The sequence below is a fragment of the Eutrigla gurnardus genome, assembly GCF_963514095.1.
Source record: "Eutrigla gurnardus genome assembly, chromosome: 4".
NCBI classification, from domain to species: Eukaryota; Metazoa; Chordata; class Actinopteri; order Perciformes; family Triglidae; genus Eutrigla; species Eutrigla gurnardus.
The window spans coordinates 8983809-9560524 of record NC_139918.1 but is presented as its reverse complement, the minus strand read 5'-3'; the positions used below and the strand labels follow the sequence as shown (position 1 = coordinate 9560524).

Below are 576716 nucleotides of genomic sequence, written 5' to 3'. Positions count from 1 at the left end.
CTCAACACAATGACGATGCTTTTCTAGAAAAGTGTTTCAGAGTCGATGACTCTTAAGCATTGAATTTAAATTCTGTTAATTTCCCTAACATCCCCTCTCACTGCGCCCATCCCTTAATTCAGTTATATCAGAGCTTGTTTAATTTAAGATCTCGCCAAGTTTGTGCTGCCTGAGAGAATTAATCTACTTCATTCATCCCCAGTTTCTTGGAAACGAAAGGACAGGACCCTGGTTCTGATCATCCAGAGGGGCGTTGCCCTACTACACAATCCAGTGTCTTTCTCTTGCATTGGCTGAATTCATTCTTATTTAAAATTGTTAAGCAACTGCCCGAGAAACTGTCTCAATCCCATTCTTACTGCGAGTGATGATTCCCCGATAAAACACACTTTGGCACAAATTTCTGCCCAAAGTTACAAACAATCATGGTCTACTTTGAAATGAGTGGGACTCCATGTTCCATCCATGAATCAAACCAAGATTTTTATTATTGTCAATCGAGAGGTTCCAATATAAAACCAAAATTGGCAAAATTATTATTTTTTTAATCTGTATTTTTTTACATTTTAGGGGCCTGAAAATTGAAAAAGATTATCCAGTAATGCACTTTTACCTGCATCGACAAAAAGGAAGTGGTAAAATAGAAAAAGCCCACCACTTGCTCAGAAAAGTTGAGAATATTTAAACTTGTATCCGTGTCTACAAACTGCAGGTAAAATGTGATGCAAGAGTGGAGCGTGCACCAGATGCACCGTCCAGTAGGGAAACAACGGCAAACGGTGTGATCGGCCATTATGCAAAACAACCCTCATGGTTAGGTTCAGGAAAACTGTCACAAATACTTGCACGCGGTGAAAAACGGGTCTTGGGGTTGAAAGTCCTGTGTTGTCGAGATGCACCACCTCCCATCATAAATGATGTTTTATAGACACATGGATGTGTTTAAATGTGTCCACCATGGAAAATGATCCATTTCTATTGGCATTGTCTTCTTGCTAAGTGACACTGCATGAAACCAATAGATTACATTTCCTGACTATTTCACAAATTGCTCAGACACTGGGTTGGTAATACAAACCAACCAAACACGAAGCTTCACACCATGAGAGAATTCTCACATTTGAAACACGAAATGATGACTTACTGTAATTGACCGATTGAGGGACTGAGACATTGTTTCAGTAGTGATTTGAGAACTTGGTACCTCCAGGTTCAGTTAACAGTGGTCACGCCATCCCTGGTTTAATAACCCAGAAAATACAAATCATTCAGAACACAATGCTGCTCCAAACCTCCTCTTACCTGATAGATGACGACGCGGAACTTGTTGCGGGTGAGCAGCTCATCCTGCGTGGATTCAACCTTCTTGACGCGGACGTTTTGCTTCTCGACCCGCGTCCGGACCTCCTTGACATTGGCGCTGACCTTGCGGGTCTTCTGCAGAAGCTTCTCCACTGTGCCGCTCGTGTCGGTGTGGTCCTTGGCCAGTTTCAGGACGTCGCCCTGGATGGTCTTGATGTTGTTCTCCAGGTCCAGCTGACGCTCCTCCATGCGCTGCTGGCAGGACTGGACATTGTCGATGATGCCGGCCACGCGCTCCAGCAGCGACAGGATGGTCAGGGCACTGATGGGGTTCCCGGACTCGTCCTCCACCCCGACGATCTCCAGCTTCTCCTGGACGCCCGCTGTGCGATACTTGTGCTGATCCATTGCAGGGTTTTGATGATGAGGGACGATCTCTCAATTCAAATGTTTTGCTTGCTCAAAAGTTGCAATTAAGTTTGGGGAAGGACACCAGAATCAGTGGATTGACCAGCAGGGAGACCGGAGAGAGGCAACACCCAAACGCTACGACCCAAACTCAGGTCTGGGGACTGGAGAAAGGGGAAACTCCACCTACCTCTTTTAAAATAGGCTTCAGGATCCAAAGGGAACCTGAATTCAGCCCTCATGTGGATATGGGCCAGGCGATAAACCTAGATGGGAGCAGCAATGCTCACACGAACACGGCTAAAAATAATAACTCTTTGTAAGGCGACACTCAGACATTTTGGGAAGACGCAAAGCAAAGGGTGATGGAAATCCCCGTCCAAGTCCGGCTCTGCTTTGTCAGAGTGATTCATAATTTTCCGTTATTTGCTCATATGTTCACGCTAGCAGCTGCAGATACATGTACATCAACAGCAGCTTAGGAGTTGTTCTACGGCTCCGCACGACAAATACAAAGAAGCCACAGTTGCCTGGTCTGATTACACCGTGCTGGCATGTTCTGGGGGGGATTAAACATTGCAGCAGCTGCCCTTTCCCCCAGGCTGCAGAGTCCTAACATTGACTGTGGCTGAGATCTGAAGCTCTTTATTGGGACGACTGACGATTCCAGAGTGCGAGGAGTGTCAAAGTGACACTGTTTTAACACTCACCCGTCTGAAAGCCACTGCACAGGGAGGATTAATCTGATGTTAATATGCGTTGCGTGGAGTAATTCATTGATGGTCTTCAGCTCACAGTTTGACAAAGTCATGAACTTAATTTATCATCTGATAATATGAATGTGTCGAGAAGAGTTTGCTGTCCATGAAGACACATGAATGTGTTAAAAATAACCTCCCTGACCACATCCTAAATTCTGCTGGGATGAGCTTTCATCAAACTTCAGAGGCACTCAGTGAATTTGGTCAAGCTGGATTCACTGTATCTAAGGAGACACACGGCGGCTGGTTTACCACAGCTAGATGAACCCCAAATTACTATTTTGTGATTTAATTGTAATAAAAGGATAAGAAGGATGCTGGCATAACTACATAATGATGGTGATTAGTAAAAACGCCTGAAGTCATTTTTTTTTAGGTTTTTGTTAGGCTGCTCCATCAACACTCTAACATCATGTAGACTTCTAGACTGTCTCTGGTTTGTCCACATGGTCTGGTCTGGTCTCTGGACTAATGTGAGCTACTATCGTAGACCTCTGGGGGACCACAGGCGGTCTCTGGTTCCTTCACATAGTCTGGTCTGGTCTCTGGACTAATATGAGCTACTATCATAGACCTCTAGGGGACCACAGGCGGTCTCTGGTTCCTTCACATAGTCTGGTCTGGTCTCTGGACTAATATGAGCTACTATCTAGACCTCTGGGGGACCACAGACACAGGAGACGACATTCGTTTCCTCCATTAATGATTCAGCGACGTCATGACGGCAGGAGGAGCATCTCAACAGTAATAGGCTTTTGTGTGTCACACTAATTTCTCATTCACACCCATATATGGATATTCATGTGATTTCATGTGCGTCTGTTTTCCTAAATTAAAAAAGAAATTAAAAGTGTTTGTTTGCTTGTTTTCCGTTCAGTTTCTCTCATGCGCTCCCTGAATTTTTTATATTCTTTTTAAATGTCAACGTATGGGCTTGTTAATGAATGAATGTTGGAGCGTGATAGCTGTTTTACAGTGCGGCAGTTTGGAGATGAGCGATTACTGAATGTGTTCGACTGAAGCCAGCAGCTGCACCTGTCCCTGAACACCCCACTCCATAAGTCTATATTTACTCGGGGGTGGTGTCCCTGAGTCCCTGCCCCTTGTAGTCATGTATAACGCACACATTTGTTTATTTTCACGTGCAGTACGGTGACCTCTGCCCTGCAAACGGGCAGTTTTTAATTAGACAGGAGCATAAATTAATGATGTACCCCCCCATCCAACACGTGGGTGGAGACTGATAACGATGACAAAGCTGGAGGCCATATTCAACCTCATCTGTCCTCATTTTCAAACCACAAAGTCACAAAGCTTCGAGACGCACATATTATTTTGAAATAATTGCTGTTGATAAACTGCTATTCATTTACAAAAGATCAAAGATCAAAATAATGAAAAACACTTGTTAAAATATCAAAACCAACACATCAAGGATATATCCAGTTTACCTTGATAGAAACAGAAGAGCAGCTCACATGTGAGGATCATCAAGGAGTGAATATTTGTAATTCTGTCTTAGGAAAGGCGATTCCATTGGAATTCATAGATTTTGTTTTCATGATCTGACTGCCAGGTAACTAGTTATGTTATCAAAATAAATGCAGTGAAGCAAAAACTACAATTTCCGCTTCTTAGCAAATATGATGAAAATACTTAACTTGAGTGTTGTGCACCACTGGTCCTGGCCTCAACAGTGTTGTAGTGGATGCTGATGTAGAATATTGATAGTGAACAGCAGGACGACTACACAGATAAGCACCGAGCTCCCTTGGGTGCTTCAACGCATACAGGTGTATGTACTAAAAAGTGAGATAAGTCCTTGCATTCTCATGATACACATATTATTTATTTATATGAAAATGCTCATGCTATATTTGCATCTGTTGTAGACTTTGATTATGATGGACTTTCTCTTCATTTCGTCGCTTATGTCTGGACCACAGTGTTTTGTGCTTCGGAGCAGCACATTCTTTCCCCATCAGAGGATGTAAAAGACCAGTGTGTGGGTCTTTGTAAAAGCCAAGGTGGAGGAGAAGACCGCTCTCACTCTTGCCTGCCTCAATAGCGACACACACTTATCATTTCAGTAGCAGAAAACAGTAAAAAGTGTGACATTTGAGGCATGCTTTAATGGGAAAAAGTGGCACCATCTGCTGGACAAAAATTAAAATTAAAAATGGAAAGCTAGTTGTCCAAATTTAAATCTTAACATAAAGGAATGCATTAGTTTATGTTAACATTAATGTTGGATCAAAATGGCATTTTCAATGGTTTTCATTGAATTTTTTTGTGTCGGTTTTTGTGTAGCTTAGCCATTTTAAGCTAATTTACCGAACTGTGATGATAATTCTAAAAATGTGAAAAAAAATGTAATATCCTCCAAATTTTTGATTTATTCAACACAGCCAAAATATCCTGAAAATAAAAAAACTGAATGGCACAAAAGGTCCATAGGATCTCTTAAGGGTTAAAGGCAGAGTAGATCATTTGGAAAAAACGTTTGACCTCGAACGCATCACCGAACCCAAAAAGTCCTGCCTGCCCTTCTTGCTCCCCCAGAACACTAAACGAGTGCTCGCGATCAGCAGAGTGCAATCAGGAAGTAAGCATTGACAGACAGCCACGCCGTGCAATTATTTTCTCCAGACAGACTGTTTTGATTGGATGGGGTTTTTACAGTTCTGCCACGGCCACAGACTTTTTAATTTGTTTTATGTCAGAGAATTTAATGTATTGCACTTGTTTTCTATGAGTGGGGGAACAGGGCAGTTATGTTAAGCTGTGTACACACCGGAAGAACTGCCCGACTCGCGTCGGTAAATTCGGCGTCGGCTACTTAATATGGCCGACTCGAACAACGACATGGGCGGTTCACACCTACGGAATTACAGCCGACGCCATACGTTCCGCGCTTGCGCGAGATGTAATGTCTCCAAAACAACAGGCTGCGCTAATCTGTATTGTGGGCCAAAAAACACGAAAACCGGAAGTAGGCGGTCCTCTCTAGACCACCTTCTTCGATTCCACTGGTTATCTGGTATGTTTACCATCGTCACTTCCGGGCTTCACTGATTCGCTAGTCAAGCTGCTAGCCTCCACCAATCAGAATGGTAAAAGAATGACCGACTCGAATGGCGGATTACACATTTGAATCGGCTGAAATGAACGCCGACGTGGGCCGATTCGAGCGACCACACCAAGGAGACTCATGTCACGGACGCCAACTCTCTCAAAGACGCCGATTTTCGGTCCGGTGTGAGCCCGCCTTTACACTCACAGACATGTGAGTCCGGATTGTTTGGTCAGTGTGAGCGCTCTGTTCCCTTCTTAAGAATGGTACACTTCCTCAGCCCGGTTCCGCTTGGAATGCATGCAGGAGCACATGCACGGGTACGGAATGTGGACATGACATGGGCTTTAATCGATAGGCCATCCCTCTCATGCTCTACTCGGATCTCTACCCACTATCGAGCCGATTTATGAATGAAAATACTGTTGATGACAGGACACAGATGGAGTCTGGGTCGGGCTTGGGCTTCAGACTCGTGGTGTGAGCGGAACCGGACTAGGACATAGTGCGACGATCCATCCTTGTATAATAAAAATGCTGCTCTGTGCTCTGTCCAAAATCCACTGCTCGCTAACGAGCTCTGATGCAGGCCGAGTGTTTACTAGAAATATGTGCAGACGTGACTTGTCAGTAGCTGAAGCATGTTGTTGTGTTCTGTGTTGTTTTCTATTGTGATGACTTTGAGACGCCGCTTCTTGGAAACTACATAAAGCCACGCTTGTGTCGTATTACGAGCTGATGACGTATGTACAACAGGCAATCGTGCTTGGGCCCGGTTGGACTTGGAGCAGTGTGAGTACAGGGGAGGGGGGACAATCAGGCCGAAGCACGGTACGTAAAATGGCCCTATGTGAGCGCACCCTAGTAGGTTTGTAAAGTATCTCAAAATTGTACTTAAGTACTACCTGAGTAAAAGTATTTGGTTAATTTTCACCACTCGTTATAGGAGCAGTGATGCGCGGGTCATTTCACAAATGACCCTTACTTGCCCGATGCTGTCATTCAACCCGACTGAGACAGGAACCGCGAAAATTAATAAACAGGAAATAACGGCAGACCCGCTTTCCCACCCCAACTCCATGTCCATCTGGTCAGCATGTTTTAGAAAACAATGCTTAAATATTTATATGAACTTTTAGGTAATATGTGACTAATATGCGTACATTTATTATAACTAACCTGCCTGCAAATGTCCCAAATATTATTACAAATATATTTTTGTTCGACTCGTGACCATGCCATCAGCTTATTCCGGATCAGCTGATCATCACTGATAGGACCGTAAAGTTGTCAACTTGTCATCTGCCAGGCTAACATTTACAGTTCACAGGTGTTTCCGCAGGACTGTACACTGGTACAGAAGGACTGTCAACATCAGAGCTCAGTGTGCACTGTTAGTATTTAGTATGGAATCAGGACACTCCAGAGGAGTTTCTCTGGAGAGCAAGAAGCAAATACAATGATTTTGTTTGAAGACACAGGTCACTGTCAATCATTTGAAACAGAAACACACTGTAAAAACAGTCAAACACAAACCACATGGGATGAAGAGACACAAATAAGTAACATTTCACTCAAATGACAAAGCAGAACCATGGTGTACATACAAAAACATCTCCTTTTTTATTTTGGCAGAGACCAAAAATAGCCTCTCAAAGTCTACATGCAGAATATTAACAAGTCAAACACATTCTAGTCACATTTAGAGAAGTCACGGCCGCGATGGTCGACAACAAGTAGAAACATGTCGCTCAGCGAGTTGAGGGGACTAAGACGTTACAGAAAAACTTGGACGGAGGGTGAAAATGATAAAACCTACACAGAAGAGAAACGTCAGAGTTGAAGTAAAAAGAATCTGGTGTCTCTCCTTACTGAATCACATGAATCACTATAGCCATGCGCATGAAAACATAGATGATTATTAAATCATTACTCTTGGCTTTAACATCTGATCACTGCGAATGCTAATTGTTTCCCGGAGCTTAAAATGTATTTCAACATCTTTCTCATTGATTTTTTGTTTTTGCGAGCTATCTTTTGTTGGATAATAGGAGTGGGAAAAAAAACGATACAGCAAATCACAATATTTTGTGTGGCAATATTGAATCTATACACCTATGCCAAGTATTGATATTTTATTATATCAACTGTTACAGTTTTTCTCAGTTGCTTTGGCACAATTCTTAAAGGTTGTATCAGCGATTCTGGTTGCCCTCACTTTCGTTGCGAGATCCAAAACAAACAGAGCCAGCTAGCCCCTCCCTCCCGTGTTTTGAAAATGATCATGGACGCGCATTTTCATGAACGTGATTGGTTGGAACACTGTTTATTTTGCTTTTGAGGTGTTGGTAGTACCATTTGTTTTTGTGTGCGATCTCGGAGCCTAGGCTGCCTAGAGAGATGCGTTTTTTTGACAGCCTGCTTATGGGGTGGGCAGCTAGCGGATCGTGAGGTAAAAACAGATGAATGTGATCATTTATGTTTCGGCCCAGAATCGCTGATACAACCTTTAAATGATGATGGATATTTTCAAAACATGTGTAAACCTGCAAACTGGGCACTGGTTCACAACACATTTGAATTTTACATTCTTTTAAACAAATTGCAAATGTTTTAGCACATATATGCAAATGAGTAAATACAACTACAGTCGTCCATATCAACTATCTAAATGTGTCAGGCATATATATATTTACCATGAATATCATTATGTACTATGGATTTGTCTGTAACGTCCACACGTTATCTCTAGTTAGCTGACAGGTGCTTTGCATGAGGACGGCTGTTTTCAAACATATTTATAGATCTCGATTAGAACAGATAACCATAATATCTGAACATGGAGGTCAGGTAAACAATGAAGAGGTGACTGCCTGCTCGAGGAAGAGGAGGAGGAGGAGTAAGGAATGTGTGCTGTGTAAGTTTTTTGTTTAATGTGGTGTAAGACAGTTTCTCTACGTAAATAAAATACAGTAACAGTTTCAGGAGTGCAATATGAAATACAAGAGCATTCAGTTCACTGGAAACATATAACATTCTAGTAGAGTAAGCATTCAGGGTCAACTTAAAAATTATACAAATCTGAAATGTGAATATAAGGAATATTTCCAGGCTCCACTGCCATACTCAAACAACATCTAAACATTCTGACCACCATTGTTTACACAATACCAAAGCAACTTTTCATTTTGAGGTGAGTGCCTTTTTATCTGAGACAATAACTTTGTTTGCTTTGAGAATGTTAACACTGTTTCAAGAAATAAGCCAAAGCAATTGAGAAAAACTGTAATACTGCAAATACAAGTTAAACCTTTTGGTAACGATTGCTGTTTCAGTCCACTAGATGGAGTTGTTTTGTTCACTGACAAAATGAAGGTGATTGAAGTGACATGCACCAAGTGAAAATCTTATTATAGGTAAAACGGATGTTGGTAAACTGCATCATTTGCTGTTAAAAATCAGTAATCACCACATATGATCAGGCATATCGAAAAATGTTCAAAATCCCAATCAGATTGTATTGTGACTCAAGTATAGCAATAGTACCGTATAGTAGGGCCTCTGGTGATTCCACATTCTATTTAATCACGTTAGCTTAACAGCTTCGAATATTATTAACGCTTGGTTAGGTTATAAAACTCTGGTAAAATCACTCAACATTGACTTGGTTTCACACGGGACACAAACAGTGGTCTTCTGCATGAAAGTTGTTAGTTTCACCAGTCCATCCTCCCCTCTTACTCAACTACACAGACTTTCTGCCTCTGTATACTAAGTCTAGTGCTCTGACGGCTAGTAATGAAATGGATGGATTTGGAGTTAGTTGAAAACCTGGTAAAGGACATCTGAGATAGAAGTTACTTAGCATCTGAGCTAAACTTATCCTAGGTTCTTAGACCAACATTGCAGCTCAATGCCAACTGGGTTGAGCCAATCAAGGCTTTGTGTTGGTGTACTTCTGGCAACAGAGGACCACAAGTGGGCAAACGTTCCATATATCCTGTTGATGTCACCTAAATCCCGTTTTTGTTGCCTCAGTCCCTTTGTTGTTGCCTAGGTCCCGTCATTTTTGCTTAGGTCCCGTTGTTGTCACCTAGGTCCGTTGTTGTTGCTTAGGTCCGGTCATTGTCGTCTAGGTCTCGTTTTTGTCGCCTAGGTCCGGTCGTTGTCACCTTGGTCCTGTTGTTGCTCCCTAGGTCCTGTCGGTGTTGCTTAGGTCCTGTTTTTGTCACCTAGGTTTAATTTTTGTTGCTTAGGTCCAGTCGTTGTCACCTAGATCCCATCGTTGTTGCCTAGGTCCAGTCGTTGTCACCTAGATCCCATCGTTGTTGCCTAGGTCCCTTCATTGTTGCCTAGGTCTTGTTGTTGTCGCCTAGGTCCCGTTATTGTCACCTAGGTCCCGTCATTGTCACCTATGACTTGTTGTTATCGCCTAGGTCCCATCATTGTCATCTAGGTCCCATCATTGTCTCCTAGGTCCCATCATTGTCGCTTAGGTCCCATCATTGTCACCTAGGTCCCGTCGTTGTTGCCTATGTCTTGTTGTTATCGCCTAGGTCCCATCATTGTCACCTAGGTCCTGTCGTTGTTGCCTATGTCTTGTTGTTATCGCCTAGGTCCCATCATTGTCACCTAGGTCCCTTCATTGTCGCCTCGGTCCCATCATTGTTGCCTATGTCTTGTTGTTATCGCCTAGGTCCCATCATTGTCCCCTAGGTCCCATCATTGTCACCTAGGTTCCGTCATTGTCATCAACTAAGTTTGCTTTGGATCAAATTGACAGGTGTGAAATTCTGGACCAAATAATTTGGGCTTCAAAGGGCCCCTAGTCTCTTATTATCTGTTGCAAAGTGGAATACTGGCAGTAGATTTAACTGGCTTATATCACATCGGGAAACAGAACATTCAGACCTTTTCTTAGGAAAATTTGTGTTTTTAGGTTTAGTTCAGATTTAGTTAAGTTACTGGGAAAATAACTGACAGTTTTGATGCCTGATAAAGATTGCAACGGGAACACCTTGACATGAACGGATAATCTGAAGCTTGTATTTGGAGAATATCCAATATGAAGTGAGACTGAGGTTAAAAACTGCATCCTAACTCCATAGTTTAGTATGAAAAAAATTCTTCAACCTCCTAAACAATGCACATCAACAAACATATTGCTGCGTCACGCATAGGAAACTTAATATTAATTTAAATAAAAGCAGCCGTTGTCGCTGGACAAGATTTAGTTTTTGACATAAAATGAGTTTAATTAAAAAGTAAATTGAAATGCATTATTAAAAAGTGTGAAGGAGCTGACAAAGGTTTCAGCTTTGAGAGGAAGGACGCGAGTGGAGTTTAACCGCTCAAGAATGAGAAGAGATGGTGAAAGGTTTCTGACAAAAGAACGCACAGGAAGGCATAGCTGGACATACAGGTTGTGTTACGGTGAACCCTGGGACACAAAGGAACAACACAGAAAAGGCATAGTCATTCATTGGATGTAAGTACCTGTCCACATACTACTAGGATTGTTGATGATGACTCTCCACAGACAGTATTTGCTGTTTTTAGGTAACATTAATTATACGCTAATGATGCTGAGTTGGCTGCACAACACTGACATCTGTAGGACCTGTGTCTGATTACATGTCAAACCAGAAGGAAACACAGGGAAATTGGGTTTCCTGCAGGATTATTATTAGTGTTTTTTTTTCTCTGTGCTTGGAATGTCTCAAAAACTAAAACAAACAAACAAACAAACAAACAAACAAACAAATGGAAGAAAACAACAGAATTATTCTCTCACATTCAAAGAAAAGCCTTGATTACAGCCAACCGTTATCAGCAGCCAAGACTTTCTTTCATAAAAAAGATCCTTTAGTTGAGTTGGCCTCCATGGCAGTCGGTCCTTCAAACCCAGGAACAGAACTCTTCCTTTACAATAGTCTGAATTCAGGTTTTTCAGACGAAGATGCAAAAACATTCCTTTGAGTGTCAAAATCAACAGGAATCAACAATCTTGTTTTTTTTCTCCGGTCCCCCCCCCCACCCACCCAGATAGTACACATTCCTTTCTTCAATGGCGACCAATGCTTTCCCCCATAAGTGTCCTCCGTTCATCAGTCCGACTCCTTTTCTTTTCAAAAGTTAAGACTACACCACAGTACACAGTTTTCACGAGTCATGCGAATATACAGGTACAAGAATTCAGAAAATCTTTAAAATAACAGTTAACATAAAAAAGCCTAAGTAAAAACTACTTAAAAGAAAAGTATTATCATAATAAAATTAAATTATATTTAACACATTGAAGTCTTTAAGAATAGGTGTAAACATATCTATATCACTGGCTGTCCCTCACTCACCTCCTACAAAAATCAAACTGCATTTGGTGATCAGCTGCACATTATTTGTGAAAGGGAAAACAGAGAGGGGCGTAGAAATAATCTGTTTCAATAAATAGCACATTCCAGAGGACACTTCAGCAGACATATCACTGCTCACCAGTTTACCAAAAGTAACATATGTATTTATAAAGCATTCAACAAAAACTCTAAAGAAATTAAAAGTAAGACAGCGGACATGTTGACGATGTAAAGTGACAGCGGGTTTTGACGATTCACTTCCCTGTTCATGGTCTTACAGCGAAGAAAGAAAAATTATTTCCATCCTAAAAAAAAAGGAGGGAAAATAAGGCCCCTTAAATAAATATCCTCATTCTTTTTTTTACGGTTTCCCAGGAGAAAAGAAAAAGTGCCAAAAAATCTACCGTTAAAAAATGGTATTCCCACGGCGTAAGAAAAAACTTATCAAAAAGAACCCAGACAAACTTGGCTATACCATCCTGGAGTTAGTGTCCGAGGAAAAGTGTCCCAGGTTTTGTTTTTGCCGGCGACCCCTGTTGTTTTTCGGACATTTCCTGAGAAATGAGACACACAAAGTGACATCTAAGAAACATCTTGACAATGAGATATTTTGACATTAAAATGTATTTTATTCTGGTAAAACTGAACAGTTTGTATCAGCACTATCAGCAAAATTATATTGTTAACTTGTCATTTTCATCCAAACAATAACATTACGGATGCCTACCAGCATTTCAGAAAACTTGAAATATAAAATTTGAAATAATTGTCTTAATGTCATTTAAGTTTCATGGTGATATGAATGAGTTAAATTTAGAATATAAAGTATTGGTACTTTTACTGTTACACTCTTTTTTTGGTTTCTGTGTGGTATTTGTGATTTTACTGTAACAGAGTATTTTCACAGTGTGGTATTGAAACTTTTACTGTAAAAGAGTATTTTTGCATTCAAATCCTGTTAACTTTCCCTCAACTTTAAGCCTCTGCTGTCGTCGTCCTGACGACTGACATCACACCTCTAAGGCTGTTTCTGTCCTTTAACCTACTCCTGAGCTCTTGTTGACTCAACTCACTTTTAAATATAGATATGTAGTCATTTTGAATTTGAAAAACTGCACGAACTACAAACAATTACTACTTTAATAATTAATACTTGCATGCTCTTGCCATAAAATATTTACAGAAAAATCCACTCAATAACCTTTTACAATGACGTAATTAAGGTATTTCAATTAGCTTTTCAAAAGACATAATTCATGGATAAATGAATGGTAATGCATTTTTAATTAACTTCACCACTTAAGTGTTTTTTAAAGGTTAAACTCAATAACATTACTTAATAAAATCATCTCATAACTTTTTTGCCTGAAAAGGGCCATAACTTAACATAACTACATACACTACTACTCAAGCATTTGGAACATCTTAAAAACACAAACAACATTATAATCCACAAATCCATTCTTTAGTTAACTCCAAGTGTGGGGTGAAGCCCTACATTTAAGGGTTCATTCAGGTCACATTAAAAACCTTTAAATATATTACAATCCATTAATTTATCTCACATTTGGGTTCCTTATATCAAATACCTAAAATACTGAAAAAAATCCTTTACACCTGAAAATATTTCAGATAAATCTGTTAATAACACCTAAATTGGTCAATAATGTATTTAATGGACATTTTAATTAATGCATAAATCAAATAAAAAATCCTTCAAATGTACTTAAGGGGCTTTTGAAATAGAGGGCTTTAGTTTTAAGTGGGTTGTCTCTCACCTTGTGATGCACATCACCACGGCAACGATGATGGCGATCTGCACGGCGCCGATGATGGCGGCGATGAGGACGTAGTGGAGCTTCTGCCCGCTTGGAACCACGTAGAGGATGTTGAAATCCTGGGGCTCGTCACACTGAGTACCTTTGTAGCCTGCATCACACCTGGGACACACACACACACACACACACACACACACACACACACACACACACACACGCACACACACACACACACACACACACACACACACACACACACACACACACACACACACACACACACACACACACGTCAGCATCAGTCCACAAATGATGCATTCATGCAGATTACTGAGTGTAGGTCATCTGGGTTTTGGCAGTTATTCTGTCAGTCTAAAACTGAAGGAAATAAACTTAAAAAATGACATTTTTAAATTCATATAACACCAGTTGACGACATGTTCTCAGTGTAGACAACTCTACTGACTAAAACTGAAGTATTTTGTCAGACACATCTGACCACGACTGAAAAACAATGCTGGATCACCTGTGGAGCAGAAATGATGTAATAATGTACTAATAGTTGAAACCATAAGTTTGGTGATTTATTGGCGAAAATCGACTGTAAAAGTGTTCACTTTAAACAAGAAAAGAAAATCAACCTCATAAAAGTTGTCCCATAGTTATACTGCTACAAAATATTTGATTTTTATTATTAGGGCTCAGTATGATTAATTCATGGAATTAATGAATCATGTTTTAACTCTTTAACACTGTTGGCTCTCTGGTTGGGACGTTTGAATATAAAAAAAACAAAGGTTTGAAAGATGAAACTACGTCTAAGATACAACTGCACCAAAACCACTGCAGCGGCGTGACGTTGACCTCTCACCATGGAGCCTAATTAGCCGCCCAGTTGAAACAACAACCTGATGGAAAAACATGTTAAATTATCATTTATCAGCAGCTGCAGGATGAAGCTAAACAGACATTTAGTGAGCGTCCGGTGGAGAGAGACAGAGAGAGTGTGTGACGGTGTTGCAGCTGTGAATGCAGCAGTGCATTGTGGGTCGGGTTTATTTGTCTGTACTTCCTAACTTTTTACTCCTGCTGATAGCATGAAAATTGGTGTTCATTCGTGAACAAAACATTCAAGTATCATAAACGTTCACTTATTTTCTGCAATAATGTAAAAATCCCATTGGATTTTGTTGAGGGAAACTGTGCGATGCTAACTTCCTGTTGGCGTACAAGCATACAGCGTCTCTGCATTAGTAGTTGAGGCAGTCACAAACCTGCAGGTGGCCATGTTGTGCTTGATCTCACATTTCCCATGAGCACAGAAGCCGGCGTAGCTGTCGGTGCAGGGGATCGGCAACCCGGCGTAGAAACCGTCTCCGTGGTCCAGACCAGTGGTTTCTGAACAACAAATACTTCACGATGAGAGGACGATCCTTTCAAAAACATTTCTACAGCCTCCATTTGCTTTTTATTAACGTAGTCACCAAAGTAGGGAAATTAAGAACAATTAAAGTGTAAATACCAGCCACTAAAGGAGGTAAGAAATACATTACTATACCTTAGACTACACAAGGGAATTTATATACATAGTAAATGGCAATAAAAATGTACCATTTATATACATAGTATATTTATATGTGCAGAAATGAGGTAGTAACTGAAAAACAGGTATCATTCACAATCACACATATACAGTGAATATATAATATACATCGTATCTATTTGCTATTATAGATAATTTATGTGCAATATAAATACATGAAATATACACATACTGTTCAATAATAATAATGCAATGTGAAAACTATGTAATGGGTTATCCTTACTTTTAATAATAATAATGAGGTGAGACTTTTTTTTCCCTTTTTCTTCCATAACATGACTTCTTCCAGAGTAGTGGAGAGAAAACATTTAATTTACTACTTCGTCTCTTTGAGGCTGCCATTAGATAATGTATCGTTGGCATATTTAAACAACATTTCATAAAAAAAAAAAGAAATACTTAACTTAACTTAAGTCTTAATATGAGTAACCAACAGGGGAAGTTTCATGGTGATACATATTTTTTTTCTTTAAAATTATTTTTTCTTAGAAATCTCCACTGTATCACTAACATTCACCAAACCGTGCAGTTCCATTCCTCTCTATATCCTGAAGGTTTTTTACAGAGGGGTTTGTTTCTATATCATTCATCTATACAACATATTACGAAAAAACATTTTCTTGACAATTTTGATTTCTCCTGGTCACCCCCTTGATTTTTGGCCATCACCTTTTTGGTTTTTGTCCGTCGTCATCTTTTTAAGATTGCCATCTTGATTTTTGGCTGTCACATTCTTGGTATTTGACTGTTGCATGCTTGGGTTTTGGCCCTCACCATCTTGGGATTTGGTTTTGTCAGCTTGGTTTTTGTCTGTCCCTACCTTGGTTTTTCGGCTGAATCAAACCTTTTAGAATATTGGCGATAATAGAACAGCTTTGTTCAAGATAAGATAAGATAAGATAAGAAAGTCCTTTATTCGTCCCGCAGTGGGGAAATTTACAGTGTTACAGCAGCAAGACAGTAAAGATAAGGATAATAAATAATAAACATGCATTAACAAGAAAAGTACAATATAAAAAAGATATTAACACTAAGACTATATAAAGAAAGTTAAATAGAGTAGAATGTATAGTGTACATAATAGACAATTTCCAGAATATATATAGGATGGACTAGATATTTACATTATAGACATTTACATTATTGTTTCATCTGATCTTTTTCCTAATGTGTACAACCTTTTCCCCCCATTTAGACACATATGGACATAATTAATACAAAGGCAATAATAGACGATATTGAATTACAAAACGTTAGTAATAATAATAATTATTAATACATTGTAAAGGGGAAGAAGAAAAGGAGAAGATTAATTAAAATCAAAGAAAAGGCGAGAAGGAGGGAAAAAATAAAAAATAACAGAGGGTGTGATGTGTAGATCCAATTATTTCTATTCATTTGCACATATACACAAAAATTCAAGGATTATTCCAGCTGCTGTTAAATTATCGTCTGTTACTTTGAGCATAAAGCGGATAATCGCTAACAGGATACCTTTACTGCTGCATTAGTGATGTTGTAATTATGGAGTCTACAAATATAATTCCCGGGAATCTATCCAGCACTTCCCTCCAAACCTCCCCGAGAGGAGCTCAGAGAGGGAAAACATTAATGACCATAATTAGCTTAAAAGCTCATATTTAGCAGTTTTCTCCCTGAAAGACAGATGACTAGGATGCGACATGGAAACTATCACTCAGCAACAAATCCAGCAGCATTTCCCCACATTTTGTTCTTGCTTTTGGATTTGAAAAAATAAATTAAATTCCTGACTCACAAGCAGCAAGCTTGATGGATCTTTTATAAACTACCCTTCAGCCAAGAGAGACTTTGGCAGAAATATTCATTGTTTTATTTTTTTCTGAGATAAATTATGTGCAGCATCACATTAGATTTAACTCTTTACTCACTTCATCAGTATCTTTCTCAATTCCTCGTGCTTTAGGTGTGTCTCCATGGATGTAATGTATTACAAGAAGTAGATACCAGACTCAAATTTCAGAATGGGAATGTGATAATTGACCACAGTTTTAGGCATCCTGTCATTAGTCTCTTTTAAAATAGTGATTCATGAGGAATCTGTATTATTCTAAAGAGGACAATAGTATTAACATACATGTGATGTGAATACGACTTCAAGAGACATTACGTAATGTTTTTAGAGAATTTGTGTGGTGGCTTTGAGAAGCATCGACAACTGAAGGCAACAGGATTGACAAGCCTTTATCTAGACACAGACATCGAATGCTAAGCTAATTTTTCGTGCAGGTAAATTGCATTTAAAGTGAACGTGTGACGCAAAACCAACCAGTGTTGCCATTCTCCTTGTGTCGTCAGTTAATCGGAATTTGAGACAAATCATATCGTAGCGGCAGGGGCGGATCTAGGATTATGGGAGATCCGAGGCTTAGCCCAGAGGGATGAAAGATGTATGCGCAAAGTTCTGGCATATATTCTGCATATGCTAACTGTTATTACAACTGACGGTAATGAAAACCATCTAGCAAAAACTATAACTTTAAATCTTTTTTTTCTACGATTTTTTCTGGCATAGACGCCTTTTATTAGCAGTGGACAGATAGGAAACACAGCAGAGAGAGGGGGTGTGACATGCAGCAAAAAACCTCCAGCCTGGATTCAGGGGTCGGCTATGTATACGGGTCCTCGTGGCATGCGCTCTAACCACTCGGCCACCTGCGCACTTGAAAGCTACTACTTTAAGTTCTCACACACCGAGTGTTAATCTTAACATTCACAAACTTCTGTTCCGAAGTTGGCCGTTAATTGTTGGTCGTTGCACCGATGCTGAGAAAAACCTTCCATCATGTAGCTACGTCCATCTGACAGATGTCGATTTGAACCCGCGGGCGGAATCAACACAGGAAAGAGAGAGAGGACACACTTCTTCTCGACAGTGCAGGCTACGAACGCAGGTTACTTTCCCGCTGCTGCTGCCTCTCTGTTGGACTCTGGTACTGCAGGAAGGCTACACTTCAGACTCCGGTGCGGTCAGGGGAGGGAGACTGACATAAACCGCGTTGAGCTTTTTTCACCCTACTGTAAACATTCGGGGCTTTGGCAAAAACATCCCGGGCTTGAGCCCAAGTAGCCATCCCCTAACCCCGCCCCTGCGTAGCGGTCTGTGGTCTCCCAGAGCTCTATGAAAATATCTTACATTTTATAGAGAGACCGAACGAAACTATGAGTACAAACCAGAGACTGTCCGTGGTACAAACAACAAGGTCGCTGCCGTATTTATGCAGAGACAACGTTATTTTAAGTGTTTATGGAGCAGCTACGGTGTTAGCATAGCCTAGCTCTGATCGATCAGAACGGCATTCAGAAAATAAGCATTTCAAAAGTGATATGCTTATCATCTTACGGAAAGACTAAACAAACCATGACTTCTGGCTTTTTATAAATTACCGCCATTATGTCATTACTTTGGCATCATTTTTTTATCCATTTATTGTCATTATATCACAACAAAGCAGTTTTATTTTGGTGCATAGTGCTGTAGTTAACCAGGCGATATGTGGATTGCTATTCACAGTGAATACATCAACCAGCCGGTGTATCTGGGACTTCACATGTACAAAGCAACACTAGTGGATATATTGACCATGACTGATAAAACATTGTCAATATCTACATAGAGATAAACCCCTCTCTGGCGTGCCCAGCGGCACGGTTCAATCCCATCGTTCTATTGTCTGTCTCTATGTACAAGTTAAAACACAGAGTGAAGGAACTGACAGCGCTGGAAAGGAATCATTCCCCTGCTGAGACGTTTTAGTCAGTGGAAACGATTCAGAGAAGGAGCTGTGCATTATAAAACCCTCTGTATTCTGTTTCATCTCCTCTTTGATATCCAAACTCAACATTTGCATCGTGCAGCTGGGTGGGTAATGCTCATCCTGCTCCACTAATCCATGTGTTTACTTGTGAGAAATTACAGCGTCACACAGCTTAAGGAACAGTGTACTCATAATATGTTCAGCATAATGTGGGCAGAGACTCAGAGCTGTGAGGACATTATCGTGTTTTAATTCAGTTCTATCCGGCAGTTATTTCTCCTCAGCAGGTTCAGGCTCAGGTTAACAGGCTGCTGAAAGGCCACGAGTCTCACAATCAGCTGCAGGAAAGTGGATTTACAACATAGGCAGTATATCAGAAATGGACGTAGTCATTGTGACGTCACCCATTGTGGACCATCGTCTTGAAGTTACGTTTTTTGGTGTTGCCGCCTTGGTTTTCTGTGTTGCCGCCTTGGTTTTTGGTGTTGCCATCTTGGTGTTTGGTGTTGCCATCTTGGTTCTTGGTGTCGCCACCTTGGTTCTTGGTGTTGCCACCTTGGCTTTTTGTGTTGCCGCCTTGGTTTTTTGTATTGGTGCCTTGGTTTTTTGTGTTGCCATCTTGGTGTTTGGTGTTGCCATCTTGGTGTTTGGTGTTGCCATCTTGGTTCTTGGTGTCGCCACCTTGGTTCTTGGTGTTGCCACCTTGGCTTTTTGTGTTGCCGCCTTGGTTTTTTGTATTGGTGCCTTGGTTTTTTGTGTTGCCATCTTGGTGTTTGGTGTTACCACCTTGGCTTTTGGTGTCGCCATCTTGGTTTTTGGTGTTGCCATCTTGGTTTTTGGTGTCGCCAACTTGGTTTTTGGGTGTCACCATTTTTTGCCCATGCCATCTTGGGTTTCGGTTGTCATCTTGTATTTTGGCAATGACCTTCATTTTTTGCCACATTGTTTTTTTGGGTCCACACTGGATTTGACTTGTCAATGTAGAACATCCTCCAAAGGATGTGACCGCGTTATTGGGACTCAGGCCACCTCGTCATGAGGTCTGGCCGATCGGATCCCAATACAAACAATATATCTTGACAGTAAATACATCCTGGCATGATCAGATGACAAAAGTCATATTTAAAAGACAAGTGACACCACAGTCATGACTTAATTTCAGTGGTATTTTCGTGCCTGCAGATCTCAGTTATCAATTTCAATGTTAATGAAACTGATAGAAACGAAAGAGGAAACGATGTAAATGTAGTTCAAGTATTACTTGGCAGTTTTGGATTCAAACAGCTTCCTTACCTAAGACGTTGACTTTGAAAGGACTGCTGTCGTCTTTCTTCCCCAGTTTCTCTTTATCAGCTTTGGAGGACAGAGTAGGAACAGATGGACAGAGTCAGTTAGATGCAGACAGGTGGACAGTTAAATCTCTTGTAAATTCATTAAAAAGTTAATAAATGTATTAAATGTAATAATAATACATTTATACGACCAACTCATCAAGCTGAAACAGATTTTAGTCTTTTCATCGAGGCATCGCTGTGAGATTTTTACCTGACCGTTTCACTTTCTGTTGGCTGCTAACAAAGTGCCGTTTTTAATCTGTTTATTGGCTGTGTGTGTGTGTGTGTGTGTGTGTGTGTTTGTGTTTTCGACGGCAGACAAAACATGTTAGATGTGTTCTTGTTAGTTTCCATAATGTCTTCATGCTATCTGCAGGAGGAGGAGTTGCTGGGAATGCTAAACAGACACACACACACACACACACACACACACACTCATTCATTTTTAACGCTCCATCATCCCTGAGGACATTTTGAAACCCTCTCCCCCGTCTTCCTTACCCTCCTTCTCTCCTCTCCCCCGTCATCATCCCTCTCTCTCTCCTCATCTTCCTCAGCCTTGAACATAACATTCATTATATTATTTGTTGAAATTAGTTGGTACTCGCTTACAATAAGCACAAGTCATATTTCATTTTACATGAAGAAATATGGACGGATTTTGATGTAAAAACACAAAAAAATGTATAAACTATTTGGAATGTTCCTAAGTTATGGTTATGAACTCCATCATAAATGTATCATTGTGTGCAATAAATGGGAGAAAACTGACATGAAGAGACCAGAATTCAGGATGATTTCATCCTTGCAGTCTGTTTAATGTGTTTTGCTCTAAAGATAATCTCCAAGTAAGTGACATAAGTACCAATGTGCTATTTTAACATGAAGGAATTTTGTGTATGGACTCACAGGTGTTTTCCTTGTATTTTTAATTACGCATTGATTTGTGGGAGCATGAAGATTTCCAGATTTAGAGAAACCTGCCTTACACCTCTGTGGAAAAATATGAATAGGGTAGTTCATGAGTTACCATTAGCTCAGTATCATTTTTAGATGGATAGAGCTGTTTTTTGATAACCTGTACTGTTGTTACCAGATATGCCAGGAATTCTTCATTCATGGTATATTTTTGTTAGTTCATTTATGTTCTTGATTGCAGTAATTTGCTTATTGTTTAGTCTTTGTAATTATTGTCCATACTGAAGACCAGGGCAAATTCCTTCTATGTGAAAACATACTTGGCAATAAACTGCTTTCTGATTATGATTCTGATTATTTGGAGAATGATTTCTGACTCATTTATTTTTTAGTATAAATTAGCACGATAAAATGTTTGATGGAAGTGTCAGTGAATGGTATGGACCACATACTGTAAATCTGTGCACTTTTCTGTTTAACAGAGTCTGTGAATGGTTGGGAGGACATCCTGTAAATCTAGAGAATTTTTCAGTTTATAGGCTTAAAAGATATGCCAGTAAATTTGATGGAAATTGGAGCAATTTTCTGTCAGGACATGATTTTCTACAGTTTTTTTTTCTGACAGTTCATGGAAGAAACGAAGTGGTGAAAAAAAGCATTTCACAGGAATCACAAAAGCAACTTCAATTTGCTGTGATAACGGTCAATGTGTTTTTTCTGCTGGATGTTGGTGCCCTGTGGAGACAGCAGATCAGGAGAGAGGGGCAGCTGCTCTTCGCCTCAGGTTGCTAGACCAACATACCGGCCACCTCCCTGAGCCAATCAGACGCTTGGTCACCGGCCACCTTAAAACCATAACCACTGACAAGAAATCCATAAATCCTGCCGGGTAACCGCTCCTGCCAAAACCCACTGAGACGGCCTCTGGTAAGACGATATGTTGTGCTTCAAGGCGAGTCTATCAACATAAATCCGATCTAAGAAGATACTCAGAGGATGTACTGAGACCGGGAGAGCTCTAGGTTGTTGGCACAGACTCTGAAAAACACCAGACATCAAACTGTGACTGCAAATGAGGTTTCTACCCCCTGAGAAACCAAAAAACTCAGTGTTGTAAAAAGCTGCTCAAAATGATGAATTAAATACACAAGATTGTCATTACTTCTGAAACACTAAAGGACAACTATCAACAGGTAGGAAGGAAGAAGATGAAGGAAGGACTGAAGAAGACAGAAATAAATTAGGAAGGGAAAACTGGAGGGAGGTAGCAAAGAAAAACATTGAAAAGAAGAAGCCAAAGGAAAGAAATAAGGAAACAGGAGGAAGAGAGAAATTAAAATGATAAAAACTGAAGAAAAGGATGGAAGGAAAGAAAATGAATGAGGACATTAAGGGCGGAAAGAATAGAAGTAAGAAGGAAGGAAAATCTGAAAAGGAAGGAGAAACAACATGAATTCTTTCATCATATGAATCTCCCGATTCTCTGCGTCAAATACAAACAGGAAGTGTAACAAGGTGTGGATTAATGCCATGGAAACCAACTGCATGCTTGGTTTGTGGGTTAATTGAAAACAGTGGTGATTAGACACATTCATTTGTCTGACACGGTTTCAATAATAAGGCGGATTTATGGTGAGATCAAACGGTCACAGTTTTGCAGGCAGCTGTGTTCGCCTAGACCAAAACCACATCCATCCTGCATTTTACTACATCAGCAACCCTAATGTGGAGTAATGATCTCCGTCTGCTGCACTTAAATAATGTTGGAGGTGTAAGAATTAAACAGCAGTAGTGATTCAGGGAGAATTATACACGAAGATTTCAACCGAATGGCAAGTTAAGGTATAAAGACTTCCTGGTTGTCTAGTCGGGATCTATCAGGATGGTTGGTGCAGATCTCCCCTCACTATCTTTGTGTTCTGGCTTTTGGGTTATTTTCTTTGTTACATCATGCAGCACATTTCCATGCATCCACTCCCCACAATGCTGACTTCACATTCCTCCCATCCATCGGCTTGACTCAAATTTGACTTTCGGTCAATACATGTGTTTATTTGTTGACTATATCCATGTTTCTCCCATTTTTGTTGCACTTCCACAGCCGTCCAACATCCATCCATCCATCCATGCATGCATCCATCCATCCATGCATCCATCAATCCAACATAAATAAGAAGGAATGACAAACTGATGGAAACAGAAGTCAGAAGAAGGAAAGAATGAGAGAAATAACTAAAGAAAAAACAAAAATCACATGAAAAGAAATTCCAAAAGAATGGAAAAGAACCAGGAACTAAGAAAGGACACGATGGAGACAGTAGAAGACAACAAACAAGTGAGAAAGGAGACAGAGACAATGTGAAAACAGAATGGCAAATGTCAGATAAACGAAAAGTAAAGTAAAGAAGAAAGTATGCGAAAATTTAAGTAGAAAGTGTGCGTACAAAGCACCAAACCTGTAAAGTGGTTTCATTTAAGTGAATCAGAAAAAGTCTTTCTTCTGAGGATCAGCGAGCGAGCAAGTCTCTCTAGAAAGGCTTTTCATTTACACAGGTTTATTGGTGAGGAATGGGCCTCTTTCATAATTCTCAGAGGTTATGGCGACCCTTTTCTGAAGCGCGACAAGGCTGGGTGATGAGATTTTCCAATTTGGATTCAATCAAACAGTGATAGAGGCAGATTCATCCGTCTGTACACAAACTGATTTCTGCTCTAAGACACACTCCAGTCGAGGTCGAAGGTCGACGCCGCGAGCTGCTAGAGCTGCAAACTAAATCAAGCTGTTCAGCCAATAATATGAAAGTGGCATGAAAATACATTAACTGTCAGTAAGAGCTCCACCGGTCTGCAAACATGTCAACTTTACAATCTTTTACTACCGTACTATCTGAGGTTTATGTGGAAAATAAAAAAAAAGCAGCAAGAAAAGATGTGAGAAGAAAGGACCACAAATAGCCTGAATGAAGCTTTTATGTGACATTGAATGCATCATTTTTCAGCAGCCAACACACATCCAAGGTCCCATCATCACATGACTCGACCCAAAAAAAATGATTTCATGAAAATCCTGAAAGCCAACTCTCCCTCATTGGCTGAACAACATTGTTAGCATCAGAGCCTCCGTGACAGTAAGTTCCCCTCATTCAGGGAGTCAATCAATTTGGCCCAATCGCACATACACCTACCCACTAGAGGACCAAACGTGGATTAATCTACTGCTGAAAATAGTTCCCAACAATATCATTGATATTGAGGATCAGAGCCATAGGCATTTTTGGATCAAATCGTTATGGAGACTGGCTGAAACAAACTGCCCACAGGGAAATTCCTCCAAGATCGCACTTCCAAGAGCAAAATAGCAGACAAATGTACCTGTCGCAATTTCAGTTTGAATCGGCTTCTTTGAGTCAGTGGGTTCGCCTTTAGTTACCTTTAATGTTACCAGGACGCCTTTGTGATACTGAATTAGCTTTACTGTAACTGGGTTAGCTTATGAGGTGTTTAAGGGCGGTTGGTCTTACCGGAGCACCTGCCCAGGTGTTTGACATCGATCTGCTCCTGCTTCATACACGACGCCTCTCGGACCAGACAGGGGTTGTTGTAGGAGTTCCCGTCGGTGGCACACACCGGGTTTTCATTGTGCCCGCTGCAGTCAATGTTACATATGCACCTGAAGAAGAAGAAGAAGAAGAAGAAGAAGAAGAAGAAGAAGAAGAAGAAGAAGAAGAAGAAGAAGAAGAAGAAGAAGAAGAAGAAGGAGTCATGTTTCAGAGCAGTTTCTCTCACGTAGTGTAGATGAATGTTTCTGTCTGCAGTCTGGAGCCTGAGCATGTTTCTGCCACAGCAGCTCTCATCAGCGTTCAATCATTAGCTGAAGACTTCTAAATGAAGACGCGCATCATTGATTCACCACAGGCTGGGTGTCTGCACATAAAGAGTAAAGTTCATAATTCTAGAAGTGCTTATTTCAGACACATAGAAGATACAATTCAGAGCTGGACTGATATGTTCATACATTAAACACATTCAAGAAAAACGCAAATACCTTTTTATGGGGAGTTCAGTGCTTCCAGAAATGGCACATTGCAACAGGATTTGGGGGTGGTTTTGGGAGTTGCACAATTGGGTTAGCTTAAATGTTTCTGGGTGAGCATTGTGCTACTGAGTTACCTAATGTTACTTGGTTAGCCTTTGTGCTACTGAGTTACCTTTAATGTTATTGGTTTAGCCTCTGTGCTACTGAGTTAGGTATAATGTTACTGGTTCACCTTTGTGCTACTGAGTTAGCGTTAATGTTACTGGTTTAGCCTTTGTGCTACTGAGTTAGCATTCATTTTAGCCTACTGGGTTAGCCTTTGTGCTTCTGAGTTAGCGTTAATGTTCCTGGTTTAGCCTTTGTGCTACTGAGTTAGCGTTAATATTACTGGTTTAGCCTTTGTGCTACTGAGTTAGCATTCATTTTAGCCTACTGGGTTAGCCTTTGTGCTTCTGAGTTAGCGTTAATGTTACTGGTTTAGCCTTTGTGCTACTGAGTTAGCGTTAATGTTAATGGTTTAGCCTTTTTGCTACTGAGTTAGCGTTAATGTTAATGGTTAAGCCTTTTTGCTACTGAATTAGCTTCATCAAATATGTATGTGGTCCACGATTAAGGTGCCCAAAATCATGCACAAAGTTGGACAGTGCACTCGGGCCTGAGCGAAGTCAAGTCAAAGAGAACAACTGAGGCCAGTGTGGTTGTTGTGGCTCTACGTTAAGGTCGGACTGGAGAGAGCTGTTAGCAGGAAAACACTCACCAGACGTCCTCTGAGTCTTCGTCACACTCGGCTCCATATTTACACGTGCTGCACTTGGTAAACTTCTTCCCGACGTCGGAGCCTGAACCCTCGTCATCTGTAGCAAAAAAAAAAAAAAAAAAGAGAGAAATATATTGTTTGAAATGAAAGTGACATAAATCCGTACTCAGCTTTCATCGCCAGGGTGGAACTTGGAAGAAGAAAAGTTGTTTTATGATGAAGGAAATTAATTTTAATGTCTCAATGATGCAGAGCCATTAACTCCAACCCCCTTTATTTATCAATTCAGGGGTCTTTAGGACTTCTTAAACACCTTCAATAAAGTGAACCCCATTACTATCTCTTACTGTTTACCGTGGCATTTTTTTTTAAATCATTACATTTCAAAACAGTAAAACCAGCCTGCGACATTCTAAAGGTCTATTATTATTTGTGGGAAATCGTGTTTGGATTCATAATTGGAAACAAATTGGATGTTAACACTCATGTTGATTAAATTGTGTTGCAAATGATGACATTTCTGCAATTATCCAGCTGTGACACTTCGGTTGTGTCACCTCTTTTCTCCTCTAACATGGGGGGAAAACGCTCTTTTTAATTTCACCTTGGCGTCCTGGCTGCCGCGCTTCTGCTTTACCAACTTTGTCTATTCATATTTTTCACACTTGAAGAATTTAATCAGCTTTCATTATGATTCTTTTGTCGCCCCTCTTTCCAGAACAGCCCTTGATTTCATTTCCAAAACAACTGCCAGCTCACATCAGGTCTGTTCCGGTGAGCGCCGCCGTGCCGTTAAAGCTGATGACACCGCTTCCGCCATCAACACACGTCACGGCTCGCACACTTTTCTATCAGACACGGCTGAACTGTGTGAAGAGGCTCCCGGAGCTTAGTGGCCAAATGGAAACACAGCCACACATTATCATCTTATAATATTATTATAATTATTATTATTATTATTATCATCAACATTACGGGGATGCGTTTAATGCCTTCTCGCATGACAGCGCTCATTTTCCAGCAGAGAGCGAGTTCAGAGGAGATGAGGCGCTAACAACCGGAACATCAAATATCAAAGAGCCGCAGGGATTATTCATGGCTGCCTTTCATCAGGGGAGGCATTTTCATGATTCATCAAGTGTAATTTTGTAATGCAACAGAGGAAAACCTCAGCGCTGTCAAGGGGAATGGAATTTGTCCACAGCAAATGACAGGAAATGTAACTGGCTGCGAAACACTTTACCCGAAGTCATTCTAAAAGTCTGAACACAGAGTTTAATATTAAATGAAATAATTTAAATTCAAACCCAAAATAACAACAAAGTACCAGAAACAACCAGGGAAGGAGGAGATACTTTGAGTAATGTAGAAATACCATCATGTGAGACATAAAACATCTAATCACATTCTGACTTACAGTGAGTCAAATTAAAGAAATCAATGTTATTAATCAAATGGCCGTCATCACCATGGTCTGGGCTGATTGGCTGCAGGGCGGCCATTGATACGTGATAATAACTACAAAGAAAATCTGGTTAAACTGTCTAAATGAATGGGGACAAGCCGTCCAATCACACTAGAGCAGCACAATATTGGAACAAAACTGACATTGCAATTTGTTTTTTTCTGTAATATATAAAGCGAAAAAAAAAATACAGGGATTTTCACATTGCATTTTGTAAATTTTTAAATGAAATGCATCAATTTGATGAGAGCTAAATGAAGCAGGTAGATCAGTATGAACAATAGTAAAAATATATTCATAAATCCACTGGGTGTATAGATATGAAACACGTGTTTCATGTCACCTTCAACCCGGGCCTTTCCACCGCAATGGGGAAATGATCTGCTGGAGAGAGGCTCCTCCCACACAGAGTAAAAATCTATAGAGTTCATCATGAAACTGTGTCGGCCGACCTACACTTCTTTAATCACTAATAGTGGATTAGTCATGAAAATGAGAATTATAGGAGTTTTCCTTTGTTTTAAGCAGCCAAATAGTTCGCAGAGGCCGACCTCACTGAGGGAAGTGGCGAGAAATGCCTCACGCACAAAAACATTGTTTTCCTTTGGTACAGCGCATTTTTTATACTTTTTTTTGTTGTTGTATAAAACTTAAAATATTCTCAACTTTTCGGCAGCTCTCGTCAGTGTCACACTCGGCCTGGGAAGCCAGTCACAGCAAGAAAGCTTTCGGAATGAAGCACTCCCTTCCCGTTTTGATGCCGGTAGATGTGGTAGGGATGGTTGATATTAATGGTTTTATGATGACTTATATATTTTTCAGTATGTTTTGAACACAAAACCTTTTTCCGTCTCCTCATCCGACAGCTGTTTTGCCCGTCCTGCCCGGAGAGCAACAAAGTCCACGTAGGGAGGAGAACGGGTCAAACACACACAGAACGTTGATTCATCTGACCATCCTTTTTTTCTACCAAAAATACACATTAACATGATTACAACCTATAATAAGCAAATATAAATCTTGCTATTTGTTAAATGCTGTGTTGTGAATGTTGTGTAGAAATGCCAATGAATCTGTCAAAAAATATTATTAAAAGCTTAGTGTTGTATATACATTATTACAAAGTAGCCTATTTTTATACCTGGCATTATAGGCTGCAGTACACTTATTATTGGCCTGGTTTAATAAGCAAAACACTTGTATACGATATGTAGGGGGTCCCTCCACTGTGTCATTATCAGCCAGTAGGGGTCCTTGGCCTAAAAAAGGTTGAAGACCTCTGGCCTAAACCCACAGTTGATAACAGCTGTGTCCCGATCCAGCGGCGCATCCTTCGCAGGCTGCATTTGAAGACCGAATGCTTCACAGCAGCTGCCATTTCAAAGACTCCTTCAAATGCAGCCCAGAAATGTGACCTCCTTTTTCCTGATTCAGAGGATCCAACTGATGGATCCTTCACGGCCCGATTTATCCCAGGATGCCTTGCAGGCCAGCGATGATTTGATTTTAATGAACATGAATAAACCGAAAAGAAGGAAGGAAACACAAAGTCCAGCACTACGATCACGTGACCACAACTGAGAAAACGTCATACTTCCATCATCATGAATAAGCTTTCATGCTAAAAAAGGTTGGAGATCTTCTTTGGAGCATCCAGGTTTTTGAAGGTCTGTCCCGAGATGACAAGTGGCCAAAATGTCCTCACAATTAAATTGGTCCTTGGACACACACACAACACACACACACACACACACACACACACACACACACACACACACACACACACACACACACACACACACACACACACACACACACACACAGTATGCTGCAGCCCACTCTGCCTGCTGTGCCATAATGTTTGTATGATAATAAACTTTATTTATATCTTTCAATACACACAATGGTGGTGAAAGAGCTTTTCAAATGTGAGTACAGCCATTGAATATATTCATATAATATAATATATATCAGACATGTAGCGCTGTAACAGGTGTCCACATATTGAGCCCACGAAGCTGCAGCAGAAATATGAACACAGAGGTCTCACTCTGGTGGCGATTTCATCTCACTTACACAATGATGTGACTATAAGAGCGACAACATGATTAAAATGAGCAGAGAGGGAGGACGCTGAAGAGTGTGTGTGTGTGTGTGTGTGTGTGTGTGTGTGTGTGTGTGTGTGTGTGTGTGTGTGTGTGTGTGAGGGCCTGCTGGCTGACAGATTGGCCCGCTGTGGGTGGATGTATTGAACATGGACAGCTCAGTCGGAGCTCGCAGGCTGCCGATCGATCGACGAGGAGCTGCAGCAGGGAGCTCTTTGTTTCCGTTCGACTCTGCTGACGGCAGGATGCCACTGCTGCTTCACCACACACACACACACACACACACACACACGCACACACACACACATACAAACAACATCACGCCATTGTGCTCTCCTGCCACATTATCCTCGTTATCAGGTTGGATTTTGGAAAGGGAAGTGCGGATGGGCCGACGGGAGGTTGGGATGCTCTGATAGAACAAGACGTTCTCACTCATGTCAAATAATGCAGTTTAGAGCCCCAAGGCTTCAAACTACAACGCTTTACGTTCCCCTTTAGCATCACGTGTCACATGTCAGGGACGGCGTTCGTTAGATGCAAAGTGTCTTTCGTCTTCACGAGAAGTTAAGTTCATCAGGTTTAGGAGAAGAGTTAACTTGACCAACGATCACATGTCTCCTAACATAAACGATTCACTTTATTAAATGCCGACGTGACAAAACTTTTGACTTCACAGGGGACAGTAACAGTGGTCTCCTGCATGAACGTCTGTGTCTGTTTGACACGCAGGATGAAACCAGGATCGGCTGTTGGTGTAATAATGATGCTTTGTGAAGTAGTGAGGATTTGTAGCATCTGACTTCCTGTCCAACGATTCCCTCTGCTCTGACGCCATGTCGTTGGCCGATTAGTCATATTTTCTCATTGTTTCAGATCCTCTAATATGACTACTGGCACTGAATTTGCCTCTGTTTACTTCAATTCATGAAGAATTATCTCAATATCTTTCTATTTGTATTTATTCTCCACCGTGGAGGCGTGAGAGAATTCAAGGTGACACATTCTGAGTCACAGATATGCAGAGTGTCAATGTCGGGGTTTAAGTGTTCCTTTAAAGGTATACTTCACCCATTTGCCTTAAGCTTTGTATGGTTAGAAACCTGGTAGTATTTTTGAATGGTCATGCATCTATAACAGACCTGTTATAGACCAGTGGTGGGACCCACTGAGACTACAGACCTATTACAGACCAGGGGCGCAAAAGCGATTTCTCTGGTAGGTGGTGTTCTAGATCAGTGGGAGTGGCCTGTGGAGCTGTGCATTGTGGGAGTTGTTATCTTCCATCCACATCCACAAGTAAAAGTCTGCCTTTTCTCCACCAGTATTCTTTAAGGATGCACAACAGTCACGGGGCAGGATGTGCGATTTTGTCAAATGAAGTCAAACATGCTACAACTATTTGCTACAAAGGAAAACTCCCATGATTCCCATGACTAATCCAGTATTTGTGATTAATGATCAGTCTAGGTCGGTTGGCAATACGAGCACCACCCGGCTGCTGGGAACAAAGCGGTTTCCATGAATCCACAGCGGAAAACCAGCAGCACACGATGATGATTTTGGAAGCTCAGGTGATCCGCAGAGAGAAACAACATGCGGACGTTTCTCCGGGAAACTGCTGAAGCAGAAGCACGTTTTCATTCTGCTGCGTGATCTCATCATTAACAAGGGACTGCGGATGTAAATTAGCAGGCTTGCTAACTCCGACACATTTACATTTGTATTCACATACTGATGTTCATTAATGTGTATTGTCCCTTTCAAATAAATAAAAAAAAAAAAACTGTGAGGCTCGACGTGGAGGCGAAACCAAGCAACCGACATTAAGGAGGCTAATTAGATGTCAACCGAAAAGGTTAAAGGATCAGAGCAGATCAGAGCAGATCAGTGCAGCTGCATGCATCGCGCCGCTTCATTCCAGTCATCCTTTTCCTGCAGTTCGACTCAGTAACAGACATAAACATGACTTTCTTTTTTGAAATAAAGATAAAACAAACTGATCTCAGCCACACAAGGACAACTGGAGTTGGTTAAGAAGTAACTCTCAGGCTCCGATCACACGGAGAGAAAAACGCTTCGCAAAGGTCATCGGGCCAAACAGCTGATCAGCCCGTGAAGCACGGCTGCACAAACGGGCGATCAGATGTGATTAACTGGGGGAAAATGGATTCACTGTTTCTCTGCTGTTTCTTGAGGAGGGAAAAAAAGGTTGTGGACTCACAACACACTGAAGAAATATAGTTAATCGTGATCAAAAACCACTAATATCAACCTTTTGTGTGCATCATGCGTTCCTACCACATCGACCGGCATCAACACAAAAAGCTTCAGTATTAAAGCCCGGATCAAACGGTCGACATCATGCCATTTTATTATGTTATTGAAAAACGCCGTTATCGAAAAATCACCCAGCAGATTTGCAAAAGAATTAAATATTTCAGAGCTTTCAACGCTGCTTTGTTTCAGCTGTTCCAGCTGACGTGTGCGTTCATGTTTGGAGGGGGAAAGACAAACAGAAGGGAGCGACAGTCAGGTTTAATAAATGATCGCCTGAGGGGGGATCACTAGCTCATCCCTCCATCTCTCCGGTGCCCCCCACCCCCCATCCAATTAAAGCCCCTCCAGCAGCCATATTAAACAACAAACACTGTGGTCGGCGCTCACAGATGGTCACAAAATGTCTCTGTTGCCAAATTTGGCAACGCCGAGGCTTTCAGCTCCACTCCCACAAGATGGAGAATCTCCAGCCGTTCATCTGGGAGGAGAGTGAAACCCTCCGAACCATCTTTCCTGGAGGAGTTCATATCCACACAGATGAGGAATAAAAGACCCTGAAACGCTGCATTCAGGGCCCAGAAGATTTGTTTCTACACAATTCAAGCAGCTACAGCAGGAAAGTCTAATTGATTTGTGTTTGACTTCCCACCAGGAGCAAATGTGAAGCAGGAAGTGAAATCCTCAAATTGCCCAAAGAAGAAGAGGAAAAACTCACCGTCTCCGTCTCCTGAACCAGAACCAGGATCTGTAAAGACATGAGAGACAACAGTCAGTTTTCTCTACATCATGTAGATACATAATATCATAATAGACCTGATATAAGAAGTGGAAGGAGTTGTCATGACGCCAGTCATTGGTTCGTGGAATACGGTTTTGAAGCCTCGAGTTCAGCATTTTGCTGTCAACGCCTTGGATTTTTGCAACCAGTGAACAGAAGTGACCATCGGAGGAGCGACGGGTGGATCTGACTCACACCAGCAGCAGAGCAGCACCCTGCAGCAACCTTACTGGATCTGGATCCATCTGGATTCTAACAAAGTTAGTGTCACCTTAAGTCTCGGTTATGCTTCCGCGTAGTGATCACGCAATGGCCACGCAATGGCCACGCAGTTGCTGGGAGACCGTGATGGTTCTGCGTTGGGTTTACGTGTCGAAATGCAATTCAATGCCACACCGGTAAAGGGCGCTATGTTTTTTGTAAAGACTGACCGACCGACCGAGACTCTTGACGTATATCTTCGTTAGCCTCGTTATAGCCTATTTGTTGACTTTCCGGCTTTAAACGTCCACAATTTTTCAGAACTTGGTGTTTTATTTCTTTGTGCAAAAGCGACAAGGTGCAAACACTAAAACGAGGTGAAAACAATAAAAGTAGCCTTTTAAAAGTTTAAATGGCGGTGTTTATGAGTGGAAACCGGAAAGCGGTCTCCAGCGGATGTAGTTAGTGGACCAATCACAGCCAATGCCGCTTCGTTGGTGTTGCGTCGCCTCGACCCGCATCTAGGATTTTTGGGAGGTGCACGTCAGGCCCTTGCGTTGGACGTAAGGGGGGTCCGCAAGAACGTAAGGGGTCCGCAAGCCCCCTTGCGTTGTGTCGACGCGGAAGCATAACTTGGGCTTTAGCCTAGTGGGTAACAGCATTAGTAGCATGGTAGCGACCTGTCAATCACAAGGTGCTTTCTGGTCTGTTTGACTGTAAAGTAGGGCGGCAGCTATCGGATCTTTTGTAGTCGAGTAATCTACCGATTCTTCCATCGATTAATCAAGTAATCTTGATCAAAAAAATATAAACCATGTTACTATCATGTCTGACTCCTCACTGCTCGGTTTGTGGCTGCCTGACGCTGAGACGCTGCGGGGAGGAGGCGGGACTGCTCAGCCCACCAGCACCTGTCCCGGTACCGGTTGTGTTTCTGGTGTTTTCAACGATTCTGAACGACGACGCTCCGACAGTAAAGGCAGCGTTCCCAGCCTGGCTTTGGCCGTACTGCATAATGTTGGCCCGCGAACCGGAGACCGGATCAAGTGACCGGTTCTTAAAACTACGACCAGACCGCCCGGTTCGCGAGACAGGACCGGTATCTTACTGGAGCACCGGTGCGACCAAGGAACATATTTAGCCGCAGTTCACTGATATTTGCTTGCATGTGCACCCTAAATGGTCACTCTGGAGCACTTACTTCCTCAAAAACGGTCCGTGTGGAACAATGATCTGCTGAGCAGACGCATAATACCGAGAGAGGAATTTAACGAAGCTTCGAGGCAGAGTTTTTACCTCAAGCATTTTTTGTACGTTTTTGTAATCGTTTCAGCCCTACTCTAAATGGACCATCATTTACTAAATGAACCATGCCTGATTAAAGAAGACTTGAAACTAGAGATTGGAGCCTCGTTGGAGACACTCCGAGGCAGCCAATCACGGCCCGGATTACACAGCACAAAGAGGGAAGTGAAACACACACACGGGAGAGTACCTCACGGGAAATCAAACGGTGGAGTTGGTCGAGAGAATAGGAGTTATTGTTAAAGTGCTGTGTATGAACATTGTCCGTAGGAGAAGTCTGCTTTGTGCCACTGTCCTTGAACGTCTGAGATCCCTCTTCGTGTATGACCCTTGCCTGCCCGACTACCCCCGCCTGCCTCGCCCTGATCTACCCGAGAGTCCGCCCCGGTGTGCTGGACCCTGCTTCTGAACGACGACAATTGGATTACGGATTTGGCACTGCTACTAAGCTTTACCTCTCACGCCCATGTGTAGTTAATAAACTCTTGCATTTCATTTATTTTCGTTGTGGACAGTGAAATTATCTTCATCTTGTGACCACTCTTACCACCCCTGAGTGTGTCACAGGGTGTTACATATCTCTACAACCAGTGGGTTCATCAATACGTTATTTACTCAAAGTCTAAATAGTTTAAGACATAGAATCTTAATTTATCACTCAAAGAGCATCAGATTGATATGTTGCAACAAAAAAAAAATTGCAATGTCAGTTTTGTTCCAATATTATGCAGCAGTAATACAAACGATTAGTGGTGTGGCATGCTGTGAGGTTGCAGTTAGCATAGCTAAGCTAGCATAGGAGGAAGACTGGAAACGGCTCTAACGTCTAACGTGGATCAGCTCAAAGTTTAGATGAGCTGCTCAACGTAACGAGCCATTCAGAGCTGCAGAAAACATGAAATAACATTTATCATTATAAATTATTACTTTAAATAATAGAAGAGATAAATGGGACAGTGTACAGCTCTGAGAGTGAAGCTGCATGTTATCTACAATGTTTTTTTGTTTGTGGCATCTTTCCCTTTCCCACAAAGTTTGCGGTTTCGTAGGGCGTTGCTTCCCGATGAGGATCATATGTATCTGTCCGCTTTACCTTTAGCACAAGCTGCCTTCTTCTCTCCGTGAGCTCAAGTCATCACACCGACAGTTGTTAGATATAGTAACATTCAATTCTCTAAAACCACAAACTGTCTGATATTGATATTGATTTGGATATATGAATTATACGCATGTCACGAAGGTGCAAGGCTACCAGCGCAGCATTGGATCTTCGCCAGGTCGGAATATTTTTCCCGAAGGAAAACGGGCCCATATTGATACATAATGCAAACCAATCACCAAACAAGGTCCATGGGAGGTGTGAGTCCTCAGAATATCACCCAGGGGCCTCGCTCGGATACACCGGCATCGAGCACGCTCAGTTGGGAAGTTATCAAGTCTTTACTCTTCAGACTCTCACACCTAAAGCTCCGAATCCATTAACATTTTCTCTAAATGTTATATTTTTTGTCCACCCTCCCATGGAGCTTGTTGACTCACTGCCGGGTGTTATCTATAAATATGGGCGTTTTCCTTGTCTGAAAATATTCTGACCCGATGAAGATCCGAGCAGGATCCAAAGGTTGTCCTTGAATAAATTGTGCGGTGGAGTTTCTGTGTGATATTGATTTTGAGCCACTAATAAAAAGCTTGCTGGCACTACCTCCATCCCTTCCCGCTCCAACTTCGATAGCTATATTCAACTATTTCAGGGAGTAGATGTTTACCTGTGTATGTGTATATGTAATACAATATTCTATTTCCTTAATTACCACTTGTCCTCTGATGTGATTCATTTTATTATTAATATTATATGTATGGGTGAATATGTCATAATAGAAATGTATTGATTTATTTCACAATATTTTATGCAATTACTTCAGCATAGTGTGAATTTTGATTTGGGTAATGGAGCTGGAGAAGGGGTTGTGATTCTTTGCTGATCAGCACCAGATAATTTAAGACCGAAGGAAAATCAGATGAAGCAACATGTGAAATGCATAGTTCGCTATTTTTTTATGTAATCAATCAATAAAATTGTGTTTACCAGCTCCCTGTGTAAGCTAGCATCTTCATCTTATTGCTTTAGTGTCTGATATTATGTCTCCTACAAAACTCGACTGCTCTCTCAATTTTTTGTTTTTCTAGAGTTTTTTAAACGCATATTCTCAACTTTTTTAGCGCAAGACATAGGGTCTCACCGCTGGTCAACGTCACTCACGGCCCAGGCAGCCAATCAAATTGAGCCGGGCTTTACCAAAACAAATTTGTAATAGGTCCACAAGATCTACCCAGAGAGGGGACTGTACTGTGCCGTTTAGGTCCAGCTCCTTCAGTCTGTACTGTTTTGCAGTCAGAGCCACTCAGTTTTGGAACATCCTACCAACTGAAATAAGATACTACCACACCTTTACAAAAAAACACAAGACCTGGCTATTAACAAATCAAACATGTGACAACTTTTAATGAGTTCATTGTGTATTTTATGATTGATTTTACTATTATTATGTTGGATTGTGTTGTAAATATTGTGTTTTACATTTAATGCTTCTGTTTTAGGTATATGGTTTTATAACATCTTGCCAAAAGGACTACAGTTGCAAATTAGCCAGCAGGCTAAATTTATCACATTTATAGTAATGTTGATTAATGCGTACTGTCCTTTTTAAATAAATAAACTGAAACCACTGAGCCACTTCCTTCCCATTTTGGTGCCGGTAGTGTGGTTACGGTGAATGCAGACGAAAGGTTCATGTCAGTGGTTTTTAATGCAAATTAAAATCAACTATATATTTTTGTCAAAATGTTGTGAACGCAAAATATTTTAATATTATTTTTAGATACAGTGAATCCATTTTCCCCCCGTTGATCACACTCCGCTACACAGCCTCATCAGTGGTAAAAAACAAAAACAAAACACACTTTCTTTTAGTGGTGGCAGAATAAGTTTGCTAAAAGCGAATGTATGTCTTATGAGCTTGTTCAGGTTTACAACAAATAAACCTGGAGTGCCTTTACTGGAGAACTGTTGATTATTTATTCAAAAAAACAAATAATCAACTCAAATCCACTAGTTTGCCACTGACAAAAATACTGTTAAGTAAAAAAAAAAAACATCATGGTTTGGCTTGAAGTAAATATGTCATTAATGCAACAATAATGCACCAAAAGTGCTTGGTTGAGTCTCCCAGTGGAAGCCCTGTAAGTTTTGACCCAGACCTCCTCCCTAGGTGGATGCCGAGTCGCTTGATAATAATTTGTTATGTCAGAGCAAACGTAATCCACGGCTATCCCTCGAAACGGAATTCACAATTGCAGTTTCATCGTTTGGGAACGTAATTTTTAGGAGACCAAGCTGACACAAGAAGTCTCCGGAGCAAATATTATCAGTCAAAAATAAAAAGTAGCAGATTCATCCCGATTGTAGATGCATGATAATGCAACTTGACGATGACAATGCAGCAGGTCTAACTCAACGTCCTGCAGCTGCATCATGAAATGGACTCGGACGGAATGAATCTTGGCGCCGCATCGTTGAATTAAGAAAGTGGACGCAGCGAAGCTCCTGGCACGTAGCTGCTACATTAAGTAATGGACACTGGCTGCTTCGTTCAATTAAATTTCACCTTTACAAAGTTGTGATGAGATCATTTTTTTCACGGGAAAGGAGGCAGAACCGGAGTGTGAGAGGAGAAATGAATGGTTCTGTCAGCTCGTTATTGACTAAACGTTAAGAGTTTGGTTTCAAACTCTGCTTCAACCAGTGAGGAAGCTCTTCCTGGGCATGTTTACCATTCATTTACTAATGAGAAAATCCATGAAGTTTAATATTGAAGTGAAAAGATTGAGACTATCAAACACCTCGGGAAGGAGCAGGTGAAACATGCTGAGGAGGCAAACGGCTGAAGCACACTACTTATTGAACATGACAGATGTCTGTGTTTCTGCCAACTAACCAGAATTCAACAAGAATATGAGGAATAAAGTCACCACAAACATGAAGCATCTACGAGTAGAAGGACTCTTTTATAAGACAAAGTTATTAGTCAGAAACTTTAAATTAATTATACGTCCGTTTCATAAACACAAATAAAATGTAAATGTGTTTAAGCAAATACACATTTAAAGTGTCGGGAGAACTGAAGGCCTCCATGGAGATTAGCATCAGCCCTGCTAATAAAGTTCTGTTCAGGCCTCCAGCTGTGTCTACATTCAGGGCCTCTGAAGGATGGAGCCCACAGATACTAACTAATATTACATAAAAATGTTTTTATTCACACTAAGTTTCTCCAAAATGGCCAAGCACGTCTTGTATGCAAACCTTCAATTATTACCAAGAGGTTTAACAAAGAACTCCAGATCTCTGACTGCAACATTCACATGTGGACAGTTCAGTGATCTGAGATGTTTTAAAAATCACCGTTATTTACGTTTTGTTGCAATCTCCTTTCCAGTCCAATACAAACACCACAGGAGACCAATGCAGGAATATTAGTTCTTAAAAGAAAGCTTTTGTCAGCCCAGGGTTCTTCATTGGCTTGAGGACTCACTCAAAGTAAAACAGGGCTGTGATGGTCAGAGGTTCCTGCAGGAGTTACAGGTTGATGAGGGTTCTTCTAAGAACCTCATCCTAGGGGAAGGCTTCTTGAGGCCCCTTCGATGTTGTTTCAAGTTTTCTGAGTACCTGATTGGTAATACGAGGAACCTTGTCTACTAGAAGGCACAGAAACCTGAAAGGTGATGCTGCGTTCACACCAAACATGAAGTAAACGTTTCACACGGCACTATTGCGTACCGTCAATGCATAAACCCCAATGGACACAAACTGAAGCAATTACATGTCGGCCCGCAAAAACGAGGAAATGTGAAATTTACGTAATTTGCACATTTTCTATTCTTCTAAATGTATCTTACTTTTAGAGTTACTGTACTGGTGTTAGTATTACTTGTACAATTCCTTATGTTCATGCAATTTACTTCTATTTTAGTTCACTATATTTTACAAGCTTTATATGATTGATTTCGCACTGGTGTTAGTTTCTCGTTATACATTTTAGATTTTCTCTACTTTTTTCTTATTCTGTTTTCGATCAGTCTCTGGCACAAATTTCCCTTCAGGATTAATAAAGTCCTGTTCAATCTTATCTTCCCCTCTCTGTTTCTCTTTCAGTCCGAAAGTCAATAGTCATTAAAACCATACATAACATTTCCATCGTGTTTTTATCGAACAAAATATTTTTGCAAGCAAATGAGGCAAATATGTATAATTTGCATAATATAGATATGTATATAGACAAGAGACAGGTAGAATGATAGAGCAGAGGAAGTAAAAGACGTACAGGGAGGAAAGTAGAAGGAATTAGGGAGGTTTTAAGGCCTAAAGGTAAGATGGGAGGTATAGGTATTAGAAGGGTAGGTAGTAGGAAAAGAAAGAAGGAAGGTAATAAGGTAGGACTACAGGGAGATAGGAAGAAGGAAGGAAGGGAAGAAGCAAAGGACGCAGGTCAATAATCAATAATGATCAATAATGATCAATAATCCTCAAAAAGTCGACTCGACATACCTCTGTCTGAATCACTGTTAACTGAGCCGCTTTGGTTTCGGACAGATTTTTACCAATATTCCCGTCAGATGGAAACATATTCAACCAATACTAAAAGCAGACGGTCTTTGTTGCAACAAACTGTTGCCCCTTTGCTGCAGCTCAACAAATCAGCTGATCCTCCGCTGGATGGAACGCTGCAGCAGCCTGGAATCAATAAAACCTGCTGAGGAAATTAAACGTGTGTTTAATTAAGCACTCCCAAGCTTTTACTGCTTCCTCGGCTGCACTCCACATGTGTGAATCTCTCTGATGTGAACTTTTCTTAAAAACGACCTTTTTGTGATCCTTGGTCTTTGTGCCTATTTTTAACCTTATTGATCTTGACTGAGGAAGGCAAGACAATTTCAGTCATATCAACTACATACTCCTTTAGCGGGGAAGAAAGAGAGATCCAACATGAAGTTTGATTTTCTGTTGAGTTCACGGTTAGAAACAAAGAAAATGTAGGAAGAAAGCGGCGAACAAGGACAGCATTCACTGAAGGGAGAAAACGCTGTTTAGTTGCAGCTTCGGTCCAAATTTAATGTTCATTTCACACAAATTCCAAGAAGAAAACATTTTTCCACTTTGGAAAATTAATTCTTGAACTTTGGGATGAATTAAAACGCTCAAGTCAGCGGAGGATCAAAGCCAGTAGTATTCTTCCTCTGTGGGTCATGAATTTCTGAAGCAAACTCTTTTGTAGGGCATCTTGTTTGAAAATATTCTTTACCGATACAGATACCACAAGGATACTTTGTTCAATACTCGTGTGAATGAAAACCTCATAGCCTTATTAGGAGATCAACTATGTTGTGATAAAGCTCATCCCTCCACTATATTTTAATATTATGTAAACATGAAATGACAGCTCATAGTGTAAACAGTCTGTATTTATCCATGACAACAGCTATTAGTTCTTTGTTAACAAACATGTTGGCAACGTCAAAAGAAATGAATTAAACACTTATTCTTCCACCCCATTTCTGTTCTCAAATTTAACACTTTACAGTTCCTTTAATCTATATATAAATATATAAATCCGTCCCTTTTCTGAATCCACATGAACCACTCTTCACATCGGCATGAATTGGACCCACCACACAGCACTTATTTCAAAAGAGAATAAGTACCTTTAAAGCTGGTCACTGTTTTTTGGCTTTTACTTTGTTCACTTTAGACTTGTACTTTTTCACTGAACTCATATACATCACTGGTTGTGCTCATTAGAACATTGTGACATGTTAACCTGATAAGCAGGAACCCGTTGAATCTTCAAGGCCCTCTTTGATCTGACAGTTAGGTCTGCTAGAACAGATATGTTTCATATTACATTTCCGTAAGTTCACGTCAGAGATAACTGCCCAGTGAGACTCGGTTGTGTACAAGTTCAACCTCTGTACGGGGCAGACCCAGCCCAAGAAAATAAAATGTGACCAGCACCCAGAAACGGGACTCGTCTGACTGAGATCCTGCGGGAGCTCTGCCATTCCGAGCCCAGGCCTGCCATACTTTACCGGTGACCTGAATAAATACTATATCTGTGAACTGAAGAGTTCTCCGGTTTATTCTTGGGCTTCCAACAAAAGAACCGGGGGTTAATAGGCACCATTCCAAACGTTTCCTTAAAATTAACTTGACAATTGAATGGAAACATGGTTAGTGGTCACAGGAACACAAGGAAAATGTTAAGAAGACTTTTAGTGTTGTAATCTCTTCTTCTGATCCACCTGTGTGAATTCTGCTCTCTGCTTTCTGCCTTTCTTCTCTTTCAACAGGCTGGTAAAGTCCAAAAGCCAACAACACACGTTTTAAAGAGTAATAACTCTGACCTGAGAATGGTGTGGAGGTTCAGACCTTCAGCTGTGGAGCCGCTGACCCGTGATCAGACCCCAGCAACGAGCCTTCCTACCTCCCACAACCCTGCCAGCCTGCTCCCTAAAAGAAGCCAAATTGCTGCCTCCTCTCCTGCTCTGGGAATAAACTCTGCCGAGTATTTGTGCCATCGCCTCGGCTCGCTGCCGCCAAACGCTCCAATTACAGGAAGCATAAATCTTGTGGCGAGGAACAATCCGAGCGCACAGGAGGGAGGTGGAAGGCATATCGCGGCACCGGTTCCCTGGTGTAACAGGCAATAAGAGTAGTGCCTCCTGGGAAATCAGGCCACTGCCCCTGCAGATAGAGTTGGCCGCCACAACCTCAGCCACCACCACTGTTGCTGTGGTGTGACTGGAAGTTTCCCAAACACATTTCTCAAGAGTGGGATGAGAACATGAACCCTGACTGGCCTGCAGAGACGTGTGACCCAGAGAGTCAATCAGCTGTTTGGTGAGAACATGCTAACCCATTTAACCTTTGCTTCTGATGGGATCCAGCTGTGGAAATAAACTCGGCCTCATGCAAATATCCCTCCTGCACGGTTTGTCTGAGTACTTAGGCAAACACTATGTCCACTATGCTTTGGTTCCTCCTATGTGCAAGTGATCTCTTCACTCTTGGTGGATGTTTTCCTCGGGACCCCATGCAGTGCCTTGTTGAATCTGGACACGTGACACGTTCACTGCCAATGAACTTTCTGCAGTAGTGGGGGCGGAGCCTCAGGGCTGTACGTACTGATTTGCACATGTCGTCTGCAGCGGGTACTTTCATGGACTGCAGCTCACTTTTGCTGCTGGATGCTGGATACTGTAACATTACCAAAGAACCCTTCCTTCCCTTCCCAGGAGTTAGCAACACTATGCGGACCACTTCCAAAGGGCCAAACAATCGTCCCACTCGGAACGGCCGCTACACTTCCAATGATAAGAAATCGATGGTTACATCAAGAGTCTCCTTTCTGATATTTATTCGCTCCTCCCTTGAAGCGGAGGTCATTCGGGACGGCTGTCATTCGGGACGGCTGTTTATTTGGGCTGAGGAGACACGAGGAGAATACAGGAGAGCAGCCTTTTGACGGCCGACATGCTCCCTCATTGGATATCAGTTATTGATTGGACTGATCTGATACATCTCGTCTAAACATCACTGGAGTTTCATGCCGGAGTGAAGACAGATGACAGACTGGACTGAGTTGATTTGTTTTCTGATTTAGCCTAATACATATTTCCCAGTGTTCCAAAGAACATAATCACATGCTTGTTTATTGAATATGATTTCACAATCAGAATATCAATAAATAGAGATGTGAAATAATAAATAAATGATATAAACGTATTCTGCCAGTAGAAATGGACACACAGTGCACAGTATGGATACAGAGGGCAGGTTGTTTTAAGGCTCATTTATGCTCTACGCTAGACACGCATACGGATACGGACGGAGCCTTCTGTCCGTTCTCTGCGTACATTTCGTCCGTATTTCTGTCCGTATCTGGCAAGCTTGCGGATGCGTACCGATACGGACCAAACGTTGCAGTTCCAACAGAAATTGAGGGGGCAGTGTCGGGCATTGTACACAGAAAGTGCCGTGAATAGCACACACAAATTAAAAAACTTTTAAAAATGACTGATCCCTGACGCGAGGAAGCGAATGGTGTCACTCAGCCGGCATCACCGGTGGACTGTGCGAGTTCCCATGCTTAATGTGAGCAGCCACCCGGCGAAGCCAGTTGTCGAAAGCCCCGACCGACATCCTGATATACTGAAAATGACGTTCGTCGTCAATTTCTGTCATCGGTAAAACCAATGACACTCGGGATGTATTCAGTGGTCTCACAGACCACCGCCGTCTACAACGCTGCCTGCGATTTTGCATCCTTCTCAATAGATGCAGGATCATTATCTCCTCCATTGTCCAGTCGCCATGTTTGTTGTTATGATAAACTTATTTTTTTAAACGTTATTGGAATAACGTTTTAATGTGAACGACGCCCTCTAGAGGATGTTTTGCTCAAAGTCCATTCCAACGTAGAGGACGCATGAAAGCATGAGGGCAGCGATGTTTAGAACATTGATAACGCACGTCTCTATTTATGCACGAAATGGAAGCATAAATGAGCCTTAACAGGGAAGAATAACCGTGTCAAATGGAGCCAGAGATCAAAATTTAGTCTTTTTATGGTATATTCTGATGAGGATATGCTTCATGATGTGATTCAGGCTGTACAATCTGCTGCATCTCCCACTGCTGACCCGTTCGTAGACGCCATGTTGATTAAAATCCAATCGTCACCGGCACTTGGTGAAATGAAAACAAAGATATCGACGGACCTGGAGAAGCGATGCATTCATGACAAAGATTCATTCATGCTGCTTACTGCTAGCTAGATCGACCCGTGTTACCATCGGCTTATTCATCTGGAACGAGACCAACAGCAGGATGAGAAAGTGAGATGTGAGAAAGTGAAAGTAGGGCTGGCGGTGAGACGAGGAGGGTGTAGCCATGGCAACGGGGACGCAGCATCCCAGGAGAACGGCAATGTGGTAATTCTACTTTCTGTCCATTAAAGTTGACAATTTGAAGTCATCATATTACTTATCAAGAAAGCTGTCATCTGTTGGTAATTAAACATATTTATTGGTAATGTTTCTGGAACGCCCTCTAGTGGACAGGAAGTAAAACAACCACATTGCCGATAATGGCATTGCAACGTATAAGCCTGTGTAATGAAGTTAATATGAATAATAGGCTGAATTGGAGATTTGAATAGGATTTGAATATTGAAAAAAAGGATTTTAGAGTAATACTATGAATCTTGGGATAAGTTGGGCCGTGAAGGATCAGTTCCTCTGAATCAGGAAAAGAAGGACCCGCTATGAAAACGTCGTAACAGTCTCCTATTCTTCTCTGCTGCTCTCAGGTTCTCTTAAAAAAAAGGGCCTCAAAGTGAAATTATAACAATCCTCATGCCACTGTAGTCCCTTCTGACACCTCTGAAGGACCCCCGCAGGGTCCCTGGACTCCAGTTTGGAGAGCACTCAGTTTTGAGAGAGATTTTAAAGGGCTCTCATCAACGGCTCCTCATTAATATTGATCTGGAGTTGATTAACCAGCTCCTTCTGTGAAATCAATCTGACCGATGACGTTCTCCGGAGTTCACAGACGTTTGATGTTCAGTCAATTAAAAAAATGTACCGAGAGTGAAATTAAACGCCGCAGCATGGCGGAGAGTGTTAACATATGAGCGAGGACAGTCAGTTCTGCAGGAGATGCAGTTTTTTTTTTTTGGGGGGGGGGGGGTAATTCTCTGAAAAACAAAAAACCTTTAGCACAATTTGAAATAGTTTGAGGTTTTATACCTGTATGTCTGTAAGAAGAGGCCATCAGTGTTGTGATCACACCAAAAACAAAGCAAATTTTTTGTGCAGTGGGACAACCCAAATGATACACAAATGATCCCGAGCCTAAACATGGAATGGCTAACATGCTGATGGGACACTCCTAGCATTAGTGATGACAAACAATGTGGACAACGAGACAAAATAATATAATTTCTTATTTCTATTTCAAATGTTTTGCACTACAATTCCCATCATGCTTCAGGTGGTGGCACACAGGATGTACAAAACATGGGCCTAGTGTTTTCATAGTTGAATCTGGACCCTGAAAAGAAATGAGGCTGTGTTCGCTGCAGCACTCCCTGTCTGCTCTGTAGCCATATTAATAGAAACCACCAGGCTCAAAAATGGCTAATGTGAGGATTATGAGCCAAACATGGTGAAATCTTTACACAGTTTTAACTTTGCAGCAGTCAAAACATAAAGTACAGGTCCAGGATTTAGCTAGCATGGCTAACTAGAAAGGATGGAGTCAACAAATAAAGGTGAAAATAATATCTAAGCAGGACAGGAACTGCTCGCTGGCTGCACAGTCCTGCTCTGAGGTGAGTCAGCAGAATTCTAAAAACAAGGAAAATAACAACCCCGCTCTAATTACAACTGAATGTAAAGATACAATTAAACTCACCATCTTTTCTGAATCTGTCCAATCTCCTGAAATTCAGCAACACATAAACCAACGAAGAGCATGTGTTAAAGTCTTATTTTACCGTGTTTCTAACGGAAAGGAAAAGCAAAGTAACTGTAGAAAGTGTGATAATTCTAGTACCGCTAAGGTATCTGGGTATTTCAGAGTTTTGGATGGATTCTGGTCCAAATCTTGGAATTTAAGTGCAACGTATTTCAATTCTACATATTGTGTTATAAATATATAGAGTGACTGCCCTCTACTGGCTGAAATCTGGATAATCCAATATAATTTTTCTATTGGCTGATCTGGAGCCAGGTGACATACTGTATTATGGAGGAGGCTTTTCAGCTCTATGAAACCAACATCTCCCATATCAGCAGACTGTGGAGAGAGGAGTACTAAGAGTAGCCCTGACCCTTCAAGCTAGCCTGCGATTCACATATGTTCACTGCTAACGCTAATAGCTAGACCACACATCCAAATTTCCATGTCAAATCAAATTCACCAATGTTTGAATTGTATTTTGTCACACCTTTACAGCACCACCATAGTCATAACAATAGCCAGCATGCTCGCGATACATGTTAGCAACAGTGATTAGCATAAACTGATTGAAAGTTCCATCATGAATGGTTTCATAGACGTTAAAAACAGTGAAAGCTGGCTAAACGTTAAAGTGACGTATCAATGCATGGTGGGATTAGCAAGCCAGCTAGTAAGCTAACTAGCCAGCAACTAAAATGAATTAAACTGTACAACTCAATGATTCGTCCTCACACCTCGTCACAGTGTAGTTATCATTAGTCAATAACACTGATTCACCAGATGCTGTAATCCTAATAATTTAATTCCAGATCCACAGAAAAGAGAGGAAAGGCACCTTGCTGTGATTGAAATGCTACACTGTTAGTGGATAATGAGCCAATGATCGACGCACCTGGATGTCTTTTTTTTTTCTCTACTTCATATCTTTTAGAGGCACGTATCTGAATTTCCAGGCTAGAGGCAATTCAGCCAAAACTCTTGGGATTGTTACTTCAGATCTCGAAGTTTCAGAGACAGATAAATCAAACTAAAGCTATCGGCATGCATCGCTTGAAATGGGCTTCTAATTACAGGCCACATGAGAACCCTTACTTCTATTCTTCACAGTTAACAGTCACCGTTTCCATCCCCTTGTTTTAAGTCTATTTCTGTGAAAGTACACTGAGAGAAAGAAAAACAGGAGTCACATCTAATGGCCAATAAAGCTGATTATGATTCCATTGGAACTCGCAGTGCAATCTACACCATCAAACTACATTTTATTTTTTCTGGTAATGAGGTTGAACTGGTTCTTTGATAGCAGCTGCAAGTCTCTGATTGGTGCCTGATCGGAAGTGTTATCTCAACAGGTCCACTTGATAATTAGTACTGCAGCATTAGATGGAAGAGAGAGCTGCCATGCTCGGACAAACGGAAGCGTTTTTTTTACAGTTTTTTACGAGGCGGCGGGTGAATTATTTCCTCGGGCGACACTTAAAGAACATTTTAAATGACTGAAACCTTTAGAGACGCTGACTGATGTCCTCGCATACTCCTCCGCTGGTCGATATCAATAAATGTAATTCACTTTTTGGTGAACTCCCCTGACCTCAATCAATCAGGTTTCCACTGAGTTGACCCGGCACATTTCCTGGCAGACTCACCGGTGGAGCAGGGCCCGTCCGACAACCGGGAGATGAGTCTCTGCTGTTTGCAGGATGCCTGTCGCCTGTAGCACTCGTTCTGGTAGGTGTCCCCGTTGGAGCCGCACACGGGGATGTAGTTCTTGTGACACTGGAAATCAAACACAATCGAATGTTAATTAGGTCTCGATGTGACCGCTGGACATGAAACAATGGACAAACTCCACACCAGCTTAGAGCGGAATAGACCAGACTTTCTACCGTTTTATTCAAGAGAAGTTCTCAGATTGTGTTAATGTTAGAATTCAATAGAGGATGATGTTCTACTCTGATGATGGAGACTGAATTAAGTCGGCTAAGATCCTACAGGTACGGATGCACCATATGTTGTTGCATCGACACTGTCATGTGTGCGCCTGTAATGGTCGCATGGCAGGACATGTCATGTTGGCATATAAAGAGAAACTCAGCACACTACAACCATTTAGCTGCTTGATACATAGGAGGACAACTCCCAGGATTCTCATTTTCCAGACCAATCCAGTCTTTAGAATTCATGACCTACAGTCTAGTTCTGCCCGCCAGTTTCATGATGAACACTTTATATTTTTACTCTGTGTGGGAGGAGCCTCACCCCAGCCAGATCATATGCACGGTCTGACTCGGGAACCACCTTCAAACAGGGTTCCCGAGTCAGACCGGGCATGATGGGAAACGTCTGGCTGTCACCTCATCTAAGAGCTGATTGGCTCAGTTTTACCAACAAAAGCCACGTTAGAAACTGCAAATTTCCTGTGTGATTCTAATATGTAGCACTAGATTGTAGTCTGTCAGTCTCAAGTTGTTCAATAAAAGTTGACTCTGTTAATAAACATATATTTTTTGGTTAATGATAATAACATTAATTATTATAATAACAATAATAATAAGGGACCATTCAGTATTTATAGCATGGGAGGGGGGAGGGGGTTATGTTTTAATATTCTTTGTTGAGGGGTGGGTCACCCAACAATATTTAGGCTGGTACTGTGATATTTCCCCCTTAATAGCCAGCAATTCATGAATACTGGATTCATACTTTGTTAGAGCCAAAATGCATTTTTGTTTGTTTTTATTTAATGAATCATCTGGCTTTGCCAGGAAACAACAAGATCAGGTGGTTGCTATGTGACCTGTCAATCACCTGTGGTTGCCATGGGAACCTACTTATTTGAAGCAGTGATTGAAGCAGGTGGGGTGCTTCGAGTTGGAGGACAAACAGTTTTGGACCGTGTTAAGTGTTCCGTATCACGCAGGTCGGGATTCATTGTTTAAGTTAAGAGTTTTTGTTTCGTTGAGATTTTTGCTGTCAATAAATGGATTGACATATCCGATACGAATTATACAACTCTGGACATTGAATCAATACACATCACGCGTCAAACTTTGTTAAAGCCCTCGTTGCCCCTCGCAGTAGGGCACATATAGGTAAATGTCCCTACACTAATGTTTCAGACATACTAAGAAGTATCACATAGTGTTGTTGTAAATATGTTGGTGAGGAGTTTTGGCCAATGCTAGCAAAAATGCTAGGCAAACCAAGAGAGTTATCACAGTAAACAGCCCAGTTATCTCCAACAACAATGGATCCAACTAGCACGTAAACATGTTGATGAAGTTCACAATGCTTCATGTAGACAGTTTTGCTGTCTTTTAGGGGTGAAGTTAGATTGTTCAGACGCTAGCTGCAGGTGTGCTAACGCTAGCTATGGCTGCTGTGAAGGATTTAACCATCATCGCTTGACTGATCAATGGTTGCAATTTGATCACTCACTCACTCACTCACTCAGCCACAGAGCATCCTAAAGGGCTGGCCCTCTACAGTCCAGCCAGAAACTTCCAGAAAACACTGAGAATGGGCCGCCCTCACGAGAACAAACTCATTGGAACCTCAGCTGAACCTACACAGGATGAAGTTATAAGCAGTAGGGTGACGAAAATCTAGTTAAACTAGAAAGTTAAACTAAAAAAAGAAAACAGTTGAGGAAATAAAAATAAAAAACCTGCACAGATATGAATTGTTGAGGAGCATCAAGAGTTTCATTCATTCTGCATGAAGGTTAGCGCAACATAACTTGACTCTGCTGTCAGATACAAACTGCAGCTGCCAGGGACACATATCAGTGTTCAGCAATCTATATTCTATTAACTCACAGCCATCAATCATTTAGCAAGAATCCCCTAGAGCCGACCTCTGCTCCATGACCTCTGCACAGCCAGCACACTCTGCAGCAACACACAGTTCACAACTCCTGTGAGCTTTATGGAAATGCATTAATTACAAAAGTATTGAGCAGCGATCAATCAGTGAATCCAGGTTTCAGAGCACACAGGGACAGATTCATGAGCTCAGTGAGGGTTTAAAAGATCAAGCAACAGGACGCCAGTTTGCTTGTTTTCGTCTTGTTCACGTCCAAAACTCCTGCTGAGGGAAGTTTTGTTTTCTTCAGAATAACGAAGTGAAGCGTTACTTCCAATTCTACACTTAAACATGTCCAAATAACATCTTCAAGGCATAAATATGGCATCGACCTTGTTGTTTGTACTACAGAGCCTCTATTGTTTAAACACTAGTCTCTGTACTTACTGTATGTGAGGTTCTATGGTAGAGCTCTGAGAGACCATTTCAATGTGCGTCTATTTGCATCTTTGCATGCAGTAGCACCGCGTGAAAAAGCAAGCAAAAGCAAAAGTTGTGTCTTGCAGACAGACGTAACAAAGCATGACTTCAGACTATTTACAAATCACCATCTTAGTTATTTCAGAATCCTTTTGATCTGTGTCTTGCAAGACACTGTTTGGTTTCCTGGTGAAGCTGGGATTTCCACATGTACAAAGGAGCAAGAGTAGTTATTTCAGTCATGATGGATGAAACCTAGGGATTACTCGTGCGGAAACACAAGGCAAAAATGATTTTTGTTGTTGTTATGAATACTGCATTAGAGATAGGGTAAGTAGCTTAGATATTCGGAGGGAGCTTTGAGTAGAGCCGCTCCTCCTTTAGGGTGAAAGGGGCCGGAACACGCTGGAGGGACTATGTGGTCTGGTCTGGGAATGCCTCGGGTTCCTCAGGAAGAGCTGGAAATCTTTTCCTGGAAGGGGGACGTCTGGAATACCCTGCTGACCCTGAGATCCCGATCCAGATAAGTGGAAAATGGATGGATGATGGATGGATGTACGGACAGACGGCTGGAAGGACGATTGGATGGATGGATGGATGGATGGATGGAAGGACGAATGGATGCATGGCTGGATGGATGGATAGATGGATGGATGGATGGATGGATGGATGGATGGATGGATGGATGGATGGATGGATGGATGGATGGATGGATGGAAGGACGATTGAATGGATGGATGGATGGATGGATGGATGGAAGGACGATTGAATGGATGGATGGATGGATGGCCGATTGGATGGATGGATGGATAGATAGATGGATGGATGGATAAATGGATGGATGGATGGATGGATGGATCATAAATATAATTATGATAATAAATAAAGATAATGAAACAGTGAAGACGGTGAGGAAAGCAACATTTTGAGCTTCTCACATCCGGACTCTGGGCAATGATAACATATTAAAAAGTGAGGGAATTTCCAGATCATACCCAGTCAAAATGATGTAAAGCAAAGGAAAGGAAGAAGAAGAAGGCATCAAAGTCAAGTTACATTATTATTGACCGCATGTGTCGTGAATCTTCACTGGGAGATTAAAGTGAATTGCTAAAGATTCAATGACGGGACGTCTCCTGCTGAAGGTTTAAGGACTGTGCTGCAGCCTGTCCTCTGCTCGTCTTCTTCCTGCAGTGGGATATGAGATGCAATAAATCTGCTGGCCGCTGCTTCAGTATTCAGCCGCCGTCTGGCCCAGGCAGCTGTGAAACTCCCCTGATCAGGTTGAACAGCTACGGCCTGTTTGTGTGGACACAAGACACGGACGTGGGTTTTGCTTTCAGATCACAGAGTGGCGGTTTAGATTCACACTGTGGGTCTTCAGTGTGAATCATGAGGGACCAGGCGCCGCCCTTTACGCCATCATGTTGTTTGGATAAATATGCAATAAAATAAATAAAATAAAAAAAACAACCTGCTGACTAGAGAGCTATAACATTTCCGTTTTATATCACAACAGCATGCTATGTTTCCTGATGTGACTGAAGGAACTAACACATGAATTCATAGACTAATGAATATGAGCAATAGAAGTCGAGGAACTGCACCTTCTCGGTCATAAACAGTGATAAACAGACAACCACTCTACCCTTATAGTACAAGAGAAGTTATGGTTATTGTGTGGCTGCTGCGTTTTACTCACATTTTAATGAGGAGCAGGGACATTATCGGAAAGTGAAGGAATATACACATAATATATAAATGGAAACTGAAAATTACCTTCAGTAGAATTACAAAACAAAGGTTTACATTGCATCTCTATTTGTGTTATATTATACCATTATTATGGATGATATGGATAATAACATAATGTCTAATGTATTCAGCTACAGGCTTGTTTATCTTCTGCGTTTCTGGTGACTTGGCACCATATTATCGTAGTTGACAGAGTTGGTAGAGCAGGCTGCTACTGGTTCTGTCTCGTTGCTGGTCGACTTTTCTCAGCTTCAATCTTGAATTTTAAAGTTCCCATAGTATACTGTTTTCATCAATTCCACACAGCTGTCAGGAGCCAACAACACTGTATTCGATATGCATTGCCCCAAACCCATCTGTGGTCCTAAAGTTCAGCTGTCTAAAAGTTGCTCAAATGACCTCTGCTGAGAACAGGCTGTTTCTGTGTCTGCACCTTTAAATGCTAATGAGCTCCGGCTGTCATCGCCTACTTGGAGAGAGACGGAGACGATGTCGCTTACACTAGCGGTAGCATGTACCAATGTTTACGTGGATGTATCGCTATGGCTCCTATGTGTCTCAGGTGAAGTTGCTGGGTCCCGTATGGTTCGGACAGATCCTTTAACGAGGGTCAGTGTCGAGGCAAAGCCAGCTTTGTACTGACCCTCGTTACTGAAGAGGTCCGATGTGAAGTGGTTAGCACACACATACAAGCTAACACGGACCGTAGCTGTAAAAATGAAACGCAAGAGACCAGACCCGGACCGTCCGACCGGAGGCAGCAGTGAAGACGCACCAGAGCGCATGAGACAGAGGGAGGATTGTCTCCAGCTTCACCTGCACAGGGATTTATTCACGGAGCACCAGCCGGATCACCCAGCTTCATGACCGGTAAGTTGGGCTGCACTCTCCGTGCACGCTGTGGGTCCATGCTCTCCGTGCGTGCTCTCAGTGCACGCTATGGGTCTGTCGGTCGCGCTCTCCCTCACTGTCTGTCCGTGATGTCGGTCCACACTCTCCGTGCGCGCTGTGGGTCCGTGCGTGCTGTCGGCCCGGGCTGTCAGTCCTGCTGTCGGTCTGTCCGTGCTCTCCGTCAGCACTCTCCGTGGGTCTCTCTGGTTGGCGCTGCCTGTCCGCTTTCTCCGTCTGCGCTGTCGGCTCTCAGCGCTGTGTTGCTAAACGCCCCCCTTTCGGATCTCCTATCATCGTGCAGAGGAGTTCGGGCTTATGCAATGACTCCTTTCGTTACGTAAAGAAAGGAGCTGAGTCTGAACAGCCTGAAGGAGCCCCGTTTTACCAGAGGGTGGGCTGCAGAGACCATGCAGGAATTGCTTGTTTTCCTCATCCTGGGAGTTGGCAGGCTCAGGGAGGACCAGTTTATAGGTGTAGAGACAACCTGTTTTTCATAATATGGCCCCTTTAAGAGATTGGCCACAGGGCCATTTGTGTTTATTTGCATCGTCCGGGTTGGACTCTACGTAGACACCATCAATGTTTCATCAATCACGACTGAAATAACCATTATTGCTTCATATAACATCACCTGGAGGTGCTCGTAGAATTTCATATTACCTGGACATACAACGGTATGCAGCAAAATCAAACAACTTTGTTGTGATTTAACTGCGATAAAAGGAAAAAAATGATGCCGAAGTAATGACATAATGGCGATGTAAAAAAAATATCATGCTTTGTTAGGTCTGTCCGCAAAACGATTAGCAAACAACTTTTAAAAAACTTGTTTTCTGAATGGAGTTCTGATCGATCAGGGGTGTATTTCAGAATGGCGGTTTTGCTAAAACTTCTTAACTAATTCAGAATAGCTGTTCTGGAACTGAAAACTCAGAGTTGCTGGTCTCAGAGTTGGTTGACTCCGAGTTGAGGGTTAGGTTCAGAGTTTGTTGAGCCTGCATTCTGGAATACACCTCAGAGGTAGGCCACGTAAACACTTAAAATAACGCCATCTCAGCATAAATACAGCAGCGACCTTGTTTGTACCACAGACAGTCTCTGGTTTGTACTCGTAGTTCTGTTCAGTCTCTCTATGAAATGTAAGATATGATCGTAGAGCTGCAGTCCACAGATTGTTCACGGTGTGAACACGGCTGCCTGTGACTCTGAAGTACTCTGATTCTGGTATGTTTTCAGTATTTTTAAAGGTAACTCTTTATCATATTTGATGTGTTTGGCCATCCCAAATATGATCAAAAGCATAAGAGCGGGAAACTCATATATATTCAACTTTTTAAAGATGGACTCAATCTCCAGTTTCCAGTCTTCAATCCAACATGATCTTCATTTAGTCAATTATGGCCCATTCAGAGACAAATAAACCATCAATCAGGGTATGCTTTAGGGCGGGGCTACCTTGTTTGGTCTGGGAGTGTCTTTAACCCTTTCACAGTGTGTTTTCACTTCATGAAAGTTAATAGTAACATTTTGGTCCCGTAAAAATGTCTTATTCAGCATTAAGTTGTACTTAGTTCCATGCTCACATGTCACTTCTGGCTATGGCCAAAAACCAAGATGGCAACAAACCGAAAACAAGATGGGTACTGCCAAAAACCAAAATGGCAACTTGAAAACATGATGGCTCTAAAACAAGAAGGCCAAACAGCCCTGATGGCGACTGCGTAAAATCAAAAAGGTGAGGAAAATAGGATAGGAAAAAACCTATCGAGTGATTTAAGTCTTTAGTGGAACCAATGGGCTGGAAGCTGAAAGCCACAGAGTTGTGGATGATAACACAAAATAAACAGAAGAGCAGAAGCCTCGAGAGGAGGATACGTTTTCCTACCCGGAACTGGCAGACACATTTGAGCTGTGCTCCGTCGTCTCTGCAGACGCCTCCGAATCGACAGGTGGAGTCATCACAAACCCTCAGGTCGCTTTTCTTCTCTGACAGATCTACAACACAGAGAGGCAAACAAAGGGTCACGCGGAGGGTTAAATGAAAAGGCAGACGATGAGCAGGTAGATCAATATCAGACCGAGAACGCCTCCACAAGTAGCAGCAGTAAATTCTGACCCCCCCCCCCCCGATCGCACATCCACTCTGAATAAAAGCCAGACAGCTTTATGAGTTTATGAACAATAAAAGCAGACGGAGAGCAGAGCTGCAGGGAGAAATATGGACACATTTCCCAGCAAAGCACAAGCGAGGAGGCAATTGTTTATCAGCCGGAGCAATAAAGCTTCACCTGAACCAACAGGTGTGTTTACACCGGGGAAATAACAGGAACTTTTCTGAATCATTAATGAGCCCGTTTTCATCCCTGAGCCTGTCGCCTGGGGCCGATCATCCATTATGATAATGTATCAATAGAATCGTATCGTGATAAGATGATATATCGAGATATTGTGATACACTAATTCATCGTCTCTCTGAACCGTTGGGTTTACGAGAATGAAATCAAACTATTGCGTTAATCTGATTAGCTGCAACAGTCAAAACAAATAAACCATGAACATGATAGACAGATACATCAATAATGAATACTATCCTACACTAGTTGAGTGCATGCAGGTAAAAATAGTGTAATAGTGTAGAGATGGAAATATGTATTCCTTTTTCCCTCTATGATTTCACGTGAAACTGAGCTTAAGGTAGACAGAGACAGGACCGGTATCTTACAGGAGGGGAGACAGTGAGACAGGACCGGTATCTTACAGGAGGGGAGACAGTGAGACAGGACCGGTATCTTACAGGAGGGGAGACAGTGAGACAGGACCGGTATCTTACAGGAGGGGAGACAGTGAGACAGGACCGGTATCTTACAGGAGGGGAGACAGTGAGACAGGACCGGTATCTTACAGGAGGGGAGACAGTGAGACAGGACCGGTATCTTACAGGAGGGGAGACAGTGAGACAGGACCGGTATCTTACAGGAGGGGAGACAGTGAGACAGGACCGGTATCTTACAGGAGGGGAGACAGTGAGACAGGACCGGTATCTTACAGGAGGGGAGACAGTGAGACAGGACCGGTATCTTACAGGAGGGGAGACAGTGAGACAGGACCGGTATCTTACAGGAGGGGAGACAGTGAGACAGGACCGGTATCTTACAGGAGGGGAGACAGTGAGACAGGACCGGTATCTTACAGGAGGGGAGACAGTGAGACAGGACCGGTATCTTACAGGAGGGGAGACAGTGAGACAGGACCGGTATCTTACAGGAGGGGAGACAGTGAGACAGGACCGGTATCTTACAGGAGGGGAGACAGTGAGACAGGACCGGTATCTTACGGGAGGGGAGACAGTGAGACAGGACCGGTATCTTACAGGAGGGGAGACAGTGAGACAGGACCGGTATCTTACGGTGTGAGGGGAGACAGTGAGACAGGACCGGTATCTTACGGTGTGAGGGGAGACAGTGAGACAGGACCGGTATCTTACAGGAGGGGAGACAGTGAGACAGGACCGGTATCTTACAGGAGGGGAGACAGTGAGACAGGACCGGTATCTTACAGGAGGGGAGACAGTGAGACAGGACCGGTATCTTACAGGAGGGGAGACAGTGAGACAGGACCGGTATCTTACAGGAGGGGAGACAGTGAGACAGGACCGGTATCTTACGGTGCGAGGGGAGACAGTGAGACAGGACCGGTATCTTACAGGAGGGGAGACAGTGAGACAGGACCGGTATCTTACAGGAGGGGAGACAGTGAGACAGGACTGGTATCTTACGGTGTGAGGGGAGACAGTGAGACAGGACCGGTATCTTACGGTGTGAGGGGAGACAGTGAGACAGGACCGGTATCTTACAGGAGGGGAGACAGTGAGACAGGACTGGTATCTTACGGTGTGAGGGGAGACAGTGAGACAGGACCGGTATCTTACAGGAGGGGAGACAGTGAGACAGGACCGGTGTCTTACAGGAGGGGAGACAGTGAGACAGGACCGGTATCTTACAGGAGGGGAGACAGTGAGACAGGACTGGTATCTTACGGTGTGAGGGGAGACAGTGAGACAGGTCCGGTATCTTACAGTGTGAGGGGAGACAGTGAGACAGGACCGGTGTTTTACAGGAGGGGAGACAGTGAGACAGGACCGGTATCTTACGGTGTGAGGGGAGACAGGTGTTACAACAACTTTCTGAGCGGTCGACAATTGTCTACATTTCTGACACTCAAGTCACTCCGCCTGATTACTTTTTCCCAGCCCCAAAGAAGAGACCAGAGTGAGAGCCAATCAGAGATGAAGGCCCACCTAGACCTTGGCCTCTGATTGGCTCAGACCGTGGTGATTCATCTCTGTATGCTGTGGAAAAAAAACATTACGCTACACACATAAACAGACCAGCTGAATGGAGCACCGGTGCGACCAAGGAACATATTTAGCTGCACTTCACTGATTTTTGGTTGCATGTGCGCCTAAAATGGTCGCACTCAAAACCGGTCCGTGTGGAACAATGATCCCTGCTGAGCAGCCGCATTATTGCAGAGATAGGAATTTAATGAAGCTTCGAGGCAGAGTTTTTGCCTCAAGCATTTTTTGTAATGGTTTCAGCCTTCACGGTACAACTATGTAGCTGCTCAAGGACGAAATTTTGATTTCAGAGGTGGGGGGGACACAAGTATTTTTAATAAAACTCTTAACTCTTTCAGTTCACTGTGTTTTCTAGTAGTTCTTCTAGTTTTCTATTGCTACTTTTAAGTTTACTGTTCCCTTTTTTGGATTGACTGGTTGTAAATCATGTAGCAAAACATTATCACCCAATTCTAATCCAATCTAATAATAACAACAATAATAATGATATAATTTTATTGATCAGATTATTGAGAGCTTTGTAGATGATGAGGAGGATCTTGAAGTGGATATGCTGCTTTATTGGGAGCCAGTGAAGGTGTTGCAGGATGGGTGTAACGCATTTCTTTGAGTAACTCAGACTTTGACTTCTAAAGAAGTCTCTTATGTCCACTTTTCTTTTTTTAGACATCCTGGCTACGTCTAATTAGCCTACCAAACACACATACGCACACGGACACCGATTAAAACGTAAATGTAAATGAAACCTCTGATATTACAATCCTTCGAGCTGACGTCAGGCAGAACAAACTCCCAACGCACAGTAGCGGACTCCTGTAGGACTCCTGACCGCAGACTAGCAGACCGTCGGTGTGCAAGATGGAGTGACAGCGGGGACGGCCAATCACACAAGAAACGGCAGAGCCAATCGAGGAGCTTGTGGGCGGTCTAAACTAAGGGAAGGCTTCAGTTTGATCGGCCGTTTTCCGCTTGGTCCTAGCGCTTGACGCGTCTGTTTACTATAGCGTAACATTGTTTTTGGACGGTAAAAAGTGCAGGGGACCAAAAGGGCCTTTTGAAAAAGTGCAGGGGACATGTCCCCTGTGTCCCCCCCCCCCCCTAAATTACGTCCGTGTAGCTGCTTGATACGAAGGAAAACTCCCACAATTCTCATTTTCATGACTTATCCTCTATTAGTGATTAACGACCTCCAGGCACCAGTTTCATGATGAACTCTACATACTTCTATTCTGAGTGGGAGGAGCCTCTCCCCAGCAGATTCTTTCCCCACAAACTGACTTTGTCAGGTGGTCTTGGAAAGAGAGAGGAAGGCAGTATAACTAAATGAGGCTTCTCCATGTAGACTATTTATTTATTGAACTACCAGATATATCAGGTCATATATATCAAATACATTGTGATTTACAATTTTAACCTCGTCGCCCCACTTTCAGATTCGGATCACTGCTACACCATAAATAAACTTGTGAATTTATGTATTGTGTCTCTAAGAGCATTTTCTTATTTGGAAAAAGATCCTGGAACATAAACGATACTGGAGCTGCACACACACACACACACACACACACACACACACACACACACACACACACACACACACACACACACACACACACACAGTTCTGGCAGTGTGTAACTGGAGTCACGTCTTGTCTGATAATAACAGGCCTCCACGACTCAGAAATGCAGCCAACTTCAATTATCCACATTTTCTTTGAGATAAAAGCCACAGCCAGTGTGTATGTATGTGTGTGTGTGTGTGTGTGTGTGTGTGTGTGTGTGTGTGTGTGTGTGTGTGCTGGTGTCACACACCACAGCTGAGTGGGCTTTGAAGAGCCGTGTAATGGCCTGTAATTACCGTTTGCGGACCTCCCCTACTACTAAAAATGGCCGCCGCTGGCCACAGTAACAACCGTCCATGAAAAATGCCTACAGCTCAGACTCAGTGAAACCAGGACATCAGGAAAACTACACCTCAGATACTCAAGGAACAAGGGAATTAAATAATAATACACAAGGGTGGAAGGCGTAGCAACGCCACAAAGGAAAACATGTCTTTTCAGAGGTTTTAATTATTGATGCATTTAAAAGTTTGAAATTAAATCCCCCTTAAAAAATAAAAAGGTTTTTCCAATTTGTATTATATTACTCCAGGCAAATTTTCTCTTTGTTCTAGTAAAAATTTGATATTTATCCTCAGAAACTGTGTTGTTTTTACCAACGTTGGGATTTTCGATAAATATTTAACCAATGGGTTTTGTTTTCAACATTTGCGGGTAGCTAAAGTTATAAATAAGTAAATGTCAGAGATTCAGTGGAGTTGTAAACAGTATGAGTTCTCAGGAGGAAGAATTTGAATGTATTTTATGTTTGTTTGTATCTCTTTTTTTTCTTTTTTTGTTCCTGCATTATTAATTGAATGGACCAAACCGAATCAGGGAAAAAGTAAACAAAGATGAAAAATACAAACAGCAACGTTGGAGATGAAGCTTCAGAGCATTCATACGCAAAATGATGAAAGGAGAAGGAAAAAAACAAAAGGTCAACAGATGTTCTGTTCATTTTTAACACACATTTTAGCAATTTAAAATCATTGAAAAATGACACATGAACCCAGTGTAGGAGGAGAGAAGTATGCATGGGATGTTTGCCCAAAATAATCAGATTACCAGCATCTGGAATAGGATTTTGATGTGAACTCCCTGAAAATGATGAAGTGTTCATTGAAGGACCAGACCAGTACATGACATCAGCCACCGAGCTTACATAAACCGCTACTATGTTTACCAAAGTTGCTTATTTTTTAGTTTGTTTGTTTAGTTTTGTCCATATTCAATAAAAGTTACGGAATGTAAAGTGTCAGCTCAATGTCTAGTTGATAAATCAGTTCTTGTACGGAACTATTTTTCCAGGCGTAATAACATTCATCATGCATTCAACATGTTGCACCTCAAACTGATAGAACTCAACCACTGGGACTTTTGGCCAATGGGATACAGCCAAGGGAACATGTGTTCCTTATACTGAGAGAGTGATTTGGTATCAGTACAGTAGAATGTTTTACAGCGTTTCAACATGAATGTCAGTGACCGGAGGTTAAAACAGGGAGGCTGAGCTCTACTAAAGTAAACGGATGCACACTGCATGTGTTGTGTTGAGGAACCTCTGCTCATGGAGAGAAGTTACAATTAGACTGGAAGGGATATTTAATCTGCCACTTTGTGGAGTTGACATAATAATAAATAATGATCAGCAATGTGGATACGATGACTGAAGTGAAGGCAAATAATAGAACAGCTCAGATCACTTGAAAATACATATTCACAATATGATATCCAGAATCTAAGAGGACATTTAGTCACGATAACTACGTAATATCGAGATACAGGCATTCATTCATATATTTGAAGCCGCTCTTCTTCATATTGATCGAGTGTGACAGCTGGACCCGCAAAGGGCTCCAAATCCTCAAATAATCCTCAACAAACACTTGTTCATGAGTTTGGTCATGCTTCACAACATGAATAACTTTATTTAAATCGCAACTTTAAAAACAGAGTTTTCAACAGTGAGGCCAAACAAAAGCAAGACAAAACTATGTGTTTTTGGCCAACACCATCTTGTTTCTTTACAACCAAGCCAGTGACACCAAAGAGTGCAGCCAAGTACAACCGAACACTGAATAAGACATTTTTAGGTGAAAACAAACTGAAAGAGTTGTAGCGACCTGTCAATCAAGGTAGCCCCGCCCTAAAGCATCCCCTGCTTTCTGGTCTTCTTGACTCTAAATGACCATCATTCACTAAACACAACACACCAGTTGTTATCTATGCATGTGATGGGAGAGTCTAGACTCCGAGCCGGCCCGCTGCTGCAGGACCTTCATGGCTAATTTAGTCCAACTAGCAGCCACATCCATCAGCAGCTCCGAGGCTGGAGGCCCACGAACACCGCTGAGCAACTCAGTGTGTGTGTGTGTTTGTGTGTATGTGCCATTTCCTGTTCGGTCTCAGAAAGTCACATTTTTGGGATTATGCAGCGACAATAATGAAAGCAAACGAAAGCCTCTCTGCTGCGTTTGGACCAGAGGAAACGGGGAAATGTGTTATCTGGCTCGGCTGATTTGTTCAATGCCGGCCATGTTGTGTTCAGGTTCCTCGTCCTCATACATTTTACAACAGAAACAGGGATTTGAAAATGCACATAATTCCCTCTTTTGGATCGGAGCAGAACTAAAGAAGCTGACGGAGCGTGGCAGCAGTCGCCGCCCGGAGGAACATCCACCTCCTAAATCCCCCGAGCCCGGTCCGGTCGCCATGGCCACCCACCCCGGCTCGTTATCTAACCCCACCCCCCCAGGAAAGGCAGACGTCAATACCGCATCTTCTGTCTGCTGCTCTGATCCCCTCAGTTCTCCACATCCTTTAACCATTTCACTGCTGAGTTTCTGTTTCAAAAGGTGTCATCTGCTGCTTCCACTGCAGTGATACAAGACATCAATTCATAATCAAAGTTACTGACCAAACAAGCTCCGTTACAGATCAACAATAACATCTGTTGAAGTTTGAAGACAGCCTTCCAAGACTCCAAACTATGACATGTTGGTTGCCTCGGCTACCAATTATTTTAATCATCAATCTATGGATTATTTCTTCAAAGCCAGACGGATGTGATGCTGATGTTTAAAAGATAATCAGCAAATACTCAGATGGCAGACCATGGAATCACTTTCTAACCTGACTCTTTGATTTGAACATAACTTTATCACCAGTCCTCTGAAAAAGCATCTATTTGCAGCTGATAGACATTACCTGCACAGCTGTGAACTGAACGCACCCGTCCTGTGTGAAAGTCTTTCCTAATGTCTTGTATTTGTAAAGTATAAAAAAACAGCACATGCATATCACACAAATCAAGCTTCAAAGTGATAGTTCGAATTACTATTTTGATGTGTAATGATGGTGTGTTGCTTGATGGAAATATTTGCTTCCACTGAATGTTACTGGGTGCGGTTCACTTCAAGTCGGTGTTGAGTGTTTGAGCCCTCTAGACTTGTGGTTAGGGATGTGTGGACTGATCAGCTGCTGATCATGATCAGCTGATATCCAGTGAAAATATGCGATCGGAGTGTCTAACATTATGATGCATTATGAGGCTCTCATCAGTAACAAATACTATTGGCTGAAAATGATAACATTATCATGATGTGTTCAAGTGTATGTAGATATTAATACATGGATATAAACAGGATAGATAGATGAAATAGTCATTGGCTAGTAAAGTGATGAAGGTAGGACCTTCAGGAGGAAGGGAAAAGGCTGAAGTGGACCAGAAACAAAGCTGAGCCCTGGGGTGCAGTCGAATAGTCAAAAAATAAGGTCCTAACTCCTATTCCTATCTCCTATTCCTTGACCTCTGGGGAAAACGTCACAGGGTTAAGGAAAGGCGATAGGAGAACACAAAAGGATTTAGGAATAGTCGACCGGAGACTCAGAGAATCCGACCGGACTTTCACTAAGCTACGTCATTATAACGTGGCCGCTGATGATTGACAGCTGATGATCGGCACCGGCGATTGACGTGCGTCTGCGCTGGATAAACTACAAAAATGAACTACAAAAAGCGCATCGTCCACTTCTCCACATGTTGGTTTTATAAACAGCTGGTCCACTGACTGGCTTCAGGTCCAGCAGCTCCTCCTTCCTGTTTGACCGTTTGCTGTATTTACATTTCATTTGTGGTTTTAGTTTCGTTTTTGTAAAGTTTGTAACATGATTGAAATAAATAAAAAAATACCAGTCAATTATTATCACTGTCCACACATTTATTATCACTATTCCAATTACTATATGTCTGCATGAAAGTAATTGTTAAATATGCAAATAGGCATATAGTTTGTTTTCATTAACGGCCGAGGTGTGCGGCACTTTAAATGTTGCTCTCGCAAAGAATTGTGGGTCGGCGTAATCTCCTTTCCTTTCGCATAGGAAGGTCCGTTGCATCCTATGCTAAAGGAGCTCAGAAAGGAAGCATTGGAGCTCCTTTCCTTTACATTTAGAGAATTAAACAGCTCTTATCATGGCGGCCACTTGTTTACTTCCGGGTCACTTCTTCAGTTAGGAACCTTCCTAAGCAAAAAAGACTATTCGACTGCACCCTGGTCCACTTAAAGAGGACTGGATGTGAAAATGACCTAAATGATGTGCAGGTCCCTTTGGTGTCCACCTGACGCTGCTTCAGATCAACAGCAGCATACCAGGACACCAGTACTTAACCTTTACATAGCCTTTGATCTCTGCAAAGGTCCAGACATCGTCTTCAACGGTGATCAGTTCTTCCTACTGTTTGAGTTGTTGCATAGAAGAACCTTTGTCCTTGAGACAGGTTGAAAGTAATGAAGATTCCTAGAGCCTGGCTAAGATCTTGTTGTCTTTAGTGAAGCGGTACAATAAGTGTGGATTCTGTCCCTGAAATGGCTGTTGCCGAATGTTTTATTATCCCCCCAATGCTATCACATAGTAGCCTGAACCAGATGGTTTATTATGCAGGACCATCTGAGAAGAAGAAGTCAGTGGAAACTCTCTGAAAAAGTACTATTCAGGTGACTGGATGAACCATCCGTCAGGGAATAGACAAGACATTGCTTCCATGGAGAAAAGCCTTCAGTGTCATTCTAATCTCTTACATCACCGGCTCATAGAACTGCATTCAAGCAAACTTCTTCAGGATTGTTATTTAGAAAAATGAGACTACATGTGAGAAGTGGACAAAGTCAGTTTTGCAAGAAAGGAAGTGGACAGTGGAGGAGCGGCACAAAGGCCGAACCAAGCAGTCTCCGAAATTACAAGGTCTGGTATTTAGACAATTTGGTACTGCCTCCCACGCTTTACCTCCTGTTGCCTAGCAACTTAATGTGGTGTACAAGAAAGAGCATCAAAGATGTAACGAATGTTATTTGATTAAAATGGAGCCAGAGATCGCATTATATTCCTGTGATTATATGGAGGATAATGCTTCATGATATATTTCAGGTTTAGAGAAATTAATCTGCTGGAGCTCCCGCTGCTGAGCCGCTCGAAGATGCCATGTTGATTAAAATCTAATCACCTCTGCAATGAATCTTGTGATAAGTTGGCCCTTGAAGGGTCCATCAGTTGGATCCTCTGAATCAGGTAAAGAGGGTCACATTTCTGGGCCTTCTGGGCCTTTGAGATGGGACGGCCTCGTCTCCGCCGCTCTTCAAATGCAGCCTTCGAAGGACGGATGCTGAATACTGGATATGTATGGTGATGAAGGTGCAGTGGTCTTGAGGGTCAGCCATCTTGTAAATTCCATCACATGAAACATGTTGAGATTCCCCTTCTGAGCTAGTTTCCAACGTTCATTTGAGGATCAGACGCAGACATCAACTCTTTGCTCGGGAAAAATATCCCCGCTGTCAAAGCGGAGAAAAAAACACGAGACAGAAGCTTTCATGTAACACACACGCCGATCTCCAGGGTGAGGTTTTCATTTCACAGAGAAGCGAAACCTTCTCAAGGACTGCTGTGGCGTATCGATCCGGTTTTCTAAAAGTGTTGAATTCATCCTCTGCAGAGACGTGAAATAGGAGAGGGAGGCGGCATGACAATCATGTAAAATACCGCCATCAGTGATGCATGATGGGACTTCAAATCCCCCATCGCGCTCAAAGACACAAATGTTCCACTCCACTGTGTAGTCGGTGGGGGGGGACGAGTGAATAAGACAAATATGAATTTGTGATCGCTTTCTTTGTGGTTTTCAACCCTCATGAATGTTCACTCACACTTCCATCAAGCTTAGAAGCTGCACATCACTATCTTCTTGTTCCGGCTCTCTGTTGAAGTTATGAGAGACGCCATGTTGGACTGCTTCTATAAAAGCTGGGGAAACAGAAGCTCATGGTCTTAAAACAAACTAAATCCTCCACCTGAACATTTTCCTTTTGTTTCACTGTGACTGTGGTTTCCTGCTGCGCTGCCTAATTTCTCCATCCGTGTCTGACTCGACCTGCCAGCACACGGGGCTGTTCACACCTGCTGAACACTCACAGGCCGCAGGCGAGCAAATGAAACGCACCCTAACATGCAGGAAAGCAGCATCCCATCGCTATGTTTGCTCCTGTCCCTTCACCCGACTCAATGAGACCACTGGGATGACGAGGGCTGGGTACCGTTCAATGTCACGTGTACCACCACGGAAAAGGATCTAAAGGATCTATCGCCATGTCTTAGTGCTGAGAGACAACAACAAAACAACCGTGTCCCTGAACATGAAACCAATAGATTGGATTTTGTGACGTTTTATCAAACTGTGGGCACTGGGCTGGATACACACACACACACACACACACACACACATAGAGGACAGACAGGTGGACAGACAGAGACAGGTGGACATACAGGTGGACAGACAGAGGACAGACAGGTGGACAGACATGTGGACAGAGAGAGACAGGTAGATAAACAGGTGGAAAGACAGAGGACAGACAGAGGACAGACAGCTGGAAAGACAGGTGAACAGACAGGTGGATGTGGAGAGACGGAGGACAGACAGGGGAAGGAAGGAGGATAGCCAGGTGGACAGAGAGAGGGCAGCCAGGTGGACAGACAGGTTACAGTAGTGAAGGACACACTATTGTAGCAACAGATTATCATTCTATCATCAAAAAACGGGTTGATCACGGTCTTATTGTTATTATTATTATTATTATTGTCTCTATGATAACAATGATGTATTGTTTAGCTATGGAGGTTTCCTTCATGTTAAATCCTTTCCTGTAACCAGCAGAGAATTGAATTTTGTGATGAAGCCTATTCCCAATGGTCCATCCCATCTAATGAAACGTCATCCGAGGATAGATCCTCTCTTGTTGATAAATCTCTAATTGACATTATAGATGCTAAATGCAACAATAAACATGTAATGCATTCTAGGAAAGAAGAAAAATGGTTCTTGGAGGAAAAGCTTTTTGGGATGGTTCTTTTACGGGCATTGACTGGCAGAGGCCACGGCTATATCAGTTCTGGATTAACAACACACATAAAGAAGTCCACATCAAATTCTACACCATAAAAGGGTCATGTTTTCTTTAAATAAGTGCTGTGTGGTGGATCAAGTTCATGCCGATGTGAAGAGTGACTTATGTGGATATAAAAAGAGACTGATAATAAATATTTGTAAAATCAACAGATAAATATTGGCTGTAAAATGTTAAATTTGAGAACTGAGTTTGGTGGGGGAATGAGTGTTTAATTAATTTATTTTGATGTTGCCAACATGTTTGTTAAAAATGAACTAATCATTTCATGGATCCCATAATAAAAGTAGTTTACATATAATAAGTTTTACATATAATACATATAATAAGAGTAAAATCTTATTTAAACATAGTTGGTCTACTAATTAGGTGATGAGATTTTGATTCACACAAAATATCGTCATGGCAACGGTATCGATACCCTGCGTGAGTAACGACGAAACAAAAGCAGCATCAGGATCCGATGCCATCGTCTTCTTCACGAAATGATGCTTTAGCGCTAAAAAGAAGTCCTGGAATATGAAGTTACTATTAAACGGTGGGATCTGTGCAATTATTTTAGCGTTCCTTTAAAACCTAAATATGCGTGGTAAAGACATCTGAATGTGAGAGTTAGTGGGGGTGAGGGCGTTGCAGACCTCAGAGATAAGCCATTTAAAATGTTTAAACCGTCTCCGACTACATTGCCAAGGACAAAGCGTTTCTCTAACATCTTTCTGTCTGAAGAGATGACAGTGTTCAACTCATCGTGGAATATAACTCTTTAAATGCAGGAAATCACACAGGAGTCTGGATTAAAGTCTCCACTCCACAATGGGGGGCTCTTTTGTTCCCGGTGGGCTCCTGGTGCTGATCTGCAAGGCTTCCAGAGTTTGGTGGGTTTCAGACATGTTGAAATGTGATGATGTATGTTCAGCCTAATGAAGACTAAACGCTGTGAGCTGCTCAGCTCCCGTTTGTTCCTGGATTCTATTTTAAACCTCCAGACCGCAGCAGCTGGATGAGTTCCTGTGTGAAGAGCTTTTCTCTGTTCTGCTCTGCTGTTTGAATAAAACATGCATCCCTGACCGCCTCCTGCTCCTCCCCACAGACCACGCAGGCACCCTGACGTCCATGAATATTTTGCTTTTTTTTAAATTTAGTTTGGGTTTTTACTTTCTTCATCCACAACCTTCAGTAAGTTTACTTGATATTTTATTAAGAGAAAACTACAGTACAGAGGCAAAGTAATTTTCAGTAGAGTGTTGAGATGAATCTTCAGGGATCCAAGAAGGAAAAGCAGCACAAATATCTGCAGGAAACATCATAAAGGCCAGAATTCACCCTCATTTTTCTCACTTATTCCCTTCTGATTCAACATTTTTACACAAAAATTGTGATATTTGGTAGGAGTGGGGGGGGGATTCAATACAGCATAGAATAACGATGTTCTGTGTGTTCTATCAATACAATGACAAGAAGTATGGATTTATGAAATAAACTATGAATACTGCAAATACAAGTTGAACCTTTCAGTAATGATTACTGGATTATTACTGGATTATAGATCATCTGGATGCCTTCTCAGACTCTTTGACTGGTTTTCCAGCAGAAGACAGGTTGTCTGACATTAATAAGATAACAATTATCAATGTGGTGAGTTTCTTGAGCCATACTCCCCCTACAGATCCAACTGTAAAGTTCCAGTGGACAGACATCTGCTTTATCATGTCCAGGGCACTCAAATGATTTTTGTGTTATAGCCCAACGTACTGACGATGTCCTTGTCATTGTAACACCAACGATATTATGACCGCTGACTTCCGTGCAATCAGACTGCTTTTTGCAACCAGTGGAGTCTCCCCCTGATGGCCATCAGAGAGAATGCAAGTTTAAGGCACTTCAGCTTTGGCTTCACTTTTCAGAACCGGTGGTTGCTGTCTGGACCCAAAGCTTAGCTAAGTTTGTGCTCCGTCAAAGTGTAAATGTCATATCACATAAAATATTACCAAAGGTCTTATTCATTTCTTATAACATTTGCTTGCTAAACTGTCAAAGAGCAACGTGGTTTGTGTATGCTGCTTCTGCTAACATGCTAATGTTGCTAAGGTGGATCAGTGGGATTTACATTATTAAATATTCCACTGAGAATGTTGCATCTATTTTTGCAGTCCTATGCCGACATCCTATAGCACAACAAATTTTGATCTCTGATGATTTCATCTGTTCCAAATTGTTTCCACTGTTTTAGAGCCACCACACTGCAGCGTTCACTCAAAATAATCATAATAATCATAAATCAGTGTTGCTATGGGGACGACACTGTTGACCACCACTTTGGTTCAGATGAATAACAACTAGTGGATTGTCATGACATTCTTTCACATTCTTTCTAATTTGACTGCCATTTTGAATATTTACTGTACATAAAACATTATCGGTATCTTCAAAAGAAGAAGTAACAAGATAATTTATGTGCCGGGGCACAAAACAATGTAAACAAAGAAATACCAGCAGGAAGGAAGAATTGTTTCTTTCTTTTTTTTGCCAATTGTCCTTACTTCCCTCCCTTATATAATCCTAATTAAATAAATTGAATAGAGGGAACTAAACTTCTTGCAAACAGCCTGCTTAAGCTGAAATTATTCTGTCAAGATCTTTCGTGTTGTTTGGTATGAAAACAGCAGCAGTAAATATAACCTTCAACCATCAGTGACACTGAGCAGATGCTGCAGATGGACCTGCTGTCTAATTACTGCCCTGCCCTGCCTCCTCCTCTTCTATAACTGGGACTAATTTATCCAGTTTTGTAAATATTCCGTCCTCGACGGCAGAGCGAGCGTCTGACAGCGAGCTGCCCGGAGGCCCCCCAGCAGACACTCGGCTCGTTTGGCTTCATCAGCTGTTGCAGGCTAATCGTCACCTGGGAAGCAGAGAGTGCAGCGTGAAGATAACAGCATTGATGTTTTATTCATGGGGAGTAGATCAGAGGGACAGGAAGACTCCTTCCAGGTTCATTGTGCAGTCTAATGCAGAGACAGAAGAGGAAGTAATTGACCTCCAGGGAAGTCTCTCAAAGACGCGTCGGGTTACTTGGGCCCGTTGGAGCTTTGGTTTGTTACTAACAAGACAATTAGGCCTCATATCTGCTGCAATGGAGCTTTAAGTTATGACAATCATATTATCACAGAGTTCCAACTCATCCTGGAAAATCCTGGACTTCTTAAGCGTTCAGGACAAGTCCTTTAAAATGACCTGGAACACCTGGACCTGGAACAAAAGGTCTGTTTATAATTGATCAACATTGTATTTACCCGCAAAGTTGTTGATTTGATGCTTGAATGAACACCTAAGCAATCTTGTTATCCTGCGCAAGAACATTGTCTTTGACAAGGAAAGTTGAACGTTTAGTTGTTCTCATTCATACAAAGGCTAACCCAGTAACAGGCAAACAAAGATTAACCCAGTTACAGTCGAAGAAATGCTAACCCAGTAGCACAAAGACTAACCCAGTAACATGAAGGTTAACCCAGTAGCACAATGGCTAACCCAGTAACAGTCGAACAAAGGCTAACCCAGTAACACAAAGACTAACCCAGTAACACAAACGCTAACCCTGTAACACAAAGGCTAACCAAGTAACACAAGGGCTAACCCAGTAGCACAAAGACTAACCCAGTAACATGAAGGCTTACCCTGTAGCACAATAGCTAACTCAGTAACAGTCGAACAAAGGCTACCTCGTAGCACAAAGGCTAACCCAGTAGCACAATGGCTAACCCCATAGCACAAAAGCTTACCGAGTAACATTAGTTAGGCTAACATATTTACACAAATGTTAACCCAGTAGCACAATGGCTAACCCAGTAATGTCAGCACAAAGCCTAACCCAGTAACATTAGCAAAGAGGCTAACCCATTAACACAAATGATAACCCAGTAGCACAAAAGCTTAGCCAATAGTACAAAGAATGTACAGTATTTAGTTTGAAAAACTCCTGTACTTTTTCACATACACTGTAATAAGAAAAACATTGCAAGGTCAGTTTTGTTGCAGTATCGTGCAGCCTGACTGTGAAACTTCATCAGTCTTGTCCTCGGAGGGAGTCTGAACGTGGCCTCTGGTCTCTCCTCCGTATCTGCAGCAGAGTGAAGCAGCCACCGAGGTGTGACAGACGTCAGACTGAGGCGTTAAACGAGCCCGCCGGGCCGACTCATTACGCACCTCAGTGCCTTCATGAAATAAAACTAAATGAAATGTACTTTGTTGATTTTACAGCCCACAGCTGACAGAGCTGAGCCTCCTGTCACCTCCACCTGATGATTCTTTAATTGGGTTTCTGCTAAAATCCTTATCTGTGAGAGCTGTTCCATTTGCTGCATTTGTCACCGCACCGTTTTATTCACGAGCCTCATAACTGTATCATCAAAATTATTAGTGGAGCGATACTAAGCAATGTTTTCTTAATCACAGAAATGACAACGCCGCTTCTAGCTCAGTGGATTTAATAATAAATTAGTAGAGTCAAAAGTTCGGCAGATACTTCCTATAAAAACAGCCTGGGCACATAGAGGATTAATCAAATGGCTCTTATATTCAATAGTTGTATTTACGGTATTTTCCAAAAGCCATTTAATACTTTCACAGCTTTATTTCGAAATGGTACACTTATAAAAAATTGCAGGGGAGATCAAGTGCGATCTCAAGGCAACAAAATGCTGTCGATGTTCTTTGACGATTGACCGCTCTCAATATTTCGGTTGTTACTGTTAATGGAAAAGCTATTTGCGGATGTAAAGCACTTCAAACTATAAATCTGGCTCTATTTTATTTGCAGGTAGCATTCTATCTCTCCTGCCTCACACTGCCTCTATTCAGGCTCATATTATGTGCAGTAAACGCAGCAGGATGGGGAGTATTTTTCAGCCAATTTGATTTCACCCATCAGAGCGACGAACAGGACCTGCATGCAGGAAACAGATGAGGATCAGGTTCAGATTTGGCTTAAAAACAAGGATTTTGAAGCTATATTTCTGGCCCTGTGTGAACCCTCTGAGTATATTATGTGTTTTGGTAACCGTCACTTTGACCACAACAACGATGGCTTAGGAGGAACAAAACAGACAAACGTTGCATTCGGATGATTCATTTCAACATGATTCTGTTTTTGTAATGGCGTCGTCAGTTTTACAAAGCAAAAGTGCTTTCTAAAGGCGGGTCCACACCGGACCGAAAATCGGCGTCTTTGAGAGAGTCGGCGTCCGTGACATGAGTCTCCTTGGTGTGGTCTCTCGAATCGGCCTACGTCGGCGTTCATTTCAGCCGATTCAAATGTGTAATCCGCCATTCGAGTCGGCCATATTAAGTAGCCCGACTTCATTTACCGACGCGAGTCGGGCAGTCGGTGTGGTGTGGACCCGCCTTAAGGAAAACACACCATTTTCTTTGGTTGTGTTTTGTCTCTGCATCCAGTGCACACAGGTCCAGGACCTGTTTAGCCTAGCTAAGCATGGAGTCTGGAAGCAGGGGGAAACTGCTAGCTCTATCAAGAGCTGAGTTCATTTCTCAATGCTTTCCCTTTGTCATGACTGTGGGTTTTGTTGTTTTGGTTTCCTGTTTTATTTTGTAGTCCTTCTGTCTTGTGTTGTCATGTGCTTTGCTTCCTGTTTTGGTTTCCCTCCTTTTTTGCCTCACAGCTGTGTCTCATTGTCTCGTTAGTCTTGCCTCTTGTTCTCCCCAATCACCATAGCCTGCCCTTGTGTCTCCACACCTGAAATTACCAATTCATAAATTTTACATTTTTTGTGTTGCGAAAAAATAAATAAATATATATATATATATTTTGTGACTGCATGTTTTTTTCTGTTTTTTTATAGCGATTTGCTATAACAATAACCCCCATGTTTGAGTTTAAAGTAACTAAGTACAATTACCGTTAAGCAACAAAACAAATTAGGTTTCGGCAACAAAACCACTTAGGTTAATGAAAATCACAACATGGCTTCTGAATGCAACATTGAGACTGAGAGTCCAAGATTATGAGCGTAGCGACTCCTGACGTGTTTACGCATGTTTTTCTTTAGCTCCCCTTTTTCGTTGGCTTCAAATCCAAAATGTTGCCATATTGGCACAGTTTTAGGGTCCTAGTTTCGTGGCGCAGCGCAGGGCGGCGCAGGGTGGCGGAGCCGGCGTAATGCAAGTTTCGACCAGCGCAGCCTTGCGCACGGTCAGTTTGGCTGAATCACAGTGCGCACACGTCACCGAGACCTCACAGGCAGGTTTCCACAGTTCCAGGCACATTTAAATGCAATAAATAATCACAACAAACACTATTTAATGCAACTAATTGAATCAACACGTGAATTTATATCTATATAGATTGTCCCGTCACATCTGACGTCAGATCAAAGGCGGATGGCACGCGTAACGGAAACTCAGCCTCTCGGAACAAAACATCTCCCTCTCTCTCTCCTGTTTTTTATAATATCGGCATTGTTATTATTATGATACGTGCGCACAGCGCGTGATGCGCGTGGTGGGAGTGCCGGCGCTGCTTCTGTCATTGGGTTGTCAAATGACGGAACTTACTGAACCTCCCCTAACGCATTAAAGGAGAGGAGAGGAGCTCATTTGATTGGTGAAGATCTGAATCGGCTGTATTAATCCCAGTCCACGCCTCGTCTCCTCCTCGTCTCCCACTCACGCCTTCTTCTCCTCCCTCTTTCCCACTTGCGCCGGTGGGCGAGACGGGAGGTGTGCCTGCGCGAGCCTGCGCGAGCCTGCGCGGTGCACGAAACTTGCAAAGTCCAGGCGGACACACCCCGTCGGCGTGGCGCAGGTGCGCTGAGAGCTGACTGCGCCTAGTCTACGAAACTAGGGCCCTTAGTGTTCTTTGAGTCTAACTGCCATGTTTCATCTCGTCAAAAAGAGACATGAACTTTCTGGTAAACAAACACATGTGGGATAGGCACCAAATTAAGGCAAGTTCATCAAGTCGCATAATTAAAACAATTACAAGTCAATCGCGGCACAAAAAATAAAGACAATTATGAGTCGAACAAGGCACCAAATCAAGACAGTTACAAGTTTAACAAAGCACGTGACCAAGACGTTAAAGTGGTCTGAGACTGTGGTCATCTCATGACATGTCAGACAACATGGCGCCATGTGTCAAACACAATATTGTGTTATTCACAATGTCATACTTCTTATTGCTAATGCACTAATGACGCTGTCGGCACAGGTTCTGAGGTTCTGCGGTTTACCTTCAAAAAGTATCATAATGAAAGTTCAGCCGGTTTACATGAAAATCAAAACGGTTTGGGCTTGTACAGCTGACAAACCGACCCAACTCAGCAGAAATACAGGGTTCCTGTTACAAAACACATTGAGCAGGATGATGCCAAGGAGAGGAGGACGTGAGGTTCTGAAAGATTTTTAAGTGCTGAGGCTGAGTGGCCTTAGACATCTGTCTGGAAGACACATACAGTGTGTGTGTGTGTATGTGTGTGCGTGTGTGTGTGTGTGTTTGTGTTGACCACCAGATATAGACATAGAGAGAATCATGACTTGACTATTGACACCTATTATCAACTATAAACAGAGGCCTCGATGAGAAGGCTTTGACGCAGGCCGAAGACAGTGACAGGTTGTGTGTGGGTGAGTGTTGGTTGCACACACAGGTTTCATCTGTATAAAAATGGTCAATACTTTGCTTATGAAGTTACAAGAAAATCCACCAGACAGGGTCACGTGAGCGCAGCAAACAAAATGGCAGCTGAAAGTTTTCAGCCAAGCCATGTATGAGTACATAAGTCGACAAGCACTGTCCCGAAGCAAAGATACTGAGCGAGATGAAGGAGGCGGGTGCATGAAGGTGATCTGAAAACAGGGAGTTAGTTAGTCATTCAACTGCTGCTTTCAGCAATTGAATCTGCAGCAGAGAATGAGACAGTGCTCATGATGAAGGAGCCGCTAACACCTTCTTCATTTAGCCAGAAATAAAACAGCTGAACCTTCATCAGGCAAGGCAGACAAGAGATTATCTCCATCCCGATGACAGGATGCAGGAACGTAGGTGACGGTGAGGGGACGTAGGTGAGAGGATGTAGGTGAGAGGAGGTAGGTGATGGTGACGGGACGTAGGTGAGAGGAGGTAGGTGAGAGGACGTAGGTGAGAGGATTTAGGCGAGAGGACGTAGGTGAGAGGAGGTAGGTGAGAGGACGTAGGTGAGAGGACGTAGGTGAGAGGAGGTAGGTGAGAGGATGTAGGTGAGAGGATTTAGGTGAGAGGACGTAGGTGAGAGGACGTAGGTGAGAGGAGGTAGGTGAGAGGACGTAGGTGAGAGGAGGTAGGTGAGAGGACGTAGGTGAGAGGACGTAGGTGAGAGGAGGTAGGTGAGAGGATTTAGGTGAGAGGATGTAGGTGAGAGGATATATAGTATTCCAGCTGTCATTGCAGTTTTTAATCAAACAAATTGGAGGAAATGGTGCACTTAATGGGGACTATTTTCACCAGCGGATGAATCACTTTCAGTCAAACTAAACCACAGTGATGAATATGGAGCTAATCGGTGTGTTTCAGTGGAGCTCTATGAAACTTCCGGCTGTGATACAAACAATACCTCCACTGTTGGTCCGAGTATGAAAAGAGACGTTATGTCTGCACATCCAGATGTTTCCAGCCTGTATCTGCAGTGAGCACTCAGAGGCCGTAACATCTTCATCATCGTCCTCTTCCTCACCGCTGGCTGTGAATCAGCCTCTTCAGCTCCCTCCACCCCCGCTGACCACCGCGTTATTTGCATAATTACATCCCCGCAACTTTATACAGTATAATTTATCTAAATCTGGTGATGGGGTGAAGTAACACTGCAGTGCGTGCAGCTTGCAGACTGTTAGTGTCTCTCTCTCAGCTCTCGTGTTTTATTCTTGACACAACTACTCCTGTTGTTATTCATGTCACATCTGATTGTGTGATGATCCTGGCCAAAAAGGTTTAGATTCATGGTATTATCCTGACCACCATCCTATTATGCTTAAAACACTCAAAATGGGAGCAAAACATACTGGAATCACTTTGCCTCACATTTAGTCAACACATTTTTATTGCATTACAGATAGGATACCTCTTTTTTTGTGAAGATCGGAAATACAATCTCAAAAAATAGCACCTTGTGCAAGTCTGTTCTTTCCAAATGTATGACTTTATAATCTCAGAAAATGCATCATCAACTGCTTATCCTGTATTCAGTGGGGGCTGGAGCCGATCCCAGCTGACACTGGGCGAAGGCAGGGTTCACCTGGACAGGTAACCAGTCTATCACAGGGCCAACATGTAGAGACAGACAGGTAACCAGTCTATCACAGGGCCAACATGTAGAGACAGACAGGTAACCAGTCTATCACAGGGCTGACATGTAGAGACAGACAGGTAACCAGTCTATCACAGGGCTGACATGTAGAGACAGACAGGTAACCAGTCTATCACAGGGCTGACATGTAGAGACAGACAGGTAACCAGTCTATCACAGGGAGACATGTAGAGACAGACAGGTAACCAGTCTATCACAGGGCTGACATGTAGAGACAGACAGGTAACCAGTCTATCACAGGGCTGACATGTAGAGACAGACAGGTAACCAGTCTATCACAGGGCTGACATGTAGAGACAGACAGGTAACCAGTCTATCACAGGGAGACATGTAGAGACAGACAGGTAACCAGTCTATCACAGGGCCAACATGTAGAGACAGACAGGTAACCAGTCTATCACAGGGCCGACATGTAGAGACAGACAGGTAACCAGTCTATCACAGGGCTGACATGTAGAGACAGACAGGTAACCAGTCTATCACACGGCCAACATGTAGAGACAGACAGGTAACCAGTCTATCACAGGGCTGACATGTAGAGACAGACAGGTAACCAGTCTATCACAGGGCCAACATGTAGAGACAGACAGGTAACCAGTCTATCACAGGGCTGACATGTAGAGACAGACAGGTAACCAGTCTATCACAGGGAGACATGAAGAGACAGACAGGTAACCAGTCTATCAAAGGGCTGACATGTAGAGACAGACAGGTAACCAGTCTATCACAGGGCCGACATGTAGAGACAGACAGGTAACCAGTCTATCACAGGGAGACATGTAGAGACAGACAGGTAACCAGTCTATCACAGGGCTGACATGTAGAGACAGACAGGTAACCAGTCTATCACAGGGAGACATGCAGAGACAGACAGGTAACCAGTCTATCACATGTCTGACATGTAGAGACAGACAGGTAACCAGTCTATCACAGGGCCGACATGTAGAGACAGACAGGTAACCAGTCTATCACAGGGCCGACATGTAGAGACAGACAGGTAACCAGTCTATCACAGGGCAGACATGTAGAGACAGACAGGTAACCAGTCTATCACAGGGAGACATGTAGAGACAGACAGGTAACCAGTCTATCACAGGGCTGACATGTAGAGACAGACAGGTACCCAGTCTATCACAGGGCTGACATGTAGAGACAGACAGGTAACCAGTCTAGCACAGGGCCGACATGTAGAGACAGACAGGTAACCAGTCTATCACAGGGCCGACATGTAGAGACAGACAGGTAACCAGTCTATCACAGGGCCGACATGTAGAGACAGACAGGTAACCAGTCTATCACAGGGCAGACATGTAGAGACAGACAGGTAACCAGTCTATCACAGGGCTGACATGTAGAGACAGACAGGTAACCAGTCTATCACAGGGCCGACGTGTAGAGACAGACAGGTAACCAGTCTATCACAGGGCCGACGTGTAGAGACAGACAGGTAACCAGTCTATCACAGGGCCGACGTGTAGAGACAGACAGGTAACCAGTCTATCACAGGGCCGACGTGTAGAGACAGACAGGTAACCAGTCTATCACAGGGCCGACGTGTAGAGACAGACAGGTAACCAGTCTATCACAGGGCCGACGTGTAGAGACAGACAGGTAACCAGTCTATCACAGGGCCGACGTGTAGAGACAGACAGGTAACCAGTCTATCACAGGGCTGACGTGTAGAGACAGACAGGTAACCAGTCTATCACAGGGCTGACATGTAGAGACAGACAGGTAACCAGTCTATCACAGGGCTGACATGTAGAGACAGACAGGTAACCAGTCTATCACAGGGCCGACATGTAGAGACAGACAGGTAACCAGTCTATCACAGGGCTGACATGTAGAGACAGACAGGTAACCAGTCTATCACAGGGCTGACATGTAGAGACAGACAGGTAACCAGTCTATCACAGGGCTGACATGTAGAGACAGACAGGTAACCAGTCTATCACAGGGCTGACATGTAGAGACAGACAGGTAACCGGTCTATCACAGGGCTGACATGTAGAGACAGACAGGTAACCGGTCTATCACAGGGCTGACATGTAGAGACAGACAGGTAACCAGTCTATCACAGGGCTGACATGTAGAGACAGACAGGTAACCAGTCTATCACAGGGCTGACATGTAGAGACAGACAGGTAACCGGTCTATCACAGGGCTGACATGTAGAGACAGACAGGTAACCAGTCAACGGCTCTCTTGGCTCTGTTGTGATTGACAGCTCAGAGGGCGGAAACCAAAGTATAAAGGAAGTCAACGATTGTCTGAAAGTTTGACATCGTACTGATCCGGCTCAACAGCCCTAAATAATGATTTCCAGCTTCTCCCATTGTCCTCATATTCATACTGGGAGTGTTGGGAAGTTGTTCTCTGACCAGTATCTTCTTCCCTACATTGAATTGCGGCTCTTAAACCAACGTAGAGCGGCATCTCATACAAGCCTGTTTATCTTGCTGCTTCCTGGTTACAAAGTCCAATCAGAACCAGCCAGAGAACTTTTGGCCAATGGGACGCAGCCGAGGGAACGTGTGTTCCTTGTACTGAGAGAGAGCTTGTTATTGAGGTCGGCATATGCTGAAATGAGACTCTCTTGAACGTTATATCACCGGCTAGCTCCACCCGGGCCACTTACGTAAACTGGAAGCAGCTGGACATGAACGCACCCAGAACCTGCTTCTGACTTCGGACTCATACCTGATGTGATAGCTGCAGATTTTAATGGCTTTTATTAGAACAACACAGTGATTTTAGATCAAATAAACAACGCCGTGATACACACAAGGTTGAATTACATGAGCCTGTTTCCCCGAGTGGTTTACACCCCATTTCAACATGAATGAACGAAAGAAAGTAAACACTGATGCGCACAAGATGTGTTGGAGACGGGAGGAATCTCTGCTAAGGGCTAGAAGTCAGAAATCAACTGGTATGGTCCTTTACGGCTGGTGAATGAGGCCCGTGGACACTTAACACACACATACACCAGCTATTGTCTTCCACGTTACATTCCTAAATGCACATATATTTCCATGCTGATGCACTAGAGATTATAGTTATTTCCTGTGCAGGAAAGCCCGACTCCAGCAGAAACAATGCTAACGACTACACAGAGAGCAAATCACTGGATGTAAATTCATTTAATGGTTATTGCTGTGAAAACGCTGGTCGGTAATGGTATAAAAGTGGGGTTTGATAGAATCCAAATCTTCTCCTATGTTTCCCTTGTTAATTATTACTTTGACTTCTCTAAAGGGTTCGAGTCTCCCCGGCTGCGGGCTGTGTGCTGATCTTGTCCGTCGGAGTGATTTGCCTGCAATAAATCTGTGATGTTTTCGTGGTGAAGTGCTGCTTTTTACTGTGGAAAGCTCTTCCGGGAGTCTGCACACGGAGCCAAACGGAGACTGAGAGGGGCTTTTGTCCTCCTCAAGGCATTTCTCACAGACTGTTTACGGCCTCTCTGCATGTTGGGACTGTTTATGAGCCTTGTGGACGCCGCTGTCAGGATGCCACGGGCACGCAACCCCCCCAAAACGATCACAACCTCCCACTGCTCCGGAAACACAGAGAGTCATTCAGCTGCACGGCAGGAACAATACATTTAGAAGCCTAAATTATGAAACCGATGCATTTCCTTTAACCTGGCCAACCAGAGGATCTCCCATTTTCATTTTCAATCTCTCGCTCCGAGGTTCTTTTGGTTCTCCGGCCTTTCCTTTTTAACGGTCCGTCCCGTCTTTGACCGCATCCTCTCCCAACCCGAGCGATCACATAAATCTCACCACCGCCGGCGGCGCAGCAGAGACGGAAAGCTTCTCACCCTTTTATTGATTGCGAAGCGGCATCTCAAGACCCCAATGCATACAGCATAAAATACATTTTACAGCTTGGGTTTGATGCGAGACAGAGGCGTCTCCTCGGGAAGACAATAGAGAGATTTTTAGCTCTGAGATGCCGGACGATCGAAACTCCTGCTGCTGCTGGACGGACAAAACCTCGGTGAAGAAGCTGACTTACAGTGATAAACAAGCTGCGAGACGCAAACCACAAATGGGGGGGGGAAATCTGGGGATAGAAAGCCGAGACAGCGGAGTGTTTGAGATTAGACAAGAGTCACAAGCTTTTACATGAATCAGTCAAACGGGGAAAGCTTTTAATTCAACATGAAAACACAAGTCTGCCTTCACTCATCTCCCACAAATCATCCGACAGAGAGATGCTCAAATTGGCGGTAACCTCGTGTCGGCGTCTTACAGAGTGGTTAGCTAGCTTAGCATAAACACTGAAAACAGATGGAATCTTTGAATTTAAATATGTCCAACAATACACCTTTACATGAATACAACCTATAATAAGGACATTTAAATTTAAAAATGTTGACCTACACTACATGAGTACCAGCACAGTACTGCAGTGGCAGTTTTTAGGCACCTAAAACAATCAATATGAGTTTAAGTGGATGCTATATTTAGAATGCTTCTGCTTACTGTCAGACAGCCCTTTGTGACGGGAACTGAAACCGTGATCTATGCTCTCTTCCAAGCCACAAGACTCCATTGACAAAAACAGTCATTTCCCTCTCAGGTTGCCCGTTATGTTATTGTATGAACCAGGGTTAAACCAGCAACCATTCCTTTGGTATCAAGCAGCAACTTAGTTGTGGCGTGATGTGTTTGACCTGATTTGGAGACTTCACATGTCGTGTACTGTTACTATTGTGCGTGCACACATGTGAAGCGATAGATCGTCCAGCTAGACCGGCCTACTAGATTAAGAAAGACAAAAGATGGAGAACACTTAAACCCTTTAAGCACATATTTGCATTATAATGTGATTATTTCACATTGCGATATTACTATTGTATCTATTGTAGGTCAACAACTATCATTTGGTTATTGGGCTGCTGGTTTTACAAATCAACCCTTCAAGACTTCAGCCGGGGGCTTCAGGATTCATCGACCAATTGATTAATTGATCCATGAATCTCCATCTTTAAATTATGAAGGGATCTCATTACATGGAAACCAACGGCAACCTGGGGGATCATGTGAAACACTCTTCAAGTCCTTGACATGACATAAACCTCAAACCTGATCATCTTGATCGTCTGCATCTCAAACACTGAGCTGAACACAGCTGAATACAGGAGGAACTTTCTGAGGCCCACAGCACCTCCTCCCCCATTGAATGGATTCACCCCGAAGACTATGATGCGAGACTAATCGGGTCCCATTCCAATTCTGGGCACAGCAGCAGACATCAGACCCCCCCCCCTCCCCCCTCTCAGCAGGTGATTTGCACTTGATGCATTTCAATTGTTGCACAAAGAGATGTGGCTGTGTGTGTTTGCAGCTCCTGCAGTATCGAGGTAACGGGAGCCTTCACAGGCGTAGGAGTCGACCCCGGCCCGGCTCAAGGCTCTTTGTCCGCGCACAATCAATGGGAGGGGAAGCTAACCCTGAGCGCCGCGGCGGCGGCTAATGGCTTCACAACAGCCCGCAGAGAATATGAGCTCCCGAGGCCGACAGTGACAAAGGCTGAGCAGAATAAAGGGAAGCTGCACACAAGCATACAAACAGACCACAGTAAGGATGATGTATGGCGGTGGCAGAATTAAAACGCAGTAGCACTGAATTATGAATCATCTCGCGGCATGAAAATATTGGTTCAATCAATTCCTGCAGAATAAATGAATGTATGCCTCAGCCTCGGCGGGTTGTTTTGTCATGAAGAATGCATCACCATCAGGAAGGAGCTATTCTTGATCCCGGGCTAATAACAAAGAGTGACGGGACATAAAGACAGCATTCAGTCTTCAGGACAGGCTGCAGGCGCTTAGTTACAGTCAGGGTATATGTTCATCAAGGAACAGAGATGTTTACTGTTCTACTGAGGTCCTATCTTACAGAGACCCGGTCATATTTTAATGTATCTCAACATAATTCTGCTTTTACTCAACTGTGTTTGTCTGCAAACTCCTGTTATTTGGGGTTGGGAGAGTTCAAACATTAAGGTTGTGAGCCTTCGTGCTAACCCTGTAGCCATACCAGACAAAATGGCCTAAATGAGCTCCTTCTGTTGTTTACTTCGAAACATATGTATGTTTTATATCCATAAAGCCAAATGAATAAACACAATGAATATTCATCAGTATTCATGTGACTGAAGATCTCCATGCTATACATTCAGATAAATAGAAAATGCAAAGGCCCATGCAGCAGAAACAGATTATTTAAGGAACAATTTTTTCATAATTTCTTAACAGAAAACTTCCTCTTTTCATCATTAATGGCATTTTTCAAAAACATTAAAGCCATGCCTGAATATGAACCTTAATTAAAAAATGAAAGCCTGTTAAAATTTTTTTAAAAAACCACTTAAATACCCGAGTAGAATATTTGACAGTGAACAATAACGAAGCCATCTATCTTTGGAGAGATAACCCTTTTTGTTTTCTTTCATTTTGTGTTATCAGTTATTTGTCAAGATAAGATTCCTCATATGTTCGACATCTCAGTTTTCTAATATTTAGTCAGCTGACATCAACAGGAAGTCCAATAAGCCGCCATAGTACAACGCTGGTTCACTTTGGGTTTTTCTCAGACTTGAGCCTCGAGACGTGTGTGTGGAAACAGTAAGCCCCTTTCACAGCCTTATTTGGGAGGTGAGGCTTTACAACAAAAAGGAAATGTGTTCCACTGTGGTGGAGGCGGCGTGGCTAACAGATGGAGAATGTGGCTATCTGGATGTGTGGTCATTGCTTTGTGACTGGAAGGCTGGAAACAAAGACGAGGACTCTGAAACACAGACTGCGGGGTGGAAACCCTAACCCTATAAATGGTGGTGTTGCATTTGCATTTAAAGCTGCACTGACCTCTACTGTCATATCAACACTCTACAGAGCGTTTTAGCCTGTTTGTCTGAACCCACCCGACCCATCAGGAAACACTGAGCCCGTCTTGTTAACCTGATTTGTGGATGATTCATATCTTTGCAACCAGTGACTTTATCAATACATTTTTACTCGAGCACAATATCTTTTATAGATCTAGACTCTTAATTGATGCATATAACTTCAAGTTGTACTCCATAACATTTTCATCTATTTAATTCTATCAGAGAGTGAGTTAAAACAATGGTGATTGATCATGTGACCCACTAATGAAAGTGCTTGTACTTGCCGCTTTGCCCAGAAATAGGATCTCCGTGTCTGTGGTGACATTCCCGCCAAAAATTCTAAATGAGTGATGCTTTTTACGTCAGTCAGCAGCGGTTGGTCTGCTCAGGCGGAGCTACTCACGGAAGTATGCTGCCTTTACTTGTAATGGGAAATCAGTATCTTCCAACTGCTGAGTCAGGCTCCCTCTAGTCTAGTGTTTGACCGGGTACATTTCATTACTGCTGACTCATAATGGAAGATCAACAGGCAGAGAAAGAAGACCATTCAACTCCAAGAAAAAGAAACAACAAACTAATGGAAGTGAAGAAGGAAAGTCATCAAGAAGCAAAGTGACGCCAACGAGGGAAAACCATCGACCTCCTTTCAGTGTGGAGCATTTGAAGGCATCATGAGAGACAGTCCACACTGTTGGTGAGGGAGATGAGTCCCAGAGGCTTGCCTGCAGTTCCATCTACCACCAGAGAGGCCGCTAGAAGCAACGCATCTCAAATCTTACGGACTGCCACTTTAACATTTTTCAAAATTTCAGGTGAAAAAGCCCGTATTTCTTTTTTTAATCGCAATATATTGCAGAAAAATAATATTGCAGTGAGTTTTGTTCAAATACCATGCAGCACTAGAACATTGTGGACTAAAGAGAGAACAAAAACAAAGCTGAGAGAGTAATATTGGTTGAAGCTCGGCCACTGGATCAACACTAGTTTTAATATTGATTATCTACAGCATCTCTTTCTCGATTGATATCTACTGCTCATATGCTGCTCCTCATATATTTCCAATGAAAACTTGACACAAATATAAAGCTCCTGAGGTGAACCATTTCATTTGCTGTTTGAATTTAAAAACAATGCTTCTCTCCTCCGACACCAGCTGAGCCCAGAAATACTGCAGAAGGTTGATCCAACACCGTTCATCTGGAGAGTTAGATAAAGCAGAAAACTCGTCAAGAGTCAAAAAGTTGGAGAAGCATACCATCGGAATAAATATCCGCCGGCGAATGGCAAACGGAGAGAATTCTCACATATGAAGACCACCTAATGTGAACAGACGCAGCTGCCCTTCTGCAGTAAATACAGTCAGAGCTGAAAAAGTCCTGCAGGCAGTAAACACATCATCTGAAGCCAAACACTCCCCAAGTTTCTCACATGCTTCTAACAGGATCCTGACGTCCTGCTGTGACCTTTGACCACCCTTTATCATGACACACGTATTCAGCTTGGTCAAAAGACCCTGTTGTACTCATGATGGACGGACATTGAAATAAAATGATTCAAATCAGAACCAGGGAAATTGTTTGATTATAACTGATGCTTATCATGCTGTGTACATTTACTTATCTACAGTTTCCAACGTAAAACTCAAGGGAGTCGGATTATCTGGCAAGTTCAAATCTGTGTTTCTGTTACTTGATTCTAGCCGTCGTACGTACTTTACTATGAACTAGTTAGCATTAGCATAAGTTAGCCCAACCAACAGCTTCCCTGGCACTTTTCTTGTCAGAGGAGATGGAAAGAAGAAGACCTCATCGACACACACCTGTCGGCGAAGTCAAAGCTTCATGGGATATGCAGTGTGATGTTTCTATCCGGTACCACAGCAGGTCGTAAAAAGAGTAGAAAACAGAAACACGGATCCCGGGAACACGTTCACCCTCATCTCACATCCCAGACGAGTTGGTCGACGCCGCTTCCTGCAGCTGCTCCGGCGCAGCAAACCTCTGCAAGGCGCGTTCACAGAACCCATGTAAACAACAGCAGGACGGTTTATTTACGTTTCCTCCTCGCTGGACGAGCTCAGCGGGAGAGGAAGAATCACAAACATTAAAGGAGCTGGAAGGGTTTTTTTCGGAGAAGAACGCTGCACACGGCGTCAAACATCTGCCCGTCATGTTCTTCGTCAGTGTTTCCAGAGCAGAGTTCACGAGGCCTTTTTTTACACGGACGATTCTGCCGTAATCACAGAAAGGACCGTCAAAATAATGCAGCGATTGCACCGTTTATAAAGCCGTCTCGCCCCGTCTTGCCTCTGTTGCAGCCCCTTTCCATCTCGGTAGACGGCGGGGTGAAAAAAAAGGAGGGATACTGCCGAAACAAAAAGGCAGCGTAATCCAACGTTATCTCTGTGTCATCAGCATCTCTGGTGAACAGTGTATTGGTAACATGTGTATTACGTAATAGAGAGTGAGATATTAGAGTGATCTTTATTTGATTAACATGGGAAATGGACTGAATGGGTCTTAGTTCTCTATTCGGGGTGGGACTTCGAGACGCAGTGTGCTGACTCACGGATCTCAGGGTCAAACACCAAACTGATCCGAGTGACTTGAATCACTTGAGTCAGTGCCACCCAGATTATAGAAATCCTAACTGTAAAACAGGATGTATAAATATGTATACTATAATAAACTGAACAAGCCGTTAAGTTTATTAAAGTATATATATATTCAGGGAAAATAAGGATAACACTAGGATAACATTTAACTCTAATTATATTCATGTGATTTGTCATATACTGTATGTGTACCAAGTAAAAAAAAAGAGAAGTATTTTCATTAAAATGAAATTGTAGTTTATTGTTTATTATTTTATTTTAAAAGGATGTTGAAGTCTTATCCACTCCTTAAATATCAGTGGTTTAAGTTTAGAGGAAGCAGATTCACTCAATCTGTATGAGAGCATGGACTGTCGTTATGGAGGAGCTTTCACTGAGTGATCCATGCAGCGAGTCGAGTGACGGCGGAGTGATCCACAGTAACGAAACCGAACACACAAAGCCGAGGTCTAACTCCGCGGAAGTCATTGAACCACCTTCTCTTGTCCGTGTTAACTTCTAGCAGCCACTTGTTCGGGTAAACTGATGGACTAGGTCATGTTAAAATGTTATTTTACAGGTTTTAAAGAGAGTAGAGAGTCAAGCTATCAATGGTTTGAATTAGTATATTTTGACTGGCGTTAGCAGCAAGTGACCCGGGTGAATGGAGACAGCACACCCGACTCACCCGGATCAGTTAAAGGATCCGGGTGGAATCACCAGAGGCCCCCGCCACTATATCGTCACAATACTTAAGTCATTGATTGATGAAGATTGAAGATACTTTGTCGACTTCTGCTTTTACCTCATTTTCAGTCGGTTCACCTCAGTTTGTCACTTCATAAGGCCAGCAATGCTTTAATGTAAAGCAATTTGTAACCCATGTTAAAAAGGGGCTACATAAAGTGTTATTATGTATCTGGAGTGTACTCTACACTCCAGATACAAATTGAATCTGCCTCCTCGCAGCTTGGAAACACACACTCAATCTGTCCTGACGTGCAAACTGATGCTAAATCACCACCCTTGTATTTAGCATTTTGATGAGCCCTATTCCCTTGAAATTGAGCCTGAGAAACCGAGCAGCAGCAGAGTGGAGGCCGAGACGCTCTAAATGTGACAAATGACAACTTCCCTGCCTTCGTAAACCCGCCGTTCGCGTCTAATCTACGGCGCCATCTGCGGGTGCCGTATTACTCGCTGAGCTGACAGCCCGCGGATCCAAACAATGTCACAGGAATTCATTTTCTCTGCAAAGTGGCAGAGATTGGTTCCTTTGGTTTGGGCGGCCAAACACTGAGGAAGATGAAGACGAGTGACGAGGACTGATGTGGACCAAGGAGCACCGCAAGGACATGTTTGTGTTTCACCCCCGCAAGTGTGAGGGCTGCTGCCTCGGCACGCCGGCCGCCACGGAAACACCAGCACATTGGATTTCATCAACATCCAGTGTTTCCCACAGAACAACACACGCTTTCTCAAATCAATTATTAAATAATAACACTGTAAGGTGCTTCAACGTATATTTTCATTGGCAAGTACTTTCTGACAAATAACTGAACAATATATCCAGTGAGTGCTCCATTGCTACACTTTAAGTGACGGCTCCACAGCCTACTTGTAGCAAAGTTTGATTATATTGGGGAAGCCAGCCGTCTTCTCTGCGGGGAAAACAATCCTTCCTGCAGGGCTAGATTTACTAAGTGTGGGGCAGTTTGCGCTGTTTGTTATGCGAGATTGCAAACGCGAACGAAGTGCTTCCTCATTTTGCATCTTATTTATCAAACCTGACAGCCACCGGGCAAACAGCGCATACTCCGCCCTCAAGCGTAATTACCGCGCCTCTAAAAGCAATGAATGGGCCTGCATGTATCTAACATGGATCTTGAAACGACAAAAAAGAAAGCGCTAAAAAGCACACAACGAACCAAGGAAACGGTAATTTACAACAGGGCACAGGCGAGGAGAACCGGTTCAGGTCCACCAGAAATTCATGTCTAGTAATGGGCAGCAAAACCAACAAACACTGGTTTGTGCAATTAATGGAACGGCCAGAGCGGTAACCAAGTGATGTCACCAGACATCCAGACCTGAGGCATCCAGACCTGAGAAATCCAGACCAGAGACATCCAGACCAGAGACATCTAGACCTGAGGCATCCAGACCTGAGACATCCAGACCAGAGACATCTAGACCTGAGACATCTAGACCTGAGGCATCCAGACCTGAGACATGCAGACCTGAGACATCCACGCCCGCGACCACTCGTGTTCTCAGGAAAAGAAAAATACCTGAGCAAACAGTCTAAGATAAACCACTCACTAAAGAATAATCAAGAAAACAAAAACGGCTGTATTATTGCATGGCTGCTTAATCTGTAATGAGGATTTCTGGTACACATGATTGATAAAGTATGATTTGTGTGGTGCTTCCTGGTTTAGACCTGCTTTTCGCCGCAAAATAGAGGTGCGCTCTCACTCGCAGTTTTTGTAAATACCGGGGAATATATAATTAGGTGCACTTTATGCGTATCCTCCCATCTTTTTGCACGGAACTCCCACTTCCCCCATGACCCTCCCACAAGCGCAGATTGAAAGCGTTACTTGCCTCTTTCCGCTCATGTGGCACGCAATCTGCGCTTTTACCCAAGTGCACTCTGTTTGTAAATTGATTGCGCTTCATGTGTACCAAGAATTTGCTTCACGTTTGGTGTGAACGTATCTTAGCAATGCTAACGATTCATGACTAATGTTAGACTCACACTGAGGGAGGAGAAAGAACCGGCTGCACCAAGGAAAGGTGTACGACTCTTTTCAAACTTGACAGAGGCAGCACAGACCAGATCCACTCCTTGCGGTCTTACCTTTCACAATAAAAGCCCAACACATATCAATTTTGCAGAATTGATATGTGTTGGGCCTCACTCAGATGCTGCAGGCGTTTTTCATTCGCTGCTCCATCGCCGTGACCAATGCGGTGACAGCTGGCTCAAAACCCGCCATCCATGAGAAAACTTGTGAACCAAATCATCTAGATATTCATTTAATAACTGATGTTACTATGTTATGATCCACTACAGTTAAGACAAATAAATCCCTGTTTTTTTGTCATCTTCGCCACCGTCTCGTATATAAGGGAGCCTGGAGGGACAGCTGGGTTCTTCTTGGTCGGTGAGGGGGAGACACAGCTGGAGGAAACACTTTTATGAGCATTTTATCATAATGTGGAAATGATCACAGTCCAAGCATTTGGCTGTTGAAGTGCCTTTGAGCAAGGAAGTCTGACTCCTGCTCTGGCAGTGGAGGGGAGAAGAGGAAGTGAGGCATTGCATCGCTACAATGCCCTGAAAACAATCTGAACTAATGAAAGTGAGATCAAAGAGTCGGATCAAACAGACGTTCACGGTGTTAAAATTTAGATTTCTGGAGAGAACTTGATCCGAGGCTTCAGGCCGAGTGAGATTAGCTCCGTTTGAAGCTTAGGTCTCAGTGTTTTTTCGTAGGGATATCGGAGAACAAGGGGGGTGCACCTGAGGGCCCTGACACATGTGGAGCTGCAGGATCGCCTTACTGAGAGTCGGTGCAGCAGCCGCTCGCTGCTCATCAAACACGTTATTCATACAGATGATGTCACCTTGCTCTTTTCTCCATGACATGACGGATGTTTTTCTCCTCGACTCCTACGCAAGCTGCCAAAATGGTTCCTGCCAACACCAGAATAATAAGACTAATTCTATCTTTAACGGTTCAGAAGTTTTCTATGAACTCTACATCACAACATACAGTAAAAAAGGAAAGAAAAATAATACTACTCAGGAATATATATACACTTAAGTTAATGTAGACTGTAACTATAACTGTGCAGCTTCAGAAACAGCTGCTGTTTTGGAGCTTTTGATCACACCACATGATCTCCTATCAGTCGTCATGGGAACATAGGTGTTTAACTGTCCATCATGGATTTGAACATTTATGAGTGAGAGTGAAAACGTATCAAATAAAACTTAACTTCGGATTGAATTTTTTTGGAACCGATCTTTTCAGGGAACTTAAATATCCACTGGGGTGAATGTGATGGCAGATAAACTTCAATTAGACGACGACAGACAGCGACGGCTTCACCTTGACTAGACGCCGTGTTTCATCCTCCAGGCTTAATTAAACTCCAAGGACCACAGCAGATTTAGAAAGTCCACATCAAACCAGTTGACAAACACCTTTTATGGCCCTCGTGAAAGACAATTAAACGCGTCTGTCACCCCGTAGAGCAGCAGATAATTGGTTTGCCCCAAAACTGATGGCTGGATAATTCCTTCTCCACTGGAGAGGACATGGACTGACATCAGTGGGGAACTCTCTAATCTAATCTGTCATACATGCTCCGCCCGGGGGGTTGTTTTTAGATACGTTTTTGGCAAAAATACCTCAACATCGACATTGCGACGATATTGAAGTTCGCTATTGATGCTTACAAAAATATTCAGAGAATGTGAATTTTAATGCGGTCATGTAAAATGATGATATCCAAATGTAGTCTAGTCATCTAGTTTCATATCTCATCTCTTAGTCGATTAGTTGAATAATCAATCTTTAGGGTCAACTAATGTTACAGCTTTTTTGCACAGTATTCGCGAATGATGCAACGTGTATATGCGAAATTCGCATCATTCACATATTCACACGAGTCGAAATGTAGCAGCTACAATGTTAGCATAGCCTAGCACCCATCAATCCAGACTCCATTCAGAAAACAAGCATTTTAAAAGTTGTTAGCTTGTCGTCTTGCAGCCAGACCTAACAAAGCGTGACTTCACTTTTTTTTTTTTACTAATCACCATCATCATGGAGTTATTTCAGGATCTTTTTCCTCAGGATCTTCTGTTTTGAAGCTTATTTGATGCATTGCAGTGAGAAGATGATGTCCCCTACAATGAAACTGCATTGTCAATTACATTTCAAGGAATGTATTTTGCTCCAGATTACGATGGTTTTGATGTAGCACAATCACGTTTCTCATCACATCTGCCAAAGTCTGTGTAGGGGATAGGGCTGTCAACGTGTCAGCTAGGTAATCACGTGTTTCAAACATACTGTTGGGGTAAAATATCATATAAATATAATTGAGAATGCAGTGTAGCTGTATAGGAACGTACTTTTTGTACATCTTCAGAAGGAACCAATGGGCTGGGGGCTGAGATGGTACTTGTCTGACTGCATTGTGCCACGTGTAAAGTTTGGTGGAGGGGGATTATGGTGTGGGGTGTTTTTCAGGAGCTGGGCTTGGCCCCTTAGTTCCAGTGAAAGGAACTCTGAATGCTTCAGCAAACCAAGAGATGTTGGACAATTCCATGATCCCAACTTTGTGGAACAGTTTGGGGATGACCCCTTCCTGTTCCAACATGACTGTACACCAGTGCACAAAGCAAGGTCCATAAAGACATGGAGGAGAGAGTTTGGTGTGGATGAACTTGACTGGCCTGACCTCAACCCGATAGAACACCTTTGGGATGAATTAGAGTGGAGACTGAGAGCCAGGCCTTCCCTCCAACATCAGTGTGTGACCTCACAAATACACTTCTGGAAGAATGGTGCAAAGGGTGGACCGACGTCATATTAAACCCTATGGATTTAGAATGATGTGTCACTTAAGTTCATATGTGAGTCAAGGCAGGTGAGCGAATACTTTTGGCAATATAGTGTAGTTTCTGTCAAACCCCGACCTGAACCTGAACCATGGAAGCAGTTAAAAAAAAAAACATATTCAAAAATGTATGAAAGGCTAAAGTCAGATAAAGTCTACTCACATTCAGCCTGACCCGGCTCAAACCTAACAGATCAGGCTCGTTAGGGTGACATGTGATGAGTATGAACTCCAGCCTTCAAATCTTCCTCTCAGGAATTCGTAGCTGACGTCAGAAACACTGTCACCGTCCTCAACGCACGCTATGTTTTACAGTACAGTCACAATACCAGTGAATGATGGTGTGCTGTGAATGCTTGATGCTTCTCCGGGGCTGCATTCTCCCTTCAGACCCCGAACACAGCAGCCGGCTGCTTCCAACAATGTGCCACAAGCTATTTCACTGCAACTCTAAAAGCCTCCCTTTCTTCTGTTTTCTGGGCTGCAACTGTTTTGAAAGCAACACAGTCAACAATCTGGTAGCAGGACGGCGTGCGGTGCAAGGCGGTCAGCGCTGTGGTCATTCGGTTTGCGTGGGGCTCCGCTCCGGTGTGTCGAGCGTCTGCAGCAGAGACTCGAGATCAAACGGGAGGAAGATTCTCTGTTTCGCAATACAAACGAACCATGCAAGCCGCACAAGAAAAGGCAATTCAGAGGCTCATTAATAAAACATGGCTGAGGCGGGTTATTCAGACAGTCCTGAGTGACGGCCAACACTCATTTACATGACTGCTGCTTTTTTTCCCCCCTTTTAATATTTAATAAATCTAAAGAGGGAGAACAGGATAACAGTATGATGAATGTATGAATATTAATAGATATTCATGGTAGATGCAAATAGTGTTGACTATAATCCCTGTCAGAATATGTAAGCGGCATACCTATAAAAGATTGCGGTATACTCACTCATTGTTGACATAGAGGTCACTGATTAGATAAATGTAGATAGATTTTGTCTGTCTTTTCATTCGGTATGACATGAAATAAAAATTTCATGTCACAATTATCCTGCCAAAATCATTATGATTCACGATATGAGCCCGATAATCAACAAAATATGCTTAAAGATCCCATATTATACTGATTTTCATCAATTCCACACAGCTGTCAGAGGTCCAACAACACTGTATTCGATATGCATTGCCCCAAACCTATCCGTGGTCCTGAATTCCAGCTGTCTAAAAGTTGCTCAAATGACCTCTGCTGAGAACAGGCTGTTTCTGTGTCTGCACCTTTAAATGCTAATGAGCTCCGTCTGTCAACGCCTACTTGGAGAGCCATGGAGACGATGTCGCTTACGCTAGCAGTAGCATGCGCCAATGTTAATGTGGTTTTATCGCTATGGCTCCTATTTGGCTCAGGTGAAGTTGCTGGGTCCGTATGGTTCGGACAGATCCTTTTACGAGGGTCAGTGTCGAGGCAAAGCCAGCTTTGTTCTGACCTTCGTTACTGAAGCAGTCCAATGTGAAGTGGTTAGCACACACATACAAGCTAACACGGACCGTAGCCGTAAAAATGAAACGCAAGAGACCAGACCCGGACTGTCGTGCACGGCGCTGTCGGACACGCGCCCATGGGTTTTGTTCGACCGGAGGCAGCAGTGAAGACGGACCGGAGGGCGTGAGACAAGGGGAGGATTGTCTCCAGCTTCACCCGCACCGGGATTTATTCACGGAGCACCAGCCGGATCACCAGCGCCATGACCGGTAAGTTGGGCTGCACTCTCCCCGCTGTGTTGGGAAACGCCCCCTCTCGGATATCTCCTATCATCAGAGGAGTTCGGTCTATCTGGTCTAGCCCAATCTGAACAGCCTGTAGGAGCACCATTGTACCAGTAGGGGGGGCTGCAGAGACCATGCAGGAGTCGCTTGTTTTCCTCATTCTGGGAGTTGACAGGCTCAGGGAGGAGCAGTTTATAGGTGTAGAGACCAGAGAAAACCTGTTTTTCATAATATGGGACCTTTAAATCTCTCTGCTAAAGAAACTGGTATCACTTTTTCAATGTTAAGAAGCAAATTGTGTTGAAATATATTTTTTATCCTGTATTTTTCAACTCAGTTTCTATTCTTCACTTCTCTACCATGGGACCGAGCTAGGCAGCTCACTCACAATGATAGTCACGATTAGTTACAGAAACGATTGCACTAAAATCCTATATTAATTGTCCTTAGTTGTACTGTTGCTTGATGCTGTGGTCAAAATGTAAAACATATTGATTTGAGTTGAATAGTGTTGAAAGTGTCTTTCTTAACAAACAGACGGAACCGTAAAAGATACTGGATTTAAAATATAACATACAACAAGTGTTGGAAGAAGCTGGAAGCAGCATCCGTTACTTGATTAAAAAAAACTGAACAGTGACAAATCAATTAACAACATTTTTGAAAAGGGTCACCGATTATTGAGTAGGTCATCAGTGCTGCTACTGAGACCTTCAGGTTCAATTAAATCCATACAAAGTCCGTTTGGAGGACAATCCAGTCTTCAGGAGTACAGATGGGACGATACAGGATTTTATCGCGGATCTCGATTAAAAAAAGACTCTCACAATCAGTTGAACCCCGGTGACTTGAAAAAGCTGTCTAGCCCATTTAAAAAATGCTAAATATGTGTATCATCTTTCATGCCCGGGAGACCTTATGATTTATGCCCATCTTGACCAAATCTGTAGCGCAATGAAAAATATTTCTTTCTTGACAAAAATGTAACCGATTCCAGTTTGTTTTAGCGCCATTTTAAGAGTTTGAGGATTATCGCGTGAATTGCAATTATTTTTGGCCCATGCCTAGTTAGAAGACTTTACAGCATGGACACAATAATATACAATATATTTTAAATATAATACAAATAACAAATATATGTATATATATATACACAACCATATATATACATCAAAATATAAGAGTATCAGTACTTATATCATAGCCACACTATTGCTTTTATTCTTGTGAACCTTCAGTCAGCTAGATCTTGATGGCGCACAGACAGTCCAATAAGGACATGAGACATTTGATAGCATATTAAAGCCTCTATAATTAGACTCGTGCGGCACCTTATGAGATGCAAAGGTCACTATAAACTCTGAGCACCACACTGGCCACTCAAAGTCACGATAGGAACATTAGAAGAACGTCATGGGAGACGAAATGGCGAAAATGCCCCCACAATCACTGCAGGAATGTATTAAATATGCAATATTATATTTTTAATATGTATAGAAACGGATTAGTCCCGCAGCATTACAGGGACTGCATACAGATTTGCCATCGTTATGTAAAAGTGTTATTTCAACGGGCGCGTGGTGCACACACCCACAGCAGACGCAGCAGGACGGCAGAGCACGCGCAGCCTGCACGCGGCGGCGGTCTTACCTGTGCAGTCCTTCCCTTTGCCTTTGCACTCTCCGCTCTGCGGGTAATAAGACGCCCGAGCCTCCGGCAGGTAGAGCATCAGAGACAGCAGGCAGGCGGACACCAGGTAGCGCGCGACCCCGCCGGGACACCCCGCAGGGCCTGACACCATGATGCCGATGACGATGATCCGAACTCCGGACACCAACACACAGAGACCCCTCGCTCCTCGGTTCAGGTGAAGATGCGTGCGAACAGTAATCCCCCCGGTGAGGCTGGAGAGAAAACACCCCGGCTTCTTCGCGCTGCGTCCCGCTGAGAGGAGAGCACCCGAAGGCGGGGGGAGGAGAAGGAAGCAGAGAGAGCGCGCGAGTCTGCGGTGAAGATGGAGGAATGTGCTCCTCGCTCGCGTTCAGGAAGCCTCGGAGGCGGTCCGGCTCGTCCGGGGAGGAAGCAGAGGAGGCAGCGGCAGCATACCCGCCATCCGTCCTTTCCTCCGCACCGCGTCCCCTTTTTTAAATGTGGACTGATCTAACGCAGCGTATGTGTGTACGTAGCGATCCTCCACGTCCCGGTTCCCGGTCGGTCGGTCCGGCTGCGTAACGAAGCGGCTTCAGGGATCCGGCGGTGGCACGTAGAGAGAGAGCGAGAGAGAGAGAGAGAGAGAGAACAGCAGCTGCAACCACAACAAAGAGATCCGGACTGAGGAGAGGACAGACAGGCTGGTCACGTGAGGGGATGCAACACTCCCCTCCACCTCCACGCCCCTAACGCACGCGCCAACGCACACCTTCGGCTTCAGCACTGAATGCACACCGCACAGAGAGCAGAGGCCTGTACTAGGAAGCAGGATTTGGGCTTAGTGAGGTAACTTCAGGGTTAACGACGCTAGTTCACTTCTAACCAGGGTAGATCACCATGGTAACTTATGCTGCAGAGCTAACCTGCTCCAGAGCAGAGGCCTGTGAGTTCAACATCCCAGGATATAGTTCAGTTATCCAGCTTAAGTAAACCTAACAAAGGCAGTCAGAGATAAGCGGTCACACGACGCTGGTTATCAACTCGGTAGGTCAACCCAGGGTTTCCCTTTCTAGCACATGCGTTTGCAGCATTTTACCAATCACAAACATGGATCAGTCTACGGGCAGCAGAACTTCATGTTTGACGTACGAGGAGCGAACCATAATCTTACAGAAATATGAAGAAGTTAAACATATAATACAGGTAAAAGGCAAGGTTTCATCTGCCAAATGCAGGAAGGACAGCTGGCAAAAACTCACCGACTGTGTGAATGCGTAAGTCGTATTAATAGTCGTATAATATGCCCCATCACTTTATCATGTATTGCAGCTGAAAGAATGAGGCTGATATTGTCATACACCACGCCATAAGAATACATCTCAGCAACATATTCATTTGTTAAAGTTATACTTTTGGCCTTTTATTGCGGGAGGACAGCGTGAGAGTTAAAGGGACGGGAGAGAGGGACGATATGCTTTAAAAGAGGACCGCAGGGCAGATTCAAACCCAGGACCGCTGCAGGGAGCCTCGGTACATGGGGCAGTAACTCTACCACTAAGCTATCAGCACACTTAACACATTTATTTAATCAGTCAGAGCTATTAGTGTCCTTATGATGGGGCAGTCATATTATACTACTACTAATACTATTAATACGACTTCCGCATTCACACAGTCGGTGAGTTTTTCCAGCTGTCCTTCCTGCATTTGGCAGATGAAACTGTTGCTTTTTGCCTGCATTATATGTTTAACTTCTTTGTATTTATGTTAGATTATGGTTCGCTCCTCGTACGTGAAATACGCTGCTCCGCTGCCGTAGACTGATCCATGTATGTGATTGGTCAAATGCAGCAAACCCCGCCTCTTTCATGTGCACGCGCTCATAGCTGGACAGGGAAACCCTGGGTTGAGTTACTGAGTTGATAACCAGCTTCGTGTGACCGCTTATCTCCGATTGTCTTTGTTAGGGTTACTTAAGCTGGATAACTGAAAGATACCCTGGGTATGTTGAACTTGCTTCGTAGTACAGGCCCCTGAATGGCCACAATGAACGAAGTGTTTTTAAATGTGAAGAAAACAACAAACACCACCACAGAATTGTGTCAATCCGCCATCATGCAAGACTTAAACCTGTTTTTAAAAATGCTGAAGCAGGCAGGAGTGAAACTAGTTATTTATAAGAGTAGTTGACATCCCGAAGTGTTTAATCAATCCGATAAAATGTGATGACGCTGAGCCATGATGTTAAACACGTGTTGCTTTGGACAGAAGAGACTGAACATACTGGAAATGTCTTCATAAATGCAGAGAGGTTTCCTTTCAACACGGGGCACATTAAGCTCATGGATGTGACCCAGTAGTTCGTGGATAGACGATTTGAAGCCTCAACTTTGACAACTTGGCCACCATCTTGGTTTTTGGTCATCAGCATCTTGGTTTTTGGTCGTCGCCATCTTGGTTTTTGGTCACCATCTTGGTTTTTGGTCGTCGCCATCTTGGTTTTTGGTTATCACCGTTGTGGTTTTTGGCCATCGCCATCTTGTTTTTTTTTACTTTTTACTGGAACTAAATATTCCATATTATTATATTAACTTTCACAGAATATTGTTCTACTGTTTTAGTACTTTTACTGCAGTAAAGGACCTGACTACTTCCTCCCCATCAACCCTTCTGCTCACCAAGACGAGGACACAAATCACTATATGGCCTGATCACATACGGTGCACATCCGTCTATCGTTGCCATGGTGACATCATGCCCCTCAAGTCAAATATAAGCAGCAATAGAATGAATGTCCCTGCTCAGGTCAGCGACAGACTTTAAAAGATTCAAGTCAAATCTAACTTTGTATAACACTTTTAAAAACAACCACAGTGGACCAAAGTGCTGAACAATCATAAGATGCAGATGAATACAAAGCAAACAACAATAGGAAAGAAAACATTAATATGTTCACATTACAGGAGTAAACGCAGCACAGCAGAAGATGATCTCGGCATAAACACAAACAAATGCTAATGAGAAGAGGTGGCTCTCCAGCTGTGATTTAAATGTTTCTAGTTCTCTGCAGGTTTTATATGACTGGATCAGCTGTTCCAGAGAGACAGCTACAGGAGCATCTGATTGGTGGTTCCAGTCATTTTAAAACCTTAAAACAAGCACATTTATGAAAATCAATCCTTAAACGGACAGGAAGCCAGTGAAAGGAGGACTACAACAGCTCATGTTTTATTTTATTTTCCCAGTCAGAAGACGGCCAGCTGCATGTTGTACTATCAAATATGATTTCAGAGATTAAACGTAACTTTAACAGTTGTAAGGAGCTAAAGGAACAAGAAGACCAACATGGTATCCAACAGGCCAGGTCCACCAAACATGATAATCCATCCGAGCTTTGATTTAAACAGCTGAGCTGAGTGTGATGCAACTTTAATGCGTGCCTGTGTTGAGGTGATATGAATGTTTCATTTTCTTTGCATAATATTGAAGAAAGGTTTGCAATATGAACCATAATATGATTGTCGTATCTTGAGAGTAGGTTTTTTTGGAAAAAAACAGAGATTTTGACTTTGAACGCATCGCCGAAATGAAAAAGTCCCGCCCCCCTTTCGTTCAGACCTCTGTTCAAACCCAGAACACCAAAGGAGTGCTTGAGGTCAGCAGAGTGCAATCAGAAAGTAAGCATTGACAGACGGGCAGGCCGTCCAATTATTTTCTCCGGCCCGACTGTTTTGATTGGACGGGGTTTTTACAGTACAGCCATGGCCACAGATGATATATGTCAGAGAATTTAATGCATTCATTGCTTTCAGTATGTCACAAGGATTTTAAGTACTATAACAGAAAGTGTTTCTGAATAGAATCCTCTACTCAACCTATAAAGGGTAACTTGTGTTGTTTAAGAATGCTACAGAAAACGTAGCTCAGTTTAATCTGAAAGACTTTCAGTGTCATGACATGAATACATTACTGAATACTGACAGACCACATCAAGCGAAAGTGGGTGAAGACGAAACGTGGTGGGAAGCTTTGAGGGGGAGACTTCCGATTGGTTGGCGGTTTATGGAAAGTCTTCTTCTGTGCTTTGACTGTGTCAGAGTTTCAAACGGAGGATTTCAGCGCGAGGAGCGTTTCCTCATCTGGATGTTTCAACAGGACCCATCACGACTCATTAAACTCTCTGTGTTGGCTGGGTTAATATTTGCACAGCTCTGATTGGCTCACAGCTCCATTTCTGAGCAGCACTGGCGGTCCACCAAGATGGACGCGTGGACTCATTTGGCACGCCACCTTTCATCCAGCTGCTGCTAGTTTGTCGTCTTTTCTCTCTCTCATATGGTGGAGGCAGCAGCGGCACCGTGGCAGCAGCGGCACCGCGGCGGCAGCGGCGGTAGATGCGAGTCCTCTGCGGTGCTGTTGGACACGGCTGGTTCCACGTCGGCGGCCCTAACAGCTCTCGTGGGCGCTATCAACGCCTGGCAGACGGCAGAGTGGAGCGAGCATGCTCTAAATCACTCACAACACTGCTGATTAGCTTCCTGGGCGAGGTTAAAGACCTTCCAGAAGGTGTGGAATGGGAGAGACCACAGCAGAAATAAAGAAGCCTGCCCTGATTTATTTTCGCAATTCCCACTGACGCTGAGCCAAAGATCAGACAGGCACTTTAGAATCCCACGCAGACTGAGAAAATGAATGCCTCACCTCTATATTAGTGGCAGATACTCCTGAGCAAGGCACTGACCCTCATCTCCTTGGTGGTTGGGGAGGCTCCCTCAGAGAACATTAACATTACAACAATGAAACACTTCACACATGTATGCAAATATATATATATTTTGTCTTTAATTACGTGTGTCCAAAATCACTCACTGCTCACTATAGTGAGTTCTCCATGTTGTAGTAGAGTATTATAAACCATCATGCATTGCTCTGAAGGAAAAATGAGTAGAGAGAGCAGGGTGATTAAGACAAATCTGTGAAAGTAATATATTCAATGTGAGTAAGTACAGTGGTATAAATGCTAGTGACGTCATTACACTTGTATTTTAACAACATTCTTATGTTGTTACACTTGGTACATAGCAGTACATAAGGTGGTTGTCATTTATTTACATATGTTACACTATGTAACGGCACATAAGAATGTCAAGCGGGGCGGGTATGTATTTACTGCAACACTGTTACGCCTGTTGCGAAATTGTATGTAAGCAAGTCTGCTAGGAGGGGTTATTATTTATTTACAGCAGTTACATTATTATGCTTGTAATAAATCAGCTAACGGCAGGTGTTCATTTAATTTAGTTGAGATTTAGTTATGAAATGGTAAATTAAAAATGACATCAGAATCAGAAAGGTTCTATTGCCAAGTACATTTTCACATGCAAGGAATTTGCCTTTGTGTTTAGTGTGCACTCGACTTACAAAGAGTACAACAATACACAAAGTACTGCAGTCAAGAACTATCTTTTTAAATTAACATAAATGAAGAAAAAAAAGGACACTATATATACATATGTTTTATAATAATATGTGCAGGAGAATATCTGTGCAAAAATGTTGCAGTGTAGTTAATGGTATGTAAAAAAGGGTCATTGCTAGTTACGCTTGTTACGAAACTGCAAGTAAGACAGTCAAGGCATTTTTTATTAATTAATAATTAATTGCTAGTGAAATTGTTATTTAACGTTACGTAACAAAGTCTGCTCTGATTGGTTATTGAGTTACGCTAGTTAGGTTATAGGCTCAGGCTGTTATTTATTCATGCTAGTTATGTTATTTTGTTACAGATGTTATGTCCTTATGGTATTTTGAAACAAACCATGATGACAGAATTAAAACACAGGAACAGAAGTATTTTGTGTCAACTGCAATTTGACATAAAAAAACGACAAAAAATATATTTAAAATATATATTTTTCATTAATGTACAGGAGGTTTAATCATTCAATTATAGATGTCTTATAATCTGCATCAAGGCTCACTACAAAATAACCCATTTTATTTAAAGTGTGCTTTTCCAACAGGTGCATTGCAACATAAAGCCAAAATGTGTGCAATAAATTACAGAATAGAAGACAGCAAAATATGATTTGAAATGTGATGGAAATCTGAGTCTCTGGACTTTAACAGAAAAAGTTAATCGACATGTTTTTTGGATTAATTTACACTTATGGACAAAAGTGCAAAAAGCACTTGTCTATAATGGGGCAGCCACTCCAGAGCTCCTCATATGTGCCTCCTTTGTCTGGTTTTCCTTTTTATTTTCATTCTTTCATTTTCATCTTTATAATCTCAAAACTAATTATCTGACTTTGAATCCTTGATAACGATAGTCTTGTTCCACTGGGGGAAAAGCTGATGAAGTGCAGTTTTGTGGTGCTGCAAAAGATTTTGTCTTAATTTCTCACTAAGCTTCATCTGCTTTGGTCTCCTGTTTGGGATTTTAACTGAAGCTTGCCGGTTGTCCGGCGATGGCTGTCAGATTATTCCTCCCACCATATGTCTGAAGAAGAGAATTTACAGATTACTTGGCCTATCACATATCCCTAACGGTTTAGTTTACGGGCCTGAAGGACTTCCTGGGAGGTTTTCCCCCCGAAAACAATCAAGTTATTTGGCACCAATTAGAGAGAATTGGTACGATTATGGACAAATGTGTACCGCCAAATATGCAAGTGAGCATGTTTGAAGAGTTTCTAATAAATACAAATAATAGGGACATTTTCTTTCAAGAAAATTCCTGTTTGCCTAATAATTACAACAGGAAACTGCATCTCAGAGGCAAATAGTGTTCTTTTTTTATTTATCAACCAGCTTTAGTTACTTCCTCTCTGGAGGAAATCACGTATCTCCAGCTGTCTTGATGTTGAATGATTGTGAAAATGATTTATCGTCATTTGCTGTAGATGCTGGAGGAACTTGCATTTGCTTCATCCTTTCGAGGCTCCGTCGGCTTCTCTGAAATGAGGATTTCCTGGCTCCAGAAGAGTTGTCCTACATGCAGAGGCCCAGCCTGCGCTGGTGGGCTGCCTGTCTGCTGTAATGGAGAGTAAATGGGTGCGATGGAGCGGAGGACTGAGGGGATGTTGCGGGGCCTAAATGGAAAGAGAGGGATGGTGAATCGGCGATACTAATTCAATTATGCTCCATGATAGTTATCTCTAATTGGCTTACTGCTTTTGTTGTGGATTGGCAGACACTGCGAGTCTGTCGTCTCACTGGAAGGAAGTCTGAGATTACATAAGAGCAGGAAACATTCTGGCAAAAGAAAGTGCTGCTTTTAAATGGGCCTCCGAATGACTCAAGTATGAAGCTGTGTTTGTTCCTGTCCAGAGAATGAAAATAAAGAGCAGAACCGTTATGAGAATCCTCCATGTGAGGGGAACATGGCTGGGTTGGGGTTTTAGCTCTGATCCTGATCGTGCAGACTCTAATTTCCTCCACCATCTGTAGCGCGATGGTGGACCTCCTCTGTTGACGGGGGAGGATAATCCATCCTGCAGGGGGGAGGGGGTTAACGCTAATCACCGCCATCACAGCCCATAACCAGCCATTTAATCAGCCCGTCTGAAGCCGTCCTCGTGCCTCTGTGTCACAGTACCATGTCCTTCATGCGGGAGGACACCGGGCGTTCCTCATGTGTCCTCGACAGAATCACAGCAAACACATCCATGATCCGTGAACAGAGACATACAGGGCACAGCGTGTCAGGCCTTCACCTTTAAATTGTCAGTCAAAAAGACACGCAGCAAACAAGAGATATAACATGAACAGAAAGAAACATAGAGTGACTCCAAAGAGACAGAATATGAAGAAGAAACACAAAATGAGGATGAAGAGACTAAAAATGACTATAAAGAAAGACAAAATTACCACAAAAAGACTCAAATTGACTACCAAAGAGACAGAAAACAACACAAAATGAAAACAAAAAAACATGTCCTTGTCCTTGAATGTGTCCTAATGGTGAAACATTCACAGTCAGGGTTGTGAGTTTGAGTTCCTGTGTAGAGTTCATTAATGGGAGAACTCCCGTCTTCCTATCTAACTACAATGGAGGAACTTCAGTCCGCTTCCTTTCATAGAATGAATTACTGCAATAACATTTTAATAGGCTGACCCCATCTTCCCCTGAAAGACACAATATAAAGACCATAAACTGTGAGAAAGGACGTGGAAGTTCATGAATTTTGTCAGTGATTAAAATGCCTGAATGACACATTATTAATCAGTTTTATGAGTTGAGATCAGTTGGAAGTGTCATTTTACCTGAAATATTAGATAAAAACTATCATATTCATTGGAAATGGGAAGAAACTGAGTCCAGTTCAGTGCTGCAGGTTCTTTAATTAAGTACCCTTTCGTAACTTCTTTTTGCAGCTATTGTCAGTATATTAAGGGCTGCAATATTTTTGCAATATTTATTGAATTACTTTCTATCAAATGTCAGCAAATCATTGAAAAAACAAGCTGAGGAATACTTCAAATGTCTTGTTTTTGAAGTTGGAGATAGAAAAATGATTTGATGTTATTTAAATGTGTTTAATGATGTGTTTAAGAGCAGGTTGGTTTCAGTGACTTACAGCTAAGAGTCCAAAAACTGGCAGTTTAAAATGCAGGAATGCTGTACACTGCAATCCAAAGCACCTCAGACAGAAACCACACAAATAATTACCTATAGTGTAGCAGATAACCAGAAGGATTGTGCATTTCATGACAAAAGCGTCACATTTGGTATGCTTGTTGCCAAAGGCATATAGAGCAAAATTAGATGTGGAGACACAACAAATTTTCAATATTGCGGGCATTTTCAAGATGGCCGCCAGTGACGACTGTTTTTAGATTAAATTTCACATTAACAATGGATAATAGGTGATACATTTTGGCACAGTTATAGCCAAAGACATTGGGAACCTGTAGAGAGATCAAGGCTTTTCAATTTGACAAAAATTAGATGTGGAAATGGCCACAGGCAAGTGTTCTTTTAAATAAACTCCTGATGTACTTACAAATTTTCGAATGCCTGGTTTTGTGAGTACAGACCCTATGTGTACTACTGCAGACGTTTGGTAACAGCATTATTAGTGGGGTAATTACGAGATATACAAAATGTACCATAGCGCTAGTACTAAGCCATTCGGCTGATCGCCCTATCTTGACTAATGTTGACCATCGCTAAAAATGCTTCTGAGGAGGTGTGGATGTCATGGTGGAAATTACTTAGGGTGCATTTTACTCCGAACCATCACTTTAAGGAGCTTGTACCCTCTACCAAACAAGAATACTGCACTCCCAGACTGCAGGACTACTGGTGGTTCCCAGAGTACCTAATAGGTGCCCAGTTCATGACACCGTCTCGGATGGAGACAGTGAGACAGGACTGGTATCTTATGGTGCGAGGGGAGACAGTGAGACAGGACCGGCATCTTATGGTGCGAGGGGAGACAGTGAGACAGGACCGGCATCTTATGGTGCGAGGGGAGACAGTGAGACAGCAGGACCGGTATCTTACAGGAGGGGAGACAGTGAGACAGGACCGGTTTCTTACAGTGTGAGGGGAGACAGTGAGACAGGACCGGTATCTTACAGGAGGGGAGACAGTGAGACAGGACCGGCATCTTATGGTGCGAGGGGAGACAGTGAGACAGCAGGACCGGTATCTTACAGGAGGGGAGACAGTGAGACAGGACCGGTATCTTACGGTGTGAGGGGAGACAGTGAGACAGGACCGGTATCTTACAGGAGGGGAGACAGTGAGACAGGACCGGTATCTTACGGTGTGAGGGGAGACAGTGAGACAGGACCGGTATCTTACAGGAGGGGAGACAGTGAGACAGGACCGGTATCTTACGGTGTGAGGGGAGACAGTGAGACAGGACCGGTATCTTACAGGAGGGGAGACAGTGAGACAGGACCGGTATCTTACGGTGTGAGGGGAGACAGGTGTTACAACAACTTTCTGTACGAAAAAAACTTTTCCTCACAAATATTCAGTGAAGAAGAGACTGGGGTCAGAGCCAATCAGAGACGAAGGCCCGCCCCTACTCGGCCTCTGATTGGTTCAGACGGTGATTCATCTCTGTATGCCGCGGGGAAAAAAACATAACGCTATATATTTAGCTGCACTTCACTGATTTTTGGTTGCATGTGCACCTAAATGGTAACTCTGGAGCCCTGGCTTCCTCAAAAACGGTCCGTGTGGAACAATGATCCCTGCTGAGCAGGACACATAATACCGAGAGAGGAATTTAACGAAGCTTCGAGGCAGAGTTTTTGAAAGACATTAAAGGTATTAAGTCAGTTGTTGTTCTTACAAACAAATTTGAACACATCCTCTGTCTGGTTATCAGAAAGTAGACTTCCGAAGCCGTTCTTCATGGAAATCTAACATTTGTCGTAAGGCTTCAGAATGCATGAGAGACGGCCTGTGCCATCGCTACTAATGCTCATATTGAAAAGAATAAAACTAGTCAAGACGGTTACAGGTCACAATGTCATGGAAACGGACATTAAAATAAAAATGACACGGAAATAATGCAAACCTGCCTCGTTCTCTTTGGAATCAGAGCCTGCACAGGAAATGACTTTCCCCTCCCCTGTCACCGCGGTGCAGGGCTCATTGAAAGCCGCAAGCATGAATCTGTTGAAAAGAAGCCATGTTTCTGTCTCCAATCACGACGGTCCGTGAATCTCATCTCATAAGATGAGAGTCGTAGAGGATGTTCTATAGAGTGGGGATCGTTTCTTACACTGCTTTTGATTTCATCCGGAGATTTAATTACAGGACGTGACGATGTACAAATCAAACTCCTCTGTAACATTCACACTGTAATATTTTATGACTTGTGACAGATCACAGAAAACCAAACAGAAGATGTTGAATAAAACAGCAACGTTTATATCCATTCAATTTGACTGAACAGAGTTTGGCTATTGGTTTGGATATTTGTCATCCAAAATTGTTGCACTTTAAAATTAAACATGCTGCATCAATCACGATCACATGCCAACTATGGAAATGTCATCATCATTAAAGTTTATAGGACTGCGTTGATTCCCTGTGGTACGTGTCCGGCATGCCATCCTCTTTTACGCCATGTCTTGTGTTTTTATCACATTTTTCAGATATGCATGAATATATTTTCAACTTTTCAGTCTCACTGCCCGTCAATACGCATGTTGGAGATGAGCCAGACCTGCGCAGAATCCATCGCTGCACAATGCATGTTGGGTAGTTTTGTGTCCGACTTGATCCCGACTTGCTCTGACGTCATGAACACGTGGGCAACAATAATCTCACGAGATCAAGGCGGCCATAGTTTTTGGAGCCGCCGTTGCTCTCAACCGACTGCAAGCCCCGGGGCATGATGGGAAACGCCTGGCTCTCGCCTCATCTAAGAGCTGATTGGCTCTTAGTTTTGACAACAAAAGACACGTTTAGTAGAAAATGCGATTCTAATATTTAACGCTAGATCATTGGCTGTTAGTCTCATGTGCAATAAAAGTTCAATCTGTTAACAAACGTACTATTTCTTGTGTGGTTGATAATAATAATAATAATAATAATAATAATAATGACAATAAAATACATTATTTATACAGCCCTTACCAAATTCAGCAATAAGCCTACAGCGAGGCTTAAAAGAAAGAACGCAACGCCAGATACACATTTAATAGTATAACTGTCAAACCTTTGCAATAATACTTGTGTGCACTTTATTCTATGATACTACTACCTCAATACTACATACTACTTCTACCTCAAGAGCAGATACACTACTATACCGTATGGAGTTTTTTTTATGCATACATTATGTTGAAACATTACACTTCTTAGGTGTTATTCTTTTTATAGTGCCACCGTACATCTAAAAATTGCATCCGATAAACTGTTTCACTTCTTCTCCCGACACACGTACCGTTAAAGAGATGAAATGATCATTTACAGACGGAATGTGAGAGGTGAGAGGTGATTGCAGAGTCAGCGTTGATCAAAAAACAAAGATGCTGATGGTGCTCCAGGCAGCTAAACGTTACTTTCATGCTGATGGGAATCATTGATTAGCCCCGTGTGGGAATAGCTCTATGCATTACACCAACGTAGTCAAGTCAGTTTAGTCTTGGAATGTAAAGTTCTGCCATAAATAGAATAACAAAACACATCACACTCAGTGTGCAAGGGTTCTATGCAGAACGATTTTTAATGAATGACAGATTTCACATCTGAAATCATGAAGCTGGTTACGTAACAACAGAAGGTTTTTTTGGTTAATTAATGAATGTATATTTATTTATTATTCTGACCTGCAGTTATGGATTAAGAGAGGAATCCTGTCAAGAATTAAATAAAACTGTAACAAACACTTAAATTTCCTATAAAAAGAACATTATTTTGATTAAAATTATTATTATTTTACAAAAATACATAACGGATCCAGTGTACAGGAGACATATTACACATATCCAACATTGTTAATGTTAAGTCTTTAAAGATGTGACAGAATGTCTAGAACAACTTGAATATGTGTTTTAATATCATTACTTTTATTTCTTGTCCTCTTTTACTATTATTCGTATTATTATATTATAGAATAGAAATATAAAATATATTATAGAAAATATCTATAATATAGATATTTTACTGCAATAATGTAAAGTCTTTAAAGGTATGACCAATGACTGCATTTCTTGCAGTACACTGAATTAATTTTTTTCTGTCTCTTTTGTTTCTCTTCAAACACACCACAATGATTCCCATCATGCCTTGCTCTCCCGCCCTCACAGTGGGTGTACTGTACCGGCCGCTTCGCTTCATCGATCACCATTCAGGCTCAGACTTCATCAAGCTGGTGATGGTATAATGAAGTGGGCCGATGCAGATTTCATCTTCAGCACAGAAGGTTATTGATGAAGCTAAAGCTTTCCTTACATCACCACCACCACCTCCCTTCTCCTCGAGCAAAGCACCACCACAGCCTCCACCTCCCCTCCCCCCTCCTCCCAGCTCCCCCTGGATCCGCCTCCTGGTTTCAATCGATTTAGCCATGGATCAGAGAGCAAGCTTACCAAAGCAGCTCTTATTGATCTGATCCCCCTCGACATGTTCTGAAGTCAATTCTGTGTTGGCCTATAAGAAACACATCGCCCACATAGTAATCATGGATCAGAGCAGCAGCATTGCCTGGTAATAACGTAGCTGGAGAGGTGCATCAGGAAACACTAAGCGCTGGAGCTCGGTGATTAGGACTCTTCAAAGTGATTTAATTGGTCCTTTGAGATAAATACAGTTTAGTCAATTTCATTTCATTTTAAAAACCAGACACGCCTGGATGAAGTGAACCCTCTCAGATGTTTTATGTATGGAATATTCTTCACATGTACAATCAACCTTCTGCTTCATAGAAAGCCTGAAAACACAACTACGGGTTTGACCCCGGGGTCATTTGTGTTTCACTCTTGCTAGACGCTTTACTCCATGTAGACACCAGCAATGTTTCCTCCATCATGGCTAAAATTACCACAATTGGTGCGTTGTACATGTTGTGAAGTCCCAGATACACCAGGAAACCAAACGTTGTCCTGTCTGGGCTCAGAACACCTCACAGAGGTGTATTCAACATGTCCACTGTTAACCACAGCTGGACGATCACAATAAACAGATACAAGGATGCTGAAATAACTACAGAATGATGGTGATTAGTGAAAAGTTAGAAGTCAAGCTTTGTAAGGTCTGTAATGCTGCTACCAACACCAAATGCAGATGGAACCCAAGATTCTGGTCTCCTCTCCCTCCGAGGTCTCGGGCAGACAGAGGGGGAGGTCCCTCTGGTCCGGCCCCCTTAGTGGACAGGGACCTCCTACCAGGCTGGTTGGGATGCGGTCGGTGGAAGTCGGCGATGAGCTGGGAGTTGAGGATGTGGCGAGCAGGGACCCAGGACTCTTTCGGACCGTAACCCTCCCAGTCCACCAGGTACCTCCTTCCTCGGCAGCAAAGCAGGCAGCGAACAGCTATGGTCCCCTATCAATGAGCTGAGGAGGTCTGGGTGTGGCTACTCTGTGTGGATAGGTCTCACTCAGGCTGGCACATCTGGTCACTGCAATTTTCTTCCATTCTCTTTTGCAAAACTGCTCAAGCTCTGTCAGGTTGCACCGGGATCGGACTTGAACAGCCCTTTTAAAGTCCAGCCACATTATTCTCTATTGGATTGAGGTCTGGGCTTGGACTCATTCACCCTGTTGTCTTTGCCGTATATGCTTCAGGTCGTCCTCTTGCTGGAAAATCCATCTCCTCCCAAGTTTGGTTCTCTTGCAGACTGAATTAGATTGTCCTTCTCTATATTTGGCTGCATTCATTTGACCTCCTACGTTCACACGCCTCTCAGAGCCCGCTGTGTGCTGTGGTGTGTTGGTGGTGATGTGCAGTGTTTGGTGCCAATCATAGCGTCATAGATGAGACAAAAATGGAGCTTTTTGACCATCGGACCAAAGAACCTTCCTCCAGTTGGCCTTGGATTCTCCCACATGCCTTTGTGCAAACTCTAGTCGAGATTTAATGTGAGCTTTCTTCAACAGTAGCTTTCACTGTACCAATCTCCATACAGCTTTGACTTAGAAATGTCTATGTATCCATCCCCCTTTCAAGAACATTTTCTCTGATTGGTTAGACCAGAGGTCTTCAACGTTTTTAAGGCCAAGGACCCCCTTGGAGGGACCCCCTATTACATATCTATAAAATTGTGTTGCTTATTAAACCGGCCAATACTAATGTGTAGTGCAGCTTATAGTGCCATGTATAACAGTACTTTGTAATGATGTATGTATACTAATCCTCATGTTAAGGTGTGTTTTTGGACATACTTGCATTTTTGGCATAATTAGAACTTCAAATCAAATCATCACCCCCCGATCTTTGTCTTTATGGTGTATTTGGAGTCAGGGATACTGATTAACCAGCGACTGGACCTTCACACACACAGGTGTCTACAATCACTGGAGACAAACTGCACTCAGGTGATCTCCATTTCACTGATTATGAGAGGACCACCAATTGTCTGGAGATCTGTTAATTAGGTCAACCACATTAAAGGGGGTAAATATTTGTGCAACCATTTATTTTACAATATATATTTTTAATTGTTTGAGAAATCTGCTTGCAGTTTGACACTGAAGAATTTTTTTTTTGTGTAAATTCTTGTCAGCAAAGGCCAATTATTCAATTATTCCATTTATAAATTAAAGAGGAAAACATTCAGGGGGGTGAAAACTTTTTATAGGCACTGTGTGTGTGTGTGTGTGTGTGTGTGTGTGTGTGTGTGTGTGTGTGTGTGTGTGTGTGTGTGTGTCTTTGTGATCATTTTGAGTCTCTTAGTCGTCGTCTTGTGTCTCTTTGTAGTTTTTTTGAGTCTCTTCTTGACATAGACATTTAGTCTCTTTGAGGACACATTCGGTAATCCATCAATGCAAAAACTTGTACATCGAAACCAGTTGTTAAAACCTTTCTGCTCCTGTTATAATTACGACCACTAGAGGGCGGTGCCACTTAGGCTAAACTTTCTTTTACATATTGAGTGCATTTCTTGAGAACAGGGCAGGAAAATATTTACATTTAGTGCATTTAGCAGATGCTTTTGTCCAAAGCGACTACTAATCAGTACATTTGTCAAAAGAAAGAAACCACAACATATCATTGCTGATAAATTAAGAGCTAAAAAATAGAACAAGTGTTAGGTCCTCGTCTGAGTAACGTAGTAGCTGCTCAGCAAACATACCTTAAGAACAACATGCTATGATCAAAGTGCTACAGGTAAGAATATATTTGAGAGACATGTGGGCAGACAATTTCAAACAAGAGCCATGGCGGTGTCTTTAATGCATAGTGACTGCTGCTCCCCTCACAGTCTGGCCATGAGGCTGGCTGAATATCTGAACGATGATGAGTGATTGGCACGGGAGCTCACCTCAACATCAGTGGGCAGTGAAATGAGGTCGGGTCTCACCGGCTGAGTGTTAAAGTTAGCTTTTTCAATGTTTTTGTAAAAAAGTCTTGAACGCAAATTGTTTCTGTCACAGCTGATTGGTTTGTTCAGCAACAAACAACTATTTTCAGTGCATTTTGGAATATTGCAGAAAAAAGATGTTCAGCGAGATCGTCTCCACAAACGAACACCACTTTTGAAGATTTTGAGTGAAATCAGCCAATCAAAGGCTGAAGGAACTACATCACAGTCACACGACTTCACCACCATTAAATGTTGCAAAAAAAATGCAAATCAGAAAAAGAAACAACTATAAAAGTGTTTACAGTTGTCAAATGAGTAAAGGGGAGTACAAACACATTTTTATAGACTTACTTTTATGTGATGTCGTCTTTTTAATTTTATTTGCATTTATTTTTATCTTATTTTCTTTCTACTGTCTTTTTAGCTCATCGTTTCTCTTGCTCTTTTGATGTGTGTATATGAATATGTTTATGGATTTTGATCTGCTCTCCTTTGCTCTGTCAAAAGCACTTTGTAAACTTCTGTTTTTAAAAGTGCTATATAAATACAATTATTATTATTATTATAACTGGAGTAAATCATAGATTCTTACCACTGTTGAAATATGATTTCAAGTTCCTAAAATGTTCATATTTTGAGGATTTAAAAGGACTACACCTTCCGCACATCCACTATAGTGTGAAGTTAGAGTGAAGCACCGTTTCGTACTGTTCTGAAACTGAAATACAGCTGTTTCCCAGCAGCCACTGCTGCATTCATCAGAAGGATTTACTGAAGTATTTTATGTCGTAGAACAAAATGTTCTCTTCAGCTTGTGTTAAACCTCATTTCAGGCATCAAACAAAAACACATTCATAAAACACATTGATTTTAAGACGGGGGAACAGGAGGTCGTCTTTTTTTTTTACATTATTTAGGTGAACTGACACTGTAAATAGATACAAACCTGTACCGACAAATCAGGATCCGACCTGGAATAATATCTAACAACACACTTCTATTGTTTGAAGTAAATTATTTTAGACAGCTAAACTTCGCTTTTCCTAAAGCTTTGTTAGCTTTAAGAAAACTGTCACCAACGAGTCACTTAAAGGTTGAGTCAGAAAAAACGAAAAAGTCCCGCCCCTTTATCGGTTGGTCGGTTGGTCGTTACTACTAACGCCGTATTTAAAGTAGTGTCGGCTTCAGTGAATATGATCAAAAAAATGTTGCCGACTGGGACTTTAACTCAATTTTGTCTGGTATTGCAAATGTTTGCGACTAACAGAACAGCAATCGCCGCCTCACTGCAGCTTCAGTGAAATCTAAATAAGACATTTTCATTTTGAAATCACAAGAACAACAACAGCGTCTTAATGAGCAGGTGAATTTGGAATAAGGGGTAAAAGCACAGCGAGGAGAAACGGGTGGGAGGTTAAGCTGAAGAAATCAGATGTGATGATTATCCGGAGAGCTGATCCCCGCTGAGACCGAGGTAGCTGAAACAAATAACAGAAGGTGGATTTCTTCGGGATCTACTTATTGTCCTATAAGCTATTTATTTTCTCCCACAAACAGGAGATCACACTCAGACTCGGGAAAATGTCACACTGGATTTCTTGTTTTCTTTTTGTTTCTGCATGAACTGAAAAATGCCGAAGCTTCTTGTTTCCTCAAGCTGGGATTGATAAAGTTAATGATCCGTTCTTTGAGCAGAGAGGGAAAATGACTGCACTGGTTGATTGAAAGGTGATTGCATTTGATTGAGAAACACTTGTTTGGCCGGTACATTCCCTCAGAAAGACTTGAACCTGGATGGGTTTGAATCAAACACAAAGACTATTATTAAATGTTTGATTTGATGTGTTCATACTCCACAAGCTGACAAATAATACTCTAACATGCTAATACATGTCTACTTGTAATGTCAAGAACAGAGTCTACACACAATCATCTTCATTGTTTGTTGTATTTGTATTAAAGATAGATAAATGACTGTCCTGCTAATGGCTTCTCTTTAATACATGTTTGATTTACAGCGTCTCTTCTATGGAAGCAAATCTGTTCCATAATTCAAATTAAAATGGATTAACAGAAATGCTTTTTCATTTTCAGAATATAGCTGCATTTTTTGACTCATAAATAAAATGAGTAATAAATAATCCAAACTGCATTTTCATTTTCTTCTTCACCTGTACGAACCCTGTATTAAGTCTTATGGTTAAATGACATTATCCATGTCAATCTATACTTAATATGGCTCGTCACTTAGCGGTATCATTTATTAACGGGTATATTAATTACCACGTACTACGCTAGCTATGTATGAACATTAATATGGGTTAAAATAACAGCTTTAACGGCTCTCTCCAAGCCGGAGATAAACAAGCCGCCGGTGTCGCCGCAGCCGCCTCTCCTTTTGCTCCGAAGGTGTTGCCTCCGTAGACCGCGAAGGCTGGGTCCTCCAAAGGCTGCAGACGCTGAATTGGGACACAGCTCCTGTGCAGGTGAGCCCAACCAACACGGAAGGAGAAGAACTGCCACTGACGTCACTCTCCTGCGCCGCTTGGGATTGCGAATCCAAATTGAATTATGTTACCTTTTTTGCGGGGGGCGGGCATGAAAACGAAAAAGCAATGTCCTCTTTGTTTTCTTTTTAGTTGTGTCACAGAATGAGCAGTCTTGATAAGAAAATGAAAATGCAGTTTGGATTATTTATTACTCATTTTATTTATGAGTCAAATAACGCAGCTATGACCTTGAAATGCAAAAGCCTTTCTGCTAATGCATTTTAATTTTCAAATTTGACATTTCAAATTGAATTTTGGTACCTATTTGCTGGGGCTTCTTTTGAAAATTAAATCTTAAATGTCCTTTTCTTTTTCATTTTAATTAAGTTACACAATGAGCAATCTTGAAGAAGAAAATGAAAATGCAGTTTGGATTATTTATTACTCATTTTATTGATGAGTCAAAAAATGCAGCTATATTCTGAAAATGAAAAAGCATTTCTGTTAATCCATTTTAATTTGAATTATGGAACAGATTTGCTTCCATAGTAGCGACGTTCTCCTTTGAGTTCGTTGAGCTGGGTGTGGGATAGTGTTGTGGCGAACGTGGCCGAAGCTTTGCTTGGGAGCATGTCCGTGGTTTCGGGAGAGTTACAAGCCTGCTAGTCGCTCTCCTGATCCAGCGGTCTTTAGTGCGTAAGTACCCACCATAAGTGGCCACATGAAGACTAGGGGGGAGTTAGTTAGATGGACTTCTGGTTAGATAGCGGGGAAACTCCAAACCGGGTTTAGGATTATTTTTTTGTTTGATTTGCTCAGTTTTTCAGCTTTGTACACAGTGGAAATGTCTGAAATTAAGGACTTTATTACTGCTCCATCTCAGGAGTTGTTAGATTTGTTTACGAAGGAGCAGTTGCTCATAGTTGCTGAGCATTTTTCAGTGGTGATTGTCGGAGACAAACGCCTTAAAGAAAATATTAAAGCGGCTATAAAAACAAAATTGGTTGAGGAGGGACTGATGCCTGGAGACAAACGGGAGTCTCCAAGTCCTGCTGCTGTACAGTTTTTGACACAGGGATTAACTTTCGAGCAGCAAAAAGAGATTATGGTTTTGCAAATGGAACATGAAAAAATTAAACAGGAATTGGAGATAAAAAGGCAACTTGAAGTAGAGAGAATCCGCCAGGAATTTGAGAGGGCAAAATTAGACCTGGAGAGGCAGCGCTTGGCTTTGGTCAGAGATGGCATGTTGTCTAGTGAGGATCAGGGCAGACAGGTGGCTAGCTCTTCTGCTCATCGCTTTGATGTGAATAACTTGCGCTTGCTACCTCAGTTTAATGATAGGGATCCGGACACTTTTTTTTCGTTATTTGAACGTGTGTCTAAAGCTAGAAACTGGCCTGATGCAGACTGCGCCCTTATGCTGCAGTGTGTCCTCTCAGGGAAAGCGCAAGAGGCTTATTCATCCTTGAGTCTTGAGGATAGCTCTAGCTATTCTAAAATAAAATCTGCGGTGCTTAAGGCATATGAGCTCGTGCCCGAGGCATATCGCCAGCGCTTTAGGTCCTGGGAGAGGAAAAATGGCCAAACATACGTAGAGTTTGTTAGGGATCTGTCAACTCACTTTAAACGGTGGTTATCTGCGCTTGATGACACTACGTTTGAGAATCTGTGTGATGTGATGATTCTGGAGCAGCTTAAAAATTCTCTTCCAGAGCGCATTGCGAAATACATCACAGAGCAGAAAGTCACTACCGCTGCTGCTGCTGCAGTATCAGCAGATGAGTATACGTTGCTTCATAAGAACAATTTCAGAGAGCGCTCTGTGGGGCGTGATGCCTTTGGTGGGCGAGGAAATTATTCCGACACTGTTTCGGCTGAGATGCAACGTTCAAAGAAAGTTGTTTTGAAATCTGATTTTAAAACAGGCGGCAACACTGACAGTGGTAACCTTTGTAATTATTGTCATGAGAAAGGGCACTGGAAGGCAGATTGTCCTGTGCTTAAGGCTAAAACCAGGGGAATGAGAGCGAAGCCTGCTGCATTCGCTGCCCCAGTTAAAAGCTGCTGTGTTTCGGAGGTGCCGGTCTCTCATGCTTGTGAACCTGGTGTCTTGGCGGCTTATGCTCCTTTCATTCCGGACAGGTTTGTGTCAATTGTAGGAGGTGATGTTAAGGTCCCGATAAAGATCCTGAGGGATACGGGGGCTTATGATTCCTACATTATCGACTCTGTTTTGCCTTTGTCCGGAGAGACGGATACTGGTGGCTGTGTTCTCAGTCGTGGGATGGGGCTGAAAATTCTTCCTGTTCCTTTGCATAAGATGAGTTTGAACTGTGAGCTGGTTAATGGTGAGGTGGCTGTTGGTGTGCGGCCAGCTTTGCCTATTGAAGGTGTGCATTTTATCTTGGGCAACGGTTTGGCTGGTGGCAAACACTGGTCTGACACTCCTCCCTCACCTGTGGTTACATCTGGTCCATCTAATTTTGTGTCTGGGGGCTCCGGTTGCACTCCAGAAGTCTTGCCATCGTGCGTAATTACGCGCGCTATGAGCAAGTCGGATCCTGACGCGACATCTGAAGGTGACAGTGATATATTGTTGGAGGTTCCGTCGCTGTCAGAGCTCCCTGTGTCGCTGTCACATAGTGAGGTGATGCAAGAGCAAAGTAATGATCCCTCTTTAAAAGAACTATTTGAGCGTGTTTTGCCGACCTCGGAGATAAGTAGTGCTGCAACTGGATACTTCTTGCATAATGGCTTGCTGGTTAGAAAGTGGGTTCCGGTTAGTGTAAACGGTGTGGATGCTGATGTTTTCCAGATGGTGGTGCCAGTTAAATTCTGCCCTCTTGTCTTGAAAGTGGCACATGATGAGTGTGGACACTTTGGTGTGCGCAAGACGTACCTTAACATCCTTAAACACTACTTTTGGCCGTGTGTCAAGCGGGATGTTTCCACATATATTAAAACCTGTCATGTGTGCCAGCTCACAGGAAAGCCTAATCAGAAGGTCAAGCCTGCACCACTACAGCCTATTCCGGTTGTGAGTGAACCGTTTACACATCTGATTGTGGACTGTGTGGGTCCGTTACCATCTGCCAAGTCTGGCTGTAAATATCTGCTCACCGTGATGTGTCAGAGCACCAGATATCTGGCTGCGTATCCCCTGAGGTCAATTACAACGAAGGCTGTGGTTAAGGCATTGGCTCAGTTCATTTCAGTTTTTGGCATTCCTCAGGTGGTCCAAAGTGACCAAGGTTCAAATTTTACATCTAAAATGTTTCGGCAAGTGTTGAAGCTTCTGCGTATTGCGCAGAACCAATCATCGGCTTACCATGCGCAGAGCCAGGGTGCTTTGGAGCGGTTCCACCAGACTCTTAAGTCTCTTCTGCGTGCATATTGTACAGAGCTAGATAGAGACTGGGAGGAGGGGTTGCCATGGCTTCTGTTGGCTGCTAGGGAGGCAGTACAGGAGAGTACAGGCTTCAGCCCAAATGAGTTGGTCTTTGGACATGCTGTGCGTGGTCCCCTGGCTGTGCTGAAGGGGGACTGTGTGGATATGAATCCACCTACTAACCTGGTGGAATATGTGAATGGGTTCAGACATCGTTTGTTTGTGGCTGGTTGCATGGCGAGAGAAAAGCTGGGCCTGTCCCAGAGGAGAATGAAAGAATTGTATGACCGTCGTACAGAGCGCCATGAGTTCAATCCAGGAGACCAGGTCCTTGCACTTATGCCTATAGTTGGTTCACCCTTCCAGGCCAAGTTTGCAGGTCCGTATACGGTCACCGAGAAAGTCTCTGATTTGAACTATGTTGTTGCAACACCAGGACGGAGGAAGACTAAGCGTCTCTGCCATGTAAATCTCTTGAAACCATATTACAAGCGCAAATTTGATGTAGATTTGGGTTGCCACCTGAAGGATGGCGTGCGTCCAGCTCTTGCTGTAGCTTCAGAGGGTTTGGCACATGAGGGAGATGGGATAACGGAGCCTAATGAAAGCTTGTTGTATGGGAGGCTAAAAAATTCAGGGTCACTTGGTAACTTAGACAAGTTGTTGGCTCACCTGCCAGAGTCTAAGCGTGATGAGCTGTCGGAGTTGGTGCATACATTTTCTTGCTTGTTTGGTGACATTCCTTCGCAGACTGACTGGATCGAACATGATATCGATGTCGCAGATGCTCGACCTATTAAGCAACAGTTTTACCGTATGGCCCCAGGTAAACGTGTTTATTTGGAGGCGGAGGTCGCATACATGCTCCAAAATGATATTGCTGTTCCATCATCGTCCAGTTGGGCTTCTCCGTGTATTCTAGTGCCAAAACAGGATGGAACACCTCGGTTTTGCACTGATTTACGGAAAGTCAATACTGTCACAAAATCTGACTCGTTTCCATTACCACGCATGGATGACTGTATTGATCAGGTGGGGTCCGCGAAGTTTGTGAGCAAGTTTGATTTGCTTAAAGGATACTGGCAAGTGCCACTGTCTAAGCGTGTGCAAGAAATTTCTGCATTTATCACTCCGTCTGGCCTTTATTCCTATAAGGTGATGCCTTTTGGGTTAAAGAACGCCCCTGCGACTTTTCAGCGCTTGATGAACCGTGTTGTTGCAGGTTTACAAGGTTGTGCAATTTATCTGGACGATTTGGTAATCTATAGTGATACCTGGCACTCACATCTTCAGCGCATTCGGGCGCTGTTCGAACGTTTGGCTGAAGCTCGGCTCACGGTGAACTTGGCTAAATGCGATTTTGCGATGGCTACAGTGACGTATCTCGGCCGTGTAGTGGGGCAGGGTCATGTGGCTCCGGTCCAGGCCAAGGTTATGGCCGTAGCCAAATATCCACAACCCACAACAAAGAAAGAACTTCAGAAGTTCTTGGGTTTAGTGGGTTACTATAGAAGTTTCTGTAAGAACTTCTCTACCGTTGTGTTCCCTCTTACAGAGCTGCTTAAAGCGAAGGTGAAATTTGTGTGGTCTTCTGAATGTCAGTTGGCTTTTGAGAGTGTGAAGTCGATCTTGTGCTCTTCTCCTGTTCTGGCTGCTCCTTGTTTTGATCGAGCATTCATGCTCCAAGTAGATGCCAGCCAGGTGGGAGCAGGCGCTGTCTTGCTCCAGAGTGACGACCAAGGGGTGGTGAGGCCGGTCAGCTTCTTCTCAAAAAAGTTTAATAATTACCGACGTAATTATTATGTCATTGAGAAAGAGGCTTTATCACTTATTTGGGCTTTACAGCATTTTAGTGTATACGTTGGAGGAGGAGGACCGACGGTGGTCTACACGGATCACAATCCCCTGACCTTTTTGCATTCTCTTAAGTGTCCAAACCAGAGGCTGATGAGGTGGGCGCTGTTTTTGCAGGCCTATGACCTTGACATCAGACCTATTAAGGGTGCAGACAATGTTATTGCCGATGCTTTGTCACGTGCTCCTCAGTGTTAACTAGCGTGAGGCTAATATACTACCTTGTCCTGTTTTATTCAACTGTTGTTGCTTTACCCGTCTTCTTAATTTGCTTCTCAGGCGCCGAGTTGCCGAGGATGGGTGGGCCAAGCTGCAGTCGGAGTATCCAGGAGGAGGAGGGTGTATTTATTATTTTTGTTTTTTTTTAAGTAATTATGACTTATTGTTATTACACAATGTTATTGTGGGTGAGTCGGCGGTGTGTTGGTGACCTCTTTGGGACGGGGGGGGGGGGGGGGGGGGGGGTTGTGACGGCCCCTGCCTAGCCAAGCCTGGTGGGTCTTGTGTCTGTATTTTCCCCACAGATCTATGGGTACCTGGGAGGCTGTGGGTGCGGCAGTCAGCGTTGATTTGGAGCACCTGTGCCTTGCTGCCACAGATGATAAAAGGCCCTCCCCCAGTGCTGTTTGCTCTCTGCTTTTGATGCCTCCACCGGCCAGCAGCCGCAGGCCTTTTGTTTGTTTGATTCTGGTTCTGTTTTCACTCCACAACACCCTACACTTCATTATTCACACACCCACACTTACATGACTGATATTACTGACTGACACACTCCCTATTTGTACATTATTGTTTAGTTGTCTATTTTGTTACAATAAATATCTTTACTTCCCTGCCATCCTTTGCGTCCCTTCCTGTATATGTCATGGCCTAGGAGCCGGGTTATGACACAGTCAAGAACATAATAAAAAACAAATTAAAAAATGTACCCAAAATGAAAAAAAACTTAAAAAATATAAAAGAAATAATGAAAAAATTATTAAATTATTAGTAAAAGTACTGCAGTCAAGAATATAAATAAAATAATCAATTAAAAAAATTACCCAAGATGAAAAAAAAAACTAAATTAAAAAATATAAAAAATAAAAAATTACCCAGAATGAAAAAATTTAAAAAATACAAAAATGATATACGATATTTACAAAGAATAACAATAAAAATTAAAGCAAAGAACTGCAGTCAAGCACATAAATGAAATAAAAAATATATAATGACCCAAAATGAAAAAAACAAACAAAATGAAAACATTTTAAAGATAAAATGACACTCTATATACATATCAGAGTAATATAATATTTAGAATTTTACAATTAATGCACCACCACCAACTGCAGTGACGTATACTAGTCCATAAAGCAGCGTCTCCTCTGCAGTGTTGCCAGGTTGGGCTGAAACACAGTGTTGGGCTGTAGATGAAGTCTGGACTGTGGGTTTGACACTATTGTGAGAAATATGTGATTGACAGGACATGTATGGTCTTTTAATCTGACTTCTTTTCGACTAACATCGGCGATGAAAAACAACGTTTAAAATGTTAGTTTCATCACACGCAAATTGCATCACATACATCATATTAAAGGCTTTAAAAAGGGAAGTTGATGAAACTCTCAGACACACTGCTAAACATTCCTCTGTGAAGTAACAACCGCCCACGCAATCGTCTGTATTTTAGACAGGAAGTGGGTCAATCGATGGGAGCGCCGTCATCAAACTGAGCAGGACAGCTTCTCATTTATGTTGCAGCTTGAATAAATTCATCAGAATGTAATTTTCCTTCATCCTTAATGACGACATGAAAGGTCACAAGAACTGACTTCAGTATGTTATCAACTCAGTCTCCATCGTTTGGCAGCTTTGAGAAAAGAAATAATAATAATCATAATAATAATGATGATAATATCTAATCGGACAGTCATCAGTTAACACAGTCACTCGTTAAACTGAAACACCTGGTGCTCTGTAATATCGATTCTGAGAACCAAACATGACAAGCAGACATTTAGATGCTGCTAACAGTAATAAGCTTCTCACTCGTCTGGATGCCACTGTCGTTACTAATAATGCCACTACTTCTCATTCACTACTTCTCTTTAATCTTTGAATCTGAAAGGTTTTTGCAACAGAAAAAACAAGCAAAATGTTGAGCAATTGAGGGACTATTTTTGCACATTGTTGCGTATGTATTAATTCATAATAATGTAATAATGTTATCGTGGCAGCATCACGTCCAAATGTCCACCAGGCTTTCTCAGTCAGTTCTACAGAGGATATATTGTTAAGGGCCGCCCCCTGGTGGACACTTGAAGTAATATATATGTATATATTGTACATATATACAGTATGTGTGTGTGTGTGTGTGTGTGTGTGTGTGTGTGTGTGTGTGCGCGCGAGTGTGTGTGTGTATGTGTGTGTACACATTTAAATATATACAAATAAATAATATATATCTAAAAAAGGATGTAAGTCTATAAATGTGCATCATGCTTTACAAGCTGATCATTTTGATTTGAACTATGCAAATCAGAAGAAACAACTATAAAAGTGTTTACAGTTTTCAAATGAATGAAGAGGAGTACAAACACATTTTTATAGACTTGCTTCTATGTGATGTTGTCTTTTGAATTTTATTTCTATTTATTTTGATCGTATTCTCTTTCTACTGTCTCTCTAACTCATCGTTTCTCTTGCTATTTTGATGTGTTTATATGAATATGTTTATGGATTTTGATCTGCTCTGCTTTGCTCTGTCAAAAGCAGTTTGTAAACTTCTGTTTTTAAAAGTGCTATAAAAATACAATTATTATCATTATAACTAGTAATCATCACTAAAAATCATAGATTCTTACCACTGTTGAAATATGATTTCAAGTTTCTAAAATATTCATATTTTGAGGATTTAAAGGACTACATCTTCCTCACATCTACTATGGTGTGAAGTTAAAGTGAAGCACCGTTTCGTACTGTTCTGAAACTGAAATACAGCTGTTTCCCAGCAACCACCGCTGCATCCAAAACCAATATTGTCCTTGTGGGATGGGTGAAAGCAGCTCTTGGAGTCTGTTGAACATTGGAGGGGCAGATGAGGAGCCCCCCCCGGGAAGCCTTTGATCTGCATGTTGACCCCTCTAGTGCTGATCCGGGAGTTTTGAGTTTGGGCTTTGAGTGTTTTACTTCTGTAAAAATCTGAAAGGATGAAATAATATCGCTGTTTGAGTTACATTCACATCATCTATTTAAGCTGGTATTTTTACACTACATGAGGGTTTAAAGGATACGTCCAAGCGTCTCTCCCCATGAAGGCAGGGTTCACCTGGACAGGTAACCGGTCTATCACAGGGCTGTAGAGACAGACAGGTAACCAGTCTATCACAGGGCTGTAGAGACAGACAGGTAACCAGTCTATCACAGGGCTGACATGTAGAGACATACAGGTAACCAGTCTATCACAGGGCTGACATGTAGAGACAGACAGGTAATCAGTCTATCACAGGGCCTACATGTAGAGACAGACAGGTAACCAGTCTATCACAGGGCTGACATGTAGAGACAGACAGGTAACCAGTCTATCACAGGGCTGACATGTAGAGACAGACAGGTAACCGGTCTATCACAGGGCTGTAGAGACAGACAGGTAACCAGTCTATCACAGGGCTGACATGTAGAGACAGACAGGTAACCAGTCTATCACAGGGCTGTAGAGACAGACAGGTAACTGGTCTATCACAGGGCTGTAGAGACAGACAGGTCACCAGTCTATCACAGGGCTGTAGAGACAGACAGGTAACCAGTCTATCACAGGGCTGACATGTAGAGACAGACAGGTAACCAGTCTATCACAGGGCTGACATGTAGAGACAGACAGGTAACCAGTCTATCACAGGGCTGACATGTAGAGACAGACAGGTAACCGGTCTATCACAGGGCTGTAGAGACAGACAGGTAACCAGTCTATCACAGGGCTGACATGTAGAGACAGACAGGTAACCAGTCTATCACAGGGCTGACATGTAAGGACAGACAGGTAACCAGTCTATCACAGGGCTGACATGTAAGGACAGACAGGTAACCAGTCTATCACAGGGCCGACATGTAGAGACAGACAGGTAACCAGTCTATCACAGGGCTGACATGTAGAGACAGACAGGTAACCAGTCTATCACAGGGCTGACATGTAAGGACAGACAGGTAACCAGTCTATCACAGGGCTGACATGTAGAGACAGACAGGTAACCAGTCTATCACAGGGCTGACATGTAGAGACAGACAGGTAACCGGTCTATCACAGGGCTGTAGAGACAGACAGGTAACCAGTCTATCACAGGGCTGACATGTAGAGACAGACAGGTAACCAGTCTATCACAGGGCTGTAGAGACAGACAGGTAACTGGTCTATCACAGGGCTGTAGAGACAGACAGGTCACCAGTCTATCACAGGGCTGTAGAGACAGACAGGTAACCAGTCTATCACAGGGCTGACATGTAGAGACAGACAGGTAACCAGTCTATCACAGGGCTGACATGTAGAGACAGACAGGTAACCAGTCTATCACAGGGCTGACATGTAGAGACAGACAGGTAACCGGTCTATCACAGGGCTGTAGAGACAGACAGGTAACCAGTCTATCACAGGGCTGACATGTAGAGACAGACAGGTAACCAGTCTATCACAGGGCTGACATGTAAGGACAGACAGGTAACCAGTCTATCACAGGGCCGACATGTAGAGACAGACAGGTAACCAGTCTATCACAGGGCTGACATGTAAGGACAGACAGGTAACCAGTCTATCACAGGGCTGACATGTAAGGACAGACAGGTAACCAGTCTATCACAGGGCCGACATGTAGAGACAGACAGGTAACCAGTCTATCACAGGGCTGACATGTAGAGACAGACAGGTAACCAGTCTATCACAGGGCTGACATGTAAGGACAGACAGGTAACCAGTCTATCACAGGGCTGACATGTAAGGACAGACAGGTAACCAGTCTATCACAGGGCTGACATGTAGAGACAGACAGGTAACCAGTCTATCACAGGGCTGACATGTAGAGACAGACAGGTAACCAGTCTATCACAGGGCTGACATGTAGAGACAGACAGGTAACCAGTCTATCACAGGGCTGACATGTAGGGACAGACAGGTAACCAGTCTATCACAGGGCTGACATGTAGAGACAGACAGGTAACCAGTCTATCACAGGGCTGACATGTAGAGACAGACAGGTCCATCCTGCATGTCTTTGGACTGTGGGAGGAAGCTGGAGAACCCTGTAGAGCAGGTGTCTCAAACTGATCCAGTAAAGGGCCGCTGTGGCTGCAGGTTTTCATTCCAACCGAGCAAGAACACACCTGATCCAACCAATCAAGGTGTGAAGGCAAATCAGGTAGGTGAATAAGTCGAGTCAGGTGTGTTCTTGCTTGGTTGGAATGAAAACCTGCAGCCACAGCGGCCCTTTACTGGATCAGTTTGAGACACCTGCTGTAGAGAACCAACGGTTACACGGGGAGAACATGCAAACTCCACACAGAAGGAACCCAAACCCAAACTGGGAATCAAACCCGGGTTCCTCTCGCTGTGAGGCGACAGTGCTACCCACTACACCACCGTGCAAAAGGAATTGGCAATGCAAAGACAAAAACAAAGCAAATTCTACATATTGACCTTGTTCGCAGATTTGCGTCGTTGTCAACTCAGTGTTGAGGTTCTCCTCTATTCGGTGCTGAATCACAAATTGAGGAAAATCAATCAACGATAAAACCTCATTTGAGACAATGTATGTGGAGAGACCAGAGACTGTCGTATTTGTGTCTATTTATGACCTTATTTGGAGTATTTATGAAGGATACGATGTTAGCATAGCCTATCCCATCAACCAGACTTCATTCAGAAAACAAGCATTTTAAAGTTGTTAAAACGTGTTTAACAGACAGACCCAACAAAGCATTCAGCACTTCAGACTTTTTAAAAATCACTATCATCATGTAGTGATTTCTGCATTCGTTTTTATCCGTTTATTGCAATTAGATCACAGCTTAATAGTTTATTTTCAGTTCATCCAGCTGTAGTAAACCAGCCGATGTGAGTCTTATACAGTGAATCCAGCTCAGTGAAATTCACAAAGCACAACAGAAATCGTGGTTATTTCAGCCAGGATTGATGAAACATTGTTGGGGTCTACATGGAGTAAAGCAAGAGTGACGCAAAAAGCAAAAAGGATCAAACTTGTGCGAGTAACGCGAGCCCGAACATTCGCTTCATCATGATATTTCACCAATGACTAAAAAGAAACTTAGTTTGCTCACATTGTTTACTGACAGAACATGTTGCTGGTTTAGGTGTGAACTGTTTGAAACAGCTGACTGATCCTTTAAATCTTCCTGCAGAACTCATCTCCACACCTCGTTAGTGCTGGTGTCACCAAGCCCACGTTGGATATGTATACTGATCTGGTAAATATTAGCTGAGTCTACAACTAATCAAGGATAAACACACAAAACCTGGAACTACTTTTAACCCCAGAAGACACGCTGAGAGGTGGCTGAACTTAAAGACAAAACAAACATTACCTTGTTTGCTTTGGAGGCGGGTTTGAGAACGGAATTGTGAGATTGGCGCCACACGGGCTCAGTTTTCAGCTGGTTTGTGTTTTATCTCTACTGTGTATGAGGCTACAAGCTGATACAGGAGTTATAGTACATGTACTGTCTCAGCCCAGTATGGGCCAGAATGAAATCTAGAACAGAAGTGTTGGGAATAAACTACAATCTTTTTTTACAGTTTACAATTAAAGTACTAATGCCACATAATAAATATACTTGATTTTAGAAAAAGTACTAATACTATACAGTAAAAAGAATGTGTTCCAGTCAGATGTTTCTTCAGTATCACGTCACATGTTAAAGTATTAAACTGTTACTGTGTTACTATTATATATTAGATTATTACGACTCAGCATTAATGTAAGTGCAGGATTTGACTTTTGTACTTGTTGAGCTGGAGCTCATTTAACGAGTGATTGTTTTCATGATTCAGTCATCACCGATCTATTGTTTATTGTTACCTTTAGAATGTCCAAACCTCAAAATTATTCCTAATACATTAACATATTCACATTATTACATCTGCAGGCAGAAAATGGTTTTACAGGGGAAAAATGACTTCAACCAGCCAAAATAAAGTTTCATTTTCTCTCAGCCGACTTATTGATTAATGGACTCATTGTTTCCCTCCTGCATAAACTGTTGGGAAGCTTAATTTATAATAAAATATATTTTTCTTCATATGTTCTGTGCATACCAATCGGAATGTGTCACTAAAGCTATGAGAGGGATATATTGAAGAAAAGAGTACAATATTTGCCTTTCTGATGGAGTTATAAAGACGAGACTCATTGAAGTATCAGCACTTTTGTGTAACAAAACTACAGCAGGGAGTTCCACATAGTTCCTAACTAATCCCCTTCCCCTCTTCTTTCACACGGTATAGTCACTGGCGACGCTATCACATGCTACCAAAGCCCAGTCACATGTTCCGCACCGCTATCCTCCTTCTCAGCATCTGCTGCTTCAAGGACAAGTCCTCCCGTGTTGCCTTCAAGTCATCCTCGGAAAATATGGCGTCAGTTTCTCTGGTTGTTGCATTCAGTTTTTCTGGAGCTTCTTGCGCGCGAGACAACACACGCACACACACACACACACACACACACACACACACACACACACACACACACACACACACGCACACACACACACAGTACTTACATAGTCCCATACAACTGCAGATAACAGCAAAAATAAAGATGAAGAAGTAAAGATGACATGGGTTCTCACAGGACAGGGAAGCTACACACATATGATGATCTTAAAAAAGATAATGCATTGCTGCAGATTAAACTAGTTAAAAACATGCAACATGCAGATTAGTGCAGCAGTATGTATCATTAAACATCAGGTATAATTGTAAAACATTTTACTGCACCATCAATACAACAAATTGAGGTAGCTACATTTAGCTGATCATACTTTTACTTCGTAAGCAGGATTTTTACTCCTGTATATTCACAGTGTGGTATAAGTATTTTAACTGCAGTAAAGGTTCTGAATACTTCTCCCAGCACTGCTAAAACAGGCAGCTCATTCGTGTTTTAGGTGAAAAGTACTTAATGAGGTGGGTTGCTTTTCCATACCATGCAAATTATGGCTCTGCGTTTCCCCCCTTCTCCACTCTTTGGTTTGTAACTCAGATATCCGGCAGCACCTGAAGGAGGCAGCAACCACATCCATCAGCCTTCATTCCCTGGACCGGAAAGCTCCGAGCGGCACCGCGAAGCGATCACACATCAGCCGGAGTGAATAAAACGCAGCACTTTCATTCACTGTAAGTAATTTACAAACATCTAAAGGGTTGTTTTGGGACTTTCTGATCGTGTGGCTGAGTGGATGCTAAGCATGTCCGCCCCGCGCGGCGGCGGATGGCTTCAGTTTCCGGGTTTGCCGTCTTTGTGCACACGGCACCGGGCTAGTGCAGAGCGCATAAACCCAACGTGTTACTGTTTACCTCCTGTGTCTGTGTGTGTTTCACGTCAAACACAGACACGCGTCGCCGATTAGAGGAGGCTTTTATGTTTTTATGGCTTGATAATATTTGTAAACTCGGCGGAGTCTCGGCGGCAGCGCGAGGCCCGAACCCGGGCCGCACCACCGGGCAGATGCCATCTTTCCACATCCTCCGAGACATTAACAAAATAGCCGCGGCTAGCAGGGGGGCTAACCCAGCTAAATCACTGTTACAGACGGGAGAGGTGAGAAAGCGTGGGCTGTGTCGGCATCACTATACTACATACATTTACAGTGTTATTAATCACGACAAGCTGATTGTTCGTTTGTAAGAACAGGAAACACAAAAGTCTAACATCTCTTCTGAGGCCTGAAGCCTGTACTAGGAAGCAGGATTTGTGCTTAGCGATGTAACTTCGGCGTTAACCCTGGGTTTTCCGTCCTACGACGCTGGTTCACTTCTTACCGGGGTAGATCACCATGGTAACTTACGCTGCAGACCTAACCTGCTCCGGAGCAAGTTATGTTCCTGATAAGAGATCAACGTGGAGAAAAGTGTGTCTGTGTGTGTGTGTGTGTGTGTGTATGTATATATATAACCACTGTAAATAAAAATGCACCTTCTCTTTTTATCTTGCACCTTATAAATCCACCAACTTCCATTTTGCTCAGTATTTAATATTGTCCCGGATCTGCTAGCATCTTATTGTATATTGTGTATAGTGTTTTTAAATTGTGTATTGTACAGTTTTTTTAAATACCAATAATTGCCCTCACCTCGTGTTTGTATTTTTGTATTCTGATGGTATTGTACCGCTGCTACGATCACCTTATCTATCTATCTATCTATCTATCTATCTATCTATCTATCTATCTATCTATCTATAGATTTTCATGAATAGGCTGCTGTATCGCTGCATAGTATCGAGTAAATTAGTGTTGAGCCCTTTTTTTGTAAAAAAAAAAAAAAAAAAAAAGTGTTGGAAATAAAATGCCTAACTTATTTCCCCAACAGAGATGATGTTGATACTGCTCATCGCTGTGAGTTTGTCCGGCGGCGGGCAGGCCGCCTCAGACTGCAGCCCGCCAACCACGGAGGCGGCGCGTTTACTGTCGTCTGTGGTGGATCGGCAGAGAGCCGAGCAGAGCCAGAGGCAACACCTGGAGGCTCTGTTCAACAGGTGAGCTCCAGACAACCAACCAGACAAACTGGTTTGGTTTTTTTGTTTTTTTAACAGTAATAGGTTTTTAATTTTCACATAAACTTTTTCCTTCAAGTTAAATGTCCTTTTTGGAAAAATGTTGTGGTGCATGCCCACTTCGGAAATAGGAGTCATGCATAAGTAAACATGTTTGTGTTAGTAGTTAAAAATGAACCCACTTTATCCAGTGAAATCTAAATCATTTACAAAGCAAAACAATATAGTTTTGACCCCTGAGGGTAAACTGTCTTGGACTCGAGGACATCAGACATAAATGCCTTGACGGTTGCAATAAAACATCAACAGTCATGACCATAAACTGCACACAATAAAAACATTGCCCACACCCCATAGTTTAAACTCCATGATACAACTGCACATTCTCCACAGCCTCCAGCAGCATCGTTCAGAAGGTGGATGGAGGTAGGGACAACTGTGTCCTCAGAAAATGTCTAAACAAAGTTCATGGGTGGCTATTCAACATTTGTTTGTATATAGTGTAAAAAGAATTGGGGAGCGGACACAACCCTTCATTGATCCACTTTGTAAAAGGGTGTTATTGACTCTTACATGCCGACTTTGATCGGTTAAAAAGGAAATCTGCTTAATTTTTTAGCTACTCAGATTAAAAACTGAGCTAAATCAACAAATAAAATCAGTGCACAGGCATTGTGGTCATTGTGGGTGATGCTGTTGATGGTGTCATCAGTGCCCATCCCTTGCCTGTAAGCAAATTGGAATGGGTCACCTCTGCATTGAGCACAGAAACAATGTTTTCAAAGCTTTTCATAACAATCAGAGCCACAGGTCTAAAAATGTTTTTCAAACCCGAGAAAAAAGTAATTCTGTTCGTTTGCTTTGACCAGATCCTCATCAGTAATGATGCGCTCATACCGCCTCCAGAGTCCCCACAGCCTGTTAGAGTCCATTGAGATAAACGTCTCTGGACTGTTAGCTGCCAGGAGGAGATCCTGGGGAAGAAATATGACTTGTTTTCTTTGCCGTTATTTTGTACAAAGACTGAGTGATCATTAATTCAAACTTAACAGATATGGAGAAAACGGGACCATCTCTCTGGTCGGTTTAAAGCGTCTCCTACAGAACGTGGGCTTGGATCGCATCAGGACTGTTATGGTGCAACATCACGAGCAACCAGGTCACCACCACAATCATCACCACCACCACCAACAGGAAGACAAAAACCAGCACTACCATCACCACCATCTCCACGAGGACTCGCATCACCTGAAACACGTTGAACCTTCGCAGCCCAGAAAGTTTCCAAAGACCTCTGAAGTGTCCAAAGATCAGGACAGTCACCACAACATGCACTACAAGAAGACTGCAGTGCCGGCGGCGGCTCAGGGGGTCGGCACCACAGCGGAGTACGCCGCCCAGCTGATGGTGAAACCAGATGAAGGTAATGGCAGCCAAGACACTAGCCTGGACCAACCCAGTCCTGCAGGGGAGGAACCCACCAGGACTGCCAGACTGGTGCCCGAAAGTCAGACGCATGCAGCTAGAGTCAGCCGGGAGGACCACGTCCATGATCACGACCACGATCATGACCACGATCACGACCACGATCACAACCATGATCATGATCATGATCACAATTACATTGTGGGTAACCAGGATCTTCCCCGCAACCAAAGCACGGACAGTGTAGAGGTACGTCATTAGCTTGTCATTACAGCTGGCCATTGTTAAAATGTTTGACGTGTCATGCAGACGCCACACAAACCGATGTTTAAAAGAACGGTGAAGAAGAATTTGTCTTTTATCTTGTCCGTCAGATATAAGTCCTGGATGGCCTGAAACCTTCTCCATCTAGAAGAAAATTAAGTCAGAAATTGTTTGTCGTGTTTTACCTCTAGTGTCTGAACGCTTCCAGCATCCTCTCCTCACACGGGATGTCTCAGGAAGTGGGCGTGACCCTAGCTGACTTCAGCTTCCTCTGCCCCGCCCTCCTCAACCAGGCAGATGGCGGAGCGTGTATCCTGCACAGAGGCTCGGCAGAGAGAGGTAGGAGTCCATCAGCACGGCAAACCGCTGACACGTCAATTAAGAAGGAAATAAAGACAGAAAGGAATCTGCACGGTGTTCTGATGATAAACCCTCAAACTTCTGAGTCTGTTACTCAAACTGGACTTCCTGGTCTTACCTGGATCCACGTTGTCCAACCAGCCTCTGTTTTAGAGCCAGGATCCAAAGGGGATCATCATATAGGATAAAAGTAATCTTGTCTATTATCCTTATCATTTAGGAGGTTTTAAAGGATTCATTACTATTCTTTCCCTTTTTAGTTTTCTCTGATCTTTGAGCATCTTTGTCATATTTCTGAGGATTCTCATTGATTCCTGCTCAGCAATGGACTGAGGATTTTACGTTTGTTGCTATAGTGACAGCATGATTTTTTGATCCAGAAATTATTATATTTTTTTTATTTTTGAGATGAGGATGATGCATTTCTCATCATCTTAAATATTAAACCTTTTAGATTGGTAACAACCTCACAGACTGTCCAGTGTGACCCATGCTTGTGTTTTACTACTTTTCTTTTCACAGAAGTTTTGTTGTTTGGATTTATTTAATTTCTCCCTTCATTTCTAGAGCATTTACATGGTCACAGTCACCATGGTTACCACAACAACTCGGACCACAGCAACAGGGAGCACCCTGGTGGAGAAAGTGGCAAAAACATCGCAATCGGTAAGATCCTTGCGATCACGATCACGTCCGTTTGACTTTTATATTTGTAGCTTTCTCTATTGAATTCTCCGTGTGTTGTATTTCCGGAGAAGTCTCCGTGACTCAGCGTTTGAACCGTGTGTTGCAGCGTGGATTGGAGGGTTCGTCTCCATCACGGTCATCAGCATGCTGTCCCTGCTCGGCGTCGTCCTCATCCCGCTAATGAACAGGGTGTTCTTCAAGTTCCTCCTGAGCTTCTTGGTGGCGCTGGCCGTGGGCACGCTGAGCGGCGACGCCTTCCTCCACCTCATCCCCCACGTGAGTCGGCACGCCGTCTGGTTGCTCTGTACCAAAGGACGTCCCATTCATTTCATAATGAGTGACTAAAGACATGCACGAACAAATAAATGAAATACTTGAAACAAAATGGATAAAAAAGAAATGATACATTAAATGTGATAACTCAAAAACAATGATTAGTGCCTGCAAACTGTATTTCAGAGAAAAAGTGTAATTCCAATTGTGGAAATATTGGCTGTAAATTATAAATAAAAATATGGATTCTGGTCAGAGAACAAGTAAACAAGACCACTGAGAAGGTTTGGTTCTTCAAGGCTCTCGATACTCCGTGATACAGACACTCTGTAATGGTCCCTTTGTCCACCTCCAGGTTAAAAAATAGAACTCACACCACCATGTTGAGGCCAACAGGTTGACTCACCAACCTGGAGTAGAGAGGGCGACCCAAAGACCAGACCATACTAGGTTTAGTCTTGAATGACGGTCGTCAAGCATTTACTTACGTGTCATCGCTCTGTTTCGTTGTTCATATCTTTGGGTGCTTCAGTCCCAGGGAGGCCACCACCACCACCACCACCAGGAGGATTCTGGGATAATTATGGAAGGACATCACCTCCACGATGAGCAAGAGGAGAACCTGGACGCCGTGTGGAAGGGCCTGACGGCGCTGAGTGGAGTCTACATCATGTTTCTAATCGAGCACTTCCTGACACTGGGAAAGATGTACAAGGACAAGAAACAAAAGGTCAGAGTTCGACCACATTCTGTCTGCGACATTGAAAGTAGTCACCGTTACATGCAGGGCGGTAGCGGAGGCTAAATGTACGTAAACGCCCTTTACGCACCTTAAATTAGTTTATCCACCTGTACGTTAACATGCCGTTTTCGACTTCCTAAATAGATTTTTTGCGCTGCATTATGGTACGTGTCTGTGAGCAATCACTGCTATCAGGAAACAGCAGGTCGTCTCTATTGATCAGTGGCTGTTTAAATAGATAGGTGATGACAAGGCCTTGATTAGTCCAAAGAGCAACACTTCACTTTTTTTAATGTTTCTTTTGGTTCGTACAATGTGACACATTCAGTCAGTGATGAAGACGTCACCTCTACTGTACACCGCTCTTTACTAGTGAGTTATGTTGAATGCGTCAGATAGGAGGAAAAGAGAAGAGGAACAGAGAATGAGTGATGGATGTAGAGAAACGGAGAGAAGAGGAGGACAGAGAGGAGGAAAGCCTAAAGTTTAGCATGTTTCTGTATGTAATTACATTAGTGGTTCCCAGAGAGGTGCCATTTATTTAGCGTGTTTTGTTTTACTACACAGACCTGATCTCACCTTGTTTTCTGTATGAGGACACGGTTGGTTGATCTTTTTTTGTAGGCCTGCTGAAATGGTTTGTGCTGTTTTATTTTGATCCAGTAAACACTAAACTACAATAGTAATATAAATTCTTCTTCAACATTACTTGTAATAACAGAATTGGATGTAGTGACTGAGTGAAGGCATGAGAGAGCGCTCAGTGATGTCCTTGGTAGTCTAATGGTCACACATTCAACAATAACCACAATATCATCATAACCATAACCAACCATTTTGACACTGATGACACCGGTCTGGTATGGTGCAACATTTAGACCTACGCCTATATCAGGTCTGCCTTACTGCATGGTGGTCCATCTGATCACAGAATTCAGAGTTGACCCACCTCTGATTTTACCACTACAGCCCTGATTACATGTTGTTATACGTGTGCTTGGAGTGTAACAGGACACTGAAGTCACCGCTCATGTCTGCTTTGGATCTTCATAATACAAATAAGGAACAAACACTGAATATTATGCATTTAACAGGCTGTGTTTATTAGGAGACTGTATTCTTAAACCATGCAAGTTAAATGATTTCTGTTCATCACAGTTTCAACATTTGAGAGTCAAACTATATCACATTTGTCACATTTTGGTGCACAGTTGTACCGCTCTTCTGAAAACGCAGATATGTGAAATCACCATGATGAGGTTAAATATCGCGCCTTCACTGTGGTTGTTTCATACTGCAATATGAAATAAAAACAAGGTGTTTCTGCCGCCCTAACAGATCCAGAAGAAGTGGGATCAGAACGACAAACTAGATCCGGAGAAGCAGCCTGCCCTGGAGGAGAACGACCTGAAGCAGTCGGAAGGTGAGACACAGCATGAAACCCTCCTTCTGAAGGAACAAACCCACAAAACCATAAGATCGTTGAAAATATCTGTTAGAATTCAGGGCAAGCTGAGACTAAATGCAGGTAAAGTTGATTAAAGTTGAGACAGGTTTTGTCCAGCAGAAACGACACCTACTTCCACTTGTAAATTCATCTAAAACAACCTAAATTCTCATCCATCTTTCAGCACTGAGAACTTTGTGGTTTTTGGTCTACATATCTTGGTTATTGAACATTGCATCTTGTTCTTTTCCAATATTAAAATTAACTTTGAAGAAGTGAAAACAGACTGTGATGGAGAACTTCCAGAGTGGACAAATTCATCTACATTTCAGCAGTCAAAATAATTCCGCGGTTGACAGTCGGTGATTTCTGTGTCTCCCGTCTTCCTCCAGATGTGGAGACGAATGGTGCCGGTATATTTGGCGACCACTCGAGCACCCTGCACGGCGGCAGCGTGGCCGAGGAGGAGCAGGTGATGCTGGCGCCGCAGGTGTCCGTTGTCTCGCCGCAGGGGTACGGCGGCGGGGCGGCGGGGGCCGCTGCCTACACCGCGGAGGACTGCGAGAACAAATGCCACTCCCACTTCCACGATACGGTGGGCCAGGCCGACAGCATGCACCACCACCACCACGACTACCACCACATCCTTCACCACCACCACTCCCAGAACCACCACCCTCACAGCCACTCCCACTCCTACTCGGAGGAGCACTTCCAGCAGGCCGGCGTCGCCACGCTGGCCTGGATGGTCATCATGGGGGACGGACTGCACAACTTCAGCGACGGCCTGGCTATTGGTGAGTGGGTGTTACCGTCCGGCTGCAAGTCACCATCTCATGTTGGATAAATAAATAAATAAAATAGCAACCTGAAACTGCTGGTGGATTGCTCCGGCGGAAGCATCACAAACTGCATTAATATAAAGTGTAACGTTTCCGTTTTAGTTATAGTTTATAGTACCTAGTGTTAAATATTATATTATAAATGTATATACATTTTGGTGTTGCTCTGCAGGAGCGGCCTTCACTGAAGGTCTGTCCAGCGGTCTCAGCACATCTGTGGCTGTTTTCTGTCACGAGCTGCCTCACGAGTTAGGTAAGCCCTTCATCTATAAGCCTGTTTCCAACAATAAAATGATTATCTTTATTTATACGAGACATGGTCTTAAATTAATTCAGGTGTGTGTGTGTGTGTGAAGTGTATTGTATTGTATGTATCCATGAAAGCATTCTGTTGTCCAGGTGACTTTGCGGTGCTCCTGAAGGCCGGTATGACGGTGCGTCAGGCCATTCTCTATAACGTGTTGTCAGCCATGATGGCCTACCTGGGCGTGGTGATCGGTATCTTGATCGGACACTACGCAGACAACATCTCCATGTGGATATTCGCCCTCACAGCCGGGCTCTTCATGTACGTGGCTCTGGTGGACATGGTGAGTAAATGTTACCTCTCTTAAACTTGAACGCACCGCAAAACCAATCACGAACCACGATCATGTATTTTCTGCCGGTCCGTAGGAGCTAAACCGACAGTACTGATGCAATAGCTGGGTTTACTGGGACTGGCTCATGTGAGTCGCCGCTGCCTTCAGAAGTGCTAGCTAATAACCGCACGGGACCTGCACTACACAGACCGGGGGCATGTCACGGAGAGAGGCGAGGTGACCTGAAAGGCAACACAGGCACTAATGAGACGTTTCTCTTTGCATTATGAAGGCAGTTAAGGAACATAACCTCCAGACTGAATGATTCCCTGGGATTGAACCGTTAAGGCACTGAAATACTGGCATATTATCAAATAAAGAAATATCTGTAATATAAATGTAACCCACTTTTCTCAGACATCGATAAAGTTCCATGTGGGCGGGTAGCAAATAAAAACGGCTGTCGGGCCGCGGGACGAACCGTACAGATGCCTCGTGAAGTATTGCTACACCCCCTAGTGTATACATGTTGAACAGTAGTACACTGCAGGTGCATTCTTAATATAAAAGCTGTGAAAAATCCCAAAAGGTGCTATCTGTTAAACACTAACTTAAAAAAAAACACGCAAAAGCAATTTAAGTTAGTAAGTTCAGTTAAATCTGTTAGTGTAGGTCAACAGAATAAATTAAATATTCTTGAAGTGGTTAAGTACAGAGTCATTATTCACTTTATGGGGAACAGAATGAAAGAAGTGAAACTCCCTGACCTCATCCAGTCAGCAGCATCTGTTCTGGCCACTCAACAGGTCTTGACTGGATGTCTGACTCTCAGCTGGTCAGAGAGCAGCAGCCTTCAGGACCAGATGGCATGGTCCCACACACACACACACACACACACACACAGCAAAACACATGAGTTTGTAAAACCAAAACACAATAAGGGTGACTTGTCACAAACCGCTGCTGCCTGAAAACGAAATAAAAACGCAGTATATCCCAGTATCTTTACAAAAAATGTATTCATCATTTATCTATGCAGGGAGACGTTATGGTTTATTATTACGTTCTACTGTATAATAATGTTAAATATTTTTTTACTAAAAAGGATGTTATTTATTTTTTATTTATTTATTTCGGGCATGTCAATTAAATCATCATCATCACACATCTTTGTTCAAATAATACAATACACATGGCCGAAAGGGAAAGCGGGAGAAGCCAAGGCTTATCTAGTCCCGCCCCCATGTTCACTATAAAAATATGCCATTTTTAAGAATGTTTTGATGATCATCAGGATAATATTGTGAATCACATCCCAGTCCGTCACAATGCGGGACAAAGAGAGAGTCTGATGCTCCCACTGCACCGTAGTGATCTTGTGATCGCATCACCTGTTGATTGCAGGTGTGAACACGTGAGACGGAGAACTCTAAAGCTGTTATTGTGCATCGCTACGACTTCATGCGTGCCGTTTCTCTCTCCCAGGTGCCGGAGATGTTGCACAACGATGCCGGCGACCACGGCTTCAGCCACTGCGGCTTCTTCCTGCTCCAGAACGCCGGCATCCTGCTGGGCTTCTGTATTATGCTGCTAATCGCTGTGTTTGAGCACAAGATCCAGCTGGACCTGGGATACTGAAGGAGGTTCATCCTCCTATATATACATATACTTATATTTGTTGCTCTAGACAGTCACCTTGAGTTAGTTTGTATTTGCACACGGTCGGTAGAAAGGACCATCGGTTCCAACAGACATAGAATGTCATTTAGGAAGTTGCCATGTTGACCCCACACTCACTGTTGAGCTGCTAACGCCTCGACGTCTCGCACTCCGATTAGGCAAAAAAAGAAATGGGAATGTTTTTTTAAATTATTATTTGTATTTTCTTGGGCTGCAGAAATAGTCCACAAAAACAAAAATAAAATTGCTCTTTAGGCTCATTTGATAAAGATAAGATACAAAGGCAACATGAGAAAGCTGCTGTTTTCTGAGCCTCTTTTTCCATCATATTCAGTTTTTTTTTTGTTTTATGGCATTATGTCTGACTTTGACATATTGACTTTATTTATGTGATGTGTTGGAAGTGTTTCTGCTGCTGAGTGGATAAGGATCAGTATTCCAGTAGCGACCCAAAGTGCCATAACAGTCCAACTGTTACTTACATAATATGATATCCATTTTATCTATCAATTGTTTGGAAAATAGTCAAATGGCCTTTGTTTCTTCCAGTCAGTTTCGGAATTTCAGAAAGAATAATATAATATTTTTCATTAGAAGCAAGAACCAGTAAGCATTTTCTGCTTTAAAAAAAAAAAATCAGTTTTATTGATGGATTTATGGTTTCAGAGTCTCCCCCTTGTGTTCATTGTGGCTTTTTGTAACGATTGTCATAAAAAACATCTGTTCTTTATTTGTTTTACTTAAGAGATAAAACACTTTGTAAAGGCAGTTAAGTTAACATCACTAACATTTTATCGTGAGGATTTAATTACGTACTGTAAAGAGTAAGACAAGAAATGTGCTAATTTGGCATCAAATTAAAAGTGTTAAAATCAGGCGGCAACCTCCGGTCCTGAAACGTGAAGTCAAAGTGCCTTAAACTTGCATTCCCTCTACTGGGCATCAGGGGGCGACTCCTCTGATTCTTTAGAAGTCTGAGAAAATGAGTCTCTAATTCTCTCTTGATTTTTGAGTTAACATGAGTTTATGGTCTCAATCTCTAGTTTAAAGTGTTCTTCAATCCAGCATGATGTTCAATTAGTACATAGAGTGGGAAGTACATGGGACCTCAACATGAATTTCTGATGCATGTATTCCTATGGAGAGATCTAAATTATTTTCTGGTTCCGTTAGAATTGTGCCATGAATTTCACATAGTTGTTTGTGTTTTTTAAAGATAATTTTTCATGCAAAAAAAACTGCGATTTATGGCGAAGAAGTTTGATAATGGTAGGTTTTGTGTGAGGCCGCTTTGTGAACTACAGCTACATCTGCTTCTACTGGAAATGTTAAGAAAACACTCAGTGATGTGATGAACTGGATGAGAAGAGATGGAAGCAAGAAGCATCACATATTTCTGTCCTCATGTTTTCTCGTGAGAACTGAGCATGTAAGGTAGAAAAATCTATTTGAAAGCACCTTTAATTTCCCTCATAAAAGTGATCGCTTCGAGTGATGCTACCTCAGACAGCTGCACAGGAGAGGTCTTCGTTTTTAAGAGTCCAGATTGATGAAACACAGGAACGTAACTATGTTTTCCACTGATCCACAAAACAGTATCACCTCGGTGAACCGAGTTGAACTCTATTCAGTGTTTTAGGGAACAGGCAGACGTGAGAAACTGACAGCTAACTACGGCAACAAAAAGGGGAAACTCAGCAGGTAGACTTTTTATCCTTTTTTTTTAGATTTGTTTTTAATTAACATGGTAGGAGTTAATGTAGCACTGATCATATTCAGAGAAACTAATATTTCTTAAAAATAAGTCTTTTAGTCTTCGTTACAATAATACTCCAGGACTTTAATACCAGTAATGAGCTCAAAGTGAGCTCAGTTTTAAAGGTTTCATATATTTCTTTGTCACTGGGTTTTTTATGTTGATATTTGGGTCGGCTCCCCTCAAAGATCATGATTTTTTAAAGTTTTCTGGCCTTTAAAAAAAACAAGGAAAAGTAACTTCAGTCCAGACATGAACTTCACTGTAGATTACATGTCCAATATTATACTATATGTATTTCTGTAGAGGAATGTGATTTGTTTCAGTTGTGTACTTTGTAGTGTAGCTGTTTCCTGTGCAAAGCAAAACAACCTTCATTCAGAGAAAAAGTGTGTTGTCATTTTTATCTGAGCCAAAATAGTTTGAAGTGAATGTGTTCATGAAGGGAACTACAGCAGGCGGACTGAAGCGTAGAGATGACACAGCTCTGCCATAAATATGACTCGGCATGTTTCATCCTACCAAAGTGTTTTTGTTGAGTTGCTGATTTGACCATTTTTGTGGTTGTGTTCAATTGAAATCCTATCGGAGGGACCGTCAACTGGAACTCATCATGGCAACAAGAGGAACGTTCACGGTTTCAGTTAATTCAAGTCGAGTACGTAAATTAAAAAATACCTTTTTTCGCCATCCTGCTACCGTTGTGCTGCGTTCACACCAAACGCAAAGCAAAATTTTTGTGGCGATGCAAAGAAAATGTTTTTGTTTTTTTTGTGAGTTGCAATATTTAAACTCAAATGAGGAATTGGCATGACACTGCGATGCTAAAGCCTGTTAGCGTTGAGATTCTTCTGTCATCACAGTCGTCCTGTCGTTGAACCAGAAATGGAGGAAACAAATATCGTGTCTTGTGTCTGTGGTCCCCCAGAGGTCTACGATAGTACCTCACATTAGTCCAGAGACCAGACCAGACTATGTGGAGACACCAGAGACTGTCTGTGGTCCCCCAGAGGTCCAGATAGTAGCTCACATTAGTCCAGAGACCAGACCAGACTGTGGAGAAACCAGAGACTGTCTGTGGTCAACGAGCTCTCTGCCGAATTTCTAGATGACCTTATTTGGAGTGTTGCTACAATGTTAGCATAGCCTAGCAAACATCGACCCAGACTCCTTTCAGAAAACAAGGCATTTTAAATACCTAAGAAGACTTAATACAAATCGTTGCCTGGTGGATCTGGGACTTCACAACATGTGCAGCAATAGTGGGGATTTCAGCCGTGATTAATGAAACCTGACTGGTGTCTTTAGGAGGAAGTGAGAGTGACGCGTACCAACAAATGATCCTGCAGTCAAACTCATGAGTGTTTGGCTTTGTGTTTGGTGTTAACAAGCATTAGGGTGTTTCCTTCATCCTCTTTTCGTCGGAAAAATGATCACATTATTTTTAATTATGGCTTACAGGGAAGCCGTATTTTCTTATTTTCACGACTTCTTCCTGGGACGTGCTGACAACAGCTGGTCACTTTGGTCTTCTACTGTTTTGTTCCCAAAATGCTGAAATACAAAAATTAAATAAATAAATAAAAAGTGAACAAAGTGATGTTTTGTTTTAAAGGCATAGACACATTGCTTTCATAAGCAATTTCCCCTTGTTAGCAATTCATAGTTACGATAATCCAAGAAGGCATAAATGCATGAAAGCTGCAGTTTTCTTTGGCTCTTTTTCCATCATATTAAATTCAGTTTTTTTTTTTGGGGGGTTATTGCATTATGTCTGACTTTGACATATTAACATTATTCATGTGATGTGTTGGAAGTGTTTCTGCTGCTGAGTGGATCCAGATCAGTATTCCAGTGGAGACCCAAAGTGCCATAACAGTCCCAACTGTTACTTCAACACGGTACCATGATTAGGGCTGTGACTAATGTAACATGTTGCATTCATTTATCAATTGTTTGAAAGGAACATTTGACTATTTTCCAATATTTTACAGTCTTGAGTTCAACTTCAGAAAGACAACAACATACTATTCAGTCACTTGAAACAAGAACCAGTCAAATGTGTGGCATTTTCTGCTTAGAATAACTTAATAAGTCTGTTTTGTTGGTGGAGTAATGGTTTCATCTCTAATTGTAATCAATTCAGAGAATCTATCCAGTGCAGTTTATTGTATTGGAGAGTCTCCCCTTTGTGGTCATCGTGGCTAGTTGTGACAATGATTGTCATAAACAATTGTTGCACTTGAGAAAAATAAGTTGGATTTACTTTAAATGGTTCATATTGGGGATTTAATTACCTACTAGTTCACCATAAAACCACATAATCTTCATATTTTAGTAGCAAGAACCGGTTTTCACTAAGTCGCTCGACAGTCGGGAGCATTTCTTTTGTACATTACTTTTTAAAGTGCAACCTGACAAATCTCAAAACGTCACTTTGTTGATTTAATAATGTTGTTTAGGCACATTGCTTTTATGACTGTAAACATAGTTGACATGGTTTTGAAATGCAAAATGTGTTTTTACCTGATTTTAAAATCGCACCAACCTGTGCAAGAGTTGCTTATCTGCAACTTGTTGTGGCGTAAAAAAAAAAAGACCACCGGGTCTCTGAGAAGTGATGTTTCTGCTTTTCCTCCCTTGAATCCAGGCAGCTGGGATGTTGACTCACTGTGCTTTTTGACATTCATGATCACAAATAAACTTGAACACCTTCCCGCGACACACTCCATCTGTCCATTGTCGGGTCGCGGTGGGGCTGGAGCCGATCCCAGCTATCATTGAGCGAAGGCAGGGTTCACCCTGGACAGGACGCCAGTCTATCACAGGGCCGACATGTAGAGACAGACAACCATTCACACTCACATTCACACCTACGGGCATTTTAGAGTCATCAATGAACCTATCCCCATCCTGCATGTCTTTGGACTGTGGGAGGAAGCCAGAGAACCCGGAGAGAACCCACGCTTACACAGGGAGAACATGCAAACTCCACACAGAAGGAACCCGGGCCGACCCAGGAATCGAACCCAGGACCCTCTCGCTGTGAGGCGACAGACCACGACACTCTGCCTGACTCTATTTATGTTTCATCTGGACAGTTGAAGGTGGATGAATTCATACTAATTTTCTCATCCTGATCAACACAAAAAGGTTCTAGGAGCTTCTACAAGGTGTTCATATGTCCATCTATCATCTACTGCTTTTCCTTATCCTGTCACGGGGGGGGAATATCTGCTTTGTGTTATTCAAATACCAGCAGTAAAGTATTGTCAGCTCCATACAGTAAAAGTACATTTTGCAGTGAAATGGAACCAATATGTGATTCTATGTGACATTATGAGATAGTGAACAGTGAATCATCACGTTCACTATCACAGTTGCTGCTACGGGTGTAGCTACTTTAAACTTTAGTCCAGTGGTTCTTAACCCATGTGCCCGGCCCCTCTAAAGGAACACCAGATCAATCTGAACAATGTTCAATTCAATTTTCAATTCAATTTTATTTATAGTGTCATATCGCAAGTCATCTCAGGACACTTAACACATTGAGCAGGACTAGAATACGCTCAAAATTTCCAGAGTCAATACAATTTCAAAGTCCGAACATCACTATCAGTTTCAGGCAAGGACCATGGCACCAATAGTGTTCCTTAAAAACTCAAATTTGCATCGTTTTCTCACCTAGGAAGTAGATCATTGCCAAGAGAAACTTAAACATAAAGTAACATACGTGTAACCTGATATATGATACCTGATAACATTACTTAGTTGTAATAGACTGAAGCCAATGAAAAATGTATGATTGCATGGAGCTAAACAGAGAAAAATGAGAGAGAAACAAGATATATCCAACAAAATCAATTTATTATCACACCCAAATCACATAAAATGTAAGTAATTAAGGACTCTTTCCAGGACACCAAGCATATATACCACCACAACTGGTAATGGCATTAGATGTCAATGTGATTATTTGTGTCTTTTCTAGTATTTCAGGGATGAGGCAACAGAAAGCATTAAAGAAAACAAATATGTGTGTGGCAACAACTAATGGCACCAATACTCATATTAGTCAACAATGTGTCCGATAAGAAGCAGTTTGCATTTAATATAATACCGGGTAATGTAGACATGACACAATGTAGTGGTTATATTTGGCCATGTCTAGAGAATCCATACCTAGACCTGTCAGTCTGTTCAAGTACATGGCAGCAAGTTAGTACAAAATGAAACTAATATACAAGATAAAATACAAGGCCACCAAGTACAGACACTGTTATCACAAGTCATCCCTGACTCAGACCTGTCCCCAAGGAAGGGAGGGGTAGGGATGAGACAGCTGTTGGTTTTAACATACTCAAGGATGAGCAAGACACGGATATGTCTAAAAATCTGATAACAATAGAGCCATATCACATTAATAACAGAAGGTGGTCCCAGGGGCTTACAGTATATAAACTGGACGTTCAGAATACAGCCTACCCTGTATAGAATAAACACCACTTGATTCGAAAACTGGCTGGCTCTCCTCTGATTTGTGACTCCACCTGTGAGTGTATCTGATAGATAACTAGTATATTCAGTATAGATTAAGAATAAAGTAGGTGAATCGTCCACAACAACAACATTCAATTAATTTATTATTTTCATCCAAAGAAATACATTTTTTATAACCTAGCGCCACCAGCAGGTCAAACAATCTAACAAAGCTGGTTTATGACGAGAAGTTAAGTCGGAATTCTGAACAGCATGCTAACAGTGTTAATGCAACCATGTCATGCTAACTTTAGCATGATAACTTACTAAATGTACATATGCAACTATCAGAACAATACAAAATTAAACGTTAATTAGTCCCAGTTCATCAGCCGCATCCTTTGGACGCTGAGACAATGTCATCCCATTTCATAGACTTCTTCAAATGCAGCCCAGAAATGCGGCCTTCTTTTCTGGATTCCCCAAGATTCATTGCGTACCGGTGACATTGTAATTTTGATCAAAATGGCGTGTACATTCTGGTGGCTGAATTGGGACAACATTACCCTAATATCCAAAGAAACTTGTAACTTTCTTGATCCAACCCTTCTTTTCTTGCCTCTCCTGTTTTTCTTTTGACAATTCCTCCACTGTTTTTGTAAGTTTATCACGTTTAGCTACTTTGGAGATGATTTTTGCTTTGTCCTTCATTGCCTCCAACGACTTAATTCGAGCCAGATAACCCTCTTTGGCCTCTGACCTTTCTCCTTCAATCAGCATGTCGATGTACTCTGGAGTGGTCAGAGGGTTAGGCCTTAGGGAAATCTCTTGCAGACGAGTTATAGATTGAGCTGACTGATCCATGAGGGAGACTATCATGTCTTGGAGGTGAACAATCTCTTCCTCTTGCCTCTCAATCAGTTCCTGAACAGTCATCTTTTCTTGTGTTGCTTTTTTGTACCTGTCTTTTAGCTCTTGCAGTGTCTGCTTCTCTCTTACATTAACATACTCCCATCTGTATTTCTGATTGAAATGCAAGCTCCAGATGCACTTTCCAGGGCAGACAGTGCACATCCCTCTGCCGTTCATTGATGCACAGCCACGTTTTGCATCATCATTTGCTATCGCGCACGGGTAGTGGCATGTTATCGAGCATTTCTGGCAGTTGGTAATGTACTCTCCTTTCTTTGTGAGTTGTACCATGACTGGCTTAATAATATCCACCTCAATCTCAAAGTTTTCATTTGAAGTCATGACTGTTTCATGCTCTTTAATCTTTTCTTTAGTTGACTTGATTTCTTCAAGTTTTGCTAATCCAGCTTTAACCTGCGGCTGCAAACCTTCAACGGCTGTTTCAAGATGCTTCCGTTCTTTTAGAACCTCTTGTGTCATGAGCAAGCTTTTGGTTGTCATTTTATTTAAAGCAGTGAAGAACTTCTCCATGCTTTTGGCACCCATGTTCCAAAACATTTCGTCAAAGTTGTCATCCTCATCAGAATCCTCACCACAGGCCCGGTCACTGCCGCTTCTGTTGTCTGCAAACAATGCAGAGTTGTTGAACTTGAAGTGAACTGGAAGCCCTATTTCATTTTTTGGACATGGAACCCCAGAGACGTTTATTGCCTCAAGAACCGGTGGTTGCTTACCGTCTGCAAAAGTCACCAGCATCTCAATGTTCTCGGCCACATCTTTCCCAAAAATGGAGAATACCGAGTCAAACACATACCGTTGTGTTGCTGTTAGTCGTGCAAGAGAGGCCTGAGTAACAAAACACACTGCATCGATCTCACTGACTCCATTACCAGAGGTGAAAAGCCTCCGGATTTGCTCTGTGATCTCCCTGTCTCTTCCCACCCCTCTGGTATCCCCAAACCCTGGTGTGTCCACAACAGTCAAGGAGAAAGGGATTTTAAAACCCTCCTGGTGGTTGATTTTATACACAGTGACTTCAGAGGTCTGACTTTCAGCTTGTGATCTAGACTGATCCTCATTGATTAATTTAAATCTGAAAGCGTCCTTCCACTCTACACCAGTAATGTAGTTGATCATTCCATTGATCAGAGTAGACTTTCCTGACCCGGTCGCTCCAAGAAGCATTATTGTCCGATTTTGCCTCATGCTTTCTTTGCCAAAGTTATATGTCTTGCATCCATCTATGTCCACATCTTCTTCCGTCAGAGGTGGTTTGTAGAGTGAGGGAGATTCAGAATTTATCCTCCGGCTGATATGTTTGAGGAACTCCGATAGCCGTGCAAATTCACGTTTTGTTGTGCAGACATTGACACTGATGGTTGCTTTGCTTCTGCCGGCTACACCACAATCACATCTGACCCTAAGGACATATTTTTTCTCTGTATGAAGCCCGGAAATGATCACCTTTTCAGCTCCTGCCATTATTTGGCTCCACTGGAGATCTTCCTCTTTCACCTCGTTGTCTCTTTTGGCATACTCCACGATGTAGCTCAAAATGTGGACATCTTTTCCAAGCTCAGCAGGTTTCTCCCAGCTAACTGATATCTCACTTGAGTGTGGTTCAACTTGAGGATTTCCAGGAGGGCTACAAGGTAAGGTTATAATTGAACCACTGATTTGATTGGCTGGCCCAACACCAGCTGAGCTGACTGCTCTGCATCTGAACATATAGTCTGTGTTAGGACTCAGATTGCTCACTGTGACTTCCTCAGCTTTGGATGTGGTCTGCTGTTTCCATCCATCCTCTCCACTGACACAGTACTCAACCGAGTAGGAGGTGACATTCTCTGCTCCAAATCTGGGTGGGCAAATCATTACTGTCACACTGTTGTGGTTTATATCAGTCACTGTTACTGTGTCAGGCTTTGAAGGTGGCTCAAAGTTCTCATTGACAGGAAAAACATCTTTATATAGGTAGATGCTTGAACCTTTCTGAGTCTCATTTGTTAATCCCACTGTCAAGAACTTAATCATCTTGTTCCCCTTGTTGGCTTCTGCAAAATCACTGAAGAGTTTTGCTTTATTCCTCAATGTATCTGCTACCTTGTTTGAAAGGTACCATTGTTCCTTCTCTATATCTTGAGTGTGTTCATGTTGAGGGTCTTCTGGTGTTTGCCTTAAGTAGTTTGATAGAGTTGAGAGGTACGGCTCAGCACTTCCCAGTGACGTGAAGACAAAACATAAAGCATGCTCTGCACTTAGAAGTTCTTCATGAAGGCCACTTTGAGATGGAACGATCTTGGTGTTTTTCATCATGTTGGTGAAAGACTTTAAAATGCAGACTTCTCTCTCTTTACAGTCCATCCACTCATTGAGGTTTTTGCTGTTGAAAGGAGAAGAATGTCTCTTTTTCAGGATCTCAGCAAGCACAGCCTCCTCTTCTCCTCCTCCTCGGATTGATGGAAGTTTCTTAGCCAAGGTTCTCTGGAATTCCAGTCTGAACTCAGAGCACATCTCTTTAAAAGTTTTAATCTTTTTGCCAATCTGTGGGAACTGCTGTGCCATGGTGGTTTTGAATGCATCATTGCACCTCATTTCCAGCTCACTGAAGTCCTCCAGGACACTCTGTGATTCTTGAACTAATCGTATGCTTATCTGACGTACAAGTTTAGCAGCAGAAGAATCCAAACTCGTCAGTGGCAACAGCCAGACCTTCATTGGTACGGCGTTTTCTCCGTTGGCTCCCAGTAATTTTGGAAGACTTTGGTAGACTTCTACAGCATCCTGAAAGGACACAGGGTTTTTTTCAAGGGAAAAGTCTCCATGGAATTTGCAAGAGAGTTTTTCAACATTTTCTCTGTCCTTGTCTTCCATTTTCAGTGAACCTTCACCCTCTATTGCAAGGCAGGGAATCTTCTTAATCATGACCTTCAAGTTACCCTGAATGTCTTGATGACCTTCCTTTTCAGACACTTCACGGTCAAAGACAAAGAAGGCTTGAGCCCCATAAAGGACACCTGTTACTACATGTGTAGCTAATCCTTTATCAAAGACATACGGATACTTCACATTGCCTCTTCCAAGATGATTCATGGACAGTTCCTGGAACTTTGTGGTGGTTTTGTATTTCAGAGTTACTCTGGCCTGATTTTTCGAAGTCTTACGGTCGTTCAGGTATTTTGCCGATCCTTCAACCTCTACCAGTCCACCCAGGAAACTTGCCTTCAGTGATGCTTCAACCTTCAATGCTGAAGATTTATCCTCAATTGATTCAGATGCAACAATCTCAAAGTCACTGCTCGGTTTTTGTCTATTTCTTGTATCTTTTTCCAGGTCGTTGCAGTCCCACAGCGTCATTCCTGCCAAAAAAGAAGTGACAAAGTTAAACTGAATGCCAAGCCTTTTTAGCATTTAACCAGTAGGGGTTACTGGTAGTTATTAAGTTGTCTCTAAAAATGTTTTCTACATGTCCAAATGTCATTTTGCAGATTTAAAATGTTAATTTAAGAAAGGTTTTCATGTTGAAATGGTTTTACAGATAATAGACCATTAAATACAAGATATCCAGTAATTTTCTTTTCACAAGTTAGAATAACGATTACTTATATCTAAAATTATATTATCACATTTTGAAAAAGTATTGTGAAAATGTGATTTACTATTTCATATATCAACAAGTTCATTTTGGATATGTTGCCCAAATTACAGATATGTAAGGATGCCTAGGATGACGAGTGGAGATATGGCATTAACATTTGTTAATTAACACATTAAAACCACTTTTGACTTGCCCTAATTACTTTGTGATAGTACTCTGAATATATTAGTGTTGTTGTCTGTCCCATTATAGAGGAAATACGTAATCTGAGCTATTACCAAGGCTAAGGCTTTGACATGAAGCCCATATTGTCCTATGGTGTTTAACATTTGTCTACTGGTCCACTAGCACCTCTACTGTCTATATCTGGTAGCTCTACATATTGTGAGTCTGACTCAAAACAGTCACACAGGCCCACAGACCATGAGAACTGCACAGTGATACAGCGATGCTCGTAAAATCAACCAATCCCATAAACCACTGTGATTACATAGTTCTATTTTGCCAATTTACGGACCAAGTGCTGCGGCGAATCCAACAGTAAAATCAGCCAATCCTAAACCATTGCGACTACTCAGTTTTTGCCGACCGAGTGGTGCAATCAACTGATCCCATAAGCCATTGCAAGGTTATAGTGCAGTCAATGAATATGACTTTGTAATGCATGAATCAACTTTATTTATATAGCACTTAAAAACAGCAGGAGTTGTACCACAGAGACTTGTCAGCTGCTGTGAAGAACTGGACTGTTGGTGGGCAGATGAGATGAGCAGACAGTTTTATTCCACATTACTCAATACTCTATTGTCGACCATATAGGCGAATAAACCGATCTCATAAGCCATTGCAATGTTTAACTGCACAGTGTAGTTTGTCAATGAAGGTGGTGGATATGAAATTGTAATGCATAGTTAAGCCAAATCAAGTCAACTTTATTAACTTGACTTTATTGACCTAAAAGAGCAAACTTAAAGGAGTCATCACCTGGAAATCGCAATTTCTCTTGTTAAAACATGCATATCTGTGTTTGACCTCAGTTGAAACTTGCCTGAAAGGCTGGAGTTTGAAAGTGGCGCCGTTTTTTCGCTTCTGCTCTTTTTCCGAACAGGAATAGCACACAAGGGTGTGCATTCCTAAAGCACGAGATTTTGATTCTGCGCCTTCGGTGACGTCACCGTGGCGGCTACTTGCATAAGCCCACCCCTCTTTCACCACCCAACCCCGCCCCGTCCGCTACCTGAAATCGCCGAAGCGCCGCCATTATGTTTTGGAGTCTGCATGCAGGCAAGCCCCCCCGGCTCTGTCCTTCCTGCGGCGAATCAACGCGCGCCTCATTACATATTATACAATGCACATCCGGACCAGTCAAAACCTCGCGCGTAATCTCGCGTGATAAAATCGCGGTACGAAAAAGGGTCAGAACAAGCTCAATGTTTGATTAAAATTTTTTTTTTTTTTTCTAATAAGTTTTACGAATTGATCCAAAGCGATCCAAGGGGGGCTGGATACGTATAAAACCAGGTGATGACTCCTTTAATAAACTGTCCGATACTGAGGGGGACACGCTAATCACCACTAGTTTAAGATTATGGCATTTAACACTGCTTCACAAACACTGAGTTCAAGGCTCTAGTAAACAGCAAAGACTCCTCACAATGAGCTGAAACAAAACAAGTGCACATAAATTAGGCAACTAAAATATTTGGCTTCTTTCAGGGAATTACAATATTTATGAATATTGGTTGATTTATCAAAAGCGGAATTTCTTTACTCCGTAATATTGTAATCTGCATCATGCCAAAGAATTTCATATCGGTTGGGCTATAAATGACATTCCACTTGTGGATGAACAGACTAACGCTGAACATTTATGCTGCATAATTCCACACCCCTTTTCATATCGCTATATTTGCCCTTGAGGTTCCCCTAGCTTAGGAAAGAATGCTTGAAAAAGCTGTCAGCCAATGAGAGCAGAGGAACAGCAGGGAGCGAGGACGCGCTTGAGGGGAGGGAGGACACTTTCCGAAGAAAACGGGAGAATGTTACGGTGGTCGCTGCTAACGTGAGTGGAGACATATTGCTGTGTTGAAGCTAGCGAGCTAGCACAGTGAAGAAGTGAAGAGGAGTCAGATGCTTATGTATGCTTTAGATAAGAGGGCAGGTAGGGCAAAAGTGTTTAGTATAGTGTAGCCGTGCCTGCGTCGCTATATGTTTTTGCCCGGTTCATTGTTTTACTGATTGCTAACCTACTGTGGAAGCCTCAGCCTGTTATCCTGAAGAGAAGATTTCCCGCGCCTTCCAGTTTCGGCTAAGTAGGCTAACCTCTGCTCGGCTGCGGCGCAAGCTGTGCTTGTGGCACTTGACTTAGCGCTAGCTATAGCTGGCATTCTTTCACCGGCTGACTAGAAGTAAGCCATTTACCTGCCAATCAGCCTCTCCACTACTCCACTGAGTGTAAACATTGCAGACTGCTGACTACACTAATCACATACACTGACATATCACTGCACACACTGATGAGAGAGTGTACCGGACATTGTGAATATTGCGAACTGCTTATTGCACTCTTAACTTCAAGTTACAAACTCAGTGCCTAGCATTGCACCCTGGCACGCAAACACTGACAACACACATCGCGGTTGCAATGGACAATGTGAACATTTGCACTCGCGACACGCACACACACTCACACACACACACACACTACACCATACACTTCACAGAATGGTGCGCTCGTCAATGTGAACATTCTGAACTGCTTCCAGCGCCTATTCCTACACATACACCACACTAAACATTCACCTGTGGACGGCCATAGTAATAAGGACATTCTGATCATTACAATATGTTCATGCATACAGTATTTCCTGCTCATGCTGTGAAGTTAACCTGTATTAATCTTTAACATGAATGTGTTTACGTTTACTCATTGAAGGGCTGTTTAAAGCTAGTAGTTTAATGAATGTCAGCTAGTGTTAATATCTCACCGGTGGGAATAGGTTTGATGAAGATGGAAAATAGGTCTATATACTAAACCTGAGTACTCACCTGTAATTGTGTTACTGTAAATATTTTCTATGACATTCTGCAATTGAATTATGTTGTTGGTATAATACATTGTAACCAATCTGTTTTACAATTGACAGGTGGGTTAATTTATGAACACTCTCCAGAGTAGGGGCAGTTTCTCCTTAATACTGCTGTGAAATAGGGAAATAGCCTGGTGTAAGCATAGGCCGGAACACACACTAGACCACCCCCTTCAGGTGAACCGTAACAGTTAAAACTCTGGAGCCCTCACTGCCTCTCTCACAGTATAGTTTAAGGCCAAGTTGAATTGTGCAGTGGGGTCAGGACGTGATCCTGTAATTACCCTGCCATCTGGAGATAATAGCTTTCAATAGCATTCCCCTATACGGGTGCTTATCACTTATACACATATCCTAAATGACAATCACAGGTCACTGTTCAGTTTTGACTACTCCAAATAATAGTTTCCAGACACACATAAGGAACTAAGACAAATGATTGTGGTGCCGTAGTAAATTTGTATAGCAACAAGCTGCTATAATTGTCTCTGACATGACTACAGATATTTGCAATGTCATTTACATAGTCAAAACTCAAATTCAAGACATTTGTAATTACATTTTGATGAGGCAGAAAGAAGATTAATGAGATGAGATATCTCTTTTCACAACTAACAACAACTAGTGCACTGCCAAAACCTGCAAGTGCGAGTAGTCAGCTGTGATCCAAACAGCTGTTTGGATCACAGGGTTTATCAAAAGGAGGTTGCATACCATCCAAACGACCTGTAGTGAAAATGTGTGCTTATCATTTACCGTTGGCTAAAAGAAATTAAATATTTTATTGGCCTATTTTGTGTGCACTCATTTTATCTCAACTCATTGTCAGAAACTGGGTTTATTGCCAATGTTTTCACATACAAGGAATTTGCCTTGTTGTAAAGTGCACACAATAATTAAAAAGAACAAACAATTAACACTAAAGCAAAGTACTACAGTCAAGAACATGCATAGAAAAATAACCATAAAAATGAAAAAGACACTATAGCAATACTATTATAATAAATAATGTTCAATTGACAGTAAGGATGTGCAAAATGGTTGTCAGACATTTTTTCTCGCAGCATAGACAAGTCTGATGGTGGTGGGGGAAGCGGGATTGACAATACAGATAGTTGTGTTGTGTTTTGTGTCATGCTAGGTTATGTGACTATTGTAAGTAGTAGTCTACTGCACTCTGCTGACCAAGCTCTGTAATGACACCATTTCTGAATTACTCTCACATCACATTCCATATTATGTAGCCTAGATCACAATAAATCAATGTTTTTAAACTGTGTAAATTGCCCAGCATATGTGCTGATACAATAAAATCAACATGTTTATGATATCTAACTCAGTTGTAACGAGGGAATTAATTCATTAATGAGCTCTGTTATCTCGGTGTTCTGTAAAGAACCATAAAGTAAAATACTAATCATTATTATTTTGTATTTATTTGGCTCGGCCTGTATTAGGGCAGCTACCGGTTTGTATGATTTAATTTGCAGTATATATTTTTGTATAGACCTAACCTGAATGTTTAATATTAAAATAACAAAATCCAACTATTTAAGCAGTTTGATCTTCCTCGTTAAAGCGGATCCTTACCGGGAACCAATGCATCTTGGCGGCAGTCGTACAGCATCCCGAGGCTGAACGGCCGGCCGAGCACCGCCACCTCTATTGTTCTGTTGGCATCGGGGTCCATCTCCTAGTCGACGCAGAGAAAACAGAAATGATGTAAGTTCCTCGTCAGCTTGTACAGTTGCTGGAACAAAGACAAACTCCTCACAAGACCAGCGTCAAATAAAACATGCTGCTTTGGGGTGAAAACCAGAATGCCAGTATCATTGTTTGTATGTTTTCCAGTTTCAACCTGCAGACTTTTATGAAAGGTGACATTTCAAGACTTGTTTTTTTTTTTTACTTGAAGACATACTTATCTTATCAACAGTGTTCACATTTGAATGGTCTGAATACAACAGAGCTGGATACATACTCTGGTGGTGAATTAGTGTGGACATCATGCAATTAGAAAATAAAATGTGGAAAATGTAAAAGTGAATCTATAAACAATAACAAACTGAATATTCTTGACAGTTCTTTTGCCAAAATATCGTCAATATTTTTTTGAATAAACCATTGATATTATAGGAAGTTGTAGCAAGTAAAAAAGAAGGTGAACTTCTATAACTCCTTTTTCTTTTGATTAAATACATGATGCGACTCCTATAACACACAGCATTCATCATTGCATTGCTGTTTCCATCAGTTTAACCACAGCTTCAGCCCTTTGTTGAACAGAAACAGACAGCAGGACAGTTGCATCCCACAGCACACGAACACAAACAGCATTGAGTACTTACACTAGAATGTGAGCGTTCCTCTGAGGCACTGCTGTAGTTTCAGACATTATATGGTGTCTGAAAGAGAAACGCCCTCCACAGATGTTCATTAACAGGAGGCGGCTGATTTCCCAGAAATCACTGGCTGTGATTTTCACTTTCACTTTCACTTTCCGTGTTTCTGGGAAATGGCTTTCACTTATTGTCGAGTCATTGAACCCGTTTCTGGGTGCGTGTGCAAAACGCTGCACAAGGAGCTACAGAGTAAACTGTGATGTTTGAGTGCAATCTCATATACATATACTGGGGATATTCTTTTGAATGGAATGATGCAGTTTGCTTTTTCAGATACTGTATATCAGAATCAGCTTCAATGGGCAAGTAAGTGTGAACACATACAAGGAATTTGACCCCAGGTTTTGTCATTCTTAATACACACACAGAAATACAGAGCTGAAAGAAGGATGAGAGAGAGAGATAGAGAGAGAGAGCGAGAGAGCGAAAGAGTGAGCGCATTATGTCAAATTAAATTTGAAATGCATTTATTCTTAATCTAATTGTAATCGCATGCTAAAAGTCTATAAATCAGGCCATTAAACTGCTGAAAGGGAACAAGGTTACTTTTACTTTCGTGTTTGCAGGGTGGTTTCTCGGAGTGTGTGTGTGTGTGTGTGTGTGTGTGTGTGTGTGTGTGTGTGTGTGTGTGTGTGTGTGTGTGCAAATATAAAAGGAGCTACAGATTCCACTTGAACACAACTCTGTCTCCCTTCCCGATGAATGGTAAGTTGCTGATTATTGTAGTATTTATGTGAACATATTAGTTGTAGTGCAAATATATGCACGACTTAATGTAAGCTTTTAGAATGATTTGCATGTGTTTAATGCTTTTGCAACCAAATATGTAGGCTAGTTAATGGCCGCGTTTCCCAGATTCGCGCGCCGTGAAGCGATCGTTTCGGCGTCTGCTCTATTTTTTGCGCGTGCCGCGAGAGAACGCGTCAATTCTGACAGGAAATCACACAGAGAAACACGAGACAATCCGGTCAATTTTTAAAATAAAAGCAATTTTCAAAATAAAATACCGCGATTGGATGGAAGAAATCGGGCCAGCACGAGGACCTTGCTCGCTACCACCACCTCCTCTCTGACTTCACCTCAACTGTTTCGGCAGCTAAATCTGCCTTCTACCTGGCAAAGATCATCTCTTCTGCCTCCAACCCCAGGAAACTCTTCTCCATGTTCTCCTCGCGGCCAATGTCTCTCTCTCTCTCTCTCTCTCTCTCTCTCTCTCTCTCTCTCTCTCTCTCTCTCTCTCTCTCTCTCTCTCTCTTTGGTTACAGAAATATGCCGTATTTATTTAATGAGGTTATTTACTCCATAATGAAAAAAAATAGCTCTGAATGAACAACAGCTGAGTAAAAGCGCCTGTCGACCGTATCAAGCCAAACAACCTCGTCCCGTGTGGTGGGCATCTTTATGTGGGTCCGGGCATGGCGCAGGAAAATCGGTGTCACAGCTGCCACACTCCGTGACACCAATGCCTTGCTGAGGCCGGTGCCCCCCACCACCTCCAGGAAGCTCCCCACTGCGCTCTCTGGATGTGTGGAGACACCAAAGTGATCAGCAGTTGGATCTCCGCACGGGGCAGCCGGTACTTTGTCTGAACAGCCCGGTCTGACAGCACGTCCAGTGGGGAGAAGTGCTGACGCACGTATGCAATGTGATGCTTATCATTTTCCAGCCGAGTATGGCTGGAAAATGATAAGCATCACATTAATAGCTACAGATAGGCTACTGTAAAACGCTACAACGACATATGAGTGCATAATGTCTTATTTTATCAAGTAAAATATAAGTTATAGGTTTACTCAACAGCTTAATAGTTCACGTCTCTGCATATATTTCTCGACAACACTCGACCTGCATCAGCGAATGTGCGCACGAGCAGATCTGTGCGAGCAGGCAGCGCGAGCGCAGCGAATTTTGGACGGAGACACACAGCGGCATTCTTATTATAAATGTACCGGTCCGGTTCCGGTACCGGTCCGGTTCCGCTCACACCACGAGTCTGAAGAGTGCAACAGCTTATCAAAATACAGTGTCAACTTTCCGTGTTTTCAAAGTAGAAAGCGACATCGTGGTGGTTTAACGAGGCGGAACGGCATAAGGGGCTGCACGGTGGTGTAGTGGGTGGCACTGTCGCCTCCCAGCGAGAGGATCCCGGGTTCGGCTCTTACTGTGTGGAGTTTGCATGTTCTCCCCGTGTAAGCGTGGGTTCTCTCCGGGTTCTCCGACTTCCTCACACAGTCCAAAGACATGGTTTATTGATGACTCAAAATGTCCCGTAGGTGTGAATGTGAGTGTGGCGGTATGAGGGGTGGACCACAAGAATTAATTAAATTAATAAAGTTAATGAAAAGGGAATTTACTCAATCTATAATTTCTATAACTTAAACAGACAACGCCACCTGGGGGGTTTCACCCCAAGACCTTTAAAGTGAAATTGAATTATAAACAGTAAAACAAAAAGGACACAGGTACGTAACCCAAAATGGCAGGAGACGTGTTTCAATAAATTATAACAATGAGTTTATTTTCACAACCAATATTGCAAATTTAAAAGTTAAGGGGCAAAGGGGGTAATAAAGGGTTCCTGCAACAATGAGGAGACACAGCCGGGAGGGGTAGGAGGGGAAGGGAATCCTTCAGTTAAAGAGCACCCCATTCACACATGAACAACTCAAACTAATGTGTAGAGAAAACAAACCAAAAGGTGTCACACAGCACGCAGAGGGAAACCGTCACCCAGGAACACCACCCTCCACCGCTGGCTCTCAGATGCTAGGAACAGGGAACAAAAAGGGAACAATTAATAAGGGAACCACCATAAACAATAAACTCAATCAAATAAACAAATAATATTATAACAATTATCAAGAAAAACCAAGAGAAATAAAGAAAACAAACAGAAATCCTAAATCTGATGGTTCACCTGGGCCCCATCATAACCCCTTGAGTCACACACTCACATACACACTCACACTCAACACGTTTCTCTCATTCACACCCGCACGCACATGCACCCACTCACACGCACACGCTCACACGGACACCAAACAACCACGAGTCCTCCGGAAGCTACAGGGAAAATCAACAGGTTGCCGATCAGCTGACGCCACTACTCAAAACACAAGAGATGCTGCGAGTAGGATAGACTGGCGTCCTGTCCAGGGTGTACCCCCCCCCCCCCCCCCCCCCCAAGTCTGCTGATCTGTGCGGAAGCGCTCCTAATGTAAATGATTATTGATTTATGAATGAATTGATAGGTGGCTTATTTTTGGCATATTGTTTTTTTTGGCGGCCCCGCCAGGCCTGTACAATAGTAGGGGAAACACTGCGGCGAATATCGCTAGTATATAGATTTTTTTTTTAAAGACGTTAGTTTAGGCGGCAGCCCTTTGTTGTTAAGGTGGCCACCTTAACAGGAAACCGCCGCAGGACACCCTGATACATGTTTATGTTCATACATTATACATTACTGGAAATGACAGACAATATAACCAACAGGATATAGGAAACTTTAGGTTATTTCCTGATCTCCACCTTATTTGGGACATTTGCAGAAAAGTTGACATGCTGATCGATGCCAAAGCAAACCTCACTGCCCTAAACATGCGATGGCAATAAAGCATTTTGTCATCTTAACTTATCCAATTAGCTACTCGGTTGCAGCACATTAGACCGGATGCCAAGGTATTTGGATGCTGTAATGGACCTTATCACCTACCTAAATGGGAATAAAGTTTTAAAATTGAATAACTGGAACTATCTATCTTTTTTTTTTTAGGAATTTGGAGAACACGGTGTTAATCCCAAGCAGCATTTTGACAATCAACAGCTGGATCCTGAGCTGGACAACTGGACTGAGAACAGCCAACAGAGGTTTGTTCTTTATTACTTACATCCATTATGTACCCTTCAAACTGATGTAGCAACCAACCTCAATTACATGCCGCAATTAACATGTTGGTAACTGTACATACTGCACCACTTCAACAACCAGGGCTGCCAACTTTCTAAAAACCTTGGAGTTAGATTTGGTGGGGCCAACCAAAATGTATACCGTATGTATTGCAGCATACACAGCAATTTTTGGTTTGGTGCATTCAGCATCATTACCATACAGCAAAAAATATTTTAATACCGTTTATGGTTCTCAATAGCTGAACTCAGAGTGTACAAATATTGACCCAACAGTAAGATACAAGACACAGCATGGCTCACTTTGTGCACGTTTACTTGGGGATTCTGTATAAGAAATAGGGTCATCAAATACTAAACAGATATGCAATATGTTGCAAGAAACATTTCAATAAAAATGAAAAAAAATGAAAAAAGCTAGGTGTTATTTTAAAATTTAAAAGATTTCTTGTTTCTAGCTTCTCTTCCCGGCTCAAAGACCTTAAAATCCACATAAGCATTTTCACAAAGATTTAGATATTCACCAAGTTTTCTTCTTTGTGATTCGTTCTTAGTTGGAACAGAATCTACACACAATCAATAGACACTAACAACATTTGAGTGCTGCATCTATGGAAAAATAATGGGTTATTGTGTGTTATTAGATTTGACAATATACGATTTGAATGAAAAACATTTTTTTAAATTCTTTATAATATTTATATTATTTATATCATTACAAAGGAGACCACTTAATGATCACAGTTATAGTGATCACCTGCTCATGTGGATCAAAAAGCTGGGACAGAATCATTCCAAATGCTGTTCAAATAACTTACTCATAGTAATCAATTAGTCTGATTACAGTTGTTCATTTGGGGGTTTTCATCCATGAAAACATCATTTATTTTTTTTAGGGCTGTCAAACGATTAAACATTTTGATCAGATAACTCATAATTAATTACCATTTGTAAATATACCCAAACCATTCCCATTTTCTCTGTATATTTTTGTGGGAACAGAAAGATAAATGTCAGAAGCCGTGAATGCACCAGAATATGAAGCTTCGACTAATAGAGACGATACCACTTCTTTTTCAGACCGAGTACAAATACATACATTTCAGTACTTGCCGATACAGAGTACTGATACTAAATATCATACCATTAAAGTTTTAACAATAACGTTGAAAACATTCAGCTTTGTGTTTTCCTGATACAAACAGAGCAGAGTTTGCAGTAGGGATATTCATAATGAACTGTTTAACCTGCTGTCAGTTACACAGTTAAATAAATATTAAAGATAAAAAAAAGCTAAGAGACTCAGAGGAGCAGATTGTCACTGAAAGGAGAATAATGCTGGTCCATCTTAAAGGTCAGCCCACCTTAAGTGAGCCAGAGCAGCCAGTGTTGTTGCTAACTTCAGGGATAACTTCAGTTTAATTATCAGCTGGATGACAACAACACAGGAACATAGCTTGTGTCTAGTTTATTCACTGACAAATAGGCCGACTGCACTGCTGCGTTCACACTGTAACGTTATGTTACCCTTTCTCATCACATTAATTAAGAAAAAACATAAAATACAACATATATCCCACACATATGGCCAGTGTAAAGAGTGTATAACTTTGGCACAATCAGAATATTTGAATATTTAAAGTGTGACTATTGAACATGCAGCACATGACAATGTTGATGCTGAAACAATATATGGTACAGCCCTACCCCAAATAGTGATCTGAGCCTGTTAATAGAATAGTGATGCAACCAAGGGTTGAATTTTGTGTATTTATATTTTGTACATGTCATCTTTTGCAGATTTGGACCTGAGAGCACTTCATTCATTCAAGAGCAGAAGACACACTTTCACCACACAGACGACGAGTCTGGAATATTATCGGATTAGAACTAGCTACTACCTTATCAGACGGCTGGTCCTGGTACCATCTCACTGTAAAGGTAGTCATTCAAAAAAAAAAAAATGGAATACATGGCTGGATTATTTTCCAAATCCCCCGAACGGCTTCCTGATGCTATTAAAGGAGAAAGTGAGTTGATAAAATCCGAGAAAGGACCTCTCCCTGTTTATAAAATTAACCTGAAAAAAGGAAAACTCAACATAGATGGGTGCAAATATTTCAGTTTCGGAAAGAAATCCAAACAGGTTACTTCTAATCGAACCATTATGGTTCTCGGAGCGACTGGTGCTGGGAAGTCAACTCTCATCAATGGGATGATTAATTACATTCTAGGTGTTGAATGGCAGGATTCATATCGGTTTAAGTTAGTTGATGAGGGTCAGTTGACATCACAAGCTCACAGCCAGACGTCTGAAGTCACCGTGTACAAAATCAACCATCGGGAAGGCTTTAAAATAGATCACTCACTGACCATTATTGACACTCCAGGCTTTGGAGATACAAGAGGCATAGCAAGAGACAGAGAGATCACAGAACAGCTACGTAATCTCTTCTCTGCCGAGCATGGCGTCAGTGAGATTGACGCTGTGTGTTTTGTAGCTCAGGCGTCTTTGGCACGACTCACGCCGTCACAGAAGTATGTGTTTGATTCCGTGCTCTCAATCTTCGGCAAAGATATGGCAGAAAACATCAGGGTTCTGGTGACATTCGCAGATGGCCAGCAGCCACAAGTTCTAGAGGCGATGAGAGAGGTCCCATGTCCTAAAGCAAAAAGTGGGCTGCCTGTTCACTTCAAATTCAACAACTCAGCATTGTTTGCAGGCAACATATCATCTGCAGCAGACAACAGTGAGGATGAGGATGAAGGAGGCTTTGATGAGAGGTTTTGGGACATGGGGGCAAAAAGCATGACTAGATTCTTTGCTGCTTTGAATGTCATAGAAACCAAAAGCCTGAAAATGACCAAGGAGGTCCTCAGAGAGAGAAAGCAGCTCGAGAATTCGGTTGAAAACCTGCAGAGGCAGTTTAAACTTGGGTTAGCTACACTTGAGGAGATTCACGAAACAGCTGGAATTCTTAAAGAGCACGAGGCAGAGATCCTCAGAAATGAAAACTTTGAGTTTGAAGTCACCATCATAAAGCCTTTTCAAGAAATGATTTCTGGTAGTGGAATTTACATCACCAATTGTCAGCAGTGTAGTTTCACCTGCCACCGTTATTGCCACATTGCAGATGATAAAAAAAAGGCAGGCTGTGTTGCAATGGACTCGAGTGGATACTGTCATGAGTGTCCAAATAAATGTTATTGGAACGTACATTTCAATCAGAAGTACAGATGGGAGTACAAGGAAGTTAAAGAAAAACAAACAATGCAAGAGCTAAAAGAAAAGTACCTGGATGCCTCAAAGGCCAAGACGCCCGTTCAGGCATTGATCCAAAAACTGAATGCTGAATACAAACGTGTGGAGGAACAGGTGGGGAAATTCATGGAGATGTCTGCCACGTGTCTAAACAGACTTAAAGAGATAGCACTGAAGCCGAATCCTCTCTCCACTCCAGAGTACATCGACCTGCTCATTGAGGGAGAGAAATCTGAGGGGAAGAAAGGCTGGAAGCAACGAGTTCACTCCCTGACAGTCATGAGAGAAAATGCAGTGTTGATGATTAAAGTAAGCGAAGGACATAATAAAGAAAAACTCCTCCAGCGTCAAGAATCTCAACAGTAGGGCAAATATCAAGACCAGGGTCAAACATACCACGAAGACGGGGCGGTTGGTGGCGCAGTGGATAAGGCAGCCGCCCCATGTACGGAGGCTCGGCCTCGGCGTGGAGATCAGGGGTTCGACTCCCGGCCCGGCGATCTCTTTCGCGCATGTCTCCCCCCTCTATCTCCCCTTTCCACACTGTCTCTCTCTGCAAAAAACAATAGAAAAGGCTTGCATGGCACTCTAGCCAAAAAAATTATCTAATTAAAAATAATAAAAAGACCATGAAGAGACCTAAATGAGTTTGATCAAGACCAAAATGAGTGGTCAAGGCCCAGACGGAACTAAGACTTCAATAGCTACGCTGTTAGAAAAAACTATCTGTAAAATAACAGCAACAAAAAAAAGGAAGTACTGGCCTCATTACCTGCACCTGTTATTGAAAAAAAGTTATTTTACTTTTATTAAATGGTGTATGTATAAAATCGAATCTACAGTATCTAACACAGGCTGCTTGGCATGGGCGGACAATCTGGCAGTAACAAGAAGCTCTGAACAATAGCTCTAAACAGCAATGATCTCCATCTCTCAACATTAGTTTCCATACTTTAAGGTTCCCAGAATAAAAAAAAGAATAGGATAGATATGTCAATGTTGTGTTTATTCACTGATTACATTCCATCTTCCAAACATCTGCACGAATGAACGTAATTCCTGCTTATTCCTGCTGAGTCCATCCATGCGTGGTGGCGCTGCACTCGCAATCACCTGAACTCATCATTGAAGGGGGTCGGACCTGAGCGGAGTTCGGTTTCGTAGCGTGTTTGCTTTTTCTGCGTGTCTGATAAGACTGTTAAACTGATTCCTGTGTTGTTATTGTGTCAATATGAAATGTTACTGATGTTATTACTTTTTAATAAAGATACACCATAATAAAAAAGTATTCTTGTTTTGTTTTTTTTAAAGTTACGCCATTAAAGCCCAGCAGGCAGTTTCATTCAGAGACACTTTATTCAGACCCACAATATACTGATGAGGTCTTATATGTCAGGCTTGGACAAGGAGACGCTTTTGTCTAAAGCAACTTACAATAAGTACTGTTAGCTTCGGCTAACAGGGGATATAAGTGTAGGTGCGGGCTGAAGGATGACTCTGGAGAGGATTATCTCACTTCACGGACTTTACTGAAGAGTTGCCGAACACACAGGTAGTTACAGATACACCGGAACGCTCTAGCTCCGATGCAGACAGACTTTAGTCCACACCAAAGCAGGCGAGCAATCTCTTCACAACAATGTACTACCGCCGAAACTTTCCGACCACCACACAAGAAATCTGTCACTAACACACAGTTCCGGCACAGGTCAAATGCTGAAGCAACATCACAAACAATGAACAATATCTGTTCAATAGAATAATAACAACATTAACAGCATTACACTGGGGTTCTGGCACTGGGGAAGAACTTTGTGTCTCTGTCGCCTGATCCACACAGGAATCACATCACTTGTATACAGCTTCAGCCAATCATGGTGCATGACTTTCCTTTCATGTTGAGTCAGGATCTCATATAGCACAGGCCCACAGCTGGCTGTGCCTATATAGGGGTCTTTCCAGGGGGGTTGTAGCTTGGGGCTGAAGCCTTTCTTTTTTGTGCTATCTCTTACGTAGACCATGTACAAAGGGTGCGTACGCACAAAAATGTGGCGTACGTTCTTTTTTACGGCAAAGTTCAGATGTATCAAGACTGAAATGACCGTGGAAATGTGCGGTGCCTCACGCCAACTTCACGGCTGGCTTACGCACATTTCTACAGCTGTTGATCCTTTGGCGACACTTAGAGGTGATGCTGGGAAACTGTTATAATACATAAACGTGAAAACAAGTCATCAGACTGAGTGATGTGCACATTAGAGACACATGAACAATTAACACTGATGAACAATTAACACACCCACGTGTCTGCAATTCCATGAGTGGATATAAAAGCATTGTCTCTGTGTGCAAAGTACAATCATGGCTGCTTTAGCAGTATTAGAAGACATTGTAAATGGTGAAATACGAAGAGAGCGTGTGTTCAGAGACAGAGCAGATCTACTGGCACATGATGACAGCTGGCTCATCAGCCGCTTTAGGTTCCCGAGGGCAATCCTCCTGGAATTGTGCACAGAGCTGCGGCCAGCCTTGGAGCGCTACACAGCCATGCGCTGCCAGTATCCATACAGGTGCTGACCACACTGGGGTTCCTAGCAACTGGGGCATTCCAGAGAGAGCTGGCCGACCGATCAGGACTGTGCCAGTCGACCCTGAGCCGAGCCATGCCAGCCGCGTGGGACGGAATTATCCGCATGTCAGCCAGGTATATCAAATTCCCATACAATGCAGCTGAACAGGTCAACATTAAAGCGCAATTTACAGCGAGAGCCGGTTTTCCTAATGTAATCGGAGCTATCGACTGCACACACATTGCTATAAAAGCGCCATCACATGATGAATTGTCAACAGGAAACATTTTCATTCGATCAATGTACAGATCATATGTGATGCGCAAATGCAATTAACCAACATTGTGGCGAGGTGGCCTGGTTCAACGCACGATTCATACATTGACAGCATGGTTGGGAACAGACTACAAGCTGGCACTGTACGCGATGGGTGGCTTCTTGGTGAGTAAATGTATTTGTTTAATTGTCCTAATATTAATCCCCGTGATGCGCATTGAGCATGTGCGCCCCCAAATACTATCCCGTCTTCACAGCATCATTACTAGTCAGAGGTTAATGTTAGTGACTTGCTGTTTTTTGCTGGTTAAACTACAGCTTCAGATCTTTCTAACAAGCCCCTGATTGACTCTGTGTGCAAAGTACTCATGTTAACCCCGTGCGTAAAGTGTGAAATCTGTGCGTAAAGTGTGAAATCTCTTAATCGGCCTCACCTTTTCCCCGGCGCACTTCTGCATTAATTTGCAACAATGTGTGTGATCCATGTAAGTGGTGTAAAAAATTAACAAATGGAAACTATAAATCCAGTTTACTTAATTGTCTGCGCAATTGACCCCAGGCGACCGTGGCTACCCACTTGCTGATGACCCCTCTCACCAACCCTCAGACTGACCAAGAGCGGAGGTACAATGACCTCCATTCCCGCACTCGGTCATTCGTTGAGCGGACAATCGGTCTGCTGAAGGGACGGTGGCGCTGCTTGGACAGGACTGCTGTACAGTCCAGGTGTGCCGCATTGTGATGGCGTGTGGCGTCCTCCAGTTAAAGTTAAAAAAGAAGTTATTTTCAATAAAAAAATCACTTCAATCAAAAAAAAAACTTTTTCAATCATAGAAAAAAACTTTTTGAATGCAAAAAAACATTTGAGACTCAAAAAATTGCATTTGAACGCTGTTTTTTTTATTGAAAATGTTTTCTTTGATTGAAGTAATCTTTTTTGTGTTTGGGCCATATTATGGTAGGACATTTGTGTCTTAATTATTCAATCCCAAAAAAGTTACTTCAATCAAATAAAAGATTTTCAATCAAAGGAAAAACTCAAATATAAAAAATCATTTGAAGTGTATTTTTTTCGATTTGAAGTTTTTTGAATGAAGTGAAGAAAGTTTTGAAGTCGGTTTTTTTTTTTAATGAAGTGAAAAAAGTTCTGAAGTCGTTTTTTCTTTGATTGAATCATTTTGACACAAACGTCCCGCAGTGGGCGGGTGCTTCCCCATTGGTCAGACAGGTTTGAGTGACAAGTGTCTACACCAACGACGTCTTTCTGACAAGTCACATAGTCGCCAGAAAGCCAGGGAGCAGTGGTGGAGTTGTTGGTAAGTAGATAAAACAGTATTAAAATGATTGGTGTCATTAGCCTACTCTGTTTGACATTTCGATTAAACATAAAGCATGCTAACTTAGTTCACGTTGACTAATTTGTGTGATGGAGCTGGATATCCAACGCCGTCATATTGTCAGGCAGGCTAGCGGGGTGCGCTAGCGGCTAACGGCTAGCTGATAACGTTAGCCGATGGCCCTGCACGCTGAATGAATTGTTTATTTCACTTAAGTTCAGAGGCTTGCTATGTGCTAGTGCTATGTTACGTTATAATAAGTAACGTCATTAGTGGTCAAACAACAGTCTACAGGCCAACTGTTGCCCGCAGCGCTGCCTGTTTAGCAGCAACAGGTCATGCAGAGCCTGAGTCTAGCTTCGCACAGAGCCCACAGGATTACAGCTATTTGACTATCCCGCTCTCTCTCTCGCTCACGGTTAGTGGTCTCCCCACCATCACACATACAGGCAGTCAATCGCTCACAGACACAGAGGCAGATGCTTTTATTTTGAGAGCGGGACATACATATGCCGTCCAGTATGTATATTCTGTTGCTCGGTGCGCTAAGTAGCTGTGTCAGGCATTATTTATCAGTAGCCTAACGCACAACTATATGCAAATCTGGCAGTTCAATAAAGTGATGCTTATTGTCTGACATAGTGTCCAAGTAGTTACTAGCTTAAAGTATAAGCAGTATTGATATCGATACGGGTATTGCTGCACTCTCAATTATAACTGCTCAGTAGTGTCATATAGTTATTTTACTAGTTACTATACAAGCCATCAATTTTGATGGCTTGTAAGTGTAACCGTTAAGCATAATGGCATTAATGCTAAATAGAGTGTACACTTAGCCAGATATTTTTTTTTTTTTTTTTTTTTTTTTAAGTAGCTAACTAGCTAAAGCCTTAAGTAGCTGAAATTAAGTTGTCTCGTGTCTCTGTCTGCAGCAAAACATTCTCTAAGTTTTGTCCCTTGTCCTGCTGCTGATCCTCCATTTTGGGGTCGTACTACTACTACCGCAGGTAATGCACTGACTATCTCATACAAGTACACTTTAAAAAGCCTTACTATCACTTCAAAATACAATTTGAGACACAGTAAACACCACTGTCCTATTTTTGAATTGCTTGACCTTGTAGGCTATTGCTGCACTCTCAATTATAACTGCTTAGTAGTGTCATATAGTTTTTTTTACTATGGATGGGTGGATTTTATTTATGGTTGCTGAAGAGGACCTCGGATTCAAACATTATTGCTCTTTGTATGTGTGTCTGGTGTATTGCAGGTCATAACCATTTTCACCACAGCCATCTTTCCTCCCTCCCATTTAGAAAGACCGATACTACACATCACCTCTTTTGCATGTCTTCATGGCAAGGCGATTATCACATACTCAGGTTACACTCCACTTGCTATTGACTGGATTCACACTTTTTAATCTTTTTTTTTAAATAAATAAATTATTAGTCTTTTTAGACTCTACCTGCTTCATCTAAAGTGATTGATGGTGTTATTGTTGGTAACAATGGTTAACTTGGGCTCTAATCTCTCATCCCAGTATGACCAGCAGGCAGCCACTGCCGCTGCGCAGACTTTTCTCTCAGTGCTCAATCGCACAATAGAAGAACCCAGGCAGGGGAGTCAGGACATGTCTCCTCCTTCAACTGTACAAAATGAGATGTCCAGGTAGTGTAGCCAGCCAGCAGTAGTGCATTTATTTTTCATGTCAGCCATGCGGGTTGTAGGGGATTTATGAGATGTTTTGTGGTGATTTGTGGGATGACATAGCCATCCCATGCAGATTATATTTTTTTACTGACCCTTTTTGTAAAATATTACAAACATATTTTACAAACAGGGGTCTCACATGTTTTAACTTTTTTGCAGATCATTCCCTGGATTTTTCAAAAGAAAATCTGCAGACAAACACAGAGGCAAGAAACAAAAACCATGGAAAGGATTTGACATGGCTTTTTTCTTACTGAGTGACAAAGCAGAAACAACCCCGACCACACAAGATGAACTGGAGCTACTACAGGCAGGGCTGGGGAAGAGGACTCTCTCGATCACTAAAGACTTAAGCCATGAAGAGGTGACGAGTAGTATCTTTCTTTATCTCCCCCTACCTCCTCTATCATTGCCTTCTCCATGATCGATTTTTACAGATATCCCTTCCTGAAATATTCTGTCTTTATTAATGTAGTTGTCCACTTTAATGATGAGCACCTACCCGAAAATGGCAAGTCTTGAAGGAGGATGGCTTCTATACAAAGCAGCTGGTATGTTAAACAAGACATTAGATTAACATAAGGCTATTTGAATAGAATCTTTAAATAGTGTGGAGCCCTGCACTACACAAGGCTTTTCCGGGTTCAAAAGGAGTTTCCAGAGTTTCCCAAAAATAAGCTGTTCAAAAATACTGACTTGACTGTTTTTGTTTTAAGCGGGCACATCCATGTGTACAGTGATCATAATGTGATAACCAAACTTGCCACAAGGAGATATGGGAAATTTAGTGAATAATGTTAGAGCTTAACTCAAGAAGAGATGTCATAGAGGCTCATATCTAAAAATCAAATATATTTTTACTGACACATGACATTGTAGATTATTATAATGCAGAACACCTGATTGTGCACGTTTTAACTTTTTGTCCTTGATTTCATTATCATTACAGTCGATAATACTTTCCTCATGTCAACATTTTTCACTTACAAGTATGCCATGAATGGGTCAACTTACACTGGCTGAATGCCATGCTCAGCACACTGATGTTAATATACTTGGTTGGCACTACTTTTAATTCCCATAAAACTTGAATTTGCAGGTGGACATGGAAGGAGGAGAAGGACCGCTGTTGCCTTAGAGTCAGAGGGATACACTGGCTCTGTTCTCAGAAGCGCCTCCGCAGGAGGGAGGTTTATGTTATATATTGCTCCTCTCCAAGAGGAGATTGATCTGACACCACTGCCAGTGGATGCTCCAGAGTTCAGTCTCATGCCAAAGGCTACATGCACACAGTGCAAAATGGTTATGCCATTGCAAATGCTAGCTCTTCATGTGCAAGGTGATTGTGAAGGGATGTCTAGGACAACTCTTTGTTATTCAGAGGTGAGATGCCTTTCTTGTCACATTTTTCCACTTAATGCAAGTTAAAGGTGAATGTTGCCACCCGGCCTCCAGACTAACTTTTTCAAAACCGCGGCTTCCCTGAACATTACTGAAAAACTGTCTCAACCATCTCGAAGTGAATGTAAACTGTCCCAAAATCGAAATGGTGGGGATTCTTTTTGTGTTTTTTTTTCTCCAATTGTTATCATCTATATCTGTTATTGGCATAAGATAAATAGAAACATCATGAGGAAATAAAGTTTAGTCATAATAAATTAAAGCCCCTGGAAACATGAATTTAAATATTAAAAATACATATATTATATCAAAGCCGAGTGTCTGATTAAGCATCCACAAAAGTCTGAGTGAAAATAACCATAACTATAAGAAATCCTGGTTTTAAAAAAAGTTCATTTTGCTGTTTAGATAAAATAACTCTTGGTCTGTTTAAATGTTAAATGACTGACAACTGTCAATCAGAGTGTTATCTGGTTATCTGACACATTGTTTGGCTGCATTTTCAGCAAGAAGATGAGGAGCTTGATTCTTCTGTTCCTGCCACTTCAGATGTAGTGCCACCATCGAACAAGGTGTGGTTCTATGTAGGACAGAATCATATTTATTGTGATAATAATAATATAATATTTTATATTTTTATTACTCTTGATTTTGAGTGAAACCATAAATGATCAAATGAGCATTTATGCTGAGAGGGTTGCTATAAAAATTGGAACTAATCCTGTCCATCTTCCCATTTAGCAAAGTAAGACAGAATGCCCGATATGCAACAAATACTTCCCAATCCAGGACATTGAGTTCCACGCCAGTATCTGTGGAGCAAGGTAAGTCAAGTCAAGTCACATTTTTTTTATATAGCACATTTAATACGACAGGCGCAGACTCAATGTGCTTAAGAGTAAAAATAAATAAATAACTAAAACAGACAAGTGGTGTATGTCCTTTGCATATAATAACATCACATTTTTCAGTTTTCTGTGATTAGATGGAAGTCATTGTAACTTCCATTCTTAGTTGTAGTCCTGTATGGAGCCTAGATGCTGGACCTGAAAGTCCCCATGATCTGCAAGAACCAACACAAAATCCAATAGATGACATCTCATGGTAAAAAAAACAATAGGGATCTTGAAACTTGCATTTTGCTGCCAAAATATCTTTAGAGTTTTAAGATGTAATCATTTATTTTAACAGTGAAGAAGATGTTCTGCGTTGGGTTGACTCAAAAGTTGAGAGGGGGAAGACCTTCGATATTTGTGTCTCGAGGGACAACATGCTGGAGAGAGGTCTAAAGCTTTGGCAGCGCCAGAAGACTGGAGGCCCAGCGAACAAACTGAATATCACCTTCATAGGAGAAGCTGGCATCGACACCGGGGCATTAAGGAAGGAGTTCCTGTCTGGTAAGTAGTAAGCCAGTCACAAGTGTGTAATACTTCCAAATCATCAATAAAACCCCATGACTGAGGCTGTTCTATGGTTTGTTTATGTCCACAGAGATGGTTGCTGGGATAGAGATGCGCCTCTTTGAAGGGGGGGAGAAAGGGAAGATCCCAAAATACTCCATCACTGACCTGGACAAAAACTATTTTAAGTTCGTTACTCTTATTCATATTCTCATATTAACCAATGGTATTACTTATTTACTTGCGTTTACACAATGGTGTATACTATAATGGTTTGTACAACTACTCACTGCTATATTGGCTCCTGGCCATTCCAGCCAGAGCCAGGAGCTTATCTCCTGATTCTGTAATGTGAGGCACCTTGGTGTACAAGTGCACCCCCTGGACATGATGCTGGTATGTCACAGGGACTTGGGTACATAGGAATTAATTAATATTTTCACCTCTTGCATCCTTGTTTTTATGCTTCCATGGCTGGATGGCATCATGTATTTGTCTTATCCGGCTTAGTACAATGTTACGATACAATGTTATAATGTCATTTAGCAGACGCTTTTATCCAAAGCGACTTACATTGAGAGTTCCTACAACACAAGCAAGGACTTGTGTAGTACTTCTTACTCTTGGTAACTTGATATCTCAGCTTGGCAGAATATGATGTGGCCAGAAGGTCCAGTTGGACTCTGAACTAATTAGATTTTGGAGTTCAAAGGTCAAGGTCACTGTGATCTCACAAGGTGGTTTTAGTCTGAAGAATGCGATCTTTGGGATGGATTGATAAATTAGTCACAATTAGCCTAAACATCCACTTTCATATTGAAATTATATTCCTTCAGCCACTACATGGGGTAAACAGAGGATGTTGGCCTAGATGGCAAACTGACTCTTGTTGCTGGAGGAATACACTCACATGGCAGTATTTTCAACAAGCAACTTTCTCTAGCATAGTTTTTAGATAATTGAGGAAACAAATTATATCCATGGTAATGGCCTGAATGAACAGGGAGGTCAATACATTATTTTGTCAGCATCACATTTTTATTTCCCCCTCTTATATCCAGATTTGCTGGTGAAATATTTGCAGTGAGCCTTGGCCAAGGTGGACCGCCTCCACGCTTTCTTCAAGAGTGGTGTTACCAGTATCTGGTGACCGGGACACTGAAGGACATCACAAAAGAAAATGTGCATGATGCAGAGTTGTCCACATTAATCGAAAAGGTGTGTTGAAATCTCAAGCACATATCCTTTCCATTATGAAAGTCTTGTTTGAAAAATATTTTTTTCTGGAAGTTATGTTTGGAAATTATGCTTTCAGATCGAAAATGCAACTGACATGACACAGTACACTGAGGAAATCCTCAACTGTGGATATACAGGCCCCATCACCTTGGAGCACAAAGACAGCATAGTAAGGTATATGCATTTTTTCTATAGCTCACCAAATGTTTCATGGATTTTTACCAAGGTGCAGTGAGCCAGCCATGGTCTACGCACAAATCTGTGCTTAAACCTTGCGTACAATCGTTTGTCGCACAAATCTGGGATTCAGCATTATTTTCAAAAAGTCTGCAGTAAGATAGGCACTAAAGTTTATGTCCAATATCTATCTTCTTTTTGTTAGAGCTGTTTTGCTACATGCCACCACGAAGCGTACACCAATGTGTAGCAAGTGCTAATGTGAATAGAGTAGGTAGTAGGCTAATCAGAAGATAAGGCGGGAGGATTAAATTGCTCTGATGTACAGAATGTGAATGAAAACCAAAGACAAAGGAAGTTGCTTGAAGTAAAGTGTATTGTACACAGATGGTGAATATATATATATACAAAATATACAGTTGGCCAAAAGCTTAATAGTGATAATTGAATTATCAATAGACTAAGTCTCGTTCAGTATACCTCGATTCAACAGGCAATGATCAATCACACACACAAATAGTAAATCACACCAGTATCAAAACCATGCAGCAAGTTGCTGCCAGCCCCAAGAGTCTTTTCTCGTCCACCCCAAAAGAGAGGGAGAGAGAGAGAGAGAGAGTCTGTATGAGGTAGGTGGTTGTGTATTGTCCGGGAAGGGGGGAGAAAAGGGGATTGGGCTGGTGGTTGTGTGGGTGAGGGTGTGTGTGAGGGGATGCCTGGAGTTGAGCACAAAGTGCTATCGTTGGTGTCTTGCTGCTCAAGCAGACACATGGGTCTGGTTCCTTCCAGTCCTAGCTCGCCATCAGTGTCTCAGGGTAACCTGGCCAATTCCGCTGTTCATTCAAGAACACAGTAACTGACTTGACCCAGATCGGCGGCCGTGGATGCATCAAGCGGTCGGCTTTCTGCCACAGACAACGCCGCTGCTCCCACGCTCAGTTCACTCTCTCTCAGTCTGACCTGCTGCTACCGCTACTGCCGTATAACGTGCCAAGCGGAAGCTCTGATTGGCTCAACAAACTCTCACGAGACATACCCCAATCTCGCGAGAACAATGATGACGTCACGTCAACAGGTATCTGGGACCTGGGTTACAAATGCTTCAACAACTGCGAGAAGGCCTTGAACTCTATCAACTACTGTCAGTCATGCAAAGGAAACCCAAGGAATGTCGGAATCTTTTCGTGATTGGGGATGATGACAAGGTAAAATAAACAAGATGGGTGCTCATAAATGAGCCTAAGGCAAGGCACCTTTATTTAAATAGCACATTTTAAGCACAAAGTGATTAAAAGTGCTTTACACAGTTAAATAAAAATCTGCATATAGCATCCACATTTATAAAATAGTAACATGAATGCCTAAGTCCAAAACCAGTCCAAATCCTGTAGGTCTCACACCCCACACTTGCTGGCTTTCTGTGTTACCTTCAGTTGAGAGACAGCCATTTCAGTCCCCCTCTTAGACAATTAATGAGGTGGGATTTTTTTTTTTGATTGGTGGTTCCAACCTATAATAACTCTACTGTTCAGTTTAAAGTGGTTCATTATTTCCTCACCCCTCTATTTTACTTGTGATCTAACAGCAAGTGACTTTTTGTTTGTCTGAAATGCGTGACATTTTAGGATTGTATCCCACTTAAATATCACGTCTCATACTGGTTGGTGTGCTAAATATAATTGGTTTTGGCTATGTTCTTGTCTGTCTTGACTTCTAAGATGCAATCCAATATATCCAGCCCAATGTACTTTATTGTTTCAAGGTTGATTCACATAACATCATCTCCAGCCTGGCTCCAGTGATGAGCGAGACTGGTTCAGTAAAACAAAGGACAGAGACGCAGATACTGGACTTCTTTCAAGATTTCCTTCTCGAGCTGGAGGGTATGTATTGGCATTACATATTTAGATGTTGGTAGCAGAGCTACTCCATGTCTACAGCAACTGGTTTAAGGTCATATGCAAGTCACAGATATTGTGGGGAGTCTGGGTACGCTACATGTCAATCCGTGCAATTTATGATTGTTCTACTAGTGCCGCTTTTGGTAATTTTCCTAAAATCACCTTTTGCTTTCAAATCAACTGAGCTGCACCAATGTCAATGTCATCCATCAAACTGAATATGAAACTTTTTCACCATTTTCTTGCATTTGACTATGCTTAACTAAGATGGGGACACCAGTCAGCCTGATGAAGAAGACAATGGAGCACCTCTCTCGGTTCCTCGAGTGATGCAGTGGCTGACGGGGCAGGCTCACAGACACCTGCTGGTCTCAGAAAGGGAGAATTTCAAAATCAAAGTCCTTTTTGATCACACTTGTCTTGAACGCATGCCAAAGCACAGTGTGCTACCCTGTTGTGAGTGCATGCAGCACCACCATAACATTCCCCACAGCACATCTGAAAGATAGTGATGCATTTAAGTCCAACCTTGAAATTGCAATCCGATATGGTTCCAGGTTTGATAGAGTTTAACTACCGTATTTGTTTTGTTTGACTAAACCTGATGTGTTTAATCAGTTAATCTTAGTTCGATCCTGATCCTCTCAAACTACTAGTAATCACCTACTGCAGAATGTTGGACAGTTGCTATTGCTCTCGTGTCTGATCCACTGTGCTCAAAATAATACGAAGCAAAATCTAAAGAGGGATTTATTTCTTTGCATTTCTGCTTGTTTCCCAGAGAAGGGTGGGTATAAGTCTGACATTTGACATTAGGTGTTGACCACTGAAGAGACTTGAAAGTGCCATAGAGGTGTGAAAAATCTCGTTAAAGTTGTAGTCTTTTGTTACTATAATAATAATTGTTGTTAATAATAGGAATAATAATTATTCTTTGATCCTATAATGATGATGTATTTTATTGTCATATAATGTTCAATTTTTTATATTGAATATACTGTATTTTTCACCGATCGTTTTTACACACAAAAAGCTGGCAGCAAACTTAGGCTATTAGGCTATTCAAATATTCCTATGTGGCGGCAGGACGATTCAGGATCTACTGTAAGGTCATTAATGGTCTGTATTTTGTTCCAACAATAAAATAATTTTAATTAAACTGGTTCTCGTCAGGATGCGTTGTTTATGCATTGTTCATGTTTAGAGATGTGTGTACATACAGATATGATAGTGAAAGCTTTACCCAGCTTGGGGGTCATTTAGGGTCACCCTGTCGTCTATTTAAGGCAATAGAGGGGCTGAAATTAAAGTTTTTCTTAGGTCATTTTTCAGAGAAACAATTAAACGTCGGCAAATCAACAGAAGGAAAATGGAAAGAGTGAGACTCCGACCTACATGTTATGATTCTACTTACCGAAAACCGATAATTAAAAATCTTTATATAAAATAAACGTTAAGTAAAACCTGCTGTTTGTGCTGTCACCTTACGTTTATTCGGCTCCACCCCTGCTATATTATTACATATTTATATGGGAATTTTATATGAAACATATTCTGTTACATCATTGCAAGTTTTCCTCAAAATCACCATTTCATGAAGATTATGTTTTAATGTTCTAATTATCATTTAATCATAATTCATGAATGTTTTTGTCATATGGACAGCTATCAGCAGCTTGGAGAGCTCCACAACACACATTCTACACAGTTCCTCTATTATCTTTATGATTTATGGCAAATAAAATATGGTTTGGGGTAATGTTAAGTATAGTACTGTTGTACGCCCTTACTCATCGTGTCCAATAGGGGGCAGTGTTGTTTTTACCTCTGTGTTACCTGACACCTACACTACCTGTTCCGGTGTCTCAGTTATTTTCCCTGTGTGGTGATGCCGTGGAGAGCGGTAGCACGTTACGTTACTCCCGCCTGTTGATATAATAAATATGCCTACAAGGCTAAAGATAAAAGGTGTCTGATGAGAGTTCTATTACATCTCCACCGCAACGCACCAAGCTCATCAGGTTATGGGCCCAGGAACGCAAGTCTAGAGCAACAACAAGGTAACAGAAGTAAGAAGAACTGTTAGCCAAGAGACGCTACTAGACGAGCCTGGATAAAGATGGCGCCGAGAGAACCCCACGAATATTGAGGACTCTACAAGCCACAGCCTGAGCAACGTTTTGGAGATTGCGAACTATAAACAGAATAAAAGTGAAAATGGCCGGAGCAGGAACGCTACAACAGCAGATTGTCTTTGACGGAACAGAAGATAAGTATGATCTATGGGAAACGCGATTCCTTAGCCGTTTACACATTCTGAAGCTGAAAGACACCATTTTGAGAGAGCCCGCTAGCGAGGCTGCCATAGATGCAGATCCAGCGAAGAATGCAGATTGTTATGCTCAACTAGTGAATGCACTAGATGATAAGAGCCTATCATTGATAAGGCATGACGCCGCTGATGATGGAAGGAAAGCCTTGAAATTATTAAGAGAACATTATTCTGGAAAGAGCAAGCCCAGGATTCTAAACCTGTACACTTCATTGACCACCATACAAATGGAAGGGAATGAGACTGTGACTGATTATATGATAAGGGCTGAGAATATAATTTCAGCTCTTCGTGATGCAGGAGAGAACATGAGTGACGGGCTGCTTGTAGCCACCATTTTGAATGGACTGCCAGACTCATTCAGACCACTGGCTGTCCACGTTACACAAAATGAGGATAACGTGACATTCAAGGACTTCAAGAGAAGACTGAGGGTCTATGAAGAATCTGAGAAGATGAGGACAACCGGACCTGCAGACAGCGTGATGAAGACCATGATGAAGCCTAGCACAAAGCAAAGCAAACAAGGCACCAAGACACACTGGAAGGAAGGGGAAGCCACTCTGACGTGTTACAAATGTGGAGAAAAAGGACATATCAGAACCTGGGGCCTCATGTACTAAGAATTGCGTGGATTTCCTACTGAAAAATGGCGTACGCTAGAATCCAGAAACTGTCGTACGCACAAAAAAAATCAGATGTATCAAAGTGTGCGTACACATGGATCCAAGCACTTTTCCTTTGTACATCCCAATCAACGTGGAATTAAGCGCACATGTGGAAGTGCTAAACTCCTCCCTGTCCACGCCTCCATTTAAATATGCAAATGAATATAAATAGGGCCTGCACCGGGGATTCCCCTCTCTGCACCATCAGATCTACAAAATGAAAAAGGGAAGAAGCGCAACTTCACCGAGTCTGAGCTCGAAACGCTCTTAAACGAAGTCGAGACTCGAAGAACAGTATTATTTGGTAGCCTCTCATCAGGCATTAACACAAAAAAAAAGAAATGTGAGTGGGAGGGTGTGTGTGAGGCAGTGAACACTGTGGGGTCGGAGCAGCGCACACTCCCTGAATTAAAAAAGAAATGGTCCGACGTGAAGGTGGAGGTGAAGAGGAGGATTTCGGCCCACCGCCGAAGCGTGACCGCAACGGGCGGGGGGACAGGAGGATATTAATATATTATATATTATATTATCATATATATTAATGACTGCAGAAGTGCGCCGTGGCTACTGCAGTGTGACATTTCCAACTTTACGCACGCGTTTATCGACACAAATACTGAACACAAGGAGACAATAAAGGGCTTGTTAGATAGCTCTGCCGCTCTATTTTCACCAGGGAAAAACAAATGCACATATTTGAATGCACGTGCCCAAATGGGCATTGTGCTGGTTTACATTCGGGGCGCAATTAAACGGATACATTTACTCACCGAGAAGCCACCCATCGCGCACCGTGCCAGCCTCCAGCCTGTTACCAACCATGCTATTAGTAAGAATGAACGAGCGTTGAACCAGGCCACCTTGCCACGATGTTGAGCCGCATTTGCGCATCACATATTATTTGAACATTTATTGAATGAAAATGTTTCCTGTTGACAAAAACAAATTCATCCTGTGATGGCGCTTACAGCAACATGTGTGCAGTCAATAGCTCCGATTACATTAGGGAAACCGGCTCTTGCTGCAAGTTGCGCTTGAATGTTGGCCTGTTCAACAGCATTGTATGGGAATTTGATGTACCTGGATGACATTCTTATGATCCCGTCCCACACAGCTGGCATGGCTCGGCTCAGAGTGGACTGGCACACTCCTGACCGGTCGGCCAGTTCCCTCTGGAAGGCTCCTGTTGCCAGAAACCCCAGAGTGGTCAGCACCTGTGTGGGCACGGACAACCCCTGGCTCCTGGCTGTGTTTCTTTCTAGGGCCGGCCGCAGCTCTGCGCACAGCTCCAGTAACACTGGCCTCGGCAACCTTAAACGACTCATGAGCCAGTTGTCGTCATTTGCTAACATATCCTCCCGTTCTCTAAACACCCTCTCACGTCTCATGTTACCGTTTGCAATGTCTTCTAACAAGGCCAAGGCTGCCATTGTTAATGCCATTTTTTCATCACTTTGTGCATGCTTTTATATCCATCCATATGATTGCAAACACGTGTGTGTTAATTGTCCATTAATGTGTCTCTGATGTGCACATTACTCTGAGGACTAATTGTTTTCACATAATTAACAGTTTCCCAGCATCACCTCAGAGTGTCGCCAAAGGAACAATAGCTGTAGAAACGTGCGTACGCCAGCCATGAAGCTGGCGTGGGACACCGCACATTTCCACGCTCATTTCACTTTTGATACATCTGAACGTTGGTGTGGAAAATTACGTACGCCATGTTTTTGTGCGTACGCAGGTGTACCAAGAAAGTGTGGTGCAGTCACTGCAAGAGTAACACACACGCAGAGTCTCTTTGCAGGAAAAAGGGAAAAGACGGAGCCAGAAAAGTTGCAGAAGAAGAGGAGGACATCGACGACGGGGATCAATGTTTCATGGCCAAGCATGCAACCAGCGAGAGGCCACCTGTCAACGTGAAGAAGAAAGGGATAATGGTGGACGCCGGAGCGACATCTCATATTGTGAACGACATCGCCAAGTTCAAGAGCTTTGACAACACATTCCAGCCCGACACCCATTCTATCGAGCTGGCTGATGGGACCAAGTGCAGTGGGATGGCGCAACGCAGAGGGACGGCGCTGATCTATCTGCTAGACAACGAGGGACGACAACAAAGAGCGCAGCTACAGGAGGCACTGTACATGCCAACCTACCCACACGACATCTTCTCAGTGGCGAGGGCAACAAATGCTGGAACGACAGTGACATTCAAGAAGGGAGACAGCCACATGACCACCAAGAAAGGGGACAGGTTTGACTTCCATGAGAGTGGTAATCTGTTTTACTTACCAACTGTTCAGAAGAATGTTGATAAATGCAATATGTGCCACGACATGCAAACCTGGCATGAAATATTGGGTCACTGTAATTATGAGGATGTACAAAAATTAATGGGTGTGGTAAGAGGTATGGAAATCAGAGGCAGTACAGCCAGGCCGGCACAGCTGTGTGAAATATGTGCAAAGGGTAAATTCACACAGACAAGAAATAGAGAGCCAGACAGAAAGGCTACAGAGCCCTTACAACTGGTCCATACTGATTTAGCTGGTCCTATGAGAACCCTAAGCTTAGAAGGTCACAAATATGCACAGTCCTTTACGGACGACTATTCAGGTGCCATGACTGTATATTTCCTCAAATGCAAAAGTGATGCAGTACATGCCACAGAAAGGTTCTTAGCAGACTCCGCCCCTTTTGGGGAAGTTAAATGTCTACGCTCGGATAATGGTACTGAATTTACGAGCAAGGAATCCAAAGCACTGTTAACCAAAAATAAGATTAAGCACGAGACATCTGCACCCTATTCGCCTCACCAAAATGGCACGGCAGAGAGAGGTTGGAGAACCCTCTATGAGATGGGCAGGTGTATGCTTTTTGACAAAAAACTACCAGACAAAATGTGGAATTATGCTGTACAGACAGCTGCCTATGTGCGAAACAGATGTTACAGTAAACGCACAAAGAAAACACCTCATGAGATGCTCACAGGCAAGAAGCCAGACATGTCCAAACTTCAGAAATTCGGATCTGTGTGCTTTGCATACACACAAGAGAAAGGGAAGTTAGATCCTAGATGTGAGCAGGGTCGTTTTATCGGGTACGACAAGAACAGCCCAGCTTATCTTGTGTATTACCCAGACACAGAAAAGGTCCAAAAACACAGGCTAGTAAAATTCACAAACAAGACGGTCAACGAAAAAGAAACACAAACACATGGACCACACACTGAGTATCAGGACAGAGAGGTACACCCCAGGGTCCTTGATAATGAGGAAAATGATGATGAAAAAATGGGAAATACATCAGGTCAAAGTGTTCAAGATGATGTTTCTGTTTCTGAGATTGAAGGTGAACAGTCTAGCGCTGGGGGTCAGGGAAGAAAGAACCCACCTAGAGCTTAGAGCTAGGAGAAGGCCTGTGCACCTACAGGAATATGACATGGAAGACACAGCAGACAGGCTGGTAACTTGTATAGACTCATGTTATAGAGCAGTTTGCGACATACCACAAAATTACCAGGATGCCATACGATCAACCAGGTCACGGCAGTGGATAAGTGCAATGAATGACGAAATGCAGTCACTAAAAGAGAATGATACATTCAAAATCACCCAGTTGCCACCAGGCAAAAAGGCAGTGGGGGGTAGGTGGGTGTATACACTCAAGAGTAATACAGATGGGTCAGATAAGTATAAAGCAAGATTCGTTGCAAAAGGTTATAGCCAAAAACAAGGCATCGATTATGAGGAAACATTCTCGCCTACTGCTGACATGACAACTGTCAGAGTAGTCATGCAAAAAGCAGTGCAGGAAGATCTAGTTTTACATCAAATGGATGTGAAAACCGCATACCTACACGCACCAATTGACTGTGAGGTCTATCTCGAACAACCTGAAGGTTATGAGAAAAAGTCAAAAACAGGAGAGAAGCTAGTATGCAAATTAGAGAAGTCCTTATATGGTCTCAAGCAGTCAGGCCGAAACTGGAATTCTCTGTTGCATGCATATCTCACTGAAAACGGTTTTGATCAAAATCCTGCTGATAACTGCCTATACACAAGGGAAAAAGAAAATGAAAAAGTGATTCTGATTGTGTGGGTTGATGATCTGATAATTGCTGCTAACAATGAGGAGGTTGTGAAAAATGTCAAAGTGATGCTCACTGAGAGGTTTAAAATGAAAGACCTGGGGAAATTAAACAGTTTTCTAGGGATAGATTTTAAACAGTCAGAGGATCAAGTCACAATGTCACAACACAGGTATGTGAACAAAATCCTCTCCAGATTTGGGATGCAGGATTGTAAGGCCAGAGAGACCCCATGCGAGTCAAAACTCGAATACACAGAAAATGCTGTAAAAATGGAAGAACCACGGATCTATCGAGAGGCAGTGGGGAGTTTGATCTATTTGGCTACTTGCACTAGACCAGACTTAAGTTATGTGGTCAGTAAACTTTCGAGGCAGAATACATGGCCTTAGCGTCAGCCATACAGGAGTGTATGTATTTGCAACAGTTACTGAAGGGTATTGATAAGTGTCAGTATGCACAAACCAAGGTTTACGATGATAATCAAGGAGCTATTGCATTAGCTAGAAACCCAGTAAACCGACAAAGGTGCAAACATATTGATATCAAATATCATTTCATACGTGAAACTGTGAATAGTGGGAGAATATGTTTGAATTATTGTCCTACTGACAACATGATTGCTGACTTGATGACAAAACCAGCCACTAAACTACAACTGAAGAAGTTTGCTCAGTATTTGTTTGGCACTTAGAATGCAAGAAAAAAGTGTGCCAAAATGTGTTTTTGTTGTTTTATTTTCTATCAAAAATAATGTACCACAATAAGCTAAGAGCGAGTGGGGGTGTTAAGTATAGTACTGTTGTACGCCCTTACTCATCGTGTCCAATAGGGGGCAGTGTTGTTTTTACCTCTGTGTTACCTGACACCTACACTACCTGTCCCGGTCTCTCAGTTATTTTCCCTGTGTGGTGATGCCGTGGAGAGCGGTAGCACGTTACGTTACTCCCGCCTGTTGATATAATAAATATGCCTACAAGGCTAAAGATAAAAGGTGTCTGATGAGAGTTCTATTACATCTCCACCGCAACGCACCAAGCTCATCAGGTAACATCACAATGTGGAAATGAAAGACAAACACTAGTTATCATTTTAGGGTTTAAAGATCCTTGGACTATTCATTGTTGATCAAAAACGACCATTTCCAAATACTATTATAAACAACAAAAATGTTACTACTAGTAATAACAAACAATATAGCACTTTTTTAAAAACATGTTTTCCAACTGCTTCACATTTAAAAAAAATCACTTATAAATCAGTATAACAGACATGCAATAACATTTCATATTTAAAATTTATTTTTAAACTTATTATACAAGGTATGTTCAGGAATGCAAAAGTTTATTTCAATACCTTTATAAGGCTTTTTATCAACCTCAAAATATATTAAGACCTCATTCGGTCGGTGGAGGAAGTGGTGTAGGACTTCTTAACAGGAACAGGAAGCCAGGGAGGCAGAAGAGGACATTGATGAATTTGTAGACAGCCAGCGAGCCCCAGGAGGTGATCTATAAGGTGGCGTAGTTATCCGTCATGCAGCCCCAGACGTGTTAGGGCTGCAGTGGGTTATACTGTTGCTCTTTATGCTGTTGAAAGGGGGGAGGGTCGAGCAGAACAAATAGTTATATAAGTTATAGTAATCAGGTTTTAGGTTTTTTTAATTTCATGGTGTATGTGAGTAACCATGTGTTAGTTACCTTCATTCAAAGCTGAGTGGTGTCTGTCCATTTACGCATAGGCTGTGGGTTTCAACATACAAAGGTTGGGTTGGTTTTTGGAACGCATTTAGAAAAATATGTTTAAAATTTACTTCTAGGAATTTGTAAAAAGTAAAGACATTTTCTTACTGCCCCTTTTTTAATCATTACATTGAAATGATTATCTGTGTATTTATATTTTTTCAAAACATATTTGCTATAATCATTAAGCACTTAATAGTGTGGAGCGTCACTCACTCATTACAAATTGAAGAGCACGCAGGTATATATCCTGACCAAAGGATAAGGAGTCAGAGTTAGGGTTCAATTAATGTTGCAGCAGAGCAAGATTCTCTGCAGACAGGGGGGATGGAATGTCAGGAACTACAACCCCATGGTCAGTGTCTTCAGATACCTCCTCCTGATGGTCTATGTGCTGCAGCTGCATGGCCCAACAAACAAATTAATGATAATAGACAAAGTGCTTAAGGGAAAACTGTCATGCCAATCAAGTATTACATGCCCACCTCTGCATAGTTTGGCTCAGGCAAAGGTGCTTGGAGCATTCCAATGTTCCACATCTGTTGAGGGGTAAGGTTTGCCTCTGTGCTGATCGGGTGGTTGTTCCAACTGTCAGTGAAATGCTGTAGATCTGACCGCAGACGAGGGATGAACACATATTGCTCACAGAAGAGGTGGATCGCATTAGACAAGTCAACGAAGCCCTCTTCCTCCAAGCTGTGTAGTGCGTTGTAGTACTTTGAAGTTACAGAACACCAAACATCTCTCCATAAGCGTTCCACCCTGAAACAAGGCAGACAGACAATGGTTAGAAAAAGAAACACTGGTGTTATCTGTTCATAAGTAAATGGCATTTAAGTGGTGCAGCCACTTAAATGCCGGTGTGTGTCCGTCAGTTCACACCAGGAAATGTCAATCAGGAGTGGAGAGTATAGGAGAGAGCAAGCTGAAATCTGTGCCAAGTTTTGTCACCGCTGTTCAATATAAGAGATGACTGCCAACAGCATGCCATGGAGCTTGTTGAAAGCAGCCATCTTGACAGAAGAGGGTAAACCAACATCCAGTCAGACTGACACATGATTGACCAACAAATGGACACAAATTGATTACGTAATTAATGCTTCCTGTCAGTCACATTAATAAAATACAAGTTTACCTTCAGTTCTGTCAAAGTAACTGCTATAAAAAATGGTCTATTGTTGCAAAGCAGCAGAGCACTGCTTACTCGACCACTCTGAGTAGGATTATCAAAAAAGCAGATGTCAAGTTTAGATGCGACAAGTTCATTTAATTACCTCTGGTTATGGACACTTTTGCCTGCAATAAAGCTTCCACGGCCTGTTCCTCGGACAGTAAACATGCACCTGGCTATGTCGAAATTATTCACGCCTTGATCAGCTCTCACTCTGAAAGAAAAGCAAATGCTTTTCACCCCCATATATGACATAACTTCATATTCTACAGCAGCACGTCATTCTTTTGTTTCTCCTGCAATTTGAATACCGGTATATACTTTGAGGGCCATCCATTTCTCTGAACACCCTCCATGAAGAATCCAAAAGCAGTTGCTGCTTTGTTGTTAGCAGCTGCGTCCAGATACAAAATCTATGAAAGAGGTAGACGCATACCATGTATGTTTTGGAGTTGTTCATGAGGGTAAATATGTTGTGAATTAATAGAAAATTAAATATCTACCTTCCTGGAAAATCCATCTATTCCTCCAAAGATGACGATGTTATACCTTTAAAAAATGCATTTGAAAAAATATATAATTCATTGTGTATTACAGGCTCATGTAGAACTCCCACATCGTACAACACAGTAAATTGGTCAACAAGCAATGTCATACAAACATAAAATAAGTTCTGCCAAACAAGACATTCATTTACCTTATCAGTTTATGATTTGTATCAATGTGGACGAGAGACAGGGGAGCAGGAACAGAGTAGCTTCGTCGAGCAATGCAACGAAGCTGGATCATTCTGGCAATGATACCTGCACCATCTATACGCTGCAACGACAGCCTCACTCTTTTCCATTGAAGACGAAGGCCCATTGCTTGGAGACTTCCTTTGACCATTCTGTAGCCTGCATGCGGCATCCTTGCCTTAATGGCCCTGACTTTCTGGTCTAATTCTTCATCGGAAATTACAGAATAGCATGCCCTCGCTGACATGTTGTGGTCCTTCATTTTTCTGTAAAGGGTTGACCGTGAAATGCCATGCATTTCTGCTAAATGAACTAGAGGTAAAGAGGTATCCAGCAGCATCTGTAGTGTGTCACGACTCATTTGTAGTTCTGGCCGTCCTACATTCCCACTCCAACAAGTGGTGGCTACATCATTAAATAGTGGAGGAACAGGATTCTGTGACAGATGTGAACCGAGCACTAAAGTCAACTGTTGCAGACCATCAGCCAGCTCTGCAGGAATATCCATATATTGTGTGCCAGCTTGAATAAACTGCAACTCTTGAGTGCACACAAACAGGAGGTACTCAAAATCACTGGGTACTCTATTGATGACAGAAACCAACCTATCCCTTAACCTCAGTAACAGCTGTTGTGCCATTGGATGCCTGCAAATTAAAATTTAGCAGAATAAGAGGAGCAATATTTTAACACAGCTTTTTGAAATTCATGTATATGGCTGAGAAGAAGGGCCAAAAAATCCCCATAGCATGAAAATCAGTTAACTTACATGACAGCTTGGGTAGTCTGTGGAAAAGAGGTTTGCTGAAGGTGGAGGTAAAAAAAATCCTCAGGATCAGGTGAACCTTTAAACAGGAAGATACATTTACTCATCTAGTAAGAAAACATTTTCAATCAAAGAAAAACAGTGTTCAAATGCATTTTTTTGAGTCTCAAAAATATTTTTGCATTCAAACACTTTTTTTCTTTGATTGAAAAGGGTTTTTTTGATTGAAAATATATATTTTGATTGAAGCAACCTTTTTTTTGATTGAATAATAAAGACACAAATCTACCTCCATAGAGATCCTGGTGAGGTGGGTGAGCTGACAGTTGTTGTGCGTTGTACGTTAAACTGTTCTAAACTAAACATTGTGTCTGCTAACAGTCGCCAGGTATCCTTTCTCCCGTGTTTGGGCTACGGTGCGGGTACGTGTGGTGAACAGTGATTACGGTATTTTCTTTTCTTAAACATATTTTACGACCTCCTCGCTTTATGTATCCAGATACTTTAGGGTAACGATAATGTGCTCCCTTTTTAGATTCACGCTGTGTCTGAGGGCAACGGGTATGTGTGGTCTACGTGTGTGTGTGTGTGTGTGTGCTATGCTACAGGTATGCTGAATTTACTTCTGGTACAGTTTATTGCTGGGATTTTATATGGTTTAATACCATTACTAATTTTATGTATGTATTTGCAGGAGTCTGCCATTGCTGTTTTGCCTAGGGTTAATTTTATGTATTTGTTTTGCTTGCCTCTGTACGCAGGTAATAGCTGTTGTATGTATTCTTTTGTTTTCTTTGTTTTTTTGTGACATTGAGATGCTGGATTGGGCAATTTTTATGGCTTGTCGCTCATCTTATCCTAGCTGCTTTTCCTACTAAGCTCTGCTTTGGGGCACTGGCCTGTATACTAGCTTAAACTTAAAGTAGCTTATTGACCTTGTTCTTCTTTCTATTAACAGAAGCCAGTGAACGTGGTTCCAGCGTATTGGGGGTGTTGGGTGGTTCCTTTTTCCCTTCACAATATTTGCGGTGGACTAAGTGTAAGGCTAATGAGCACTTTCACCTTATTTTTATTGCGGTTTGCTGTGCAGCCTACGCCTTGTTGTGTGTGTTTGATCCTCGTAGATATAGGAGCACTTGGAGTGGTTGCCGTGTGGAACTCTCTCTCTCTCTCTTTCTCCCCCAGTATGCCAGTTAACTACACTCATTGATCCCAATATTAATCTGCCTATTGCTGCTGTTTTAGTGCCGCCAGTACCCTCGGCTTGCCTTACGGCCTTTCTCTCTATTCGTGGCTTGTGCATGTTTTTTATCATTCTCTGCTTTTTGTAATAAAATATATCTACATTTTTTACATCCAAGGAATTGTTGCTCCCGATTTTTATAGCCATTTGCTTAATATTAATAAATATTGCCCAGTCAACTGGAACACCTGTCTCTGTCTTGTCTATACAATTGAACCAAGTGTGGGGGAAACTCGAATAAGGTGTGAATTGTTAAGTCTTAAGGTGTAAGGCCTTAGGTGGCGTTGTCTGGTATTTGACCATTTCTTAGTGTAACCTAGGGTTACATTTGCACTGAGGGCACCTTTGAATGTACTTGCTTAGATCACCACCCATGCCGTACCAATGGTAACTTTGCCAGAGACGTTGCAGAGTCTTTGCCTCTCCTAGATGTCCAGACTGTGGAGGGTTATGACAAGCCAGCATGACATCAGTTTGCAATGACGTGGGGACCAGTAACAGCAAGGATGGATTACTTTTGTCAGCATTCTCCCAGCGGTAATGTAGGACTCCCTGGTGAAGCAATTTGAGGCCAACAGAGCCAGTACTTCCTCACTGCTGGGCTTTCCATTGTTGCCTGTTCTCTGGTTGGGAGAACTCCCGACTCTCTCCAGCTGTTTAAAATAGAAAGCACTGGATCATCCTTTTGTGCAGACGCCAACTGCTGGCAAGTCAGAGGTTGCAGCCAATTCACTGTGGAGGTATGGTGGTCAGCTCCAGCTTGCTGCTGCAGTTCCGTGCTGTTCCTGGAGTCCTGTATGGTGATTTGCCTGATGACCAGAGGCACGACATCATCCACATCCTCTTCAAATCTTGTCCACTGCTCCTGCAGTCTTTGGCAGTGGGAACATCCTTGACAGGGAAGCTCTGTTGCCTCCTTGCCCGCTTGATATCAGTCAGTCTGTTGGACCCTCTGTGTTACACCTAGACAGTGTATCCACATTAGTGTGTTGTCACCCAGCCCGATGTTCAATATCAAAGTCATACTGGCTGAGCTCCTCGAGCCCGCGAGCTAACTGGCCTTCTGGCTGCTTAAAGCGAAATAGCCAAGTCAGGCTGTTGTGGTCTGTTTGGAGGAGGAACTTCCTGCCAAGGAGAAGGTGGCGGAACTGCCTTGTGAATCTCACAATGGCCAGCAGCTCCCGTCTGGTCACACAGTATCTCTGCTGTGCAGGGGTGAGGCGACTGCTAGCATAGGAGATAACTCTCTCCTCCCTCCACTGGAACTGCGATAGCACTGCACCAATACTGTGGTTAGAGGCATCGGTGTCAAGGATGTAATTACCAGTGGGAGCTGGATAAGTTAGAACTGGGGCAGTAATCAGTCTTTCTCTGAGCTGCAGGAAGGCGTTCTGCTGTGGTTCACCCCACTGGAACTCTGCTGTCTTCTTTAGGAGATTAGTCAGGGGGCTAGCAAGCTCAGCAAAGGCAGGGACGAAGTGGCAGTAGTAGTTGCACAGCCCTAGAAAAGTTTGCAGTTGTTGAGTGTTCTCTGGGGGCTGCCACTCCTCCACACCCTTGACCAGTGTTGGGTTGGGGCTTATTCCCTCTCCACTGACCACGTGCCCTAGGAAAAGGACCTTATCTCTCAACAACTGACATTTCTTGGGTTTGACTTTCAACCTGTAGCTGTGGAGGCGCTCAAAGACATCGGCCAAGCGCTGCAAGTTATTCTCAACACCTCCGCTGAGGATAATTATATTGTCCAAATAGACGAGGACCATCTTCCTCTGAAATCCTCTGAGGCCCAGTTCCATGGCTCTCTGGAATGTTCGAGGCACGTTACAGAGCCCGAATGGCATCCTTGTGTATTCGTAGAGGCCATAGCGGGTGATGAATGCTGTTTTGGCATGGTCTTTGGGGTCCACAGCAATCTGATTCTCAGATCCAGAGTTGAGAACACAGTGGCTCCTCCAAGAACGTCAAGACACTCATCGATTTTTGGCAGTGGGTATGCATCTCTGTGTAAGACTGTTTAGGCGCAAATAGTCCACACACCAACGAACAACCCCATCCTTCTTCCTTACAAGGACGATTGGTGATGCCCACTCTGAGGAAGATGGTACAACTACTCCTGCCTCCAACATTTCTTTAAGGTGTTGCTCCTCTTCATCCTGAAACCCCAGTGGCGTCCGGTGGACTGGTTGGCACACTGGTCTGGCAGTCCCAGTGTCAATTTTATGGGTAACAGCAGAGAGATGGCCAAGGTCTGTATCACTGGCTGCAAAGAGAGTTTTGTACTTTAGGAGGAGCTCAATCAGTGCTGCCTGCTGTTCTTCACTAAGAGCCTGTAGAAGAAAATGTGTTACCTTACATTTCTTATTTGTTTTTTTATAATGTTCCTTTCTCTCTGGAACATCAAATATCCTGCTGAGCTGTTTCTATTGAATTTAACCCTTGCAGTCTTGATGAAAAGACTCTTTGATCATTCCCTCTTCCTGAACTGTCGCCGTAACATTTGTCTTTCGTACATTGATCAAGGCCCGATGAGTGACCCCTGTAGTGACATCGTCTAGCTCTCCCGAGAACGGTCATACCTTGTAGACATCAACAGATGTCTCTTCCTCTGCAGAGAAACATGTGTTGATTCAATGCAAATCCACTCATGACGCCTTCCCTTTTGTTCTCTCAAATGTTCTGTATAAATCCAACTCGGCCAGGCCATTCGACAGACTGGATCTTCATGGATACACTGTGAATTTCTTTTCTCCACTGTCAGTGATTAAACCTCATTTGAACCAGCCACAGAATTGGACCTGAGGAGTTTTTCTTCCACAAGCCTCACTCGATGACGTGTACAAAGCTTGCAGATGTGCTGGTGAGTCTATTGCATTTCCTATCACTCGTCCAACCAAGCCTGGCATTTTCACTGCTCTCTTCCTCTAATGTACTCCCCAGCTGGTCACTTTCTGAGTCACACATGATAACAGGATTAAGTCTCAATCAGGATATCAACACAAACACCGGAGACAGGGATTCTGGGGTCCATGTAGATGGCGTCACTTTCTGGTGAGACAGTCTCAGTTATGTCAAGAGGCTCTAGAACTGCTGGAAGAGCAGGTTTTGGGTTTTCAACTTTTCCTCATACGAGGCACTCACTTTCAGGTGGTAGGGGGATGTTGTCTTCCAGGAGCACACGTGCCACGGAGTAGTCTTCTCCATTACCTTCGATAACCCAGGAGGGCACTGGTTCGTTGCCAACAAACACTTTGCAACCAGCCAGGACAGTCATGTCTGCAGCTTGCATAGCATCAAGGCCCAGGAGGAAAGAGTCATGAATGCGGCCAACAAATACTTTCCAGTTGAACTTTCAGCTGCCAATTCCCAGCTTCACCTCCAATTATCCCATGGCCGACATTTTGCTTCCAACTCCAGCATTTCGAAGGGAGGTCTCTATGAGAGGCTTCTGTGTTTCAATCGAGAGCATGTTATACACCTCCTCAGATATCACTATGGCTTCAGTACCAGTGTCGACAACTGCTTTAATGGGCAGACCATTTACTGTCACTTCGATCTGCAAGCTGGGACCTCTTTTGGTGATGCGTCCTAGTTGCGGGGGAAGGGGTTGGTCCTCAGTGGTTGGAGGGCCCCTGAAATAGTCTCGGTTGCTTTGTAGCGTGAGGCTCTTGTGGCGACTTGGACTTGGTAACCTTGAACACTCTCTCCTAAAGTGTCCTATATCTCCACAGCAGAAACAAATCATTCTGCACGGGCTGGGTGACCGCATCCTCAAACTTTGTGAAGGCAGCTGCTGTGGTGGTCTGCTTCCACGGTCTGGTTGATGTCCTCTCACCATATGTTGCAGAACGCTCCATGGAACCCATACCCCCACAGTCTCTAACTACAGACTGCAGTTACTCAATCTTAAAATGCAGTTGCTCCACTATGTCCATCAGCATTTTAAATTGTTCCTCTGTGACATACTTTGGTCTCTGTAAGCGTCGGGAGACAGGGAAGATTTCATCAGGGGCTAGCATCTTCTCCATCTGCCCAGGAGATACGTCTGGCATCTTCGTTTCACGGCCCAGAGTTGCTCTGAAATTGTGTTTGTGGGCCTCAGCTTGCTTCTGTGCCTCAGCCAGTGGAGTAATAAATCACGGTTCATTACTTGGTAAGCTACCTTTTGGTTTCTCAGGCCTTTTAAAAAGGCATCACTAGCAAGTTGGTCTTGTAGAAGTAGGTCTTTTCCAGGATAAGCCAGACTCACCAGATGTTGCACCTCCACAGCGAACTCTGCTGCGAACTCTTTTCCTTTAAGCAGCTCTCCCAAGTTCCTGCGAACAGTCTCAGGGGGATCTTTTACTCCAAACCGCTGTGTAAGCTGTTCCTTGAGGAGTGTATAGTCTTCACGGATATGTTCTGGCAGGGAGCAAACATAGCGGATAGCAACTCCATGAAGGCACTCATGAAGTCTATTAACTCTCTCTGCACCAGTCCATCCATACTTGCGTGCTTGGCATTCAAAAGGCAACAAAAATGAGTCCCAGTCCTCCTGGCCATTGTACATTGCTAGTGTGACTTTACAAGCTTCATTGGGCAGGTGTCGCACCATGTCCTGTCTATTTCCACTGTTGCTGGCTGTGCCATATGGGTCATGTGAAGTCATGCATGCTGGGGCAGGACGTTGAGGCACCCGCACCTCTCTGCATCTCACGTCTGGGTCATGCAAGCTTGGGTTGTTATATGGGCCTGTATTTTGTGACCTCTGTCGAATTACCTCCAATTCTGTGGCAAAAGGTCCATCTGCTTGAGCGCTGGGTTGTCTTTGGGTCACTTGGGATGATGACTGAGGGGGTACTGCACCAGGATACTGGCCTATGTTGCTTGGCCCAGCTCCAGTTGTTGAATTTTGCTCTGCAGCCACATGCTGGAGGATTGGTGTCACAAGCTGCTGGAGTTGCTGAGCCTTGTGGTCCAATAGTGTTTTCAGCCAAGCTGGTGGCCCTGGGTCCTGGGCTGCTGCGGTAGCTCCAAGCAATTCCTCACTTTCATCCATTATATCCTTTCTGTAGTTTCCTCCCCTCTCCTTATTTAACTTGTGTTTTTCTTCAGTGTAGTGTCTTTAGGTTTTTCAGTTTGCGCTAATGTCCTTTAATGAACTTTTTTTTACAGTGTTGAAATCTTCACTCGACTTTCGTTTTCCAGATGTTTAAATCCAGACTTAACCTTCACTTTTTATAGTGTAGCTTCAGGACGCACTGTAACGTTCCTCAGCAAACTCCGGTGGTTTGTGCTGTAGGCTACTTGCTAGCCACAAGCATGCAGTCCGGCCAGTTATTATTTATCTTCTTTTGTTTCGTTTAATTCTTTACCTTGGTCTTGCTTCATCCGACGTGGAAAGTCAGTCTCTGCCGATCGTTAACTCCCACCTGGCTGGCTCGTTATCCCACTTCTGACACCAGTTGTTAGCTTCGGCTAACAGGGGACATAAGTGTAGGTGCGGGCTGAAGGATGAATGGAGAGGATTATCTCACTTTACGGACTTTACTGAGAGTTTTAAGAGTTTCCGAACACACAGGTAGGTACTGATACACCGGAATGCTCTAGCTCCGATGCAGACAGACTTTAGTCAACATCGAAGCAGGCGAGCGATCTCTTCATAACAATGTACTACCACCGAAACCTTCCGACCACCACACAGGAAATCTGTCACTAACACACAGTTCCGGCAGAGGTCAAATGCTAAAACAACATCACAAACAATGAACAATATCTGTTCAATAGAATAATAACAACATTAAAGGATTACGGTACATTTGTCGAAAGAAAGAAACCACAACTTTCAAGAACAAGATTTCCTTATTTCTATTCTGAAAAAGAGCCTCCAATGATGCAAATATCGTCATTTCATTGGAGGCTGCTTTGGTTAGAGGGGGTGAGACTATAACACTAGTTCCTCATGCATTCAACCCTCCTATAGGGGGCGGGACCCACTGAGACTACAGTCCTATTACAGACCAGTGATGGGACCCACTGAGACTACAGACCTATTACAGACCAGTGGTGGGACCCACTGAGACTACAGACCTATTACAGACCAGTGGTGGGACTTAACTTCAGACTCGGGGTGTGAGCAGAACTAGATCGGTCCTTTTAGAATAAAAATTCCGCTCTGCACTCCAAAATCTGCGGGCCACTGCTGGTTGGTCCCGCGGGGGACAGATCAGTGGGAGTGGCCTGAGGTGGTGTGCGATACTAGATTTGATATCAATCCGATACTATGTTTTTGTGATTTTTCCTTTAAATAAAAAAAAAAGTTAAAATCAAGGACAGAATTGATCAGAAAGTGTATATGTAAATATAAAATACTTTATTATCAAACGTTTTTGTTCAGAACAGAACAGTAATAAACCTGCAATACAAAATGAAGTACAATTTCTCTTAAATTAACAAAGTGGACACTACTCTATTACTCCATCACGAATGTTATAAAGCATTTAAAACCATGTTTTTTCAAGTAGAATGTGTGTTCAGGAGACAAATGCATACAGGTGACAAACTGAAACCAAACTATCGAACAAATCAATACCATGTTCGATATTATCGATATTTGGATCAATCTGCCCACTGCTAGTGGCCTGCAGAGCCGTGCATTGTGGGAGTTGTTGTCTTCCATCCACTTGCGCCAAAAGGTCACTGTTTGCCTTTTCTCAGTAAAGAAGGCATCAAATTCTAAATGTATATTACATTTCGACTACATGACCGACTATCAATACAGATTCACATTTCCACCAGTGAAGTATTCCTTTAAATTTTTACATTTTACCCATTTAGTCTGTCTCTCAATTTGGTATAACATTACTACTCCACTGATAGTCGTAACTGCAAAGCCTCACCTCAGTAACTCTGCAACTCCTCATAAGTCGGTTTTATTTATACAGAAGTGGCACGCAACAGTTAAGGTAAGGGAATGATTGTAGTCAAGGTTAAAAGAAACCAACTTGATCCAAAATGTTTTAAAAAAGGAACATCAATGTCCCGCGCTGAGTTTTTGGAGGTTTGTTGACAGACGTCATCTTTTATTCCAGGCAGACAAGAATCATAATTCCTACAGTGTTGAGAGGATGCTGTCACTTGATCATCAGCATCATAATTTTTTTGCTGAAAATGACAGATGCAGTCCTTTTTTCTTGGGAAGAAAGTCTCCAAGTTGACTTCCAAAGGTCAGCTTATTATCATCATTACACCAACCAGAGGTGCACAGTCCCTCTGGCTACAAACATGATCTGCAGGACGGGTGAAACAGTTTGTTTGCTTCTTCTAGTTTTTTTCTATTTGCAAGATTTGAATGTGCCACAAACTCCCAAAAGTGTCAAGAGAGCTGAGCTCAACAGGATCTTAGAGAAAACATTTCGACAAAATCCAAGAGGACGATGGTCTTCTAGATGTGCTGCGACTCTTCAGGGTTTGAGATCCGATCAGCTCGTCAGTGTTAGGGGTCGACACTCACGTGGATCGGCTCACATAGCTCCGCCTTCTCTGGGCTCATCGGGATATGAATGTCCCAATCAGGTTCCTGCAAGAGTGGGAGGATTTTTCTTTAATGCACGTTGAAAAATGAAAAGTTTCATCATACATTAATCTTTGTGCTATAACAGACATTGCTATGTAGTGGAGTGAAATATATATGTAAATAAATAAAAAATAATATAAATCGTAATCCCTCAAGGAAAGAATATACTCGGGAATGTATTTACTGTTTAGGATATCTGGTTCTGATATATAGTAAAACTTTCATGTCTGTTTGAAAACATTTGAAACACCTTATTTCCACATCAGACTTTTTTTTTTTTTTTTTTTAACATTCTGTTTATTGAATTTTTCCATATTCAAGACAAGTGAACATATTTTTTCAACCCGAACCCCCCTCCCGTTCCCTCCCCCCGTTTCCCATTACTGGTATACTGTATATCAAAAATGTACTTACAGTTAATACAAATTATAATACAGTAGGATCAAGACATAGAATAGGTACAAAAAATAAAAAAATAAAAAAATATATAGAGTAAATAAAAATAAATAAATAAATAAAAATAGTGATAATGACAACAAGTAGTAATAAATAGATTAATAATGAGACAGAACAAATGGAGAAAAGTACATAGTTTAAATACATTGATTAGTAAAAGGAGAAGTTAAACAAAATATAGATAGTTAGATTTCTCTAGTCGGCAACTACGTCTATCTTTGGCGTGACTCTTCAATCAGCTATGTCTGCTGTGTTCAGATGCTCCATTAGACCACCCCATACTCCTTCAAATTTATCTGGCCTTTGTTTTAGATTATACATTATTTTTTCGTTGGGGATACAAGAGGTCAGTTCACTAAGCCAGAGTGAGGGTGGGGGCGGGTGCTCATCCTTCCATTTAAGAGCTATGCATTTATTAGCTGTTGTCAAAGCTATTCTTATGAATCTGATTTTGTTTCCCCTTACAGGCAGCATCGATGTGTCCCCTAATAAAATTAACCTTGGTTCAGATGGAATATTTATTTTAGTTATCTTGGATATGGTTCTAAGTATTGTTTCCCAGTAGTTGAATAATTGTGAACAAGACCAGAACATATGAAGAAGAGAGCCAACTTCGGATTTGCATCTTGGACAGTATTGAGAGATTGTCTGATTTATCTTGTGTAGTCTTTCGGGGGTGAAATAGACTCTATGTATTAGATTATATTGGGTTAATATGTGTTTACTATTATGGGAAAAGCGCTGGGCCTTTTCACATAACTCAGTCCAATCAGCATCTTCAAAGTTATGAGACAGGTCAGCCTCCCATTTTTCCCTAACCTTAAGTCCCTCTTTTTCGAACAGACTGTTAATACCAGCATACATGTGAGATATAAACCCCTTGAGCTCCTTTTTGCTGCTCAATATATTATCTAAGGGTTGTTTTTTAACTGGTAGAAGTCTGCCCCCCTGTTCTGTTCGAATGTAATGCTTGAGTTGCAAAAATTTAAAGAAGTGCTTTTTATCAAGGCTGTACCTGGCTGTAAGATTTTCAAATGACTCTAGGACCCCATTTTTGTACAAGTCCCCAAATGTCCTAATTCCCTTTGTGAACCACGCCTGGGTGATGCCATCTCTTAGGACCTTTGGTAGAAACGGATTCGCATGGAAGGGAGTAAGGTCATATAAGGGTTGGCTACTTTGGGTCTTTTTACGTAAATCAGACCACATTTTGTAGGTGTGTTTTATGAATGGGTTTGTTGTCAGCGTACAAAGTTGTTTGAGTGAAGGAACATATGGGATCGATGCTAGACAGAAAGAATTAATATCATGCTGTTCCATCTGTACCCAAGAGGGGGGTTGTTGTAAATTTGCTTTCCATACCCAGACCGCCCGGCATTGTGCTGCCCAGTAATACGTTTCAAAGTTAGGGAGTTTCATTCCACCTTCCTGAGATGTTCCCTGAAGGATTTTTAACTTTATTCTGGGAATTTTGCCCTTCCATATAAATCTAGATATAGCTGAGTGTAGCTGTTTAAAGAAGTATTTAGGTATTGCAGTGGGTAGCATCTGAAACAGAAAGAGAAATTTCGGTAGGATAGTCATTTTGATACAGCTGATTCGACCCATCAAAGACAGAGGAAGGTTCATCCACCTGTTAAGCTCCGCTTCAGTTTTTTTTAATAAAGGTAAATAGTTTAGAGAGAAAGCCTTTGAGCATACATTGGGGATCTGAAGGCCCAGATATGTTAATTTCTCAGAGCACCATTGAAAGGGTATGTTATGTCTCGATATTTGAGACCCCGCTGTGTTAAGTGGCATAACAACGCTCTTACTGAGATTTATCTTATATCCAGAGATAACACCGAATCCGGTTAATGTTTCTAATAATGTGGGTATTGACGATTCCGGTTCTGTTAAATAAATTAGGATATCGTCCGCATATAACGAAATTTTGTGGGTGGTGCCCCCCATCTGTTTACCTTTAATTAATGGATGGGATCTTATTGCTGTCGCTAATGGTTCTATTGCCAGCGCGAATAGCAAAGGCGAGAGACCGCAGCCTTGTCTTGTGGAGCGTGAGAGGGTAATTTTAGAAGAAATATCATTATTTGTTTGAATTTGAGCCATTGGGCATCTGTATAACATCTTAACCAGTTTAATAAAAGTAGGGCCAAAATTCATTCTAATCATTACATCAAAAAGATAGGGCCATTCTACACGGTCGAAAGCTTTCTCCGCATCTAACGACACAGCAATTGTAGGAGAGTTATCTGTCTCAGAGGCGTGGATGATGTTGAAAAGCCTTCTGACATTATCAAATGGGGAGCGATTCTGGATAAATCCAGTTTGGTCCAAGTGTATTAAATCTGGGATATGTTTTTCTAATCGCAGTGATAGTATTTTAGAGAATATTTTATAATCTGTGGATAGAAGTGAAATCGGTCGGTATGAGCTGCATAGTTTCAGGTCCTTCCCAGGTTTAGGTAGAACCGTAACTAGCGCCAATTCTAAAGATTCTGGCAGTCTTCCATTTTCAATAGCATGATTATACATCAATAGCAAAGGTTTAAGTAGTTTAGGGAGAAAAGTCTTGAAGAATTCAATGGGAAAGCCGTCCAAACCAGGGGATTTCCCTGACTTAATTTTGGAGATGGCTTCTGATATTTCTTTTTCTGTGATAACTCCTTCCATGCTCTCCTTAGCTCCCTCATTAAGCTTTTTGAGGTCATATTTATCTAGAAAGTTTTTTGTTTTTTCAGGAAAATTACCTTGAGTAGAGTAGAGAGCTTCATAAAATTTTTTAAACATATTGTTTATCTCTTTGGGGTTGGTAATTGTATTAGAACCTGATTTCAAAATATGTATTTCTTTTTGGGCTTCCTCCCGACGAATCTGCCAGGCAAGGAGTTTGCCGGCTTTATCCCCTTGCTCATAGAATCTTTGCTTTGTCCTTCTCATTGCATTCTCTATTTTCCGAGTAGTTATAGTGTTGTATTCTAATTGTTTTGACCTGAGTTTTTGTTTGGTTTCTGTGTTACGTAATGTTAGATGTTGCTCTTCGAGTTCTTTTATTTCTTTTTCCAGAGAGTCCACCTTTGAACTATATATTTTACGTTTGCCAGAGGTGTATGATATGATTTGACCTCTTATGTAGGCTTTCATTGATTCCCAAACAAAATTAGGTGAGGCAGAATTCTGATTTATTTCGAAAAAAAGGTCTAGGTGTTTATTAACAAATTCTATAAATTCAGAATCGTTGAGTAAATAAGAGTTGAAACGCCATCTTTTAAGAGAACCAGATGCCTCGGTAGAAGGGATCGTAACCAGAAGCCCAGAGTGGTCGGAGATAGTTCTTGCTAAATATTCACAAGGGGGGATTGTATGAGCTTTAGCTAAAGGGACCAGGAAGAGATCAATTCTTGAGTAGCTGTCATGGACTGGAGAATAAAAGGAGTACTCCTTTGTCCGTTGATTCTGCATACGCCATATATCACAGAGGCCGGAGTTTCGGAGCTCTATTTTTAATGTTTTTGCTGCTTGTGTTAGGGTAGTTTGCTTTGCTGAAGACCTGTCTAGGATAGGATCAAGCACTAGATTGAAATCCCCACCAATGAAAGTTTCGTCAGGAGGATTTGGTAGATTAAAAAAAATATCATGGAAAAACTGAGGATCATCATAATTGGGCGCATATATGTTGACTAAGGTGATAGATTGAGAGAGAATGGAGCCTTGAATAATCACCCATCGCCCTCCTCTGTCTTTGCAGGTGTACTTCAATCTGAACGGAATTTTTTTGCTAATTAATATAGCCACTCCTCTAGCTCGTGAGGTAAAGGAAGAGAAGAACACCTGGTTGAAGCCACCTTGTTTTAACTTTGAGTGCTCGGTATCATTCAAATGAGTTTCTTGCAGTAAGGCTATGTCTATCTGATTTTGCTTTAAGTAATTAATGATACGTTTTCTTTTTATGCAATGATTGATACCTTTAACATTGAGGGTTAAGCATCTGTATTGCATGGGTGTACTTGTCATTATTTAAGTAATATTAATATGGGAACTAAGTTGACTGGCAATATATAGCAGAGTCCACATACCCGACTGTTGCAAATAAAATGTGTAAGGAAGGGGCAAAAAGAAAAGAAAAAAAAAAGGGAAAGAGAAGAAAAAAAAAACACACACATCTGAATAAACCAGTAATAACAAATCCCTATTATAATGACCTCATTTCCTATCGAGGTCTTCTTACCTACACTGAACTTATGCGGTGATGAAAGCGTTGTGAACATAGTTAGGTTGTCATCAGCCCTCCAGCATTGATACATATAAGTCTCTGAGTAGACCCTATATTAGAGGCAGTGGCTGGATTGCATGAAACTTATGCTTTTTGATTGTTTACATTCAATCTGAACCGTAACAAACTATTCTGCCCAATATACTCAGAATAATGTATGTTTATAATTGAGTCCAAAATTAGCACAATATAGAGAATATGACAAAGAGGGTAACACAATATCTCAGCTGCTTACAGACTGTAAAAAAAAAGAAAAAAAAAAAGAGAGGGATCTGTCTATTGTCAGATAGCTTATACACAGTTTGGAAATCAATTAACTCTGAAACCAGTGCTCAGACCAACAACGCGGTTTTTCAAATATGTTACTTTAACTTAACTTGACAGATAGTCCCTTTTAAAATTCAATAGCAGTCTTGAGTATTATTGGGCTCTGTGCGTCTTCTCCATAAATGCCGTTTATGTCCCGTTTAACGTGATGAGATTACCTCCGGGTATTCTCTCTGCAGGAACGAAGAGGCTGCCTCCGCTGAGTCAAACGACTTGGTCCCACCTGATCGCGTGTCCACTCTGAGTATGGCCGGGTACAGCATCCCGTACTTCACTCCTGCTTGTCGGAGCTGTTTTTTCAGGGGGGTGAAAGCCATTCTCTTTTGATGTAGCCTGGGCGAGAGGTCAGGAAATATCATGATCTTGGAGTTGCCATAGTATAGCTCTCCTTTTTTGCGGGAGGCGTCTAGTATCTGGGTCACATCCCTGTAGCGGAGGAGTTTGAGAACGAAGGCTCTGGGCGCTCCTTGCTCGTTCGGACGTCTCAGCTGCGCGCGGTGGGCTCTCTCTATCTCTATCGGGCCAGAGAGTCCCAGGATCTCCGGTAGCCATTTTTCCAAAAAGTCCACAGCGTTAGTCCCTTCCACTCCCAGCGGGAACCCCACAACTCTCAGATTTTTGCGGCGTTGCCTGTTTTCATAGTCGTCGAGTTTGTCTTTGAGCTCCATCACTTCTTTTTGCTGCCGCCGCTCCAGCTCCGTCAGCCCCTGGCGCAGGTCCACAACGGCGGCCTCGTATTCGGAGCTCTTGGCTTCCAGTGCGGTGACTCTCGTGTTTGTTGTGTGAATGGCTTCACTCATCTTTTCCAGTGCGGCGTCCACCTGGTGTAGTCGGGTCATGACGGAGGTTTGAATTGTTTCCGCGAACTTATGCATTTCGGCGGAGAACCACGCGGGCGGGACCGAAGTGTGTAACGTGTTGCTGGCAGCCATTGCTGGCGTTAGCTTGCTGCTATCTGGGGCCGACGCTTTAGAGTCTCTTAGGTTGTAGGTCGGTTTCTTTTCTTGGTATCCTGGTCCAAAGGCTTTCGGTGTCGACATTGTGCTTCCCTAGTGAATGTCTGTTTCCCAAAAGCTATGAAAAGGGCCTTACTCGTAGTTAAATCTCAGAATATACCGGAGGGCTGAATTGACCCGACCGTTCGCTAAGCCGTCATAACCGGAAGTCCACATCAGACTTTTGTCACGATAAAAAAAATACAATACAGTAAAAATACATCACAATATTGATTGATGAGAAGTGATGACAAATACCAAAATGTATTTTCCAAAAAATAGACACTTGACAACCATAACCGCCTGTAGTTATACTCCACTCCTGCATTTGATCCTCCCTGGATTATTCCTTCCACATGTGGTACAGTGCTCTCTGGCTCAGGAACATATTAGTGACTTCTGTCTTTAAAAATTGATTGACACACATGGTTTAAATAGGTTTTTGAACTGACCAAATATAATGGGCCATGACATATGGGTACTATATTTTGCATCTTGAAAAACACTTTTTAAATGTTCCTGCTTTTTTGTTAGAAAACTTTAACAACCAGTGAGTGATTCAACCTATAATTTCTATATTTATTTACGTATTAAAATGTTGGTGACTGACCAGTGAGCGCGGCAGGGGCTCTTTATGGAAATACGTTCGACAGGCATTCGAACGGCAGTGAATGGTGGCCCAGAACACAGCGAACAGGAGACCCGCCATGATGATGACTGTCACGGTCACAGTGGTCGGCCTCTTCCAGGCAGTGTCCGGACCTGCAGGTTAATCATGAAGAACATTTTAATTAAAAAATGAAAAGATAAAAAGTCAGATTTAATATTGTTTGTTATTAAGGATGCATTACTTTTGTGGTCAATATTTTCCCTTCTGTACATTACCATGGTGATATTTTCTTAAAACTCGAACATTTTGGAATAAAAACATTTATTTGACGATATATTTATGAAATTAGTACACTTTTGTAAAATAAAAAAAAGAAACTTTTGTGCTCCCGTTCCAAATTTTTTTCAAAATTAGGGAGTTTCTTAAAACTGGGGACATTTTGGAAGACAGGACATGTTTAGAATGGAAAAGCGTGGCTTGTGACATTTTTGGAAGGTGAGGACATTTCTTGACATTGGGAATATTGAGGAAAGAATTTCAAGCGAGGACATGGACATGTTCTTTGAAAAGTGGTGTTATTTTAGAAAGTAATGACATTTTGAAAAGTGAGAATGTATGAACATTAATGAAAGTGGCAGCATTTTTGTATTGAGGAAAAAATGTTAAAATGAGATTATCTTTTGAAAGTGTTTTGAGTGCCAACATTTTTGGAATTAAGGATACATCTTGGAATTGGGAATGTCCAAGAATATGGAGTGATGGGATGTTTTTTGAAAGTAAACAAATTTTAGGAATGTGAGAATATGGAACATGGCAACATTGTTTTGCAAAGTAAACATGGATTGCAAGAATGTTTTCAGAAAGTGATGGATGCTTTTGTTACATTAAATTTGTTTTGGAAACAATAGTGACAACATTTTTTGGAAGTGAGGATATTTTTGCGAAGTGTGGCGATTTTGGAAAGTGATAACATTTCTTGGATTTGGTTATATGGAGCAGAGGGACATTTAAAAAATGCTTTGATATTTGAGGGAAATAAGAATATGGAACATGAGGACTTTTCTTTTAGAGTTGCAACTTTTTAGGGGAAAAAATGTGGAACATGAGGACATATTTTGAAATTGAGATATTTTAGGCAAATAAGAATGGGGAACATAAAGACAGTTTTTGAAAGGTAGGACATTTAGAAATGTAGGAACATGGTCCATGAGGACATTTTTTTTTAATTAGAACCATGGATTTTAAAATATTTTATGAAGTGAGGGTCATTTTTTAATGTGAAAATTTCAACATATTGAAAAGTGTGAAAAACATTGTGAATGAGGACATTTCTTGAAATTGGGAATATATGGAAACAATGTGGAACAAGATGCCATTTTCTGAAAGTTAAAACATTTTAGGAATGTGAGAACACAGAATTTTGTGATGTACAATAAATTAATTTGTACCTGCTGCAATGGAGACACACTGGCTGTCAGTGCTGCTGCTGTGGAGCTGAGCTTCCAGGATGATCTGAGCTCGGACGCAGTACAACGCTCCCTCCTGCAGGCCAGCGACGGTTAACACCTTCTGCTCAGCTGGCATTGTGTACACCGCAGCCTGAATGAAAGAGAAAGGAAACACAGGTACATAGAACACAGGAGTCAACAAAATTAAAGAATTAATCATAAAACGCGGCAGTGCTATATGACCTCTCAATGTACATACACAGAAATAAACAACTAAAGAAAAAAACAACGCTACACATTTCACTTTCTATGTACGTATGTAATAAATATATTAAAAATAACTATAGAGTGGCTAAGTCCCTTTCAGTGTGCAACATGGGACCTCATTTCTGAAGAAATATGTATGGTAGTCAACGGCAAGACACAAATGATCTTTCTTTTCCACAATTTGGGAAATTACAATAATCTCCTCACTACACTTCATGTTCAAAAATGTCCTCACTTTCAGAAAATGTCCTCTTGCTCCGCATTCATTACAAATATTGCCAATTTCAAGAATATCCTTAATTTCAAAATAATACTTCTTTTTAAAAGTATCGGTGCTTTCTGACAGAACAGAAAAGTGTCCTCACTTCATAAAAATATTCTCACAATCTATGTTTGTATTTCCCCCAAAATCCTCAAATTCCATATTCTTGCTTTACTAAAATGTTCTATCTTGACAAATGTCCTCTTGTTCAATATTCCTGCTCTCCTATCATGTCCTTATTTTCAAAAATTAAATGTCCTCACTTTTCAAAATGTCCCCACTTTGCAAAACTGTCCTCACTTTCAAAAAATATTGTTGCCACTTTACAAAAATACTCTTACACTCGCACACATTTCCAGAAATGTCCTCACTTTCCAAAACTTTTAGTTTTTATTCACAAATATATCCTTATGTTCCATATTTTTATTTTCCTAAAATGTCCTAACTTTGAAAGTATGTCCTCAATTTAAATGGGATCAAAAGATTATTTGTCACTTGTCATTGACTACCGTACATATGTTTTTCAACATACAGTAAGGTCCCATGTAAGTAAAAATAAGTAAGAAATAAAGGGATAAAACAACAGTAAGGGACAAGAAATCAGACAGGAAGGAAGAAAAGCAGCGAAACAGTAGACATGCTGTAACTCTGACCTGCAGCTCGTCGCCTCTCCTCCAGAGCGTCACACTGACACCAGCTGTGAATGGAAGCTTGTCGAATGACACCTGAAGGGCATCGCCCACTGCCGTCACGGCCATCTCCGGCACCATCAGGACCGCTGCCGGCACAAGATTCACATTCAGTCATTCATTCATTTTTGAAAAAAAAAATTATACATGTTGTGTTGACGGGCAGTGTTTTTTAATGGCAAACACAAAGGGAATTTTCACCCGGCATTACATAACAATTATGACCACAGAATCATTTGTGTTTATTTGTGGGATCATTTGTGTTTATTGGCATCACCCACGACTTACAATGTTTCATAAATCATGGCTGAAATAACCACTATTGCTGCTTTGTTATGGAAATCCCAGACACACCAGGTAATCAAACACTGTCCTGTCTGAGTTCATAACATCACCCCAAGGTGCTCCATCAGTTTCATTAAGTTGTATTCACTGTGAATAGCAAGCCACACTTTTGCGCCATAACTACAGCGTTATGAACCCAAACTAAACTATTTTGTTACGAGTTCATTGCAATAAACGGACAAAAAGGATTTACTAAATAACTACATGATGATAATTTGTAAAAAGTCCTTAAATGTTCAATTTGACCAGAGGTAGGCTATGCTAAAATTGTAGCTGCTTAACAACGCTTAAAATAATGTCAGGGTAATTTAACTATACATTGAGGAATCTCTGTCTGTCTGTCTGTCTGTCTGTCTGTCTGTCTGTCTGTCTGTCTGTCTGTCTGTCTGTCTGCCTGTCTGTCGAGGCCTTACTGTCTTTGCGGTTGAAGGGTGGGCTCAGTGTCGTCCAGGGCGATAGCTGGGACCCGCACTGTGCTCTGACATGGATGTTGTAGTCGGAGTCAGAGCCCAGGTCAAAGGTCAGGTCGCAGTGATTGTGAGGAATCTGCTGGCACTCAGGAGCATTCACCCAGCTGCCATTCAGGACCATCAGCTCAAACTCCCTGCAAGACAAAGAGGCAAGAGAGCTTTAATACAGAATATTCCTTTCATATATATTACGAGTAAATTAATTAATCTGTACACATCAGCTTATGAACATAAAATGTGGGTTTGCCACATTCCCCCAGTCTGCAGTGGTGGCTCTGACCTCAATTACCCAAACAAAGCCTGCATACCACCACGCACACTGCTGCTGCTGTGCATGCCACTGATTCACAGAGTTGGGTCCTCATTGTTTTCCCAGTGCTTTTCTTGTTTTGCATCAGGATTGACTGACAACCGCAGTGCAGTGAAAATGAAATGTAGGCTATAGAGTAAGGATTCAGCCTTTCAGCCTGCTGACAGGCAGAGCCTACCTGTTTCAGGAAGTGACATTTACTACTGGATTTATATTATCAAACTGGCAAAAACAAGTATTGAGAAATATGTTTTGAATGAATTTTTGGAGAACGATTTTCATTTTAGACCATCACAAAACAAATGGTGCATTAATATAAATGCTCACATCAGGAAGCTCACATGCTTGGAGTGACAATGCTAAAATGCTGATATTTAGCAGGTAAATTGTTTGCCTTGATCACCACCTTAGTTTAGCGTGTTAGCATGTTAACATTAGCTGATTATGATTCAACGCAAAGTAAAGCTATGGCTGATGTCATTAGTTCTGTAGGTTTATGGGCACCTTAAAATGTTGACCTGATGATGGTGCTAGAAGATAAGTCACTAATAGAGGATCACTAATAGAGTAGGCACTAGCCATTTGAGCTCTGCCATGTGTGTCTGCAATGACCACTCCTGAAGCTTGTACTACGAAGCAGGATTTGGGCTTAGTGAGGTAACTTCAGGTTTAACTCTGGGTTTTCCGTCCTATGACGCTGGTTCACTTCTTACCGGGGTACATCGCCATGGTAACTTACGCAGCAGAGCTAACCTGCTTTGGAACAGGTTATGCTCCTGATAAGAGATCAACGTGTAGAAAAACACCGCCTACTGACCAATCAGCTCTCTTGGTGCACGGTGCAAGTCAGTTTTACACCGGGATTGCAGCTGAAAGAATTAGGCTGATATTGTCATACACAACACCATCATACATCAGCAACACATTTGTTAAAGTTATTTTTTTGGCCTTTTATTGCGGGAGGACAGCGTGAGAGTTAAAGGGGCGAGAGAGAGGGACGACATGATTTAAAAGAGGACCGCAGGGCAGATTTGAACCCGGGACCGCTGCAGTGAGCCTCAGCAGTAACTCTACCACTGAGCTAACAGCGCACTTAACACATTCATGTAATCAGTCAGATCTAGTAGTGTCCTTATGATGGGGCAGTCATATTATACGACTACTAATACGACTTACGCATTCACACAGTCGGCGAGTTTTTGCCAGCTGTCCTTCCTGCATTTGGCAGATGAAACTGTTGCCTTTTGTCTGTATTATATGTTTAACTTCTTCGTATTTCTGTAAGATTATGGTTCGCTCCTCGTACGTGAAATACGCCGCTCTGCTGCCTGTGGACTGATCCATGGTTGTGATTGGTCAAATGCTGCAAACGCCGCCTCTTTCATGTTCATGCGCTCATAGCTGGACAGGGAAACCCTGGTTGACTGAACGAGTTGATAACCAGCTTTGTGTGACCGCTTATCTCCGATTGCCTTTGTTAGGGTTACTTAAGCTGGATAACTGAAAGATACCCTGGGTATGTTGAACTTGCTTCGTAGTACAGGCCTCAGGTGGGTTGTTAGCCAAACACACCATCCAAAATAATAAAATGGAGTTGGCACAGCACTGTGTTAGTTTCATTAGCTGTTTGCGGTTAACGAAACCCACTGACCAAAACAATAAAAGTTAGTTGATAGAGCAGTGTGTGTAGTTAGCTGGTAGTGGTTAGCCAAGCACACTTTCCAAAACAATCATTGTGAGTCGGTGCAGCAGTGTGTGTACTGGTAGTTCAGTTAGCTGTTGGCAGTTAGCCAAACACACCAAAACAATAGGCCCTTTACACAGCAGCCACAGTGACAGTAAACACAGTTGTTATTGCTTGAATTAATTATGGTCCTATTCTTAAAGATTATTTTTTCAGCTAGAGCGCCGTTCAAGCCTTTTATTATTTTATACAGACAGTGTGGAAACAGGGTGAGAGAGGGAGAAGACATTGCGGGGAAACTGATCCCGGGCCGGGAGTCAAACTCGGGATCGCCGCGTTGAGGACGTTGAGGCTCTGTACATGGGGAGGCTGCCCTAACCACTGCGCCACCGGCCTCCCCAATTATGGTCCTATTCTATTTAGTGTGTCACAGCTATTCCAGTGAGCCATAGCAGGCCCTTCACCCACCTCAGGGCTATAATTAATGTAACTAATTACACCTATGTTTACACTGCAATGACTGTGGATGATGTCAAAATGGCAGCTGTGAAAAGGGCCCATAAGCTGTACAGTGGCCAAGTGGTGCAGCGCTGCCAAGCATGCTGCAAACTGTTTTCCACCCACTGTGGGTGCAGAGTAGCAGCTGTGTAACCGTGGGCGTATTAAAAGTAGTGAGTGAGGAGTCAGCAGGCAGTCACTAGGAGGAGTTTTTTGAAGACTTGAAAACAGCTGCAGGAATTGGGTTAATTAGTAGTCTTCTCTGTGATTGACAGCTGATATGTCGAAACCTCCGCCCAAGTGAAAACAGAAGCAGCTCTCAGTGTTGGTGTGTCACTGCTGGTTCATTAGACACAGACACACCTGCTGATTATAATTGTTTGGACAGGTGTGTCATTGATTCCTGTGTTATTATGAAGTCGAATGGTCTAAATTAACTCAATGGACGCAGCAGTGATTACCAGGTAGAAACACCTACTGGTATCTTTTTCTCACGTTAACCTGCACTTATCAGCTGCACATTTCACATAAAATCTATTAATAGTTTGCCAAAAACACTAGATAAAACGTTTTGGACTATAAAATAAAACTGAATATTTGATTTCATCATCTGTTTTCATAAGTTTTATAGAGCAAACAATTAATTAATTAAAAGAGAAGTGATCTGATTAATCTATCAATAAAATACTTAGTTTGTACACCTAAAATACATAACTATTGTGTCTAGCTTACAGTCTTCCACATATAGTCAATAATTAATGAAATCTACACCAAAACGGAAACAAATAATATTAATAATTAGAATTAAAATGATTATTTTTAAGATAAAAATGTGATATATACTCACATAAAGTATTGTATTATATTTTTTGTTAATGGTGCATTTATTGTCACTGACAATTAAAGACGTTTGTGTATGACTTACCCCTGGAACTGAACAGAGTACAGGACTACTGTGTTGCAGGGCGTCTGCAGTGGGTGCCAGTTCAGGATGTGTCTCATGTCCACAGACTCCATGGAAACCCTGCCGGGAGCTGGCAGCATCAAAACATCTGCTGACACAATGAGTTCATGTTTTAAATCTGAACTCAGTAGTTTTAGTATTTTTAGGGAGCAGGAATAGGAATCAATTAAAGTCATCACCAGCCCGCTGCTCAGCTCATTTTCTTTAACCAGTGTAGTGTTTAAAAATGCTAGAATTAGCAAACTAGCTAACTAGCCAGCTGTCCACTAGTTATCTAGCTAGCTTGCTAACTCCACTGCCTTCATGTTGCACTTGTTACAGAAAATTAGGCAAAAGGCAATATTCTTTCCTACGGTGTGATAACTGTGCATACATTTGATTAAAAACAATGATAAACTTTAACTTTATAGGACATTTCATGCAAAGATGCAGCCTAAAGTGCTTCGTAAAACAACAAAAACAATTAAAAAAAATTGTAATATTTATACTATCTCAATACAACAAAACATTAACAATGATTCCATTCAAGTTAAAAGCCAAAATGGAAAGGTAGGTCTTTCATTTATTAGCGCAGCCTCATTAGATTTATTGTCGGACACTGTGGGAACGTTTTAACTCTCTTGTTTGGACTTGAACTGAAAGGCAATCACTGACTCAAATAAAATCACTAAAATCAGTTGTAAAAGATAGAGGTAGTCAGTGTAGTGATGTGAGCTGATTAAGTCTCTAAAGTTACTACTCCACTGATGCAAGTCTGATTTGAATGGGAATGTCCCTTTTACTCCGATATTATTTCTATGGTAAAATAGGGGTGTAACGATACTTTTTGAAAACGATACTGGTTCTGATGTGATTCAAGGCCAATATTTGGCTTTTTAGAATGATACAACGCGATTCAATGAATTGAAATTGATACACCAACTGGATATTGGTCAGTGCAGGTGAGGATTCCCAGAAGTATTTATTTTAAGGGAATCAGCAGGGGTAAGATAATTATGGAAATAAAACAAGGAAACAACGATTAGTCGCAAATAAAATAATATGCTGTATTTTATATTGAAAAGGAGGACAGAACAACCTGTTCCGGTTATGTTTCTGGTGCTTTTTTAATGATTCTGAACGAAGACACTGCAGCAGTAAAAGCAGCGTTCCCAGCCAGGCTCTGGTCGTACTCTTTGCAGTAGATGCATAATGTTGGCCTACCCACGGAGCACCAGAGACCAAATAAAACAACCGGTTCTTAAAACTACAGCTGCCCCAACTCAGCCTCAGACCGTGGTGATTCTACTATGTAGCCTATGCTGTGGAGAAAAAAAAAACATTACACTACACACATAAACAGACCAGATAATGTGCGACCAAGGAAAACATTTCGTCGCACTATTTGGTCGACCACGATTTTTGGTCGCATGTGCGCCCAAAATGGTCGTACTCTGGAGCCCTGGTTAATATTGTGGAGAAACTGGTGAAGTGAACACTCACAACGCAGCTGGCGGCGACCAATAATTAAAAACAATGAGTGCGTGCAAACACCTGAGCCTAATGAACTGATTGTTTGAAAATGGGGGGGGATTGTTTGCGAGCTAGTTCGCTTGAGACTGGAAGCACGCCGTAGGGAGCGACTGGGTTCACTTAGACTTTGGGGACTGAAGGTTGGAATCGTTCGTGGTCGGCTAGCACCACCGGCACTGAAGATACCGGGGAACCACTTACTGGCCCGGAGAAAGACAGCAGGGCTTTGGACTTAAGGTAGCCAGAATCCAGTGTAGGGGAACGCCAGCGAGCTACCCTGAATGTGCGTGTGGCCAAGAGACACCGCAACCTGCTTTTCAGTGAGACGACGGGGTCTCACTGAACCCGGACAGGGAAGTCCGCTTTTAATGACTTGATACGGGATCGTGGGTTTGTGTGTTTGCGTGCCTGTGTGCGTGTGTGTGTTGTTGGACAACCATTCGGCTACGGCCACCACAGCTATTTGTATTTATTTTAGTGTCTGACTTTTATCACGTGTGTAGCCTATATGGAAAGTGTGACTAGTTTTGTAACTTGTAGTGGTGTTTATAACTGGAGAAGTGTGGCATTGACATTTATTATTGCAGTGTTGAATCGATGAATTGATGAATTGATGACTTGATGACTTGATGAATTGTAGCCTGCTGTGACCTATTACCTATTCACGTGTGCTTTTATTTAATTATTCAGACCTATTGTGATTATTTAAAGTTGTGTGTTTCTGATTGGCCAACGTGAATCAATTGTATGACTTGTTAAATGAATAAAGAGCATTGTTATTTCCTTCAGATTGCCTGCATTCTATAGAGCTTTGACCGGACCTGACCGGGTTAATTAAAGGTGGTGGCAGCAATATTGGCGGGTCACCGTGGGTAGAGTAACTGCGTCACTAGGGGCTAAACTTTATTACAATATTGATACAATCGATTTTTAGGTTGCAAATTGATTTAATATCGATATTTGTCCCCAGTTAAGGACAAGTTGCTGAGCACCTATCGATGTAGTTGAGGAATAAAAATCGATACATTGATATAGTAAATTAATCGTTACAACCCTAGTAGAAACAAAAGTGGTGGCAAACTGAACATCTGACTCTTGGCAAGGAAGAGAAGAAGCATATTTTTCCAAAATGTCAACATTTTCATTACAACTTTGTACATCTGCAAAGATACGGGTTAATGTCTCTGCAGATGCATGCAGGCCAGGGTGTAAGCTGATTGTTCCCATACAAACTCTATCAAAGTATTTAATTATTCATATGTCATGACTTCGCCTTATCTGACAGCATTCAAACAGACTCTGCTGTATCTGAAAATGGACTCACAGTTTGTAAAGTCCAGCAGGACCATAATCATCACCAGCAGACTCACACTGCTTCTCAGTCTCATGAGCAGAGAGTTCATCTCCAGGAACCAAAAGGAGGGCGAAAAGATATATGGTCACATCAGGTCCACCAGAGACCTGCACGTACATGCATCCAAAATACAACATGTAATCCAGATTTCTGTCCCTTGCCAAGGAAAACCGGAATTGTTTTTTATGCAGACCACATTCCTGGATCAGTCCTCCAGCTCATCCCAGAGGTGAATAAAAGATCCGCCGTAAAGAGGATGATGATATCCCAGTTAATCTTTCAGTTTAAGATCCACACGATCCAAGGTTTCTGTCAGAGTAAAATCCACCCTCTGAGCTTAAGAAAGAGCAGTTCAATGTCTGAAAAGCAGAAGCTGTTGGGACCTACTGCTCTCTGTCCCAGATCTGTAGAGACATCTGGTGTGTCCGGGTGCCGAGGCTGGAGTCTGGGCTGTACAGCCGGTCCAACTTGTTGTAAGCAGCCTTGGGCGTCAGCTGTCAGCTGCAGGCTAATTTACAGGTTAAACTCATAACACCTGATGAGCTCTATCTGTCCTATAGGGCTATAGTGCTGTTTCTGTCTCACTCCTGATTAACAAGACTGCCCTCTTTTAGAGTACACAAGTCAGAAAACGGTTTATTGTTCCACATAATTTTTGATTACAGTCATGAGCCTGGTCTCTATAGAAGGGAGTTTGTTATCAAAAAGTCCAAATTATGTGACGGTCACGCCACAAAGTGACAACACTGGTGTGGAGGTCCAGAGGCTTAGTGACAATAGTAGTTTTTGCTCCCAAATATATTTTCCATCGTCTGAGAATTTAAGGCTAAATATTGTCATAAACACCGTAAGAACTAAGATACACATCCAGTCAACAGAATATACACATGTAATTATACTTAGATCTATTCATGCTCTACATGTCACTCATATTATAAAACTTTTAATTTACAGATTCACATAGTCAATGTTTTTTTTTTTACCAGCTGTCTGTCCTGCATTTGGTTTAACCTGTGGATTATGACTTTACCTTCTTCCTCTTATAATATTATCCAACAATACGCAACGCAGTTGGACATTCACCAGAAGTAGGTTAAGAACTCTGCCGACAGAAATCTCACCCAACCAGAAAAAGATGTCAGAACTGAAGAAGCCTCTAGGATGAGGAAACACACTGAACATAATGCAACCAAGTAACCTACAGGAGCTTCAATAAAGAGGCTACAACAGTCAGTGTGGGTCATGCCATCTACAGCCATTTATTTTATTCTATTTATAAAAACTGCAGGAATGAAAGGGAAAAAGACAGACAGTCATATACGACTGGGAGGCCAATCACCTGCTGATGGAACGCTGGGAGGGTTATATGAAAAATATAAAAACTTCAAATGAAAACCACACTTATACATACAACACCGCAAACAATATAACCATCTAAGTGAGAACCTAGCATCCCGAGATTCCACTCCCGCCCTACCTCTTGAACATTCTCTTGGAATAGCCGTCTTCCCACCTCATTCATGGTGCAGTGCAATAAGACATGTTCAGCGTCCCCCCCCCCCCCCCCCCCCCCCCCCCCCCCCCATGTGCTAGCACAACAGAACTGTACATCTATGCCACCCCGGTATAATCTTAGCAAACTGTGATACAGTTCTATAGGTCTTCTCTGACAGATTTCATTGACAATATTCTTTTTATGACAGCTAAGGAGAGCATAATACCACCCTATCAGGTCTGACCTCTTCAACCCACTGTCGTGCAATGATGGCTGCCACTATTTCTGCTGTATATACTGATTACTGGTCAGATAACCTTTTAGAGATGTTGACTATGAATTCTGGAATATGTATACCAATTCCCATCCATTCCTGTTTGTTCTTGGAACTGTCTGTGTAGATTTTGAGATAATTATTGTGTTTAATTATTGTGTTTCTTTTAGATAATTATTTTTTTCCAGGATATTTAAATCTCCCTTTATTTCTGGGAAGAGCCATGGTGGTATATTACTAACTGCGGTGGTAAAATTGTATTCTTCCATTTTGTATTCCCTCACTCTCTCTTCCCTTGTCCATCCCATCCATACACTTATCCTCCATCCAAACCCATGCCCCTGAAATTTGGAATACTCCCAACAATCCTGAATTATTTCTTTTGCAGGGTTTTCTTTCCCACTTCCTTTTAATGTGATTCAGTATGTTAGTGCAAGCTTCTCTCTTCTAAGCTCTGGTGGTGTCTCTCCTGCTTCTATAAGTATTGCATTAATGGGGGCCAGTCACATCTGGCCACAGCTCTCAGTAGATGTAGCCTATGCCTTTTTTGCATTTTGTTTCCAAGTGTTTATGTGTGCTTTCCATGTATACTTACTATCTAACCATAGGCCCAGGTACTTAAATTAATTGACTTTCTACATTGGCTGCTGATATGTTATCTTCTCAGCATATTTGCACTTATTTGTAAACATCATGTAGCAGGATTTGCTTGTTGAAATTTTGAACCCCCATTCATACGACCCCTTCTCCACTTTCCCTATCGCGTTCCTTATGTTCTCTAACACACGTCACATTCCTTCCTCTCATCCATATGGCGCCATCGTCCGCATATAGCGCTGATTTGATTCATCAGGTAACACCTGAGGGGTTTTGGGATGTATTCTCTCACACTGTAATTCATGTCTCCCATTTGAGTTAGGGAGGGTCCTCTCAAATGGCACTACCACAGATACCGTTTTCTTTAGTGTTCCATCTTGTTTACTTTTCAGCCTTGTGGCCTCAGTTACTTTTCGTCCCTGAATCTCATTTTTAACATCTTCCATTGACATGTCCAGTGGAACTCCTGAGATAACTCCTCTCACTTTAACCTTTGCTCCCGGGATGTGTGCCGTCATAATTCCCCCTTGCAGTGAGGACATTCTGAGTATCTTTTCTTGTTGTTGTTTGCTGACTGCATGCATCAGTACTCATTTATTGTTCATAAACCTAGCAAACTTTATTTTACCAATCTCATCCTCAATCGCCCTGGGAAGTTTAATCCAGTGGTAGTACCCACCATCCTGGTTAAACTCAATAATAACTTTCCATACATTGTCTTGCTCTTTCTCCATATTATTAGCTTTCTGCTTGTCATACTGATTCGGTCTCAATTTCTTACTATGGTTTACTTTTGGAGCCCTTTTCATTCTCATGGATCTGGATATCATCCAGTCCATTTCGTTCCCATCGGAACTAGTTGACATTATGTTATAGTTATAGTACTGTTCATGCAATCCACCAGATAAATTATCATCCTGCCGGTTTACTTGATTTCCGTCTCCTCCGCCAGCTATTAGCCTCACCTGCTGCCAATCATCCCATTTAATAGTTTCTTGGCTGACTGGCCAGGAGCTTTTGCATGGTCCTAGTGCCCCGTGCTACTCATATATGAACAATCACAGTCTGGTTTAACAAGTGTGAAGGTGAATCTCTGTGGAGATGTGGATCTGTAGATATGTTGGACCATGACCCACTAACACCCCCCCCCCCCCCCCAAAAAAAAATACCCTTACCTATAGCACTCTGATCGTAGCACTGTTGCTCTTGAAGTACTAGTTTACTCAGATGAGGACCTAACACTATCTATTTTTAGCTCTTACTTTATCAACAATGATATGTTGTGGTTTCTTTGTTTCTTTCCACAAATGTACTTATTGTAAGTCGCTTTGGACAAAAGCGTCTGCTAAATGACCTAAATGTAAATGTAAATGTATGTTGTATTTAATGTGTAAATATTGTGTCCAGTTTCTGTCAGCCTTCTGCCCTGCAGAAAGGACACAAAGAGTCAGAGTTTGGACTCTCATGATGATTAAACATTAACCATCATCTACCGTAAAGCTATAAAACACACAGCGACTCGCACTACCTGCTTTCTATCTTTGTTTTAGACTGAAACCACAGATAACACATCTGCCCTGCCAAGTCATGTGAAGCCTAATTTGAAACATGGCTAATGAGGACGATTTAGCTGGCATGCAGCTTTTCTTATGCAATACTTCAAATAAAAAAAAACAAGGCAAGTGACCTCTTTAGTAGCTAAGCTACGTCTCCGTGAGCTCAGTCACCAGAGGCTCGTAGGAGATGAGCAGGCCTGCGAACTGCAAACCCTGGGCATGCTGGGAAATGCCTGGCTGCTGCCTGGTCAAAGATCAGATCTCTCAAGAATGTTGTTATTCCTTTACTCATATTTTTTTTTAAATTTAATTTCACATGAAGTTGCTTTAAAGTTTCCTTGAAGTAAAATCAAGTTGACATCAAATTAAAGTTGTGCTAAATGGTGGCTGATTAACTTTATCTAACACAGTCCATTTGAAGAGTTTCTGACTAATTGTCTCCTAAACTGATGGAGAAGTTATGTCATGAGTTAATTTGAGTTCCTTATTTGGACATACTGTAAGCATGTTTATTGTCCTTCTACTTCCTGCTGCAGTGACTGACTTCTTCTTTCCTGCGTAATCATAAACAGCATCATAAACAGTCCATGGGGGAAGGTATGACGTGAATGTTTTCTCTCTCAACACACATATGAAAGAGGAAGGAATAAAATTACCATTTATATATTCTATGTGTTTGTTTTTTTGCTTTCTCTCTCTGTGTTCTCTGTAATAATTCCTGTGTTGTTGATTTGTTTTTGGAAAGCTCTTTGAGCTGCATTTTCTGTTATGAAAGGTGCTGTATAAATAAGGTTTCTTCTCCTTGTTATTATTAATAATAAGAATATTATATACACTATTATATTATATACTATTAATTTGTATCAATGAGGGGAGAAATAAAGTTTCCTTTGAATTTTTGAGGAATTGTGTTTGATTTCTATTTTTTTTTCAGTTCCTTTTAATGAGATGGGCGGCTCTGTTTGTGTGGCTATAGTGTGTTTGAATGCATGTCGGTGGATCTCACAAACTCATCACAACATAGTCAGTGCTCCTTGATGTGATATGCACCAGGCTTTCAACTAACTCCAACAATCCCACCTGGGTCATCATCAGAGGCTCAGAGCAACTGACAGAACATAAATGCCAGAAAGTCCGACCACTGTTTATCTCTCATTTGAAACTAAAAGTCAACGTTGACGTCACGTGATTGCCTAAAGTCTTGGTTATACTTCACATACCACACAGATCGCTACGCTATCATATAGCGTATTGGCTGCGTGGACAATCGGGGTAGCTCTGTACATTCGCAACGAATCGCCGGTATGTGGACGTCTAACCTCCTTACACCCTCCGATGACACCATTTATGTCACACAGAGCCGAGAGTACAGAGATGGAAGTGTATTTAAAAAAGACCAATGCATAGAATGAACATACTGTATATTGACACGCCGTCCCTGACAACTGATGCCAGAAGGGTACGTAGAATAGCCACCAATGTTCCAATCAATGTGACCTCTGCTAGGGGTGCATCAGGGATAAATCAGTCCAAAACTCAGAAACCACTAATCAAAAGATCCAGAAATGCCTTATTAACCACCACAAATACCACATAAGCCACATAATGACACCTCCAGCCACATAATGACCCCGTTATCAACCACCTTGCACTGCAACTTAACAATTCCCTACTTGGCAACGTCCCCGGTCAGCCTAGCAACAAATCCACAGCCTGCAGAATAGCATTTTTTTTAATGTAATCCATGAGAAAATACATTTCCCCCAAAACAATGCAGTTTTGTTTCATGGGAACATTTTGTTTCTTTATCTACTAGTTTAGCAAGTCCATAGCAACCCCCTAATATATTTTTCCAGTATATGCACCTTGCTGTCATCCTGACTGATGTATTTCTCCTGAATTTTAAGTGTGAAATGCAGCTGCATTACTGGAGGGAACATGCAAGACTCCTGTCACTCCCATACCACCACCTGTAGATGGTTTCAAGGTTATTTGTCTCACTCGTCATCATGTCGTCATCATCCTGATCAATTCTGAGTGGTTGGTGGTGGGGAACTGCAGGGAGCGGCTCCCAGTGGTTTATGGCCTCTAGCAGTTTATGGCCCCCGGCAGGGTAAAGTTCTCCCGTTAGAGCCACAGACGTCAGATTAACAAGTGCAGGAGAGAGACCAGAGCCTGTTTCTGACTTCAGACTTTCTGCCTTGACCTAGACCAGGAACTGTGACCCTGCCTTTCCTGACATTTTAAAGACTTCATTACTTTGAGACTATTTGTGGCAGTTGGATTTCTTCTTAGAATCTCTCTGGAAACGTTGCTATCATGTCGACGGCTGTGGAAGCGACCGGGTTCATCATGTGCATCATCAGCTGGCTGATCACCGGCGCGTCGCTAGCCAACGACTACTGGAAGCTTTCCACAGTGTCCGGCAGCGTCATCATCTCCCAGAGGCAGTTTGAGAACTTGTGGCACTCCTGCGCCGAGAACAGCGCCGGCATCGCCGAGTGTCGGGACTTTGAGTCGATGCTTGGCCTCCCTGGTAAGACGAGAACACTGACCCACTGAACCACTTTGAGACATTAAATTTAGATACGGTTTACAAGGTTGGATATGTTTTATACATATCACTATCCTGTTATAGGACACATATTTATGAAGGAAAAAGTATTTTTCAATTTCCAATAAGTAAAGATATAAAGACTTGAATTAACTCACATGAGGTGGCCATTGTTGAAAGACAAAGAAAATGATATAAGGACTCAATAAAATAAGAAACTCACCTCACCTCAACCTTTTCTAAACCTCAAATTTCAAAAGCGGCTGACATCTTAAAAACATTAGTATGTGTAAGGTTCTGTGAGAAGCATGAAACGAAAGATAATTGACCACTGGAGCCAAATGAAATTACCTCTTTAATAATCAATCACTTGATTATAAATGATTTGTTAATCTTACGGATTCAGAAATGAATCACAAATGAAATGATTTAAGGAATGTTTTCTTCACTTATTTGCAAAACAAATACATTCAGACTAAATAAGTCACTGGTAAATTGAGGCGAACTTCCTCATATATTTGAGGTCATAAAGCTGCTGAAGGAAATTATTGATCCAGGCTACAGGCTATGAAAGCTCTAGATAACTCATTTGAGCCTCACTGAAATGATCACTGGAGCTTCTACCTCATAAAACAAGGTTTTTACAGTACTTCCATTGTGCGGTGTATAGGCCAGCATGCCATGTGGCACCATTTCAAAAATACTTGTCCAAAGGTTGGTTGAGTTTACAGTCAGAGGTTTCCCGCCTGGCGAGTCTGTTGGTCATAAATAAAACATCTTCTTACATAGATGTTTTATTTTATATTAAATAATTGTAAGTCAAGTTAGTTTATCACTGCATTGTTTTTCCTCCCGTGACGTGTCATATGAGATTATCATTCTGGCGCCATTTTGAACCTCGTCCTCCACTGACAATAAAATGGAGGGAAACGCCTGTCACAATCAAACCAACATCTGCCTTTTAATTCACTTTATTTTACATTCAGCTTGATTTTATTTTGCCGATGTACCCAACTTCTTCTTTTTTTTATATAAAGTTATTCAATTATTAGCATTCCTTTAACTTTCTCCTCCTTCTGAAATGTACCTTTATAACTTATATAAATATAAGCATACATGCTTTTTTTAACCAATCTTAAATATTCTTTAAGTCTTGTACAACATTTTAGACACACTTCCCTAAACCTCAGCCCATGTTTCATATCTTTGAGCCCTTTGGGAATGAGAATTTATAAAGAGGTTCTATGAATTTGATTATTATTATTATTATTATTATTATTATTAATAATTGTGAATGTCCGACAGTTTAACTTAGAAAAGTACTCTACAAGAGTAGACACAACTATGATGAGTGATTGTATGATTCATCATTCAGCTCTTCTGCCTGTTTTTTTACCAACTCGAAACTCTGTGAGAATCATAAAGAGGTGCAGCAGGTTTTTATGATCATTAGAGGTCATCTAGTCAATAAATGACGACAGCAGTGAAGCTGTAAACTGTAAAACACAGGAACATAATAATACTTTCAGTTCTTTCTTTGTACTTTCTTCTCAAGTTCTTATTTATGTTGTGGTACTTTCCTGCACGGAGGCTGTACAACAGAAACAAGAGCAATGAGATGGATTTGAAACAAGTTTACAAACTGTACTGAATCCTATTCCTTGATTTTTCTGGTTTTAACGGTTTGTACCATGAAGAATGTATAATGTAGAGCAGTTACATTGTTCTTGTCATAATTTTAATCACCATCAATCATCGTCTGACGCTTAAAATCCTGTTTGTTTTGTTGATAAGAAGTACAGTGTAAAAGTACAGTGACCAGCTGTTTTACTGATGAAACAATACATTTGTGATTTTAAAGCTCAAGTGGAGAAATGTCAATAATTCACAAAATCATAATGTTTGATTGAAGGTGAAACATATTCCTGAGTCACTCTAAATGTGTGCATATATATACTGTTTTATAAAAGTTGTAAAATCCAAACATGGACAACTCACTGACCGGACAACACTGTGGTCAAGACCTGTCAATTACAAGGTAGCCCCGCCCTAAAGCATACCCTGCTTTATGGTCTATTTAAGAAGTAGGGTCATGTTCTCATAGACTTCAATGCTATCTGACTTCTTTTAACAACCAGAGGAGTCGCCCCCAGATGGCCAGTAAAGAGAATTCAGGTTTAAGGCACTTCAGCTTTGTCTTCACTTTTCAGGACCAGAAGGACCAGATGCAGTTTGCAGGTTTTAACTTCTTAGGCTGAGCTCTTTCAAGCAATATATAAGTCTGTTATTGTTATCATTTTAGAAATGGTTCATTGACCGTTCATGATGTAAATGTATACCTTTCCCTCTCTTTAGCTCACATTCAGGCAAGCCGCGCTCTGATGATCATGTCTCTGCTGCTCGGCCTCGGCTCCATGGTCGTGTCTCTGCTCGGACTGAAGTGCATCAAGATTGGCTCGGCCACCGACCAATCTAAGGCCAAGCTCGCCGTCACTGGAGGCATCCTGAGCATGCTCGCTGGTGAGTCAGACAGAGGTTTATGTAATATGTTCATGATATATACATATTACAGACACAGAGTGTTCAACTAAGAAACAGAAATTCACTAGAGAACACTATTATAACCACTCTTCTGCCAGGTACTTTGGATAGTAAATAGTAAACCTAGCTGTAGGACTAGTAGGCTGGGCCTATAGTTACTGTATACATCGGCAAGCAACCAACAAACTGCAAAAAGCTTGTGAACCTTACTGGCGTTATATCCAATGAGACAGAAAACGTAGAGTCAATAGGTCGTCATCATGTGATTTTCATCCGAGTTGCGTGGGTACTTGGGTAGCTTCAGGATGCTCACTGACATCATTGAAGGTAGGCATTTCCATGTTCCCATCCCTGTTTTTTTCTACAGGCACGCGTTCGGGTGATTTTCACCCGACGTTAGTGATTGAGAGTAAAATAAAATGCTAAAAAAAATAAAGGGAACACCTTAACACCACATGGTAGTTCTCAATGAATAACATATGTGACCAGCCAAGGCAAAACCAGGAACAAGTCGGCCTCGGGGCATTTTGAGTTATTAACAGATTCTGAAAGTGTAGTTTCTAAGTTTCCCAATGATGTCTAACACATGGAAATCCAAAAGCCATTTGAATGTATGCTTCTTTGAAAACTGTTCACTGAGAAAACTGGCCTGAAAGATTTGCAAATCTCACCTCACCTCACCTGGCCAGAAAGGACCCTCCCCCCTACAGATGTCACTCAGTGATATCTGCTATCTGTTAAGGCTGAGTTATGCTTCCGCGTCGACACAACGCAAGGGGGCTTGCGGAGCCCTTACGTCCTTGCAGACCCCCCTTACGTCCAATTTCAAGGGCCTGACGTGCACCTCCCAAAAATCCTAGACACGCGTCGAGGCGACGCAACACCAACGCAACGCCAACGCAGCGGCATTGGCTGTGATTGGTCCGCTAACTACATCCGCTGGAGACCGCTATCCGGTTTCCACTCATAAACACCGCCATTTAAACTTTTAATAGGCTACTTTTATTGTTTGCACCTCGTTTTATTGTTTGCACCTTGTCGCTTTTGCACAAAGAAATAAAACACCAAGTTCTGAAAAATTGTGGATGTTTAAAGCCGGAAAGTAAACAAATACGCTATAACGAGGCTAACGACGATATACGCGAAGAGTCTCGGTCGGTCGGTCATTCTTTACAAAAAACATAGCGCCCTCTACCGGTGTGGCATTGAATTGCATTTCGACACATAAACCCAACGCAGAACCATCACGGTCTCCAAGCAACTGCGTGGCCGTTGCGTGATCACTACGCGGAAGCATAATCAGGCCTTTAGCCTGTAGGCACCGTCTAAGTAGCTAGTGCTAATGATTTAACAACTAGCCTATTGTCCTCAGGTAGGCTAGTTGCTAAACTATTAGCATCACAGTCAATTAAAGCAATGCCAACAGGCCCCTTTGCACCACTGTTAAATCAGATGCCCACATTACGAGCCAAAAACCTCCCATTACAGCTTAGTTTCGATGTGCATATACTTTTAAAACGACAGTACTGAGCTAGCTTAGCTAGCCAAGCAAAGTAGTTAACTTGGATGTTAACAGAAACTCACCCCATAAGAAACTGAAAAGTATTCCTGAAAAGTATTCCTGCAGACTTCGTTGGCTTCGATGAAATAAGAGGTCTGGGCGGACTTTCTTTTCGTCTGTGGCTTTTTGATGGATGCAGTCATCTCCGACGTAACTACTGTAGGTCCGTTTGCTCTCTTTCGGCAGCTAAAGAATCCATCTGTATGCTGTACATAAGCTCTTGAGAAAGTTTGTCCCTGCATGAATGTCTTCCAAGGAGAGAGTTCTCCTTTCTTCTTCCGTAGCATTTGCAGTCAAAGTTACGGATTTCCTCCATTTTACGGTCTTTATCCCGTTGAAAGCTTTACTGACAGTCACGTCCATATATATTTCGAGTAAACACTCGACCTCTGCAGCGGAGCATGTGAGCGGAGCTGAGCGTGAGCAAGTGGGTGGGCAGTGCAAGCAGGGCCTTGGAGGAATACACATGGGTAGCGATAGTTTTGAATGGACAATTCACAATCTAGTGTTTTTTTAAATGAGTCCTTGAATGACTTACAAGAGTTATTGTGAAACTGCTTGACGTATGCATGGCGAAGCCGCTGTCTTAGATGTTTGCATGTGTGGCGGCGTGACAGTGTAGGTGGAAGGCCACCAAACTGTGCATCACTGCAAACTGTGTCCCGGTGAACTTTAATACTACAAACAGTGAGGCAACCACTCTAATGTGCCTAGCCTCCACTATGAGCTGACTAATAAGAGACCTAGGCCCTCTCGGCCTCTGATTAATATTGACACAATCGATTATTACGTTGCAAATCGATTTTCTATCGATATTTGTCCCCAGTTAAGGACAACTTGCTGAGAAACCTAAAGATGTAGTTGGAGGAATAAAAATCAATACATCGACATAGTAGATGAATCGTTACACTCCTAATGCATGGGCGAAGCCGCCATGTTAGATGTACGCATGGGCGAAGGTGGCGTTTTCCGATGTACAGTATGCATGTGTGAGTTCTAGATCCAAACAGGTGAAAATGAAGTTCCTGTGTCATGTAACGGCCTGCCACTAAGAGAAGGAAACTGAACATATAGGGCCCTAGTTTCGTAGACTAGGTGTAGTCGGTGCGCAGCACACCTGTGCCACGCCGACGGGGTGTGTCCGCCTGGACTTTGCAAGTTTCCTGCAAGGCGCAGTCGGGCGCAGGCACTCCTCCCGTCACTCCTACCCCCGTAAGTGAAAGAGGGAGGAGAGAAGGTGTGACTGGGAGACGAGGAGGAGACGAGGAGGAGACGAGGCGTGGACTGGGATTAACACAGCCGATTCAGATCTTCACCAATCAAATGAGCTCCTCTCCTCACCTTTAATGCGACAAGGCGAGGTGCAGTGCAAGTTTCATCACTTGACAACTCAATGACAGAAGCAGCGCCGCCGCTCCCACCACGCTCATCACGCGCTGTGCGTAGGGCACCAAGTGCTGAGGGGGCACCAAAAATATTATGAAAAACCATCATAGTCATAATAATTATAATGCCCATATTATATCACTATAGAAATTGTAGGCACATTTTAGGCATGTCTATCACAAAACAGGGTCAGGGCGCACAGCAGTAGACATAATGGTGGCGACGCACACTTAAATACAGAGAAGGATAATGGGGAACAGGTGAAATCAATCAGGGATGACATCAGACCAGGGACACATGAGGAAAGGCAAGTGACCTGAAACGAGAGGGGAGTTACTTTTCAAAATAAAACAGGAAATTTCACCAGACAAACACCAAGACAAGACAAACCTCACCGCGGCGTGACAATTTCCATGGTCAGACGTATAATGTTGGGTTTTACAGTGAAGGGAGAACTGGCATCTGGTGACTTTGAAATTAAATTCAACAGATAACTAACATTGGGAGATTTGTTGATGGAACAAATGATTTAGAAGATTTAAAACTCTTTGTGTTCATCTCTTGATCTTTTGTGTTTCAGGTCTTTGCTGCATGATAGCAGTTTCTTGGTACGCCTACAGTGTCGTAGAGGACTTCCACAACCCGTTCTTCGGTGGTGTGAAGTGAGTTGACCCAAAAACACATCCATCAAAAGTTTGGTTTGATCCTCTCACACATCATAATAGTTATCTCAGACAGAAGAATAAGAAACTCCATCCTTCATAATGTTTGTATAATAAACATAATGGACACATAACAGCAAGTACTGAAATCAATAATAACAATCTAAATTTTAACTTAAGAAAAAATACTTTTTTTAAATCCTAACTAAACATTTCTTATGTTTTATAGAATGGCACATTGAACGTTTATGCATATGTAAATGTATTTACGTTTTCATTTGTTTCCATCCATCTTCTCATTTGCTAATTAGGTGACTTCTGAAGGCAATTGGTTGCACTGGATTTCATTTAGGGGTGTCAGAGTAAAGGAGACTGGGAGGCTGAATACTTATGCACACCAAACTTTTCAAATTTATTTGTCACATAAAATCCAAAATCTCAATAAAATGTGGGAAACGTTCAAATATATATATGTATATGTATGTATGTATGTATGTATGTATGTATGTATGTATGTATGTATGTATGTATACAGTACATATATGTGTGTGTGTGTGTGTGTGTGTGTGTGTGTGTGTGTGTTTGTCATATTATCAGGAACAGTATCAATACATGTAGAGAGGTTGTACAAGAGGGACCTAATTTCCTGCTATTCAGAATAAAAAAACCAACAAAATAAAGTACGGCTCTCATCTATCTTCATAAAGATACCTGAAATCGTATTCATTGTATCAGCTCTTCTTCTGGTTATTGCAGTTCTTTATGATAGGGTCATGTGTCTTTCAGGGTTGTGTGTTTGCAGGTTGTGTACTTTCAGGTTGTTTCACTCCATCTTGTGATTGCAGATTTGAGCTGAGTACTGGTCTCTACCTGGGATGGGGTGGATCCTGTCTATCCATACTGGGTGGAGCTTTTCTCTGCTCCGCCTGTAAGCGAGTGTCTCCTGAATCAAAGAAAGGGTATGAACACATCTCACCTGAGTTCCATCGTCTGCCTTTCTTAGTGATAAAATGGGAAGTTTCATGTGTTCAGAGGAGGGGAGAGACCACAGCAGCAGCGAGCAGTATGACGTAAAGTGTGACGAAGCGTTCAAGAAAAGTGTCTGGAGCACCAGAAACTTCCAGTAGCTGGAAAACAATGCCAATGAGAAGTTAACTGGGATCCTTCTTAACACAATTACGTGCACATGCAACGTCCAGTTAGTGATGTAGTATTACGTATTGAGAAAGACCAACAACACAGGACCAAGAGACTGGTGTTGGACACCGTGTATCCCAAAGTGTTGTCGTGAAGTGACGCATTTGTGACATTTTCCTAAACCTAATGCTTGTTTTGTTGCCTATACGTAGCTTTCATTTTGTTGCATAAATCTGAAGTTAATTTGGTAGTTATTTTAAGCCCAACCATACTCCTTTTTCCCCCAAAAATAACAAACAAATCTGGCAATTGAAATACATTCGTTTGAATATTTTTAAATCTCCATTTTCACAAATCAGTATAATTTGCGACTATTTCACAGTTGCTCAACAACAGAACGGGAGACAAAGGTTTCACACTGCAGCTTAAATTTCACAATGGATTATAAATAATGAACAATAATTACAAATAATCATTTTCATATAAAGAAAAGAAGCCTGTTATTCCTTTCATTTCATTAACTTTATCGTAAAGTTTGAGTCTGACTTTGCCCTTCTTGTTTTGCAGCGGTTTCTATGGAAACCAGGCAAAGAAGGTCTACGTGCCTGCAGCAAAGTCGGAGTCGGAGTCAGCCAGAGCTTATGTCTAAACACACACACACACACACACACACACACACACACACACACACACACACACACACACACACACACACACACATATACACCTGTACACGTTTAAAGGACATTTTATGAGCTTGCAATGTTTGAACCTTAAAACAGGGTAGGAAACCAGCTGTTTGTCCCCAGATGGGAGGACAGTCCCCACAACATGATGACTATTGTAAACACACTAAATTGCCTCATAAAATGTGGACTTGTAGTTCTTTTTCTGTCCTTTTGAAATATTTGCTTATTTTTTTTTAAAGTGTTTGATATGAAATCTTAAATCTGAATCTAATCTTAACATGTTAGTGGATGAGTATTAATGATTCTGTAATTCTGTTTATTTTAATCGGAATAAAGTTTGTATTACATAATAAATTTGGCTCTTAGTTGTTGTTTTTTTTACCTGTACCCGATGAAACGTGAAACACAGTGTTGTAAGTAAAATATTTAGTTTTTGTTTAATACACAACATTGGTTATTTTGAGTCTCAAACACAATTGTACTATATATGTCCACAGAGAACATTATTAAACACTTTAAAATGTCCTAATGCCTGGTTACAACTGCAAGCCGTTGTGTTAGCAGACCACATGTTTGTTCCTGCATGTGCATATACTCTGTATGTGTGTTGTAATCTCCTGTGATTAATGCGCTGCTAATCCACCTCTGTCTGTTTACCTGCTGACAGGCAGAACAGTAGATTAAAATGTGGTCTATCTATAGACCACCTCATACAAACTGCGGACTGGATCAAACCTGCTCAACCTTCAACACAGAAGTCTGAACTCATCTTCATTTTTCTGCCTACCTCCAGACTTTAATCCATGTGGTGCAGCATATTTGGTTCAATTATTGATTTAAATATTTGAATCATGTTCGGTGGGTGTTGGTATGTCTGCAGATTCTTTTTTAGAGAATATTCTCATTTCGTCTCGACATCAATCTGCCACTGTAATGCAGTACAACTTAAGCGTCTTTGAGTTCTTGAAAAAGTGCTTTAAAAACTAAAAAAAAATAAAAATAAAAACCAAGATAGTCCCCCTTTTACAGGTAAAGCAAACGGACAACAGAAACCAAGAATGTTGGCCAATGAATTCCAGAGATTTATGGACACCAACTGTAATTTAACATGCAAACTAAAACAAATAGATGGGCTTTAAAACATCACGAAAACAATTTAAACCGGATACTTTATTTTTTTTTTAATATTAGCTAGTGATTTTTTGATCCAATTATGTTTTTCCCAGTATTTGTTAAGGCATCATTATTATTATCACCTTCTTCTTCTTCTTCTTCTTCTTCTTCTTCTTCTTCTTCTTCTTCTTCTTCTTCTTCTTCGTCATTATTATTATCACCTTTGTCTACATCAATGGAGCTGAGGAGAAAATAAACAGTATTCATTTCTTGGGAATCAGCATCACAAAGCAAACAAGCTGGTGACAGAAACATTAAAACTGGTATGGTATTGTTCAGGGCCCAGGACAGGAGGGCTCTGCAGCGGGCGATTAACACGCCCAGAACAACATTGGCAGCATCGACCGGCGTCACTGATATTGGTGACAAGAGGTGCCTGCACAGAGCCCAAAGGATATTGAAATACTCAGCCTGTACACCCTACTGCTGTCGGGAAACAGATACACAAGACTTCAGAGCAGCTTCTTTCCTCAGGCTGAGGAACTCCTAAACTCATCCTGAACCTTTCACCATTATTATTATAATTATTATTAAATCTCTTTTGTGTGTGTTGGTTATAGTGTTCCTATCTCTAAAGCACCTCTCCGTCTAATCTGACCCTGTTGTGCTGACTGAGGGGAACCAGGTTCAATCCTCTCAGTCTGTCTGTGTGCGGTGGCTTGGGGAGGACGATGGTGAGCACTGAGCACTAAGGGTTGGTCACAGTTCACAACCGGTCACCTGATTGGCTCTCAGCCGCTGAGGGAGGCTGTGACGGATGGCAGATGTTGACATATAGAGCTTCTCTAAGAGCCGATGAGACAACACACCTTCCACTGCTGTAACACAGGTAAGTCTTTCTGATGCCAGCAAATGTCTCCACTGTGTCACATTATTTTGAGTCCTGTTTATCAGTCTTGAATATCTAAGATAAGCACCTGCATCTTCTTTGTGTGTTGTGACGTAATTTCATCCATACTGAAAGCCTCAAAACTAATGTAATTATTTATCCAAATCGAGCGTCTAAGACAGATGATGTTCATAATGGGTAAGAACCAATGGAATGGGAGATTCCTTTTTGCTGCAGAAAAGGAAGAAAAGGAATATATATATATATATATATATATATACTGTATACACAGTATATGTATGTGGGCACAGATACAGAAGTATTGAGTTGTTAATTTCTTTATACAAACGTTGCATTTGTGTTTCTCTTGGGAAGCATCAGCCTTGATTGTTTTTAACATATGAATTGAATCAGTTTTATAGATCTGATCTGGGTTGAGGTTTTTTAAATAATCAAAGTGAGTGTGTTTCTTTTTCATCTGAGACGGTTTTAAAGGGATTAGGAAGCAGAGTTCAGTCCGTTCGGATCTTAACTCAATTAACTGAGCGAGGTGAAATCATGTATTTATTTATATACAGTGACCAAAAGATACAAACTCCTCTACGACAGTTGAGCAATTAGGGGTTAAAGGGATAGTTCGGAATTTTGGACATAAGACCTATTTTCCAAGTCAGCCGGTGTGTTCGAGACGTCTGGAGACGTTTTCAAGACATTTCATTCAGTTCTTCTAGTTGCCGAGTTCGCTTGTGCTATGGCTAGAGCAAGTCAATGGTTCTAGTTAGCATGGCTTTAAAAACAGTCTTGCCCACTCCACAGTGCACCCGAGGCAAATCCATTAAAACTCTAGAGTGTCGATGTACATATCTGTGTTGATAGAATAATATTTGAAACAAAACTAACCTCGCATTGCATGAATCATCCATTTTTGAAGGACTAGTTTCTCAGCAGCAGCGGAATTTTACTTTGCTCTGGTTAGTTGTGAAGTAACCACAACACTGCAACAGAGTAGCGCGTGACAGAAGCCCGGCGGGACACAGTAGCCTTTAGTCGGCCCTTATGCCCCCAAGGCTGTCTGAAAAGCACTTGGACCTCACGCAAACACGGGGCAGCACACGGCCACGCGAACCCACAATTACGCACCGCGAACCCGCAGTTCCGCTCCGTCCGTAGAACTGTAAACCCTCGGACGCGTTGCAGGGGATTCCCTCCTGGCACCACCAGTCTCCGTTTGTTCGGTCCCGGTTCTCAGCTCCAGCGGGGGCTATCTCGGTCTCCACAGACGCTCGTTCACATTCTGCCCTTTGAGCATCCCTCTCGCGCAATTCTTCCTCTGTATATTCAGGCTCGTACAGGTACGGTTGGGTTTGGGTGGAAAATAACTCCTCATCAGAGTCTTCAAAAGTTTCAGTATATTCTCCAAAAGTGGCCATTTCTGTGAGATTGAAGAAACTAGGGGTGCAGTCGAATAGTCTTTTTTGCTTAGGAAGGTTCCTAACTGAAGAAGTGACCCGGAAGTAAACAAGTGGCCACCATGATAAGAGCTGTTCGAATTCTCTAAATGCAAAGGAAAGGAGCTCCAATGCTTCCTTTCAGAGCTCCTTTAGCATCGGATGCAACGGACCTTCCTATGCGAAAGGAAAGGAGATTACGCCGACCCACAATTCTTTGCGAGAGCAACATTTAAAGTGCCGCACACCTCGGCCGTTCATGAAAACAAACAATATGCCTATTTGCATATTTAACAATTACTTTCATGCAGACATATAGTAATTGGAACTGCGTTGATAAATGTGTGTGGAAAGTGATAATAATTTAATGGTATTTTTTTATTTGTTTCAATCATGTTACAAATGTTTGAAAAAAACGAAACTAAAACCACAAATGAAATGTAAATACAGCAAACGGTCAAACAGGAAGGAGGAGCTGCTGGACCTGAAGCCGGTCAGTGGACCAGCTGTTTATAAAACCAACATGTGGAGAAGTGGACGATGCGCTTTTTGTAGTCCATTATTGTAGTTTCTCCAGTGCAGATGCACAGATGCAGAATGACAGCAGGTAAACAAACTATTATAGAACCGGTAACTTATAAGTGCTAGGTGATATCAGTCCGCCGCTGCCATAGCCTACTAGGAAGTATGACACGCTGCTGCTGACATAAATCCTTAAAAATGCAAGGTTGGTTTTATTTCAAACATTCTATCAACACAGATATGTACATCGATAGTCTGCCGTTACAATGGATTTGCCTCAGGTGCACTGTGGAGTCGGTATGAGTGTTTTTAATGCCATGCTAACTAGAACCATTGACTTGCTCTAGCCATAGCACAAGCGAACTCGGCAACTAGAAGAACTGAATGAAATGTCTTGAAAATGTCTCCAGACGTCACACCGGCTGAGTTGGAAAATAGGTCTTATGTCCAAAATTCCGAACTATCCCTTTAAGATTAGTTAATAGAGTGCCTTGGGTTTTTGATTCCTTTAGTGGATTAGTGTTTTTTTTTTCCATACTGACTGACTTATTTTTAAGAGACTCTGGTAAACACAGCAGTTAATGTGTTGCTTTTGTGTGACTCTTTGTGGAGAAAGAGTCACACAGTTTGACATTTAATCAACTAATCGTGAGAGGAATTTTAAGGGCAATCCTGCTTTCCTGAAAGGAAACGGGCAGTTTTTGAAGAGATATCCTGGAGTTATTTTCAAGTTCACTCGGTGCTGCTACATCTGAGGTGTAGTTGTTTCAAAACGTTGTGTATTACTTTTTTAAATGTACAGACACTTCTAAGTAAGGGACAACACTGATGATGTACGCTAGTGTGTCATGCAGTTTGGCTACAGAAGTACGGCGAACAGCTTGTCAAGATATGCAAGAACATCAACCACCAAAGATGGTGAATGCAACCTCAGCAAAAGAGACTTTCCAGATGTGTTCCAGATTAGCAAGTGTCCACATATCTCCATTATTTGTTATGTAACGTCACACCAGTGAGACATTACGAGCATCAAGTCACTGGATGATGCAACTGCGTTATCTGTACTCCTGTACACCAATTTACCTCCGATAACAACACACACAGAGGGAGAGTTGCATAGACAATAGTACATATATTACATATAGTACATACAGTACATATAAAAGTACATATATACTATATATAGACTGGTGACTCAGCTGAATGCATCCATGGTTGTTCGTAGTGACAGCAGCTTTTCAAACATCAACAGAACATGTGGATGTCCTTGTTAAGGCCTTCAAGCAATTTTGATCACAACATGCTTATTAACAATGACAAACAGTTACATAACGAGCAACCATGCAGATGGAAGTCACCAGTTAGCTCGGTCACAGGTTAAACTGAAACACCAGTTGCTCAGAATGATCCTGTCAAAATTCTGTCGAACTTGAGTCCGTTGGAACGTCGATTCTGAGCCCCAAACATCCAGACATTTGATGTTGCTAACAGTTTTAATTTGATGTTTTAAGCTCTAACTGGTCTGGATGGCTGGGGTCAAACACTTCCGCTGCCAACATATTTTTGATGACACTGTAAAAGGGTCTATATACTGTAAGCCATGTATTCTCTGCGGCAAATGAAGTAAACTTTGTGTCGAGTTAACTTGCAGCATATCAGGCGCTGCTAACTGGGAAAAGAATAACTAAGATAAAACTTTAAAGCAAATTTTAAGGGAAATATAATGAGCAGTGGCCATACAATAGCTCAAGAAATAATTACAATTGGATTCAACTGCAAATCAACGTGGACAACGGTGATTCTGCTGTGTGACTTCCCTTTGAATTTGTCTTTGGATCATAACCTTTGTACCCAGGTTCTGATTAGAAACCCGTGCCATGGTCTTGTCAAACATGAGTAGTTTTAATAAACTGTATGATGTACGAAGGTTTTATTACATTGCGGTTTCATTCCTTTGACGTGTGGTGACAAAATTGAGATCATCATGTTGACGCGTCTCTTTCTTTCTTTCAGGCGTCGCTGACTTGCTCCATCATCATGAGTCCTAAAAATGTTGTTTTCAAGAAAATTTGCAAGGACAAGTCGGTGAGTTAAAATGAAATCAGAAGTCAGAATCTGACTTGTTGCTGATTTTCACATGTTGGTGTTTAATAATAAAAGCACTATAAAACATTGGAAAATTGTTGTTGAAAAAGTCAAACACTGACTTAAAATCTGAAAAGCAAATGTCTCAATATTTATACTCAACGTTTAAGGGACAAATTAAGTTATTTAAAGGGACACTGAAGGATTTTGTGGCATCTCGTAGCGACGTTGCAGATTGTGCTCACCCCTCCCCTTCCAAGCGTGTCAGAGATCTACGGTGGCCTCAGAGAGTCAGTGTTTGGTTTGTCCATTCTGCGCTTTGGGTAAATCAAAACTCTCTTATTTGATATTTCCTTACTCCTCGCTGGAACCGGAAGGCATTCAGTAGCGAGGATAGATCTCTGAGGAATACGAGCGAGGATACGTGACTGCAGCCTTCACAGGGGTCGTCTAATGGCTGACCCCTCATTGGATATCAGTTACTGACTGGACGCTGCAGCTCATTGGACTGATCTGATACATCTCAACATCCCTTGAGTTTCATACTGGAATTTAATGTTTTATGATTCACCATCTGGTTAAACATGATAATTGTAGGTCAAAAGATAACTTACAGATAACTTGATTACTCATGAGAATGATTTGTCTTCTCATGATCTGCTAACCTATCTGCCATTAATTATTATTATGGATAAATTATTAAGGTCGGAGAGAATGGGGTCAGTCTGTCAGCTTTCATTTTTCTTCTTTCTTTCTTTCCTTTTTCCCCTGAAACATTTAGTCTAATAAATCATTTCCACTGTTCAAAAGACCATCATCATATTCCATCCATCCATCCATTTTCTTCCGCTTATCCGGTACCGGGTCGCGGGGGCAGCTGCCTGAGCAGGGACGCCCAGACTTCCCTCTCCCCGGACACTTCCCCTAGCTCCTCCGGGAGGACCCCAAGGCGTTCCCAGGCCAGCCGGGTGACATAGTCACTCCAGCGTGTCCTGGGTCTTCCTCGGGGTCTCCTCCCGGTGGGGCATGCCTGGAACACCTCCCGAGGGAGGCGTCCAGGGGGCATCCGATGCAGATGCCCGAGCCACCTCAACTGGCTCCTCTCGATGTGGAGGAGCAGCGGCTCTACTCCGAGCTCCCCCCGTGTGACGGAGCTCCTCACCCTATCTCTAAGGGAGCGCCCCGCCACCCTGCGGAGGAAGCTCATTTCGGCCGCTTGTATCCGGGATCTTATTCTTTCGGTCATGACCCAAAGTTCATGACCATAGGTGAGGGTAGGAACGTAGATTGACCGGTAAACCGAGAGCTTCGCCTTTCGGCTTAGCTCTCTCTTTACCACGACGGACCGATACAGCGACCGCATTACTGCAGCCGCTGCACCGATCCGCCTGTCAATCTCGCGTTCCATCCTTCCCTCACTCGTGAACAAGACCCCAAGATACTTAAACTCCTCCACTTGAGGCAGGAACTCCCCCTCAACCTGGAGGGAGCAAGCCACCTTTTTCCGGTCGAGAACCATGGCCTCAGATTTGGAGGTGCTAATCCTCATCCCGGCTGCTTCACACTCGGCTGCAAACCGCCCCAGGACATGCTGGAGGTCCTGGCTCGAAGGAGCCAACAAGACCACATCGTCCGCAAAAAGCAGGGATGAAATCCAGTGGCTCCCGAACCAGATCCCCTCCGGCCCACGGCTGCGCCTAGAAATCCTGTCCATAAAAATAATGAACAGGACCGGTGACAAAGGGCAGCCCTGCCGGAGTCCAACATGCACCTGGAACAGGTCTGACTTACTGCCGGCAATGCGAACCAAGCTCCTGCTCCGGTCATACAGGGACCGAACAGCCCTTAGCAGAGGGCCCCCGACCCCGTACTCCCGAAGTACCTCCCACAGAATGCCACGAGGGACACGGTCGAATGCCTTCTCCAAGTCCACAAAACACATGTGGACTGGTTGGGCAAACTCCCATGAACCCTCGAGCACCCTGCGGAGGGTATAGAGCTGGTCCAGTGTTCCACGGCCAGGACGAAAACCGCATTGTTCCTCCTGAATCCGAGGTTCGACTATCGGCCTAATTCTCCTCTCCAGCACCCTGGAATAGACTTTCCCGGGGAGGCTGAGAAGTGTGATCCCCCGATAGTTGGAACACACCCTCCGGTCCCCCTTTTTGAATAGAGGGACCACCACCCCGGTCTGCCAGTCCAGAGGCACTGTCCCCGACTGCCACGCGATGTTGCAGAGACGTGTCAACCAAGACAGCCCCACAACATCCAGAGACTTGAGGTACTCAGGGTGGATCTCATCCACCCCCGGTGCCTTGCCACCGGGGAGCTTCTTAACTACCTCGGTGACTTCAGCCCGTGTAATGGGTGGATGAACCTCTGAGTCTCCAGCCTCTGCTTCCCCAATGGGAGACGTGTCAGTGGGGTTGAGGAGATCCTCGAAGTATTCCTTCCACCGCCCGACGATATCCCCAGTCGAAGTCAGCAGCTCCCCACCTCCACCGTAAACAGTGTTGGTGGGGGGCTGCTTCCCCTTCCTAAGGCGCCGGATGGTTTGCCAGAATTTCCTCGAGGCCGACCGATAGTCCTCCTCCATGGCCTCCCCGAACTCTTCCCAGACCCGAACTTTTGCTTCAGCGACCGCCCGTGCTGCAGCACGCTTGGCCTGCCGGTACCCGTCAGCTGCCTCGGGAGTCCCCCGAGCCAACCAGGTTCGGTAAGACTCCTTCTTCAGCTTGACAGCATCCCTTACTTCCGGTGTCCACCACCGGGTTCGGGGATTGCCACCACGACAGGCACCGGAGACCTTACGGCCACAGCTTCGAACAGCCGCGTCAACAATGGAGGCAGAGAACAAGGTCCATTCGGACTCAATGTCCCCAGCCTCCCTCGGGATCTGGTCATAGCTCTCCCGGAGGTGGGAGTTGAAGACCTCCCTGACAGAGGGTTCCACCAGACGTTCCCAGCAGACCCTCACAACGCGTTTAGGTCTGCCAAGTCTGTCCAGCTTCCTCCCCTGCCAGCGGATCCAACTCACCACCAGGTGGTGATCAGTTGACAGCTCAGCCCCTCTCTTCACCCGAGTGTCCAAAACATACGGCCGGAGGTCAGATGACACAACCACGAAGTCGATCATTGACCTCCGGCCTAGGGTGTCCTGGTGCCATGTGCACTGATGGACACCCTTATGTTTGAACATGGTGTTCGTTATGGACAAACCGTGACCAGCACAGAAGTCCAATAACAGAACCCCACTCGGGTTCTGATCGGGGAGGCCGTTCCTCCCAATCACGCCCCTCCAGGTAACACTGTCGTTGCCCACGTGAGCGTTGAAGTCCCCCAGTAAAACAATGGAGTCCCCGGTTGGAGCACTCTCAAGTACCCCTCCCAAGGACTCCAAGAAGGCCGGGTACTCTGCACTGCCGTTTGGCCCATAGGCCGAAACAACAGTGAGAGACCTATCCCCGACCCGAAGGCGCAGGGAAACGACCCTCTCGTTCACCGGGGAAAACTCCAACACATGGCGGCCGAGCTGGGGGGCTATGAGCAAGCCCACACCTGCTCGGCGCCTTTCACCGCGGGCAACTCCAGAGTAGAAGAGAGTCCAGCCTCTCTCAAGGAGTTGGGTTCCAGAGCCCAGACTGTGCGTGGAGGTGAGCCCGACTACCTGTAGCCGGTAGCGCTCTACCTCCCGCACTAGCTCAGGCTCTTTACCCCCCAGTGAGGTGACATTCCATGTCCCCATGGCTAGAGTCACCGTCCGGGGATTGGGTCGCCGGGGCACCCGCCCAGGACAGCCACCCAAATCCCACCGCACCGGCCCCTTCTGAACCCTCCTGCGGGTGGTGGGCCTACAGGAGGGCGGGCCCACGTCGCTCTTTATATCATATTCTTGGTCATTAAATAATGAATTCCCATCATCATCAATATCAATAAATACTTAATAAATGATGTGTAAATATACACAGTAGGCAGTATTTACACAGTATTTTAAATGTACAATGCAAGTTTATTCATGTTTTTCTGCGTCCTTCGGTTCCTTGAAAGGCGCGATATACATTTAAGTTACCAGATGTTAAACAGGTAACAGGCTACAGAGAGCAACTAATAAATACTATTAGTACAGGCTCTCCAGCTGTTGAATCCAATCTAATGAATCTGATCTAGCTGTGATTAGAAACAGATGTGGGAAGCATCAGAGTGAAGGACATCTTATTTCCATAGTCTGGATAGAAAGGTGCGTTCGCACCAAACGCAAAGCAAATTTAGTGCACGGTGCTATGGCATACAAACTCAATGCAAAGAAGGAAATACATTATTTTAAGTGTTGATGGAGCAGCTACACAGCCAATCTTCCATCAATCCAGACTCCATTCAGAAAACAAGCATTTGAAAAGTTGTTTACATGTCGTCTTGCAGACAGACCTAACAGATCATGACTTTGGATTTTTTTCTTCTTCTTTTTTTTTTTTTACAAACTCTCGTCATGCCTCGTTATTTCAGCATCCTTTTCAGTGAATCCAGCTTGGTGAAATTCAATGAGCACCTCTGGATGATGTCATGGACTCTTTCTTGGCATCTCTGGGACCTAACAAGTGAAGTGGCTTCATTTTTCAGAGCCAGAGGATGCTGCCTGGTCTCTCCTCACATGGTTTCCTTGCATCTCTCTATTTGTCCCGAGTGTGAAAAGACTAGTGAGAGAAACGTGGATGCAATGAAAGAGACGATATACATATGAAGGGATCACTAGGAAAACGCAACAATTCTTTGTTTCACTCCTGCTGTTATGACTGGACCACAGTGTCTCATTCATTGTGTTTATCTCAGGATGAGAGAAATGACCTGATGTATCGAAGGGCAGCCATGATGAAAGTGGGGTGAATCCCCTAAAGAGCTCCCTAGATTTAAAGATATTCACTTTATATAAAAAGCCACACAACATTACTAATTCATGCAGCTTTTGAATAACAAACCTGGGTGCATGATGTGTTTATTTGTGAATCGTATCCTCTGATGACCCACCAGCCCTTCCCCTCAATCATTTGTTAATGGATTTATGTTTGATAGTAAAGAGGATAACCGCCTCAGATACAGCGGATCAGGAAGTGCTATGTTTTTACTGACATTTTCCGTCTCACTGAATTTAATAATGTAAAGAGCTGATCCTCAGAAGGTCGGCGCGACAATGTCACTGAAATGTGAGCTGTGGTTGAGAACTTTATGTCAAATGTTTCTGTTTTATAACAGAATGATGTTTAAGGTCTTCTGGTTGTCGTGTTTTACATCTCTGATATATTCTGGACAAAAAGCTGTTTAATTTGAATGTGTTTTACATTTTTCTCAAAGGCAAGAAAAATAATAATAATTGTGAACAATGCTTTATCATGCTCTGGTCAGTTTCGGTCTACTTATCATCCATCACATGTCTTCCTTCAGATGAAAGAAAACGTGTCTATTTGCGTCAACAAAATGTATTAGATAATGCCTCATTTGCATGTTTAAACATAGCAAAACATAATTGATGTCAGTAATCAACTGGGGAACTTTCATAGTGATATCTATAACAAAATGTTTACCCTATTAATTTTACAATCCATATCTTTCATGATATATTCTAAAGGTTTTTACAGTTTGTTAATATCATTCATAGCCTTTCTCATACAACATTTTATTACTAAAAACATGGAGAAAATATGTTTTTATTTAACAGGAGAGATCCAAAATTGGCTGTGTAAAAACCTTTGACTACAACATGTTTAAACAAATTGAAACAAGAATGAACATATCTAATGTTCAGATATTATGTTAAGATATCTGTTCTATAAATGCATGTAAATTACCATGTATTTCATAAGAAAATGCCTCACTTGCATTGAAATACAAAAAAGAATCGTCTTAATGTAAGTAATAAATCTATTCACTTTTTGTTTTGTTTTTCCCCGTATTATATTTCTATTGTGGGTTTTTCTGTTCTCACACATAAAACAACAATAAACAATAAATAAAAGACAATAAAAAAATACAATTAAGTGAAAGAGAGAAGCAAATCCTTCAACTACAACAATTGATTTAAGGTTTTCAGATTACAGCAACATCTTGAGCAACATTACTCATTATTACAGCTGCATGCTAGTATAAAATATTTTAAATTACATCCCATGCAAAGTTTTCCACAATAGATTTTAATGTGGTTTGGATGTTTCCATGTATCAGACAGTTACTGTTGATCAGAAGATAAATCAATTCAAAATAATTCGACTACAGGTGAAACTCCTGTTTGTATTCCATAATCCTATTTAACTTGTTTAATATTGATTTTCCTAGGTCGGGGTCTACATGGGGAGGAGAGACTTTGTGGACCGCGTCGACTCGGTCGATCCAGTGGGTGAGTTTTCTCACTAAGCAAACACAAAGCAGTGAAGTCACACCGGAGCCGCCGTTGCCCATCATTTTTTATCTTTATGCTCATCATTAAAACAGGTTGAGGTGAACTTTTACAAAAACAAAATAGTTGTTAGTTGTTATGATGAAAAATAGTCTTGGGCTGGTAGATTGGATTTTGGCTGCTTTTGTCAATGTTTGATGGGGTTTTGTATATTTCATATTGTATTATTTTGTTTGTCGTCCCACTCATATTATTGACTCATTTCATTTGAGAAGTATTTGATTGACATTTCAATCATCGTTAGAGACACTGGAGAACCTACTTACCTCGATGCCATCATCATTAACACTGATATATCAATGTGTGTATTTGATTGTCCAACTGCACACTTTGTAGCGTCCGGTTCTGAAAAGTGAAGCCAAATTGAAGTGCCTTACACTTCCATTCCTTCTATGGGCCATTAGGTGGCGACAACATCAGAGAAAAAAATTCATCTGATTGCGTGGAAGTGTATGAGAAAATTACCCTACTTCAATCTTAGCTTATTTTACAATAAACATTGTAATGTATGGGTTTAGTTTGCTAGTCTTCTTCAATCCAGCATGATGTTCATTTCGTAAATTGTGGTCCATTTGGAATAAAATACATCATAAAGCAGGGTGTGGCTACCTTGAGATTGACAGGTCGCCATCCTTGGTCTCGCTTCCTCGCTAGAAAAGAAGTTAGCTATGATGACTTTCACACTTTCCTGTAAAGTTGACCTTGAATTATGAAGCTATCTTTGTCAGCAGCTTCATACTAGAGGCCAGATTGATCCAAATCCAGCAAGGTTGCTGCTCTGGGTGCCGCTTGTTATGTTGGAAGTAGGATTGGACCCAAGCACAAACACAGACAAGCTTATTGAAGGTTCTGATCCCAGCTTACATTGGGCGAACACATAGGACAGGACGCCAGTCTATCACAGAGCTGACATGTAGAGACACACAATCATTCACACTCACATTCACGGGCAATTTAGAGTCACCAATGAACCTATCCCCATCAATGAACCTATCCCCATCCTGCATGTCTTTGGGCTGTGGTAGGAAGCCGGAGAACCCGGAGAGAACCCACGCTTACACGGGGAGAACATGCAAACATATATATGTATATGTCCAGTGAACTGAATGCTCTTGTATATCAAACTGATCCAGATGATTTTTTTTTTTACAGTATTACATGTTCTGCCCCTGCTTCGCAGTCTAGCCTGCTACATCAGCTCGGCAGATAGCTAACAGTGAAGAATGAAGCAGCTTGTTTCCTTTCCAAAACTTTATTCAGGAAGCACAGTAAAACTGGACAGATACAAAATACATATTTCAGTATCTCATACAGACATTGTTCAATATCAATATGTATATATTGTCTGTTTAAAATGCTCTACAACAAATGCGCTAGTTTAGGGCTAACGTCTATAGGAAATTCCATTAAGATGCTAGCGATTAGCATGTGATAAAAAATACACATTCTGAACGAACTTGCATTCATTAACAAAGGTTTTCATTACAAGTATTGCTTAATACTCAATGTCACAATAACTGTATGACATGTACTTACAGGCACACGTGTTTTCTGGCCAACCAAAATTAAAAGAGAAAACTACCAGCTTTACGATACTTCACCATGCATCATTGAACTACGGCAAGACTGCTACAAAAACATTGCTTAGGAGTGGCCACTAGAGGTCTCCCTTTTACCAGATAAATATCAGAACATCACATTACACATTGCACTCACATTTCCATGGAAACTGTTACTGTATTCTTATTTACATAGAGCAACTGTCTTACACCACATTAAACAGACATACTCAGCACCCAGTCCTTACTCCTCCTCCTCTTCCTTAAACAGGCAGTTACCTCTTCATTGTTTACCTGACCAGGTTCCTCCATGTTCAGATATTGTGGTTCTCTGTTCGAGTCGAGAGCTATAAATATGTTTGAAAACAGCCGTCCTCATGCAAAGCACCTGTCAGCTAACTGGAGATAACGTGTGGACGTTACAGACAAATCCATAGTACATAATGATATTCATGGTAAATATATATATGCCTGACACATTTAGACAGTTGACCTGGACAATAATCACATTATCACAGTAATCACATTATTGTGCATGTGATGACTTACACAATTAAATAATTCATACATGTTTTGAAGAGAACAACTATTCAACTGAGAAACAACATGATCAGTTTTGATCAGACAGATATATTCAATTGGTAATTGTGTAAATTGTAAATAGTTGTATGAATTACATATATTGCAGTTTTTTACGATTGTTTACACACTAAAATAAAAATGTTCACACAATTTGTGAAAATTCTACTCCAAGGAGCAAAACACCTCCACAGATTTGCACAACATTACACACAATGTCTGCTTCACCCTTTTTGCAAAACATTACACACAGGGATTTGTAAAACTCTACACACATTTTCACACCTTAGACACAGATAAGGATTGTGAGGTTACTTCCTTGTCATTACAAAGCCCCGGATTGCCAATGACCACACTAATGAACAAATTGGATAATCACATCCACCAAGTGTGGAAGCACACATGTGCTTATTTGAAAACACAGCACTCAGGTGTGCTATAAAAGGCAGCAGGTGAGTTCACCTGTCTTCAACAACAATGGAAGGAGCTAGAAGAAGAAGAAGAAGAGTGAGAATGAGAGGGGGAGCTTAAAGAGGAGATGAAGGAGGTAGAGGAAGAGGAGAAGAAGGTAGAGGAGGAGGCCCAAGTAGAGGAAGAGGAGAAGAAGGAGATAGAGGAAGAGGTAGATAAAATAAATATTTGAAATATTCAGTCTGCAGCATCAGTGTTGTGCAGTGCTTGGTAAGTTTATAATAGGCCCATTTGTGTACATTCTCCCTATATCTCAAACTAATCATGAAGAATGTTGTGGGTTTGTCACTATTTTTTTGACATCTAAATTATCCCTTACATAACAATGTCTGGCCAAAAATCTAGCACATGCTATATCCTAAAATCAGTTTTTTTTACAAATGTGTTTTTTATTTATCACAGCAGTGTGAAACTGCTGCAATAGTGTCTGATCATTGAGGACTGTGTTGGTTTAAATGAAAACTAATAGCATTTTCACAAATATGTGTATATGTTTTGACTGAAGTGTGTCATTTAGCAAACAATCTAGGAATTATGCAAATTGAGTTTGGTGTTTGGATAATTGTGATTATATTTTGAAAAAAAGAACCCGGTTTTCAAAATTGCATGTAAACAATTGAAAAAAACTGTAAAAAAAAAAAAATCTGTTGTCAACTAGTGCTTAGTGGTTTGGAGGTCTATCTCTGGGGACTCTGAATTGCCCGTAGGTGTGAATGTGAGTGTGAATGGTTTGGAGGTGATATTCATTATCTGAGAATTGTGCCAAAGCAATTGAGAAAAAACCTTTTTCTTTTACCACTAGATGGAGTCCTCCTCATTGATCCCGAGGCTCTACAGGGCAGGAAAGGTCGGTAGTCAAACACGCTCTTCATTCACAACACTCCAGGATGTTGATCCAGGATCACTTTAAAGTTAAAATGATTTCATTCGAAGCAGCTGTTCTGATCCAGAACACTCCTTTTAAATGTTTTCCACAGATGAAATCCTCTGTTGATGTTTTCAGTTTCAAATTGATTTATTCTGAAGTAGCTTTTAGTCTGTATACATAATTTCAATCCACATGTCTTCTGCATCTTCTCATCAAGATTCTTAGTTCTTATTTATGTTTTGTTCATTTCAGATACATCTCCCCAAAACTCAGCGAGACAGATATGATGTCATTGCAAACCTAGTGATCTCTAATAAAGTAAACCAAAGTTCTGAGGGGTTGAACAGGATTTGGACAAATAGCAGTTAAATGTTGAATTAATGTTAAAGAGTTAAGGTTTAAAGAAATGCAGTGGGAATTATTCAGACATTATTTATTCTTAACATTTTAACATGTCATCATTATACTGAATGTTTTCACATTATTATAAACAATTTGGCATAGTTCTCAACATGTTGATGTTCTTCTCAACGTTTCAAAGTCATACTGAACATTTTGACCTTACTCCCAAAATTGACATAGGCCTAGTTATCTCATCATTCCAATGTTATTCTCAACATTTCAGCTCTTTCCAAATTCGACAAATAAATGAAAGAGTTCAAATTAAAGAAATTGAGAGGCAGTTATTCAGAAGCCCATCCTGCTTCTCATTATTTTGAAATGATGCTGCTGTTACATCTCATCATAGGACACATACAGTATATCATTGTGTACTTTCATTGTTGTATTTATTTTTTGTGCAGTATGTAAGTACATGAAGGTAACAAACAAAGGGAATACACTTTTCCAGTTAATGTCCATGTTGAGTTCCTCGTATTGATCTCAGCCCACAGTGACAGTGTCTCCCTGTCCTCCAGTGTTCGTCACCTTGTCCTGCATCTTCCGGTACGGCAGAGACGACATGGACGTGATGGGAATCGCCTTCCGCAGGGAGCTGTACCTGTCGACCCGGCAGGTGTACCCGCCTCTGCAGGACCGCGAGAAAGGAATCCATACCAGGACGCAGGCCAAACTGCTGCGCAAGCTGGGAGACAACGCCTATCCGTTCTTCTTCGAGGTGAGCTCACGCTGCTTTTCTGAGGAAGAAGAAAGCCGTCACTTATGTGGAAACTTGAGCGCAACACTTCAGATTATATTCCTGCATTTAAAACATTAATTTCATCAAACTAGACAACCATCAGATAATGGAAATGTGTCAACAGAGATTGTTTTTGGTTTCACTGTTATTGTTAACTTTAACTCCAGTTTGGGGGATTCTGTAGCTCTCAGCTCAGTTGAGTTCTTCTCAACAATATTTTCATAAAAAAATCATACATTATGATGATTAGTACATAGTAAAAACTGTTTACAGTTAGCATGTAGGATTAAATTGGGTCAGTCTTTTTACTGGATAGGTTTAATAAAACAAAATAGATATTGTATTAATCACATTCCCCTCATTGCCTGATTGCTTGAACGGTAGAATATAAAGTTATTTAAATACATATACATTTATTTGACTTCATCTGTATTATATACATTTTTCAAGCAGTAGGAAATTAAAGGCTGACAGACTGACTTCGTGTTTTGTGTCTTTTCAGTTTCCTGACAACCTGCCTTGCTCAGTGGCTCTCCAGCCAGCGGCCAATGATGTCGGCAAGGTAAGATCCCAACAGTGGAATCAAACCAGGACTGATGAACTGAATGAATCACATGGTGGTGACAGCTCCTCCCTCTTCTTCTGCAGCAATGTGCCGTGGAGTTTGAGATCAAGGCGTTCAGCGCTGTGAGTCAGGACGCTAAAGTACGCAAACGGTGAGTCCATCCTCTACGGGAGATTATTAGGCCAGGAATACGTGAAAAAAATGTGGGTACGATTTCTAATTAAATTTGCCTTTTGGGAATAAAGTCTAAAAGTCGTGAATTAAGTCTAAATTTCAGTATATGTGCTCATGCTAGTAAATTTAAAAAGTTCAAAGTTTATTCTTCACATCTCAGCTTTAAATTAAACATCTCAGCTTTATACTAAACATCTCAGCTTTATATTAAACATCTCAGCTTTATACTAAACATCTCAGCTTTATACTAAACATCTCAGCTTTATACTAAACATCTCAGCTTTATACTAAACATCTCAGCTTTATACTAAACATCTCAGCTTTATACTAAACATCTCAGCTTTATACTAAACATCTCAGCTTTATATTAAACATCTCAGCTTTATACTAAACATCTCAGCTTTATACTAAACATCTCAGCTTTATATTAAACATCTCAGCTTTATACTAAACATCTCAGCTTTATACTAAACATCTCAGCTTTATACTAAACATCTCAGCTTTATACTAAACATCTCAGCTTAAAATTAAACATCTCAGCTTTATATTAAACATCTCAGCTTAAAATTAAACATCTCAGCTTTATACTAAACATCTCAGCTTTATACTAAACATCTCAGCTTTATACTAAACATCTCAGCTTTATACTAAACATCTCAGCTTTATACTAAACATCTCAGCTTAAAATTAAACATGTCAGCTTTATACTAAACATCTCAGCTTAAAATTAAACATCTCAGCTTTATACTAAACATCTCAGCTTTATACTAAACATCTCAGCTTTATATTAAACATCTCAGCTTTATACTAAACATCTCAGCTTTATACTAAACATCTCAGCTTTATACTAAACATCTCAGCTTTATACTAAACATCTCAGCTTTATATTAAACATCTCAGCTTTATACTAAACATCTCAGCTTTATATTAAACATCTCAGCTTTATACTAAACATCTCAGCTTTATATTAAACATCTCAGCTTTATATTAAACATCTCAGCTTTATATTAAACATCTCAGCTTTATACTAAACATCTCAGCTTTATACTAAACATCTCAGCTTTATATTAAACATCTCAGCTTTATATTAAACATCTCAGCTTTATACTAAACATCTCAGCTTTATACTAAACATCTCAGCTTTATATTAAACATCTCAGCTTTATACTAAACATCTCAGCTTTATACTAAACATCTCAGCTTAATACTAAACATCTCAGCTTTATACTAAACATCTCAGCTTTATACTAAACATCTCAGCTTTATACTAAACATCTCAGCTGTGGTAACAATTAACAATTGTTTAGCCAGGTGGCACATATAGTGGCCAATTAGCTCCTGTAGTGTCATTTTGAATGGCACTGTTTTGAAATAGCATGTGACTTTATATCAGATTGTTGTGTCTAATGCAAAGAACTGTGTTCAGTGCATTTAAAAAGTGTCATTTTCAATTGCAAAATGTCTGTAAAGCAGAAAATGTGTTTAAAGTTTTGGAGGCTTGAGGAGAAATTTTGCTCTGTGTCAGTTTAAATATCTGTGCTATCCATGTCATTTTACTGTCTTAGCAATTGGAAAAAACTGTAACAATTTTACTTGATTCTTTATTTCATCATTTCAATGTTATAATTAACCTTTTGACATTATTCTCAACAGCGTTATTACCAACAATTGAATGTTATTCTCACAGCAGTTTTATGTTTACCAAATGATTTCAACTTTCGGATAAACCTTTTAGGATAAAATAGATTTTGTTTTGTTCAACAGGAGCACAGTGAAGCTGATGCTCAGGAAAGTCCAATACGCTCCGGACAACGAAGGAGTGGTGCCTTCTGTTGAAACCACCAGAGACTTTGTCATGTCAGATAAACCACTGCATGTCAAGGCTAGTCTGGACAAAGAGGTGTGTTGCTCCACGGTTATCCTGTTTAGTTCATGACATGATATCTTCAATCTGGCCAATCAAATATCAATCTGTTCTGCATTATCACCATGCATGTGTTGCTTTTTACATCCTTTAGACACTGTTTTATAACTCTGATCGTGAGGGTTTTTGGGAGTACAAGTCAGAACCAGAAGCTACCTAACATTTCAATGTTAATCTCAACATTCAAACATTTTACTCAACATCATTTCAACCTTATACTCCATTTTTTGACACTATCATTGTTCTCAACATTTCAGTATTATCCTCAATATTAAAATGTTATTCTTAACCCTTTCACATTATTCTCAACATTTTCACTTTTTCAAATTTGCACAAACAACATCAGTTGAAACCGGCAGAATCTATATTTATTATTTGGAAACTCTAAATGGGCAAGATGAAAAAGGGGGAGGTAGCTGGCAATGATCCAAAAAATATGAAAACATATATCTTTCATAGCTAAGTTATAAAGAGCTTAATTATTTAAACTATTATGCTGGGAAGAATTGCAGATCTTCTGGCCATCTGCCATATTGTAATTTATTTCTCTTGATCACCTTGTGAAAAGATTAACTGCTGAATGTTGTTGACTTTCTTGTTTCCAGATATACTATCATGGTGAGACCATCAAAGTGCATGTCAGCATCACGAACAACTCCAGCAAAAATATCAAGAACGTCATCGTCTCTGGTAAACATGACCGCTCATATTATATTATTTATACTAAGAAGATGAATTATCATTCAAAACATGCACATACTGGAATGTGGAGATCAATAATGAGCTGGCTGAGCCGAAATAAGTTACGAGTCAACCGGAAATAGTTTTAAGGATATTCAGGTTATTTGTGGGTAGGTAAGTTGAAATTAAATGTAAGCAATTATTAGTCAAATATTACCTAAAGGCTCATATAAATATTTAAAGTGATGGTTCGGAGTAAAATGCACCCTAGGTAATTTCCACCATGATATCCAGCCAAATACCCACTCAGAAGCATTTTTAGCGATGGTCAACATTGGTCAAGATAGGGCTATCAGCCGAATGGCCTAGGACTGGCGCTATGGTACATTATGTATATCTCGTAAATTACCCCACAAATAATACATGGAATGTTACCAAACCTCTGCAGTAGTACACATAGGGTCTGTACTCACAAAACGAGGCATTTAAAAGTTTGTAAGTACACCAGGAGTTTATTTAAAAGAACACTTGCCTGATAGCTTCTATCCTCTGCTGCTAACGCTACCGCTGCGTCGACGCCACTTCCGTGTTTACCCAGCTGTTTACGTGACGCGAGTTTCATGCGAGATTATGTAAAAGTTTTGCAGAATTTTTATAAATGCTTGTATTATGAGGTCAACAAGTGTTGACAAGTGTTGACCTCATAATACAAGCATTTATAAAAATTCTATGTGTACTACTGCAGAAGTTTGGTAACATTCCATGCATTATTAGTGGGGTAATTTACGAGATATTCATAATGTACCATTCGCGCCAGTACTAAGCCATTCGGCTGATAGCCCTATCTTGACCAATGTTGACCATCGCTAAAAATGCTTCTGAGGGGGTGTTTGGCTGGATGTCATGTTGGAAATGACCTAGGGTGCATTTTACTCTGAACCATCACTTTAAGTAATAATTATTCTCTAAAACATCATTGGTTGAATGACTCTAATGGCGAGAAGGTGCAGCCCGTACTGACCACAGATAACTGCGTGAGTGGAGAATAGACATGGAGTCCGTGTGGGAAAGCAGGTGAGGTAGAGTTCCAGGCGCAGTCGAGTTGAATGACAACATCGAGGCGAGTTCCTGTCCACCCGCACATCACTGGTGGATGTAGATATAATTAAAAGAGAATCTAAATGTTTGACCTTTTGTTGCAGGAACAAGTTTACATGTTAGACATGCTTCTTCTTCTCCTCAGTGGATCAGGTCTCCACGGTGGTGTTGTACTCCAATGACAGCTACATCAAATCTGTGGCCATCGAGGAACCTGGGTAATGCACACACGACACTTTTCAAAATGACAAAGAGGGTTTTCAACAGCATGTCTGTTAATATAAACATAACAAAACTAAAAAACTGCACACTTCATGTGTACAGTTCAGTCATGACAGCAATTAAAGCTCCAAAAATGTGTAACTATTCTCTGTACATCAAATTCTAAGGTGGTAGATGAAAGTTTACAGGTGGATCTGATATCTGGTGAGAACAGCCAGCTGACTGCCTAAAATGGATGGAAAAAATAAACTCTCCCTTTTCCTCACTATAATACCATTAAAGAAGATCTATCTCAGCTGTATGCTACATCTATCTAAAGAAACACTGTGTAGTGAATAACATCCATTTAAGTAGATCAAACTATTGCACATTCTAACCGGGCAGCAAACATGTGGCGTTATTATAGACAAAGCTTTTCAAGTTATAATATTTCAATCGAGTGAATCATTTGACCACCATTGTTCAGTGGAGTCTCTGTCTTCGTGTCTCAGGGACTCAGTGTCTTCTGGAGCGACGTTGCAGAAAGTCTACACGCTGCTGCCTTTGCTGGCCAACAACAGGGAGCGGAGGGGCATCGCTCTGGACGGCAAACTGAAGCATGAAGACACCAACTTGGCCTCATCGAGCATGTGAGCAAACACAGCCACCACTCTCATTAAAACATGTTAAGTTGATCCCGCACAAAGCGACAGCTCCATCATGATTTATGTCAAATGTTTTTATTTCTTTCAGTGTCAAGGAAGGTGTGCTGAAGGAAGTTATGGGGATCATGGTTTCATACAAAATCATGGTGAAGCTCATTGTTGGAGGGTCAGTCACCTGTGTGTGTGTGTGTGCGTGTGTGTGTGTGTGTGTGTATTTGTGTGTATTTGGCAAATCGCCCTTCATGCCACTTTCCACTTTAGTCTGCATTTCTGCAGAGAATTACTCACACATCTCAGTGTTGTGAAACTCAATATAGGAATACCCAGCCCCATTCCCACACAACAAAACTGCATTGTGAATTATGTATTTGCTGTGGATAACGTTTGCTCTTGACATCTGCTGAAGTCGACGTAGATTAGTAGGAGGGGATGGGTTAAAACTATGTTTTTTAAAAAATATTTTTGTACTTGTAACCAAGTACTTTTCTTACTTAAAATGTTGTTGCATTTACAATCAAGCAATTTTGGTAAACATGGCAGAGGTTTATGGAGGCTAGGTCACCAATTGTCGATGGACGATAACGTAGTAACACTGCTATGGTCCTTTGAGGACTCGCTGTAAAATTGAAAGGCTATTTGAGTTGAGCTATTATAATACTGGCAGAACCTCTTTCAGGGCCTCCAGGATCCATTTCTAACACGTCTGTTCTCTGAAGAACTTGGATGGCTAATCAGGTTCTTAGAGGAACCCCTTTTTCCAGATCGGTCTGGAACTACTTTGCTACTATGGGGCGACTGTTGGCCAATGTTCTGAGGATCGGTGGATTGAACCCCGCCCTTGTCACTGTGTCATGGTCGTTGTGTCCTTGGGCAAGACACTTCACCCAGCTTGCCTCGTGTGAATGTGTATGACTGCTGTATGTTTGAGGTGGGGGTCGGAGGGGCCGTAGGCGCTGAATGGCTGCCACGCTTCCGTCAGTCTGCCCCGGGGCAGCTGAGGCTACTACCGTAGTTTACCACCACCGGTGAAAGAATGGAACTTGTAAAGCGTCTTTGGGTTTAGAAAAGCGCTATATAAATTGAATGAATTTAATTAATTTAATTAATTATTTTGGTTGCTTCAGATACATGTGCAAAACTCAAACCACCGTCTGCATTATCAACAGTCACTTGAGCTAAACAGTTCACATCACCTGCAAAACCGAGCCGGGTGCAGCGAACAATCCTCATGGCAACGACACACACTTCCATCACACACCAACACACAAGTTAGACACTTTTCATCTTTACAGTTTGAATCATTTAAATGATTTGACACAAATCTATATTTTCTTAAAAGAAAAAAGTGAAAAAAATTTCACATGAAAATTCATATTTGATAACATCAAACACCAGTTTTTTTTAGGAATGGCAATCAGCACTATATATATATATATATATATACTCCTGGTGAATGACGCTGGATGTGCAAATAAAGTAAATATAGTGATGATATGTTAACGTTGTGTTCATTATTTGTTTCTGCACACAAATGCATAAATAAATCAGGTATTGCAGGTTTGATTGAGATTATCCATAATATTGTGATATAATACTGATATAAACATATTTTAAATTATTGTTGAATGTCTGTGTTATGTGAAAAATCAAAACATTTTTTAATTTTTCATCTTTCTCTCTGCTGTGTTCCTAGGATGATGGGATCAAGGTGAGTTCAAGCCGACCTGGTTTCATTAACAGTAATAAATAGAAAGTGACAAATGACAGCTCAGATTGGAGTTTTCTACTTACTATTATATAAAGCATTATTCGTTTATTATTGAACTTGAAATACGGTTATTTTAAAACTATTAATAATCATTTTTTAAATGATTTATTGTTTTACACCTCATTGAACACATTTTGGGTTAGGCTTAGTAAAAAACACTTTGTTTGGGTTTGTGTTACAGTGAGGTTGGCCTGGAAGTTCCCTTCAAACTGATGCATCCTAAACCTGATGCAGGTAAGGAAACAACATTCACTCACTCAGTGTGTTTTTTGGCAGCTATAAACTTCTGTTGATTCTTTCTTGATTACATGTAGCTTCCCCAAAAACATCTACCCACCCATCCAACCACCCACCCATCCATCCGTCCATCCATCCATCCAACCAACCACCCATCCATCCATCCAACCAACCACCCATCCATCCGTCCATCCATCCATCCAACCATCCATCCATCCATCTATCCATCCATCCATCCATCTATCCATCCATCCATCCATCCATCCATCCATCCATCCATCCATCCATCCACCCATCCATCCATCCATCCATCCGTCCGTCCATCCATCCACCCATCCGTCCACCCATCCATCCATCCATCCATCCATCCATCCATCCATCCATCCAACCACCCACCCACCCACCCAACCATCCATCCATCATCTATCCATCCATCTAACCACCAATCCATCCATCCATCCATCCAACCACCAATCCATCATTCCATCTATCCATCCAACCATCCATCCATCCAACCACCCATCCATCATTCCATCCACCCACCCAACCATCCATCCATCTATCCATCCAACCATCCATCCATCCAACCACCAATCCATCATTCCATCCATCCATGCATCCAACCACCCACCCACCCAACCATCCATCCAACCACCCACCCACCCAACCATCCATCCATCCACCCATCCATCCATCCATCCATCCAACCACCCATCCATCATTCCATCCATCCATCCATCCATCCATCCACCAAACCACCATCCATCCAACCATCCATCCATCCATCCATCCATCCATCCATCCATCCATCCAACCATCCATCCATCCAACCATCCATCCATCTTCCGCTTAAATGGGATCAGTTCATGAGGACAGCAAGCTTTGCAGATGTCCCACTCTGAAAACATTGATATTGATTTGGAGACGATGACATAACTAGCTAGTCTTTTTGTTCAACGCACACATTTGTCAGCCATGCACAATGATTCACCTGGAATCTTGTGAGCAAACATTAGCTTTCTGGCTCATACCTGAAGCGATGGGTTCTATGCTAGGATTGGACTAGAAATATATCCCATTGCCAGGTTGTATCCAAGGATCATCCTATTTACTGGAACAGTAAACAATGTTTCAATTGGATAATGGGAGCAGGATAATGTCTTTCCACTGTGTCAGGCAGTTCTGGCTTCCACGTCCTCCATTAATTCCTGATAATGGAAACCTTGTCAAGCATTATCCCTTATGGATATGAATGTGTTCATACATGATTTTCCTAATTGGGTGAAATGAAGTTGACTAACTAAACCTTCTGTATTTTCTATTTTATTGCTGCCAACAGTGAAGGAGAAGTAAGTTGGTTTTCCAAGTAAACATTAAATACATTCATTTCAATATTGTTTAACTTTCGTAGAAGCAGTCTGTAGAGGTGGAATTAATTAATAAATGAATACATTAACAGGCCTAATTGTGCGACTCATACAGCTGGCCTGTATTCCAGAATGCAGGTTTACCAATCTCTGAACATAAGCCTGAACTCTGAGTTGACCGACCCTGAGATGGGAATCTCTGACTTTTCGGTTCCAGAATAGCTGTTCTGGATCAACTCAGAGAATGCTAACTCTGAGTTATGCCATAAAAAGCCATCATCAAAGGAGCTCTAATACTACGAGTCACCATGGCAACCGAGAGAGAGTTAGAGATATTACTTCTTGCTCATCCTTAGAACGCGGTGCAACACAGCTGATGCAAGGAAGAGACAGTTGGCGTGGGAGACAATTATGTAATGCTTTGGTTAGCAAGGCTGACTACTGTGCAGGTAACAGCGGTACAAATCCTACAAATCCATTCAGTCTTATGCATAACTGGCATAACTCAGAGTTGATTCCTTCTCTGTGGCTTTTGTTTACTTCATCAAGGGACAAGATCAGGATTTATTACTACTATATGTTATTACTTCATCATCAATGGTTGCGTTTGACTTTCTCATTCTCGTCATTTTGATGGGCAAGGTATTGTTGCAAAAAGTGTGATTGTATAGAAGTCTATTAGTTTACTTCTCACTTGATTTATTATCTCAGTTTATTGTATATATAACTGTCTTCTGCAGTGAGCTGGAGGAGGAGATGGAGTTCCAGGAGTTCAAGCGCTCCTACCTGAAGGGGATGATTGATGACGAGGATGAAGATGGAAATGTGTCAGGCGGTGATGACATGGTGCCCAAAGAGAAATAAAGAAGAGAGTTGGCCATGACAGCTGAAACAGAAACAGCTGGGGGTTTGAGTCGCGCCAGAGTTTGTTCTAGAAAAGAAGTTGAGACTTTCAAGGACCATGGCTGTGTTTTTGCATGTTTTAGTACAACGTGGGTGTACTTAACTGCGAATGCTAGAGGCAGAAAGGCTCCAAAACAAAATGACAAGCATCACACATCTTTTATCTTTTTGTTAATTCTAACGAGTTAGCAATCAGCTATTTATGTCCACATCCAATAAAGTCATTGTGTTTCCTGACATGTCAGTCAAATATAGCACTGTTTTTGGTCTCCACCAACTCCTGAGAGAAATATCTGTCTCTTTAGCTGCTAAATGATGCAATGTGTCCACAAGCTAGTCTCTAACTGTGTCCGCTGGAAACATCTTTAGCTTTGTACAGTGGGGTTGGTGAGAGCTGGACAGACTCAACCTTGCAGTCTGGATGTAGCTGCCCAAAACGTTAATTATTTACTTTATTTAATAAATATAAAAAAGTTGGCATTGTACATTTCTGCTAACCATACATTGAAAGTCTTTGCATTCTGTCAGAGTAGGTGACGCAAGTGACAGTGACATTTATTAGATATATATCATCTATCCATCAACTGCACCGGTGAGCCTGGAGAGAACATGCAAATTCCATACAGAAGGAACCCAAACCGAGAATTTAACCAGGGACTAACCACTACACCACTGTGCAGCCTATGTAATAAAGTGAGGATTATTGAGTTTAATCAATGAGTATGTGCTTTATTGATGGGTTGGAGGTGTATTGGACAAACATTGACTTCACACTTGTACTTGTACTTTATTTGGGGTACTTTAATCATTATGGTATCGTTATGTCTCCACGTTACTACTCCAATGCTAGTCGTTACTGGAAAACGCTTCCAAGAGCTAGAAGCTAATACTCAAAGTTGATTTTTGTGAGCTGAACATGCAAAACCAACGCTGTGGTCCTTGAATAGTGACAAATCTTTGTAAAGTTGTTTTGTAAGAGGAATTCTGTGCTTTTTCAGTAAAACGGCTAATTTCTGATTGCATGTTTAGTTCTAAATATCTGTTAATGTTCGACAATCAAAGAACAACTGTGTGAGGTTGAAGAAGGCAAAGAAGTTGGTTCAGTTAAAGTTGAAGTTGAATTATTTTTGTAAATAAAATAGTCTCTGCATTTCCCTGAAAGAAAGAAATAGTTTGCAAATTAGTTTGCTCTAATTGCTAAATCACAATTTCAGACGGCAGAGTTTTCTGCGGGCTCAGCTCTGAAGGAAATGATTGGACTGACTCCTTGGTCACTGTAAAACTGCTGCTGGCTTTAAACATTTAACACTTAAAAGAAGAATATTTTCTGACAGTCAAAGGACATGTGATGCTCTGTGTGACTGTGCAGTTTGTGACAATAAAAGCTGATTTGTTCTTGCATTAGCAGCTTTCGCTTGGTGTGATGCAGTTTTTTAGGTAATTTTTGGAACTGCTGTTTTGATTTTTCTTTGCTATAAAGGGGAAACAGAGGCTAAAACAGTTTCATGCACTGGTCAGTGTAGAAGTTTTGGTCTATTTATCTTCCATAACAAGTCTTTGTTTGGACTCGTAAAAGAAAACATCCAAGGTGGTTATTTTTCTACTTTGTTTATTTGCATCTGTAGATTTTTCCTTCATTCGCCAAAAGTTAACAGTAGATAATGCATAATTGGCATATATAAACACAACATTTCAGGAAAATTGTAATACAAAACATATTTGTCTTAATTTCAGTAATCAACCAAGGAAGTTTCATGGTGATATCTATCACCCTGTAGTGTCTTCAAAACATACATCAGGTTTCATTCATGTCTATATTCTCAACCAAACCAGAGCACAACAAGCTCAACCCCCTCATCAGTGAGTCATCTGGGTCAGCCGGCCCGGTTCTTCACACTGTCTTCCACACAGTTATCTTGGAAATATATGGAATAAAATATTTTGGAAGCTATTTCTAGCTAAAGCAAAACTGAAGCCCTGATCACACCAAGACACTTGACACGCAACAAGCGGAGCCACTTGAAAAATGCCCCTTGCCAAAGCGTGTTGGGCAAATTGTTGATGAGCCTGTGTAGGGGGTGAGGCGGTGGTTGTTGTGTGATAAACCAGACGATCAAATGTGGATTCAAGCAGACGTAGAGTTCTTGCTGTTGCTTGCTGGATGAGGGATAAAAGACCATGTATAGATACTGAATATTTATGTAGTTTATTGCAATTAAAGACACTAATATCATCCTTTGGTCTGCATTTATTGTTTTCCGTTCCTACCAAATCTACTGGCATCAAAACAGGAAGGAACTTGTTAACTTTTATGCACACCTAAAAAACTTTGGGAAAAACGTGAGGCACGGCACATGAAAGGAGACAGGAGTGCCGACAACAACACAGTTAAACATCTTTGTCAGGGTGACACGTCTCTGTGTGATAAGGATTTATTAGCCAACACTACACCAATTGAATATTCTTCCATTCTCCGATCTTCTTTCCATTCAAACAAGAAACAAATTTGATACTCTGAGTATATTGTCAAACTCGATTCTGTCGCTTTTGTCTGCAATAAAGTGACTAACAGTTAGCAACGGCGGGATTATAAAGGCTCTAAAACTAATATGCAGCGAGCAGAACGCAAGGATTTAAAACACATTTACTCTGAGGATGCAAAATGCTTTTAAAACATTTAGCATTAGATCTGAACCCCTACAGGGGACTGAAAAGTTACTTTTATTTATTAAAGTAAGTGCATGATCAAATGCCAAGTTGCCATGTGTAAGCCTACACTAAGCCTGGATTCGTAAGCCTGCAATCATATTTCAGTTAGCGCTGAATCATAAAAGAGAATTTATCTCCACGTTTAAAGGAAGGGTATTTTCTTGCATCACATACCAATACAACAGGCTGATGATAGCGCTAGAAATCAGAGGATGACCAAAAATATTAAAATTCATTCTAAATGGCTGAACCACTTTACAGGGAATTCTGTCCAACAGGTATTGAGATATTTCATGCAAAACCAAAAATGTTAACCTCATGGTGGTGCTAGAGGAAATGTCAGAGGATCACCCAGGTTATCTTGTTTTTGCAGTGGATTGTTTTTTCTGCTGATGACAAATGGAAGATATTGAATATTAAATATCACCTAAATGTTCCTAAAAGGCCATTTCCATTCGTCATCCTCACTGATGGCTGATGGATATGTACTGTAAAACCATTCAATGCCCACAGTGCAGCTGTTGAATGTTTCCAAATATGTAAATATGCTATTAAAATAGAGAGGCAAAGTCAAGTCCAATACAGTAGTCAACAGCAAGAGACTGATTATTTTTAGATCCTGTTGTGCCATGAATTACTTATATGTGGGAATACTTATATGGGAATTTAAAAGATGAATTTGCATGTGAAGAAGGTTGCATTTTGTCCTTTAACTGTTGAATATGTTATTAGAAAGACTAAAAGCCCACAAGTTGCTGGATAAAACATATCAGGTAAGATAATGTTACATTTAGCTAAATTATGTATTTCAAACTAGAAGGGAGGGAAATGGGTAGGGGCAGCTTAAGGAGAATACCCCTCCTTTAAAACATTTAATGAGTGTTTGATTGGGTGTGTGAAGCTGCTTCGTCAACAACGTGATTGACTGACTGGAGCCTACTATGGTGGAGGGGTGGGGGTTGTGGGGGGGAGGATGGCAGAACCCCAGTTGAAGGTGGATGGACCAAATGTCGGTGAAGATGGAGGAATGTGTGATCTTCCCAGGGGCCTTTCACAGGAGTCAGGGTACAACAGAGACCCTGAGAACGTGCTGCTGCTATCTGCCCCGGTGTTCATGCCGTTACTGGAATCGTCCTTCACCTGCAGCCACACCATGTTTCCCATGGTGAGATGGAGGATGACAGTCTGGCTGGTGGTTGACAGGTCAGTGGCTTCTGTTACTTTGACTATAGGGCGGAAGTTCTGAAACAGGCCGACTATAAGAGGCTTTCCGGCGACGGCCAGGTTGAAGGTGAAAAGGTAGGTGCCGTTGACAGGGGCCGTGTACATGCCCATGTGTGGGTTGAAGTTCTCACGCAGGTTTAAAATTACGAGTGGGAAAGGAACAGGCCAGTTTGGAGCAGGAAATGACTGGTTGATAGATGCAGAGAATGCTGATTGAATGGCTGGGGAGCAGGGCCCGGGAATCCCCATGAGACCCATGATGCCCTCTTGGCCTTTTAGCCCAATGGGGCCCTGTACCCCCTGGGCACCAGTGTCACCTTTGTCCCCTTTATGTCCCTTTTCTCCTGGTACCCCATCAGAGCCGTCTGCCCCATCTGTGCACTCGCACACCCCCTGATCCCCTTGATCACCTTTCTTGCCATTCATTCCAGGCTCACCAGTTACACCCATGTCACCCTTAGCACCCATAATACCCTTGGGTCCCATCACTCCTTGGACCCCAGGCAGGCCCCGGGTTCCAGCTGGTCCAGCAACACCTTGTTCACCTGGGGGACCCTGGAGACTCTCACAGGAGGCAGGGCATGTACCGGTTTCTCCCTGGGGACCCTGTGATCCTGGGGGGCCATCCTTTCCTTGGTCTCCTTTTTGTCCTGGAGACGTACATCAGGAATATTTATATTACAGTTAGGCATACACAATATGTTTACATTCAAGTGACAAAGCTCTCTTGTGGTTGCAGGAATTATGCTGGCAGCCAAGACTTTTAAGACTTTAAACAAGTAGTTATTGATATAGCCATGACGATGAATGTCCCCTGACGTTAATGAAGCATAGTCCTTTCGAAATGTAATATAAGTGCCTAAACCCAACCAAAATCTTAACCATTGCAATGTCATGACATAAAACTGTTTTATTTTTGAATTGGTGACGAATTACGTTGTCCTGGTGATAGTGGTGTCTATGTGACATTAATAACACTTCAGACCTTTCAAGCCCATCCTGCCCTTCATCCCGGTGAAACCGACAGTGCCGGGATCCCCTTTCTCACCCATGTCTCCCTTCTGACCTGTAACCACAGACAAAGACAATTACAAACATTATATCAAAATAAATTAAATGTAGTAACACAATAAATCAATATTTGTTTAGAGTGATAAGAAACAATCCCTTGTGTTTATGCTAAGCTAGGCAAAGAAACAAAAAACAAAACAACCTGGACCCATGAAAGTAATATCCACCCGTAACCTCCATTCTTATAAACTTGTTACGAGGTGTGGTAAGGTATCAGCGGGATTGCACACAATACCCCACTGAACTGCACTGTCTACAGTGATGGCCAAGTTAGCTTGTAGGTGTACAGGCCCAAACTGCCACAACATCACAGAGGTTGTGTTGGATTTGTTTTCGTTACAAGTGATGGAGACATTTTGATGCATAACTCACCCTTAATTCCCTGAGGGCCCGTGAATCCTGGACGGCCAATGAACCCCATCATTCCTCGTCTCCCAGGACTTCCAGGTGCACCTGATCAGAAATTACAGTTGTGGTTACTAGCTTTGTCCCAATTCAGCAGCTGCATCATTTGGAGGCTGCATTGGGAGACTGAATGCATCACAGTAGTTGCGACAAGTCTGTTTCAATGCAAAGACTCCTTAAAATGCAGCCTAGAAATGTAGCCTTCTTTACATGGACGTGTTTGTGTGTGTCTGTGTGTGCGTGTGTGTGCGTGTGTGTGTGTGTGTGTGTGTGTGTGTGCGTGTGTGTGTGTCGCATCGTTCCAACCATAAACCCAGTCAATGACTCTATGGACACAATAGTCCAGAACTTTTCAGATGATTTCAAGGATTTTGGTGTTTTGCCCTTCACATATAACAACAGTTGAAAGAAGGGGCCCAACCAGTTGTGCATGCAGCATGCAGAGTTCCTGCTCCACTGAAAGACTAAAGAACTTGAAAGAAAGATCATGCTAGGGGTGATTAAAAAGGTTGAGGAGACTACAGACTGGGTCAACTCAATGGTCATCACAAAGAAAAAGAATGGAGAGTTGAGAATATGTATGGACCCTAAAGACCTAAATGAGAGCATTAAGCGTGAACATTATCAAACACGTGAAGAGATCATCAGTGAAATGTCAGCTGCCAGCTACTTCACGAAGCTTGACGTCTCACAAGGCTTCTGGCAGCTGGAACTGGATGAAAGCAGCACAAGTACCTTTAATACTCCCTTCGGCAGACACTGCCGAAGGGAGTGAGTTTGAGTCTACATTGATGACATCATCATATGGGGGTTCACAGCCCAAGAGCACAATGAAAGGCATAACAGGATTATAGAGCTCATACAAAAGTATGGAATAAAACTCAACAAATGTAAATGTGAGTTTGGCGTTCAAGAGATCCGCTTCCTTGGAGACAAGCTGTCTGCATGCGTTGTCCAACCAGATCAAGACAAAATACATGCAATACAGAACAGGCCAAGGCCCACAGACAAAACAGGTGTGCTACACATCATGGTGATGGTCAATTTCATAGGTATATTCATTCCCAATCTGACAGCAAAGACATCATGCATACGGGAGCTTCAGCACAGGGACTGTGAGTGTAAATGGACAGTGAAACATGAGCAGGAGTGGCAAGAACTCAAGAACACACTTACCACAGCACCAGCATTGTCATTTTATGACCACGCGAAGAGGATAAAACTGTCTACAGATGCCTCCAAAGATGGTATTGTTGCTGTTCTGCTCCAGGCTGAGGGTGAGCACTGGAAACCGGTAGCCTATGCATCTCAGGCTATGACAACATCTAAATGCCGATATGCTCGGATCGAAAAAGAGTGTTTGGGACTGGCGTATGGTTTGGAGTGGTTTCATCGCTATGTGTACGGCCTGCCGTCTTTCACAGTGAAGAATGATCATCGACCACTGGTCGCCATCATCAAAAAGAATCTGAATGAAATGTCTCCACGGATTCAGTGGTTAATGATGAAGATGCAAAGGTAGGATTTTGAACTGATATATACTCCAGGTAAACACCTAGTCCTTGCTGATGCCCTATCCAGAGCAACTACAGGCAGTAGTGTGAGTGCAACCGACGAGGACATACAGTGTCATGTGAACATGGTGTCGGCAACACTGCCTGTGTCTGAAAGTCGAGACAAATTGCTAAGGCTACAGCAAAGGATGCAGAGCTACAGCATGTCATGAGGAACATGGATGATGGATGGCCAGCTGGTTCATGTCCACAATTTTACCATGTCAGAGGTGAGCTTAGTACTGTGGATGGTCTGCTGTTAAAAAAGGGCAGGAATGTCGGTTTTCTGGCCTGGACTTAAAGTCGCAGTCGGTAACATTTGTTTGATCATATTCACTGAAACGGACACTATGCTCCGATAGAACAACATAAATCATCCGGTTTTAGAAAAAAAACGCGCCTCTACGTGCACGTAGAGCTTGTTGTTTGTTTTGCAAAATTCCACTACGCCCATATCATCCTGTCCACTCCGCGCACTTCACAGTTCGTGCACACGCCACAGATCCCACCTCCCCCCTCACACATGTTACAATATCACAGGCACACACCTCAAGCTAGTGAATGCTACATGACGTTAGCAGTTGCTATCTATGAGTTAGTTAGTTAGCCAGCCTACCTCTGTGTAGCGTGTACTCCATGCCGTTTATCGATGAGAGAAGACACGGACGCGTTCACAGGAATCTGGTGCACGCGCACTGACAAGCACTCGATGGGAGGGAGCGGAGGAGCTCGGTGGTAGAGGGGGAGGGGCGTGAGTGTTTGACTGAGTCGAAATTTGACTGAGTCAACTCCATCTGCCAGACTTGACGACTGCAGCTTTAACAAAGACATTGAAACACTTATAAGTAAATGTGAAACATGCCAGAAACACAGAAACAAGCAGAGCAAAGAGCCTATGGTGGTAGCTCAGGTGCCAACAGCACCATGGCATAAAGTAGGAATGGACTTGTTTCATCTCAGGGGTAAAGACTATTTAGTGGTAATGGATTACTACTCAAACTTCCCTGAGATGGCGCTGCTGGCAAACTTGTCATCAACCTGTGTCATAACACATGCAAAATGTATCTTCGCCAGGCATGGCATCCCACGCACTGTGGTGAGCGATAATGGCCCCTGCTTCAACAGCAAATAATGGCAGAAGTTTGCAGTGCAATATGATTTCAAGCATGTGACGTCAAGCCCACACTATTCACAGTCAAATGGGCAAGCTGAAAAGGAAGTTCACATTCTCAAGCAACTCCTAAAGAAAGCTGCAGACAGAGACTTGGATCCATATCTGGCTCTATTGAGCTACAGAGCATCACCTCTTCATCACCAGCTGAACTGCTGATGAAGAGGAAGCTCCAAACAACCTTGCCGAGTCATCCAAACGACAACCTAAATCAAAAGATTCCCTCAAATATTGAACATAAGCTACGACAGCAGAAAATTATGCAAAAGTTATTCTATGACAAAACAACCAAGCATATTCCTCCACTGACTACCAACAACACAGTCAGGATTGAGGATGCTGATGGATGGAGTACAAAAGCGACTGTCCTGCAAGAAGTTGCTCCACGAACATACACTGTGAGAACTGATGATGGACAAATCCTCAGATGCAATCGTCGCAGTCTGTTAAAAACTCCTCAAGGGACTGTTGGTGAGCTCAGTTTAACCTGTGGTGAACCTGAGTTAGATGGTCCACAAGAGAAAGCAGAAAGCCTAATAGACTGAACGGCAAATTTTGTTTGGAGAAAGGAAGGAAGCTGCTTTGTAACTTGTTGGTAAGACAGAAACTAATTGTAGATTTGGGTTTAGGCATTCTATGAGTAAAGCTAGTTGTAACATTCAGTCTTGTCTAGATAGCTTGTTGTTTTAATACTTGTGAAGCTGATCTTACTGAGTGGGCAATTACCTAGTTTCAGCCAGCTCAGCTGTTGTCAATAGACTTGATTGGAGGGAGGGGCTCAGCTTGCATATAAAGGGCAGCCAGTGAAACTTCTGTTCAACTACATTTTGTTTGGAGAAAGGAAGGAAGCTGCTTTTTTTTTAAACATATGCTCTGCAGCATATGTTACCATGGTACCCTGGTAAGAAGTGAACCAGCGTTGTAGGACGGAAAACCCAGGGTTAACTCTAAAGTTACCTCGCTAAGCCCAAATCCTGCTTCGTAGTAAAGGCCTCTGGGGGGATAAAGGTTGTAAACAAAACAAAGTCCAAACAATTTAAGACTACTTATCAAACCTAAGCACTCCCGTTCATGTGAATGTTTAGCTCCCAAGCAGACGTAGATGACACCCAGCTGTTCCTCTCTTTTCCCCCAACCTCCGACATCCACGTTGCAACTCGCATTTCGGAATGTCTGTCAGACATCTCTATCTGGACAACTGCGCTCAGCTCAAGCATAACCTGCATAAAACCAAACTCCTCTTCATCCCAGGGAAAGACTGCCCTCGCATGGACCTGTCGGTCACTGTCGAGGGCATCACAGTAACCATGTAATCATTGTAATGCTCGGACTTTCCTCACAAAGGATGCAATGCAACTCCTGGTCCAAGCACTGGTCATCTCCTGCATTGACTACTGCAACTCTCTCCTGGCTGGACTCCTGGCCTCTTTCTTTCCGAAAAAGACTCAAGACTCACCTGTTCAGACTTCACCTCGACTCTGCATAAAAAGTCACTTCTATGTTCTTACCTATAGCACTTTGATCATAGCACTGTTGTTCTTAAGGTATACTTGCTGAACAGTTACTACTTCAAGGACCTAACACTTGTTTCTACACTGCTTAAAAAAAATAAAGATAAAACAACATAATGTAACTGTAAGTCAATCAGATTTCTGAGATATCAGCCTGTTCAATTAGGAAGCAGCACTGATTGGGAATCAATTTCACCTGCTGTGCAAATGGAAGAGACCACAGGTGGAAATTAGTGGCAATTAGCAAGACATCCCTAAAAAGGAATGATTCTGCAGGTGGTGTTATCGGCCTTTCTGGCATATTATTTTATTTTTTGAATTTTGGCAGTGTTTGCACCACTAGAGGTAGCATGAGGCGGTTTCTCCAACCCACAGAAGTTGCCCAGTTAGTTCAACTCATCCAGGATGGCACATCAATGTGCACTGTGGCAAGAAGGTTAGCTGTGTCCCCCAGCACAGTGTCAAGAGCATGGAGGAGATTCCAGGAGACAGGCCAGTACACCAGGAGACGTGGAGGGGGCCGAAGAAGGACAACAACCCAACAGCAGGACCGATATCTGCTCCTTTGTGCAAGGAGGAACAGGAGGAGCACAGCCAGAGCCCTACAAAATTTTCAGTATGATTCTCCGTGACCTCCATAAGATGAGATCTATGATTTGATTTCATTAATCGTCCTTATGTTGTTTTGTCAATGCATTGCACTTTGTAATGAATAAAGATTTCCAACTGGGATATGTTATTTATTGAGAACTAGCATGTAATGTTTAGATGTTCCCTTTATTTTTTTGAGCAGTTTATTTTTTTAGCTCCTACTTTATCGGCAATGATATGTTGTGGTTTCTTTCTTTTGACAAATGTACTTATTGTAAGTCGCTTTTTAATGTAATGTTATCAAACCTAAGCAGTCCTGTTCATGTGAATGTTTAGCTCCCAAGAAATTTGCTATGAGTGTGTAAAAGAGAGCAGCTGCCAACACACCACGTCCGCCCGCCATGACCCGGATTACAGGATTTTATTAACATTATCATGGATAAGATTATCCATAGGGAACAATGGATTCCTCAACTGACGTCATCTCCCAGTAACCATGTATATACACTCACCGGCCACTTTATTAAGTACACCTTGCTAGTACCAGGTTGGACCCCCTTTTGCCTTCAGAACTGCCTTAATCCTTCGTGGCATAGATTCAACAAGGTACTGGAAACATTCCTCAGAGAGTTTGGTCCATATTGACATGATAGCATCACCTCCGTTCCACCACATCCCAAAGGTGCTCTATTGGATTGAGATCTGGTGACTGTGGAGGCCATTTGAGTACAGTGAACTCATTGTCATGTTCAAGAAACCAGTCTGAGATGATTCGCGCTTTATGACATGGCGCGTTATCCTGCTGGAAGTAGCCATCAGGAGATGGGTACACTGTGGTCATAAAGGGATGGACATAGTCAGCAACAATACTCAGGTAGGCTGTGGCGTTGACACGATGCTCAATTGGTACTAATGGGCCAAAAGTGTGCCAAGAAAATATCCCCCACACCATTACACCACCACCAGCCTGAACCATTGATACAAGGCAGGATGGATCCATGCTTTCATGTTGTTGACGCCAAATTCTGACCCTACCATCCGAATATCGCAGCAGAAATCGAGACTCATCAGACCAGGGAACGTTTTCCAATCTTCTATTGTCCAATTTTGGGGAGCATGTCCGTATTGTAGCCTCAGTTTCCTGTTCTTAGCTGACAGGAGTGGCACCCGGTGTGGTCTTCTGCTGCTGTAGCCCATCCGCCCCAAAGTTCGACGTGTTGTGCATTCAGAGATGCTCTTCTGCATACCTCGGTTGTAATGAGTGGTTATTTGAGTTACTGTTGCCTTTCTATCAGCTCGAACCAGTCTGGCCATTCTCCTCTGACCTCTGGCATCAACCAGGCATGTGCGCCCACAGAACTGCCGCTCACTGGATATTTTCTCTTTTTCGGACCATTCTCTGTAAACCCTAGAGATGGTTGTGCGTGAAAATCCCAGTAGATCAGCAGTTTCTGAAATACTCAGACCAGCCTGTCTGGCACCAACAACCATGCCACGTTCAAAGTCACTTAAATCACCTTCTTCCCCATTCTGATGCTTGTTTGAACTGCAGCAGATCGTCTTGACCATGTCATGCCTAAATGCATTGAGTTGCTGCCATTGCTGCTGATTTTTTCCGAGTTGTGAAATCGCTCCGCAGCTGAGATGGAACAGCTGTAGTTGTGTCAAACAAGAGATCCTGGCATTGATTACGAGCTAACTGTTCATCAAAGGCACTGGTTAGCCTTAAGTAGCACTGGAAGCGGCAGTTTCTGTGGGCAACTCCAGATGATGTTATGACCAGAGACATGATGCTGTTTGGTGTTACATTTGTAGGCCTTCGGGTGATAAGTAGGGATGGGGTTATGTCTTCCACGGTTGATGATCGAAAGAAATGTCTGAAAGAAATGTCATCTATGGAGGTAAGGTCCTCCTCTTCCTCTCTGGACCATCTAGCGAGTGATGCAAACAAAAATAAAAGATCCTGCGGTCAAACTCACATGAATAACATGCTTTGCATTTGGCCGCACTATAAAACAATGGAAAGCCATGGCTGCTAAACAAAATTAGTTATTTACAAACAAGATTGAATCTTTCTACAACATGATATTTCTTCCTTAAAGCCCAGTTTTTGTTGATGTATTATTGTGTATTCAATTGCAGAAGAGGGTTACTTATTTACACCATAGCGATCACAAAAGACAGTAAGATATCTGGATGTAACAGGACTCTAATGGTGAGTTCACAACAAACGCAAAGCGGACTCTTTGTGCAACTTGATAGCATACAAAGTCAATGCAAAGACAATGAGACACCTATGGAAATATCGAAGAAGGTAAGCCCCTCCTCCTGTCTGCAGGAGAGTGACGGGGATAAACACAAATTAACCTGTGGTCAAATTTGCATGAAAGATTCACTTTGCAGTTGTGCGAACACACTAGCAGCTCCATGTCACCCTTCAAATGCAGCCTGTTTTCCACCAAACAGGTGATCCACTACAGTATATGGACTGCATCGCTAAATCCAAAACCCTTTTTTACTCCAGCTTAATTACTGCAAACCAAGGAAACTTCAAATCACTGTTCACCCTACTCATAATATCACCAAACAACATGACTTTTCCCCCCTCATTTATACACAACCTCCTTCTGCAACTCCATTATATCACTACAAAAATCTACAATATTCACCAGCACCTTGACTCCAACCCTCATTCTAGCATAACATCTCACTTTCATCCGCCCCCTCACACATTCTCCTCCTTCTGGCTCCCCACTTCCTCAGAAGTCATGGAACTCATCATGAAGTTCAAGCTATCCACCTGTCAACTAGACCCCTTCCCCACACAACTTGTTAAAGCCTCCCTCCCCTCCTTGGTCCCCCTCATCTCTTCCATCATCCACTCCTCTCTCACCATGAGAACTGTCCCTATATCCTAAATCCATTTTATCCAAAACCAACAGCTTTTCTCTCACTATCGATAATTCCTCTGTTTCACCATCCCCCCAGGTTAAAGGGATAGTTTGGAATTTTGGACATAAGACCTATTTTCCAACTCAGCCGGTGTGTTTGAGACGTCTGGAGACGTTTTCAAGAAATTTCATTCAGTTCTTCTAGTTTGCTTGTGCTATGGCTAGCGCAAGTCAATGGTTCTAGTTAGCATGGCATTAAAAACAGTCTTGCCCACTCCACAGTGCACCCAAGGCAAATCAATTAAAACACTAGACTGTCGATGTACATATCTGTGTTAATAGAATAATATTTGAAACAAAACTAACCTTGCATCGTATGAATCATTCATTTTTTGAGGGACTAGTTTCTCAGCAGCAGCGGAATTTTACTTTGCTCCGGCGGACTCAAAACTCAAAAAAGACGCGCTGCTCGGAATCCAGCCGGTAAATACACACCTGAACACCGCTGATGTGTCTGAAAAGGCTGTCTGAAAAGCCCTCGGAGCTCACTCAAACACCGGGCAGCACACGGCCCTGCGAACCCACAATTATGCACCGCGAACCCGAACCTCTGCTCCATCTGGAGAACCGAAAACCCTCAGACGCGTTGCGGGGGATTCCCTCCTGGCACCACCAGTCTCCGTTTGTTCGGTCCCAGTTCTCAGCTCCAGCGGGGGCTATCTCGGTCTCCACAGACGCTCGTTCACGTTCTGCCCCGTTTGAGCATCCCTCTCGCGCAATTCTTCCTCTGTATATTCAGGCTCGTACAGGTACGGTTGGGTTTGGGTGGAAAAATAACTCATCAGAGTTTCAGTATATTCTCCAAAAGTGTCCATTTCTGTGAGATTGAAGAAACTAGCACTGCAGGCTACTCTGCATCTGTAGCAATGACAGCAGGTAAACAAACTATTATAGAACCGGTAACTTATAAGTGCTAGGTGATATCACTCCGCCGCTGCCATAGCCTACTAGGAAGTATGACACGCTGCTGCTGCTGCTGAGACATAAATCCTTAAAAATGCAAGGTTGGTTTTATTTCAAACATTCTATCAACACAGATATGTACATCGATAGTCTGCCGTTACAATTTATTTGCCTCGGGTGCACTGTGGAGTCGGTATGAGTGTTTTTAATGCCATGCTAACTAGAACCATTGACTTGCGCTAGCCATAGCACAAGCGAGCTCGGCAACTAGAAGAACTGAATGAAAACGTCTCCAGACGTCTCGAACACACCGGCTCACTTGGAAAATAGGTATTATGTCCAAAATTCCGAACTATCCCTTTAAGAGTCTGGGTATCATCCTTGACAGCACACTATCTTTCCAGCCCCATATCACTAACATTACCCGGACTGCATACTACCACTTATGAAACATTAATCGTCTCTGCCCTTCTCTCCCTTCCATATGGCCGCCATCCTTGTCCACAGTCTTGTCACTTCCCGCCTGGATTACTGTACATCTCTCCTTTTCAGCCTCCCTCACAAATCCCTCAATAAACTTCAACTTGTCCAGAATTCAGCCGCCCGAATAATCACCAAACCCCTCCATGAACAACATCACTCCTGCCCTTCAATAGCTCCACTGGCTCCCAGTTCATTTGCGCATCCAATATAAAATCCTTCTGTTAACATTCAAGGCCATCCACAACCTCACTCAGTCCTATCTGTCCAACCTCCAAATTTCCTCTCCTCGCTCTCTCAGATCCTCTTCCTCTATACACCTGTCTATCCCCTCTGCCTGTCTCACCACAATGGGGAGCAGGGCATTCAGCCGCTCTGCTCCTCGTCTCTGAAACTCCTTACCACCCCAACTCAGGAACATTGATTCACTCACACATTTCAAACCACAACTCAAAACATATCTGTTTTAAAAGGACTATTCCATCTGACGTCAATTGCTTTATTATTAATTATTATTATTATTTTCATTACTAGACTGGCGTCCTGTCCAGGGTGTACCCTGCCTTCGCCCAATGATAGCTGGGATCGGCTCCAGCCCCCCGTGACCCTAAATACAGAATAAGCGGTAGACAATGGATTGATGGATGGATTATTTTCATTACTTTATTGTTTCAACACTTTGTCACTTTATACTGTTTGTTCTTCGATTGTTTCTTTTAAAAGTGTATTTTATGTATGTATGGTGTCCTTGTTGTGTAAAATGTATTATTAATAGTATTATTAATATTATTATTATTATTATTATTATTATTTTCAACATACCTGGAAGTCCCCGGTCTCCAATGTCACCTTTGGGCCCCATGATGCCCTTACAGTGCGAGCAGATGCAGGATAAAGGAATCTGCTCGATAGGCGGCGGTATCGGCGCATTCATCAGCATCTCACAATAGTCGGTAGGAATGGGTTGCATATTCGGGTCGATGGATCTGTACATCACGGGCGTATTATTGCGTGCGTGGGGAGGTTTATTTAACTCAGCCATATTAAACTTCTCCGGCATTGGGAAGTGGCCATCCCCACTGAACTCCTCGCTATTTTGCAGTTGTGTGACCCCACTAGCAGCTCCTCTCCTTGGGAAGTGGCTTTCCCCACTGACCTCCTCGCTACTTTGCCGTTGTTTGACCCCACCAGCAGCTCCTCTCCTTGGGAAGTGGCCTTCCCCACTGACCTCCTCGCTACTTTGCAGTTGTGTGACCCCACCAGCAGCTCCTTTCATTGGGAAGTGGCCTTCCCCACTGACCTCCTCGCTACTGATTCCTGGTTCAAACATTGCAGAGCAGAGGGAGGAGAGGATGAGGAGTCCCAGCAGCCTCAAAGACACCTGGCGGAATAGGAGGATGATGGGAGTCGAGAGAAAAAAATGTAAGATAATAACACTGCATCTTTACACGTCGGTTGTGTTCATTCTGTATGACTTAAATGATTAAAAACTAATTTAAGAGTTTGATCTGAAACATGTAAAATTATCTTATCTGACTATGTGCACAAGCACACACACACACACACACACACACACGCACAAACTACTTTGCTTAGTTATTTGTTATAAGCATGTTCTTTCTATTATCTTGTTTTTAACAAATGAACCTGCGGTACCTTAACTTGAGGACTACTGTTGAAGTAAAGTGGATTTACCATGTCAAGTGTCTCATATGCACATGAAAGCAAGACACAATTTAACACACTTTCATTTACATTTATCATCATTTCTGCCAGGCCACAAATCTTGTTACAATCCAAGTATTGACCTTATCTTGCCCAGACAAGCCAGTCTCATGCTGACTGATTGGTTTATTGATTAATTGATTGATTGAAATAGTCACAAAATGCATTAGAATGCATAATTAGAATAATGTACAGGGACACATTATTTTTCGTGGTGGTCACCCAAATGCATGTACGTGACGTCCAGAGCTACTGATTCAGTATATAAATATTGAGAAAGTGAACCTAACGTTTTGTTGCATAAAGCTCCCATTTGTTTTGTTGCCAAACCTAATGTTAGTTTTCCATCTTAACTTAATGTTTATTTGGTTTCCTAAACCTAACGATTGTTTTGTTGCCTAATACTACCATTTGCTTTTTGGCCTAACTAGTGTTTGATTTGTTGCCTACACCTAACTTTGGTTTTTCTGCCTAAACCAAAGATTTGTTTTGTTGCCTAAATCTAATATTTGTTTTTTGCCTACACCTAACTTTCATTAACTGCCTCAACCTAATGATTTTATTTTTGTCTAAACCTAGCGTTAGTTTTCTGCCTAAACCTAACGCTTGATTAGTTGCCTAAACCTAACGCTTGATCAGTTGCCTAAACCTAATATTTGATTTGTTGCCTAAACCTAACTTTCGTTTTGTTGTCTGAGCCTAACGTTTGTTTTGTTGCTAACCTAACTTTCGTTTTGTTGCCTAAACCTTGCATTTGTTTTGTTGCCTAAACCTCACTTTCATATTTCAATTTTTTTTGCTTTGTTGCCTAAAAATAATGTCTTTTGTGTTGCTTAAACCAACATTTATTTTGTTGCCTAAACCATGTGTTGTTTGTTTTGCCTAAACCTAATATTTGTTTTGTTGCATAAACCTAACTTTGGTATTGTTGCCTTATGTCTTCACATGCTATTTGAAAGATCCTACTTCCCACATGTGGATCATGAGAATGTGATGTTGAAAAGATGGTGGACATAAGGTTTGCTTTTCCCTGCGTATCGGGGAATTGGGACTCGTTTTAATGCTTATGTAACAACTTTGCACAATGCTAGCAGACTTAAGTCCATTTGTTATGGATAGAAAGATAAATAGCATTGGTAAATATGAAGAGGAGTGTTTTATGAAGATATGAAGATAAATTATGAACACAAGCAACAGCTAATACTTATGGCACTGTTAAAAATAAAGAATTAGATACCATCCATTACTGAATTTGTCCTTTTTCTCCGCCATGTTGAAAGGTTCTGGTCACCCCAACTCGGGAACTAAGGTATCAAAATTGTTTTTGAGTTTCCCACTCAAATTTATGACGAGGGATGTTTATGTGCAAATTCCGAGCAACTCGTATTCACCATTATTCCGATACGATGTGAAGGCAGCATAAATTAGTTAGTTATGTTGACTAAACATGTTTTTTCCTCAACCGAACGTTCCTTTTTTTGCCTACACCTAACTTTAATTTTGAAGTGTAATGTTGACTGACAGAAAAAAAAACACGGTCCACGCACAAATGATGCTTCCAACTATGTTAGTTTGAACGTTGTGCTGAAAGGCAAGAAAAAAAAGTGGAAAATTTGTGTCCATGTACAAGAATCAGTAGATTTCGAATTTGTGACTATTTCACAAACTGCCATGTTGGTCAGGAAGGAGATGGTGATTCACCTGAAGCTGTCTCTGCCAAAAACACCAGAAGACGAAAGTTCACACTTTAGCAGTTTAGTTACAACAATAATAATCTAGACAGAAAACTAATGAATGTCCAACACAAATGTGTGGAAGATTCACATTTATGAACTACGATCAAAACAAACATTTATTGCAGCTCTCACCCACACAGATTAGTTAGGCGTTGACTAGATTACCGATGCATTTTAGAGATACATTACACCTTTTCAACTACTGCTAGTATGCTGTTAAATGTCCATCCTTGTTTGATTTAGTCAAACCTGGATTTAAACTAAACCATACTTGATTATTTCCAAGCCAGACTTGAAAAATTTTAAATAAATGTGTTTTGTGAAAAAACTCACCGCTCCGTCCGAGTGGCACAGCATCATCAGAAGGATTTGTGAGAAGATGATCAGGATTGAAGAGATCCATTTATAAACCTTGCCCAAGACAAAACTTCTTTCAAGACGTGTCTCACCTGCCGGGCCTGCAGACAAAGACTTAGGATGAGGAGAGGAGGTGGGAGGGAGGGGAGGTGCGTCCTTATTGTCATGCAATGTGACCTTGTTCACCATGAAACGGCACAAAATATCACAGAGCAGAAAGAAGAGACACCTCTCTGTTTATCTCTCCATCGCCCTCCTTTTTCTCTTTCAGATTCCCCTTTTAATCTTTCCTTTCACAGCTCTTCTTAGTTTGTCCTCCCACTGTAATCTGTTACATTCTGTCAGGGGCATGTTTTTGTTTCCCTGCGTTTTGTTCTTGTCGAGGAGGAAAAATGATTAAACCATCAAAGAGTGACAAAGAGACAAAAAAAAAGAAAGAAAAAAACATGAACCAAAACTACTCTGTAAAGGATTAAACCCACTGGTTTCTATTGAAGATGTAAACTTTAAAGAAAACAAATATGGAGTTTAATCATTTTCTCCTAAAACTCGTTGTCATCGAATAAGCAGGAGGAAATACATAATTTCTTTGGCACTATTTTCAGCGGTGGATTAAGCCACATTTGGTGCTGTTGCGAATTTTGTATGTGCGATTGAGTGAAAGTTTTTTCATGGTGATGAAGCAATAATAGTGACTACAGTTACATACACTCTCATATTCCACAAATATTCAGAATATGACAATAGTCCTAGTTTGAAATTTCTCATGTAAACATCATATTCCATTTGGATATTTTGTAATCATGCCTTATTCTGAATGGAGAATTTTCAGATTAAGACATGTGTGATATTTTAGGATAATTCTAACTTGGAATTGAAGTTGAAACCGTCAGATATAACAGCCCACTTATTAAAAAATGGTCAGGTTTATATCGGGACAGAGCTTGCATGGGCTCGAGTAGGGTCGGGCTGGATTTTTTGGGCCTGATCCAAGCTCTAACTCATCTCTTATGCCCAGCAGTTCCAGCTCCTAGTTTTGGTCTTCCTCCAAAGCATATATCCGCTTCCTCGTCTCTCGTCACCTGCGGCTGCGTTAAACAGCTGATGCTGTTCCTGTGAGCCGCCTCCACACACCTCTCTCTCCTGCAGCCAGATGCTGCACCACGCTCACCTCCACAGTCATGAAATGCAATCTATTGGTTTGGTTTCTATGTTCATTTTGTTGCCTAAACCTAACATTAATGTTGGTTCATGTTGTTGCCTGTTACGCCCGGCCTAGGTATTACCAGGACTCTGATCCCCGCTCCCCAGAATAATCACATGCAAAGCAACGGATGCAGTAAAATAAATGGTTATTTATTTACCAAACAAAAAGAGACTTCAGGGTAAGCAATACCTAAAATAATAAACAAAATAAAAATAACACAGCCTCTTTCAGCCTCTCTCACTCACGTTATCTCTCTCACACACACATTCTCTCTCTCTCTCTCGCTCTCTCTCTCTCTCTCTCTCTCTCTCTCTCTCTCCCATACTCACAGTCTCTCTAAATGCAATGTTTTACAATATGTATATATTTTTCAATGTTTTTAAATAAAAAAAGATGTTTTAATACATAATTAATGTTTCTTGGTGAATTAGAATGTTAAGGTATTAATCTGAAAGGTAAAACAAGCATAATTTAACCAAACGGCCTTTGTGCCCTTAAAAATGTGAACAGGAAGGCCAAATGGCCTTGCCCCTAAAATGACAAAATTCCAAGCCTGCACACTGCTGCCTGCCGTATTGATTCCTGTTACCTTCCAGGTCGTGTTCCCTCTGGATGTTTTGTCTCATTCCCTGAAGCAAGTTCAGTCTACAGTGTCATCTGTGAACTGCCGCACCCAAGTCGACCCCTTCTCCAGTACCGCATCCGACGTGCTGGGGGTCCCTGTGGAATACCTGGACTTCAGGGCGGTCTTCAGCAAGGCCAAAGCTACATCTCTTCCTCCGCATAGACTGCAGCATCGATCTCCAACCCGGCTCTGCTCTGCCTAGAGGCCACCTGTATTCCCTGGCAGCCCATGAAGGAGAGGCAATGGACAATTATATCAACGACTCTCTGGCGGCGGGCATCATCTGCCCCTCATCGCCCGGTCCAGAGAGGAACAAGTCCACCAGGTCCAGGTGGTCCTGCAGCGCCTCCTGGCGAACTCCCTTTTTGTAAAGGCGGAGAAGTGCGAGTTCCACGCCCCATCTGTCTGCTTCCTGGGGTACATCGTTGGGAGGAGGACCGTGCAGATGGACTCCACCAAGGTCTCCTCCGTCACTGCCTGGCCATCTTGGACTCCCAAAAGCAGCTTCAATGGTTCCTGGGGTTCGTCAACTTCTACCGGAGGTTCATCTGGGGATACAGCACAGTGGCAGTTCCCCTCACAGCCCTGACCTCCTCGGGGTGCCATTCTGGTGGACGTCAGCTGCTCAGGATGCCTTCCAGGCCCTTAAGTCACAGTTCACCTCAGCCCCCATTCTAATCATGCCGGACCCGGAATGGCAGTTCGTGGTCAAGGTTTATGCCTCCGATGTGGGATTCGGGGGTGTTCTAATCCAGAGTGCTGCTACCGACAAGAAGATACACTCCTGCACCTGTTTCTCCAGGCGGTTGACCCCGGCTGAGAGCTATTATGACATTGGCAACAGAGAGCTTCTTGCAGTCAAGTTGGCCTTGGAGGAGTGGCGACACTAGCTCGAGGGGACAAAGCTGCCATTTCTGGTATGGACGGACCACAAGAACCTCGAGCGTGTACCCAGTCCGCTAGATGCCTAAACTCCCGGCAGGCTCGCTGGTCACTATTCCTCATGGTTTAACTTCACTCTCTCGTATCAGCCGGGGTCCCGCAACGTCAATCCGGACGCCCTGTCCCGACAGTTCCAGGAGGAGGGGGACTGCTGGCCCTGATACCATCCTGCTTGGTCACACTCACCTGGGAGGTCAAGGAAAAAGTCAGAGGCGCCATCCAGGACCAACCCAGTCCCAGCTCATGCCCTCCTGATCGTCTGTTTGTGCCACCCGCTAAGAGACATGCTGAACAAGTTCACCTTCGTCTACCTCGACAACATGCGGGTTCATCCCACCTTTTAATGTCTCCAAGGTCAAGCCGGTTCGGGAGAGTGCCTTGGTTCCTGTGATGCCTCCTCCTCCTCCCCTTGCCTCATAGACAGGGGCCAAGCCTACACATTCTGCCGCCTCCTATGATCCCGTCGGTGCGGCAGAGGAATTCAGTACCTGGTGGACTGGGAGGGTTACCGTCCCGGGACAAGATCCTGGGACCCAGCGAAGGACGTACTGGATCGGGCCCTCATCAGAAGGTTCCATCAGGAGCATCCAGATCAGCCCACCAGGACCGGCGGCGCTCCCAAGCCTCGGGGCCGGCCTCCATGGCCACCTCTTTCGGACTCATCTAGTGACGATTCAGAGGAGCATGGCGTCAGCTCCGAGACCCCCTCCTCTGACGAGGAGGATGAGTAGGGGTGTTTTCTGCTTTGGGTGCCCCGTCAGAATCCATCCCTTGAGGGGGGGTTCTGTCATGATCTCCTCTCTCAGCACGCCTCTCCCTCCTGCCAATCACCGGCCACCTGCCACGCCCCCTAATCAGCTCAACTCAACTCACCAGTTCACCACAGCTGCAGCTGATCACCAATCAGCGGGGTATATATTCTCCTCTCCAGCCTGCACTCATTGCCAGATTGTTCTTTTTTTTAGGTTTCTAGGATGGATTACCCAGTATCGACTCTACCCAGCCTCTGTCCCGGTGTTAGACCCAGCCTTCCAGCCCCGACTACGGATTCTACCTGCTCCCTGCCTGTCTTTCGCCTGCTTGGTTCTGTGATGGAACCTTGCTACATCAGACCCAGCCCGGCGATCTCCTCTGTGACGCCACATGGATCACCGACCGCATCCGCAGTACTGCATACAGGCAAGAGACTGTTTCCGCGTGTTGGCGGGTACCTTCGCCACACACTGCTGCCTGCTGTATTTTTTCCTGTTGCCTTCCATGGCGTGTTCCCCCTGGACATTACATCTCATTCCCCGAAGCACGTTCGGTCTACGGTGTCATCTGTGAACTGTCCAGTATTAAAGCGTGCAAACAAGGTCATTACCGACTGTCTGCCTGCCTACATGTGCTGCATTTGGGTCCTCTCCCGCACCCATTACAAATACCTAATGTTCATTCTGTTGGCTACACCTAATACCATTATGTTGTCTAAACCTAACAGTCATTCTAAAGATCGACTAAAGACCAGTCAAGATGTCACCTTGAAAACCTGGATGGAAAGTGGAATGGAAGTCATCTTCATGCTGTTAACTATTACTAATTCAATTTTGCATAAATTATTCTCAGAACTGAAATTGTTGGTTTATTGTTTGGTAACAAAAGCAAAAGATTTGTTGTTTGAAGGTCTGATAGTATTATGAAGTTGATGTTTTTGTCATTTTCTCTTTTTTTTTATGAAAGTTAATCAGAAATGTTTGCTTATTTGTAAAAGTTGTTTGCAGTTTTGTTAATAGACATACACAAATTACCGACATCTTCAACAACAAAGATTGACTTTACATCAAAACCTGCATTAATCAAATGACTAAACCACAAACCCCTTCGTTAAAAGAAGTTCCTGAGAAGTAAAGAGAACAAACAGGAAGCTTTAACACAAAGTAGCAGGCGGACGGCCATTTCTCAGACCAGGCAGACAAGGCAAAACGCTCTTAGTCACCCCATCGCCAAGACGCCCGCGGAACCAGAGATGGCTTCTTTATGTTCAGCTTTTATTAAGATATCAAATCAGAAGGGGACACAAAGGTAAACTGAGCTGAGGGAACAAAACTGAGGCACAAAAGACAACAAGGAGATGCATACGTAACCTTAATCTGTGTCCTGGTTTCCACAGCCAGTGGCGCTCCGTGACACCCCTGAGGCCAGCCCCGGTTTCATACCTACCTGTTCACAGTAAACAAGACCTGGATTCCTGTGTGAAGGGTTTCACTGCATACTGAGATGTCCGCTTAGGCTCTGCTGGACTGCAGGAATACAACAAAACTGTTTCACCTGAGGTAGAGAGGTCATGTTTTTAGAGGGTCATGTGACAACTGTGACACATGATATATAAACAGACGTCTGAATGGTCTTGTAGAAAGCCCTTCATACAACTAGAAGTTGGGGGAGTACACATTTTGCTGTGCGTTAGGTTGGTGTTCCAGCTCTAAAGCTTTTCCCCGAAGAAACCCGGCCTTCACCTCAAACTCCTTGATGCAGAGTGTGAGGCGGAGCCAGGAACCCTGACATATTGGGATCTGTGGGAGAAGGCGTGATGGGAGCTACAGGAACTCGGAGCTCTCCATCAGCTTTCCCCATCCAGTAAGCAAACAAACCCCTTCCCCCCATCTTATCGATCAAGAGCTGTCTCAGCTTCTCTTTTAATGCATTTCCTGGCACTTGCACACCAAATTGACCAGATGTGAGCGTCATTTCAATTTTCTTACATTTATTTTGTTGTTGTAGGATTTCTTATAACATTGTCCAAATCAAACTCCGTAGTACCAATCCTGAAAAATAATTGCCAACCCAAACTATAAGAACGGAAACTATGTCAAAATACTCACCAATAATTTCTAATTAGCTCAATGACCAGAACTGCTGGTCCTGTGACCAAATGTTTCATGGTTTTATTCCCACCTGTTACTGTCTGCGTGTGACTGTCAATTAATATTCACCCATGCTTGACTATGTCTTTGGGGCGCCGGAAAGCTCAGTGGTAGAGTTGTCGCCCCCATGTACTGAAGCTTAGTCCTCACTGGGTTCAAATCCAACCGATGGTCTTTTCTGCATGTCATCTCCATCGCTTTCCCCCCTTTTACGCTCATGCTGTCGTATCTCAATAAAGGCCAAAAAATTACAAAATACATTTTTGCATTACACTGGGGAATTGGGAAGTCTGAGCCCAACACAAACTGATTCCCTGACTTTCCCTCTCTCAATGATGACCAGTGCCACAGTAGTAAAAATGCATTGATTTATTCAATGCATATTGTAGAAGAGCTGCAGGGTGAACATTTCCAAAACAAGGATCGCTACATTCTGTGTCACAGAGTTCAATACATGGACTTAAATCTGAAATCTAAAAGGGGAAAGCACACAGCACGGTCTGCTCAGCAGACAGAAAGAGGAGGAGTGACGTTGGTATCCACAGTTGCCCTTTTAAAGTAGGCGCCATCAGTCTCCCGTCCAATCACCAGATGCCACTGCAACTCACATTGGGAACACAACGAACAGAGTGAGCAGCCCCACCATCAGGCAGGGAGGAAGCACAGCACATAAACATCACACATGCACTTGAATACAAGTACACATATGACTCAGAGTCATAACACTCTTTACTGATGAATGATAGCAAAAACATTACATCACATTATCCCAACACATAAGTGGATCTATGTTCCAGATATGGCAGTTGGGTGAGAATTCAAATTCACGCATTTTGGGATCAATCGAAAACCAACTTCTTTTTGAATGGATGATGCTTAAACCTTTTTTGTCCCGACAATTTGGTGAAACCGCTGCAGTGGAGGTTGTGGTGGCTGTGAACGGATGTGTTTGAACTTTTCAAGACTTTTGGGAAATGGGGCTGTAATCTGTTGCAGAGGTGAGTGGGTGGAGGTTTGTATGTGTGTTGACAGTGTTCGTCTGCAGACTGTGGACTCTCAGTAAACACTGGTAGTTAGTCATTAACACACCAGAATCCAGTGAACCATCGTCTCTGTCCACGGCTTCTATTCTTCACACGTAAGTACAAAAACGCTCCTCACCCTCTGAAATCCACTCGTTGTTTTCTGTGTCAGTTGTCATGGCGGTTTGAGGATGTTGTCTCGGCTCAGCAGCCGTTCTTCAGGTCCAGGGGGCTCAAAGGTCATGGAGGTTCAAGCAGTCTCCCGCTGTGTGTGTTTGGAGGCTTCTGTGTTTTCAGCTGAAAATGATCAATATTGTAGAAATAATGTGATTGTCTCCACAGGGCATATTTTTGAACTGCTTTAATCTGGTGAGTCACATTAATTATCGTTTGGATGTGAATTATGATTATTGTTTGTCACCATCTCTGAGAGAGAGTGGGTGGATATAAACACTGAGGGCATGAGGTGATTGGCTCACGTCTGTCTGTCTCGTCTCATTGGTTGCAGGTTTGACGGAGGTCATGTCCCGCCTCGTCCTCTTCGTGTCCGTGATCGTCGCTCTGTGGTCGGTGTCGGTGCTCAGTCTGTCAGGTGGGTGTGCATGGATGGATCCCTGGAACATTTTTTATGTTCTGATTCTGATACCGTAAAATATATAAATGCATTGAAATATCTGTCATATAGGCAATTATGCCAATCCTTGTGCTGATTCAAGTCATTGAGTCCATTAATTTGAAAGAGAACGATGAGTTACGGGCACTTAAAATACTTATTCATATAAAGGCTGCACCATGTATTGTTTCAGCGTCAACATTGCGATGTGTGCATGTTCCATGGTCACATTGCAGGATGTATGATGTTGGCAGATTAAGTCAAACATGATACACTACAACTATTTTGCTGTGTACAAAGGAAACTCCAACCATTCTCATCCTCATAATGCAGTATTTGGAGGATCCTCTCCACAGCCAGATTATTTCCCCGTAGTGTTGCGCTAAGAGAATTTTTATATAGCAATATATATAGGAGGGGGGGAAATCACGCACTGGCACTTTTGTTCCAATATCCTGCAGCCCGAGATAATTTTATCGAATCAATATTATTAACTGGCCTCCTGTCATTTAAAAGAGGCCCAATGCCTGCCTTTAGTCCAATATCCCTGTTCTGATGCGTCTCCATGTCTTTCCCCTTCAGTGTTCTCGGCCCCTCCGGAGGCTCACATGCTGCTTCGCTCCCGCCGGGCAAACTCCTTCCTGGAGGAGCTGAAACCTGCTTCGATGGAGCGCGAATGTGTGGAGGAAAAATGTGACTTTGAAGAGGCCCGGGAGATTTTCGAAACCAGGGAAGCGACAGTAAGACGCGTTTCTCTTTAACGCTACAGGTTGCATTTGATAAAATTTTTGCTGCAGTCTTGGATGACAGTTGTATTTTTCTTCCTGATCAAGCTTCCGTGGCAACTTTGCATTTGTTGATAATTTAGTTTCCTGAAAGTTGTATCATTTCCACAGTACTGACAAGGTTGTAGCCAGACATTGTAGAGATTCAGGGGTCAATCCAGACCAGAGTATCCTGGGAGATTTATATTTACCACACCCTTTGCAACCCATTTGATAATAGAATACCTAAAGATCTGTACAAAATCTGAAAAAGAGGAAATGCCGTAGAGCCTCCATCCATCCTTGTTTTATTGAAGAATACCTGCTAACTAGGCTCTTGTCAGGCTTGGGCAAAGGAGAGGACTCAGATGCAGATTAGGAACGGGTTGAACTGGCTTTTATTCAAAAAATGTCAAAAAACAACTTGGCTACAAACTTAAACTACGCTATTTAAAAAGGTACAAACAAAAGATTGCTCCACAGGGAGGAAAAACAACAAGGCTATGAAATAAGGCTACAAACCTAAACGACACTGTTCTGAATTAAAAAAGGTACACACAAAAGATCGCTCCACAGGGAGGAAAAACAACATGGCTATGAAATTAAATGCTCTTGAACAAAAGAACGCAAAAACACAAACATGGAGAATCCATGGCAAGGCTATGGACCATGGCTGGAGGATCGTGACATGACATAGAGACGAGATGCACTGACAAAAGACAAGGGGAGACGCGGACTTAAATACACAGAGGGATAATGGGCAACAGGTGGAAACAATCAGGGATGACATCAGACCAGGGACACATGAGGAAGGGCAAGTGACCTGAAACGAGAGGGGAGTTACTTTTTTCAAAATAAAACAGGACATTTCACAAGACATAAAACCAAGACAAGACAAACGGTGTGACAGCTCTGATAATTATAGATTCTTCCCAATAAAAATATTTTATAATTTTAAAGCTTTGATTTTGGAGCTTTATTTATGCCTGAATTCAGGAAATCATCAGCAGACAACAGGTCCCAGGACCCGGTTTTCCTCCTCTCTTTGCTCTATTCGGGTCAAACCATGTCTCTGGCAAAATTCTGGGGTGATGGAGATCTTCTTTTTGATAATTTGTCCACACGTCTGGCTGATAAGCCCCAGTGCAAGCAAGATCTGATCTAAGGGCGTACACATTTGACAGTTAGTCCTGGCAGGATATTGATGATAAAAGTTGCATTAAGAAGACGTAACCATGGCATTGAACTTTTGCTTAATGCATTTGCCAGCCAAATCAGAGAGTTGGAGGTAATTAAAAAAATAAAAAAAAAAGATTCTGGGCCGTTGAGAAAACACTGACATTAGGTTGCAGGTTTGTTGTAAACTGTTACATTTAAGTGAAATCCCCTCTTCTCCTCCTGCTGCAGTAAGTAGCTCTTCACTGTCATATGATTAGTTTGTTCAGTCCTGATGATATGAAGTCTGCCTTGCTCTTCAGACTGATTTCATGACTGACTTTTTGTTTCGTGTGTTAACAGCTGGAGTTCTGGACGGTGTATACAGGTAAGAAACTTCATCATCAACCTGTACGTCATCTGACTATGAAGCAAGGAATCTCTGTCTGAATGTTCTTCACATAACTGGAGAATCGCTCATCCGATCTACCTCGGACCTGTTTTGTGTTTTATTGGGGACTCCATGGAATGCGTTGTCGAGTTTGGAGAAATTATGACACGCTTAATAAACTTTGAATAAACAAGCAAACATCGCTCCATGCAAAAGCTTCAGGGCTCTGCAAACTTTAGCACGGAAGGGCTTTACAGGCTGTTGCTCATTGACTGCAGTTCACTTTTGCTGCTGGATGTTGGATGGACTTTGGTTACAACCAAACTCTTCTTCGCTTCCCCTCAACTTGTCTGGGAACCAACCAAGCAGCAGCACAGTTCCAAAGGGGTACATGCTCTAAAGGAGTACATGCTCTAAAGGGGTACATGCTCTAAAGGGGTACATGCCCCCAAGCGGTACACTCTCCGAAGGGGCACAGGTTCCGAACAGGCACACTTAATTACAGAAAAAGTCCAAATAATGTGTTTTAGTTGGTGTGTCTGTGAATCATCTCTTTTTGTTGTCTGTCTCCAACTGTTGACTGATCAAACTGGTTCTTGCTCACATGGACAGTTTGGTCTGTCGGTATGAATGTGTTCATATCTGTGTTTCAGATGGGAACCAGTGCCTCTCCAACATGTGTGTTCATGGAGCCTGTGTGGATTTGTACCAAGACTACGCCTGCCGTTGTAATGAAGGATATGAGGGCAAATACTGCAACCTGCGTGAGTCTGGACAACAAAAAAACAAAGAAAACTGACTAGTGATGATGTATGCTCCAGTTACAAACCAGTCGTCAAAGCATTAAAGGGTCAATTCATCCAAAACTGAACCTAACATTTCCTCACTTGTAGTGTAAATGCAGTGCAATTAGCCCTTGCTAAGACAAATATACAGTGCATTATTTAAGTAATACTTTAAATGAATCCCTTAAAGGTTTGCTGCTTACTTTGATACTGACACAAAGGTTCAGAGAGACAGAAACGTAAAGCCATAAAAAACAATATATCCAGAGATTCCTGATGCTTTCCATGTTATTCAATAACTTTAAAATAGTACATTTCCAGATAAACAACATCTACTGTATTTCACAAAAACAAGATTCTAAGAAGTTATAACAAAAAAAGTTATAGCACAACACAGATAGTTTCATATCTTACTTATGTTAAACAACTTTCTATGTAAAAACAAAAAGTTTAAAATATATAATAACACATAAAAAAATGAATCACTTTTCCAAAATAAGTTGACAGGATCGTGCAGCAACCTCTAAAGCGAGTCAATCCCCATAGACCTCCTTCCTCTTCAGAGACCTACGTGTGCGACGGAGACTATACGTCCATATTTTATACAATCTATAACCTAAATCTACAGTGCAATCAAGATCTGGTAATGGATAGAAAGCTTTAAAAAGGGAATAGAAATAAGAATAAAATGATTTAAAAGCCAATAAAAATGTGTCTTTAAAAGAGGATGCTGAAGGTGTGCGATTTGTAATTATTTTTGCTACACGGAGAACTGCAGCCAATTATTATTTTTTATTTCCTTTCCTTTCTAAGAAATTCATGTTTTTGACTATAAAATGCCAGAGAAGTCAAAATTAAAATGCTAGGAGACATCTTTAATTTCTTGTTTAATGTCTTGTGTCTTATCAACAGTACAAGAGCTAAAGATATTTAATTTGTCATCAGTGAAACAAGAGAATGTGCTACGAAAATGTGCAATATTTGAATGGATAAATTGCCGTCTGTTGTTCAGCTCAAACAGCCACAAACTGTTCGGTGGATAACGGCATTTGTGACCACGCGTGTTCGGAGAGCGAGGACGGTCTGACGAGGAGCTGCAGCTGTGTGGACGGATACAAACTGCACGACGACGGCAAAAAATGTGTCCCAAACGGTGAGGGGGGAAAAAAATCATGCTCTTAAATCACTTCATTCATGTGCATTAATCCTCAGAGTACTTTTGTGCTCTAATTGTCTGTGAAGACCTGAAGCCATGACAGAAGGAAGGCTGAAGTAAAATATTGAGTAATTTATTTGAACAGTGATTATCATGAAAATTAGTGGCAAGGGTGCATGTTTGTTTATTGTGTAGAAAAGAGAGGAGAAAAAAAGCATATTCAATAAGTTAACAAGTATGGGGACTTTCTCCCGTCCCCCTGGCAGGTGTCTCGTCCTGTGGTCAGCTGCTGATCAGCAGGTCGTCGTATACCAAACCGATGGACGGCCTGCTGCCCTGGATGGTGGGAGGGGAGGTGGGAAAGAAAGGGGAGAGCCCCTGGCAGGTAACTGACTTTCTGTGTGAAATATGATTTTGATTGGCTGCAGGGTGTCAATTAATTCCTGATAATGGACATCTACTAAGTCAGTGTGTCTCAACTAAGCATCAACCTCCAGTTCTGAAAAGTGAAGCCAAGGATGGCTAAACTGGCATCATCTTTTTGGCCATCAGGGGGCCACTCCTCTGCAAAAAGAAGTCAGATTGCATGGAAGTCTATGAGAAAAATAGCCTACTTCTCTCTTGATGTATCATCTCAGTAAAGATTGTTAACATGAGTTTATGGTCTCAATCTCTAGTTTCAAGTCTTCTCCAATCCAGCATGATGTTCATGTGGTATATTAGAGTCAATATAGGGCGGGGCTACCTTGTGATTGACAGGCCACTACCACCAGTGACCAGAGACTGTATATAACAACAACAAAGTGGAAAACCATTCACAACCATCTCCTCCAACATTCTATGCAACTCTCTCACACTGCCCATCATCTTGGTGCCGACACCCTGCAGTGCTGTCTATCCTCTTTTGCCACACTGGACGCTGACCAGGTGCACGACTTAGTGTCCAAAGCTAAGTCCTCTTCCAGCAAGCTGGACCCCATGCCTACCTCCCTGGTGAAAACCTGCCGACCTGTTATCTGCCCCTTCATTGCTGCCATCATCAACTGCTCGCTGGATTCTCTAGTGGTGCCCACAGGCTTCAAAACCGCAGCAGTCATTCCCACCTTGAAAAAGCCTGGTCTAGACCCCGACGACCCCAACAACTATCGTCCGAACTCCAACCTTCCTTTCCGAAGTAAAATTCTGGAAAGAGCAGTGGCTTCCCAGCTCCAACACCACATGGCCCACCATGAGCTCTTTGAACCCCTTCAGTCTGGCTTCAGATTTCACCATAGTACCGAGACTGCCCTCATTAAAATCACTAACGACCTCCTCACTGCTGCCGACAATGGCCTCATCTCCATTCTTATCCTCCTCGATCTCTCAGCAGCCTTTGACACAGTATCCCATGCCATCCTCCTCACCCGTCTTGCTGAGCTCATTGGACTCAGTGGCTCAGCCCTCTCCTGGTTTCAGTCCTACCTCACCAACCTCCAACAATATGTCACACTGAATGATGCCACCTCCACCCTGGTACCAGTCAACCACGGTGTTCCCCAGGGATCTGTGCTTGGCCCTCTACTCTTCACCATTTACATGCTCCCCCTCGGTCAAATTATTCGTCACCATGGTCTCAGTTTCCACTGCTTCGCTGATGATACCCAACTATACATCAGCACCAAACCCTCAACTCAGCTTCCACCTGCTCCACTCATCAACTGTCTGCAAGAACTGAAAACCTGGATGACCTCTAACCTACTCATATTGAACAGCAATAAAACTGAGCTCATGGTCGTGGCCCCCAAGCCACTGCTCAGGAAGGTTGGGGATCTTCTTCTGGAAGTGGATGGCTGCTCCATCACTCCATCCCCCGTAGTCCGCAACCTGGGTGTCATCCTCGACCCCACCCTGTTGTTTCAGTCCCATATTAATAACATCACCCTCACTCTCAGACTCAGTCACTGAAACCCTCATCCACTGCTTCATCTCCACCCGTCTGGACTATTGCAATGCCATCCTCACAGGTCTCCCCTCTAAAACCTTGGACCGACTGCAATATGTTCAGAAGTCAGCTGCCAGGGTTTTAACTGGCCCTAAGCCCTGGCAGCCACCCTGATGCAGCTCCACTGTCAAGTCCCGGATCAAGTTCAAAATCCTCCTACTCACCTACAAGTCCCTACATGTTCTGGCCCCCTGTTACCTCTCTGAACTCCTCCATCCTCGCACCCCCCTGCGGTCCCTCACGTCCTCTGCTAATGACCAGCTGGCAACCCCCCCAACTTAAGACCTTTGGGGACAGGGTCTTCTGTGCGTCCGCCCCCACTCTGTGGAATCAGCTCCCCCTCCACATCCGCCACTTCAGTGAAGTCCTTCAAGAAGCTCTTGAAGGCGCACCTTTTCTCAGAGGACTATGGCCTCTGACCCCCCCCCACACACACACACACACACACTCTACCCTACCCTAGTGCCCTGTGCATTTACACTGACTCACTTTCACATACAGTACATACTCTTACTTTCCCCTTTTGTTTTTTGGAAGCGACCTTGAGTACCGTAGATGACCATTTAGTAGCCCGGGCGTTTAATATGCTAAATCGACTTGGAGCCCAGGCGTTTATAAGAACCAGGCGCGTATTTGCAACAGGCTACAATTTATTTTTGCAATGAGCAGCACCAGACCATCATGCAAAGAACAAGGAGCTCACCATAGCACCACTGGAACAAAACTACTTTTTCCCCCCGACGCATCTTTATTGACATCAGACAATAAATACAAAGACAGTTTGTCTGTGTTACCGCGACACAGGGAGCTGATCAGAGCAGTGTTATGAATGATAACGGTAGGGGGGGGGGTCGATCGCGGTAATTTCAACACTGTACATTAGCGCATTTATCTATATCCCTATATCCCTCAGTCTAGCGCGCCTGTGTTTGTGTGTCTGTGTGTGTGTGTGTGCGCGCGCCTGCATGCGAGAGAGAGAGAGAGAGAGCGCGAGAGGAGGGGCTGACTGACAGAAGAGGTGAGAGCCGGTGAAGTGCTGTTAAAAAAAAACTTTTGTTTTCTGTGCAAGACTATGGTAAACACTTAATCGCCCGGGCGTTTAATTGAACCGGCGTTTATTATGCCAAATGAGGTCGGACCCCCGGCGGCTATTAGAGCACAGGCGCGTATTTGCACGCGGGCGATTATTTGGTCATCTACGGTACCTTGAAAGGCAGTATATAAATTCTATTTATTATTATTATTATTATTATTATTATTATTATTATTATTATTATTATTATTATTTTTATTATTATTATTAACTGCCAGAGGAGACACAGGTCAGAGGAGACACAGAGACACAGGTCAGAGGAGACACAGGTCAGAGGAGACACAGAGACAAAGGCCAGAGGAGACACAGAGAAACAGGTTGGAGGAGACACAAAGACATAGGCTGAAGGAGAAACAGGTCTTTGTCTTCGTTTGCAGGTGCTGTTACTGAATGCCAGAGGGCGATTTCACTGTGGAGGCGTCCTCATTAGCGAGAGCTGGGTCTTGACTGCTGCTCACTGCCTCGACAACAGTCTCAGATTCAGAGTGCGACTGGGTGAGAAACAAACACTTGATTCATGACATCATAAACTCAGGGAAACTAAAAGATAGTCACTTACCGCCTCCTCTACCAGACACCCTGTATCTGTCTCTTCAGGTGACTATGAGCGTCACAGAGATGAAGGCACGGAGGTGACCCTGAAGGTCGTCAAGACCTTCAGACACCCAAACTATGACAGCAGGACGGTGGACAACGACATTGCCCTGCTGCGCCTGGAGACCCCTGCCCCCTTCTCCCTGTTCATTCTCCCTGTTTGTCTGCCTGGGCGCAAGATGGCCGAGCGGGTGCTCCACCTGAACGGCACCCTCACTGTGGTGACCGGCTGGGGCAAAGAAGACCTAGACAGCGCCACATTCAGCTCAGCACTCAACGTCATCAAAGTCCCACTGGTCGACCGCGGCATCTGCTCCCGCCAGATGTCCCACAACATCTCTGGCAACGTCCTCTGTGCCGGAGTTCTCGGGCAGAGGATGGACGCCTGCGAGGGCGACAGCGGTGGACCAATGGTTACTCTGTACCGAGACACCTGGTTTCTGGTCGGTCTGGTGTCCTGGGGCGAGGGCTGCGGCAGGGAGGACAAGTTGGGCATCTACACTAAGGTGTCTAACTATAACGAGTGGATCAACAGAGTGCAAGAAGACTGGGACAAAAGTCATCATCCAGAAGCCCCGAGTGTCTGAACCACCTCAGCGCACCACAGTTGATCCAGTCTGGTCTGTTAAACCCATGTTAAGGCCCAAGTAGAGATGTAACACACTTTATAAATAAACTGATTCTGTCTCAATATGCTGTTTCTGTTTTTACCACAGAGAATTCCTTTACTTTTAACCACCTAAAAAAAAAAACTGCTATTAGTGTTGCATGGTATACCAATACCAGAGTACCACAATACCCTGCTGTTAAAAACGGTACTTTAAAGGTCCCATATTATGAAAAACAGGTTTTCTCTGGTCTCTACATCTATAAACTGGTCCTCCCTGAGCCTGTCAACTCCCAGAATGAGGAAAACATGCGACCCCTGCATGGTCTCTGCAGCGCCCCCACTGGTACAACAGGGCTCCTACAGGCTGTTCAGATTAAGCTCCCATCGTTACGTAACGAAGGGAGTCATTTGCATAGACTGAACTCCTCTGATGATAGGAGATATCAGAGAGGGGGCGTTCATCACGGAGGTGAAGTTCAGTGTGTCCTGCGGTGAGACAGCAGTGAGATAGCGGTGTTTCACAATGTCGTCGCTCAGAGCTAGACATGCAGATTCCTCTGTTGCTGGTTGTACAAATCAACATAAGTGCTTATATTCGGTCCCAGCTACAGAAGAACAGAAGAGACAGTGGTTGTGTTTCATTTTTAATGACAATGTGCCGGCTACGGTTCGTTTTAGCTTGTATGTGTGTGCTAACCACTTCACATTGGACCTCTTCAGTAACGAGGGTCAGTACAAAGCTGGCTTTGCCTCAACACTGATCCTCGTAAAAGGATCTGTCCCAACCGGGGATGCTACCGCTAGAGTAAGCGGCATCGTCTCCGTCTCTCTCCAAATAAGCGATGACAGACGAAGCTCATTAGCATTTAAAGGTGCAGGCACAGAAACAGCCTGTTCTCAGCAGAGCTCATTTGAGCAACTTTTAGACAGGACCTTTGTTGGACCTCTGACAGCTGTGTGGAATTGATGAGAAGCAGTATAATATGGCACCTTTAAGTATGACAATGTTTTAAAGTGGCAGTCCGTAACATTTGTATTTAATTATCTTTTAAGTTCCTATCTATCAGAGAGTGAGTTAAAACAATGGTGGTTGATCATGTGACCCACTAATGAAAGTGCTTGTACTTGCTGCTTTGCCCAGAAATAGGACCTCCATGTCTGTGGCGACATTCCAGAAAACTTCAAAATGAGTTTCAGCTTTTTCCGTCAGTCAGCAGCGGTTGGTCTGCAGTGGAGCTACTCATGGAAGTATGCTGCGTTTACTTGTAATCGGAAATCGATAACTTCCAACTGCTGAGTCATCCTCCCTCTAGTCTAAAGTGTTTGACCAGGTACATTTCATTACTGCTGACTCACAATGGAGGATCAACAGGCAGAGAAAGAAGACCATTCAACTTCCAGTCCCAAAAAAAAGAAACAACAAACTAATGGTCTGAAGAAGGAAAGTCATCAAGAAGCAAAGTGACCTCCAACGAGGGAAAACCACGGACCTCCTTTCAGTGTGGAGCATTTGAAGGCATCCCACCTATGAGAGACAGTTGACAGTTAAAACTGTAGTCTACGATTTTTCACTTGAGCCAAACTTTAGCCAATAGTAGCCATCCGGTCCGCATCCGGGATTGTGGCAAGCGATCGCCGAGCAGTTTGGGATCGGGGACGTACTGCAGTCGGGGTGAGAGAGAAATCCGACCGGCACCCGCTGCCTTTAGACAGATAATGTTTCATCATTCGTGGCCGTAATAAACACTATTACTGCTTTATACATGTTGTGGAAGTCCCGGACACACCGGGAAACTAAACGCCGTCCTGCCTGAGTTCATAGCGGAGGGAATGTTCCCATTCATTGTCTATGTAAGAAGCCGTGTAATGCCGTTGTGTCGCGGCGAGTTTCGAGAGACGGCGCCGCCCGCAAGCTCTCGATAATCTTTCAAACTGACCGTTGTCGATCTAAAATAAAGACAGATTCAGCAACTGCATAGCTTATTTCTCACTTAAAATGTTTTCAGAAACACATTTCGGTGAACTATTTTCGTAAAATAAGAGGGAGGTGGGAGGCTGCGAGGGGAGAACGATACGAGCTCGGAGGAGCACAGAGGGGAGGGGTATGTAGGGGGGGATGCTTTTATCAAACCTTTCAAATCGTACGTAGACTACAGCTTTAAGTTGGTAACTTAATAAAAAAAACTTACATAATAATATACTGTATATTTGCTCAAACTGTCACAATATCATGACAGTATGAGACTGATAATCTGTGAAAGAATCAGGTTCCAATGCCTCCTTTTAGTCTCTTTATAAGATTCTACCGTGCATGCAATAAAACAACCAATCAGAGAGGAGTCTCTAACGCAGCTGTCAATCAGCTTGTGAATTCAGATCAAACTAGGCAGATAATACGACTCAATGTTTTCAAAACATTTTTAGTTAACTGTTTAGTGTAAAATGAGAGCTTGTTTGCTGCAGCTGGTGGGCATGATAGTGACAGAGCAAATATTATCCATCCATCCATCCATTGTCTACCGCTTATCCTGTATTCAGGGTCACGGGGGGGCTGGAGCCAATCCCAGCTATCATTGGGCGAAAGCAGGGTACACCCTGGACAGGACGCCAGTCTATCACAGGGCCGACATGTAGAGACAAACAACCATTCACACTCACATTAGCAAATATTATAAAAAGCTATTTTCATTAAAGTTACCAACTGCAGAATTAATGTAAAAGGTGAAAACTAAGATGCATTGGCAACTTTTGCGGATTACATGGAATCACATGACTGGTCAGACCGTCCCATTTAAAAGTCTCCTTCAAAGGCAGCCCAACTTCCTTTTCCTGATTCAGAGGATCCGACTAATGCATCCTTCACTGCCCATCTTATCCCACGATTCATTGCACATCGGTGAAGATTGGATTTGAATCAACATGGCATAGCAGCATTACTAATTGACAAGCCAACATTTCTATTAGCCGCTGCACTATTTACTAGGGATGCACGATATTGATTTTTTGAAGCCGATACCGATATCGATAACTTTCTGCTCCTCGGGACCGATACCGATACCGATAACCGATAATATTGTTATTCGTTTTTGAATGTATATTCAGATCAAATTCAGGTCAAAAACACTAATGACTAAGCTTAGGTAGATTTAGCATAGCTTTGCCTTTTACCAAACACCTAACCAGATGTATCACAGTGACATGATAATTATTACTATGAACAAAAGAAAGCCAAGAACAGTTTTGACTCTTCAATAAAATGACAATATTTATTTTTTTCAAATAAATATGTAAGTGAGTCAGTCAGTCAATGACAACTTTCCCTGAGCAGCATGGGATATGCACACACAAGTGCTGCTACATTAAACTGTTGGTCCTGATCCACACAGAAATGTAAACTACGGTAATAGGCAGAAATATCAGCAAAGCAACAGCCACTACTGCGGATGTGATCCCCTCCATTCAAGCGCTGAGGCGACTGCTAAAACAAACGTTACCAACAGACCACGGAGTGAAAACATCAAAGGAAACCCCGTTAAAAGCAGTGGAAACGCGTTTTGGTGACATCGAGGAAAAGCCACTGTATTATCTCTCAACTATATTGGACCCGAGGTACAAGGACCGCTACTTCACCCGTGCATCAAAACGCTAAGCTACGGGCTCGCTGCTTCTTTAGCGGCGCCGGCGTCTTCATATGCTTTTAACACACCGTCGTAGCGATGGTGATGTGCGAGGTGACTTTTAAGGTTGGATGTATTAAAGCTCGATGCCTTTTTCCCTCCTCTTGGAACTTCTGCATTGCATTTGTTACAAATGGCAAACGATTCAGTTTCCTCAGAAACTTTGAAGTAGTCCCACAGTACAGACGCCATGCGTGTTTGTTTACTAGTCTTCCTCCTCCACTCGCTCGCAGCCTCTACGTCACAGCCAGGCATGAGAAGGGAGCGCTCGATTTGTGGATTAACTCCCTCCTCCGAAACCTGTGATACCACAGTAACCACATCACATGCTAAACGGGAGGCGCCTAGAAAAAAACTAACGTCCCTCATCCCAATCCACCCGCTGTTTTAACACAAACATCCTATCTTCGGATTATCGGAGGTATTAATAATTGTATCGGATTTATCGGGTTGACGTCATAATTCCTATTATCGGGCCGATAATTATCGGTCCGATAATTATCGGTCCGATAATTATCGTGCATCCCTACTATTTACAGCAACTTCCTCTGTCCTCAGTGACAAATCAAATTTGAATTGAATTTACGTGAAAATGGTCTGAGTTGCATATTTTTACATAGGTGTAAAAAGGTTTCTATTATTAATAATATTAGGTTGATACAAAGACATGAGTGCTGCAAACTCACACAAAAGGCAGCACAACATTACACAGAGAAGACGAAGCTGATCAGTGAAACTTTATTTCATTTTTCAGGAAATTAATACAGAAGCAAAGTCTTGAAGAAATAGTGTTCATCTGTGCTACAGGGCTTTGTTTTAACCCAATGCGCTTTATAATGACATCATGTCTAATTTGAATTATTGCTTTTGATATAGCACCACAGAATGATGAAGAAGACACCTGAGATTCACACAAATACATACACTGGGATCTTGCATCAACATCAAGTGACTGGAAAGCTGCATATTATCTGTTCCAAACGTGATCTCATGATCACTGGATTATTAACCACCATAACTTTAAAATTACATCAATGAATCCATCCATCCATCCATTTTCTACCGCTTATCCTGTATTTAGGGTCACGGGGGGGCTGGAGCCGATTCCAGCCGTCATTGGGCGAAGGCAGGGTACACCCTGGACAGGTCGCCAGTCTATCACAGGGCTGATACATCAATGAATCACTTTGTACAATCAGGATCCTGATAACCAAACATACCTTTTATTCTGCAGAGATAATATGCTGCTGCTGAAAGATAAATGCTTAAATTTGTTTGCTACATATACACTTTAAAATGATGTGTTTCTTACCATTTTAAACCTGAGCTTAATTTACTCCAGTACAGTTTAAGACATTTGACGGCTTGATTGGAGTAAGTCATATAATGCATTAGATGTTAACTTCTAAAACAAGCATCAAAAAACTGAACTAACTGAGACTCGTAATACTTTTTAAAGCTGAACATTTAAAAATAGGACCCACACTTGAATTACATTGACAACTCTGCCGTCAGTCATTTTGGAGGTAAATAACAAGACACAAACAGATATTATCAGTTGAGTACATCTGTTCATGTTTGGTTTCAGAAGTGAAAATAATAAATAATTTTTAAAAACTAGAATAATGTTAGTTCCTGCATTTGTATACATTAACAAGACTGTTGCTGCCACAAACACTTCATAGTGTCAGACTCCATATGTAAAAATGGTAAATGGCCTCATTTATATAGCGCTTTACAGCAATGACTGACATTCACCCATTCATACACACATTCACACACCGACGGCAGAGTCAACCACGCAGGGCGACAGCCAGCTCGTCAGGAGCAATTGGGGTGAGGTGTCTTGCTCAGGGACACCAGGCACTCAGCTAGGAGGAGCCGGGGATCGAACCGGCAACTTTGCGGTTGTCTGCCAACCCGCTCTACCTCCTGAGCTAAACCTCCCCATGTCTGAATGGTCTTGTTGAAAGTCCTCTTTACTAGTAGATGTTATTTAGTTCAATGTATGGAGAGCGAAACACAGTCCGATGGTTCAACCAGACTCACAGGTGAACGAAACGAAGGTCCCTCTAAGCAACAGTTTAATGAGAAGAATTTAATTTAGTTATCTTTTAAATTGACTTTTAAAGGTAATAATGGGATAGGAGATAGGTAACAAGGGTATAGGACGTAGGTAACAACAGGGTAGGAAGAAGGTCACAACAATATAGGATGTAGGTAACCACGGCATAGGACGTAGGTACGAAAGGGTAACAACAGCACTACGAGAACAACGGAATAGGAAGAAGTTAACAATGGGATAGCAGGTAGTTAACAATGGGATAGGAGGTAGGTAACGATGGGATAGCAGGTAGGTAACAACAGGATAGCAGGTAGGTATCAAGGGTATAGGACGTAGGTAGGAAAGGGTAACAACAGCATAGGACTTCGAGAACAACGGAATAGGAAGTAGTTAACAATGAGATAGCAGGTAGTTAACAATGGGATAGGAGGTAGGTAACAATGTTACCTGCCTCCTAACAATGGGATAGGAGGTAGGTAACAATGGGATAGGAGGTAGGTAACAACAGGATAGGAGGTAGGTAACAATGGGATAGCAGGTAGGTAACAACAGGATAGAAGATAGGTAACAATGGGATAGGAGGTAGGTAACAAGGGTATAAGGACGTAGGTAGGAAAGGGTAACAACAGCATAGGACTTCTAGAACAACGGAATAGGAAGTAGATAACGGTAGGATAGGAGGTGGGTGACAATGTTACCTACCTCCTAACAATGGGATAGGAGGTAGGTGGGATAGGAGGTAGGTAACAATGGGATAGGAGGTAGGTAACAATGGGATAGCAGGTAGGTAACAACAGGATAGGAGGCAGGTAACAAGGGTATAGGACATAGGTAGGAAAGGGTTACAACAGCATAGGACTTCTAGAACAACGGAATAGGAAGTAGGTAACAGTGGGATAGGAGGTGGGTGACGACAGCAGAACACAGCTGGCGATGACGGGACATATGTGATGACGACGGGACATATGTGATGACGACGGGACATATGTGATGACGACGGGACATATGTGATGACGACGGGAATGTATTAGGTGACGGCAGGGCAAAGGTAACAATGGGATGGGAAATATGGGACGTATGGGATGGCGACGGGACGTAGCTGACTACAATTTTTAATATTATTATTATGTTATAATATATTACATGAACAAAAAATAATTAGGAAATAGATAAAATAATTAATAGTTAATAATATTAATAGTTCAATAACATAACACAACGGCAGTATTCAGATCCTTTACTGCAGTAAAATTACTAATACCACACTGTGAAAATACTCCACTGCAAGTAAAAGCATTTCACAGCTAAATGGAGTGAAAATAAAAGTATTGTTGGTTCAGTAAAATGTTTAACTATTATATCTGATGTTTCTGGATTCATATTTCTGCATTTAAGTAGTTTAATCTGCAGCGATGCATCATATTCTATAAGATCATCATCTGTCCTGTGAGAACCACGTATCTCCTGTTAGCTTTGTGACAACTTTTGAATCATATTATTATAGGAGGAGATGTAGGAAGTGAAGTACTCCCATTAAAAACAAACTTAAAATATAGAGCTGGAGAGGATCACTGATCCCTTCAGATAAATGTAATATACTGCATTATTATTTTCTATGGAAATGTTTCCATCTAGAGGTAGAAGGTGGACCCACAACGTTTGAAAGGACAGACAGCAGAGTGACATGTTACAGACACATAGATTTAAGGTTTTTAATAGGAATATTAACAATTCTGCCTTTTTTTCCTGAACTGTTTTCACATCTTTTCTCAACACCTGGAGATTTAATTCAAACAATAGTCATGCAGATAGAAACGTGGTTCTGATATCTGGTTCTGTTTTGGATCAAAACCCCCAGAGACTTAAAACTATAGTTATCTCTCCTTTGTTTTAAGTTTTAATTAGCAAAGAACTACAGAACACATTCTCTGGCAGCAGATTAGATCATCAAATAAATTCATATTAATCGGAAAATTAAGTTTCTTCACTGCTTCATGTGTGTTTTGTCTTTTGAGTGTTTCAGATTCATTTAAGCTGCTCAGCTCACTTTCAGGTTGGAATTGTAATGATAATTTCATAATAAAAATCTGCATCTGAGACAAAAGCTGATTCTATAAGTTTGAGTTACTTAATTGATAATTAATTAGAGAACTAGAGAACCTCATCTCTACTTAATAAATATTATTAATTTGAATAAAATAAATAAATATTACATCTGTGGATAGTATAATGAGTTCATATCTGACCCATAGGCTCCTGAAAGCTGCGTGTTTTATTAAAGCTACTAAGCTTTAGTCATTGCACCGAAACTGTGTGTGAGAATAAACGACTTAACATCATTTTAAACTCACTCATTACATTCTTTGAATGATTTGATTTACTGTATGTGGTTTTTATCCATGTACAACTGTTGAAACGTTTTACCGTCACATAAAGTCATTATTTGTATTTTTGTCTCGTAATAATGTGTATATTCAGTACATATTAGAGTCCGAACTAAGGCTGGGACCACATAAGATTTTATCACGGATCGTGAAGAAAAACATAATTAGTGCATCGTGGTGAATTTCCATTACAGGGATAATTGTGAATATCGTCACAAGTGACAGGAAAAAAACGCGGAAAAATAAGTAAAAAATAAAGCCTAATTAAAAAAATAAAGGAAGTACCAAGTTATACGAACAACAAAAGAGCAGACTATCACACTGTTGCCATTTTAAAAAATGGATTATATGTATATTTATGCAGGGCGACCTTATGATTTATGATTACCTTATTGATTGATTATTTGTTTTTCACTTAAAAGGATGTTCACAATACAATTGTATATATAATAATAATACATAAAAGAAAATGTAGTTGCTTCTTATTAAGGTAAAATGATTTGGTGCCATTTATATATATATATATATAGCTCATATATATATAGCTCATGGGTAACCATGACATGGCATTTTCATATCGTCCCATGTCTAGTCATAATGGTCTCTATTCTTGACTTCTTTTTTAATTTTTTCCATATTAAACTGAGTTTGTTTTAGTTATCTATTAGTTAATGTTTGATTTTGGACACACCTCTTCAAAAGAAATGTAATCAACAGCTTGGTCCTTCACCTTTCTTGTTTTCAGTCAGAAACGAGGATTTAAGATAATAAAACGGGGTCAGATTCAGTCAGAATAAGAGGTGTGAAGGAAGATGGACAGGAAGTTGTTCACCTGCTGGCTGTTTTCACATAAAGACTTTCAGTCAGTGTGAAGTCAGACAGATGCCCACCAGTCTGTCAGTCTGTCTGTCCTCGTCTCTTCTTCAGCTCCTGCTCGTATCTCTGCAGCTGAGACAGGAAGCCGGGGTTGGGATCAATCTCGTGACGAGCCGTCTTCACTTTCTGGGGGAAAAAGGTCGAGCTGTTAAATGTGTGAACACTGTCAGTGAGTCAGCATGCTGCTCCAGGTCACCTTGGCAACAGATACCCTGACGTCAATACGAGCTTGGGTTTCTGCATGCTGAGTGTTCAGCTGCAGCTTAAACAAAAGTCACTGGCTACGTTTACATGCGCCACATATCATGTTTTTTCAAATGTTGAAACAGTTAACTGTGGCGATAAATGGAGGCATCATGTATATACACACACACTACTCGCATATGAATTTAAGTGACGTCCCATTCTTAATCCATAGGGTTTAATATGACGTCGGTCCACCCTTTGCAGCTATAACAGCTTCAACTCTTCTGGAAGGCTTTCCACAAGGTTTAGGAGTGTGTTTATGGGACTTTTTGACCATTCTTCCAGAAGTGTATTTGTGAGGTCACACACTGATGTTGGAGGGAAGGCCTGGCTCTCAGTCTCCACTCTAATTCATCCCAAAGGTGCTCTATCAGGTTGAGGTCAGAACTCTGTGCAGGCCAGTCAAGTTCATCCACACCAAACTCTCTCCTCCATGTCTTTATGGACCTTGCTTTGTGCACTGGTGCTCAGTCATGCTGGAACAGGAAGGGGCCATCCCCAAACTGGTCCACAAAGTTGGGAGCATGGAATTGTCCAACATCTCTTGGTCTGCTGAAGCATTCAGAGTTCCTTTCACTGGAACTAAGGGGCCAAGCAAAGTTGGTGACCTCTGTGACCTCTGTGCCTCAGCATCCGCTGACCCCGCTCCATCATTTTACGTGGTCGACCACTTCTTGGTTGAGTTGCTGTCGTTCCCAATCACTTCCACTTTGTTCTAATCCCACTGACAGTTGACTGTGGAATATTTAGGAGTATATATATATATATATATATATATATATATATATATATATATATATACACACACATACACACACACAGTCTAATAAATGCATTCTGTTGAATGATACTATTCATTATTTAAAGGTAAACTGAGCAAAGGCATTATTCAGAAAAATAATATTACAATAATAATCTCTGATGATATTTCTGACCAGTTCTATAATTAATGTACGCTGTGAAGGAACACCGTACACACTTATTTACACGTATTTAAATATTTACCTATTTACATTGTACAAAAACGCATAGCAACAGGAACGGAGGAAACACCACCTCCAGTTACGTTCAGACCTGAAACTACGTCCGTGTCACCCACCTGCAGCGCGTTGGTCAGAGTCAGTTTCCGGTGTTTCATCAGGTAGGCGATGCAGACGGTGGCCGAGCGGCTGCGTCCGTTCTTGCAGTACACGACGCTGCGACCTCCGCGCTTCGCCTCCTTCTGGATGGTGTCGGCGCAGTGGTCGAAGTGGGCGTACAGGTCCTCGTTGGGGTCATCGTAGACGGGGACCCGCAGCTTGGTGACAGCGGCGGAGGGAGGAAACGGCTGCTGCTTGGACACGTTGATGCAGAGCGTCACCGCCTCCTGCTGGAGGAGCTCATCGCTGCAGGCTGAACGGCCGTTACTGATGAACAGAGCGCTGGTGACTTTGCATAGCTGCAGCATCCTTGAGAAGTGAGCCTCACAGGCTTCCTTACTTAAGCACTGATGTTAACAGGTAACTGCAACCTGGTCAGAGAGACAAGAAGGTGAGTAAGTCAGGTATTTTAACATTTTGACTTGATTCATGTCTGGTTAAGTTTAAGAGAGGACTAACACTAGTTGGTGAACGTTACATACGGTGGTCATGGTTGAACACATCCAATGTTGACAGGACTGTTAAGAAGCACTGGATGTGGCAATTATAACCGTCAATGCATGTAAATACAATATGTTTATTTCTTTTATTTTTTACAAAAATGCATGTTTTGTCTCTAGGCTTTTTTTAAAATAGGAATGTGTTCCACCATAGCAAGGCATATACTGTAAATATCATCACATTTTGAGAACATAAACATATAAAAACATACAAAAACATATCCAGTGAGTGCTCCATTGCTACACTTTAATTGACGGCTCCACAGCCTACTTGTAGCAAAGTTTGATTTTATTGGGGAATTCAGCCAGCTGTCGTCTCTGCGGGGAAAACAATCCTTCCTGTGCATGAGCATTGACTGTGCACGGAGAGGAGGGGCTATTCACAGACGGGTCCGAGAGAGAGCGAGACAGAGTGAGACAGAGCGAAAGCAGGGGGGAGGGGCTGATGCGCTGGACGCAGCTCTACAATTAAATATGATTTTACTCATTTTAAATAGTTTGAAAAAATAAAATCAATATGTGGCGGTCATTGTTGATATTGTGACGGGTCACCACAAATAAATCATTGTATGGGAAACACTGGTGTGTGTGTGTGTGTGTGTGTGTGTGTGTGTGTGTGTGTGTGTGTGTGTGTGTGTGTGTGTGTGTGTCTGTGAACAAGAATGATGGTGAACGAGTGTCAGTGGAGATGAATGAACGTAACAATATTCCATCCATCCATTTTCTACCGCTTATCCTGTATTCAGGGTCGCGGGGGGGCTGGAGCCGATCCCAGCTGTCATTGGGCGAAGGCAGGGTTCACCCTGGACAGGTCGTCAGTCTATCACAGGGCCGACATGTAGAGACAGACAACCATTCACACTCACATTCACACCTACGGCAATTTCAGACTTCCTTGGGCATTGATGCTAATGGGCAAGAGAGGTTCTCTCACTATGTGCCCATCAAGGATAGAGAGATGGCACAAATCTCCCCTCCTGACAACAGCCCCTTTTAGACAGACGATTCCACCATAATGGCAGAGAGGCGAGTCAAAATATGCCACGAACTGGAGCGTTTAGATAGCATTTTGTTGGCGGCGTAATGAGTGAGCCGTCCCACAGCGTCAGCTCTCAGCCGTGTGACGTATTCAATTAGCTTGATGCATCAAAACAACTATGAAAGGTGAACTTTTGCTCGTCTCGCATATTTACACAACTCTTCAACAAGTGAAGTTGCTGCATCATAAACATGATTAGATGGAACGCCGTATCGCCTCGTCTGTCTGTGACGACCTCCGTTAGCATAATATTCTGTTACGCCTGTCCACCACAATGGCTACTGAATCCCCTATTTAGCCGTCTTCATCGGCGGCGGCCCTAATCAGCTGCGAACGACGCCCTCCCTCCTAGAGAGAGCGCAGCCACACACAGGACTAACAACACGCTCCCCAGTCACTCGCAGTCAGACTTTGCCTGACTCCTTCTTTTCAGTCCAAGAGTCCAAAGCTGCACAATCAATCACAGCTGCAACTGATCAGCTCATCACCAGCTCACTGCACAGTGCAAGCCCGCTACCCCAAACCCATCACAGTATCGATATTTTTGCAAATTAGTATCTAATCTGATTATTATCCGAGTATCAATACAAAAAAGATACTACTGTGGATAGTTTTTTTTGTCCACCCTAGTCAGGAGAAGGTGAAACAGCTCACCACCGAACTGGAGAGACAGAAGATCCAGGCGGAGTCTCCTGAAACAAGTCGACATGGAGGTCCTTCAGAAGAAGAACAGCTCCCCACAGGACGACGTGAAGGAGCTTGAAGTGGCCATCCAGACCACGAAGGATAATGTTATAGCACTCATGTTACATTTGTGTTTGATATTGACTTGGTTTCATTACAAAACAAATCAAGACAATCCTGGGGGAACATCTGCATGTGTTCTTTCTTGGCAGATTTGGTTCCCATTAAATGGTTACATTTAAAAACAGGCAAGGGAATAAAGTAACTGAGTACACCTCCTATTTGTTTTTTCCTTACCTTTGGTCTCATTGTTTGTAAGCGTTCAAGCAATTACCACACAAAATGCCTTATCTCTAACAAACACTGCAATAAACTGGAGTGGCCGCTTCCCTTGTTTACACGAGCAAGAAAAGAAACGGCACGTGCAATCACAATTTGAATGTCATAACGATATAACTCGACATCACATGAACAAGTAAGTAGCTTCATATCCAAATCTAACAGTAAGCTAACAGGAGCACCTGATGCTGCATCACTGAGCTGTGCTGAGGGGAGAAGGGGACCAGGATGTGCAGGGATGGCGTTTAAATATTTGAAAGTGCATCTGAAGAGAGAAAAGAAGTAAATGTGACCACTGGGTGTTACATTTTAGTAATAAAAATAGAAATAAAGTCCAAGAAAAAAGATGAAAAACTAACAGATGCATGGTGTTTGCTATACATACGACTAATATTGGATAGATGAGATTCAACTTCATCATTATTACAATGAAATACTGTCTCTAACCAGAGTGCAAAGGAGCAGTAAAGTGCATACAAATATATGGTGAAGCTAAGGAGTATTTATAGTAAGGATGTCCCCTTTAAACTTTAAAAAACACGCACAACGTCAACTCAGCAAACCATCTCATCCAAAAGCAAGCTAGCAAGTTACTACCATCGCTATAAAGTATAATTTCATCACATTAACGTTACTGTACCCCGTTGGTCTTCCTCTTCCTTCCTTCTTTTCCTTCCCTGGGCCAGAGAGCTTTATTCGTTTTTACATGATAATGCTAAAGTACCAGCATCGTAGTTTTCTGGTTATAGATCAGATACCTCGCCTCAAGTGGTACCCAGAAAAAAAGGCCTCCATTCTTTCATATGTTTTGCAATGCTTTTATGTCGTTGTGGGCTTATTTTGAAATAAAGGTAGTAATAGTACTGGTGAAAACAGACTGTCCTCCTCGAGAAAACGACCACATAGGTCGTGTGTCAAGCACCGAATTACGACCATATGTTACGTTTCAAAATAGCGCGCCCTCTAGCCCCCCCCACACGTCGACCTAAACCTACCCCGATTCCACGACATCTTCCCCCCACACCCTCCCCACCCCCCCCCATAACCACCCCCCTCCCCAACCCCCCCCCCCCCCCCCCCGCGCGCCCCCGCGCGCCCCCCCGCGCTACCCCCCCCCCCCCCCCCGCGCGCCCGCGCGCCCCGCGCGCCCCCCCGTCAATCATCGGCAGAGACCCCCCCCCACACGTCGACCTAAACCTAACCCCCCCCCCCGCGCGTGCATCATCGGCAGAGACCGCCTCCACACGTCGACCTAACCCTAACCTTAACCACTACTATCGTTGCGGAAGAATCTCCGCAATACGCTCCCAGAGGTCGTATTCGAGTGCATGGACCAACGACAACTGTGGTCGTATGAGTTGGAGGGCTTGTTGGGTGAAAATAGTAAAAGTTAAACATTAAAAAATGGTTTATTTACCCCCATTTGCGGTGCCCCCTGTGGATGACAGCGCCCCTAGCATTCTCCTTTACACCCCATGCCAAAGGCTGGCGCTGAGGCTAATAGCTTCTCGCAATTATCAAGACACTTGTTTTTTTAAACACTACAACACAGATATTATTGCTCTTGTACACTTCCCAATGTTCACTGGACAGTGATGAATCTCTTCCAAACCTTGCACCCTCTACCTGAATACAACTGTTAGCTATTAGTCCCAGGAGGGGCGCTGCTAGGGAGCCCCTAGCAGTACTGGGCCCTTGGAATCATCTCGACGAACAACACCCTTACTCCGCCCCTGCCCAAAGTACCTTTCTCAATGTTTATACCGGTCTCTTAATCAGAGTGTAGCATATTCACACGTATGACGTAACATTGCAATCAATACCAGCGGCACGGCGTAAAATAAAATGACACGCAAAAAGCAACAACGGAGTTTACTTTTTTTTTTTAAAGATGATTATTGTTATAAATCAACAAGACATCAGGACGACGTATGACAGTTTATGGAATCAGATATTAAGATATAAAAAATAAAAGTGAATACATTATGAATGATAATAACAAATCAGTTAACGAGTGAATGTATGGTTTTCGGGTCCCACAGAAGGCTCAGTGACGCTCACATCGACCGTTTAAAACATCAACTCTCCAGTGAACCGACAGAGGCAGCGGTCAGTGAACGCATCAAGCAAGGGCAGCTCAACTCACGTGCAGCCGTCAACAGATCTCCGGGTTCCCGCGCTCTTCAGATCAACTCTCACTGCTTTTTAGAGGAAAGGGTTTCCTGTTCTTCAGTCGTGCAGACGGAGGACGGCTCGGGTCGATCCGGACTGTTCAGGTCTCCTCATGACCCCCAACTGCTCCTGACCACAACACGCTGCTATATTTATTGCGTGCTCTGTGACAGCTGCTCTGCTCTGGGTCCTAATGCGATCACATTCCTGACTGACACATGAAGCTCGTAGACAGGAAATCTATGCAGCTGGAAACAGAAACATACTGATATCAAGTTAAGACTTTTCTTACAAATATGACTTATAAAATACAAATATGGACTTTTACTACACAATCACTCTTCTACTGTTGTTATTCACTGCTGTAGAAGGATCAAATTGGCTCTATAATCTTGCTGTTCTGACCTTAATCACTTCATGTCTGTGATGTATCCTCGGCGTTACAGCGCCCTCCAGTGGAAGACAACAGCAACCTAACAGTAAATGCATCTCCAAACAAGTATTTGTAAGCGTTTGTATCAAAACCTAAGGTGTCATAGAGCTCCACCATAACACAGTCAATGAGCCTTGTGTTCCTCCATCAACATGAACACACACACTGTAGTTTATTTAATCAATCCTGCATACAAACACTCACTAGAGCAACAGATGTGGATTAATCCACCGCTGGAAATAGTCCCCAAAATGTACATTTACATTTAGGTCATTTAGCAGACGCTTTGTCCAAAGTGACTTACAATAAGTACATTTGTCAAAAGAAGGAAACCACAACATATTACAGTGTTAGATCCTCCTCTGAGTAAAGTAGTACTCAGCAGCAAACATACCTTAAGTACAACAGTGCTATGAGCAAAGTGCTATAGGTAAGAACATAGAGGGGGGGGGGGGGGGGGGTGTTAGTGGGTCATGCTATGCAGAGTCGAGGTGAAGTCTGAACAGGTGAGTCTTGAGCCTTTTTCTGAAGATGGCAGTGACTCTGCTGTCCTGACATTAGTCGATAGTTCATTCCACCACTGAGGACCAGAACAGAGAAGAGTCTGGACTTTGCTGAGCGACATTTGTTTGATTTCAGCGATGGTGGTACCAGCCGGCCAGCTGAAGTAGAGGAGCGAAGTGCTCGCGTTGGGGCATGAGGTTTGACCAGTGTTTGAAGGTAGATGGGTGCCGTTCCATTGATGGCCCTGAAGGCCAGTGCCATCGTCTTGAATTGGATGCGTGCTGCAACAGGGAGCCAGTGGAGGTCACGGAGGAGGGGGGCCACATGGGAGAATTTTGGTAGATTGAAGATAAGGCGTGCTGCAGCGTTCTGGATACGCTGCAATGGTTTAATCGCAGAGGCCGGGAGTCCGGCCAGGAGAGAGTTGCAGTAGTCAAGGCGGGAGATGACCAGTGCTTGGACCAAGAGTTGCGTTGCATCCTTTGTGAGGAATGTCCGAATCCTGCGGATATTGTAGAGGGCAAATCTGCAGGATCGGGCCACAGCAGTGATGTTGGGGGTGCAGGATAGTTGGTCATCGAGGATTACACCCAGGTTCCTCGCAACAAATGCACTATTTCCTCCTGTTGAATCATAAAACAGCTGCAATTATACATTTGTTTTTTAACATTAACGTCTTCATTCTAACATATTGTTTTGAGTCTGAACATGAAATAAAAAACAAAAGCAATAAAAATTGCATAGGCTATACAGTAACATCTGGGAGAAGCAGACCTGACTGGACTACTGAAAAGCCTTTGAGGATTTCTTTTTACATATATAAATGATCTGTCATATAAATATACAAAAATCAAATGTTTGAGTTTGACTGCTGTCTCCAGTCTGCGTTCTGCGTTTGTCACAGTGTTCCACTGTTTTGAATTACATGTGAATACATTATGGGTCAAACAAAAACTTGTCATTTGAACCATAGAAATGTGTAGAACAATGACAGATTCATATTTAATATTTCAAAAGCATGTTATAACAGATTTGTTGTTTTAATTCACTCTGATTCTGGTAGAAATGAGCTGAAACTCACACCTTCACAAACAGTTTAGAAAATGGACCAGTGATATGAGTGCAAATGATTTTCTTCTTGGTGCAAGAACAGAATAAAAACGATGAGTGAAACAGGAGTGAAATACTCAAGTACAGATTAATCGAAGAGAAAAAGCAGAATATCAACAACAAAAAGAAACCAAAAAAGACTAAATTAAACAAAGTGACACAAAACAAGGTAACAAATTACTATTTTCATGAAGAGAAAAGGCAAAAAAAACATAAAAATAATAATAGTAGTAATAATAGTCATAACATTGACCATGATAAAAAAAAATGATTATACATGTATTGAGGGGAGAATAATGCATAGATAAAATAAGTAGAATTATAATCATAAAAGGAACAATAATATGATTACCTAATTCAATAATAATAACAATCATAATTGTAATATCAATAGTTAATCCATCCATCAATCCATCCATCCATTGTCTACCACTTATCCTGTATCAGGGTCGTGGGGGGCTGGAGCCGATCCCAGCTGTCATTGGGCGAAGGCGGGGTACACCCTGGACAGGTCTCAATAGTTATTACTAATAATAATAATAATAATAATAATAATAATAATAATAATAATAATAAGCAAAACATGGTATTAATAAAACATGTATTGAGAAGAATATGTAGCAGCCTAGATAATAAATGAAAAATAATAATTATAAAACCATAATTAATAAAATAGTAATAGAAGTAGCAATAATATTAATTAAACCATCATCATCATCAATTCTGATAATAATGAATGCAATGACAATTATATTAACAATAGTAGCAATACAAAATAATATAAAAGCAACAATAATAATAATGAATATGATCATATTAATAATTAATGTTCTGTGGAAGAAAATAAAGGGGGAGATTCTTGTACTCTATGGAGGATGTAGTTGATTATGTTAAATAGGTAAATCATATAGACAAATGTCCAGTGTATGTGAAATTAGTTTGTTAGTCTTTCCAGTTTAGGAGGATGTCTGTTTAGCCATCGCTACGGCAACCAGTTTGGATTGTTGGTGTTTGAGTGGCGGTTGAACAGATGAAACATCCCCTAGCAGTAGTGATGTCCAAATGAAGCTTCGTGAAGCATTTTCTTTATTTTCTGAGCCCAATAGATGGCGCTCTCTGTTCAACAAAGGGTTGAAAGCAATGGAAATATATCGGCCTTCAACCCTTTGTTGAACAGAGAGCGCCATCTATTGGGCTCAGAAAATAAAGAAAATGCTTCACGAAGCTTCATTTGGACATCACTACCTAGCAGACATACAGATGGGGAGACTGAGACCTACTATTGTGGATAAGGTGTGTGATGCTTGGTGGGCGGAGCCAAGTAGCCTGAAGGAAATCATCTGTGGTGTTGTATGTACAGGTGTCGCTGTCTGTCAGCCCCATTCTTTTGTATTGAGTATGGTGAAATCTGTGTAGTATTTTGTATTTAAAAGTTGTAGTTTGAGAAGATGTTATTGCAGATGTGTGTTCAGGAGGTTTTCTTCTTCAGATAAATGTAGAACAAAATATGTCAGTAAAGACAAAATGCAATAACAAGTGAAGGAAGTGATTTTATTTTTGGGGTTGAAAATTCATCACACATGCAAACAGCGATGTCGAAGCTGCGTATCATCAATATTTTATTAGCAAACCAGAGAGAAGTTAACCAAAATAAAAGAATAAGAAGAAAAAGAGAAAAGAACTTAAGGAACTGAATGTTTCTTTAGTTTCTGTACAAGTCCAAATATACTACAATATATACTATTATACAACTGGATTACAATTCATGTCAGTGTACAGCAGTCACAAAGAAAAACTTCAAGTCTGTTACAGCAGTGTCGTCTGAGAAAACTCTTCTTCCTTTTGATTGGTCCGGCAGTCCGACCGACCAACCGGTTTCCTCACCGACTGATAACGATTCAGGCTTCGGCTCATATTAGCATGCTATGCTAACATCACCCCTTCTTCCTCAAACAAAGTTCTGAGCCTCTTGCTTGTTCACCTCAACAGCAAAATAAACCTCAGAGCCAAAAACTATGTCAATGTTTTTTTTCTTTTTGTCCAAAACCAGAAAAGAAACATTTTTGAAGGACGACCATGAGGATTGTAAAAGTAAGTGAAGTAAAAAAGAAAAGGAGTTTAAGGTAAAACCAACACATTTAAAAGTAGATGTCATTGCAAAACGAATAGATTTTGTGTAAGATGAAGACATTTTAAGGCCCGACGATGAGTTCCTATGTCAAGAAACATTTTGTTGGCAACAGAAGCGTAAACTGACTTTCATTTTAAAGGAATAGTTCAGTGTTTTGCTTGTATTTGTGTATTTATTATGTGATGCTTTGTGATAAGCTGAGCATAAGGTTTATAGTCCAGCACGTAACCCCTGAAAACCACGTTGTTGTTCCACTTTGTTTAACAAGCGAGATATGACGATGACAGTCAGCAGTGAGCTTTAGACGTGCTGGTAGGTGGATTCCTTGTTTCCGGTCTTTGTGCTAAGCTACGCTAACTCTGAACTTTCCGCAGTTTATATCAAACTCTTCATCGAAACATAAAAGTGATTATTGTAGCAAGAAAAGCCGCAAAGGATGCTGGGTCTCAGAGACCTTTCTAAGCATCTAATCACGGCTTCAGGTCCACAGTTGATTTCCGAAGCAGCGTCAAGCTGTTCAGCCTCCTACGTCGTGACATTTGGGACTATTGGTTTAATCACTCGAAGATAATAGATAATAGAGCTCCTGTTGTCATCATCAAATAAAACACTTTCTTATCCAGATGAACACACTTCAAAGAAGTCACAGAATATCTAATTTAGCAGAAAAAGTGTTTAGTCCTCGACAGGATCGATCCACATGAAGCAGGTTGTTTCATGAAACCGTCAGCGAGTGCATGAATGACGCTGCTGCACCTACTTTGAGGGAAACTGGACAAAAATCTGTCCACCAACCTTGAGAATGGCTGATGACCTGACCTGATGTGAAGTACACTTTATGGTGCCAAAAGCGCGCCGAAACCTCAACGTTGCATTCAATCTCCCTTCAGGGCAACATGGGATCTGCTGCTCCGGCAGCCTTCTGGTGTCAGATTTCCCTTTCATGCGACGAAGGCGACGAGAAAAAGCAAACGTGTACATGCGGTGAAGGTTGTAGGTCTGCTGCGTGTCCCTGCTACCTATTTTACTTGTTGTACTCACATATAATGAGCAGTACTGTAATGTAATTCACATAACAAGATTTAATCCAAAATATAAAATAAACATGTGGCCTGACTGATGTTTCACATGAAGCTTTGAAACTGTGATTAGATGCTTGGAAAGACGTTGTGTTTCTTCCCAGAGTGACAGTAGAGCTAAAGAAAAGAGTGGAGAAAATAAAAAAAATTAAAGCTTTAAATCACTTTTCTGTGGAGATTTAACATGAAACTCTTTGTTGTTTTAGGACAGAAGCTCTTAAACCAAATATCAGATATTGTTTTTATACTTGAACCTGGCTCGTGGTCCACTTTTCTTTCCTTTTTTTATTTTATAAATGGTAGGTTTCAAACATGAACCGATGACAGTGAAGGTACGGTCACATCACATCTGTTCACTTTTAACCTGCGCTTCCTGTTTGGCTGTGAACTCTCTCAGGTCAGAGCTCAACTTGGCACGACTTTAACGTGCGGATGAATGTGGTCGGCCGACAGCACCTCTGCTGCACCGCGGCGGGACATCAACAAGTTATTTTCTAGAACATCATCACACTGCATTTGCGTCCCAGCGGCTGAGAACCCTTCAAATGCAGCCCAGAAATAAGACCGTCTTCCCGATTCAGAGGATCCGACTAACACCGAGCAGAGAAACTCCACAAAAGTCATGAAGCTTTAACGGGGAACCCTACTTTCCACTGGCCGTCTTTAACGTTCTTTTAAGAACTTACATTTTTGACATAAAAGTAGATGTCATTTCTGAACATTTTCTTGACTTGGCATTTTGATATTTGGTCATTTAGGAAGGGAAATGTGCAACGATTTATCGGTCGAGTTATCCACTCATGTTTGGTTTTAGATGTGCAGCACATTGTGGATCAGCAGCTTCAAACACAATCGCTGACTCACTTTAAAGATTCTCCTCAACACACATGCAACACACCTGAAGTCACTTTTGTAACTTCAGCTTTCTTTGCTTGGAGATTATTTCCTGCCAGTTGACCCGAAAAACTGAAACAATACAAAAATAACTTTAAAAACACAAAATATTTTGCTGGTTCTCCAAACCATGCGGCTCTGCTGTATCTTTGAAAATCTACCGGGCAAGATTTGAGAAAGTCCCGCCCATTCCTGTGTTCACCATGGGACAGATTTTTGGAAAAATATACTTCCGGTTTGATCGCATTTGTAGTGTACCACGATTGATACATATGATGTTTGTCAATTTAAAGATCTTATATAATTATATTACCTATGACGTTCTGTACTGTACACATTTTTTCCCCATAATACGGTCCCATGGGGACACAGGAAGGGGCGGGACTAACAGTTTTGATTTTACCATCAGTTTCAGTACAAAGTCTTATTTCTAAGTGCTTCAGTTTTTCAGAGAGAAGCAGGTGGAACAGAGGCAGGACACTGCTGGAGGAATATTTTAGAAATGCGCCGCCTGCAGGAAATGATGTTAAGAATTTGCAGTCGATATCATAGTCGAACTGAATGATAACACAGGTTGATGCTCCTGTTTTGTGAAAAAATCTGGAAACAAATACTGTGTTCACACCAAACGCAAAGCAAATTTTTCATGCAGAGCAATTGCAAACACATTAATGCAATTAACTGTGCAGAGTTAAGGTGACATGAATGACGCAAATGCAATATGCAGTTTTCGCCTCATTCGCATAGTCACATGAGTGGAAATATTTCAACTCGAGTGTGAAGTTCGCATGACACCGTCCTAAAAGACTGCCGGTTGAGATTCTGACGTCAATGATGTCCTGATGTTGCCGAATCAGAAATGGTGTCTGTGGTCCCCCAGAGGTCTACGATAGTAGCTCACATTAGTCCAGAGACCAGACCAGACTACGTGGAGACCGTCTGTGGTCCAAACAACACGTGATCGCTGCTGTGTGTATGTCCACATGTTATTTTAGGTCTTATGGAGCAGCTACAATGTTAGCATAGCCTAGCACCCATCAACCAGACTCTAGTCAGAAAACAAGCATTTTAAAGTCGTTTGCTTGTCGTCCTACAGACAGACTGGTTACTTGTATTAAATCACAGCTAAGTAGTTTATATCCAGCTGTAGTAAACCAGCTGACATGTGTCTTGCTATTCACAGTGAAGACAGCTTGGTTAAACTCAATGAGCACCTCTGGGTGATGTGATGAACTCAGACAGGACGGCGTTTGGTTTACTGGTGTATCTGGGACAAATCAGCAATAGTAGTTATTTCATGCCATGATGGATGAAAGCCCAGCCCCTCCCCCTCTGGTGCATCTATCCCCAGTGACACAAATAAACACAAATGATCCAGCGGTCAAACTTGTGCGAGTAACACAAGGCAAAAAATGTGCTTTGCGTTTGTTGCGAAAACAGCATTAGACTCTTGACCTGCAGGTTGGTCTGAAGCTGGATTCAGATGCTTCACATCAATCACACCGTGTTCTAGGAAACAGGAACATGAAGTTAAAGTGGTGACAGATCCAGAGTTCTTCCCGCGCTCCTCAGACAGAAGATGGACAAGCAGACTTGGGCGATAAAGGCGTTGATGCGTACAGAGGTGCGCTTTGACGGAAGCATGTATTGAAGGGCGTTACGCTGCTGGCGAACCAGCGGCTCTCCTCCCGGTGGCGGATTAAGACTCAGAGGGCTCTTATATCTACAGGAATGCGTCTCTCGCTTGAATCCGAGTGTCGTTTCCTCTCGGATATCATTTGTAGCGAGAGGATTAGACGTCTGCAAGGTGGGAATGACAGTTCTCTCACCACGCAGGCGGCGACTCTGCAATATATTGCGAGACAGTCGTTTACGATACATCATCAACGGAGAAATGCTCTTAAAAATGCAAAACCCATTTCTCTCAGAAGCAGGAATCAATCACACGTTTATTATTAAGTCTCATGTGTGGACAGCTGAGATGAGTGTGTGTAGCAAAGTGCATAGAGTTTAAACACACACACACACACACACACACACACACACACACACACACACACACACACACACACACACACACACACACACACACACACACACACACACACACACAGTGACACAAATGTGATATTGTTTAGATGATGTATCGCAGAGAGCGTGTCTCATATATTGATTATTGCCCCGCTGCGAGTCTGTAGAGGTGAGGACGGTCGGCCCGCTCTTGAGTCATGCAAGACAACGAAACACGATGAAGACCAAAGCTTTAGGATCCGACCTGGTGCGTCATGACCAAAGATGCCAGCGAGGCGGGGGCGGGGCAGGAGCGGGGGGGTGCTGGGGGTCAGGAGTGATCAGGAGTGATCCATGGGTTCGGTGGCGTTGCTGTGCTCGGCGTCCTGACTCTCCATCTCCTCCGGCTCCTCTGGTTTGCCGGTCCTCACCGCGCCTGCTGCAGCTGGAGTTTCCACTGTTGCCGGCGCGTGGCTCGTCTTAGTCCCGCCTGTCCGCTCCTGGCTAGCCCCGCCCACTGCAACGGTGGCGTCCTGCTGCTCTCTCAGGTGGCGCTCCATGGAGGCCTGTATAGAGGAGACCATCTCCTGCAGCTTCCTCCGCTGCTGCTCCATCAGGCTGGGGTCCAGACCGCGACCGTCCTTCATGGTGACGAAGCCCGGAGCCATGCGGACCAGCTCCCTGGTGGTGTCCTCGGGGATGTCAGATAGGTCCGGGGGCCCTCTGGACACGCTGGCGCTAAGGTCCACGCCGCTACTATGCTGGCGCGTGATAGGCCGGTGCTCGGGGGGGGAGGAGTCCCCAGCGCTTCCCAAAGAGTGGCCTTTACCTTGGAAGGCAGTGACGCTTTGCAGCTGCTCCTTTTTACGGACGACGCCGCCACTGCCGAGCCGGAGCATGCCGTGGGACGGGCTCCCCTCTCTGCTGCCCCTGGTGGTCGCCTCGGCGCGCAGCTGGAGCAGTGCGTCCTTCACCAGTTCCTCCACATCCGCGCCGACAGGGAAGTGGCCGGCGGCGTCCACACAGAGCTCCAGACGCGCCTCCGCAGCGTTATAAACAAAGGTTTTCCCCGTCAGGTGAGGCAGCGTGCAGTGCTTCCCGTCCATCAGGCCTGAAACAGAAGACGAGCACACACTCTTCAGGACAGAAGACACAACTAGAGCAGCTATATCTGAAGAAATGGTGCTGTGAATGCTGAGGATAAACTGAACCCGCTGTAAGAAAGTGAATCAGTAGAAATAGTTGAAAAAGTGACGACGGGTTTAATTGAATGTCACTGAAAAGTCTACAAATACAAATAGAAAGATGTATAAAAGATGTAGAGCATTTAAACCTTTGATTGGCGTTTCTATGTGAATGTATGAAGGGATAGCAGTTCAGAATGCATGGATTTGGGTGAAATGTGAATTTTGTGGAAACGTTGAATATTTCTGAGAGAATTGAAAGGTATGAATGAAAAAGTAACAACGCACATTTCCTGAGTGAGCTCAACGTTTCTACGTTGAAAAATGTGGAAAACACGTTCTCTCTAATGCAGCAACAATAATAATCTCTCTCCATCTGAGATAAAACTCCAGAAAGTACTTGAACAAATGAAATGAGTGAGTTTATGTGTACCAACTATAGTGAATAGGGCTGGTTTTAATGTGGGTGAGTGATTGAGTAAGAGTGCATCTCTGTGTTTGTCCATGTTTAATCTCTCATTCTGCTCTCAAATCACACAGTATTTTGCCGATCCTGGCATTTAGCAAGTCTGGATTTTGACTTCTTCGATCAAGATGTATAATCACACAGAGATATAAGCTGGAGTCAAAGTCCTTGTATGTGTCCACACACACTAACACACTCACACTAAAGCGTAATCTGTATGCACTGGACTTCAGCTCTCTGTACCACCTACTGCTGTAACATGTTATGTCAAATGTCACAAGTAAAAGAAAATGTTATGTCAAATGAAAAATGCAAAAGATAAGATAATATTACGATGAAGATTTTATCCTGTGGGTAATGGGGGCGGGACTAGATAAGCCTTGGCTTCTCCCGCTTTCCCTTTCGGCCATGTGTATTGTATTATTGAACAAAGTGTGATGATGCTGATTTAACTGACATGCCCGAAATAAACAAATAAATAAATCTGATTCTGACTTTACCCTCTTGTGATTAGTGTGATATTACATCACCATTGAGCTTTGATTGGTCAATAGGGAGGTGCTTTTATACGAGTTGATCTCTTATCTCTTATGCTCCAGAGGTAACTTATGTGTGCAGTAAAGGTTACCATGGTGATCTCCCGGATAGTGAGCCATCTTGGTAGGACTGAAAACCCAGAGTTAAACCTGAGGTTACCTCGCTAACCCCAAATCCTGCCTGGTCGTACGGCCTCAGGGGAAGCCTTAAAGCATCACAAATGTAAACAAGAGGACAGCACATGGTGCTCAGAATGGCATATTCTGTAGACCCAGAATGGGTGATACGTGAGATTGAAATTAACTTGGGTTGGGTTGCGTTCTTGTCATGGTCACTGCAGACACACCTGATGGAGATCTGCACTCGACTGAGTGCGCCTTTTTTAGTTTCAATATGTTTAATGTTTTAAAGTTAAAACTAAGAAACACAGAAGATCTCAAGTGACAGAAGTTAGTCTTCGAGCGCAAAATATTTCAACACTAAACTGCAGCGGAGCGATAAAAGAGTTTGAATCTCTGTTTCCTTCCATAAAAGCAATACCCAGAGGTGGCCAGCAGATGTCATCATCGTGACTCGATCAAGTGCTTTGAAAAACGTGTCATCATGTGATTTGTTTTCTACATCACACACATTATTCTACATGAACATTAACTGGAACAAACCAGATAAAAACAGGTTTAAAGTTGTTTACAAGTATCCTCATTAATGATGTGCATGTAAACAAACAAACGTACCCATGTCCTTCTTGACGATGTTGTAGAAGACGCCGCCCTGCTGGAATAAGTGTGGCAGCTTCTTTGCGTATGACCAAACGTCCTCACCTGGAACACAGAGAGGGAAACGGGTTCAACCAACCAGCTGAGACCCTGAACGCACCGCAGCATTCACACTGCAGCTCCTTTTCAAAACATGACATTAAACCAACTGGTTGAATGTTTGACGTTATCGCTGTCCTAAGAGTTTTTACAGCCTTGTGCTCTCGGACAATTACTGTGGTTTAATGTGAGAGTGGCTCCCAACCTGAGGGTTAGAGGCCCCTCAATCACAAGATCAACCTGAAGGGTCACAAAATGTTCACCCTGAACAAGACTGTGCAACATTTTTCTCTTCTGTTTCTGTGGATAACATTTGCAACAACAAATTGATTAACTGCCAATTATATTAAAAATTGAGTAATTGTTTGGAGCATTTCTTTAATATTTTTTTTTAAATATTTAAATTTAAAATCTTGTTAAGATAATATTCACTTCTTGCTGTGAATAATTTCTTAATTAATTCCTGAGCATAAAGTGGGCGTGTCTAGAAAAGAGAGAGTGGGGACATCTGTGAAGAAGAGACTCTTGGGTACCAACAGCACCTGTTTTCATGCAGTATACATGTGTTATTTTCTATATTGTAAAATGTTGTATTTGAATATTTCTGCATCCTGGGGTCTTTAATTACATAGAGTGGGTATTACTGGAAAGCTGAGACTCGTGTGGAACCAATGAAATTGTTGCATTCATGTGTGATGATGTTAGTCTCCATAGCAACCATTTCATTGTAGTGAGGACATTTTCTTTAGATTTGACGTTGCAGAAATTGACGGTAAAATGAGCCGCTGTGACCTCCAGGAGAACCACAGCCTCATGAAGCGTTACAAGCGTTACAGACTGGAGACTGAGGGGTTCAGAGGAGGGACGGCAGAAATCTGGAAATGTTAGAAGTTTTAGATGCCAAATCTCCACCGGTCTTCTTCTATGGTGTTCCTCAAGGTCTTGGTGACTAAATTTGATATTTCAGAGGGATTTTTCATTATTTTGATTGATTCTCGAGTGGTAAAAAATTTTTAAATTTAGCACCAAATCTGTATCAACCTAAAAATTGCGGCAACAACTTATGAGACATAATGGAGAATGATGATCATCATATACTTATATCATAATATTCTATGCCCTTTTACACTTTTTTATTCATTTGAATTTATTCATTTTCTTCAACTTGACGCTCACAGAGCTGCATCTCAAATTAATCTTCAGGTCCTTAGCTTCCAGAAGAACACCACTACTAAGTGACATCCACTGTTGACCCGATATCGCCCCCTAAAGACCCTCTGTCCTCTCATAATGAGACTAAATGGGTCTATGAGGGTCTAAGAGAGTGAATCAACACATCGTTTCAGCTCGAAATTAAACGTCTTATCCCATTTGAGCACGTTAAAGCATCTCAACATTTCTGCTGAGCAGGTGTTTAGTGTTTTTAAACAGTCGGGAGAATTATTCAATACAGAATTATTCAATATCAAAGTGCAGCGTCAGGCCTGTGGAGCCGTTCGACAGACGCTGACTGTTGGCCGGCTGATTTGTTTATCTGCAGCCGCAACCTTTGACCTGGTTGGAGGGTGAGATGGGGAGGGGAGCGAGATGTCTGAGCCAGCACATTGGGGTAATAGTTTCTCTCTCAAACAGACGCGTCCTGCAACCTGTGAGCTCAGTCAGCCGCTCAGCTGACACCCGCAGTTAGGTATTCACCATCACCTGCACCCGCGAGGACCAATCAGGAGCCAGCGTGCTTGTGTGGTTTACACCGAGACGGGAGAGTTGGAGCAGAATGAGGCAACAAGTGTCCTCTCTCACACAGACAAATAACTGTGAGGTGACGTTTAAAAGGCAGCATGAACATGAGACACGTCTGCTCCGTTTAACACAGCTTTGCTTGTGTTTGAATGAAAACAATCAGCTTTCACACAGACAATCACTCCTCCTGCTCAGACTCTACTGCAGATATTAGTATGTCTTGTATTTTATGTAGGGCCGGGACTCGATTAAAAAAATTAATATAATTAATTAATTGAAATTAATCGCATTTTAATCGCATATAAATATTTGACCTGAGAACAGCGAGAAGTAATTTTTTTCACATTGATTTTTAGTATACCATTGAATAATGACTGAATACATAAGCTTAAGCAACAAAATATTGTTTAAGGTTTAAGGTTATTATTGGTTAAGGCAAGGGGTCACTGTCACGGATCTGTGAGTCACCTACAACCCCGGCCTTTCCAAGCCAACCCCATGTACTGTGGATTTTGATTAACTAATGAAGGTATCTGTGAACGTTTATCACCCAGATATGAACCAAACGTCACTTTTGTTCATGTTAATCATGTTGCTGAAAGGTTTATGATTCAAAGGAAAGTGATGAATTAAACAATTTGTGAAGGCACAGCTTGCTAACATAAAGTTATCTTGGCAGGCTACTAATAAGCAGCAGGCTGACTCTCGGGCTGCACTCCAAGTCTATTTAAGTGCATCCACCTTTCCATCGCTTGTGTCTTAGCCCCTCCAACCGGGGACGCACAGAGAGACGGAAGGAAAACATGCGAGGAGAGAGGAAACCAAGACATGAATGTTTCTGGATGAGCTATCAGAAAACAAATCAAATACAAAACTTGGGAGTGATACACTTGAGTTTCATCTATGATATTTACTCCTTTATGAAACTCCAGTGATGTTCAGATGCATCAGCTGCGGCGTCCAATCAGTAACCGAGCGGGCGGTTGTTGTTGTGGATTTCCGGAGGAAATATCAAATAAGAGACCATGGAAGCACCCTAGGGCTGCGGTCGAAAAAGTATTAGCACTCCTTGTTGAGGAGGAGCAGCTAAGGAGACGCCGGGGCTGCAGACCCGGGGCCAAACGGAGGGTGAAGAAGAGGAGACATAGACCGGCTGTACCGGCGATCGTTGTGGAGAACAAGAGGTCTCTGGGGAATAAGACAGATGAGCTCGCCACACTGATAAATTCACAGAATACCGTGAGTGCAGTGCTCTTTACTGCTCCTTGGCGCTATCCTATCTCTCTTCTCTCTTCCCTCTCGTGTCTTCCCACCCATCCTCCTTAAGCCCCGCCCCTCCCAGGCTCTTCCTCACCTGCTGCCAATCACAACAGGTGACACTGACAGATACATGCAGTGAATCAAATTACACAATCAAGAATAAAATGCACAGTCTCTAGTTTTCCACAGTTTACCTTACTGTTACAAACATTTACAAACATTTAGTCATTTATGATTAATTTGTCTTAATCTCTGACCATTTTTACTACATTTAGTTTAGCTATCTTACGGATTTATTACTGCACTTATTTAGGAACTCGTTTATTTTTTTCAGGGATGGCCAACAAGAGACATTTTTTTTCAATTTCATTAAAAAAATGCACAATAATGACAGCCAAGTGGTGCTGTTTTTTTATTTTTTATTCCTGAACAACTGATTTGTTCACGCCTAGACTACTTGGTGATTTAAATTTTGCCTTGGTCTTTTTAGTTTGTTTATATTTGTTGTATGTTTGAGGATTAAATCGAAAATTGTCCATTAGTTTGAAAAAAATCAAGATTTTATTTTTAGGCCAAATGTCCCAGCCCTACTTCATGATTATCACAGGGGATTTTAATCGTGTGTCACTGGACCAAACACCCCCAACAATTCACCAGTACGGACTGCTCCACCTGAGACAATAAAACACTGGATCTTTTGTCCTGTCTCACTGTCTCCCCTCCTGTAAGATACCGATCCTGTCTCACTGTCTCCCCTCACACCGTTAGATACCGGTCCTGTCTCACTGTCTCCCCTCCTGTAAGATACCGGTCCTGTCTCACTGTCTCCCCTCCTGTAAGATACCGGTCCTGTCTCACTGTCTCCCCTCGCACCGTATGATACCGGTCCTGTCTCACTGTCTCCCCTCGCGCTGTAAGACGGTCCTGTCTCACTGTCTCCCCTCGCACCATAAGACGGTCCTGTCTCACGCGTCTCCGTTTGAGCCGGTGTCGCGGTCCGGTCGGTTGTAGTTTTAAGAGCCGGTCGTTTGTTCCGGTCACGGTTGTACATTATGCAGTACGGTCAGAGCCAGGCTGGGAACGCTGCCTTTACTGTCGGCGCTTCGTCGTTCAGAATCGTTAAAAAACACCAGAAACACAACCGGTACCGGGACAGGTGCTGGTGGGCCGAGCAGCCCCGCCTCCTCACCGCAGCCTCTCAGCGTCAGGCAGCCACAAACCAGAACAGTGAGGAGTCAGACAGGATAATAACATTTAACACTGTTTTCTTTATCAGATTACTCGATTACAAAAAGCTTGGATAGCTGCAGCCCTACTGAGATCCTTCAATGTGTGCAGAGAGATGTTGGAGATCTTCTATCAGTTTGGTGGCCAGCATACTTTTCTTTGCGGTGGTTTGTTGGGGAGCAGCATCGGAGCCAACGACACCAACAGACTCAACAAGTTAATAAAGAAGGCTGGCTCTGTGGTCGGCTGTAAACAGGACAGTCTAGAGGCAGGCGGAGCGGAGGACGTGAACAAACTGTTATCCATCATGGATAATCCTGACCACCCTACCCACCACACACTAGTCAGACAGTGGAGCACCTTCTCCAACAGGCTGCTACAGCCCCGCTGTCCTAACAACAGATACAGGACATCTTTCCTGCCACAAGCCATCACATTCCACAGCAACTCTCACCTCTGTCTGACGGAAAACTCAGAACTCTATTTTCACAATAATGTGAAACGGCCGAGGTGTGCGGCACTTAAATGTTGCTCTCGCAAAGAATTGTGGGTCGGCGTAATCTCCTTTCCTTTCGTATAGGAAGGTCCGTTGCATCCTATGCTAAAGGAGATCTGAAAGGAAGCATTGGAGCTCCTTTCCTTTGCATTTAGAGAATTAAACAGCTCTTATCATGGCGGCCACTTGTTTACTTCTTCTTCAGTTAGAAACCTTCCTAAGCAAAATAGACTATTCGATGTTGTGTTTTCTCCATTTGCAGCGTCTGGTCTAAGCGCTGTGTATGTGTTGAAACTGGTGCAGATGTTTTTCTTAATTTAGCAGACAACCATCACTAAAGGAGCTACAACATGGAGATCACGATAAGATCATAATAATAAACATTATTTGGTGCTTTTTGCTCTCAATCAATTCTAAAAGCTGCAATTCATTTTCTGTGAATCAATAGATCATTTCATCCTCCAAGCTCTACAAAGAGCATTTCTGCTGTCCCGTACGATGCCTGTGACATCGACAACGGGTCAGACTGACGGACATAAAGACAATCCAGCTAATCAGAACGATGAGTTAAGATTTGTCCAAATAAAATGACTTGTAAACACCATGGCAAATTTCTTGTATGTGAAAATGTACTTGGCAAACTCCTTTCTGATTCTGATTCTCATGAAAACGCCTTTTTATGTGTTAAATGTGCTTCACATAACTCAATAGTTTAATCATGGGAATCAATTTACATAAAGCTTTAATTGGAAGATATCGAGAAGAAAACGTCACTTCAGTCCCAATCAGGAAATTTTCTAATCAAACTGTCAAACCTCATCTGATTTCTGTAGTCAAGTTGTGACTAAATATGAAGCAAATGGTGATTTATCAAGTACTTAATTTTTTTTTTAAATTCGGGCCAATATTCAAATATGTTGTGCTTTTCTGTTTCATATCACCTGACTAAATCATTTTCACTATGATTCACCGCTTAGTTAAAAAGAATCAATAACGGAAACAATCAGTTTGCAGCGTCAACTCGCAACACGTCACCTGGAGGATGTGACGGCTGTAAAATCTCAGAACTAAACTTAGAAGAATTGTCATGAGCAGGCGGGGCAGAACTCGTGTCACATGTTTGATTCTTACCCATCAAGGTCGCGAGGAGACAGAGGGAGGACATCTCAAGGTCGATGCAGTCCTGGAGTTCACGGCTGCTCACCCTACCCGTCGTCACGGCGTCCTCGCTTTTCACCGAGTGCGAGCTGGAGGCTCGGGGTATGGAGGCCGCGGGGCTCTTGTCCTCAGGGCCCCTCAGGATCTCCACCGTCACCCTGTCGCCGTGCTGCAGTGCAACTGGCTCGTTCTCCTCGCCGTCCTTCGGCGGGAACAGCTCTTTTGGCGGGAAGCCGTAGCGGATGCACTGCTGCGCCGGGGGCACATCAAACTGGTTTGAAATGCTCCTCTGCAGCTCTGAGAAGGTGGTCTGGGCCTGCAGGGTCAGCATGGCCTGCCTGCCGTCACTGGTGGTCACACGGATTTTCTTCTCCTTATTGGACGAGGGGGAGGTGGATTTGGTGGGGGTGGCTGGAGCTGAAGAGGAGGAGGTTTCTGGAGATCCACTGGGGGAAGACGTCCGGCCTTGACCCTTCTGCTCCTGCTTCAGCTTGTCAGTCCGTCGTTTCTGGGTGACAAGGGCCTGCTCGCTGATGCTCTGCTGGATGCTCCGCTCCGCCCGGCTCATCGTCAGCTCCTCTTTGTGGAGCGTCTTTGTTTTCTGGCCGGTCAGGATGATCTTGGTGGGCGGCTGGGGGTCCGACGCCTGCTCTATGATGTCGGTGAGACGCTGGTCATGAGCACCGTCGATAGACACTGGGTTATATTCGTCTGGGTTCTTCTTGGCGGTGTGATGCAGGATAGTGTTGACTACTTTCTGCACCAGGATTTCGCTGCCAAACTCCCCCGGGAAGTGCTTGGTCACCAGCTTCATGGCCACGTCGTACACGTTGCTGTTCAAAGCCGACTCAGTCTCATACTGGAACCAGTACACAGTCTCTCTCACCACCCTACCCCCCCACTCCAGCGTGATGGGGAAGGCCTCGGGGAGGTTGTCATATTCCTTCTCCTCCCAGAAATGCTTGAAGCCACACCCACACTTCCCGCCCTGAGAACGGGTGTTGGTTCTGTCCCCGTCCAGGTAAACCACCGAGCCGTTGCCGTAGATGTGGCGCACAGATGTGCCGTGACACCAGTTGCAGGTGTTGAGGGAGCTCAGTTTATAATCTGGGATGAGAATGTCTCTCTGGGGGTCATAGGAGCAGACCACGTTGTTGAGGGGGAAGCTGTAGTTCTTGTCCGGGCGCAGCTGGCCATGAGTGGATTTGGCTAAGTTGTAGAGCTTCCCACCAGGCACCAGCCACTCCGGCGGGACATGGAGCTCAGAGAGAGCGCCGCAGATCAGGCAGCGGTGCAGCCGGTTTTCCATCACAGACTTCTTGGCTGCCTCGGTCACCTCCTCAGGCTGGATGCCAATCATGCCGGTCCGCCTGTAGACATACTGGTGCACATCAGCTACCAGCGACGGGTGGATGCTATGCTTCTCCATGAACACCTCCTCCATGGCATTGACCAGCCGCATCAGATATTTATCCTGCAAGCTGCGGTCGCCGCCGATCACGCAGCTCCCGTCTGGTTCCAGCTTGATGTACTTCCTGATGAGCTCCTGAGGGACGCCCCAGGCCTTCGGCAGCAGGCGAGCCGGCAGCTTGGGCAGCACAGTGTTCTTGATTCCCACAAGAGGGATGTAGTGGTTCCTGCCAGAGCTGCTCCAGGCGATGCAGATGGGCTTGTTGAGCTTCCCGTCTTTCCCCCTGCACTGCTCCTCGGCCACCAGCCCGGGCAGGAAGGTGGCCGAATAATCCCCAGAGCTCCTCATGCCACTCAGGGAGTCCAGAAGGATTATGGGTCGGTGGAGGACGTTGGCCAAGCCAAATATGTGGATGTTGCGTAGTCCCAGTGGCACGCCTTCAGGCGGGATGAACAAGGGGTCACACTCATTGATGATGTCCTCCCACTCTGCAGCATCAATAAAATCCTGAAAGAGGGCCTTATAGCAGTCCAGGTTCTGCTTGAAGTTCTGTTTCAGGTTTTCTCTCAGAGCGTGCCAGAACAGTTCTCTGCCCACCAGCGCTCTGGACACGGCATGGACCAGACAGTGTCCGTCCCCATCTACATGGACTGGGATGAGACATTCCCTGTTGCCGTTGGCTTTCTTGACCTCCTCGAGCGTGTCATGGAGGTATATGAGGCTCCCTGACCTGTCCTTGCCGTAGCCCATGGTGGACACATGGTCCAACTCGATCAGAAAAGCCCTGTCGCCCAGGAGCGAGCAGTCAAACATCTCACCTTGGTTCATTTCCCTCAGCAGCTTGGCTTTGCCGGTCTGTTTATCCATGCCGTACCTGGTGAGGACCGGGGACAGGAGCTTGCAGTGGTAATTAGAAAGCCCCATTACTTTCACCAGCTCCGTGCCTTTCTTCGGGGCCCCGGTGACGCCGAGCAGGGCGTTTCTGAGCAGATTGTGGAGCACAACATCTGGATCAGTCACTTCCTCGACATTTAGCAGGTTCTTCTGTTCGTGGCGCTGACCACACTCCGTGCACTCGATGCTAACGGAGCCGTAAGCGGGGAAGAATAGCCTCGCCTGGCATTTCGGGTCCGGGCAGGTACCAGACAAAATACGCTTGTCTTTTTTCTTTGAGCTCTGCAGCAGCGACATAACGGGAGAGAAAAGCAGAAACTGTGTGTCAGCTCCACTAAATCATGATAGTCACCCTACGGCGAGACTGTCAGTCGAGCTTCGACCCTGCTAACGAGAGTTATTTGCCAGAATAACACAAGAACAACACGGAAGCGGCTGTTTTTTTCTTTAGCAACTGACCGTTGCTAAACGTAACTACGTCATGACAAAGGGTTGTGGGGCTTGTAGTTCTGCTGTTTAATTACTTTTAAATATGTATAGACGAGAATCAGAATGGGCAACTTTTCGCCTTTCTTTATGTTTCTGTCCCCGAAAACGACAGAAGGCCTATTTGATTTAATACGCATCCATACTTAAGTGATTAAAATGAGTACCGTCACCGCTTAATTGACTACATTTACCAGAATGCAACACGCCGCGGCGACGTTTTGTTGCGTAGGGAAGTCAAAACAGTAGATCCATGGCGGTTTGTGCAGAATGGACGGATAGTTCGCCTAAGTATCTTATGAATTTGATCCTACAAATGTATTAAAAGTATTTTTTGGCTGCGAGTAAATGTGCCGTTTTGTGGTCTGTATAATTCTGTCCTTTAAGCTGTGATAATGTTCCTGCCTGGACCTGGGACCTGCGAGAAAGATACTGTCGCCAAACTCCATTCAGAAATGTGCCAATTTAGTGCTCTATTGTTTACTGGCCGATCAATACAGACAACTCAAAGAACTGACTTAATGCTAATGGTGATTTGTAAGTACATTCACCCTAATACTGTACTTAATTACAAATTTGAGGTAATTGTAATTTTCTTGAGTGTTGTATTCTCATGGCACTTTCTACTTCTACTCGACTACATCCCTGAGGGGAATACATTTGTACTGCACTACATGCATTTAACAGCTTTAGTTCCAGCTGTAATTATGTTGATGTGTTAGTTATAATGTTGAATTTTAGACTAAACAAACATTGGAAAGGTGTCACTTTGGGTCTTTGAGATGGGATTTCTCATTATTTTCAGAATTCTTTTCACAAACCAAACAATCAGCCAAATAGTGGAGAAAAAAATCTGCTGATTAATTCATAATAAAAAACAATGACTAGTCAATAATGAGCTCCAGCTCAACAACTACATGATTAAAATCCTGCTCTTACATTAATGCTGAGTCGTAATAATCCAAATTATAATAGTAAAACAGTCATCAGGTATTTTTACAATGTGCTATTAGTACTTTTACAGCAACTAGGTATTTTTACTGTGGTATTAGCCTAATACTTTAACTGTAGCCAAGTTTTACTGTGTGGTATTAGTACTTTTACTGTTACACAGCATTTTTACAGTGTGGTATTAGCTTCATCCTTTTAATGTAACAGTATTTTTACTGTGTGGTATTAGTAGTTTTACTGTAACAGTATTTGTTTACCCCTACAGTAACAGATACTTTTATTGTGTTGTATTAGTACTTACTGTATTTTTACAATGTGGTATGATGTGGTTGACATTTGATCAAGACGTCATATTTATTCCACTAATTTGCTCTGATTTTATTAGATCTTAATCACATCTGCTTCACACAGCCTGCTGCTTCCATCTAGTGTCATTTGGTGTCAGCCGACTGACATCAAATACAAATGCTAGAACTAATACTAACTAAGACAATGTAGAAATGTGTTTACATATAGATATTAAATGTGAAGCCACATGGTTTTAAAATGACAGATTAACATGAGGTCATGTTAAATGTGGCAAAGAGTGGCCAGATTAAAAATAAATAAGAGTTTCACCAAAGAAGTGAAGCATTTATGCTTTTCATATGGACAACACAACATATATAATGTGTTTAATAATACTACTTGTATTATCAACCTATCACTGCATGTTGTGGGGTTTTTTTCAGTAGCAGGAAAGCTGTTAAATACTGATGTAGTTGTAATATTTTTCAAGTCATTTAAACTGTAATTAAAATACACTTCATATATGGTACTGAACGTTTAAAACAGTTAATAAAATTCAGTAAATAGTAAAGCTATCTGCTTCATTACTTTAATACTTTAATTTACTTTCAGATATGTTCAGATGAGTGATCTGGTTTCCATCCTCTTTAAACTTTAGTTGTTGTTTTTTCTTCTTTTATGGCAACTGGCAGGACGTTTACCTGCTCATTAAGATCAACTGCACACGTCTTCAACTTACAAGGAAAGTGGGATTCATCGTTATAAGAACACATCCATCCATCCATTGTCTACCGCTTATCCTGTATTCAGGGTCGTGGGGGGGCTGGAGCCGATCCCAGCTGTCATTGGGTGAAGGCAGGGTTCACCCTGGACAGGTAACCAGTCTATCACAGTGCCGACATGTAGAGACAAACAACCATTCATGCTCACATTCACACCTACGGGACATTTAGAGTAATCAATTAACCTATCCCCCATAAGAAAACAGTTAGGAATAATTATTAGCCATGAAAACCAAATTTAAGAAAAAACCGAGGATGATATCGTGAATGAGACCCAATAATCATCTTATCTTGTAGACCGACTGGACAATCAAAGCATGTATTGGCAGAAATGGAATATAATAGGAATAAGTATGTTTTCTTTTGTGTATAAACTCTTTAAAATAAGATGAGGGTCCAGAGTCGAGGCTCTAAGGATGGAGGGTTTTGGAAGCACAGAAGACCTTGAGGCATTGTGATGAATACATTTGACTTGACTTAAAAATGAAACAGAAACAAAAGACAAACAGTGAAATAAAAATAGTACATTTTATATACATTTATATTAAGATGTGGGCCTGAAATAAAATGATGAAACACTAAACACAAGCAATAAAGCCAACGACATGAGAAGGCACCAACAGTAGAGTGACAGCTTAATGAAACAGGCAACCACAAAGAGCATGGGAGACAATTGAACCTACAACCTTCCGACTGTGAAGCAGCTTCTCCTTTATGCTATCTACCATGGAACCACTTTAATAGGAAGTAACACAAGTACTTTGTTTTGGGGAAGATAACATCATGGTTTGTCACATAGTTTAAAATATCTCCATGTTGGCTTTACATTTCTCACAGAAATGCTCGCGTCCTTTCATCTCCTCCTCGTGTTGTCTCTCCTGTTTGGTTGTATTTTCTTTTTTCGTCTTTTGCATTAATCGTCCCAAGGATGGTCCAGCGGTTCAGAGGTGTGTTTCAGAAAGAAGGTTCTGCAGAAACTCTGAGTATGTTAACCCTGAGAAGAGGGGTACTCTTGAGTTCTCCGTTCAAGAAAGAGGGTGAACTCAACCTTTAGATCAGTTACCATAGTAACTGACTCTGTGAACCTAACCTGCTCGCTGGCAGGTTTTCTTCAACAAACCAGTGTTCAGATGAACAGATTTCCGCCTGAAATTGATCCTCACATTCTGAAACCTTTTCATTATCTTCCCAAGCTTCTCTCTCTTCTAAAATAACACACTTCGAGACCTTGTTGTGGATCCTGGTCTCTCATTGAGACAGGGGGGTTCAGGATGCAACCCAATCTGCAAAGATCTACAACTTTGCATCTGTAATGCAAATTTCCCACCGAACAAGCAGGTGAGAGTTGCATCCTTACAGTAAATGAAAACATTACAGGAAAATATTTCTGTAATCCAATTATAGAATATTTTCACAGATATATACTAACAGTTTTTACTGGAAAATATATTTTAACATTTGGACCCAAAGGCAAGAGGAAGAGGAATGATGTTCAGATCGCAGTGAAATGCCATCAACATGGTTGTTGTCAACAATAGCTTCAGTAAATGATTACAGACAACATATATATTGAAGCAAACTGCTGATTTCCATTCATTCTTGATTCTTGACCTAAAAATAAACTGGTATGTTATTAAATATACATTTTCATGTTTTCATATTGTTTAGATTTGAACGGTGAAGCAGTGAGTTACTACAGCCACCAGAGGGCAGCAGCCTAAAGGCAGCAGCAGGAGGTACAGCAAGGTGATATACACTTTGTTTTTGTTTTTGTTTTTAAATTAAACGAATCTATATTTTATTGTGTCTTTGTCAACTAATCATATTGAAAATATCAGCCTGATGTCATAGAACATGTAAGATGTGCTGATACAAAATTCAGATTGACCTCATCAAGTGTTTTGCATGACATGTATGATACAAACATGCAGTGATGGAAGGAAACAGGTAAAGTGCGAATTGTACTGAACAAGTGTAGTGGAATAGCAGGCTTTTAGTTGTGATGTACAGAAGCAGCAACAGAAACACACTGAAAGACACTGGCTTTGGATAGATGAAGGAACACAGAAGGCCAGAGGAAGTCGTTGGTATAATAGTTCATATGTTTAACTGATTAATCGAATGGCTCATTAATATGCATGATGATCTGTTTTACAATTTCTTTGGTAAAATATTTTTTGTTGTTTCATTTGAATGTTTTTTCCTCTCATTTTCATTCATCGTTATCTTTCTCTTTAATCGTTTTAAAAATATATTTGATTTCATTGGATTTCTTTCATGACTTCATCACTGACTGAGCTAAGTTCCCGGAACTTCGTGCCTCTGCATCATTTACTGTTAGAACCGGACCACCCTCTTATATCACCGCTTCACTACACATCTGCGGAGTAAAATAGTTCCCCGTTTAAAACTCATTTCTGCATGTTTTCCGCATTCATTAAATTAACACTTGACAGTAACAAGTGTAACGCAACAATGATCGCGCTCGTGACGCATTTTAGTTTACTTCGGAACTCACATTTGGCGCGGTAAGTAATTGTGACGTGTACTGCTGAAAGGGGGGGGGGGGGGGGGGGGGCAGAGTATTAAATGTCTCGAGAGCAGCAGCTGGCGATGATTCACGCGCCGAGACTGCTACGCAGGACACCAGCGGAGTACTGAAGTCGCGTTGGTCGCTGTTATCGATTATTGATTGAAAGAGAGCGCTTTTCGACCCACGGGTTCCAGCGGATGAAAACTTCACCTTGACTAACAATACTTTTGGATCTTACTCCGTTTCCGTTCCGTCAGGTTTATTCTGGAAGACATAACGGTGAGTTGTAGCTCCTACACTTAGTTCGGCAACAAGCTGTATTTTGATAGCTGTTTTTGTGCGACTCCTTTATTTTTCCATAGCTTAGTTGTAGTAGATACTTTGTCCAAGCTGTTGACTGAAGGCTGCTAGTTAAATATTCTGAGCATCAATAACTCACCTGTCAATATTTGGTTCAGGTAAATGTTTCCCCTGTGTTGTCATTAAATGTGACGTAATGAAAGTGTCGCACCTGCAACTCCTATCTGACAACACCTGAAGCACGGAGCCGCATTTGAACATTAACGCTGCTCTTTCTGAGTAGTTTAATTCTTCTAGCCGTTTCCGTCCACGTGAACAACATAAATAAAGAGCTGTCGAGAATTCTGTCAACCTATTACACATTTTTACTTTTCAAATTGACCCTTTTTGGTGGGTTTTTAGATGCCGAATTGAGTGTTGAATAATCATTTTGATTTGGGTCATATTTCATCGTTTTAACTTGGACCACACACAAAAAGGAAATAAATTGTTGTTGTTTTAAATGAAGCTTTGTGGGCCTGTGGTACTGGCCATATTTGCCTGCAAATTCTAGTTGTACATAAACACATGGAATTTCATGACCCACAGGTTAATAACACCCAATGTTATCTATTTAAAAAAAAAAAATACAACATATTCCTTTTACCAAATTTAAAAGTCGCCCCCTGTTGATGAAGGGCAGTCAGATGAGTCACATTTTAAAGTGATGATGAGAATAATGTTTAATAACGGTTTCGTTCTTTAGTGGAGTCATCTCGATTTCCTAAAGTTTGTGTTGTGATGACATTTTTATGTTCATGGAGAAAATAAATGTTCATATTTGTGAATGCAGGTTTCTAAAGTCTCCTCTTGTATTTTTGTGAATTATTTATTTTCTATTATAGAACACAGGTAAGATTTAAACCTGAGAAGCCAAAAAGTAACTTATTAATTACATGGTTACTTTGTATTGGCTTTTATATAATCCCACATTCAACACCTTTGCTTCCATATCGTCATCTTCCAATCTGACCAATCCTAACCTCATGTCTGGTCTCCAAACAGGCAGCCATAATGCCGCCGGTGTTGACCATGTCCAGCGGAAACTACGATTACGACTACGACACAGTCCAGCCCTACTTCTTGGATGGCGAGGAGGACTTCTACTTGCCGCCACGCAGCCAGCTCCTCCCGGGCCCTGACGAAGACATCTGGAAGAAGTTTGAGCTGCTGCCGACACCCCCCCGCTCCCCGAGCCGGAGCCCCTCCTCGCCTGACGTCCCTCTCTCTGCCGCCAAACACCTGGAAGCTGTGTCTGATCTGCTGGACGAAGACTGCAACCCCTCGTCAGCCTTCCTCCAGTCTTTCATCATCCAGGACTGCATGTGGAGCAGCAGCTTCGCCGCCGCCACAAAGCTGGAGAAGGTGGTGTCCGAGAGGCTGGCCTCGCTCCGGGCCCGTCGGGACTCCCTCGCAGTCAACAGCATTAACTCCATCGCAGGTGGAGCAGCTGACCAGCAGGCGGGCAGCTCTCAGGTGAATACGGGGTACCTGCAGGACCTCCACGCCGCCGCGACAGACTGCATCGACCCCTCTGTGGTGTTTCCTTACACCTCACTGAGTGAGAAGAGCTGTGACGGAGCAGCGACGGAGGCGGCATCAGAACTGTGTCTGGACTCGCCGCCTCTCAGCAGCAGTGACAGTGAATCAGGTGGGGAGCAGGCTTTTATTTTGAAGGAGTTTCAAAGACTCAAAGGCTAATTGTGGTTTATTACAACTCCGGTCTAATTTTTCTCATTGCTGTCAGTTTTCTCATCGTCATCACTAATACTCGGTCTTTAATATTTTACAATCCATTAATGTATAATAACCCCTGAAATCCCTCCTAAAAACCTAAAAGTCGAGCTGAAAAAGCATTATTTAAGTTCTGTATGGTGACATATTTCTGAGTGAAACGGGATAGGAGGCGGGACATAACGTTGGGAGGAATTTGATGGTTGACATAATCATTTATTATTCAAACCAAACATGAAACTAATTATCATCTCATGTCAGTTTGACTGCAGGCTCATTTGTGTTGATTAGTTGTTAGCTGCGTTCGAGGCACCAGAGAGAAGGGAGAAATTACCTCCATGTAGACACCAACAAGGTTTCACCCATCATGGCTGAAAAAATACTATTGATACTGAGATGCTCATTGAATGTCACCAAGCTGTGGATCGAGCAAGACACACATCGGCTGGTTTACTACAGCTGGATGAACCCGAAATAAACTATTTAGCTGTGATTTAATAGCAATAACCCGATCAAAAAGGATGCTGAAATAACTTCATAATCATAGTGATTAGTGAACAGTCTAACGTCATGACTTGTTAGGTCTGTCTGTTAGACGACAAGCAAAAAACTTCTAAAATGCTTGTTTTCAGAATGGAGTCTGGTTGATGGATGCTAGGCTATGCTAACATCATAGCTGCTCCATCAACACTCCAAATAAGGTCATCTAGACATGAATATGGCAGAGATCTTGTTGTTTGGACCACAGACAGTCTCTGGTTTCTCCACATAGTCTGGTCTGGTCTATCATAGACCTCTGTGGGACCACAGGCGGTACGATATTTGAGATTTCTGATTCTGAGTGACGACAGGAGGAGAATCTCAACGCTGATTGGCTTTAGAAACAGCCTGATGCAAATGTATCGCTCATATAAAAATATTTCAATGAATAAGCGAATGACAGATTTCATGTCTTTGTGTTGACTTTGTATGCAATCGCACGGCGTGAAGACTGTGCTTCACGTTTGGTGTGAACACAGAATAAGGCGTGCAAAGCAAATGTACACAGGGACGGTGAACCCTAAAAGTTCAAAAAACAGCAGGAGTATAAATGACGCTTTTGGTTTCACACAGTGCACTTACTCCAGAATGCTTCCTTTGTTTTTCCACAGAAGAGGAAGAAGAGATCGACGTGGTGTCGGTGGACAGGCGGAAGGCGTCACGGCGATCAGACAGTCCGGACGGCTCCCCGCTGGTCCTGAAACGCTCTCACATCAACGTCCACCAGCACAACTACGCCGCCCAGCAGCCCTCAGCGACCCGCCAACAGCCCACTGGCAAACGGGTGAGGTCGGAGAGCAGCTGCAGCCTCGCGCTGAGGCAGAGTGGCGGCCGGCGGTCCTGCAGTCCCCGGTCCGACGGAGACGACAACCATGACAAGCGCAGGACTCACAACGTGCTGGAGAGGCAGCGCAGGAACGAGCTGAAGATGAGCTTTGTGGCTCTGAGGGACGAAATCCCGGCGGTGGCCAACAATGAGAAAGCGGCAAAAGTGGTGATCCTGAAAAAGGCGACGGAGTTCATCTTTGAGATCCAGGAGGACGAGAGGAGGCTGCTGGCGAAGAAGGACGAGCTGAGGAAGAGGAGCAGAGAGCTCAAACACAGACTGGAGAGGCTGAAGACGTTACATTAATTGTTTAGTAGTTTTCATAGTCGTTTATGTTTAATTTTATGTTTCATGTTACAAACTGACTTCAACAAGCATCGCGTATGAATAATAATTTATTTAGTATAAAACATAATGTAGCACAAACTAGAAGGACTATTGTGTTCCTGCTGTGCTGGTAGCTGGTCTGTAATCAGCAAACTTGTTTGTATTTATTTTATTTTTATCCAAAACTTACATTTTACATTAAAATATATTATTCTTAACATCTTTTCAGGAGAAATACATTTATATTCAGCATCTGATAACTATGATCAACCATTTTATATTTTCATCACTCAATCTTGAAATGTTTTCTTTATTTTTCAAACTATTTATTTTATTCACGAGAGGAGGTACATCAGAAGCATCTCTTCAAAATAAAAGCCCGTCAGACATTACGAAGTTACAGATGGTGTTTGATTGGTTTGTCTTCACATGGAAGTTGAATGTTTAAGGCAAACTTGACATCGTAAACTATTTCATGTTTTAATTTGTCATGACTTCTAATGAGCGCCTGGTCTTTGTGTTAGAAGCCAGAGGTCAAAGGTCACAGAGGAGATTTGTGGCTTCAACAGCCTTTTATCCGGGGGAAGAGTTGAGTTTCTGCCTGTAGAGTTTATTGTGATATCTGAGGACGAGTGATGCGATACATTTTGGCTTCATCTAAAGTGTAGAATGTGGAAACAAATGTTGTCTTGCGGGACGGTTTCATTGGCTAAATATTTCAGAGATTGTCTGCTGACTTCTGTCCTCGGTTTCGTTTCCTCCCTGAACTCTGAGAAACCAGGTGAAAGTTGAGGCAAATCTTTCTTGGCATGCAAAATTATATTTCAGATTGACACATCATATGTGTAATTTCAGACAGGATCAAAAAGATTTTTTTTCTGAAATCCCATATGGTCCACCAGAAGGGACAGGACTTACATACAACACTACACTGCTGTCCCTTTTACTCCTATGTTTATTTCTAGAAGTCAGAATCATATATTCAGCTGTCTACATGCTTTTGGCCATGTAGGGCAGGTGTATTGTGTATTGTAGTTTAAATCATCTTTGACATTTAGTTAATCAGACTGAAGTTCTGTTAAACATTTTGACACTTTTCTATTGAATTAAAGACCATACCATCATATCCAAGCACCAACTCATACCGACATACTGTCCTCCTGACTGAACCACATCACTCATTTCTCTCGCATGCCAATAAAATGAATAAATAGATAAAAAAGAAGCTGTGGATGAGTCACAGTCACTCTGCTGAGTCATAGCAGTCCGGACCACTGAGTCATGGCGATCAGGGATAAGTGGGTCGAGGGATTTCCTGTTTCTGAAACCTTCTTACTGTGTGTGAACACAGACTGTGTGTCAAACTACTGTCTGAGCTCAATACACCCAAATTTCACTGCGTTTTAAAATATCCACTTGAGGCCCAGGTGTCCCCATACAGATGGAAAAGTGCTCTCAGGTGTCCACTTAGAGAGTGATGGACTCAAAAGGTGTACAATGGACTTCCAATTTGTATTCTGAAAAAGAGCCTCCGATATATTGCTAAAGGTATTTTCTCACCTGCCATGATGACTCACATATGACCTTAAGTGACATCCGATTCCTAATATGACGTGGGTCCACCCTTTGCAGCTATTGAAGCCTAATAGGCGGAGTTTCAGGAGCAGGTCCACACCTCAACAGCGCCAACTTCCGCATCTCTATAAATAGCCACCTGACCCTCTCCTCCGCTTCGCTCTCGTATTCTGCGCTCGCTCTCGTGTTCGTTCACTCTCGTGTTCGGCCAGAGACGAGAGCACGCGACTTCGCCTCAAGCACAACCAAACTTTCGCATGAGCAAACACCAGCTTTGGCTCACCTCGCAGCTTAACTCACCTCACCACGGATTTCGTCTCTCCATCCCCGTCCACCGACGATCCTTTCCATCGAGATCGGGACCATAATCCACCAGAAGCCGACGCCACCTCCGTTCCCGAGACCCCGACTTCAGTGGCGCAAACGACGTCCAGGACGCAAGCGACTTTGAAGAAAACCAACTCCATCTCATCCACGGTCAGTGTTCCGCCTAGTTCATCCCTTCTCAACAGTCAAGACTACCATAGCTCGCCAGACGAATCCTCCGCGTCTCCCAGCCCACCTCCTTCAACAGCTAAGAGAGGACGAGGAAACTCACGGACAGAACGTCGCTGTCGCCGGAGTTTGCCGACCCCTTCGCCTCCGAACATCACTCCAGCCTCCCGCCATCGTCCCGACAACACCGGCAGAACAACTCGCCGGTCGCAGCGTCACCACGCTCCAGTGAGATCCCCCAACCAGTCTCCATCTTCAAAGAATCCATCCATCCATCCATCCAAGACGCCAAAAGACGTTCCATCGATCGGACAATAAAGCAAACTCCACACTCGTAGCCGCTCGTTCCGTCAACACCAGGTCGCTTCCGGGTGACGTCATCACGCACACCCGTACAGGCCGTGACGTCGACGCTCTTCTTAAATGGACATTACTGGTACAATTCGCTTTCACTGTGTTCACTTTAGACTCGTACTTTTCACCGAACCCATATAAATCACCGGTCGTGCTCATTAGCACAGTGTGACTTTTCAAACTGTTGCGTGGCACCGGCCCGCCCGCGGGCCGTTTTGCACTAGTTTTGCATTCATTCCATTTAATCGTATATTATTTCAAATGTGTCTGCGTCATATTATACATCAGTTGAAAGCTGCGAGTCTCGTGAATCGAACGAAACAAGCCGTTTTAGGCTCACGGAAACGCATCAAAAGCAAACACAGCAGGCGCGCAAAAAAAATAAAATAAATAAAAATAAAATAAAATTAATTAAATAAATAAAAAATAAATAAATAAAAAATAAAAACCCGAACGCCTGAAGGACAACACTCAAACACGATTCATATTACATTTCCGTAAGTCCACGTCAGAGACAACTGACCAGTAAGACTCGGTTGCTCGAAAGTTTAACTTCCGTACGGGGCAGTCCCAGCCCAAGAAGATAAAATGTATCCAGCACCAGGAAACGAGGTTCGTTCCGACCGAGATCTTGCGGGAGCCCTGCCATTCCGAGCCCAGGCCCGCCATACTTTACTGCGGCCTGAACAAATTCTATATTCATGAGCTGAAGATTTCTTCGGTTTATCCTTGGGCTTCCAACAAAAGAACCGGGGGCTAATAGTACCATCAAACACAGCCCTAAGAAAACAAGAGCAGTAGCAAAAGCAGAGACAGAGATCCTCTGCCACCACTTCTCGTCATCTCTACATTCCAGAGGGAGCGCCCAGACGGATTCCAGGACCCTCCAACTTCCATCAGGATTGTCATCATCAGCCATCCAGTTCCAGCCGTCACCGCAGCTAACCTTCGCGGGGGCTCCTGGCACCGGGATGCCAGCGCCCCCCTCGCCGCTTTTCCAACAACCACAGCAGCCCGTTTCAGCCGGGGCTCCTGGCACCGGGATGCCAGCCCCCCCGCCGTTTTTTCCAACAACCACAGTAACTCGTTTCACCCGGGGCTCCTGGCACCAGGACACCAGCGCCCCCCACCGTTTTCCAACAACCACAGCAACTCGTTTCAGCCGGTCCCCCTGGCACCGGGAGGCCAGCCCCCCCCCCCCCCCCGCCGCATCTTCCAACAACCACAGCAACTTGCTTCAGTCGGGGCTCCTGGCACCAAGATGCCAGTGCCGGGATGCACTAACTACGTTTCTAACTACACTAACTACGTTTCTAACACTAACTATGTTCGCTTGCGCCTTCTCCCTTTACAGAGACGCTCTCTGTTCCAAACTCCCCACGCAACGCAATGAACTGGACGATTACTTGTCCACCATTCTTAATCTGGCCCTCCGCTTTGGCAGCATGGTTTCTATCAATACCACACACACTTCGCCTCCGAAGTTGCAGCCCGCCTCTCACAGTTTAACGAGGCCACCTACTGGGGCGCTCTCGAGAACGAGATTTACTGCCGCATCTTCGCCGCCCGTGCAGCCCTCACATGCTCCCTTCGCGGTGCCCCATCTCACCCAGCCTCTTCTCGCTAAAGAAGTTAAGGAAGGTTCCATGTCTTCCATCCTCCATTTCCTAACTCTGCATCAGCATTGGTATCGCATCAGTATCGGCAGTACTATTCCCAGCACCAATAGCTTGATCCCGAGCGAAGAATTTTCTCTCCACTATGCCACCATCAACCTTGCCATCGCCTTATTAAACCCACTGGTAAAGGATCGCGGCTCTCAAAAAACCAACATCACTACGCCACCATCAACCATGCCATCGCCCTTATTAAACTCGCCGGCAAAGGGTCGCGGCTCTCAAAAAACCAACATCACCAGCGCCTTCAAAGTCCCCCTATCTACACCGACTTCTGGTGTTCTTCGGTGTCCGCTGACGTGGTGCATATTACTTTGCCGTCAGGCTCACCTTCGGCTGCACTTGTCGAAAGCCCTCTGTTGGATCCTGTCCAACAATTCCATACCTCGTCCATCCTTCGGGCGATCTTCCATCATTCGCCCCCCCCCCCCCCGTCATCACCACCCGCCTCTGGCCTGGCCACTCCGACTTCAGTCTTCTCCGACTTCGGAGTTCATCCGCAGAGAAAACAGAGGGCCCCTCCTCGCCAAACTCTGTCTGTGGCTCAACCTTCTCGCTAATTGGAACAGAATCATTTTCTTCTACGACGACCAACGGACTCACCCACATGACCTCCATCTGTACATTGACGCTTCTCCTTCAGTCGTTTTTGGGGGCTTCTACAACGGAAGATGGTTCGAAGCAGTACGGCCCTCAGAGCTTGCAAACAAATGCCAGGTCGCTTCCCCGTGCTCTTGAGATCTACCCTATATTAGTCGCCGCCATCTTGCGGGGACACAAATGGTCCCGCAAATCCGTCCACATATACTCAGATAACCTTGCAGTCGTAGACATAATTAACAAGGACGCTCCAACTCCCCATTCATCATGCAATTCACACAGAGCCTCATCCGACACTCCGTTTCACATCAATATGTTCTCCGCGCAGCTCACGGTCAAACAAACACTATCGCTGACTCTCTTTCCTGCTTCCCATTGCAGAAGTTCCAAAGCTTGGCACCTCACGCCGATACCTTCCCAAAGCCATTCCTCCATATCACCCTCAACCCCTTCGTCCTACTTGACAACTCGGAAAAGCTTCCACCTCTTCCTCGACCAATACAACGCAATCTTTCCGTCGTTCGATCTTATCACCTTGACTCTTCCATCACTTACGCCCATTCCATCAGGGCAATCCAACTACACACCATCAAAGCGTACCTTAGTGGTACCAGCTTCTTCTCCAAGCTAATAACCAGCAGTTCAGGCCTGGCCACCAGCCATCCCCAGATAACTTCCCTCATTAAAGGACTCCCACGCCAAGAGCCAGCCACAAACCCTCGTCGTCTTCCTCTTACTGTCGACTTGCAGTCCACCTGCCTCCGCACGATCCGTTCCAGGTACGGCACTCCTCAAGTCGCCCAACCTCGGAAGCCATGTTCTTGCTCACCTCGTTGGTTTCCTCAGATGTTCCGTATTCACCTCCTCAACCATTCGCTTCGACTCAAGCCGTCATGCTGGCATTTTCGACTCGTCTCGCTTTTCAGACGACATCATGGTGCTCCACTTACAGCTAACCAAAACCAATCAATTCGGTCCGGCCACGCCCGTCTTCTTCATCAAGGTCCAATCACCACTGAATCCCTTCGAAAACCTCGCAAACTCTCGCAATTCCGCAAATCTCAGAGCACAACATGACAGATCCCTTCTTCATTTCCGAGTCCGGCCAAGTGGCTACACGATTCTAGTCCCACCATCACTTTCGCCTCATGCTCTCATTGTCTGGTATTTGGCCCAACAACTACTCCGGGCACTCCTTCAGAATCGGAGCGGCCACTTCGGCCTCCCGTAGTGGCATCCCAGAACACTTCATACGTCCCGTGGGCCGCCGGTCCTCCCAAACGTACGACCGCTACATCCGTTAAGATCTCAATTCCGCTCAATCTCTTCTTAAGTAATTGGAGGTTTTTGGGGGTCCGTCGCTGCCCGGGAGCGGCGGCGGATTCACTACAAGAATCCCCACAACGCACTTGAACGCTCAAGAACCAAGATCTTCGACACTTCATTCTCTTTGTCAATAATAATAAATCCTTAAACGCATCTCGTTGACGGTGTGGTCCTTGCTAGTGAATAACAGCTTCAACTCTTCTGGAAGGCTTTCCACAAGGTTTAGGAGTGTGTTTATGGGACTTTTTGACCATTCTTCCAGAAGTGTATTTGTGAGGTCACACACTGATGTTGGATGGAAGGCCTGGCTCTCAGTCTCCACTCTTATTCATCCCAAATGTGTTCTATCAGGTTGAGGTCAGGACTCTGTGCAGGCAAGTCAAGTTCATCCACACCAAACTCTCTCATCCATGTCTTTATGGACCTTGCTTTGTGCACTGGTGCTCAGTCATGTTGGAACAGGAAGAGGCCATCCCCAAACTGTTCCACAAAGTTGGGAACATGGAATTGTCCAACATCTCTTGGTATGCTGAAGCATTCAGAGTTCCTTTCACTGCAACTAAGGGGCCAAGCCCAGCTCCTGAAAACAACCCACACCATAATCCCCCTCCACCAAACTTTACACGTGGCACAATGCAGTCAGACAAGTACCGTTGTCCTGGCAACCGCCAAACCCAGACTCGTCCATCAGATTGCCAGATGGAGAAGCGTGATTGGTCACTCCAGAGAACGTCTCCACTGCTCTAGAGTCCAGTGGCGGCGTGCTTTACACCACTGCATCTGACGCTTTGCATTGCACTTGCTGATGTATGGCTTGGATGCAGCTGATCGCCATGGAAACCCATTCCATGAAGCTCTCTATGCTGTTCTTGATCTAATCTGAAGGCCACATGAAGTTTGGAGGTCTGTAGTGATTGACTCTGCAGAAAGTTGGTGACCTCTGTGACCTCTGTGCCTCAGCATCCACTGACCCTGCTCCGTCATTTTACGAGGTCTACCACTTCTTGGCTGAGTTGCTGTCGTTCCCAATCACCTCCACTTTGTTCTAATCCCACTGACAGTTGACTGGAATATTTAGGAGTGAGGACATTTCATGACTGGACTTGTTGCACAGGTGGCATCCTATCACAGTACCACGCTGGAATTCACTGAGCTCCTGAGAGCGACCCATTCTTTCACACGTTTGTAGAAACAGTCTGCATGCCTAGGTGCTTGTGGGAAGTGGGACCTCACTTCAGATTCGGGGTTTGAGCGAAATGGACCAAATTACGCTCTGCACTTTCCTATGTTGTTGCAATTTACTTTTTCTATTATATTTTGTTATTATTTTGCTATATTTGTATTATGTTATTGCTTCGATTTACACTGGTCTTAGCATTACTTCTTACTCTTTATATTTATTACTCTATTTTTTTTTCTTATTAGTCTTCAATTGTTAGTTTTGATCAATGTCTAGCACAAAAATGTCCCTTTTGACATTTTTCCGGATGTGATGTCCAGATGCAACCCTGTATGCTACCAAATTACGTTTCCACAACTCAACTGACTCTCAATTACGTTACCAATGTGTCGCTGGTGTGATTACATACAAATCATGTAAATATGTGGACACTTGCTAATATATTCGACCCACTCACAAATAGCACACGCATCTGGGAAGTCTGTTCGTTTAGGTTGCATCTTTGGTGATTGATGTTCTTGCATATCTTAACAAGCTCTTGCACTTCTCTGTACTTCTATCATTAAAGTGCGTGACACACTAACATAGGCCTGTATACGTCATCATGTTTACCAACTGTAAGAGGGTCTTTATATGTCATCCTGTTTCATGTATAGCAGCAGCTCTGCACCTCCAACAGTTCAAACCCAGAGACATATCTGGTTCTGTGTAGTGAGATACTCACAGCTGCAGATAAAATACATTTTCCATAATAATAATAACTCAAATCGAAACGCCCATCCTGCTGGGCCCCAGCGGGACACCATCATGGTATCCCCCCTCCTCTTAGCTCCGCCCTTCACCCTCTGTAGGCTTTCCCCGACCATCAACTCCACGAGTGGAAAGTTAGACTTTTCTGTCAGCAGACCACCAGCCGAGGAAGCTGCCGACCTCAGCAAGGTAACAATTGTTGTGGTTGGAAGGGAGAGGCGACAGTACATGGTGGAAAACATTTGTTCATAGAATAAATTCATCAAACACAAGTCCTTTAATCTTTTACAAAATTTAAAAATATCAACTCAAAGGTCCACTTGCTTTTGAACAGAATCTGAAGACCATAAAATGCAAAAGAAAAGCTACAACGAGCTTTAGAGTTGATATTATATATCATATTTTTTTATTTGATTGCTCCATAATAGAAATTCAGATCCTTTAATTTAACAACAGGGGCTGGTGCCCTTGTCTACACTTTACTGTTGGAATCAACATTAGGTTTATCTTCAGTGGAAAAGTCATAAAGCAAAGTGAACTCAAAGATAGAAACAAATGAAAAGCACAAAGAAAATGAAGGGAAAGTAAGATCAATGGCAGGAGAACAAATACATATAATAAATATATTTATTATTTGACAACATGTTATGATACACGAGAAAGAGTACATTGTACATACTCTATAAAATAACTATGTAGTAATATGGAAGTGGGAAATTTGCTTTTAAATGTATTTATATTAAGCTTCAGTTCATAAAACAAAAGACTTTCTGTAAATAAAAAAAGAGATGATTCCTCCTGAACCACTGGGAATCAATCAAGAAGAGAAATATATTTAAACATATAAAATATGAATAGAGGGGATATAAATAATAAATAAATAAATGCCTGACTCACAAATATTGAAATACAAATATTGAAATACAAATGAGAAAAGAGAAAAGAAAAAGGGGCCTAAATGCATGAAACTAAGAGAAGAACCATCACAGATGTGAGGGATGGAGGATCTCAGTCAGGGGGAATTTCCCTTAGAGGCAACAATCAAAATGAACAAACACTAAATGTGTGGCTGAGAAAAAAAGAAGAAACGTGCGGTTCAATGAGGAAAATGTAAATGTGTGAGAAGTAAGTGAGTAAACTCTGAGTCATCAGTGTCTCCCCTTCAGTCCCCTGTGCTCTCGCCACGCTCCAGTGTGCAGGAACACTTCTGCAGAAACGCAACTGAGGCTTTGACACCTGAACGCCCCCCTTGATTTGGTATCGTTTTTTGTTAAAAAAGAAAAAGCAGGTTGACTTTAACTGTTGGTACTTTTACAGTGCAGGAGTACAAACTTTGAGAAGTTCTTCATTTCAGAACAGCACTTGACAGGATTTAACGGCACCATGTGGTGATGTTGCAGATTGCAACTGAAACTTCTCTTGCATGTCCTCGTGTCAAAATCCTGCAGCCTGGTCAGTGCTCCTCTCAGTCAGTCGCTGATCACGTGACTCGTTATCCATGGTTACGAAAAGGAGGATGACAAACTATTGACTTCCCGTGAGTCCACAAACCACCACGACCACATACATTGGAAAGCCTGAGCTTCACTTTTCCTTTTCATCGTTTTGTGATTTTAAACCGGTTTTCCATGCTTTCTCTCAATCAGACATGACTGCTGTAATGTTCTTCATGTTGGGGTCAGCCAGGCAGCTCCTCTTTTTAACAGAAAAACGTATCTACACGGCTAGCTCCAGCTTATCTATCAGACCTCCGTTGTGTGTCCCATCCAGATCACTCAGGTCGGGGAGAACGTCATGGGGGCAAGGGAAGATCCTTCCATCAACACTGTTCATTCACTCTGAAATATCAATTACACTCTTCGTATCAATATTCACTCATGCAATAATGTGAATTCAACCATTCAGTTATATTTTCCTATTTTACTTGTTGTTATATTGCTTTTTTAACTGGTGCTTCTTGTTATTGAACCATTTATAGCTGGAATACTGTACATTTACCGCCGTGGGACAAAAAGAATGATGTTGTCTTTTCACGTGGACGACGCGGTTACACCTATTACTTCATATCCAAGGTTGGAATTGACATTAAAAAAAGGAATATAGGCTTCCACTCATGAGCTAGGATTTTATATAATAAAATAAGTTATTAATGATTGAGTCATGGAGATGGGGTTGGATCTATTTTTTTCTCCTTTTCAAGCATTTCATATTTCTTGTTGTTCTTAGGAATGTTTGTTTTATTTTTCTTAGAATTGTTTGTTTTATTTTTCCATTTCATTTTTCATATATTTGTTTTTTACTTATTTGTAACATGTTCTAAATAAAAACATACAAATAAAGTTGTTGTCACTGTCCACTCATATTTATCAAAACAATACCTTAAGTGTACGTCTGTATGAAATTAATTGTTGGCCATTTTTGGCTTTTATGGTTTTATGTTACCATTACATTATTTTACTGTGTTCTTGGTTTTCTGTCCATGCTATGCTCGATTGCTCAGCACTTTGGCCAACTGTTGTTCTTGTTGTTTGTACATATAGAATTGGATTGGATAAATACACCTGACGTCATAGCAACATGCTTGTGAAGCTCAGAGACGAGCTAAAGGCATCCATGTTTTCCAAGCAGATGAACCACGATGCATTTAGGTTGGAAGTCAGCAATGGATTACAGCATTAGATGACGTGTCTGTAATAAGAGCAGGACAGTCGAAATGTTCCACAGGAGTTGTTGAAATGGTGAAGCTGTGAGTTTGATCAGCTGATTTTGTCTGAGAAGACAAAGGAATACATTCGTGGAGCACGAGGAAGGATGAAAGAAATGCTGTATGAGAGCTTATCATTGAGTCCAGTCACTAGTCTGGAGTTTGTAGCTGCATTTTGAGATGATGACGGTCCGGTCTACACCTGCAGAGTCCTGTGAGTAGTGTTCTACAGCCAGGGTTAGAATTTAAAATCATTTGAAAATGTTTAAACAAGTTACAATAAATTTAATTTCACTCAGCTTGAGACAAATTATTTATGATCATTTTTAGTGGAAAAAAAGGCTCCAGGTAAACACTGGTTTTATGTTTTTAGTTATTAACACGTTTTATATTTTATGGTCATCACCCTGTTGTTGAAAGCTACATTTATTTGAACTCACTGTTCTGCATCACTGAAGATGGTCTTTCCACTCGTGACAGCAGATGACGAGAAAGAAAAGGGAAGTCAGGTTTTTTGTGAAAGTACATCAAACAGCAGCTAAAAATACTGCAGCGTTTCCTGAGCTTCAAACGCACCGCGACGTGTTTTTCGAAGAGTCAGTCGACCTTTCAGAGAAACTTCATCTGCTGCTTTGTACAGTGTTGAAGTACTTTTAGCATGACAAATACTCACTTACAGTTAAAGTACTTGTACCATAGAGAGAGTAAAAGTGTTATTACACACAGAAATAAATACTTAAAAACAGTAGGCCTACAAGATTAGTAAAGATTCCGTTAGAGTTAAGTACAAATACTTCTATGCTGTCAGAGAACTAAAACAGTCAGAAATACTAATACGCCAGAGTAACTTGACTTGCTGTCAATGCAAGGAATTAATTAAGGAACTAATTGATTAATTGACAAACTGATCCATGGACTAATGGTTTCAGTTGTAATTGTATAAACTGTCGGAGTTTAATTTGTTTCGTGTGTAAAAATCAGAATTTGTAAATTAACTAAAGCTATCAGATAAAAGTAGAAAATAGTCAAGTAAAGTGTTTACCTTAAATTAGCACTTTAGTACAGTATCATATACAACATGTATGTACATCTGTACTTTCCAGACGGTAATGTATAATGTGAATATATTCTGCATATTATGGGATGCACTGTGGGTTGCTAGAAGTCTGAGCAGAATTGAGGCTTCAGCAGGTTGAGATGAAAAGGAAACAGTTGTGTAAGATTGTGTGTAATCTAAGTACACAGCTGCCGTCTGGTTAACCAACAACAATTAAAAGTGAAGCTCCACACCTGACAGCTCAAACTGCTCGCTGATAAGACTTCATGATGTCAAGTTGCTTCCTGCTGCCAGCAACTGCTCTGACCAGGAGGAAGGAAGCGCCTTATATGGACCAGCAGGTGTGTGTGTGTGCTGTGTGTGTGATTTCACATAATCTGAGGAACTGATAGTAATCATGAATCATGAATATCATCAGGGGGGCTTAAAAAAAATCTGTCTTGCTGACTGTCATCAGAGAAGTGAAAAATAGAGCCAGATTTAAAAAAATATATCGGTAAGACTTTACTTTTATATTATGAAAAACAGGTTTTCTCTGGTCTCTACACCTATAAACTGGTCCTCCCTGAGCCTGCCAACTCCCAGAATGAGGAAAACAAGGGACTCCTACATGGTCTCTGCAGCCCCCCCACTGGTACAATGGTGCTCCTACAGGCTGTTCAGATTCAGCTCCCATCGTTATGTAACGAAGGGAGTAATTTGAATAGACCGAACTCCTCTGATGATAGGAGATATCCGATTTGAAGTCCCATGTGTCCTGCGGTGAGACAGCAGTGTTTCACAATGTCGTTGCTCAGAGACACACAGATTGCTCTGTTGTTGGTTGTACAAATCAACATAAGTGCTTATATTCTGTCCCAGCTACAGAAGAACAGAAGAGACAGTGGTTACGTTTCATTTTTAATGACAATGTGCCGGCTACGGTCCGTGCTAGCTTGTATGTGTGTGCTAACCACTTCACATCGGACCTCTTCAGTAACGAGGGTCAGTACAAAGCTGGCTTTGCCTCGACACTGACCCTCGTTAAAGGATCTGTCCCAACCATACGGGACCAGCAACTTCACCTGAGACACATAGGCGAGCCATAGCGATACATCCACGTAAACATTGGTACATGCTACCGCTAGCGTAAGCGGCATCGTCTCCGTCTCTCTCCAAGTAGGCGATGACAGATGGAGCTCATTAGCATTTAAAGGTGCAGACACAGAAACAGCCTGTTCTCAGTAGAGCTCATTTGAGCAACTTTTAGACAGCTGGAATTCAGGACCACGGATTGGTTTGGGGCAATGCATATCGAATACAGTGTTGTTGGACCTCTGACAGCTGTGTGGAATTGAGAAAAAACAGTATGATAGGGACCTTTAAGTAGACACTAATCACCATTAATTGATGCTTAACTAATGCCCAGTTCATCTTAATTACAGACGGAGTCATTCATGAGAATCTATAACCTAAGTCATACGTCATAGATTAACACAGACATGTGTCCCTATGTATTCATACTATGAATTAATTCATGAATTGCCATATGTGATGGCCGCAGTAGCAACCCCACACTGAATAATGCACAAAGGCTGGTAACTCATTTAGTTTATTTACTTGTTAAAGTTTCTGTACACATTTATCAAGATAATTAACTGGACACAGGTTTTTAGTTTCATAAAACACTTTTTATTAGTAGTTTTGACAGAATGGTTTCCTTTTGTAGTGCACACATTTAGGTAACTTTTCTTCTTCGTTTCAATAGTTCATGAAAAGCTAACATTGTATTCTTTGAGTTACCAGTTCCTGGGAGTTGCAGTGGAGTTCCTGGCTGGCCAGCAAAAGGAGGCCAATCTGGATCAGCTGGGCTTAAATAGTGCTGGCTGCTAATTGGACTATACCATGGGCCTCCTGCATCATGGGGAAGTCCCCTGCTTCATGCTTACATTGTTGCACTGCATTTCAGTCAATATTATTGTTAATTATATTAATGATTAGGGGTGTCGGGCGGGTGAGACGTGTGACTGCTTTTTTTCCCATCGTAGTTCAGCGGCTACCGCGGTGAAAATGTCCAAGCAGAAACGGCTACAATTACCATCACACAAGTTAATGACGAGCACGTTGGATATGCTGGCTCGTTACCTTGAGCATCAAGCTGCCATAGCAGCATCACCAGCCCAGAGATAAGACAAAACTCCCGAAGCATTGATACACTTGACAGCTGTGATGTCAGAGATGCTGAAGATGCTGTAGTTGCAGCTTGTTGTTCATTACATACTTGGTCAGGCTCCGTTTGCACTATTTGAACTCTGTATTGACAAAGTAGAACTTTGATTTGGTTTTGCACATATTTACACTTGGGAAAAAGAAATATTTTATTTTATTTATTTGATTTTAACTTTTATAAATTTTAGTTTTAGTTTAAATTTGTGAAAGAAGAAGTTTATTAAAAGATCATGCTTACATCATGCATGTAAAGAGTTATAATAAAATATTTCAAAATGCATGTGCAACTCTGTTAAATTAAAGTCTGTTGGTCCAGTCATATATTTTGTCATTGTAGTTTTCTTAAAATCTCGTGTCGTCTCGTTCTCGTGAACCCAATATCGTGTCTCGTCTCGTCTCGTGAGCGGAGTGTATCGTCACACCCCTATTAATGATGATTACTTTTTTCCCTTAAAGACCAGGTAGACTAATTAGTTTTGATTTGTGTTTCTTCGTAGTCTTGTTTAAGTGGTATGTCTTTGTCTATCCCCCAGTGTGTCCAAAATGGCCTGATCAGCCACTATATATGTGAACCCGTATGTCTCAGTAGTTGGTTGTTTGTTAGTCTGCCCTGAGCTACAGTTTATCTGGTTGACATTAAGTTCTGTTTAGTTAACCTATTTTAGAGGCCCAGAACTTTATTCAATGTTTTGTTAATTAAGTATTTTTCATTTTTTGTTAATAAAACTCACTTTTTTTGAAAATTACACTGTGCCTTCTCATGCCTGCTAGCTCGGTCCCTGACACCATAACTGAAAACTAATGTCAGCAACCTCTGTTCCACAGTACTATTTGAACTGGTATCTATTTGTTAATGTACCTAAAGTCCTCTTTTTGGAATAGGAACATCTCTGCAGGATTCTTTGCAGTCCAGGATTCAAAGCCAGGAGACAGACATGTGGCCAAGTAGCTTTTGCCTCTAGTAGTAGTGACAGATGTAAATTCCTCAGGTTCATGTATATCTGTTTGCAGTCCAAATATTATGACATATTCACTGTGCAAATTTCCCACATTAATCATCATTAACCAGAAGTTACTTAATTATTAATTAATAGTTAAGTGTCCCGCTAAAGTCAAGTCACAACATTATGATATACTGTATAGCCTACTGACCCATCAGCCAGAGTTAAAATCAATGGACACCTGACGGACAGTTTTAAACTGTACAGAGAGACACAACAAGATTGTTGTGCTAGCCCCGCCCTCTTCGCGATTTTCATAGAGCAGCTTGCTCAAATTAGGACAAGTTGACAGGAAACACGATAGCAAGAGATGAACACAAAATAGGTCTATTTGCTGACGATATATTACCTTCCTTCAAGACCCAAATACAACGTTTACCAAACTTTGAAACAAAAAGTTATTGAAAATAAGAATATGGATCGATGTCGGGCTACAAATTGAATTTGTCAAAAAGTCAGGTTTTATTATGTATATGTGTATTTGTTTATTATATATACATATATTAATTATATATTATTATATATATTAATGAGGAAAGGAGGTTGCTGACACTAGTTTTTAGTTATGGTAAATCATGAAGGAATTCATAGTATGAATACATTTTAGGACACATGTCTGAGTTATTAGTGTGGCTTAGGTTATAGATGACTCCGTCTGTAATTAAGACTGACTTTTGATTAGATACTCCATGAGTCTTACATGAGTTCCACATTAACTCAGGATGAACTGGGTGTACTTAATGTGAAGTCTTATCATAAAGAACAGACTCACACAATGTTGGTATTTTTGTTTTATTCATACATCATTTTTTGTGTGCTAAATGTGATACAATAAAAACATTAAAGTGTCAGCTCGATACATTTACAGTGATTTAGGTCACTAAATAACAGCTCTCTTATTGTGAAGGGTAAGAACAGTAATATTATATTAATAATATTTATTATTATTATTATTATTATTATTATTATAATAATAATAATAATAATAATAATAATAATAATAATAATAATCATAATCATAATAATAATCATAATATAGACGTTATTGTCCCCAATGGGGAAATTCATTCTCACAGCACCATATCCATCCAACAGCCAATGCCATACAGAAACAGAGAGTACACATACTCAAATACTATACTTAATGTACAATTCTGTGGTACTTCTACTCTACATCTCAGAGGTAAATATTGTACTTTTTACATTTATTTGACAGATCATTAAAACCAAATATGATCAACTAATGAATGATTTTGTATTATAGATTGAATTAGCAGCATATAAAGTCATTAATGAGCTACAACATTAGTGATGAGCACATTAATACAATGTAATACACTGTATATTATTTATAGTAATAAGTACTTTAAATTGTGTTACTTTATATTTTGATGCTGTTGCTTTTGTACTTCATATTTTGATGCTGAATCTGTACTTGTAAGTCTACGTGAGTACTTTTACTGCAGTAAAACGTGAGTACGTATGTAAAACAAAGGAGACAAAGAGAATGAGGTGGTGTATTGTACATTGCAAGTATAGATGTTGACAGTTGTGTGCTAGTTTCTAAAAAGAAGTTGGAGCAGATGACAGGAAGTAGAGAGTCGGTCACCTGTTTGATTATCTGTGTCTGATAATAAAAAATAAACCCACACAGGTTTATTTTTAACTACCACAGGTGAAGGAAAGCCTGTCTGACCTGATAGTACTATCTGACCTGATTGGAGACTTATTCTCGTGGTAACGTTACGTTTCATGGTAAAAAATTCAAAGTTAAAATACAAATTTGAGTTGTTCAAATGTAAAAACTGTTCACAGATATTTTCTTTATACAAAGTTCAATCCGGTCATTTACAGAAAACCAGAGAATAGGAAACAGGATGTTAAAACTGATGTTTGTTTATAGTATATTTGAGAATAAACATGTAAATGTGATGGGAAGAATTCAGGTAATAAATTATGTCCTTCCATCTCACATGTGACTATGTTGTTAGTGCTCGAACACGAAGGCCCTGTTTAAACTCTAGCCTGAACAAACATTGTTAATGTTGGCATGCACATGGGGGTCTGGTGAAAAATGAGATATTTTAGGGGTCTAAATGGCTTTGGCTCATTTCTTGAAACAGTGTAAACATTCCCAAAGCCTGATTTGCATTGTTCAATATAGCTTTTATGATCCGATACAACACCATAACTCACCTGCAAAAGGTCAAAACACCTTTTGCACTGAAAACATTCTCCTCCTGTTTAAAAACAAACTTACTGTCTCATATAAAAAGTCACTGCCCTCAAAATGTTTGTCATTGTTTTGTTTTGGTTTTCATGTTCTGTGTCCAGGGGCCCGTTCCAGAAAGTAGGTTTTCCTGAAACTCTGAGTCTGTTAACCCTGAGGAGAGGGATACTCTGAGTTTTCTGAACCTTTAGTTACCATAGTAACTGACTCCTCATTCATGTCTCCGCCTTTCTCCGGAATCTGAACCAACTCTGAAAAAAATTGCTGTCCTTTCCTCGTCAAGTGATTCTACCAGCTTTACGTCGGGAGATCATTTTGATTACCTTTCCTTCCAGTCACATTAGATATTATCTAAACAATATTCTCCAACATTTTCAACATTTCATATTGCAGACATAATGCAGATTCTTTGCAGAGCTCTTTAGATTTTTTGCGAACAGGAGTTTTCTGAAAAAGGACATTTCTTTGTTGAAATCACTGCTTATATTTACTGTTTAATATGTGAAATATGATTAAAATAATATGCCTTAGTCTACATATTTGTGCAATATTTTTATGCTTAATTTTTTAGCTGAAGCCACTTTCTTTTTGTGCCTGTGGGGATTACACCAACTTTGTGAACCACGGGAGTTGGACCCCTGTCGCCCACGTTGCTAACCGTTACACTACAGTGTCACTCTGTGAAGCTGAAAATAAGGACTTATCACCGTTAGATTATTAACCCCCAGTTCATGTTTTGTTGTATTGTTTGTTTGTTATGGTCTTTTGTTTTTTAAGTTTCATAAAACATCTTTCATCAGTACCTTTCATATATTGAATGATTTGGGCATTCCTTTTTAAATGTAGAAGTCGTCACAAGGAGAAAATCTAGTAGAATTGTTTTTAAGATATTCAATATCGTTCTTCTTGTCAACAAAAATCATGTTTCGACTCGAACAACATGTTGGTTATTTTCAATCTGTGTGGGAGGAGCCTGTTCCCTGCAAGATCATTTCCCCTCTTCCTGAGGGAGGGACGGGATTCCCGGGCTGCGTTTCAATAACAGTTTGAGTCGCCTTCGCTCACTTGCCCTAAGCACTTGCCCTCGGGGGAATCCCCGCCGCCATCTTAAGGGCTGTTCCATTTCCCTGAACAGCTGAAGTGAACTCCGTGAGATCGACCCTTGAGGGCTGAGTGATCGAGTGAACAACGATGGCCACTTCAGAGCTGTATATCACCCACAATGCATTGCAGTGGTGCACGAAAAATATGTCCATGCGGTGGCGATAATGAACCTCAAATACCAGTGTCTGCTGTCTATTCACCACCAAGGAAGAAGAAGAAAGAAGAAAGTAGAAAATGAATTAAAATTAATTCATTTTCTTAAATTGTGCAATTAGACTGTCTGTTGCGGAGTTATGGCAGAGCCCACCGTTTACAAGTGTAAGTATATAAGCAGCCGTATTTCCATCCAGCGTAGAATACGTCTTCGTCTCAATGAAATGAGTCTCCGCATATTCTGTGTAATTTGGAATAGACAGTATAGTGCTACTCCAACAACGTGTGGTTGATCCATGATTGTCTGGGCTGTTAGTGAACGAGGGTAGGTGTGTTCCATTTACCTCTTTTACTCCCCCTCCGCCCTCTTTCCCTCCGCCCTCCAAGTGGCCTCCGTGTGACGTCATAGCAAGGGTTGAGGGCAAGTGAGCAAGGGCGACTCAAACTGTTATTGAAACGCAGCCCCGGTGTGACTGCCCACTGGACAGGGGCGGATCTACCGGGGTGGCATAGGGTGGCAAATGCCACCCTAAAAGAAAGCCTTGCCACCCCTGCTGCCACCCCAGTTTGCAGCAACGAATTCAAAGAAAAGTTATGTCCAATTTGACATTTACGAGCGCAAATTTCCAATGTCCGACTGCTGTGAATGCAGCACGAGATTACGTCAGATCAGCAAGACGCTGCATCAGAGGCGCCGGCACGACTCGCCGCCTCGCAAACGCTCGCGAAAATCTTCTAAACTGAATGTTGTCGATCTAAAATAAACACAGATTCAGCAACTGCATAGCTTCAGAAACACCTTCCGGTGAACTATTTTCGTAGAATAAGAGAAAGTTTCCAAACGAGCCGCCATGTTGGTCTGCGTGAACTCCGGAGCAGACAGGACAGCTGTGAAAGCGATCGTCCAATCAGGTGCAGCCATGAAGTGTGTTTGAAGTAGAGCGCCTGTCAATCATCCTCTAGTGGTGATTGACAGGCGCCCACCAAGCGTGCAATAGGCCTACTGGGAAGCGGCGCGTCCACTCGCGTTTAAAATCGCCCCTGTGGACACGCACCTGGAGCCAGGAGTCGCAAGGAAAGGAGGCACGGGAGGAAAGAGCTTAAAAACGGATTAACTATCTATCACAAAATTAAATAATAATGAAAGCACAGTGCTAGTATAGTTGCGATGCTGATTTTGAGATGATAAAAATCAGGTTGAAGAACGTTATTTCGCTAACTATACATGTAATGTTAGCTAGGTCTGACGTTAGTTCTGTGTAAAGTAGGCTAAGAAAGCTAATATTGATTCAACGTCTGTCAAGGAAAACATTGTACTAAAGTTACTTTGAATCTTACAGAAATGAAGAGATAGGTAGCATATTTAGTTTTTTCTCACCAAAGAAAAAGGAGAGAAAAATAGAAAATGATCTGAGCAAGGTAGACGGAGGAGATGAGGTGGAAGGAGAGAGAAAAGAGGTGGAAGGAAAGAGAGAGGAGGTGGAAGGAGAGAGAGAAGACGAATATGAGGTGGAAGGAGAGAGAAAAGAGGTGGAAGGAAAGAGAGAAGAGGTGGAAGGAGAGAGAGAAGGGCAACAGAAAGGTGACAGAGATAGAATACAAGGCCAAGGCGACCAGGGACAGGAGGAGGTGGGAGAACATCACAGCGGTCAAGATATAGAGGAGGGAGAGCATAAATGTAATGTAAATGGCAGCCTGTGCCCTTATGTAGTGTGTACATACTATTTCTCATCAAACTGTGATAACTGTGAGTAAATTCAGTATATATATAGACGTCTGCCATATGTTGCCACCCCTCAAAAATTCCTGCCCCCCTCTCGCCACCCCATACATATTTTTCTAGATCCGCCCCTGCCACTGGAGCAGAGTCTCCAGGGTGGGAGGGGCCTGAACCCACCTGGCCGTATTGAAACATGTAGGGGGGTTCGTGGGGATTAAAGGAACATGTGGCTTGTTGATGCGTTTTATTGGCGCTCTATGGAACAGAGGAAGAATATCAGATATTAGGAATGTTAGGAGATAGTCAGTCACTGCTGTTTAAACATGAAGAAAAACTAGAGCCTTTTGTGAGTCGCTGCTCTACAGTTTTTTCCCTGGTGATGATGAACAGTTGTGGAGAAAGTGATTAACAGGAAGACGCTCCTGTGAATTGAGTCACCAGCAGAAAGAGAAGAGATTAAAAATTTACATTTCTTTTTATTCAGTCATGTTGAGATACATTTACTGTACATTTATTGTCCATCAGCTTACATTTTTTCAAATTGTTTTGTAGTTTGTACAAGATTCCGGTTGGATAAAAAAAGGTTATAAAGAACAGAACAGAAACTAATGTGTGTGTGTGTGTGTCCACAGATCCTCTAGTGTGTTATCCTGACTGAACAATTTACAGTTATCAAATAACACACGCACACAGCGCTCGGATTCTTTGAGAGTTAGTAATTCCCGGGAAAAACATCTGACAGGAAGTAATGCATTCCGTGTGTGTGTGAGTTTTTGTGTGTGTGTGTGTGTGTGTGTGTGTGTGTGTGTGTGTGTGTGTGTGTGTGTGTGTGTGTGTGTGTGAGTTTTTGTGTGTGTGTGTGTGTGTGTGAGTTTTTGTGTGTGTGTGTGTGTGTGTGTGTGTGTGTGTGTGTGTGTGTGTGTGTGTGTGTGAGAGAGAGAGTGAGATGATTAAAATCTTGAACCTCAGGCTGACTCAGAGTGTGTGTGTCTGTGTTTGCTCTTCCATCTTTGTGAGGACCGACCCATTATTCCTCCTTATGACTTCATATAACTAAGCAGCGTTAATACAGTATGTATTTTATTATGTCATTTTCTAGGTGGACACAATATGTTTGTGTGTGATTGCCAGTGCAACGAGGAAGGGACGGGGATGAGAGAGAGAGAGAGAGAGAGAGAGAGAGAGAGAGAGAGAGAGAGAGAGAGAGAGAGAGAAGGATACATGCAGCAAGACAAACCAGCAGGGTCTCAAAATGAGGCGACATTTAATTCTCCCAAATTTGTGCAGGGAGAAGTTTAATATTATAGGAAATTGAATAACATTTCTCATAAAACTCACATTTAAAGAAACACAAATGTGTTTATTATTATCCAGTGAAATGAGTGATTTAGCAAAGAGAGTGAGTGGTATGAGATGCTGTATGTATGCATGGTAAATGGTAAATGGGCCTGCATTTCTATAGCGCTTCTCTAGTCTTTCCGACCACTCAAGGTGCTTCACATTACATTCTATATTCACAAACATTCATACACAGATGGCAGAGGAGCCGCCTGCCTATCAGGATCAAACTGTAACTCATTCACACACAGTCACAAATGGAAAAGCCTTTGGGGGAAATTTGGGGTTCAGTATCTTGCCCAAGGACACTTCAGCATGTGGAAATAGTACCTCTATATAGAGGTACTACTCTACTCACAGTAGAAGTGAAAGGGTGAGGAAGCATTTAAAAATACAAACTGTTCCTCAAACAACAATAGAACACAGACAGACAACAACATTGTTTAACCTTCATTATAATGAATAATATTATAATGATGTGGAAATTGGTTTGATCACCTGATGAGAAATAAGAATACAACTCCTAACAGAGCTTTAAGTAATTTATTCTATAAAAAGTCCAAAAACAGGCTAGCAGTCGCTACAGACAGACTGTAAACAGACAAAGTCTAATAAGTCAAAGCCCTCGCAAACAGGGTGTCCAAGCGGACCGCATCACCGACATACAGCTTCAGAGCAAACTATCTGGCCAGATAGGGGCAGACTCCTTAAGAGTCTGACCAAGTCTTCAGTCTTGAGAAGGGCTTTTTATACAGTTGTTTGTGACGTGTCATCAGAAAGCATTGTTCCGTTGTTTGTGTAGACGGAGAACTTTGTCCAGAATGTGGTGTTTGAACCACTCATCAGTGTCCATAGATCCATATTGACTTGCCAGCTGTGCTGGTGTCACAAGATGCATTTCACAACTCATGTAACACATGACATGACATTAGTGCAGAATACAGGTTACCTCATGACACTTGGAATAGTACGAGTTAAAACTACTCAAACTACTAATTATACTATATTAAACAATTCCCATCACCAAAAACGGACGCATCTCATTTTTTTAAAAGACTGATTGAAAGAAAAAAGTGGGAGGATCAGATTTTTCTTAAAAATGTAAAAACTTTATTAGGCCAACACAAACATCATTTAAAACAATTAATGCCATGACGCTGCAGCATTAACATACAAAGCAAAGAGCATACAAAGATTTCCAGTCAGCAGTCCCACTGATCAGATCTGTTCAAACATCAGTCAGAGGGTTTCCTCGTATCAGTACCGCTTCGTCTCCATCACAGTGGTTCTCCTTCTCACAGCCGACTCCAAACTGCTCTCAGTAGCCAGTGCATTTACATAGCTCTATATATATATATATATATATATATATATACTGTTTTTCAATATACCATATCAAGTTTGAGATGTGTATAACTACAAACATTTGGTTCCTGTTGAAACATGTAGGGAAGTAGCTTCTGTTCTTGATGAGAGGTGGTCAAGTTGAACCAGATGACTTATAGTAACAGTTTTTTTTCTGGACTTTTTCACTGACCTAAAGTGAATCACAGGATTGAATCAGATCAGCCCAGTAGCAAAATTAAATTTAAATAACCCGGTTTCAACCAGTAAAGGGCAGTCATTATATTAACAAAATATGTAGAATTCAAATACTTGAATTGTCAAGATGTTGACCTGAAGCAATCAGAAACATTACTAAATACCAAGATACAATGGATTTCAGCTGGAAAAAAGTGGTTTGGGGGGTTAGTTCCTGTTGGCATTGGTAGGTTAACTTTCCCACCGACAATAAAGAGCAGCCGCTTCCCTGGGCGTTTCTAAAGGAACTATTCCAGACTGAGCTGAACACTTAACTGGCTACTGAGAGTTTCGACCCTTTTCCACCAGATAATCCACAATCGACAAGAAATGTACATTCAAGCAACCAGGAACTTCTTTGGGCCGTTCGTGAAATGTTATGTTTAATGGTGGCATTTAACCAAAGCATGACATTTAAATGAAATAGTTTGAAATCTAAAAAAAGTCTGTAATTCTGCTCATTTAAGCTAAACTCATCATTTATGATTTGAAGGCTGGAGGGAATTTTCCAGGCAGCAAACGTTCAATTCTATTTCTCACCTCACAAGAGTTGAATATTGGTCGTCATGGTCTCGGCTGACCAGGCAAATTACAAGGTGATGTTTATGACGCTGCTGCTTTTCATATCCCCCTAAAAACATGGTTTCAAATCGTACTTATTCCTCTATAACGTTATATAGAATATATTTGTTCAGTATGTCGTGACCCCAAAAACCTCCACCTATTTATGGGCTTTTACTCCTCCTCCATATTTCATCATTAAATTTAAGTCTGCTTGAATCCACATTTGATCTGGTTGATCACTCAGGCTGATCAGCTGATCGGAGGGGCATTTTTGAAGCGGCCGCGCCTGTTATGCGTCTCGCAGAGGCCTTTGTTTGGCATTACGAAAAAAAAACGAATAATCTGCTGTCAGGATTGAGTGGATGTGGTTTGATCTGATTTGATATAAACCAAGTGTCAAGCAAAGACATCTGTAAATACAGTAGTTCTGGTAGAGAAAATGCTTTTTTAAATTGGATCCAACAGAGCAACACATGCTATGTGGAAGAGAAAACCAAGGTGAGCAGTAAAATGATCACTCTGTGTTTTCTATCATTACCCAAGGAACTGTAATAAACCGTAGTTTTTCTTTAAGATCCTTGTGTTTGTTTGACCAATAAGTGAAACCGTGAACTCCAGCAGTTCAGTCCCATGAAAAGGTTGACCTCAGCCACAGAGACTTTTTTTCTGAGGTAGGAACTGTGGCCCGAGGAATGAATTGAGATCAAGGTTCCTACAGTGGAAAACGTTCCGGGGAAAATGGATCTGGAAAAAGTTCTTGAGGTGGAAAAGGGTCTGACATGACAGGAATTCAGCTTGCACACAACAGGGGATGATTTTTTTTTTTACATATTTTCTTGGATCAACCAACAACAAAAAAACAGCTTTTTTTCAAATGAGAGTAAAAAACACAACAAATGAGGTTAATCAACACAATATTAGCTAATTTGTTCAGTAGTTCTTTTGAAATTTGGACCACAACATTTTTGTCTCCTCGTATCGTTCCAGTTTCAGTTCTGCTGTAGAAGCATTGAGCTAATTTGGCTGCAACATGGTTTTGATCTGCTTGGAGGTAGCCTCATCATTCAGATGTTTGGTCGTATACCTGCAGAGACGGAGCGGGCATTTAATATAATATAAAAAAACTAAAACATCACACTTATTACAATCTCAGGTCAGAAAAGAACCACCTTACTGATGGAGTTTAATAGAATAATGCCAAATGGAATTAGCTTTTACAGACAGAAATCTATAACGTCTGACACTTTGTTCATATTTGTGATGTGATTGTGGAGCATCAGACCTGAGAGCGTTGAGTAATCCCTCCACACTGCTGGGCGGCTGCTCCTTCAGCACTCTGATGCAGCCTTTCATCTGAAAAATAACGCCACAGTGAGTTCAAATGTGACTTGAGCAATCTAGAGAGATGTGGATCTCACAGGACAGATGCTGATCTTAAAGAATATGGTGCATCTCTGGAGATTAAACTAGTTAAAAACATGCAACATACACATTAATCCAGCAGTGATATTAATCCATAAACATCGTACTGGACTGTGTGGGTGGGTTTTAACTGCCATGTGGGGACATAGTGACATTGTGGGGACTCGCCTTTTCTGGGTGGCCAAAATGTGAACACTGCATATCCCCATAATGTAAATAATAACATTGTAGGATGGTTTAAGACATGGGGTTATGACTCAGGGTCATGGTTGGTTTCTGATTGTAATGTAAAGTGCCTTGAAGCTAGTAAGCCAGAAAAGCGCTACATAAATGCAGGTCCATTCTATTGTGTTGGCCTACAGACGTGGACTGTGGCTACACTAGAGGAGAGCTGGAGTCAAAAGGAGATGCAGGGGAAAAATTACGTAGAAATAAAATAAAGATTTCAGGAAAAAATGAAAAGATAAAGATTATTACATGGGTTATGGTATGTCAAACACCCCAACCATGAAGTGCTTGTGAAATGTCAGGACTTAACTGGAAATGCTACATAACACAGAATACTGTTGTGTTCTGAGTAGAAAAACATCATGACAAATGTAATATGTTTATGTCATTCAGAATATTAATAAATAAATGCATTCATTGAAACATGCTCATATCGTACAATACATGAAAATATTTGAAAACTGAAAAATAATATTAAAAATATTAAAAGGGGAAATCACAGCAATACAAATCTGGTGTACCTGGTATGGTTGTTAAGTGTCATCATGTCAAAATGTAATATAAAGGAATAATGAAAGGAAATATAAGCAGTGTTAATCCAAAAGCTAAACCGAACCATGCATTAAATAAGAGCTATATTAATAAGTGACGAATACAAAATTCAACAGGTGCTTCTCAAATATAGGTGCTGCGATCTTCAATAGGTCTGGAGCAAGGTGTTAGCTTAGCTAGGTAAAAAGTACAGTGAAGAGCAGGGTACTGTATTGTGACTCCTCCATAAATGATACACAAACACTTATATATTTATGCACATTTGCATAGTTTCTGGGTGACAAGGAATTAGAATGTTTCTTCAGTAAATTTCTTAATTTGGATTCATCAACCCCATGATTAGACACCATTTGAAGAAAAAAAAAGCTCTAAAAATGTAAAACACAGAATTTAGAAAAATTAAAACAGAAAACACGGAATTTGGGAAAAAAATTACATCTACTATATGTTAAGTGGAAGGACAAATAAGTAAGCAGATATGCTTAGTTGGAGATGGCTTTTGGTATTTTGCAGTTGAGGAGGCTCTCCTGTGGACTTGAAAGTGTCTTCTACTGGAAAATAGTAGTGAGGATCACTGGACAAGAGGGTCGGAAGACACGTGGTTTTTAAAGGAAGACATTGCATGTGTGTGTTGCCAACATACGTCTATATTGCAGGTCTTAACGAAGGCTCCGGCCGGGTGGACGTGGTCGTACAGGATGATGACGCCAACCATCACACGGAGGCAGAACAACACCGTCTCCTCACTGGCGAAGCGACTGCGATACTCCCTATACACACACACACACACACACACACAGTGTTGGTTCACGTCTGCAGGCAGCTGGGTGCTGCGATGATGCCTTCAGGAACATTTCAGGACTCACGGCGTTTCCAGCATCACTTTACACACGCTGGCCATCGTGCTCAGACAGTCTGTTGTGTTTTCAATCGGGACATCGGGATTCTGCAGCAGGACAATAAAAATGTCATTCCATAACCACAACAAGTAAACAAACCACAGAAGGAAGCTCTAAAGCTGTCAGATGGATGAGGTGAAGTTAAAAGTACAGTATTTTCTTGGGAAATGCAGTAAAGAATAAAGTAGCAGAAAATGGAGTACAAGTTAATACCTCGAATATTGTACATAAGTACTATATTTGTACATTCTTTCTAATAATAGTTTTAAAAATGCTACATATAAAATAGGATGTAACTTTTACTTTAATATAGAGAGAAAACATCATAGGAAATAGTTTGGAGTTTTGAAAATAATGTAGTATTAAAATAATAAACTGAAAAAATCATGATTTATCTGCTTTTCATTAGTTTCATCGATATTGGCAGTTGTTTTTTGTTACAAAGGGGAAGTTTTAGGGACCTTGGGGATTGAATTCTCATCTGTTAATCATTCTGGGAGTATTTTAACTTCCTTTACACATTAACTGTAGTGAGTGCGCCCCTTGCTGGAGGTTTCTGAAAAAAGACAACAGTCTACAGTCTTGCAGGATGATGCGTTCCCCATAAAATAAGTGTTTTTCTTTCTATAAATCAACATTGAACTTAAAACTGTTACATAAGACTTTCAGAATCACTCACAGCTTTTCAATCAATTATCAAAGCGAATGTTATTTTCAAGATTTTAATGGATGGAGCGTTTTCTGATTAAGACATGTGGTTATATACTTAGGTTTCAGGTACATTCTTTGCAAATGCAACATGGTCCATATCGTTGCTTTTTGCTATAGTAATATCACGCATGTTCATATCTAGGTGCAGATACGATAACGATATATCATTCAGCCCGAGTTTAAAATATTTTCTTGTGTAGCATTAAAGGATTACAAGTGCATTCATGATTATTATAATAAATTATTGTTTGTGCCTTCCTGCTGTTCACTGCTTTTCTTGTGTTTTTTTCAGTAACCAACAACCCAAAAATGATTCAGCAACCCTCAAAGTTCAATCAAAACATTATATATAAAATGAATGAGAAAGTTATCTGTTTAATGAATGGATCCATTGAGAACATGAATATACATAATCCATAAGAAGAAGTAGATGGACTCACGTCTGAGACGAACTTTGACGTGGCGTCACTTAGCGTCTTCAGCATCGGCGTGGCGCTGGCATAGAATAGAGACATCCGATTGGCCATCTCGTTGTTGACCTCATTTCCTGCATCTGCCTGGGGGGGATAAAGAAGCAGGTTGCCATGGAAACCCAGTCAACGATCAGAAACCACTATGTTTTCATCACATGACCTTTCCAGAGGATTATGAGGGATTAGAAAAGTGATATGGTTTCCCATTTGAGAACTTAATATTAAAATCTTTGGTCCTTTATTTTGAATTATAGAGGAGTTCCCAAAGTTGTCAAATTTTCAAAAATTAAAGTCACACATACATATGACATATTATGTCATTTATATAATTGAGTAAGTTACTTCCTGTTCTCTGTGTCTTACAGATAGGTTGTTGATCCGCATGCGGCTGATGGTCCGGCGGTAGTAGCTGAAGTCATTCTGGATGGCCGGGTTCGTCATCTGGAACAAAGACAAGGAGGACACCGACTTTACTCTCCTAAAAGTCCTGCATTGCGTAAGTATTATCAGAAACTGTTTAGGTTGTGATTCTGCAAAGAAATTGTCCCAGTGCGTGTCTTTTATTATTATGATTATTATTATTATTATTATTATTATTATTATTATTATTATTATTATTATTATTATTATATTATTAATATATTATTATTATTATATTATTATTATTATTATTATTATTATAAAGACAAGATTAAGAGGAGGAAGGAAAAGGGGCTAGAGGAGGTGCAGGAGGTGGAGGAGGGTCGTGAGGTAGAGGAGGTGCAGGAGGTGCAGGAAATGGAGGATATGCAGGAGGTACAGGAGGTAAAGGGGGGGGGGGGTTGTAGAAGAGGTACTGGGATGGAGGAGGTGCGGGAGATGCTGGAGGTGGAGAAAGAGTAGGAGTAAGAGGAAGTATAAGAGGTGCAGGAGGTGTCGGGGTTGCATGAGGTGCAGGATGTGGAGGAGGTGCAGGATGAGACCTTGAGCTCGTCGAAGCGCAGCGTGAAGTGCAGGATGTGGGCGAACTGACGAGCCAGAGCTTGTTTCTGCTCCAGGTGCTGAGTGGGAGTCGAACCAGAGCTGGTGAGGATGTCCAGGAGACAACGCAGACTGGACTCTGACGGGAGGGGGAGACAGGGGAGACAGGGGGAGAGAGGGGGAGACAGGGGAGACAGGGGGAGACGGGGGAGACAGGGGGAGAGAGGGGGAGACAGGGGAGAGAGGGGTAAGTTTCTAATAACCACAAATCCAGCCATCTTTCATTTGTCAATAAATCAAATAAACAGGACACATCGGCTGATGTGAACAGTGCCCCCTAAAGGCTGCAGTGTTCATTACGGCCACATGATGGCAGTGTTAGGGAACAGACAACCTGATTATTGTTATCAGTGATAGGGCTGTAAGTGTACAGGTTGTCCTCAGGGTGGAGAGAAGACTAGAGGGGAATAGAATTAACATGAAAAGGTTGTGTTCAGGTTCTTACCGAGCTTCTGGGAGAACTCATAGAAGGTTTTGAGTTTACCGACCAGAGGAACCACAGCTGACCAGGCCTTCTCCTGAACACCATCCACACCAGGACTCTGGATGGCCTGAACACACAACGGTAAAAGCCTCTTCATCTATTCAGATACTAATACCACACTATGAAAATACTGTGTGACTGTAAAAGTACTAATGCCACACTGTAGAAAGCACCGGTACCTGGCTGTCTTATTTATTTGATTTGATGATTTCATTTATTAAGATCGGCATGCGACCGAAGCAACACAATGGCTCGCCTTGGTGTGAAGGGGTTTTTGCTTCGTCTTACGCTTTCATGTACTGGTCCAGTTTTGGTCGGAGGACTCTATCCAGTCTCCAGGACTAGAACATCTGATCTGGACGATCTCACAGAGACTGTGTCGGCTTGCATCACGCTCTTGGAGGCCTTGGTCATAATAAACCATGGTTGCACAAATCAGTCAAACCCTGCATGTCTTTGGACTGTGGGAGGAAGCCGGAGAAAACCCACACGGGGAGAACCCACGCTTACACGGGGAGAACATGCAAACTCCACACAGAAGGAGCACGAACCCAAACCGGGAATCAAACCCGGGACCTTCTAGCTGTGAGGTGACAGTGCTACACATAACACCACCATGCAGCCGAAGGTTCATAATTCAGTACTTGCACAGTACCAATAACCCACATCCTAGGGGAGTCCCGGATGGGAATACAGTCCAAGAAGTGTCTGATCTCCCTCAACAACAAGTCTGACCATGAACTTTCTAATTTCAATGTCCTCGATTGTAGTAAGGAGCAGTCCGTCTTTAGGAATGTGGCTCCAGAGCAGAATCTGTTCGGGCTGATGAGGCCATGCTTCTTGAGCAAATGTCCCGGCCCTGTGAACAGGAAAGCTCCACAGTGCATTTATTTATTTTTTTGTTAAGGCTCCATAGTTTTACTGTAAGAGGTATTTAGAGTAAAAGTACTCCCCACTGTAGAAATATCCTGTTACATTAAAAGTAAGGAAGGGCGACTGTGGTTCAGGTGCTAGAGCGGGTTGGCCAGTGTTCGGAGGGTCGGCAGTTCGATCCCCGCCCTTGTCACTGTGTCATGATCACAAGGCGCGATATAAATGTATTGCGTGATATAAATTTAAGCGCGATATGAATGTAATTGTTTTTTGTTTTTTAATACCACACTGTAGAAATACCCTATTACAGTAAAAGTATAAATGCCCCACGGTGTAAATATCCTGTTACAGTAAAATGTTCCTTTAGTGTGCCAGTATAATCTGTATTTAACCGTATTTAAGTATAAAACTGTGATCATTCAACTATTCTATCATTGGATTATTATGACTCGGCATTAATGTAAATGCAGGATATTTCCGACAATAACATTAAGAGAAAGAACTCAAGTAAAGTACCTGAAATGTGTACTAATGTAGAGTACTTGAGTGGATGTACTTACCTGTCGTATCTCCTCTCCTGCTCCTCTGTAGGCCTGCAGGTCTTCCAGGATGAGCCGAGCCTCGGTCAGCACCTGGTTCACCTCCTCCCACACTGCCGTCTCCGACTGTGAGGGCTGAGCATCTATGGGGGAGACACACAAAGGGTCAGAGGTCAAACACACACACACATTTCTCCAATGTGTGTTTGTTTGTGGGTGCATCTTACTCTCAAAGTCCAGGAAGAAGTTTCCACCATTGTTGTCGATGTCTCTGGTTAACACCTTGATCAGATTCCCCATGCTGTCAACACACAGTTTGAACTTGTTTAGTTAGACAGTGACAGTGGGGACTTACTGATTAAAAGACACAGAAACTATTCAATGTCCTCTTTAAATGAACGCTTCCAGTTTCTTTTACTATTCTTATTCAACTGTTGTCTCTTTCACTTCCATCCTCCAGTGTTGTGTTCTCCATGTGCTGAACTAAATAACATTTATAAGGAAAGAGGACTTCATCAGACGTCTTAAACCTCTGCGATGATGACGGGACGTAGGACGTAGGCGACAATGGTGGGGTGGGATGAAGGTGAGGACAAGGGGACATAGGTGACTATGAGGAGACGTAGTTCATGCAGATGGAGTGGGATGTAGGTGACGACTCTCTTTATCAGCAGGAAGAGAAAGAAGGAGCGAGACCTGTTGTTAGTGTGAGTAACGTTACATCCTGGTACCCAACACACAGAGAGACCTGTTGTTATAGTAACGTTACATCCTGGTACCCAACACACAGAGAGACCTGTTGTTATAGTAACGTTACATCCTGGTACCCAACACACAGAGAGACCTGTTGTTATAGTAACGTTACATCCTGGTACCCAACACACAGAGAGACCTGTTGTTATAGTAACGTTACATCCTGGTACCCAACACACAGAGAGACCTGTTGTTATAGTAACGTTACATCCTGGTACCCAACACACAGAGAGACCTGTTGTTATAGTAACGTTACATCCTGGTACCCAACACACAGAGAGACCTGTTGTTATAGTAACGTTACATCCTGGTACCCAACACACAGAGAGACCTGTTGTTATAGTAACGTTACATCCTGGTACTGAACACACAGACATCGCAGCTTCAGAGAGTCTTGGGTGTGTCGTCTTTATAATTCCGTATCTTCACAGTCTTATACTTTAACTTTAGTGATGTATAAAATCAACTTTTAAATGACGAACATCACATGAGTATTTCATGGTCCAATTAAAAAGGGATCAAAAACGTATTTGCGACTCATCGTCGACTACCCTACATATTCTTTTCAAAGAAAGGTCCCACGGTGGTCCACTCTATTATTAAATAGATTTTCCACAGTGTGTAATCAGCTGAGAAGAATTGTGTTTGGTTACCTGAGAATGAGCCTTCTTATATCTACATACGGAGCCGGGTGTCATGTTTCTACAGTAGGCCTGAAGGGACAAACCAAACTCTGCTACGTTCACAATTTGGGAGAAGTTTTAGTTGGTTGCATTCTGTAAGCTCACCACAAGATGGTGCCAAATCCTACACACCGCACCTTGAAACACTCATTTATTTAGAAGAGTGTAACGTCTAAATATTGACAGAAACCAAACCAAAATGTGTGATAATACTGTTATTATCGAGCTGCCTGAAACAAACAGTCGATCAATCTTAACTCCTGCACAACAAAGACATTCAGTACTTCAAAATCATTTCATCAAACCCACAGAATTGTATCTAAAATCTGGCAGAGAAAAAGTTAGTAGACGGTAAAAAAAGCATGGAGGGTTTGAATAACAGCAATCCACTCTATGATGTCAAAGCTACTTACTGTAAGTGTAAAGGAAAACTAAGAGCATTCTGCTGAATAAAAGCACGCTGCTCTGCCTCGTCGGGTTTGTGAGCTGCGAACTGAAAGCAGCATCTTCTTGTTAGGAACAACTTGAAAAGAGGAAGTGATGAAGTCTCTGAAAGTTTGGCCTAAATTTAAAACACAGGAAGTAAAGCAGACCGAGCTCAGATCAGGTAAGACGCTGTAGAGCAACAACAACAGGTCTGAACTTCTCACACTGCAATGCTGCAGTTTAAAATGACTTTGTTACTTTTGTTGTTATTATTTCAGCACTTACATACAGTTAAATACAATAGATCAATAGATGAGGAAGTCAAACGAATTATTATAGAGCAGTTCAAGGTTGTAAAACATTTCTTTATGATTGATGCTTGTAAACACGGCAGAAAAAGCAGAAGAATTCAACTATGATACAGTTTATTGAACAACAAGTTGTTTTGAGCTGTATTCATTGAAAGCCTATATGTGTAAATCACTGAAAATATCTATAATTCATAGTTTTAAAACTTGTTGTGCTCTACAGACATAAATGAGATCAATTAAAGTTGCTCTGTTATGTTCTATATTAGAAATCTTAAACTGAGAAAAAAATGATTTTTCAGACAGTCTCACTTATATTTTTTACAAAATCTTTTTTATGATCTACAGACATTTATTTTATTATCATATATGACAAACATTTGAGAAGCTAAAACCAGCAGACATTTCTGCATATAATAATAATAATAATAATGTCTTTATGTTTCAAGCCAAATGTTGGAAGCTTTCAAATGTGAGACTATAGTTCAACGACCTCAAAGTGAATATATTTTCAGTTTTGCATCATTAATCAGATAAAAAACAACCTTTGAAGACGTTGTCTTCTGCTCTCAGTTATTGAGATCAATATTCAATGCATTTTCATGTTTTTTAGACCCAATGATTAATTGATAGTGAAAATAATGCAAACAATTATTTAAAGCTGCTGCTCCAAATGGAGAAAAAGTCAAGCTACTGATATTAAAGACTGGAGTACATGTCAGGAGGAATATACTTTTACTGCACAACATCCGGCAGTACCACATGCTTCACTTTCAATACTTCATATTAGATTTCCCTACATCTTCTTATTACAGTAATATCTGAGATGCAGTAGTTTTACTTGTAAAGGAGTATTTGTTAGCAGTGGAAGTAGCAAAACTAAAAATGATCATAATGCAGAATCATGTGCATTACTGGATTATAATCACTTGCATGTTGCAGCTGCGACATTAGTTCTGCTGTGTATCTCAACCTAGCCTCTAATAATACATCACCAATTAATAGCTGTTTATAGTTTGTTTATATAATATGTGCGAAGTTATTAAAGTTAGAGAAGTAAAAAGTGCATTGACCTCTGAGAGATAGCGGAGTAGAAGTGTAGATTAACAGGAAATGGAAATAATCAAGTAAAGTACAAGTACCTCAAAATGATACTTGTACAGTATTGGAGTAACTGTACGTAGTTATCTCCCACCACAGTGTGTTGCTGAAGTTATTGATACTTTATTTCAGAGAGTTATCTTTCTGTAAACTATTACAGCTGAAAGTCTACCGTTTGTAGTACTAGTACTTCACAGCTGTACTTGAGTATATGTAGCGTACTTACTACAGACACGGTGTCGTCACATACCTTCAGCAAAGCGCCGTGATGGTTCAATAAACTGATTCAGACCCGAACTTAAAACGTCAGACTCCTACCGAAATGACGTAATAATTGTAATAACACAGTAATAATGATGATAATGAACAGAATAAAGAGTTGAATAAAGAGTTGAAGCGAGTTCACACGTCAGTTTGTTCCTGGTGAGTCTGCAGCAGCAGTCTGCAGGACCTGACATGTCTGATCTGAGACCAGGATCCACCCAGAGAAGACGGACCCCCCTCCTGATCCACCACCACCTCCAGCCTACAACACCACCCACTCCCGCTCCTCACCTTCACTGATTGCAGATCGATATCTGCGGATCGATACCGTGTGTGTCGGGGCTCCGGTGTGTCCGCGGTGGTCCAGGTGTCTCCCTGCCGGCGGTCCGCCTCCTCTACATGCTGAGTGAGTGTGAACCCGGAAAACAGCCGCTCGGCGCTCCGTTAACTATAAAAGGAGTGATTTCCTCAGGAGGAACTGAAATCTGAGCCAATCAGCGAGCCGCTACAGCAGCAGCGGCAACTGTAACCTCACAGTCGGCCGACAGAGGCAACCTGAGCTCCACTGCAACTGCAACCGAGAGAAACGAGCGATTTTTGAAAACTGTATGGAAGTCTACTTTTTGATCCAAATTATTTGCTCAAAAAGTTTACATTATGATTGTTTTTTTTAATAAGGCAAAAATCTAAATTATGAAATAGTTAATCCAGATGTATCACCATAATCATAATGATTTATTCAGTAAAGCTGGTGAAATTTGACTGGGTAGGCCAATCTCATAATCCTGTTTAGAAAATATGAGAATATGACTTAATCATCTTCAATTTAAATGTCATGTTTCATTATTTTTTCTAAATTACCTTGACTTTAAATGTCATAATATTGTCTTAATGTCTTAATTTTGCCTTTAAATTGTCCATGACTCAAAAACTCTTTTTTGACTTCATATTTCATCATCTTGAATTGAATTTAGTATCTCATTATCCATCCATTGTCTACCGCTTATCCTGTATTCAGGGTCACGGGGGAGCTGGAGCCGATCCTAGCCGTCATTGGGTGAAGGCAGGGTACACCCTGGACAGGTCGCCAGTCTATCGCAGGGCTGACATGTAGAGACAAACAACCATTCACGCTCACATTCACACCTACGGGCAATTTAGAGTCATCAATGAACCTATCCCCATCCTGCATGTCTTTGGACTGTGGGAGGAAGCCGGAGAACCCGGAGAGGACCCACGCTTACACGGGGAGAACATGCAAACTCCACACAGAAGCAACCCGGGAATTGAACCCAGGACCCTCTCGCTGTGAGGCGGCAGTGCTACCCACTACACCACCGTGCAGCAAATGGAAATAAACTCATCCCATGACTTTAAAGGTCACATAATGATAATGATAATACTAAAATAATAACTTTATTTGTATAGTGCTTCACAGGGGGAAATTAGTCATAGTCATATAATTTAACTTTAATAAAAGTCACACATGTATTTTAAAATCTCATAATATTGATACAAACATCTTAATCAGTTAGATTTACAAGTTTACAACCTCATCTTGCTTTTTTTAATCAAATACATTCAAACAGATTCTCTTTATTTTGCTAAATATGTCTTTAAATGTCGGAACCTTGTGTCTTATAATTTAGGGGGAAACACAATTTGACTTTATATGTAATCATCTTAAACTCAGAAGGAGAAAGAATGTTTCATTTATTTTGTTCATGAAAAAGTCATCATATTTGCCTTAATGTTTATTTTTGCTGTAAAAATCTTCATTTTCACTTGTAGTTCAGTTTATCTTCATCTTCCGATTCAAAGTCCATTCCTAAAACATACAACACAGACAAGGCGCTTCGGCACATTCCCCCGTTTTAATAAAAATACACACACAACTGGATATGTAACAAAAAGTCATCAACTGTACTCATTCACCAACAAACAACGTAACCTTTGTGATATCCTACATATCCCATGTTGCCCCGCTTGCACGGAAGTGCGTCATCACGCGTGACCTTGGTAGGCTTCCTTGCTTGGTTTACTAGCAGACGGAGAGGACGAGCATGGCGAATAAAGATCCCGGTGTAAGTGTTTCTTTGCCCGTTTTAAATGAATTCATGTCGCATGTCTGCCTTCCGTTCAGCTGAGCCTGTCTGTCGCGTCCCGCTGTTTGCCCGCCGCTCCGTGACATCAGAGAATTAAGACGACAGGTTATACACGTGAGTCAGGCTGAGCTGATGTAAGCTAACTGTAACGTTGAGCTAGTTAACAGTTACCGTAGCGTTGAGCTAGTTTACAGTTAACGTAGCGTTAGCTTACTCCAGAAAGCTTCGGCTCCGACATGAAGACAGACACTCACGGTGGATGACTGTTTGAAACGTATTAGTGGTGCTGTCCAACATTAGTAGCTAAGCTTTCCTCGTGCACTCCCGTGAGCGGAGATGCAAGTCTCTCCATGAAAATCAAAAATCAAATGATACTTTCCTCGCTTTTTGTTACATGTACATCGTTATGAAACGTGTGTACATGTTTGAACAACGTCTTCTTTAATTCGGCATGAGTGTAGTCCACCAGGCTGCTCAGCCACCTTCAAAAACATCAATAATGCGGAGAGTTGCACCTGAAGACGTTACTGTTGCGCGATGCTTCTCACCCAAAAGTAATACAAGCAAACCAGTTGAATACGTTGATATTCTATAATACCATTTCCGCTCTGGAACCCGAATTTTAGATGAGAGTTCACATATTCAACAGACATTGTTAGTTATTTCCAGCCATGCAGTTAATGCTTAGGTTTTTGAATGGGGGTGAAATGTGTTGTGGCTGGATGCAGTCCTTGAATAGTATGTGGTGACAACCTTCAACGTGGTTACCCGTCCAGTGCGAAGGTCACTCGGTGTCATGTCTAATCGTTTTAAAACATTCAGGACTTTTCTAAACTGAATTTGTGAAACATTTGATTAAAGTTAACAAACTGCCTCGTCATTGTGTTTCAGGGTTTTCTGCAGCAGCTGCGGCAGATAGCAGCCAGGATGTCATCAGGACCCCGGGGTTTAGGACTTGGTGCCAAACTGCTGATCGGTGCTGGAGCTCTGGCTTATGGAGTCAAGGAAGCAACATACACAGGTAGTCTGTTTGCTTTTTAACCACTATAATCTGATAAAGTCACTCACCTGAACACTGCAGTGACTAGTTGGCTAGCGTTTTTATTATATATATATTTTCAGTGTGCAATTCTACAGTTTGCAGTGGAAGAAAACCAAACAAAAGCTGCTGAAAAACGCAGATTGACTTCAATACATGGGCAAATATTATCCAACACCTTTATGAACCTGTAATAAATAATTTATTTTAAATCAACAATAGCGAAGTTGATGATCTCCATAGCAAAGTGTGAATAATCTCAAGGCTGCAGGTCTATATCTATCTATATATATATATATATATATATATATATATATATATATATATATATATATATAAGCTTTACATACCTTAATGTTCCTGCGTACAACATTATCAGGAAGTTTGAGGTATTTCTGTTGCAATCCTCCTGCATGTGGCCGGTATGCAACATGAAGGGTTGTTCAAGTGGTGGGAATGATCTCAATGACAGCAGATGAGACCAAATTAGACCCCATAATCCTTAATAAGTGGACGTTTTGGGTTCACGACTGCATATATTATTCGTATAATCTACTTGTATGAAGCCGTATTTTTGAATAATGGTATATAAATGAACCTATTCCTCTTTAGAATAAGACTTCTTGCTAAATGCAGGGAGAATGCCACAAAGGGGAAATTTAGAGGTCTGTGAGAAGTGTTTGTCAGTCCTTTAGATTCAACTAAATTGATCTGCTAAAATAAATAAATAGAATGAATCGTTTTGGCTTCACCAATAATGGATATAAATGTGTTTAATCATATGAATCGTGATTCTTACTTAATGTTTTAATATGTTTAAGACACTCTCCCCTGCCAGCATGTAGTCTATTGAAAAATTAAAAAAATAACTGAGCAATGTTTAATTACATTTTTGTATTCAGCATAAAATATTATGCAGGACTACTTTTTATAGAATAAATATGTTAAATAAGTAATTCTGTGGTCTGTTTATTTTTTCACCTTTCAGAAGAATACACACAGTCTCACTCGTATTATTGCATGTTTATTTCATGGATGTAGAATTATGGTTACAAGTTACACAATCGAATCGAATCGTTCCAAAAAAATAAAACAATTGTCCTTGAATCGAATCGCAAACTACTGTATCGTTAATCGAATCGCTGTGAAGCCAAAGATTCACACGCCTAACCAAAATATATTTTTATTTATATTTTTTTTAAACTATTTTACGATCTCTGACAAATGAGCAAAACAGAGTTCATGACAACGTGTAGATTTACTTTTAACACGGCTCACGATGTGACAATGTTCGGATGTCATGACCAACACACAGGGGACTTGAATCATTCGAGGCTTCTTTCAGTCACTGTCACATCTCCATGTGTGCAGGAATGTCGCAATAAAACTCAACTTTTACATTCTGAAATAATCAATAAAGTTGTGCTGCTGTTTCCCATGTGTGACTTCACACACATCACAGCTAAATGAACTGATGTGGTGGAGACTCACTGTTTACTGGCAGCTGGAGATAAATTATTGATTGAACATGTTTGTTCATGAGGTTATTGTAGAAGCTGACTGGCTTATGGGAACGCTGAGAGGTTAACGCGTTGCTGTAGTGTGTCAGGGCCGTTGTATCACAGTAGTTTTTAGTATTTGAACACAGTTTTGGACCAGATGCCTAATACTGGGAAACATCATTAAACATTCTCTTGCATTTAGTACTATTATAAGAAGTGGACGTAGACATTATGACGTCTCCCATTGGTTTGTGGACTACGGTTTTGAATCCTCGAGTTTTGACCCTCACCAGCTTGGATTTTGGCCATCACCAATTTTTGCAATTGCAATTTGGATTCTGGTGTGAAGCTGTTAACACATTTAGCGTCATAATTCAAGTTCAACTTAAAAGCTAATTGATAAAGTCATCTGATTAGCTAACTGAATGATAGCATGGGAGCGACCTGTCAATCATAAGGAAGCTCCGCCCTAAAGCATACCCTGCTGTATGTGACTCTAAATGGACCAACATTTTATTACCAGGAAACACTTGTGTGTGATAAAGAAAGTGGTTGTTTTTGAGCTAATATCCAGTTGTATCAGACAAACTGACTGAGGTAGAGGAGACTGAAAAAAGCCTGGAGGGATTGACACGGTTTCAAAAACCGTAACCCGACATAGTCTGGTATTTGGGCTGACCTGAAAGGAACCAATAAGGATTGCTGGCGGTCGGTTGCCCCATTGACTGGTTGGGTCAGATTCAGTCTTGAGATATTTTAAATTTGATCAAACTAACACATGTGGAGGTTGTGTGATATCCAGATGTCATCTGGGATGATCTCACCAGTCTTTTTTTTTAATTGAAGATGCTCCAGGGAGGGTGGAGCCACTGACAGAAAAACATTGTACGTCTCACATAGGACTGTCGTAATGAGCAATAAATCAATGAATCGCATGATAACTTTTAATGAGCTCGGTAACTTTGCCAGCCGTGATAATTTACATTTTTCCTTGTGTTGTGTCAGTTACCTGTCAGCGCACAGTCTGTGTGGGGAGACGGACCCCTGGTGTAGCGTGTAGCATCGGAGCCCCGCTAGTAGCAAACACGCTAGTTGAGATTTGGAGTTTAAAAAAGATGGAACTGGTTTCAAAGCCAAACGTGACAGCTGCCGTATATTAAAAAAAAAAAAAACGCAGTTAGCTGCTATTGTTTTGGTTTACGTGTTTTTTGTTTACGGTTGCCATGGTTAGCGTGTTTGCTACTAGCGTGTTTGCTACTAGCGGGGCTCCAATGCTACACGCTACAGCAGGGGTCCGTCTCGGAGGCCTTGAGTGACTTGCTTCTCAGCATGGAGGTTAAGGTAGTTCTGCCAGCAGGCTGAGCCCTGTAAGTTCAGGCTCTCACTCATGTTGTCATTTAAGGCCTCCTCTTTCTCAGAGAGGTCTTCTTCAGGGTCTGGATCTCCCCTGCAGCTGACGGATAAGAACAGCCTTCTCATGGGTGACCTCCATCTCAGCCTGGAGGTTCATGAAGTTCTCCAGGCTGGTTGAGGACTTCAGGTTCTCCTCTTTCTGGAAGTTCTGGGGGTCACTTGTCCTCTTGAGCTTCTCCACTTTCTCGCGGAAGGCCTTCTCCCGATTGAAAAACACTTCTTTCAGGGTCTTCTGCCGTTTCAGCTCGTCAGTGAGCTCCATCCTCTTGCTGTGCTCGCCAGCGCTTATTTTGCTGCTGCCGATGCTCAACTAGTTAACATCCGATTTATTAATTGTTTTGGTTGTGTGTGTTTTTATTCAAGTGCATTTTTGTTAAACTAGATTGAGAGTCCATTTTATTTATTGTTTTTGGTTGTTTCATTTATTTATTTTGGATATTTTAAATGTTTTCCAGTTCTCACGTTAAATATTCTTTAGAAATAAACGTTTTTGATCTTTGAAAGGGTGTACTCGCATTATAGCAGTTGAAAATGGTCTCAAAACGGCAATATTATCGCTTATCGCAATCATTTCTGGGACAATTAATCGCCCAGCAAAAGTTTTTATCATGACAGGCCTAATCTTACATGTAGAGTCTGTTATGAATGCAGTTAGGAGTCTGAGAAGGGAATGTGGTGAAGGGGGTTGTCATTGTTTGTTTTTTGCAGTTAGATTGTGGAATGTCAAATCCTCTGATCATTTAAATATCAATCTGCAAATTAAAATTAAAACAAATAAAATAAAAATACCAGTAAAAAATAAACCAAGTTGATCGTGGGCAATTTTCAAGAGAATCGTGTACTCGAGTGACTTGAACGAACTCTGTCTAATTCACCGTCATGGTAGTGAAAAATAGAGCCAGATTTAAAGATATAAAATAACATGTATCCATTTTATAAATGAATCCTTTATTTATGCAGGGTGAACTTGGGATGTTTTTTTACGATTTCGGATTAAAGTGTTTTATCTGTGACACATTAAATATATTAGTTTCATGCCTACATGTCTTTGTGTATCCCGTAGTTGAAGGAGGACAGAGAGCGATCGTCTTCAACAGGATTGGAGGGATGCAAATGGACACAGTTCTCTCTGAGGGACTCCACTTCAGGTAGGACACTTCACCGGGATGGGTGGATCGGCAGAACCGGAGCTGCTCCTGGTCTTATCCTGTCATGCCATATTGCCTCCAAACACAAGACGCGGTTTCAAGTTTGACTTTATCATAATTTGTGTTGATTTGCCGACTCTAACCATGTTTCATCCATCATGGCTGAAATATCCACTCCTGCTATCTGAACATGATGTGAAGTCTCAGATCCACCAGGAAACACCATCCTGTCTGGGTTCATGACATCATCCTGAGGTGCTCGGTGAAATTCACCAAGCTGGATTCACTGGATCTAGCAAGACGCGCGTCGGCAGGTTTATCACAGCTGGATGAACCCAAAATAAACTATTGAGCTGTGATTTTATTGTAGTAAATGGATAAAAGGATGCTGAAATATCTACAAAATGATGGTGAATTGTTAAAATGTTTGTTAGGTCAAGACGACGGCTAACAAACTGTCTAGATGTAAATACGGCAGCAACCTTGTACCATAGGCCTTCCTGATTTCCACACTAATCTGGTCTCTGTACTAAAATGGGGTTTTCATTGTAGATACAGTATTTGTTTCCTCCATTTCTGATTCGGGACGTCATGACGACAGGAGGAGGATCTCAATGCCGTTAAGGCTTTCACGACACAGCTTCATTTGCGTCCGCCTAATCGCATCTCTGCATTGAGAGCTGTCAATTTTCCTCTATAATACTATTTCAATTTCATTCCATTTTTTTTTTTCAATATTCAAATTATATTCTAATTTTTAATGCTCAAATTCAAATTTAATGCTCAAATTTTAATGTCATTCATTTTGTGCCTAAGCTTAAATATAACTTTGCAAGGAAGCTGTCAGCTGTTGGTAATTAAACATATTTATTGATGATGTTTTTGGATGCCCTCTAGTGGACAGGAAGTAAAACAACCACATTGCTGATAATGGCATTGGCAACGTATAAGCCTGTGTAGTGTTGTTAATATTAATAGGCTGAATTTCAGCATTAAATATTGAAATATAATGTGAATATTGAAACGAATATGGAATGAAATTGTATTAATGAAAGTATTATAGAGGAAAATGTACTCTATTGGCTCTAATACAGACCGCCAGGTGTCCATTCACACAGGATTAAATTACTTAAAAGTACAAGTTTTCAGTATAAAATAAATGTAATGAAAGTAAACTTATAATACTAATTAATGATTTCTGCAGTCAAACTCAATAACTGTTAACTAGCGATATACAGGACCAACGACATATATATATATATATATATATATATATATATATATATATATATATATATATATTATTGATAAAGATGGATCAGTACACAGAAAAATTTACTCTGGATGTCAATAAAATTACTTTCTCTTTTAGATTGACGACACATTAATATTTACAGATTTGGACACACCAGGAGGAAACAAGCCGGTCTCTCATTACCCCGGGCTTTTACAGCTGCATCGTTACCTTGGATACTGTACCTAGTATTAAAGTCGAAATATAAAAGAATGGCATAAAAATATGAAAATGACTCAGATAATACACCTTACAACTATCAAATAATGGTAGAATTACTGACAAAACTGCCTTCACAATAAGAATGTCTATTTTTTTCCGACATTGTCCATGTTAAAAAATAATTACGACCTCACAATCATGTTTACACACCGACTTGATTTTCTGTGTTTGGCATCAGTCAAGAAGCATTTAGAGAGTTGTTAGACTACTCGGAGCCACCGTAGAGCTACAACAAAATATCAACAGACGAGCTCATCCACCTCATCGCTCAAAGCAAGGCACTGTTGACTAACGGTCTGAAGATTATAAAGATGCAAAGGACAGATTGTTGCAGCGAGCAGCTTGGGATCAGGGATGTCCTGCAGCCGCTGATCGGGATAGTTGAAAATAAACAGTCATCCAGCGGTGAGAGAGGTTTTGTGATAGTCCCATTCTTGAAAGAAGAAAAAAAAGGTAGCTGAGCAACTATTCCCATCAGGTTCATGTGGCCTCGGGATGTCGGTGGTCTAGTTTGCAGCTGAAACCTTGCATTAAAAAGATGATCCCCGATCTCCAGAATCCACCTGTTGTGCAGCTCTTTTTCTTTATGTATGAATATGTTTTAAAAGAACGCATGCGGAAAAAAGGACTCAGTGTAAATCCCCCATGCTTTTTGTGGCGTTTTTCCAAGTGCTAATGCTTGTTGTGATGCGTGATGGCGTGATTGGGTGTGACTGTGTGTTGTTGTCTTCAGGATGCCCTGGTTCCAGTATCCCATCATCTACGACATCAGAGCCAGACCCAGAAAGATCTCCTCACTCACTGGTAGCAAAGGTCAGAAACTCCCAGCCTTCAATAGCAAAAGAAAGAAAAAGAGAGAAAACACCATGTTAAATTTAATGCTGAGAATTTAATGCTTGTACATTGTGTTAACATGTTTTAATCAACAGTCAAAAAAGCTCACAATTTCTTTATTTAATTTATTATTTTGATTGTATTATTGTAAAATTGTACTCTTAAATTATTTTTAATTTATTTTATAAATATTTTATCGTATTTTATAATTTTTCAATTTCAATTTCTTTCTTTGTTTTTATTTATTCACTGAAATGGACTGAGATTGTTACAGGATGAGTTTGACAGATGACAAGACATAACAAGATGTATTGGGTAGCGTTTAGTAGTAGAGATGCTCCACCAGAGAGCGCGTTTTTTTTTTTTACTCTGTTACAATTTATCTGCAGCCAGGCGTGTGAAATGACCTAAGGCAGCGGTTGTAAATATGTTCCTGTGATTTCTGTCAGACCTCCAGATGGTGAGCATCTCACTGCGAGTGCTGTCTCGGCCGCTGGCGTCCAACCTGCCCATCCTCTACCAGCAGCTGGGCCAGGACTACGACGAGCGCGTCCTGCCGTCCATCGTCAACGAGGTGCTGAAGAGCGTGGTGGCAAAGTTCAACGCTTCTCAGCTCATCACTCAGAGAGCCCAGGTACCACCAGAACGCCTTTGTCAGTTTAACTACGTCACTGTTGGAGCTCCTGCTGAGGACTACTTTCTGTTGAGGAATGTTTTAGGAAGAGATGTCATCGGTTAACTGTTAATCAGTTCATATTGGGCTATATGTTAATTTATGTCTATATGTTAGAAACTTGTTTTCACAGTAATAGTTATTGCAAGTGAATAATGAGCTGTTTATAATGACATTGGTGAAGGTTGATTTCTTTTGATCCAATCTAGCAGAGAAAAAAAGCACAAATGCACTGAAAAGTGCAGTAAAAACAATGAAGGAGAGCACATACACCGAAAACAGCAGCATTTTGAACCCTGGCTGTTTTATTGGACTGTTAGACAGAGACACTTGAATAAATGCCAACTCTCTGAATCCGCTCCCATCTTATACAGACATTTAGTAGAGGGGGGAGAAAATATCCCATTGTTGCCTTAATTTTGTGCCTTAAACATCTGATTCCTACTCCAGGTTTCCCTGCTGATCCGCAGAGACCTGTTTGAGCGGGCGAAGGACTTCAACATCATCCTGGACGACGTGGCCATCACCGAGCTCAGCTTCAGTCGAGAGTACACCGCAGCCGTCGAGGCCAAGCAAGTTGGTGAGCAGACAGAGGAGGTTGGCAGACGTCTGGGCCAGACGTTGGTCAGAGTCCACGTTTCATCAGCAGTGTTATTAGATCAGCTGTGAGCCATTGATATAAAATTAAAAAACAACAGTGTTTCCCCTACCATTGTACAGGGGGGGGAAAAATCAATACGCCAAAAATAAGCCACCTATTAATTCATTCATAAATCAATAATCATTTACATTAGGAGCGCCTCCGCGCAGCACAGCAGACTTGCTCCGCAAGACGCGCAGCCACAACAATCCTCGCCGCGCGCTCCCGCTACGTTCTTCTTCGTGTACTTTACACGCTTGATGTTGTTCTGATGACCGTCCGCCTCGTTAAACCACCACGATGTCGCTTTCTACTTTGAAAACACGGAAAGTTGACACTGTATTTTGACAAGCTGTTGCACTCTTTAGACTCGTGGTGTGAGCGGAACCGGACCGGTACCGGAACCGGACCGGTACATTTATAAGAAAAATGCCGCTGTGTCTCCGTCCAAAATCCGCTTTCCTCGCGCTGCCTGCTCGCACAGATCCGCTCGTGCGCACATTTGAGCGTTGTCGAGAAATATATGCAGAGAGGGCGCTCCTTAAAAACAACATCAAGCCATGCGTGTGTAGTATTAGGACGTGATGACGATGTACAACCGGCTAACGGGCTTTGGCCCGTTTGGGCTGGAGCAGTGTGAATGCAAAGCCGCGGGGGACCCCCCTGGGGCAATCGTGCCGAGGGACGCTACTGATCGCGCCCTTAGCCAGCCTATGTTAATAAAATAAGGATTGTTTTTGATAAGCTGTGGAACTCTGAGTTAACCTATTTCTACCTGAATTTCTATGAACTACCAGGCTGTTGAGTAAACCTATAACTTATATTTTACTTGATAAAACAAGACAATATATGCACTCATATGTCGTTATAGTGTTTTACAGTATCTGTAGCTATTAATGTGATGCTCATCATTTTCCAGCCATATTTTTCCGGCCCCTAATTTTGGATCATTTCCATCAACCGGCACCTTAATAAGTCACTCTCCCCTTGAATCCTTGCAAACCTTGAATACACTCTGGTTGAACAAAAATGTTGAATGCAAATATAATAATTGCAGACTGCTTGCTGTGCCGCCTGACTTTATCCAACTGCACCAATACACCATCCCACGCGTCTCGTCTGTTTAGGGTTTTTTCGGTGGGTACCACCGGGCCTGAAAAAAATTCTAGGGGAAACACTGAACAATATTAGAGATTAATAATGGTCTGTTCTAACTTCTTAACACTGGCTCTAAGCAGCTTGAAATACACTGTATTGCCAAAAGTATTCACTCACCATCCAAATAATCTAAATCAGGTGTTAAATCACTTCCATGGCCACAGGTGTATAAAAGCAGCACCTCGGCATTCAGACTGTTTCTACAAACATGTGAAAGAATGGGTCGCTCTCAGGAGCTCAGTGAACTCCAGCGTGGTACTGTGATAGGATGTGTATATATATATATATATATATATATATATATATATATATATATCCTGGTACTGTGATAGGATGCCACCTGTGCAACAAGTCCAGTCATGAAATGTCCTCACTCCTAAATATTCCAGTCAACTGTCAGTGGGATTAGAACAAAGTGGAAGTGATTGGGAACGACAGCAAGAAGTGGTCGACCACGTAAAATGATGGAGCGGGGTCAGCGGATGCTGAGGCACAGAGGTCACAGAGGTCACCAATTTTCTGCAGAGTCAATCACTACAGACCTCCAAACTTCATGTGGCCTTCAGATTAGATCAAGAACAGCATAGAGAGCTTCATGGAATGGGTTTCCATGGCGATCAGCTGCATCCCAGCCAAACATCAGCAAGTGCAATGCAAAGCGTGGGATGCAGTGGTGTAAAGCACGCCGCCACTGGACTCTAGAGCAGTGGAGACGTTCTCTGGAGGGACCAATCACGCTTCTCCATCTGGAAATCTGATGGACGAGTCTGGGTTTGGTGGTTGCCAGGACAACGGTACTTGTCTGACTGCATTGTGCCACGTGTAAAGTTAGGTGGAGGGGGATTATGGTGTGGGTTGTTTTTCAGGAGCTGGGCTTGGCCCCTTAGTTCCAGTGAAAGGAACTCTGAATGCTTCAGCAGACCAAGAGATGTTGGACGATTACTTTGTGACAAATAATTGAACAATATACAGCTCCATTGCTTCACTTTGTGTCATAAGTGAAAAATATTTACAGTGAGTGCTCCACAGCCTACTTGTAGCAGATCACAGACGGTCCGAGAGAGAGCGAAAGCGGGGGAGGATCTGATGCGTTGTACGCATCTCTACAGTGAAATAAGAGGGAGAAAGATTGCAATGTGGAGATGAATGAACGGAAGGATTTATATTCAAATTCAAACCAAATCAATTTGTGGCGCTCGGTGTTGTTTCCATGGCGTCACACATTGGTCTCTGTATGGGAAACACTGGGATTAAGAATGGGACGTCACCTAAATTCATATGTGAGTCGATGCAGGTGAGCGAATACTTTTGGCAATATAGTGTACATCAAAAATATATAAAAATCATATATCATTTGATTTGTGAGTTTTTATACAAATAGCCACCGTAGAGTCCTATAACTAAGTATAAGTAGAACATTTACAATTTGACAGTTTACACTGGCTTCAGGACAATTGAAATATTGGACAAAATATTATCACAGATATGACATCAACAATCCGTTGGTTAACAAAAAACTTGATTGGGGCATCTCTATTGTATTTGCTCCTTTATTCTGCTGATCCAATCCGTGACTCAAAACCCTGATACGATCCAAACCTTTCCGAGTTCTGACATCCATTGCAGCCCAATATTTTTTTATTGCACATTTTTATTATGACTTTTGCATCCATTTTTTTTGCTCTATAGCTGTTTTTATTTTGAAGCGCCAACAATCCTTGCATGTTAAAACCTGGCTGTGATGTTGATGGAAGTGTAATGTGTGTGTGTGTGTGTGTGTGTGTGTGTGTTCCTCTGCAGCCCAGCAGGAGGCGCAGCGGGCTCAGTTTTACGTAGAAAAGGCTAAACAGGACCAGAGACAGAAGATCATCCAGGCTGAAGGAGAAGCTGAGGCTGCCAAGATGGTGAGTTTAGGATCGGGTTTGCTTTTTCTCCGAGGGTTGGAATATGTCATGAAATAGATCAGAAAGCAGTCGTGTCTTTATGCTGCGGCTGAACCATCATCTCAGCATCGAAATTGCTAAATGCAAGAACAGCAGGACATGGGATGTAGGCAAATTAAGTTAAACACGTCACGCTGCAACTATTTTGCTGCTGAATACACAGGATTGTCATGTTCCATGACTAATCCAGTATTTGTGATTAATGAGCAACAGTAGAGGTCGGCCCACAACAGTTTCATGATGAAATCTGTATGTTTTAACTCAGCCTGATCATTTCAGTTATATTAGTTTTCCTTGGAGCGGCCCAGGTTGTGGGAGATCCAACCGTGAGCTTTACAGCACACCATGCCTTGACCTCGCCGCTCCCTTAGTGCCCCCCCCCCCCTGCCTGACTGTTCAGAGTGGGAGGGGCCTGCACAATATTGGGACAAAACTGGCATTGAAATAGTTTTTTCCTGCAATTTGAAAACATGCAGGAATTTCCCCCACACTACATTTTGTAAATGTTTAAGTTAAATGCATCAATCTGATGCACTTTGAAAGGTAAATTAAGAGACTAGATCTATAAACAATTTTGTCATCTATGAACTCAATGGTTGTATGGATATGAAACAACACAAAGCAGGTTAGAGAGACGTGGTCTGTGTTTCCAGACTCTGGACAGTCGGCATTAATCACAAATACTTAGTCATAAACATGAAAACATGAGTTTTCCTTTTATTCAAGCAGTAAAATAGTTGTAGTGCAACGTGTTTGCCAACATCACACCTCCTAAATATAATTATGTGCATAATTGTGATCACAATTTGCATCCCAATGTTGATGCTGATTCAATATCACGCATCCTATTTCCGAGCCGTCTACAAACACAGAACCCGTTTTGTGAACCTGCTCTGTGGGTGTGTCTTGCTTTCATATCTATAAAACCAGTGAGCTCATGAATACATCTTTTAATACATCTAGACTTCATTTTGCTCTCAAAGTACATCAACTTGATGCATTTAACTTAAAAATCTACAAAGTTTAGAGTGAAAATTCCTGTTTTTTTTTATATACAGTATAGATGAAAGTATATATGACAGAAAGAAAATGTTGCTGTATCAGATTTGTTCCAACATTGAGCAGCCCTACTTCATACCGAGGAGCCACTATCACCGTCACCAAAAGCTGGTGGTGGAAAAATAACTACACGAGAAGACGCAAGAACAATAAAACATAAACGATCAAAAATTAAACTAAGAGAGTGAAAATAAAAGGCAATGGTGCATAGATTTGAGTCCATAACATAAATAAACAATCTTCAGTGCAGATGAAGACTTCTAATGTTGTGTTCTTTGGTCGTTGTTTGACAAGAAACTGATCAAACCAGCGAGGAATAAAAAATAAAGCATTAGCTACAGCTGATATGCCACAGCAGGCTTCGGCTTGTTTTCCTGCAGAGCAGCTGTGATTCCACCGGGTGGCGTCCTACTCCTTGTTGTTGTATGAAACCTGTTGCTGAGAGCTCGGGCTGTTGATGCCTCAACGGAAGGCTTGCATGTCTGCGATCAGCCGACCTTCTGCAAGTCTTCCATTAACAGTCTGTGAAACCTAGAAACAGACATTTTGACATTTCAGAGGATGGTTTAGATGATTAACTGCAGGGGTCTGAACCAAGGTTTTCATCATATGCTGCCATTTAAACCATCTATTACGTATTAATTAACACCACCTTTAAAACCACCTCGGATCAGAGAGTTTCCTGTCCTGATGTGAACTCACTCCGCCTCGAGAAGCAGAAGCCTCTTAAACAAACACTTCATTCAAATATGCAGTAATTATGCTCCCTGCCTGTCAACATGCGTGAGAATACTCAGGCTGAGTAGTGGCACGCCTGCAGCTTTGATCATCATAATGTTTTTATTTCTCCAGAAAGACCGGCTCAGCCTGCTCCAACCGATCCACTCATTCTTGTCTTTTGTTAGTTGTGTAACACTATTCTACTGTGACTACACTAACACTGTGTGTGTGTGTGTGTGTGTGTGTGTGTGTGTGTGTGTGTGTGTGTGTGTGTGTGTGTGTGTGTGTGTGTGTGTGTGTGTGTGTGTGTGTGTGTGTGTGTGTGTGTGTGTGTGTGTGTGTGTGTGTGTCTCTCTCTCTCTCTCTCTCTCTCAGCTGGGCGAGGCCGTGACGAAGAACCCTGGCTATCTGAAACTCAGGAAGATCCGGGCGGCACAGACCATCGCCAAGACGGTAAGAAACTGTTATCTGAGGATTTCCCTCTGAACCACTTCATCATTCTGCAGCTGAAGTGAAGCACAAACGTCGTCCCCATGTTGGGCTGCACCATGTATTGTTTCAGCATCAACATTGCGGTTTTCCCGTGTGCAATAGTCACATTGCAGGACGTCCACTTTTGGGCCATTTAGTCAAATACGTCACACTCCAACTATTTTGCCGTTTGATACAAAGGAAATCGGTCGGCCCGCCTTAGTTTCATGATGAAGCAAAAATCTTTTGCACCTTCTGTATTTATCGTTGGAATGTGACGCTCGATGTGGCATTCAGTGCTGGCTTGCCTTCGCAGGACACATTCCCTCTTTGGCCGCCTCTAGGTTGGCTTGAAAAGGGTGAAGGTGGCTTGTGGCTCCGGTTATTGATTTTCTAGCATCCCTTGCCCGCATGCTGCTTCTGGGGATGATGGCCGGTGGTCGCAGCATGACTGCCAGCATGACAGCCAGCCTGGCTGTCCTCAGTGCGTGTCGGTGGCGATGTCGGCAACCCACCCAACCTGTATTGAAACACAGAGCCCATGGCATTCACTACGTTGTGGGTGTGATTCTTTTTTATTATTATTCTTTTTATTTTTTTTCTTGTTTCCGTCACCAGCCTAGTGATCAGCCGCAGTTTTATTTGATGTTATGATGGAGGCTGTGAGAGTGTTTTCTGCTGCATCTCCCACTACAGCTCCACTCATAAACAGCATGTTGATTAAAAGCCAATCATCACCGGCACACAGAGAGTCTGTGACGCATTCGGCCTTCACATGAAGCCTCCAAAGGATGCTGTCACTTCTAACTGTGGAAGATGACCACCTGCTTTCATTCACTCGCCTTCTAAAGTTTCATTAACTTCAGGTATCTTAAGATAGACATCATGTCAGGAAGAGAACTTTAAAATTCCACTAACGATAACAGCAAGATGACGCTGTTTCTGTCTTTACGTGGACACCAGATTGGAAAATGGTCCCTTTTTAATATGATTCAAAGTGCTGTATTTTACTCTCTTAAACTGTATTTGTACTTACTTCCTTTTAAAGGATAACGTTTAATTCTATTTAAGAACCACTGTTGGTTCTCATAAAAAGAGTTCAGTCAAATTGGCAGCTGTGATGGCACCATGAAAACATCCAGAGTCCACTAGGTGGCGCCACATGAACAAGAAATTAGAGGAATTGAGAAGAACCTTAAGCTTCATCTTCTGACATTTCTCGTTTTTTCCAGTTATGTGGGTTAACGGGTTTTTCTGCATTTATTATCATTAATTTGAATTAGAGTTGTAGAGTGATTTATGCAACATAATCCCACTGAACTGTCGGGATCGTCATTGGCAGGAAGGCAGAAACACACTGATGCCCTCAGCGGTGTTACCTGATGGGGAAATAATTTCACCACCATCACCAGATCTAAAAACCTGCTGACTAAAACCAGAATCTGTTTAACTTTTTTATGAAGAGCAGCTAGTTGAACTGGATTATCTTGTTAATACTCTCAGCTAACAGCCTGTAAATCCTTAATGAATGGTTGATAAACCATCAGAGCTGCAGTTAAGGATTACTTTCAGTGTAGATGAATCTGTGGATTCTCTGGATGAACTGATGAATGATGGGCTCTAAAACGATCTCATTGTCATCAAACGTCTCCTTTTGTCCGACCAACGATCCCACAATATTTATGATTTAAGATGACCGGAAGGAACAAAACGTCACATTGGAGAAATCACTGGTTCCAGTTAGTTTTTGGTATTTGTTAGTATATTTTGTTATCACACGCCATGATAAACTTGTAAGTGTGTTATCATATATCAGAGATATATGATAACACACTTGAATTAATTGCACATTGAACAAACTATTCGTTGACATGGACACATCAGTCACACAGTCTGTAAATATGTGCTTAACTCATTATACGCCATGTTTTTATTAAGTTATTTTATATTTTTTCATTTTTGTAAACTAAAATGTACAAATGTTTATAAGAGTTTAGACGGTATTTTTTCCTGTAACAGACCTGGACACCACTTGCCTAATCATTACAATAGCCAGCGTTCTAGTGATTAGCATTAATGAATAGTATTAGCTCTAGCGATTAGCATTAGCTAATTCAAAGGACCATCATGAACAGTAAGTTAAAAACAGTGAAGTCTGTCTACATGTTAAAGCTAACTAGCTTGCTGCTAGCTAGCTAATTAGCCAGCCCCTAAATGTGTCAATTTGAAGCACGTTTCTATCACCAGATAATTAGTGAATGTCACCGATTCACCAGAGTGTAATGTCGTGATAGTTCACATTCTAGAGGCATTTATTTTATTTCCATTGACAACTAAGCCTTAACATTGGGATGTAGTTACTCTTTAATAAAAAAAGCAGCTGTATTTTACCCCAGATCTCATCAATGTGGTGAAACAGTAAAACACTATGTTGATGAAAGTAAAACATTTGGTGTCTGAATCATAGTTTTAAACTGTTTAGTAATAGTTATTATTGAAGGAAAGGGGCTGGTTTATAACTGTTGTAATGTATATTTATCATGTTTTCATCAACGGTGTCTTTACATCCCGGCACAGTCCGTCTCTCTCCCCATCGTTAGGTTATAGTCGCATCACGTGATGGTGGCGTGCGTTTCCTGTATGGCCGGTAAGCGGGCCTCAGCGGCTCTCACTGTCCTGTGAATCAGCTCAGTGTTGAAGCTCTGACAATGTTCCCATTGTGCTCGGCAGCAGCTCGCCCCAGCCTGCAGGAACTTTCCACCTGTGTTTTCCCTCCTCTAATTCCCTGTGCTTGTTCGGCCTGCAGGTGGCGCAGTCCCAGAACAAAGTCTACCTGAATGCTGACAGCTTGGTGCTCAACCTGCAGGAAAAAGACAACTTCCAGTGAGTCCTGTTTGTATCCGTGGTTTGATTTTTACAGACTCATTTTAAATGCAACCTCAGCTGAGTTTTGGGAGGATTCAATCTGCAGCAGTGAAGGGTCACTGTGCTCTGTGTGGGAGGAGCCTCTCCACAGCAAGATCATTTCACTGTAGCAGCGTGCCATGACTGGCTATACGAGGTTGGCTTTGAAAGGCCCGGGGAGATCCTGAAACCGTTGTTGGCTGCTGCCTCTCCCTTTTTTTTTCTTTTTTTAAGCAATCCGCTTCAAATGCGGCAACAGCTAAATGGATTGTTTGATTAAGTCTCGTCCCGGACGTGCATGTGTATGGTGTTAAATTAGTCTCCACCTGCGCACATAAAGACATGAGATACACCAGCACAGAGCAAATGCAAAAGCAAGCGCTCGTTGACTTCTGTAACTTTAGCATGGAAGCTAGCTAGCTAGCTAACAAGCTCTTTGTCAGCTTCACTGGAACTGATCTAAAGGTTTTAAAGTGAAATGCATCAGCCCGGTGCACTTTGACGGCAAAATGAAAACCTGAAATACAAAAAATATATTTCTTAATTCAAGTAATCAACTGGGGAAGCTTTGTGGTGATTAGCATATTATCTGTATTTCTAATTGGCAAAATGTTGATGGAAGTCTGGAACTATTGACAATATTCTGAATCTGATCAGAAATAAAAAGCTTTTAATATTCTAAATACAGTTTTGTTATCTGAAAACGTTCCTGATTTTACAATTTTTTTTATTTGTGTTCTATTAAATTCAGACTTATGTTGAACATCGACACACGAATCAGGATTCTCTCATTCAGGATTTACCTTTCTAAAAAGTTCTAATCACATTTTTGATCTTTCACTCCTTCAGGTTGTTGCTGGGGAAGTAAGTGGACGTCTCGTCATTCCTACTACAGAAACAACGTCTTGGCTCGCTTCTCACCTCTCGGCCGCTGCCGACTCCACCGGGTTTCTCTGTGAATGAGCCACAGCAGACTTGAACCTGCGGAGCGTGTCACCCAGCAGCTCCTTCACCAGCGTGGACTTAGTTTGAAAGGTTCCTCTGGTAAAAGTCTTGATCCGTCAGATTTTCTTTGTTTTGTTTTATTCATCTGTACATTGCCCAAATGTTTTATTTGTGAATAAAAAGGCGTTTTCTTGTCTGCAGACCAGGTTGTTGACACCTTGGTAGATTATTTGTGTGCATGTAGATGTTCCTTTGGGACCCTCCAGCTTCCTCTGTTACATAAACGAGCTGGAAGTGCAGAGTATTAACTTTCTGCTATGACTTTTTAAAAATAAATATCAAATGCAGGACATCTATATGACACAAATAAAGCAGCCTCATGAATGACATGTGATAAATGAGACTTTTACCATCACAGGGGAGTCCTAAACAGTCGAGAACATCACTGGTGTCTCTACAACAAAGATATGAGACTTGGGGAAAATAAAGTTTGAGAGTAAAGTGACACATTGTGAGAATACAGTGCTAATAATACTGCAATTCTGCATTATGTATGACTTGATTATTTAAACAATGTGACTTTTTTCATTCCTTTGTTCTGTTTAGTAAATTTCAGCACTGAAAAGAAAAGGCCTGTCCTAAGTTTCCAGAGCTCATGATTATTATCTTGTTTTTGTCCAAAAATATTTTGTTTACTATCAGAAAACTCATAACCATGTTTGGTTGAAAACACACTTTAGCCATCAATCAGTTATGTCACGTTTCTTTAATTAAATGGATTAATTGCTTAAGCTGTTAAGTTTTCTTTGTGGAGCTTAAAAAGGTAAAAATACAGCGAGGCTTCGGTCCAAAAACGGGTGAATTAGAAGAAATCCAGTGTTTTCTACTGAAGTCACTGCTAATTTAAATCAAACTGGCTGCAAGTGACAAAGTGTTAGTCTGTGAGCTGATGGTCTGCAGGGAACATTAAACCTGTTATTAGTTTTTAGGACATTTTTGCCTTTTATTGAGTGAGAGTGACGGGGGAGAGACAGATGGGGATGGCATTGCAGAAAGGGCCGCCGGTCGGATACGAATCCTCAACATAGAGACCGAGTCGTGCAACCAGTCCCACCAATCCAGAGCCACAATACAAGGTCCTTAGACATTAAAAGATGCACTGGTTCAAATACTTTAAATAAGCACAGAGATGAGAGATTAGAGTCTCCAGCCTGCAGTTTTTATTCTGACGGAGAAAACTGCCGTCTGATATACGCTCGGCTCATTTTAAGTGTCGAGCACAAATAATTCAGGAGCTGCCAAACAAAAAAAAGGGAGCAGGAAGCTGCCGCACAGAAGTGGCACGCCGTTCACCCCTCCATCGTCCCCGCGGACCTGCAGAGAAAAGAGAAATAGGTTAATTAGCTCAATCCATCTGCAAATTAACGAGCAGAGCCCAGATTCAACAGGGCACCTCTCTGCCGAGCTCCGAGAGGACACGGATCCTGATCCCGTTGGGGGCTCAAAAGGAGACTCAGTGGGGGGTCAAGGATCTTGTCAGGGTGCTGTGACCTTTAACCCCCAGCCCTCTTATTATCAGCTGTGATGGCAATGACCTGGGAATGATTGGGATCTTGAAACTTTAGATATAAGCATCATGTTTTAGTTTATTTCATTGAATCCCTTTTGAGAAGACTTAATTGCAGTATTACAGAATTCAAACGGGACCGTTTCAGATCTCCAGGTATCAGTTTATCGAGTCACCGTGGTAACTGGTTTCAGCCGGATGCATCCATGGCTGCTCATTACATAAAGACCTTCAGAGGACGCGTCCTTCAGGACCCATCTGCTGAAGACCACAAAGGTCAAACAGAGCGGTCTCTGAAATGAGACGGTCTGGTCTACAGATGACTTCATGGTTGTGTACATCGTGTACTAGAACTATCGCCGTGAAGATTATTGCCTCAACAAGCACCATGTTATTGCCTTTTTTTAAATTACTTACCGTTTAATGACTTAACGTACCCAGATTTTAGTGCAAAATACATTATTTATATATTATATATTTGTGGTGAGTACTATATAGAGGACTACAGAGAGGACTATGTAGAGGACTATGTAGAGCTCTATATAGAGGACTACAGAGAGGACTATGTAGAGGACCACGTAGAGGACTATGTAGAGGACTGCATAGAGGACTATGAGGATTATTAGAGGACCATGTAGAGGACTATGTAGAGGACATGTTTACAATGTTTACTGAGATAATAACTCAAGTGAGAGGTCGGTTCATTTTTTTCTCCATACCACAGGACGTCTTTTTGCAGAATGTGACCTCATCGTGTCCTACTGAACCCGACCTACTGTGAACTGTTACTAGAGGGTAAAGTCATTCTCACTATACATTTAGACAGCACAACATGGCGACCTCACTACATAGTGAGTGTTTTTGTCTAATCCAGACTCGGATCCAAAGCTTGTGTGACCTGCTGTGTCCAAGTTGCGACAGCCAGAATGACGTGAAGGTTGTGTTAGTCAGAAAACGGTCATGTGTTCAGACTCTCCCCATTGGCTGTGATCGTTTCTGCACGAGTTTCCTACCGAGTGCCCCCTGCTGGTCCGAGCAGAGCAGTGTTTTTATGTAGACTGCAGAGAGCTGCAGGCACACAACCTTCCCACCCTCCATCCCTCCCTGCCTGGCACAGCACAGCACCGGCAACCACATCGCCATGGCGACTGCCCATATTGCCGGTCACCACAGTGTGAGGTCAGTGTTTCCATGGCGATGGAGCAGATGAACAGTAATCCGTCCTTGTTTTTGCACCGTGGAAACTGGACGGGCGGGTGGAGGCGGAGGGGAGGGGAGGTGGAGTCGTGAGCATGTGTTAGCATGTGTGTGTGATCTCCTTCTTAGCAAAGCTGCAGCCCCTCTCCTCCTTACACCCCCCTCCCCCCTCCTCCTCCGTCCTCTCCTCACTCTTAATAGCGAATTTGCAATAATGCACTGCAGATCGAGCAGGAGCCGGTGGAAGATTAAAAGGCGCTCGAGCAAAGAGGAAAAAAAGGAGGTCACCACAAACAGGCGGCATTTCACTGCCGCTGCTGCGTCATCAGCTCCTGCAGGAAGCTGAAGGAGAGCTGCAGGACACGACGGGGAGGACAGACAGTCAGGTCTTCTGCGGCGTCTCCGCATACATACTGATTCCTGCGCAGGGCTCTCATCGCGGCTCATTTGTAACCATGTTTTTAAATGACAAGTCGTGACTGGTATTTATATTATGTATGCGTTGTTCATCACCTCACGAGGGCTTTACATGTTAAAGTCAAATAAAGAGATGTTCTTCTTTCTGCTGCTACACGAATCATCATTTACTGATGTTAATTGATGAGAATGAAAACACGTTACATGTCATCCATATATATATATATATATATATATATATATATATATATATATATATATATATACTGTGTAGAAAATAAGGCATATTATGACCAGCAGGGAAGTGAAAGCCACCTATTTGACTAAACAGTTCTCCAGTGTAGCAGAAAACATGTCGGCCATGCTTGAACCCGACCGCGGTGTCGTGAACCAGCAGCGCTGCAGCTTTCCTGCATGGAAATAATTAAGAGATTGTCTTTTTACAAACTGCAGTCGCTGCAGATCGACACCAGCAGCACATTCATCATCTCTGACTCCTCTTTTTTTCCCCTCCTCCCCCAACTTCTTCTTCTTTCTGGCATCTTTCAAACGGTGCAGAAGCTCCTGATTGGCCGGCTTTGGTGTGAGGTGTGTGAGGGGGCGTGGGCCGCCAGCCAATCCAGCGTTGCCTCCGTCTCCCAGCCCCCTCTTTAAAAAGAAAAAAAACCCTGCTATGAATATTCACCTCCGTACCATCTCCTCCCCTCCACCCCTCGGAGATTTAAATGTGTGCCCGCCCTCCCCCGCCCCCTCCTTCCTCTTTCTTATGGAGAAGAACAGCAGCCTCTCGCAACATGGAGGGACGGCAGCTCGCTTTGTGTGGCTGACACAATGGAGTCCAACACCCTCCTCCCTCCCTTCCTCCCCCGTCCTCCCCTCCCTCTGCAGATTTTAGGTTGCAGTCTCTGCTCTCTGCTATAAATAACTCAGCAGCCATCTTTTTTTTGTTTTGTTGAGGAAGGAGAAGGGGACAAATGTGTTAAGGGTTACGTGACCGACGGAATTAGCCTTAAATCTTCAGCATTAGTGAGCTGTTGAAGAGGAATGAACGGCTGTTGAGTAATGATTCATGAACTGTCGTAGTTCCTTTTATTCAGCATGAAATGGTTTTAGTGGAGTTGTCTATATTTGTAGTTTAGAGTGGTTTGTAGGCTTTCGGGACTAAAACTTTAAAATGGTTAAATGAATGTGGGCTGAATTCCATTTAGCTGCAGTTTCAGGGTCCTGGTCTGGTTCATGCTGGCAGACTTAAGGACTTTGAAGGGCGTGAAGAATGAACAACACGAAAATGCAAAACACGAAAATATTTTGCATCAAAACTATTCTCATAGTGAGGTGAATGTGCAACAGTTGCAGTGTTTTTTTAATAAAAGGTTTGACTGCGAAGATGCTGCAGACCCAGAGCAGCGTCTGGCAGGCAGAGGACAAACTACCACGACGCTGCAGACCCAGAGCAGCGTCTGGCAGGCAGAGGACAAACTACCACGATGCTGCAGACCCAGAGCAGCGTCTGGCAGGCAGAGGACAAACTACCACGATGCTGCAGACCCAGAGCAGCGTCTGACAGGCAGAGGACAAACTACCACGATGCTGCAGACCCAGAGCAGCGTCTGACAGGCAGAGGACAAACTACCACGATGCTGCAGACCCAGAGCAGCGTCTGGCAGGCAGAGGACAAACTACCACGATGCTGCAGACCCAGAGCAGCGTCTGACAGGCAGAGGACAAACTACCACGATGCTGCAGACCCAGAGCAGCGTCTGGCAGGCAGAGGACAAACTACCACGATGCTGCAGACCCAGAGCAGCGTCTGGCAGGCAGAGGACAAACTACCACGATGCTGCAGACCCAGAGCAGCGTCTGGCAGGCAGAGGACAAACTACCACGATGCTGCAGACCCAGAGCAGCGTCTGGCAGGCAGAGGACAAACTACCACGATGCTGCAGACCCAGAGCAGCGTCTGGCAGGCAGAGGACAAACTACCGCGATGCTGCAGACCCAGAGCAGCGTCTGACAGGCAGAGGACAAACTACCACGTGCTGCAGACCCAGAGCAGCGTCTGACAGGCAGAGGACAAACTACCACGATGCTGCAGACCCAGAGCAGCGTCTGACAGGCAGAGGACAAACCACCACGATGCTGACAACCTTGTCCAAACTGTTAATACACATCACCATACACTGAACAAGAATATAAACGCAACACTTTTGTTTTTGCTTCAGTTTTTCATGAGCTGAAATCAAAGGTCTCAGACTTTTTCTACGTACACAAAAGTCCCTTTTCTTTCAAATTTTGTTCTCAAATTTGTTTAAATCTGAGCACTTCTCCTCTGCTGAGATAATCCATCCACCTGACAGGTGTGGCATATCCAGATGCTAATTAAACAGCATGAAGGTTGCACAGGTGTGCCTTAGGCTGGTCACAATAGGTTAGTTTGAGATGAACTGCGCCTCGCTTGGACAGTAGACGAGAGCAGGCAGCAGAAGGAGGCGGAGCCTAAAAGCTGCAGTCCAGTCGGACAATTTCCACAGGCCTTCAAAGATTTGACAGGAAGTCATAGAAAAAGTTATATCCTGTTACATCCATACCAGCATGCATTTGTCGGCAGGAAATGGAAGACCGATCCAGAGCATCCAATGGTGTACGGTTCCAACGTGGAGGCGTGCATCATCATGCTGCATCATCATGCATCATCATGCTGCATCATGCATCATCATGCTGCATCATCATGCATCATCATGCTGCATCATCATGCATCATCATGCTGCATCATCATGCATCATCATGCTGCATCATCATGCATCATCATGCCGCATCATGAGCTGATGCTGGTGGATCAGTGATCTCATCACGGTATCTGTGAGCATACAAAGGTCCAGTCAGGTCCAGATGTGATGTGGACCCCGGGCATGCAGATGAGTTTCTGGTTTCTGACAGTTTGTGCAGAAATTCTTTGGTTATGCAAATCGACTGTTGCATCAGTTGTCCACGTGGCTGGTCTTGGATGATCTTGCAGGTGAAGATGCCGGATGTGGAGGTCCTGGGCTGGCGTGGTTACACGTGGTCTGGGGTTGTGAGGCCGGTAAACGCCTTTGGAGAAGCTTATGGTAGAGGAATGAACATTGAATTCACCGGCAACAGCTCTGGTGGACGTTCCTGCAGTCAGCGTGCCGATTACACGCCACATGTGGCATCGTGCTGATAAAAGTGCACATTTTAGAGTGGCCTTTTATTGTGACCAGCCTAAAGCACACCTGTGAATTATCATGCTGTCTAATCAGCATCTGGATATGCCACACCTGTCAGGTGGATGGATTATCTCAGCAGAGGAGACCCCACGTGTCTTCAGCTGATACTCAGCTGGTCAACGTAAACTGGGCCTTTTGATGACATTAATTCAGATGTAACGTGGGTTAAAACATCCAGATGTGCTGATGAGCTCCAAAACAGACTTGAGATATTACTTCAATGTAAATGAATTTAACAAAGCAGAGAAATAAGAAATCCTTAAAGGGTAACACCACATTAGTAGGCCATTTACTACTCAAGTATTGGATAAGTAGTGGATATTTCCATTTTGTGCTACGTTATACTTCTGCTGCATTACAATTCAGAGAGACATATTGTGCCTTTTCATTCACAACATTATCTAACTTAGCCTACGCTACGTTTCATAATAAGATTATGCTTTAAATAAAAGACAATATAACACATAAACTGTTTCCAAATTCAGTAGCCACATCCTTCAGAGAACGCAGCCTTTGTGGTCTACATTGGGCGTCTCCTTTGAAGACAGCGAAGGTCGATCTGAGCGGTCTCTGGAAATGATCTACAGAGGATTTCCTGTTTGTGCCACGAGCTGTTCCTTTGCTGCTCCGGTGGCCTAGCAACCACCGACAAGAAAAAGCATAGAGGTAACGTTATATGATTAAAATGGAGCCAGATAATATATTTGATTATTTATTTATTTATTTTATGATGGAGGGCTTCATGATATATTTCAAGCTGAGAGAGTGAATTCTGCTGCATACAGCTGCTGATTTTGAAACCTTGAGTTCAACATTTTGCCACCAACTTGGAATTTTTGCAACCAGTGAAGGAAGTAACCATATTTGGACTGTGGAGGAGCGACGGGTGGATCTCATGAACACAAAGCAGCAGAGCGTAACCCGAGCAGCAACCTTACTGGATCTGGATCTGGTGTTAAGCTGTGAACAAAGTTAGCTTCATAATTCAAGGTCAATTGACCTGTCAATCAGCAGGTAGCCCCGCCCTAAAGTATCCCCTGCTTTATGTCTATTGGACTCTAAATGGACCATCATGTACTAAATGAACATCATGCTGGATTGAAGAAGACTTGAAACTAGAGATTGAGACATAAACTCCTGTTTACGATGTTTACTGAGATAATAAATCAAGAGAGAAGTATGGTCATTTTTCCATTGCTTGCCATTTAATTAGACTTCTTTGTACAACCAGAAGTCACCCCCTGATGGCCAGTAAGGAGAATGACAATTAAAGGCACTTCAGATTTGGCTTCACTTTTCAGAACCGGAGGTTGACAGGCTGTGAAGGATCCATCAGCTGGATCCACCAAATCCGTGGGTAGCATTTGAGGGAGTCTTTGGAATGGGACAGCCTTGTCTCAGTGTATCCATCCATCCATCCATCGTCTACCGCTTATCCCACACTTACACGGGGAGAACATGCAAACTCCACACAGAATTTGGTCTTCAAATACAGCCTCTGAAGGATGCGGCAGCAGAATGTGTCACATTTCTTTTCTTTTTTCACTTTTGATGGTTTCTTATATATAATAAATATATCATATAATATATAATAATAATTTCTTATATATAATATTCAATAACTCTTCAAGTGATCCAATAGTATCAGAACTTAGTTGTTTCCTTTTCTTCTCTCCCATTAATCATCTGGATCCTTGGAGGGACCTGATACCTAAGAACCCCCGGACTAAAACTACAATAGATTGTACAGCTGTAACTTATAAAGTGAGTTCTGCATAATATGTATTATTCAATATTATATATGATATATTTTAAAATATAAATGTGTAATACCAGTTCAAACCAGTACATTTACTTTTACTACTTTGAGGTGAAACACTACAGGCAAAAACTTTGTTTTTAATGCTGTGGACAAAGTCTTCTTTCAGACTTATAGAAAGAAAATATTAATTTTACAATCCATATCTTTAAATGAGTCTCTCAGTGACAGAAGAGACACGGCGGCTGATTGAAACTAAAATTACTTAGTGTCTCGTCACAAGACTTCATCATGTCAGACAGGAAACGAGAAAATCTGACCTCAGATCTGCAGCGGAGTGAAACTGACAAGCAACAAAATTCACTATTCATTTCCTCAGCTGACGCAGCATCCAAAGTCAAACGTGTGACCTTGTGGGTTGCTGGTTTAACCAGACTGCTGAGCTGCATTTCAAATACAAAAATTAAAGGAGCAGTACGCAGATTTTATACATGGAGATCAGTTTAGTCCGACTGAAAACAGTGACTGAAAAGTGTCCAACATACTGTCTGCGTTACAAAGAGGTGCCTGTTTGCAGGGTGGCTCTGGTGTGATATGCTGCTGAATTGTAGGATCTGTGTCTTCAGGGTTACTAGTGATTAACGGTGCATCCAGGATGCTCCTGATGGTCCCGTTTCCAGAGTGGGGAAGTCATTCTTCTGCCTTCAGTGTGTTAATGTGCTTTAAGTGGAAATATGGAGTGTTGAAACAATGCATTGATTGCAGCTTTATATTCATGATTTTGTCCCAGATGTGTTACTGTAGTAGGATATTGCCTAAAATCACTAAAATATAGGTTCACTGACTTTTTATCAATCATATCATTATCATTAATAAATAACGTCTCTAACCAATCTAGATCTAGATCATCTTCTGGGCTTCCACGGCACAGCATCAAATGTATTTCAACTCAAGCTCTGCATATTCGCTTTGCATTGCCCGGCACAAATTCACGTTTTTGCATTGACTTTGTATGTAATCCAGCCGTGATTCCATACAAGCTTTGTGATTTGTTTGAACACTCTATAATACAATTATAAATTACACGTGAGCAAAAAAAATGTGAATTATTATAAAGTTCATTAACATCAACCCAGCATTTAATTTTGTCTGCCATTTTTCTGCATAATTTGACGTCAACTTGACATTTTGATGTTGTGTACCAACATTTTGTGCTACTCCAACTGAATTTTCCCAGTGGGAAGCTCATTTTGGCGATTATTATGCAACCACATGAATGCAGAATAAAAGTCAGGATATATCTGCTTCAGAGATTATAATCTTCATTTTTTAAATCTGTCTCTTGTGTGTCCTCCAACGTTATAGAAGTATGATAATAATTGTTTTGTGGGTTATTTAGTTTTATTTCTGTGTAATTTGACACAGCGGAGAGAGAAAATCAGATCATCAGTTTGCATTTTATTTATTCATACTAATGGTTTCAGAGTTGTTTTCATCCTTCTTCTGAAGTGAAAACGTGAGTTATCACGTTTCATGTTGTGTTCAGAGACGTCTGGTTTTCACAGTTGTGTCACTGTGGGAAACGTTGCCTCCAGGTTCACTCTCACCAGTGAAACCTGAAGCTTCTTTGTTGTTTTGAGGACTTTTGTTTTCTCCTGATGGTCTTTGTCATCTTTACCAGCAGACAGATGTTGGGCAGTGTGTGTGTGTGTGTGTGTGTGTGTGTGTGTGTGTGTGTGTGGCTGTGTTCACAAGCAGGAACCTGTTTGTGGGCAGGGGGTTTCCAGCTGAAGTTTCCCTATCTAAACACCACAAAATGGATCTCAGCTTCAACCACCAGCGTCAACTTTAAAACCGGCTTTGTTTCTCCGTCTGAGTTACAGAAGTTTCACTTGACAAACTTGTCGCTCTCAGTGGGCTTGCTTCTAAAGGAGTCTTTCAACGCGTTATCATAGGCAACTGGACTTGTTTTAGGTTTTTGAAGACATTAAGAGGCCGAGAAAATCTGCGTCCACACGAATCCACTGTAAACGACTCAGCACGCTGTAGTACATATTCCAGGCCCTTAAGGCTGTTTCTGCTACAAAAATACACCAAAAGCGGAGCCTTTTTAGCTCAGCGTAGTGGCAGAGGTACGACGGTGTATTAGGACCACTGTAGTAAAAAAATTAAATGAAAATGGAGCCAAGAGAGGTGTGCAATATTCAGAAAAAAGTCGCAGATTTGCTAGTTTTAAAGTAGCAAATTTGGTACTTTATTACAGCGGTCATAGAGGAAGTAAACACATTGCTTGACCGGATGTTTGCCGTTGCTTTGACAACAAGTGAAAGCTACGGCTACTACACTATATTGCCAAAAGTATTCGCTCACCTGCCTTGACTCGCATATGAAGTGACATCCCGTTCTTAATGCATAGGGTTTAATATGACGTCGGTCCACCCTTTGCAGCTATAACAGCTTCAACTCTTCCCCCAAACTGTTCCACAAAGTTGGGAGCATGGAATCTCTTGGTCTGCTGAAGCATTCAGAGTTTCTTTCACTGGAACTAAGGGGCCAAGCCCAGCTCCTGGAAAACAACCCACACCATAATCCCCCTCCACCTAACTTTACACGTGGTACAATGCAGTCAGACAAGTACCGTTGTCCTGGCAACCACCAAACCCAGACTCGTCCATCAGATTGCCAGATGGAGAAGCGTGATTGGTCCCTCCAGAGAACGTCTCCACTGCTCTAGAGTCCAGTGGCGGCGTGCTTTACACCACTGCATCCAACGCTTTGCATTGCACTTGCTGATGTATGGCTTGGATGCAGCTGATCGCCATGGAAACCCATTCCTGAAGCTCTCTACGCTGTTCTTGATCTAATCTGAAGACCACATGAAGTTTGGAGGTCTGTAGTGATCGACTCTGCAGAAAGTTGGTGACCTCTGTGACCTCTGTGCCTCAGCATCCGCTGACCCCGCTCCATCATTTTACGTGGTCGACCACTTCTTGGCTGAGTTGCTGTCGTTCCCAATCACTTCCACTTTGTTCTAATCCCACTGACAGTTGACTGGAATATTTAGGAGTAAGGACATTTCATGACTGGACTTGTTGCACAGGTGGCATCCTATCACAGTACCACGCTGGAATTCACGGCGATGGGGCGATGGCCTCATCGTATGCGTATTTGCCATCTACACAAAGAAAAAAATGTCATGTTAGATAGTTTGTTTTTGTGTACTTCCTATTTTATCTTGATAGTCTGTCTGTTGTCATTTCCCATCTCCGGTCTTTCCCAGGTCCAGTTTCCATCAGCGTCCACGAACAGCACTGTGTCCCCACAAGCCTCTCTAGACAGGGTCCAGGCAGTTTCCGCTCTGGCAGCTTCACACATCCGGATGTCAAGCCTGGAGCAATTCTCGAGTGAGTCAGGAGATTGCAGACCGTTCCTGTCCCAGTTAGCTGCATCTCGAGTTTCAGGCTTCCTCATTCCCCTCCGATAGAGCAACGATTGCCTACATTCTCCTACCTGTCAGGTCGTGCTAAGGCATGGGCAACAGCTGAGTGGGACCGGAGGTCTGCCGTTTGTAACTCTCCTCTGTTTGTCAAGACTTTCAAGACTTTTAATGCTGTACCTACCAGACGTTAGGCAGCGTAGGCTTGAGTAGGGCTGAGCCAAGGCTAGTGTTTATTAACTATGCTATTGAATTCAGAACCTTAGCAGCTGTTGGTGGGTGGAATCAGCCCGCCCTCGTCAACGCCTTTTAGAATGGGTTGTCTGGAACTCTGAAGGAGTTCCCTTCTGATTACACGCCTTGATTGCTTTAGCCTCAAAGATTGATAAGAGACTGATTGAACAGCAGAGCAACCATTATAAATCGAATTTCAGTGACCCATCCCCTAGGCCTAGGAAAACTCATTTTCCATCGCACCAGAGATCTTCTGTGGCTGCTTCGGCATCTCCTCCCTTTCTCGCTGATGAATCGGACGCAGCTTTCTCCTAAGGAACGCCATCGCTGTATGGATGAGGGGAGGTGTATTGACTGTGCACAGCTTGGACATTATCTTGCTATTTGCCCCCTCAGAAGAATGAACGCTTCTCCTCGAACCACGGTTCTGGTAAGTTCAAACATTACAAATCAATATCTCAGCACCAGGTTACACCAGTGAAACTAACATCCCCCTCTGGTTCTCTCAGTCCCTCAACCCTAGTAGATTCCAGATGCATACTGATAAACTGGTCATGGCTTAGCAACTGGCTATCATGGACAACAGAAGAAAGCAGCAGTGATGACGTAGCTATCCCAAGCGACAGCAACACCAGGAAGAAGGAACATGAGGAGGTCAAAAAATACCAAGGGCTGAAAGAGGAGCGAGAAAAGATGTGGAGAGTAAGGCACTAATGGTGCTTGTGGGTTGTAACCTCCAAACTGTGACAGTAGCTCCAGTAGATTCCAGGAACCACATCAGAAATCTCTGTCCAGAAGAGCCCAGTCAAAGACACAGTATAAAACCCTCAGGCTCCCAGGCCTCCAGTAGAGGACCCAAGGTTTGAGGAGGGAACAAGAGACTTAAAACATGACTCTTTTACTTTTCTATCATTTAACAGAACCCCCAGTGTTTAACTGACCTTAACAAATGTTTTAGTAGTTAAACTAATCACAGGAGGACTCCACCCCAACCACATCCCTACGGCCTCGAAGCGAGACAGGAAGTAGCCAAACAAATCAGCAGTAGGACGATAAACCAGAAGATATGCTGCTTCCGAGTTCACTGTTATTATCTTTGATTATTTGTTCTCCATAACTGTGTTTATCTCTAGATCATTTTTGCTGTTCAATCTAAGATCTCTGACTTGAGCAGGACATCAGAGGACACAGCCGACAGACAGACAGCTGAAGAAAAAAATAAGGGTGAGACCTGAAGGTTAGAGGGTTTTTTCTTAAGTACTTTAGGACCCAGAGGAAACAATCAGCCTGCTTCTTTATGAGCCTGGTGAGGAAATGCATCTCAAGTTACCTCCTCCTACCACAACCAACCCCCCCCATGTGTGTGTGTGTGTGTGTGTGTGTGTGTGTGTGTGTGTGGGTGTGTGTGTGTGTGTGTGTGTGTCTGTATGTGTTTGTTATCGATTGATAAGCGCCGAGGTCGAGCTGCAGCAGCACTTTGTTCCGCTCATGAACTCATCATCCTTAAGATGGGAGATGTTTGTACCAAATTAAATAAACAGTCTTCTTGACTCTGGTGACCTCCTGACCTCTTCTCTGACGCCACACAGCAGAATTTAAAGGGTAGTCGGTAATTTAAAGTTAATAAAAGGAGTTTTAACCGTCTCAGTGGAACACTGGTGCCTTTAGAGGTGTTTTACAGACCAACCAGTTCTGGTGGCTCCCTGAGAGGAACTGCCCACTGGGGAGCTCCTCCCAAACTAGGTACCATCAAGAGCCTTTTTTCTGTTTGCCGCCAATGCTGAAGTAGCCATCTCCAGCTACAGTCTTAGTTTTAATAGGTTAGTCTTTGTGTTAATGTTACTCGGGTTACCTTTTGTGCTCACGTTACTTGTTAGCCTTTGTGTTAACATTTCTGGGTTAGCCTTTGTGGTCCTGGGATAGCCTTTGTGTTACTGTGTTAGCCTTTTTGCTGCTGGGTAAACCTTTGTGCTTCTAGGTTTGCTGTTTTACTACTGGGTGAGCTTTTTTTCTAATGTTGCTTGGTTAGCCTTTTTTTTTTTGCATTACTCTTATTAACATGCAACTCAAGCCTTTGTGTTACTGGGTTAACCTAACATTAATGTTTTACCTTTTGTACTACTGGGTTAATCTTTTTGCTCCTAGGTTAGCTTTTGTGCTACTGGTTTAGTCCTTGTCCTACTGGGTTAACTGTTATGCTTCTGGGCTAGCATTTGTGTGAACGTTACTGGGTTTTCATTTGTGATTCTAGGTTAGCTTTTTTGCTACTAGGTTAGCCTTTGTGCTACTGGGTTAGTCTTTGTGCTACTGAGTTTGCCGTTGTGCTGATGGGTTAATCCATGTGCAACTTGGTTAGCCTTTTTTGCAAACATTAATGGGCTCACAACTGCGCAAATGGAGTGCACCAGAGTTTAATAAAATGCTTAATATTGGCTTGTGAAGACACCCTTACATAGCCACAGAAATACATAATACCTCATACTAATACTACCATGTCTTGCAAAGAGCTGCATTTAAAAAGGACAAATTGTATTAAAAATGAAAGCTACAAGCAGTGATAAACGGGCCCTCACACACTCACGCTAGTCAGGCTTGACTACCGCCTGCCGACACGTGTCTGAATATTCACTGGTTCTGGGTGCAGCACGATCAATTTACAGATCGTTTTATTGCGTCCACTAGGTGGTGACAAACAATTCTCCCTTATCTCGCATTATGTCTCAGGATACGAGGTGTACACCACACCATGGAATTCTCACAAATATCGGACGACTGTGAAATGATTACATTAGATTAGTTTAAATTAGATTAGATTAGTTTTAACTTTATTATCATTGCACAAGTAAGGACAACGAGTACAATAAAATGTAGGGGCAGGGGTGGGGCAGGGCTAGTGTTGGGTCTTGGTGTTGAGCAGTGTTATGGGGTTGTGAAAAAGCTGTTTCTGAGCCTGCTGGTGTGACTCCTAAGGCTCCTGTAAAGTCTCCCAGATGGGAGGATGGAGAGCAATCCATGCCTGTGGTGTGTGTGGTCCTGAGGCATACTATCTGTTTCCAGTAGGTGGCGCTTTGACCATGTGTCAACATTGGTGTGCAGACACAAGGGTGGGACTATGATGAAACTTGAAGTTAGCAGATCAGACAATGTACACTGAAGTAACAACTTAAATTTGGTGAAAAATGGAAATGTATGGGCTGTCATGGCTACGCCCTTTGACTTATGTTAGACCTTTTTATAAAATGTAATCCTTGAGGCCTTTAGAACAGGATCACGATATATGGTAGGAATCGGATCAACAGGGTAGGAGGGGATTGTTAAAATGCACTGCATGTAAAAGGCACAAAATCCGTACAATTTCACATTAAATTCAAAATGGCTGACTTCTTGAGTTAAGGGTATGGGTCCAAGAGACTTTTTGTACATGTTGGCATCTACTATGGACCACCGAAATATCACAGATGTATGTCAAAGCTAAAGGTGGAAGCTTTTGTGGATCAGGTCAACACAACACACACAGGAGGAGTGCAAGTGTAAAAACATGACACTTCCTGTTACCATTAGGTGGCGGTCTGACCGTGAGTCAATATTGCAGTGCAGACGTGTTCAGGGTTGGACTCTTATCATATATGTACGTTTTGGAGCAGGTTAGAAAATGTACACTTAATTTAAAACACCTTCCAGTTTTGTTGGGAAGGATCAAATTCATAGCGTGGTCATGGCGCCGGCCCGGCCACGCCCTTTGACTTACATTTTAGTTTTGCCACTGAAATTGGCAAAATATGCCAAAAATGTCCAAAAATTGCTGATTTCCTGTTGCACCCTCGAGTGGTTGATTTGATTGAAACTGGCTGGCTATGGCCACAGCCCTGTTAATTGGGTAATATCTTCTGAATGCAATGATATTTTGCAAAGGCTTTGATAACATTAATCAGACATTTTTCAAGGCGGCTTTAGTAGTCCCAATGGCAGTTTTGTAGAGCAGACCTGCCTGCATATGTGTGCCAAATTTCATGTCAGTTGGTGTTACGGTGTGAGGAGTGCGGCCTAAAAGGAGTAAGGTGGTGCTATGGAACCATTTCTTTTTTTGCCTGAATACGACCTCTAAAGATTTTTCACCAGTTCCCATGCGTACACCAATTTTGCTCAGGTTGCTTTAATGTCCAGGTCCCCATTCACTTTACAAATAATAAGAAGAAGAAACAGTTAGTTTCAATGGGCCTTCGCTTCCCCGACATTGTCTTTGCTCGGGCCCTAATAAGTTGCATCTTTTGTTTATTTACTTCCAAAACAAATGCTTAAGACACACTAAACAAATTAACATCTGAGAGGCAGTGGTGCACTTCACTGAACACAGTACCACTACTTTTAGTTGCTTTGATGTACTGATCTTGCTCTCCAGAGGATGACCTTTAAGATTTTATTGATGTGATTAAATGTCGTTCATCATTCATGTTCCCCTCAGGATGAACTGTAACCAATGTGGTCCAAGCATTGTTCATCTTGCACTCTCACCATGTCAACATTTGAATGTGTTCAGTGTTTTAAGACATTTCCAACAGCCTCCATTACTGTAAACTAATGTTAGTATGCTAACACACTGAACTAATAGTTTTATGTACTTTATGTACTCTGTTTTAAATTTAGATTTTTAAAAATCTAATCTGTTTGGGTTTTTTTTTCTTTTTTTCTTAGAGTTGACTTTAATGACTACTGTGGCCTCCCAGGGGCACTAGCAGATACTTAAGACTTGTGCATTGTTATTATATTCATATGTAATAATCAGTGGTGGAATGCAACAAAGTACATTTGCTCACTACTAACTTTCCTTATTATAGGCTACTAACACACTTTTGTTAAGGAACATTTCCAATCAGGACAAAATCTAATCTTTACTCTAATAAAGGCTCAGATTACTGCCCCTCCTTCCCACGAGTGTGTTTTTTGAGCTGTATCAGATCCCCATTCTGTTCATGTCCACCATCACTTTCACTCATCTGTTTCACAGTTCGGCTTCAACAATCACAGGGGGGATTTTATGTTTCTGTTTTCAGACTGAATGTGAAGCTAAAGAGAAAAACAGGAAGTGTGCAGAGTGATCCCGGGCCAGCTGACGTGTTTCAGAGCCTGCAGGCCGACTCCTGCCTTCACACAAACACACCCGCACTTCCTCATTCTTCAAATTTCCGCCTTGAAAGGGCCGACGGAACGGCAAATATTTGTTTTTTTCATCCAGAACAGGAAAACGCTCGATGCAGCCTGACTGCTGCTGGAACATGTGTCTTCACGTTTGAGTATTTCGTCAGATAACAGTTTTCTGTATTTTATGAAGAGATTCACAACAATCAGAATAATAGAGCATGTCTCGCAGATTAGCACTTTCATGTCATGTTCATTATATATATATATATATATATATATATATATATATATATATATATATATATATATATATATATATGCCTGGCAGATCTTAGTGGTTATGAAGGGTTTTCAAGTGTTTTATTTCAACATCAAGAATCAAGTTAGATTTAAGGGTTCAGTAAATGCATCTGCCTGCTTCATAATATTTGGAAATTGGCTAATAAAATATCTGGTAAAAATTATGATAAATTATGTTGAAATAGAAGTATACATTACTGGGTCTGGTAATTGATCATATATTATGTTGGAAATCACACATAAATAGATAATGTTCAAACAACACTACTGTATATATTATGTATTGCTCTCTCAAGCGTATTGTCACGGATATATGGCGAAAAAAGTAGGTATGGACCCAAATGCAGGTTGCAGGTCAAATAAAAGGTTTATTTAAATAATAAGCTTACAAAAAAAAACTCAGGGAGGCCACAACGGCAAAAACACTACAAAAAAAGGGAACAAGATAATCCACAGGTAACCAGAACTCACAAACAGTACTCCAGACAAACACCATGAGCCACAGGCAGGACAGATCAGGTGGTGGGTATACATCCTAGGTACAACAGACGATTGAGCAAAGACAGAAAGGAAACACAGACTAAATACACAGGGTTGATGAGGGTAAGGTCGACGACAGGCAGGTGTGGAAACACAAGGGCAGGCTATGGGGGTTAGGGAGAACGAGAGGCAAGGCTGACGAGACAAGGCCAGGCGGAGCAGAAGGAGGCGGAGCCTAAAAGCTGAGCTCCAGTCGGACATTTTCCATTGGCCTTCGAAGATTTGAGGAAGTCATAGAAAAAGTTACATCCTGTTAGACGTGATCTGTAGGCTATATGTAGTTTGTGACCACATTCCCCTCTATTTATATTTGTTCATAAATATCCGTGGTGTATGATGTATCTGTCTAGTATGATATAATCTAGTGCACATAAGTGAAGTTTGACAGCTATACTGTATTAAATGTGTATCTGGGTGATTATTATTAATATTATCAACCACATGAGATATGTTTGTTAACAGATTTAACTTTAATTACACAACATGAGACTAACAGCCCACGATCTAGCATTAAATATTAGGCTCACACAGGAAATTTGCATTCATTGCCAATCAGCTCTTAGATGAGGTGAGAGCCAGGCGTTTCCCATCATGCCCCGGGGCTTGCAGTCGGTTGAGAGCAACTGCCGCGCCTGGCTCTAAAAACTGCAGCCGCCTTGATCTCCTGAGATTATCTTTGCCCACGTGTTCATGACGTCAGAGCAAGTGGGGATCAAGTCGGGCGATCGATTCTGCGCAGGCCTCATCTCGAACGAGCCTAATGAGACACAGCTGGGAGACTAAAAAGGAGGGAAAACAAGACAGGAAGCAAAGCACGTGACAACACAAGACAGAAGGACTACAAAATAAAACCAGAAACCAAAATTACAAAAACCCACAGTCGTGATATCACCTACTATGTGCAAGGTTGGAGAAACACGTAATAAAAACAACACTATTCCAATGTTCATGCAACAGAACATTACTGGGTTAGCCTTTGTGTTACTGGTTAAGTGTGCTAGTGTGTGGGTGTTTGGGGAAACGTACAAAACCAACACGAATCCAGTTGAATGCAGTTCCTGTTACAGAAGAGCTATTTGAATTGTAAATTGATCTGGTTGTTATGAACCAACCAACACACTATTTATTAACTTGTGTTTATGCTACATTTTGTGATTTGATCTCAGAACTGCACATATTATTTACAAAGCACAAAATGTTTTCCTTCCAATTTGGATTCAGACGTTTAAATTAGAGAGAGCGGGTATGAATTAAGCGTAATACTTATGTTTATAAAAGGGGGTATGGATGGGTTATTTGTGGAATTAATAATATGTTGTTCACTTTGAAAATGTAAGAAAATGTTTCAATAACAAGTTCGGTAAACATAGTATAAATCACTATATCAGTATAAAACTGAGGTATGATTATTATTGTGTAAGAAACCTCTGAAAACGTTGCCACTATTTTTGTTCAGTTTTGTCTTGTCTTGTTTTGTTTTTGAATAGCCTAAGCCTAGTAGGTAATTAGTTGCTTTTTAGAATATGGAGATATTGGAGCACGTGTTGCACTCGGTTGTTCACGTGAAAAGTGACAGAAATAGTTGTGTGGAGAGTAAAAAAAGAGAACTGAGAGAGAAGCTGGATTGGATTGTTTGTCACTGTGTGATTCAGATGTTATTTGGTCTGAAAACTGAAGGCTTCATCTGCTTGGAAGCATGAATATACAAAATATATTTCATAGGGATCTGAACCTTAAGACCTGCTGAGATTGTCGTATTTCTTGTGTAAGTAAATTGAGAGTTTGGCTTGACAACGGCCCCAGAAGAGAAGTTAGAAGTGGACAGAGTTCAGGATTCATCCTCTAGGGGACACGACAGATGGTCTGTAATCAGTCAGTTTGCCGTCTATCTTGTCACAAACTGAAGTGAAAGTGAAAAATAAATCCTCATGCCTTCACCCTTCCACCCAACTACAGTTTGGTTTAGGTCACAAAACTACTTTGTTAGTTTTAGTTAAAACAACCATCATGGTTTGGATTTAACTGATTAAGTCTAAACAAAAATGCACAATAGTGTTTTGTTCACACAGGATACCTCCGCAGACTTGTTTCAAACTAATTTGTGATACATTAAGAGCAAACATAATCAATGACAAATTAAGTGTCCTTTAAAACTTAAGGCGCAGTTTAGTTTAGTTTTGTGGAAACAACATTTTTAGGAGACGAGACAGGTTTTTGTGCCCGTTTAGATGTGCTGAATATGTTCATCTCAATAAGCTGATGGACTTGTGTTCATTTTTCTTATTTTCAACAAATCCAATAGAAAACAATAAGGTTATATTCCATCTCTCATTACTGTCCCACTTCCTGTCTGTTGTCCCACCCCTTCCTGTGTTCCCCATGGGACCTTATTTCAGAAAAAAAGCATCAACGGCTGATGATTTGATGCTGTCTGAATTGTAAAATGAATTACACTATGATGTTTGCTTGAATTTAAAAGATCTCAGGAAGTCTCAGGAAAGCAAAGAAAGTCTCATTTTGTTTTAAGTATCAGTTACTTTTGTGTGAAAATGTGTCTCGTCTGGCACAATGGACGGCACCAACGACACAGTCCGTAGGTGATGACGAGATGGGACGTGGATGACTATGACCACAGGACGTACGTATTTCACAGTCTTATAAACTCGTTCTTGATGTGCAACATTATCTTTATAATGGACAAACATCACATAGTACAATTCGAAGAGGATCAAAACATTATTTGTCTCTCACCATCAACTACCCTACATCATTTTTCCATGGAGAACACCATAAGGGGTGGGACTTTACCTCTATATTAAACAGCTTGTCACTGTAGTTTTTATTAAACAGACAGAAGGAAATAATTAATTGGCTGGGGACTAACACACTTTCAGCAGGGGATTAATCCACACTTTAGTTTGTATGTTGGGTTGAGTGAAGAAAACATACAGTGTGTCATGGTGATGAATTAAACTGAGGCTCATTGTTGTGTTTTAATGGAGCTCTATGGATCAGAGGAAGAAGATATCAAACAAAATCATCTGTTTATAATAGAAAATGATTATCGTATTCATGTTTTTTCGTCTTATTCAGACAAAACATGACAAGTTGGGATGGGCAGCATCAAAATAAAATCATTAAAAATAATGTGTTTTCACAGACTCAGCAGAGACTAACTGTTATACTGTTGTGTTGAGGTTTTCTCAGGATTTGGCCCCCTCGCCCTTCATCTCCTCCTCCTCCTCTGGCAGTTTGGACTCCATCTATGGTCTGACGGGAAACACGTGAAAGCTCCAGCCACCAGAAAGCCTCCACCAGGGAGTGACTACTCCTACCAGAGTCTCAGAGGGCGAGTCCTTTTATTTTTAGACATTCAGACTTTCTGGCTTATGATGAAGGAGGGTGTGTGTCTCCGACAGTGATAGATGCATCATCATGTCTTGTCATGTTTGCCAAAAACTTCAGACTTTCCTCCTTGTGCACACAGTCAGAGGTAGAAAATGACAGTACATTTTCTTAAGTAGTGTACCTACTTTCTGGTAAACTTCACTCAGATTTGTGATAATTTTGAATTTGCTTCCTACATTTCCTCTGCTTTCTATCTACTCGATTCTGATGGGAAATTGTAGATTGGTCACAAAGTTGTAGATACCAGATTTCCCCCAAAGACCAACAGTGGCATGATGTTTGTTATTAAAGTAACAAAACCAATCTGGAAACATTTAACTGCATCGTGCTCCTTACGTTTTTAAATATGGGATAAGTACTTTTACATAAGAGAATGATCTGAGTATTTATTTCTCTACCAAATGAAGCAAACAGCTTCTTTTCTTGTGAAGAAAAGACAGAAACCTTATTTGACTTTAACTGCAGAAAACATGCAAACGTTTTAACACAGTTTACATAAAGATAAAACTGACTGGAGGCCTGTTATCTGGAGTGCATTTAGTTGCAGATAAACTGTTACTGTTAACTATTGTGGAGAGATTCAGAGTGGATGTGAAATGTGTTTTCAGCTTTCATTTCCTCAAATTGAGGCTTTCTGTGGCCCTGAAGGCCTCAGTCTGCTTCAAACAAAGTACAACGTACAAAGTGCTTAGTCATCCATGAGATAAGTGGGATGTAGGTGAAGACAGCGGGATGTAGGTGAAGACAGTGGGATGTAGGTGAAGACAGTGGGATGTAGGTGAAGACAGCAGGACGTAGGTGAAGACAGCAGGACGTAGGTGAAGACAGCAGGATGTAGGTGAAGACAGCAGGACGTAGGTGAAGACAGCAGGATGTAGGTGAAGACAGCAGGACGTAGGTGAAGACAGCAGGACGTAGGTGAAGACAGCAGGATGTAGGTGAAGACAGCAGGATGTAGGTGAAGACAGCAGGATGTAGGTGAAGACAACGGGATGTAGGTGAAGACAGCAGGACGTAGGTGAAGACAGTGGGACGTAGGTTAAGACGGCAGGACGTAGCTGAAGACAGTGGGACGTAGGTGAAGACAGTGGGACGTAGGTGAAGACAGCAGGACGTAGGTGAAGACAGCAGGATTTAGGTGAAGACAGCAGGACGTAGGTGAAGACAGTGGGATGTAGGTGAAGACAGCAGGACGTAGGTGAAGACAGCAGGATTTAGGTGAAGACAGTGGGACGTAGGTTAAGACGGCAGGACGTAGCTGAAGACAGTGGGACGTAGGTGAAGACAGTGGGACGTAGGTGAAGACAGCAGGACGTAGGTGAAGACAGCAGGATTTAGGTGAAGACAGCAGGACGTAGGTGAAGACAGTGGGATGTAGGTGAAGACAGCAGGACGTAGGTGAAGACAGCAGGATTTAGGTGAAGACAGCAGGACGTAGGTGAAGACAGTGGGATGTAGGTGAAGACAGTGGGATGTAGGTGAAGACAGCGGGATGTAGGTGAAGACAGCAGGACGTAGGTGAAGACAGCAGGATGTAGGTGAAGACAGCGGGATGTAGGTGAAGACAGCAGGATGTAGGTGAAGACAGCAGGATGTAGGTGAAGACAACGGGATGTAGGTGAAGACAGCAGGACGTAGGTGAAGACAGTGGGACGTAGGTTAAGACGGCAGGACGTAGCTGAAGACAGTGGGACGTAGGTGAAGACAGCGGGACGTAGGTGAAGACAGCGGGATGTAGGTGAAGACAGCAGGACGTAGGTGAAGACAGTGGGACGTAGGTGAAGACAGCGGGACGTAGGTGAAGACAGCAGGATGTAGGTGAAGACAGCAGGACGTAGGTGAAGACAGCGGGATGTAGGTGAAGACAGCGGGACGTAGGTGAAGACAGTGGGACGTAGGTGAAGACAGTGGGACGTAGGTGAAGACAGCGGGACGTAGGTGAAGACAACGGGATGTAGGTGAAGACAGTGGGACGTAGGTGAAGACAGTGGGACGTAGGTGAAGACAGCAGGACGTAGGTGAAGACAGCGGGACGTAGGTGAAGACAGTGGGACGTAGGTGAAGACAGCGGGACGTAGGTGAAGACAGCAGGACGTAGGTGAAGACAGCGGGACGTAGGTGAAGACAGTGGGACGTAGGTGAAGACAGCGGGACGTAGGTGAAGACAGCGGGACGTAGGTGAAGACAGCAGGACGTAGGTGAAGACAGTGGGACGTAGGTGAAGACAGTGGGACGTAGGTGAAGACAGTGGGACGTAGGTGAAGACAGCGGGACGTAGGTGAAGACAACGGGATGTAGGTGAAGACAGCAGGACGTAGGTGAAGTGGGACGTAGGTTAAGACGGCAGGACGTAGGTGAAGACAACGGGATGTAGGTGAAGACAACGGGACGTAGGTGAAGACAGCAGGACGTAGGTGAAGACAGTGGGATGTCGCCATGCCATGTTCTACATGCATGGCGGAGGAGATGTCTTTTCACTACACAGAGTGAGAATCGGAGAAGCCTGAATCACACTGGCTGTACAGGCCTGGTGAGGGAAGACATTCCGGTTTAGATTTCAACCACTCATTCTTGTAGAAATTAGTATCTTGTAGGAGTTCAGACTCTGCGCAGTGCAGGTCATTCAAATAGCAAGCATGGCTTTTATGTTTACCGCTTGAACCTCTTGAAGGAGACGAGTATTTCACACTTTAAGTTATTCCGCTTCCTTCTCTAGGGCAGCTTTACTCTGAACCGAGAGACAGGTTTGTCCGTAGAAAGTCAGTAGCAAGCATTTTAACAAAGGACCCTTGGATGATGTTCAGTGGCGGTCCTAGGTTTCATGACGCCCTGGGCGAACCTCACCTCCAGCGCCCCCCCCCCCCCCACATACACACACACACACAAATGGACCCCCCTGCCCCCCTGTTCGGACCAGAAGGTAATTCTCTGCGACGGTCGACAAGCGCTTCTGCTCATCTGTTGTTCATTCAGAGCTATTTTTTTATCATAACCTCATAAAATAAATATGCCATGTTTCTATAACCAAGAAGTTTGTACACTTCTTCTATTTATCCGTTCAGAGAGAGACAGAGAGAGAGAGAGAGAGAGAGAGAGAGAGAGAAAGAGAGACACACACAGACAGACCGAGAGAGTGTGTATGGTAGTAGACAGTGTAGATATACCGTTGAAATACACATATTTGTCTATCTACTCTTCACATTTATTAACTGTATTTTCTCTTCCTGTTTCCCAGTGCGAGTTTAGATACACAAATATCGTATTTGTCAATTGCGGTATTTTATTTTGAAAATTGTTTAATTTTGAAAATTGACCGGATTGTCTCGTGTTTATTTGTGTGATTTCCTGCCAGAATTGACACGATCGCTCGCGGCACGCGCAAAAAATAGAGCAGACGCCGAAACGATTGCTTCATGGCGCGGGGCGGCCGCGCCTATTCGCGGCGCTTCCGCGGCCGGTGTGAACCAGTCTCTCTCAGCAGACGCACCTTTTTTTTGTGCGGGCGCTCATGCCGCCCCTCCACGAATGCCGCCCTGGGCGGCTGCCCATACTGCCCATATGAAAAACCGCCACTGATGATGTTAGTAGGCCTACATCAGATCTGCTGTTCAGTAACAAGTTGTTCTCCTCATGGCACTCACTGAAGTTTAGTTTCTGGATAAACTCAGGGTAAAAGTTCTGTGCCACAGATGAGATGTTCATGGGGTCTCCATTGTGTCTAGAGAGGTGACTGGTAGCTCTCCATGAGAGATGCTTAGCTACAGCACCTTCTAATGGCTCTATACATCCCCTCAGTTATTTTAAGTTGCCTATTACATTTTTTTGTCAAAGGCATGCTCAGTGAAATGCATGGCAGAGACAGTTGGGGAATTCATTTGAAATGTTGACCCAAGCTAGAACACGTGGCAGAAACAGCAAGGTACAATTTCAATGTTCACAGAGTTGGTAACACGCTGTGGCTCTGTTCTCTGTTTTGCCTCTTATTAGGCTGAATTGCTTGGCAGAAACTGCCAGTACACAAGACTCAGATCCACAATTTAAAAAGGAGCACTGAACTTCACCACTAATGGATTGAATACGTGGTATTCAAATGCTGGACAAAAATATTCTGAAACTCTGAAAGAGTGAATTTCAGATTTTTGTCAAATTTTAAGTTTTGGTTTAATTATACTTTAAATTAAAATTCTCTCCGGGTTCTCCGGCTTCCTCCCACAGTCTAAAGACATTCAGGATGGGGATAGGTTCATTGATGACTCTAAATGTCCCGTAGGTGTGAATGTGAGAGTGAATGGTTGTTTGTCTCTATATGTTAGCCCTGTGATAGACTGGCGTCCTGTCCAGGTGTACCCTGCCTTCACCCAATGACAGCTGGGATCGGCTCCAGCCCCCCCCCCCCCCCCACTGAATACAGGATAAGTGGTAGACAATGGATCGATGAATATATACTTATTCATCAAAATAAATATTGCACAATTATGATCGCATATCAGTGCCTCACGTGGCGCACCTATGTTGGGGCACTAGCAGATTCAGTGATTTAATTAATAATCCTATTAATATCAATACTTTTATTGAAAATTGTAATTCTCTATTGATAACCAAATCTGCTCTTGCAAGTGCCCCAATAGAATGAAGGCACATAGGTGATGATGGGAGGTAGGTGATGACGGTATGGGACGTAAGTCCTACCAGATCCTTCCTCTGGACCACCTACCCCGATCTACACTTGAATTCCACGCCGTCTCTGTCACCCTTCCTTTCAAACTCAACATCATAGTGATCTATTACCTTACGCTCTCCCCCTCTCCACCAACTCACCGCGCCGGGAACCAACTTGACCTTGTCTTCACAAGATCCTGTGGCATCTCGGCACTCTCTGTTACCCCGCTCACCGTGTCCGACCACCACTTTGTGACTTTCTCCCTCCCCATGGAGCCCACCACATCCCTCCCCTCTACGCCTCGAATGGTCACCAGCCGCCGCAACCTGAAATCCCTCACTCCCTCCGCTCTCTCCTCAACTGTTATCTCCTTGCTACCATCCTCAGAACAGTTCTCCTTAATGCCTACTGAGGAAGCCTCCTCCATCCTGATGTCCTCACTCTCCTCTTCTTTGGACACTCTCTGTCCCCCTATCTCACGACCTGCGCGATCATCTCCCCCCCCCCTCCCTGGCTGTCTGAACCTCTGCAAACCAACAGATCATTGTTGCGAGCGTCCGAGAGAAAATGGAAGAAGTCGGGCCAGCACGAGGACCTTACTCACTACCACCGCCTCCTCTCTGACTTCACCTCAACTGTTTCGGCAGCTAAATCTGCCTTCTACCTGACAAAGATCAACTCTTCTGCCTCCAACCCCAGGAAACTCTTCTCCGTGTTCTCCTCCCTCCTCACCCCTCCTACCCCTCCGCCCCCTTCCTTCCTTACTGCCGATGACTTTGCTACTTACTCTACCAAGAAAGTAAACAACATCAGCTCCTCATTTACGCCTATTCCCTCCCAGAAGACATCTCCCCAACCCTCAACTCGGATGGTCTTACCAGCTTTACCCCCCTCACCTCTGAAGATGTTCACGCACTTGTTACATCTAACCGTGCCACCACCTGCTCCCTCGACCCGATCCCCTCCTCTCTTCTCCAAGACATCTCACACGACATCTTGCCATTCCTCACCACCCTGATCAACTCCTCCCTCACCTCAGGTGTCATTCCAACGGATTTTAAGACAGCTACCGTGAAGCCTCTCCTTAAAAAACCCACCCTAGACGCTACTGACATCCAAAGCTACAGACCTATATCTCTTCTTTCATTCCTCTCTAAAACCTTGGAACGTGCCGCCTACAACCAACTGTCATCCTATCTCTCGCTGAACAACCTCCTAGACCCTAATCAATCAGGATTCAGGACTGCTCACTCCACTGAGACGGCCCTCCTCACAGTGACGCCAGAGCCTCGTCCCACTCCTCTGTTCTCGTTCTCCTCGACCTATCTGCTGCGTTCGACACAGTCAACCACCAAATCCTCCTCTCCACCCTGGCTGAACTTGGCATAACTGACTCTGCTCTCGCCTGGTTTACATCATACCTGACAAATCGCACCTTTCAGGTCACATGGAATGGCTCTATGTCCAAACCCTGTTCTCTGGACACGGGTGTCCCTCAAGGCTCAGTATTAGGACCGCTTCTGTTCTCACTATACACCAGATCACTAGGTTATGTGATCACATCATATTGCTAAAGTCCAATAAACTATATTCCCTTCTTTAAAGGGCTGCTGCCTGTGGTTATTACTGTGTGGACTTTGTGATAACAACAGGTTGTGAGGTTCAGAGCTCAGACTCTATCCTTCACTGTCCGTCCCATGTGTGTAAAGTAGTTGATAAATACTGGCATTCTGAGTGACCAGCCTTCTCTTGAGACTAAGTCAATGGTGCGGTTATAAGTCTCTGATCCAGGGTGGTGCCTTGTCATTATCGCTGGATTATTAATTATTCTAGGAATATTCATAATCATATTGATACTCTTAATTATCTCTGATAATTACTAATAGCCAAACCTGCTCCTTTCAGAATCCAAACACAGAACATAGGTGATATAAAAAATCGATTTTCCAACAGTAACCCAAATTCAGGGAAGATCATTTCAGGTCTGATCATTTACTGGGTAGCTCTCATGCACGAACATGCACTGCTGTCATGTGATAACCTGATAATGTATTCTACCCACTCACTAATAGAACACACATCTTGAAAGTCCTTTTGTTTCAATTACATTTGCCATCTTTGGTGGTTTATGCATATCAAGCTGTTGCAAACAGCATGACAAACTAACGTACGTCATCATTGTACAAAATGTAAAACGGTCGGCAGAGACGTGATATCCTTTAAATATGAAGACAGCGGAGCACATTTTTAGACATTTGTGATGTCGGACGTGAAAATGTTGAGGAATTACGAAAGGGACCTATTTTCCCACCTCCAGACCAATCAAAGCATCACCTTCACCTTTGAACAGCAACATTTCAACAGTTATGAAAATAAAACAGAAGTTACCCTGGCAAACCTTAAACAACATATTTCTGCTCAGCAATATTTACTCTTTGTTGCACATATTTCTTTTCATATGTTTCTTTAAAGTCCCAGTCGGCAAGTCCGGCGGATCGAGAGCACTGTCACGCTCCTCCCCCACGACCACCGAGCTCCTCCCCCCCGACTTCGTGCCCTTTGAAATCCCTTAGATCACGCCACCTTTGAAACGCGGGTCCGATGTTGACTCTGTTTTTATCACGGGCACCGTCGCAATCTTTCTTTTTTTTCCTTCTTTTCCACCGGTGGTTTCTTTTCCTTGTTTTTTTTTTTGGACCTCCTCGTTTCGGTTTTTAACGAGGAATTGGAAGCTTGTTGCTACTTCTCTCCACCTCCCCCTTGTGATAGTGGAACGACCCGAGGGGGGAGGGGCTCTGTGTGTGCACGAACACAGCCCTGCGTGCTGATTGGATAGGATGAACCGGGCTGTGTTGATATTTTGCAAAACAAATAACGCTTTTTTTTCTAAAACCGGATGATTTATGTTGTTCTATCGGAGCGTAGTGTCGGCTTCAGTGAATATGATCAAAACAATATTGCCAACTGGGACACCTAATCCAAAAACATTTTACACAAAGATCCAAAAGTACCAAATTTTTGCAAAGGGCTTTGGAGGAGCGACGGGTGCAGTGGAGCAACCGCGAGTGGCAACCTTTCTGCAACTCTATCCATCTGGCATCTGGTGTGAAGCTGTTAACAAAGTTAGCTTCTATAATTCAAGGTAAACTTTTTAGCTTATTAGCTAATTGCATTGTAAGCACAGTAGCAACATGGTGGTAATGACCAGTAAATCACGAGGTGGCCATGCCCTAAAGCATATCACCCTGCTTTATGCAGGGTTGCCAACTTTGGGAATTTGTCTGGAGAATGGTAGTGGGCGGGGGCGCGACAATTTTTTTGTACAATTCTTTAGTCCAGGCACTGTTAAATTTGGAATTGTAAGCAGTGGCCCCTGATTTAGCCTTTTTCTTATTCTTGACTGTGAGCACTGTGCTTGAATCTTCCTCCTCCTCCTCCTCCTTCTCCTCCACCAGCACCTCCTCCTCCTCCCTCCACCAGCACCTCCTCCTCCTCCTCCACCAGCACCTCATCATCAAGCATCACCACTCCACTCATTCCTCTAAAACAAAGGTGAGCTGTGTTAAAAAAAAACCTAAAAAACGGCAGCCTTATAATGGCATGATAGCCTAATCACAATGACATGACATCTCCATTAAAATTACACGTAGGCCTAGACCTGCTAACATTGGTAGGACGGGTTCATATTTGAGTGAGGCATCAGGTGGAGGGCACACTGTCCATCTTTAATAAAGAGGTAGCCTGGGGTAACATTTTTCTTTTTTTGCTAACAAACAACTGAACATAAATCATTACATGACCAGCTTACCTGCTGAAGCTCTGCTTGGTTCTTCTCCTCTCCATGTCCATCATCCGTTTTTCTTTTAAAATATATCAGCAAGCTCATCTAACAAAACGTAATTTGCAGCCTTTTATATAGCAATTAGCATCTACCTAGCCCTCATAACTAAACGTTAGAAACTAGTTGTTGACAGTCTGTACTGTCTCCTCAGCACACAGTTAGACTGATATTGGGGCAGGCTGCAGTGACAAAGCACACAATTGTATTAGCAATAGATTTTATCAGCTCACCTTGATTGGTTGTCATCAGAGAGTGTTAAGAAATGACAATAATAAGGATCTTCGTTGTCATCCAAACTTTCGAACACGCATCGGTAGGCTCCGACTCCGAACCTATGTTTTGAACTTTTTTTCACAGGCAACTGTGACGTATCAGGTGCATGGTTTTCAGTGAATCAACGCTCAGAGAATACTGTCGTGATTGTAGGCAGATGTTACAGCTAGTAGACATCAACAGAAAATGAACAGATTTTTTTTAATGTGGTGTGACATTTCGTTCGTGTGCGTGACAGCGTGAGATGATGGTGAAAGCGTCACGCCAGGAGCGTGAGAGTTGGCAAACCTGCTTTATGGTGTATTTGATTGTAAATCGAATAATAATTTACGAAATGAACATTATGCTATATGGAAGAAGAGTAAGCAACTTGCCCTCTGAGGAGTTTGGGATTGAGCTGAGTCCATTCTTGGCCGGATTGTCCTGATGCAAGCAACTCGGCCAAACCCCACAGAGGATGACTGTGATCTCCAATGTGGATGTTAGCAAGTGCATGGACATACTCATGGGACAAATAGTTCAGGGGTCTGTGGAAAGGTGAGAGAAGGAGCAAACTGTGACAGTTTACCTTTTATAAGAACGTACTTTTGTTATAATGTTTATTATTAATAAGTTACAGTGATTTCACAATGCTTTAGTAACAGTACATCCAGTATTCCAATACTCTACTACAATACAATTACTGTGAAAATACTACAACTAAAGGTTCTAATACACATTGTGAAATTACTTCACTATAAGTCAACATACTACTACCACTCTGTTAAAATACTCCACTACAAGTAAAAGTACAAATACACGCTGTGAAAATAATCCACGACAAGTAGAAGTATTAGTCCACATTGTGAAAATACTTAATTATAAATGAACATACTACTGCTCTGTGAACATGTGTCTCAATTCAATTGTAGTTAAAGTAGCTGTAAAGTATTGATAGATGTGTAGAATAATTAATAAATATATATTTTTAAATAATAATCAAACATCAATAAAATAAATGAAAATCAATTATTTTGATGCAATATCACAATTTTAATCTTTGATTTAGTTACTTTTCCTGACCGAAGCATTCTTCACACAGAGAAATAATGCTCTTCAAATCCGCCAGCGAGTTTTAGGGTTAAAGGGGATTACAATTTTCTCCACACCTTGAGGAACACAATGTGGGTTTGAGTCCGACCGGCAGCCCTTTCTGCGTGACGTTTTTTTTTTATTATTGAGATACAGTAGCTGTCCTTTAACAATAAAGGCAAAAAAAGGCACAAAAAAACAAAACTTAAAAGTTCTCTTTTCCCAGCGTGGTATCATCGTGGATGCAGCAGAGAGAAACTTTAATTTTCATCTCTGATCAAAGTGGAAAAACCTGAAACCAGATCAGAATCCAGATCCAGTCCTGAACTCCGGCTCCATTCCGGGCTTTCCACCCCCCCTGCTCAGCCTCACCGTGTGCCGGCCGCCATTTCAGGAGCTGCAGAGGCCTTTTCTGTCATGGAGAAGAACAAAAGCAGCTCTGTCTTTGTCTGCAGCTTCACATTCACATGCAGCATTTACATTTACAGACGAACAACAACTTTCACCCGATCCACACACACACACACACACACACACACACACACACACACACACACACACACACACACACACACACTAAGACACAGAGGAGGAACAAGGCTATAAATTATTGAATTTAACATGTTGCTGAAAATGAACCAGTGGAAAGGTCAACTGACAGAGAACGTGTTTCTGTGCCGGAATCTTTTACTCTAAAAGAAAAATATTTGGAAAACTACAACTCAAAATGTGTTTCCTGTTGTTACTTAAGCTTCGAAATATTGAGTTTAAATCATCTTAGATATCCCTGCAGGCTCACACTTTGGGTGTATAATGTTGGTAAATGCATTTTGACGTATACTTATCATCTGATCTGATCTGAAAATATTTATTTCAACTTCAACTTCCTCTTTTCTTGCTTGTTATTATCCTAAATATCCCTGCAGGGACTCACTGGAGTTTACCAGCAATAATATAATTCCCATGTGAAGTTCGTTCAATTTCCCATTAAAATCCAAGATGGCAAGATACTGTGGCTTTCTAACTTGAATCCATCTCAAATTTTACACTGGAGATCTTGACTTCTATGGTACGGAAGCACCTTCCAAGCCACCTCCTCCCCCCCCCCCAACACACACACACACACACACACACACACATACAGAGAGAAAGGCCATACTGTATCAAACAAGTGTTTGATGTTGGTTGGTGTGGGCCGACTGGGTTTAGGTGGTGTTGAGGGGACAGATGAGGAAAGGGGGGAGGGTTATTGTAAACAGCAGGAATACCAAACCTACACTGTTACGTTACACTGAACACCGACACTGTACTTTACCCCACACATGCATCTATAACCAGTGTGTGCAAAAAGAGGGGATGTCTACAGCTCTGCTGGCGCCCTCTAGTGGCGCCAATGTTCATCACAGACAAGAGAGAGGAGACTCAACATACCTGTATGCAATTCGTTGTTTACCAGAGGCAAAAAATACCTACAAAACGATGACAAAAAGACATAAAATGAACGCAAAGAGATAGGAAACACCCAAGTCAACTTTATTGTTGACGCTGAATAGGAAACATAGGATTGTAAAACAAAACAACTACAAAGAGGCACAAAACCATAGGGAGATGGGAAATGACCACAAAGAGATGCAAAACAACTTCAAACAGACATAAAACTACTACGAAAAAGAGACAGGGAATGAGTGCCAAGAGACAGAAAAAGACTACTAAGAGACATAAAACAACTACAAAGAGACATAAAACGATAAAAAAACACAAAATGAACACAAATGGATAAAAAACACCAACTAGATTACAAAGAGACATAAAATGAGTACAAAGAGATAGCAAACCACAGAAAGAACTGTAATGACCACAAAGAGAAATAAAAGAACCACAAAGAGAAACAAAAAAACTACGAAGAGACAGATAAAAAACTACAAAGAGACACCAGGCAACTAAAAAGTGACATAAAACAACTACAAAGAAACACAAGACAACTACAAAGCGAAATAAGACAAAGACAATCCAAATGAATACAATATGATATATAGTGCATGTACGAATATAAAATGGCCTGCAGGGATATATCTACAACCACTAACCAAAACCACAGCAAACAGACACAGAACAAAAAGAGATACAAAGATTGTAGTTAAAGTATCAGCAATAAAAGTACAGTATTATCAGTTTCATGAAGTTAAAGTATCAGTAGTACAAGTAGTATTGTAAGCTGCATGCAGTTAAAGTATCACAAGTATTATGAGCTTCATGCAGTTAGGATCGGGCGTAAAAGTACAAAAGTATTATTGACTTCATGTAGATAAAGTATCAGGAGTACAAATACTGTCTGGAATTTTCCAATACTGGGCCCTCCGAAAAGGCTTACCAGGAAGCACACATTGTTATGACTCGTGTTTGTTTTATTTTCAAATGAAATGAAGGTACCACAGGTCATAAACCTGAAATACAACAAACAACAAATGGCAATATATTATTCACACATACCATCATTCAAATAATATGACATAATGATAATGTAAATAATAAATCAAAAGAAGCCAGCAACACCACCAAATGCAGCAAATGTGGCTCAAACCACAGTGACTCCATCACCCAGAATGCATAGCGCTAGAGGAGCATGCGCACAGTGACTCTCCGCCGCCACTGGTTGCTATGGACGCTGTCACAGGACACAGAACCCATGCCACCACGTGCCTCATCCAAACAAATCGCAAACCCATACAAATGCAGCATAACGTCACCGTGGATAACCAAACCACCACCTCACCACCGCCACCAGAAACCAGCAGAGTGCTCCAAACAATCAGCGTGACGCGAATGACGAACAACGATAAACGCTACAGCATCCGGGTCGCCGAGCGCCCGCACCTCGGCTAACTAACGCCGACACAGAGGTAAACGCTCAGTACATATAAGTCTTGACAATGTTACTAGGCAGTTTCATACCAACGGGCTGTGTGCTCCTGATGATGGTCGGGGTGAAATGGTTCCCAGGTGCCATAAATAAAGTTTGTAATGGAGCTGCGCATGCGCACATAACGTGATATACGAGCATTAAATAAATCATTCGTTCCCATTTTAATTTATCATTCAAATAATAATTTTCCCTGGGTGCGCTTAAAGTCTCAACACCTCTCACTTGGCCGACTGATCGAAGATCCAAGGAGGGCACAATAAACATAATAGTCTTTAGAGTCTCTTAGAACAAATGTCGAACTAAAGTCCAGCCTTTGTAGGCATTCACGATTGAAACGCTCAAACAAAATGTACTAACGAAGGAGGTAGGCTCCACCACCTTTCCTCCTACTTAGTGTAGGTTTGCCCTTGAAGCACTCAGTTGCCTCCCAGGGTTACCCGCTAACTAATCAAAGAACACAGAGTCTTTGGGTACCCATGGCGAGGACTTATCTTACCTCTTCTTGGTCGTCAGCAGGAATCAAGACCACCAACCTCCGCACATCCCTGCGAATGACGATGGTCGTGGGCATGGCAGAGTCCTTTTTCCGGGCCCTGGGACCCATGGAAGCAGGGAGGCCCATGCAGGTTGTTATGTCCACTTCCCGGACAACCCCCTTCTCGTCTGGATACGTTGTAGCAACCCGGCCGAGCCGGAACTGCCCTCTTAGAGCATTCTGATCTGCAATCCAGACTACATCTCCTGGCTTGACATTTCTCTCTGCTCGGTGCCACTTGTGACGTATGAACAAGTTTGGTCCTGCCAGTTCACTCCATTTCGTCCAGAACCTGTCGACTCCAGCCTGGACAGCCCTCAGTCTGCGCCAAGAGTGGGTTTTCATGTCGATGCCGTGTATGTCTCCTCCCTGTCCGGTGCGCCCCAGGATAAGGGAGTTGGGGGTTAAGTACTCCACTGAGTCCTCTTGCTCTTGTGCCCTAGCATCGATGGGTCGCTCATTAGTCAAGTTGGCTGCCGAGTAGAGAAGGGTCTGGAACTCCCCCCAGGTGTAGCAGCCAGTTGTTCCGCCAAGACTGTTAAGAGCTCTTTTAATGAGCTTGACAGCTGCCTCTGCTGCTCCATTCCTGTGTGGCGAGTCCGCAGGATGAAAGTCCCATTGCCACTCTGTGCCATTTCTGGCAGCCTTGTCCTCAACCGATGCCTTCTGCAAACAGGTCAGGTGCTTGTGTAGCTCTTTCAGAGCGGGTCTGGCACCCAAGAAGTTTGTGCCTCTGTCCGACCATAACTTTTTTGGATGCCCCCTCAGAGCAGTGAACCAGGAGTAGGCCTGAAGAAAGCTCTCAGAAGACAGGTCGTCGACGAGATCAGCATGGACGGCTCTGGAAGCCATGCAGCAATACACGACTCCCCAGACCTTTTTATTGGTTCTTTTCATAACAGCGTCCCTTACTTCAAAAGGTCCGAAGAGGTCCAGTGTAGTATATTCAAATGGGTTCGCTCGGCTGGTCCGTTCCTGAGGAAGAGCGCTCATCACTTGCTGGCACAGCCGGGCTCTTTGCTTCTTGCAAGTGATGCACTTGTTGACCACCTTCTTCACTGTCCTCCGACCTTGCACAACCCAGGCCTTCCTCCTAGTGTGCAGCAGTGTGGCAGCAACCCCTTCATGATTCGCTTCGTGAGCTTTCTTAGCAAGCAAGGCCCCCAGCCACGACTTAAATGGGATTAATGGTACAGCGGTTCCGTCTTCATTCCAAGATTGGACTCTACCACCACAAAGTAACAGTCCATTGATGTCATCCTTGATCACTACAAGGCGGCTTAAGGTTGTATCCTGAAAGTCTACGCCGTCTTCGGCTGCAAGGGCTAGGTCTTGGAAGGCCGCCTTTCTCTCTTCTACAGACAGCCTGGGGCCTCTCACCTCCCACTTTGCCGAACTTGAGGCTTGGTAGCTCAGCCAGGATTCTGCAGCTCTTCGAACCCAGGCGATTGTTCCACACAGTTTAGCCAAGCTACTGAATCGTTCGGGCCCAACAAGGCGCACCAGAGCTACACCCCAGGGCTTCCCTTTTGGCCTCTCTACTGCTGGAGTTGTACCTTGGTCTTTCATCTGTGGTTGCAGTGCGGAGTCTTCCAAGTCAGCCCCAACATCAGTAGTGCTGGGGCCTGAGAATCTTTCTGCCTGAGACCTGGTGACTACAGCTGAGAACGCTTTTCTCTGCAACCTTTTAATGTCATCAGCAACGCTGGTCACTATCTCACTGGCCGTCTTTACAGGCCACTCAACTTCAGGCCAACTCAGGAACTCTGGGCCCTGTTGCCACTCTGACCCTTCACCGAGTTCCTCAGGAGTTCCTCCCCTTGTGATGATGTCTGAGATGTTTAGGTTGCCCTCAACCCACCTCCAGTCTTCCACTGGTCCAGCCTTCTGGATCTCTCCGATGCGATTGGCAAAGAAAGTTTGGTAGCCATAGCTATCCTTGTGAATCGCTCCCAGGATTGTTTGGCTATCTACGATATGGACCCAGCGTGTGACCTTGATGCGGCAGTGCTTCACAAAGTATTTTCTCAGATGGATCGCAAAGACAGCTCCACATACCTCTGCCTTAATCACGTCGCCTTTCTGGTTGAGAGGGGTCAGCTTTGCTTTTGACTCAACCAGCCTTACTACGACCCCATCCTGTGTCTCCCAACGGAGATAGAGCACCACCCCGTAGGAAGCCTCACTCCCATCTGAAAACGTGACTCCCATTGGATGGCCTATGGCTCCAGTTGGTGTGAGGCTTCTTTCGAACTTGATTTGGGCAAGTCTCACATACTCTTCGAGGAGTCTTATGGAAGCCTCCCTTAGTTTTGGTGACAGTGGGTTATCCCAAGTGTCTTTAGCTGGATTGCCTATACTCGCTTCTTGGTAAGCTTCTCTCACAAGCATCACCCCTTTCTGCTTTGCGGGTGTGGCAAGACCAATGGGATTGTAGAATCCAGCGATTTGGCTCAGAAGCATCCGACAGGTCAATGGGTTTGGAGTTTTACCTCTGACTTCCTCTTCGTGCAAATCGACTCCTGTCCTCATCTTTCCTCTCTTCGTTGAGAAATTTACGGACACCATCACACGAAGTTTGTCAGTCTCTGGTTCATAGCCAACTCCAAGTGCTTTGCTTTCCTCGTCCCGCATCTGGTTGGGTAACACCAGAGTTTTGGGCACATTCACAGTTATTTTACTGGTATTGGCATCAGCTGTGGCTGCGGACCTCCCACTTTGGCATGATAAGACCCAAGGTTTACCCAAGCTCCTGCTCTTCTAAGCTGAGACTTCTTGCCTGTCAGATTGAGCTTCTTGAAGACTCTGCAGGCAAACAGCCGTCCTCCATGCTCGTCATCTCCACATGCGATGCATGAGCTTGGTTGAGAGCTCTTTTGGGTTCCTGCCGTGGCTCTGGTGAATGCCCTCCTTTCCTTTTTCTTTTCGCTTGACCTCTCAGTATTGTCCGCCGGCCTAGGCTGTAACTGGTCTAGCTCTTCGAGAATGTCCTCCTGCTTTTTCAAGTACTGCAATAGACAATCGAAATGGTTGCGTGGTGAAAACCCGCTCCCAGGGTAATTTTTGTGTGTTAACCACTTTTCTTCGAAGGAGTCTGGAAGCTTACTTTCAATCGACTGCACGACCACGCGGTTCTTCACCGCATCTTCCTCCCCTAGGACTTGTAGGTCACGAAGAGCTCCCTCAACGGCTTGAATCAGTTCGATCGTCTTCCTCGGATGGTTTCCCCTTATGGGGGGAAGTCCTTGCACTTCTTGCGCAATCAGCAGCACTATTCTTGGCTTATTTCCATACTTGTTGTCGAGGAGCCTGAACACGTCTTTGGTGGATCCACAGCTGGACAATACGAGGTCCCTTTTAACTTTTTCATCTAGGCTGCCCAAGAGATGGAATTTCTCCACATTTTCCAATCCATGTGGGTTTCCCAGACGCTGCAAGTCCTCCCATTCAGCTTTCCAGCGGTAATAATCCCTCATATTACCAGAAAACATGGGCAGGCGTGCACGTTCTAGGCTAATCTGGGGCCTGTACTTGTAAGCCCCAACTGGCTCCTCCTGCTCCACAGTCCTCTCTTTTACCAGCTTTTCTTCTTCGTCGGACTGAGAGCCGCCTCGCCATGCCCACTCATCCCACAGTTTTTCACGCTGCTTCTTCAACTTCCGAATCTGGCCCTTTAACTCTGTTGCTTTGGACCGAGGGATCAAGTCTTTCCACTCATCCAATCCTTGTTCGAGGCTGTAGACCTCCCGTTCCAGGTTCCTATGAATCAGTTCACGTTCCCTCCCGGTCATACGGTGGTGGTCAGTTGCCTCGGCCTTTTCCATGGCTGATCCAGCCTCTCTAGCGAGGGTGGTAATTTCCTCCTCAGCGAACCTTGTCCAGAAGCTGATTAGGATGGTTTGTTCAATTTCATCAAACTTATGGTCACATTCTGCTGTTTTTTCGTTACTTCATCGCTGTCCACCTCTCTCAAGGCCGTGGCATACTCAAACCCCGCATCTCTGACCCTGGAGTGCTCCACTTTGAAGTTCCTCCACTCACTTCTCATTTCATCTTCTCCCAGTGCATTAAGTCTGGAGGTGAGGTGATTGGCTCTTTTAGTGAATGCAGGTTGGGCTGCTGACCGCTTCTGCTTTAGCTTCTCCAGCTCCTCCTCTGTTGCTGCCATCTTGTCGACTTTTCTAGCGTTAATAATTTCAAGTGTTCTCCGTAGTCCTTTAAATGTAGACTCTGTCCTCCTCTTGGCTTTCACTCATTAATTATTTGCCCAGTACATCAGCAGATTAGCAGGCAGTTTTATGGGTGGACTGTTAGCTTATCAGATGGTTAGTCTCCTGACTAATTTTCTGGTCTTTGCATTATCCATTTCTTTTCTTTGTAAAAGGAGAACCCTGGTTTATGACTCTCCAGAATTTTCCAACACTGGGCCCTCCGAAAAGGCTTACCAGGAAGCACACATTGTTATGACTCGTGTTTGTTTTATTTTCAAATGAAATGAAGGTACACACGTCATAAACCTGAAATACAACAAACAACAAATGGCAATATATTATTCACACATACCATCATTCAAATAATATGACATAATGATAATGTAAATAATAAATCAAAAGAAGCCAGCAACACCACCAAATGCAGCAAATCTGGCTCAAACCACAGTGACTCCATCACCCAGAACACACATACATATATACATAACACACACACACATACATATATACATAAATACATACACACACACACACGCAAGGCAACATGTGGAAGGCATTATTTTTCCCCAGTATATTTGTATTATCATTCTATGTTTGTATTAACCAGACCTCACATATAATAGGCCTACTCACAACACAATGCACGGAACTTTAGATCAAGCCATGAGATCAATGCAACCAAAATAAAAAGTATCATTTCACCACAAGGTGGCCGCCGAGTGCAGACCTGAACACACGTCATTGAACTTTTAACCAATGAGAACCATTCCGCTGTAGCGGAGGTGTGGACAAGCCAGTTGCATCCACCGTGGACCGCGCTGCCAAGCGCTGCAAGAAGCGCCTCTTGAAAACTTGTTCCCGCAATGTTTTGGGTCACGTGATATGGTCGCGACCCTGTGACGTCTTTGCAGTCGGCTGCTAAGTCGGACACAATTCTAGCCATCATGCATCGCTTTCAACCCACAATCCATCACGTTAGGTAGCGCGCTGCAGGCGGCTACATCAAGTCGATTTCGCCTAGTGACTCTCCGCCGCCACTGGTTGCTATGGACGCTGTCACAGGACACAGAACCCATGCCACCACGTGCCTCATCCAAACAAATCGCAAACGCATACAAATGCAGCATAACTTCACCGTGGATAACCAAACCACCACCTCACCACCGCCACCAGAAACCAGCAGAGTGCTCCAAACAATCGACGCAACGCGAATGACGAACAACGATAAACGCTACAGCATCCGGGTCGCCGAGCGCCCGCACCTCGGCTAACTAACGCCGACACAGAGGTAAACGCTCAGTACATATAAGTCTTGACAATGTTACTAGACAGTTTCATACCAACGGGCTGTGTGCTCCTGATGATGGTCGGGGTGAAATGGTTCCCAGGTGCCATAAATAAAGTTTGTAATGGAGCTGCGCATGCGCACGTAACGTAATATACGAGCATTAAATAAATCACTCGTTCCCATTTTAATTTATAATTCAAATAATAATTTTCCCATGGTGCGCTTAAAGTCTCAACAAATACACATAGAACACAAAGAATCCCATCTAGGAAACACACTCAGGTGTTGAGGTTCCTTCAATCACATACACAGCAGAAGAGGACCTCTTTGGGCTGATCTTGTGTGGAAAAGGAACAATATAGAGCATCACAAAGAAAGTAAGAAATATGCCTGCACGAGGGAGAGGAAGACGAGTACCAGGACAAGGGAGAGGAAGACGAGTACCAGAAAAAGGGGAAGGAAGACAAGAACCAGGACAAGGGAGAGGAAGACCAGGACCAGGACAAGGGAGAGGAAGATGAGAATCAGGACAAGGAAGAGGAAGATGAGAATCAGGACAAGAGAGGAAGATGAGTACCAGGACAAGAGAGGAAGATGAGTACCAGGAAAAGGGAGAGGAATGCAAAGTACCAGGATAAGGCAGAGGAAGATGAGTACCAGGAAAAGGGAGAGGAAGCCAAGTACCAGGACAAGGGAGAGGAAGACGAGTATCAGGACAAGGGAGAGGAAGAAGAGTACCAGGAAAAGGGAGAGGAAGACAAGTACCAGAACAAGGGAGAGGAAGACAAGTAGCAGGACAAGGAAGAGGAAGACAAGTACTAGGAGAAGGGAGAGGAAGATGAGTACCAGGAAAAGGGAGAGGAAGACGAATATCAGGACAAGGGAGAGGAAGACGAGTACCAGGACAAGAGAGGAAGATGAGTACCAGGAAAAGGGAGAGGAAGACAAGTACCAGAACAAGGGAGAGGAAGACGAGTACTAGGAGAAGGGAGGGGAAGACGAGTACCACGATAAGAGATGAAGATGAGTACCAGGATAAGGAATCTGGAAGATGAGAACCAGGACAAGGGAGAGGAACATGAGTAATAGGAGTAATAGGAGAAGGGAGAGGAAGATGAGTACCAGGACAAGGGAGAGGAACATGAGTAATAGGAGTAATAGGAGAAGGGAGAGGAAGATGAGTACCAGGACAAGGGAGAGGAAGACGAGTACCAGGACAAGGGAGAGGAAGATGAGTACTAGGACAAGGGAGAGGAAGACGAGTACCAGGACAAGAGAGGAAGATGAGTACCAAGAAAAGGGAGAGGAAGCCAAGTACCAGGATAAGGCAGAGGAAGACGAGTATCAGGACAAGGGAGAGGAAGACGAGTACCAGGAAAAGGGAGAGGAAGACAAGTACCAGGACAAGGGAGAGGAAGATGAGTATCAGGACAAGGAAGAGGAAGACGAATACTAGGAGAAGGGAGAGGAATACGTGTACCAGGAAAAGGGAGAGGAAGATGAATATCAGGACAAGGGAGAGGAAGACGAGTACCAGGACAAGAGAGGAAGATGAGTACCAGGAAAAGGGAGAGGAAGCCAAGTACCAGGACAAGGGAGAGGAAGACGAGTATCAGGACAAGGGAGAGGAAGAAGAGTACCAGGAAAAGGGAGAGGAAGACAAGTACCAGAACAAGGGAGAGGAAGACAACTATCAGGACAAGGAAGAGGAAGACGATTACTAGGAGAAGGGAGAGGAAGACGAGTACCAGGAAAAGGGAGAGGAAGACGAATATCAGGTTATTATCAGCTTCATGTAGTTAAAATATCAGTAGTACAAGTACACAAGTATTATCAGCTTCAAGTAGTTAAAGTATCAGCAGTAAAATTACACACGTACACAGCTTCATGAAGTATCAGGAGTATTATCAGCTTCGTGAAGTTAAAGTATCAACAGTAAAAGAACAAAAGTATTATTGGCTTCATGTAGATAAAGTATCATGGGTACAAATACACGAGTATTTTCGGCATTATGTAGTTAAAGTATCAGCAGTAAAAATATAAAAGTATTATCAACTTCATGTATTCTATTTATTTATTTATTAAGTATTACCAGCTTCATGTAATTAAATATCAGGATTACAAGTACACAAGTATTACCAGCTTCATCTAGTTAAAGTATCAGCAGTAAAAGTAGACAAGTATTATCAGTCCCACGTCGTTAAAGTATCAGGAGTATTATCAGCTTGATGTAGATAAAGTATCAGTAGTAGTACACAAGTTTGATCAGCTTCATGAAGTTAAAGTATCAGGGGTATTATCAGCTTCATGTAGTTAAAATATCAGTAGTACAAGTACACAAGTATTATCAGCTTCAAGTAGTTAAAGTATCAGCAGTAAAATTACACACGTACACAGCTTCATGAAGTATCAGGAGTATTATCAGCTTCATGAAGGTAAAGTATCCGGAGTATTGTGAGCTTCATGAAGTTAAAGTATCAGCAGTAAAATTACACACGTACACAGCTTCATGAAGTATCAGGAGTATTATCAGCTTCATGAAGGTAAAGTATCCGGAGTATTGTGAGCTTCATGAAGTTAAAGTATCAGCAGTAATAGTACACAAGTATTATCAGCTTCATGCAGTCAAGTATCAGAAGTAATAGTTCAAAAGTATTATCAGCTTCATGCAGTTATATATCAACAGTAAAAGAACAAAAGTATTATTGGCTTCATGTAGATAAAGTATCATGGGTACAAATACACGAGTATTTTCGGCATTATGTAGTTAAAGTATCAGCAGTAAAAATATAAAAGTATTATCAACTTCATGTATTCTATTTATTTATTTATTAAGTATTACCAGCTTCATGTAATTAAATATCAGGATTACAAGTACACAAGTATTACCAGCTTCATCTAGTTAAAGTATCAGCAGTAAAAGTAGACAAGTATTATCAGTCCCACGTCGTTAAAGTATCAGGAGTATTATCAGCTTGATGTAGATAAAGTATCAGTAGTAGTACACAAGTTTGATCAGCTTCATGAAGTTAAAGTATCAGGGGTATTATCAGCTTCATGTAGTTAAAATATCAGTAGTACAAGTACACAATATTATCAGCTTCAAGTAGTTAAAGTATCAGCAGTAAAATTACACACGTACACAGCTTCATGAAGTATCAGGAGTATTATCAGCTTCATGAAGGTAAGGTATCCGGAGTATTGTGAGCTTCATGAAGTTAAAGTATCAGCAGTAAAATTACACACGTACACAGCTTCATGAAGGTAAAGTATCCGGAGTATTGTGAGCTTCATGAAGTTAAAGTATCAGCAGTAATAGTACACAAGTATTATCAGCTTCATGCAGTCAAGTATCAGAAGTAATAGTTCAAAAGTATTATCAGCTTCATGCAGTTATATATCAACAGTGTTGGGACCTAACCGTTAGGACTACACAATGCGGCCTACAGAAGCCTACACATGCGGCCAGGACAAAGGGACAAAGGGGATTAAAAACTACACCGCCATTTTAGTTTCACATCTCACCCAGGTGAGAGATGCGACGCCACACAACCAGTGCCCTATTGGCTGACATCTTCAGGGAACCCCGGGGGGTCCCCTGGAGCGGCCTGAGCTTTATAAACCGAAGCCGCCCGGAGAACGCTCTCTTATTCACTCTTATTCACTCTTACTCTCTGGCTCCCACTCCTACCCGGGCGCTGGTTCCAGCGCTTCCATCGCAACACCACGTTGCCAAGGGAGGCGACCCCTCCACCAACAGGAGGTGGACACAGCCCCGCAGCGCACCGTTGCAACAAGAGGAACCAAGCCGGTTCCTGCCTTCCAGCTACCAGACGCTGTCTGAAGTAAGCTGACTTAATCGCCAAGCCGCGATTATATCGCCGCTCGTGGAAGGAGGAAACACCAACTGTTTTCTTTATTTGAGTTTGATCAACGAGAGGAAACCCGCTCCGCTCTCGTCTGGACGAAGCCGACTCATCACGTCCCCCGCTGACGCCGGGGACTCACGAACCACCGCCGTTACGGAACGCCGTCATCGTCTTACGCAACGATACCAGTAAGAGGCTATCAGTCTGGGCAGAGACACAAGTGATAGTGTAGGATATGCTTGTAATTCTTGTTAATGTGTTTTAAGTTCTGATCGCGGACCGCCGAGTCCGTTGGTTCATGTGCTGCTGTATTTGAATACCGATCGTGTACCCACGCAGCTGGGTTGATTTCTGTAACAGTGTTTTCGACTAACCTCCGCCATATTCGCGAGCTCAGAAAGCCTCTACTATCAGTTAAAAGACCGGTCTCGCGGAATAAACGCCAGTTTATTCACGCGAGCCCGTGTGATAGCAGCACGCTTTCTGTCCCTCCGAATATCGCTCGCGCATCCTCTCTCTCTTTGTTTATGTCCCGCTAACACACACACACATACACGCCGCACACACGTGTCCTAAGCCAGCTGTTCCCGGCGGGCGCTAGGGACATAGCTACATCTGGTGGCTACATACGGCTATCTCTCTCTCTCTCTCTCTCTCTCGCTACTCCATCGGACGTCAGTGGCTCCGCCCCTGAACGCTGCGAGGAATAGCTCCATCCGGTGGCCGCCCATAGCCATCTCTCCCTCTCTCTCTCTCTCTCTCTCTCTCGACACGCACGCACCCACACACACACGCACACGCACGCACACACACACATACGCACACACACACTCCACGTGTGTATCTCCCTTTGTTTAAGCTTAGTTTTGTGTGTTAGGTAGTTAGGTAATAAGGCTTTGTTAATTGCAGTGTTATTGATTGTGATCATTATTACTGATTTTAATAAATCTTATTATATTATAACTAGCAGTCTCTTGTGCTTGTTGTGTATATGTCACTGGATAACAGCAGGTTGTGAAGGCTAGTGCTTGAATTTCACGCCTTTTTAATTGTTCAATTGGTTTTGTACTCCTATGCCAATGATCACGATGATTGGCATGTGAGTATAAAACCTTCATATTGAGACTGAATACAGTTTTAGGTTATCTTTTCCCTGATCCCAGGGTGGTGCCCCGTTTATTCATGATTATATCATGACAATATATTAAATATAATTATTAATACCGATAATCATATTGATATTAATAATTAACTGTTGATAACCAAATCTGCTCCTGCTACAACCCCAACAACAGTAAAAGAACAAAAGTATTATTGGCTTCATGTAGATAAAGTATCATGGGTACAAATACACGAGTATTTTTGGCATTATGTAGTTAAAGTATCAGCAATAAAATATAAAAGTATTATCATTATCATATAACGACGTGGGCTTCGTTAATAAATGGCAGCCTTTCTGGGGAAAACCTGGTCTGATCAGGAGAGATGGCATCCACCCCACTTTGGATGGAGCTGCTCTCCTTTCTAGAAACATCGCTGATCTCATTGGTAGTCCTAGAACATGACAAACCAGTGTTGAGACCAGGAAGCAGAGTTGCAGTCTTACACACTTCTCTGCGCCTCCTTTAGAGCAGTCACCCACCCAAAACCAAAACCACATAAGAACGGTGTCTGTCCCCCGACCAACCAAATTAATTAGGTCAAGCAGAATAGAGATTTCACATGAAAACCTAATAAAAATTAGCACTTCCGATGTAGTACAACAAAATAAGAGAATTAAATGTGGACTCTTAAACATTAGATCTCTCTCATCTAAAGTCAATGATTTAATATCAGATAATCATATTGATTTATTCTGCCTCACCGAAACCTGGCTGCGTGATGAAGACTATGTTTGCTCAAACAAAGCTAGTCCTCCCAGTCATATTAATACTATACTATACTATATTTACTAATATATATATTTATATTTAATATATTTACTAATACTTTATTTTGAGGCAGCAGACGTGGAGGAGGAGTTGCAGCCATTTTTGATTCAAGCCTGTCAATCAATCCGAAACCAAAACTAAATTATAACTCATTTGAGAGTCTGATGCTCAGCCTTTCGCACCCAAACTGGAAAACAATGCAGCCAATTCTGTTTGTTATTTCGTATCGTGCTCCTGGTCCATACTCTGAATTCCTGTCTGAATTCTCTGAGTTGCTATCAAGTTTAGTCCTTAAATCAGATAAAGTAATTATTGTGGGGGATTTTAATGTCCATGTGGACGTTGTAAATGACAGCCTTAGTGTAGCATTTACTTGCTTAATAGATTCTATTGGCTTCAGTCAGAGTGTACAGAAACCAACTAACTGTCATAGCCACACTCTCGACCTCGTCTTATCTTATGGCGTTGAAATCAAAAACTTAATAATTGTTTCTCAAAATTCTTCTTTATCTGACCATTACTTGATAACCTTTGACTTATTGCTGCTGGACTTCGCTCCTCTAGGAAAAAGCTACTACTCTCGGTGTCTATCGGATAGAGCAGTAGCCAAGTTTAAGGAAGTAATTCCGCCGTTCACTTCCATGTCTTAATGAAACGGAGGACTTCTATGTTAATCTTAGTCCCTCCCAGATCGATTCACTTATAGATGAATCTAGAAGCCTACTGCGAACGACTCTCGACTCTGTTGCTCCGCTAAAACAGAAAACTATAAGGCATAGGAAGTTAGCTCCCTGGTATAACTCCCAAACTCGTAAATTAAAACAAACATTGCGTAAACTTGATACCATCTGGCGCTCCACCAAACTGGAAGAATCCTGCCTAGTTTGGCAGGACTGTCTTAAAACGTATAAGAAGGCTCTCCGTAATGCCAGAGCAGCCTACTACTCATCTTTAATAGAGGAAAATAAAAACAACCCTGGATTTCTTTTCAGTACTGTAGCCAGGCTGACAAAGAGTCACAGCTCAAGTCACAGTCACAGTCACCTAGAGATCTTAGTAGTAACGACTTTATGAACTTTTTTAATGATAAAATTCTAGCAATCCGCGACAAAATTACTTGCATCTTGCCTTCAATTGAAACCACGTTACCCTCAAACTCAGGAGTCTTAGAAATAGCATAGATATATATTAAGACTGCTTTTCTCCAATCAACCTAAACCAACTAACGTCAATGATCTCTTCTTCTAAACCTTCAACCTGTCTCCTAGACCCGATACCAACCAGGCTGCTGAAAGAAGTCTTACCCTTAGTTAGCGCGTCGCTATTAGATATGATCAATGTGTCTTTATTAACAGGGTATGTTTAATGTAATTTAAAGTAGCTGTAATTGAACCTCTTCTTAAGAAGCCTACTCTAGATCCAGGGGTTTTATCAAACTACAGACCAATATCAAATATTTCTTTTCTCTCTAAGATCCTTGAGAAAGTAGTCGCCAATCAGCTGTGTGACTTTCTCAACAATAACAGTCTGCTTGAGGACTTCCAGTCAGGATTTAGAGTACATCATAGTACAGAGACAGCTCTGGTGAAAATTACAAATGACCTTCTTATTGCTTCTGACAAAGGACTGGTTTCTGTACTTGTTCTGCTAGATCTTAGTGCTGCATTTGACACCATTAACCATGAGATTCTAATATGTAGACTGGAAAAATTAATTGGCATCAAAGGAACCGCATTAAGCTGGTTAAAGTCCTATTTATCCAATCGATCTCAGTTTGTGCATGTCAATGAAAAATCCTCCAGGCACACTGAAGTTAAATACGGTGTTCCTCAAGGTTCTGTGCTCGGACCAATTCTTTTCAACTTATATATGCTTCCTTTAGGCAACATTATTAGAGGACACTCTATAAACTTCCATTGTTATGCTGATGATACTCAGTTATATCTATCGATCAAGCCTGAAGAAACCAATCAGCTAGTTAAACTCCAGGCTTGTGTTGATGACATAAAATCCTGGATGACCTGCAATTTCCTGATGTTAAACTCCGATAAAACGGAAGTTATTGTACTTGGGCCTAAACTCCTCCGAAGCTCGCTGTCTAAAGATATAGCGACTATTGATGGGATTGCCATCGCCTCAAATACTACTGTAAGAAACCTTGGAGTTATCAGGACCTGTCCTTTGACTCGCACATTAAACAAACTACAAGAACAGCCTACTTTCACCTGCGTAACATTACTAAAATTAGGCCAATGCTGTCTCAAAACGATGCAGAAAAACTCGTCCATGCATTTGTTACCTCAAGGCTGGAGTATTGACTCTTAAATCTCTCCAGCTGGTCCAGAATGCTGCAGCTCGTGTTCTGACTAAAACTAGAAGAAGGGATCACATTTCTCCTGTATTAGCTTCTCTGAACTGGCTCCCAGTAAAATCCAGAATAGAATTTAAAATCCTTCTCCTCACTTACAAGGCTCTTAATGGTCAGGCACCATCATATCTTAAAGAGCTCATTAAACCCTACTGTCCTCCTAGAGCACTACGCTCTCAGAATAAAGGGTTACTTGTAGTAAGTAAGTCTCCAAAATTAGAACAGAGGCAAGAGCTTTCAGCCATCAAGCTCCTCTTCTGTGGAACCGTCTTCCGGTTCTGGTTCGTGAGGCAGACACTGTTCCCACATTTAGAAGTAGGCTTAAAACCTTTCTCTTTGACACCGCTTATAGCTAGGGCTGGCTCAGGTTTGCCCTGAGCCAGCTCTTAGTTAAGCTGCTATAGGCCTAGACTGCTGGGGGATTATAGTGACACACTGAGCCTCTCCCTCTCTCTCTCTCTCGCTCTCTCTCTCTCTCTCTCTCTCTCTCTCTCTCTCTCTCTCTCTCTCTCACGCTCTCTCTGTGTATGTTCCCCCGGAGTCCCTGTGCTCTCTTGCCTAGCAGGTCTCCCTGGACCGTGGTGGAACCTGATCCTGAATGCACCGATGCTGTGGTCTTGTTTGCCTCTTACCGCCAGTATTTTTAATTAAAGTAATTGACTAAAATCGGCATCTCTACTGTTACTAACTTGACGCAGAGTCCACTGAGGTCCTGACCGATGCAGACTGCTAACTGGCCTGATGCTGGAACCACCACATTGTAGCTCCACCTGCCCGCTGTGTGACTGCTCAACTACTCCTGCTTTTTGGTCTACAGCGACGTGGTTGGGATGGATCCATCTCGACGTGGCTATGCCTGCTGCCATGGACTACTACTGTTGATACTATTGCTTCTGTTAATGCCACCACTACTGTTAATGCCACCACTGTTAATGCTACTACTACTATACTACCAACACCAAATGCAGTTGGAACCCAAGGGCCTGGGCTGCACGAGATTTCTGCCTAAAAGCCTATTAAGGCAGTTTTTTCTCGCCACTGTCTCTGTAACGCTTGCCCCTGGGTGTTGTTGGGACTTTGAAATTGTGTTGACTCTTGAAATTTTGAGCGTATTCTAGTCCTGCTCAATGTGTTAAGTGTCCTGAGATGACTTCTGTTGTGATTTGACACTATAAATAAAATTGAATTGAATTGAATTGAATCAACTTCATGTATTTTATTTATTTATTTATTAAGTATAACCGGCTTCATGTAATTAAAGATCAGGATTACAAGTACACAAGTATTACCAGCTTCATGTAGTGAAAGTATCAGCAGTAAAAGTACATAAGTATTATCAGCTCCATGGAGTTAAAGTATCAGGAGTATTATGAGCTTCACAAAGTTAATTTATCAGGAGTACAAATACATGTAAGTATTATATACTTATATAGTTATGAGATTTTTGACTTTGAATGCATCAGCGTACCGGAAAGATCCTGTCCACTTCGTTCAGACCTCTGTTGAAAGCCGCGCCCCCAGAATGCGTGAACGCACACTGCCCTTACTGCAACACGAAAGATCACTTGGACGAGGAGCACAACATCACTAGCTGACATTCACAAGTAAGAAAACACCTAACATTATCACCTGACACCTGACATGTACAGTGGATGAAAGGCCTCGTTGAGGACACTAAAGCTCTGTTCAATAAAAACGTCTTATCAAGTCTGTTACTTTACAGACCAGAATTCTAGGACTGAGCTTGGAGCAGTCACATCAGCTGTTGGACCTCTGGCTGACAAACAAACACCAAACCTGCTGTTTGACTTACTGTAGTAATGAAGTAATCAGACGATGCTCCTCAACCAACAACTTACTTTATGGCAGCATGGAGCACTGCGACAGCAGCACTGGGACAGGCTCACAGTTATGACACCCAGCTGCTGTATCTGGAAGATACAGTGGCAAGAAAAATGATGTGAACCTTTTTGAATTTCATGGTTTTCTGAATAAATCTGTCATAAAATGTGATCTGATCTTCATCTAAGTCAAGGGTATCGACAAATATAATGTGTCTGAAATAATAACATGACATGTTTTTAACTATATGTCTATGTATTGAGAACAACCAAAAAAAACTCATATTGCTTGTGGAAAAAGTATGTCAACCCTCGAGTTAATGACCTCAAAAAAGTTAATTGGAGTCAGGTTTTTAGCACACCTGGAGTCTCTTTGATGATACGTTTGCAGGTGTGGACTACAGCTACTTTTAACAATAAAAACCAAAAACCAAACTTTTGGAGTTTGCTCTGCAAAAGAAGGACACACTTATTTGAGCCATGCCTCGCCAAAAAGAGCTTTCAGAGGATCTGTTGATTTACATAAAGCTGCTAAGGGTTACAAAGTTATTTAAAAGACTGTAGAAATTCACCAGTCTGCAGTTAGGCAAGCAATCTACAAATGGAGACACTTTGGGACTCTTGCTGCTCTTGCTACGCTACCAAGAGCACAACGAATTGGCAACATGTTTTGTGGACTGATGAATATAAGATTGAACTACCGTATTTGGAAAAAACACACAGCACTACATCTGGCATAGAAAGGGCACGGCATGTCATCATGAAAACATCAACCCAACCGTAAAGTATGGTGCAGGAAACATCATGATTTGGGCCTGCTTTGCTGCATCAGGGCCTGGCCAGCTTGGAATCACTGAGGGGAAGATGAATTCCCAAGTATATCAGACAATTCTTCAGGATAATGTCAGAATGTCTGTATGTCAGCTGAAACTGTGTAGAAGGTGGGTGATGCAACAGGACAATGACCAAAAACACCGGAGCAAGTCCACAACAGAATGGCTTCAGAAAAACAAAATCTGCCTTTTGGAGTGGCCAAGTCAGAGCCCAGACCTCAACCCAATAGAGATGCTAGGACTGACTTGAAGAGGGCAATAGACACGTCCAAAGAATATGATCTCAAGCAGTTCTGCCAGGGAGAATGGGCTAAAATTCCTCCAACGATGTGCAGGTCTGATCCACAGCTACAGGAAGTGCCTGGTTGGGGTTATTGCTGCCTAGAGGGGGTCAACCAGTTATAATTTCTCAGGGTTCACTTACTCTTTCCATTGTAAGTGCTCACTACCCAGATCCACAAGGACAATGTCTTGGGCCACTCCTCTACACAATCTTTACCAATGATCTTCCCTCTGTACTAGACAAAGCAAGTATTTTAATGTTCGCTGATGATTCCACTATATATTAAGCAGAAACAAATGTTGGTGATTTAAATTAAGAGTTACAGTCAGTAGTAGACTGGATCAGCAGTAACAAACTTATCTTAAATGTATCTAAAACAACTAGTCTGGTGGCTGGAACTAATTATTCTTTATGTTCCAAACCAAAACTTGATCTTAGCAAAAATCAAACTTGAGTAGAACAAGGAGAAGAGGCTGAACTATTAGGGGTTATCATTGATAATTGGGACAAACACATACAGAGACTGGTTACTAAAATGGGCAACACTGTCCGTTATTAAAAGGTGTGTAAAATTAACAAGACAAACAGTTGAAGTAATTTAGGCCCTGTTTTTTTCACACCTGGATTACTGCTCTGTGGTTTGGTCTGGCATTTCAATAGGTAATATTAAAAACTACAATTGATACAGAATAAAGCTGCATGTGTAGCTTTTTCATGTGGGTTAAGGTCAAATGTCAGTAAAATGCATGAAAGCCTTTCCTGGTTAGAAGTTAAAAATAGATTTGTGTACTCACTAATGGTTTTCTTACAGAATGTCATAACAACTAAGACACCTTTTACTGTGTATAAAAAATTATTTTGCATGGGCTTTTCTTATCACTGATTCTTTAGATATAGATTAATTCGAAGTCGTGTAATGTTTAATTGCATCAGTTATAATTGTATTTTGCATGAAGTAATATTTAATGTTTAAGTATTGTGTTTAATGTGATTGTGTAAATTGTGTTGTCACAACATAAAACTGCAGGAGACTCCTGGAAGAATAGCTTCTAGCTACACTGAAGCTAAAGGCGATCCAAATAAACAAACAAACAAACAAAGACGATAAAAAGGTTTCCTCCCTAGAGTAGTGAGTGTAGTGCATTGCAATACCAATGTTTATTTCTTTCACATTTATGTTCTGCATAAGGAACTGTTCATTATTTATTTTAAGATCACCGGAGGGATTTCCGGACCTCTGATCAGTTCATGCATGTGTTTTATTTTCATTACACAAAGAAAACAATGCAACTGTAAGTTTATGACCTAAAATGATAGAAGGACTTGTCACACAACAAACGGAACAGAGCCATCATCTTTTCTCTTGGCTGATCTTTTGATGTGGTTGCTGTAGTCCAGGGCAACAACACGAGCTCCCCATGAAAGTCTGTCTGAATCCAGCTGAAGTCACCGGTGAGAGGGAGTCTCCAACAAAATGCTAAAAACAGTGTGTCAATCCATGTTTCACCTGTTTGGAACTGTTTACATTCTCAACACACATGTAAGCTACATCGCTACGTCAAACGTCCGTTCAAAGATGAGATAAATCAGATAACAACCATCAAACTACATTAGCTCGCAACTAGCTTCGTAACACTTTCAAAGCTAAGAGAGGCCATGTAAATAACACACAGGTAGCGTTAGCATTACATACAAACTAACGTTTGTATTGTACCTTCTTATTTTATATTTTATACTTAAAACTGCAGTATATATTTTATTCCTATAGCTACACTGTATTTTTTATTCATACAGCTACACTGTATATTTTATATTTTATTCATACAGCTACACTGTATTTGTATATATTTTATTCCTATAGCTACACTGTATTTTTTATTCATACAGCTACACTGTATATTTTATATTTTATTCCTATAGCTGCACTATGTATTTTATATTTTATACATATAGCTGAACTTTGAGTAAGTAAGTGCGGTGGCTTCAAATAAGACAAACAACAAAGTGCTACATATAAGTGCAGTATGTAAGTGCAATAATTATTTATTAATGATTTCTAATTAATTTAAATTAACCATCATCTTCTTAAGAAGAGGTGCAGTTGAAAGAGATGCATTCAGAAGATGTGTAAGATCCTGCTGTCCGGATGTCGATCGGGAGCTCCTTCCGCCATTTGGGAGCCAGAACAGTAAACAGCCGCGACTTAGTCGAGTGTTTAGTTGTCCCTCGCAGTGAGGGAGCAACAAGCTGATTTGCCGATGCAGAGCGGAGTGGGTGAGTTGGGGTGTAGGGTTTAATTATGTCCTGGATGTAAGCTGGGCCTGAGCCATTAGTAGCATGAGAAACAAGTACTACTTTCTTGAAGCAGATGCAGGCAGCTACAGGAAGCCAGTCAGGGGAGCGGAGGAGTGGTGTAGTGTGAGATAACTTAGGTAGGTTGAAGCCAATCGAGCTACTGCATTCTGGATGAGCTGCAGAGGTTGGAGGGCATGTGCAGACAGATCAGCCAGGAGGGTGTTGCAGTAGTCTAGGCCTGAGATGACAAGAGCCTGGACCAGAACCTGTGCCGCCATCTGGGTTAGAAGATGACATATCCTCCTGATGTTGTGCAACATGTATCTGCAACATCCGATTGTTGCAGAAATGTTGGAGGTAAGGGAGAGTTGGTCATCAAGTGTAACACCCAGGTTCCTTGGAGTCTGGGTGGGGGCAACCACAGAGTTGTCAAGGGTGATGGTAAGGTCTTGGGTGGGGGAGCCCTTCCCCAGAAGGAAAGGCAACTTGGTCTTGACTAGATAAAAAAAAACTAATACGAAGGATGGAATCTCCTAAGCCAATCGGCGTCATGACTGGGTTTTTGTAGTGTTGATTTCCTGTCTTATTTTGTAGTCCTTCTGCCTTGTGTTGTCCCTTTTTCTGTCCCCCAGCTGTGTCTCATTGTCTCATCAGCCTTGCCTCTTGTTCTCCCCAATCACCTCACCCTGGCCTTGTATTTCCACACCGGTCTCTCGTTGACCGAATCATCCCTGATGTATTTCGTCTCTGTGTTTCCTTTCTGTCTTTGCTGGGTTGTATCCCCGGATGTATACCCACCACCTGATCTGTCCTGCCTGTGTCTCCTGGTGTTTTTCTGGATTACTGTTTGTGAGTTCTGTGTATCTGTGGATTATCTTGCTACTTTTTTGTATAGTGTTTTTGCCCTTGTAGCCTTCCTGAGTTTGGACATTTTTTAAATAAACCTTTTTTACCTTCATCTGCATTTGGGTCCTAGCTGCTTCATTCTTAGTATATCTATAACAATCGGGCTATTATGCCAATCACATTCAATCTGGGGATGGGAACAAGAAAAAAGAGGGGGTTTAGCTCAGAAGGTAGAGCGGGTTGGCTGGTAACCGCAAGATTGCCAGTTCGATCCCCGGCTCCTCCTAGCTGAGTGCCTGGTGTCCCTGACCAAGACACCTCACCCTAATTGCTCCTGACGAGCTGGCTGTCGCCCTGTGTGGTTGACTCCGCCAGCGGTGTGTGTGTATGAATGGGTGAATGTCAGTCATTCCTGTAAAGCGCTTTGGACAAAAGCGCTATATAAATGAGGCCATTTACCATTTAACAAGAGAACACTATTTAATACCATCTTGCAACCACCAGACACTCATGAACTACATTATATATTTTATATTTTATACTTATAGCTATCCTATATATTTTATATTTTTACTTATAGCTACCCTATTTAATTTATATTTTATTCCTATAGCTGCACTATATATTTTATATCATGTCATGTCATGGACTTTTAATACAAACACCATGTTCGACCATATGGTTGCTCATAAGTGTACCTGTTCCCAGAGCACCCTATGCCAAAGATCCATGATCGACTTTGTAGTCGTATCGGCAGATCTGCGGCTGTATGTTTTGGACACTCAGGTGAAGAGAGGAGCAGAGCTGTCCACCGATCACCACCTGGTGGGGAGTTTGGTCAGATGGAGGGGGAAGATACCGAAAAGACCTGGCCATAAGGAGCTGTGGCCGGAAGGTTATCGTTGCCTGTCGAGGTGGCAATCTCAAAACCTGCTGGTGGACACCAGTGATGAGAGAAGCCATCAGACCGAAAAAGGAGGCGCTTCGGGCTTGGTTAGCCCAGGGGTCTCGGTAAGAAGCAGACAGGTACTGGACGGCCAAAAGGAATGCAGTCCGCCGCTCCAATAGCCTACTAGGAAGTATGACACGCTGCTGCTGCTGCTGAGACATAAATCCTTAAAAATGCAAGGTTGGTTTTATTTCAAACATTCTATCAACACAGATATGTACATCGACAGTCTAGTGTTTTAATTGATTTGCCTCAGGTGCACTGTGGAGTCGGTATGAGTGTTTTTAATGCCATGCTAACTAGAACCTTTAAAGAGCCTCAGTGCCTCAGCGACCACTGAGGCTCTTTAAAGGGATAGTTCAGAATTTTGACCTGTTTTCCAACTCAGCCGGTTTGTTCGAGACATCTGGAGACGTTTTCAAGACATTTCATTCCGTTCTTCTAGTTGCCGATTTCGCTTGTGCTATGGCTAGCGCAAGTCAATGGTTCTTGTGGTCTTGCCCACTCCACAGTGCACCCGAGGCAAATCAATTAAAACAGTAGACTGTTGATGTACATATCTGTGTTGATAGAATAATATTTGAAACAAAACTAACCTTGCATCGCATGAATCATCCATTTTTTTAGGGACTAGTTTCTCAGCAGCAGCGGAATTTTACGGAATTTTACTTTGCGCTGCTCGGAATCCAGCCGGTAAATACAGACCTGAACACCGCCGATTTGTCGGCCCTTAAGCCCCCAAGGCTGTCTGAAAAGCCCTCGGAGCTCACTCAAACACCGGGCAGCACACGGCCCCGCGAACCCACAATTACGCATCGCGAACCCGAACCTCTGCTCCGTCCGGAGAACCGTAAACCCTCGGAGGCGTTGCAGGGAATCCCTCCGGTAAATACACACCTGAACACCGCCGAATTGTCGGCCCTTATGCCCCCAAGGCTGTCTGAAAAGTACTTGGACCTCACACAAACACCGGGCAGCACACGGCAACGCGAATCCACACATGTGGACTCTCCGTCGGACTCAAAACTCTAAGACGCGCCGCCCGAAATACTGCCCGTAAATAGGCAATCAAACCGGGCCGAATTGTCGGGCCTTATGCCCTCAGACCTGGGTGAAAAGCGCTTGGACCTCACGCAAACACCGGGCAGCCCACGGCCCAGCCAACCCACAGTTACGCACCGCGAACCCGTACCTCTCCTCCGTCCGGAGAATCGTAAACCCTCGGACGCGTTGCGGGGGATTCCCTCCTGGCACCACCAGTCTCCGTTTGTTCGGTCCCGGTTCTCAGCTCCAGCGGGGGCTATCTCGGTCTCCACAGACGCTCGTTCACGGTTTGCCCTTTGAGCATTTGCCCTTTGGTTTGGGTGGAAAAAAACTCCTCATCAGAGTCAAAGTTTCAGTATATTCTCCAAAAGTGGCCATTTCTGTGAGATTGAAGAAACTAGCACTGCAGGCTACTCTGCGTCTGTAGCAATGACAGCAGGTAAACAAACTATTATAGAACTGGTAACTTATAAGTGCTAGGTGATATCAGTCCGCCGCTCCAATAGCCTACTAGGAAGTATGACACGCTGCTGCTGCTGCTGAGACATAAATCCTTAAAAATGCAAGGTTTGTTTTATTTCAAACATTCTATCAACACAGATATGTACATCGACAGTCTAGTGTTTTAATTGATTTGCCTCAGGTGCACTGTGGAGTCGGTATGAGTGTTTTTAATGCCATGCTAACTAGAACCATTGACTTGCGCTAGCCATAGCACAAACGAACTCGGCAACTAGAAGAACTGAATGAAATCTCTTGAAAACGTCTCCAGACGTCTCGAACACACCGGCTGACTTGGAAAATAGGTATTATGTCCAAAATTCCGAACAATCCCTTTAATGTAGCGTGGAGTGTCAGGTTCAGTGCCTGTGGAGTGGCAGACTCTGATAGTGTGTGTTCTCAAATTATGGAGGAATCACACTGCTCAGCCTCCGTGGGAAGGTTTACTCTAGGGTGCTGGAAAGGAGGCTGGCCAACTGTCAAACCTAGGATTTAGGAGGAACAATGCGGATTCCGTCCAGGCCGTGGAACAGTGGACCAACTCTTTACCCTGGCAGGGTTACTTGAGGGGTCATGGGAATTTGCTCAACCAATCTACTTTGTGGATTTGAAGAAGGTTTTCGACCGTGTCCCCCAGGAAATCTTGTTGGGGGCACTGAGGGAATACGGGACGTTGCTATGAGCCATAAGATCATTGTTTGAACAAAGTACAAGTTGTGTCCAATTATCTTGACACAGTCAAGTAAAACTTGTTCTCAGTCGGTGTTGGACCCAGCAATGGTTCTCCCTTGTCTCCCATACCTGTTTGTGATATTCATTGACAGGATCTCAAGGCCCAGCCAAGGTGAGGAGAGTGTCTGGTTTTGGAACCTCAGAATTCCATCCCTGCTATTCTCAGACGATGTAGTTCTGTTGGCTTCATAGGGCCAGGGCCTTCAGCACGTGATGGGACAGTTTGCAGTCGAGTGTGAAGTGGCTGGAATGAGAGTCAGGCAGGTGGATGACAGGCGGATTGGTGCGGCGTCATGAGATTACCAGTCAGTCTATGACCCAACCCTCACATATGGTTGTGAGCTTTGGGTAGTGACCTAAAGAACAAGATACAAGCGAGGAGCCAGCTGAGGTGGTTTGGACACCGATTAGGATGCCTCCTGGACGCCTCCCTCAGGAGGTTTTCTGGGCACGTCCATCTGGGCAGAGACTTGTGTGTATATACACTTTATTGCGAAAATTATTCACTCACCCATCTAAATAATTGAAATCAGGTTTTCCAATCACTTCCATGTGTAGAAGAAAATGTGTTACCTTACAGTTTTATTTTAATCTAATCCTAATATTTTCTTTCTTGATCAAATGTTCTGTGGCTCCTATTTGATTATGGTTAACTTTAATCTTCTCCCCATGTGAGCGTGGGTTCTCTCTGGGTTCTCTGGCTTCCTCCCACAGTCCAAAGACATGCAGGATGGGGATAGGTTCATTGATGCCTCTAAATTGCCCGTAGGTGTGAATGTGAGAGTGAATGGTTGTTTGTCTCTACATGTCAGCCCTGTGATAGACTGGCGACCTGTCCAGGGTGTACCCTGCCTTCACCCAACGACAGCTAGGATCAGCTCCAGCCCCCCTGCGAACCTGAATACAGGATAAGCGGTAGACAGTGGATGGATATATATATATAATCTCTCATCTTCAACCGCTTATCCAGTGTCGGGTCACGGGGCAGCAGCTTTAGCAGGGGACCCCAAACTTCCCTTTCCCGGGCCACATCAGCCAACTCTGACTGGGGGATCCCGAGGCATTCCTAGGCCAGTGTGGAGATAATCTCTCCACTTTGTCCTGGGTATTCCCCATGGCCTCCTCCCAGTTGATCGCGCCTGGAACAGCTCCCTGGGGTGGCGCCCATGGGGCATCCTTACTAGAGGCCCAAACCACCTCAGCTGTCTCCTTTCGACGCAAAGGAGCAACAGGTCTACTCCAAGTCCCTCACGGATGACTGAGCTTCTCACCCTATCGCTCTCTAGTGAGACGCCAGCCACCCGAAACTCATTTCGGTCGCTTGTACCCTTGATCTAGTTCTTTCAGTCATGACCCATCCCTCATGAAGATGGTGAAGGTAGGAACAAAGATTGACAGGTAGAGCTTTGCCTTCCGACTCAGCTCTCTTTTCCTCACAGTGGAGCAGTACAGCGAATGCAATACCACCCCCACTGCTCTGATTCTCCGGCCAATCTCATGTTCCATTGTCCCCTCACTCACGAACAGTACCCGAGGTACTTGAACTCCTTCACTTGGGGTAAGGACTCATTCCCTACCCGGAGCAGGCAATCCACCAGTTTCCTGCTGAGCACCATGGTCTCAGATTTAGAGGTGCTGATCCTCATCCTGGCCCCCTCAAATTCCACTGTGAATCGTTCCAGTGAGTGCTGGAGGTCACAGACCGATGATGCCAGCAGGACCACATCATCTGCAAAAAGTAGCGATGCGATCTGCAGCACACGAAATTGCAAACCCTCCTCCCCCCGACTATCCCTCAATATCCTGTCCATGAATATCACAAACAGGATTGGTAACAAAGTGCAGCCCTGGCGGAGGCCAACCCTCACTGGAAACAAGTTTGACTTACAAAGCTCTCGCTTTGGGAGTACAGAGATTGGCTGGCCCTAAGAAGTGACCCCCTTACCCCATACTCCCGCAGCACCTCCCACAAAATACCCCAGGGTACCCCGTCGTACGCCTTCTCCAAGTCAACAAAACACATGTAGACTGGATGGGCATATTCCCAGGCCCCCTCCAGGATCCTTGCGAGAGTAAAGAGCTGGTCCGTTGTTCAACGGCCAGGATGGAACCCACATTGTTCCTCTTCAATCAGAAGTTCGACTGTTGGCCGAACCCTCCTTTCCAGCACCTTGGAGTAGACTTTACCAGGGAGGCTAGTAGTAGTTGGAACACAATCTCTGATCAAAAATAATGATCTCAGTACTTCTTCCCTCACTGGAAAAATCGTTGTCCAGGGAAGGTGCTTGGAAAGCGTTTTGACGTACAGGTGAGTTTAGGTCAACGAGAGCTTGTTGGACCTTGTTTGTCTGTTCGGTGTCCTGGTGCAGCATTTGTGGGTTTGACCTCTTATTTTTCACCTTAAATCAGACTTGATAATGGAATAGGTGGAAAATGTTCATTCACAGACACAGCATATCAAAGTTGATCTTTTATATCAGCATCATGTATACATTATCGCTCCAAATGTAAGATATGATAGACTTAGAACATTTGAGCGTTGTGCACAGTGGTGGAATTGAACTAAATACAGTGAGTCAAGAACTGTGCAAAATACAAATTAGAAGTACTTGTACTTCAGTTGAGTACTTCCATTCTATGTAACTTGATATGTCTACTCTGCTTCACCTCAGGTGTAAATACTTTTTACTGCACTACATTTATCTTCAGCTTTAGAAACATCATAATGTTACACATATATAACAGAAAGACTGCCATTTTCCTTCACAATGAATTATCTTACTTTTACTACATCTATATACTTTTCCTTCAGTAAGGTTTGTGATACAGGACTTTTACTAGTAGTGGAGTATTTTGGAGTGTGTTATAAGTAACTTTACTGCAGTAAAGAATTGAAATGTTTCTTATGGCTGCAGTGTGACAGCATACATACTGTATATTATTTCTGTTTATTTATCCTTCTTGTTTAAGGCTCATAGTAAAGTAATGTTACTGTGAATGTTTTACATGTGTCAACAAATGTTTTACATGTTGTAAACGTGTGTACATATAGTACACCTATCAATCCATCCAAAATCCAATATGACAATAATAATTTGGAATACAGTTGCATGGAAAAATAAATATAAAGCTCACATTGCTCACTCTGACTCTGATATTAAAATCCAGTAAAAGAAGGCCATATATATATATATAGAGAGAGAGAGAGATGCTTGTTAATATAATGTGATATTATTAAGGGTTCTGTTTGATGCTGATTATGACCACCAGAGGGAAGCAGATATCGTAAAACCTCCGCTGATGCTGCTTCCTCAAATACTGTAATTACGACTGCTAATTGTATTACTTATTACTTCTGCAACTACTACACAGCAAAACCTCACTATTATTCTAATAAAATCAACTCATATTTTATAGTTTTAAACTAAATGAAAACTTTGAGTTGTTACGTATAGAGGTATTTTAAAACGTATATTATCATCATCATCATCATCGTTATTTCGACAACAAATGTATTAATTATTATAAAAAAATATATGAAAACAACTGATTGATTACATTTATGATGGGCATAACATAAAACAATTATTTCAAAACTATTTATTTTATTGTAAAGTCGATTCATCCATTGTCATCCGCTTATCCTGCTCCTGGACGCCAGTCTATCACAGGGCTGACATGTAGAGACAGACAGGTAACCAGTCTATCACAGGGCTGACATGTAGAGACAGACAGGTAACCAGTCTATCACAGGGAGACATGTAGAGACAGACAGGTTACCAGTCTATCACAAGGCTGACATGTAGAGACAGACAGGTAACCAGTCTATCACAGGGCTGACATGTAGAGACAGACAGGTAACCAGTCTATCACAGGGCTGACATGTAGAGACAGACAGGTAACCAGTCTATCACAGGGCTGACATGTAGAGACAGACAGGTTACCAGTCTATCACAGGGCTGACATGTAGAGACAGACAGGTAACCAGTCTATCACAGGGCTGACATGTAGAGACAGACAGGTAACCAGTCTATCACAGGGCTGACATGTAGAGACAGACAGGTAACCAGTCTATCACAGGGCTGACATGTAGAGACAGACAGGTAACCAGTCTATCACAGGGCTGACATGTAGAGACAGACAGGTAACCAGTCTATCACAGGGCTGACATGTAGAGACAGACAGGTTACCACTCTATCACAGGGCTGACATGTAGAGACAGACAGGTAACCAGTTTATCACAGGGCCGACATGTAGAGACAGACAGGTAACCAGTCTATGTGTTACTGCTGTTAAGAGTACAGTACAGATAAACACGTAAACCTTTTTGAGAATGTTGCACACGATAGAAAACTGAAATAATAATACAAATCAAGTGGACCAGAGAAATGTGATCTTCATGTCTGCTGCCAGCAGATGGAGGCAGAGACCTAAACATGACTGAAACACAAACTGCATCTCTCACACTGGGGCTTCCAGCTTTTGCAGACTTTTGCAGACTTTAGCAGACAGTCTCTGATGTGCTCTGATACACTCTCCAAACTCTGACTCTGATGGAACCTACAGACTCCAGGATGGATTTTGACAGACTCTGATGGACTATGATAGACTCTGACAAACTCTTTGACTGACTCTGGACGCTGGACTGCGATGGCTCTGATGGACCCTGAGGGACTCTACAGACTCTCTAGACTCTGGCTGACTGTGCAGACTCTGACGGACTCTGATGGACTCTACAGACTTCAATTTACTCTGATGGATTTATTTATTTATTTATTTATTTATTTCGGGCATGTCAATTAAATCGTCATCATCACACATCTTTGTTCAATAATACAACACACATGGCCGAAAGGGAAAGCGGGAGAAGCCAAGGCTTATCTAGTCCCGCCCCCATTACCCACAGGATAAAATCTTCATCATAATATTATCTTATCTTTTGCATTTTTCATTTGACATAACATTTTCTTTTACTTGTGACATTTGACATAACATGTTACAGCAGTAGGTGGTACAGAGAGCTGAAGTCCAGTGCATACAGATTACGTGTGTGTCTGCACATGTGTCCATATTCGTTCATCATGAGTGAACAACAGTCTCATCTTATAGCATGTACCAAAGTCAGAAGGTGGTCCAATCGACAGAGAGCAGAGTCTGGATGAGCCAGACTACAGATTCTGATGTACTCTGACGGGTTCTGATGGACTCTATAGACTCTGATGGAGTCTGGCGGGTTCTACAGACTCTGATAGTCTGGTAGATTTTACAGACTCTTGTGGACTATTGTGGACTCTGATGGACTCTGGCAGACTACAGATTCTGATGAGAAAATAATGTCAATTCACACACTGAACATAAACTCACATTTAACCAATCTATGTCTATGTAATATGTATGTCAGTTAAAACATGTAAAATGTGATATTTTAAGCACCAAGGTGATTCATGAAAATATTGTTTTCACATGTTTTTTCTTACCATTCATTGTTTAATGACACAGTAATTATGTATCGGAAATCATTTTTATAGATATAAATATATAAATCAATATGTATAACCAGGTTTTGTTTAATAGAATTGCAAAAACAATATTAATATGAATGCTAACTATTATGTGAAATAATAAAGATAACACTTTTGTTTGTTTTTTTATATTAAAAAATCCCAAAAAGTCAGAATCCTGCGGATATTGTAGAGGGCAAACCTGTAGGATCGGGCCACAGCAGTGATGTTGGGGGTGCAGGATAGTTGGTCTTCGAGGATTACACCCAGGTTCCTCGCAGTTGACGACGGCAATACTGTGATGCCCTCGACAGTGACCGACAGGTCCATGCAAGGTCTTTCCCTGGGATGAAGAGGAGTTCGGTTTTATTCAGGTTAAGCTTGAGGTGATGTGCAGGTGACCAGACAGAGATGTCAGCCAGACATTCAGAGATGCGAGTTGCAATGTGAGTGGATAACATAAAACAATTGTTTTAAAACAAATTATTTTATTGTAAAGTCGATTCATCCATTGTCATCCGCTTATCCTGCTCCTGGACGCAAGTCTATCACAGGGCTGACATGTAGAGACAGACAGGTAACCAGTCTATCACAGGGCTGACATGTAGAGACAGACAGGTAACCAGTCTATCACTGTTGCAGTAGTCAAGGCGGGAGATGACCAGTGCTTGGACCAGGAGTTGCGTTGCATCCTTTGTAAGGAAAGTCAGAACCCTGCGGACATTGCAGAGGGCAAACCTGTAGGATCGGGCCAGAGCAGTGATGTTGGGGGTGCAGGAAAGTTGGTCATCGAGGATTACACCCAGGTTCCTCGCAGTTGACGACGGCAATACTGTGATGCCCTCAACAGTGACCGACAGGTCCATGCGAAGAGGAGTTTGGTTTTATGCAGGTTAAGCTTGAGGCGATGTGTAGTTGTCCAGACAGAGATGTCAGCCAGACAGTCCGAGATACAAGTTGCAATGTGAGTGTCAGAGGTTGGGGGAAAAAAGAGGAATAGCTGGGTGTCATCTGCGTAACAATGGTAGGAGAATCCATGTGATGTGATTACAGAGCCTAGTGAGCTGGTGTATAATGAGAACAGAAGCAGTCCTAGTACTGAGCCTTGAGGGACACCCATGTCCAGAGAACAGGATTTGGACATAGAGCCATTCCATGTGACCTGAAAGGTGCGATTTGTCAGGTATGATGTGAACCAGGTTAGAGCAGAGTCATTTTCTTTATGATACGCCAGTGTAGCATGAAAGCATGGTGAAATGAGCAAACCAGCTATCTAATTTGCCAGCTGCAGCCACTAAATATTTACCAACACACTCTTTTTCACTTCGTATGAAAGCACATAGCATCATACGCATCGAGCCAACTGTATGACCAATAATCTCACAGCATTTTCACCACATGACTTGTTTACAATTCTTGACCATTTTTGGAACAATGTATCATTTTGCATTGGTTCAATTCCGGAATCAGACTTTTAGGTGTGAATCGGTCTCAGTTAGACATTGGTCCCCAACCTTGGGGTTGGGACCCTCCAAAGGGAAACCAAATCTGGGAGGCTGTGAAATGATCAATGAGAGGGAGACAAAGAAGAAACTCAGTTCTGACACTAATCTGTTTTCAGTTTTTGGACTTTTTTGACAAAGGTTTTGTGAAATATCAGATAATTTTGATCCTTTTAGCCTCAAACAGTTAATCAAATAAAACTATTTAAAACAAAAAGCCTCTTTGGTGGAACTTTGCAAGAGTTCAAACAGGTTGGAAACTGCAATAAGCTTTAACAATGTTTTGTATTTTTTAAGCAGATCACATTTTTCATGTAAAATCTTGATAAGTAAGTAAAGCTGTGAATTAAATGTAGTGGAGTTACAAGTACAATATTTCCTTTTGCGATGTAGTGCAGTAGAAAGCATAAAATACTCAAGTACAAAGTACAAGTATCTCAACATTTTGCACAGTAGTTGATTAGATGTTATTAGTTATTTTCCACTACCGGTGCGGTCATAGCTAAACACGCTACTTCAATATATAAATATAAACCCTAGAACACTAACGTAACAGTTAGTAACACCATCACTAACATCAGGTATATTTTACCCGATTTACACTGTTTCCCATGAAGTTGGAATATTTTGTTTTCAGACACAATCCTCTGTAATGCATCAGTAATCACTTTTGACCAGATGCAAGGATTACATTATGTGTCATAATTACTCAGGGGAAATTCATTCATCCATAAATTTGTTTGGCGCTATAAAAGACAAGAGATTTGCTAATTATTGTAAGTACAACGATACATGGCAAATTGAAGTACTCTTCTTTTATTCCCCCCTATAAAATGTATCATAAAATGAAAAAAAGGTATCATGACAAATATTTTATCCTCTATCACTAACGTCGGGTGAAAATCACCCAAACACGCGCCTGTAGAAAAAAACAGGGATGGGAGCAGGGAAACACGCCTACCTTCGATGACGTCAGGGAGCATCATGAAGTCGCGTGGGCCAATCGCGTGGGTGAAAATTGCCCGAGGTTAGTGTTCTAGGGTTATTAAATATTATCACTAGAATTTGAGGGGTTTATTTAAAAATGACATACATGCATTAAAATGTAACATATAAAAATTGTATAAATCCAGATTACAGTTTTTTCTGATTGCTTAACGACAGCAGGCACAACTGGAGCCACATGTGTAAAACTCTAACACATCTGCATCACCAACACTCACCTGAGCTAAACAGTTAACATCACCAACACTCACCTGAGCTAAACAGTTAACATCACCAACACTCACCTGAGCTAAACAGTTCACATCACCAACACTCACCTGAGCTAAACAGTTAACATCACCAACACTCACCTGAGCTAAACAGTTCACATCACCTGCAAAACAGGCTCAGTACAGTGAACACTGTGAACAATCCTCATGACGACACACAGTCACTCAGAACACACTGAGAGGAAAAACACTACAGTTTTTCTCAATTGCTAAAACACTAAACCCTATTGTCTGAACCAAATGCTCCATTGCCTGAACCCACTGATTGAATCAGTCACTCTTTTGGCAAAACCATAAGCACTTTTCACCTGTTTAGACACAACTTGCCAACACATTTTCATTGTGATGCACCTGTGTTGCATAATGGTGAGCACAGGTGGCAAAAGTCAAACACAAGTAAAGCACAGGTGTCACTGGTTGAACACAACAACTCAAAATTGATCACACTTGTGGCTAACGATGTGAGGGAGCATATATTCAGAGAGCACTGGTTTGTGAGGGACTACAATGGATAGAAATCTGAGAGGAGGAGTTCGTGTGAGAGGTGGTCGAGGTGGTCGAGGAGGTCGAGGAGGTCGAGGTGGTCAGCGAAGACAAAGAACAGTAATATCTGATGAAATCAGAGCTACTGTGATTGACCATGTTCTTGTCCATGGTATGAGCATGAGGGAGGCCGGACAAAGTTTTCAACCAAACATCAGTAGATTCACTGTGTCCACCATAATCCCAAGATTTAGAGAAGAGAACAGGTAATTACCTTTTTTGACATTATAGTATGTAAATGTTGACAGCAATTACTGTATGACTATACTATATACTGTACCACAGTATACTGTCAGTAAATATATGTTTCAGTACCTCACTGTGCCAATGTACTGTAGTATTGTAATGGAGGGTTAGTCTAACTGTTTCTAGGCCGAGTATTCATGTATATTTTTGTACTTTATGTTTACGTAGGCTTTACTGTATACAAGTGCTAAATGCACAGGATTTCTGTTTTTGGTACTTTTATTTTTTACTATGTACAAGTGCTAAATAAACAGGTTTTTTGTTTTGCAACATGCATTTAGCCTACAGTGAACAATGAACATTTATTTCTACAGCTTCATGTCCTGAGCATTGTGTTTTCTATTTTTCTACGTAGTGTTTAGTGACGGCTCTGTAGTGTTTTTAATTTTGATTGACTCGGGGCACGATTTGACAACATAGTTCAGTTTTGAGCACCGATTGAACTGTTTTGAAGTGAGAGTTCTGTTTTGGGCACAGATTAAACTGTTTTGAGTTGAAAGTTTGGTTTTGCAAGCAGAGTTTGAGGTTTTGTGAATGTAGCTTGAAAATTGGGTTTTGTGTTCACAGTTTAGAGAAAAGGAGAGCAGCTTTCGAGAAATGTGTCTTAGCAATCGAGAAAAACTGTAACATCAGACACACACACAAGTTAGACACTTTTCACACACACACACAGTTTGAATAATTTGCGTGACTCCAGACAAATCTATATTTTCATTAAAGAAAAGACTGAAATTCTTTCACATGAAAATGTTTATTCTATAACATACATTCCTTTACTAAAAAGGTATTTCTTCTCTTTCCCTATATGATCACTACCAAGTCTGAAACCAGACACCTGCTGAGGTTTTCAGCTGAAGGTACAACCATCAGTGTTTGAAAGTCAGCAGGCTGAAATCATCCTGTGTTGAATGTGAGGTTTACAGTTTAGACAGCGGTGTGTTAACATTTGAACATAGTGCTGTAAATCCAGTGTTGTGCAGGTTGTGGTTAAAGTCAGGAGAGAAGTGTGGAGAGTTTTGAAAACTGTGTTCCAACAATGAAAATGGAGTCGAGTTTGATCCACATGAACTGCTGCTGTGCAGGCTGTGTTAGCGTTTTGCACATGTGACTTCAGGCCGCTGTCGTTTAGCAATCAGAAAAAACTGTCATTTGAAAATTCAAGGCATATGATTGGATATTGCTTTCACTTTCACATTTATAGACAGGTCTGTTTCAACAACTTCTTCTGATGCTGATAAATGTTTTTTACATAATTGATATCATGTTAACTGATCAGTATTGGTAAATTCTGATGTTTTTATATGTAACTACATTCAAGGTATCTTTATAATCTATAAACAACAACATAAACAATAAAAGGTACATACAGTCTTGTTACGTAACTACAACGTATTAGTTTATATAAATAGATTGGTATTAGTTATATACTTCTAAAATATATTTAGTATTTATTATATTTTGTCACAAACATCAGGTTGAAATGTATCTACCTCAGCAGTCTGAACAATATGAACCATGTATCATCTTCTTAATGAAATTATCAGAGAGAGAGACGTGCACTACACACTGACTGATGACATCACTGTGTGTGTGTGTGTGTGTGTGTGTGTGTGTGTGTGTGTCCATCTGTCTGCTGTTGGACTCTATAGAGATCAATAATTAAACACAGCTAATGGGCTGCGAGCTGCAGCCAGGGACATCTGCCTGACAGTGTGTGAGTGTGTTTGTGTGTGTGTGTGCGTGTGTGTGTGTGTGTGTGTGTGTGTCAACCTAACTGAGCATGCTCAGTTCAGCTGTATCATAAAGAGGTCAGAGCCTCAGTTTAACCCGGTGACCTCCACTGAGATCAAGTTTAAATATTTATGGTACTGATGTTTGCAGTGGTACTGATACTAGAATTAGTAGTGCTGTAAACACACATGCTAGTACTAATATAATAATGACATTTAAATAGTATCTGAAAGCTGTTGTTATGTTCCCAAACCTTTTATTATATACTAATTGTACGCCACACAGGTTTACACAATGCTGATATCAGCTCACCAGGGAGCTCTCTGTAGGCTCCAGGCCTGTTGGTATGATGACGTATGTTGTAGGTCTTGTGGGTTTCTGCAGGAACCCTCAGTTATCAGTCAAACTAAGATATTTATAATGATATCCGGGTTTTGCAGGCGGGTCATTTAAAATAGTTGAATATTACCTAAAGGTTAATTTAAATATATAAGTAATAATTCATTTCTAAAACATCATTGATTGCATGTTTCTAATGGCGAGAAGAAGCAACGTGTGCTGACCATAGAGAGCGGGAGAGTTGGTCTGAAGCCTGTACTAGGAAGCAGGATTTGGGCTTAGCGGGGTAACTTAAGCGTTAATTCTGGGTTTTCCGTCCTATGACGCTGGTTCACTTCTTACCGGGGTAGATCGCCATGGTAACTTACGCCGCAGACCTAACCTGCTCTGGAGCAGCGGTGGATCGTGAGAGGGTCTCTTAGGAGAACTAGAGTGTACAGAGACCGGTAAAAACCCTTTTTCTGTCTCTGTTTATATGAAAGATACAGATTCTCATCAGAGGTCCTAACTTATCTGTGTCAGCGTACAGCCTACTGACCACTTTGAATTATGTTTTTATATGTATTTTATTTGCTCCCAAATCTGTTTTACACCGTCGAGGCTGGTATTTTCATACACCATTCCATAAGAATACATCTAAGCAACACATTCATTTGTCATGTCACCATGTTTAATGGTGTTTAGACTTCACATTCATTTGTTTAAAGTTATTTTTTCCCAGGCCTCTGCAGGGAGCCTCGGTACATGGGGCAGTAACTCTACCACTGAGCTATTAGTGCACTTGACACAATGATTTAATCAATCAGATGTAGTAGTACCCTTATGGGGAGTCATATTATACAACTATTAGACATATTAATACAACTTTATTGATTATGGTTCGCTCATCGTACGTGAAATATGCCGCTCCGCTGCCCGTAGACGGATCCATGTTTGTGATTGGTCAAATGCTGCAAACGCTGCCTCTTTCATTTGCATGCGCTCATAGCTGGAAAGGGAAACCCTGGTTGACTTACTGAGTGGATAACGAGCTTTGTGTGACCGCTTATCTCCGATTGCCTTTGTTACAGTTAGATAACTGAAAGATGCCCTGGGTATGTTGAACTCGCTTCGTAGTATAGGCCCATGGTATCATTTTATTAGTCATCACTTCTGCAGTTCCAGTCGTGGTCAGGTTCAATGACAAGGTTGTGTGAGTTGGGGTCACTCATGAAAGCATTACTGTCAACCAACAGGACCATATCACCCCTATGCCGCTGGTGGACTGCTTCAAGAGGAGAGCAGACGGGGAGCTGCTAGTTAGGTAGCTAACTTGTCCACCTCCAGAGCAACTCTCAGCACAGTTTGAATTTAAAGTAATACTGATGATGTTGATGATTATCACAATAGGTTTAAAGTTGAAATAAACTATAGCCTATTTCCTTTCCATGAGTGACTTCGGGGACAGCCGTTCGCCAGGTTGGTGGTGATGAAAAGGAAGGATATTACGTAGCATCCGTTTATATAAAGTTGAAACAGAAAGTTAATCCCTCAATATGATTTGAAGCAGGAGTTTAAGGATAATCTACTTTTGAGGCCGACCAAGCGGGACTGATTTACGATCAAAGTCAAATCATACCGGAGCCATTCCACATTTGTACAAAATTGTACAAAATACACTGGTATTAGTACAAGCCCCTTTTACACTACCTTTTTTACGCCCCATCGCCAGTGTAAACGCTAACCGAGACAGAAAGGCGCAAGAGAATATTACGCCTCTGAGACAACAACGGAGGTCGTGACAGAGCCACATCAGAGACGAGTCGCCGTTCTTTGTGAACTGAGCGAGCCCATAAAGGTACGTGTCCACAGGCAGCGTTTTTTCCACGCTTCCCATTCATTGTCTATGTGAAAAGCCGTGCAATGCTTTCTGGTAGCGTCACGGCAAATTTTGAGAGACGGTGCGTCGAGTTGGCAGCTCCTCATTTGCATAAAGTTGAAGTTGAATCTATATTAATCAGAGGCGCCCGGCTCGACTTGCCGCCTCGGGAACACTCGCGAAAATCTTTTAAACTGACCGTTGTCGATCTAAAATAAAGACAGAGTCAGCAACTGCATAGCTTATTTCTCACATAAAATGTTTTCAGAATCACATTTCGGTGAACTATTGTCGTAAAATAAGAGAACGTTTCCAAACGAGCCGCCATGTTGGGATTTGAAATCAGGGAGCAGACAGGACAGCAGTGAAAGCATTCGTCCAATCAGGTGCAGCCATGAAGTGTGCGCATGTGCAATCATCCTTCTAGTGGCAGCCCACTAGCGTGCAATATTGCCAAACGGCGCGTCCACTCGCGTTTAAACACGGACACGTAGCATCAGGCGGAAAAGACACAACGCGGTGAAGACATCTTACCAGGGCGAAACGCCGCCGGCAGATTTAACAAGCTCAAAGCGTAGATTCAAAGAAGATAAAACACCGGTAGTTGCTTGTACGAGGCCGCCGTTGTACGCAATGACATGTTTATGATGCAGCAACTTCACTTGAAGAGTCTTTTAAATATGTGAGACGAGCAAAAGTTTACCCGCCTCATTGAACCACCACGATGTCGCATTCTACTTTGAAAACTCTGAAAGTTGACACTGTATTTTGATAAGCTGTTGCACTCTTCAGACTCGTGGTGTGAGCGGAACCGGAACCGCAACTTTTATAATAAAAATTTGGCTGTGTGTCTCCGTCCAAAATCGGCTGCGTTCGCGCTGCCTGCTGCACAGATCCGCTCGTGCTCACATGCGCTGATGCAGGTTGATTGTTTACTAGAAATATATGCATATATATCCTTCAGTGTGAGTGCAGAGTGGCGGGGGACCCCCTGTGGGGGGCAATTGTGCTGAGGCACGTTACGGATCGCACCCTTAGGCAGCCTACGTTAATTAAATAAAGTTTGTTTTTTGATAAGCTGTGTTAACCTACAATTTTCATTTCTAATTTCTGGTTAATTAAGACTAGTATTAGGAGGCCACAGTGCAGGGAGAGCAGCTGGCATGGAGGTGAGGACATCAGTCTTAAGGTATAAATCGTCGTTAAATCGGGCCAAATCGATGTAAAAAAAAAGGCCAATTTTTTTCCACCGCGGCCAAACGCATCATAGTACTAAAGTCTCACTCTTGTCATTTTCTGAAACTTGAAACTTGAAACGTTCCGCAAAGCCGGGGTTCTATCTAAACACAGCTGCAAATAAAGTTCTATTTAAATGCTCCGGTTAGCGGCATATTTTGACTCGCCTTTCCACCATGACGGCGGAATCGTCTGTGTAAAAAGGCCTTCTGTTACATATAAAGATCTGGGTAGCTACTTCTTCCAGCTCTGCACATGTCACCATGTTTAATGGTGTTTAGCCTGTTAGCATGCCAATGCTAGCTTATAGTTTTGCAGCTATTTGGTCATCAAACAAAGTAAGGGGCACATTAAATGTTGACCTGATGAACTATTTCTCCCCCACCAGTAGCCCCCCAGCAAGGGTTTGGACCAAACACCTCCTATTGTTATGAGAGAAGCTCTGAAAGTCCTCACACCCATTCACTTTTCATGCTAATGCCTGCGGCACAAAGGATCGTAATGCTTTAAAAGGAGGGGAAATGCGTCATGTCAAACTGTGTGTGTGTGTGTGTGTGTGTGTGTGTGTGTGTGTGTGTGTGTGTGTGTGTGTGTGTGTGTGTGTGTGTGTGTGTGTGTGTGTGTGTGTGTGTGTGTATGGACTTGCATATATGTGTCTGTGTGTCTGTGTGTGTACATGCGTGTGTGTTTAGGAATGTACTGTGGATTTGTACAGTATGTAAGGGTGTTTGTTTTACGCTCATACATATTACAACTCTGAACTTTAATGACTTTAACTGTGAACCCACTGCAGAAATGGTTGCATTTTGGTTCAAAATTAGAAGACGTCATTACAGATCTTTAGTATTTAGTAGGATTTTAGTATTTGTAGCACTAGTATTTTTTCGGCATTTGTGGAATGTCCTGAGAATTTGTAGGTTTGAAGCCACTGTAGAAATGGCTTATAGTGTTTCACAATTGCTAAAACACTAAATCCACTGCACTGTGATGCACTTGTGATGCATAATGGTGACCACAGGAGGCAGAAGTGAAACACATATTACAGCACAGGAGTCACAGTTTAGACACGACGACTCAGAACTGAAAACACTTGTTGCTGAAGACGTGATGAAGCAGGTCAGAGTCCACAAGTGAACGTTGATATCATAGATGGATGGAGAGGCAGAGGAGGAAGAGTGGGTTTGAGAGGTGGTGGACCACGAGGAGGAGGAGGAGGAGGAGGAGGAGGAGGAGGAGGAAGACCAAGACCAAGACCAGTCATTTCAGATGACATTCCAGCAGCTGTGATGGACCATGTTCTTGTTCATGGAATGACAATGAGAGAAGCAGGACAAAGAGTCCAGATTCTCTGTGGCTCCAGAATCAGGAGATCCAGAGCAGAGAATAGCTCATTGTTTTGTTGATCATTATATATGTACAGATATTTCCATGACTGTTTTTACTGCATGTTTATTTTTGTACCTGCATGTTCCCTTACTGCCAGACAACCTCAGGAGGGTGGAAGGTTTCCTAGATTCTGATGGTGGATCAACCTGATGAAGGTCTGAGTTCAGCAATGTTGACAAGCGATACAGTAAATCTGGGAAAAGCAAGTACAGAGTGACAGTGTGCTGGAGTCTCTTTTGGAGTCCTCTTCTCTCCGATGCATGACCTCTGTATGTACACTTTTTGATGTAGTGTGTAACGCTGCTCAGTAGTGGTTTCATTTCAATTGCTGTGTGGATGATGCGACAACAGTATTTGATTTTGAACAAATATAAAAATGTTTTGATTATTTGATTTGCAAGAAGAATCAGAGGTTTTGTGGATGTGGTTTGAAAACTAGGTTTTGTGTTTACAGTTTAGAGAAAAGCCTGGAAGGCTTCAATAAACAGTCTTAGCAATTGTGAAAAAAACTGTAAGGAAGGCGTCATTAACAGCTCTGATGGCTGTTTAACGGTCTGTCAGCATTGAAACTCCAGACGTGACATCATGTTTGGATCCCTACAGGTGTTTTTTTACAAGACAATTGACGGATGATCAGCATGGTTTAGCTTGCAAAGTCGGTGTCTTCATGTAAATTCGTTTTTTACATCTTTAATTTAGAAGAAGAATTTATTTTTCAATGCTTAGAGTCATGATTGTTTATGTCTTCCTCCTGGTAAAAAGAAATATAGGCCTTAAAAGGATATCTGAAAAGTTAAAAAACTGCAATAAGTGTTGTAGTATTCATTATAGCAGTAGTATTTGCAGTAGTAGCCTATTTGTTGCTGTGTATTCTTTTTTGTAGTATGTGTTGCAGAAGTAGAATTTGTTGCAGTCTTTTTTGCAGTAGTAGAATTTTTAATAGTATTTGTTGTATTAGTATGTGTAGAAGCAGTATTATTTGTAACATTATGTGTAGTAGAAGAATAATGTGCAGTGGTATTTGCGGTAGCTGAAGTATTTCTTGTAGTGTTTGTTGTATCAGTAATATTTGTATCTGTGAAGATTCTCAGTCTTACAGGTCATTGTAGTAACAGTACTATGTGCATTGGTATGCGGTAGCGGTAGTATGTGTAGTGGTAGTAGTATATGATGTTGGCAGAAGTACTGTTTGCTGACTGACTGGTGAGAGGTTTCACACAGTGCAAGTGCCTTGCACTGCAGCACAGTGGCAGCAGCTGGTAGTGCAGACCGTGCTGGAGGAGGAATTCTGGAGAAAGGAGGAGGTGTGTTGAAGGAGCAACAGTAGTAGTTGTGGAGGAGCAGCAGGGTTTTGAACCCCTCACTGTCTCGGCTTGTTCTTTCAAACAGAATTCCAGCAGTAAATGTGGAGCCTCAGGCTACAGGCTCGTAAAGCTCCAGAGACGCCTTTAAAAACACAGCTGATTGTGTGTGTGCCTGAGATGCACACAGTACATACATTACATATATAAGCATTATAACAGGAACATTGTAGCTGCTTCCCTTTGTGCTGTCAACACTCAAACTATCTGTTCCTCCTCCAGAAGCCTCAAGTCTCCAGCTTTTATGAATCCTCCAGAAATCAGCTGTAATTTAGGGCGGAAATCCTCTTGGATCCACAGACCTGTTTGTTTACCTACATGTTTGAACGCCTCCTGTTCCTGGATTCTATTGAGCATGTTGTAAATATAATGAGTCCTGAACATTTATAGAGACTGACTTAAATGTGGTGTAAATATCATAATTTATTATATCGATATTCAGTGGCGTAAGGTAGTTACAACGCGTGTCATAACTAGCTTATGCTATTGCATATGGATGGACTTATCCGGAACTGCAATAGGATGTTGGGCAGATACGGACTCAAATAGCTGGATCTGATTGAACAGTAAGCCATATAGTTGACCAGTCTGGGACATAAAGTTGACCAGTAGAACATAAAGATGACCGGTAGACCATAAAGTTAACCAGTAGAACATATAGATGACTGGTAGGCAGAAAAGTTGACCAGTAGAACATATAGATGACCAGTAGGCCAAAACGTTGACCAGCAGAACATATTGATGACCAGTGGAACATATAGATGACTGGTAGAACATAAAGATGACCGGTAGGCCAAAAAGTTGACCAATAGAACTTTTAGATGACCGGTAGGCAATATAGATGACCAGTAGAACATATAGATGATCAGTGGGCCATCTTGGACATCTAGTTGACCATTTTTTGGGATGCATAGTTGCCCAGTAGGATGCATATTTGGCCGGTAGGACACCTAGTTGACTGCTAAGATACATATTTGGCCGGTAGGACACCTAGTTGACCGCTAAGATACATAGTTGGCCGGTAGGATGCATAGTTGACTGCTAGGGTGCATAGTTGGCCAGTAGGATGCATAGTTGACCGCTAGAATGCATAGTTGGCTGGTAGGATGCATAGTTGGCCGGTAGAATGCATTGTTGGCCGATAGGATGCATAGTTGGCCGGTAGGATGCATGGTTGGCTGGTAGGATGCATAGTTGGCCGGTAGAATGCATTGTTGGCCGGTAGGATGAATAGTTGGTCGGTAGGACACTAGTTGACCGGTAGGATGCATAGTTGGCCGGTAGGATGCATGGTTGGCTGGTAGGATGCATAGTTGGCCGGTAGAATGCATTGTTGGCCGGTAGGATGAATAGTTGGTCGGTAGGACACTAGTTGACCGGTAGGATGCATAGTTGGTCGGTAGGACACTAGTTGACCAGTAGGATGCATAGTTGGCCAGTAGGATGCATTGTTGGCCGGTAGAATGCATAGTTGGCTGGTAGGATGCATAGTTGGCCGGTAGGACACTAGTTGACCGGTAGGATGCATAGTTGGTCGGTAGGATACCTAGTTGACCACTAGGCCGGTGGAATGGATAGTATTCCGGTATGCAGCATACAGTAGTTAACTGGTAGGTCGCATTTGCCTAACACTGTCTTGTTATCTACACCAGGGGTTCACAATTTTGCTGTTTTAAATGCTGATGTGACTGATTCTTAATAGAATCCAATCAAATGGGAGGAAGTAAATACAGTGAAGCGATTGTACGAAAAAGGCACTTTTAAGGAGATTATAAAAGCACTACGATGTATTTGGCTCAAAAGGAACCTCATGCTAAGACACCTCGAGGTGATAATCGCTGATCACTCTCTCTACCATCCTCTCTCCTCCATGTAATGTCATACATCAGGCATAATGTCCTTGCAGGGCTAATCAATAAAGAGAGAAAGAGAGAGCATTAATTCAAAGCAAGTAAGCAAGAACAGAGGAGGGAGGGGCAGAGAGAGATGTGATGGCGAATCAACAGTGAAATCAAGCTGTGGGCGAGCAAGAAGGATGGCAGGAGTCATGTGACCCTGTGGAAGAAGACGAGGAGAGAGACAGTTTCATTGCCTGTTGGTTATTAAAGAGGACAACAGGATGAAGAACAACAACCTTTATCATTGTCAGAAGAATGAATTCAGCCACATTTTTAAAATGTGTTGACAGCTGAACATGTGATTCTGACACTGTGATCTTGCTGTTTGTTTCCCCTTCTGCGGGGATTTGATCCCATTAAGACTTTTGACTTTGAATGATGTGGGTGATAAATCCCTTTAGAAATCAGTTTCAGAGGTGCTCTGCAATCTGTCCAACATAAGACACATTTCTGGCCTCTGATAGTGTAACTTCTCACTTTGTTGTAGTGATGTCACAATGGCCTACAGTGCTGCTATTTATAGGTAGTATATAAACCTTCAGAGCTGTTAATTAACGTATTTGTGAACATCATAAATCCTCTAGTGAAGAGTCATTCATGGAGGCTGCTATAGCTAGTCTGCCTTTACAGTCTCATTGTGTATACTCACGCTATGACCATGTGTTCGTTTACAGCCTAATGTTAGCTTTTTACTTCTGGTGATTGTATTCACACTTAAGAAATCATAAAAGTGGTATATTGCGAGGACTATCTTGCTGAACAGAAAATGTTAGCATCAAAAGCGTCTGTTTGCCACAGAGCTTATTTTCTCCAAAAAGCCAAAGGAAAAATTCCATTGGCTTTTTGTTGATGGAACGGTTGCAATGCTAACTTCCTGTTGTCCATCAAAACTACGTCATCCCTGCAGCACTCTGTGGAGGCACAGAGGAGCATAAGTGAAGAGAAACTGTTACCTTGTCAATTAGCCTGTGAACTGCTTATGCTACTGCCAGCATACGCATACTAGTGTGAATGCTTCCCACTACACATACCCAGCCTTGCATGTAAACTAAGTTCATAAATGCTTTTAAGATTTTAAATTTTATCTATCTTATCTCTATCTATTATATGGCAGATCTTTACAGCTCTTACCTAACCACAATCACAACAATAGCCTGAATGCTAGCTATTAGCATTAGCGATTAGCTCCAGCAATTAGCATTAGGGCTATCAATTAGGATAAACCAATTGAAAGTGCTATATGTCCAGCTACATGTTACAGTAACACAGGTCAAGCATAGTAGTTCATGTTGGTGCTTGTTATGCTCTGTAATTGTAGAATGAAAGCATGGTGGAATGAGTAAAACTGAACAACTTGAAAAGCACATTCCTATCACCAGTAGTACGTAATAACATGTAATACTGATGGTTTAAGTTTAAGTCCACAGAAAATAGAGAAAGGCCTGTGTGATTGTAATGCTACAATGATTACTGAAAATGAGCGATAGACACGCCTTTGCGTGTCTTAGTCAAGACAACTTTACGTGCTCTGCAGGTGGTCTTAATGGGTAACTTTAGTATTTTCCAACCAGGACCCTAAGTTCCTATGTTTTTTATGTCTAAGTGACTAATGGAACAACATTTCTGATTGGACTACATAGGGCCAGCCCAGGTCGCCCTGTGGCTGAGTAAGTACGTAAGTCAGTGATTAAAGTTGCTCCATTGGTCAGTTGAGTGTACTACGTCACCAAGGGGCTTTGCTCATGAAGCAGCGAGCACAGTCGGCTCACATCGCATTCAAAACTTGACACGGACATCACTGCTGCAGTGTTTGTAATGTGAAATGCAAAGCTGGTGAAGTCAACACGTCTAGCACACACAGAATACAATGGATCTAAAAGCTAAAGAATTCATCGTTTATCAGAGCCTGAAAGCTAAATCCCCCACAGCAGCTGTAGCTAACGCTTCAGGTAGCGGTAGCACACCTGCAGCCAGCGTCTAAACAATCTAACTTAACCCCTAATAGCAGGGCCGGCCCGAGGCATAAGCGAACTAAGAAGCTGCTTGGGGCACCCTGGCCATCCCCCTCACAATGGGGCCCCTGATCAAATTCAGTAAGTGATATGTCTTAATAGGGCCCCTTAATCATACAAAATGAGTTGTGGTATCTGAATGGGGTCCCTCAGATAAATATCACAGGATATGTGATTTGCGATATGTCTAAAAATACCTCTAAATCCTGAAACTTGGCTTATGTTACGATGCCTGTGTGGAGCCCTGGATGCATTTAATGAATTGTGGACTTAACTTTGAATCCAAAATATAGGCCACTAAAGTAGGTTTTTGGTTTACTAGGCAGCTAAACCCAGTGCTATATCTGTTCGCTAGTGCAGGCCCTGCAAGTCAGGATGTAGGCTATTAATTTTGGATGAATTTAGTTATTGCCATTCTCCAGCTGGCCATTACCAAAATGCACCAGAATACAGGAAATCACGTCTACCAAATTCAGAATTTTCTGGGGGAGGACCCCCAGAGCCCCCTCCCCCATTTACACCCGCTTTTGCAGAAATAGGGTGGGGGGCATGGGGTCTTCATGCATATACTTAGGGAGACAGCATCAGAATCCGTCACTGTATTAATACAATTTATAATGTATTATAGTGGGACATTAGTGTCAATAATCGTTACAGGTGGCTCCACGGTTGTTGAAAGGGGGCGCCAATTCAAATTCTGCTAAGGGCCCCCAAAAGGCTTGGGCCAGCCCTGCCTAATAGACAGCAAAACTCTAAGTGAAGCATCACAAAATTCATCAACGTGTTTAGGTGATTAAGTGGCTCGTTGGATACGTTGTTGTTGGAGATAACTGGGCTGTTTACTGTGATAACTGTCTTTGTTGGCTTAGCATTTTTACTAGCATTAGCCAACAGTCAGCCACTGTCTGCACCTGAAACTCACCACACCACTGTGCGATACTTATTAGTATGTCCGACATCTTTGTATGAAACCAGTATTCATGAATTGCAGACTATTAACGTGAAAATATCACATTATGAAGAACAGCGGTGCTAGCGCAGAGAATAAGTTCACAGGAAGGAAATCACGTGAGATCATCAACAGAGTTGCCCTGGTGACTGACTGACAGACTGCAGGTTGAAGAGACAGTTTGACTCAATCGACAGAGAGAGGGATTTTATTTAGTGTGGTGTTTAACAAAATAATTAAAAACAATGTTGACGTTGAAAAGTTTAGACAATGTAATGTAACTCCTCATCATCAATGTACATCCACTAAAAGTGCTTGATTTTAGATTTCAGATTGTTATGATCAGTGTTATTATGGAAAGGACCCTACAGAGAAATAAAACCTTTATATTTACCTTTCTGTTTGTATCTGGCACAAGGAGGAGTCTCGTTCTGAAAAATCATGTCACATTGTCATAGTCATCAAAATATTGACAGTAATACATGACAGTAAACATCTTTGAGACAACACTAAGCTACATGTTCTGTACGCAAACACAATAACTATGTCAACATCTGTAGTCCTCTCTCCAACTCGCATTTCTGCCAAATGCAAACAAAACAAAACCACTTAGTAAAGTTTACGAGTCAACTTTAGGTTTAGGCAATAAAACGATTGTTATGTTTAGGAAACATAATGAACTTTAGGTTTAGCAACAAAACCTCTTAGTTAAGTTTAGGAAACATAATGAACTTTAGGTTAAGGTAACATAACATCTTAGTTAGGGCTGCACGGTGGTGTAGTGGGTAGCGCTGTCGCCTCACAGAAAGAGGGTTTGATTCCCGGGTCGGGTTCAGGTTCCTTCTGTGTGGAGTTTGCATGTTCTCCCCGTGTAAGCGTGGGTTCTCTCCGGGTTCACCGGCTTCCTCCCACAGTCCAAAGACATGCAGGATTGTTACAGGATACAGAATAAGCGGTAGACGATGGATGGAACCTCTTAGTTAAGTTAAGGAAACCCTTTAGAAATGCGTCTCTTCACAACAATACTACAAGTTGAGGCAACAAAACGAACGTTAGGTTGGGTTTAGGCAACAAAACTAATATTAGGTTTTGGCTACAAAATGATCATTAGGTTGAGGCAACAAAATTAACCTTAGGTCGAGGCAACAAAACCACTTAGTTGGGTTTAGGCAACAAAGTGAACACTAGGTTTAGGCAACAAAATTCACATTAGATCGAAACCTTTCTTCACAACAATACTTTGAGACATGCAACGTCCAACACCGGTCTCAGGGTTAAAGGTCCTGTGTTGTTGGACCCTTCCCATCCCCCCACCATAAGTCCTTCTTAATATTTAATACTACACGATTAGCTCTGGACGTTACATAGTTACATGGATGCTTTTAATTTGTGTCCACCACAAAAAAAGGCCATTCTTGTCCCTGTACTTGAAACCAATAGATTGTATTTCATGACTACTTCATACCCTGCCATGAGACTGGGTTGGTATAATGTAATGGTAATATGTAAGCTCCCCTCACAATCTCTGTGAAGACTAATTTAACAGACCCTGCAGTCCCCCTGCTGTCAACCCCAACAAGAACTGGATATGAATACATTCTTTATTTTTAGCTATATGTATGCGAGTAAATTGAACTCCCTAAAATGAACTTGTGTTGTTTATTCTGGTTGCTGCAGGCGTCCACTTCACTGCGGCGGGTTCAAACATGCCTGAGTAACGCAGCGACTCAGACACCAGAAACATGTCTCCCTCTCTTATTCATCTGTTTTCGTGTGTCTCTGGTTTCCAGTGAGCTACCAGTTATGATGAGAGCAGCTGGATGTCAGAGCAGGAAAACTAGAAACAGAGCCGACTTTCTGTGTCTGTCTAGTCATGTAGACCAAATTTATCCCATGAGTTGCAACAGCCTGGATTAACTGTGAACCTGGATTAGTATCAACTCTGAGGCTCCAGCTATTTAAACTCCAGTTTAAACACTCTTCATTCACTAACTTAACACTAAGTTGAGGTGGTTTAATATGCAAAAGCACCCTATTTCTGAGGTAGACTGTGCCAAACGAGGCCACATAATTGATCATCATTTATATGAATGTTTGATTTAAAATAAAGTGAGTTTATTTGTGTACCACCAATGCTTTACATGAGCCATAAAAGACACACAAAGCGATATAACATGTATATAAAAATAGGAGCAAAGTTATATGATGTTTAATGTTAAATTCAAATTGGATTTGAAGTTGAAATAAGTCTTCATTGTGGTTGTCCTTCTCCTAAAAGTGTCCGAATGTCCATTTCATGAGTTGTTTTTACGCATCATTAGACATTACAACACACATCCTTTCACACATTTATTCATAGAGCCCAAAATCACTACTTTGTCTACAGGAGCCGTCACTGCCGCTGATCAGTTCTGTGCTGATTTGCTGATTCTGTGAAACATCATCACGTCTGTGTCCTCCGTGCGTCTGTAGATCAGCCATCTGAAGTCATCTGACTCATATGTAAATCTACTGTAATCTCGCCAAAATCTATTCCATTTTGATTGGTCACGATACATGTAATACAATAAGATGCACACTTAACATCAGTGTTGACTATTTCAGCAGTCAATATTTGAATATTTTAACCAAAAGACCATTTTGGAGTGGACATCATGTCACGCATGACGGCTTTACTATAGAAATGTCCCTTTCTGCCACCAGTTCTGACGTCCACGTCAGCCTGTGTCCATGCGACCATCGATGCGGAAAGATTAACCGAGGCTAAGTAGTGATCCAGGACCTGTCTTAGTTGATATTGTACTTCAATGGCGCAAATTCCTAAACAAATATGCAGTTAATCAAATTATGTACAACCAATTGACACACAGTGAACTTGGGGCTTTAGGGGGGCCCTCTGGGTCTGGGGCCCTGCGGCAGCTGACTGCTCTGATTTGTGTTGGTTTAGTCAGACTGATTCTGGATTCAGGTTCAGGCTGCCGTTTTATTTCCACTTCCACACAGGAACTTAAAGCTCGACGTGTGTCATGGATAATGACTTTGACTGTGTTTCACAAACAAGGGTCAGAATTTGTCAGTCAGCTGTTGTGGGACAGATGTGTAACTGCTTTTCAACATACTGTAACTTTTTAGGACATTTTTAACAACGATGACTTTTTTGGACTTTTTTTAGCAGCTCATTTTCTGTAACTAGTGTAGCATTAAAGCATGGTTGAATTCGCATGCTGGCTCACTAGCCAGCTAGTTAATTCCACCATGCTTTTTTATTGCACTTGCTACAGAAATGAGCTGATCATAGCTGTCACTTATCTGACAATATCATTTGTCATTTCATTATCATTAATTATCATTAATGTCATTTCCTAGGGTGTGATCAGAGTATGTCGGTGAAGCATTAAAATTGCTCATCGTTGAATTTGACTCTTTGTGTCCCACTTCAACGGTCACTATGGCAACAGTACACATAAAAAATCCACACCTCCTGCAATGATTTGAATGGGAATGTCCGCTCTACTCTTATTTTATTTCTATATTTTCTACGCTCTTGCTCTGCCAGATGTTGACTTCACGCCAACCCCTGACAACCCCGTCCCTACAACATTACATTTCCATACAACTAAACTGCACTCTCAATTACATTTCCAGGGAAACATTTTTTCTGGTCCAAACAGTCACAATTTTACACATGAAAAAAGTAATGAAAAAAACAAAACAAAAAATGCCAAGAAACAACATAGTTAGGTTTGGACAACACAAGTACTTGGTTAGGATTAGTTAAGGCATCATGGTTTTGACTTGAAAGTCACAAACATCAGTCTCCCGGTGAATATCCTGTGTCTTTCGACCCGTCCACCAGCAAGACCTTCTCCCCACGTGAAACTAATTTGTGATATGTTAAGAGCACATGTAATCCACAACAAAATATGAGAACTTGCATTTTTTATTAGTATCACTAGCAACACTATTACATAGAACAATGACAACAAAAGAGAATCCCAGGTCAATGGATACAGGTTATATTCTGTAATATTTCTGAAGTGGACAGTGCAATTTGACTACATGGGTACTACACGATGGGACTGTCATTGCTCAAATAACCTCTTTGGAACCGTAACTTGAATTCAAAACAAAAAGCCTCTACAAGTAAAAGTTTGTGGCCCCATAAATAATTAACACTTATTCGCAGCACTTAAGCTAGTTTGGCCGCAGGATGATTTGTGTTAATTCATGTCACTCGCACCAGATGCACCTGAGAGGAGGGGGGGTCTCACCTCCATGTAAACACCAACGTTTCATCAATAATGGCTGAAATAACCACTATTGCTGCTTTGTTCAGTCGCTGTCCAGTCTGGGCTCATAACATCATCCAGAGGTGCTCGGTGGATTTCACCAAGCTGGGTTCACTGGTTCTAGCAAATCGCTATCGAAAGAAAAATTAACCAAACTGACATAGTACAAAAGTATAAATATTGCAATACTTTCGGTATTGTATTGTATAATTTGGAGACAGATATTTGAATAAAAATCTAAGAGATGCCACTTTAAAAAATAAGCTTGCTAATTTCCCCGTGTGAATGCACCTCAAAACACGGTAAGATGAATATGTTGGGAGGCAGAGTTGTGTTGAAGGGTCACTTCCTGCTGGTTCTGCTCTCTCTGATACCTGGTCCAATATTTTATCACAGAGCTCAGTGGGACGTGAACACGTCGGCTTTTCCAAACAACTGCACACTGACTGTAGCTCTCACTGATCATGGCGGTAAAAGGCAGCAAGTGGGAAAGGCAACATGTGAAAGACAGAAGTGAAATTCTACACTGATGCTCAACGCAGTCCAGATCCAGAATCCGGACCCGCTGTTTACAACGCGCCGACGGAGCCCAGTTTGAATTGACGGACGTCCCTGGCAGCCAATCAGCGCTCGCCGTGCGCCAAAGCTGCGCGTATTCCACTTAGCCGACCAATCGGAGTCGTTGTGAACGGCCGAGTGCGTCACCAGAGTAGAATGTGAATGTGGGCTGCCTGTTACCGGAGCACACTCTGCTCCCATCCCCCCATCCCGAGCGAGCAATGGCGGGTGCCTTTTTGCCGCTTTGTCCTTCTCATATTCAGCTTGTTAAAAGCCATGTGTACAAAACTCGGTAAGGAAAATACGTGTTTGCCCTTGTGTTTCATAAGAATGCGTGTCAGTTCATGAGCACATAAGTTATTTTTTCGCACTTGTCTCATCGCATGTCTGTTACGTCGCACTGCTTTTTTTCCTTCCCTCCTCCACGACGGGGCATTTCTGGTGGGTTCTTCTAACAATGGAGATGGAGGAAATGAGGCCACCAGCACTGTACTGCACCCGCTCACTGAACTCCGCCTGTACACACTTCACCACGGCGTCAACGCGGTTTCTCACATTCACTTTCGACGAAGATTGTGTGTTTATTCGTGCATCGACCTTGGCGCATGAATTTATGGGCTGTTATGTAAAAAAAAAAAAAAAAAAACAAGCGCGTCAAGTGCGCACATACAAAGATGAGTGAGGGAGTTTCAAACATGGGCGTCGGGGAGGGGAGGGGCGAGCAGCCGACGATCAAGGGCTATGATGAGACATGGCGGCGGGGATCCACATTTCCGTCCTTATGCCTTTTAATGTGACTGATAAGTGTTCACGGGCGAGTTTAGTGGCGGCAGAAACCGTATAAAGAGCTTTAATCCGCTAACAGGGTCCGTGTCGTCGACCCCCACCGTGAAGACGTTATTCCCTCCTCGCTTCGGTGGGCGGGAGAAACGTTCCGGAGTCGCTGCTTGACTCGACCAGATGAACATCAATCAATCAGATTGTGACACTACGTCAAGCGAAGCGCTGCCTCTTCGGTGTGTTCAGTGTGCGAGTTGTAATGTAAACTACATTTTCTGCTTCACCGTGTTGAAAGTGGCGCCAACGTTGAATTTTGTCCGGTTTACGCGGTGTGGTTATTGTTTGTGTGTGTGCGCGCGTGTGTGTGTGCGTGTGTCGGTTACAGCGACGGACAGGAGGGGGCGTGGCCTCAGGGTTTAGTAATTCTATCCATTGTTCCACTCCAACGCGCGAAGAGAACACCTCTGTTGAGCCTCCAGCCAATCAGCGGCTGCCGTTCTCCTCCTAGCTCCGCCCACCAGCCTATATTAAAGGCTCGGCCGTCAGCAGCGTTGGCCACTGGCACAATATAATACTGATTGATCCACTAACCGAAGAGAGGGATTTACTTTATTCAACCTTTCATTTCAGCCGTCCTTTATTTTATTGAACTAAAACAATGGCAGACACACAAGTTGGCTCCGGCTCGGATCTTACTGCCAAGGTAAGCCGCCTCACACCTTCACTGGAGCCGCTTCTCACTAAGCCCCTCAGCAGAATAAAGCTTTTCCAGGCTGTAACCTAGATTAAAAAAAAAAACCTTCGTCGTCGCTTCGCGCTCATTCGGACTCGGAGAAGTCGGAGCCTGTGAGACACCGGAGGTGGGGGCAGCGAGGGTTAACGTTGAAGAGAGAGGGGGACCGGCTTTCGGGTCTTTTTCGCTCAACACTGATGGAAAATCTTCCAGATATGAAGCGGGGGGTCTCGGGACCGCAACATGGAAACGGGCTGCGCTGCGTCTCATTGTCCGGAGAGTAATAGTCTGCGCGGGTTCTTTGTTTATACAGGCGGCTCGGTTCTTCGCGGAAACACGCACGTCCAGTTCGGACCCAAAACAGAAGAACCACGAGCCGCTCCGACACTCCGGCAGCTTTTTGGGGCTCTAAACCCGCCGCGGAGTCGACGCGCCTATTTATTCCACATCTCGCAGGCTGATTCATTCGAAGATTTCCAGTTTGAAGAGAGCAGCTCATTTACAAAGAGAACCCCGTTAACTCTTTAAATGAATACATTTTGTGTGGAGCTGAGCAGCGGGCTGAATTTTGGATTTCCTGCCTCTCGGTTTGTAGCGTGAAGTTGGTCCGTTTGAATGGAGGACTGAGAGAGAGGCAGGCGATGCGTAATTCACTTCAATGTCAACTTTCGGGGCTCTCCACTTGTAGTGTTTTTAGATTCGTATTAAAAGGCACCGGCGGGCCTGCCTGCACCGTCCGACCCGTTTGTTTACCGACTCAGGCTGCTGCTGCTGCTTGATCGGGTTCTGCGTATTCAGCCTCCGCGCTCCGGAGAGTAATGGCACACACGCAGCGAGCCGCGGCTTCCGCTTTTCGTCCAGTATTTCAGCGTGTTTGCAGAGCGCGTTTATGTCTCGGGGGAAAGTTTTTCTTTCTTTTTCTGTAGCGAAGCCTCCTTCCGTCTCTGTCGGTCTGTGTCTACATGTGTGGCTGTGCTGTGGAGGTGTGATGTGACGCTGACGCTTGCTCTTTGTCGCCTTCCTCCTTTTCGTTTCACCAACTTCATGCTTTTTTAAGTGTTAGTATCCGTCCAGTTGGACTTTGGATCACATTTGGCAAAACTTTAATTGCCCCGGCGGTGGTGTGTGTGTTGGGGGGGGGGGGGGGGGGCTGGTCTCCGCAACAGCAGCGGAGACATTGATCTAGCCTTTATTAATAAACGCAGCAGCAGCGAGCCGCGGAGCTGAATAATTATGAGTGATTATAACAAATGAACATATGGAGGAGGCGGAGAGGGAAAAGTTGGGGCCTGGTATTAACGCAGATAATCCGTGGTGCCTGTTCAGCCACTATTTATAGTTGTGGAGCATTTTTACGCACAAGCGCCTTTTTACGCACAGTCGGCGAGTGAGCGAGCGGAGCCGCCGAGCTCCTCGTCTGTCTCCTGTCAAGGAAACGGCCGATGCTCCTAAACAGCTTAATGGATTTTAAACAATAAGATTATGTAAAGCAATTAATCAATAAGAGTGTATGTGTTGGGGCGTGCGCGCAGCGGGGATAAAGGCTGTGAACGGACGATGTCGACAACAAGGAGCGCTATTAATAGGATCGGCGGGCGGTTTTCCGGTCTAAGTAGGTCGCAAAAAAACCCCGAAGGTGTTTTTGTCGGTGTGCGCGCGGGCACCGGTCCCGCCGCGCTGCCTTTTATTTCCGTTTTTCTGGCCGCTTTTCTCGCCTGCCATGTGTCGTCTATTGTCCTCTCCAGCCTGCGTTACAACAAGCGGCCAGCAGCAGCAGCGTGCACCGCGCTCGCCGCCGCCGCCTCCTCCTCCATCACCCCCCCCCCCCCACCCCCTCCTCTCCACTCCTGCGCCCTCCTGTGTTATTTTAAATGAAGCGGTGCATTCTGGGTTTTGCAGTGCCTCTCCCGGGCGTGTCTCGTGACATATGTCAGCGATGGCAGCCCGCAGAAGACTACAATATCCAGAGTGCCCCGGGGGCCACATCAAAGTATCAGATTACAACACATTAGAGGGGATGGAGGAGGAGGATGGGGGAGGATCTGCAGAGACCAATATGGTGTTTAAATAGGAAGGCTTCATTCTGACTCGAAAAATGTGCAGCTCCCAGCAAGCACCGGGGCTCGTCTAACTAGGCCATTAGGTAGAAGGGCGGACCTGGGGACGGTTCAGCACACTTGTTTGAAATGTGTTTTTAAAATGTGTCTTGTTTGTTTCCATCAGGACCTGAAGGAGAAGAAGCTGGTGGAGGAGAAGGAGAACGGCAAAGATGCTGCCACCAACGGAAAGGTAACATCCGTCCCTCGCGTTAACTCTGTTTATACACAGCTCTGCTCTGCACTTCTTCATAACTTTAGAAAAAATCCACACATCTTCACAAAGTCACTTTTTTGTTCCAGGAGAATGAGGAGAACGGCGAGCCAGAGGTAGATGATGATGATGACGACGAGGAGGTGGATGAGGAGGACGAGGAAGATGACGGAGAAGGTAGCTAGGATACTTACCTTTTATGTATCATTTCCCCAAAACTGTCAACGGTCTTCATTTTTTCTTCTCCTTTGTGTTGCAGGTGAGGAGGAAGACGAGGAGGACGATGATGAGACCGAGGGAGGCACAAAACGGGCAGCTGATGAGGACGATGACGACGACGAGGTGAGGCGGCGACACCTGAACTTTACCGCCATGAATCCACCCGGAGTCGCCACCTAACTAACGTCTCCTTCTCTTCTTTCAGGACGACGTCGAAACCAAGAAGCAGAAAACCGACGACGACGATTGATGCGTTTCCCCCCCCACGCCGTCCTGCTAAACCACTTCCTGCTTCTTCACCTCTGACTGTTTTTATATGTCACAGGTGGAGGGGCCGGAGGACTGGTTTAAAAGGAAGAAAGATAATAATAATTAAAAAAAACATGGTCATTAGCAAGTAGAGTTCAACAAACGTCCACACACACACTCTCCCCTCAAAACTGCAAAACAAATTTTCTAGAAGAACCCGCCACCACATCGACGCAGAAATCCGGCTTCTCTTCAACAATAACACGAAAGGAGAATTTGTTTGTATTTTTATTTACATTTTATATTTTTGTACATATTGTTAGGAGGGGGGGTCAGTTTCTCTCTCGGCAGCGATCTCGTCAGACCAAATCGGTGCTTCTTTAACGAAAGATTTTACTTGGTTGACCATGTTACGATATCTCAACAGAAACTAGAAAAAACATGTAAAAACAGTCAAAAAAACCTCTTAAAGCCGTTGAACTCAGAGCATTCCAGTAAATTTAATGTATGTACTTTAGCTGTACCATAACTAGTTTGTTTGTATGGGAGGGTAAGGCCAAAGAAAAGAGCCTCTTTTCTTTTTCCTTTTTATTTTGTTTTTGTCAGCGACTTTTTGTTTCATGACGGCCTGTTTTGATGTATGTGCGAAGTTTGTTGTTTGACAATAAACCGGACTTTTATTTTGTGAGTTGTACTTGGTATCTCTGCTTGTTCTTTCCCTCTCTGCTCGGCAGTGAAGACTGTTTCTGGTGGAGGTGAGCTGGTTTTTAACGGGGTCAGGTGTCACCGGGCTGCCTTTACTCCTACTGTCGTAAAAGTACAACTGGGAGATACTTGTAGTTGGGTTTCTTCCATTTTCTGAAACTATGTTTCCTCAAAAGTACATGTTTTAGGTATGTTGATATGCCCATATAGTACTTTTACTCTACGACATTCCTTCATGAGTTAAGTTCATTTTCAGATCAAGTACACATTTAAGAGTACTTAGGTTTTAGCATATCTTTGGTGTACCTGCACTGTACTCATTCAGTAGTTTTCTTTTTGATTGCAGGATGTGTACTTGTAACTGAGTAAGTTTTCACAGTATATGTACTCTATGTACTCGTGGGTTAACAGCCGTCGAATAGACCTGAAGAGTTTTTGTCACTTTACACTGAGGAATGTAAAAAGACGCGGAGTAAAGAAAATAAACAGCGTTCATTAACAACAAGCGGAAGCTGCATTGGAATGAAGGTTTTTTTTAAATAGTATTTCTACTAGTAGTATTTCTATAGCTACATAGTACTTCTCTATCACTGGTAGTAAAGATACTGATGGGGTTGTGTGCAAAGTAACTGAGTTCAAATACAGTACTAGCGTACAGATCTGAGGTACTTGTGCATTAAATGGGTATTTACAGGCATCAGAATGAATAATACACCTGTAAAGTAAATTATACGAGTACTTCTTCCACAACTGTTATTACAGTAGCAGTAGTACTTGTAGTATATGCAGGAGAGTATTCATCGGGCTCAGAATTAAGTTATTTAAGCCTTTTCTGTCAGAATAATGTAGCATACACCATTTAATTAATGAAGCAAATGGTGTAAATAGTACTATTAATCCTTACTTACTTAGTAGATAACTGAAGTATTTTGTGTAGTATAGGTAATAATAGTATTCAAACATTCCAGTGTTTATGTCTGAGTAATGCAAGACTTTTACTTATAGGACAGTATTCATACACTGTGGTATTGTTACTTTTACTGAAGAATATGATGCAAAGTATCAAAGAAGTACTTCTTTGCCCTCTAGTGTTAAGGTCATCAGAATTATGCAGGACTTTTACTCTAAGTGGATATTTTTTTATTAGTATTCTTAGTCTATCTTGAAGTATAAGATCTGAGAACTTCTTGTTCCACCTCTAGAATTTAAATAAAGTTGGAACAGGCCAATGGTATGAGTTAATAATGGCGGACGTGGAGTGTTGAGGGTGTGAGCAGCGAAGGTGGAGGACACGTGAGTCGTCTGCTCTGCAGTCGGTCCAGGACCGACATGACGCAGCCTGAACGAGTGCAGGGGATCTGATCTCTGTTCAGTCATGTCAGCCGCAGCCTGCAGGCCCGAAACCCAGAGAGGAAGTCCACACAAAGAATGTTCAAAAACAGTACTGCAGCAGCTCCAATACACACAACAACAACACAACAACGTGCTGGAGTCTCACAGAGTTACAAACAAATGCTGCTTCTTGTGACAAACCTGAGAAATTGTACTTGTCCCGCCTGCTCCGAACCTATAGGGGCAGCATTTCACCTCCGCTGCTGGCTCCCTGTATTACAAGATCACATCCAATCAAACTGCCGAAACAGCATAAGAGTGTACATTTATTCATGAATCATATAGGTATTTTTGTTGTTCAATCTGTTCATGTTTCAACACTAAGGAGGAGGCACCATTACAACCAGCAGGTTGTCTCACAGGTCAGAGCCACAGTTTTATGATTGAAGAGTCGACTGCTGCTTTCTGCCTCAAACACTGAATCCGTCCGACCTCAGGCAGACGTCAGCAGGTGGTGAGGTCTGTCCCATCTGTGTCTGAATGGAGAATTATATCCCCAACAGCCTTTCCCCCATTTTTTTCCTCAGTTTTAAGTCTGAGACCAACTGGGTTACTTTACTTTACTTTACTTTGTTGGTCTCTACCTTTTGTTATTTACTTACCTGTGTTTTCGGACCATTTTGTTATCTTCATTAGCAGAGGCCCATATTGTTGGGATAATGTGGTCCCCCAGAGGTCTACAATAGGAGCTCATAGTCCAGAGACCATACTATGTGGACAAACCAGAGACTGTCTGTGGTCCCCCAGAGGTCCACAATAGTAGCTCACATTAGTCCAGGGACCAGACCAGACTATGTGGAGACACCAGAGACTGTCTGTGGTCCCCCAGAGATCTACAATAGTAGCTCACATTAGTCCAGAGACCAGACCAGACTATGTGGAGAAACCAGAGACTGTCTGTGGTCCCTCAGAGAACAACAAAAATAGATGTAAAAGGACTAAAAGTAGGTGCAACCCAATTACAAAAAAATGTAAAATCCATCCATCCATCCATCGTCTACTGCTTTATCCTGTATTCAGGGGCTGGAGCCGATCCCAGCTGTCATTGGGCGAAGGCAGAGTACACCAGTCTATCACAGGGCTGACAGGTAGAGACAGACAGGTAACCAGTCTGTCACAGGGCCGACAGGTAGAGACAGACAGGTAAACAGTCTATCACAGGGAGACATGTAGAGACAGACAGGTAACCAGTCATTCACAGGGCCGACATGTAGAGACAGACAGGTAACCAGTCTATCACAGGGCTGACATGTAGAGACAGACAGGTAACCAGTCTATCACAGGGTCGACATGTAGAGACAGACAGGTAACCAGTCTATCCCAGGGCTGACAGGTAGAGACAGACAGGTAACCCATGCTAACACAGGGCTGACATGTAGAGACAGACAGGTAACCCATGCTAACATGGGGCCGACATGTAGAGACAGACAGGTAACCAGTCAATCACAGGGCTGACATGTAGAGACAGACAGGTAACCCATGCTAACACAGGGCCGACATGTAGAGACAGACAGGTAACCCATGCTAACACAGGGCTGACATGTAGAGACAGACAGGTAACCAGTCAATCACAGGGCTGACATGTAGAGACAGACAGGTAAACCATGCTAACACTGGGCTGACATGTAGAGACAGACAGGTAACCAGTCTATCACAGGGCTGACATGTAGAGACAGACAGGTAAACCATGCTAACACTGGGCTGACATGTAGAGACAGACAGGTAACCAGTCTATCACAGGGCTGACATGTAGAGACAGACAGGTAAACCATGCTAACACTGGGCCAACATGTAGAGACAGACAGGTAACCAGTCTTTCACAGGGCTGACATGTAGAGACAGACAGGTAAACCATGCTAACACTGGGCCAACATGTAGAGACAGACAGGTAACCAGTCTTTCACAGGGCTGACATGTAGAGACAGACAGGTAAACCATGCTAACACTGGGCTGACAGGTAGAGACAGACAGGTAAACCATGCTAACACTGGGCTGACATGTAGAGACAGACAGGTAACCAGTCTATCACAGGGAGACATGTAGAGACAGACAGGTAAACCATGCTAACACTGGGCTGACATGTAGAGACAGACAGGTAACCAGTCTATCACAGGGCTGACATGTAGAGACAGACAGGTAAACCATGCTAACACTGGGCTGACATGTAGAGACAGACAGGTAACCAGTCTATCACAGGGAGACATGTAGAGACAGACAGGTAAACCATGCTAACACTGGGCTGACATGTAGAGACAGACAGGTAACCAGTCTATCACAGGGAGAACATGCAAACTCCACACAGAAGGAACCCGACCCAGGAATTGTGTAAAATGTAAAATGAACAAAAGAAATTCAAACGAGATGCATAGCAACTATACGACCCCAAAGAGGTGTGAAATTGCTTAAAATAGATGTGAAATGTAAAACGACTAAACATAAAATTACTCAAACCTTCAACATGATTACAAACAACAAAACGACCACCAGGAGCTGCAAAACAACTCAAACAGAGAAGACACAAGCGACCACAAAGGAACATAATATGATGCAAAACGCTTACCAATAGATGCAAAACCATGGAAGGAGGGATGCAAAATGACGAGACGTTCTGAGACTTTGAGTTTAGGTGTCTTGTTGTTTCGTTGACGGGGTGGGGGGCCTATTATATGTCGGTGCTCAGGGCCCCATCGTTTCTTGCTCCGTCTATGGCGTGGGCTGGTAAAGGAGGACTTTATAAACTGCTGGTAGTTTAATCTGTTTTAATACATCATCATGTACTCAATTACATATATGGTTTTTATATACATTTAATAAATAACAACTACTGAGCACTATGTCTAAAGCAGCTTGACATCAGATCAGAGGCTGGAAACAGGAAGTCCGACCTGCTGAACATTAAAAGCATGTAACAATCATCAGCTCCGTGCTGATTGGCTCTCCTCGTTGGAGCGTGACTACACTCCGCCCAATCAGGTGGCATTTTCTGGGGTTTGAATCCAACAGCTGCCACCCAGTCTGACTTCCAGCTAATCAGGAAGCAGAAAAGTCATCAGATAGGCATTCAAGATGGCAGTTAAAAATACTATGTTACAATTAAAGTACTATCACCACAGTAAAAAATACTACATTACAGCAAAGGTACTAATGTCACAACAACAATGCCCTGTTACAGTAACAGGACTAGACTGTTACAGTACAATTATTAATACCACTCAGTAAAAAATACAGCAGATGTACTAATGCCACAGTAACAATACCCTGTTACAGTTTAAGTACGAATATGCTGTTACAGTACAAATACTAATACCACTCAGTAAAAATACAATTTTACAGCAAAAGTACTCATGCTCCACTGTAGATGTACTATAGTACAAGTAATGATAGGACACAATAAAAATACTGTTACAGTAAAAGCACTAACTCCACATAGTAAAACATACTATTGAATAAGTAAAGGAACTAAAGCTGTTAGATGAATTTAGTGGACTAGAAGTAGAAAATAATCAAGTAATGTACAAGTACCTCAAAGTTTTACTTAAGTACAGTACTTGAGTAAATGTACTTGTTTCCAATCAGTCATTAACAGTAGCAGAATCAGTTGTAGTATTACTATCTTAAAGTATCCAGCGTTTCTGAAGGCAAACAACATGAATCCATCATTAGTGACGTGATAAACACTCGAGCAGCTGCAGGACCAACAACAGCATGTGGCCGCCTGAAGCCCAGCGTCCCTGGTTGTTGTAGTCAGGGACGTCACTGGATTTACAGACGGGGGGGGGGGGGGGGGGGGGGGGGGTTGGAGAAGCACCAGTGAAGAAGTCCAACTTGTAACCAGTTTAAAGCAACAGACATGGTCTTCTTCCATTCTCTTGTGTTGAACAAGAGTTACTGTTAACTTTTAGACACATTAAAGCTGCATGCTTAGAACCCGATGATGTAAATGTGTCTTAAAGTGATAGCGTATGTAATTCCTCTCTCCATAGATAAGCTGCAGGTCTAAAGAATGGACTTCAATGACAGTTACTGTCCTGTAGATTGGTTCAATCAGAGTGCTTTAAAAGGTCACAGTGAAATCTGACAACATCATTATGAACTTTACCCAAATAACTGTATTTTGTATGAATTCATTCTGTATTTATAAAAAAAAAATACAAAAAAAAGACAATTAGGCTTTAAAGAAATGCTTCTTTCTATGGACTATGATGATATAATCCCAAAACTCTTTGTATACCCTTTCATCAAGATGAGGTTATTCTGAAAACAAATACCAAAAAAAGCTTAGGAACAATTTAGGGAAGCTCCAGCTCCCTAAAATAGGTCTAACAATGTCACTGGTTGTAGTCGTCCCTAGTGACGGAGCCAGACTCTCCCTGGTCTCTCACTGCCCCTGTGTGTCCAAGCAGCATGTTGTTTCCTCTTCAATGCTCGCATTATGTTTTGTTTTAGTCAAAACATCCATTTTTTTATGATCAGACAATCAGACAATAATTTCCTTTTCCATTAATGTTTTCAGAACAAATATTGTAATGATTTTTTTAAATCTCCTTCTCCTGTCCAAAGTTATCCCCTCATTTGAAGTGTTTACTTAAAGGTCCCATATTATGAAAAACAGGTTTTCTCTGATCTCTACACCTATAAACTGGTCCTCCCTGAGCCTGCCAACTAACCTGACTCTCGCCAGATGAATTTCTTTCTGCCTAGCTCCACTCATCCATCTGGGATCGCTCCATTGGAGAGGTGTTTCAGAAGGCTGGGCCTTATCAAAAATCCTTGCATATGATTGGATAAGACACTTGTCCGTCATCTTTATTGACGTACTACTTCAACCACTCACATCAAAGCCAACCCGTGACGCTGATGAGAGCTACGCAGGGAAAATCAAAACAGAACAGCCGACATCTATAGCAGCAGTGCAATCAGCGCAATGTCGGTAAATGATGAATGTCGTCTGTGCAATCAAAATTTGCAGATAAAAGGCAACATTGTGCACAGCAAACTTATTTTTAACAAAGAAGCCAACCAAAAAAGTATAGACGAACGACTTACAGAACTAGGTTTAACATTGTTACAAGTTCAGGTAAGGTCATTTCGGATATGCATGCGGTGCTTTCGCTTGATCGGCAGACTCGAAGATATGCGATGCGATGCGAGCCGCCATTGTTGTCTGAATCAAAACAGTCTCTCAGTCGCTTCTCCGCTACGTCACATCTATGAAACTCCCGCCCTGCGTCCTGATTGGCTCGTCCATAAAATCTGGTGCCGAAATCACTCCCAACGGAAGCGATCCCAGATGGATGAGTGGAACTAGGCGGAACGAAATTCATCTGGTGAGAGTCAGGTTACCTGCCAACTCCCAGAATGAGGAAAACAAGCGATGATATACGCTACTGATTTCACTGATACTGAAAACATTCGATTTTGTCTTAAAAAAGTATTTTTCCATTTGTTGTTGTATTTGCCGTTTCTGTGCGTACATTGAAATTGAATCCTGGCGGCGCCACTGGACTGCACCACTACTCAGTCACAAAGATATACAAATCATTTTATAGGCTACGTTAGTGCCGTGATTAGGATATGACGGACAAAGCCGACACGTATGTTATCGCCTTCTCCCACTAGTCACTTGAAATGATCCCGTACCTCGGACTTTCCTGATGACTTGCTCAACGTTAATTGTCCTGTTTTTAATTCATCCTTCCAAGTTCCATGTTGCACTTTAGCGTAACTCCTTTATTCTTTGATTTAGCTGCACAGAGCGGAACCGTTATGAATGATGCGTGCGCACTGTGTGTCGCGTCTTTTTTTTTTTACTTTGTGTAACTTTGTACACATTTCTTACGTAGACCTACTCTGCTAAACATATAACCAATAATATTTAATGTTTATGCCTAGCCTTCTCCTCAGATTAGGCCAATAGAGCAATGATAGAAAAAAAAACGAACGAACGAACACAAACGCTTGTTTCAAGGCCCGGCCCGACCCGGCCCGAGGGTAGTGGTGGGAAATTTCAGCCCCCACGGGCCGGGTTCGGGTCGGGCTCGGGCAGAGAAGCTAAACTCTCAGCTCCTGTCGTTATGTAATGAAGGGAGTCATTTACATAGACCGAACTCCTCTGATTATAGGAGATATCTGAGCCACATAGGCTAGCCATAGCCATACATCCATGTAAACATTGGCACATGCTACCGCTAGCGTAAGCAGCATCGTCTCCGTCTCTCTCCAAGTAGGCGATGACAGACGGAGCTCATTAGCATTTAAAGGTGCAGACACAGAAACAGCATGTTCTCAGCAGAGCTAATTTGAGCAACTTTTAGACAGCTGGAATTCAGGACCATGGATAGGTTTGGGGCAATGCATATCAAAAACAGTGTTGTTGGACCTCTGACAGCTGTGTGGAATTGATGAAAAACAGTATAATATGGGATCTTTAAAGTAAGTAAAAGTAGCCACATCACATTGTAAGCGTACAACAGCTACTCTTCTGAAATAAAGGCAGAACGCCTCCCAAAAGAAAAACCAAGTTAAAGTATGCAATTATTATTATTATTATTATTAATTTTATTGTTTTTATATTATCAGTATTACGAATGCATTTTTGATTACTAATGATGAATTCATTTTTGACTTTGTGTTAATTATTAAAACTATTTCAATCTCACCTCATTTTGCCCCTCAGTTTAAGTCCTTGCTTTGACAAGAGCCTGTTTTATTTATTTAATAGAATATACAAAACAAATATGAAAAAAACAATAAGAAGTTGGATATGAAGACTTAAAACATTCATACACAAAATTGTAAGTGATAACTATAAGACTATACTGTATGGGAGAATAAGAGACGTCGAGCACAAAGGAGCGAGGATTGAAACATTAAAGAAAGTAAGGGGTCAGTTTTTTAGCCTTACTGTTCATTATTTTAGTGGAATTTTAATAAGCAAAATGTAAAGCAGTTTAGGAGGTGAACAATGATATCATATGTTATTGTTTAGCCAATCATTGCATTGCATTAAAAAGTGTTAAACTGAGATTGATTCATAATAAAGTAATAGTAACTTTAAAAAACAAGAAGGAAATTACTTCAAAATGAAAACAAAAGATTCAAAATAGCATTAACTATTATTTACACACACACACACACACACACACACACACACACACACACACACACACCCTGTCTCCTCCACGCCCACTCTCATTGTGTGACTCTCACACCCAATCCCTATAGAACGACCCACACACACACCAGACCATACATCGTCCTGGCAACCAGAGACTCGCCTAGCAACAGCTGGTGTGTTAACAGGCTTCTAAAGCAGCGTAACCCCCCACCCCCTCATCACAGACACACACACACACACACACACACACACACACAAGTCTTTGGGGAGTGTGTTGCAGAGGCACCATGTGGCATCATCACATCACTGAATGACATCAATATGAACGGGACAAAATGATGAATGCATTTAAAAGAAAAAACATGTACACTATATTTCCAAAAGTATTGGCTCACCTGCCTTGACTCGCATATGAACTTAAGTGACGTCCCATTCTTAATCCATAGGGTTTAATATGACCTCGGTCCACCCTTTGCAGCTATAACAGCTTCAACTCTTCTGGAAGGCTTTCCACAAGGTTTAGGAGTTGACTGGAATATTTAGGAGTGAGGACATTTCACGACTGGACTTGTTGCACAGGTGGCATCCTATCACAGTACCAGGATATATATATCTATATACTATATATACACATCCTATCACAGTACCAGGATATATATATCTATCTATATATATCTATATATATATATATATATATATATATATATATACACATCCTATCACAGTACCAGGATATATATATATCTATATATATATACACATCCTATCACAGTACCACGCTGGAATTCACTGAGCTCCTGAGAGCGACCCATTCTTTCACATGTTTGTAGAAACAGTCTGCATGCCGAGGTGCTGCTTTTATACACCTGTGGCCATGGAAGTGATTGAACACCTGATTTAGATTATTTGGATGAGTGAGTGAATACTTAGGGCAATATAGTGTAATTTATAAATAAATCATTATCATTATCATTATTGTCTGGATCAGTATTTATTAAAAGTTGTTTTTCAGATGAAAGTATTCTATCTTACCTTTATTTTTCAGGTTTGGAACAGTTGATTTATTGATTATTTGGACTATCAAAATGTATGATATATAAATGTGTAATATCATGCTAAAACATCATCTTACAACAGTCCTTACAATGTACTGAATTAATTCAAGTTTCAAAAGTAGTCATTATGCAGAATGGCTCCATTCACAGTGTTATGTAAGCTCTTCACTGGGATATATTCTCTTTGTAACTGAGTAACTATAATGTCAAGTTTGACCACGGGATCATTTGTATTGATTTGCGTCACTCGTGCTAGCATTGCCGGAGAGGAGGCGGGGCTTACCTCCATCACACCAACCAGGCGTCATCCATCACGGCTGAAATCACCATTATTGCTGCTTTGTACAGGTTGAAGTCTCAGATACACCAGGAAACCAAACCTCGTCCTGTCTGAGTTCATGACATCACCCAGAGGTGCTCGGTGGATTTTCACCAAGCTGGACTCTTGTCGGCTGGTTTACTACAGCTGGAGGAACCCAAAATAAACTATTTAACTGTGATTTTATTTTAATATTTTAAAACGGATAAAAAGGATGCTGAAATAACTCATAATTATGTTTTGTTATGTCTGTCTGCAAGACGACAAACAACTTTTAAAATGCTTGTTTTGTGAATGGAGACTGCTTGATGGGAGCCAGGCTATGCTAACATTGTAGATGCTCCATCAACACTCCAAATAAGGTCATCTAGACATGAATATGGCAGTGATACAAAAATCTTACCCAAATATAGAAACACAAACATTTTGTCTCAATAATTAACACACTTATAGTGTACTTGAGGCACAACGAACACCACCTGTAACTCATGCACCAACGTGGACGTGGTTCAGCTGTATACTAGCGCTGGGTGACCACAGACACAAACACTTTGTGTTTTCTACATTTCTGTTTCAGCAATGTCAGGACATCAGCGATGACAGGAGGACAATCTCAAAGCTAACAGGCTACAGTGAAAGTATTTCAACTTGTACAATACACAATGATGCCAAGTTCCCCAAATACAGGCTGACCAGCATAAATATGCATCTGTTCGCATCTTTGCATTGACTTTGTATGTCATTAAAAATGTACTTTGTGTTTGGTGTTAATGCAGTGTAAGTGTTAGATACATGTAGCGCAGTAAAAGGCTTGGATGGAACTACAAGGTAGCAGAAAATAGAAAACTACTCAAGTCAAAATGATACTACTATCACCATATGGTCTATTTATCTGTTCTGGAGCTTTCAGTCACATGAGACAATCTTTGTCTGGTTTGCATTGATTCATTGATGGTCTGTGAACCTCATAAATTAGACCAAAGTGTTCCATAAACCAGGGGTTAATAACAGATATCAGAGACTGGCGACTCCCACTATCCCCAGAGGAGGCTGAAACATAAGAAAGTGTGCATACAGGACGCGTAAGCAAACACGGGTATAACGACAACACAAAAGAACAGAACAGCCTGACAACCATGATATGTTCTTACATAAACAATTTACCGTTAGATAAAAGCAGGATATCTCAGTCAAAGTCATCTCCATGTTAATTATGAGTGAACATTGTTGCTGTCTTATTTCATGGCTGGTGTCTGGGGCTTTCTTGCTATATGTAGCATTTAGAGGTCCGCAATCAGCAGCAACATAATGACATCTGGTGGTTAGTAGAAGTTACTGCAGCCCTTCATGACTGGAGTCGAAGCAAAGAAACCCCTTTATAGTTGACAGTTTTTCACAATTGCAAAAAACACTAAATCCCAGTCTCTGAACCAAGCGGTTGGTGGCCTAATCCCATTTATTCAATTTAACTTTCATCAAAAACTAATTGGACCTAATTATGGAACTATGTGCAGATATCATTCACTCAAACATTCAAACACATTCTCACTCACATTTAGCATTGTGATGCACTTGTGATGCATATTGAAGTGAAACACAATTACAGCACAGGAGTCACAGTTTAGACACGACGACTCAGAACTGAAAACACTTTTCCGAAGACGTGATGAAGCAGGTCAGAGTCCACAAGTGAACATTGACATCAAAGATGGATGGAGACAATCTGAGAGGCAGAGGAGGAAGAGTGGGTGGAAGAGGTGGTGGACCACGAGGAGGAGGAGGAGGAGGAGGAGGAGGAGGAGGAAGAGTGGGTGGAAGAGGTGGTGGACCACGAGGAGGAGGAGGAGGAGGAAGAGTTGGTGAGAGAGGTGGTGGACCAAGAGGAGGAGGAGGAGGAGGAGGAAGAGTGGGTGTGAGAGGTGGTGGACCAAGAGGAGGAGGAGGAGGAGGAAGAGTTGGTGAGAGAGGTGATGGACCAAGAGGAGGAGGAGGAGGAGGAGGAAGAGTGGGTGTGAGAGGTGGTGGACCAAGAGGAGGAGGAGGAGGAGGAGGAGGAAGAGTGAGTGTGAGAGGTGGTGGACCAAGAGGAGGAGGAGGAGTTGGTGAGAGAGGTGGTGGACCAAGAGGAGGAGTAGGAGGCGGAAGAGTGGGTGTGAGAGGTGGTGGACCAAGAGGAGGAGGAGGAGGAGGAGGAAGAGTTGGTGAGAGAGGTGGTTGACCAAGAGGAGGAGGAGGAGGAGGAGGAAGAGTGGGTGTGAGAGGTGGTGGACCAAGAGGAGGAGGAGGAGGAGGAGGAAGAGTGGGTGTGAGAGGTGGTGGACCACGAGGAGGAGGAGGAGGAGGAAGAGTGAGTGTGAGAGGTGGTGGACCAAGAGGAGGAGGAGGAGGAGGAGGAAGAGTTGGTGAGAGAGGTGGTGGACCACGAGGAGGAGGAGGAGGAGGAGGAGGATAAGTGGGTGTAAGAGGTGGTGGACCACGAGGAGGAGGAAGAGGAGGAGGAGGAGGAGGAGTTGGTGAGAGAGGTGGTGGACCAAGAGGAGGAGGAGGAGGAAGAGTTGGTGAGAGAGGTGATGGACCAAGAGGAGGAGGAGGAGGAAGAGTTGGTGAAAGAGGTGGTGGACCAAGAGGAGGAGGAGGAGGAGGAGGAAGAGTGGGTGTGAGAGGTGGTGGACCACGAGGAGGAGGAGGAGGAGTTGGTGAGAGAGGTGGTGGGCCAAGAGGAGGAGGAGGAGGAGGAGTTGGTGAGAGAGGTGGTGGGCCAAGAGGAGGAGGAGGAGGAGGAGTTGGTGAGAGAGGTGGTGGACCAAGAGGAGGAGGAGGAGGAGGAAGAGTGGGTGTGAGAGGTGGTGGACCAAGAGGAGGAGGAGGAGGAGGAAGAGTGGGTGTGAGAGGTGGTGGACCAAGAGGAGGAGGAGGAGGAGGAGGAGGAGGAGGAAGAGTTGGTGAGAGAGGTGATGGACCAAGAGGAGGAGGAGGAGCAAGAGTTGGTGAGAGAGGTGGTGGACCAAGAGGAGGAGGAGGAGGAGGAGGAAGAGTGGGTGTGAGAGGTGGTGGACCAAGAGGAGGAGGAGGAGGAAGAGTTGGTGAGAGAGGTGATGGACCAAGAGGAGGAGGAGGAGCAAGAGTTGGTGAGAGAGGTGGTGGACCAAGAGGAGGAGGAGGAGGAGGAGGAAGAGTGGGTGTGAGAGGTGGTGGACCACGAGGAGGAGGAGGAGGAGGAGGAGGAGGAGTTGGTGAGAGAGGTGGTGGGCCAAGAGGAGGAGGAGGAGGAGGAGTTGGTGAGAGAGGTGGTGGACCAAGAGGAGGAGGAGGAGGAGGAAGAGTGGGTGTGAGAGGTGGTGGACCAAGAGGAGGAGGAGTTGGTGAGAGAGGTGGTGGACCAAGAGGAGGAGGAGGAGGAAGAGTTGGTGAGAGAGGTGATGGACCAAGAGGAGGAGGAGGAGGAGGAGGAAGAGTTGGTGAGAGAGGTGGTGGACCAAGAGGAGGAGGAGGAGGAAGAGTTGGTGAGAGAGGTGGTGGACCAAGAAGAGGAGGAGGAGGAAGAGTTGGTGAGAGAGGTGATGGACCAAGAAGAGGAGGAGGAGGAAGAGTTGGTGAGAGAGGTGATGGACCACGAGGAGGAGGAGGAGGAGAAGGAGGAGGAGGAGGAGGAGGAGGAGGAGGAGGAGGAGGAGGAGGAGGAGGAAGAGTGGGTGTGAGAGGTGGTGGACCAAGAGGAGGAGGAGGAGGAGGAGGAGTTGGTGAGAGAGGTGGTGGACCAAGAGGAGGAGGAGGAGGAGGAAGAGTGGGTGTGAGAGGTGGTGGACCACGAGGAGGAGGAGGAGGAAGAGTTGGTGAGAGAGGTGATGGACCAAGAGGAGGAGGAGGAGGAAGAGTTGGTGAGAGAGGTGATGGACCACGAGGAGGAGGAGGAGGAGGAGGAGGAGGAGGAGGAAGAGTGGGTGTGAGAGGTGGTGGACCAAGAGGAGGAGGAGGAAGAGTTGGTGAGAGAGGTGATGGACCAAGAGGAGGAGGAGGAGGAGGAGGAGGAAGAGTTGGTGAGAGAGGTGGTGGACCAAGAGGAGGAGGAGGAGGAGGAGGAGGAGGAAGAGTTGGTGAGAGAGGTGGTGGACCAAGAGGAGGAGGAGGAGGAAGAGTTGGTGAGAGAGGTGGTGGACCAAGAGGAGGAGGAGGAAGAGTTGGTGAGAGAGGTGATGGACCAAGAGGAGGAGGAGGAGGAGGAGGAGGAAGAGTCGGTGAGAGAGGTGGTGGACCAAGAGGAGGAGGAGGAGGAGGAGGAGGAGGAGGAGGAAGAGTTGGTGAGAGAGGTGGTGGACCAAGAGGAGGAGGAGGAGGAAGAGTTGGTGAGAGAGGTGGTGGACCAAGAGGAGGAGGAGGAGGAGGAGGAAGAGTTGGTGAGAGAGGTGGTGGACCACGAGGAGGAGGAGGAGGAAGAGTTGGTGAGAGAGGTGGTGGACCAAGAGGAGGAGGAGGAGGAAGAGTTGGTGAGAGAGGTGGTGGAACAAGAGGAGGAGTAGGAGGAGGAGGAAGAGTGGGTGTGAGAGGTGGTGGACCAAGAGGAGGAGGAGGAGTTGGTGAGAGAGGTGGTGGACCAAGAGGAGGAGTAGGAGGCGGAAGAGTGGGTGTGAGAGGTGGTGGACCAAGAGGAGGAGGAGGAGGAAGAGTTGGTGAGAGAGGTGGTTGACCAAGAGGAGGAGGAGGAGGAGGAGGAAGAGTGGGTGTGAGAGGTGGTGGACCAAGAGGAGGAGGAGGAGGAGGAGGAAGAGTGGGTGTGAGAGGTGGTGGACCACGAGGAGGAGGAGGAGGAGGAGGAAGAGTGAGTGTGAGAGGTGGTGGACCAGGAGGAGGAGGAGGAGGAGGAGGAAGAGTTGGTGAGAGAGGTGGTGGACCACGAGGAGGAGGAGGAGGAGGAGGAGGAGGAGTTAGTGAGAGAGGTGGTGGACCAAGAGGAGGAGGAGGAGGAAGAGTTGGTGAGAGAGGTGATGGACCAAGAGGAGGAGGAGGAAGAAGAGTTGGTGAAAGAGGTGGTGGACCAAGAGGAGGAGGAGGAGGAGGAGGAGGAAGAGTGGGTGTGAGAGGTGGTGTACCACGAGGAGGAGGAGGAGGAGGAGGAGGAGGAGGAGGAGGAGGAGGAGGAGGAGTTGGTGAGAGAGGTGGTGGGCCAAGAGGAGGAGGAGGAGGAGGAGTTGGTGAGAGAGGTGGTGGGCCAAGAGGAGGAGGAGGAGGAGGAGTTGGTGAGAGAGGTGGTGGACCAAGAGGAGGAGGAGGAGGAGGAAGAGTGGGTGTGAGAGGTGGTGGACCAAGAGGAGGAGGAGGAGGAGGAAGAGTGGGTGTGAGAGGTGGTGGACCAAGAGGAGGAGGAGGAGGAGGAGGAGGAGGAAGAGTTGGTGAGAGAGGTGGTGGACCAAGAGGAGGAGGAGGAGGAAGAGTTGGTGAGAGAGGTGATGGACCAAGAGGAGGAGGAGGAGCAAGAGTTGGTGAGAGAGGTGGTGGACCAAGAGGAGGAGGAGGAGGAGGAGGAAGAGTGGGTGTGAGAGGTGGTGGACCACGAGGAGGAGGAGGAGGAGGAGGAGGAGGAGGAGGAGGAGTTGGTGAGAGAGGTGGTGGGCCAAGAGGAGGAGGAGGAGGAGGAGGAGTTGGTGAGAGAGGTGGTGGACCAAGAGGAGGAGGAGGAGGAGGAAGAGTGGGTGTGAGAGGTGGTGGACCAAGAGGAGGAGGAGGAGGAGGAGGAGGAGGAGGAGGAGTTGGTGAGAGAGGTGGTGGACCAAGAGGAGGAGGAGGAGGAAGAGTTGGTGAGAGAGGTGATGGACCAAGAGGAGGAGGAGGAGGAGGAGGAGGAGGAGGAGGAGGAAGAGTTGGTGAGAGAGGTGGTGGACCAAGAGGAGGAGGAGGAGGAAGAGTTGGTGAGAGAGGTGGTGGACCAAGAGGAGGAGGAGGAGGAAGAGTTGGTGAGAGAGGTGATGGACCAAGAAGAGGAGGAGGAGGAAGAGTAGGTGAGAGAGGTGATGGACCACGAGGAGGAGGAGGAGGAGGAGAAGGAGGAGGAGGAGGAGGAGGAGGAGGAGGAGGAGGAGGAAGAGTGGGTGTGAGAGGTGGTGGACCAAGAGGAGGAGGAGGAGGAGGAGGAGTTGGTGAGAGAGGTGGTGGACCAAGAGGAGGAGGAGGAGGAGGAAGAGTGGGTGTGAGAGGTGGTGGACCACGAGGAGGAGGAGGAGGAAGAGTTGGTGAGAGAGGTGATGGACCAAGAGGAGGAGGAGAAGGAAGAGTTGGTGAGAGAGGTGATGGACCACGAGGAGGAGGAGGAGGAGGAGGAGGAGGAGGAAGAGTGGGTGTGAGAGGTGGTGGACCAAGAGGAGGAGGAGGAAGAGTTGGTGAGAGAGGTGATGGACCAAGAGGAGGAGGAGGAGGAGGAGGAGGAAGAGTTGGTGAGAGAGGTGGTGGACCAAGAGGAGGAGGAGGAGGAGGAGGAGGAGGAAGAGTTGGTGAGAGAGGTGGTGGACCAAGAGGAGGAGGAGGAGGAAGAGTTGGTGAGAGAGGTGGTGGACCAAGAGGAGGAGGAGGAAGAGTTGGTGAGAGAGGTGATGGACCAAGAGGAGGAGGAGGAGGAGGAGGAGGAGGAAGAGTCGGTGAGAGAGGTGGTGGACCAAGAGGAGGAGGAGGAGGAGGAGGAGGAAGAGTTGGTGAGAGAGGTGGTGGACCAAGAGGAGGAGGAGGAGGAGGAGGAAGAGTTGGTGAGAGAGGTGGTGGACCACGAGGAGGAGGAGGAGGAAGAGTTGGTGAGAGAGGTGGTGGACCAAGAGGAGGAGGAGGAGGAAGAGTTGGTGAGAGAGGTGGTGGACCAAGAGGAGGAGGAGGAGGAGGAAGAGTTGGTGAGAGAGGTGGTGGACCAAGAGGAGGAGGAGGAGGAGGAGGAGGAGGAGGAGGAGGAGGAAGAGTGGGTGTGAGAGGTGGTGGACCACGAGGAGGAGGAGGAAGAGTGGGTGTGAGAGGTGGTGGACCACGAGGAGGAGGAGGAAGAGTGGGTGTGAGAGGTGGTGGACCACGAGGAGGAGGAGGAGGAGGAGGAAGAGTAAGTGTGAGATGTGGTGGACCAAGAGGAGGAGGAGGAGGAAGAGTTGGTGAGAGAGGTGGTGGACCACGAGGAGGAGGAGGAAGAGTGGGTGTAAGAGGTGATGGACCACGAGGAGGAGGAAGAGGAGGAGGAGGAGTTGGTGAGAGAGGTGGTGGACCAAGAGGAGGAGGAGGAGGAGGAAGAGTGGGTGTGAGAGGTGGTGGACCAAGAGAAGGAGGAGGAGGAGTAGGAGGAAGAGTTGGTGAGAGAGGTGGTGGACCAAGAGGAGGAGGAGGAGGAAGAGTTGGTGAGAGAGGTGATGGACCAAGAGGAGGAGGAGGAGGAAGAGTTGGTGAGAGAGGTGGTGGACCAAGAGGAGGAGGAGGAGGAGGAGGAAGAGTGGGTGTGAGAGGTGGTGGACCACGAGGAGGAGGAGGAGGAGGAGGAGGAGGAGGAGGAGGAGGAGTTGGTGAGAGAGGTGGTGGACCAAGAGGAGGAGGAGGAGGAGGAAGAGTGGGTGTGAGAGGTGGTGGACCAAGAGGAGGAGGAGGAGGAGGAGGAGGAGGAGGAGGAAGAGTTGGTGAGAGAGGTGGTGGACCACGAGGAGGAGGAGGAGGAGGAGGAGTGGGTGTGAGAGGTGGTGGACCAAGAGGAGGAGGAGGAGGAGGAAGAGGAGGAGGAGGAGGAGTTGGTGAGAGAGGTGGTGGACCAAGAGGAGGAGGAGGAGGAGGAAGAGTGGGTGTGAGAGGTGGTGGACCAAGAGGAGGAGGAGGAGGAGGAGTTGGTGTGAGAGGTGGTGGACCAAGAGGAGGAGGAGGAGGAGGAGGAGGAGGAGTTGGTGAGAGAGGTGGTGGACCAAGAGGAGGAGGAGGAGGAGGAGGAGGAAGAGTGGGTGTGAGAGGTGGTGGACCACGAGGAGGAGGAGGAGGAGGAGGAGGAGGAAGAGTTGGTGAGAGAGGTGGTGGACCAAGAGGAGGAGGAGGAGGAAGAGTTGGTGAGAGAGGTGGTGGACCAAGAGGAGGAGGAGGAGGAAGAGTTGGTGAGAGAGGTGGTGGACCAAGAGGAGGAGGAGGAGGAGGAAGAGTTGGTGAAAGAGGTGATGGACCAAGAGGAGGAGGAGGAGGAGGAAGAGTTGGTGAGAGAGGTGGTGGACCAAGAGGAGGAGGAGGAGGAGGAGGAGGAGGAAGAGTGGGTGTGAGAGGTGGTGGACCACGAGGAGGAGGAGGAGGAGGAGGAGGAGGAGGAGGAGGAGGAGGAGGAGGAGGAAGAGTGGGTGTGAGAGGTGGTGGTCCAAGAGGAGGAGGAGGAGGAGGAAGAGGAGAAGGAGGAGGAGTTGGTGAGAGAGGTGGTGGACCAAGAGGAGGAGGAGGAGGAGGAAGAGTGGGTGTGAGAGGTGGTGGACCAAGAGGAGGAGGAGGAGGAGGAGGAGGAAGAGTTGGTGAGAGAGGTGGTGGACCAAAAGGAGGAGGAGGAGGAAGAGTTGGTGAGAGAGGTGATGGACCAAGAGGAGGAGGAGGAGGAGGAAGAGTGGGTGTGAGAGGTGGTGGACCACGAGGAGGAGGAGGAGGAGGAGGAGGAGGAGGAGGAGGAGGAGGAGGAGGAGGAAGAGTGAGTGTGAGAGGTGGTGGACCAAGAGGAGGAGGAGGAGGAGGAGTTGGTGAGAGAGGTGATGGACCAAGAGGAGGAGGAGGAGGAGGAAGAGTGGGTGTGAGAGGTGGTGGACCACGAGGAGGAGGAGGAGGAGGAGGAGGAGGAGGAGGAGGAGGAGGAGGAGGAAGAGTGAGTGTGAGAGGTGGTGGACCAAGAGGAGGAGGAGGAGGAGGAGTTGGTGAGAGAGGTGGTGGACCAAGAGGAGGAGGAGGAGGAGGAAGAGTGGGTGTGAGAGGTGGTGGACCAAGAGGAGGAGGAGGAGGAGGAGGAAGAGTGAGTGTGAGAGGTGGTGGACCAAGAGGAGGAGGAGGAGTTGGTGAGAGAGGTGGTGGACCAAGAGGAGGAGTAGGAGGCGGAAGAGTGGGTGTGAGAGGTGGTGGACCAAGAGGAGGAGGAGGAGGAAGAGTTGGTGAGAGAGGTGGTTGACCAAGAGGAGGAGGAGGAGGAGGAGGAAGAGTGGGTGTGAGAGGTGGTGGACCACGAGGAGGAGGAGGAAGAGTGGGTGTAAGAGGTGGTGGACCACGAGAAGGAGGAGGAGGAGGAGGAAGAGTGAGTGTGAGAGGTGGTGGACCAAGAGGAGGAGGAGGAGGAGGAGGAAGAGTTGGTGAGAGAGGTGGTGGACCACGAGGAGGAGGAGGAGGAGGAGGAGGAGGAGGAGGAGGAGGAGGAGGAAGAGTGGGTGTAAGAGGTGATGGACCACGAGGAGGAGGAAGAGGAGGAGGAGGAGTTGGTGAGAGAGGTGGTGGACCAAGAGGAGGAGGAGGAGGAGGAAGAGTGGGTGTGAGAGGTGGTGGACCAAGAGGAGGAGGAGGAGGAGGAGGAAGAGTTGGTGAGAGAGGTGGTGGACCAAGAGGAGGAGGAGGAGGAAGAGTTGGTGAGAGAGGTGATGGACCAAGAGGAGGAGGAGGAGGAAGAGTTGGTGAGAGAGGTGGTGGACCAAGAGGAGGAGGAGGAGGAGGAGGAGGAGGAAGAGTGGGTGTTAGAGGTGGTGGACCACGAGGAGGAGGAGGAGGAGGAGGAGGAGGAAGAGTTGGTGAGAGAGGTGGTGGACCAAGAGGAGGAGGAGGAGGAGGAGTTGGTGAGAGAGGTGGTGGACCAAGAGGAGGAGGAGGAGGAGGAAGAGTGGGTGTGAGAGGTGGTGGACCAAGAGGAGGAGGAGGAGGAGGAAGAGTTGGTGAGAGAGGTGGTGGACCAAGAGGAGGAGGAGGAGGAGGAGGAGGAGGAGGAGGAGGAGGAGGAGGAAGAGTTGGTGAGAGAGGTGGTGGACCAAGAGGAGGAGGAGGAGGAAGAGTTGGTGATCGGCTCTGGAACCGATGAACGATTTCAACCATGTCCAGTGACAAGGTAGAGTAGCTAACGCCTCAGCTAACATGAGCCAATAAAATAATCAACAATGTATTGTACACAGATGCACACTGTTGGAAAAAAGTGATTACCAGTATTATTTACAAGTCCAGCAGCAAGCCTCCTTCAAACCACATTTTGTCTGGAGCAAGGAAGGAAGCTGCTTTGTCTGTTGTTGGTAAGTCAGAAACTAATTGTAGATTTGGGTTCAGGCATTGTGTGAGTAAAGCTAGTGCAACATTAGTCGTGTGCTGATAGCTTGTTGTTGAAATCGTCGTGAAACTGCATATGTTAAGTGAGTAATCAACTAAGTTTGAGCCATCTCAGGTGTAGTGAATAGACTTGATTAGAGGGAGGGGTCACACACAGTACTTACGGTAAACTGAGCACTTAAAAGGCTGTCACTACAGCGTCAGCTGCAGCGTCTGGCCATCTGAACGAAGACAGCTGAACAAAGACAAGGGAGTCTATCTGTGGGAGTCCACCGAGGTAGGCATAACATCTTACCCCCCTCGCAGCCATGTGTCTTATCCCAGTCAGGACATCACACTGGAGAAGATTTCACCGAAGACCCTTCACTCGAGGCTGTAACCCATCCAATCTCTGCTACCCACCATTCTCCACCGGTAAGGACCTTGAAGTACTAGGGGGGCTATGGAACTGCCAGTCTGCAGTCAAGAAGGCGGACACCATTTCAGCCTATGCCTCCCTGCAGTCTCTCCACTTCCTGGCCCTCACAGAGACCTGGATCACCCCAGAAAACACTGCCACTCCAGCTGCCCTTTCAACTGCCTACTCGTTTTCACACTCCCCAAGACGAACAGGGCGAGGAGGAGGAACTGGGCTCCTCATCTCACCCAGATGGTCCTCCCAGGTCCTTCCTCTAGACCACCTACCCCGATCTACACTTGAATTCCACGCCGTCTCTGTCACACTGCCTTTCAAACTCAACATCATAGTGATCTATCGCCCACCCGGTCCTCTCGGTGACTTTTTGGATGAGATGGATGCCCTCCTGAGCTGCTCCCCTGATGATGGCACGCCACTCGTCGTCCTCGGTGACTTCAACATCCACTCGGGAAAGCTGCACTCATCTGAATTCATCGACTTCTTTTCCGCATTTGACCTTACGCTCTCCCCCTCTCCACCAACTCACCGCGCCGGGAACCAACTTGACCTTGTCTTCACAAGATCCTGTGGCATCTCGGCACTCTCTGTTACCCCGCTCACCGTGTCCGACCACCACTTTGTGACTTTCTCCCTCCCCATGGAGCCCACCACATCCCTCCCCTCTACGCCTCGAATGGTCACCAGCCGCCGCAACCTGAAATCCCTCACTCCCTCCGCTCTCTCCTCAACTGTTATCTCCTCGCTACCATCCTCAGAACAGTTCTCCCTAATACCTACTGAGGAAGCCTCCTCCATCCTGATGTCCTCACTCTCCTCTTCTTTGGACACTCTCTGTCCCCCTATCTCACGACCTGCGCGATCATCTCCCCCCCCTCCCTGGCTGTCTGAACCTCTGCGAACCAACAGATCATTGTTGCGAGCGTCAGAGAGAAAATGGAAGAAATTGGGCCAGCACGAGGACCTTGCTCACTACCACCGCCTCCTCTCTGACTTCACCTCAACTGTTTCGGCAGCTAAATCTGCCTTCTACCTGGCAAAGATCAACTCTTCTGCCTCCAACCCCAGGAAACTCTTCTCCGTGTTCTCCTCCCTCCTCACCCCTCCTACCCCTCCGCCCCCTTCCTTCCTTACTGCCGATGACTTTGCTACTTACTTTACCAAGAAAATAAATGACATTTACGCCTATTCCCTCCGAGAAGACATCTCCCCCAACCCTCAACTCGGATGGTCTTACCAGCTTTACCCCCCTCACCTCTGAAGATGTTCACGCACTTGTTACATCTAACCGTGCCACCACCTGCTCCCTCGACCCGATCCCCTCCTCTCTTCTCCAAGACATCTCACACGACATCTTGCCATTCCTCACCACCCTGATCAACTCCTCCCTCACCTCAGGTGTCATTCCAGCGGATTTTAAGACAGCAACCGTGAAACCTCTCCTTAAAAAACCCACCCTAGACGCTACTGACATCCAAAGCTACAGACCTGTATCTCTTCTTTCATTCCTCTCTAAAACCTTGGAACGTGCCGCCTACAACCAACTGTCATCCTATCTCTCGCTGAACAACCTCCTAGACCCTAATCAATCAGGATTCAGGACTGCTCACTCCACTGAGACGGCCCTCCTCACAGTGACCGAGTCCCTGCGAGACGCCAGAGCCTCGTCCCACTCCTCCGTTCTCGTTCTCCTCGACCTATCTGCTGCGTTCGACACAGTCAATCACCAAATCCTCCTCTCCACTCTGGCTGAACTTGGCATAACTGACTCTGCTCTCGCCTGGTTTACATCATACCTGACAAATCGCACCTTTCAGGTCACATGGAATGGCTCTATGTCCAAACCCTGTTCTCTGGACACGGGTGTCCCTCAAGGCTCAGTATTAGGACCGCTTCTGTTCTCACTATACACCAGATCACTAGGTTCTGTTATCACATCGCATGGATTCTCCTACCATTGCTACGCAGATGACACCCAGCTGTTCCTCTCTTTTCCCCCGTCCTCTGACACCCACATTGCAACTCGCATCTCGGACTGTCTGGCTGACATCTCTGTCTGGACAACTGCACATCACCTCAAGCTTAACCTGAATAAAACCGAACTCCTCTTCATCCCAGGGGAAGACTGCCCTCGCATGGACCTGTCGGTCACTGTCGAGGGCATCACAGTATTGCCGTCGTCAACTGCGAGGAACCTGGGTGTAATCCTCGATGACCAACTATCCTGCACCCCCAACATCACTGCTGTGGCCCGATCCTGCAGATTTGCCCTCTACAACATCCGCAGGATTCGGACCCTCCTCACAAAGGACGCAACGCAACTCTTGGTCCAAGCACTGGTCATCTCCCGCCTTGACTACTGCAACTCTCTCCTGGCCGGACTCCCGGCCTCTGCCATTAAACCATTGCAGCGTATCCAGAACGCTGCAGCACGTCTTATCTTCAATCTACCCAAATTCTCCCATGTGACCCCCCTCCTCCGTGACCTCCACTGGCTCCCTGTTGCAGCACGCATCCAATTTAAGACGATGACACTGGCCTTCAGGGCCATCAATGGAACGGCACCCATCTACCTTCAAACACTGGTCAAACCTCATGCCCCGAAGCGAGCACTTCGCTCCTCTACTTCAGCTGGCCGGCTGGTACCACCATCGCTGAAATCAAACAAATGTCGCTCAGCAAAGTCCAGACTCTTCTCTGTTCTGGTCCTCAGTGGTGGAACGAACTCCCGACTAATGTCAGGACAGCTGAGTCATTTGCCATTTTCCGAAAAAGGCTCAAGACTCACCTGTTCAGACTTCACCTCGACTAGCATGACCCCCCGCCCCCCCCCCCCCAAAAAAAAACTTACCTATAGCACTCTGATCGTAGCACTGTTGCTCTTGAACTACTAGTTTACTCAGATGAGGACCTAACACTTGTTCTACTTTTAGCTCTTACTTTATCGGCAATGATTCGTTGTGGTTTCGTTGTTTCCTTCTTTTGACAAATGTACTTATTGTAAGTCGCTTTGGACAAAAGCATCTGCTAAATGACCTAAATGTAAATGTAAATGTAAAGCCAAGTCGCCATCCGTCTTGCATTTTGTAGCCTCCTTCAGCTCTCACCAACGAGTGTGAGCCGGTCCGATATTCACTCTCATTTGAGCTCTTTCTTTGTCATGCTGCCGTTTTCTTTTCTTCGCCTCATCGGACATTATACTCCTCCTTTTCTTTGCAGGCTCTGCCATGACGCCAATTTAAAAACTACCTAGCTGCAAGGTATCTTCCACGCACCTGCCGGGTGTTCTCCCACTGATCTCCACGCAGAGCCTCCACCTACCGGCTTTGGTAACGCTTGCTGTAAACAGTGTTGCCACAGTTACTTTGAAAAAGTAATCCGACTACTGACTACTGACTACTCCTTTAAAAAGTAACTTAGTTAAGTTACTGACTACTTGATTTTAAAAGTAACTAAGTTAGATTACAAGTTACTTTATTAGTTACATTCAACAGCTGCCGACTACCGATTTTGCCAATACTCACTTTATTGATGTGCTTTTTTAACAGTAACATCAACAATGTATCCACTGACATTTTAAGTTGCACTTGGAAACTATTTCCTGAATGAAAATACATGTTTATATATATATATATATATATATATATATATATATATATTAGGGCTGTCAAAGTTAACGCGTTATTCGCGCGTTAACGCAACATCCTCTTAACGCCGTTAATTTTTTTAACGCGCGATTAACGCTCGGTATTTAAAAAAAAAAAAAACGCGCATTGTATGATTTATGGCCGTCGGTGGCACCTGTAGTCTTGATCCAGAGGGAAGGTGCATGTCCACAGGCAGCGGTGTTTCCCCGCGTCCCATTCATTGTCAAGCCGTGCAATGCATTCTGGTAGCGTCGCGGCGAATGTCGAGAGAGGGCGCGCGAGTTGGCCGCTCCTCATTTGCCTAAAGTTGAAGTCGAATCTACTTTATGCTAATCAGAGGCGCCGGGCTCGACTCGCCGCCTCGCGGAACGCTCGCGAACGCTCGCAAAAATGTGTTGTTTAAAGGAGAGCGCCTGTCAATCATCCTCTAGTGGCAGCCTGCCAAGCGTGCAATACTGGGAAGCGGCGCGTCCACACGCGTTTAAAAACGCCCCTGTGGACACGTACCTTGAAGGTGCGTGTCCACAGGGGCGATTTGTGAACGGCAAATTCACCTTCAAAAGACTGCCAGATGGTTCAGTCGATAAGACCAAAGTCATCGGCGCGTACTGTGGGTATGAAATGAGCTACCATAGAAATACGTCCAGTCTGAGATATCACTTGCAAGCCAATACACTTATATCCTAACTGTACTTATCTCCTGTTACACTATCTCCTGTGACATGTTCACTTTAACGGTTTGTGATATATTCTTATAACCCTGTTTTGATCCCATGTTTTGGTAAGGGGATATTTGAAGTGTTAAATAAACATTTTCATAAATCAAGTATATTTGCCCTTATGTTGTTAAAAGTATTAAGAATATGAATAAAATACATTAAGGTACATTTAGAAGAAAAAAAATGTGCCAAAAAATGCGATTAATTTGCGATTAATCGCGAGTTAACTATGGACAAAATGCGATTAATCGCGATTAAAAAAATGTATCTTTTGACAGCCCTAATATATTTATATATATATATATATATATATATATATATATATATATATATATATATATATATATATATATATATATATATATAAATAAAGACAGTCTTTCTTGACTTCACTTAACTTAAATCATTCTTTTGCATATTGTAATGGCAGGAACATCATGAATGAACATTTTATGAATATTGAACCAGCATTAGAGCAGCACGGATTGGTTTTATGAAACAAATGAGCACAGTCCTAAAGTATGAGCGGCGTGATGATGAAGGGAGGGGGCGGGGCCAGCAAGCAGCGAGACATTTCTCCACTAAACACTCAAGAGAGACTCCGCTCGCTTTTCAGCACAGACTGAGTTAGCAGGAGCTCCGTGAAATCGAGAACTTGTCTTGTTTATTCACACGCTGCACCTTTTCACCGTCACCAGGCGGGACGTGCTCTTTTAATGTGGTTGTGCCATGCTGTGACTCCAAATGTTTCTTCAAGTTCGACGTTGTATTCTTGAAAGTAGACAACACTTTGTTGTTAACACAGAGTGTACAACGAACCTTTATGTTGCCATCTTTTGCTGAGATGAAGTCAAAATAATGCTTGTATTTCCAGCTGGAAAATGCGTATCTCTCCCCCTCCATTGTTTACGTTTCTGCCGGTATAGCCGACTACACGCGACCGTCCGTGAAGGTGTCGGCTAACATACGTCACCCCCGAGACGCACGAAGAAAGCAAATCTTTTTTTTTACTGACAAAAATAGTAACGCGCCGTGTATTTGGATAAGTAAATTTAATCTGACTACTGGTGTGGCAATAGTAGCACGTTAGACTACTCGTTACTGAAAAAAGTAGTCCGACTACAGTAACGTGTTACTAAGTAGCGCGTTAGTGGCATCACTGATTAAAACAATTTGTGAAATATTAACATAAAACAAATACAATTCTGGTAGAATTACTAAATCTCCTTTGGGTTAGACATCTATGACTGAAATGTGTATGTGTGTTGGATTCCATAGTTACATGTCTGCGACCGGCACATGTTTAGCTACGTTTTCACCCAAAACTGACTGACACAATTTTGGCATTGGGAGCGAGTTGGAAATATTATATTATATCGACACAAGCTGAAGATTCCGTGCCATTCACACCCATATAACATCTGAAACTTCACCAAACTCAAACTGCGATATCGGGAAAACCGTACGGACCATCGACATGAATGTTTGACCCAATAAAGTCCACAGTCTTGTGAACGTTTTAAACGTTTAATCACGTTTGGAAGTTAAAGTATGGCGAACTTATGTGGTGCTGAAGTCAATGAAAAACCAATGTAAACATTTTTAAAATTCAATTCAATTCAATTCAATTTTATTTATAGTGTCAAATCACAACAGAAGTCATCTCAGGACACTTAACACATTGAGCAGGACTAGAATAGGCTCAAAATTTCAAGAGTCAACACAATTTCAAATTCCCAACATCACCCAGGGGCAAGCGTTACAGCGACAGTTGCGAGAAAAAACTGCCTTAATAGGCTTTTAGGCAGAAATCTCGTGCAGCCCAGGCCCTTGGGTTCCAACTGCATTTGGTGTTGGTATTATGGTAATAGTAGCATTAACAGTAGTGGTGGTATTAACAGAAGCAATAGTATCAACAGTAGTAGTCCATGGCAGCAGGCACAGCCACGCCGAGATGAATCCATCCCAACTACGTAGCCGTAGACCAGAGAGCAGGAGTAGTTGAGCAGTCACACAGCGGGCAGGTGGAGCTACGATGTGGTGTTTCCAGCATCAGGCCAGTTAGCAGTCTGCATCGGTCAGGACCTCAGTGGACTCTGCTGGACCAGAAAGCATAGCCAGACTCCCGGGAGTAATCCTGGGAGTAGTCATGTTAGTGACAGTAGAGATGCCGATTTTAGTCAATTACTTTAATTAAAAATACAGGCGGTAAGAGGCAAACAAGACCACAACATTGGTGCAGTCCGGATCAGGTTCCACCACGGTCCAGGGAGACCTGCTAGGCAAGAGAGCACAGGGACTCCGGGGGAACATACACAAGCAGTGGTTACTATGGCAACCTGAAAGTTCTTTTCTTTTTTTTCATTTTGGAATGTACAATGTGCTTTGATGTCTTTGATGTCTTTGATGACTGGTGACATCACGTGACACCTGAGTGTATAAATACGAGCAGCGAACAGAGCTCAGCGTGGAGTTATTATTGGAGTTTGGAGAGAGAGAGACGTTTTGAGAGATAGTGAATTGAGAGTGAATAGATAGTCAATTTTTGAACCTTGAACAACTTTGTGAGAGTGTTACGCAGATACTGCTGGAGTCCTTAACCGCTGTATTATGAGGGAATATTGTATGCGTCGATCTTCTGTCACCCGCGTCTGTCTCCAGCCCAGGCAGCCCGAGATGGGGCTAATTACGCGGCGGGGCGGAGTCTATAAAAGACGGCCGTCTCCGGGGCTGGCGGGTCCTTTTTTTTACGGCTCTCGCGGTACCGTCTCTCTGCGAGTGCGGGCTGCTGTCTCTGCCGGTTATGGTCGTTGCTGGGCGCAATGGCGCTGCGTTGGCGCCACGCGCCGCCATTGTCCTTTGTTTGGACCTAGCTTTCTTTTGAAACTTTAGCTAAACTTCTTAGTGCGTAGTCCTTGCGGGCTGCCCACTGTCAACCCTCCTTAGTTCATTTTTGTCATTGCTGAGCGGGTGGTGATCGGTGACGGGTCTTTTTGGCACGGTTTTATGTTAGGTTCAGGGAGTGTAGGGAAGATAGTTTCCCGGAAGACTCACCTAACTCCATTGTGTTTTCTGTTCAGGGTCGGGAGCCAGGCTGCTTTTCTTTTGAGTTAGGTAGTCTTAGGTTTATTTTCTGTTTTGTTTTACACAGCATACACCCCCTACAACTACATAAATCACCACCTTGTTCATCTTTTTTTTGTTTTGTTTCTGGAAAACGGTAATAAATCCCTAAATCGTCACCCTCTGTCTCGACTCTTATTATGTTATGTTGTACCATTATTCTTTCTGTGGACACGTAACATAATAATGGGGGCTCGTCCGGTCGTCTGAACCCTAGCTGTGACTTTTTTTTTTTTGACCATATGGCGTTTTTCAAGTAAGATAGTTGGAAGTACGATTAGCGTTACAGTGATATTTTTTTTCGCCACTTGCGCGTTAAGTATTTCTTTAACTTTTTTGTTGTTGTTGTGCAACGCATTATGTTTGACCTTGAAGCTTTTGTGCAGGCTCCTTCTTTGGAGGCCTTGTCGTCCATTACAAGAGATGATCTTGTGCGCGTTGCTGGCCACTTTAAAATTGAAGTTCGTGGTTCGCCGGTCAAAGCGGATCTCCTGGAAAAGCTAGTGGCTGATCTACGTGACATGGGGGTATTGGTAAAAGAAAGTCCTGAAACTCCTGCTCGGCCATCTACTGGTAAACCGGACTTTACACCTACTAAAACTGCCTTAGAATGGAAGCGTTTAGAGCTTCGCGAAAAAGAGGTCGCGTGGGAAAGAGAGAAATCACAGCTAGAGGCTGAAAGACAAGCAGTGCGTGATAGAGAGCGCAGAGAGCATGAACTGAGAATGTAAGACTTGGAGATGAAACAGGCTATTCCCTTAAAAGAGTTGGAGATCCAAGCTCTTCAGTCTGGTGTTCGTATCCCTGTCGGACATGTCGGTTTTGATGTTACACGTAATATTAAACTTGTTCCGCCCTTTAATGAGAGGGAGGTTGATAAGTTTTTCGCACATTTTGAAAGAGTTGCTACAGTTCTTAAATGGCCTCGCGAAGTGTGGCCGATGACTTTACAAAGCATATTCCAAGGCAAGGCCCAGCAGGCATATTCCTCGTTGTCCTTAGAAGATGCGGCGGACTATGATAAAGTAAAGCAAGCTGTGCTACATATTTATTCGCTTGTACCTGAAGCGTACAGGCAAAAGTTTCGTAATTATCAGAAGAGTGAATCGATGACTTATGTTGAGTTTGTTTGAGAGAAAGAGATGCTGTGTAATCGTTGGCTAAATTCACAGAATGTAACGACTTTTGAGGGTCTCCGTGATTTACTCATTGTTGAGGATTTCAGGAATTCCCTACCTAAAAATGTAGCTACATATGTGGGTGAGCACAAAGATCTTACGCCGTCTAGCGCTGCTGTACTTGCTGACGAATATGTGCTTGCAAGAAGAGATGCAATCTCTTATCCTGTTAAGTTTCAGAATTATGGTCAGCAACGGAACTTTAATGTGGCCAAAGAAACTGTGGTGGAACATGCTCAAAATGATAACGTGTGACTCGTCCAAAGGATCCAATGGTTTGTGGGCACTGTCATAAGCGTGGGCTTCTTATCGCTAATTGTTTTAAATTGAAACGTGACAATAAGGTTAAGTTCACGCCTAAGACTGGCTCAGAGTTAGGTCTTTGTGTTTCCACATTTCCTCCGACGTCTCGGAAAGACGAGAAAGTGGGTGATGTCTTTGCTCCGTTTGTGTCAACGGGCTACATTGCTTTAACAGGCAACCGCGAGGTGCGTGTGCCTGTGAACATACTTAGGGATACAGTTGCTTCACAAAGTTTCATCCTGGAGAGTGTTTTGTCATTTAGTGAAAAGTCTTATGCTGGCGAGAATATCCTTGTGCAAGGTTTCGAAATGGGCTTTGTCAATGTCCCTCTCCATGAGGTTGCGCTTGTTTCGGATTTAGTTGCTGGTGACTTTAAAATTGGTGTACGTCGTACTCTTCCAATTAAAAATGTGCAAGTGTTGCTGGGCAATGATGTTATGGGAGGCATGGTGTTTCCTTTGCCCGTAGTAACTAACTCTCCAATCTCTCAATGTCCGGACGATTTAAATGAAAATTTTCCTGGAGTTTTTCAAGCTAGCGTCGTTACGCGTGCTATGGCAGAGCGTCAGTGTTGCCACAGTTACTTCTGACTACTCCTTTAAAAAGTAACTTAGTTAAGTTACTGACTACTTGATTTTAAAAGTAACTAAGTTAGATTACAAGTTACTTTATTAGTTACATTCAAAAGCTGCCGACTACCGATTTTGCCAATACTCACTTTATTGACGTGATTTTTTTAACAGTAACATCAACAATGTATCCACTGACATTTTAAGTTGCACTTGGAAACTATTTACATGTTTACATGTGAAAATACATGTTTTTATATATATAAAGACAGTCTTTCTTGACTTCACTTAACTTAAATCATTCTTTTGCATATTGTAATGGCAGTGACATCATGAATGAACATTTTATGAATATTGAACCAGCATTAGAGCAGCAAGGAGTGTTTTTTATGGAACAAAGGATGAGCACAGTCCTCAAGTATGAGCGGCGTGATGATGAAGGGAGGGGGCGGGGCCAGCAAGCAGCGAGACATTTCTCCACTAAACACTCAAGAGAGACTCCGCTCGCATTTCAGCACAGACTGAGTTAGCAGGAGCTCCGTGAAATCGAGAACTCGTCTTGTTTATTCACACGCTGCACCTTTTCACCGTCACCGGGCGGGACCTGCTATTTTAATGTGGTTGTGCCATGCTGTGACTCTAAATGTTTTTTCAAGTTCGACGTTGTATTCTTGAAAGTAGACAACACTTTGTTGTTAACACAGAGTGTACAACGAACCTTTATGTTCATCTTTTGCTGAGATGAAGTCGAAATAATGCTTGTACTTCCAGCTGGAAAATGCGTATCTCTCCCCCTCCATTGTTTACGTTTCTGCCGGTATAGCCGACTACACGCGACCGTCCGTGAAGGTGTTGGCTAACCTACGTCACCCCCCTGAGACGCAAGAAGAAAGCAAATCTTTTTTTTTTTACTGACAAAAATAGTAACGAGCCGTGTATTTGGATAAGTAACTTTAATCTGACTACTGGTGTGGCAATAGTAGCGCGTTAGACTACTCGTTACTGAAAAAAGTAGTCCGACTACAGTAACGTGTTAAGGCTGAGTTATGCTTCCGCGTCGACACAACGCAAGGGGGCTTGCGGACCCCTTACGTCCTTGCGGACCCCCCTTACGTCCAACGCAAGGGCCTGACGTGCACCTCCCAAAAATCCTAGACGCGCGTCGAGGCGACGCAACGCCAATGCAACACCAACGCAGCGGCATTGGCTGTGATTGGTCCGCTAACTACATCCGCTGGAGACCGCTATCCGGTTTCCACTCATAAACACCGCCATTTCAACTTTTAAAAGGCTACTTTTATTGTTTGCACCTCGTTTTATTGTTTGCACCTTCTCGCTTTTGCACAAAGAAATAAAACACCAAGTTCTGAAAAAAAAAATTGTGGACGTTTAAAGCCGGAAAGTAAACAAATACGCTATAACGAGGCTAACGACGATATACGTCGAGAGTCTCGGTCGGTCGGTCAGTCTTTACAAAAAACATAGCGCCCTTTACTGGTGTGGCATTGAATTGCATTTCGACACATAAACCCAACGCAGAACCATCACGGTCTCCAAGCAACTGCGTGGCCGTTGCGTTGCTGTTGCGTTATCACTACGCGGAAGCATAATCAGGGCTTTACTAAGTAGCGCGTTAGTGGCATCACTGGCCGTAAAGCAGGTCAAATTGTAGTCTCATAACTACAAAAACACTACCCGACGAGGCAAAGTCACAGCCGATAGAGGGCCGTTCACCTGGTTTTGAGGTGATGAACCACTGAAACTATTTTGGAAACTAAAATTATTTTAAGGCACTAAAAACTCTTTAGTCCTTCAAAGTGATACTTTTTACTTTACACTTTGAGTACATTTCAGAGCCTATACATTTTTACTTGAGTAAATATGTTGAATCTGTACTTCTACTTTTACCTTTTTTTGGTGGGCCACCAGTGGTTCAATTACCTCCAAGGTATCAGGTGAAGTGGAAAATGTGAGCCCACTGCAGGACCAGATGGACAGATCATTTACAAACATTAAATTGGGTGGTCTGTTACCTGGGTCAGGCTGGAATGTTCCGGGACCGAGGGCAATAAGTCAAAACAAAGTTAAAACAACTAAAAAAACAGTGATCAACTAGCCTGTTGTGAATTCAGCCATTTGGCAGACTGGATGTATTCTACATTTTTGTGGTCTGTCCAGACCACAAAAGGTTGTTGCGAACCTTCCAGCCTGTGGTTCCATTCTTATAGAGCAGGTGTGTCAAACTGATCCAGTAAAGGGCCGCTGTGGCTGCAGGTTTTCATTCCAACCAAGCAAGAACACACCTGATCCAACCAATCAAGGTGTGAAGGCAAATCAGGTAGGTGAATAAGTCGAGTCAGGTGTGTTCTTGCTTGGTTGGAATGAAAACCTGCAGCCACAGCGGCCCTTTACTGGATCAGTTTGACACACCTGTTATAGAGCCAACTAAACCGCAAGCAACCCCCAATTCCCTGCACACAATAGTTGCGTTCCGCAGGTTCTTGGAGAAGAACACACAAGGGCATAACTTTTTTTTCTGAGTGATCAGAGAGTGTTGAGACAGCACCGCACCAAACCCAGTGAGAACCATCTACTTCCACCACAAATTGTCTGGAGGGGTAATTTGTGGTGGAAGTAGGGCACCCGGCTAAGGCGCGGGCACCAGCTGAGTGGGATCGGAGGTCTGCCGTATGTCGCTCTCTGCCCTTGTTTGTTTAAACTTTCACCCAAATTTTTAATGCTACACCTCCAGATCGAGAGGCAGCGAAGGCTTTAGGAAGCCTAAGCCAACACCAACACAGCGTTGTTGACTTTGCCATCAAATTCAGAACCCTAGCAGCTGATAGTTGATGCTTTTTACGATGGGTTGTCCGAGACTGAAAGATCACATTACTCCAATCGACTTGTCATCTGAATTAGACGCCTCAATTGCTTTAGTCTCTAAAATTGATAAAAGACCAATTGAACATAGAGGAATCAGTATAAAATCAGTTCAGGGACCCATCTCCTAGGCCTATGAAGGTTCATTCTCCACAGCACCAGCAGCCTTCAGTGGCCACTTCAGTCTGTCTCTCCTCCCGGTGTTGCTGATGAGCCCAGGCAAATGGGATGGACACAGCTTTCTCCTGAGGAACACCAATGCCATATGGATGAGGGGAGGTGTACTTACTGTGCACAGCTTGGATATTTTCTGGCTAATTGTCCCCTCAGAAGCTCGCTTCTCCTGCTGGTGCTGGTGAGTTCAAACAGACAATATCTCAGCGTCAGCTTACAACTGTGAAGTTAACATGGTTCTCTCAGTTCACTCAGCCCTTGTAGATTCCAGTTCTGAGGCTAATCTCATGGACTACTCCTTAGCAAAAAAGACTAAACTACTCTCCTCAGCCCCTGTCCCAACTACTCTCTTCTACGGCTGTGGATGATCCGGCATACGGATCTGTCCAAGATACCTGAATGCTACATGGAGCTCAAGGAGGTATTCAACCAGCAAGACCAGAGCCACCTCTCTGGAGAGAAATGATGGTGTAGGGAACCAGGAGCTGTTGGCTATAAAAGTGGCTCTCGAGGAGTGGAGACACTGGTTGGAGGGAGCTGAGCAACCTTTCCAGGTTTGGACTGACCATAGAAACCAATATAGCAAGACAGATAAGAGACCAAACCCTCTGCAATCCACATGGGCTCTTTTCTTCACACATTTCAATTTTACTTAATTTTTCTTATTGACCTGGTTCAAAGAATGTGAAGCCAGATATCCCCTCGCAGCTTTTCTCTCCAGGAGGAGATCCATAAACCCAGCTCTCCCATGCCACCAGACATTCTGCCAACTTCTGGGAGAAACTGCCTGTTTTAGGCCGGGTTACCAGAGACCGGCCCTGACCTACCGTCTTGGACAGAACGTGTGGCTGTCCACCAAGGACCTTCCCCTCAGGGTTGAATCTCATAAATTAGCTCCTCATTTTGTTGGCCCATTTCCTGTGTCTAAAGTTACTAATCCTGTGGCTGTGAGATTAAAGCTTCCTAGGTCCATGAGAGTCTATCCCACGTTCCATGCCAGCCGAATCAAACCTGTCAAGGAGAGTCCACTGGTTCCCGCCTCCAACACACAAAATGTGGTCTACAGTTACCGGTAGTGGCTGTAGTCCAGAGAGAGGGAGAGTTAGTTTACTACTTTTCAATACAAGAGAATGGGAGACCACGAGCGCAGGTTGTCTGCCCTCTATAGACAAGCCGCTACTGCTCTGAGCCATCATCTTAGATGGCATAAGTATCAAATTACTTCTTCTTGTTGAAAAGTCTTACTTTGACTATTTTAAGTAGTACTTAGGTGCTTTCAGCATTCAGTTTGTCAGGTAGTGGGAGGTTAACTGACAGTGTGCACACAGATATCTAAATTGGGGTTGTGGTTCCATGCAGAGACTTACAATCAACCCCGCGGAGAATGGTAGATAACGGAAACTCCAATCTTTGACATGGGGTGCAGTCGAATAGTCAAAAAATAAGGTCCTAACTCCTATTCCTATCTCCTATTCCTTGACCTCTGGGGAAAACGTCACGGGGTTAAGGAAAGGCGATAGGAGAACTCAAAAGGATTTAGGAATAGTCGACCGCGGTGCTCAGAGAATCCGACCGGACTTTCACTAAGCTACGTCATTATAACGTGGCCGCTGATGATTGACAGCTGATGATCGGCACCGGCGATTGACGTGCGTCTGCGCTGGAGAAACTACAATAATGGACTACAAAAAACACGTCGTCCACATCTCCACATGTTGGTTTTATAAACAGCTGTTCCACTGACCGGCTTCAGGTCCAGCAGCTCCTCCTTCCTGTTTGACCGTTTGCTTTATTTACGTTTCATTTGTGGTTTTAGTTTCGTTTTTGTCAAACATTTGTAACATGATTGAAATAAATGAAAAAAACCCCAAAAACATTCGATTATTATCACTGTCCACACACATTGATCGACACTATTCCAATTACTATATGTCTGCATGAAAGTTAATGTTAAATATGCAAATGCACATATCGTTTGTTTTCATGAACGGCCGAGGTGTGCGGCACTTTAAATGTTGCTCTCGCAAAGAATTGTGGGACGGCGTAATCTCCTTTCCTTTCGCATAGGAAGGTCCGTTGCATCCTATGCTAAAGGAGCTCTGAAAGGAAGCATTGGAGCTCCTTTCCTTTGCATTTAGAGAATCCGAACGGCTCTTATCATGGCGGCCACTTGTTTACTTCCGGGTCACTTCTTCAGTTAGGAACCTTCCTAAGCAAAAAAGACTATTCGACTGCACCCTTGGTATAGAGTTACATAGCTTGGATGGTAAGCAGATGGCTGTGAACTGCTTAATGGCACTACAGGTGGAGGGATAGGTGGAGGTAACTGACTGCAAGGGCCATAGCCTGCGTGAGCTGTGCTTACCAGCTGGGATGACATTGGGGGGTACATTTGGTGAGAAGATACATAAGAAGAATAAGTTGGTGGCATACGTTCAGGTAGCATTTATATAGGAATTCTAGGTGTTATGGATAAAGGCGGTTCAATTGCAGGTGTCTGGATAGAAGGGATACAACTGACAGACCCTGAAACTGGTAAGGCTGACCAGTTTCAGCCTTACCAGTTGACCAATCAAGGTGTGAAGGCAAATCAGGTAGGTGAATAAGTCAAGTCAGGTGTGTTCTTGCTTGGTTGGAATGAAAACCTGCAGCCATAGCGGCCCTTTACTGGATCAGTTTGACACACCTGGTTTAGAGGTATGTAGGAGGCAAATGCTGGGTTTGATGGCACATGCACTGATGAGGCTGAAGGTAATGGGCTTGAGGGTTTCTCAATTCACTACTCTGGACCATATCTTTGATAGGAGACTGAAGCAGGTATCTTATGTTCACATTCTGCAAAGGCTTATGAAGCTAAGGAAAGGGGTTTGGGCTCATTGGGATTTTTTTCCAGGGTTCAAAGGAGGTACTGAATCAGATAGGTTAGGTTCAGATTGGGCTTTGTCACACTCAGCCTCTTTGTCATGGCTGTAGAGCCATCCTTCCTGTAGTGAAGCCGCTGTCGGGGTGCTTGGTCCAGACAGATACCCCTTTTCCACCAACGCGAACCTAGTTCAAGAACTGGGCCGGTGCCCGTGCTGGTTCGCAGTTGGTTCAACTTGCGAACCGTCTGAGAACCTGTTTGCGTTTCCACCGGCTACAGAGCCCAGAGAGCCACGTCATTACGTTACTGTATACGTCTGAGGTTTCCCCGCAGCGCTAATTTCAGGCAAAGCAGACATGTCTCTTCAGAAAAAGTGTTTATTTTGGCAAATAATACAATAACAATAAAATACACAAAATACTAAAATCACAAATTTGTTTTAAAGTGTAGAACAGTGTGTGATCAATGGATCAGAGTGTTTGATGTTTAGTCATCTGCAGGTTGGACCTCCGTTCAATATCGCTGATGTCCGACAGCTCTACAAACACAAACCAGAGAACAGCGGTTTGATCACAAACTTGTCCACGACGCTGTGAACACAGATGTTATGTTACGTTGGTAGTTGGTAACGTTTAGTGAGCCAACGGCAGTCAGAAAGAGGCATGCTAACGCTGTTGTTAGCAATATAACGCTAGTTGGCTAGCTAGCCGGTCAGCTTACATTACCCGAGGAAGCATAGCCACTAGTTGCTGCTGTTACGAACGTAATCACTAGCTTGGTAAACTAAACAGAAATGTGTCGTTGGTTTGCAATGAGGTGAAACAATTTTAAAATGAAACTTACCGGGAACAGTAACGTTAGTAAAACTCCGCAGCAGCGTATTTTCCCCACCGTTGCCTCAAGCATTAACCCCGCCCCCAGCCCCTAACGTAAGCAATACCTTCTTCCGGGGCCGGTTCCAGCCCAGCAAAAAGTTGGGGCCGCTCTGGAACCAGTTTTCCAGGCTGAGAGCCGGCTCTTTGTCTGTGGAAACAGGAAGAACTGGTTCGCGATTGGGCACCGGCTCCGAACCGGCCCTCGAAATGCCTCGGTGGAAAAGGGGCAAGAGGGAGACTGGACACTCCAACAGGTAATATCTCAGGGTGTCAACCACCCACCAGATAGCTCCCTCTCCGGAGAGTTATATCATGAATCTGGGAGAGCATTTGGAGTGTCATTTTGAGTCTTTTCATGGTCATTGTGTGTCTCGTTGTGGTCATTGTGAGTCTGTGTAGTAATTTTGAGACTAGTCTTGTTGAGTCTCCTTGTAGTCTCTGCATTTGTTTTTAGTTTAGCTATGGTCGTTGTGAGTCAGTTTTGTTATCGTTTCAATCTCCAAGAGATTGAAACGATAACAAAAACTTGTTGTAGTAATTTTGAGTCCTCTGGTTACTTGCTTCTCCAACAGAACCCATGTTGACGGGGATCGTCTGGCCTCATTTCTCTGGTCCGTGGCATCTCTGCCGTAGCAGACAACCTTCACCGCAGTATAGCGGTCTGCAGATCTGTTATATAACTGTAGTCCTGGTCCACCTTCCACCTCCACTTCCTGGGCTTCTTGGTGTTAAACGTGTTGTACCTGACATAAGAAATAGGACGTCAACCTATGATATGGAGGGGAACCCCAGACCCCCTGAGCATGAATGTTACTGTAATTTTGGGGCTTGACTGTGTGTTTTCACAGAAGACCATCTTAACGTTCTGAAACAATTCAATTCAATCTTCAGAGACACAAACCTGGCTCCCAACAATACCATTGTAAACCAGCTCCTTACAGGAAAATATATAGTAAAGACACACTGAATTGGTTCATTTACTATTATTACCCAGGTCAGGTTCCACCCCAGTGGCACAAGAAAATGAATGAGATGCAAGACATGAATGAGATGCTTTCACTTGCTTACATGCCATTCAGTGTTTCCCCCAGAATCTTTTCCAGGCATGGTGATACCGATACCAAGTACAGATAAGACTACTTATTAATGCCATTACAGTTCAAACAATATCTTTGTTACATTTCATCAGATAATCCTCACTGTCTGACTGTAACACATAAAAAGTACAACATGATGATGTTGCTTAACTTTGTGTTTTCCTGATACAAACAGAGCAGAGTTTGAAGTAGGGATATTAATAATTAACAGTGCTATCAGTTACACAGTTAAAAGAAATCCATTGAAATGGTGTCCATTCACATAACGTTGTAGGGGAAACACTGCCCTACATTTTAAAGTCTTGGTCATTTTTAAATGAACAGCTACTACTTTACTCAGACTTGTTCTATTTTTAGCTCTTACTTTTAGCTCTTACATCTTAAACAAAAATGTGATTGGTGTCTGCTTATGGTGTTACTTATGTTACACATTTCAGCATTGGCTCTGATAGTCCCAAACGCTGATGTGGAATTTTGTATGTTGAAATAAATCGATGTTATTTTTGGCTGGCACTTGTGTTAAATGCTCATTGTATCAATCGATGCACTCTTTGTAAAAAAATAAATAATGAAGTATTTAATGTTTAAATATAATTTGTTTTCGTTACTTTATGTGCCCCTCTGATTAAAGCCTGGCCCCACCTTGGCCCCCCCAGTAAAATTTGTCTAGAACCGCCACTGCTTTTTCAGTGTTGACCTGCTTGAATGTGTCTGCAAGAACAAATAAACAATATCAACAATTACTACAGAAATATTTATGAAAATAAGGTTTTCAAAGTAGCAATCTCAAGGACTTTCATTCAACTAAAGGTCAATATAGTTACCATCTACAGCCTAATGAGATAATAAGAGGGCTATAATAACAGCTTATGAAAACTAATTGCCCACTGATGAAAGCCCTTCCCAAGCAACGCAGTTATCTGGGCTTTTACATCATCAAGCTATGGTGCTAGAGAAGGTGGGAATGGGTCGGTGGAGCAAACGCAAAAAGTTATATTTCAGTGTTTGTTGGTCAGCACTACCTGACATTAGTAGCCAAACTTGCCATTCATCCATCCATTGTCTACCGCTTATCCTGTATTCAGGGTCGCGGGGGGGCTGGAGCCGATCCCAGCTATCATTGAGCGAAGGCAGGGTTCACCCTGGACAGCTCTACTTCAGCTGGCCGGCTGGTACCACCATCGCTGAAATCAAACAAATGTCGCTCAGCAAAGTCCAGACTCTTCTCTGTTCTGGTTCTCAGTGGTGGAACGAACTCCCGACTAATGTCAGGACAGCAGAGTCACTGCCATCTTCAGAAAAAGGCTCAAGACTCACCTGTTCAGACTTCACCTCGACTCTACATAGCATGACCCACTAACACCCCCCCCCCCCCAAAAAAAAACCCTTACGTATAGCACTTTGATTGTAGCACTTGCTCCTAAGGTATGTTTGCTGAACAGCTACTACTTTACTCAGGCCAGGACCTAACACTTGTTTCTATTTTTAGCTCTTACTTTTACGGCAATGATATGTTGTGGTCACTTCTTTTGACAAATGTACTTATTGTCAGTCGCTTTGGACAAACGCGTCTGCTTTTGACCTAAATGTAAAGGTATATATATATATCCTGGGTTCCTCCTGGTGCAGTGGGTCCTGGGTTCCTCCTGGTGCAGTGGGTCCTGGGTTCCTCCGGTACAGTGGGTACTGGGTTCCTCCTGGAGCAGTGGGTCCTGGGTTCCTCCTGGTGCTCCTTGATGCCGTTGACTGGTCCTCTGGTTCTCCTGACTTAAATCCAGTTGAACACCTATGGGATGTTTTGTGTCGGTGTATCTACGCAGCCAAGTACCACCACAGACTGTCCAGGAGCTCACTGATGCCCTGATCCAGGTCTGGGAGGAGATCTCCCGAGGATACCATCAGCCGACCCATCAGGAGCCCAGACGTTTTCAGGAGTGCATACAGACACTCACTTTATGAGTTACCGTGATGAAATTCACAAGTTGGATCAGCTTTAAATTTCAAATTTTACATTTTAATTTTGAATCCAGTCACTAATGGGTTGATCATTTTGATTTCTATTGACCGTGGTTATGTGGTTTTGTTCTCAACAAATTATACAATGTACATCAGTACAGATTTTCAATTTGAATAATTCGTCCATCAAGATCTGATGTGTAATTTAAGTGTTCCCTTAATTATTTTCAGCAGAATATATACAGAAAAATAAAGTTATTTTTATTTCATGTGCCTAAGCCCACATTTAACTTACAAATAACTTTATTTATTTTTTTTTTTTTTGTATAAAATATGTACAATTTCTTTGTTATTTTCCCCCATTCCCGTGGTTACTGCATGCCTGTATAATGAAAGGTGGAGCAGCACTGGAAGAGGAGGCCTTCAAGTCACACTAAAAGTGAAAGTTAGTCTCAGAGACAGCCTCTCTGTTTGTCTCTGAAGGATAATTCAATAGAATCCATTGGCGGACTCTCTGCCAAACATCGGTTAGTAACACTGTCCTACAAAGCTAAAATACACTGAGTAAATATTTGGTTCAAACTACAATTCGACCAATTTTACATATAATTATATCATGATATGTGATTTGTACTTTGAAATTGTAGTAATGCTACGAATACACTGAACAAACAGTTGGCAGCATGCAGCAGTAATTGAATGTTGTGTTTGAAGCAGTGTGTTGTAGCAGCCACTGGAGGGCAGCATTGTACAGATGTTAATCCCAACAGCAAGTCAAGGGAAAATGTTTAATAGGATGAAATAGTCAATGTGACATTTTCAAAAGCAGACTTACATCCATAGAATAACAGTCAAAAACAGGTAAGAAGAAACAATGGTGTTAAAAACCAAAGTTAAATCAACAATTCACAAATGTGACATTAGTTGTGTCCTTTTGGTTATCTGGTTTAACTAACCCTAACAATTGCAATCCCACTAAATGCTGCTATGAAGGTGATTATCACCTCGGTAAATCAACCAGGGTTTTCTCAGTGAGTGCGTTCACATTAAAGGGGCGGAGCTTGCAGCATATGACCATTCGCAAACATGGACAACCCACTCTCAGCAGAGCAGCATATTTTACAAATGAAGAGCAAACTATAATATTAGACATATGCAAAGATGTTAAATGCATAATCCAAGTTAAAAGCAAGTGAGTTGCAGCTACCAAATACAGGAAGGTACTGCTAGCAAACAAAATTAAGTGTGTGTGTGTGTTTATGATTAGGTTAATAATATCACTGCAGAGCTACAGCAAAATAGATCCGACTATAATAATTTGTGTATTCCACTAAATCAATGTATTTTTATAAAACAGAAGATACTTTATTCATACCCTTGAGGAAATTATGGCATGCATGATCAGCGGCGTGAAACAGACTTGGAGCAAATAAAGCAAAGCAAATATAGCATCGATATAATAATAAAAAAGATTACACTTTATTCAGGACCCAATGGACGGTCCATAGTACAATAAAAAAGGTAGCACAATATATACACAAATACAGCAATTAATATAAGAACATTTATTTATTTATTTATTTCGGGCATGTCAGTTAAATTTATTCAGGGGTAGATGTGTATAATCTCCCACATCCAATATAAAAGTACAGGTAGCAAAGTAACAATATAATGCTGTCCCAATCAGGCAGCAACCTCCATTTCTGAAAATTGAAGTTAATGCTGATGTGGCTAAAACTTGCATTCTCTCTAGTGGCCATCAGGGGGTGACTAAAAAGGGAGTCTGATTGCATGGAAGTCTATGAGAAAATTACCCCACTTCTCTCTTGATGTATTATCTCAGTTAACATTGTAAACATGAGTTTATGTCTCAATCTCTAAGTCTTCTTCAATCCAGCATGATGTTCATTTAGTACATTTTAGTCCATCTTGGGTCAAATAGACTATAAAGGAAGTAGAGCTCTCATCGGTGACAGCAGTCTGGAGAGTTTTTTCCTTCTTCTCCTGAACAGCTTCTCTGGCATGATAGGATTTCAACATGTTAATGTGGCACAAGCAGGTTTTCCTTCTGTGCTCAGGTATGTGGACGACATAATCTGTATCAGACACTTTCTTTAAAGAGCAAAGCCCGGCATTGGCATTGCCATAACTTGAGCTCCAGACTGAAATTGACATTCAACTGCTTTCCTGTTGAACCACTTCTTCATGCTACTCTTGGAGGAAGAGAGAGCTTCTTTAGCCAAAGAGGTGGCACGATGTAACCACTCCCCATAGGAGACAAAATCCAACGCATTCATCTTAGAAGAACAACACATGAACTGTTCTTTCAACCCTTTCAGAGGGACATGCACACAAATCACCATTCGTAAATATATAAAACTACCATTTTCTCTGTATATTGTCATGGGAACAGAAGGATAAATGACAGACGGCGTATGCACCAGGATTTGAAGCCCTTTTAGACAGGATGCACCAATACCACTTTATTCAGACCGAGTACAAGTACTTAAATTTCAGTACTTGCTGTTACCAAGTATTGATATGAGTGCTTAATAGTAGCATTACAGTTCTAACAATGACTTTGTGTTTCCCTGATACAAACAGAGCAGAGTTTGCAGTAGGGATATTAATAATAAACTGTTTAACCTGCTGTCAGTTACACAGTTAAAATGAAATATTAAAGATGAAATGCTAAGAGACTCAGAGGAGCAGCTTGTCACTTAAAAGAGAATAGCGCTGGTCCAACTTGAAGGTCAGTCCACCTTAAATGATTCTGAAGCATTGTTCCTAACTTCAGGTCTCACTCCCTTATAATTATCAGTGGGATAACAACAAGACAGGAACTTAGCTTGTGTCTAGCATTTACGCACGCACTACACTACATTCACGCTGTAACACTGTGAGTGAGGCAGCCAGAAGCAAACAAATCAACACCTTGAGCTAATACAGGCTTGCCAATGGGTTTGCACTGTTTCAAACCATCTCTGTTGCATGTGACACAGTTTAGTGGCATTCAGGTGACAATAGGATAAACAGACGTTGATCTGCATGCCGGCGAGAGAGACGGGGAACGGGGAGAACAACAGTGTGATTCTGGACCACAAAAGCTCCAATGTTGAAGCTCCAACATGCTGATTCACCAGAGTGACGGCGGATCAGCTGACAGAGGGAGCGCTTGTTTAACAACACACACTCCGTCCCAACGGGATCCTCTGTAACTGTAGAGCAAGAACACACACACACACACACACACACACTGGAATAGTTTATGTCAAGACACACTGTTGTACCATTGTGGTTCAGATGAGACAATGCACAGACTTTGTCCACTGTGTGTGTGTGTGTGTGTGTGTGTGTGTGTGTGTGTGTGTGTGTGTGTGTGTGTGTGTGTGTGTGTGTGTGTGTGTGTGTGTGTGTGTGTGTGGATTGAACACCACATGAATCCAAACCACAATCACAGATACAAATGCTTGGCTGCCACATGTTCGTTGAGAGTTGAGAGTCAAGTGAGATACATTACATGTGTACAAGCAAATGCTCATTTATGAATTATTGTATCTTGTTTTTGTGTTGATTTTGGCACAGCCGGAGGACAAAAGCAGTAGTGTTTCAAAGTACCAGTGTCCCTTTAGAAAACCTTTCATTTTACTGCAGCAGGGTCTGACATTCAGACCTGCTCAGTCTTCTGGTTCTGATTCTTCTAGAACTTGGTTTTTGACCATTGACATCTGGCTATTTTCAACTTCGCCACCTGGCTCTTTTAACCGTCGCCATCTTGGTTTTTAAACCAGCTAGAGCGAGGACAGGTACCGTAACGTTAGCTAGCTAAATCGGTAAGGAAGGTGCATCTTCAATTCATGTTCAACTGTCAAGCTAAATTTAGCTAGTGAAAAACCGGCTTAAAACACATGAATCCAAACCATACTGGACTTCCTGAGCAACAGACCCCAGAACGTCAGGATAGAAGAACCGAACATCATCCACTGACCTCTTGAGCACTGGCACACCACAGGGGTGTGTCCTCACCCCCTCTACTCACCCCCCATGACTGCACCCCTATTAATCCTACTAACACCACCGTCAAATGTGCTGATGACACCACCATTGTAGGACTGATAACGGATAAGCCTACAGGGAGGAGGTCCAGCATCTGCCAGAATGGTGTTCTCATAGCAATCTAGACCTAAACATCACAAAAACCAAGGAACTGATTGTGCATTTCAGGTAAGCCTATCCATGTAGAGGTAATGAGAATAGAGCTTTAAGTTCCTGGGTGTGTGCTTCTCAGCAGTCTTCACCTGGTCTTTGTCCCCCTCCACCAAGCCACCATCTGTTTCCAAGTGGGACCACCGCAGCACCTACCACATGGTGAGAATAAAAGAGGGGGATGAGGGGAAGACTGCTTTCAACACTCCTTTCAAGTACTTAGTAATGCCTTTCAGTTTCGGTTTGCACTTGCTGTTTTACATGCACTCATGACCGCGTGACATGCTCAACAGATTTGTGTTTGTTTATCTGGACGACATTTTGATCATTTCTTGCACACTCCAAGAACATATCCATCATGTCAGATTGGTTCTACAAAGACTGTTAGAAAACAGACTCTACATTAAAGCTGAGAAGTGTGAGTTTCATGGTTCCTCTGTCAGTATCAAAACTGATCCTGCCAAGGTTCTGGCAGAGGCCTCCTTGCTGGAGGGCTTTACTCAACCATTTGTGGTATGGACTGACCACAAAAACTTGTCTTAACTCCGTTCTGCCCGCAGCTTCAACTTGCGCCAGGCTCAGTGGGTTTCTGTTCCTGGGCTCGTTCAACTTCAACTCACCTTCATACTCATTCAGGCTCCAGGAATGTCAAGCCCGATGCCCTATCACATCACTTTGCTCCCCCGGTTAGGAATTCATCCGAGGAAAGAAATCCTGCCATCCTCCTGTGTGGTGGGAGCAGCCATGTGGGAGATTGAATCAACCAATGGTTGTCCACTGGATCGGCTGTTCATGCTTCCGTTGCCCAGATCTCCAGTGCTCCAGTGGGGACACAACATTCCAAGGTTGACCCTGGCTCTGACTATCCTCCCCTGACCTCCCAGTTCAAGTTGCATCCCGGAAACTGGCAACTGCATTGGGCCGACCCTGGCTCTCCTTCAGCAATGCTTCTGGTGGCCCTCCATGTCTGCTGACACTAAGAAGTATGTCTCCACCTGCTCCATGTACACCTGCAGTAAAGCATTTCACCGTGCCCCCACTGGTCTTCTCTGCCCCTTCCCATTCTTCACCAGCCTTGGTCTGACATTGCCATGGATTTTGTCACAGGGCTCCATCCATCAGAAGGTAATGCAACTACTTTAAGTACTGCTTTTGACTGCTGTGCACTTCATTCCCCTGCCTAAACTACCTTCTGCTCTCAAGAGTGCTATTCTGCTCATAAGCATGTTTTCACACTGCATGGCATTCCGCAAGACAACATTTCGGACTGAGTTCCACAGTTCTCCTTTTGGCAGGCAATGGGCTCATTGGCCAGCCTGTATTCAGGTAACCACCAACAAACCAATGACCAGACGGAGCAGGTGAACACATCACCACTAAAACCCACTCCACTGCTTGGAACCAGAGACTGGCAGACCACCACTACACTCCTGCCCCAGATAACCAGCCCAACCACAAGGTCTTGCTATCCTTCCGTGACCTTACATTTCAAGTTGAATCCCAGAAACTGGCACCTAGGGGCATTGGTACATTTGAAATTGAACGCATCATTAAACCCAGTCTGGTTATACTGAAGCTGCTCCTTCTTTTCATTTCCACCCATCTTTGTCACTTATCAAGTCAGTTTCCACCAGCCTTCTCTGCTTTCTCTCAGTGTTTCTTTTGTTTTTGGGCAGACTTATTTCATCGCCATGTTCTGGGTTCCATGTTTTATTTTTTACTTACCTGTATTTCTTTCCATGTGCTAAGGTTTCCTGTGTGCCTCACCACTTTGCCAGTGTCTTCAGTGCCCGAGTTGTTCCTTATGCTTAGCCCTCATGTCACCTCATATCAAACCAACACCTGACAAACTTGATGCTTCAAAATGGTATTCCATAAACCAATGGATGGTGTCATGGTGACAACATCCACTTACAGACAGTCTATGTGTTCAGCCCAAAAGCCTTTTCCCAATGGCCGTCAATTATAAAATTAAAATAAAAACTCCTGTAAAACTACACACAGGATACCTTCAACCAACTGCAAACAAAGTAAATTACTAGTGAAGATTTGTAATAGTGAGCGTGTAAACATGAGCACGGACACTTTAGTTACACAAAATGTTTTTGCTAGTATTATTTGCTATTGCTATTTGCCATTTCTTTCACATTTCTTTACATTTTTGTCCACAATTGGCGTTAATTTAGTGTCACCACCGCAGCACCTTGATGTAAACACAACTGAGTCTTCGGACCTGTAGTGGCTGCAGGTCAGAGCGACGCTGCATGTCAATCATGTGAAGAGCAGGGTTTATCCGTCCATCTGCATCATAACCTGCAGTGTGTGAACTGGGCCTCAACGCTGCTGTCTGACAACGTAATGTGATTACAGCACATGTCATGTCAGTTTTCATCCCGATCTGGACAACATGCTCATAATTAATCTTGGCATAAATCTGTACTTTGGCAGCCTGAGCCTGTGATAAATACAACACACACACACACACACACACACACACACACATACAGTACACTCTAGTCTAAATACACGAATATGAGGCTTGAACACTCAAAACTAAACAAAAAAGACACACACACACACACACACACACACACACACACAGTACACTCTAGTCTAAATACACGAATATGAGGCTTGAACACTCAAAACTAAACAAAAAAGACACACATACACACAGCATGCGGCTCAGACACTCGTCATGAGCATTACTGAGGCCGGTCTGGCTTTTACTTACGTCACACAACACCATATTTACTGAAAACTTAACTAAAGTTAAGTACAACAAAATAATAAAATGTAAAAAAATATTACAAACAATTCCAAAGAAAAAACAAACAAAGAAAAGCTGCATTTATTTTGGAATGTGGCTGCACGGTGGCGTAGTGGGTAGCACTGTCGCCTCACAGTGAGAGGGTCTTGGGTTTGATTCCTGGTTCGGTTTTTAGCTGAGTCCATCCTCAGGTCCATTTTTCGTCACATTTTGATTCGGCTTTGCTCTCAGGAGGCGACTGATGGCGTGAGAGCAGAGCAGACCTCTTCTTCTCTCCTTTTAACACGACAAGCCCGAGACCCAAGGCGAGGTCATCCATTAAACATGACCATCTAAAAATAAAGGCCTCCTCCTTTCACCGGAACTGCTCTCTTTAATCTGGGCCAGAGCATCAGCACATCAGAGAGACGACATGAGAGACAAAGAGAGACAAAGAGGGAGATGTCTCACACAGGTAGGAAGAGCATGTCATCTTCTTCGTTACCAATCTGTGCTGCAGGAGGATACGCTGCCTGGCCTTTCTATTCAGGTGAAGTCGCATCAATCATGCTGCAGGAAACTCTTTTTAATTAGTGCATTTAACACCATTAGGTGGCGGACGATTGTAAAAAAAAAATGTGATTCTGCAAAAATGTATACGAAAAACTGTGAAAAAAATGTTTGTCTTGGATCCAGCATGACGCGTTTCATTGAAGACAACTATATACACAGACACCAGCACATTCCTAATAAATAAGATAATGTGCCACATATTAGACATAAGACATACAGTATTACAACAAAGTGTGTCTGGGAATAATAGAATAATAAAGAAAACCACTTCATAGAATACTGCTGTCTTGAGTACTTTAAGGCAGAGGACAATTGTAAAAAACCACAGAGATTTTGACTTTGAATGCATCGCCGAACCAAAAAAGTCCCGCCCCTTCGTTCAGACTTCTGTATAAAGACGCTCCCTGAACGCCAAACGAGTGCTTGAGATCAGCAGAGTGCAAACAGGAAGTAAGCATTGACAGACAGGCAGGCCGTCCAATTATATCCTCCGCCCAACTTTTTCGATTGGACAGGGTTTTTACAGTCCTGCCACGGCAACAGATGAAGTTAAAAATCTGTTTTTATGTCAGAGTATTTAATTTATTCATTGCTATCGGTATGTTACGCTGATTACAAGTTATATGACAGAAAGTGTTTCTGAATAGAATCACCTACTCAACCTTTAAGTACAAAAAAAACACAATGAAAAGTAGAATAAGAGGACAGACATCAATACAATATGTAAATGTAACATAAATAAAAATCATTTTGGTGCAATGTTAAACAAAAAAGTAGCATTGAAAGGATTTATGGTTCACGGTGCTGCCTTTTGTTAGGGTGGATACCTCACCTGAGTCCTGTACTACAGAGCTGCTAGAATCTGGCGATCTTAACTAAATGCAGGAAGGACAGCTGGCTAAAAAAATGCAGATTGTTTGAATGTGTAAATGTTGATGTTAATGCTCTTTTTATTTGCTTTATTTATTTACTTTCACACCACCGAGGTTGAAATGGGTAGAAAGAGGGTAAGATTGTCCTACATAAAATATTTTTCCAAAGGGACTGAATCAAGTCGTATCTGTTGTATGAGAACACATCTAAGAATGATATCAATGTAATATAATACACAAATGTAATTATAGTCAGATCTATTCCTGCACTAGATAGTCGGTATTATTTACACATTCACACAGTCAGTGATTTATTTACAGCTGTCCTTACGACATTTCTCAGTTTAAACTCTGTTGCTTTTAGTCTGATAATATGTCTAACTTCTTCATATTTGTCTAATATTATAGTTTATAAAATATGCTGATGCAGGCTTGTCTGTGTCTGTGATTGGCCACATTCTGTTTGTTTTATGTGAACCCTCACAACAAGACTGAGAAAACCCTGGCAGGACTTAGTGAGTCGATAACCATCGTAGGAGCGTTTCGATAAGATGGATAATCTAAAGATGCCGTGAATGTTGAACCTGCTTGGTTTACAGGCCTCTGGTCCTTTCTTTGTCTCCGTCCTCTTCTCTCCCTTCATCTTCCTCTCACTGCCTCCACGTTTGCAAGTTCCCAATAAACAGGCACTGAGACTGATTGGTTGGTTGATTTTAAATAAGTGCTTTCTCAATGATTGCAGGAGATTTTATTCTTGACTCTAATGGTACAAACGGTGTGTCGTGTTTTTCTGTCTGATGTGTGTTGCAGAATTACAGAAAGTGTATTTTTGGTGCCATTGTTTAATATTTGAGTTAACGTTTTGATCCTTTCGTCTAAGCATTCACTGTAAGTTTGTCTGCAAAAAACTGCAATGGCAAAAAAAAAGCTGTATTATATGTTTCATTTTGACATACACAGGAGATGTTTATCTCTAAATGTGGCTGTATTTGTGTGTAGAGTTTTGAAAATACATTTATAAATAAAGTGATATATGATCTGGCATATTACTATATACTATATTACTGTATATTAGCTAGGTAAGCAGCATGCATCCTTCGGGCTGTTTATTTGATATTTAACATATTCAGATTGTTATATGCAGTTCCGTTTCTAAAAAAATAAATAAGTGGCTTCCAGAAAAACAGGCATTCTTTATTATAATATAAATTCAATTAAATAATATATTTCAATAATTCATCTATTATGTCCTGCAGACAGACTCTCAAACCATACCCTGTAATCTGTTATGTTTAATATCTTGCTGATAACATGACTGTTTTATGTTTAAACCATCATGTTAATGTTATAAAGGAGACGTTTTCAAGTTTTGTATGTAATCTTCTTGAAGGGAAAAATTGGACATTTTGGGAAATATTTACCATTCTGTGTAAAACAAATAGATACAGATACAGCAAGTCAGCATAGGATCAGGGTAATGGTACTACTTTGTCTGTATTCATACAGAAATATGGTATAGTACACTGTGCAATAAAATAGTATAACATATTAACATAATACATTAGATTCAAGTATCAGCATTCACAAAAGCACTCATTATGCAGTTATATTATTGTATTATAATTATTGACTACATATGTCAAATAAATGAGATGAATATTTACCTCAGAGTTGGACCAGAATAGAAGTGATGAATATTGAAGTTAAATACAAACCTCAAATTGAGTAAATGTAGGCTACTTCCACCATGACCAAATATAATATGAGAGGTAATACAGTATAACATAATGTAAACAGCAGAGCATTATATAGCATATATTAAAATATAAAACAAATCAATAGTAATAACTTTAACTATTTGCATAGGACATTACATGCAAAGATGCAGCCCATAGTGCTTAGCACAACAGCAATGAAAAACAACAGGAAACAAGAATAAAACAGCAATATCACAATACTATCTCAATACAACTAAATAGTATGATGGATGGTGTGAAATATAACTCATAATGGAACTGAACAGAAAGTTGTCTTGTTGGCAAATCAAAACGTTTTCTCCGCCTCCATCACGTTCTGCTCTTCATCTTCTTTTCTTCTTACCCAACACTTCTTGTTCCTCCAAATTCCACCGCCTCTCTTCTTTCTTCTCCTCATCCAACTCCTTCATCTTCCGACTCCTCTTCCTCTTTATCCTCCTTCTTATTTTGCATCTCTGCTATCCATCTTTCATCCTGGAGCTTTTCTTCAACCCTCCCCTTTATCATACTTTCACCTTCCCTTATTCTTAATCCCAAACTTTTCCCCTTCCTTCACCCTGACCCTCCTCCTCCTCCTCTCCTTCCTTGTAGGTGAGCTGCATGATTGGGTGACAGGCTGGGGGGAGGCTTTTGGAAATCACATGGTTCACATTTGCAGCTCTGTGAGACGCCATTTTGGAGGAAAGTTTGGAATTTATAGACCTGGGGAGGTGGAGAAGGAGGGGGAGGAGGCGGAGGAAGAAGAAAGGAGGAGAAGGAGGAATAAAGAGGAAGTAGAAGGAAAATAGAGGAGGGATTTACACTCAGAAGTTTGACACGAATGCAGGCTGTGCTGGGAATAATACACACAGAAAGTGTGCGTGCCAGTGCGGGATAAGTCAGTCCGGGCTGGGCACGACTTGAGTGTAGGTGTGCCACCAAACTGGACTTTGAAGATTTCTTTTTATTCATTTCTGGAGCTTTAGAAAACAAGCTCCGGAGCAGATCGCTTCCATTCACCACAGCCCATGCATGCACCACCTTGCACTGGAAATTTAGTGTTTTTACTCTGAGTTTGACGCACAGAAGATACGAGTTGGTGAAAGCTAGATTTCCACTTTTGTTTTTGTGTCGCCACTGCGGTCAATCTGCGCGGTGCACGCCGGGGCAGCGAGCCTCTGTTAGGGCTGTGCAGCACGGAGAGTCGGTAACGGACCGCAGCTTCCCCCAGGATCCGGCTCGCTTTCTCTGACTTTGAACCGGGACTCCTGTCTTTATATGAGTTGCCCCCGGAGACGTGGTGGGTTGTTTCTCCTGGACGTGTCAGTTTCCCCTGACAGTTAGTTAGTTTGTCGGAGGGGAACTTGGTGTCGTCGTGGAGGGATTTTCTTCGGACTTGGAGCGGTGACAGCGGGGTTTAACTGGCGGAATAATCAATAAAACGCCGTCCTGTGAGAGGAGTGTATGTGGCTGACACAGAACTAGCTCCGAACCGAGCCAGACGCGACCATGCCAGTCAGAAAGAAAGGTAAGCCGCTCTCACTTACACATATTAACTAGCAAGCTAGCAGTGCTAACCGCTACCTGCTGGGAGAAACTCAAACTGCAGCTTCGCGTAAAGAAACACACGGAAACAAACACACAGCAGCACAGATATAGTCGACATAAACACACGCCGCGCGGCTTATTTCGGCCTTACTGAGCCGTGCCGTGCCGTGCCGCGCCGCTCAGGTAAAGTGAGTTAAAGTACGGCTAGCCGGTTAGCTGCTGTTGCTAACCAAGTTGTATATGGGGCACCTTGTCTGGAGACGAGCCCAACTAAAAATACACTCTAATATTAATAAAACATGTACAGCAGTCACCGCAAGAAAATGAAAAAGTAGAGTAACTGTTAAAATAAGAACATATATGTATAATGTACACACATATATATATATATATATATATATATATATATATATATATATATATATATATATATATATATATATATTAATACTTTTACTCTTGAATAAAATCCTATATTATCTTAAGGTGTCAAAAGTGAGTAAATAGCAACTTAATTATACTCTCTGCAACTCTCACTGGACACTGTGATATAGAAGTAAAATGATTCTTCTCTTTTCTAAAGACTATTTTAAGCCGATATGGCGTTATTTTTGGGAGCCTTTATCACTTCATCTATAAAATGTCAGTAATTGAATATGTCTATCACAAGCTCACAAAGTTGTATTATCATCATTTTTGTTTGACCAATAGATATAAACAAAAAAGTGCATACAAATGAGGTCAATTACTTAGTTTATTGTTTTTAAATACCTCATTGGTTCTGTTACCTGTTAAATATCTGTGCTCTGCAGGGTTTTCCTGAGGACATTTTTGGTATTCCAACTTAGATTAATTATTTATCGAAACAGAAATACAATACATTTTCTGTTCATCAACGAATTGTTTAATTTACGTATTGAAGTAATAAAGGTCGGTGTATGCAGATGTATTTGGAAGGATCAGCATCTTAATCATAATAATTAATGGTTTATTTTCTGTTAAAATCAATAACTGTGTCAGCAGTATCCAGTTAAATATCTTTGTTTTATGGCAGAGGTTGACCGCCTCACCACAAATACCACCTCTGCTGTTTAATCTGACTTAAATTAAATAAAACATTGTGCAGCTAGCCATATGTGATGCCTTTCTTCTAGTAAGTAATTTATCTTAATTTAAGATGTACTCTGTTCACATTGTCTTAAGAACCTTAACAATCTTGAATTGGTAGAGTCAGGCCATTAAAAGTTAAAGTTATGTTCTTTTTATTTTGGTCTAAATTTGTCTGTAGAATCAGACATTTGATGGCCTATAAACCCAAATTCGACCTGACGGTTCCCTCTCTGCTGAAACTGAAACAGACCTTTTATGGCAGTTATTCTATCAGGTGATCAACAGAAAATTACAATTCAAGTAATTTTGAGGATTGATTAATGATTTAAAGTAATTTCTTAAGAAAACATATCAATAGTAACCTGAATGTCTAATATGTTGACTGTTTGAAGACATGACATTGGCTCTGTAAAGTTGTAATGGACATCTCACATCACCTATTTTCTGACAAAATCAGCAGAGTGATTTATAATAAAATGAAGGGTTACTTGCAGCCCTATATATACTGGCTCAACACTACATCTCAAACTGTGTTCACACCAAATGCCAAGCACATTTTTGGCAAGGCAAAACATACAAAGCATACAAAGTCAATGTATTCACAAAGACGTGATGCAAATTTGCACCAGGTTGTGCGAATGAGGCAAATATGCAAAATATTTCGACGGGAAATTTGTAGGAGATTGAGATTCTTCTCCTGTCGTCCTGACTAGTGGTGGGACAATATATTCAATCAACTTTGTCTAATATACTCCCTGTTGCGATATGTTATCGATTTAATTTTTTATATTTTTATTAAAATATGCAGGCGCTATTTACTGACTCGTTGCATTAAGATTGTTACCATTTTGCCGGAGTCACTACTTCATGAATCCTCTTTGACCTTTGCCAGTTTATGGCTATATTGGAATGATGGCACACCTACACATGTTCAGTCAGTGTCAGTGTGAAAGAGGGACTTAGCTAAGGCTATGAACTTTGTCATACATACTTTTGCCTTCACTGGTGTTTTTTCTCCTTCAGATACACAGATATGATGCATATCGTAGATGATTATCTTGTAATGTATCGAGAATGTAAATTAAACGTAAATGAGAATCGCAGTATCGTGATATCTGTATTGTGGGCAAAATATTGTGATATCGTGAGTTACTCCGTGATTCCCACCCCTAGTTCTTAGTATTGGAAACTGACTAAAATTTGACATCAGATTTCTACTTAAGTACTGAAAAGTTTTAAGCATCATTGGCCCCACTGGATTGGGTGGATTTAACAGAAGGGGTTGGAAGGATTGGAGTAAATTGGAGACATTTTTAGCTCATGATATCAGATAATTTAATTCCAAAATAGCCATAAACTGGCAAAAGGCCAAGAGGAGTTGTAAAGTAGTGACCCTGGTGAGGCAAAATGGAAACGGGCTTAACGCATGGAATCAGTAAATAGTGCTTGCATATTTGAGTATAAAGTATATGTTTTTTAAATGTTATTTTTTAATAGCGATATTTGGTGCCACTGTATTGATAACGTATTGCAGCAGGGAGTATCACGATATTTCGATATATTGTCCCATCAATAGCATAGCCTAGCAGCACCCGTCAATCCAGACTCCATTCAGAAAACAAACATTTTAAAAGTTAACTTGTAACTCTATTACTTTTGAATTTCTACAAAAACATTTCATCTGATTTCCTTTTTTGTTTTGTTAGTCAGCATTTGTTTATTCAGATGCAGAATTAGAAGTTTTGATGCTGGTGCAGTGACAATTGGCCTTGTTCGGTTCAACCAAACTCCCATCTTTTACTTACCTAAAACCTTCCAGCAGTCTTACATTTCTTACACTCACAGAGCAATTGCTGCAGCTGTAAAGCAGCTGTTCATCCAGACCAGTGCAATGCTTGTCTGCAGGGTTGAAGCTGCACTCTGCTGCCGTCATGTCTCAAATCAGTTTATATTAGTCGCTGAGGCGCAGAGGGAACCGGCAGCAGCGACCGTATCCCCGACTCACCTCTGCTGCTTTCCCCTCCTGTTGATTCAGATGCACAGCGAGCCCTGCTGCTGCTGGAGGAGTACCGGGCCAAGCTGCACCACGCCGAGGACCGGCAGCTCCGACACTCCATTCAGAGGGTCATCGACATTTTCCAGAGCAACCTCTTCCAGGCTCTCATAGGTACGACCTCCTCTTTCCGATCCATTTCACAAAGGGTCACCCACACACCCTGGAATAATCCTGGGGCTCTGACTAATCATTCATCTTTCAAGACATGGAAAGACCTGGAAAAATGATGAAGTTTAGTTAAAGGTTGAGTAGGTGATTCTATTCAGAAACACTTTCTGTTATATTACTTGAAATCCTCGTAAAATACCGATAGCAATGAATACATCAAATGCTCTGACATATTAAAAAAAAAATGTCATCTGTGGCCGTGGCAGGACTGTAAAAACCCCGTCCAACCAAAAAAGTCGGGCCGGAGAGAATAATTGATCTGTCTGTCAATGCAGTCTCTGTGGTTTATCCAAATGACCTACTCTGCCTTTAAGTGTTACAATTTTAACATTAACTATGATAGCATAACATTTTAATTGGTGGAAACACAACATGCAGAATGGTTTTGATTTTTATCCAAACGTGCACTTTTCTTTGATAAATATGAATTTATGGGACATCGGTCCAATACTGATTCAAATAGCCAGATCTGGTATTAGATACCATTATTTTTAATAAGTAACAATTTAGTACATTTATTTATTTGTTGGATTTGTATTTCAGTAACAGTTCAACTCAGATTGACGCTACCCAAAACCTAGGTATTGGTATCGGGACCTAAAAAGTCAGATCGATGAAATGACAATAACAATACAGACATTTGTGAGGATGCAATGTGCTCTCATTCACCAATATTTCCAAGTATTTAATAAGAAAGTGTCACTAAGAAATAATTTGATTTCAAATACTGAATCCCAACACCATGGAAGGGTTTGTCCTCTGCCAGCAGTAGTAAAAGATGTGCTGTGGTTCACTGAATTTCTTTTTCACTGAAGATTGGATATCTTATTTTTTTTTTTACCTCAGTTTTTTAACAATATTGTTATGAGCTCATTTCCTTGTAAATCTAACAGCACATGGCTGGGAGAAGCTAGTTAGGAGTAGCATTAGTTGCCACTGCTCGAGTTTAAGGGTGCTCTGATCAGAATGTTGGGCCTATGACTGTTGGGGGAAAAAAATGGGCCATTCCAATCACAGGTCTATTTGAAGTAATTTCTCCCTGCTGGTCTACAAGCAATTTTGTTCCTCTGCTCTTTGTGTGTATGTGTGCAAAGTATTTTCTGTGTAAATTGAGCTTAAAAACAATTGTTAGACAGGCTATATAAAGAATGTCATGAACCACTGATTTATTTCAAATACCATCTGATGAATACAAACTAATGTGTTAAGAGCTGCTGCTGACCTCTCCGACCAGGATGCAGTCATTCTCGTGTTTGTTTGAGCCGTCGCAACGGGGCGAGAGGTCGTAAAGTGTGTCTTGTCAGAGCACACATACAACAGCAGCAGCTGCAGCATCTAGAAGAAAAAACAATGACAACCTCTTAAGGAATCTGCTGAAAAGATGAGAAAACTGCAGCAGAGAGGGTGGTGGTGGTGGTGAAGGATGGTTTGTTATGACAGAAGAGGAGAGATCAATGCAGTTATTTTGGTTATCAAACCTGAATTGTCATTAGTTCTAAGTAGTAGTGGGTAGGGGTGTGCAATATACTGACAAAGGCATCAGCGAAGCCCTGGGCCAGAGTTTGACTAGAGGCGGCTGACCAGGGAGCTGCGGCGTCCGAAAGAAACTCCCCGGGATGCGCAGTGGCTGGCCATACACCAGCTCGGTGGACGAGGCCTGGAGGGTCTTCCTTCGGGGCCGAGTGAATACCGAGCATGACCCATGGGAGGCGGTCAGCCCTTTTGCTGTCCGTAAGACTGGCCCGCAGGGCAGCCTTCATGTCGCGGTGAAACCGCTTGCAAAGTCTGTTGCCCAGTGGGTTGGACGGCGTGGAGCTTCACCCCCAGGTGCTCAGCGACTGCAGTCCAGAGCTCCCACGTGAACTGCGGGCCCCTGTCGGAGGTGAGGTCGGATGGTGCTGAAACGTGACACCCAGGACGTGATGAAAGCCCGGGCCACCTCTGCCGATGGTGAAGACGTGAGTGAACCCGCGGGAGGGGGACAGGGGGCCCAACAGGTCCACATTTGCATGGTCGAAATGCCTCTCTAGCACTATAAACAGTACCAAAGAGGCCTTGGTATGCCATTGCACCTTGGCGCGCTGGGACGCCACACAGGAGCCAGCCCAGGTCCTTCCTGAGGCCAGACCAAACAAATGTAGCCGCAACCAGCTCAGTAGAGGCTTTCCCCCCTCCGGGTGAGAATGGTCGTGAATGGTGTCGAAAACCTGCCGCCGGCAGGCACCATGGGGTGCGGCTGGCCTGTGGAGATGTCGCAGAGTAGAGTGGCGTTGGCGGAGTCAAACATCATGTCGTCCAGCTGCAGTGCAGTTGGGGTTCTCCTAGTGCTGGGCGGTATACCGGTTCATACCGAATACCGGTGGTTTTTTTGTTTATGATATGCATTTTTCATATACCCCAATACCGGTGAGTGTGTAGCGTATGAACGTCGGGAACGCAGAGCGGCGGAACGTCGCGCCGCCGGACATTGTTTGAGAGGGGGCTGTTTAGCAGCTGCACCAAACAAGCAGCATGCGAGAGCACAGCCTGTGTTGAGCGTAAGATGCGGTGAAAAAATAGATAAACATGGCGAAAGTTTCTTTTTGCCGAAACTTTCGCCGTGTTTATCCATTTCTTTTTTTCGCCGAAACTTTCGCCGAAAGTTCCGAACGAGCAAGCAATGAAACAGAAGAACTTGTGCCGAAAAGAGGAGCCGTGTCTGTTGTTTGGAAATTCTTCGGCTTTAAAAAATCGACGTCGAACAAACAACAATATTCTGCAAATGCCGTCGGGCTAAAGTTGTAGCCGCTGTTCGCACTGCGGGAGAAGAGACGAGTCAAATGTCACTCAAAGACGCGTTTGCTAGGGGGACTGCCTACGACAAGAAAAGCAAACTGTGGAACTATTTATTTTTTTAATTTATTTGTTTCAATATTATTTATGGATGTTGCCTTAATTGATGTCCAGTGGATAAAGAAGTCTTCATATTGCAGTTACAGGAGACGTATTGTTTACATTGTGTAGCCAGTTGGTTTACAAAAGATGTTTTTTCAAGTTGCAAAACAATAAAGGGTTCTGTATTTTGACTGCAACAGTCATGCATTCTGATTCCTTCACATCATTAATGCTAGTGTGGACATTAATGTTTTTCTACAATATTCACTCCTTATGACATTAAAATATGTCAGTCCAAGCCAATTTACTGCAGTAATTATTCTCTAAATTATTAGAGAATTAGGTTAACACCCAGTCGTGCTTGAAAAAAAAAATACCGTCAAATACCGTGAAACCGATATCATTTTGAAAAATACCGTGATATACATTTTTGGTCATACCGCCCAGCACTAGGTTCTCCGGTAGGCCTGGATGTCCGAGTCTGTTGCCTGGTCTTCCACCATGGCAGCATAGTCGAGTCCCAAATGAGGAACCTGTTATAAAAATGAATCGTGCCCAGTTGCTCCTGTAAGGACTTCATGTTGCGGGTGCGTGGGAAACTGGCCACGACGTCCACCCTGGCAGGCAGGGATTAAAATTAACTTTTTCCTACCGTCCCAGAAATGTCCCGAAAATCATTTTTGAACCGCCCCGACAGCTTACTAAACCCTAAAATAAAATAAATATAAATCTTCCCATGTCTAACATTACACTGACTTATGATGCACAGTTGGTATTTGTTAGGGTCTAGAACATGGGTGTCAAACTGATCCAGTAAAGGGCCGTGTGGCTGCAGGTTTTCATTCCAACCAAGCAAGAACACACCTGATCCAACCAATCAAGGTGTGAAGGCCAATCAGGTAGGTGAATAAGTCGAGTCAGGTGTGTTCTTGCTTGGTTGGAATGATAACCTGCAGCCACACGGCCCTTTACTGGATCAGTTTGACACCCCTGGTCTAGAACGTCTGCAACCTGTGACCAAAGGGTTCCTCTATTAGTGCCCCTCGCTTTTTTTCTAAATATGAAAATGAATAAAATATTCAAATATTTAATTGTCAAGCTTTACTTGAAGTACATGCACTACTAGACTATCTGTATTTTCATAACAATTAATGGAAATACAATAGCCTATAGCATATTGAATAGAAGGTTAATAATGTGCAGTGATTGACTATCTTGTTAAAACGTCTCTGATATCGTCAAAAATGACCCTTTGGAAAGAAAAGGTTGCCGACTCCTGCACAAAACCGGGGCAGAAACGATGGTCTGAATGCATTCTGTGCTGAGTGAGTAGAGTCATTGGAGGTTGTTCAAGTATAAAACAATAGATATACACTCACCGGCCACTTTATTAGGTACATCTGTCCAACTGCTCGTTAACGCAAATTTCTAATCAGCCAATCAGCAGCAATGGCAGCAACTCAATGCATTTAGGCATGTAGACATGGTCAAGATGATCTGCTGCAGTTCAAACCGAGCATCAGAATGGGGAAGAAGGTGATTTAAGTTACTTTGAACGTGGCATGGTTGTTGGTACCAGACGGGCTGGTCTGAGTATTTCAGAAACTGCTGATCTACTGGGATTTTCACGCACAACCATCTCTAGGGTTTACAGAGACTGGTCCGAAAAAGAGAAAATATCCAGTGAGCGGCAGTTCTGTGGGCGCAAATGCCTTGTTGATGCCAGAGGTCAGAGGAGAATGGCCAGACTGGTTCGAGCTGATAGAAAGGCAACAGTAACTCAAATAACCACTCGTTACAACCGAGGTATGCAGAAGAGCATCTCTGAACGCACAACACGTTGAACCTTGAGGCGGATGGGCTACAGCAGCAGAAGACCACACCGGGTGCCACTCCTGTCAGCTAAGAACAGGAAACTGAGGCTACAATTCGCACAGGCTCACCAAAATTGGATAATAGAAGATTGGAAAAACGTTGCCTGGTCTGATGAGTCTCGATTTCTGCTGCGACATTCGGATGGTAGGGTCAGAATTTGGCGTCAACAACATGAAAGCATGGATCCATCCTGCCTTGTATCAACGGATCAGGCTGGTGGTGGTGGTGTAATGGTGTGGGGGATATTTTCTTGGCACACTTTGGGCCCATTAGTACCAATTGAGCATCGTGTCAACGCCACAGCCTACCTGAGTATTGTTGCTGACCATGTCCATCCCTTTATGACCACAGTGTACCCATCTCCTGATGGCTACTTCCAGCAGGATAACGCGCCATGTCATAAAGCGTGAATCATCTCAGACTGGTTCCTTGAACATGACAATGAGTTCACTGTACTCAAATGGCCTCCACAGTCACCAGATCTCAATCCAATAGAGCACCTTTGGGATGTGGAGGAACGGGAGATTTGCATCATGGATGTGCAGCCGACAAATCTGCAGCAACTGTGTGATGCTATCATGTCAATATGGACCAAACTCTCTGAGGAATGTTTCCAGTACCTTGTTGATTCATGCCACGAAGGATTAAGGCAGTTCTGAAGGCAAAATGGGGTCCAACCCGGTACTAGCAAGGTGTACTTAATAAAGTGGCCGGTGAGTGTAAATGAGGACCATTTACAATACAAAAACACTGAAATCACCAGAGCAGGTATTGAGATCAAACAGTGCAAGTATGAGTAAATTATATCAAATTGGCCTACATGATTTACAATGCAATCAGTCAGAGGTATGGCTCGGATGTTCTGCTCGACCACAAATCTATTGTTGTGGCAAAATGTGAAACCTTCTTTAGTTTAGTTCTTGTTTTTCCGAGCACATTTCCGTTGTCAGTGTGTATGTTAAAGAGGGCGCACTCACACCAGGGACATTCGATCCGTACCATGCCTCCAGCCCAAACGGGCCTAGGCTCGATTGCCTGTTACGTCATCAGCTCGTAATACGGCACACGCATGGCTTGATGTTGTTTTCAAGGAGCGCCGTCTCAAAGTCATCACAATAGAGAACAACACAGAACATGACTGAAACTTTACCGACACGTCAGTTTGCATATATTTCTAGTCAACACTTGGCCTGCATCAGCGCGGGCGTTCACGGGCAGGCAGCCCGAGCGGATTTTGGACAGAGGCACACAGCGGCATTTTTATTATAAAAGTACCGGTCCGGTTCCGCTCCTATACCGCTTACACCACGATTCTGAATCCCCAAGCCCTACCCAGAATCCCGCTGTGTCCTACACACTCATCAACAGTATTTAAATTGTCTCGATAGCGGGGGGAGATCCGAGTAGAACACTGAGATAATGAGAGCGACGGTCTATCGATTAAAGCCGACGTCATGCCCACTTTGCGTACCCGTGCATGTGCACGTGCATGAACCGTACCGTACTCAAATCCACCTCTTCAGGCGTGCCGGGGCCGAGGAAGTGTACTGAACGGAGTGCTCACACTGGCCGAACAATCTGGACTTTAGGCTCAATCGTCCCTGGTTGCAGTACGGTTGGTTCACTGTGAGTGCGTCCTTAGCTAAGACTGTGCACTTTGTCATACATTGTTTAATCTCCGTTGACAAATTCTGTGAAACTGACACCACAATGCAGTGAATAAACACAGTTTACGATGAATTCCTGCTATTTCCTTTTCACTGGTATTTTTTCTCCTTTAGACACAGAGATAACGTGATGCATATTGTAGATGATTATCTTGCAAAATCATGGGCAAAATATTTTGATATTATCATACTCTATGATTCCCACCCCTAGTTCTAAGTATCGAAAACTCACTAAAAGCTTTTTTTTCTGAAGTACTGAAAAGTTTCAAGCATCATTTCAAGCCCCAGTGGATTGAGTGAATTTAACTATTTCACCATTTAAACCAGTTCAACGAAATATTAAAGATTAGCTAAGAGACTCAGAGGAGCAGCTTGTCACTTATCGGATATAAGCCCTAGTGTCCCTGAGCCGGAGCAGCCAGAGTTGTTGCTAGCTTCGGGGCTAACTCCCTTCACTGTAATTATCAGCTGGCTGACAACAAGACAGGAACTTAGTTTGTGTCTAGTTGTAGCATTTACTGACAAATAAACCTACCCACAATGCACTGTTGCATTCACAGCTGTAATGTTACTGCTCACTTAATACTCACCATCGCACGGTCTCTCTCTCTCCACTGGACACTTGCTAACATTACATCTGGCTGTAATACATTGGTGAAGAACCTGACAGATTCTAGCAGGCACACAGCTGACAACTTCAAAGACTAATTGAATTGATGTGGTGGAGACATACCAGACTGTCTGTGTAGCTTCATACTTCAGCTGCTGATAAATGGTGATTTAACATGTTTAGGCATCGGGTTATTGTCGCAGCTAGGCGGCTCATTAGGCTCCATGGTGAGAGGTTAACGTCACGTTTCTGCATTGGTATCGGATGCAGTTGTATCGGAGTAGTTTTATGAATACAGTATCAGTTCATCCCTAATATTTGTTTATTTTGGTCAGTTTAAACATGTCATTTGCCCTTGCCTGGCCGTGGGCGCACCACCATTGCTATAACATTGCAGTGGAAACACTGCTCCTAATACTTGATTTTTTTCAGTGGTTGCACAATAAATGGCAGCATCCTCATAATAAGCCAAATAGGAGTTTTTTTTTTTTCAGCATTATTACACATTAATGACTTCAATTGGAACGTGTCTCTAAATTCCATTTTGCCATAGTTGGACCTTTTTACACAAGCTTTATAATTGTTCACTTCAGGCTGTAAAATGTTGTGATTATATCACAGCTGAGGGTGTCGGGGTTAATTACACGTCCATCACAAAGATACAAGGTGTCCTCATCTGATAAAGGTGAAAATAGGATCAAAACCTGGTCATTAATAAAACATTTAGTGACATGGAGTAGTGTGCAGTCAGGCACCAACTTCCATATAATGACCACATACCGTGGCCTTTCACGAGCTGTTGTTTAATTATCCACGTCGGATTTAAGTTCATAATATCAGCCGACTCTCTGGTTCAGGAGGGAAAACGTTTGGCTCGATTCCTTCAGTTCATCTTGAAAGCATCCAGTACAGGTTCCTCCTCTCAGTGGCTTCATCACTAATAGATGTGTGGAGATCATCAGTGTGAACTCTGTTGCCTGCTTTCTGCTCATCTTCATCCTTCTGTTTCGTTGCTCGACTGCTTGTAACACCATAGATTTACACGTGGTCAGGTGTTTGTGCTCCAGACTTTCTGCTCATTGGTGGATGATTGACAGTCTGCTGGGCTTTATGTAGCCAATATTGGTACATTTAAACTAGATGCAATGGTTCTCAATATAATATTGGACCGTACGGTACGCCATGCACGGTTCAATACGTACTTGTGAATTGAGGTATTTTCGGTTTTGCAATAAAATTTTGTGTAATTTCACGTTTCCATCCTTGTATTTCTCTCTGAATTGGCTATGTCGGAGCTTTAGAGGAGCACTTGAACACAGCATGTGTTCACGCCTCCCTGCCGAGTAAATATCCAACGTCCTGGAAGCAGGACGGCTGAGCAGGTAACGCCGTCAGTTAACAAACAGTTGTTTCTCGTTGATGCCTTCCAACAAGCCGATTCTACCGGTGCAGAAAACACAAGAACAAGTGCAGTGGGACGTTTTTGCTAAAGTTTGCAGCCCTTTTCCGTAGTTGTGGGCTTCCGTCACCGAATCAGAACGCTCGATCCGCTCTACACTTTTCATGTGATTCCTGACTTTATAAAACAACAGAGCACTGACCATGGACAGTTGGAGCTCTAACAGAGAGTTATGTCACTGACGGTCCGCTATATGTCGGAGTGGAGATGAAGAGCAGTACGCCAAACCCGTCCCCTGCATCAACGTCGTATATAGATTACTGAAGTACAGATATTTTTATTTAAAATGCAGACTTTATGTATAATGGTATTTTTATTTAAAACTGACTTTATCTTTTAAATATGTACATCAAATATCTACGTTTACTTTTGAAATTGTTTTACCCCCTTTTATCCTATACCAGTTGTCAAGGCTGTGTTACATTTTTTTTTACACATTTATTTATTTTATTGTACAATACACATGAATGTGTCTGAATGTGGAATAAAAGATTAGCTTATAAGCCAAAATAAAGAATTCACTTTTGAATATATAAACGGTAATTTTTTTTTCTCCTTGCACACAAAATGTGTACCGAAACCAAACCAAAACCGTAACCCAAGAACCGAGGTACGTATTGAACCGTGGGCTAACGGTCGTCAAAGTGGGCATGACTTTGGCTTTCCACTGATTTCCGGAATCGATTTGATTCCAATTAACACGGTCCGGATTTGATTTAATCTCTGATTCGATTTGATTCAATATCGAATATTGATTCGGTTAGGGATATTTCAGTTAAAATACCAATTTGCTTGGATATGAAATAGATTCTCATAGTACTAATGCTGTAAATTGTACAAGGAACCCTCTAACCTGGTGCATTATTAAAAATATTAATTTCACATTATAATGTTCACCCCAAAGCAGTAAAATGAATGTACTTTTTATTAAACATGACCAACAGCATGTCAGGCTTACATTATATCTTATTTGTCTGTACGGAAGTCAAGTAAGCTCTGTAACTGTAGGTGCGTTTCCATCAGCTGTTTAGATGCGCATCTAGATGTATCGCATCGGAAAATGATGATGGAAACGCCGTGATTCGCATTAAAATCCCCTGATTCGCACAAAATGAAATACGCTCGCTATGGCCGGGTTTTGGTTGATTCGAATGGGATGGAAACAGCTGTATGCGAATCAAGTGTGACGTAGCACACTTTCACCCCGACTGCTTCCGGTGTTTGACATTTAAATAGAGACCTCAACCACGGCGAACTGCTGGGACTCTCACCGTCAGAGCTTGCTGAAAAGCCCTCGGACATCGGTCAAACACCGGCCCGCCCAGCCCCACGCGAGTCCACACAGGCGGACTCTCCGTCGAACGCGAAACGCCAAGACGCGCAGCACGCAAACCAGCCAGGAGACAGACAGCTGAACACGGCCGAACTCGGGCCACTTGTGCCCACAAGGCTGTGTGAAAAGCCCATGCACCTCACCCAAGCACCGGCCGGTCCAGCCGGTGTCACCGGCAGGAAGACGACGGAATGTTTACAGGCTGGTTGCCATGCCAACCCGCGGAAAATCTCGCGTGACTTAGAAAACTCGCGCAAATTTGTAATTTTCAACAAAGTCCGTTCTTTTGATGGAAACACACATGATTCGAATTTCTTTTAATGCGCATTTCCCAGTAATTCGAATCACTTTGGATGGAAACATGGCTTGTAACAGGGAATGTAGTGAAAGGACAAGACACAATCTGGTTAACAAATCCCATACAGTATGTTTTGCCATGTTTTGGTTGACTACTTCTAGTAGGTAGGGCCCTATGAAATCCATTTTATTTTTTTTCCAGATTCCATTTTACTTTTCCCAATTCTGTTTTCTGTTTTATTTTTTCTAAATTCTGTGTTTCACAATTTTGTAGCATTTTTTCCCCATCAAATGGTGTCTAATCATGTGGTTGATGAATCAAGATTAAGACATTTACTGAAGAAACATTCTAGTAGTTAATTCTAATCCCTTGTCATTCAGAGACCCCCCCCCCCCCCCTCAACTTTTACCACTTGCTGCTATTTAATTTTCACTTTCAGTTGTGAATCAGTTCATTTCTGAACGTTTCTGATGTGAGATTCTGTTTGTTTGATTCTGTTCTAGCTGCTCATCACACGGATTCTTGTGGGTCGAGTCATTCTTGTGTTGACAAAACTCAGAGAAAAGTTGGAATAAACGTCTTCGACATGGCTGTTGATCTGTGCGTGTATTTGAACCCAGTTCTAATAAGCATCTGGTTTAACTGAATACTTTCTGGTCTAGTTGAGAGAAAACACTGTTGGCACGTTAGCATGTTGTTCACTAGCGAGACGTTGGCTGCACTTCACTTGTCTTTTCCACCGCAGTAGGTGAAGCACCAGAGCAGAAGATATTAATTTTGATGAAATACCTGATGGTACTTTTAAAGATACCCAGACCTGCAGGTAACTCTTCACACCTGTGAAACAAATGTCATATTTTGTTTACTATGTGCATAAAATCAATCATGTAACTTCCAAATTATAGCATGATTATATAACAATAGTAATCGGATCAGAGACACTATACATTTTAATATTGAATCATCACTCATTAAGGCTGAACCAGTTATTGTTTCAGCATTGACATCTCAATGTGTGCATTAGTCACAACGCAGGATGTGTGATTTTGGCAAATTAAGTCACACTCGTCATGCTAAATATTTAGCTGATATTTCGGGGACGACGGATGGAAATGAGTTTTTTTTACTAAATCTAGTGCACGCATCTTTTTATTTGCGGAATAATCAATGTAATGTTGCACATTGTCCCTTGACAAATAAACGTAATAATACAAAGGAAAACTCCCATGTTTCTCATTTTCATGACTAATCCAGCATTTGTGATTAATGACCTACAGTCTTCATGTATAAAACACATTTATATTTAATCAAGCAACATTCAGAATACCAAATGAATATCAATGCATCATGATCCAGCAGCTATTTCACATTAAAGCCTTCCAGCTGAGGGGAGTTCATGTAAAATATATTCTAGGGGTGCACGATATTGGAATTGCGTTACAATATTTGTTTTCTGCAATATTGAGATATAAAAAAATACTCACTCTAACTTTATTACGCTACAAGTTAAATGCATCAATTTGGTGCACTTTGAGATCAAATAATTAAAATTAGGCTATATTCCGTTGTCTTGGAAAAGCTGGGGTTGAAGGCGACTCACAGATCTGACTGGGAGTGTAACTGCAGCCCTCGCCTTCACCTCGCCGCTTCCTTAGTAGTTGCTTCACCCTCTCTCCCTGAGGGAGGAACGGGGCTCCCAGTGCCAACCAGTGGGAGGGGCCTGAACCTGAACCCACCTGTCCTGGAGACACAGAGCCCTTCTCATTAACCTGCTGTGTGTGTGTGTGTGTGTGAGAGATCTATACAACCAGTGAGTTTATGAATACATTTTACGAGAGGACTAAATTGTTTATATGTAGACTCTTAATTTAGCTTTTAATGTGCATGCAATTGATTAATTTAACTTAAAAATGTACAACATGTATTCTTGTATTTTTTTATATTGCAGAAAACAAATATTTCAATGTAAGTTTTGTTCCAATATCGTGCAGTCCTATGGCCCAGTGCTGCCTCGTAGTGAGCTGTTCCTCCTAATATTGGATAATAATTCATCAAATGTAGGGACTGTTACTGTAGCGTGTCTCTGTGTGACGTCCAAGCATTAGATGAAAAATAGGTTTCTGCCACACAGTTTCCAGTCTGCCAAACCCCCCAAAAAGAGATGTCTGCAGCCGCCCGAGCCCAGTGTAATCCCTCTGTGGACACGACGATTACCCCCCAGTCCATAATCTCCCCCCCCACCCCACTGCTGATTTACAGAGGGAGAGAGAGAGAGAGTTTCTGTTTTTCTTCTCATTCTTTCAGCTCAGACTGTCCTGATTCCTCTCACAGAAACAGATGGCATCCATTGAATCTTTTCAATTTAATAAATCAACATTCAGTTTTCAGCCCTAAAGATCAGGATGTTACTCTGCTAATTGCAAGAAATCTGAACTATGCAGGTTTGTGAGTAAGTATAAATAAATGTAATTTCAGTAGTGTATAAAATACACACTAGAACCAAAGCAGACAGAATGTCATGTTTTGTCAGATCAAATATAAAAAATGTCGAGGTGAATTTTACGGTAATATAACACCTACAAAAGAGGCATCATGGACCGTGAACCCGGCTGGATGGTCTCAACTGAAAAATCCCAACAACTATTCAATGGGTTGTTATAACATTCATCACGGACAACCATGTTCCCCAGAGGATCATCCGTAGTGGTTTTTCTCCAGCATTACCAGTAGGGCAAAGTTTTCTCTCATGCAGTAAAATTTATACTGCATGAGAAGTAAACTTTATTATGGATTGCCACCATATTTTGACATTTTCAGGATGTGTCATTGTTTTTCATCTTCTGATGGGAGAATGTTTGATTCGATTAAGTTTGTTCTTGTTGAATGAATCACCAAACTGGAGAGGCTTGAACCAAAATACCAAAACCATTTTCTTTCTGAGGGCACGACAGCAAATCTGAAAATGAATTTCTTCAACTACATGTTGGTTGTAGCAAACTAGGGATGTATCTACACACACACAAAAAAGTTTATAGATGGGGTTAACAACAATACGGTTTATTTATTTACTAATTCACTCTAGTCACTTCAATTGAGCAGTTTTTTCACTGACAGTGAAGCCACTTTGGATGTGTTTTCACCTAAAAGCCTCCCAACAGCTCAAAGGGCATATTTATTCCCTTTTCCTGCTACGTCATTTATTGTGAAACATTTCAGGCAGTGTTGAGTGTCATTGACTCAATCATGCACAAAATCACAAAATTGGTGTGGTGATCGTTCTGACTATGGTCGTACCCTGAGATCATCATCTATCGGTGTAACCTTAGGCCCCCTCCACATGGAAACATTTTTTGTGGGTAAACGCAGAAGTCTTGTCCGTTTCGGCCGGCTATCCATACGGATCCGGCGTTTTCGCGGCCTGAAAACGCACTTTTTTGAAACCAGGGTGAAAAAGAATAAAACGGCACCCCTCCGTTTTGTGTTCGTTTCATGTAGACGGCCAAAACGGATACGCTGACTTCATTGGCCCGCTCCTCGACCCTCGAGCCTGACTTCTTCCCCCGCGACGTCTCGTAACAACAACAACAACGGCGGCCTCCGTGCTCGTAGCAGATATTCTGCTCGTCTGTACGACGGCGTATCAGGGCCGCTGTATGAAAAAACAACGGAGCCGAGAGAGGGGGGCGATATTCCGGGGAAAAAGTCGCAGATATGCTACTTTATTACGATGCTAACAAACAACCGCTAGCTAACTTCCCATGAATGTAGGCATTTATTTGTCTAATTAATCCATCCCAACGTGTGACAACGCCTCGTCAAGGTCTTTAGGGTGACGGCTGTTGGTGGTTATTGTTGGTTTTATTTATACGGGCCAAATTGTCATCTTATGGGTGTTTATTGATCGGGTGGTCGGGTGGAGATCAGCCATAGCGTTCACTTGCTGCCATAGTAACGGCAACCATCCGGTCAAGCTCCGTCTCTTCTTCCGAGATTTTGGTGTATATTTGTAGCAGAAACAGCACCGCATATAGGCCTGGAATATGTACTGCAGCGCATCGAGTCGTTTTCAGTGGATTCGTCTGGATGCAGATTTTCTTGAAACGACGCCAAGGCAAAACGGAGGAAAAAAAGTTTGTTTTGCTACGTGTGGACGGCCTCTTAGAGGCGCGCTGCAGTACTCCAAGCCTATATGTGGCGCTGTTTCTGCTACGAAAATGCAGAAGAAGAGACGGAGCTTGACCGGATGTGTGTGTGTCTTCTGCGTTTACGCACAAAAAAACGTGTGGACACGGCTTTAGTATGTTGTAAGCTATCAGGCTCGTCACTAAGCCATCCAATAGTCGCAGGGTTGTTCGTTTGTTGACGACAGCCACTATTCCAGACCTGAAAGCTTTTAACTAGTTATGAACGAGTCTCTGGTTGACACTGATGCCTCTATGTGACCTACAGAAGTAAACTAGACCGTCCTAGAGAAGCCTGGACATTTCTATTTAATTATCATTATAATGCTCGTCATCAGTGCTACCGGTGGGAGGTGGGGAGATGTGTTTAAAGATGCTCCGCATTGTTACTCTGCTTTGCACCACTGTGCCATTATTTTCCATCACACTTTGGGTTGATGTGAGGTTATGTGACAGGAGGGATGATTTAGTTCATTGGTTGTCCACTGAGGACATCTTGATTGGTTACGCTTGTCGGTTCATTTTGTTAACCAATTGAGCTTTTAAGAGGAAGCACCACGGTGAGCTTCTGACACAGCTGAACACACACCTAAAATGCTCTTCGGCACTATGGAGAGCTCTGTGACGCTGAGCCCGGTGTGTACGGACCCGGTGCATGCCCATGCATCCAGCTGTTTCGCACATACCAGGCCCGGCTGCACAGAGTTCGGAGTAGTATTTCTTTGTGTGTGTGTGTGTGTGTCCAGCTGTGATGCTTTCAGAGTGAATCCAAGAGCAGGCTTGACAGCGGAGTATTGAAATCATTTACATTTGGCTTGGTGGATAATCAGCTGATGTTGATCATCTTCACTCTTAACCTGATCAAAATGTGGCAGTTAAGTTCGACTGGATGTATATAACCTGTTGAAACGCAGCAGCAAAGATCATTGAGTCAGTGGAGCGCCGGAGTAAAAGGAAGGGATTTTTAAAAATGAGCTTATTATTATTATTATTATTATCATTATTATTATCATTATTTTTATTATTATTACAGTTTTTTAACACCCATTGACCGGTTAGTTGCCAGTTAGTTACTCGTTACAAAGTGTCGGGCATAACTGACATCATTAGTTGAGACATGACTAAGTTGCTGTTTGTGTGCAGGGACAAAAAGCATTTGGGACAATGATAAAACAACGTATGCATTAGCGGCTCTAATCTGCATTTAGAAGATGGACTTAAGATATGATTGAGTTTTCACCTTTAAAAAAATCTGTTGTAGTTCTACTAATTTTTATTCATGGTCAGTAGTCCTTTAAAATGTCAAACTAGTGTTTGCTCACTCTCTGGGTGTGGTGAGTTTGTGTTGTACGTGTTATCCTGGATGTTGTGTACGTGGTATATTCTGATAGCAGCAGCATAGATGGGCGTGGTCGTTTGTAAGACTTTGAAACAGAAGTAAAATAAGTTTTACAAACAGAAGTTTAATATGATCACAGAAAGGGCTGTTCTCTGATCACTGATCATTCACCAGGTCTCTTCTAGAGACGCCAGCTATCTGTCCACTGCCTTTAATTTGATTTAATTTAAAAAATAACAAATGAACGAAAGCCTGAAACTCAGTCCAGTCTGAACACACGGATGTCGGTAGATGTCACGTTTCTTGGCTATGAATGACTTGTTTATGGACTCATGCTGATTGACTTTAACAATGTGGTGTATCAAACATCTGTTCACAATGTCTGATACACAAACTTTTTTAAAGTCCGTCAGATGATCCCTCACTTTCATCCTGAGGAAGTCCAGGTAAGCTGATTTGAAAGAGTATAAAATAAAAAGATGAGTTATAATCATGCAGCTTTCTCCTTCTTGTGATTATCTGAGGAACACTTATCTTGTTAAAGTGGCGTTAAACAGCATAATGCCAGTGAACTCGATTAAACTCCATTAAACCTTTTAAAGTTATTTCTTTGTCTGCTCCCTCAACAAAATGCCAAAATAAATATGGATTTGCCAACAGCAAATCTGTGATGGGCAGAGCCTATGAACCTGTGACAGGTTGCTACCACAGCATTGCCTGGGCTAGGACCTGTCCATTTCGCCTTAGCCCTTTAACCTTTTTACCGTGTGTTTTCACTTCATGAAAACGAATTGTAACATTTTATTCCTAAAAATGTCTTTATTCAGCATGTGGTTGTACTTCGCTCCCTCTCACGTCACTTCTGGTTGCAAAAGCCAAGACGGCGACGGCCAAAACGGCATGAATCAAGGCTACCAGTTGTGAAATGAAGAATAAGCCTCTCTGTTCCCCCAATATAAACATGGCGTGGTCATGTGTTAAGTCCACAGTGTGTGCTGTAGATCAGACTTTGTGTTCATTGTTATTCTTGATAATGATAGTTAAAGGCTTTCAGACATACAGCCACATCCTTGCTGCATCTTAGAAATTCTATTTAGTCACATAGAAAGGAAACAAAGACTTGAAATTTAAATCATGATCTTGGAGAATAGTTTGGGGGGGGGGGGGGGGGTCATGGGTTTTATGAAAGTCGAACAAAGCAACTAGAAAAGACACAAGCTTTTGAGTTTAAAGGTTACAGCTAATGAATACTTTCATTACAATTTCATTTTTATTGGTTGTTGAAAGGCTTTGTTCATGGCATGTATTATGGAGACATTCTCCAGTACATGAGGAGAAGAAAGAATTTAATTGATTAATAAATCCAGAACAAACTCGATAACAAATGGAAAGATGTTGTGAGCCCCACCCAACCTAACAGAACTCCATGCATGGTAATCTGAATAGATCAGGACATCACACATCAACTAAACACCCACCTCATCCCACTGCTGTCAGGGCGGAGGTACAGAGCACTGAGGTGTGTATGGCATTGGCTGATGGATACGGTGCTGCTGTGAGAATGGATTTCCCCTCTGGGACTATAAGGTCTTAAATCTTACTTTATATATATATATATATATATATATATATATATATATATATATATATATATATATATATATATATATATATAAATTATATTTTAATGTAGTCCCTTAACTCCTCCCCTTTATCCTCATGTATTCTTCTGATCATACTTAAATGCTGTTGCCACAATTTAAATAACTCACTCTTTGAGTTCCTTCCATAGTCTTAAAATTAGGGATGTACCAATACCGATTCCAGCATCGGGTATCGGTCTGATTCTGTACGAGTGTACTCGTAATCATAAAGGTGCTCCAATACTACCATGCAGATACTTTTTGGCGGCATCATCAGGTAGGCGGCGGAGCAGGAGCAATGTCAACCGTGACGTGATTCACTGCTGCAACGCCGTCTGATGCTCTCTGTTGCTAATGTTGGGGCTAAATACTACATACACAACTGCAACGCTGTCACATGCTCTCTGTTGCTAATGTCGGGGTTAAATACTACACAACTGTAACAGTGTCACACACTCTTTCGTTAAGTGCACTGGAGCTGCTGACTTCATACTCACCGTCACGCTTTCTCTCTCTCAAAGTAATTATAAGAACCAGTTTCCCATACATAGACCAATGTGTGGCGCAGCGCCACAGAATCTACACTGAGCGCCACCAATTGAATCTAGGGTTGTTGTATAAGAAACTGTTGTGGTTCCAGGATGGAGAATCAGGTTCCGTGTAGAACCAGACTGCCCTGCCTCTGTGGTAAATGCAGTGCTGCTGTCAAACATAAACCTCTAACTTGGGAAACAGCTCACTGGTTTCACTGTAAAATGATCTCTTAACAATCTCCCACAATTCCACAGAGGTCCCAGTTTATTGGACATCAATACAGTGCTGCAGTTAAAGGTCGCCCCACCGCGAGGACACTCAGTCTAACAGCAGGGAAAACCTGCCGCACCGCAATCAGTCCTGAGGCATTTCGTTTAACTGTTCACACTGCCAGGTGAGGACAGATTTCAGGTTTGGTTTGTCTCGTCTTTTAACAGTCGTTGGCCCAAAACACAGAATCAAAGTCCCTCGTAGTAGCTGTAAGTACATGTCTTGATGAGTCAGGGTTTTACTATTATGTTTGTTGTTTTGCGATCACTTTTTTTCCTGAATGCCTAGCACTATCTTCAAAACTATAGGTTGTATTTGCTAAACTCTACACCTGGGATCAACCTGTTTGAGACTGAGAATTACCTGAAGAGTAGATAGTAGTATAACTTTTTTCCACACATAATCTTCCTGAGTAATACACTTGCTCAGTTTACCTTTAAATGATATGATGTTAATCTTAAAGCTGTGTTCATACCAACCTCACGCAAGTTTGGTCGCAGGATCATTTGTGTTTATTTGCTTAGCCCAGGCTGGACGCGGCGGAGAGAATGGAGGGCTTAACTCCACGTAGACGCCGACGATGTTTCATCTTTCATGGCTGAAATAACCTCCATTGCTGCTTTTGTACATGTTGTTGAAGTCCCAGATACACAGGGTAATCAAACGTCACCCAGAGGTGCCTCGAGAATTTGAAAAGGCTGTTTTTACTGTGAGCAAGACACATATTGCCTGCTTTACTACAGTGGTATGTACCAAAATCAAACAACTTTGTTGTGATTTAATTGCAATAAACAAATAAAAATGACAGAGAAATAATGACAATGATTAGTAAAAAAATCCTTGTTTTCTCAATGCCGTTCAGGTCAATTCGAGCTAGACTATGCTTACATTGTAGCTGCTCCATAAACACTGGAAACAACATTGTCTCACCGTAAATAAAGTAGCATCCTTGTTGTCTGGACCACAGACTGTCTCTGGTTTGTACTCATAGTTTGGTTCTGTCTCCGTTAGGGTTGTCACGATACTAGAATTTCAAACCTCGATACCGATACCCAGGAAAAACTACTTGATACCATTTTGGATACCACGGGGAGAAAATGAGAGAAAATTAAGAGGCATAATGTTTAAAGTATAGATTAGAACAATACAAACAACATCAATAACAACACTTTTAAAAAGTTAGTGAAGTGCAAAAAAAAGAAAGAAAGTAACATATCTGTAGAATGGAACAGGAGCTTTACTGACTTTGTTTTGCTACTCGACTTCGTCGCCACCACTTGAGCATTGATAGCATATCTGCTTGTTGACATCGTTAGTCTTCCCCTGGTCGTTAGACTCGTATGCAAAATACTTCCAAACAGCACTTTTGCTCGTTTCATTTGGTATTAAAACTGGTCGCAGCAGCACTGGCTGTGTTGAGCCAGCTCAGTGTTGTGAAGGTGAACTAGCGTTCGTGTGTTCGGCTGCTGGTGGGAGAACAAGCTGCCTGCTGCAGCGCTGGAGGAGGCGGAGCGGCACTTTGGTATTGATACTTGATACTGTACGATTCATACAGCTCCAGAGACCAGCGACACAGGTTGACCGCTCTGCACGTTCTTTTATTTTTACTCACTACGCACACACACACACACACACACACACACACACACACACACACACACACACACACACACACACACACACACACAGGCCTCTACTGCCCCGCAGTTCCGTGTCCCAGCGTGTTCTGTCCTCCGGCCTCCTGTCGTGGGGCATATGTCCGCTTCCTCCCCCCGATCACCTGAGTTAATCAGCTGACGCTGCTCTTGTGAGCTGCGTCCCCACACCTCTCTCTCTCTCTCTCTCTCTCTCTCTCTCTCTCTCTCTCTCTCTCTCTCTCTCTCTCTCTCTCTCTCTCTCTCTCTCTCCCTCCCTCCCTCCCTCTCTCCTGTAGCCAGATGCTTGAAAAACACAACTTGTACTTTCACAAATGGCACAACACCCTGATCATACTCCTTACTAGCTGGCTGGTTCTGATGCTTCTTTCAACTTCATGGCAAAGGTAAACCGACAAAGTTTTATGTATATGGTTAAGTTACAGAACTGTTTGCGCCACCTGTTTAACTTCTTCTTCTTCATCTTCTTCACTGTGTTCTGCTTCCCCTAACGCGAAACTGCATCTCCGTCGTGGATTCTGCGTGCTGACATTCACTGGATTCTCTGTACAAAATCACACAAGCAAAAAAAACTGAAAACAAAACCCAAATCAGTTTCTTTTTAAGGTGGCCAACCCCGCAGTGACAAATACTGACCGTCACGGTCATAAACTGTCATATACCAGTGACATGTCAGAAAGGTATGAAGGTATGGAAAAAAAACAGATACTGCTCAAGCCTAGTCCGAACCATATTTTCATTACATTCCATCCACTAGTTGTTGAGATATTTCACCGATGTTACCGTCCCGCACGCTGCTGTGGCAAAAACACAGAATTAATACAGTTATGCTGAAGAGAGAATAAACTACGAGTCTGAAGCGGGCACTTGTATTTTTAGATCTCACATTTGGAGCTATTTTCAGTCATCAAAGAATATTGTATAACATTTGATATCACTTCAGAAAAGGCTTTGTTTGAGCTGCTATTTTCAGTGCTCAACGCCTTCTAAACACATTTTTGATTATGTTGTATCATGTAGTATGAGCAGTCGGTCAGCTCCATGTGGCCCTGAGACACGATGGCCATTTACTGGGAAAGAGCAAAGCTGAAGGAAGTCCTCCAAAACGGCAAAGAAAAAGAGTTTGAATTAATTTGTTATTCACAGAAGTCTTTCTTTAGAACTTCTTCCTGAGAAATAAAAGAACTGTGAAGGGAAGAAAAAAAGGAAGGCTCGTCCTTTACAAAGCGCATGCCTTTTCGCTCTTTTCTTTAGACTTAAAATTCAACATCAGCACTCCACACAATCTGGTGAATCAATGTTATCGACTAATAAGCTGATCATAGTTTATTTATATAGCACATTTCATACCACAGGTGTAGACTCAGAAAAATAAAATAAGATAATGCATGACAAAAACATAATATACAGTATAAGAACATTAAGATAGTAGGATGTTACATATAAAAACTAAATATGACAAAAACATGACATGAATGTGGTTAAAATAAAGTATGTATTTTTTTTTATTTTTAAAAGTGTATAATAAAAATACTGATTCTAAAATAAGTTATATCATACTTAACGTACTTCTAACCTATCCAAAAGCGAAGGAGCCAGGTGTAGCATCCCTGAGGTGTTGTGGTAGAGAGTTCCAGAGAACAGGACCTTCGTGACTGAAGGCACCACAGGCTCATTTAGAATTGATTCTCGGTATAGTGAGGAGACGTCTATTTGTTGATCTGATGGTCCGTCCGCTGTGTATTCAGTCAGCATGTCAGTAATGTAGGAAGGAGCTAGACCATTAATGGATTTAAAAACAATTAGAAGCATTTTCAAATCAATTGTTTGTTTTACTGGGAGCCAGTGAAGTGAAGTTAAAATAGGAGTAATGTGTGCAAATCTTTAAGTTGTAGTAGTGCATTACAGTATTCTAGTCTACTAGATATAAATGCATGGAGCGGCTCTTCGGAGTCTGTTTGTGACAGGAAGCATCTTACTTTAGATATGTTTCTATGGTGATTAGAGGCAGTCTGTGGTATATTAGATGTGTGATTTTGGAAGATCATCATCCAAAATCACACAATTAACATTAGCTTTGTGTATGCTAACAATTAGTATTAGCGCAAGTTATGAATATGCTAACGATTAGTATTAGCTTTGTGTATGCTAGCGATGAGCATTAGCTTTATGTATGCTAGCGTAAAACATTACTGCTTGCTTTGTGTATTTAATGATTAGCATTAGCTTTGTGTGTGCTCGTGATTAGCATTACTGCTAGTTTGTGTTTGCTAGTGATTAGCATAAGCAATTCATAGACCAATGAAAAAGGCTTTTTTTAACTGGTTGGTGACTACAGCTACCTCCTGATCAGCTAACGGCAACATCTGCAGTAGACGGGTTACAACCAGTAGAGGGCAGTCAATATGTACATTTATAACACAAAATGTGGAATTCAAATGATTTGCCTTTAAATGTCTACATTTGGATCTGAATCCATCAAAGCACAACTAAATGCCCACACATAGTTTTCAGCTGACTACATGGTTACAGCCTCTTTAATTGGGTCTGTGTTTGAAATGTGCTTTGTAAATCAACCTGCCTTTCCTATCGTGTGTACATGAGCATGAAGTTACAGCAGACTGCAGTGTGAAGGCCGATCACATTTAAAGGTTGGTAGCTACAGTGGTTGTCATTGAGGAGCTGTTGAAGTGCTGATCCTGATGGTTTATGGGAAAACATCTGTGCCAGCGAGCGGTTGGCTGCCAGACGGCGAGCCAAAGAAAGCCACGGTTATTTGAGATCTCTACTCTCTCGGAATTGTGCTTCCAAAAATAAAGTAGCATGTCCCAGTGCTCCAGAGTGCCACTGTTTTGGGCGCACATGCGACCAAAAATCTGTGAAGTGCGCTGAAAAAATGTTCCTTGGTCGCATGTCTATGTGTGAAGCTCTCTGATTGGCTCTGACCCCAGTATTCTTGTTCGCTGAATGTAGGTTAGGAAAAAGAAATCAGCAGGAGTGTAGAAGCCTTTATATACTACGTATGAAACTGTATACTATCCTAATCCTCCTCGAGTGACAAAATGAAGAGAACTGTAGATCGTTTTTCCAAGTTGATGGGCCCCGTATCACCTGTCCCAGCACAGACACATCATCATCGGTGGAGTTAACCGATTCACCACCAGTCTCCCCTCACGGCATACGGTGCTGGTCCGGTCTCATTGGACTCCGAGCCGGTGTTGTGAAGTGGGCGATCCGATCGGCTATAGTTTAAGGAACAGTTTGGGCCAAGAGTATGTATGAGTATGACCAGAACCGGGCTGTGAACGCTCACTTTGCTCGGAGCAATCGTCATTCCGAAACTAAATTTGAAAAAAGCACAAGAAACACAACCTGTACCGTGACAGCAATCATCAATTAATAATCAGCATTTATCGTCCTATGATGATGTGTTAAATTTAATACAATTTTCATTGAAGATGATGTGTGTATATATGTGTGTGTATATAATTACTGTAGTTGGTTAAGTTGGTCCTTGATGACGCAGAGGTCCAGTCCTGTTGCTGTATCTGCTCTGGACTCAACGTGAACACGTAACCTGATGAATGTTAGAACAGCTGACACTGTCCTTTGTTGACCCCCCTCAAATCAAGGTTTCTTCCCATCAGCCATTGAAACCAGCTCACACCTGAATGCACACATCTGAAACGGCAAATCACATGTCACATTGTGTTTATTAAACAAAACAGCATAATACAAATAACATTTGTACAATTTATCCATTTTAAAATAAAATTGTTCAACTAGTAAGTAACAAGGCCACAGAAATATTAAATGTGTGGATTTTTGTTACAAATATTTTATTAAGCCAAAAAAGTTACACATAGAGTGTATATTTTAGTGTCAGGGCTAATTTCCTTTTATATGAAAGAAATATAAAATGATATTAATGTGCATTCAGAGATATGTAAGATATTGGATTGTATTTTGAGATTAAAACTGTATCAAAAACAAGCAAATTAAAAAGGGCGCCTTTCAGGACACACAAGGTCACCTTACAATGCATGAATAAAAAGAGACACTAAATAAAATCAAGAGTATGAAAAACATTTATACAAGGCAATCTATGAACATTGATTTCTGTATTTTATCTTCCCCTTCAGTGTTCCTTCCTATTTAAATGTCTAGATTTGAAGGCTAAAACACTTTTTTGGGAAAGTACATGCCTTTTCTATCCTCAAAAATATTTCCATCTTCACCTGTCAATGCGGAATATGCTTCAAAAAATTCAGTGTTGAAATCTTGCTTAGTCATTTAATAAAAAAAATCATGGCTTTTTAACGCCACCTTGAGCATTATTAAAATCCTTTGAATGTGTCGTCAAAGTCGCACCTCTTTGGTTTGATTCAAACTGAGTGTTGTCCTCTGTCGTCTCAGATATCCAGGAGTTTTACGAAGTGACCTTATTGGACAGTCAGAGATGGGTGGAGTCCTCAAAGGCCGCAGACCCCATGGCGCCTGTCCATCTGTGGGACTTCTCCAGCCTTCAAAGCACAACGGTGACCTCTGACACACTGCCCAGCCTTAGCACCAGCATCGAGGTAAGAATCACACAGGAAACTCACCTGTCAAAGTTCAGATGTCTTCAGGGTCGATGACAGGAAGTGAAGTCTGTCCCTATAGTGCTCTGTCTGGATTGATTCGGTCTGAACTGCTCTGTTCTGGTTCATGTTGTGTTTCTTGGTAACAGAAACAGTAAATTTAGAGACTACTAAAAATAGATCACAACTTTCGACATTACAGGGTGATGATTGAGGGTGCTTTGTTCTCAACACAGTCTGTTTTAACGGCTTCAGGCTGTGTGGATTTTAATTGTTTATACTGGAACTTTTTATCTGAACAACCAATGTAAAAAAACAAATCTCCACACCTACATTGGCACTCACTGGGGTAGGACCTCACTTGAGACTCACTTCAGCGGGGCCAGCGGCGAGTGAACCGGGCTCTCCATTTACTACAAGAAGGCTCGCGGGCTCCGCAAGGCTGCCCACAGATATGTCTGCATTATGTCTGTCTATTTTTTTTTGTTTATCGGCCTCGTGAGTGCAGGCATTGACCGATGCCGATCATCTCAAAATGCCATTAATCAGCCTGATTAATCGGTCGACCACTAGTCTGAACTACACCTGGTGTTCCTTTGGGTGCTCAACAAAAACCATGACGAAAAATGTATTGAAGAAGATTTGAAACTAAAGATCGATACCATAAACTTTCTCAGACCTCTATGCAATCAACTTCTTTTTGCAACCATAGAAGCTGCCCCCTGATGGCCTTTAGAAAGAGTGCAGGTTTAAGGTACTTCAGCATTCGCTTCACTTTTCAGAACCAGAAAAGAAACCTGTTTCTCCAACACGCTATCTAATGGGCTTCTCTCTTATACTCCTTCATTTTCTCTCTCTCTCTCCATTTCAGACCTTAAGTTTAGTTTTGAACTTTATCCGACAAACCCTTAATTTAAATAACACTGAGGCCTTTTAGTCTACAGTGATCAATGATCAATTTGATTTATTTTAATTTTAATTTGAAAATGATTGTTTACCTGGTTTATATTTCTGATCTGGGAACAATATATACTGCTATGTGTGGTAAGATGTAGAGATACCAAGTGAAATCAAGTGTTCAGTATCATGACAATATATTCCTCCTGAGAGCATCGGACAGGCAGACCTGCTGTGTCATCATGTTTCTGTTGGTTTCCTGGCCTTTGTTGTCGTTTTGCTGCTGCCTCTGCTTTTTACACTCAACTTGGGTGCATTTTCATGTTTCTGTGGCTTCTAGTGTTGAACATGTGAGTGGAAAGAGAAGTTTGCTTTCCTTAAGTTAAGAAAGTTGATGAAGTCAACACTCATCGCTCATACAGCAGAACACATAGTATAGAAAAGCTGGTGTTACCATCTGACTTCTCTGAATTAGAGGTAGATGCCTCTAGGATGTAGCAACCTTACTGACCCAAGTGCAGTTTCTGTTTGTTTTTGACCTTAAACCTCTTAAATCCTATCCTCAGTAAAAACACAGAAAACAATATTCCCAATATTAATCAGGGATAACTTCTCAACCATAAGGCTTTCACCAGTAACTGGTGTCATTTGAAAGGTATGAAGCTAAGGAATATTATATTGCCCTTCAAGAGAAAATGTTGAGGCAATTTAGGAAAAAATAAGATTGTATCCTTGCCTAATATAAAATTCAAATTTCAGAGGCAATCTCATTTAAATGTTTCATAGACAGTGATACAACTGAGTTTCTTCTCTTCTCCTTCTCTTTGTCGTCATCTGGTTTCTGTCTTGTACAAGAGCAGAGTTGCATTCTCAGCCAATATGGCAGCCTGTCTTCTGTCTCTATGCATCTCTGGATGTTTATCATTGCTGCAGACAGAAGTAACTCAAGCTACCATTCATGTCAGTGTGCCTGCAAAATATGATGTTTGGATCTTTTCAACACAACGGTCTCGTATATTTCTGAAGGTTACATTTGTATGACCTCATTGTTGAAACACTTTTCAATGAAACCGTGGCCAACATAATTTTAGTTTTATGGTATTTGACGACACATTTTTAAGGTAGCAGGTTAAACAGGTTAAAAGAAGGTGGAATCTGTGGTGTGAGATTTTTTTTGCAATCAATAAATTATTAAAATGAATTAAGCAACAGTTGTTGATGAGGATTAGTCAGATGTCATCAGCTGATGTGAATGACCAGTAATTCACTCTGGAGTAAACAGCCAGTTTTGGTTACGATGAGTCAGAAATCTCCCCGGAGGGAAGATTAGAGGTTAGGAGGGTTTACACAGGGATGTCATATGAATAGCCAAAGTAGGGCTGGGCAATATGGACCAAAAATCATATCCCGATATTTTTTTAGCTGAATGGCGATACTCGATATCTATCTCAATATTTTTCCCCATAAAGAAATAACAAAAACAAAGTCGGTTTCATGTGCCAAATGTAACACAGGCACTTTTATTCAACAGGCAACACAATATCAATCATGTTTACTTGCTTTTTAAATAATACATTGTAATATTAAATTAAAATGTTCCCTAAACTTTGACCTTCTCCTATCTTGGCCATTTGATGAGCTGTCTGCAGGTTATGTTCATTTCGAAATTGAAAACCCAGTTTTTAGAGGCACTTAGAAAATATCACGTTTGAAGAGGTGGATTTGAGTACGGTACGGTTCATGCACGCACGCATGCACGGGTACGCAAAGTGGGCATGACGTCAGCTTTAATCGATAGACAGCCCCTCTCATTATCTCTCAGTGTTCTACTTGGATCTCCCCCCGCTATCGAGACGATTTATGACTGAAATACTGTTGATGAGTGTGTAGGACACAGCGGGATTCGCGGTCGGGCTTGGGGCCTCGTGGTGTGAGCGGTACCGGAGCAGAACCGGATACAATAAATAATATAATGTAAATGATATAATAAAGATGCCGCTCTGCCCACTCGCTCAGCTCACATGTTCCGAGTAGAAATACATGCTGATGCGACTCGTCGGTAAAGTTTCAGTCATGTTCTCTGTGTTCTCTCATGTGATGACTGAAAACAACATCAAGACATGCGTGTGCATTAATGCATTTATTTCCTGTGACTCAAGAAGTCTGCAATGCATTTAGAAATTGCAATACTTGATGTGAAAGTAAAGATCAGTGTGAGATGGTAAAATCAATCGAACTGATCAATTGTCTGTTTTCGGCAGAGGAGACTGTCTTACGTCACTTTAATTTTTCAGTTTTTATTTTTATGTAATTTGCACATATTTAACCTCCAATCTGATTTAGATCTAACCACCATCATTTCTATTATAATTTTTTTTAAATCAACAGCTCAGAAACGTACTCAACTTAAAAGTAACATTACAAGTTGAAATAAGTATTAACCAACACATTGATCTTTCTTGGAAGATACATTTCTCATATAAACCGACGGTTATTAAGTTTGGTTGGAATGTGTGACAGGATTCAGTTCTTTAGAAACAAGGTGGAGTCGGCTATTTCTGTGACAACTTGTTTCACGTCAGCTTTGATGTTAATAGTTAGTAAGGTAACAAGATACAACATGTACTGTGTTGGACACAGCTTTTCTTCCAAAGGAGCTAGACGGTGAAGGAAAAAGTACTTTGATTTGATTTGATTTGATTTTTATTTGTCTCAAACAAGCACATCAAAAGACAAACAATCTATGTAACAAGAAACAAAACAACAATGATACTGTGCAAGTTTGAGAAGGGGCTGAAAGAAGCAAAGCTTATCCTTTGATTATCATAATCGGAAAAGTATAAATACCACAGTCTAAATATGATCAATTATTAAAGTTAAGTAAAAATACAGAGGTTTTATTAGAAAAAATTTACTTAAAGTATCAAAAGTAAAAGTACTCATTATGCAGAATGGGTCGTTTCTAAGCGTTATATTAATATAGAATATTATATTATCTATTATCACTCATAAATGCATACATTTTAATGATGTAGTTTGTCCATGTGGTGTCAATTTTATATCTAAAGAATCTACTGGGTAGATAAATAGTATAGTACTGCATTGTATCAAGCGTTGTTTTTATGTAACTAAGTGTCAAATAAATATAATGCAGTAAAAAGTACAATATTTCTCTTTTGACATGTAGTGGAGTAGAAGTATGAAGTATCACAAAATGGAAATACTGAAGTATGTCAGAATTGTACTTAAGAACTTTAGTAAATGTACTTTCTGACTCTACACCACTGGAGCTAGGCTAGTGTAGTATTTGCAGTATTTGTGATTAGCTAGGACCGGAGGGGAGAAATGTTTTCTGTTACGCAATAAAACTTTGTTGTTCCTTAACAACATTTGAAAACGGTTCCAGTTTTGGTGCCATTTTAATAGTTTTAAGCATAATAGGGATAATATCGTGACTTCTCAAGTATTGGTAGACAGCTCACATAGGTCATGAGGACGGGATGAGATCCAGGTGACAACAAGATGCAGGTGACGACGGATGTAGGTGACAAGGGACGGGGTTGAAATGTAGGCCCCGTCAACATGTACCAAAACAAACTTTTTTTCTCCGTTTTGCCTTGGCGTCGTTTGAAGAAAATCTGCATCCAGACAAATCCACTGAAAACGACTCAGCACGCTGTAGTACATATTCCAGGCCTATATGTGGCGCTGTTTCTGCTACAATAATGCAGAAGAAGAGACAGAGCTTGACCGGATGTTTGCCATTGCTATGGCAACACGTGAAAGCTACGGTTAATCTCCGCCCGACCACCCGATCAATAAACACCAATAAGATGACAATTTGGCCCACAAATAAATACATTCATGGGAAGTTAGCTAGCGGTTGTTTGTGAGCATCGTAATCTCTCTCGGCTCCTTTGTTTTTCATACAGCGGCCCTGATACGCCGTCGTACAGACGAGCAGAATATCTGCTACGAGCACGGAGGCCGCCGCTGTTGTTGTTGTTACGAGACGTCGCGGGGCAAGAAGTGAAGTCAGGCTCGAGGGTCGAGGAGCGGGCCGATGATCGTATTCGTTTTTGCCGTCTACATGAAAACGAACACAAAGCGGAGGGGTGCCATTTTTTTCTTTTTCACCCTGAGAGCTGGTTTCCAAAAAGTGCATTTTCAGGCCCCGAAAACGCCGGATCCGTATGGACAGCGGGCCGAAACGCACAAGACTTCTGCGTTTACGCACAAAACGTTTCCGTATGAACGGGGCCGTAGGCTGTGACAACAAGACGTAGGTGACGGCGGTTGTAGGTGACGGCGGTTGTAGGTGACGGCGGTTGTAGGTGACGGCGGTTGTAAGTGACGAGGGGACAGGGTTGGGATGTAGGTTGTGATGACAGGACGTAGGTGACGACCGGACGGGATGGAGGTGATGACAGGACGTAGGTGACGAGGGGATGGGATGGAGGTGATGACAGGACGTAGGTGATGACAGGACGTAGGTGACGACGGGATGGAGGTGATGACAGGACGTAGGTGACGACATGATGGGATGGAGGTGATGACAGGACGTAGGTGACGACGGGATGGGATGGAGGTGATGACAGGACGTAGGTGACGATGGGATGGAGGTGATGACAGGACGTAGGTGACGAGGGGATGGGATGGAGGTGATGACAGGACGTAGGTGACGATGGGATGGAGGTGATGACAGGACGTAGGTGACGAGGGGATGGGATGGAGGTGATGACAGGACGTAGGTGACGAGGGGATGGGATGGAGGTGATGACAGGACGTAGGTGACGACGGGATGGGATGGAGGTGATGACAGGACGTAGGTGACGAGGGGATGGGATGGAGGTGATGACAGGACGTAGGTGACGAGGGGATGGGATGGAGGTGATGACGGGACGTAGGTGACGAGGGGATGGGATGGAGGTGATGACAGGACGTAGGTGACGAGGAGATGGGATGGAGGTGATGACGGGACGTAGGTGACGAGGGGATGGGATGGAGGTGATGACAGGACGTAGGTGACGAGGGGATGGGATGGAGGTGATGACAGGACGTAGGTGACGAGGGGATGGGATGGAGGTGATGACAGGACGTAGGGGACGACGGGATGGGATGGAGGTGATGACAGGACGTAGGGGACGACAGGATGGGATGGAGGTGATGACGGGATGTAGGGGACGACGGCGGGGTGTAGCTGACGTTCTTTAGTATGATTACATCATTGCAACGTGAAACCTAAACTCACTGTTTCAAATGCATACAATGTAACAAAAACATGAACCATGACCTTTAGGTGTGAAAAGGCATTAAATACTCTCAAAGTGAATCCGTGCAGTATCAAGGAAACTGTCAAGTTGTGTTTGTAACTGTTCTTTTCTTACAGCAACTGTTTTCTACTCTAACTCCATCTGTCTGGAACTGAAACGGGCTGAAACCACACAGCATGTGTGCAGGTCCAGTTTCAGCCAGGTGTGTCTGTTTGCATTGAACTCCTTCTCTTTCTTTCCCTTTTCTCTGATTGTAAACAAACCTCGTCACTCGTAGGACTCCCCCCTCCTAAATGAAATCCTGCACACGTTGGCGCAGGCCAAGCGGCCGCCCGGCATTGACGGACAAGTAAGTACTGGACGCCTGCTATTGGTGGGAGGGGGTGTGGGTGTCGTCCACCCTCGCTGCATGTCCCATCCAGTCCTCATGTGCTTTGGGTCATTGTTGTGGCTCCAGGGTCAGGTTGATGCAACTTACCTCAAACTGTCGCTGTAGTTCATTCCCATTATCAACAAATGAAACCAGAGAAGAAACATGTTGTGTGAAGAAGCAGGCAGTTACACGGGAAAAACAAAGTCAGAAATAAAACAGGGTTCAGCCTTAATGTCAAATTGGAGTAATGATTTGCTCAGAAAGAAGTCTACCCTTAGGGACGTAGGTGACGATGACGGAACGTACGTTACTATGGGTCAAGGTGACGACGACGGAACATACGCGATGATGGGACGTAGGTGATGACAGGAACGGACGTAGGTGATGACAGGAACGGACGTAGGTGATGATGGGACGTAGGTGACGACGAGATGACGTAGGTGATGACAGGAACGGACGTAGGTGATGATGGGACGTAGGTGACGACGAGATGACGTAGGTGATGACAGGAACGGACGTAGGTGATGATGGGACGTAGGTGACGACGAGATGACGTAGGTGATGACAGGAACGGACGTAGGTGATGATGGGACGTAGGTGACGACGAGATGACGTAGGTGATGACAGGAACGGACGTAGGTGATGATGGGACGTAGGTGACTATGACGTTGCTTCCTGCTGCCCACCAGGATCTCCTCCCTGGTTTCATAGTTCAAATAAATGATGAAAATAAAAAGATGTAACACAGCGACATATTGAGATTGTGTTGGGTTCAGGGGTCATTGTGCTTCATTCATTTGGGTTCATGCTGTCGGGTCTGAACAGTACACCTCCTTTCCTCAGTGTAGAGACCGTGTCAGAAGGAAAACATTACATCTAAAAAAATAAAACGGAGTCTACTAGGTCAACATTACTGTCAAAACCTAAACAGGTTTATCAGTAAAACACTTCTGTTCTCACAGAGATAAATTCTGTGGTTTAGCCTTTATTGAATTCTAATCCAACTATCTAGTCATCCTAGTTTATGTAAAATCAACATCATAATTCATCACAGTGAATCATTTCCATTAGTTCAGATGTATTTGTATAAAAGACGAAACAAAACAAAAGGTAAATACGATATCCGGTTTCACCGGTTTGAAGCCATGAGCTAATCAGAATTCCGACACTCATTGAATACGTCACGCGGCCTGCAGCGCGGTATCTGTCTCTCTCGTTTTGCGAAGGGAGGGATGTTTTGTAAAAACGGACACCGTTCCGGCGTTACGCTGCAAAGCAAGGTTATTTATGAACGGTACGATTGCAGCATATTTTTGACTCTCCTTTCCGTGATTACGGTGCAATCTTCTTTTTAAAAAAAAGAATGTATCACTCGGGAGGGTCTGATATGGCAAGTGCAACGCCTAGAGGGAAAGGTTGGTATAACCGGTTAGCTCTGGTCTTTGGCTTAGTATCAGACCGGTTTGAAAATGTTTAAACCAGCCCAAGCTTACAAGTAAACAACTAATAGTTCAGAGTCCCCGAAATGATCCTTTTTGTTTTCACATTGGGACAGGACAGATGCTAAGTCCTGCCCATTCTGTTGTCCCCCATAAATTAACGTATTTTCTATAAATTGATCTGATGTTGATTGTGAATCCAACCAATCCAAGTAAACACAGAAGCATCATTTAGAAAAAGCAGTTTTGAAATTTGCATTTGTTTTTATACACTGCTCACAAAAATGAAGGGGAACACTTCCCAATCATCCCAGTCTAACACCAAGTCAGTCCATCTTCAGGGAGATGGATGTGTCCGTTTAGGAAGGTGAATGAGTCGTGAATCAGTTTCAGCTGCTTTGGTTGAAATGAAAGTGACAACTGGTGCAATGGAGGCAAATTCAGCACAATCCCAACAAGGGAGGTTCTGCTACTCTCTCCTTCTCCTTCCTGACTGGTTCTTCTCTAGTTCTGGGTTCTGCTAGTGTCCTTGTCACTACTGGTAGCATGGGGCGCTACCTGCAGCCCAATCAGGGTCACATGTAGTCCAGATCCTCCAGGATGGCACATCCATACGTGAGGTCGCAAGAAGGTTTGCTGTGTCTCCCAGCAGAGTCTCAACAGCATGGAGAAGATCCCAGGAGACTGGCCGTTACACAAGGAGAGCTGGACAGGACCGTAGAAGGGCATCAACCCAGCACCAGGACCGGTATCTGCTCCTTTGTGGAGGAGGAACAGGAGGAGCACTGCAGAGCCCTACATGACCTCCAGCAGGCTACTCTTTGTTTCTGACCAAACCGTCATGTCTAAAGATGAGAGCAGGTTCACACTGAGCACATGTGACAGGCATGGAAGAGTCTGGAGACTCTCATGTCTGGACTTATGCTGCCTGTGACATCATCCAGCAGGTCTAGTTTGGTGGTGGGTCAGTGGAGGTCTGGGAAGGCATATCCTTGGAGGGACTCTCAGACCTCCATGTCAGAGCCAATGGTACCCTGACTGCTACTAGGTACCAGGATGAAATCCTCAGAGTAATTTTCAGACCTCATGCTGGTTCAGTGGGTCCTGGGTTCCTCCTGGTGCAGTGGGTCCTGGGTTCCTCCTGGTGCAGTGGGTCTTGGGTTCCTCCTGGTGCAGTGGGTCCTGGGTTCCTCCTGGTACAGTGGGTCTTGGGTTCCTCCTGGTGCAGTGGGTCCTGGGTTCCTCCTGGTACAGTGGGTCCTGGGTTCCTCCTAGTGCAGTGGGTCCTGGGTTCCTCCTGGTGCAGTGGGTCCTGGGTTCCTCCTGGTGCAGTGGGTCTTGGGTTCCTCCTGGTGCAGTGGGTCCTGGGTTCCTCCTGGTACAGTGGGTCCTGGGTTCCTCCTAGTGCAGTGGGTCCTGGGTTCCTCCGGGTGCAGTGGGTCCTGGGTTCCTCCTGGTACAGTGGGTCCTGGGTTCCTCCTAGTGCAGTGGGTCCTGGGTTCCTCCTAGTGCAGTGGGTCCTGGGTTCCTCCTGGTGCAGTGGGTCCTGGGTTCCTCCTGGTGCAGTGGGTCCTGGGTTCCTCCTAGTGCAGTGGGTCCTGGGTTCCTCCTGGTGCAGTGGGTCCTGGGTTCCTCCTGGTGCAGTGGGTCTTGGGTTCCTCCTGGTGCAGTGGGTCCTGGGTTCCTCCTGGTACAGTGGGTCCTGGGTTCCTCCTAGTGCAGTGGGTCCTGGGTTCCTCCGGGTGCAGTGGGTCCTGGGTTCCTCCTGGTACAGTGGGTCCTGGGTTCCTCCTAGTGCAGTGGGTCCTGGGTTCCTCCTAGTGCAGTGGGTCCTGGGTTCCTCCTAGTGCAGTGGGTCCTGGGTTCCTCCTAGTGCAGTGGGTCTTGGGTTCCTCCTGGTGCAGTGGTCCTGGGTTGCTCCTGGTGCAGTGGGTCCTGGGGTTCCTCCTGGTTCAGTGGGTCCTGGGTTCCTCCTGGTGCTCCTTGATGCCGTTGACTGGTCCTCTGGTTCTCTTGACTTAAATCCAGTTGAACACCTATGGGATGTTTTGTGTCGGTGTATCTACGCAGCCAAGTACCACCACAGACTGTCCAGGAGCTCACTGATGCCCTGATCCAGGTCTGGGAGGAGATCCCCCAGGACTCACCAGGAGCAGCACAGACGTTGTCAGGAGTACAGACACACGACTGAGTCAGATTATAGGTTGCTGTGATGAAATTCACAAGTTGGATCAGCCTGTGATGATTCTGTTCCCATTGACCGTTGTCACGTCATTTTGTTTTCATCAAATTATACAACGTACATCAGCAAAGAATTTCAACTTGAATATTCTGTTCGTCAAGATCTGATTTGTGATTTAATTGTTCCCTTATTTTTTTTAGCATGCCAAGATATTCTGATAAACAAACTAACCAAACTGAATGTAAACCCGCCTCCTGAGCCCGAGACCTACAACGCTAGTCTGCTTCAGAGTAAACCGCTCATCATCAGTTTTGGGTTCCCTCAGAGAGACTGGAGCTGTACTTGTGTTCAGGACCTGCATGGTGGTGGTTCATGTATAGATTTAACTTCTGATTTGTGTGCAGGTTGCAGTCTTCAGCTTACTGTTTGTGTTTTCATGTTTATAAAAGGCTTTATCACATCTCTTCATGCGTTAAGTTGTCTTAGCAGAAATAAGTGGATGTTTAAGTTGTATTGACTCTGTTGTCCAGGGAAGAAGACCTCACTCAAGATTGATCCCGATGAGGCTTTGTTTGCAGCAGCTGGGGGGAATTCAATCTATAATAATAACTAATAAGGATAATATAATGAACCTGAAAACAGCCTTAACTCAGGTTGATATCCTGAGTTGAAAAGAAGACGTGATACACGTGAACACTTTGTCAGAAAATCTGAATCGGTTTTATAGCCGACCAAATTTGCATATGCAAGTCATTTGTCAACATCATTGTGCAAAAATTAGATAAAAAAAAAAAAAAACGTTTTTAATTGGGAGAGCTGTAAAGAAAAAAATGCCAAAAAAATATTAGGATGAAAAATAAAGGATAAGGTGAATGTTAAGCCAAATAAAAGAAAACAATCACATGGTCATGATGATATTAGCATTAATTCCAGTGACTCATTTTAAAATGGATAAAATGTCCTCCATTATATTTAAAAAAAATACAAAAATAAGATTGTTCAGATGCTTGAGTGTGTTAACCGTTGGTTGCATCACTTCCTGCGGAGAACGTTTATAAGGAGGCATGACGACATGCATGCAGCCACATGACTGATTAATAGAACTGTAAAATATTCATACTTGTGATTCCCAGCCGCCCACACTGCATCGTCTCCTGCTGCTGCAGTGACGCGCACACTCTCCTCTTCTTCCTCCTCTTCCTCCACCGTGGCCATTTGATGTTGAGTCAAACATGTCATAACAAGCCGTCAATGTGTTTTTAAAGTGAAGCTCTGGAGTTTTAGAACAGAAACTGATGCAGGGTCTTGTGTGACAAGTACACTGACATGGAGCTCATTGGGTATTTGTGATGAGTTTGTGGTCTCACATTAAGTAGGACGCCTCGTGCATTGTTCTGGGAAATCATATTGTCATTAGTGCTAAAATAATTAGTCAATGAATTACCTGATTGACAGGTGAATTGGTATCTATTCCTGTGAGAAAATAAAAGCCCTTAAATGTTCAGCTGTGGAAAATGTATGTTGCTTTGCTTTGTCTTTTATCAGAGTAAATTAATATGCTAAAGTTACTTGATTATGGCTTTAAGCTATTGGTTAATGGTGTTTAGACTTTTTTTTTGTTATTTTTGATAAGTTGTAAAGTAAAATATTACTGTATTTATTGAGGAAGATGGCAGTTTAATAAATAATCAAAAGTAAATAGAAATACTTCTGTATACTGTTAAAGCTGTCCTCGTCAGCTTTAACAGTTCATACATGCCCATTTACATTCAACTCAATATGAGATGATATTTGAATGCAACATAAATGTGCATAAAAGAACAATGTTTTTAAAGTGTAAAAGTTCTTATGGTTGTTGTTTTCAGTTATTTTATTTTGATTTGCTTTGATTGAATTTACTTTTAGTGAAATGTGTTGTTTGACACAATCACAGAGTATTGGTATTTTAATGTTGCCATAACTTGCTTTTGGAATAATTCGATTTTTCATTTTAAGATCTGGATACGGATTACTGAGATGTCAAACTAACTAGAAATAACTTCAACATTTGTAGTACTACTAGTAGCACATGGTGCCTTTTGTGTTTTATGGTGCTTTGATTTGTACGTAATTACTTTCACCTCCTTTGGTCATTAGCGCTCATGACGAGGGTCATACGTTTCTTGAGACTTGAGATTTCCCACAGCTCTTAAACGCAGCCTCAGAAGGGTTCCTACTCCCGCTGAGCTCCGGATAGCAGGATGGAGGACCGTGGGAGGGAGTAGGTGGCTCTCCTGTAACACACACTCTATCGCCGGTAGAGAGTGACTGTCGGTCGCTGTGTGCGTGTTATTTATGAAGACAGACTCAAACTGAGCAAACTGTCTGGAGCTCGCGCGGAGGGAGTGCCAGCACGCGATGAGATGCCTGTTTTACCGCGCTTTACTCCCGGCTCGGAACGATGGACTGCATCTGTATTGTCACGACTAAGGTAACGCCCGAAAAACCTCCATTAAACACTATCACACAAACACTTTACAAGGCGAGTGTCCTCGATTGTGAGTGTGTGTTAAATTCGGCGTGTATCTGATGAACCAGAAACCAGCCTCTCCATGAGAATATGTACTTTGTGGAACTGTTCGCCTCGCAAAGCCACCGTCTCTTCCCCGTTAAATAGCGCAGCTAACTGAAGGGGGCTGGTGTTACATTGTTGCGACCACATTTGAAAACTTGATATTTGTGCCGAAATACAAACATTTTACACATAATATCACTGCCGAATTGAAAATAACACTGTCATACGATGGGCTTCTTGTCATCTAATGTGATGCGTTTTTTTTCGGGCAAGTAAGACATTTTAATTCGTCGTATTTCTTACTTGAAGTTTGGCGTATCATTGTACCCGAGAGCGCAGGGACTAGTTAATTAGACCGTTAATTTGTCTTTTTTTCTAACGTGTTGTCGCCACCACTGAACGGTCTATAACTTGAGTCAGGTAACGTTGTTTGACGTTAATGGTCAGAGGTTTAGAGTCTTATCCGTGCCTTTTGAATTACAGACTGTGGCTGATGAGGTCAATTATCCGCTAATTCTCCTTTGTTTTCCCAATTAAACATGCTGTATGTTATTGCTATTGTTGTTTTTATTATCAGTTTTAATATTCGCTTCTGTTTTTATATATCCACAAATATATCACCTACATATTTTACTACTACTACTAATAAATAAATACTAAGTGCTGACACTCATCATGCAGATCAATGTATTTTGTTGGCTTACTGATAAGAACCTTTCAGTCGCATCATCTCACATCAATCATTTTTATTGCAGTAAAATATGTTTGTCGGACAGCAGACTGACCATCACTTCATCTTTGTTTTCACTCATTTCCGGCCGAACCGCTGCTCTTAGCCATGACCTACCAGAAAAAAACTGTTCATATAATCAAAGATCAATAACATAATCATGACTCTTGGAGTCCTGTCAGTTCATGCTTATACCCCTAATATTCAACGTACATACCTTCTCACTGAGGATAACTGCTGAAACAATTGAATCAATTCATGCACCTGCTAAACTCCTTAAGTCAGAATACTGGTTCCATAACATTTTGGAATAAGTACATGATATTATTTTTACATTTACATAATGAATCTGATGAATCTATTTATGCTCCGGTAGCTTTCAACAGACATTTTATCAGTATTGACGGAACATTAATCACTGAATGTAAAATTAGTTTTGATGAAATGTATCTCTTATTTTGTAAAGTGCATTTGAAAGTGTTTAACATCACCTGTTCTGCTCGTCCAATCACCGGCTCTGTGTGCTGCAAGAAAAGTTAGTTCCTGATGTGGCGGCTGGCTGAGTCCTGGACCTGGGATTCTGGGATCTGAAGGCTCCAGGCCTTCATCTCTTTTCTAAAATCCCATTTCTGTGGACCGTGTCCTTTCCTGCTGGCCTCTGATCTGCTCTCAGCTCCTCAATCCTCCCCTCTGGCACTTTCTCTTTGACCCTTGTTAAAAGCTGAGATGTAGGGCTGCGACTAACTTAAATCTGAATTTTTATTCTGATTAATGAGTAATATAGTGAAATCAGCAGTCATTAACATAAAGCCGATGTCAAGGCGACGTCTGCAAATGTCATTTTCTCTCCCAACAACAGTCCAAAATGTATTCATTTTAATATATAATTACTGTAACAGGAAACAGCAACAGCAATAAATGACTAAATCATCAAAATTGATAATAATCAATTTAATTGGCAAATTATATTCATTCCTGCTGCATTTGGTGTTTATAGTTTTTTTGTAGTTTGACCTGGTAGTAGGGCTGGGCGATATATCGATTTTTTACATATATCGATATTTTTTCAAATGAGATATGGAACGCGACGATATCGTCAATATCGATATAAAATAATTTGCGTTTAAAGTACTGCACATTTGGTCCAAATAACAGTAATTTCGTGCTGCGCCTGCCGCCTGCTCTTTCGCAACTCTCTCTCTCTCCTGCTGCCTCCGGCACACACTGCCCCCCCCCCTTCTTCTATAAGTTACACACAGTAAAAAAATGTTTCATGATGCATCGCAGCGGCCGGTACACGTCCTGGTTTCGTCTCCGAAAGATTCGCGGCTCATGACAGGCTGACGGCACATCGAATGCAGCATTTTGCCTTTTATTAAAGCACTGTTTCTACCACGCAGACACGTGATGTCCATTAGCAACTTGTGCGAGCGGCCCCGCGCCGTTTAACGGGATCAGGACACACGAGGAGTTCTTGGTGGAAGGCAACAAGTCTCGGTTCCAGCCGGACTCACATTGGACCCTCCGAGCTCAGCGCTGAGTCTGCCACAGTCACAACTACAGAGCGGGCTCTGTCAGTGGACTTCCCCCGATGCGTCCCTCCACAACACACACGCACGCCCGCGCACTCACATCCCAGAAAAATAAACAGCCGCAAGAACACACCTCAACTTTTTCATTTTACAAGTTTAGGATTGAGTTTGCAGTCAGCCGGTTCCGAGCACAAGGACGTAGGCAGGCTGGAAATGAATGCACAGTGGTGCTTGATGTGGAATGACTAGTTGGAACACCATCTATGTTATTGCATCAACAAATATCGATATTTTGCTTGAACATATCGAGATATGACTTTTGGTCCATATCGCCCAGCCCTACCTGGTAATATTATGTTTATACGTCCTGCTGTCATCTCCTACGCCCCGCCGCCGTCTCCTATATACAGTACATATATATATATATATTGCGCAGACATTTCTTTTTTGCAATATCAGTTTTGTTCCCATATATCGTTCAGCTTCAGTCTGTAGTTGCAGCAGCTAAACAATGTAAAAAAAAAAAAGAAGTGAACTGTGGTTTGAACATGAAACTCTGTGTTCTAAGTTTGCTCCGTTTTCGGTTGAGTCTGGCAGGAGAAGTGGTGCTTCATGTTTCCATGACTTGCTTTAAGGCTGACTCACGTTAAAGGGTAATGACGCCCTCAAATTGTGCAAGTTCTCTCCATCCCAGTTTATTTTAAAATTTGCAACAGAGGCGATGTGGGATTGTGGGGAAGTCTGGATATGTGACGGTCACCAGAAACAATTATGTCTCTTCAAGAGAGTCAAAGTGTTTGTCTGTGTAAACGATACTGCCTTGAGCTCTGAATGCAGCACTTACTGTCATTGTAACAAAAAGTCAGAAAGCATATATAACTTAAAAATGAGGTGTCAATCAAAAAAAGTCTTGCCGATGTCGTCACAGTTGGGGAGAGGGAAGGGAATCCAGCTAAAAGGTGGATGTTGAGCAGAAAAATAATGTGTGTTTTGTCAAAATAAACCTAATTGAGTGTGTATTTCTTCTGAGAGCAGCTGTCACCACCACCAGATGAATGTTGAGAAGTAGTTTATTTAATGGTTACTAGGACGGTGGCGTGGACGTGTCATGGTGGAAGAAGGAAACACTGACCACAGAAAGACACGCCCATAGCCTGCAGCAGCTGGAAGTTGAGGGGACAATCTCCATTTTTCTTCCAGTAAATGAGCCTAAACAAAGCTGCAGGGCCTGATGGGAATGTCATCCAGCTGTTTACCTGCAGAGATTTCTTTCTAGTACCTGAAACCAAACACTGCAGCAGTGTTCTTATGTTGATGTTGATGGATGAACTCGTCACTGCTCTCTGCTCCGATCAGCAACTCACTGCTCTCGTGGGAAAACGTGACTTCATTATTTATGCTAATTACAGGCTGCTATAGCCGAAGGCCACAGTGAGTTATAGGATGCTAATGCTGCTTTAAAACGGATACAAATATCTCATCGCCCATCAGCCTCAGGGTTATTTCATTTTGTATTTTTATTCGATTTTTGTCCCATTTTTGATTTTATAATTTTTTTTATTAGAAGTGAAATGTTTTTTGCATGATTACTTATATGGATTATTTCTTGTGCAAATGAACAAACAAATACGATCAATCAGTTTGGAATGAAACTCAAACTTAAATGATGAAGCGTCACTACACTCACCTTAGACGCACCAGGAATCAGAGTGTTATTGTGCCTCATTGACACAATAAGAGTCACCCTCAGACCAAAACCACCACTTTCCAGTGTAAGAGAAGTAGTCGTTGAAGGAACGACTACCTTCTAACTTGGTTTTAATGACTTTGTGTGAGTGTCTTACAAGAGATCAGAGACCATCTGCAGTCTGCACCAAGAAACTCAAGCCCCTTCTGTCTGGACCATCAGCAGCCAGAGAGTCCCATCTGCAGAGATTTAGAAAAACACACCAACCACAGATTCAGACCCATTGATGATGCCTGAAAACACAAGTAGAAACTTTAAATGGGAAAGCCCTTAAATAGGAAGTTGATGGCTTTTAAACCAAATAAAGTGAAGTCTGAGCAAACAGCAGAACCCTTGGAGGTCCAGGCCGACACACAGGAGGCAGCTTAAGGAGCATATAAGAAGCTTCACCAGATTCAAACACTGGTACAACACTCATCCTGAAGATCTGACAAGAGTGAGACAAGGAGAGAGAGAGTGTGTGTTGTTTATATCTGCAGTGTGGATGAAACGGTTGTTTACACAGCAGATCAATCATGTGACAAATCATGTTGGGCTGAACTCGGAGCAGGAAGTTTGAACAGTTCACTCACAAGTATAATGGAAACACAGCAACCTGCTCTGAGTGGCGTTTGTGTTTTGAAATACGCTGATGTGCCCTGGAGGAGAACACAAGCCAAGAGGAGTACACACACACACACACACACACATACACAACACTCACAACACACACACAGTCGAGTGCCAGCAGACTGCAGGGAGGTGAGGAGAACAGAAGGAGAGGTTAGAGAGGGGGAGGAACAGAGAGGATGCTGGGAAGGCGTGGGCAGGGTGCTGTTGCAGAGGACTAAAGTAGGAAAATGTATTTTTATATTTATTTGTATGTGTATATCTACATATATATACACACATATATATATTTTTATATCTACATATGTGTGTGTGTATATATGTGTATATATATAGTATATTTAGTATATATATACACACACATATATACATACATATACATATGTGTGTGTATCATTTATTTATAAATGTTTCTGTTATGTCGGAATTGTTTTGCTCCATAATATTTTTTTGGCCGAGCTCTGTTTGTAAGTTAATGTCAAATGTCAGACTGATCTCATGAATCGTCGTATGTATGACATGACAACTCATGGCGTGTTTATCAACGCTGAACCCTAACCCTAACCTTAAAGGGCGTTTACATACACGCGGATGTGATGGGTCGTTTCGCTCAGAACGTACACATACACGCGGACAGCTTGAATTGCGTACAGTCAGTGGCGTGTTATCATGTGTTAGCTCGTATTTACAAAAGGCTTCATATTCTCACTCTATTCTCCAGCTGAGTGATGGCCCTCATGAGGAAGCTGCAGGTAGCGTTAGCCCACCTGCAGCCAGCATCTAACATTCCAACTTCTCATAACATACCAGTGTTACTACATGTCATTGTCCATCGACAACATAGGCCAGCTAGCTTATATAAAACTTCGTAATAACAATTGGCCGAAAGTTGGAGCTCGGGCTTGTGTGAGTTTCAGGCTCGTACTGATACGACTCAACAGTCCCTTCTCCCAGTACGTCTTCCTCATATTCATACTAGGACATGTTGGGAAGTTGTTCTCTGACCAGTATCTTCTTCTCTACATTGAATTGCGTTCAAGCTTGTTTATCTCACCACTTCCTGGTTACAAAGTCCAATCAGAGCCAGCCAGAGACCTTTTGACCAATGGGAAGCAGCCAAGGGAACGTGTTCCTTGTGCTGACTGAGTGTGCTTTTTATTGAGGAACCGAAATTACTCTTGATCTTGACATTACCAGCTAGCTCCACCCGGGCCACTTAAACTGGAAGCTGGCGGACATTAACAAACAAGTGAACCCAGAACCTGCTATTAGCTTCGGACGCACAAGTGATTTGATATCAATGCACAGATCTACTAAAATAATAATAATAATAATAATAATAATACTCTACTTTAATATAAACACTGCAGACACACTGTAAACCCGAATAAGCTCACAGAACTCAAAAATTATTTTGTAACAGATTACACAACAATATTTAAGTGATGTTTTTAAATGTTTTAAGTTTACTTAAAATAAAAATTATGTTTGCAGTTGCCTTAAATTATCTCAATGTTATCTTATAAATATTGATATTCCTCAACTTATAGTTAGGGAATAATTTACTCAATATTTTCAATGTTTTTCAACTCATATAATGTGGGAAATACACTCAAAATTTTCTATATTTTTCAACTCATATAATGTGCAAAATACACTCAAAATTTTAAATATTCTTCAACTCATAATCTGGGGGATATGCACCCAAAATTAATTCTAAACTGAAATCCTGATGTCAGCCCACAACACAATTATAATTAGCTAACAATGTTAGAAAACATGAAAGAGACACCACAGTGACAATTTAACAACTTTATTTATTCAACACAATGTTCTTTTTTAAAAAAGGCACGAATCAAAGGAGCTCAGTCAAAACATGTGCTTGTCCAGCAAAACAAAATGTGTTTTGAAGTACATTAAGTGTTAATAGTTCCATATTCTGATAGTGGTCATTGCTACAGAGGGTAGGTTCAGTATTTTGGGTCTCCATCTCACATTATGATAAAAACTCAGTCATGATAAAATTCAATAAGATTTAAGTATAATCCATCCTCAACAGCAATACCAACTATTAGAACATGGAGCCATTTAAGACAATTTAAAAACATTTTAAGTACTCAAATAAAGTACTGGTTTCTGCTGTGCCGTACTTCAACTGGCAACATCAAGGTAGTGCAACAAGGTAGGCATTAGGCAACAGAACATTAAACATGTATAGTGCATGAATTGAACAGTCGTTTCCCACAAGTTATTCAGTGCATAAACTTGGGCTAGGCAATATGTCAATGTTGTGATATTTATGTATTAGCAATCAATGTATTAAATCTGAGATAGAAAAGGCAAACAGTGCTGCATCTTAAATCTGGGGTAGCAGAGGCAAATGATTACATTAGTAAAGAGGGCAAAAAAAACTTCCTCAATACTTCGCTCAACAAATAGTACATTCTGAGTTATTCACTCATTGAACAAATCATTCTTCGACGTCAGTAGACACCCTTTCAGTGGTTTGTCGTCCTCAAGATACATCCCAACTTTTTGGATTAATGTGAATGTAAGCTCAAGATTCTTTGGTTCATGTAGGTCTAGTGCATAGACGTACCCAAAGAGCAGGAGAAATGAGTCAGCTAGATTTGTGGGACCACTCATGAGTATTTCATCCTCCATGACAATACAGATGCTCTCAGGGCTGAAGAGGGTAGTGTCATCCGTGACGACTGTCAGGAGAGCCACCAGAGTGTCAGTGAGGTCTGGACTATCTGCTGACTACAAAACACAAATAATACAAGAATGAGTTCAGCCCTCAAGGATACAAATCATGCGATTGATGTCTAGACATTACTGTCACTTAGCTCTTTGCAATTAGACTGCAACTAAACGACATGTTAGCATACTTTTTGTTTAGTGGAATGCTTTATAATTAGCTTTTCATTTACGTAATTTCTACATGTTAGTTTGCAGAATAAAAACTCAAGTAAACTTTATAAACAGGTCCTGGGGGCTATTCCAGAAAGGAGGTTCAACAAACTGAGCCTAACCCTGAACTGTTGAGTTGAGGTACCCTGTGAAGTGAAACTCTTGAGTTTTCAGTTCCAGAACAGCTGAACTGAGTTTGGTAAGTCGAATCTGACTATGTAAACTCTGAGTTGAGCTCGTGCCTGACGACTAGTAAAAAGCCACCATCAATGGAGCTCCGATACTGTGATTCACCATGGCAACGGGGGAGAAAACGTAAAGCAGAGTTTGTTGAACCTCCTTTCTGGAATAGCCCTCTGGAATGGATAACTCAAAGAGTTTCCCTCATCTCAGTCTTCACTCTGAGTTTTCACATAACCTGCTTTCTGGAATACCCCCTGGTTCTCCTCGAGTTCCTATGAGTGATGTCATATGTTTAAGCTGACTGAATAGCTAGGCAAAAAGATGTAAGATGAAAGATATTGATAGTGAGGCCAGTACACTTACATTAAAGGTCCTGAAGAACTTGGAGGCATCTTCAAGCAGGTACACAGGAAGTGCACGAAGGACAAGGGCCCCCATCTCATATTTACATCACTTTGTTCCTAGATGGACAAAAATATCCATTACAATAGTAATAACACAAAAGCAAACACTTAAAAAAAATCAAAGTGTTAAATAGCTCCATATTCTGATGGTGGTCATTGCTATAGATGGTAAATTCAGTATCTTGGGTCACCATTTCTTAAGTAAAACATTTTTCAAATTAATAACTTTCTATTGTTAATACTTTAATAACTCGCAAAGGAAAAAACTTAAAATTGTAAATCAAATTTTACGAAATGAGTAGTAACTTGGATTTCTTCAAATTGAAGCTGATCTTTTTAAGGTACCTCTTTCTGATATAATACATCTTGTCAAGACATCTATCTGATGAGATGACAATGTTGTTTTCATGGCATAATCACTTAACCTCGGGGCACAGTCGAGGCAATTCACACAATGGCGTCTGACAGTTGTCTGCAAACAATCTGTTAATAATCTGTTTCTGAATCATGCAAAGTTAACAATTCACCTGAAGGTCACACATCCTCATGTGTTTGGCAAGCTCCTCGGCTATCTTGCAAATATTGGTGGTGGCTAAGGTGATGAGTTTAGGTGTGTGTCTGTCCAGCTCCTTGTAGAATTGATTTCGCAGGTTGACATTGTTGATTTGGTGGAATTCTGCAAATATATAAACATTGTGAATAATTCAGGGTGAAAATCTCTAGTCCCCCCCCAAAGTAGTACACAATTTACAAAACTCACCTATTGGCACCTGACTGATGGAAAAACGCTGACTCTCTGTAGCACTCTTTGTAGTCCGATATCTGTACACGACATGCGCACAATGATGATTTATTAATGTTCAAAAACATATTTAAAATACACATAATGATAAATGAAATACAAAAAAATTAATATATAGATAAAAAATTCCAAATCTATCAAATCTTCATTGTACACCAATTATAAAATGAAAATGTTAAAAGATGAGCAAGTTAGTTATTAACAAGAAAAGCATCAAAGGTTGGGTGCTGATGCTGCTATTTCTGTAGATGTTTTTATTTTTAAGGTTCAAGTGATCAAACTAATTTTTCTGTGGACCCCACAGTTAAAAGTTAGATAAAACAATTAAAAAAATTGCAAAATAATGACTGTGGCAACACATTAAATGAAACCAACTATTTCATAATACATCCTACCTGAACTATTCAAAGGACTTCGAGATGATCTCATAACCACACACTTGAGCCTACAAAGAAATACAAACAGGCCTCATTAGCATCATGATAAAACATTCACATTATGTTGTTTAGCATTGTTCGTTTCACGCTAGCACACACATACACACAGCTCGACAACGTAAAATATTGACTGTGTAACGCGGACACGTATTGAAATAAGTATACTCACATTACGCACGTGCATTACCGGCGAACAGCGAAAACAACCGACAGAAACCAGGAAGCAGGGATAACGTTACGCTTTCGGGCTCCGCCAGAAAGTTCAAACTCATGGACCTAACTCAACGGTCAATATCCCGGACAAATGCATTATGGGAAATGTAGTTCATCGAGTAAACCCGCTAATAATGGAGGAAGTAACGTAACATATTTGTCACATTCAACAACTTCTAAAGTAACAATTACTTGGACTTATAAACTATTTACAACGAATATGCACTGTGCACATTGTAAAAATGTATTCCCAGTTCCAACGTTAAGACTATCTATCGAAAATCAATAAAAAAAAAAAAACGTTACTTAAATCTGGGCTGTTAAGACGGCGCTTAAGAAAACGACGGCCAGAAGACCAATAAAGGTGGTGGTGATTTGAAGCGGGGGATAAAAGTGCGCATTGCAAACAAATAAAAACAAATTAAACTGTTTCTCACATCCACACGGGCTGGCCAAAACTTCCCCGCATCAAGGTAAATTCAAGATGGCTGACTCAGCTTTCCTGAGGGAGAGATAAGACCCACCCACCAAAACGTCATGACGTCAATAACGTCATGACACTGCTGTATGGTTCCTAAACTTTTTGAGCGTTCCACACAGATGAGCTATAACATATTGAGCCCTATTCAATTAAAGTGGCATAAATGTCAAGAGAGCTCAACACTTTATAGTTTGGTCAACTGCATAACGACATTTGACTGTTATGACCTTATTAGTTATGAGCTAGTACAACTGTTTGGGTTTACAGTGCACTGATGCACAGTGTTGAAGACGGTCCTTTTAACCCCTGTGAAATGAAGCATCGTAAACTTCATCAACTTGTTTATGTGATTAAGGGGCTCGTTGGATAGGTTGTTGTTCGAGATAACTTGGCTGTTTACTGTGATAACTGTCTTGGTTGACTTAGCATTTGTACTAGCAATAGCCAACAGTCAGCCACTGGCTGTGCCTGAAACTCCTCACCAGCATATTTCGTTATCTGTGACATTTATTAGCATGTTCGACACCTTAGTATGAAACCAGTATTCGTGAATTGTAGACTATTACTGGGGAAATAGTAACATAGAAACAGTATGATGTACAGCGGTGCTGCTAACGCTACAGTAACAAAGGGGAAGGAAATCGCATGCTTTGTCCACGTCCTCAATGGTGTTGCTATGGTGACTGAGTCTGACTGACAGGCTGCAGGTTGTAGAGACGGTTTCATTCGAGAGAGATGAATTTTATTGTGTTTACAAAAGAAACATCCTACTATGTATATTGTTATCCATCAATAATATGTCTTCTTTTAAAGCTATGGTCTGCGGTTTGGAATTAAAGAAAATCCATTCAGTCTATCAGCCGAAGGCCTGCATAGAAATTGACCAATGGGAGCCATTGCTCCTGAAGGCTCCCATTGGCTCGTACCCTCCATCCAATCCCCTCGTCTCCCCTGCTCCTCGTCATCATCGTCGAATAGTGGAACACTGAGGGGAGGGGTTTGGTTGGGGGGGGGGGGGGGGGGGGGGGGGGGATACTTTTTTCAAATCTGTCTCAGAGGCTCAACTGATTCTCAGAATGCAATTCGTAGCTTTAACACACATGCTCCAATGAAAAAACATGCTTTTAACTTGGGATGTGGGCTCATACCTTTCACTTCATATGCACTGAAATGAAAGATGAAATACTGACTAATATTTTATTTATTTATATAATTTAGGGTTTTGCCTATTTGACTGGAGAAGTCATCTGAAGAATTACTATTGCATTTAAGTCCCTTTAAAAAAATGTGGATGGAAATGGACATGGTTATTGTTTTTGTGATTATCATTTTATATTACTAAAGTTGCCATTACTTTTATCATTATTATTGTTATTATTATCATCCTGATTATTATTACTGTTGTTGTTGTTGTCGTTGTCATCTTGTGCCACCAAAAGCAAATATAATCTCTTAATTTTGACAGTAACAACAATGGGATTACCGGTCGCTGTTCATCCCTGTGTCTACTTTAATATGGTCAAACAATAATTCATTATTCTGATGTGTTCTTATCATTGTTGACCATGGCTACTTTTCTTCATCTTTCTAATCTCCATTTAACTGTACACATTAAGCCTCCTCTGGAGTCCAGTGGTCCTGCTTTACTTTGCATGTTTTTGCGGTCTGTAAACTGTTTTAACAGTAATATGATGGTTTTGACAGCAGAGCTGCTCTAAAGAGGCAGATAATCTTCCTCCTCCAATCCTCTCTCCTTTGTCATCTCTCTCTCTCCCTCTGTCCGTCTCCTTTTGAACCCATGCTGATGGAGAATCTCTGAGGTTTTCCTGCATATTTAACCGTCATATCTGCTGCAGCTCCGCCACGCTGAATAATGCATCTCCTTTCTGTGTTTTGTTAGAGATGCATTGAGTGATTAAAGGGCACAGAGAGACTAAGAAATGTGGATTTCGTTAACAAGAGCACTTATTAAATGGCTCCTTGATGGAGGTCAAATTAGGAAACAAATATTAGATTAGGAGAATAAATGTTTGATTGAAGCCAGTTATTTCTCCACTGAAACAGCAGGACAGTGTTTGATATATGCAGTTTAATCTTTAATAATGTTTTTATGTTCTGTTTTGCTATTTTTTTAGTGTTGTGACAGCTATGTTGATCAGAGATAAGGAACGACTTTGACTCTAATTTTTACCTTTCGCCGGTCAGTGTTTCTCAGGAAACTTAATGTGTTTAATAATTCAAATGACAGCAGTTTATTGGTGTCCCCAAAAAGTATTTCTGTATCTGCTGCTGTTAAATTTAATTAAAGTCAAAAGTTTAGTGTGCCATGGTACGTCGTGTCTGTAGCTTGCCATGGTACGTCGTGTCTGTAGCGTACCATGGTATGTCCTGTCTGTAGCGTACCATGGTACGTCCTGTCTGTAGCGTACCATGGTACATCCTGTCTGTAGTGTGACATGGTACTAGGGCTTTGACTTTTGCCCGAAAATCATATTCGAAGTTCGTTTGTTTATTAATATTAATATTCGAATATATTCGAATATTCATTAATAATATTTTGACCATTCAGTAAGACCTATATGGTATGGTATGGTACTTAAGTTGTATGTTTTGTCCACCAGAGGGCAGTGTATCAGTCAACGTCAATGGGCAGGCAACATGTTTTCAGAACCTTTATTTATTTAGGTCAGACATAAACTGTGTATGCTTTGGTTTCATCAAAATAAAGATAATTAAGACAGTCAGGCTAAACTGAAAAGACAAAATAAAGGTAGGACTAAAAACAAATCCGGGCTCGCGGAGCGTAATTGTGGGCTCGCGGAGCCGTGTGCTGCCCGGTGTCGGTGAGAGCTCCAGGCTGCTTTCGGACATTATTTAGGCCGTCAGTGGCGACTGTTCGGCGGTGTTTGTTTGCCTATTTATGGGCAGTATTCCGGGCGGCGCATCTTAGAGTTTACGGTTCTCGGGACGGAGCGCGAGTGCGGGCTCGCAGGGCCCGCCCGCTGCCCTGTGTTGGTGTGGGCTCCAGGCTGCTTTCAGACATTATCGGGGCCGTCTGTGCCGACTGTTTGGCGCAAACCAGGACGCTAACGTCACCTATAGGAGCCCAGATGACCAATGATAGCCTTGCTAATGAGCTCGCGATTCACACAACTTCACCAGGCGTGAAAAAGCAACAAAACAACGTTCAAGCAAAGACATTTACAAAAAATAATGCCCATAACAGGTTTGAATATTAAGGGCTGCCTAATATTCGTTCGAATATATATATATATTTTTTGATATTCGAATTATATTCGAATAACGAAGTTCGGAGTCAAAGCCCTACATGGTACGTCCTGTCTGTAGCATGCCATGGTACTTCCCGTCTGTAGCGTGCCATGGTACATCCTGTCTGTAGCTTACCATGGTACATCCTGTCTATAGCGTGCCATGGTACATCCTGTCTGTAGTGTGCCATGGTACATCCTGTCTGTAGTGTACCATGGTACATCCCGTCTGTAGCGTGCCATGGTACATCCTGTCTATAGCGTGCCATGGTACATCCTGTCTGTAGTGTGCCATGGTACATCCCGTCTGTAGCGTGCCATGGTACATCCTGTCTATAGCGTGCCATGGTACATCCTGTCTGTAGCGTGCCATGGTACGTCCTGTCTGTAGCATGCCATGGTACTTCCCGTCTGTAGCGTACCATGGTACATCCTGTCTATAGCGTGCCATGGTACAACCTGTCTGTAGCGTGCCATGGTACATCCTGTCTGTAGCGTGCCATGGTACATCCTGTCTGTAGCGTGCCATGGTACATCCTGTCTGTAGTGTACCATGGTACATCCTGTCTGTAGTGTGCCATGGTACATCCTGTCTGTAGCGTACCATGGTACATCCTGTCTGTAGCGTACCATGGTACATCCTGTCTATAGCGTGCCATGGTACATCCTGTCTGTAGTGTGCCATGGTACATCCTGTCTATAGCGTGCCATGGTATATCCTGTCTGTAGTGTACCATGGTATACCCTGTCTATAGCGTACCATGGTAAATCCTGTCTATAGCGTGCCATGGTATGTCACGTCTGTAGTGTGCCATGGTACATCCTGTCTATAGCGTGCCATGGTATATCCTGTCTATAGCGTACCATGGTATATCCTGTCTATAGCGTACCATGGTAAATCCTGTCTATAGCGTGCCATGGTATGTCACGTCTGTAGTGTGCCATGGTACATCCTGTCTATAGCGTGCCATGGTATATCCTGTCTATAGCGTACCATGGTATATCCTGTCTATAGCGTACCATGGTAAATCCTGTCTATAGCGTGCCATGGTATGTCGCG

At 42.6% G+C, this 576716-nt stretch overlaps 17 protein-coding genes and 2 long non-coding RNA genes across 27 annotated transcripts in view; 10 read left to right on the top strand and 9 right to left on the bottom strand.

Moving 5' to 3' along the window:
- Positions 1-1874, bottom strand: part of cavin4a (caveolae associated protein 4a) — a 17931-nt gene extending 16057 nt beyond the window's left edge. The window contains exon 1 of the mRNA XM_084008851.1: positions 1303-1874. Coding sequence (XP_083864977.1) covers positions 1303-1710 — 408 coding nt within the window. The 5' untranslated portion in view covers positions 1711-1874. The remainder of the gene's footprint in view (positions 1-1302) is intronic.
- Positions 1875-10797: 8923 nt separating this feature from the next.
- On the bottom strand, positions 10798-94712 carry LOC311012990 (tomoregulin-1-like). The gene is made up of 10 exons (XM_084008848.1): positions 94071-94712; positions 54642-54751; positions 47473-47602; positions 32686-32715; positions 26121-26217; positions 24849-24997; positions 20369-20428; positions 14950-15073; positions 13676-13837; positions 10798-12451 (listed from the first exon to the last, which is right to left on the bottom strand). The coding sequence occupies exons 1-10, from the start codon at positions 94219-94221 to the stop codon at positions 12367-12369; spliced, it is 1098 nt and encodes a 365-aa protein (XP_083864974.1). The 5' UTR covers positions 94222-94712; the 3' UTR covers positions 10798-12366.
- A 31352-nt stretch (positions 94713-126064) lies between these two features.
- On the top strand, positions 126065-136381 carry slc39a6 (solute carrier family 39 member 6). 3 transcript variants are annotated; one of them, XM_084008817.1, is made up of 12 exons: positions 126065-126182; positions 127377-127542; positions 128613-129234; positions 129441-129588; positions 130177-130275; positions 130403-130572; positions 131102-131299; positions 132650-132734; positions 133151-133555; positions 133773-133853; positions 134000-134190; positions 135667-136381. In XM_084008817.1, the coding sequence occupies exons 2-12, from the start codon at positions 127379-127381 to the stop codon at positions 135817-135819; spliced, it is 2316 nt and encodes a 771-aa protein (XP_083864943.1). In that variant the 5' UTR covers positions 126065-126182; positions 127377-127378; the 3' UTR covers positions 135820-136381. The 3 variants fall into 3 exon arrangements, with proteins under 3 accessions (XP_083864943.1, XP_083864944.1, XP_083864945.1); XM_084008818.1 differs by lacking the exon at positions 126065-126182 and adding an exon at positions 126330-126606; XM_084008819.1 differs by lacking the exon at positions 126065-126182 and adding an exon at positions 126330-126916.
- A 5084-nt stretch (positions 136382-141465) lies between these two features.
- Positions 141466-465631, bottom strand: LOC311012962 (uncharacterized protein). Of its 2 annotated transcripts, none has more exons than XM_084008801.1 (3): positions 465495-465631; positions 151286-151385; positions 141466-146367 (listed from the first exon to the last, which is right to left on the bottom strand). In XM_084008801.1, exons 1-3 carry the CDS (start codon positions 465546-465548, stop codon positions 142664-142666), a joined length of 3858 nt encoding a protein of 1285 aa, XP_083864927.1. In that variant the 5' UTR covers positions 465549-465631; the 3' UTR covers positions 141466-142663. The 2 variants fall into 2 exon arrangements, with proteins under 2 accessions (XP_083864927.1, XP_083864928.1); XM_084008802.1 differs by lacking the exon at positions 465495-465631 and adding an exon at positions 152044-152093 and having other exon boundaries at positions 151286-151388.
- On the top strand, positions 152678-159687 carry LOC311012699 (uncharacterized protein). The gene is made up of 3 exons (XM_084008313.1): positions 152678-152802; positions 155870-155964; positions 157804-159687. The coding sequence occupies exon 3, from the start codon at positions 157967-157969 to the stop codon at positions 159629-159631; it is 1665 nt and encodes a 554-aa protein (XP_083864439.1). The 5' UTR covers positions 152678-152802; positions 155870-155964; positions 157804-157966; the 3' UTR covers positions 159632-159687.
- Positions 190472-211375, bottom strand: crfb16 (cytokine receptor family member B16). Of its 2 annotated transcripts, none has more exons than XM_084008853.1 (7): positions 211335-211375; positions 205143-205269; positions 201669-201859; positions 200875-200999; positions 199693-199843; positions 198245-198396; positions 190472-191586 (listed from the first exon to the last, which is right to left on the bottom strand). In XM_084008853.1, exons 2-7 carry the CDS (start codon positions 205259-205261, stop codon positions 191503-191505), a joined length of 822 nt encoding a protein of 273 aa, XP_083864979.1. In that variant the 5' UTR covers positions 205262-205269; positions 211335-211375; the 3' UTR covers positions 190472-191502. The 2 variants fall into 2 exon arrangements, with proteins under 2 accessions (XP_083864979.1, XP_083864978.1); XM_084008852.1 differs by lacking the exon at positions 211335-211375 and adding an exon at positions 208018-208144.
- cldn15la (claudin 15-like a) lies at positions 214289-222459 on the top strand (the record flags this gene model as incomplete). Its single annotated transcript, XM_084006859.1, has 5 exons — positions 214289-214505; positions 216879-217043; positions 220592-220673; positions 221519-221632; positions 222378-222459. The coding sequence occupies 5 exons, from the start codon at positions 214289-214291 to the stop codon at positions 222457-222459; spliced, it is 660 nt and encodes a 219-aa protein (XP_083862985.1).
- saga (S-antigen; retina and pineal gland (arrestin) a) lies at positions 224356-247101 on the top strand. Of its 2 annotated transcripts, XM_084006857.1 has the most exons (14): positions 224356-224501; positions 228485-228556; positions 234881-234941; positions 238413-238457; positions 239396-239595; positions 240119-240178; positions 240265-240332; positions 242120-242255; positions 242885-242969; positions 244204-244276; positions 244772-244909; positions 245013-245090; positions 246618-246632; positions 246874-247100. In XM_084006857.1, the coding sequence occupies exons 2-14, from the start codon at positions 228509-228511 to the stop codon at positions 246983-246985; spliced, it is 1119 nt and encodes a 372-aa protein (XP_083862983.1). In that variant the 5' UTR covers positions 224356-224501; positions 228485-228508; the 3' UTR covers positions 246986-247100. The 2 variants fall into 2 exon arrangements, with proteins under 2 accessions (XP_083862983.1, XP_083862984.1); XM_084006858.1 differs by lacking the exon at positions 246618-246632 and having other exon boundaries at positions 245013-245105; positions 246874-247101.
- Positions 252786-267950, bottom strand: LOC311012973 (uncharacterized protein). 2 transcript variants are annotated; one of them, XM_084008823.1, is made up of 6 exons: positions 267816-267950; positions 267563-267678; positions 264591-265149; positions 254576-254656; positions 254118-254198; positions 252786-253782 (listed from the first exon to the last, which is right to left on the bottom strand). In XM_084008823.1, exons 2-6 carry the CDS (start codon positions 267587-267589, stop codon positions 252848-252850), a joined length of 1683 nt encoding a protein of 560 aa, XP_083864949.1. In that variant the 5' UTR covers positions 267590-267678; positions 267816-267950; the 3' UTR covers positions 252786-252847. The 2 variants fall into 2 exon arrangements, with proteins under 2 accessions (XP_083864949.1, XP_083864950.1); XM_084008824.1 differs by lacking the exons at positions 264591-265149; positions 267563-267678; positions 267816-267950 and adding an exon at positions 256778-256902.
- On the top strand, positions 274284-283499 carry proca (protein C (inactivator of coagulation factors Va and VIIIa), a). 2 transcript variants are annotated; one of them, XM_084006868.1, is made up of 10 exons: positions 274284-274401; positions 274628-274654; positions 274794-274877; positions 275481-275638; positions 277181-277205; positions 277862-277972; positions 279006-279146; positions 279416-279534; positions 282601-282718; positions 282821-283499. In XM_084006868.1, the coding sequence occupies exons 3-10, from the start codon at positions 274808-274810 to the stop codon at positions 283402-283404; spliced, it is 1326 nt and encodes a 441-aa protein (XP_083862994.1). In that variant the 5' UTR covers positions 274284-274401; positions 274628-274654; positions 274794-274807; the 3' UTR covers positions 283405-283499. The 2 variants fall into 2 exon arrangements, with proteins under 2 accessions (XP_083862994.1, XP_083862995.1); XM_084006869.1 differs by lacking the exon at positions 274628-274654 and having other exon boundaries at positions 274302-274401.
- On the bottom strand, positions 288606-289115 carry LOC311012706. Its single transcript, XR_014597064.1, has 2 exons — positions 289048-289115; positions 288606-288796 (listed from the first exon to the last, which is right to left on the bottom strand). It is a non-coding gene; the product is annotated as an uncharacterized lncRNA (long non-coding RNA).
- On the top strand, positions 289146-290125 carry LOC311012110. 2 transcript variants are annotated; one of them, XR_014596983.1, is made up of 3 exons: positions 289146-289577; positions 289642-289838; positions 289897-290125. It is a non-coding gene; the product is annotated as an uncharacterized lncRNA (long non-coding RNA). The 2 variants fall into 2 exon arrangements; XR_014596984.1 differs by having other exon boundaries at positions 289146-289603; positions 289646-289838.
- On the bottom strand, positions 292357-298660 carry dusp28 (dual specificity phosphatase 28). Its single transcript, XM_084008864.1, has 3 exons — positions 298523-298660; positions 293775-294185; positions 292357-292555 (listed from the first exon to the last, which is right to left on the bottom strand). The coding sequence occupies exons 2-3, from the start codon at positions 294120-294122 to the stop codon at positions 292451-292453; spliced, it is 453 nt and encodes a 150-aa protein (XP_083864990.1). The 5' UTR covers positions 294123-294185; positions 298523-298660; the 3' UTR covers positions 292357-292450.
- On the bottom strand, positions 302128-318343 carry vcpip1 (valosin containing protein (p97)/p47 complex interacting protein 1). The gene is made up of 3 exons (XM_084008804.1): positions 315566-318343; positions 309631-309717; positions 302128-307820 (listed from the first exon to the last, which is right to left on the bottom strand). Exons 1-3 carry the CDS (start codon positions 318192-318194, stop codon positions 307051-307053), a joined length of 3486 nt encoding a protein of 1161 aa, XP_083864930.1. The 5' UTR covers positions 318195-318343; the 3' UTR covers positions 302128-307050.
- LOC311012337 (transcriptional regulator Myc-A-like) lies at positions 323017-327103 on the top strand. Its single transcript, XM_084007748.1, has 3 exons — positions 323017-323216; positions 324282-324927; positions 326162-327103. The coding sequence occupies exons 2-3, from the start codon at positions 324291-324293 to the stop codon at positions 326680-326682; spliced, it is 1158 nt and encodes a 385-aa protein (XP_083863874.1). The 5' UTR covers positions 323017-323216; positions 324282-324290; the 3' UTR covers positions 326683-327103.
- LOC311012211 (CYFIP-related Rac1 interactor B-like) lies at positions 349262-361504 on the bottom strand. Its single transcript, XM_084007576.1, has 11 exons — positions 361347-361504; positions 357748-357821; positions 357542-357663; positions 356070-356175; positions 355567-355703; positions 354968-355045; positions 354572-354688; positions 353388-353467; positions 353165-353291; positions 351602-351672; positions 349262-351403 (listed from the first exon to the last, which is right to left on the bottom strand). The coding sequence occupies exons 2-11, from the start codon at positions 357818-357820 to the stop codon at positions 351334-351336; spliced, it is 981 nt and encodes a 326-aa protein (XP_083863702.1). The 5' UTR covers position 357821; positions 361347-361504; the 3' UTR covers positions 349262-351333.
- LOC311011834 (prohibitin-2-like) lies at positions 363046-381916 on the top strand. The gene is made up of 10 exons (XM_084006982.1): positions 363046-363139; positions 364052-364181; positions 368178-368262; positions 370512-370591; positions 371062-371246; positions 371736-371865; positions 374884-374987; positions 377181-377258; positions 380083-380159; positions 381030-381916. Exons 1-10 carry the CDS (start codon positions 363119-363121, stop codon positions 381046-381048), a joined length of 909 nt encoding a protein of 302 aa, XP_083863108.1. The 5' UTR covers positions 363046-363118; the 3' UTR covers positions 381049-381916.
- A 1039-nt stretch (positions 465632-466670) lies between the features above and the next one.
- ptmab (prothymosin alpha b) lies at positions 466671-470332 on the top strand. The gene is made up of 5 exons (XM_084008865.1): positions 466671-466830; positions 469084-469149; positions 469260-469347; positions 469430-469512; positions 469595-470332. Exons 1-5 carry the CDS (start codon positions 466786-466788, stop codon positions 469637-469639), a joined length of 327 nt encoding a protein of 108 aa, XP_083864991.1. The 5' UTR covers positions 466671-466785; the 3' UTR covers positions 469640-470332.
- A 50887-nt stretch (positions 470333-521219) lies between these two features.
- Positions 521220-576716, top strand: part of LOC311013004 (disks large homolog 1-like) — a 128615-nt gene continuing 73118 nt past the window's right edge. Inside the window, 3 exon segments of the mRNA XM_084008866.1 lie at positions 521220-521946; positions 525112-525243; positions 549455-549618. Of these exon segments, the coding sequence (XP_083864992.1) occupies positions 521928-521946; positions 525112-525243; positions 549455-549618 (315 nt within the window). The 5' untranslated portion in view covers positions 521220-521927.

What these genes read in the sequence shown, in the direction of transcription:
- LOC311012990 (XM_084008848.1), bottom strand. Translation starts at nt 94,221, where the DNA reads ATGGTGTCAGGCCCTGCGGGGTGTCCCGGCGGGGTCGCGCGCTACCTG. An exon ending in TTTCAAAGTCAACGTCTTAG is followed by an intron (nt 15,074 to 20,368) that starts GTAAGGAAGCTG and finishes TTTGTTGTTCAG; the next exon opens with AAACCACTGGTCTGGACCAC. An exon ending in GTGGTGATGTGCATCACAAG is followed by an intron (nt 12,452 to 13,675) that starts GTGAGAGACAAC and finishes CTCATTTCTCAG; the next exon opens with GAAATGTCCGAAAAACAACA.
- slc39a6 (XM_084008817.1), top strand. Translation starts at nt 127,379, where the DNA reads ATGATGTTGATACTGCTCATCGCTGTGAGTTTGTCCGGCGGCGGGCAG. An exon ending in CTGGAGGCTCTGTTCAACAG is followed by an intron (nt 127,543 to 128,612) that starts GTGAGCTCCAGA and finishes CAAACTTAACAG; the next exon opens with ATATGGAGAAAACGGGACCA. An exon ending in ACGTGGCTCTGGTGGACATG is followed by an intron (nt 134,191 to 135,666) that starts GTGAGTAAATGT and finishes TCTCTCTCCCAG; the next exon opens with GTGCCGGAGATGTTGCACAA.
- LOC311012699 (XM_084008313.1), top strand. Translation starts at nt 157,967, where the DNA reads ATGGAATACATGGCTGGATTATTTTCCAAATCCCCCGAACGGCTTCCT.
- crfb16 (XM_084008852.1), bottom strand. Translation starts at nt 208,096, where the DNA reads ATGAACTCTCTGCTCATGAGACTGAGAAGCAGTGTGAGTCTGCTGGTG. An exon ending in CCTGCTGGACTTTACAAACT is followed by an intron (nt 205,270 to 208,017) that starts GTGAGTCCATTT and finishes TTGTGTCAGCAG; the next exon opens with ATGTTTTGATGCTGCCAGCT. An exon ending in ACCCTTCAACCGCAAAGACA is followed by an intron (nt 201,000 to 201,668) that starts GTAAGGCCTCGA and finishes TTGTGCCGGCAG; the next exon opens with CGGTCCTGATGGTGCCGGAG.
- saga (XM_084006858.1), top strand. Translation starts at nt 228,509, where the DNA reads ATGAGTCCTAAAAATGTTGTTTTCAAGAAAATTTGCAAGGACAAGTCG. An exon ending in GGCTCTACAGGGCAGGAAAG is followed by an intron (nt 238,458 to 239,395) that starts GTCGGTAGTCAA and finishes CCTGTCCTCCAG; the next exon opens with TGTTCGTCACCTTGTCCTGC. An exon ending in GGAGGGTCAGTCACCTGTGT is followed by an intron (nt 245,106 to 246,873) that starts GTGTGTGTGTGC and finishes TTTGTGTTACAG; the next exon opens with TGAGGTTGGCCTGGAAGTTC.
- LOC311012973 (XM_084008823.1), bottom strand. Translation starts at nt 267,589, where the DNA reads ATGATGCTGTGCCACTCGGACGGAGCG. An exon ending in TGTGCCACTCGGACGGAGCG is followed by an intron (nt 265,150 to 267,562) that starts GTGAGTTTTTTC and finishes CTATTCCGCCAG; the next exon opens with GTGTCTTTGAGGCTGCTGGG. An exon ending in GGGCCCTCAGGGAATTAAGG is followed by an intron (nt 254,199 to 254,575) that starts GTGAGTTATGCA and finishes CTGTGGTTACAG; the next exon opens with GTCAGAAGGGAGACATGGGT.
- proca (XM_084006868.1), top strand. Translation starts at nt 274,808, where the DNA reads ATGTCCCGCCTCGTCCTCTTCGTGTCCGTGATCGTCGCTCTGTGGTCG. An exon ending in AAGGGGAGAGCCCCTGGCAG is followed by an intron (nt 279,535 to 282,600) that starts GTAACTGACTTT and finishes CTTCGTTTGCAG; the next exon opens with GTGCTGTTACTGAATGCCAG. An exon ending in CAGATTCAGAGTGCGACTGG is followed by an intron (nt 282,719 to 282,820) that starts GTGAGAAACAAA and finishes CTGTCTCTTCAG; the next exon opens with GTGACTATGAGCGTCACAGA.
- dusp28 (XM_084008864.1), bottom strand. Translation starts at nt 294,122, where the DNA reads ATGCTGCAGCTATGCAAAGTCACCAGCGCTCTGTTCATCAGTAACGGC. An exon ending in CTCTGACCAACGCGCTGCAG is followed by an intron (nt 292,556 to 293,774) that starts GTGGGTGACACG and finishes TTTTTCCCCCAG; the next exon opens with AAAGTGAAGACGGCTCGTCA.
- vcpip1 (XM_084008804.1), bottom strand. Translation starts at nt 318,194, where the DNA reads ATGTCGCTGCTGCAGAGCTCAAAGAAAAAAGACAAGCGTATTTTGTCT. An exon ending in TCTCCTCGCGACCTTGATGG is followed by an intron (nt 309,718 to 315,565) that starts GTAAGAATCAAA and finishes TCTGTGTTCCAG; the next exon opens with GTGAGGACGTTTGGTCATAC. An exon ending in CATCGTCAAGAAGGACATGG is followed by an intron (nt 307,821 to 309,630) that starts GTACGTTTGTTT and finishes CTTCTGTTTCAG; the next exon opens with GCCTGATGGACGGGAAGCAC.
- LOC311012337 (XM_084007748.1), top strand. Translation starts at nt 324,291, where the DNA reads ATGCCGCCGGTGTTGACCATGTCCAGCGGAAACTACGATTACGACTAC. An exon ending in CAGCAGTGACAGTGAATCAG is followed by an intron (nt 324,928 to 326,161) that starts GTGGGGAGCAGG and finishes GTTTTTCCACAG; the next exon opens with AAGAGGAAGAAGAGATCGAC.
- LOC311012211 (XM_084007576.1), bottom strand. Translation starts at nt 357,820, where the DNA reads ATGGGGAATCTGATCAAGGTGTTAACCAGAGACATCGACAACAATGGT. An exon ending in CTTCTTCCTGGACTTTGAGA is followed by an intron (nt 357,664 to 357,747) that starts GTAAGATGCACC and finishes TCTCCCCCATAG; the next exon opens with ATGCTCAGCCCTCACAGTCG. An exon ending in TGAGTTCTCCCAGAAGCTCG is followed by an intron (nt 355,704 to 356,069) that starts GTAAGAACCTGA and finishes CCCTCCCGTCAG; the next exon opens with AGTCCAGTCTGCGTTGTCTC.
- LOC311011834 (XM_084006982.1), top strand. Translation starts at nt 363,119, where the DNA reads ATGGCGAATAAAGATCCCGGT. An exon ending in CAAGGAAGCAACATACACAG is followed by an intron (nt 364,182 to 368,177) that starts GTAGTCTGTTTG and finishes TGTATCCCGTAG; the next exon opens with TTGAAGGAGGACAGAGAGCG. An exon ending in AAGCTGAGGCTGCCAAGATG is followed by an intron (nt 374,988 to 377,180) that starts GTGAGTTTAGGA and finishes TCTCTCTCTCAG; the next exon opens with CTGGGCGAGGCCGTGACGAA.
- LOC311012962 (XM_084008801.1), bottom strand. Translation starts at nt 465,548, where the DNA reads ATGGGAGCAGAGTGTGCTCCGGTAACAGGCAGCCCACATTCACATTCT. An exon ending in CACATTCACATTCTACTCTG is followed by an intron (nt 151,386 to 465,494) that starts GTGACGCACTCG and finishes GTCGACTAGGAG; the next exon opens with ATGGACCCCGATGCCAACAG. An exon ending in CCAAGATGCATTGGTTCCCG is followed by an intron (nt 146,368 to 151,285) that starts GTAAGGATCCGC and finishes CTTTTTTGGCAG; the next exon opens with GAATGACGCTGTGGGACTGC.
- ptmab (XM_084008865.1), top strand. Translation starts at nt 466,786, where the DNA reads ATGGCAGACACACAAGTTGGCTCCGGCTCGGATCTTACTGCCAAG. An exon ending in ATGCTGCCACCAACGGAAAG is followed by an intron (nt 469,150 to 469,259) that starts GTAACATCCGTC and finishes TTTTTGTTCCAG; the next exon opens with GAGAATGAGGAGAACGGCGA. An exon ending in AGGACGATGACGACGACGAG is followed by an intron (nt 469,513 to 469,594) that starts GTGAGGCGGCGA and finishes CTCTTCTTTCAG; the next exon opens with GACGACGTCGAAACCAAGAA.